The 559,076-nt window shown below is 53.8% G+C and overlaps 10 protein-coding genes, 1 non-coding gene and 1 pseudogene across 41 annotated transcripts; 6 read left to right on the top strand and 6 right to left on the bottom strand.

Moving 5' to 3' along the window:
- The first annotated feature begins 1,237 nt into the window (after nt 1-1,237).
- LRP5 (LDL receptor related protein 5) lies at nt 1,238-99,722 on the top strand. The gene is made up of 23 exons (XM_047691076.1): nt 1,238-1,458; nt 28,229-28,625; nt 34,049-34,246; nt 37,590-37,786; nt 38,789-38,920; nt 54,915-55,311; nt 56,664-56,835; nt 65,411-65,627; nt 68,082-68,371; nt 69,925-70,151; nt 71,434-71,618; nt 73,672-73,995; nt 75,001-75,200; nt 80,011-80,219; nt 81,376-81,566; nt 82,076-82,285; nt 84,853-84,978; nt 87,917-88,153; nt 90,373-90,483; nt 92,281-92,517; nt 92,737-92,876; nt 97,321-97,418; nt 99,255-99,722. The coding sequence occupies exons 1-23, from the start codon at nt 1,395-1,397 to the stop codon at nt 99,514-99,516; spliced, it is 4,821 nt and encodes a 1,606-aa protein (XP_047547032.1). The 5' UTR covers nt 1,238-1,394; the 3' UTR covers nt 99,517-99,722.
- Nucleotides 99,723-106,678: 6,956 nt separating this feature from the next.
- On the bottom strand, nt 106,679-106,751 carry TRNAA-AGC (transfer RNA alanine (anticodon AGC)). Its single transcript has one exon. It is a non-coding gene; the product is annotated as a tRNA-Ala (tRNA).
- A 441-nt stretch (nt 106,752-107,192) lies between these two features.
- PPP6R3 (protein phosphatase 6 regulatory subunit 3) lies at nt 107,193-249,301 on the top strand. Of its 13 annotated transcripts, XM_047692687.1 has the most exons (25): nt 107,193-107,301; nt 153,562-153,713; nt 164,923-165,062; nt 173,705-173,937; nt 178,342-178,528; nt 181,889-182,026; nt 184,930-184,995; nt 187,942-188,054; nt 191,909-192,022; nt 203,145-203,274; nt 205,590-205,742; nt 207,726-207,875; nt 208,952-209,016; nt 212,055-212,170; nt 213,985-214,070; nt 220,200-220,286; nt 225,270-225,367; nt 226,933-226,987; nt 228,125-228,255; nt 234,025-234,146; nt 236,488-236,641; nt 238,028-238,137; nt 239,628-239,778; nt 244,477-244,596; nt 247,829-249,301. In XM_047692687.1, the coding sequence occupies exons 4-25, from the start codon at nt 173,711-173,713 to the stop codon at nt 247,878-247,880; spliced, it is 2,625 nt and encodes an 874-aa protein (XP_047548643.1). In that variant the 5' UTR covers nt 107,193-107,301; nt 153,562-153,713; nt 164,923-165,062; nt 173,705-173,710; the 3' UTR covers nt 247,881-249,301. The 13 variants fall into 13 exon arrangements, with proteins under 13 accessions (XP_047548643.1, XP_047548642.1, XP_047548646.1 ...); XM_047692686.1 differs by lacking the exon at nt 164,923-165,062; XM_047692690.1 differs by lacking the exon at nt 164,923-165,062 and having other exon boundaries at nt 225,288-225,367.
- Nucleotides 249,302-290,185: 40,884 nt separating this feature from the next.
- GAL (galanin and GMAP prepropeptide) lies at nt 290,186-296,470 on the top strand. The gene is made up of 6 exons (XM_047692380.1): nt 290,186-290,365; nt 290,628-290,708; nt 291,444-291,498; nt 294,414-294,500; nt 294,874-294,951; nt 296,195-296,470. Exons 2-6 carry the CDS (start codon nt 290,628-290,630, stop codon nt 296,269-296,271), a joined length of 378 nt encoding a protein of 125 aa, XP_047548336.1. The 5' UTR covers nt 290,186-290,365; the 3' UTR covers nt 296,272-296,470.
- Nucleotides 296,471-302,151: 5,681 nt separating this feature from the next.
- Nucleotides 302,152-339,946, bottom strand: TESMIN (testis expressed metallothionein like protein). Of its 5 annotated transcripts, XM_047690581.1 has the most exons (11): nt 339,915-339,946; nt 338,776-339,438; nt 335,626-335,784; nt 333,619-333,739; nt 331,489-331,565; nt 327,324-327,415; nt 322,957-323,028; nt 307,929-308,031; nt 306,836-306,973; nt 304,943-305,118; nt 302,152-303,449 (listed from the first exon to the last, which is right to left on the bottom strand). In XM_047690581.1, the coding sequence occupies exons 2-11, from the start codon at nt 339,361-339,363 to the stop codon at nt 303,257-303,259; spliced, it is 1,719 nt and encodes a 572-aa protein (XP_047546537.1). In that variant the 5' UTR covers nt 339,364-339,438; nt 339,915-339,946; the 3' UTR covers nt 302,152-303,256. The 5 variants fall into 5 exon arrangements, with proteins under 5 accessions (XP_047546537.1, XP_047546538.1, XP_047546539.1 ...); XM_047690582.1 differs by lacking the exons at nt 322,957-323,028; nt 339,915-339,946 and having other exon boundaries at nt 302,154-303,449; nt 338,776-339,447; XM_047690583.1 differs by lacking the exons at nt 302,152-303,449; nt 304,943-305,118; nt 306,836-306,973; nt 339,915-339,946 and adding an exon at nt 307,007-307,144 and having other exon boundaries at nt 338,776-339,447.
- A 1,535-nt stretch (nt 339,947-341,481) lies between these two features.
- On the bottom strand, nt 341,482-390,989 carry CPT1A (carnitine palmitoyltransferase 1A). Of its 2 annotated transcripts, none has more exons than XM_047690580.1 (19): nt 390,867-390,989; nt 375,540-375,693; nt 372,842-372,981; nt 369,378-369,546; nt 367,794-367,895; nt 365,202-365,339; nt 364,744-364,821; nt 363,953-364,060; nt 363,137-363,224; nt 360,296-360,491; nt 358,563-358,751; nt 357,786-357,891; nt 354,346-354,462; nt 352,769-352,933; nt 346,750-346,884; nt 346,082-346,234; nt 345,306-345,419; nt 344,963-345,055; nt 341,482-343,765 (listed from the first exon to the last, which is right to left on the bottom strand). In XM_047690580.1, the coding sequence occupies exons 2-19, from the start codon at nt 375,678-375,680 to the stop codon at nt 343,679-343,681; spliced, it is 2,319 nt and encodes a 772-aa protein (XP_047546536.1). In that variant the 5' UTR covers nt 375,681-375,693; nt 390,867-390,989; the 3' UTR covers nt 341,482-343,678. The 2 variants fall into 2 exon arrangements, with proteins under 2 accessions (XP_047546536.1, XP_047546534.1); XM_047690578.1 differs by having other exon boundaries at nt 369,378-369,549.
- Nucleotides 390,990-418,497: 27,508 nt separating this feature from the next.
- On the bottom strand, nt 418,498-431,177 carry MRPL21 (mitochondrial ribosomal protein L21). 2 transcript variants are annotated; one of them, XM_047691020.1, is made up of 7 exons: nt 430,939-431,093; nt 427,035-427,092; nt 425,087-425,172; nt 423,537-423,700; nt 420,989-421,041; nt 419,788-419,891; nt 418,498-418,612 (listed from the first exon to the last, which is right to left on the bottom strand). In XM_047691020.1, the coding sequence occupies exons 1-7, from the start codon at nt 431,036-431,038 to the stop codon at nt 418,548-418,550; spliced, it is 630 nt and encodes a 209-aa protein (XP_047546976.1). In that variant the 5' UTR covers nt 431,039-431,093; the 3' UTR covers nt 418,498-418,547. The 2 variants fall into 2 exon arrangements, with proteins under 2 accessions (XP_047546976.1, XP_047546977.1); XM_047691021.1 differs by lacking the exon at nt 427,035-427,092 and having other exon boundaries at nt 430,939-431,177.
- Nucleotides 431,132-456,141, top strand: IGHMBP2 (immunoglobulin mu DNA binding protein 2). Of its 3 annotated transcripts, none has more exons than XM_047691017.1 (15): nt 431,132-431,261; nt 433,349-433,518; nt 436,264-436,447; nt 436,673-436,770; nt 438,717-438,880; nt 440,099-440,329; nt 441,734-441,881; nt 444,204-444,378; nt 446,012-446,194; nt 446,516-446,634; nt 447,124-447,218; nt 448,180-448,303; nt 449,100-450,038; nt 452,492-452,664; nt 455,050-456,141. In XM_047691017.1, exons 1-15 carry the CDS (start codon nt 431,176-431,178, stop codon nt 455,245-455,247), a joined length of 3,087 nt encoding a protein of 1,028 aa, XP_047546973.1. In that variant the 5' UTR covers nt 431,132-431,175; the 3' UTR covers nt 455,248-456,141. The 3 variants fall into 3 exon arrangements, with proteins under 3 accessions (XP_047546973.1, XP_047546974.1, XP_047546975.1); XM_047691018.1 differs by having other exon boundaries at nt 440,099-440,299; XM_047691019.1 differs by lacking the exon at nt 440,099-440,329.
- Nucleotides 456,142-474,032: 17,891 nt separating this feature from the next.
- MRGPRD (MAS related GPR family member D) lies at nt 474,033-475,870 on the bottom strand. The gene has a single exon (XM_047693620.1). The coding sequence runs from the start codon at nt 475,868-475,870 to the stop codon at nt 474,926-474,928; it is 945 nt and encodes a 314-aa protein (XP_047549576.1). The 3' UTR covers nt 474,033-474,925.
- A 12,359-nt stretch (nt 475,871-488,229) lies between these two features.
- Nucleotides 488,230-497,209, bottom strand: MRGPRF (MAS related GPR family member F). 6 transcript variants are annotated; one of them, XM_047693011.1, is made up of 4 exons: nt 496,012-496,322; nt 494,975-495,076; nt 492,863-492,976; nt 488,230-490,017 (listed from the first exon to the last, which is right to left on the bottom strand). In XM_047693011.1, the coding sequence occupies exons 3-4, from the start codon at nt 492,908-492,910 to the stop codon at nt 489,034-489,036; spliced, it is 1,032 nt and encodes a 343-aa protein (XP_047548967.1). In that variant the 5' UTR covers nt 492,911-492,976; nt 494,975-495,076; nt 496,012-496,322; the 3' UTR covers nt 488,230-489,033. The 6 variants fall into 6 exon arrangements, with proteins under 6 accessions (XP_047548967.1, XP_047548963.1, XP_047548964.1 ...); XM_047693007.1 differs by lacking the exons at nt 494,975-495,076; nt 496,012-496,322 and adding an exon at nt 496,360-497,209; XM_047693008.1 differs by lacking the exons at nt 494,975-495,076; nt 496,012-496,322 and adding an exon at nt 496,341-497,209.
- An 18,994-nt stretch (nt 497,210-516,203) lies between these two features.
- On the top strand, nt 516,204-553,377 carry TPCN2 (two pore segment channel 2). Of its 6 annotated transcripts, none has more exons than XR_007120953.1 (26): nt 516,204-516,376; nt 519,591-519,655; nt 520,348-520,424; nt 520,822-520,999; nt 522,771-522,887; nt 526,812-526,918; nt 527,469-527,541; nt 528,745-528,847; nt 529,803-529,868; nt 530,492-530,556; nt 531,039-531,139; nt 531,631-531,712; nt 531,932-532,018; nt 532,782-532,901; nt 533,023-533,082; nt 535,000-535,128; nt 535,900-535,949; nt 537,289-537,388; nt 539,171-539,242; nt 540,263-540,336; nt 540,819-540,900; nt 540,990-541,072; nt 542,044-542,125; nt 542,509-542,603; nt 550,794-551,872; nt 551,971-553,373. XR_007120953.1 is itself a non-coding variant. In XM_047691700.1 (25 exons), exons 1-25 carry the CDS (start codon nt 516,280-516,282, stop codon nt 543,214-543,216), a joined length of 2,244 nt encoding a protein of 747 aa, XP_047547656.1. In that variant the 5' UTR covers nt 516,205-516,279; the 3' UTR covers nt 543,217-543,837. The 6 variants fall into 6 exon arrangements, 2 of the variants coding, with proteins under 2 accessions (XP_047547657.1, XP_047547656.1); XR_007120954.1 differs by having other exon boundaries at nt 528,748-528,847; XM_047691700.1 differs by lacking the exons at nt 550,794-551,872; nt 551,971-553,373 and adding an exon at nt 543,138-543,837 and having other exon boundaries at nt 516,205-516,376.
- LOC125080327 (uncharacterized) lies at nt 534,425-534,508 on the top strand (annotated as a pseudogene).
- Nucleotides 553,378-559,076: the final 5,699 nt, after the last annotated feature.

Consider the following 559,076-nt stretch of genomic DNA (forward strand, 5'->3'; position numbering starts at 1 on the left):
TTTTCATGGCCTCCCTTGTAGTCTGTTCACGGTGTTTTTGTTTTTCTGTCTTAAATTAATCTGTCTCTTGTTTTTTTTTTTTTTTTTTTTTTTTTTTGTCTCCCTCTCTAGAACATAAGCCCCAGGAGGACAGAGACTTCTGCCTGACCACTGGCTTTGTAAAGCTGTCCCAAATACACGAAGATTCAAGCGGGCGTCAAGTGCATATCCTGGGGTATGGGGTTGCTCGTGTGAGTTACAGCTGGCTCTCTGGCACCTGGAGGCAGGCATCCCTATACCTATTTTATAAGAGAGAAAAGACGAGGCAGGCATCCCTATACCTATTTTATAAGAGAGAAAAGATTACCCCAGAGGTTATATTTAGATCTGCCCAAGGGCACACCCTGTTCTAGGAAGCAGCAGAGCCAGGGTTTGACCTTGGGTCCACCAGTTCCAGAGCCAGTGCTTTGCCCCCTCCCAGGCCCTCCTGTGTCCTGAGGGTTCAGAGCGGGGCTGCCTGCTCCGTTGGGCGCAGAGCCGGGAGGAAGGGGGGTGCTCGGTTCCATGCTTGCTTTATGAGCCAGAGGTGAGGTCTGACATCCTCGAGGGGCTCTCTGCCTCAGCTGGTCTAGAAGCGCATTTGGAAGAACAGCGTGTCTACTGCTCAGGGCTCGTGTACTGTAACTAGCATAGAAGGTATATATTTAGTTAAAAAAAATTAACCTCAAGCTCACCCCCACTCTCAGCCTGGCAGCTCCGGTCTGCCTCTGTTCATCATCCACCTCTGTCCCTGCCCCTGACCGACTCGCGGTCATCCTCATCGGCCCTCCCGGGCGCCCTCACCGGTGAGAGCAGGTGTCTTGGGGCCGCCCCGAGCGACCGGACCCTGACAGGGTGGCTGCGGTCGCGGGAAAGTGCACACACCTGGCTCCGGGCTTCCCACCGAGGAATTGCCCCGCGGTGTGCCCCCCTTCCCACGCCCCGCCCCCTGTGCCTCAGTTTCCCCGCCGGCAAAAGCCGGGTCCTTGCCGCTCTACAGGTGACACACCTGCTTCCGGGACTCGATCAGCCCCGGAGCCCCCCTCCCCCGCGGGCCGTCAAGCCAGCTCCGACCCCGCGCCCCCGCTTCCCCCGGGAGCCCCCCAGGGAGGCGGGGGCGCGGGGAGGGCCGCGGGCCGGCTCCGGGGGGCGCCCGCGGGAGGGCGCGGCGGCGCGGGGGCGGAGACGCGGCACGGCTTCCGCTCCCGCGCCTCCTCCCTCCTCCCCCGCCGTCCTGGTCGGCGGCGCCCGAGGAGGGGAGGCGGCAGGCGCCGGGAGCCGCGCGAGGAGCCGCGCGAGGAGCCGCCGCCGCCGCCGCCGCCGCCGCGCCATGGAGCCCGAGTGAGCGCGCGCGGGCCCGTCCGGCCCCGGACAACATGGAGGCGGCGCCGCCGCGGCTGCTGCTGCTCGCGCTCTGCTGCAGCCTGGCCCCCGCCGCGGGTAGGTGGGCGCCTTCCGCGGGGACAATGGCCCGGCGGCCAAGTGCGCGGCGCGCGGAAGCGACTTTCAAGTTGGGGGCGAGTTGGGGCGCGCGCCGCGGGCGCCCGCCGCTCCCCCCGCCCGCCGCCGTCCCGGGGGTGGGGGGGGGGGTGACCGCGCGCGGGCCCTTTGTCTCGCCCGCCCGGGCCCCTCCCTGGAAGGCCGGGCCCCGTCCCGCGCCCCGGGCCGGCAAGGAGAGCGCGCGGGCGGCGCCGACCCCGCCAGGTGCGGCGCGGGCGGGTCCTCACCTGCCCGCGGCCCGGGGCGCGCTCCGGAGTGCGGCCGCGTGTGGCCGGCCGGGAGAGGCCGCGCTGGGACCGTGGGGACCCCGGGCCGCGGGCCGGCGCAGCGCGGGGACTTTCGGCCCAGAGACAGGCCTCGCCGCCCTGCGTCGGGGACTCCTCCTCGAGCCCGTTTCCGATGGCCGCGCGGCCGGCCGGCCTGCCAGCCCCGAGAACTGATTTAAGTTGCGGAGAAAGTTCTCAGATCGGGCACCGGCGGCCTGGCCTGTTGCGCGGCCCCCTGCCGTCTGCGAGGCTGTCGGCTTCCTAGCCTTCCTAGCGGACCGACACCTGCCAGGTGCCCAGAGGACCCGTCTCGCCGCCGGGCCCCCCGCTCCCACCCAGCACCTCGCGGTGGCACCGGGCCGGTGTCCACGCCAGGGGGGGCCTCGTGGGGCCGCCGCGCGGGGTGACGTGGTCGCAGAGCCCGGCGTGGTCGAGAGGCGCGCTGGTGCCCTCCCTTGTGCACATCCTTTGGGAGATCGAGGGCTGGGGACCTTTCTCTCCAACTTTTGGTGTGTCCCAAGGGGTGGAGTTGAGGTCAGGAGGACTCAGGAAACCTAAGCGCGCTGTGAAACGCTACACATGTTCTTTTAATTTGGAGATTGCCATGTGGTTTTGAAGCAAATCTCTTGCTACCTAAATCATTCTATTCGGATGTGAGTGTTTTGTTTTTCTGGAGTGTGGCTGGCCAAACTGGACAGGGCCACAGAGCCCTGGGCTCCCTGGGCTGCTGTTCTGCTGCTAGGAGCAGATTTTTGGAGGTGGTGCTGGTGGTGACGGTGGTGGGTGGCTCAGGTCCCTTTGTCTGGGCCTCTTTAAGGCAAACAGCTGTCTCCCTGAATATTTCCAGTGTGGGACATTGCCGGGAGGTGTCCCGGCCAGGCGCTGTGGTCGCATTCCCAGTGCTGTGGCCTCTTCACTGAGGTTTGGGGGGGCATGGAGGGGATAGTTTCCCCAGGTCCCATTGCCTCCCAGTCCAAGCCTCCAGAATGCTGGCGGGTTCACCCCAAATTTATCTCCCTGGGGAGTGTGTTTACATTTCTTGGCCTTGTCTGATACTAGCAAAACAAGGTGACGACAAAACACTATCTGGGTAGTTCAGGCCAACGCTGCTTCTTTTCTTTCCGGAAATGCCTGGATCACGGAGGCAAAAGGTTTTTGTTTTTTTTTTTTTTGGAAGATGTTTGTTTTAAAGGTGGGGTTTCTCAGCAGGCTGTGTTGCTTTTCACTTTGCTGCTGTTTTGGATTTCCTGTACCTTTTGGGGTGACGTTGCTGGAGTCGAATGCCTGTCATTTCGTGGTTCGAGGCCCTAAGGAGAAGGAATCCCATCTGTGGAGTTCAGTCGTGTAGGAGGCAAAAATAGAGCTGATTATTTTAACATTAGGAAGCATGTCAACGGCACGGGCCAATGTGGCAACCCAGTCCTAAAATGGAAGGAGAGGGAGGATTCCTTCTGCACAACTGCTTCGACTGTGCTTGCTGGTGCCCCTGATTTCTGTGTCAGATTTACGCCGTGGTCCGGAGTGGAGCCAGTAAGCTTTTAGCTAATTATTTTTCCTGATTGCTTCCTGTTGCAATTTAAAGCTGTGAGCCCACGGAAATGCCTTTGTTTTAGTGGTCCCGGCGCTGGGAATGGCCTTTTCCAGCTCCTCAGGCACAGACCTCTCCCCTCTCTCTGGCCCCACAGCACTTGCTACGGGACCACCTGTCCAGGACCGCCCCCCCCCCGCCCCCCTACCCAGGGTGGTTCCTGCAGATGCCCACTGGAAGGGCCCAGCAGGTGGGTGCTGAGTTCATGACTGAATGCTGTGTGGCTGAATGCTGTGTGGCGTCCACTGAGAGCGGTCCCCCCCCCCACCGTTTTTCAAAGCATGGCCCACGTGTTTTTAACCCTCCCTGTTCAAATCCAAGAATTTACCCCGTCAGCCCCTATGATCCCACATTTGCTGTGGAGATCCTGTCGCATTTGGAACCCATTTAATTTCAGCCGCACTGTATCACCGCTCAGGCATTTAGCAGAATTTGCACACTGCTGTGGGGGGAGGGGTGGGGGGGTAGGGGGTTCAGTCAGGTGAGGAGGACTCAGCATGGCTGCTTGACCCCACAGCCTGGGCTGAGGATGGCGACTCTGGGGTCAGCCCAGCCTGGGTTTCCCTGCTCGGGAGCTATTTGACTTTGGCTGACTGACTTAAGCTGTTCTGTGTCCAGTGCATTGAGGTCCAAAAGTGCTTTTTACACAATCTGGATTTTTCTTCCGCACGCGACCTTGGATATCTAGTCCAGTGTCCTGACTCATTGATTGCTGCAACCCTGGTGGGGGCTCCTGAGGTCATGAGCAGTGGGGACAGAGCCCGAGTACCATGGGCTGACGTCAGCCGGGGTGCTTGCTGCGTGGAGGAGCTCGGCCGGCCAAGCTCACCCTGTGGGCTTCAGTTTTCTCTTCTGCAAAATGGGTTAATAGTACTTCCTACCACTCACTTGGTGAGTTAACGCCTGCCTGGCACTCCGTCAGCTCTTGTCCTTGCTGCTGTGACTCTTTGGCCCCTGATTCCGAACGAAGCGTGGGGACAGAATGGCGGTGGCGGATGAGGCTGTCAGGGCGCTCTGTGTCGATGCGAAGACAGGCACACGGAAGCCGCTCGTGCAGCTGTGGGAGCAGGAGGTTCCGGGGTCTCTCCCTCACAGTCCCAGAGTCTTGGCCTCAACGACCGCGTGGTCAGATCGTGCAGAGTCGTGATGTGCTCCGGAAGGCAATGGAAGCTTCTGGAAGAATTTAGTCAGGACAATGGAAGCTTCTGGAAGAATTTAGTCAGGACTAGAAACAGGATAGGAAATGTAGGCTGGAGTCGTCAGGCCTCTCCTAGGTGAAAGGTGATGAATTGATTTTTTTTTTTAATTGAGGTGAAAATCACATAATCTAAAATGAACCTTTCGAAAGGATACAGTTTGCGGCGTTGAGTACTTTCACTGTACTCTATCGCCACCCACTCAATCTAGTGACAGACATTTCTGTCTCCCCAAAATAAAACCCCACACCCATTGAACAAGAGCTTCCCGTTCCCCTGCCAGCAGCCCGCTTTCTGGCTCAACGGGGTTTGCTGTTCTGGACATTTCTATGCGTGTAGTCACATGAGACGTAGGCCGTTGGTGTCTGGTGGCTTCTGTCACTTGTGTCACTGAGCCCCCGTGTTTTCGAGGTTCAATCATGCTGTAGCATATGTCCCTGCTCCATTGTGTGCAGAGCAGTACTCGTTGTCTGGTCAGAGTGCATTTCGCTGGTCCACTCACCCGTCTGTGGATTGGCCTCAGTTGGGGCCCGGTCCGCAGGTACGAGCTGCGGGCCCTGCTGTCCGAGTGGGGTCTGCAACGGTGGAGCTGTTGGAAGCTGGGCTGGGAGCAAACAGATTTGTCCTTAGATCTGCATCTCAGTTCGGAGACTTGAGAGCTGGTGGCCGAGGCTGGGGACAAGCCGAGGGCCGGTGCTGGCCTCCAGGGGGAGGGATGCCGGGAGGTGGGCTTCGCTCCGTGTTCAGTATTGCCACAACCCCAAGAGACACTGAGCAGTTGTGGCTTATGCCATTTCTTGGACCGTCGCTTAAGACGCTCTCAGCGCGGGGAGGCTCTGATGGGAGCCAGAGGCTGTGTCCCTGGTTCGCCGACACACTTAGGCCTGCTGGGGGGCTGTCCTGGGGACAGTGTGGGTCCCAGCGCTGACCTGTTGAGGCAGCTGCCTGTCTGGCCAGGAGCCAACCCCCCGGGTCCTGCCTGTGGCTCCGATCTGGTCTCTGCTTTCTCAGGGGAGCAGTTTGCTAGCTCCTGGCCTCACGTTCGTCATCCAAAAGTGGGGCGTGGGGTCTGGCTTCTGGGGTTCAGTGAGCCAGTGTCCAGGAGGAGGGACCAGGAGGCTCTTCCCCCAAGACCGGGTTCAGTGGGAGGGACACCCAAGGGGTCCTGCCCTAGGTGTTCAGGTTATCTTTTCAGAGTGCTGAAGGGCACGGTCAGAGTCAAGTTGGAGAACGTCTTCCCCAGTGGAGGGCCAGGAGTGCTGAGACCTGTTGGGAGGTTTGGCGCTGGCTTGTCCCCCTTGGGTGCCTGTTAGCCTTGAACCTGTCTAGAGCTCCAACCAGGAACAGACCTGGCTGCTGACCCTTCCCTGGTGAGGAAGGGTGTCCTGTTCCCCAAAGCCACGCGGCGCCCTCGTGCACATCCGTTCCGCCCCTCCCAAGCCCTGAGCAGCCCCAGCTCCTGTGCGGCTTCCAGGCCAGCCTTGCCCACCTGGTGGGGCCAGTTAACCCTCTATGGGCCCCACCCTTGGCCTGCCAGGGTAGTGCCCCCCTCACGGCGCTGTGTGTGCTGGAACCTCAGGTCCAGATGGAGTTCGTGCTCAGAGTCATGTCCACTGTGTCCTTCTTGCTTGGGGTCTCTCTTGCTGTGGACCCCTCTCCCCCCGGGGGAGGTTATCGTGGTGATAACCTGTTGCGGTGGGGGGGCATACTGTGCTTTGTGGGTATTTTCTTATTTGCTTTATTGGTTGGTATTTAATTCAGCGCTTTCAGTTTGCCTCATTGCAGTTTTCTAGTGCTTAAAAGTAAGCAAGATTCGCTCAGGGAGGAAAGTAGTTTTTAGCCTTTTTGGGGTCTCATGCGCCCCCTGAGCATCTGGTAAGGCTCCTCCGGCTGGAAGGAGCCAGCACGAGCGGTGCACGCACCCTGGGCCCCTGACAGCCTCCCCGTGGGGTCCGGGGTGCACTTCTCTTCCACGAACCTCAGTTTCCTTTTTTTTTTTTTTTTTTTTAAAGATTTGATTAATTTATTTGACTGAGAGAATAAGAGGGAGCACTAGCAGGGGGAATGGCAGGCAGAGGGGAGGGACAAGCAGACTCCCCGCTGAGAGGGCCCCCTCCCACTGTGGGGCTGGATCCCAGGACCCCGGGATCATGCCCTGAGCTGAAGGCAGATGCTTAGCTGACTGAGCCACCCAAGCTTCCCTACTTCCACAATTTTTTTTTATTGCCTGAAACAGAAACTGTGTCCCTGAGCCGTCACGCCCCCGTCGTCGCTCTCCACAGCTCCCGTTCACCCCCCTCCTGGTTTCCCGTGGCTGCGAATCTGCCCGTTCTCCCTGCCTCCTCTTCGTGGACTCGTACGGCGTTTGTCCTTCAGTGGCTGGCTGATCTCATCTAGCCTGATGTTTCCGGTTCATCCGAGCCGTAGCGTGTGGCAGAACTCCATTACCTCTTGTGGCCGAATCCTCTCTCCCCGTGTAGACAGCGCACGTTCTGATTGCCCACGCGCCTGCTGGTGGCTCCCGGGGCTCTTACCGCTCTGGCTGCTGCTGAGAACCTGGGTGTGCGAGCATCTCTCTGGGTCCCTGCCTTCACTTTGGGGCACGTGCCTGGGAGTGGGACTGCTGGGCCACATGGTAGTTCTGTGTTGGATTTTTTTTTTTTTTTGAGGACCCATCAGTCTGTGCTGTTCAGCAGCTGCCCCGTGTAAGGGGAGACCTCCAGTCTCTCCACATCCTGCTCAACGCCTCTTTGCTTTGCTTTGCCTTTTTTTTTTTTTTTTTTTTTTTTGCACGTACTTGTTGGCCATTTGCTTCTACGGATAGGTAGAAATACTTAAATGCTTAAGTGCTATTACAATCATGGCGTGCGGCAGTGACCCCCTTGTTCACTCATATCTGTGCATTTGTGCACGGGCATATCTGTAGGATATGTTCCTTGTCCCAGAGTATATCCACTTGGAAGCTGGTAACGATACTGACCAATTCCTCCAAAGAGGCCACAGCGGTTCAAACCCTGCTGGGCATCTGTGAAGGTATGTGCTTTCCCGTGCCCTTGCCGCAGCTGGCAGTGACCAGATTCCATTTTTCTTAAATCGGTTTGTTTAAAAACTATAACATATTTTGATTGGCGCATCCCTCTTGACTGGCTTCTTGGCCATTTAACCATTTGTATGTATTTTTCTGTAAATCGTCTACTGTTGTCCCGAACCCGTTTCTCTGTCGAGTTGATTATCTTTTCCTTATTGATTTGTAGGAGCTGTTTCTTTGGCATGGACAGGGGCTCTATGAAATGTGTTCCACATTCTTCTTCTGATCTGAAGTTAGTCTTTCATCCTTATTTCTGGCAATTCATTACCATAAAGGCATTAAACCTTGCGGTTTCTGGGTTTTGTGCTTTATTTCTCTCCCGCCAGATTATAAACATCTTTCCTTTATTTTCTTGCAGGGCTGTTAGTGTTTTGTACTCTGTATTCAGACATTATTTTCACTGATTTGGGGGAGGTCTACGGTGTGAGGTAGGGATCTGATCTGTCCCTGATGTGTGTTGCCAGCACCTTGACGGAAAGGCCCAGCCTATCCCCCATTTAGGTAAACTACCACTCACTATTTCGTGTGCAGTGTTCACGGATGGCGTGGCTGCGTGTCCTGGCGCCTTCTGTTCTGCTCCGTGGCCTGTGGGTGTCTTCACCAGTATGCGGTTAGAACCTCGGTAGCATCGTGGCGAATTTTGAGACTGAGTGTAACACTCCCCCTTCGTTGTCTTCAAAAAATTGTGTTGACTGTTCTTGAACATTTATTCCTTCGTGATAAACTTCACAGTGAGCCGATCAGGTTGCATCCTTTGATCTCCTGATCCGGAGACCGTAAATGGCCACATTCAACAGGTGTCAGAGGGCCGGACTTCAGACGTGCTCTCCGGCAAGCAAGCTGGCCTCTGGCTCTGGAAGTAAATTCATCTTCCGCCACGAAGGAGCCAGCCTTCATATTTTTGCTTCCTCTTGCGTGGAGTGGTTTAGAGGTGACATGTGTGCTGGATCGCCCACCGCACCCCCGTTTCGGGGCTCACACCAGCGTTTGCTCGGGCGACCAGCTCTGCTGCAACTAATTCCAGCGTGAGCCCGAAGGCGAATATAATTACCGCCTCAATTACCGCTCCCCTCCCCGAGTTCATTCCAGAACAAAATGTGAACTGACTTTAATTTCTTACCTGGCTTGCACCCCCTTATTAGCCCAGTGGGGAGGTTGTACCCGCCTAGAGTAGAAGTCTTAGGGAATTGCTCAACCAGGCATTAAAGGCCACCCGAGCACGTGGCCCTGGCCAGAACATGTCAGCCGGGGGCCTGGGTGCTTTCTAGCCTGTCCCCGCGCAGCAGCTGCCACCCCAGAGTGGGCCCTGGGAGGAGCTGGCCTTCTCCGCGGTGGGAGCGTGGGGTGGCCTCAGAGCAAGCTGTGTTTGCAAGTTGTTTTTTTGGGGGGAAGGCCGTTTCTCTGAACTTTCTCCAGAACATCAGTTCCAGAAAGAGCCTGACGGAGTGTCCACTGTCTCTCCCCACCTCCAGATTCCTCCTTACTGAGGCTGGAGCGCGCGGAGCCGACCCTGACACCTGTTCTCCCTCTGCCCTGCGATGCAGGCCTGGGCTCTGTTCCCTCCTGCATGTTGGAAAGCCCGGGTTCTCCTTTCCTTACCACCCCCTTGCCCCCACTTCTTCGGCTCCGAGGCCTCATCTGTCGGTCCCCTCAGTTCTCACCCTTGGAGTGGGGGACTCCACCAGCTGGTCTTCTAGAACCTCCCCCCCACCCCGACCCGTTTACCTTTCACTCTGGCCAGATTACGTTTTCCCAAAACTCGTTTCATCATGTCCTTCCCCTTCTCAGAAAATGACACCAGTTTCCCAACATCTGAAGTGGGAACTTTTGGGCCTGGTATTCTGTGCGGCCCCTAGGCTGGCTTTAGCCCTCTCCTGTGCTCCCTGGGCTGAGCACTTCTCTAGACAGGTCCATCTCCTCTAGAGTCTAGAACCTTCCGTGGCCCACCCAGGCTGAGAGGGCCTTGGGGACAGAGACTGCCTTCATGCTTGTCATTCCACCTGCTGTCTGGCGTGGGGGAGATGCCCAGTGGCTATCCCGAGGCTTCCTAAGGCCTCATCTGTCCAGGGAGCAAATCTTACACATCCTTAGATCGACAGCGTGGTAAACTCCCACCCCCATCGTGGCATCCAGTGCTGCTGTGTTCCCCGGATTATAGAACACCAGTCCTACATAGCAGAAGCCTTGTGGGGCCGAGTGGGACTGAGTGTGGGACCCACTCTGCCACCAGAAACCTGTATTCCTTTTTTTTTTTCACCAAGATTTTATTTATTTATTTGACAGACAGAGATCACAAGTAGACAGAGAGGCAGGCAGAGAGAGAGGGAAGCAGGCTCCCTGCTGAGCAGAGAGCCCGATGCGGGGCTCGATCCCAGGACCCTGAGATCATGACCTGAGGTGAAGGCAGAGGCTTAACCCCCCTGAGCCCCCCAGGCACCCCAGAAACCCGTATCCTTGAGGCACGGCCTCTGAGAGGACGCACTACAAATTAGCTGTTTTACTTCAAGAAACCTGCTGCATCCTGGACACACTTAATCATGGAGTCCCGTGTCCATGAACTACTACCCACTGTGGGGGGGTCGTGCTGGCTGTCCCCGTGTCATCTGTGTTTGCCCAGAGTTCTCCTGTCCCATGGGCGGGTTAAGTATTGGCTCACGAGGGCCGAGGGGCTGGTTCCCCAGCCCTGCCAGGGAGTGGCCCCGGCACCAGGGACTGTGTGGGCACCACTGGCCTGAGAGGAGCATGGGCCTGGTCATCTCGGTGCCAGCTGTGGCCCTAGCCTTGCCTTTCCCCACACAGCAGGTGACCACCTGGCCTTGCCTCTGTTGAGCAGAATAGCCCTGAAGCATGTCACCCTTTGCCTGGGCCCCCAACCTGCCGGGGTGGGCACAGAGCGCCCCATCCCCCGGGAGGATGCAGAGTGGGCCCTCTGCAGCTCGGGGAGGTCCCTGTCTTTGTTGCTCCCAGGGGGCCGCAGCAGAGGGAGCAGAAGGGCCCTCGGAGGCTCTGGTCATTTTCCTGTAGTCCCCACCTTCTTCTGGGGAGCGTGGGGGGGACCCCTTAAAGCGAAAGAGCAGTTTTCGTCTGCTGGGCTACCATTTCTAGTCTCGAAAACATTTTCCCTTGGTTTGAAAAGATTGTCTCCTTTCAGGGAAAGGGCCCTTACTAAGTATTAACCTTTTCTGCTTATTGATTTGGCCTTGCACATGGCCCGTGCAGCCGGTCGCAGCTCCGCAAGGTCTTGAAGCTCGGGCGCTGGAAACAGTCTCGGGTTCCTTTGCCCTCACAGAGGGTCTTTGTTCAGCTTTTTCTGCACCAGAAGCGCCTCCGTGGTCCCTTGGGCCGCAGACCTGGGCCAGGAGTAAGCGATTTGGTGGGTGAAGTGGAAACATTCCAGGATCCAGGCAGGTCTGGCCACGAGGTGGGCCCTGGGCCCTAGTAGTCCCCTTGCTCTGCTCTACCTGGGAGGATCCAGAAGGACCTGCTCCGAAACACCCCCTTCCCCACCACCGCAAAGCATCCCTCCTGCTGGGCTCCTGCATCCCTGCGTGGCCTGGTTCTTGAGATGTCTCCAGGGAGCAAGGACTTGCCGGGGCCCCAGCCCCATCAGGGTAGAATGGGACCAGAGGTGGTGCTCCCATCACGTAGGCCCAGAGATCCTGTTAGGGTCCTGCCTGACCGTGGGCCTGCGAGACAGAGTGCCCAGGGTCTCTGGGCCTGGGATCCCTGATCTGTCACCACAGTAAGGGAGGAAGGTCTCTCCCAGATGGCTGGGATCTGGGCGGGAGAGGTTTGGGGTTTTCCTGTGTTGCACTAGGTCGTGTAGCAGAGCGGGACACAGAAGCAGATGGGAAGGCAGAGTTGGGAACGCGCTCCTGTCCACAGTCCATGAGGTCCTCATTTTAACTTTTGGTTAAAGTGCCCCCGTTCCACTCTTTGCGGGTGTGAAGAAGACAGGTGGGCCTCATTTCTTCTTGCCTGCCTGTAGTCCCAAAGGCCAGTTGGGTCACCAGTGAGTACTTGGCAAGGGCACCCCACTGTCGCACACAAGGCATGGTGGGTGTTCGCGTCCAGCAGCTGCCCACCACTCGGGCTGGCCCCCCAGCAGAGTCTTGGGTACCCCTGGACTGAGGACATGCTGCACCCCAGCCTCCTTCCCTGCCACCTCCCCCAGGTTCTCTCTGAGCAGCTGAGCGGGCTGCCAGAGGGATCCCAGCAGGGAGCCCGGGACCCCAGGCAGTGCAGGCCTCCGCCACCTGTTCCGGCCCGTCCCATGTTCCTGGCTCTGCTCTCAGCTCTGCGGCCTTGGGCAAGTGAGTTGGCTCCTCTGGGCCTCAGTTTCCTTACGTGTCGGGGGGTGGTAATCGTCGCCCGAGGATGCATCGAGGCTGCAGAGTGCTTGACACGGGGCTGGCTCCCGGTGAGTGCTCAATAATTATTAGCTATTAGGGTTATTATTACAATCATAATTGTTGTTCTCCAGGGAGAGGGCCCTCGGGGGATCGGGAGTCAGGTTCATCTCCAGCTGAGTGGTGGCTGGGAGGGAACCAGCTGAGCTCAGACTCATGGGAAGGTGGGGCGCTGGGCCGCGTGAACGTCCGTGTCGAGCCTGGTCCCTCGGCACTGAATTTGCTTCCTCATCTTGGTGCGGCCCGGCAGGCCTGGGCTCTGGACGCCCCAGGGCTGGGGGAGCTGGTGCGTGTCCGTCGGGGATGGCGATGCTTCCTGGGATCTTTGCTCTGTCAGAGGCGTGGCTGGGGGTGCTTTGGGTTTCATTTCTTCATCTGGATTTGCTGGCATCGATTTTTAGGGTGTTGCCAGCATGTCCCCTGCCTGTCCCTCCTCAGAGGAAGTTGTTAGGGACCCCGCTTTCCTTGCCCTGTTGTCTGTGTTCGTCCTGGGCTGGGGGCAGGGTGTCCTCTGCAGTGGCTCGGCCACCTGGCTCCAGCCGTTGTCCCTGGTCCCCTCGTCTTGGTCAGCCTTCCTGCCCCCTCAGTTCCCCGCTGAAGGCAGAGGAGGGAGCCCGGGCACCACGTCTTCACCCTCGGGCGAGCTCCCTGCTCCATCTGACTTCCCCGCCCTGGGATGTGGACAGTCAGTGCCTTTGCTCTGGGTGGCAGACGGGGGCCCTGTGCCCAGTAGGCACTCCGTAGTTGGTGAGAAAGGCTGCTTTCTAGCCCGTGTGCCAGACCGGGTCTCCCACTGCCACAGCCCGCAGGAGGGGCGCAGGCCTAGCGGCCCTGAGCTCCTGCCCCTCCCTCTGCACCTGCCCTCTGACCTTGAGCCCAGGTGGGACCTGCCTGTCCCCTCTACAGCCGGGGCTGGCTTTCCTGACTTCCTGTTGCCTCTAGCCCGAGAGTAATCTAAGCCCCTAGCAGGTGCTCCTGTGTGCCTGGCCCAGAACTAGGCCCTGGGAACAGGGCGAACACAGGCAGGCCATGGCCCTGTCCTCATGGTCAGCCCAGGCTGGGCCAGGGACGGGACTAGAATGCTCCGACCCTCGGCCAGCAGGGACTGCCCTGGAGGAGAGGCCGTGAGGGGAGGCCACCCCCCACCCTGTGCTGTCTGGACCCCGGCTTCTTCGGCATGGCTCATGCCCTCTCGGGAGAGCACGGTGACCTCCCTCCCTGCGGTGTTTGCTGTCTGCTGCCTGGCAGGCCGGTTTTCCACGGCCGCGACCTTTACAGTAGCCCTGCAGGCAGGGAGGCTGGCCACGTTTCCGTGGTCCCCAAAGAGGCTCAGGGTGCTGACCTGGGTTTGGAGAGTGAGCCCGTGGTGGGGGGGCAGGACCTCCCTCCCCCCACCCCGGCACTCCCCGCTCCGTGTGCAACAGGAATATTGGGCCCTGTCGTGGGAGATGTGGAGCTCCACACTTAGGGCCCACGGGTCCCCGTGAGGGGTCCTCAGGGAGTGTGGATTCCCACTCCCGGGTTGCTGTGTGGTTCTTTTTTTTTTTTTTTTTTTTTAATATTTTATTTATTTGACAGACCGAGATCACAAGTAGGCAGAGAGGCAGGCAGAGAGAGAGAGAGGGAAGCAGGCTCCCTGCTGAGCAGAGAGTCCGATGTGGGACTCGATCCCAGGACCCTGAGATCATGACCTGAGCCGAAGGCAGTGGCTTAATCCACTGAGCCACCCAGGTGCCCTGCTGTGTGGTTCTAACCGCGCACTCTGCATGTCCCTACCCCCTTCCTACAGATGGGAATGGTGACTCAGAAGAACCTGGACGCTGTACAGGGTTGTGCCGGGCCGACAGGGGGTGGTGGGTGAGGGCTGGGGTAGGAGCCGCAGGATGACCAGAGGGGCTGCTGCTCCCCCCGTCTGACCTGGGTCCCCCCTCTAAAGCCACAATCTTCTGGGACCTGCTCGCTCTGCCTGAGGAGGAGCTGTGTGGAGCCCCAGGCTGCAGGGGCCCCTCTCTGTTCTCTTTCCTCTTCTCTCTGGGGACGCAGGGCTTGTCCTGGAAACCAGGACCCGGATATGTGGTCAGGAGGTGGGAGGCCACTGTCCCGAGGGACAGAGGCTGAGGGATGGGCCCTCCTTCTTGGAGTGTGGCAGGGTCACTGCCATGCCTTGGGGGTCCCTATGAGGGACCTTGGCTCTCTTGTCTCTCTGACCCTTCTGCAGAGAGATCTCGGGGTCATTTCATTGTCCCATTAGGCAGAATGAATGAACTTCAAGTACTTTGGCAAGAACCTGAGCTCTTTGCTCTGCCGTGTTGCTGACTAGCGGAGGGTGACTTTGGGCAGGATACCCCGTCCCGTCGTGCCTCAGTCCCCTGGTCTGCCTCCCTGCACCCACACACCGACAGAGCTCGGCTTCTCCACGTTCTCATGAAACTCCAGACCCGACCCCTGGCTTGTTCCCAGGGTAATCAGAGCTGGTCCTCAGTGCTGGGCTCTATAGGCAGCCCCCAGCCCTGCGTTCGGGACCCAGAAGATCCCGCCCTTCAAGGCATGTTAGTGCTCAGAGAGGCTGTAGTGGGGACCAAGAGGCGAGAGTTTAAAGCAGACCACGGGGAGGATGGTTTGTCTGTCCACCTTGCCCTGCCTGGAACAGAGGTGTCGTGAGCCTGAGGTCTTCTGTTTGGCTCCTGGTCGCAGCCTCGAGGCCTCCGTGCCCAGCGGGCTGCTTTTTTTCAGGAACAGCAGATCATTTGAAAGCAGAGCCTCCCCGTTTTGCCCCATAAAAAGGAGATTTTGTAGAGTGATGGTAAATTTGGCACGCTTTTATTATTATTATTATTTTTTTGCACCACTTAAAGAAAATAAAAGCTGGTACAAAGGTATGTTTGTTTCTGAAATGCGTTTCCTCTCCCAAATGTTCTTTTCTGCCAATTCCAAAATGCGTTCCGAGCTCAGTTATTTCCTCTCTGCCGAGAACAATGAGATCTCTGTGACCACACGGGGAAAGCGCCGTCTTCCTTGCCAGTGGGGCTGGGGGGAGGGCCACAGTGGTCCCACCTTCTCTCTTCGGTGCCAGCCCGGAGAGAGACCCCCGCTGGCTGTTGCGGACTTGGCAGCCGTGGCGGGAGCTTGCGTGGGGTGGGGGAGGCGCTTCGAGGCACGGGGCGCTCCGCACCCTTGTTCCTGAATCTTGAGTTTGCTGTGTGGCCTTGTACTAAATTCTTGGATGTGTACTGCCTTCGTGCTCCCTGGGATGTGGGACTGTCTGGGCTCCCTGGAGCTGATCTGGCCCCTTCTTTCTTGCATCTGATACTGGTCCCTGGCCAAAGGGCAGGTATCCAGGACCCAGTGCAGAGGCCGAGCTGGCTGGAAAGCCAGGTAGAACTGGGTGGGCGTTACCAGGGTCAGCAGAGCCTCAGACCTTCCCGGCTGGTGGACCTGTCCCCTTTTCCACTTGACACGAGGGGTGCGTGTGCTCCTTGGGAACTGTGAACCGCACACTCTGCCTGCGCTCGCCCATAATCCACACACGCATGTACCCACGTGCAGTACCCTTAGAACCTTCTTGGGTGGTTTCCACGGACGGTGAAGAGACCCGTAACAGCTTGCACTCAGGATGGTTTTGATACTGGTCTCCATCAAGAACGTTCTCGACAGGGCGTGCATTTCATGCGATCTTTACTTTTTGGTCGCTGCCTCCTGTCTTAGAATAGCACAACACAGCTCTAGTCCCCGCATGTTTATGGGGTTCCGAGCAGGTTGTAAGGGGTGTCCAGTGGACTTATTTAATCCCTGCAGTCGCTCTGGGGACCACATGAGTAGGCTGAGTTTAGAGCCTGCAGATTGGCCAGCTGAGGCCCCACTGCCCACCCCTGCGTTGCCATTGGAATCATAAAAGTGTTTTCTTTCATCTATAAAGGAAATAGGCTGCTAGGCCCCCAGAACATTTCAACTAGCGGCTTTCGTTATAGGGGGTGGGAAGGGTACTGAGGCCAGAGGTTGCTCCTGGGTGGCCCCACCTTCTGTGGAAACCCGAGCGGCCCTGTGGTGCCTGTTTGCATGCGGCAGGACGCCGGGTGGAGGCCACTGCCCCCAACCCCTTTGCTGCACTGGGCCAGCAGGTCAGGCCCCCAGGGCCCCCGAGTCAGTCTCTGCCATGGCCTTGGGCCACTTCCGGGAGCAGGGAGCTGTTGAACCGAAATGGTATGTAATCAGAATGCTATATTTTGTCGAAAATAAGAATGTTAGTAACGGGCTGGTTTCTGGCAAGTCAAACTGGGACTCTGAAATACATATTTTTCCCTCCTCTGCCCTAAACCTTCTAATTAGTGAAAAACGCACATTTGCAAACATAAATCAAATGTCATCTTTCCTACCAACTTGTCCTAGGTATCCCTGAGTTGGTAGCATTCCACGGGGGCTAAATTAGGGCTTGCAGAGTGCCTGTGCGCGTGTGCAAGAGAGCAAGGGGGCAGGAGGGAGACACTGGGCTGCCTGTGGGTGAGCCCTGGCCGCCCGCTTCCTTCCCTCGAAGGTGCTCGGGCCTGTGCTCTGGCCCCGTCACCTGTCAGCACCTGCACGGTCACTGCAGCAAAATGGATATATCCGCCCAATAAAAACATAGTTAGTTGGTAGTGGAGGTGGCTTCCAGGAGAAGCACTTTCCCTCCCAGGGAAATCTCTGCGGTGCTTATAACCAGACCCTGATATCCACCACCAGTGGGCTCTGTTCATGGGCTACCTTTTGGGAAGGGCAACTCGTCCCTGGGAACCGGCCCTGGTGTGGGCCGTGTCCTCCCTCACTGGCACTGGGACCAGCTCTGGGGGCCCTGTGCACTTCTGGGGCTGGGTTCAAGGACGTGGCCTTGGGGTCCCAGGCAGTTGGGGTCATTTCTCGTTCCGTGCTGTGTTGGCGGGTAGGATGCTTTCTTGCCCGTGTGGACTGGTGTCGTGGAGCTTGTTGGGTCACTTGTGTCTGGGGTGGTTTGTTGTAGATGATTTCCCAGCAGCCAGATGCAGAAAGCCTCTTTGATAGGACTAACATCCTCCCGTCAGAAGACCATGTGGCCCCAGAAAGCCCCCAGCCTTGGACATCATTCTTCCTGTTCACGCAGAGGGGAGGAGGTCGCTGGGGGTTGGGAAGTGAGTGTGCCGAGCTGGATGTGGCCGGCACTCTGGGATCTGGGGTGCTTCTGGCCAGTCTCTCCTGATGGCTCCTGTTCAGTTTTGCTTTGTGTTTTCTGTTTCACTTCACCTTCAGGCCAGTATTTTTCAAAATGTGTCCCCTCGGTCAAAACTGCATGGTGCTCTTTCATCAGATACACTCGGGAAGTCCTGGGTGTAGGACGTGAAATACATTTCCTCACTGCAGGACTTCTCAGAGCCTTTAAAATGGCAATTTCATGCTAGACTATGTCCCTCTCTCCCTAGGCTCACTTTACAGGTTGGTGGTTACCAGTGTGCGAGTTGGGCTGTGCCCATACTGACAGGGGATGTCACTGGCACTGTTCTTTCCTGTCACCTGCTTTGGTGTGGTTCTTCATACTTGTCACCTCTGGGCAATGGTATCACTCTGCCGACTGTTAGGAGTGGCCTAGCTTCATGTCTGAGTCCAAGGTCAGAGGAAGCTCCTACCCACTCCCATCAAGAGACTGGGTGAGACTCGTCAACTTTGACATTCCGTGAGGTGGTTTGTTGGTTGCTTTTGGGATTTGTCCCCTCAAATAGACTTGGGTGAGATGGGGAGCATGGTGGGAGGCAGTGGAGGAGCCAGATTAGGATCGGGGGCTCCACCCCTGGGCCCCCCGCATTGCCTGCTGTGCGACCTCAGTGAGCTGCTGGAGAGATTCATCATCTCCAAAAATTAAAATAAAATAAAACTGTTCTCTGTCAGTCCGGGGTGGGGTGTGTTTTGAGATCGAGTTGGGTTAAGGTGGAGGGTCATGAGCCGTAGGCCCACGGCAGATGCCAGTTCCTTCCCCTCCCTGCGCATCTCTCTGGGGTCCGCTGACCTGTGTGGGACTTGGGGTGGGGGCTTGGTGCTGGGGGCTGCTTCAGTTGAGAAGTGGTTTCCGGGACTTGCACTGTGGGCGGCTCACTGATCATCTGATGGTCATCCCTGGGCACGTCCTGGGTTAGGGGTGAGCCTATGCTGGGTGGGAATTAGGGCCACACAGTCACCCCTGGAAGGGGCCCATGTCACTCAGGCCAGGGTTGGGAACCTCACAGTGGCCCCTGGCGGTAGTGGGCTACCCAGACTGATACTCAGGGGTCCCTCTGGCAGGTCTTGGGGTCCGTGCCAGGTCCTGAGCCTTTGCTTGTCTCCCAGGGCTTTGCGGAGTACCCAAGCCCAGGCTCTTCCTCAGCACGGGCCAGAGTGTCTTCATGCCTGCCCCAGGGCACAGCTTCCCCATACGCAGGGGGACAGCGGGGACCCCCCACCAGCCCTTTTCCCTATTTAATGAAAACCCTAATTAAGGGCTCTCCTCTAAGCTTCTTTGTGCTCTGAGGTGTCTGAAACTTCATTTTCTTTGTATCTTTTGCAACTGATTTCTTCTTTCCTGCTCCACCCCCTAAACCTGCCCCTGTCGTTTCCTGTCTGTCTGCGTCCCTGACCTTTGCAATGTGGTCCCTGCTCTGGAAACTTGCCTGGGCCTCAGAGTTAATTACCCTGTGTGTGTGTGTCTGTGCACACACGCGTGCGTGCTAGGATTAGGAAGCCTAGCATGGCAGTTGGGGACAGCAGAATGGGGTGACCAAGCCAGAGGAAGCGGGTGGTTCTGAGCGGTGCTGTGAGCCCAGGCTGGCAAGCTTGTGGACGGAAGAGCAGGTGGGCAGACACTGGGAGCCCGGCAGGTGCGAGGCAAGCCTGAGGGCCTGGCACCAACCTCTGTGACTGGCTGGGACACAGGAGGTGGGACGGGAGTTGTGGTCTTGCTTCTGTACCCAGCCACGTGCGTAGACCTCAGCAGAGACATTCGCCAATGAACGTCCACAGCTTGGCATCATAGTCCAGGTCGAGAGTAGACCTTCTGGTGTTCCGGAAGATTCCTCGAGCTTTTTCCTAACTGTTCCCTGCCCGCCTTGTCCCAGGAGGCACCACTCAAGTTTTGTCTGTTCTGAACTCCCCACACTTGTGCTTGTAATGAAAGCTCTTTCTTTTTATCCCAAGCGGCCTTGGTGTGCGAGTGGGTAGATAGCAGGTCCTTTGTAATGGATTGTCGTCTTATGCCAGCCTTGGCTGTATCTGCTTTGGATTTGAAGCAAAATAGGAGATTTATTTGTGACTTTTGTGCAACCGTCCGCATACCTGATCGATGGCTGGGTGGTTATTTGGATAGCGCCTGGAACAGGAAGGGCAGAAGGAGGGCCCTCTGCCGGAAGCCCCAGGTGCCAGGCCCAGCCTTGGAGGTACGTCCCCCCACACCCCAGGCAGCTGGGCCCTGCTGCGCCTGGGCCCATGGGTGGCAGCGGCCATCCCTGCCCCGAGGAGACGGCGCCAGCTGGGCGGTCTCATGGAGGACCCCGCTTTCACCTGGGCCGGGTGTGGGACCAGGGAGGGCCCTATCTCCTTGGTCTTCTCTGAGGGAGTGGGGGCCTGCAGGAAGTGTGGGGGCTGGGACCAGGTTGAGGGTTGGAGAGGCGTCTGGGCAGATCCTTGGGGATTGGGTCTGGGATGAACAGCTGGGTGGGGGAGGCTTTGGGGGCTGTGACAGGGCAGGTGCGGGGGCAGCTAGGGGAGCGGTGTCTTCCCTGGGCTTTGGGAGAGGTTCTCGAGGTTTCCGCTCCGGCTCGGCCCATTCAGGCCGACCACTTGGACTTTCCTGAGCTTTCCATAAAAGGCAGAACATCTGTTCAGTTAAAGGAAACCCAACATTTATTATTGTTGTAAATGTCAAGTCGCGCCTTTGGAACATTGTGGAACTGCAGGACGTGTCATGGAGGGGAGCCTCTCTTAGTTGAATGGGAAGCCTCAGATGGAAGGTGAGACTCTGTCGCTGGGATGACGGTCACCGCGGCCTCTGGCCCCAGTGACAGGGTGCCCCCCTTGCTCCGGGCCCCGGGGTGCAGAGGCCCGCATTGGGGAGGTTCCCAGCTTTGAGGAACTGCCCACATAAAGGGTTGTCTGGGCGTTTAATATGACCATAGTCTGGAAGCTGCCATGAGAAGCTGCCCTGGGGTTTTGCTGAGATCGGTGCTCACAGTCAAGCCACAGACATTTCCAGCCATTTTAACATCCTTGCGTTCAGCGCTAAGCAGTCAAGATTAGGCTCCTTGTACTTGGAGACGAGTTCACTCGCACTTTTGGGAACTGCACCGATTTCTCCTTGATCCCTCTCATTTTAGCCAGATCAGCGCCTTTCCTGCATTTCCTCTCAAAGGGGAAATAGAACTTTTCTGCCCCAGGGGTGGGAAGAGGCTTCCACAGATCCTTCAATGAGCCCCCGCGCCAGCCCAAGTGCCTTTGAGGTCTGCTTTATCAGAGCCGTTAAGGGAATTCTGCAGTTTCTCTCTGTTGGAGTCCTGCGACTTTTTTTTTTAAATGATGGTGAACGAGGATTCTATCTAAGTAATAATGTACAAGACTGTTTGGAAAAATGATACAATTTTATAGAAGGACCCTAAACAAGATTTAAATCAACATGCATGGATAGGAACACACTATCCTAGAGAGGCAACTTTCTCCCACGTCGGTCTGTGGATTCAGCAGGACTCCACGGTGTCCCGCCTTCCCCCAGCCCAGATGCTGGCCCCTGGCACCTGAGGAAACCAGGTGGTGACGGGGTATGGCATGGAGGTGCTGCTAGTGACATGGCCTGGGGCGCCGGGCCACCGAGAAGCAAGGAGGGGTGCGGTGAGTGGCAGAGGCTGGGAGCATCTGGGAAGTTGGTTATACTGAGCAAGTAAGTGCCTCGCTGGTCACAACGGCTGGTGTCCGGTTCAGAGAAGCTGCTGACCAGCCCAGCAAGGGGGAGGATTAGAAAGCACCCCCGGGAAATGTGCCACGCGTGCTGGGGGATTTTTACCGCGTGTGCACACACACCCATGCAGAAGGAGACGCAGAACTAGCTCTAGGTGCACACGTGTGTAAAAGCGTGTGTATACCAGACCATCGACTCTCCTTATATATAGTCGTGTGTTCTGGAAAGTCGCTGCCGATGTGAATCAGCGAAGGTGGGGAAATGCAGGGCTGGCTTCCCGGGAGCCTCTGGTCACACAGCTTCAGCCACCGACCAGAGAGCTGCGTGGAATCTAGTTTCCCACGGGCTTTCGTTGATAGAGCCCTCGTTGCGCATGCGTGGCTGAGTCAGGAGCCCTGAACGCAAGGCCACTGTGCTGGGGGTCGTGCCGGAAGGAAGTCCCTCCCGCATGAACCCACGCCGCGGGGCTCTGCACGGAAGGGCGACACCACGCCGACAAGCACAGGAACACGGTGCTCCCGAGGCCACAGAAAGGACACCGGCTTGCCGTGTGAGCGGAAACGCTATGGCAAGAGTGTTGTCTTGATCCTCGGTGGGACATGCTGGTCGGGCGATGGCTCTTTCCGCCTGTGTGTGCGCGTGTGTGTCCAGGGACGACCACAGATGCCTACTGGTGACTTGGGCTCTGATAAAACGTGGTGAGTGGCCCACCCAGACATGGGATGTGTGCAGATGATGGGGGTGGCCCGTGCTTGTGTTCCCTAGCTTTGTCTCCCGACAGCCCCGGAGACGGTGACTTCCCAGGGACAGTGAGCACAGCCTGTGGCCAGGTCCAGGCTTCCAAAGCTCACTTTCCCCAGAGACGAGCCAGAGCTCGTCAGAGGAGAGGCCAGTGCCAGGCCTGCGGGAGGGAAAGGGGCACCTGTGTCAGGAGCGTGTCATTGGGCCAGAAAGTAAAGAAATCCTTGGGGGGCCATGGGGAGGTGCCAAGAGGACACCAGGGCCAGTGCGCAGGGAGTCTCGCTGTCCGAGCGCAGGGAGGAATGGACATCGGAGCTAATGGGAACATTGGATCATAACCCGTTTAATGAGCTAGGAATAGTGAGTCTACACTGGCTGAAATACACAGATATGGAGCACATCGCGGCGCGCTTTAATGAGAGCTCAACGTTTAAAACAGACCTCGAATGCAGGCTCTACCGGGAGTTCCAAGTCTTTCTCTTCAGTAGCTGGTAACGTTCTGTATGTTACTGCACCATCCGTTTTGGTTTACGTTGTTGTGTTAAAACACACAGCACATAAAATTTAGCGTCCTCACCGCGTAAAAGCATCCGGCCCCGTGGCATGGAGTACGGTCACGCAGTCGTGCAAGCATCCCCTCCACCCGCCTCCCACGGCGACGATGCTGATGCGCTCCCAAAGCCAGGCCTTCGCTCCGAGACACCAGTGCGGTAAGCAACCTTGTGTGTCTTTCTTCCCACCGGCTGCACGGTGACTTTTCTTGCCTTTTCATACTGAGAACCCTGTAAGATTTCATAAAACCTCCCAGCAGAGCCCGTGCAACTCAGGGGGCCGGTTGTAAAAGCATGTAGCGGGCCTCAGCGGGCCCGAGATAGCCAGGACATGCTGGGGAGGAATCCGGAGGGGCTGGCTCTGCCCCGTGTGCGGTGCGTGTGTCCGGTTCAGGGCTGGACAGGAGGATGAGAGCAGAGCAGAGGGAAGGCGGGAGTGGACCCAGGTGTAGCTGGAGGTGTGGCATGAGCAGGAGAGGTGTGCTGGAGCTCTTGCCGCTGGGGATGGGGTGTGTAGGCGGGTCGTGTCCGTACCCAGTTCGAGAAACTGCTAGAAGGCCCCCAGAGCTGTCAGGTGTTGGGCAAGTTGCCTGTAAGCCGTCGTGAGTAAAATTACCTTGAGTGCAAGGACACATCTTGGTCTTGAGCCTGGGCACGCTCGGCATTCACAGTCTTACTCATCCTTCAAGGGTCTGGTCTCACTTCCTCCAGGAAGCCCACCATGTCCAGCCAGAGGTTCACTGTCCTTCAGGCTCCGGGTACTTCCCGTCTGTGGCACTCACCTGCCATTTCTTCTTGTTTAAGTTAACTATGCGCAGCACGTGTCCTGCCCAACTGACACAGGTTCCTTGAATGTGGCCCCACGTAGTTTTCCCTCCCTCGAGGGCTGGTGTGCGATGAAAGCCCCCCGCCCCCGCCACAGCTGGTGCCCAGGCCTCGCTGCTCTGGTGAGCGATACAGTGCTTGCTGGGTATCAGGAAGGCAAGGACTAAAACTGTTGCTTCTTTGGTGGAGTCTCAGAGGATTGGGTTACCTTGAGCGGGCTGTGTTCGGTGTAACCATGTAAACGGTGTAAAATACAGCCATTGGAATGACGGCCAGACATCTGTTATGAATTCTATATATAAATACTGGATATGCTTACATGGGGTAGCGTGCGGTGGCAGGCGCTGGGTTTTCAGACTCCCCATCCTACTGCGGTGGGGTCTGGGAATTGGTCACAGGTCCTGGTCCCCAAGGGAGGAGGGAGAAGGAGACAGCCTTTGTCTGACGCTGTTCCACCGAGGGGGGCCGGGAACATCCGACCGCCTGCGGACAGGTGGGAGGGCCCACTCCCAGTCCCCCACCAGGGAGGTGCAGAGAACCCACAGGACTCTTTGGGGTGTCCTGAGGGTCGTGGCAGGAAGGGGCTGTGGACATCCAGGGTCACGGAAAGGGTCATCTGTGCCTGGTTAAACCAAGGGAGAATTTCGCAGGGGAATTCAGTCTGCTCGGGGCCGGGGGTGACTTTTAATAGTGGATCTCATTTCTTGCCTCTGAAGTTTTGCCCCCAGTCTCATGGCGAGAGGCCAGGCCCCTGGAGTCCGTGTCCACGCACATTCCTGTGGAGCAAGGCCGGCCCGGGGCTGGACGGAGGAAGCACTACCTGCCCCGGCTGCTGTCCGCTGAACATTTCAGATGTGCCGCTTCTAGGCCGGACCTTTGGGTGAATCGCCCGGGTCACGCCCCATAGTCTCCGAAGGGGAGGTACCACGATCATTCCCATTTCAGACCAGACGTTGCCGTCTGAGAGGGCAGGTCTGGGCGGTCACCCCAGGCTGTCTCCGCGGCTCACACTTGGAGAGCAGACCTGGTCTGTTGGCCCTTCTGTTTTGGGTCCTGAAAAATATATTGGCACAGATAACATTGTAGCAACATAAACAGAATTCGGGGCGAACACAGGACAAGTCTGTCCACCCAGAGACCCGGCAAGGTCGTCTTCCCTGGCGTCCCGTTCAGTCTTTGTTCCCGCCCAGCGTGTTGGCATTAACTATGCCAGTACAGATTGCGGCTTGAAGTCAGGCTGGTGGGTGCGTTGTGACCCAACATGTTATCGTGCCCCTTCTCCGATGTCACTGCAGCCACTTTCTTATTGCTTCTGTGGGTATGATTTTATGCTAAGAGGACAGTCTGGTTACCCCCGACTTTGGAGTTATTTTGTTCGTTTTTGGTTATAAATAGGGCAGCAGCTGGCACTGCAGCCAAGACTGTCCTCCTCCCTCTGGTGCTCCCGGGGGTGATTCCTGCGAGGGTGCCCCCCAGGGGGAGGGTTAGGTTTTTTGTGGTCCTTATTACTAGTTGCTACCATGTTTTCCGAAAGGGTTTTCCTGGCATCTGTGGCCTCCCAGTAACGGTGTGTTTTTTCCCGGTGACCTGTGTGGGTTGCGGAGCTGGGAGGTGGCCTGGCCCAGTGGCTCTTGCTCTTGTCCATCCTCCCCCCAACTCTTCCATCTTGCGTTGCACTCTTTCTTTCCGTGATTCCTTCCCACTGCCCAGAAGCTCAGGTTCTGAGTCAACAAATTGTCCCCGGGCGGAGTGACCTGGGGTAGGTCAGGTTCCCTTTCCCAGAGCTGTAGTTACCTCACCCCAGGGAGATTAGAGGGTTTTGGGCATATGGGTGCACAGGGAAGGAGCACATAGGACCAGCATCTATTTCTCCCACATGCATCACCCCAGGACCTTTGCACTGGCCATTCCCTCTGCTGGTGATGCCTTCCGTGCCACTTTCCCTCAACCTTTCACGTCTTTGCCCCATTGTCACTTTCTTGGGGCGACTGTCCTGACCATCTTACGTGAAGTGACAGCCCCCGCTCCCAGACCCCTTACCCTGCTCTGTTTTTCCAAACCACCCGTTGATGTTTCAAGGAACTAACCTGGCCTATCTACTGTATTTATTGCTTATTGTCTGTTTCCCCGTTGTGACGTAGGACATGGAGGTATGTTCTGCGTTCGCCGATGGTGTGTCATGGCCCTCTGCCCCCACTCTCCTGGCCGGCTCTGTCCCAGTCTCAGTGCAGAGCGCCACCCGTCCTGACTTCTGTCTTGAGAGCTTTCTTTCCTTTCTGCTCTGCTCTCTTCTCTTCCATCTGGCCCTGCTCCCACCATCATCCTCATAGCAGGCTGGCTCCTGGCTGTCCTGCCCTGGCGTCTCTCCACCGGTGGGATAGAACGGCCCCCAGGACGCCGTGTCTCCCAGTGGGAGGGCCATGTTGGCCAGGGTTCCCCAGGCCCTGCGCAGGCCACCAGGAGAGTGGGTGCTGCCTGTGTCAGCTGGGGAAGCCCCCCTTGCTGTGAGTTCCCGGGGGGACTAGGGTGAGGCGAGTGCCTCTGGGGACTCAGGGAGTGGAGCGTGCCATGCTTTCCAAACATCCCAGAAGCAGGAGCGGCTCCTTCTGGAAAAGGCCTGCCTGGTGGGGCCACGCCCGCCCGGGCTGCACAGAACCTCGCCCGCCGCCCACCCCCTGGCTCTCCAGGGTGGCTCCCCTCCCCGAGAGCCTCACTTTAGGAAAAGCACAAGAAATTGAAAACCCCACATCTGTGGCCTTTGAAGGGTGCACCTGAACTGCCCAGAGTGTAAAGCATGGTGAAAATGTGGTCTTTCCAGTTTGGGGAGAAAGTACAGAGCAGAGCTAGGATTTTTTGTGCCTGGGGCAGCTTCCAGGAGCTCCCTTTCTCCCTCCCCCTCCATCTCCCCAGCCCAGGCTCCTCTCCTGCGGGGCAGGGTGTTTTGGGTTTCTGGCCACTCGCCGCCCACCCCTGGGGTACCTCTTCTGTAGTGCTTCCCCTGCCCGCTGGAGAGCAGCTGATGGGAGACTGCTTGTCTGTGGGGCCGGCCCCCTGATGATGCTCACACCTGGTGCATCTCCCCTGCAGCCCCTCCCCTGTAGTCCCCTACTAGTGCTTGAATACCTGTGGCTACAGGGAGCTTGCTCCCTCCTGAGACAGATGCTAACTTCTAGAAGTCAGCAGCTACACCTGGCCTCTGCTTGCTTTAGCAAGGGGTCGTCGGGCCAGAGCTGGGTCCTCCCTGGTAGGAGGACGTCATGAGGTCTTGGTGAGAGCACTGTGTGTGCACCTGTGTGGGGTCTGTGTCTGGGGAGAGGATCCGTTTATCAGAGAGCCCTGTGGTCCTCAGAAGGTAGAGAATCACAGTGTGGAATTTCAGCTCCCCTACCCGGGCAGGTCATGCCTTGGCTGGTGAGTGGGGTCGAGCCAGGGGACCTGGCCGCAGGGAACCTCAGGGGTCTGGGCGCCGGAAACCTCGCTGGCGGAACAGGATGTCTGGTGATCCTTGCTCTGGGTGACCGGGAACAGCACGGCAATGATTAATGGGAACGTGCTCCAGGCCCGTCCTGTCACCCTGGGTGTGCTATGGGGTGTCTCTGTTGGTGATGGCTTTGCCTGCCTGTGTCGCTGTGTCCTCCAGACCCCACATATGACCCTGTTTGCAGTGAAGGCCCCCCCTGCCTCTGGTCCTCATGGATTCTTCCTCTGAAGGTTCTGGACCCTCCCCAGTCTGGGCATCCTCTCCCTTCCCCCACTGTGCTCTAGAGCTGGCCGGCTCCCGAGTTGCAGATGGCGCCCAGCCTCTGGCCGGGCCATCGGTGGTGGGTGTCCCTCTTCACTCCCTGGGGCCTCTAGCTGGGGGTGGGGACCGACAACCTTCTGGACATTCCCCCTTTTCCTTCCCACTTCTCCCAGGGCAGAGGTAACGGACCTCTTTAAAGTTGGGGTGCGGGAGGCAGGTGGGGTGCCAGAACCGGATGTGCAGGACCCCTGCTGTGTGCCGGCCCCGGGCAGGTCCAGGAGTGCTCTAAGCCGGGCAGGTGGACCTGCGGTGTGCTGGGAGCGAGTCCTGTGAGAAGCTGGGAAAACAAGAAAAGTCCCATTTCTTAATGACTAAAAACTTTTTAGTGAAGTAAATATACACAGAAAAGTAATGTATGTTTGCAGACCAAACGCACCCACGCGCCCAGCACACAAGTGGCCCAGTGTGCAGAGGCCTTGAGGGTGCTGTTGAACTTGGCTGTGCGGGCACCCCTCCGGGTCTCCTCTTCCCCATCCACAGAGCGGGCACAACGCCCTCCACAGCCCAGGCCCCTCACGGGGTCCCCAGGACACTTGCAGGGGAGCCTGCATGGCTCTGTGTGTCGTGGGTGATCTGCAGGGACCTGGCGGCCTGTGACGATGAAGGTTTTTTCCTCTCCGTCTGCGTCTGCTTGGGGCAGGGAGGTCCGGGGACAGACGTCCTTTGTGGCGGTCTCCTCGCAGGAGGTCGGGATGCCTGGCTCACGTGTAGCTGCACCGCCCCTGTCTGATCTTTACAAGCGTCCCTCCCTTCCTTGTGACATTGTGATGCCGGGTGCTGGCGCAGTGGTGGAGCCCCAAGGGGGCCCTGACCTCCAGCCCTCCTTGTATCCCCCATGTCCTCAGGGGCGTGGCCCGGGTTGGAGCCCGGCGCTGGCCGTGGCAGTCTCTCAGCCCCGCCGCTGCACAGGGTGCTGTCGAAGGGGTATGAGCTGAGGGGTGGCACCCCGGAGTGGGAAACTGAGGCCACAGTGCCAGGAGGGCCTGGGTTGGGACAACAGGTCCGGGAACTGTAAGGGAATCCCGAAGCCCGGCCAGGACTGTGCCCCGATGTCCCCTTTTCTTGCATCAGGCTGATGTGACTTCTCTGTAGCCCTTAGAGGCGCCGGGTGGCCTGGCCTTGGCATCCTGGCGTGAGGGGGCAGGCGTGGCAGGAAGAGTCCCCTGGGACTGCCTGCCTGCGCCCAGGGGAGCAGGAGGAAGGAGCAGAGGGGCCGGGGGCGGGGGCGGGGGCCAGGAGCTCTTGGGCCCGTGACCCCCTATGCCGGGCCGTGGGACCCCCGACTCGGGGCCAGTCCTCACTGATCACTTCCCCCCGCCCCCCGCAGCCTCGCCTCTCCTGCTGTTCGCCAACCGCCGGGACGTGCGGCTGGTGGACGCCGGCGGAGTCAAGCTGGAATCCACCATCGTGGTCAGCGGCCTGGAGGACGCGGCCGCCGTGGACTTCCAGTTCTCCAAGGGAGCCGTGTACTGGACGGACGTGAGCGAGGAGGCCATCAAGCAGACCTACCTGAACCAGACGGGGGTCGCCGTGCAGAACGTGGTCATCTCCGGCCTGGTGTCACCTGACGGCCTGGCGTGTGACTGGGTCGGCAAGAAGTTGTACTGGACGGACTCAGAGACCAACCGCATCGAGGTGGCTGACCTCAACGGGACGTCGCGCAAGGTCCTCTTCTGGCAGGACCTCGACCAGCCACGGGCCATCGCCTTGGACCCCGCTCACGGGTAAGCCCAGCTGCCTTTCTCCTTGGCGGGGGGTCCGGGGGGCCCTGGTTTCCCTCTTGAACTGACTTAAGCCCAAGCAGCTTTTTCAGAGCAAACCTGGCCATCTTGAAAGGAGTTTGCCTTTTGGAACCTGGTGTTGGGAACCATTTCCCCTTGAAAGACCATGCTTTGGTTTCTGTTTGAAACCTGCTGTGTCCAAGGCTCCTGATGTGAATCACGAGGCCTCTGCTGTGTATGTGTTGGTGTCCGAGGTGGTCAGACCCTCCCGCAAGCTGAATCTGTGCCTTCCACACCTTTCTACCGACATTCGCTGAAAATGGTATAAAAGGTGGAGGTCCTTGTCCAGAAGTGGAACTGGCCGGGCGGATTGTCTCTCTGGCCTCTTCCGGAAGCCCTCTGCTCTCCTCTGCTCCCCCATCTAGCTGAGCTCACCGTGACCCATGAAGGCTCAGGGCCCAGCCCTGAGTCCCAGGAGGGACTGTGGGAGCGGCAGTGAAGCTAGGAACATCCTGGGGTTTGAAGGCTGGGAGGGATAGATCATGGGGAGGTGGCTGATGGCACAGCCCAGCCTGGCCGGGCCCATTCTAGACTTTCCCGAATGGGAGCAGTTTGCTCTGTCACCCCTCCGCCCTCGTTCCCCTCCTCCCATAGCCTGGGAGTGATACAGCCTTACCTGGGTGGCAGGTGTTCGGCTACCTGGTGGCGGCAGCCGACCCACGGCTGTGTGTGTCTGGTTCTCTGCTGGTTCAGTTGTCAGAGGTGGATGGCTCCCTAACATCTTGAACAGGAACACAGTAGGACCCCTGGGTTCTGTTCCCGATGCCACCTGCTTGCCCTGGTCCTGGCGGTGCCTTCTCTTCCTGGTCAGCCCGCCCCGGGTGGGTGGAACAGGGGCCAGGAGGTAGAGGCCTGTCTCGCCGAGGCTGGTGTTTGGATAGCTGGGGAACAGGGGGAAGGGGTGCTGTGGTGGGCGAGTACCCCACCTGACAGTGTGCTGACTTAGCAAACGCACCCCCTGGCTCTCGTGTCCTCCATGCACATACACACGGTCAGGGATGGTCTGGGGTTTATCGCCCAGGAGTCAGACCAGACAGGCCTGGTGCGTCTACCCCAGCGGAGCCTCCCAGCCCCAGCCTCCTGGGGGCCAAACTTGACAGTGACTTCCCTCAGGCCCCTCTTGCCCCCACTTCCAAGCAGGCTGAGCTGCCAGGGGCCAGACTGACCTTCCAGGATGTTCCCTATTTCTGACCTCTCCCATACTGTGGGGTGACCCCAGGACTCCTGGAATCCAACCATCCTTCAGGAGGTGGTGGCTGGCATGGGCTGAGTCTCCCCGGCTAAGAGGGGACATTGTCAGTGATGGGAGAGGCTAAGGGGTGCTGCCTCGAGGCCCTTGCAGTACACTGGAGGGAGAAGACCATAAGCAGATAGTATGTTCCAGAGGGATGTGTGCCCCGGAGGAGAATAACGTGGGGCCTGAGGACAAAGAGGGTGAGGCAAGGGGCTTCCTGTCGTAGGTTAGGAGACTAAGAACAAGGGGATGATATTTGAGCAGAGACCTAAAGCTGATGAGAGTGAGAGCCATGTGGCCATCGAGGGGATGAATATTCCAGGCAGTGTAAGTGGCTAGTGCAAAGGCCTTGGGGTAGGAGGAGGCTTGGCCTGTTGGTGGGGCTGTAGTGTAGTGAAGAGGAGAATGGAGGACACAGAGCAGGGGAAAGGGTTGGTCCTGTTTAGAGTGGAAGAGTTGCTGGGGGGGGTCCCTCTGGCCGTTGGAGTGAGGGTGGACTTTGGGGTGGGAGCCGGGGGTCTTTTGCGGCTATCACCATGGTCTGGTGATGTAAGGTGGGGGCGTGGATCAGGAAGCTAGTGGGCTGTGGGTGAGAAGTGGCCAGATTCAGGATCAGAACCACACAGGTTTGCTGGTTCTTTGCATGCGGGTTAGAGACAAAGGCAAGAAGCAAGGGCTGAGCACTGCTGTCCTGTGCCTCAGTGTCCCCATCTGTACAGGGTGGGACCATGTCCCATGTCATGCAGAAAACGCCAAGAACAGTTAGCAGCTTCAGTGAGTCTTAGTTGTTGAAACACTAAAAAGATGCCCCTCGCTTACCACCCCAAATACAGTCTCCATGTCCGTGCCCATGTGTCTTCTTTCTTCCTCATGACCTCTCCCTTGTGACCAACTATTGGTTGGTTGGGAGGGGTTTGTGCTCAGCAGGGAGGCTCTGGGTTCCTGGTTGGGGAGGTGCTCGGTGCTTGGTGGGAGATGCTTGGCGCTTGGTGGGGAGCAATCTTCTCCATGTTCATGTCCAGGCTGGCCTTGCTTGTACCATCACTGGGAGTCAGTCATTCTCTAGCTCGGGCTTTTCTTACTAAATGTTTGAAATCCTTTCTGTTCTTGCCTCTGAATTCTTTCCAACACCCCCAGCCCCTGGGGCAAAATTGACTTTGGTGTTGATGCCCTGGGAAGGACTTCCGAACTGGCCTTCCCCCACACTTCCCCTGTGGTGAAGGTTTGAGATGCCCGTTCTGTCCCCTTGGGCACAGGTAGCAAAGTAAGCATCCAGACAGGGTTAAGGGAAGCTACCAGCCTCCCCAGGGTCAAGGGCCCCCGGGGGCGGCAGAGCCGGACCTGGGAGGGCCCTCTGGCCCCAAGTACCGGGAGTCCAGTACCGGGAGCCGGAGAGACACCACCCCAGTGCTTGAGGGGAGGCCCAGGCCGGCATTAGCCAGGAGGGGCTGCAGTCGCTCCCGTCTCAAGCTAAAGCCAGGCTGAAACCCAACCCCTTCTTTAAAATGCAAAATGGTCCTTCCCTAAAATAACACACAGCCGGGACCCAGGACAGCACAAAGACCAGGCAGCCGTGCTTTCCTGTGCTTTCCTTCAGAAGTGGGTTCCCACCGTGGAACCGGGCTGGGCCTGCGGCAGCGTTCAAAATTTTACAAAAGCACATCCACGCCAGCGAGTCTCTGGGAATGGAGTGGCTCGCAAATTCCCCATTTAAGGAAACCAGCGGGCCTCTGTTATGAAACCCCAGGGAAGGAATTTGAATTATGCTCCTTGCAGAGGTCCAGTGCCTTCACATTTTCCGGCCTTTCTCGTGGCTGCAGGACAGCATCTAGGGAGGTTATCAGCGGATGGCTCTGAGATCGATTCTCCTGATATCTTCCTGGTGGATGGCGGGAGGACTGGCTCCTTTCAGGCTGCTGGGGGGCGGGACAGGCACTGGGAAGAGGGCATCTGCAGCAGGCCAGTGGGAGCCTTTGCTGAGCTGGCGGACAGCACCTGCCCGCCCAGGGCTGCTGGGAAAAGCACGCCAACGCCCTGGGCCTGCAGGCCCAGGGGACAGTCCCCCGATGGCCCGGCCCTGGCCTCACCCAGAGAGCCATGCAGTGCTCCCGGAACCGCTGGCACGTGCCTGGGGCAGGTCCTCCTTCCAGAGCCTCAGTTTTCCCATCTGTCCAGTGGGAAGAATGATTCCTGCTCCCCCTGTGTCAGCCAAGTGCTCATTAGCTGCAGAGGAGAGAGTGTAAGAGAGGCCGCTGGGAGAGGAGTTCTGCATGCGGGTGCTTTCTTCACCTGTCTGTCCCCACTTGGGTTGGAAAGCAGGGGAGCTCGGTGACAGGAACCTCTCTGCCACGTGGGCAGGAGGCTGCCTTTGGCGTGGCTCAGGGACCTGTCCCAGCTCCTCCAGCAGATCGTCCTGGCATCGGCTCAGAATGACCCCCCCCCGGAAGGCTGTATGGCCTCACCCGTGGGGTGGCCCCTCTGGCACCCACACCTCCCATGGCCGCAGGGGGCCCGCTGGACGTGCACCCCTGAGAGGCAGGGTGGGGCTGCTTGTCCCCATGCCCCCGGCGAGTGCGCCGGCCCCTGGCCACATCAGCAGCTCAGAATTTGCTGAGAGGGGAGGAGATCCCACCTGGGAAGAAGTAGAGCCCAGAGCGGTGGGGGACTTGCCAAGTCGGAGAGAGGCAGCTCGAAGCGAAGAGAGGGTCTGTGGGCTGGGAACTAGGATGCCCGAGAAGGGACAGTGCACGGTCTCCCCCCGCTGGCTTTGCACTACCCGCGGGCCTCCCACGGGTGGCACAGGTGGGGCGGGGAGCTCCCTGCCTTCCTGGGTCAGGGTTCTAGGCAGACTCCCGGTGGCCCGGCATGGACGAGCTGCCGGTCTTTAAAGCAGTCCCTGAGGCCAAGGGTTATGGGATTTGCTGATTAGCCACGACCCACCCATGCCCACCTGCCCTGGGAGGAGGGCAGTCGGGGGAGACTGCACCGTGGGGAAAGACCACTCGTGGGAGTGGGGCTTCTCCAAGGGAAACTGGACACTGTCCTCCTTGTCAGCAGGGAGACACAGGCGGACCAAATAAAGCAGGTCTGCCACCCATGTGTCCCATGGCTCATCCATGTCCGACCAGAACCTGAGGGGCCCGTGTCCTCCAGGCAGGTGTTGTTCCTCTGAGCTGCCCCCAGGAACCCAAGCCCAGCTTCGAGGAGCGCGCTGGGGTTTTGCCTCCCCGGAGAGCTTAGACGTGTTCTCTGGGTGCTGGCAGGGTTTGAACCTGTCACCCCAGATGCCTGGTGTCACCTCACATCGTGTCCACTTACTTGGTGGGCTATCACATAAGGAAGCCTTTCAGGAGCGGGGGTGGCTTCAGGATGTGAGGGGCCTGCCCCTTCCTGGAGGCTGGAGGGTGTGGAAGGGCAGTGGTGAATCACCCACAAGCCCCTCTGGGCAGAACTGCAGTCATGCCCACCTGTGTGGGTTTTTTTTTTAATAGACTCTATTTTTTTGTTGTTGTTAAACAAAACCCCTGGGCAGCCCCTCATCTTTTTCTAGTCTCTGTAGTTCTGCCTTTTCCAGAATGTCCTGTGGTTGGAGTCACAATGTACGTAACCCTTCCAGACTAGCTCTTTCTCTTAGTAATAAACATCTAAGATTCCTCCTTGGCTTAATGGTTCATTTTTTTAATGTGCCGAACACTATCCCACCCTACATATTTTTAATTGGCTTTAGCAGTTCATTTGCAGCATTTTCGTAGCAGCAAAAAAATCAGAAAGAACTCAAACGTCAGACGTGGTGTCATGTAACTAATTTACGATATCCTATCGCCATTAAGAGAACAAAGAGGTTTTCTATTAGTAGAAAGAGGGAGTACTCAGAGGGGATCGCCGAGGACAAGTTGGAATAGCATATTTTGGTTCGCCAACTTGGTTTAAGAATTAATATGTTCCTAACTGCTTAGGAGACAAATCGGAAGCGAGACTAGCCCAGCCCCGAAGCACTGGTTACCTCTAGTGGGCAAGTTTCGGGGATGATTTCTCGGTCTCCGTCTAACACGTTTGCATTCGTGTAGACAGAAGACAGACACAAAGCAGCCCCGGGCTAGCCTTCCCTGCTCGTGCTCTGCCCCCTCGTTAGGTACATGTACTGGACAGACTGGGGCGAGACACCTCGAATCGAGCGGGCAGGCATGGACGGCAGTACCCGGAAAATCATCGTGGACTCCGACATCTACTGGCCCAATGGGCTGACCATCGACTTGGAGGAGCAGAAGCTGTACTGGGCTGACGCCAAGCTCAGCTTCATCCACCGTGCCAACCTGGATGGCTCGTTCCGGTAAGTGCCTGCCCGCGTGGGGGTTCCCACATTTCCCTGTGCTCCCCAGCCCCCTGCCAAGGTCCAGGCTGCGTGTTGGTAGGTGATCCTTCTTAACTCAGACCCGGGGTCTCGTATCTGAAACCCTGGGGGCCCGAGGAGTTCTGGACTCTTCAGAACTTGACACAGTGGTAGAGTGCACACAGGGCGTCAGACTCCACCCCGAGCAAGGTCTGGGGGGGCACCTGCCATCTGCCATGTGACTGTGTCCACGGCAAAAGACAGAATAGTCATTACAAGCGGGGTCGGAAGACGAAAAACAGCCCCACATCCACACACAGGTTTTGCACCAAATGAGTCACAGAAATCTTGCCATTTTCAAAGTTGTTTTGGGTTTCAGAACGGTGGAGAAGGGATTGTGGACCTAAAACCCAGGGGTCCAGCAGGGATGTAAAGAGTAGACCGTACCCCCTTCCTCCCGTCACCAAGTATGCGTTCTGAGGGCAGGAGTAGGGCTGGTCTTGGGGTTCACTGCATTCCGCAGTCTTGCCAGAGGGCCTCACACCTAATACTCGCTTAGTAAAATGAGTTAAATGAGTGAGCTATGAAGCGTTTTTCACTCGTTAGGTAATTGCTTGTAGAGCTTTCTGGTCAGCTTAGCTTAACAGCCCTCTACGTCGTCATGCTATAAACACAGGGACATCCCTTCTGTGCACAGGGCTTTGTTTATTTTCATTTATTGAATTTGTGCTGGGTCTTGGGGAATCTTCCTGGAAGGACAGACCCTGCTCCTGCCTGGTGGAGCTCCTGAACCAGGCGGGAAGTTAGTGGGTGCAGGTGTCGTGGGCTACAGTCACGTGGCATGGGGAGGACTCAGTTGGATCTCTGCACACACAGGCAGATGACGAGGCTGACAGATCTGAGGGTGTTAGCAAGTTTGCCACGTTTTATCCAGGCCTGCATACTAGTTTATCTGTTGCTGTGTAACAAACTACCCCCAAGCCTGGCCACTTAAATCAGCAAACGGGGTTTTTTCTTGTGGGGAAAGGGTGTCAGGAATTAGGAGTGGTTTAGCTGACTTAGCTCAGAGTGTGCCTTGTGGTTATAGTCAAGCTCCTGGCAGGGGCTGTTGTCATCCGATGGCTTGACCGAGGCTGGAGGACCACTCTGATGGCTGTTGGCAGGAGACCTCAGTTCCTCCTTGACCTCTGCTGACCATGTCCAGCTGGTTTGAAACATTCTAGCCCATTGTCTCTGTGAGCAGAGACTGGCCTGGGGCCTGGGTGGAGACTTGGAAAGTGTGGCAGCCTGGGGAGATGTGGTCCTTGGGAAGCTGAGTGACCCTGGCCATTGTGAAGGGAGTGTTGGAGGCTGGAAAGGCTGCAATCTGGGGGTGCCTGGTGGAGGGATCGTGACAGGACAGCAAGGATGGTGGTGGCACTTAAGACATGATAATGGTGGTGGTGGTGATAATGGTGATGGTGGTGAAGACGATGATGGTGATGGTGGTGATGATGGTGACGATGGTCGTGATGATGGTGACAATGGTGGTGATGATGGTAATGATGGTGATGGTGGTGATGCAGTGATGGTGACAATGATGGTGGTGGTGATGGTGGTGATGGCAGTGATGGTGATGGTGGTGATGGCAGTGATGGTGATGTGATGGTGACGATGATGGCGTTGATGGTGATGATGGTGTTGATGGTGACAGTGGTGGTGATGATGACGGTGACGATGTGATGGTGATGATGGTGACTATGGTGACAGTGATGGTGATGGTAATGATTATGGTGATGATGGTGTTGATGGTGATGGTGGTGACAATGATGGTGATGATGATGATGATTATGGTGATGATGATGGTGATAGTGATGGTGATGATGATTATGGTTACGATGATGGTGATGATGGTGATGGTGGTGGGGATGACAATGTTGGTGGTGATGGTGATGATTATGGTGACAATGATGGTGAGGGTGGTGATGGTGATAGTGATAGTGGGAGTGGGATGGAGGGGATATGAGGGGTAACAGCTGAGTGGGCTCAGGGTTCTCCTGAGGATAACGGGAATGGTTGGGAAGTAGATGGAGGCTATAGTTGAATAACATTCTAAGCGTGCTGCGCAGCACGGAATTATTCACTTATCAAAATGGTTAATTCTGTGTTACGTGCGTTTCTCTCAATAGTTTGTTTTAAAAAGTAACATCAAGAGGATGCCTGGGTGGTTCAGTCAGTTAAGTGTCTGCCTTTGGCGCAGGTCATGGTCCTGGAGTCCCAGAATGGAGTCCCACGTGGGACTCCCTGCTCCGTGGGGAGCCTGCTTCTCCCTCTGCCTACTGCTCCTCCTGCTTGTGCTGTCTCTCTGACAAATACATAAGAATCTTTAAAGGTGGGCGGCTGGGTGGCAGTTGGTAGGGTGGCTGCTTTCGGCTCAGGTCATGGTCCTGGAGTCCTGGGATCGAGTCCCACATCGGGCCCCCGGCTCTGTGCCGAGTCTGCTTCTCTCTCTCACCCTCTCCCCTCTTGTGTTCTCTCTCACTGTCTCTCTCTTAAATAAATAAAATCTTGAAAAAAAAAAAAGATCTTAAAAGGTGATGTCAAGAAGACAAAAAGGGGGCAACATTGGGTCAGATCCGGGAAGAGCAGGGAATGTGGCTTTAGTTGTTTAGTAACACCTACGTGTTGCTGTCTCCACGGTGCGGTGCTGGGGGGGGGCGGTGGTGGTGCTGGGGACCAGCCCCCTGCAGCCATCCCCCACCAAGGAGCCTGGAGGCAGGGAGGGTCATTAAACTGGATAATCACCCACTCTACCAGGTGTCAAATTCTGAATCATAACCAGCATCCATAATCTCATTAAAAACTAGTTCTTGTTTGCTGAACGTTATAAATACATAGAAAAGAGCTGCTTTCCCTTGCATTGTTATCAAATTCAGTGTAGCCTGATCCTATAAATTACAGCAACGGGCAGACACATTTGGTCCAATTTGTAAGCTGTCGAAACATCAGGGCAGAGCAGGCGCGCTGGCCTCCAGCTCCTTGCCCTGTCAGCTGCGGCTTCCCCCTTGCCATTTTTCTTCCTCCTTTTTCCCCTGGGGAGCACTTTGCCACCAGCCACTGTTCTAGAAACAGGTCCGGAGGGGAGGCCCGTGTCTCTGGGAGGGACGGCAGGGGGCTGGCGGCATCTGAGAAGTGCCCCACATGCACCGGGACAGTTCCCAGGATGCCTGCCCCGCTGTGTCCTATTGTCCTGTGTGATGTGAGTGGGTCCACAGTGACCGGGGAGGGTATTTCAAAGCTGGGAGTGTGCAGGGCTGTGGGGAATCTGCTGATCGCTCCTCGCCCTGCCCTCACGCACCTGCAGGCAGAAGGTTGTGGAGGGCAGCCTGACGCACCCCTTTGCCCTGACGCTCTCCGGGGACACTCTGTACTGGACGGACTGGCAGACCCGCTCCATCCACGCCTGTAACAAGAGGACTGGAGAGAAGAGGAAGGAGATCCTTAGTGCCCTCTACTCGCCCATGGACATTCAAGTGCTCAGCCCGGAGCGGCAGCCTTACTGTAAGTGCGGCGCTGGGGGTGGCTGGCGGCTTCCCTCGGCTGAGGCCCCCAGGCTAGGGGCGCCGACCTCAGCAGCAGCAGAGAGGAGGTGCTGGTAGAGGGGAGGGAGGTGTTTTCAGAGTGCAGGGCTAGGCTGGGGGGCAGCGGCGGGTGGGGACCCCCACTGCAGCTGTCCTTTCTGTGCAGGTGGCAAAAGGACTCCCAAGGAAGGTTGCTTGTTTCCAGAAGTGACATAGTCCGCGATGAATGATCTGTTGTAAATTGAGGCTCTCGCCTGGGGTCCCCAGAGGGTGGTGGCTGGGGTCCTTGTAGGCGATGAGTGGGCTCAGGGCTCCGGTGACAGGCAGCCAGCAGGGTCCTTGGGGACCAGGGTGCTGTAGAAATTTCTCACTTTGAACTTAACAGTGAGGGGCCCAAAGGGGGCAACCGTTGTCAGTGCCAAAGGCAAGTTGGGGTTCTCGGCAATTGTGTTTTGTTGAGAAACAACAAATGCATCCACGCTTGGGGCAGCCCACACCCGGAAGGCAGCAGGAGGGAGAGGAGAGACACCACCCCAGAAATCTCCAGTTGACGGGGGTGGTTCATAGTCTACATTTCGGGGTACCGCCGGCAGTGTTCAGGTCTGTTGGTCTTGGATGTGGACGGGCTTGGGAGAGTGCAAAGGGTTGCCAGCAGCACCAGCAGCATCCAGACCTGGCCACCAAGTGCTTGTGCCGTGGGGTCCAAGCACGTCACCGAGATTAGACAGGCCTCTGGTCCAGGAGCCTCCAGTCCATACTGCACGGGCAGGTCCTGAGATCCTGTTGGGGAAGGCCAAGGGTGGCCTTCATGGAGGAGGTGTTGTCTGAGGCGCCCTGAGGAAGAGTGGGTTTCTGACTGTAGAAGAGTGGGGGGAGGGGCAGAGCAGGGAGGATGCCCCCACCAGGACTGGTGCGTGGGGCGGGAGTAGGGTCAAGGGCCCTGTGGCTCGAGCGTTCCCTCACTCTGCCCCGTCTTCCCCAGTCCACACGCGGTGTGCAGAGGACAACGGCGGCTGCTCCCACCTGTGCCTGCTGTCCCCAAGGGAGCCTTTCTACACGTGCGCCTGCCCCACCGGTGTGCAGCTCCACGACAACGGCAAGACGTGCAAGGCAGGTGAGATGGGGCGCCGGCTGGGGGCTGGCCTGGTGGGGGGCGGGGGGTGTCGGGAGTGGGCACCGGGCAGCGCCCTGTCCTGCCCGCACGCGATCTGGGCTCCCACCCGCTGGTACTGGGGTCTGATCTGGGTTCTGCTGCCAGGCGGGCCTATCACCGGGCTCGGGGACTCCGGTTCTGGCCGTCGGGTGAGCTTGCAGGGGGCCACCTGCACGCCGTGACGGTGGCCCAGATGCTCGCTGTCGCGAACTGCCACACGGAAATCGTGGGGACTGGAAGAATGACGTCCGTGGGGGAGGACCCGTGAGCCGGGAGGCGCCCCGCAATCCGGCCCCGGGAACTGTGGTTTCGTCCGCATTGATATGGGATTTATGATTCGTGTTTATCTTTGCGTCCCATCTCGCCCCCTGGAAGTTGCGGCCGGGGGCACATGCTCAGGAGAAAGCCTCGGGCAGCCGCCGGCCCGCCCCACGCGCCGGGTTTCCCTTTGCTTCACGTGTTCGTCCGCCTCTTTGTTCCCCTCCCGAGGTCTCAGCCCTCGCTCTTCAAGGACGCTCGTACGATTCTGTTTTCGTGAAGTGTCACCCCCTAGTCTGGGGCGCTGTCTGGGGCTCTCCATTGCCGGGTGTCAGCTTCCGAGCATGCTCGTCTGGAAAGGACTGCGGCTAGGACGCAGCCGTCGCTGGGGATGTCCCAGGCCCGGGGCAGCTGGCTGGCCCTGAAGGGAGCCCCGGCCCGGCCGGCGAGGGCTAGTGAGAGGCGTCAGGGAGCGGCCACCCCTGGGCCGGCCACTGTTGTGGGAAGGGAAGGGAGGCCAGGGCTTCCCTGGGGACCTGGGGGCCGCGGGGGAGGGAATGTTACCAGAACTTGAGCACAGGTTTATTTATTTACTTATTTTAACTTTCTTTTTTTAAAAGATTTTATTTATTTATTTGAGAGAGAGAGCACGCGAGATCGCACAGGCAGTGGTGAGGGAGAAGCAGGCTGCCCACTGAGCGAGGAGCCCACTGTGGGCTCCGTCCCAGGATCCTGGGATCATGACCCCAGCAGAAGGCAGCCGCCCAGCGGATAGAGCCTTCCAGGGGCCCCGTGAGCGCGGGTCTAAAACAGAATGTTCGGGGGCACCGGTGGCTCAGTGGGTGGAGCCTCTAGCTCTTGGTTTCGGCTCAGGTCAGGATCTCAGGGTCTTGGGATCGAGCACCGCGGCGGGCTCTGCACTCACTGTGGTATCTCCTTGAGATTCTCTCTCTCTCTCTCTTTCTCTCTCTCTCTCTCTCTCGCCTCCTTGCCAATTGTGCTCTCCCTCTCTCTCTCAGTCTCTCTCTCTCTCTCTCACATAAATAAATCTTAAAAAAAAAAAAAACCCACAAAAAACAAAAAGTTCATCCTGGCAAATCTGAAAAATGTGAAGTATACTGAGTCCCACGTATCCACGGGGAATGACGGCGGCCCGGTTAGGGGCTGGGCAGGGGCTGGTGTGGAGAGTAAAGCAGTCAGTGACACTGGCCTGTGGCTGCCCTATATCCCCAACCCACCCGCAGCCCTTCTTAGAGCAAACGTGCTAGTGGGGATGGGGCTGACAGGAAGCCGGCAGGCTCACGAATGAATAAAGCCCATTCAGACTGGGTCAGGGTGAAAACCGCACAAAGGAGGGACTCAGATGGGGGTGGGGGGCAGTGGGATGAAAGTTCAGAGAAGGGCCTTCCCTGGAGACACCGCTCAGGCTGAGACTGGAGGATTAACAGGGAGGAAGGGCAAGGAATGGTGAGAAGGAACAGCGTGTGTGGCGGCCCTGAGGCAAGGGCTAGGCAGTGTCAGGACTGACCTCACAGGGGTCCAGTCTGCGCCGTCACTCAGGGCCCCGAGTTCACAAGAGCCCTGTGCTTGGTTTAAGGCTCTGTTGTTGCTGACTTGAAATGCTTAATCACTTTTGGACAGGGGGCCCCACAGTTTTGCTTGGTGGTGGCCTTGCAAATTTTGCAGCTAGCCCCGCTTTGTGTGTAGGAAAAACCCAAGGGCAGTCTGGAGGCCGTCTTCATATTTCGTGGGTCTTTTTCCACTGCTTTTCCATGTGCGTCTGTGCATTTTACTGGACATTATTTGTAATTACAGGAGGTGTATGTGCTTCCAAAACACGAGTTTCAGTGTCTGAAAGTTGTTTGTCCGCTGAGCCGTCTTTCCCCTGTTGGGCGTTTCTGTTTCATTTGTGTCTTTGCTATTTCCCAGTGGTGCTGCCTTGGGAGAGCCGGCCTGGGGCCTGGCCTCTGGGCTGGAGGGAGCAGAATCTGGTGTCTGTCGCTGCCGTCTGTGGGTGAGCCCTGCCGAGCCGGGGTGCTGGCTGGGGAGGTGAGGTCGGCTCTGGGAGGAGGGCAGGCATGGCGAATGCAGGCGTGGCTGCCGCCTTTGCCCGCTTGGGGTGTCTGGAGTCGGGGTGCATGTGACATTTGGGGAAGGAGTGAGGGGTGGGCACAACTCCCCCCCATACCCCCTGGCAAGGTAGGTCACACAAAAGTGCCCGCCTTATTGGGGAGCTTGCCCAAGGCCGCCTTTGGTCACTGGGGGTGGATGATGTCTGGGGCCTGGTTGCTCTGCGCCCATCTTCCTCATCCCTGCGATCGGGGTCACGGGCCACGCCCTCCCTGGGGAGGCGGGGGAAGGACACGGCATATTGACGGGACTCAGAAGCACTGTGCGGGGCGCTGGGTGTGTGATCGGGCAAAATGTGGTGGCCCCTTCCACCGTTCACACCCGTGGTGTCCATCCGTCTGCACGTTGGACCAGAGGGAGTAGGGCGGGTCATCCTGAGGCCTAAGTTTGCCTCCCCTACCCCGCCACCATCTGACGGTCCTCCCAGCCCCTGGGGAGGGCCTATTTCTTTGCCGGGCAGAGGAGCAGCGACGTTCTGACTCCCTGTTGGGGCCTCTGCTCTCCAGGCACCACTGCGTACGGTCCCTTTGGAGGACATTCTGTTCCTCCTGCAAACATCCGCGGAGGGGGTTGTCCAGAGGGGGGAGGAGAGGAGATGCCCTGGGGTAAGAGGGCTTCCCGGAGGCGGCTGCCCAGAGGGGAGGGGGCTGGAAGCTATGGCGAAGAGCTGACACCGGCCCCCGTGGGCTGGACCTGGTGGATTAGCCCCACAGCCTGTCCCTGTGGGAAGCTGCTGGCAGGGGGCCGGTCCGCAAACTCCTGGCCAGCTTGCAGAGTCCCCTGGCACTCCGCGGCTCAGGGCCACCATCCCTGGTCTTGTGAGAGCTGTCTCGTCTCCCAGCTGGAAAGGGCACTTTCATAAGTCACTCAGTTGGAGAATGCCAAGCGTGAGGAAGAAAGCTGTCCTTGTTGGCTCAAGTGGGTGTGGGTCCAGGAGTCAGTCACACGGAGCAGCTCAGGGGACCCAGGGGCTGAGATTGTGTCCTGCTTTTGCTCCTGGTTGTGTCCTGTGTGTACACCTGGTTTTCCCAGTTATGTGGGACGGGCTGAAAACATCAGCGGTCTGCAGGGAGCAGGAAGCTTCCAGAGGACATAGAAGGGATGGGCTGGGGCGCTTGCTCTGTGTGTGAAGGTGACCGTCGGGTTCCGTGTCTCTCTAAGAGCGGTTCCCACCCCACGTGCTTCCTGCTCATTGACTGGCTGGTTCTGGGGCCCGCGTGGGGCTTCTGTGGCTTCCTTCCCCGGAGCCACTAGAAGTTGGGGTGGGAAGGGACAAACAGTTTCCTAGAAGTTTTGGGTTGAGTTGAGAAGAAATCCGGGAGCTTCCGAGAACATTGCAAGGGTTTGCCACCAAGGTGGCTTTCTGGAAATTCGGGGTGGAAATGTGGGGGATATCTGTGCATGTTTCTTAATCCAGAGGGATCGGGGCATGAGCGAGGAATGGGTTCTCCTTCAGGGGCTTTCCTTCTGTTTGGGCGACAATCATGGTCAGAGATGGCCGCGAGTGGGGGCCTAGGTATTGGGATTTTACAGCACATGACAACTCCGCCTGTAGATGGGTTTTAGGGTGCAGATCTCCTGCCCTCCAGGTTTTATTCCTGGCCTCAGAATGTCACATTAAAGGAAAATGTTTGATGAAGACACTGTGGGTGTTTTCCTTTCCTCGCCTGGCCCTCCAGGCTGCCCCGTGTGCATGGGTGTGCGTAGTTGTGCCTGTCGGCGGGTGTAAATTACACGCGGAGTGTGGACTTTGACCGCTGGCGCTGTGCAGGCTATTGTGAAAGTGGCCTGGAGAGCGTAGCTGACAACACAAGGGTAAGACAGAGGAAGCTTGCTGATTGCCCGCGCTGAGCGGAGCTCAGAGGGCCCAGCGTGCAGGATCCTGGTGCAGGGCCCCTCGCTGGCCGGCACTGAGCAGAGCATGTGGACGCTGCCGGCAATGGGGAGGGGCTTCCTGGTGGCCACGGGGAGGATGGGATGCAGGGTCAGCCCAGGAGGACCTCCCCTGGGCCATTGGATGGATGTAGTCTGGGCCTTTAGGGGTGAATACTGATGCCGCACATTGAGGGCCAGGAGGTCCTGGTCTAGAGGAAAGGCCTTTGGAAGAGAGAAATGGAGGGTCCCAACTTCCACTGTTCAGAAAGGGGAGGTGTCAGAGGCGACATTCGTGGCATCGAACATGGCTTTGATCTGTAGCTGAGTCCGCTGGAGAGTTTTGGGGGTGGTGAGGAAATTCAGTCTCAGGGAGACCCAGAATTTAGAACATTTCCAGTCAGGTGATGGCTTTGTATGTCTAGTTACTGTTTTATGATACCGGCACTCACATCCTGGCTGTGTGGTCTTGGGAAAATAACCCAGCCTCTCTGTGCTTCCAGTTGCTTCACTTGGAAAAAGTACCTGATTCTTGGGAGGATGGCCTGGCTGCCCAGCAAATAGGAGCTATGCTTCAATTTGAACTTGAACTTGGAGCCAGGCAGGCAGTCTCATTTGGTGTCAGAAGAGGAATTCTTCCCTGAATGCTTGAAATCAGAAGCAGCTGATGAGACTGGGTGGTGGCAAGAGGAGGTTTGAGGGGGTGTAGGCGGGGTGGGGAGCCCTCCTCACACAGCCGGTGGGAAGCGGGCAGAAGAGTGAGGTGGGTGTCCTGAGTGCACTGGGCACGTGGCTCCTTTTCACCTTTTCAGGGATGAAGGCCAGCATCAGGCTGGGTGGGACTGGGGTTTGAGGCGGGGGTCTGGATGTGTCAGAATCACTCGGAGCCTGACGTCACATCCAGGTGGCCCAGCCCCAGCAAATCAGAGCGTCCAGGACAAGGGGCAGGCGTGGAAGGCGGAGGGCTGAGTCTGCCCTTGACACCTGCCCAAGGCAGGCTGATGTGTTGCAGTTGGGGGAACCCTCCGCACGGCGGGTAGCATCTCAGGACCCGAAGCCATGGCCTCAGGCATGACTTGTGGGTTCCTGGGGCTTTCCCTCTGGGCGTCTGACCATTTATGCTGTGGAGTTAAATTGGAAGAAATTTTCGTGATATGCACGGGCCCTATTTTGCCCTGCTTTTGAGCAGATAGATGAAAGTCTGCCCTGTGCAGGGAGCGGGGGCCTTCCCCCAAGGAGGGGGCTGCGGTGGCCGTGATGCTCAGATCCCAGTGAACGGGGGGGGGGGGGGTGGCGGTGACAGCCAAGGGCCTGCACACTGCCCAGTAGAAGCAGAGGATTGCACTGGCGCAGAGTGTGGCCTCACCCGTGAGATGCACGAGCAGGAAGACTTTCTTCCCCGCGGCTGGGGAGTCAGATGAGAGCCTGCTTTCCAGTGCCTGGGTGGGGGCCACACAGACAGGACAGCAGATCTGGACTCTCTTCCTTTGAATCAGCAGTGTCTTGTGTTCTCTGGCCCTGTGGGCGGGGGACAGCCACTCGCCGCAGGGTGCAGTGTCTCATGGTCCCCAGACCCTCATGATGTGGCCCCCTGGGGGTCCTGTAGGCTCTGAGACTGGGAAGAATGGCAGAGCAAGTGGCCCCCTCCTGGGCCCCAGCTCTGGGGGTCGGCCAGGGGGACTTGGTGAGACCCTGGGAGCCTGAGTGACTCTTGTCCCCAGAGCCAGTGGGGGAGGGTGCCTGGGCCAGGCTGCGATCCCACGCACCATGCGACCTCCAGCGCCGGCCTCCCCCAGCCCTCCCCAGCAGCCTGGCCAATGGAGGCGCCCAGCTGGCTTTGGTTTTCCCCATGTTTTTCCAATTATGTGGGATGGGCTAAAAACAGCAGTAGCGGGGCCTTATTTGGGAGTTCCCACCGTCACCCGAGCAAGCCCGTGGCTCCCCTCGCTCCAGCAGCGGCTCCTTGTGGAATGAGCCCCTGTTGTGACTTTTGTTCCTGAGCATTCCTCCCCGCCAGGGGCTTCTGGGCAGTGTGTGCCCTGCTCGGGGCTGAATGACCTGGGCAGGTGACTTGCTGGGGCTGTGTCCAGGGCACGTGGCTTCACTGCCCCGGGGGGAGGGGATGGGGCAGGCTGCCACCCCATTTTGTGCCCTCCACCGTGGCTGCGTGTTGGGGCGGGTGGGAGGCTCGGGCTTCGTGATTTACAGGTCTGCCTGCCGCACCTTGCCAAGAAGTAGTTTTAACAGATGTTCGCAGGGACAGGAAACAAAAGGACGAGGGGATGTGGGGGCTGAGGTGGGGGGTAGGGGGTGGGGGAACAGAGGCGTCACTGTCGGGTCTGATGGGCAGACTGACAACTGGGCCGATGTCTCAAAGCCCCTCACGTCCATCCGTCTCTCTGGGTGGATTAGCCGAGGCTCGGGGCTGAGGAATAAGGGGCGCATTTGTTCCCAGTCTGGCTGTCTTGTCACTTATCAGGGAAGTAGGTCAAAGGGAAAAGAAAGGAGGCCCTTGTGGCCGGGGCCGCCGCCGCCCGGGCCATGATTGGCGTTGACTCTACAAACAGAAGGCAGCTGCTGTTCTCAGCCGCGGACCATGAGTTTTTAATAGCAAGGAAATCAGATTGCACAGTCCCAGGAAATGGTGTCACAAGTCCAGGCACTAACTTTTTTTTTCGTTTTCTTGGGGAAATGGAAGTGTACTTGCAGACAGTAAAATGCAGAGTCTAAGTGTCCACTGTGATTCGCTTTGACAGTCACGCACGTCTGCCTCGCTCCCACCCCCGTCCGGATGCAGAACGCTTCCAGCTCCCGGAGTGTTCCCGGGGGCCCGCTGCAGCACCCCCCCCGCCCCGCCGGGGCAGCCCCAGCCTGACTTCCGTCACCATGGATTAGCTTGGCTGTTCTGCAGCGCCCCAGAAACGGAACCGCACGGCGTGTGCTCCTTTGTGTCTGAGCCCGAAGACTAACTTCTAAATCTAATAAAAGAGGAGAGGGGAGCACGCCCTATTCTTAGAAAGAGAAAACTGTCATCCCAGGGCCCGGCGAGACTGGGTGGTGCCTCCCGGGTGCCCCGTGTCCCCCGATGGAGAGCGACGCCGCAGCTACTCCCCTGGCTGGCCCCGGGCCCCACCCGCAGCCTGTGCAGTGTCCCCCTTGCTGGCCCAGCCGGGTCCAGCTCCAGCCCGGCCCCAGAGCTCAGGCAGCTTCTGTCGTCTGCGGAGTCAAGGTTCTGGGCTCGAGGTCCAGGCCCTTTGGTGAAGCCATTGACTTCGGGAGAAAGGCCTCACCTGGCCCAGCCCTGCCCGCCACGTGCCCCTCGTGCCCGCTCTGGCTTTGGGGACGGCTGCAGGTCCTCTGTCTTGGTTCCATGGACCGTGGCCCGGCGCGCTTACCCTCTCCAGTTTGCAGAGCCCCGGAGGCAGTGAGCTGGTGGTTCGGGTGTGCTGGGCCGACGCCCGGGCCTCTGGCCTGTCCTCAGACGCCCGCCGTTATGATTTGCTCCCTTGTCCCCTGCACGGGAGGGATCCTGGCTTCCCGTGGGACCAGTGTCAGGGCCGGGAAGAATGCTGGGAGAGTGGACGAGGTGACTTCCAGAGCATCTGCTGTGCAAGCGCTGAGGTTTTTTGGTCGTCCTGGGGCCGGGCCTGACTTGGCTGACTGCACTCTTGTCCCCTTCCTGCTACTCAGAATCGGGATCTGATTGGCTGTGACCTGGTGACATGCAGGGTCTTCCCGTCTCACTGACCTGGGAGTGTCAAACAGGCTCATGTCTCCTAATGAACCTTATAAACCATGAGGTGCTGGGGCGCCAGGCTGGCTGGCTCTGTCGGCTAAGCATCCGACTTGACCTCTCACCTCAGGTCCTGATCTCAGGGTTGTGAGTTCAAGCCCCACGTCGGGCCCTATACTAGGCGTGGAGCCTACTTTAAAACGACCAAACCAAACAAAACCCGGTATGGTGCAGTGCCCTTGAGTTAGGGTAAACCACGCGAACCCTGGTACCCCCCTTCACCCCCAGCCTCCTTCGTGGTTTTGGCCTCGCTGCTGGTTTACGGTGCCCAGTAACACCCAGGCCTCACGGGAGCTGGTCCGAAGGGCTGGGGCCAGCCTGCTTTGGAGGTTTGGGTGGCCAGAGCTTACGCAAGGCCCCAGAGGAAGGGATAGAGGCAGGATTTGGACCCAGCAGCCTGCCCGGGGGGAGCTTTCCTGGGCTGTGCAGAGGGGGGCGTGGCTGCCACCACCTCCAGGAGCTGCAGGACAGGATGTCATCAGAGGAAGGACTACGGGACACCTGCAGTGTGCCTGGGCTCGGGAAGGCACTCTGTGTGCTTTTTTTTTCCTTTTTTTGTAAGATTTTATTTATTTGAGAGAGTGAGGGAGAGCGTGAGCAAGGGGAAAGGGGAGAAGGCCTTAATGCGGGACTCAATCCCAGGACTCTGGGCTCACAACCTGAGCGGAAGGCAGACACTTAACCCCCTGAGCTAGCCGGGCACGCTCTGTGTAGTTGTTTTGAAAGACCTGAGCCACGTGCCCAGAGAGGTGGGACTGGGCCTTCTCCCTGTGGGTCCCCAACTGTTTCATGTCATCGACCCCATGTTCCCCTGTTTCAGGCTCCCAGTTGCCCACCTTTAATTGGTCCAATCAGCTGTCCTTTGTTCACGAGTCTCTCAAGGCCCTCTGGGCAGGGTCGTGAGCCTTCAGGGCACATCTCTGCTAGGCTGTAGCTCAAAGAGAATGTGGCCTGAGGCAGGTCCCCGGGGCGTGCTCTGTGCCACTGGGAGGGGGACCTGTGCTGGGGCTGTGGCCTTGGGCTCAGAGGCTCACTGACTGTCACAGGACCTCCCAGCCTCCCCGGGGAGCCTTAGCCACTCCTGATTCTTACCTGTGAGGAGACAGAGGTCAAGTTGCTCACCCAGGTGGCTCAGTGAGGAGATACGGCTGGGGGCTGCTGTTGGGCGTGACCTTCGGGCTGGGTGGCGAGCAGTCCCTGAGGGGCAGGGGGAAGGGCAGGTGGCAGAGGACCATGGCTGACCCCTGTCTGTGGGAGAACAAGGGAGTCGTGAGGCTGGCACTGACCTTGCTGCCCTGGCTGCCCCAGGCCTCAAGGCAGAGGAGTGACTCCCCCATTTTATTGCTGTGCAGATGGAGGCCCAGACTCCAGGCCGAGGCGATAGCCTCCCACGGGCTCATGGGAGGCCCGGGGTGGGTCGCGCAGACAGACAGCTGCTCGGGCCTCTGGTTTCCAGTGGAGCCAGTGCCTGGCCCAGCCACTTCCCCTGTGGTCACTCGGCACGGCCTTCTGGGCCAGGGCGCCGGGCTGTGGTCTCAGCGCCTGTCCAACAGCTTACCCCAGGGGGCCATGGGGAAATTTAATCAATTGATGAAAAACAAAAATAAGTTGGCTGCTGACCAGCTGTGAAGCTGTTTATGGCCTCAGAGACAGTAGCGTGGAGGGCGGGCTGTGCTGGGACCTGGGTCTGCCCGTGCGAAGTCCGGGGTGGGGGGTAGGGAGGGGGGTTGGCGCCGAAGGGAGGCAGGAGGCTCCGCATCCAGAGTCCAGCACAAGGAAAAGAAGTTGGTAGAAGGACCGACTGGGGTGGTGTGAGCCTCCGGGTGGGGGCCCATCCTCTCTTGGAGATGCAGTTGGTTCAGTGGGGACAGTTGTGATGTCCGCTCTGCCTGCTGGAAAGGCCAGGCCCTGATGTTGGGTGCTGGGGTGGGGGGAACGCGGGGCTTGGGGCCGCTGCCTCTCTCCTCTGTTGATTTGGTCAGTACACATCCTGGAACGTGTGGTTTTGCTCATTGTGAAAAATCTTTTCCCATGTTGGGGAGCAGAGGGGATGAACCGTAAGATCTTCCAGGTTTCCCTGCTGGACTCCTGGCAGGGGGCTCTCCTCCTGGGCTACGGGGGAGGGACTGCAGCTCCCACTGCCCCCCCGTCCCTCCTCCTGGTTCTTCCCTCCCACTTGGCTCAGGCCAAATAGGTCAGCCCTGCGTGGCCACTCCATTCCCGCTGGTCGCCTGGTCAGACAGCCTCGTTGTCCCCAGAGCCCAGCCCCTCCCACCTTCGCCAGAACCACGAGGCCTCTCCACATCAGCCCGGGCACCGTGTTTTAAAGTCTTGATGTTTTCTGGTTGAAAAGTAACATTAGTGATCATCCTTGAAAGGATGACATCCCACAAAATAACAGAAAATAAAAACCACCCACGATGTGGCCGCCCAGAGGTGACGCTCTCCTGTCCCCTCTGCTTGCGTTCAGATCTGGGTTGGCACGAGGCCCTTATCGCGTGGGGGCCCTGCCGTTCCTGACCTCCTCCACCGCCTGCCAGGCGTTTCCTCCCCCAGCCCTGCCACGGAGCCCGGTGCTCTCTCGGGCCCTTTTCGCTGTTCTTGGGTTGTGGGGTATGGACGGTGCCGCAGGCCTTTTTCTGCGGGCTTGGGTTTTGCTGTGATCGCAAGGCCTCGGTGACCCTCCCCGGCCAGGAACCCGCCTGTGTGTCCAGCGGCTGCTTCGGGCTGGGCTTGCAGAGGGGAAACTGGCGGGTCACGGGGTCCCCGAGCCACACTGCCGTCCAGGAAGCGCAGGCGGGGCACAGTCCTCCGGGAGGCGGGGGCCCTTCTGCAGCCCCGCTGAGCAGCTGGCCTTTTCCCCTCTGGAATCTTCTTCAGGTCACCCGTCTCTCCTGGCTGTTGCCGAGGTCTGGGTGGTTTTTTCCTTGACTTGGACGCCTTTCAGTGAACTTAAATGAGGCATAGACTTTGCCTTGTATGGCTGTTTTAGGTTTCGGGAAAATCGAGCAGGGGCTCCCGAGAGTTCCCGTGACCCCGCTCGCCCTCCTGACACGGCTTCCGCTGTAATTAGGACGGGCCGTCGCCTGTTTTGAAAGGCACACGTGAGGGCCGGGGACCCACAGCCTCGCCCGGCCGGAGGGCCACATGGCTCGCCACCTGCTTTTGTGCGACTGTTTTTGCAAAGTTGAAAAGAGACCCACAAGAAGGATGTTTTGTGACATGGGAAAAGGATAGGGAATTCGAATTTTGGTGTCCCCACATGAAGCCTGGCCCACAGAGGCGGGTCCCTTACAGCACACGTGTGCAGACCCCGCCGGAGACCAGAAGGAAGACCAGGAATGGGCCAAAGATAGCCACTGGGGACATTTGTGTGTGTTTCCTGCCAGGCTTTTGTTCGGGGAAGCTCTTGTTTGTCTTGTGGCTGGGCCCCTGCTGCACGGAGAGCGTGCTGTTTGCACGAGGCTGCCCTGTAGACGGCGACGGGCTCAGTGCTGTCCCAGCGTCCAGTGTGCACGGCGCACGTGGGCCAGCCCCATTCCCGCCCATCCCGGCTACAGCAGTGACCCTGTGTGCTCCGGAGGTCCCCCTGGCCCTTGGACCTGCCTGTCCTTCCACAGAACCTTTCCTCTCACCTCTGCTCCCCACCACTTGTGGGGTGCGTCGTGTCCCCCAAAAAGATGTGTTGAGGCCCCGGAACCTGTGAATGGGCCCTATCTCGTAAACAGGGTCTCTGCAGGTATAACCGAGTTAAGATAAGGTCCTCCTGGAGTTGGGTGGGCCCTGAGTCCAATGTCTAGTGACCTTTATAAGAAGGAAATAGAGACCCAGAGACGCAGGAGAGGAGGCCGTGTGAAGACAGGCAGGGGTTGGAGTGGTGAAAACACAGGCCAGGAAACATCTGGGGCTTGCTGGTAACCACCAGAAGCTGAAAGAGCCCAGGACTTCTCCAGAGCCCTCGGGGGAGCCTGTGCCTGCCAGCACCTGGGGCGTTTACTTCTGGCCTCCAGAACCGTGGAGTCCGTTTCTGCCGTTACGAGGCCCCCCGCTCCCCGTTGGCGCTGGTGTTTTACAGCGACTTTCTCCTGCATCCCGCCTGCTCCCGTAGCCCCGGGACGGTGCCCTGCGATGGAAGCCAGCTTGGTCCTGAGGGACGTTGGCAGGCAGGGATGGTGTTGAACTCGCCACGCCTGTGACATTGGGTCATCCCTTGGGTCTGCTTTTGTGTTTTGAGAACGCCTGCTGCCAGGAAGGCTGTGCCCTGGCCGGGCCTGTGGTCCGTGCCCTGCTCTTGGCCCCAGGACAGGGGCGCTGCCCTTCTTCCCTGCGCTTGTGCGTGCAGGGAGGAAAGGGAGAGGTCAGGAGTCCGCCCGAAGAAGGCTCCAGGGACGGCTGCCCAGCCAGCGAGGGGAAGGTTTCACTTTCCTTGGCAGCCCTGTGGGGCAGGCTGTTTGTTTGAACAACCCCAAAGAAAGCCATTTGGCCAACTGTTAGTTTCTAACCAATTTACTTCCCTGGTGTTTAAACAAACCCCTACCCAGAATCCGTGTCTGGTCCCAGGGAAGGGGGTGGCCTCCCCTCCTCCTGGCGGGGCCCAGTGCCTGACACCCGCCCAGGGGGCCCGAGGCCAGGGCTGCTGCTCAGACCTGGCTGCAGACAGCCCTGGAGGTCCCCTGGGAGCGGGAGCCTCGGTGAGTGGCCCGCGGAGCCCAGGCAGGGAGTTCTCTCTCTGCAGCTGCCCCCCGCCCCCACCGGCCTGGTCCTGGACAGACAGCTCCGGTCCTCCGTGCTTCAGGCAGCGGGCCGGGCTGCGGCTCTCATCCGTAGGTCCCCGTCTTCCAGGCCAAGCTCAAATAAAAACTTCAAAGGCTCTGCAGCCCAAGGGGTGTCAGACATCCCGCCTCCCCGGAGTCAATTATCACCTACAGATTTATCCTGGCATTTAATTACTGCCTTAGTCATAGAGACTTAGAGACGCTGATAATGGGGTTCCCTGGCTGTGGGGTGTGCTGGAGGCTTTGTATTGACCTGGTTAATGGAGGGCTGGGGTCCCCGATGGCTCTGTGCCCTTCGGGGACATTCTGCCGGAGTCTAGTACACGCTCACAGCCGCACAAATCTGAGGTTCTTGGAGCCGGAGGCCAGGATTCTCCCGTCTCAGCTGGTCCCTTACAGGCCCACCTGTAACCCCGGCTCTCCTTCCTAGCACCCGTTCACGGACGCTCTTCCTCCCCGAAGGGCTCTGCCCTGTGTGCGTGACCCCAGGAGCACCGGCGGGGCCGGGGGGATCCTGTGCCTGTCCACCCCCACCCCTAGTTCCTGGTCTAAAGTAGCTGTCGCAGAGAGACCTGGTTGGGGGGCTGAGGCAGCCGGCCGGCGGCACACCAGCACCGGGCTTCCTGCGTGCCATCTGGTGAGAGCCAAGTGTTTGCGGGACCTTTTTTCCCCACTAGCTCCTGTGGGCCCTTGTGTGGGGAGCTTAACCTCTCTGTGCCTTGAGTTCCTCATCAGTAAAATGGGGCATAGTCGTACCTCTGGGATGGCGTGAGGCTCACACTATTTTAGGTGATTGTGTCTGGAGGACCCCAGGTACAGGGATGGGGAAACAGGTGCTAGAGGTGTTTTGTGGGGCACCCGGGTGGCTCAGTCAGTCAGGCGTCCGACTCTTGATTTTGGCTCAGGTCATGATCTCAGGGTCGTGAGATTGAGCCCCGTGTCAGGCTCCGTGCTCAGCAAGCAGTCTGCTTGGAATTCCCTCTCCCTCTCCCTCTGCCCCTCCCTCCCGCGCATGCTCTTTCTCTCACAAATTAAAAAAAAAAAAAAATCTTAAAAAAAAATGTATTTTGGGACAGAGCGTTGGTTCCCCTCGGGGACCAGTGTTTTCTCTGGGGAGGAAGTACTGCTTAAGGTAAAGTAGTGTTTGACACACACCCTTCCGCCTTGCACGGTGAGCTGCCCTGGCCTCCACTCAGGAGCCCGACAGCCTCTTCGGATGGGTCTGTAGACACCCTCTTGGGACGGGGTTCTTCCTGGCCATGCCCTGGAGGGGCATCCCCTGTCCCTCCATCATGGGAGATGAAGCCAGAGCCTTTCCCGGAGTTTGGTTTTATGGTTCCCTTGATGTCAGAGCCAGATAGAAACTCACAACACCAGCAGGTTGGGCTGATTCTTCACTGTAAATGGGGAGACCAGAGCCCGGAGAAGGTTAGAGACCTGTCCAGAGTCAGGTTCTCTGCCTGACTGCCCTGCGTTCTCCCTGCTTGTCTAAGGATGTCAGCACCTGCCCTGGGTGTGGCCCAGGGTCTGCAGAGGGCCGAGGGGGCATGTGCACGAATCCCAGTGAAACATTAAGTGTGGTGCCCATGCAGTGTGTGTGTGTGTGTGTGTGGCCAGCCCATCCATTGGTGTAAGGGTGGTAGGAAAGCTTCCTGGAGGAGGAGGGGGAGGTGTGGGACCTGGGCCTTGAAGGACAGGTCAGATGTCAACAGAACATTTTGGGAATAGAGCTCCGAGGAAGACAATTTGTTAAAATGCAGAGTTCCCCTCCCCTCCTTCCAATGCACACCATATCAGGGCCAAATCTGAATTTGGGTATCGGAGTTTCCAAAGCAGTCAGGCACTTGGGGTGCCTTCTGGGCACTGCCTGCCTCAGTTTCCCAGCCCTGGGCTCAGAAAACTATTGCTGTCATGTGTCGCCCTCTAGTGGAGGAATTGGGTGATGAGCTGTGCACCTTGGAGCGAGACCATGAGGATCCCCATCCCACCCTTACTTGAAATGCAGGTCAGGGACCCCAGGTGGACTCTGCGAGGCACTGGGCTCCAAGTTGACGCCAGGCGCCAGAGGGAGTCTGCTGTCTGAGGGCTGGGGCTTGACCAGGCAGCTGCCTGCAGAGCTGGGCCTGGGGGCCTGAGGTTGACGGATGTGCCCTGCTGGTTCTGTCCCTGTCCCCATCCTGTGTTGCTACATAACTTGAGGCGGGTCCTTCCCCATTCTGGGCCTTTCATCAGACCGGGCAAATGGTCCCAAAGTTCCAGAAGGGGTCTCTGGGCCTAAACTTGGTTCTGCGAGTCCTTGAGACCAGAAGGGGCCAGAATGAATGAGGGGACATTGACTCAGCTCTGGGGGAGGGCACACAGCCTCCAGGGGTGTCCCGGTCAGGGTTGGGGAGTGCTGTGAGGCTCCCTGTGCTGTTTGTCCTGGAAGTTCCAACAAATCCCAGCAGGGAGGGTCCAGGATGGAGTCGAGATGTTAACTCGGCTGGGGTGGCAGAGGGAGCCCAGGGCACCCGCCCCCTGGTGCTTGCCCTCGTCAGTGAGAGAGTCACGTGGGAAGGAATCAGACCGTGCAGTGATGTGTGCCGTTAGGTGGCATGAAGCTGCCTTGGAGGGGTGAGCGGGGTGGGGGGGGCTCATAAGGAAGTGGCATCTGAGCTGAGCCATGAAGGGGGAGCACGTGGAAGGTGCGGCCCAGTGGGGACTTTGAGAAGTGTGGCTGCCAGTGGCGGTCTGGAGCCCAGTGCTTCCGTGGGACCTGCATCTGGAACTGGTTTGTGGCCAGGAAAGGAGCTTGCAGGGGTGAAGGGACACTGAGTGTGAAGCAGCTCTTCCATGGTGGTGGAGGTCAGGTGGCTGTGTGGCTTTCGGCTGGTTGCTTGACCTCTCTGTGCCTACACGGTCTCCTCGATACTGTGATGATACAAACAGTGCTGGTCTCCTAGAGCCCTCACAAGGATGAGCTAGTGACCACAGAGGAGGGTCACAGCGAGTGTTACCTACAGTCACCGGTGGCTGCGCAGAAGCTCTGACCCCGGGGGCTGGCTGAGCCCCTCCCTGCCATGCCCAGTGCAGGCCTGGTCCGCTGTCCTGCTGCCGGCCTCTGACCCCACCTCATGCGCTCCCACAGGGGCCGAGGAGGTGCTGCTGCTGGCCCGGCGGACAGACCTGCGGAGGATCTCGCTGGACACGCCAGACTTCACTGACATCGTGCTGCAGGTGGATGATATTCGACATGCCATTGCCATCGACTACGACCCGCTGGAGGGCTATGTCTACTGGACAGACGACGAGGTGCGGGCCATCCGCAGGGCGTACCTGGACGGGTCAGGGGCACAGACGCTGGTCAACACCGAGATCAACGACCCTGACGGCATCGCAGTCGACTGGGTGGCCCGCAACCTCTACTGGACGGACACGGGCACTGACCGCATCGAGGTGACACGTCTCAATGGCACCTCCCGCAAGATCCTGGTGTCCGAGGACCTGGACGAGCCCCGGGCCATTGTGCTGCACCCTGTGATGGGGTAAGCATGTTGGGGGGGGGGGTTGGACCTCCTACCTGGTGGGGGGCTGTAAGCCAGGCTGCCAGAAGTGAGAGATACTAGCGGTTCTGGAACTTTTGCTGGCATCAGAATGCCCCAGAGGTGGCTTGTTAAGATGTAGGTGTCTGGGCCCCTTCCCGGAGTTCTGATTCAGGAGGTCTGGGGCGGAGCCTGGGACCCTGAATTTCTCACAAGCTCCCCCCGGGGATGCTACTGCTGGTCCAGGGCCCAGACTTTGCGATGCTATGACGTCGTGTATGTGTGTACAGGGCCTGGAGAGCTGGGGGGAGTCATTGCTTTCCAGGGGCCTCACCCTTCTCACCTATGAAATGGAATGGTTCACCAGGGTGGTTTCTAGGCTGATGATGGGATGTACTTAACGACGTATGGGCTGGGCCTTTTCTGAGCATTGCACACAGTGAATCTTTACCTCCTCCTCTCTCCCCCGGAGGTGGGTACAGTTGTATAGTAGAGGAAGCTGAAGCCCAGAGAGGTTAAGGGACTCACCTAAGGTCACATAGCAGGATGCTGGGATCAGACCAGGCAGTGTGGCTCCAACTTTCCATTTTGGGACTCTGTGAAAACAGCTTGTCCATCGATGTAGGAGCCTTTCCGAGAACCTCTGCAGCTCAGAGCAAGGTAGCAGCCCCCTTCCTGGGGGCTCATGACCAAAAACAGGAGAGTGGCGGGGGGAGGAGGAAGAGTTGGAGCTCTTGGCGGGTGGAGCCGGGGCTGCAGGGGGAGCCTCTGGCCCTCCGTGCAGGATGCCGCGTGGTATCCCGGAGACAGCCTGGAGGAGGAGCTGGAAGGACAGAAGGGAGACCTGGGAGCTGTGCCTTGTGGGGACTAGCAGAGCCATAGCGGTTGTCACCATGGTCCCTGGCAGGGTCTGTCAGGTGCTACTCAGAGGCGCAGAACCCACAGTGACCCGCTCAAGGTGCCTGCTGGCAGAGCTGGGCCTCATGGCCTGTCTGCCTGTGGAGCCTGTGCTTTGTGCACAGGAGCCCTTCGGCTCTTTGAGGAAGGTTCTGCTCCACGTGGGCCCTCTGCCCATGGGTCTCCCAGCACATCTGCCGTCCACCCACCTACAGGTGAGGAGACGGGTCCCACCTGCCCTCTTCGAGTCCCAGGATGCCAGGTCATGAAGCCCATGCTGTGGGCACCCCCGTTTCCTATGGAGCCCCTGGTGCCGCATGTGGGGGGCTTGGCGCTCATGTGGGCAGGGAGCCAGCACTGCGTGAGCGCCCTTCAGGATAGGGAGAGCATGGTCCTCAGCCCTGGGCGTGTGGTGGGGACGGGACGGACAGCGTCAAGGACATGTGCTTTCTCTCCAGCCTCATGTACTGGACAGACTGGGGGGAGAACCCCAAAATCGAGCGCGCCAACCTGGATGGGCAGGAGCGGCACGTCCTGGTGAACACGTCCCTCGGGTGGCCCAACGGCTTGGCCCTGGACCTGCAGGAGGGAAAGCTGTACTGGGGAGACGCCAAGACGGACAAAATCGAGGTGAGTCCTCCCCGTCGGTGGGCGCTGGTTCCTGAAGCTGTTTGATGAAGGTTGTGCTGCCTGGCACAGCCCAGTGGGCCCAGAGCCCCTGGAGCCGTGATGTGTACCAGGCAGGCAGCGGACGGACGCCTTTGCTCTGCTGGGTTTTTTTTAAGATTTTATTTTTTTAGAGAAAGAGAGAGGGAGCGTGTGCACTCCTGTGTGTGTGTGTGTGTGTGTGTGTGTGTGTGCGAGCCAGGGGGCGGGCAGAGGGAGAGAGAATCCCAACAGTCCCCACACTGAGCACGGAGGCCGATGCGGGGCTTGGTCTCATGACCCTGAGATCGTGACCTGAGCCAAAATCAAGAGTGTCGGTTGCTTAACCAACAGAGCCACCCAGGTGTCCCTCGAAACACAAAATCTTAGTGAAAACTCACACGCACATGCCCACCACGCAGCGTAAGACAGAAAATCTTACCAACGTGGTGGCAGCCAGGTGACCACCATTCTGAATCTGGTGACGCGTTCCCAAGCGTTTTCTCTTGCCAGGTGGGCGTCTCCCGGAACGGTGCATCATCCTGTTCTGTGTGATTCCGTGTGATTAATTTAAGCGACGTCCAGATGTGTTCTTTGGCAACTTGCTCTTTGCTCGTAGGTGTACTTTTTGGAGGTGCTCTTGGGACAGTCGTTAGATTCGTCCCCATAGCAGGGAAGTCCCCAGTGTATGTGCCCGTCCTCGCTGTGGACTCCTCCCCTCAGTGCTGGTCACATTACTGCTATGGACCACCCCACCTGGGGGTAAACTTCGCTCCTCTCTTGGCTTTGGGGGGAGCCCCCCACCAGGCAGCTTGCCGGGGGAGGGCGGGAGCAAGGAGACCGACGTGCGCCTGGGTCGCAGGGTTTCCTGCCACGCTCCTGGAAGGGGACTCCGGGCTGGGTAGGTGCCTCTCCTGCCCAAGTTGCTGTCCGAGTGGCCAGTTCCTGCCGGATTCCCTACAGACGACCCTGTTGCCAAAGGGAGTTTCTCTCGAGCCTCTGAGCCTGAAGGCATGACCCTTGTTTCCCTTGGGATCAGCCAAGAAGGCCTCGCCCCATGGACCCCACCCATCCCTAGGAGCAGCTGGGGGCCTAGGGACGTGTGTTGGCTGACGCTGCCGGACAGGTAACAGGCATGGCTCCGTGTGCTCCCATGGTGGGGTGCTGCGGCCGTTTACTGTGGGAACACACGTGACCCATGATGGCTGTTTTAACCATTTTAAAGTGTGCCATTCAGCGGCCTTGCCCACGTTCACAGAGCTGAACCACAGCAGCCACCACCGCTGCCCCGTTCCAGAACGTTTCCGTCACCCGAGACCCTGTGCCCATTAAGCAGCCAGTCCTGGTCTCCCCCCGCCCCAGCCCCCAGCACCCACGGATCTCCTGCGGTCCCTGCGGTCCCGGCTGCCGCGGAGGTTTCATGCGAGTGTGGTCCTTCGGCGCGCAGCCTTCCCTGCCTGGCTTCTTCACGCAGCGTGTTGTTTTTGGAATTTGTCCACACGGTGGCACCTGTCTTCGTTTCGTCTCTGTGGCCGAGTTGTTTCCCGCTTTTGGCTGCCGCGAGCGAGGCTGTCAAGGGCACCACGAGCAAGTTTGTCTGCACCTGTTAGTTTCCGGGGAGCACACGGAGGAGCGGAACTGCTGGGCCACATGGGGGTTTTACGCGTGGCTCACAGACGCGCCGTCAGAGTGGTCCGCGGCGTGCCCGGCTCCGCGCTGTCTGTCCATGGCAGCGCGTCCACGTCCTTTATCCCGACCGTAGCCATCCTGCCGGGCGCGCTGGGGTTCCCCTGGCCTTGACTGGCATTTTCCCGATGACGGGTGAAAGGTTGTTTGTCCCCCAAGAGTATTTGGAGGTGTGTGGCATGGTCCCCATTCGTGGATGAGAAGCTGAGGTCCAGGGGGACGGTACCTTGCTCAAGGTCATGTGGCACATGGGTGGGTTTTGACTTTCCACTTTCAGAACCAATCCTCAGACAAAGCCCTAAGACAGCGTCAGGTTTCCAGACAGAATCTAAACGTTATCCTCTTGGTAACCGCTAAGTAGAAGGGACAGAAGTCAAGAGGCGTGAGGCTGCGGAGAGGTAGGAGCACGGTTTCAAGGGTTACCGACCAAGGAAGACGGTCCATCATGGTAGCGTGAGGAGAGGGAGGGCCCGGAGTCAGGGACGGAGTCTTCACCTGCACAGGCCACGCAGGCAGACCAGGAACGCACGCGCCGAGTGTGTTATCTGTTTGGAGCTAATCCCCGGAAAGTGTGAAGAGAGACGCTGCAGAATTAGAATTTGGGAATCTTTGATCAAGTGGACTTGGGAAATGCAGCTGTGTCGGTGTTCTCAAACTACATGCCTGAGGGTCCCTTTCTTTCCCCGCCTTGGCTCTGGTGCACACACTTTGGGAATGCCGACCCCGGCGGAGCCCATCGCTGCCGCCTCCCACACATCCAGGGCTGACCCTAGCTGCAGGGTTTGTGCCGGGCACCCCCCACCCCTGCCTCGGGGGCGGTGGGGGGATGCTGCTGACATGCATGGACGTGGAGACCGTCCTTCACGTAACCTCAGCGTGTCTTCTCCCCGCAGTGGGGATGCCCCAGGTGTGTCGTGCTGGCTTCTCGGACTCTAGCATTCTTTTCAGTGGGGACACACCCCAGACACAGGTGTGAACATTTTGGAGGTGGCCCAAGCATGCTAGGGGCCTTGTCTCCAAGTTCCTGCTGTGGCCTCTCGGCCCTCGCTCTGGGGTCCCGGAGTTTGCTGCGAGTGCCTGCGGAGTGCTGGCTCTGTTCCAGGTTCCTGGGCCAGCTCGGTATGTGTGCCTGACAGCTGTCCTCTGCTGTGCCCCTCAGGACCATGCTTTGAATCAGGCAACAGGCTTCGTGCTGACGGTCACGAAGGATCCCCGGGGCTTCCAGGGGAACCGCTGAGGGACCAGGGACTGTGTTTACTTTCCAGTTTCTAGGTGGGAGGGATGGTCCAGGGAGGAATAAACCAGGCTAGGGCAGCAACAGGACATGCTTCTAGCAGTGGTGATGTTTCCCAGAAATTATGCCCAGTGACAACGGAACAGTTGGGCCAGTGCTAAGGAGCCGGAGTGCTGGCCTCAGTCCTTCCTCGTGCGGCTGCCTTTGATGGGGAGGATGGATTTTGTGCAGCCTGGCTGTGCGCTCGGCCTGGCTCTGAACGCAGAGGGAAGGCTCTGGAAGAAAGGAACTGCAGACAGTGACAAACTGGCTGTCCCTTTGAAGAGGTAATCGGGCTCCCGTGTCCCGCCCACCAGGCCCCCCGAGAAGGACTTTATAGGGCAGCTGTGGCTAATCCCTGGATGAACCAGGAGGAGAACAAAGGTCTGGAAGGGCCGGACTAGTGACGCAGGGATTCATCTGGATGGCATTAGTGGCATGTGGATGCGACTTACGGGACAGGCCAAATTGCGGGCGAGTCTGGGCTGCCCTGCAGGTGGGCCCTCCTGCCGGCCTTGTCTGTGACAGCTGTCCTGCACGTCAGGTCCAGGCCAGCCCCTTGGCTGGCCTGCTAGCTGCCATTGTGACTGTTGGGAGTTGCGGGGTGGCTCCCCCTGGGGGGGCTGGCTCAGGCTGCTCCCTCTGGGCTCACTCTGGGAGGTGCCCCAACTTCCCTCCTGCAGGCTGGAGCCACGTGGGGTGGGTGGGGGCTGAGGTCCATGGACACAGCCCCTGATTCCCCTCTGTGTTCCCACAGCTGCCTCTGCTGCGTGTCCCACTCTCCTGGGCTAGGAATTCCCTGGGACACCTCCTAACCCATCTTCCCAAGTCTAGAGCCCTGGGGCCCAGCCCTCCCCATGACCCCAGCCATGCCCTCAGGACCGGCCTCCGATGTCCCCACGGCCACCATTGGTTGTGCACTCCCCTCCCCACCCTGTGGGTCTCCCCACCCCAAAAACACTTGCTCTCCTCCTCCGACCTGCCACAGGCCTTAGGTCTCGTGTCACAGGGGTCAGCCGGATTCATAAAAGCCCCTAGGACTTGCTGTCCCTGAGCTGTCTCTAACCAGTGGCCGCTGGGGCCCTACACTTCTCTGTCCGCTCTTGGCAGACGCTGGGCCCTTCCTGCCTCTGTCCCTGCTGCTTGGCAGACACCAGGCTCGTGACAGCCCAGCGTGGGCCCCTCTTCCCCCCCACCCTGGGCAGCTCCTTCCCTCCCAAGTGCCCTCCGAGTCCACGTGCCTAGCCGCCCCCGGCCCCCTCCCTCGGAAGCCCAGAGATCCCCCCGCCAAATGCCCTGGTCTCCTGCATGGGGACAACTCGCCTTCTCCAGAATGCTGACATCCCGGTTCCCACCTGGAGGCCGCATCTCCCGGCCAGAAGCCGCAGCGCCTTCAAGACCGGGCCAGTGCTCGTGCTCCGGATTGGCCGCCGGGTCCCCAGCACCATTATCGTCACCACCTCACTTGTTTGTCAGTCGGTCTCATCTCCCAGAGCAGACAGGAGCTTTCTCTCGGGTCTGGCTTGGGGTCGGCGGTCTCCGTGCTGCCGGTGGGCGGGGACTCAGGACACACCGGGTCTGTATGGAGAGCGCCCGCTCCCACACTCTCGCCGTGGCTCCCACACTCTCGCCGTGGCTCCCACACTCTCGCCGTGGCTCCCACACTCTCGCCGTGGCTCCCACACTCTCGCCGTGGCTCCCACACTCTCGCCGTGGCTCCCACACTCTCGCCGTGGCTCCCACTGGCCCCTTTCTCACGGTTGCTCAGCAGGTCCCTGGACAGAGCTGCCATCACGTCCCCCCAGCCCCCTCTGCACACCCTGGCGAGCACCTGTTCCTTCCACGGACGCCGCCCCACCTGGAAGAGCAGCAAGGGACAGACCTGTGGCCCCAATGGGGCGGACGTTCAAGAGGGGAGATAGACACGGGGGGGATGGGACAGCGGCAGCACATCGGAGGGACGTTGAGGAGAAGGGATGGGGCGTGGGGGGTGGGACGGCGTCCTAGCTCCCCGGACGGCGCCTGAGCTGATTTTCTAGCTGCGTGTGTCCCGAAGCCCTTCCTTCACAGACTTGTGCAGATCCTGTTGTCTTCTGCTTCCGGAGTAGAGGGAGGAATCGTGCCCCTTAGCAGTGCTGACAGGGACAAAGCGTTTAGACAGCCGGGTACACACACCGTGACGCCTGTCCCCGGAGGGTGGTTTCAGCCAATGCCTAGTTGAAGCGGGGACCGGTCCTGCCCCTTTGAAGTCCCGAGCTGTCTTTGTGACGCTCCATCCTCGGCTCTTTCCCCCCGGGGTTCTTGGACTCGTGGATGGACCAAGCCGAGGTCTCACAGGCCAACCCGGTCTCTTTAGCCTGTCTCTGTGGCAGGGGGTGTCACCTGCGTGGCTTGCCGCGGACTTGCTGCCTCACCCCCGAAAATCTGGGCTCTCTGGGGCCCCCTGCTGTCTCACCCTGGCCAGGGCAGTGGGAGCTGGTGGGTCCTGACCCTGACACCTGCCGACGGGCCGGCCCTGGGACAGAGCACCCGGTCCACACCGCCTGCGGGGCAGGCTGGCAGGCGGGCTGAGAAGCCACGACTGAGAAGTTATGCATTTATCTGTCTCCCTGCCCCGGACACGGACTGGGTCGGCGGAGGGGACTTCTGTCTGGCACATCCAAGGTAAATACTTGGGGGGGGGCGGTGGGGAGTGACGGCTGCCAGGCCAGGTGGCTGGGTGTCCCTCGTCCCCCAGGGAAGAAGGTAGAACGTAGGGCTTCTGGGCAACTGAGAGGTGTGTGTGTGCCCCCAAGTGCGTGTTTAAGATCTTGTTTATTACGTGGAACAAAATAACCAGGGCGGGGCGCCTGGGTGGCTCAGTGGGTTAAGCCGCTGCCTTCAGCTCAGGCCATGATCTCAGGGTCCTGGGATGGAGCCCTGCATCGGGCTCTCTGCTCAGCAGGGAGCCTGCTTCCCTTCCTCTCTCTCTGCCTGCCTCTCTGCCTACTTGTGATCTCTCTGTCAAATAAATAAGTAGAATATTTAAAAAAAAATAACCAGGACGGTTCTAATTTGGGGGGTTACGTCTGACTGATGGTGACTCCATCAGAAAACAGGAGTCTTTTCCCTTGAAACGTGCACTTTCAAACAGTTGGTCTTGGCCTCCTGTCTCTCGGCAGGGTGGCTTTCGGGGCCCACCACTTTGTGGGCCTCCCTGCAGACCCCCCGCGGGTGCTGCCCCTCAGAGTGCAGCTGAGGATGCGCTCCCTTGGGATCTGCTTGTCCCACCTCTCTGTGGCCCTCCTGCCCAGACCCGGGCACGGAACATGGAGTTGGCCCCGTGCAGGAGGACAGAAGCCAGAGTTCAGAGAGGGCAGCGCTGGCTCCAGGCACTCTTGGCGTCTGGCGTGAACATTCTTGACACAGCGTCTTGGTGAAATGTCTAGTTTCCTTTCCTGAAGATCATGGGCACAGGCGCTCCACTGTAGACCAGGGCTTAGACTCTACAGCCCATGGGCCGGCTTGCCCGTGTCTGCGCCGCTCTCACACGCAGGGCAGTTTTCACACTTTTTTTTTTTTTTTAAAGATTTTTTATTTATTTATTTGACAGAGAGAGATCACAAGTAGACAGAGAGGCAGGCAGAAAGAGAGAGAGAGAGGGAAGCAGGCTCCCCGCCGAGCAGAGAGCCCGATGCGGGACTCGATCCCAGGACCCCGAGATCATGACCCGAGCCGAAGGCAGCGGCTCAACCCACTGAGCCACCCAGGCGCCCCACTTTTTTTTTTTTAAGATTTTATTTATTTATTTGACAGACAGATCTCACAAATAGGCAGAGAGGCAGGCAGAGAGAGAGGAGGAAGCAGGCTCCCCGCAGAGCAGAGAGCCTGATGCGGGGCTTGATCCCAGGACCCTGGGATCACGACCCAAGTCGAAGGCAGAGGCCTTAACCCACTGAGTCACCCAGGCACCCCGGTTTTCACACTTTTAAATGATCGGGGGAAGAATTGAAAGAAAAACAGTATATCGTGATGCGTGAAAATGACACGAAATCCAAATTTCAGTGTCCACAGTTGTTTCTGTTTCTTGCGTGCACGATGCTGTGTCTGCGCACTCACAGCCTTGCTTGCTCACTTACATGCTCTCCGACGGGATGTGTTCCTGAGGGTACCATCTTCCTCTTCTCCCAACCTCACCTCCTCGGCCACGAGCCCAGGATGAGACCCCACGCGTGGGCAAGTTTTGTGTGGAGCCTTCTCTGAGGGCCGGTGCCCAAACCATTTGGAAGGCTTAGTCTCTCACCTGCCACTTGCTGCTAACCAGCGGGGCCGGCGTGGTGCCCTGGAGATGAGCATAGCGATTGGTACAACCTGAGCTCCTCCCTCCAGGTGAGGCAGGCAGCGCCCCCGCTCTGGGTACAAGGGCGTCCCCCAGTCTCACGTTCTGGCTTGAGGGTGCGTTGGAACCCCAGCGGGGAGCCGCTTCCAGGATCCATAGGGGGCCAGCACCTCCCACTTCTGTGTAAATTGCCCAGATGGGGGCCCGGGCGGGCGTTGTCTTTGTTTAAGTTGCCTGGACGAGGTCAGCTGCTCCCCTCAGTTGCAGGTGGAGACACTGAGGCCCCCAGGGCGCGGGGGCTTGCTGGGCCCCTCCTGGGTGACCTGGCAGTTTTGTCCTGTGCTGTCCTATGGCAGACAGACCCAAGTCTCTTCTGTTCAGCGTGAATCTGATCTGTCTTCTGTTCTCACCACCTGCAAAACAGAGTGTTTGTCGCTTTTCTGCGGAGCTGGAAACACAGTCTGGCTGCAGGGGGTCTGCTGGGACTTGTGTTGCTTTCATCCTGGCCCAAGAGCTGGAGAAGCTCGATGTTGTGTTTTATCAAGTGCTTTCAACATCAGCGGCTACAGGATCATCTGTCATCGGAATCCCATCTTACCCCGTTTGTGTGTTTCCGTCGGTTAAGGCGTTTTTATGTCTGATAGCAGTTTTTCCTTTGTGGCTTTTGTGGTTAATGCTTTTCATCAGCACTGGTTCTTCAAGAGAAAGAGATAGCTTTCATATCTCAGAGTAAAGGGCCACTGGTGTGGGGGCATTGAAAATCATCCGAGAGTTACGGGCTCAGACTCAGGTCCAGAAGGGCCCTCCGAGGCCATCTGGACCTGACCAAGCAAGACATCGGTCCACAGACCAGTGCGCGGTCTTGCCCAGGGCCCCGGGCGTGTTAGTAACGCAGCCTCTGGAAGCTCACGTCTGCGTTGAGCCTGTGATCTGACACCTTCTTGGCCCGCAGACATTGCTATCAGAGCCTGCCCCGGTCTGAGCCCTGCACCTCGGTCCTGCCCCTCGATCAGCAGCAGGAAGGGAGAGCACAGCTGTCTGCTTCGCCTGGCCCTCTCAGTGCCGTGTCTGTACCCAGGTAGGGGAGGCTGCGGGGAGAGCCCTGAGCCAGCCCCACCACTGAAAATGTCATTCGTCCAGCTCTGCCGGGAGCCACGGCCCCTGGCGTCATAGCATGGCCTCGAGGGGTGCAGGCAGAACGGAGCATCCTAGGCATTGGGCCTGTCCCCGTTCCGGCCGCTCAGGCCCGAGGCCAGTTCATACCTGTGTCTGCTGTCCCACAGGTGATCAACGTTGACGGGACGAAGAGGCGGACACTCCTGGAAGACAAGCTCCCCCACATTTTCGGGTTCACACTGCTGGGGGACTTCATCTACTGGACCGACTGGCAGCGTCGCAGCATCGAGCGCGTGCACAAGGTCAAGGCCAGCCGGGACGTCATCATCGACCAGCTGCCCGACCTGATGGGGCTGAAGGCTGTGAACGTGGCCAAGGCTATCGGTGAGTCTTCTCAGCCTCCAGCTGCGAGTGAGCCAAGCCGAGCGGCACCAGGAAGAAGCAATGGGCTTGCGGCTGCCCTTCAGTCCACGGGCACCCGTCCTGGGGATGGGCAGGGCAGGGTACGGTGAGATCTGGTGGAGGACACCTGGGAAGGGGCGTGGTGTCTCTGCCAGGGATATTGACTAGGTCATGGTTGTGGACGGGCGCTGTTGGCGCAGTTGTTACAGTCACGGCTGATGTTTGCCAAGTGTCTGCTGTGCGCTAGGCTCTGGCTAAGTGCTGTAATGCCCGGAGCAACCCCATACACTAATGACAGTATTGCCCCATTTGCCCTGTTAAGGAGGAGGGACGCATGGCCACGTTGCTGGTATGGCCGAGCTCGGGACTCACTCTGGGTCTGCCTCAACCTCGTCACTGGGGTGGGCTGTGATGGCTGTCCAGTGTGGCCAGGCTGGACCTTCAGATGCACACCTTGTTTGTTTGTTTTTTTAAGATTTTATTTATTCATTTGAGAGAGAGCATGAGGCGGCGGGGGGTGGCAGAGAAAGAGGGAGAGGGACCAGCAGACTCCCTGCTGAGCAGGGAGCCCGATGTGGGGCTCGATCCCAGGACCTCCAGATCATGACCAGAGCTGAAGTCAGATCCTTAACTGATGGAGCCACCCAGGCGCCCCAAACACACAGCTTTTTTTTTTTTTTAAGATTTTATTTATTTGGGGCGCCTGGGTGGCTCAGTGGGTTAAGCCGCTGCCTTCGGCTCAGGTCATGATCCCAGGTCCTGGGATCGAGCCCCACATCGGGCTTTCTGCTCAGCAGGGAGCTTGCTTCCTCCTCTCTCTCTGCCTGCCTCTCTGCTTACTTGTGATTTCTCTCTGTCAAATAAATAAATAAAAAATCTTTAAAAAAAAAAAAGATTTTATTTATTTATTTGACAGAGATCACAAGCAGGCAGAGAGAGAGAGGAGGAAGCAGGCTCCCTGCTGAGCAGAGAGCCCGATGTGGGGCTCGATCCCAGGACCCTGGGACCATGACCTGAGCCGCAGGCAGAGGCTTTAACCCACTGAGCCGCCCAGGCGCCCCAAACACACAGCTTTTATCTGAAAACCAGGACCTGCAAAAAGCTCACTTAACATGATTTGTTTCTTTCTGAAAACGATTCCAAATGCGGGTCATTAGGCTACACAGGAGGGAGAGAGGAGGGTCCAGGTGTGGTGGGGGCGGGGCTCTGTGCCCAGCGGGGGGCCTCTGCACCTGCTGCAGCACCTGTGCGTCGGAAGGTCTCTATAGACCTCTACTGGAGGAATGAACGAACAAATGAATGAATGAATGAATGAATGAACAGGCAGAGAAGATCCTGGGCTTGGCCTCAGGTAGCTCCCAGCCTCCCCGTCTAGCAGCTGAGACCCTCCATAGTGCTACTCCAGGCAGTAGCTGGGGTGGTGGGGATGCCAGGCTTTAACACACAGGGGAGGTCACTTGAACTTGGAATTGAGGGAGCAGGTGGGGGCAGGGTGGGCCAGGCCAAGGGGCAGCTGTGCAAAGGCCCAGAGGTGAGGCCTTAGCCGTCCAGCGACCCGGGATCCTGACAAAGAGGCGACAGGACCGGTAAGCTCCGTTTCGCTGTCACCCTTTAGAACCCGTGGATTATCTACCGTGGAGGGTGAGCCCCTGTGCGAGCGATGGTTTAGATACACAAAAGAGAACCCAGTGGGTCAGAAAAAAGATGTGTCCATCAGGCGTGCTTTCAAGTTGAGAGATTGGGTTCATCTCTCTGTCTCGTCTCAGGACTTACTGAGAGAGATGGGGAGAAGGATTCTTCTTTTAGCTAAAATACTTAACTCTACATTAAAGCCACTTTCAACAGCGCCTCAGTAGCTAACGGAGAGGAACGGGGAGGCCAAAACAAATGAACACCCTAAGTTTTCTGCTTCAGTGAGGAGGAGACCCCTTCGGCGCTCCTGGGCGAGTCTGAGTGTGTGAGGCGTCGGTGTCCGGGGGGCCACTCGGGCGGTCAGTCTGACCAGCAGGCCCGGAGTCCAGGCCCAGGTGCATGCGTGTGTGCGTGCGTATGCGCATGTGAGTTACCCCCTCACATGGCATTCTTACACCTGTGCCCCTTCCTGCCCGTGTCACCTTTACCAGCCTCCCTGGGCTTCACTTTCCATGACTAGAAAACAAGTGGGAGTGGCTCTGGCCTCCCCAGCTGCTCGGCGGACGGACGGACCGAGTTCAAAGGCACTGGGTCACCCCAGGCACAGAGCCAGCCACGTTGACATCGTTAGTGTCCCTTCCCCGTAGCGGGGGAGGACCTCCGTTTCCGTCATCCCCGCCCCCCCCCGCCCTGCCCGGTGTCCCACATGCTGTCTGGCTGGGACACAGCCCCGTGTGACCACGGAGCCACACACGCCTCTGTTTTGGGGGCTGCTGAGTGCCAGAGCCGCTGTGCTCGTTCCAGGAACCAACGCGTGTGCGGACGGGAACGGGGGCTGCAGCCACCTCTGCTTCTTCACGCCTCACGCCGCCAAGTGTGGCTGCCCCATCGGCCTGGAGCTGCTGAGCGACCTGAAGACCTGCATCGTCCCTGAAGCCTTCCTCGTGTTCACCAGCCGAGCCGCCATCCACAGGATCTCCCTGGAGACCAACAACAATGACGTGGCCATCCCGCTGACGGGTGTCAAGGAGGCCTCGGCGCTGGACTTCGACGTATCCAACAATCACATCTACTGGACAGACGTCAGCCTGAAGGTACGGTCTGCGAGGTGGCCTCCGCTGGCGCTGTCTTGACGGCTTTCATGGTCTTTTTGAAAGAGCTGTAGTATTTAAGGGCGCCTGAGTGGCTCAGTCGGCCAGCCCTCCGACTCTCGATCTCAGCTCAGGTCTTGATCTCGGGGTCGTGAGTTCAAGCCCGTGGTTGGGGTCCGTGCTGGGCGTGGAGCCTACTTGGAAAAAAAAAAAAAAGCTGTAATATTTATGGTAACGTGATCTACGACCGTAAAGTCTGAGCAAACTTTTAATAAACAAACATGAACGATTATCACGAGCAGATCCCCTACACACAGATGGGCTTTTCTGGAGCGATTGCGGATCTGTGAGACGTTTTGTTGTAAGTTGACATCGTCTCTGGCTTCGCTCCCTCAGCAGTGCCCACCTGCTTAGCAAATGCTGTCCCTATGTACAGCACGAATACATGGGGATACACAGAAGGGCCTTTTCTTCTTGTAAAGCAGGATTCTGCAAACCAGCTCGCAGGCTGACCCCCTGGTTGTGTAAATAAAGTTTTATTGGAACATAGTGATGCCCATTTGTCTATGGCTTGTCCGTGCCTGCACTTGTGTAGTGGCCCCAGAGCAGTGTGGCCCTCGGAGCCTGCATATTTATTGTGTGCCCCTTTATGGAAAAGTGTGCCAGGCCCTGTTCTGTCCCGGACAACCGAACTCCTTGATCTTATTCTCCCGATGGTGTTACACATCTCTTTGAGATTTTTCTGATTCTGAAAGTCATGGGAGCTCACTGAAGAAAGAGGACAGGAGAGAGAAAAGGATAAAGAAGAAAGTAAAAATAAAATAAAAATAAAAATCCCTCATTTCCCGTCAGCTGACGTTTCCAGGGAGCTCCCGATGTCAGTGCTGCTCATGGTCCCCGTCAGGTGCGCTAGAGGGTTCTGTGTCCTGGTGTCTTTCACTTAACATTATAAGAGCTCAGGCCGCCTGGTTGGGTCAGTCATTGAATGTCTGCCTTGGGCTCAGGTCATGATCCCCGTGTCCTGTGATCAAGCCCCGCATTGGGCTCCCTGCTCGGCGGGAAGCCTGCTTCCCCCTCTCTCTTTCCCCCTGCTTGTGTTCCCTCTCTCGCTGTCTCTCTCTCTCTCTGTCAAATAAATAAAATCTTTAAATAAAAACATGTACGAGGTAACTGATACGCTGCTAGGAACTCTTTAGGTGAAGGACGTAGTCTCCACAGATACTCCCTATTTTACGTAACCAGTTTCCTTCTTTTAAACATTTTGTTAGCTTCCAGCCTCTCTTTGGTTTCCATGACTCCTTAATCTTTTGCATTTTTTATTAGTTTCCTGGGACAAAACTTCGTGAAACTTAAATACTATCAGATCTTTTTTTTTCCATAAAAACGTTGTATTTTCCTACATTTCAAGTGTTTATTGAAAAACCCTTGCACGTTGACGATCGGGCCCGCGATGCGGTCAGTAGCTGCTCTGGGTGGCCGGGGGTCCATCTCGTGGTCCGAGGTTGAGGGGAAGGCTGGTTCCTAACCCGCGGCCCTTGCCTCCTCCCCTGCTGCAGACCATTAGCCGAGCGTTCATGAACGGGAGCTCCGTGGAGCACGTGATCGAGTTCGGCCTCGACTACCCAGAAGGCATGGCTGTCGACTGGGTGGGGAAGAACCTCTACTGGGCGGACACTGGGACCAACAGGATCGAAGTGGCCCGGTTGGACGGACAGTTCCGGCAGGTCCTCGTGTGGAGGGACCTGGACAACCCGAGGTCACTGGCCCTGGACCCCACCAAAGGGTAAGAGCCATTTTTGCCCACCATGTGTGTCCCCCTCCCCCCGCCACTTCCGCACGTCAGCCCGCGCGCGATGACCGTAGCCTTGGGGATGGCTGCCCAGCGGGCCCTCGCGTGACAGTAGTCCCAGCCACTGCCGGCTTCGAGGCGGCTGGGGCCAGCGGGACCCGTGGAGGTCTCTAGTTTATTTCACAGAGGGGAAACTGAGGCCCAGAGCAGCAGGGAGGAAGGGGGGATGCTTCTCTCAGTGCAGCATCTGGGGGTGGGGGGCCTCCAAGGGGCAAGGGTCTCTGTCCCTGAATTTCCAGAGGGGGAAACGGAGCCGCAGAGAAGCTGAACGACTCACTGAGTGTCCTGTAAGCAGGGAGGGTAGAGCTGGGCTCCTTCCCTTGCCCCGTGTTGCTGGCTCTGAGGGCCCTGGACCCCGGCGAGCTCAGAAGGGGCTCCTTGCCCACCTGCCTCACCAGGCACCTGCTCTTTTTGACCTGGCAGGAGCCTGGAGGCCCTGGGCACGGGGGCTGCGGGGGCCAGGGTTGAGCCTCCCTGTGCGCCAGAGTCTTCTGTGCTGCAGACCCGGTGCTCGTCCCCTGGTGCATCAGAGCTGTGTTCGCCACACCCAAAGCACTGCCTATCGCACGCCGTTAGGGACGGAGAGACTGCAGGATGGCAGAGCAGAGAGAAGGGCCCAGTTGTAGCCCAAGGGCGAGTAAAACGTACACGGTTCTGGAACGGGGGCTCCTTCTGTAGAGCTGCTGAAGAAGAAGGGAGGTGGACCCTAAGGAGGCAGGAAAGCCGAGTTTGGATCCTGGCCCTGTAGTGCCTACTGGGCTCCGAATCTTGTCCTCTGTCCCTTTTGAGTAAGAGGACAGTGTGTCCTGACAAACCCACATTCATCCTGGCTTCTCCGGTCACCCTGGTGTCCTGTCCAGCTTAATTAGCGTTTGCCTCTGACAAGAGTGTCTCCCTGGAGTTCTAGTACAAGGTCACCCCATCTGTGCTCCCAGTCTGGGTCTGTAAACGGATGTGTTTGCCCTTACCCTGCAGGTGAGCGCTGTGGGAGTTCAGGAGGCAGGAGGCAGCCCGGTGACGGCACCTGGGGGGACGGTGGGGTCGTAGGCAGCTCCCAGGGTGTTGCCCTTCTCCCGCTTCCTGGAGGGATGTCACCAATGTGGCTTTCTCCAGGATGGAGAGGGCCACACCGAGGGGACAGTGGTGGTTGTGTCCCCCTGCCCTGCCGTGAGGGTGGACGCAACTGAGCCTGCCCTGGCCTCCCTGTGTTTTCCAGCTACATCTACTGGACTGAGTGGGGGGGGAAACCCAGGATTGTGCGGGCCTTCATGGACGGGACCAACTGCATGACGCTGGTGGACAAGGTGGGTCGGGCCAACGACCTCACCATCGACTACGCTGACCAGCGTCTCTACTGGACCGACCTGGACACCAACATGATCGAGTCGTCCGACATGCTGGGTGAGGGCCAGGTGGGGTCCTGCTGGGCGGGGGCATCCCTGGGCTGGGGGGCTGACTCCCTCTCCACCCCACCGCACCGTTCCTTCTGGCCTGTGAGCTGTGAAGCCCCCCCCGGAGATGTGGACCCAGCCCCGGGTGTTCCTCCGGCTTTGTCTTCTTCTGGGGCTTGTCCCTTTCCTCCCTGGTGCCATCGCTGTAGGCATGTCTGCAGAGGCCCGAGGGACAGCGGTTTCCTGCACACCTACCAAGAACCAGGGCCCAGGGAAGCTTTGTGCCAGGACTCTAACATGGTGTAGGTTTTCACTGATGGGGAAACTGAGGCCCAGGGAGGTGCCAGGATTTCCCTGAGGTCGCAGAGTGCTGCCCAGATTCCATCGCCATCAGACCCGGGGCACCTACTCTGTGCAGGCCATTACTCTCGGATTCACTAATAGGTCATAGACCCCACATCCTGGGATCAGTATGAAAAAAAAAAATACCTCATTCCAGGTACCCCACCAGTGGGGGCAGGACATGCAAATCTAGGCTGTACCGCCGGAGGGAGCCGTTATGTTAGCTCTCTTACGTAACCAAGTGATAAGGTGGCCCCATGTGATGGAGAGAATTTGATTTTCTGATCGCTGCTGCCCCCTGTGATGGGCGTGGTTGTACCCATTTTATAGGTAAGAAAACAGAGGCATGGGCCAGCTGGATGGCTTGTCCCAGGTACTGTGTGAGCAGAGCCAGAGCTGGAACCCCAGTGTCCTGGTTTCTGCTCGGGGCAGGCCATACCCTCCCTGCACGCTGCCTGTCCGGGTTTCTGAGTCTGCTGGCGAGGTTGGAATGTGTCTTTGAGTGAGCCATGCCAGCCCCCCGCAGTGATTTACGAGAGGCCGATGCCTGAGGAGGAAGCCATCCCTGAATGGCGGTGGTTGCGGGAAGTAATGATGCTCACTGACGGCCCCAGAGGGAAGACACACTGGGGGGAAATCAGCGCCAGAAACTTCCACGGCTCTGCTGCGTGCAGGTGGCCATGTGCCGTGTGCCTGGCTGTCACCCTGCCCTAACACGCTCTCCGTTTAATGCCGTAGACATTGACACACCGGGGGCCTCCCTCTGACAGTGCGGCCTCAGCCACGTTCCTTAACCCTCCTGGGCACTCGGTTCCCCAACACGGACGGCACCGCTTCACGCAGCTGCCGTGGGAGACCTGGGTGAAAGCACGTCTCACCGAGGGTGGCTGGCGGGAGCGCGGGGCCCAGGGGCGTGTGCGCGAGCCTGTGTTTCATGGAAGCACTCAGGAGCGTCTGTATGTAATAACGGGTTTGTTTTTGATGGCAAAATGATCAACATAGGGCATTTCTGAAAATACAGAAATGCAGGGAAAGAAAGTAATTATTCATAATTTTCACCATCCCATGATAATCAATATTGTTGTGTCAGCATGTTTTTTTCCTAGTCTCAAAAATTTTCATTTCTTTTTTTTTTTTTTAAGGTTTTAAATAATCTCTACCCCTAGTAGGGGACTCAAACTCATGACCTTCAAGAGTTGCATGCTCCAAGGACAAAGTTAGCGGGGCCCCCCCTTTAATTAATTTTTTAAAAAAGTTTTTAAAAAGATTTATTGATTTATTTGAGATCGAGAGAATGCTCATGCTCGAGCTTGGGGAGGGGCAGAGGGAGGGGGAGATTCTCAAGCAGACATCCTGCTGAGCCGGAGCCTGACACGGGGCTCGATCCCAGGACTCCAGGATCATGACCTGAGCTGAAGGCAGACGCTCCACCGACTGAGCCCCCAGGTGCCCCGTCCGCTCTACTAGTGATGGGCACCCGGGTTGTCTCCCAGTTGCGGCTCTGCGCACGTTGTAGTCTGTGTCACTGGAGTGACAGCACGTGCGTTTCCGCTGCGGTGGGGGGGATGTGCCTGGACCCAGGGTAGGTGGCCTCCGGCTGCCGTCGTCCCTGCTTCTTTCCAAAGTGGGGGAACGTGGGTTCCCGGGCAGCCTTGAACCAGTCGGCCCTGCGTGGAGGCCCGGCTGTGCGTCACTGATGCCGCAGGCGTGTGTCCATGCAGGTCAGGAGCGCGTTGTGATCGCGGACGACCTTCCGCACCCCTTCGGCCTGACGCAGTACAGCGATTACATCTACTGGACCGACTGGAACCTGCACAGCATCGAGAGGGCCGACAAGACCAGCGGCCGGAACCGCACCCTCATCCAGGGCCACCTGGACTTCGTGATGGACATCCTGGTGTTCCACTCCTCCCGCCAGGATGGCCTCAACGATTGCATGCACAACAACGGGCAGTGTGGGCAGCTGTGCCTTGCTGTCCCCGGCGGCCACCGCTGTGGCTGTGCCTCACACTACACCCTAGACCCCAGCAGCCGCAACTGCAGCCGTGAGTGCCTCGCTGTGCCCCTGTACCCCCACCCTATGGTAGGTCAGGTTGGCTCTGGGGGTGGAGGCGCAAAGGAGCCTCTTCTCTGGAGGTACCTTGGCGTCCATGGATGGTTGAGTGGGCTGTGCACTGCATAAGCCGCGTGGTATCTGGAGGCCTAGGCCTGGTTCTGTGAGGGAGTACTCTCCCCATTGACTGGATTTTATATCCAGTGATCCCCCTATGGGCTGTCGCAGCTGAGGGCTTGGCCCGTGCATCTGTGTCTTGATGAGGCAACAGGTCCTCTGCTCAGCTGGGGCCTCCCTACTCTTGCGCTCCCTTTGGTCCCGCAGTCCCTGTCCCCTGGGGGCCATCACCTTGAAGAGTCAAAGAAAGCTGCAGGTAACCCACTGGGGACGCCTGTGACTTGAGTGTCTGCCCTTGGGGCTGGCAGACCTGGGGCCATGATTTAGTTTCAAATCACCCAGCTGTAATACTCAGACAGTGGCTTGAACTGTCGGCCTCTTACACATTCTCGGCTGTGCCATCCCTGCACATAGGCTGTTTGGCTCACTGACACGCCCATAAAGTGTCCCTTCCCATGTCAAGGTCACTGCATACAGTTTCAGTGGTTCCCATGAGCGCATGTAGGCATGAGACAAATGATAGAGCTGTCCAAGCATTAAGTGCATTTATGGGGGGGTGTTTGATAATTACTATCGTTACCCTTCTTCTGTCTTGAGTCTTGATAATTTAAAAATGCTGTCCATTTCAAAATAGCTCATGCATTTAGGAAATACTGCAACAGCAGAGACACACATAACATGGAAAGTAGAATTTGCCATAGTCCGTCCCCCACCCCCGGAAGCCACTTTATGTCCTTCCAGCGTTCTCCCTGCGGCTTCTAGTAGGTGCATATGCAAACCTGCCTCTCACGAGGGAGCGGAGCGCCGTCCCTCCCTGCCGACCCCATCTTCGGCTCCAGACACTGACGCGCAGCCTTCTCGTCTGTTCGCCCCATTCTAGCGCCCACCACCTTCTTGCTGTTCAGCCAGAAATGTGCTATCAGCCGCATGATCCCCGATGACCAGCACAGCCCAGACCTCATCCTGCCCCTGCACGGGCTGAGGAATGTCAAGGCCATCGACTATGACCCCCTGGACAAGTTCATCTACTGGGTGGATGGACGCCAGAACATCAAGCGAGCCAAGGACGACGGGACCCAGGCAAGTGTACCTGTTGGGGGGACACGGGGGTCACTTCTGCAAGGAGCTCCCCAGGACCGTTTCCAGGCTGCCACCCCGTTTTGGTTAGCAGAGGGGCGCCAAGAGAGCAGGCTTGTGTCAACAACCATCTGCGCGCTAATTATGTCATCCGGGGTATATCCTGAGCAGCGAGAAACCCTCTGATTATGATTATATGTAGAAATGGGATTTTTTTTCTTCCCATAGGGATTTTGTGCCAGGCTGGTTGGTATTGGTTATTCTGGATTTATTCTTAGTTCATAGGACTCGTAGAGTCTGTTTTGCTGTAATGCAATGCGTGTGTTCCCAAACCTCACGACGCTGTGCAGAATCACACAGCAAAGCCACAGGGCTGTGGGAGAAGGGCGAGGTGCATGGCCTTCAAAACTCTTGCCAGGGACATGTGAGGATAGGGACCTCATAAGTACAGGTGCACCTTTCTGCCTACATTAAATGATTCAAGACACAACTCCTAATGACCTTGAAGACACCTGAAGTTGGCTGGGGACGTGGACCCACGGGAGGTGGCCTCTCGGAGATGGGGCGGGAAGTTGTACCCCCAGCGTGCCCAGGCGTGGCTCGCAGCCCGCGGTGGGCGGAGGGCGCTGCTGGCGTGTGCTTGTGCATGTGCACGCGGCTCGCTCGGGGCCGCAGCTGTCCTCGAGGTCACCCAGCGTTTGCTCACAGACAAAATCATGCTTTGACAAACGCGAACTCTGTGCGAGGCTCAGACGGGCCCTGGTGAATCGCTAGAGCAGAGCCCGCACGCGTTTTCAAAAGTACTTCTCGTAGTGGAACCGGCGGCTCTCGTGTTAGCTGTCGGGGGCCTGTTCCCTGAAGGACAGTCGCCCGGCGGCTTTGGGGCCCGCGCGGGGTTTCCGTGTGCCCGGTGGCGCTGGCCTTCTGCTGGGGTGGCGCTCACCGACACGCCCGGCTCTTCCTGCCGGCGTCCAGGAGCTGCCGGACCCAGTGCTCCCCGTCTCTGCGGCGCAGTCAGGGCCCGACCTCCTGTCCTCACGGTGAGGTCTTGCTGCTGTTACAAGGCGACGCAGAGAAATGCTGCTGGTGGAAGCTTCCAGACGATATCTGTGTCTGTGAAGGTCCCTTGGCTGTTCACCCTGACCTGGGTCCCAGCGCTGTGTGTCTGGGCTGGGCCTCGCTCTGGACAGAGTGCCCCGTGGCCAGCACGGCACTGACGAGCTGTCCCCTGCGTTCTGTGTCCCTGGTTGGTGGTAAAAGTCGCAGCTGAGCCCTGGCAGCCGTGGTGTCATCTCTGCGGTCGGCGGAGCCTGGCAGAATGGTGGGAACGTGTTCCTTTCATTCGTCCCGTGCAGGGGACAGCCACGTGCCGTCATTTGCGGGACAGGAAGTGTGAATTGGTGGCCTGTGGCTTCCCTGCAGAGGGAGGTACTGGGCGCAGATTGCCTTAGCGTCGCATCAGGCGGTGTTCTCGCCTGGTGTCTGAGAAAACAACAAGGGGCTTTGAAGGAAAAGTCCTTTAGGGACACCTTCTGGGTTTCTGCTTGCTTTGGGAAACGTCGGTTTCCCTCCCTGGAGTCTTGCCGGCTTCACCCTTTGGTGGCTCTGATTCTCTGTCAGGGGCGCCCTTTGCCCCCAGGGATGACGTTTTATTTTATTTGCTTATTTGTTTTTAAAGATTTTTATTTATTTGAGAGAGAGAGTGTATGAGAGCACAAGCAGGGCGAGGCGCAGAGGGAGAGAGAGAAGGAGGCTCCCTACTGGGCGGGGAGCCCAATAGGACACGGGGGCTCGGGGCTCGATCCCAGGACCCTGAGAGCATGACCTGAGGGAGCTGAAGGCAGACACGTAATGGACCGAGTTACCCCGGTGTGCTCCCCACACCCCAAGGATGATGTTTTAAATCATCTACTTGACTGACCTGTTATTCCAATAAAATATTTTTATTGTACTAGATATATGTAACATGGGGCACCTGGGTGGCACAGTAGGTTGAGCGTCTGCCTTCGGCTCAGGTCATGACCTCAGGGTCCTGGGATCGAGTCCTGCATCAGGCTCTCTGCTTGGCAAGGAGGCTGCTTCTCCCTCTGCCTGCTGCTCCCCCTGCTTGTGTGTGAGCACTCTCTTCTCTCTCTGGCAAACAAATAAAATTTTTAAAAAATCTTTAATAACATCAAATTTACCATTTTATTTTATTTTTTAAAGATTTCATTTATTGCGGGGCGCCTGGGTGGCTCAGTGGGTTAAGCCGCTGCCTTCGGCTCAGGTCATGATCCCAGGTCCTGGGTTCAAGCCCCACATCGGGCTTTCTGCTCAGCAGGGAGCCTGCTTCCTCCTCTCTCTCTGCCTGCCTCTCTGCCTACTTGTGATTTCTCTCTGTCAAATAAATAAATAAAATCTTTAAAAAAAAAAAAAAAAAAGATTTCATTTATTGGGCGCCTGGGTGGCTCAGTGGGTTAAGCCGCTGCCTTCGGCTCAGGTCATGATCTCAGGGTCCTGGGATCGAGTCCCACATCGGGCTCTCTGCTCAGCAAGAAGCCTGCTTCCCCCTCTCTCTCTCTCTCTGCCTTCCTCTCCGTCTACTTGTGATCTCTCTCTGTCAAATAAATAAATAAAATCTTAAAAAAAAAAAAAAAGATTTCATTTATTTATTTGACAGAGAAAGAGCACAAGTAGGCAGAGCAGCAGGCAGAGAGAGGGGGGAAGCAGGCTCCCTGCTGAGCAGAGAGCCCGATTTGGGGCTTGATCCCAGGACCCTGGGATCATGACCTGACCTGAAAGTGGAGGCTCAACGCACTGAGAGCCACCCAGGTGCCCCAAATTTACCATTTTAACCATTTTCAAGTATGCAGCTCAGACTTACGAAGGACACTCCCATTGTCATGCCACTATCACCACTGACCGTCTCCAGAACTCTGTCACCTTCCCAAACTAAAAGTCTGTCTCCACTAAACACTCACTCCGCCACCCCCTCTGCCAGCCCTTGGCAACCTCCCTTCTACTTCCTGTCTCTGTGAATTTGATTTTTCCAAGTACGTCATGCAGGCAGGATCCCGCAGTAATCGTCTCTTTGTGTCTGGCCTCTTCCACTCACCGTGATGTCCTCAGGGTTCATCTGCATCATAGCAGGTGTCGGAATGCCCTTCCTCTTAAGGCGGACGATACCCCACGGTGCAGACGACCACAGCTGCTCGGTCCGTCCACCGACAGACGCTGGGTCTTTGGGCTGTCGTGACTACCCTGCTGTGGACATTGCCACATGTCTAGGACATGCCCTGGACATAGGCTAGGACATAGTACTGGACATGCCCTGCTGTCCAGGACTGGCGAGAGGGAGAGGTGTTGATTGTGGTGTCCGATAGGATTCTATTAAGGAATTTCCCATTTGCGTCAGTATCGTTACTGACACTGACGCTGGAGCTCGGGTTTTCTAACTGGCTGGTCGTTGCCGCCCGTCGGCCAGAGGATAGGTGTGGCTGCAACGCATTTCGCAGCTGTTTGTTCCCATAACTGGTGCCCCAAAGGCTGGTTTTAGACCCGGCCTTGCAGATCCACCCTCCCTGGGGAACCTGATTCCTACTAGGGCCGACCGGAATCGTGCTGCACTCCGAGCCTGGCAGGTGCTCTGGGCTCTGGTTTTGGCCAGAGTCTATGAGGAAAGGAATGTTGGAGCTCCAGTTGGAGCTGAGGCTTGGCTCTCAGAAGCCCCAACTCTTGGGGATGTGGATGTTGGTACCTGTGGAGACACAGTCCTTTAAAGTGGTGCTTTGCACTCAGATGTGTCACATACTTCTAGCTGCCCAGTGTTTCTGGACCAGGGGCTGCTGTGTAGGGGGAAGGGTGGTGTTCCTTTCTAGCTGGGTTCCAGAGGCTGGGTATGGTGAAGGGGCTTCCTTTCGGCCGCAGGCCCCTTCTTGCACCAGGAAACTTCGTTTTGACTGCTAGCAGGAGATGGACAAAGTTTACAATGAGCTCTTAGCCGAGCATCGTGCTAATGATGCCCTCTCAGAGGAAGTGACTTTTCATCCAAACCGTTGGTGGTAGCTCTGGGAAGCCCACTTGGCACCAGGTCATATCACCTGAGAACCTGAACATGGTCTTTCTGGGTAACCCAGGGGGCCCAGATCCCCCAGGGAGTCAGGCTTCTGGCCGTAAGGGAGAGAAGGGTGACGTTGGGCTCTCCCCTCCTCCCGCAGGATTTCGTGAAACGGCGTTCTCTGCCGGTAGCTCCGAAAGCCAGGTCTCGACCCTGAGATGCAGTGGATGGCAGAGTCAGGCAGAGCTCCGCAGAGAGCCTCCCGGGGCAGAGACACAGGGTGGCCACACTGCTGGGCTCCCCTTAGGGAAGAGGGATGCAAAGGGCAGACTTCTGTTCTATGCACCTGTCGTCCTGGTGCCCTAAATTTAAAAAAAATAACAAGGTTGGAAGGGCTCCTTCCTAAAGCACGAGTCCAAGAAACTAAGCAAAGAGAGAGCAGATGTTTCGAGGAGGCAGCTGTGAGCCTGGGCTCATTGTGGAGCCACGAGGCGGCCCTTCTGTGGGGCAGGAACAGGACGCGGAGGGCCTGGGAGCTGACGACCCACTGCGAATTTGCGGGTGGGTGGGCTGGTGACCCGAGCTACCGGCTGAGAGCCTGGCCACGAGCTGCTGCTTGCTCAGTTTCCTGCTCAAGTCGGTGTGCGGTGCGCGCTGACCCGACAAGAGGGGGCCCCAGACCCGGTTGGAGTCCCACCTTGCAGTCTGCACGCAGGCTCCGAGGCCTCCACCCTCCAGCAATGTCCATAGCCAAGGCTCGTCTCTTCCTTGTTACAGCCCTTCGTTTTGACCTCCCCGAGCCCGAGCCAGAACCCAGACAGGCAGCCCCACGACCTCAGCATTGACGTCTACAGCCGGATGCTCTTCTGGACGTGTGAGGCCACCAACACCATCAACGTCCACCGGCTGAATGGAGATGCCATGGGTGTGGTGCTCCGTGGGGACCGCGACAAGCCGCGGGCCATCGTCGTCAACGCTGAGCGGGGGTGCGAGGCCAAGGGGCGGGCGGGCATAGCAGTGCAGGGTTTTGCATCCCAGCGGGGAAACATGGGGAGGATAGAAGATTTGGTTCCTAGGTTTTACCCTGTCCCCCTCAAATCTGAACCCAAAACAAAAATCCCTTCCAGAGCATCCCAGCTGAGGGCTGTTCATTCACTTGCATATGCTCCATCATGGGGAGCTCACTATCTCAACTCCGCAGAGCTTCTTCCTTCCATGAAGAGGCAGGCAGACTCGGGAGGGTCCCAATGGGAATAACCAGGGGGAGGGGGACACTGAAAGCCGTGTGACATAAAGCTCAGGAATAAAGCTAGGCACGCGAAGGTCTGCGGGCGGGCGGCGGGCACACGACTGCCACCTTCAGGTACCTACAGGGCTGCCACCAGGCGGGGCTCAGACTTGTGGAAGGACCGCTTGATGGGGCTCAGGCCTGGGGACGACCAGTGTGAACACTGCCCGGTGGGCCAGGCAGACCCAAAGTCGAAACCTGACCCTATCACTTGCTATCCATGGGACCCCAGGCAGGGGACGTCAGCTCAGGGCCTCGGTGTCTCCATCTGGGAATCTGAGGATGGTGGTGATGTCAGCCCCTGCAGCACACGAGGGCTCGGGGGGCACATGCCTAGTTATTTTGGGGGGCTCTCTAGCAACCTAATGGGTCTCCCTTGAGGCTGGCCTCCCTAGAGGCAGGGACTTCTCAGCCAGAGCGCGTGCTAGTCCTCGAGGCTGTCACAGCAAGTGACTATCAGCAGGGGGTTACAGGAACAGATGCTGGTCCTTTCACCGTGCCAGGGGCCAGAAGTCTGAAGTCAGCTAGGCTGTCCCCCTCGGGAGGCTCTGCGGGGACCCTTCTTTGTCTCTCTTCCAGCTTCGGGGTTGGGGGGTGCGGCTCCAGGTGTCGACCAGGTGGCCTCACCTTGATTCTTATTGGCATCTACAAAGACTCACTTTCCAATTAAGGTCACGTTCTGAGCTCTGGGTAAGATAGGACTTCTTGGGGGACACCATTCAGCCCCGCACAGCCTCGGGGGCCAGCCCTGCCGGGTCTGGGGCTGGCCTGTGTGGTGCTTTGCATGCTCGATCCTGGCCGTGGAGGTGGCGGGCCATGACCCCTGTCCTTCACTGGCCCCCCCACCCCCACAGGTACCTGTACTTCACCAACATGCAGGACCGCGCAGCCAAGATCGAGCGAGCGGCCTTGGATGGCACCGAGCGTGAGGTCCTGTTCACCACGGGCCTCATCCGGCCCGTGGCCCTCGTGGTGGACAACAGGCTGGGCAAGCTCTTCTGGGTGGACGCGGACCTGAAGCGCATCGAAAGCTGTGACCTGTCAGGTATGTGCCCAGGGGCCGCCCGGGGCTTGGGTCCCTCAGCAAGCCATAGGTCTGACCTTCCCCGGGACAGCCCGCCTGCCCCCCTCGTCATCCGTCATGGGGGTACCAGCCGCCGTGCTCGTCAGGGCTCCGTTTCAGGTGGGCCTCGTGCTGGGGATTGGTGTCTGCCACAGACAGTCTCGGCCGAGTGTTCCAGACATAGGTCCCAAATGATGCCCACCTGCTAAGGCAGAAGAGGAGTCTCAGAGAGGGTGGGTGGCCTGCTCAGGGTCCCCCAGTGCAGGCGGGGCCAGGAGTCAGACCCCTCCACCTCTAGCACCGCACTTACAGCCGCCCCGAGGCGCTTTTCTTCTGAGCGAGGATGCTTCCAGGGAAGCCTCACTAGCTCCTGGCCCCAGGCCAGAGCATCGAATCCCCCCGGGGTCCCTGGCAGCCTCCTGTTCCGAGCTGCACCTGGACTGAGCTCTGGGGGTCGGCCCCCCCTCGGGGGGCCCTTGTCCCACTCGCAGGGGCCAACCGCCTGACCCTGGAGGACGCCAACATCGTGCAGCCGGCGGGCCTGGCCGTGCTGGGCAGACACCTCTACTGGATCGACAGGCAGCAGCAGATGATCGAGCGTGTGGAGAAGACCACCGGCGACAAGCGGACGCGGGTCCAGGGCCGCGTCGCCCACCTGACCGGCATCCACGCCGTGGAAGAGATCAGCCTGGAGGAGTTCTGTACGTGTTGGGGGGCGGGGGTGGGTGTTGTGGGCAGGAGCCCGCCGGGAGGGTGGGCATCGGTGCATCGGGGCCGAGCTCTGAACCGACCCCTCGGAGTGAGTAGGAGACTGGCCGGGGTGAGGGGCTGCGGGACGGGCCGTTGGCCAGGGCCACTCTTGGGCTCTCCATCCGCCGCCCCTCCGTCCAAGGCTGACCCCCTCCTCTACTACCAGCTGGACAACCTGCTCTGCTTTTTGGGGGTCCTGTGGTGAGAGTCACCCACCTTTGAACTAGTGCCCCCTTTGAAGAACTCCCACTCAACTGATCAGTAGCCTTACTGCCATCTGTGAAGCCCCTTTGCTGTGTATGGTGACCAGACCACAGGCATGACGTCTCGTTACCGCCACCATGCAGGCGAGCAGACCGGGAGGCGGAATTTAGGATTCGACCTGCCACAGTCTGGGCTGTGCCCAAAGGCTGGGAGGGAGGGACCCCTACCCTTGGGACCTCTTGTTCCCCCACCCCTCCGTATATAGCTAGAGATGGGTATAGGAGCTTGTGTGTATGTGTCTGTCTGTCTGCCCAGTCTGTATTCAGTAACTAGACCTCGGCTGCCGGCTGGATGCTTGCTGCTGGGACAGAGTGCTGAGTAGGGCCGTCACTGTCCCTGTCCTGTCCAGCTACCTTTAAGCTGCCCATCTTCTGGGCCCTGGGGGCCGCCCCATCTCCCCCATGGCCCCTCATCCTCCCGCTGGCTCACGTCTCCCTGGAGTCCCCGTCTGTGATTGCCTTTCCTGTCCTGCTCTGAGGGACTCCTGCTAATTCCTTGGCTCCCTCTTGACTCAGGTGTCCTGCTCTTAGTGGATAAGCTTCTCTCTTGAGCTGGGGACGTCAACTCTGATGAACTGAACGGTGGCTTCTGTGTTGACTGCTGGGTGGCTGGTTTCTGGCCTGGTGGGTTCTTGTCCAGGTCCGGGATAAGTGAAGTTGCCGGCCGGGTAAGCGGCTTCCAGATCACTTGGGTGCCTGATGGATAGGGGTCCAAGTGCCCGAGTTTCCCTTCTCAGCCAAGCCACGGACTCCTGGGCATCACAGCCTTGAGAACTGCTGGCCCGTGGTCAGCATGGTGAACTTTGAGCCCATGAATGTCCAGTCCTGTGGGTGTTGGCACGAAGCCCAGCACGCCGACCAGCACCTGAGGGGATGGGAGCGCCAGGAAATGTTTAACAAACAGGGCTGAGGCTGGAAACTGGGGCGTCCCTGTGAGTGCAAACGTGCAATGTCTGGGGTGACATGAGAAGCTGCTCGCTTGGGGGAGAGTGGGAGATCCTTGAGTGAGCTCTCCCGTGTTGATTTGGGATGTGGGGCACCCAACCTACTTACTCTGGAAATTCTGCAGCTCAGCTCTAAACCACAGGTGGCGCTCTCCGGCCCCTGGGCCCCATCTGGGATTTTGTAAATAAAGTTTTATTGGCACATGGCCACACCCGTTGTTTTCTGTGCCACACACAGCCCCCTTTGCGTGACAGCTGGCAGACTTGTGACAGACGATGTGGCCTGTCAAGCCAAAAGGATTTACTTTCTTGTTTATAGAAAAAGTTTGCTGTCCCCTGCTCTAAACCGTGACTTCTGTCACTTTACACACTTAATCCCAGAGGCTGAGTAGGGCACTGGTTTTTCTGTGAGGCTGGGGGTCATGCTTTCTCTCACTTCCTCTCACCGGAGGGAGGGCAGCCACCCTCCCAGGATTCTTCCTGTCGGTCAAGTGTTGGTTAAGTCGGTTCATTGAGCTGAAACCTGCGAGTTCCCTGGGGATTCCCTGTCCTGCCCTTTATCTCCGCTTGGGTCAGCTTCCTGGCGCTGCCGTACCAAACCGCCCCCAGGTGACCCAATGCAATGGCAGCTTGTTTTCCTACAAGCTGGAGGCCAGATGTCCGAGGTCAAGGGGGCAGTTGGGACTGCACCCCTTCTGGGGGCTGTGGGTGGGGACGGCTCTTTGCCCCTTCTGGTCTGTGGTGGTGACCGGTGTTCCTTGTGTCCCCGGGGCTCCAGTCTCCGCCTCTCTCATCGCACAGACTTTGCCCCTGTGTCTGCATCTCCGCCTCCCCTGGAGTCTCTTACAGGGATACCTGTCGTTGGATTTATGGCCCCCCAAAAAATCCAGGATGATCTCCCTGGATCCTTAACTTGATTACATCTGTGAAGACCCTTTCCCCCAATAAAGTCCCATTCACAGATTCTAGGCATTAGGACGTGGGTGTGTGGGGGCCTCTGCCCAATCCGCTACACCGTGAGAAACTGGCAGTGTAGACCGGTGGTTGTGAACGTGGCGGGAGTGGGTTAAACGGGCCAGGGTAGGATGTGAGCGCTTTTGGCTTCCGCTTCCGTCTGTAAGATGCGTGGCAGAGGAAGTGGACTCTGTAAGCTGGCTGCCCTGGGAACTAAGTGGGGCGATGTGTAGCCCTCACCCACGGGAGCACCCACTCTTGTGAGTTCTGGCCTCGCCCTGGTTTCCAGCACCCTCCAGGCTGCAATCCTGAGGTGAGAGCCAGAGCCCAACCCGCTCCCTCTTTGTGTCTCCACAGCGGCCCACCCATGTGCCCGGGACAACGGCGGCTGCTCCCACATCTGCATCGCCAAGGGTGACGGGACCCCACGGTGCTCCTGCCCAGTCCACCTCGTGCTCCTGCAGAACCTGCTGACCTGTGGGGGTAGGTATGACTTCAGCGGTTACTCCTGGGACACTGGGTTCCCCGCCTGCCAGGTCCCTGCTTCACAGCCTTTTAAAATCACAGTCACTGTGTCATCCAGCCTCCAGAGCCAATGTCCAATGTCCCTCTTCTTCCAATGTATGCATTTGGGGCTGCGAATTTCCCTCACAGTACTGCTTTCGCTGCATCCTACAAATTTTGATAAGTTCTATTTTCTTCCCTTAGTTTAAGTTGTTTTAGAAGTTCTCCTAAGATCATCTCTTTGGCTCCTGAGTTATTTAGAAGTGTGTTGTTTTAATATCAAAATAATTGGGGGATTTCCTAGCTCTCTCTCTGTGACTTGTTTCTAGTTTAAAGATCTATTTAGTTTTACTTGAGAGAGAGAGAGAGTGCGAGTCGGGGGAGACAGAGGGGGAGAGAGAGAATCTCAAGCAGACTCCCTCCTGAGCACAGAGCCTGATGTGGGGCTGGATCCCAGGACTCTGAGATCGTGACCTGAGCCAAAAGCATGAGTTGGATGCTTAACCAGCTGAGCCACCCAGGAGCCCCAGATTTCTCCTTTAATTCCGCTGTGGTCGGAGAACATACTTTGTCTGACTGCTATCTGTCTAGCTTTGTGCAGGTGTATATGACGACCCAGCATGTGGTCTTTCTTGGTGAGTGTTCCGTGTCCGCTTGAGAAGGACAAGTCCTCTGCTCGTGTCGGGGGAGGTATTCTGTAGAAGTCAGTTAGATCCAGTGGATGGGTGGTGGTGTTCAGGCCACCTGCGATCTCTGCTTGCCTGTTTCTCTTTGTAATTTTGTCTGTTCTCCGTCCTTCCACCCTGGACCCTCTTTTCCCCCTAAAGCTGAGTGGGGAGTGGTCAAGAATGTAAGTAAGCTTGGGGTCAGGCACACCTGGCTCAGATCCTGGCTCTACCACTTCCCAGCTGAGCCGTCCTGGGCTGATCACCTGCCCTCTCTGAGCCCTCGCTTTCTCTTCCGTGGAAAAGAGAGGTTGAGAGCACCTGCCTCGGAGTTGTGGTAGTGTTACCTAACAAGCACTTTACATGGTCCCCGGCATGTGGCCCACAGGAATGCCAGCTTGCTATTGGTGGTGGGACGCTGGCCAGTCCCAGTAAAAAGTGACTGTTGTTATCCTTCCTGCGATGAAGCCCACATCCCAGGGCTTCCTCTCTCCTGCCCCCAGAACTCAGGCTGGTTTTAATTCTGTCCCTTTTCTGCTTATCCTTGCCCCTTAGGGCTCCCACACTGTGTCCTACACACAGAAGATGCCCGTTCTCAGCTCGCCTTGCCCCTGGAGCTCAGGGGGTAGGACCACAGGGCCTGTCCTTCTGGAACTTTCTCCTGCCTTGCCTTACACTGTGAACCTCAGAGATCTTTGCCTAGAGCAGAGGGGACATTTTGTGGCTGTCCCTGATGGGGGCCACCTTGACCCTCCTGAGCTTCTTTACGGCTTTTTTCCAAGTTCCAGCCTCAGGGCTCACATGGTTTTGTGGCCTGAGTGGCTCTGACCCCCGCAGATGTCCAGGCTGCTCTGGGAAAGAAGGGACTGCCCAGAGTGCCCTTGGAGCCCAACCCTGGGCCTCTACCTGAACGAGGTGCCCACTCGGCCCCTCTCCCAGCCCTCGGTTTGGCCCTTCAGACTTGTGGATGCCTGGCTACTTCTCTGGGGGGAGCACAGAAGGATAAGAGCTTGGAGGGGTTCTCGGGGGTGACAAGGGCTCTTGTGCCTCCCGAGGTGGCAGGAGCCAGACGGCAGAAGGGGCTGCCAGCCACGTGCTTCAGCTTTCTCGGGCGCTGCCACTAAAGCTGGTTGAGCCCTTCCTGAGCCAGAGGCAGCCACACACCCACGCTCGCCTTGCTGTCCTGAGAGGAGCAGGGGACGCAGTGTGGCTGCTTCTGTTTTGGGATGAGGGAACGGAGGCTCTGGGAGGTTGGGGCGTTCATCTGGTTGTACAGATTTGCCGAAGGGCGCCGAGGTTCAACCCCAGACCTGTCCTACTCCCACCCGGTCCCATCCTGCTCCCCAGCTGAGTCCTGGCCGGCACCGGCCTGTACTGAGGAAGGTGGATGTGAGGAATGGAGCGACTCGCCATGGTCACCTGGGAGGAGGTGGCCCCAGGTCTCCTGTCTCCTGCTCACCCAGTCCCCCACCACTGGGGGACTCCCTCCACTCGGAGCCTTCCTCCTCCCCCTTGCACCCTCCTACCATGGCATCCTCGCTGTCCTGCCTCTCCTTAGCCTGCTCCCCACCCCCCAGCTGTATCTGGGGGTGTGCTGACCACCCGCAGAGTCCCAGCCCACGGCTCCAGCTGCTCCAGACCTGTGACAGGTGCAGGTCCCGAGCATCTGCTTTCTGACCCCCCATCTCCCGGGGTGTGTGTATTGTGTGTGTGTATATGTGTGCATGCCACGGACGCTCGGGTGTGGCCAGGCGGACATGCATACAGACTCTACACGAGACGGACAGCCCAGCTGGGGACCCCAGGCAGGCAAAGGTAGGGCCCCAGCTGGGGCTCTGGCGGGCATCCCCAGAGACCTGGCCCAGTGCCTGATGTGCGTGTGAGGAGATGGAGAGCCGCAGGAAGGGGGGTCTGCCCTGGCTTCTCAGTGGTCAGAGTGGAGTTTCTAGCTAAGAGCATTTTCTGCTCACCTTGTGTTCACCTGCTGCTTAAAGCTCAGGTTTCCATTCAGCACCCTTTCCCTACAGTTACAAAAAGCAACAAAGGAGATTCGTGTCTCCCTTCAGCAAACGTTTATGACCCCCACCTTCATCTTACACTGGGTCTAGAGGCGGGACTGTGACCCGTCACACTGCCCTGGAGACGGGGGCGGTACAGCACCCTCATCGAGCTGAACCATCTCCCGCTTGGAAGCCCAGCAGCGCCTGGCCCCGGGGGGCGGTGGGTGAAGGTGTTCGCCGTGTTCCCCGCAGAGCCTCCCACCTGCTCCCCCGACCAGTTCGCCTGTGCCACCGGGGAGATTGACTGCATCCCGGGGGCCTGGCGCTGCGACGGCTTCCCCGAGTGTGACGACCAGAGCGACGAGGAGGGCTGCCCGGTGTGCTCAGCCGCCCAGTTCCCCTGTGCGCGGGGCCAGTGCGTGGACCTGCGCCTGCGATGCGACGGCGAGGCCGACTGCCAGGACCGCTCGGACGAGGCCGACTGCGATGGTGAGGCCAAGGGCTCCCTGCTGACCCCCTCCCTCCCGGTCCCATCCCTGCCCGACCCCGCCTCCGGTCCCGCCCCTGCCTCTGGTCCCGCCCCTCCAGGCCCCGCCCCCGCCTCTGCTAGACCCTCCCAGAACCTGCTCCCACCTCTGCCCCACCCCCTCCCTTGCCGGCCCTGGCCCCTTCCCCACCTCCCCCGACCCCTGGGCCTGCTCCATCCCGGCTGCCCCCTCCCCAGAAGCCAGCCACTGGCCTTGCCCTCCTGGAGCTCCGGCTCAGTCTGGCCACGTAAGAGCAGGTTTGCCATAGAACCTTTGCCAGGGTCAAATTGCCAGACGCTCCTCGGTTTAGGAGAGGAAAAGGTTACTTTTAGGCCCACCGAGGAAAACACTGTCATCCACCCCGCCCCATCCGGTCAGGCGATTTGGCTTGAAGACAGACTCAAAGAGCCTTCCCTCACTGGGCCGAGTTTCGCCAGAACCCAAGGCAGATCCAGGAGTCAGCCGGACTTCCGTGGCGCGCCCTGATCAGTCCCGGTCCCGCAGGCGCTGCTGTCTTCCGCCGAGGGGTGTGCGGAGTCACGCTGGCGCCTGGCTGGTGTTAGCCCTCCACTGAGCCCAAGGGACAGAAAGGTTCCCTTAGTCACCCCCAGTCCACTCGGACCAGCAGGATCTTCCATATCCCATCTGTGTGTCTCCTCTGAGTTTTCCTTTTGTAAACGATGCGCTGGGTAGTTTACTGCGCACACTGTCAGCACCATGGCCCCACGACTGAGCTTGCGGGGTGGGGGGGGGCTGCGCTGTCTCCCCCACAGCTGGCGGGTGTGTTCTTCGATAGCTCACCGTCCACTGTCCCCTGCGTGGTGAGCCCCCATCTTGTGGGAGATGAGGGCCTGGGGGTGGGGTGCCGCTTCCTCAGCTCCTTCCGTAGAAAGCTGCAGACAGGGAGTCTTGCTGCCATAGGGACCCTTTGAGAATTTGAGGGCGGTGGCGGACCAGGGATTGGCAGACTGCAGCCCCAGCGCCAGATCCCGACTGCCACCTGAGCGAGTGCCAGATCCCCAAATGCCCCACATCCCGACTGCCACCTGCCAGGCTCCTTTGTTTACACGTTGTTGTTTACATACGTTTACATACATACGCATGTACATTTACATACGGATCTTGCCGTGAAACAGCAGAGTTCAGAGTTCCGTCCTTAGGACAGAGACCTGCAGCCCTCAAAGCTTGAACACCTATTATCTGGCGCCTTACAGGAGAGTTTGCGGGGTCACACTGTCCACCCTCGCCCTAGCACAGGTGTTTTGGTGACAGTCTCAGAGGATGGCAGGAGCCCGGACTAGGGACCATGCCCTGCTTCTTCCCCGGTGAATGTCGATTCTGGTGCAAAGTTCAGCCCTGACAGTGAGCCCTGTTCGGGCTCTGGGCTTTCCCGTGTCTTTCAGAAGCCTCTTCCCAGCTGTGTTGCCAGCAGATTGTCCCACCCACTGCAAGGACAGGGTCAGCTCATCTCTGGTTCCCAATGAGGGGCCCTCAGGGCAGGGCAGGTGGGGAGATTAAATAGCAGACTCTGGGGCTCTGGGGGTGGACGATGGCAGAGCCCCCCCCCCCCCCCCCCGGCAGTGCCTTCCTTGGAGAGTGATGGCTCCTTCCCGGTCCGCGTTCTGGAGCACGGAGGGAGAGACAGCAGGCAGTACACAGGCTTCTTCCTCCTGGTCCAGCAGGCTGTGAGCTGCCTTGGCCCTCCTGCTGAGCTCTGCTCCACCTTCCTGCTCCTCTGCCCTGGGAACTCTGCTGGGAAAGCACCTGTCCCCTGCCCCACCCATTCTAGGTCATTCTTCCTGTTGGCTCTTGCCTCCCTGTCATGCAGGCGAGCCCTGGGGTGGAGGGTGTTAGTCCTGGCCCTGTCTGGGCCTGACCCCTGGTAGGAGCCTGATAAATACCTCCCAGGGGTCACTGAGGTCTCTTCCCTGCCAGCCCTACCCCAGCATCACACAGGCCTCGGAACCGGGGGTCATCGTGGGGAGGGTAGAGACCGGGTTTGCTGTGACCGCTCCCTGACCCCATCCTAGAAAGGGTCCTGTTGGTCTGCTCTGCATCTGGAACCCAGACCTTCTTGCTGGGTCTTTGTGGCGGGGAGTACTAGCTGTTGGCTCTCCACTCAGTCCACCTGGCCGCATCACGGCCCGTGTCCCCCCTGAACGCGTGACTCCCCCCTTGCAGCCATCTGCCTGCCCAACCAGTTCCGCTGCGCCAGCGGCCAGTGCGTCCTGATCAAGCAGCAGTGCGACTCCTTCCCCGACTGCATCGACGGCTCCGACGAGCTCATGTGCGGTGAGCCAGCTTCCCGTGGAGGGGTTGCCCTGCATGAGTGTGGGGTCTTAGAGGGAGGAAATAGGGCCGAACCAAGAGGCTAGAAGGTTGGGAGTACTGGGCCTTGGAGGCAGGAGGTGGGGGAGGGAAGCTGGCAGGGAAGCCTTCCGGGAAGGAGAGGCAGTGGTGAGGCTGAGCTGGGGGGAGGTTGGCCCTGGGGTGTTTCTGGCTGTGACAGTGACAGGCCCCCTGTGGGGTAGATGCGGGGAGGGGGGCGGGGGGGCTGCAGCTGACTATGCCTGCGGGGACGTGCTTCTGCCCTCTAGGACCTCACACCGGGGCATCTATTGGGCAGTGAGAATGCTCTGATGGGGCCGGGGTGGTCCTTTCCCCGTCAGCCTGTTCTCTGGGTGAGGAGGTGCCTGTCCACATGCACACACATGCTCTGTGCCTCTTGAGTGACGCGGCCTGTATAGTCAGAGACGGGGCCCACAGGATGTGAGGCCGGGGCAGTCAGGGAAGTCTTCCTGGAGGTGGTGGCTCTCGAAAGGCTGTCTTCGTTTCAGACAGGAAGGGAGCTAGAGCCCCAGACAGGAAGTGGGAATGCACACATGTGTTTGGGGACGATGGGCTCTCCATTTACTGTCGAGGTACCTGGGCTGAGAGAGGTCTTGTGAGCGGGGAAGGGGGAGGGGGCCCTGAGCAGTTTTGTACCTTCATACGAAGCCAGCGAGGCACCTTGGTTACCATCTCAAGCAAGTGAGTAACCTGGGGCCAGAGGACAGAGATGGGTGCCACCCGGGGTCTGAGCCCCCACCCCTTTGCTGGGCCGGTGCCAGTCTGACGGTGATTCCGGTGTCAGGGGTGACATTTATCTGTAGTCTGGTGCTGTCACCCGAGCCAGCACGTTCCTCCTTCCCCCTGGGTTTTGGCAGGCAGGAGGGGACATAGTGGAATGCCCTTGAACTCCTTGGGCCAGCCTGATGGGAAACCCAGCGTCCTTTTGTCAAAGTTGAGTTTCGAGCCCTGGGGCTCCCTCCTCATCCCCCAAGGCTTTGATGGCAGAGCCAGCCTGAGGAGTCCCCCCACCTGGCCCTCGCACTGGTGGGGCCCCCAGAAGGACTCCTGGGCTCCTTGCAGCCCTGAGCGGGCTCTGGCTTTTCAGGTTTGGTGGAACCCCCATGCCCAGGCTCTGTCACATGGCGCCCTTCATGCTGCCCTCATGTTGGGCCTCTCTGCGAGGCAGGCGCGTGGGACACAGGGCAGGCCTCCCAGCCTGGGTGCGCCGTCAGTCCAGCCAGCCCCTGCACGTGGGTGACGTCCCCTGCTAGACAGGCTCGCAGCCCCGGGAGCTGCCTACCTGCCCCACACCTGAATCCGGCTCCAGGGGCCTCCAGGCCCAGCTGTCTGGGGGCTGTGACTCCCAGACCCCCGTGACTCAGAGAGCCCCGAGACCCGGGGCTGAATCCGAGGCTGCCATTGGGGCGTCACTGTTGAGGGGTTGTTGGGAAGTAGGTAAAGCTCAGCCAGCCAGGAGGGGACGGGGCAGGGGTGGGGGGATGAGGGGGAAGAGGGCGGGCGAGGAGGAGGGCGCTCCGGGCAGATGGGGTGGGGGGGCAGTGTGTCAGCGGTACTGAGGTTAGCCTGGCGCCCCAGCACCCCAGCATCCCGGTACTGAGGTTAGCCTGGCGCCCCAGCACCCCGGCATCTCCCTCTCCCCTCCCCCACCACCCACAGGTGCTGGGCCTGAACAGCCCCCACAGGGGAGCCTGTGCCTTCGCACAACGCCACCATCTCTCCCTGTTCGTTCTCCGACAGAGATCACCAAGCCGCCGTCCGACGACAGCCCGGCCCACAGCAGCGCCATCGGGCCCGTCATCGGCATCATCCTGTCCCTGTTTGTCATGGGCGGGGTCTACTTCGTGTGCCAGCGAGTGCTGTGTCAGCGCTACGCCGGAGCCAGTGGGCCCTTCCCACATGAGTACGTCAGTGGGACCCCCCACGTTCCCCTCAATTTCATAGCCCCTGGCAGCTCCCAGCACGGTCCCTTCACAGGTAAGATGTTGGCACTGTGTGCAAGGCCCTGGGCAGAGGTGGGGCGAGTGGCTGAGACTTACACCGGGGGTGTGAGCAGAGGGGCCGTCGGGGGCAGGGACAGGACAGGGCTCACCCACCTGATCCTGGGTCATAGGGGGCAGCAGGAGCCAAGGAGCATGTGCTGTGTCTTGGGTGGGGCCTGGCCCTGACCCACCTTGTCCCCCTCCCCGCTGGCAGGCATCTCATGTGGCAAGTCCATGATGAGCTCCGTGAGCCTGATGGGGGGCCGGGGTGGAGTGCCCCTCTATGACCGGAACCACGTCACCGGGGCCTCGTCCAGCAGCTCGTCCAGCACCAAGGCCACTCTGTACCCACCGGTGAGTAGGGGTGGGAGCAGGCCTGCCTGTCCGGGGACCCTCCACCATCTGTGGCTGGCCGGAGGATACTTGGTGTGACCTCAGGATTCCTAGAACTATTAGCTGTCCTAGCAGCACAGAGAAGGGCGGGAGCGTTTGCTTTCTTCCCTGCACGCATCTTACCGTTTTTCTCTTGGAACGTTTTCTGCTTAGGAGGGGTACCCTCATTCACTGTGGCTCACCTGGAAACCCTCCCCCTCCCCAGAGAGCAAGGGCAGAGTCTCCCCCATAACCCCACCTCCTAGCGTTGCTGTTGGACATTTCAGTGTCCTTGTGACCAGCTTTGCTCCTCATAGGCCTGCCCCGTCTATGACCACCTCTGGGGCCAGTCTGGACAGGGTGCTCCCAACGGTGCCTGTGTGACCTTCTCCTTAGCGTCCCTGCGAGACCACCCTATTTTCCCTCTCAAGGCCCTGCTGGGTCCCAGAAAACAGCTGGATTGTTTTCCAAAGGCCTGGCACTCACAGGTGACTTTTGTGACGGAAACGGTCCGTGAAGGCCTCATGGGCTGAGGGCCGGGTCCTTGCCAAGCCACACGCTACAGAGAAATGACTGTATAGAGGGCAGAACACTGAAGGTTCCTACCAGGGGACCTCTCCCGAGGCTGGCTGGGTGGGGGGCTGGGGGGCTCTTCCAAGAGCACCGCCCCAGGGACCTGGGTGAGCTTGACGCATGAGCTCAGTCTGTGTAGACAATCATCAGGGTCTGGCGTTACCCTGTTCTACACTTTTTAATCCTTAAAAACCCAACTTCCTGAAACAGAATGCTCTTCTGAGCTGCACACTGTCTCTGAGCTTTTTCTGGGTGGGGCTCCAGGGAGCCCCACCTGCCAGGGCTAGGTGTTTCTGCCTTCCTGGCGTCTCACGTCCGGGCTCTCTGCTCCTGATCCCATCTGACACCGGCAGCCCCGGGAGGAACGGGGGTGGCAAGGGCCACTCTCTGGGCTTTGCCCGCTGGGAACTGGTCTCCTGGAGGCTGTCAGCCTGGGCTGTGTCTAGGGGCAGCTTGTGGCTCTTTGCTGCAAGCCTGGAGTTTAGAACATTCCCCACCACCCTTCTGGTCCTCTCTGCTGCTGCCATCCCCTGACTCTCATGTGTGCCACGGGACCCTCTAGAAATACCAGCTCACCCGGGACCACCCCCTGTGCCTGCCCATGCAGACCCCAGGAGGTTCAGTGCCCTGGCTTCCCTGTCCCCTGGCTCCGCTGGGAGCTGGGGCGGGGTGGGGGATTCTTATTAGCAGCAAGAGATGATACTATTACCAGCCCAGCTGTTTTTTTAAGCGGCTTTGTTGAGCTACAACTTGCATTCTGTACAGTTCACCCACTTAAGGGGTGGAATTTGGCGGTGGTTAGTATAGTCACAGGTGTGTGCGACCGTCGCCGCCATTCCAGAACATTTCCGTCTTGCCAGAAAGAAACCCCTGTGAAGCCAGCTGTTTTCAAATTAACTGCATTCTTTCACATCAGTGATAGAGGCTCGTGGTACAAAATTCAAAAGGTACAACAGAATGCACAGCAGAAAGAGGGTCGATCACCCCCCTCACCCTGAGCAAAAACCCCCGCCCCCCAGAGCCACATCCTGTGGCAAGTGTCTCGAATGTCCTCCTGGGTCATCTGTACACAGCAAGTACGCTGGTAGCTGGTCTTTCTTTTCCCAGCCGAGAGAGTAACTATTTTTACTTTGTATTTTGAGATCATCGTCAACTCACACAGGTTGTCACAAACATAGAGCTCACGTACGCTTCGCCCAGATTCCCCCAAAAGCGGCATCTCGCATCACCAGCGTCTTGGTCCTCCTGGGCCGCTCTGACAAAGTTAGTCACAGATGGGGTGGGGCTTAGACAGCTGTTTTTCACAGTTTGGGAGGCTGCGAAGTCCAAGATCAAGGTGCTGACAGATTTGGGGTCTTGTGGGGGCCCCATTCCTGGTTCACAGAAGGCGGCCTCATCCCCCTGGCGGGACACAACGGGGTCTGTTATCCGGGCCCACCTCCTGATGCCATCACATTGGGGGTTAGGATTCAGCACAGGCCTCTGGGGGGGACACAAATATTCACTCTAGGGCAGTGGCACAACATAAGTGGTAGGGCACTGATAGGATATTTTTTTTTTTAAGATTTTATTTATTTATTTATTTGATAGAGATCACAAGGAGGCAAAGAGTCAGGCAGAGAGAGAGGGGGAAGCAGGCTCCCCACTGAGCAGAGAGCCCGATGCGGGGCTCGATCCCAGGACCCTGGGGTCATGACCCAATCCGAAAGCAGAGGCTTTACCCCACTGAGCCACCCAGGCGCTCCTGATAGGATATTTTTGGCTCTGTTCAGATTTTGCCAGTTTCACAAATGCACTTTTTTTGTTTTTAAGACTCTTCCTTGGGACGCCCAGGTGGCTCAGCCGGTTGGGCGGCTGCCTTCGGTTCAGGTCATGATCCTAAGGTCCTGGGATCCAGTCCCATGTTGGGCTTCTGGCTCAGCGGGGGGCCTGCTTCTTCCTCTGCCCGCTGCTCCCCCTGCTTGTGTGCTCTCTCTCTCTCTCTAATTTAAAAAAAAAAATGCTGTTTCTTAAGGGCAGTTTAGGTTCATAGCAAAACGGAGAGGAAGGTGCAGAAATTTCCCACATGCCTCCTGCTCCCCATGTGGACAGCTTCCCTCGTTGTCACCATCCTGCACCAGTGATATACTAACGGACAAACCCGCGTGGACACATCAGAATCACACCAAGGCCACCGCCAGCAGGACAGCTCACTCTTGGTTGGGCGCGTTCTGTGGGCTCGGACTAGCGTGCGGGGACACGGGTGTGCCATTCCAGGATCACAGAGTAGGTTCATACGTGTACTCTGGAACCCACACGACATCATCTGAAGGCAAGGATAGCCGCTAAGAGCTGGCTTCATCGAGCTGGTCTGCTGCTCCCTGCGAACCACTGCGCTCTGTGCGCTCCGTCAACCCGACCAGAAGGGGGCGCTCTTCCTGAGCCCACGTCGCAGAGGGGCCGCCCCCTGGAACTTGGGAAGAGCCCCCCGCCCCCGGGACAGTGCTGGGGGAGGCAGCACCCACCGCCCCCGCAGAGGAAGGGATGTGGGCAGAATCCCAAAGCTCACCTCGGAGCGGGAGGGGAGGGGAAACCAGATCCAGTCAGATTTATGGGCAGAAGAGGAAGCAGGACCCCAAGGGCGCAGGGTGCCGGGGGCGGATCTAGGAGGCCCTTTCTGCTGGGCTTCCCTGCGGGGTTCCTGTTCCCCCCTCTGAATGACAACCCCTCAGTATCGTGCACTCCCAACTCTGGGGACAAATCCCGAGGAATCCCCAGGCTGGCTCTTTGGGCCAGAGAGGACCGTCCCCAGGATAAGGAGTGGGGGGGCTCTTGCTACTCCCCAAAGGGCACTTTTTTTTTTTTTTTTTTTTTGTCAAAGAGTGAGATAGAGCACAAGCCGGGGGAGCATCAGGCAGATGGAGAATTAGGCTCCCCGCCGAGCAAGTGGGACTCGATCCCAGAACCCTGGGATCATGATCCGAGGCAAAGGCAGACACTTAACCGACTGAGCCACCCAGGCGTCCCACAAAGGGCACTTCTTATGGGTTACTCACCACGTGTCACCAGGGGCCACGTGGCAGCTTGGGAAGTGGTTGATCAGGGCCCATACCCATCTGCCTGTCGGGAAAGGCTGTGCCCTTTCTGCTGCCCTCCAGTCCCTCCGGACACATGGTGACAGCCATGTTCCCATTCAGCTGTGGGAGCCCCAGAAGCCGGGTCCGGCTGTGACCCCATAAAAGCCTGCATGCTCAGAAGGGCACGTGTGATGGGTGGGGTGTTATCGGTGGCGGCTGCTGGGGAAGACACAGATGGGGTGTGTCACCAGGGCCTCAAGTCCCCTCTGTCCCTCTGTGGGGCCAGCCATGGGCTGCCCGGCTCTGGAGGGTGCATCGTGTTCATCATCGCAGTTTGGGGCAATACATCCCAAGAAAGGGGCGCCTTTCCCTGATTTGTGTGGTGGGGCCGTGTGGGGCCAGGGCCCGTCCCTCAGCAGGGTGACCCCTGTACCGGATCAGGGTTCCAGCCAGAACTCGGAGCCACCTCGGCGTTAGGAATAAGGAAGTTCTTGTAGGACTTCGTCTTCGCACCATGTGGAGAGAGGTGGGGAGTCAGAGTCCAAAAGGGGAGTGGGAGAAGTCCCAGAGGAGCCTCATGAGGCGCCCGCTGGCACCAGGGGACACCCCAGGGCCTGCGGGGACATCTGTGGCTGGGTGTGGGCCTGGGGTCATGGGGTCTACAGGCGGTATTTGGGCCACAGGCACTGCTGTGACAGCCTTCAGGGCTGAGGGGACAGCTGTTGATTCCCGTGCAGACCCGCTGGGGGGCAGGGGGCAACACCAGAAGGCCGTAACCCTTGCCTGGCTCTTCTCAGATCCTGAACCCTCCGCCATCCCCCGCCACGGACCCCTCCTTGTACAACGTGGACATGTTCTACTCTTCAAACATTCCCACCACTGCGAGACCCTACAGGTACGAGGTCCCTGCACCCACTGGCCGGCTGGGCCTCCCGACAAGCCTATGATACAGGAGGGGCCTTGTCCCCATTTCCTGGGTGAGAAAACCTGGCAGAGAGGTCCAGGGTGCTGGTGGGCTCTCCTGGGCCCTCAGACCATACCTGGCTTGCCTCCCCATGGAGTGAACCGGGCCTGCCTATGGAGTTCCAGAAACCAACCAAATCCCGTGTTTGGACCAGGCTCTGGAATCCAGAAGGAGCTCTGGGGGTATTCTGTTCAGTGGGGACATGCCCAGACAGGTGAGGCCTTGAATGACACCACCAGAGGCTTCCCACCGTGACCTGGCCGGGCCCCCACTGCCCATGGAGGCCAGTACCCAGGGGCGAAGGTTTGCCTGTGTCTGAAGCCAGCTGCAGGATGCAGCGGCAGTGCCACTACCTGCTGCCACTGTCCCCGAAGGATCAGATCCAAGTCATGTAACTGCTGTCGTGGCCCCTGCCACTGCGGGCCCTCAGTGGGACGATTCTCTCTCGCGACCCACTATCTGGAACCCCGCAGGTCTGCTCGTCCCCTAGGTTGTCCAGCTGGAGTTGCATTCCCCACCTCCCTGGGTTGGGGGGACACTTGAGAATGCTGAGAAGAGGGATCTGGGTGTGCTGCTGGACCCCTTACCCCACAGGTGCTACCTGGGGACAGGTGGAGGCAGAGGCTTGGGAGTGGAGACCCCTCCCCCTCTTCTCCCCTCTCCTCCCTCTCCCCATCCTCCTTTCCTCCTCCCTTCCTCCCCCTCCTCCTCCACATTCTCTCCCTCCTCTCCCTCTCCTTCCTCCAATCCTCCTCCCCTCCTCCCCCCTCCTCCTCCCCCTCCTCCCCCTCCTCCTCCTCCCCCTCCTCCCCCTCCTCCTCCCCCTCCTCCCCCTCCTCCCCGCTGGAGTGGCCAGTGTGGAGACTCAGAGCGTGGCTTCGCCTGCCATCTGGTGGCCGTTTCAGGAACTCTGGGGCCTGAAGAGGAGCGGGGCCCCTTGTTACTGGGTCACTGCCTGAGTCAGGGACCTTCAGTGGTTCCACCCCCACCCCCAGTGCCTCAGCGCCCTTGTGTGTCCCCAGGCTGTCACACACACTCGCCAGACCCCTTAGCCTCTGGCCCACCCCCGGCTTTATTCCTTACATTGATGTTTGTGCCGCTTCCTCCCCACCCCTGCCTGTCACGGTCCCTTCCTGCCCTCCCGGGTCCTCCCGCTGCACCTTCTCAGTACCACATGTCCTGCACGGGCCCCAAGGTACTGACTGCACCTCCTCGCCCTCGTGAGCCCCTTGGGGCTCTGAAACACACCCCAGTCCCCACCCCAGCTCGGGCCCTGCGGCTGCCCCACCTAGAACCTGAGGGTGCAGGAGATGTCTGGGAGCCACCTCCGGGGTCGGAGTGCCTTAACAGGGCCCCCTTCCAGGCCCAGTGGTCTCTGATAGTTGTAGGAATGATATAATGGGGAACGGTTGTCAAGCACTCCCTGGTGTCCAGCACTGTTTCTAGCACTTTCCATGCAGAATCTCATTGACCCTTCGCAAGCCCCTTTGGAACCGGGTACTGTTTCACCCGCATTTTACGAAGGTGAAACTGAAGCCCAGAGGAGTTAAGTCATCCAAGGCCCACCAGGCAGGCTCTGGAAGCCCTTCTCCATAAAGGCAACCTTGGCCTGGGGCGGCAGTCGTTGCCAGGGCCTCCCCGCCAACACTGGGTGCGGGCACGCCCACTTTAGAGGTGGGGACTCGTGGCTCGAGAGACCACACCCAAAGGAGGGGCCCCTGTGTCTCTTCCCTGAGCCGAGGGCCCACTCCGCTGTGTCCTCTTTAGGCCCTACATTATCCGAGGCATGGCCCCCCCCACGACGCCCTGCAGCACGGATGTTTGCGACAGCGACTACAGCGCCAACCGCTGGAAGGCCAGCAAGTACTACCTGGATTTGAATTCGGACTCAGACCCCTACCCCCCGCCGCCCACGCCCCACAGCCAGTACCTGTCAGCAGAGGACAGCTGCCCCCCTTCGCCCGCCACCGAGAGGAGCTACTTCCACCTCTTCCCTCCCCCTCCGTCCCCCTGCACGGACTCCTCCTGACCTCCGCGAGGCTCTCCCCCCCGCCTCTCTGCCCCCTTGTAAATAGTTTTAAATATGAACAAAGAAAAAAATATATTTTATGATTAAAAAAAATATAGTGGGGATTTAAAAACATGAGGAATGTGAACAGTGACGGGGGTGGGAGGGCTGGGAAAACTTTGTACAGTGGAGAAAATATTTATAAACTTAATTTTTTTAAAACGTCACTGCCATTCTTTTGTGCCTTGTGTGTTTTTGAATCGAGTGTCCTCACAGAGGCGATCCCAGCCTCCGCCCTCCCCTGGACAGCTGTCAGAGTTGTGCACTCATCCTCCTGAGCACCGTGTCTTTATCAGGCCCCCACAAGGTAGGCAGAATCCTGGGGTGGAGGCGTGCAGGCAGGAGGCCTGATTTGTGCCATCATGAAGGGCCCGTTTCTTACGTGCTCCGCTGTTGCCCATGCTGAAATTCGGAATAGTTTTTTAAAATTTTTTTTTAAGATTTTATTTATTTATTTGTGTGACAGATCACAAGTAGGCAGAGAGGCAGGCAGAGAGCCCGATGTGGGGCTCGATCCCAGGACCCTGGGATCATGACCTGAGCCGAAGGCAGAGGCTTTACCCACTGAGCCACCCAGGCGCCCCTCGGAGTGGTTTTTAAGAGGCCCTGCGTTTTCGTTTTGCACTGGGCTCTACAGATTACGTACCTGGGCTTTGGGCTATTTCTTGGCCAGTCTCTGCTTCCATCTGATCTGTGTGTGTGGCCGCCCCGGCTTCTGCCAGTAGGGGATCCCTCCTGGCCCCACCCTCCGTGTGGACCCCAGTGGTTGGGGCTGCCGCCCGGCCGCTCTGGCCCAGGATCGGGTGGGAACCTCCCAGCTCTCCTGCCTTCCCTGGTTGCCGCCCTGTCCTTTCCAGCAGACAGGCCCCAGAGAGCCTGGTTGTCACAGAGACAGTCAATAAACACAGCCCCAGGCCTGTCCTGTTACCCACTGGGGTGGTACGGGAGGAGACCAAGAGATGGGGCCTGCTGCCTGCCCCTGGGCGGGGCGGGGTGGGGTTCTCCAGGCTGCAGGAGACTGAGAAGTCACAAAGTCATGAGTCATGAGGAGGCCTGGCTGCCCTCCCCGCCCACTCACGGCCTTGCCAGGCAGGAAGGGCCTACCCGCGATCGCGATCGGAATGTCACAGGGAGGTCAGAGGAGAATCACCACTGGTGGGAGTCCCGGGCACACGTTGCACTTAAGAATCAACACAAAGATCTAGAAGAAGGGTTTCCCAGCAGGACTGGGGATCAAACCCTGGGCCAACCCCCAGGGCCTGGAATGTGAAGGTGACAGCCTCTGGGATGGGGAAATCCCAGGACACTGAGATGCTGGGGCCCCAGTGCTGGGGAGGCAGTCTGGGAAAGGTGGTGTCCCTTGGTGCTCCCAAGACCGCCTGACCAGGGGACAGAGCTGGGGACGTCAGGCATGCAAGTCGCCAGGCCTGGTTTCCTTAGACTTCCAGGGAGCTGCCCCTCCCCGCCCCCCCCCCCCCATTGCCCAGGAGATCCCTGAGGTCACGGTTAGCATAGGTGGTGAAACCCCTGAGACCAAGAGCAGACACTGGAGACAAGAGGGTTAGGTGACCCGCCATTGCTGCAAGCCAAGAGCCAGCACAGGAAGTCCAGGCCTGAGTGCTGCCCCAGGGCTGCTGTGCCACCTGGTGGGGACCTACGCTAAAGGACCCTTGGCAGACAGGAGGGATTGGGTTTGCCTGGAAGGAAGGCCAGCTTCGCCTCACTTGTCTCACCCTGCTGGCCGCATCCACCCGTTAAGGAAGAGCAGTGTCACCCTCGTTCTAGGACTGTGGTAGGCTTCCATGAGATCATGCCCATCGGGAGAGAAGCCTTGCCCAGTACGCGCTTGGCAGGTAGTACCCCCTTGGTAAATGAAAGCCATGGCCTATTAAAGCCCAGAGAGGTGACAGGCTTGCCCAAGGTCACACAGCTAAGGACCCACAGACCTCGAGGGAACACCCCGAGCGCTCAGGCCCGTGGTGGGGCCCTCCGGCCCAGGGAGCTGCTTGCAGGGGCTGGGGGGTTCCTGTTCTTCCAGGTCGGGCCACGAGCCCTGAGGTGCGAATGACAGCACTCGTGCCACCGGGGGCAGAAGGGCTGGGGGACGTGGCTGACGCCAAAGCAGGAACTGCATCGTGGGGGTTCACTCTCCTGCCCTTCCTCTCCCTCATGCGTGGCGGGGGTTCCCTCTGTTCCCCTAGGGCCTGCCAGGGATCAGGCCAGGGGTGAAGAAGGAGTGGGCTGTGCTGCTGACCCCTGGCGACAGCCAGCATGGGCTGAGGGGCGGGTGGAGACACACTCTGCAGCCTTCCTCTCCCTCCCCCCAGCATCCCAGGCCTATCTCCAGAAGCCACGCTGCTGGACCCTTTCCTGCCATGAGGTCAGCTGGGAGGAGTGGGGGCTGACCTGCTCTGCCTGCTCTCTTCCAAGTGAATCTGTCGGCACCCGATATGTGCAGATCCCTGCACTTAAATCCCATGCTGGGGGACCCAGAGATGAGTCAGATGGGGGCTCCTCTCTTGAGGGTGCTGCAGACAGTTTCCAAAGCTGAGGGCCGGAGCACTGTGTTGAGATATATGGGGACCCAGCGAGAATATCCTCCTCAGATGGGAGGGCAGGGAGGGCTTCTTGGAGGAGGTGCTATCTAAGCTGTGTCTTCTTCTTCTTCTTCTTTTTTTAAGATTTTATTTATTTGACACACAGAGAGACACAGCAAGAGAGGGAACACAAGCAGAGGGAGTGGGAAAGGGAGAAGCAGACTTTCCACTGAGCAGGGAGCCCGATGCAGGGCTCCATCCCAGGACCCTGGGATCTGACCTGAGCTGAAGGCAGACGCTTAACCAACTGAGCTACCCAGGCGCCCCTGAGCTGTGTCTTAAATGAGGGGGTGAGGTTAACTTGGCTTATTTCATTTAAACTTCACAACAGCCCAGCTAAGTGGATGGTGTCCCCCAGTTCATAGTTGAGGAGACCACGGTCTGGGGGAAAATAATTAAACCAGAATTTTTTTCACTCATTTGTTCAACCACTCCTTTACACAAGGAATAGTGCCGACATCTGGGCACTGCTCAATCCTTTCCCCCTTCCCTCCGAACCGCCTCCCCTCTGCAGTGACACCCACTACTCCCCAAGTCTCTGTCGCCCGTCTCTGGAGTCCTGCGGGGTCTCACTCCCCACTGGCCCTATCAGTTGTTCGGCTCAGCCCTCTAGCCGTCTTCCAGAATGTGTGTGGAGCTCCTCCTTGCCCCGGGCCCAGCAGCCCCCTTGGGTCTTCCACTGCCCTGCATGGTTGAACAAAACCCACATGGCCAGATCTTGGTCATGTCCACTGCCAGGCAGGATGCTGGGGAACAGGGATGTGGCAGGTGTGGAAAGTTCTGTCCCTGAGAAACCTGGGGGCTGGGGGCGTTGGGTGGGACGTGGCTCCTGCAGTGTTCTTTCTTGACAATCACCTGACTGACTCTTCACGTCATTGGGCCCCCCTCGAGGGACCTGACCCTCCGCTCACAGGCGACCTCCGCCAGGGTGGCCTCACTCTAGCCCTCAGACCGGGTCTGAGCCCCGGGACGGGACAGCAGGAATGATAATGGGTGGCTGGTTTCTCCAAGCTGAGCTTATTCAATTTAAAGCCTTTTTCTATCTGGGTGTATGGATGTGTTAAAATGTCCTTTCTTTTATGAAATGATGGTAATAGTACAAGGTGTTTTTTTGGGAAAAAAATCATGACTTAACATTTTTTTAAAAAGTCATTACTTGATACAATTAAAATTTGGCAGCCCTGTGTTTGTTCCCGAAAGTTAAGGGGTGAGAGGCGGGTGATGGGTGCGCGGGCATTCATTAAACTTTCCCTCTACTGTGGAATAGATGTGAAAGTATTCATATGATTTTCGTAAGTCTAGATGGATTGAAAATTTATTTTATTTTATTATATTTTAAAAAAGATTTTATTTATTTATTTGACAGAGATCACAAGCAGGCAGAGAGGCAGGCAGAGAGCCCGATGTGGGGCTCGATCCTAGGACCCTGGGATCATGACCTGAGCCGAAGGCAGAGGCTTTAACCCACTGAGCCACCCAGGCTGCCCTGAAAATTTATTTTATTTTGCTTTTTAAGGAGATTTTATTTATTTGACACAGAGAGAGAGAGCGAGTGCACAAGCAGGAGGAGCAGCAAAAGGAGAGGGAGAAGCAGCCTCCCCGCTGAGCAGGGAACCTGATGCAGGACTCGATCCCAGGACCCTGGGATCATGAGCTGAGCCAAAGGCAGACACTTAACTGACTGAGCCACCCAGGCGCTCCTGAAATATTAAACATTAAAAATTAACCCATACGGGCACCTGGGTGGCCCAGTGGGTTAAAGCCTCTGCATTCAGCTCAAGTCATGATCTCAGGGTCCTGGGATCGAGCCCCACATCAGGCTTTCTGCTCGGTGGGGAGCCTGCTTCTCCCTCCCTCTCTGCCTGCCTCTCTGCCTACTTGTGATCTCTCTCTCTCTCTGTCAAATAAATAAATAAAAATCTTTAATTAAAACAAAAAATTAACCCATAAAAGGATCAGGGGGAAAAAGGGTTAGCTGGAGTTGCATGAACTCCGGAAGTCTCAGGATGCTGAGGCCAATGCCAAGGTTCAACGACACTCTCCTGCTTCAAGCCTGTCAATGGTTCTCTAGGGCTCCTAGGGAGATAGGCTGAGCTCTGATACCTCCTCTTCCCCCAGGAAGTCCTCCCTGACTTCGACCCTTCCAGTTAGGTTAGCTCATCATAATTGGAGACTTTGGGGGCCCACTTATATTGGGCGAGGTACTGCATTATTTCATTTAATTATAGTGCACATGTCACTGTGACCGTCCTCGGAGTCTGGGATGGAAGAGCCTGAAGCGTGTACTGGCAAGTTCTCTGATGATGAAGGAGTAAAGAGATCACTGTGTGTGGCTGGGCTCTCCCCAAGCTCCCAGGAGGGCAGGCCCCAGCGCTCGGCCAGCCTCCCTGTCAGGCACGCCCCACCCCAAGGGTTTTCTGCAGCCTCTCCCCTGCTCCTTGGTCTAGCTCCTGGGACCTGCCCCTCTCGCCCACCCTGTGCTACTCCGGTAGCACTGCCTCGCTGCCCTTGCTCTAATCTCTCTTTTCCAAACCCTGGCAAGCCTTGAACACGCCCCTGTCTTACTCCGAGGTTCTTCCTGGCCCTCCCGCTCCAGTGCCTCCAGGGGCCCCTCCCATTCTCCTCCCCCATACCCTGATCGCCCCGACCCGATCCTCTGACAAATGTGCATTCTGCACCAGCCTCCCTCAGTTCTCTCTGCTAGGCCCACTTTCTCCTCACCCGGGGACGTCTGTGTATTTGTCCTTCCCTTAACCCTCCGCACCAGCACACCTCCGGAGCTGGTTTCAGTCTTGACTGTGTCCCTTACTTGCCGGGCGGCCCTGGGCAAGGCCCCTAGCCGCTCTGAGCCGCAGGATGGATGCAAATAGCATCTGTTCTTGGGTGCTACCTCCTGAGAGGTCCAGCACCCTTCGGGGCTCAGACACAGGTCAGTAGGTATCATCAGCACTTTGCAGATAAGACCTGGAGAGTCTGGCTGGTTACATCACCGGGCCGAGCTTACTCAGCGAATATGGGCCACACCTGGTGTCTGAAGGGTGCCTGGGTCTGTGTGAACTAATCTGTGAAATGGGGATGATAATACTTTACTGTCTGGAATACTAGCCACAGAGTCTTTCTAGAGAGTCTGCCTCAGGCTCTGCTGCAGGGGTGAGCTGGGGGAGGGGCACGGTTCGCTCCTGAGGCCCAGCTTCCCACGCAGCTGGGGTTGACCCAGCTCCATTAGGTCTCATTCTCCCTGCTGTTTGGCCTGGGGACTCAGAGAGCCTGAGCCGGTGAGATGGAGGGAGCTCAGGCCGGCTGGGGCTCCTACGAAGAATGGAGGTGCGGGTACAGAAAGATGCTGAGCACCGGGGAGGCAAGCAGGTGGCCAGCTCCGCTGGTCCTGCTCTGCCTACCCCCAGGGCCCAAGCTCTGTCACTTTTCTCAGGAAGCAGCTTGGGGAAGCTGCAAGGTAACCATGCCCTGCCTTCCTTGAGCTGGAGTGGCCATCTCTAACCAAGCCAGCCCCCTGGAGGGAGCTGCCCTAAAGAGGTCAAGACACCACCAACCTCCCTGCACGGAGCCCCCACGATGACTCCAGGCCTGGAGGCCAAGGGCAATCCTCTGGGCCTTGAGGATGTTGGTTTCTCCGGGACATGGGGGCACCGTCCCCAAAGCCCCGCACCATGCAGCCATCGCCACTCCCTGCCCTGTCCGTCTCTCGCCACAACCCAACCACCCCTACCTCCTCAGTGCTCCAAAGCTCGGTCTTGGCGTCTCTGCTCTCTCTCCCTGCCACCCAGACCCAGGAGCCACGGCTCTGTCCTCCCTGTTCGTGGTCGAAATGCCGCCTGCGCAGGAGGCCCCCCCCCCCCTGCGGCCTGCGTTACTTCCAGGGGTGTCTGACCGCCCCCCGCAGACCGTCCGCGCCAGGACTCTGCTCCCCACGCACCCGCGCGGGCGGGCACAGACCAAGCGCTCAGTGGAGCGCGGCCCACCAGCCGCCAGGACCCCCGGGGGGACCCGCAGCGCCGAGCCTCCCGGAGCGCACGCGCACTCGCGGGCGAGTCGGGCCGCGTCCCGCCGAACTCGGGCTCGCTCCACCGGACCCGCACCCGCCTGCGCCTCTCAGCTTCGCGGCCAACTTCCGCCCTCGGGATTCGCGACTGCGCTTCGCTTCAACTCAGAGGCCAGACGGGTTTTTGGAGAGTAAGTGCCCGGGATGGGCCGAGGTGGGCTACTCCTCTGGGTCCCGGCCCGGCCCTCCCGGGGAGGCCGGCAGGGCATGGGGGGCCCTGGGCGAGCATTTCGGAAGAGGCTCGGGTGTAAATGCTTCTGGAACTCAAAAGGGACGCCTGTGGCGGCGCACTAGCCCCCCCCCCCCGCGGGGACGGACGCGCAGCCGGGGGCGCCGCCCCCTGACCCGGCCCCCACTCCGTACACACACCGGCCCCCACCTCGACCCCCAACTCCTGGCAGAGCTAGGACCTGCGGGTGAAGGAACCGGCTCAAGCGACCTCGGCCCCCCCTATAAAATTCGGCTGTGGAGAATGCGGGCATCGATCCCGCTACCTCTCACATGCTAAGCGAGCGCTCTACCACTTGAGCTAATTCCCCAGCTCGGGCAGCCCGCGGCCATGGGAATGTACTGTGGCTCACGTCATCGCGGGTCTCCTCCGCTCCGCCGCCAGGATTGGCTTGGCTCCCTTTGGTTTTAAAAAGCATTGGCTTTCGGATTGGTGGTCCAAAGCGTCCGTCAAACGGAGGCCCTGCTGTTGCTACGGCGTAGGGGGAACCAGCCAGGTTTCTCCGGGTTTCTGATTTGTTTCTCCAGACTCCGGGGTCCTAGAGGTTCCGGATCCGTCGAGTCCATGGGAAAAGAACGCTCCCCTCGCGCTTGACTGACGGGGCCTGTGAGCCAATCGGAGTGGGCGCAATCTGACCGCTGGGCGATCCAATAGGTTGCAGGGGGCGGGAGAGGAAGGCCAATGAGCGCGGGCCTGGGGGCGGAGATAGAGCCGCGATTGGCTGCGAGGCGGCCAGAGGGAGGGTGGGGGGAACTCAAGGCCTGCTTGATACGTCCGCCATTTTGGGCGCTTCGCTGATGGTGTCGGTGAGCGCGTTTCCCGCCTGAGCGCAACTAGCGGCGGGTCGCGGGCACCTCCAGGTAATGGGGGTGGGGGGGCGGCGGAGCGGGCCGCGGCGCGGGGTGCGCTGGGCGCGCGGCGCGCGGGCGGCGGCGGCGAGGCTCCTCCGCCCGGCCTCGGCGGCGCGGGGAGGGAGCGTCCCCGGCCCCCTCCCCTCCCCCCGGAATTCGCCGCTCGGCGGCCGGGGAGGCGCGGCGCTCGGGCTCCCCGGGCCGTCCCCGCCCGCGTCTGTCAGCCGCCTGCCCGCGCGCTGCGGGTCGCGGGGGCCTTCGCCGGGCCGGGCGCCGGAGCGGGCCGCGGGCCGGCGGCGAACTTTGCGCCCGGGTTGACGTCCGCGGCCTTGCGCGGCGGCGGCGGGCGGGGCGCGCCCCTAACACGGACGGGCCCCGCTCCGCTGCGGCCGCGCCGCCCGCCCCGACCGCCGCCCGGTCGCCCGCCCGGGAGAACTTCCCCCGGGCGCGGGCTGGGGAGCGTGTCAAGTTGGGGCAGCAGCTCGCCGTGGACTCGCGAAGGCCATTGTTGGGACTCTGTCTGCGGAAACAAGTTCTGTGGGTTTGTGCTCTGCGGCCGCGGAGTCATCGGCGAGCGCGGAGTCCGGCTCCGAGTGTTTAAATGGCCTTGCGAGCGGCGCCTAAACTCCGGTGCTGTGACTCGAACGGAGACCTGGTCTCGAACGCCTCCCCGGCGAGTCTAAGCAAGGGGGGTGGTCCTTGGAGCGACTGGGAGGACCTCCCTCTTAAAGAAGCCCGTTCGCGATCAAGTTGGAGGGGTTTCCTGCTCGGTCCTGCGCGCCCTCGTCGCAACCGGGACTTGCGGTTGGGGATGCGCGGACTGAGTCCTCGGAGTGTCCGTGTGTCCTCACGTTTCCGCCTCGGGCTCCGTGTGGTTTTCCCGGTGCTTCACGTTTTCTCCGCGGCTCGGCCAGAGCTTTGTTTATGTTCTGTCTTTGCGGGAGGGGCGCTCGGCGATCGTTTTCCTTCCGTCCCGCAGCACTTGTTACTGTGGATATTGTCCCACCGTGTAACAATGTGAAGTTTACTTTGATTGTGCCCTCAAGGTCATGGGGCAGGTGGGCAGCAAGTGGGGAAGGGACTCCGGATGTCCAGCCACCGGTGTGCATGGCTCCTAAGCGGTGGTGGTGTTTCCGCTTTCTCTCCTGCGAAGTCAGAGTGCCTGGATTCAGGTCTTGGCTTCAGCACTCCCCAGCTCTGTGACCTTGGACAAGTTACTACACTTCCCTGCCTTCCCTGTAATGGGACAGTGATAACAGTGACTGCCTCGTAAGCGTGTCGGGAGTGCATGGGCTGGAAGCCGTGTCTGGCACGTAGGATCAGCTCAGTGCAATTGGTGGCTATTATTACTAATTTAAATTTGATTTCTAAATGTTTAGATTACTATTTGGAAGTCAAATGAGTGTTGAGGTGACTTGGTGGCTGTCTTTAGAACGCTCTGTGTGTTTAACAGTTCTGAGGAAATGAACTGGAAGTTATTTTAAGTTTTTCAGGAGAGGGGTGGTTGAAGATTCATTAAATTTCACACATTTCGGGGAGCAAGCGCGTTAGTGGTGGTACCTCAGAATGTTCCTCTAAGAGGCAGTTAAATAAAGAAAAGCCCATTAAGAGCTGGGGTCAGATTCTGTTCCTATTTCCCTTGGGCTGCTAGGATGATTGGTACTGCTACCAGCTCTAAGGTTTCCCCGTGTACTCCTGGGTTAGGGTTCTTGAGGATTGAAAGGTTGGTGTGTATTGAGACGCATTTCAGTGAACCCAGCTTGGGAGTGTGTTGTCCTGCATGGACGCTTGGGAAGCTGTTGCCTCTCAGTGTGTCTGATTGGGGAGTCTCGAGTATCTAACAAAATGCCGTCCACTCAGTCACACATAGTCACAGTCTTTTAATTCCTGCCCTGTGCTCTTTTCCTTGGTACTTGAAACCATGCTTGCCTGTCCCTTGGTATTACTGCTTGGGACCTGCCTGGCTTTAATTGCACTTGGGAAATGTTTTTACACAGTTTTAAGTAGAGGGGAGCATCTTGCTGTGTAACTTGAGAGGAAGAAGATTGGGATAAGAAAACTTTAGCTTTTGTATATAGCAAGACAAAACAAAAACTTGCTGGTTTGAATTAACTGCTTGAGAATCAGACCATAGCTGGATGGAAAATGAATGATAGTAAAACTAAGATTTGACAGGGTGAGGTTCCCTTCAGGATAATTTTTGTATGGATTTGGTACAAAGGTAATGTGCTTGTTACGGGCAAAACCCACCCCTCCCCCCAGTTTGTATTTAAATTCCAGTTAGTTACCATCCAAGAATCTCTTCCTTAAAACAGCATTTGTCAGGATTGTCCGTCATGAACTTGTGTCTTGCAGTTTTATATTTTGTGTATTTGAGAGGCAGCATGAGTGTGTATTGGTCTAAAATTCTGCAGTGGTTTATTTATTTATTTTTTAATGATTTTACTTATTTGACAGACAGAGATCACAAGTAGGCAGAGACACAGACAGAGAGAGGGGGAAGCAGGCTCCCCGCTGAGCAGAGAGCCCGATGCGGGGTTCGATCCCAGGACCCTGAGATCATGACCTGAGCCGAAGGCAGAGGCCTAACCCCCTGAGCCACCCAGGTGCCCCTCTGCAGTGTTTTAATACCCCTATGAGTACATGATAGTGAAGTTCTTCTAATCATCTGCTCACCTGAAACTCAGCATTGAGTCTATTTCATAAAAAGCACAAGAAGCTATGGTTTGGTCCTCCTAAGTCAAGATCCGAGCCCCTATGTGGGCTGAGTAGCTTGTTAGCTATTTTTCTTAGGTGAGTTGGACTGAAAAAAATAGGCCTGGGCTCTTGGCTTTCTTTTCTTTTTCTTCTTCTTCTTCTTCTTTTTTTTTTTTTTTTTTTAAAGATTTTATTCATTTATTTGACAGACAGAAATCACAAGTAGGCCAAGAGGCCGGCGGGGGAGGGGGGGGGAAAGGCAGGCTCCCCGCTGAGCAGAGAGCCCAATGTGGGGCAATCCCAGGACCCTGAGATCGTGACCTGAGCTGAAGGCAGAGACCCTAACCCACTGAGCCACCCAGGCGCCCTCTTTATTTTATTTTATTTATTTATTTGACAGAGGGAGGGAAAGAGCACAAAAGCAGGGGGAGCAGCAGAGGGAGAGGGAGAAGCAGACTGTCTGCTGAGCAGGGAGCCCGATAATGGGGCTGGATTCCAGGTCGCTGGGATCATGACCAGAGCCCAAGGCAGCTGATTAATTGACTGAGCCACCCAGGAACCCCTGGGCTCTTGGCTTTAAGCAGCTTTCTTACTTTTTTTTCCTCAAGAGAACCTCAAGTAATTTTTTTTTTTTTTTTTTTAATTTACTCTAGGTAAATGTTTCTCAGTTGGGGGGTGATTTGCCTTCAAAGAAACGTTTGCTTGTCATAGCTGTGGGGGTGGGAATGCGCACCCTGGCTTCTAGAGAGGGTAGAGACCAGGGATGCTGCTGAACATCCTGTAATGCCCAGGACAGCATCCTAAAATTATCCAGTCCCAAATACTAATAGTGCGGAAATTGAGAAATCCCATTCTAGATGGATGCTACGCTGGCATGCACTAGAATCATTCAGGACATCTTTTAAGACCATGGATGAGAGACCCTCACCTCTGGAAATCTGTGGTAGTGTTGAGAATATATTTTTAGAAAGCTACCCAGGTAATACTGAAGTGCAGCCAGGTTTTGGAACCATTGTTCAAGACCATGGTTATTAGTGACTTCCTGTGGGTCGAGAAATCCTTTAGGTGATGTGAGCTCTGTCTCTCTGGTCCCTAGATGTAGTGGGGAGAGACCGTGTACATACATTATTCTAAGGTTCCTGAAGACTGAACTTTAAAAGAAATTTTAAATGAATTGATTTTATAATATAATTTAGAAACTTTTTTTGCCTTTACCTCATAAAACACATTACCAAACTGTGCTGAAACTTTGCACTCTCGGGTGTTTAGGGTTGGTTGCTCCTACGTTTAATAACTTTATACTGTTATTTTTGAGTTTTATATCCTCTGCTGTCATCCTGTGAGTGAGTCAGCTGTCAGTTACCGTTTTCAGTGCCAGCGTCGTCATCTTTTCTTCCCTTTGTAAAGAAGACCTATTTCCAAAGAGTTAGCCTTGGATCCGTTTGCAAGTTCTGCCTTTTGAAGGCGAGAAGGCATACTCCATGCTTCACATGTCACAGTGACCCTTGCCTGCTAGTAAAAGGGGGTTCCTCTGGGCCCTGGACTCTGGCCCAAATGGGTGTTTTTTCCTCCTTGGGGGAGGGAGGATGAGGTTCAGTAATAGAAGGGCAGAGGTCCTTTTCTTACACATACTTACAATTTAGATTATCTAGTTTACTGAATGAAGGAATATTAGTTTAAAAACAATACACATTTCCAGCAACTGAGTGTTAGGATCTGGATATATAAAAGGAGAAGACTGTGGAGGCACTTTCTAATCTTTCATCCTGAAAATCAGCTTATGGCTGTTGTTGAGAATGGCAAGTGACCTCCCCCCCGCCACCAGCTTCTTCTAATCTTTATTTATTTGATCCTCAAATATAGTAATTGAATCCTTACTCTGCCAGGAGCCATATTAGGGACTCATTCATGAACAGGCACTCAAGGACTTGCAGTCTAGAGGGAGAGGTAGCAATTATAAAAGGGAAGCAGTTTTGGCTGGGAGGCCAGGTAACAAAGCTTGTTAGAATTGTATATGGTGTAAGTAGGCTCCTTAGGGAGGCTCTACAGGCCTGGGAGGAAAGAGTTTAGGTTTGCTCCTTTGCTGGTTGAATTTGCCAGAAGTCTCTTGCCAAACAATAAAGTAGTTACACCTTTGTTTCTTGTGTGTATTAAGCGGTTACTTTGACTTGCCCCCTTGGTTTGGTGTGTTTTAGAAAGCAGTGTCATTGCTCCTGTGCTGGTGAAGCTGTGTTGTCATGACAAATAGGATTGGCCTGTAGTGTTCCTTGCTCCGTAGATGTTGGTTGTCAGTCAGTCAGACTGGGAACACTGACGGGTTCTATACTATCGGAGGCTCAATATAAGTTCGCGTCAGATGTCTTGAGCATCCTTGAAATTGATTGGGCCACTGGTGGGGATGGACCTAGGTGGCCTGGAGATTTGGGTTTTTTTGGCCATGACTTTGGCTTAGATTTAGTTGCCACGGAAGCCCCTTTTCTTCCTCTCTCCCTCCTTATTTATTTTTTTACTTGGAGGGGGAGGTAGTTACTAGTTGCCTCAATACCCAGTGTGTCTCAGGGTTTGAATGATTATGCGCTGACTTCTGGATACCAGGTAGATCAGCCAGTGAAGAAGCAAGTAAAAGGAAAGGGAACCTTGGCAGCAGTTGAAAGGCTTCTCACCTTAACAGGGACATTTTCATGTCATGGACTTGGCAGAGCTGAGTTTACTCTTAGCAGAGGTGTTTTACTACTTGTCACTTAACAGCTGGCTAGTGTTGACCTGTTTTGTATTAGTGAAGACTACATAGTCAACTGTGAATTTATGCAAACGAAGTTTGATACGTTCTGAACATCTTTTTACTGATGGGAACAAGCTCTGATTTTGTATTTCTTGGTGACTCTGGAGAAAACTAGGGTTGTATTTCTTCCAAACTTTCTTACAGTTTGACTATATATTGACTTGGAATGGGTTGTGTGCCCCAGAGGTTGACTGCCATGAAATCTGATGACCTAAAGGAAAGATGGATTAAAGATTGTTATTTTGGGACATTAAAGAGAAGAACAAAAAGGCTGCAGAAATAGGAGTCTGACTGAATGCTAGACTTGGAGAAAGCTGTTTGGATTGCTGGTTGGAGTCTTGAGTTCCTATACTAGAATATAAATCTGAACAGCAGTGCTGGTGTCAGAGACCCACTTTGCCCAGAAGAGAAGGGAAAGGTTATGTGAGAAGGCGAGGCTCCCTGAAACCCTAATCAGGGCAAGTAAAGCAGGTATGTGACCTGCCCACTAAGCCATGCTCCGTGGTGGCCAGGTATGGTTCATAGAGGTTGGCTGGGCCTTGGTGAGGTCTGGGCTCGCGGTCCATAGATGGGGGCAGTGGCAGGAAGAGCACTGAAAAGTACTGACTTGTTTGGCTGTTCGGGGCTTCCTTTTTTTTTTTTTTTTTTTTTTAATTTTATTTATTTATTTGACAGAGATCACAAGTACGTAGAGAGGCAGGCAGAGAGAGAGAGGGGGAAGCAGGCTCCCCTTTGAGCATAGAATCCCATGCGGGGCTCGATCCCAGGACCCTGAGATCATGATCTGAGCCGAAGGCAGGGGCTTTAACCCACTGAGCCACCCAGGCGCCCCTAGACCTCAATTTCTAATGTCATTTATTTCAAGAGTGACATCACACCTGGATCTCACAAGAGTTGAGATTAAATGCTTAACTTCTGAATTGTTTCTTTTTGGTGGTAGTACTTCTGAGTTTTCTGTCATTGTAGTAGACAAGGGGATAGGGTCTCCAGTTTTCTTTTGTTGACCTGAAGATACACAGGGTTTCTGTTGCCTCTGGGTAATGGGCTCCACACATCCGCCTTTGTTGCCTGCAAGCAAGACCCTGCCCCTTCTGATCATGGAATGCTTTTTCTACTGTGGACCGCTCAACCTCATTTTATTACACCCTTACGTGGGTTCAGCAACTGTGCATTTGGCACCTATCATAGACATAGTATTGTATTTTATTATTTTTCAAAAATTTTATTTATTTGACAGAGATCACAAGTAGGCAGAGAGGCAGACAGAGAGAGAGAGAAAGAGGGAAGCAGGCTCCCCGCTGAGCAGAGAGCCTGATGCAGGGCTTGATCCCAGGACCCTGAGATCATGACCTGAGCCGAAGGCAGGGGCCTAACCCACTGAGCCCCCCCCAGGCGCCCCAAGACATAGTATTTTAAACTAAGGGAGTTTTCACAGATTAATACTGTTCTCTTTCCCTAGTTCAGAGTATATTGTGGAGGTCAAGAGTACGTAAGGATCTAAAATAATGGGCTTGACTTCTGGTTCTCACAGTCTTCCAGCTGTGTTATCCTAAAACTGGATCACATCTTTGTTCCTTAGTTTCATTATCTGTGGCATCAGTATTATATGTAAACTGATGAGCAAAGTGCCTAGTGTAGGGCGGTATTTTTATTACTATTATTGCTGTTACCAGTCTTCTTCCTTATAACGATAGAAGTAAGTTCAGAAATGGCTTCAATGTGAGACGTAGTGACAGTTCTAAGGAAGTGGAGTGGCACTAAGGACAGTCCTAAGGACGTTGAGGGCACCTGGAGAACTTTGAGGTCTGACTAGCTGCTCTGAGGGGTCCTGGGTGATGGTGATGCAGGTTAAGAGAGGTTATGGAATTAGTGTTTGTATGCAGGCAGTTTCTTTCTTTCCCTATTTGGATCATATTATACATGCTTTACTTAGGGAAATGTGATAATAGTTTCTTTGATGAGAGTAGAGATAATAAATTTGAGATTTTGCATTTTGCTTTCTAAAAGTCTTTATTTTATTTTTTTTTTTTAAAGATTTTTTATTTATTTATTTGACAGAGAGAAACCACAAGCAGGCAGAGAGGCAGGCAGAGAGAGGAGGAAGCAGGCTCCCTGCTGAGCAGAAAGCCCGATGCGGGGCCCGAACCCAGGACCTGGGATCATGACCTGAGCCGAAGGCAGCGGCCCAACCCACTGAGCCACCCAGGCGCCCCCTAAAACAGTCTTTAAAATCTCTCTGGCACTTATGACATTATAAAAGTAACTCCATTTGCTCTAGAGTCTCCTATGTTACATAGAACCATAGTTTTCAGTGTGCTGTGTTCTTGAAGAAAATTACATATGCCTGGAAGGATCAAAGCATTTTAACAAATGATTGGGTCTTTTTTATTTTGCATTTAATTTCTTTATAGATTCCACATATAACCAGACAGCACTTTTTTTTTTTCTTTAAAAGATTTTATTTATTTATTTGAGAGAGAGAGAATAAGTATGAGCTGGCAGGTGGGAGGGGTGGCAGAGGGAGAGGGAGAAGCAGGGAGCCTGACATGGGGCTTGATCCCAGGTTCCCGAAATCATGATCTGAGCCAAAGGCAGACGCTCAACCGACTGAGCCACCCAGGTGTGCCCCTGGGCAACGCTTTTCTGTAGAGGGCCATTTAGTAAATACGTTAGGCTTTGCAGGCTGTGTGATCTCTGTAACTACTCAATTCTGTCGTTTGGTTATGAAAGCAGTCATAGACATGTGAACAGATGAAGGTGGCTGTTGGGGCGCTGGGTATCTCAGTGGGTTAAGCGACTGACTCTTGCCTTCCTTTCAGGTCATGATCCCAGGGTTATGAGATCAAGCTCCGCCTCAGGCTCCACACTGCCTGGAGTCTACTTAAGATTCTCTCCCTCTGTCCCCCTGCCCCCACACCTTTCTCTCTCCCCCTTTCCAGAAGAGAAAAGCAACCCACAATACAGAAATTAAAAAAAAAAAAAAAAGAAAAAAAAAAAAGAAAAAAAAAAAAGGTGGCTGCCTTCTAGTAAAATTTTATTTACAAAAACAGGGTGGAGCATATAAATATCAAATAACCAAATTGTACATTTCAAATGAATATGAAATTGTCAATTCTAAGTCAGTGGAAACATACTAAAACTTCTGAAAAACAAGACCACACACACACACGCAGGTCGTGGGCTGGATTTGGTCTGTTTTTCTCTAATCTAGTTTTCTATTTTAATTTTTAATGAGATCCTGTACTCAGAGAGTATATAGCCGCATGCGGAAGTAGTAATGTTAAAACCAGCGGCAGTGCCCTTAACCGGCCTGCGAACTAGAGCGCGAGCGCTGCTGCCGCCGCTGCCTCTGGCTGCAGGCCTTGCCCTGACCTCCTCTTCTTCCTCCTCCATCTCCCGAAGGCTGGCACTGCCCTGCACCTACTGTTTTCTTGCTTTCTGCTTTTGCCATGTGTGATTGTGTCCTTTTATGATGTAACTTAATTCCCTGCAAGTCTTTAAACTATACAGGTAGAGTCATTTTACTCTATGACTTCCCCCCCGCCCCCACATTGTTTTTGAAGTTCTTTATTCAAATGTTTGGGTCCTTAGTAGGTCTTAGGCACTAAGATACTTACCTTGGTGCTGGGTATGTCAGCAGGAGCAAAGCACACAAGTGTCTGGCCTCGTGGGGCTGACATTGCCGTGGGGGAAGGCCGCTAACAGGTCGGTGGAAGGTGAAGCCGTCACAGCGTGGGTGACGGAGCGGGGAGAAGAGTGCAGCGGGGAAGTGGGCCGTCGGAGGCTGTGTGGAGATCCGAAGGTGGTCAGGGTGGGCCTCCCAAGAAGGGGCCTTTGAACAGAAGGAGGCTGGGAGGGAGCCTGTGGCTGCGGGTGGGGGTGGGGTGGAGGTGTGGGAGGAGCTGGGCCGGCCCAGCCCCGTGGCACCGACTGTGCCCGCTGTGTTGAAGGGTCGCTGGAGGGGCCGCCTGCTGGAGGGGGAGAGCCCGAGGGAGAGTGGCAGGAGATCATGTTGGGGGGGTGTAGCTGTGGTCCTGGGTGGCCCGTCACACGGGCCAGTGTTAGGATGTTACCTTCCTCTCGGTGTGAGATGGGAAGTCACTGTTGATCAGAAGTGTGACATGAGATCCGACTTGTGTTTTCAGAAGGACCCCCTGAAGCTGTCAGGGTAGCTGTCCCCGTGCTGCCCCTGAGCCAGCAAGCAGTGATGGCGGCTCAGGCTGAGGGGGCACCGGGTGGCCCTGAGCCGTGGTTGGGTTCTGGATTCATCTCGAAGGTGGAGCGGACAGGGTCTGGGGACAGATCGAATGTGGGCGTGGGAGAGTGGAGGGTGGTACTGGGGGCTTTGCGTGCACTGGGAGTTGTCATCTGTGAAGAGAGGGATGACTACGGGAGGGGTGGGTTGTGGACGTCACATCCAGAGTTGGGTTAAGCTTGGACACGTGAAGTTCTTGGAGCTTTTGGAGACCAAGGGAGACACTTGCAGGATTAGGGGTCTGGAGTTGAGGGGAGAGGTCTGGGCTGAAGCCAGAAGTGTCTGAGGCTTGTGTTTGGATGACACTTGAGCGCCCTGAGGTGGGATGGGGCCACTGAGGAGTGAGGACTGAGCAGGGGTGACAGGGGAGGGCCTCCTCTGAGGTAGAGGACGACCAGGCTCACTTGTAGTGTGTGAAGCCAAGGAGAGTGTCAGGAGGGAGGGAGAACCTGGGCCCTCGGCTGCTTCCGTCACTTCAAGTAAAAAGAGGGCCAGGGCTCCCCGGGCGGCTTTGGCAGCAGAGAAGCTCTGGCAGCCTTGACCAGAGCCCTTCCCGCTGGCCGCCGGGGAAGCCTGGGAGGGAGGTTCACCGAGGACGCGAGAAGAGGTGGCAGGTGAAGTTCTGTCGCAGGCGTGTGCGGTGCCGCTGCGGGGAGGTGCGGGACCCAGGCAGGGTTTGTTGAGATGCGGGAAATCCCAGCGTTTTGGCAACTGTGCTGGGAGATGGTTCTTTCCAGAGTGAGCCACCCAGTGAGGCGGGAGGCGGACACTCACACTCACAAGGGGTTTTGCGGCGGCCGTGGGGGACGGCTGGTGGGCGCTGAGAGGCGGGAGAGGGGGTCGGGCCGCTGGAGCAGCGCGAGTGTGCGCGCCGTCTCCTCTCTCTCCTCTTTTTCCTCGGGGGAAACGGAGACGTTCTCCGCAGTCGCCGAGAGTCGGGGGAGTGAAGGGGAGAGGGCAGGCGCGGAAGTCTGGGGGGAAGTAGCGTGAATGGGTCGGCCCCACCGAGAGGCGGACCTGGGGGAGCGATCCGGAGTTCGGAGTGAAACCAACGGCGCTCGCCTTCGTTTTCCCGGAAGCAGAGCAGCCAGCGCGGCCGCGGTGTTGGGCTTGTGGTTTTCCTGCCGCCCAAGGGGCAACGCCGCGCAAGGTCTGGGGAGTGATTGTAATGGGGGGGCATGGCATTGCCGCTGGGGAGGGAGGGAAGCGACGGCTTGTAGATGGGGGAGGTGAGACCGTGCGCGCGGAGCTGTGCTTGCTCCTCTGCACCGCGGTGTCTGTTTCCGACTGCGTGAGCCTTCCTCGATGTGTTCAGTCATTGGGGCATGCGCTTGCCCAGTGAAGAAACAGTGCTGCTCTGAACGGACGCAGATGGGGCGCCTGGGGGACTCAGTGGGTTAAGCCTCTCTGCCTTCAGCTCAGGTCATGATCTCAGGGTCCTGGGATCGAGCCCCGCATCAGGCTCTCTGCTCATCAGGGAGCCTGGCCCCCCCCCCCCCCCCCTGCTCTGCTTACTTCTGGTCTCTGCCTGTCAAATAAATAAAGTCTTTAAAACAACAACAATAAAAACAAAGCAGAAACACTTCTCTGGGTATAGACCTTGGAGAGAATTGCAGGGTAATGGGACCAGTACATTTTCAACTTTTGTAAATGATGCAGATTGTATTCTAGGATGGTTGTACCTGCTTACCCTCCTGCCAGCACTGTTGTTCCACATCCTTGCCAACAATGATGTTGTTAGATATTTTTTATATTTGCCAATTTGGTGGGTATTTTACTTTTTTATTTTTTCATACTTTATATTTTATTATATATATATATAATCTTTTAATTTTATTTTAAAAAACAAAATATACTTCATATTTTAATTTTATTTTTTTTAAATAATAAAGAGCTTAGGGCTGCTTTGGTGTCTCAGTTGGTTAAACATCTGACTCTCGGTTTTGGCTTGGATCATGATCTCACGGCCGTGGGATTGAACCCTGCATCCTCCTCCTCAGTGTGAAGTCTGCTTCAGATTCTTTCTCTGTCCCCCCTGTCCCTCCACGCTTGCTCTCTCCCTCTCTCTCTCTAATAAATAAAAAATCTTAAAAAAACCCCACAAAAATAAAGTGTAGCATTTAATGGGCTTTAGTATAAAGCAGAACTGTGTAATGAACACCACAGTCTAATTTTGGAACATTTTCATCACCCGCAGAAGAAACCTTGTCCCCTTTAGCAGTCATTCCCCATTTCTGCCTAACCTCTAGGCAACCCCTTACAGACTTTCTGCTTCTGTCGATTTGCCCATTTTGTATGACTGGACTCACACATGTGTTTGGCTTCTTTCACTTAGCATCAGGCTTTCAGAGCTCCTCCATGTTGCAGCAGGTGTCATGGCTTTCTATTGTCGAATAACGAAGGTTCTGTTGAATGGATATGCCACACATTACTGATTTGTCAGGTGATGGAAATGTGAATTGTTTCTACTTTTTGACTCTTATGAGTAATACTGCTATGAGCATTTGTGTACAAGTCTTGGGTGGACATACGTTTTTATTTTTCTTGGTGTATGCTCAAGAGTGGAATTGTTGGGTATCGTGGTAGCTCTTTGTTTAATATTTTGAGGAATTATCAAACTGGTTTCCAAAGTGTCTGCACCATATTATATTCTTACCAGCACTGTATCAGGGTTCCAATTTCTCCATGGCCTTACCAACATTTATTATTTATTATTTAGAAAAATTAATAGCCATCTAGTGGGTGTGAAGTGTGGTATCTCATTGTGGCTTTGATTTGCGTTGTCTTAATGCTAGTGCTGTTGGACAATTTTTCATGTGCTCATTGGCTGTTTGTATGTCTTTAGAGGAAGACTGTTCAAATTCTTTGCCCATTTTTATTAATTTATTTTTATTTTATTTTTGCATAGTTACAAAGTTCTTTTCTCTCATTACTAATGAAGTTAAGCATCTTTCTGGCTACCTAGATTTCAGCTTCTCTGAAAGGCCGCCTTGTGGCACACCCCCGCCCCCAACCACTGTGGAGTTGTTTGGTTTTTCTTATTTGTAGGAATTTGGGGTTTTTTTCCTAATTTTTTTTTCTTTAAACTTTATGCCCAATTTGGGGGTCGAACTCATGACCTTGAAATCAAGAGTCACATGTTTCATGCACTGAGCCAGCCAGGCATCCTTGTAGGAATTCTTGTATATTCTGATAAGTAATCTTCTATTAATTATCTGTGCGAAAAATACTTTTCCTGATATGTGACTTGTCTATTTTTACTGCGTTTATGGGACTTTTTAAAAAGTGTTTATTGAAAGCATGGAATAAAAGGGCATAAGTGGGTCTCCGTGTCCCCTGACCTGATCATCTTGCCATACTGGCCAGGTAGAGAGGAAAGCGACTCTTGGTTTATAGGAAGTTGTCTTTTAAAAAGTTTTATGGTTTTTCTCTTTACAAGTCTTTTTTTTTTTTTTTAAGATTTTATTTATTTATTTGACGGGGCGCCTGGGTGGCTCAGTGGGTTAAGCCGCTGCCTTCGGCTCGGGTCATGATCCCAGGTCCTGGGTTCGAGCCCCACATCGGGCTCTCTGCTCGGCGGAGAGCCTGCTTCCTCCTCTCTCTCTGCCTGCCTCTCTGCCTACTTGTGATCTCTGTCAAGTAAATAAATAAAATATTAAAAAAAAAAAGATTTTATTTATTTATTTGACAGAGAGAAATCACAAGTAGGCAGAGAGGCAGGCAGAGAGAGAGGAGGAAGCAGGCTCTCCGCCGAGCAGAGAGCCCGATGTGGGGCTCGAACCCAGGACCTGGGATCATGACCCGAGCCGAAGGCAGCGGCTTAACCCACTGAGCCACCCAGGCGCCCCATGACATATTTTTAAAAGAATACTGTATTAAAAAATTTTTTTTAATGTTTTTGACTTGCTAATATCTTAGGATTTACAGATCTGTGTTAATTGGTAGGATTGGTCTATGATTTTCCTTTTTTTGTATTAACCTTGATTAATTTTATCATCAAGGTTATTGTAATCTAATAAAATAATTGACTGCTAACATATATTTTGTTAATAAAATGTGGTCCAGTGTGATTTTGATTTTTTAAAAAATTTTGTTGAGGCTGTTTTAATGGTGTCTGCTTTGTGGCAAATTTTTATCTGTATTCAGAGTGTCTTTGCTTTAAAAGCCAGTGTGTTTCTGGTTTTAAGGTGAGGTTTTTCCATGTGTATTAGATGAAATGCATTAATTGAATTCACACTCAAACTAGTATCCTTAATAGTTTGTCTGCTGTTACGTCACATGGGGGTGTTGTTGACATCATGTTGGGAAACCTGTCACATCTCTCTGGTGCTTTCAGGTTTTGCTTTGTGCCTGTAAGTTTAGAATAGTTCTGTCTCTCTGGGAATACTTTTCCATTAAAGTATATTTTGTCAGATATTTGTGAAGCTGTACCAAGTGACTTTTGGTTAATGTTTGCCTGATACTATTTTTCTGCCCTTTCACTAACAAGCTTTTTGTGGCTTTAATGTTGTACATGTGCCTTTTGAAAGCAGCACTAGTGAGATTGCAATTTTTAAAAAAGATTTTTTAAAAAATTTTATTTATTTATTTGACAGAGCGAGAGAGAGAGCACAAGCAGGCAGAGAGGCAGATAGCACCTGAGCCACTCAAGTGCCCCTAAAGTTTCCTTTTTTTTAAAGATTTTATTTATTTATTTGACAGGCAGAGAGATCAGAAGGAGGCAGAGAGGCAGGCAGAGAGAGAGAGGGAAGCAGTCTCCCTGCTGAGCAGAGAACCTGATGCGGGACTCGATCCCAGGACCCCAAGATCATGACCTGAGCCGAAGGCAGCGGCTTAACCCACTGAGCCACCCAGGTGCCCAGTTTTCCTTTTTTTAAAGTAGGCTCCATGCCTAGTGTGGAGTCAAGGTTGGGGCTTGAATTCACGATCCCAAGATCAAGACCTGAGCTGAGATCAAGAGTTGAACGCCTAACTGACTGGGCCACCAACTGCCCCTAGATTGCATTTTTATAATTTGACTTTATTTATTTATTTATTTTTAAGATTTTATTTGAGAGAGAGAGAGTGAGAGAGAGCATGAGAGTGGAGAAGGTCAGAGGGAGAAGCAGACTTCCCACTGAGCAGGGAGCCTGATGTGGGACTCAGTTCTGGGACTCCAGCATCATGACCTGAGCCAAAGGCAGTTGCTTAAGCAACTGAGCCACCCAGGCGCCCTTGACGTTATTTTAAATTTTTATTTATTTATTTTATTATGTTCAGTTAGCCAGCATATAATACATCATTAGTTTTTGATGTAGAGTTTAACGATTCATTAGTTGTGTATAACACCCAGTGCTCATCCAGTATGTGCCCTCCTTACAGTTTGGCTTTAAACTGATGAGTAAGTCCATTTATGTTAATTGTGATTAAAATCTTTGGTTTATTTCTGCTATCTTATTTTTTGCTTTTTAACTTGGCTTTTTGTTGTTCTTTTGCTTTTCTTGCCTTACGTGTTGTGGGATTTTTTTTTTCTTTCCCTCCTGTTCCCCCCTTGTGCCCATACCCAGTAATACAAAGATTAGACGCTGTTCTCCTTGGTAATCTTAAGACATTTCATATTTAACTTACAGCCTATAGTTAATATCTTTACCCTCATGAGAGCCTCCAAAAGCTCTAATCTGCACCCCTTCCCAATTTATATGTTGCCTTTACCCGGTTTTCATTTTGCTGCTATTAAAATCCGACAGATGGGACATTACATTTTTTATCTGTTGTTACTCTTTTTTTAAATTTAATTTATTTATTTGATAGAGACAGCGAGAGAGGGAATACAATCGGGGAGTGGGAGAGGGAGAAAAAGGCTTTGTGCTGTGCAGGGAACCCAATGTGTGGTTTGATGCCAGGACCCTGGGATCATGACCTGAGTGGAAGGCAGATGTTTAATGACTGAGCCACTCAGGTGCCCCTATATATTGTTATTCTTGAAAGGCAGTTTTTTGTCTAGTACCCAATTCTAGGTTGATGATTGTTTTCCCTTAGCACTTTGACAGTATTTCCTGTTTTTTTTTTTTTTTTTTTTTTTTTTTTTCCCAGTTGTTGCTATTGTGATTAGTTAGAAGTTAGCTGTCAGCTGTTCCTTATCCAGAAATGGGATGTGTTCTGTATCGAAAGCACTTGTTACCTTGGTCAGTCCAGCAGATATGTTTAGTCTCTTATTTTTAGGTTGGTGGCATTATCTGTTATTTTGGATTATGCTTTGTGTCTTGTTACCTCTGAATAACCACGTACCTACCAGATCACCTACCAGATCTGTTTTGCCTAAGTGTCAATCAGTACTCAAAGGACGAGAGAAGTTACAAGTGATAGAGGGTGGGCATTTTGTTAAGAACTGGCAACTATGAATTTTTTTTCTCTGTTGTTGTGGAGCGATCCTCTGTCAGTAAGGAATTTCTTAGAGATTTTCTACTTCTTTACGTTAGTTAGCTCATTTTTATATCCAGAAATGGGAAAGAGTTCAAAGATAATTAATTACCTTTTTAAAATGTGATCATTGGATTGCTAGAAAACATTTATGTGGACCTCACATGTGAGTAGCCAAGTACAGAAGACCGAAGACCAAAGACAGTCAGGAGCGGAGATGTGGATCAAAACAGATTTTGAGCCAAGAGGAAAGGGAGAGAGTGCATTTCAGCATTTATAACACGTGGCCTGTTCCGAGGGAGAGTAGGGACTGTTCTGTACTTATTTCTTTATATTAAATCTTTCCTTACACTGACCAAAAAATGAAGGAGGGACAATTAGAAACAAAAGAGGCATCCAAGAGACCTAAGGGTATGTGGGCTGGGGTAGGGCTGGAACTTCACTTTGTGGCCCTGTGGTCCTGCTTCTGCCACAGCTTCCTTGGAGAGGGTTGGGTGTGGTGCCAGCACTGCTGATACGGGGAGCAAAGACTTAATAGTTGCTTTGAGGCCCACCCCAGTGGTTTTTCAATGAGGACAAAAAGTTTGTAATGCACAGACAATGTTTAACTGTTGTTCCATCAAACTTCAAAAAATAAAGCTGGATAATCTTGGGGGCACTGCGGAAAGAATGAGACAGAATTGTAGGGGACTTGGGGTGAAGAGCGAGCTGGTTTAGCAGAATTGTGAGGATTAGAAATAAACATTACTGGGCATGTTTGTATGTTTTCTCCAGAAAAATGTAGAGGACATTCATTCCTGCCATTCACCGTCTTGTCCAGCGGGTTTTCAGTTCTTGGTATCAGTTACCACTGAATTGCCTCCTGATTAATGTGAACCTTCAGCAGCCTGGTGGCATTAACTGCTGTTTGGGATTCCTCTTTGTGTCTTGTAACCTCTGAATAACCATGTACTGGATGTATGTTTTACTAAGTGTCAGTCAGTATTCAGAAGACCTGGGAAATTACAGGTCTGCGTGCCAACATGCCCTACCCTGGTGGGTGTAAATTGTGTCTCTTCCTGGTTGGTTTCCCTGTGCCTGTTACTACAGTTATCACTTGTATTTGATTCATTACATGCATGATTTTTAACTTTTTTCCCTCAAGGTGAGTGCGGGATGTTCATCTTTCATATCAAGAAGGAGGCTCGGGGCGCCTGGGTGGCTTAGTGGATTAAGCCTCTGCCTTCAGCTCAGGTCATGATCTCAGGGTCCTGGGATCGAGCCCCGCATCGGGCTCTCTGCTCAGCGGGGACCCTGCTTCCCTTCCTCTCTCTCTGCCTGCCTCTTTGCCTACTTGTGATCTCTGTCTGTCAAATAAATAAAAAATCTTAAAAAAAAAAAAAAAAAAAAAAAGAAGGAGGCCCTTGGGAGGGAGGGAGGTGGTCTGGCCAGAGCGGTTTAGAGGAAGGGTGGATTTAAGTTCATGAGAACTGAAGTGAAGCCTTGGTTGGACCAGATTAGCTGTCTGCCGGGCACGTTTTGTTTTACCTTTCTGCGCTTGTTTCTTCACATGTAAAACAGAGATGTTAATGTTCTCCTCCCTTTTCCATAGAAAATAACTTTAGGTAATTTGAATTTATGGGTGTTTATTGTTTATTTTTTGCAAGTAGTCTCATGTAGAAGTCATAGACTTTTACAGCACAAGTGGTTCAGGCCAAACTGACTTTCTTAATAATTAATAGCTTATTTGATGAATTTTTACTGGCTTTGGTTTTGAAATTTTGTCTAGAGGTGGGATATTGTGAATTTTTCTTTTTTATTCTGTTGCCAGTTTTCTGTTTGGAATGAAAACTATTTAAGTTTTTTTAATTACTCAGATATGTGATTTTATTTGTTTTGAAAAAAAGTGAAGTCACAGATAATACCAGATTCTCTTCTGATTACCTCCGGATCCTTTCCACATTCTGCTGTTAATAGTTTTGTGTCTGTCACCTCGATTTTTTTCTGTGTATTTGTATACTTCCATATGTGCTTACGGAAGCTCTACAGTGTTGAGAATGTACGTTTTTACCATTCATCACTTCTCACTGTGTCCCACTGGCACGGAGAGCTCTTTTTTCATTCTCTTCGGTTGCTCTGTGGAGAGTGTCCACTGCAGCCATTACCCACATTGGTGGGCTTTTGAGATGTTTTTTTGTTTTTGGTTTTTTTTTTAGTTGCTAGTAATTCAGCTTGCTTAGTTTGGTGTAATAATGTACTTTGTTCTTAGACGGTTTTACAGTGTTTGCTACAGAAATAGGTAAATGCTCTATTATAAGCTGAATTCTTCTGTTCTTTGTTTTTTTTGTATGTAAAGTACAGTTATTTTTTTTTAAGATTTTATTTATTTATTTATTTGACAGACAGAGATCACAAGTAGGCAGAGAGGCAGGCAGAGAGAGAGAGGAGGAAGCAGGCTCCCTGCTGAGCAGAGAGCCCGATGCGGGGCTCGATCCCAGGACCCTGGGATCATGACCTGAGCCGAAGGCAGAGGCTTTAACCCACTGAGCCACCCAGGCGCCCCTGTAAAGTACAGTTATTAAGCAGTGAAAAATACCTTCTTTTGGAAAACTTTTCATTTATCTCCTTTTCAAATGGTGTATAACATGTTTTTAAGGTGCATTAAAAATGAACAGTTATTTATCAAATCTTTTTAATTGTCAAGTATAAATAAAGCTTGTTAATTTTTTAATTAAAAAAAAAAACAAATCTTATTTCATGGAGCAGTTTTAGGTTCACAGCAAAGTTGAGGCCAAAGGGAAGAAGTTCCCATATGCTCCCTTCCCCATTATCCGCCCCGTGGACATCAGCACCAGAATGGTACATCCGTTATAGTCCATGAACCTTCACTGGCATGTCATTATCCACTCCAGATCCACAGTTTACTTTAGGGTTCACTCTTGATGTCTGTCCTGTGGATTTTCACAAATGTGTAATAACATATGTCACCATTATAAGATCCTACAGAATAGTTTCACTGCCTCTGAAGTTTTCTGTGCTCTGCCTGTTCATTCCTGCCTCCCACCTTAACCCCCAACAACCACTAATCTTTTTATTGTCTTTATGGTTTTGCCTTCTCTAAAATGTCATATAGTTGGAATCACTATAGGTCTTTATCTAGATTAATTTTTTTGCATGTGATGGTATATACCATTTTTGGACTGGTTTCCTTCACTTCATAATACACATTTAAGGTGCCTTCATATTTTCTCGTGTCTGGAGAGCTCCTTTCCTTTTAATGCTGAATAAATATTCCGTATTCTGCATGTACCACAGTTTGCTTATCCATTCACTTACTCAATGACATCTTTGTTGCCTCTGAATTTTGGCAGTTAGAAAAAAAAAGTTGGCTCTAAACATCTGTGTACAGGTTTTTGTGTGAACATGTTTTCACTTCATTTGCGGAGATCACAAAGCAGGTACTGGATTGTACGGTGAGGGCATGTTTTCCTTTGTAAGGAGCTGCCAGCTGTCTTCCACAGTGGCTCTGCCATCTTGCGTTCCCGCCGGCAGCGAGCGAGAGTTCCTTTTGCTCCATGATCTTGCCGGCATTCGGTAGTGTCAGTGCTTTGGATTTTGGCCATTCTGATAGGTATGCAGTGGTTTATTTGTTCATTTAGTCATTTAGTTTTATTTCTGTGCATGAGAGACACACACATGTAGGGGGAGGAGAGGGGAGGGAATCTCAGCACGCTCCCTGCTCAGTGTGGAGCCTGACACAGGGCTCAGTCTTACGACCCTGGGATCGTGACCTAGGCAGTTGAGCCACCCTGGCGCGCCCCCTTTTTTGTATCTTATCGTTTTATTTTATGATTTTATTTATTTACTTGAGGGAGAGAGACACAGCGAGAGAGGGAACACAAGCAGGGGGAGTGGGAGAGGGAGAAGCAGGCTCCCCACCAAGCAGGGAGCCCGATGTGAGGGCTTGATCGCTAGACCGTGGGATTATGACCTGAGCTGAAGGCGGTCGCTTAAGCCACCCAGGCGCCCCTGTATCTCATTGTTTTAAATTGCAGCTCCCTAATGACCTCGCATATTCAGCATCTACTCATATGCTTACTTGCCATCTGTGTTTTGTTTGTTTGTTTGTTTTTTAAGTAGACTCCTTGCCCAGGGGGGAGCCCAGTGTGGGGCCTAAACACAGGACCCTGAGATAAGACCTAAGCTTAGATTAAGAGGCAGGTAGACCGTGAACTGAGCCACCCAGCAGTCCGTGTGTATCTTCTTTTTTTTTTTTTTTTTTTTTTTTTTTTAAGATTTTATTTATTTATTTGACAGAGAGAGATCACAAGTAGACAGAGAGGCAGGCAGAGAGAGAGAGGGAAGCAGGCCTCTTGCTGAGCAGAGAGCCCGATGCGGGACTCGATCCCAGGACCCTGAGATCATGACCTGAGCCGAAGGCAGCGGCTTAACCCACTGAGCCACCCAGGCGCCCCCGTGTGTATCTTCTTTAGTGAGGTCTCTGTTCAGGGTTTTGGTGTCGTATCTAAAACGTCATTGCCATAGCCCAAGGTTTCTTAGTTTGGACTGGTATAACAGAATTCCAAGACTGGGTGGCTAATCAGCAACCGAAATTTATTTCTCACAGTTCTGGAGGCTAGATGGCTGAGATCAGGGCACAAGTACGGTCAGATTCTAGTGAGGACTCTCATTTATAGTTGCAGAGAGGCGTTTTCTCCTCGTATCTTTATATGGCCAAAAGAGGGCAAGGGACCTTTCTGGGGTCCCTTCTCTAATGGTACTAATCCTGTTTGTGAGGGCTGCACCCTCATGACCTGATGATCTTCCAAAGGCCCCACCTCCTAATATTGTCACCTTGTGGGTTAGGATTTCTACATAAGAATTTTGAGGGGACAAAAATACTGAGTTTATTACCCAAGGTCATTTAGGTTTTATACTATGTTACCTTCTGGGAGGTTTATGGTTTTGCATTTTACGCTTAGGGCTATGATCTGTTTGCGGTTAATTTTTTTTTTTTTTTAAAGATTTTATTTATTTATTTGTCAGAGCGAGGGAGAGAGAGCGAGCACAGGCAGACAGAATGGCAGGCAGAGGCAGAGGGAGAAGCAGGTTCCCTGACGAGCAAGGAGCCCGATGCGGGACTCGGTCCCAGGACGCTGGGATCATGACCCGAGCCGAAGGCAGCTGCCCAACCAACTGAGCCACCCAGGCGTCCCTGTTTGGGGTTAATTTTTGTGAAGAGTACAACGTCTGTGTCTAGATTAATTTTTTTGCATGGGATATTCAAGCACTTTTGTTGGAAAGACGGTTTTGCTCCATTGTCATAGACCAGTTGCCTGACATATGCGCATCTGTGGGCACTTTGTCCTGCTCTGTTGGTCTGTTTGTCCGCCCTTCATCAGCACCACACTGTCTGGATTACTGCAGCTTTGTGTAAGTCTTGAAATTGAGTAGTGCTAGTCCTCCAGCTTTGTTCTCTTCAATAAGGATTTCACTGTTTTGGGTCTTCTGACACTCCATGGAAACTGAAATCAGTTTGTCAGTATCCACAAAATAACTTGCTGGGATTTTGATTGTCTTTAATTGGAATTGTTCCTGATCTCAGTTGGAAAGCTTTGAATTTCTCACCTTTAAGTATGATGTTTGGTGTAGGTTTTTTGTGGATGTTCTTTATAAGGTTGAGAAGCTCCCCAATATTCCTAGTTTCCTCGGAGTTTTTAGTAACAAATGAATGTTGGATTTTGTCAAATGCTTTTTCTGCATTTCTGGATATGATTTTTTTTTTTTTTTCCCTTTAGCCAGTTGACTTGAATTTTAATCGATTTTTGAATGTTAAACCAGTGTTGCATACCTGGGATAAATCCTATTTGGTTTATAATTCTTTTTATATGTTATTGGATTTGATTTGCATTTCTTTTGGAGGATTTTTGCGTCTCTCTTTAAGAGAGATACTGAGCTGTAGTTTTCTTGTAAGGTCTTTGTCTGGTTTGGGTACTAGCATAATGCTTGTCTCAGAGAATGAATTAGGAAGTACTCTTCTGCTTCTGTTTTCTGGAAGGGATTGTAGAGAATCGGTATCATTTCTTCCTTAAATGTTTGGTAGAATTCATGAGTAGACCCATCCGGCATTGTATGTTTTGTTTTTGGCAGGTTATTAATTACTGATACAGCTTCTTTAATAGATAGAGACCTAGTCAGATTATCTATTTCTTCTTGTGTGAGTTGTGACAGATGGTATCTTTTTTTTTTTTTTTTTTTGACAGATGGCATCTTTCAAGGAATTGGTTTATTTCATCTTGGTTATCAAATTAGTGGCCATAGAGTTGTTCATCCTTCATTTTTTTTTTTTTTTAAAGATAAATTTTATTTTTAAGCAATCTCTACACTCAACGTGCGGCTTGAACTCGCAGTCCCAAGATCGGGAGTTGCACACTCCTCTGATTCAGCCATCCAGGTGCTTCTGTTATCCTTTTATTCTCCATGAAATCTGGAGAGATATCTCCTCTCATTTCTGATACTAGCAATTTGGGTCTTTTTCTTTTTTTTAAAGATTTTATCTGTTAGAGAGAGTGAGCATAGGTTGGGGGAGAGGCAGAGGGAGAGGGAGAAGCAGTCTCCCTGCCGAGGAGGGAGCCTAATAATATCTCAGGACCCTGGGGTCATGACTTAATCTGAAGGCAGATGGAGGCACCGCAGGTCTTTTTCTTTATCCTGGAGGAAGGGTTATACATTTTATTGATATATTTTTTTCCCCTTTGAAAGAACCAGCTTTGGATTTGTTGATTTTCTCTATTGATTTCTTGTTTTCAGTTCACCAGATTCTCTAATTTTCATTATTTCCTTTTTCTGCTTGCTTTGGAATTAATTTGCTCTTTATCTACATTCTTAAGGTGAAAGTTTAGGTTATTGACTTTTAAAATCTTTCTTTTTTAATACACGTTTTCAGTGCTATAAATTTCCCTCTAAGTACAGCTTCTGCTGCATCCCCCAGATTTTGAGAAGTTGTGTATCTTCATTTTCATATTCAAAATTTTTTTAAAGTTCTCTTGAGATTTTTGTTTTTTTGATTCATGTGTTCTTTACAGGTGTGTTGTTTAATTTTCAAGTACTTTGGGGATTTTTCAGATCTCTGTTACTGATTTCTAGTTTAATTGCATTGTGGTCGGAGAATGGACATCATATGATTCCTCTTCTTTTAAATTTGTTAAGGTATGTGTTATGTGTGGTCTGTCTTGTGAGTGTTCCATTTGAGTTTTAAAAAAATGTAATTGCTGTTGTTGGGTGTAGTCTCTACGTGTCAACTATACACAGTTGGTTGGTGGTGCTGTGTTGAGTTCAGTTATACCTTCCCTGATCTTCTGCCCGCTGGATCTGTCTGTTTCTGAGGGAGTGGTGTTGACGTCCCCTGCTACAGTGGGGGATTCATCTCTTTCTCTTTGCAGTTCTGTTTTTGGTTCATGTATCTTTTTTTTTTTTTTAAAGATTTTATTTATTTATTTGACAGAGAGAAATCACAAGTAGGCAGAGAGGCAGGCAGAGAGAGAGAGGAGGAAACAGGCTCCCTGCTGAGCAGAAAGCCCCATGTGGGGCTTGAACCCAGGACCCTGGGATCATGACCTGAGCCGAAGGCAGCGGCTTAACCCACTGAGCCACCCAGGCGCCCCGGTTCATGTATCTTGATGCTCTATTTTTAGGTGTGTAATGTTAAGGATTGTTATGTCTTCTTAGAATTTTTTTTTTTTCCTTAGAGTATTGACCACTTTTTCATTTTGTCATGCCCCTCTTTATTCCTGATAACTTTCCTTTTCTGAAGTCTGCCCTGTCTGTAATTAAAATAGCTACTCTCACTTTGTTTCAGTTAGCCTATATATCTCTCCATTTTCGTTTGTATGTGTCTTTGTATTTAAAATGGTAGGCGACCTATGATAATGTATTGGTGTCGTGTTTTTGGGCTTTTGTTTTCTTTGTTTGTATTTCACATTTATCCTGCTTGGTGTGCTTTGAGGTGCCCGGATCTGTGGTTTGGTGTCTGATGTTAATTTGGGGATATTCTCAGTCATCATTGCTTCACATATCACTTATGTTCCTTTTCTCTTTTCCTTCCAGTTTCCCTGTTACATGTGTGTTACATCTTTTTTTTTTTTTTTAAAGATTTTATTTATTCATCTGACAGACGGAGATCACAAGTAGGCAGAGAGGGAGGAAGCAGGCTCCTTGCCGAGCAGAGAGCCCGATGTGGGGCTCGATCCCAGGACCCTGGGATCATGACCTGAGCTGAAGGCAGAGGCTTTAACCCACTGAGCCACCCAGGCGCCCCTGTGTTACATCTTTTGTTATTGTCCCACAGTTCTTGGATATTCTGTTCTGTTTTTTCCCCCAGTCTTTTTTCTATGCTTTTCTATTTTGGGTTTTTTGCGCCATATCTTCAAGCTCAGAGATTTTTTCCCTCAGCCATGTCTAGGCTGCTAATGAGCCCCTCAAAGGCACCTTTATTACAATATTTTTGATCTCTTGCATTTCATTTTGATTCTTTGTCAAAGTTTCTGTCTCTGCTCACATCATCCACCTATTATTGCATGATGTCTGCCTTTCCGGTAAAGCTCTCAGTATGTCAGTCCTAGCTTTTTAAAATTCCTGTCTGATAATTCTGACTGACTCTGGTTCTGATGCTCATTTGGTCTCTTCAGACTGTTTTTGGCCTTTCAGTATGCTTTGTAATCTTCTTTTGAAGGGGGACGTGATGCACTGGGCAGAAGGAACTGTGTTGAAAGTGGGGAAGCGTCGGGGAGAGGAGGCCATGGTGCAGTCCCGTGGTTACGTCTCAGTCTTTTGGTGAGCCTGTGCCCCTCGACTGAGCTTGAGTGCGTCTCCACTTTCTCTCTCCCTAGATGGGACAGGATGGTTAGAGGGGCCTGGACTTGTGCATTTCCCTTCCCCCAGGTGGGGTAGGCTCTCGTAAAACCTGAGGGGTTAGGCTCTGGTAAGATGGTTTCTGCCGAGGGCAGGCCTTGTTAAGTACAGAAAGCTCTGGCATGTTTTAGAATTGTTCTCTGCCCACCGCCCCCAAGAAGCAGGAGATTTTTCTCCTATATTCCCTCTTAGGGCCTGGTTGAACTCCTGGGGGTAAAACTCAAACTCCTCCCGGGTTTTGGAAGTCTACGAGTTGTTCCCACTGAGCCGCCAGCAGCCCGTTAGTTTCAGGTCAGGTTTTCCTGCCGTGGAAGTGTTTCGTTCGCGGGTTTCTGCTGTGGTCAGTTGTGATTCTCTGCATTTGTCTTTCTCCACAGTTTCGGGGGCAGCAGTTTGCCTTATGACCTCGGTTCTCTGATGAATCTAAAAAGACCTCTCGGGGGCACCTGGGTGGCTCAGTGGGTTAAGCCGCTGCCTTCGGCTCAGGTCATGATCCCAGGTCCTGGGTTCGAGCCCCACATCGGGCTTTCTGCTCAGCAGGGAGCCTGCTTCCTCCTCTCTCTCTGCCTGCCTCTCTGCTTACTTGTGATTTCTCTCTGTCAAATAAATAAATAAAATCTTTAAAAAAAAATAAAATAAAAAGACCTCTTGATTCTTTCGTTCAGCTTTTACGGTCTGCTGGGACAGGGTGGCAGCTTCGAAGCTCCTACGTGCTGGACGAGAAACTGGGAGTTCACGTACGCGTCCAGCTCGTCGGCGTCGAGTACGTTGCCACTGTTTCGTAACCTTCACCTCTGTCCATCTTCAGACCGAGACTCCGTACCCATGAGCTAAAAGACGCTCGGTCCCTTCCTCCCGCAGCCTCGGGCAGCCCGCGTTCTACTTTGTGTCTCTACAATTTGACTGTTCTTGAGTACTTCATAGACGTGCAGCCAGATCGGGATTTGTCCTTTTGTTGAGTGACCTCAGGCATAAAGTCTTCACGGTCCGGCTGTGTGGTAACACGTCTGAGAACTTCCTGCGCTTCTGAGGCCGAGTTCGGTTGCATTGTGTCTGCGTACGGTCGTGCATGGTGCGTCAGCGGACACTTGCCTCCACCTTTCCACCGTGGAGAGCTACGCACTACAGATGTGGGTCTCAGATAGCACTCTGGCCAGGGCGCTTTCACGTCTGGGCTTTGTACCCCCAAGTGGAACTGCTGGAGCATAAGCTAATTCTGTTTTTACTGTTTTGTTTTGTTTTGTTTTGTTTTGCAAAACTTCCCTATGGTTTTCCATCAAAGCTTTACATTCCCAACAGCAGTGCCCAAGAGGTCCAGTTTTTCCCCGTAAGCACATCTTTTTCAGTGCTTATCTGTGAGCTCTAGAAAGGTATTTAAAACGCTATTTGCTGTTTAAATCTTACTGGCAGCAAAAGCCAGGGGAGAGTTTTCTCTGTAGAATTTACAAGTTCTCTGACACTGTATTTTCTTGGTTTTCTTCTTAACCATTCTTGGCCTCCTTTTCAATTTTCTTCCATGCTAGTTTCACATTTCGTTCTTCAGCCTTTATTTTCCACACTATACCTTGTGCAGTCTCTGCTTTCAGCTAAATTGATCATGTATGTGCTCATGGTGCTCAGATCTGTCTCCAGCCCTGATTTTCTGTTGGGTTCCAGCTGCTTGCAGAACATTCTCGTTCATAATCTTTCTGTCCCGAACTCAGTTGTGAACCTCGTAGGCTAGGGATTAAGTCCTAGGAACTTGAGTCCCGTTACTGCCACATCCTAGTTGTGTGAGCTCTGGGCTCACACATAACCAGTACAGTTCTGCTTATACGATTGCAGTGATACATTTATGAAGATTAAATGATAGTTCATGTAATATCCACATTATAGCACACATGAGTTGTAGATAGTAAGTATAACCGTAGTTACTGTTATCCTTTGTACAAATAATTCTCTCCCCTTTTTGATAAACTTTTTTAATTCGTATAACCGTAGTTACTGTTATCCTTTGTACAAATAATTCTCTCTCCTCTTTGATAAACTTTTTTAATTCTCATGAATTAAAAGGTAATTTAAAAGGTACTTAAAATTTAAAAGGTACCTAACTAAAAGGTACTGCCATTTTTATTTTTTATTTTTTTAAAAAAGATTTTATTTATTTATTTGAGAGAGAGCTCAAGTGAGCATGAGTGGTCAGGGTTGGGGTGGGGAAGAAGGGACAGAGGGAGAAGCAGACTCCCTCCACTGAGCAGGGAGCCTTATCCAGGGCTCCATCCCAGGAAGGACCCTGAGGCCATGACCTGAGCTGAAGGCAGACGCTTAACCCACTGAGCCACCCAGGCTCCCCTAGTACTGTCATTCTTGTATGTCATCATAATTCTTCTTTAAAAAGCCTGTACCTATTTACAGTATATTAGTGATAGACGAGTATCCCTGTTTCCCCATATTCTCCCACCAATTTTAATTAGTTCTGATTATTTTTTGTTTGCTGGTTCATGAGATATAAAAGAATACCTCATGGAATTTTTCTTTCAAAAATTAGCCATGCTAAATGTTTTTCACATGTTGGTTTACGTTTTTATTTTGTTTTATTTATTTATTTATTTTGGGTGAATGAGTCCTCTGTTCAGATCTTTTGACCATTAGGTTTCGATTTCTTGGTTCCCTACTAGGCATTGTATAAGCTTAAAAATTATCCTCTGATGTTTTCAGTTTACTCCCATCCACATTTTGGAAGGACTTCCTGTTTCTTTTTAATTCCTGTGCTTTCTGTCATTGTTCCTCTCTAGGCTCTGTTCTGTGGTCATCCCACCTCTCTAGTTGAGAAATATGCTTATAATAGGGCCCCCAAAACACATTTATTTTTTTATTTTTTATTTTTTTTTTAAAGATTTTATTTATGTATTTGACAGAGAGAGATCACAAGTAGGCAGAGAGGCAGGCAGAGAGAAAGGAAGAAGCAGGCTCCCCGCTGAGCAGAGAGCCCGACGCGGGGCTCGATCCCAGGACCCTGGGATCATGACCTGAGCCGAAGGCAGAGGCTTTAACCCACTGAGCCACCCAGGTGCCCCCCTGACGACGGTTGGAATCACAGTCTGTAACCTTTTTATATTAGCTTCTTTCTCTTAGTAATATACATTTAATGTTCCTCCATGAAATTTCATGGCTTGCTACCTCGTTCTTTTATTTATTTGTCAGAGAGAGAGCACAAGCAGGGGGAGTGGCAGGCAGAGGGAGAAGCAGGCTCTCCGCTGAGCAAGGAGCCCGATGCAGGACTCGATCCCAGCACCCTGGGATCATGACCCGAGGCAAGACAGACCCTTAACTCGCTCAGCCACCCACATGTCCTGTCATTCTTTTTAGTACCAATAATTTCCTGTTGTCTGGATGGACCACAGTTTTTTTTATCTCCTCACCTATTGAAGGACATCTTGGTTGCTTCCGAGTTTTGGGGATTATGGATAAATTTGCTATAAACGTTTGTGTGCATGCTTTTGTGTAGACATAAATTTTCACCTCCTTTGCATAAATACTGAGGAACACAATTGCTGCGCGGAATATGGTATTTTAGTTTCGTAAGAAACTGCCGTGTTGTCTTCCAAAGAGGCTGCACCATCTTGCACCCCCAGCAGCGCTGAGCGAGGGTTCCTGGTGCTCCGCAGAGTCGCCAGCATTTGGTTTGGGCTGATCTAATAGGCGTGTGGTATGTCTCACTGTTGGTTTAATTTGCGTTTCCCTCGTGACTTGGTAACGTGGAGCATCTTTTTAGATGATACTATTTTTAATGACTATTTCTTTTTTGTTTTTGTTTTTAAGATTTTATTATTTGAGAGAGAATGAGCGAGAGAGAGAGAGCACAAGTTGGGGGAGAGGCAGAGGGAGGAGCAGAGTCCCTGCTGAGCAGGGAACCCGACACAGGGCTCAACCCCAGGACCCTGGGATCGTGACCCAAGCTGAAGGCAGATGCTTAACCGACTGAGCCACCCAGGCCCCTAATGACAGTATTTTGTTGGCTGGGTAAAGAACCTCGGTGCAGATGAAATCATTGTTACTTATTAGTGGGGGTTTAGGTGCCGTGTGTTTGTGAATGACCTGGCTTATCTGTCCTGTGATAGTCCCCACAGTGTCCTGTGTCCTCTATATTTAGACATTTCTCTTTTTTTTTGTTTTAGAAGTTTTGGACATTGTTATATGTAAGACTTTTTGCTCAGGATAAACACCTTAGGAAAAAGTCATAGAATTTGAATAATTGGGTCAAAGAATGTGAAGAATTCAACACCTTTTGAGATCTGGATCAGAACAATTATGCAAGCTTATACTTTAACAGAAGTTCCAGCCAGTTTCATATTAAGAGACTTAAAAATCTTTCCATTTATTTGAGAGAGAGAGAAAAGAGAGAGCGTGAACAAGGAGAGGGAGAGGGAGAAGCAGGCTCCCAGCTGAGCACGGAGGCTAACTGCTAGATGTGACTTGAGCCAAAGCAGATACTTAACTGACTGAGCCACCCAGGTGCCCCTGAAACTCTTTTTTATTCCGGGAAAATTTTAACATTCACAAACATGCACAGAATAGTGGAATGACCCTTCATTTACAGAGCTCGACTCAACCATGTACTGGAGGACACTGCTGTCTCGCTCCCTCCCCCGTTCACTTCTCTCTGTATTGTTACTAGTTTGAAACTGTTGAGTTATAACAGAAGTACAGAAGATACTCAGACTGTAAAAAGTTTCATGAGCTGAAATCCACCCGGATACCCCCCCCACCGTTCGTCTGCTTCCCTTTCATACCCCCCCCCCCCCCGTTCGTCTGCTTCCCTTTCATACCCTCCCAGTATCCTGAACATCTACATGAACTGCTGAGTTTGACCAGTTTTGTTCCCTATGTAGGTGGGCTCTTAGAGGATGTTAGCTTGTGTGAGTTCTTTCTCTTCACATCATGCGTGGGATTATCTGTCCTCAAGTGCAGTTGTCTGTTCCTGTTGCCGTATGAAATTTTGTTGTATGAAATTACTCTGTTGGTGGTGGAAAAGGCAGTTTGGGGCTGTCACAAATAGGGCTGCTCCGAACATTTGAAATGTGGTTTTTTGGTGGACATATGTATGTATTGCTGTTGGGGATATATCTGGGAGTAAAATCGCTAGATTCTAGAGGCAGGCACTCATTTGGTTTTGGTACGTCCTAAAGTGGTTCCACCAGTGGTGCATCGGACTTCCGCTCCCTCCGTGTCGTCTCCGGTAGCTTGTGTTTCCCATTCTTTTCATTGTGGCCACACTCCCAGCTGCGTAGTGGTACCTGACGACGTTTTTTTTTGTTTTTGTTTTTAAAGATTTTATTCATTTATTTGACAGACAGTGCAAGTAGGCAGAGAGGCAGGCAGAGAGAGAGGAGGAAGCAGGCTCCCTGCTGAACAGAGAGCCCAATGCAGGGCTCGATCCCAGGACTCTGGGATCATGACCTGAGCCGAAGGCAGAGGCTTTAACCCACTGAGCCACCCAGGTGCCCCCCTGACGACGGTTTTAATTTGCACTAGTGAAGTCAAGCACCATTTCAGGCTTTTTTATTTTTATTTTATTTTATTTTTTTAAGATTTTGTTTATTTATTTGACAGAGATGCAGTGAGAGAACACAAGCAGGGGGAGTGGGAGAGGGAGAAGCAGGCTTCCTGCTGAGCAGGGAGCCTGATGTGGGGCTCGATCCCAGGACTCCGGGATCATGACCAGAGCCAAAGGCGACGCTTAACAACTGAGTCACCCAGGCGCCCCCTTTTCATGCTTTTTTATTGGTCATTTGGGTACCCTTTTTTCCCTTTTTTATGAAGAGTATATTTTAGTCCTACATTCTTTTTTCTGTGGCGTTATTTGTTTTTCTTACCTTGTTAGCTCTGTGTTGTTGCATAATAAATTATCCCTAAACTTGTAGTGGCTCGTAACAGCAAAAACCCTTTCCTATCTCAGCTTCTGTGGCAAGCCTTCTCTGAAGGCTCGACTGCAGTGGGGGCCCCTTCCCAAGGCAGCTCACTTACTCACACGGCAGCTTAGTCCGGGTGTTGGTGGCAGGCCACAGTTCTCCTCCTGTGGGCCTTTGTTGGGGATCCTCCACGTCCTGTCCTCAGGACGTATTTTCACACATGACGCTTGGTAAGATTTCTTTCATTTTGGATATGAGGTTTTCAGGAGCTCTAAGTGTGCTGAATGTCTCTGCCTGCATTGTGGTGTTTGAAGAGAAGTCGTTAGGAATGCAATCTAGTGTATTAGTTTTCCCTTTCTGGTTAGCTCTTCCCATATTACTTCTAAGGAAATCCCTAAAATAATTGTTTTTTTCTGTACGAATGTCAGTATACACACACACAGTCTTTTCAGAGATTAACTTTTTTTGTTGTTTAACCATGACATAACCACAAAACTCTCGTATCTTAAAAACAACAAAACTCACACAGCAACTGCTTAGTATTATCCAGTACCCAATCAGAGTGAAATTTCCAACTCTCTCAAATATTACAATTTTTTTGGTACAGTTTTCTAATTTTGGCAAATCGGGATCCAAAAAGGGTCTGCCAGTTTATTTTTCTTAAAGATTTTGTCTGTTTATTTGTTTGAGAGAGAGGGAGAGAGAGAAAGAGCAGGGAAGGAGGGGTAGAGCGAGAAGGAGAAGCAGGGGCTTCATCCCCCGACTCTGGGCTCATGACCTGAGCTGAAGGCAGATCCAGTCTACCACGTTAAAAGAATCGATAGATTCCCCACTCACCACTCTTTTCCCTTCCTGCGCTCTGTCTGTGGAAGACCTGGTTTGTTTCATGGTGTCCCACTGTTTTCTCTGTCCTATTAGCAAGTAGCTGTAAATTTCTCTGTGGGAGGGGTAAACTGTGTCATACTCTCACTGCTGGTGCTTCTTTGGTTATGATCTGTATCTGGAGGCTGAATGAAGATGTGTATTGAAATTCTTAAAGGGCTTCCAGCCTAAATCGTGTTGAAATTCATTCAGGTTAGAGCTGTTTTATACTTAAAATGTAATGATTGTTTTGGACTGTGCATTCTGCTCCTTCACTTTCTGTGTTCGTGAGGTCATGTGAGAGTGCATTTTCTGGGTTTGCTGTGGAATGACAACATGTTGACTGTACGCCTTGTCATCTTGAGTGTATATCACACCCTCTCCGGTTGTTTAATAATGTTGCGGGGCGTACCAAAACAAGGTCCAACTCTCATTACTTAGACTTTCCGTGTTTATCCTCTACTTGCTTTTTTTTCTTTGTACTGTCCACTAACTTTCCTTCTCTTGTGACTGATTTTTTTGAGTTGTAATGACCAATGTTTTAAGAGTTGATGAGTCAGAATCTTCAGTTATTTTTAGGCAAATTTGAATTTCCAGTCTTCCCCAGTCTTTCTCTTTTGACAGAAATTTTGGCCATGAGAAATTAAAGAAATTAACGAAAATGTGATTAGAATGAACATTAAAGAAGTAGGTTATTTAAGATGCATGTGTGTCAACAGTTTAAACGTAGAAAATTTTCTTCATACCAGATGTATTGTAAAAGTGTCATCCAACTTCGAGAAAAATGTAATTACATTTTTAGTGTTTTGTTTTTAAGTGAGCGCACGCTGATGATACTGATTCTTGACCATAATTCATTCAGCAAATATGTTGGTTCCAGCCCCATGCCAGGCCCAGCACTTTCCATGCTCTAGTCAAACGTGGTTAAAAAAGATGGCCAAAGGGGCGCCTGGGTGGTTCAGTTGGTTAAGCGTCTGACTTTTGATCTCAGCTCAGGTCTTGATCTGAGCATCCTGAATGAGATCTCAAGCCCATGTTGGGTGTGGAGACTACTTAAAAAAAAAAAAAAAAAAAAAGGCCATGGTGCTGGTGCTTTTGGTGGAACGCCCAGGACAATGTCTCAATAAGGGATATAATCAGGCTACATACGTAATCTTAAATTCTTCTACAGGTAATCAATATAAAAATTATTACTTTTTGGAAAGATCATTTAATAGAGAGCAGGCACGTGCAAGTGGGTTTGGGGGGGTGGCAGGCCGAGGGAGAGAATCCTCAAGCTGGATTCCTGCCAAGCGTAGATCCCGATGTGGGGTTTGATCCTGCCACCCTGAGATCATGACCTGAGCCAAAATCAAGAGTCGGACGCCCAGCTGGTGAGCCACTCAGGTGCCCTATACAAATTTTAGTGAGTTTTCACTTTTGTTACTTTTACTTCTGTTTTTTGTACTAAGCCTTTGAAATCAAGTATGTATTTTCCACTTACAGCACACCTCAGTTCAAATTATCTAAGTTTCAAGTGCTCAGAAGTCTTATGTGGCTGCTGTAGTGGACCAGATCAGTCAGAATTATTATTATCATAGTTCACATGGAGTAGCAGCGGACACCGACTAGGAACCCAAGTCAACAGTGACTTAGAGGGCAAGAGGAGACACACAGAGATGAGCTCGGAAGGTGTTTCTGCTCTCTGGGTGGTGGCAGAAAATGGAGGAGGGGGACACTCAGAAGGTGGAACTGGACGAATTGCATTGGGAGGGAAAGGAGGAGCCAGGGCAGTTTCTAAGCTCCATCTTCCACAACTGGGGTGTGCCTTTTCTGAGACTGGGAGCAGTTGGTTGGTGGTCAGTGTTGGTGTATGATGGACGAAGAAAAGCTTTGTTTTGGAGATACTCAATTTGAAGCGCTTGTGGCACATCCAAGGGGAAAGGTCTGCTAGCAGTTGGGTGCCTGTGTTTGAAGTGCAGAGATGGTCTTTTGGTTTTATAAATTTGTATCTCAACTGTATTTATAGAGGTTTTTTTTTTTAAAGATTTTTATTTATTTATTTGACAGATCACAAGTAGGCAGAGCAGCAGGCAGAGAGAGAGAGAGAGAGAGAGAGAGAGAGGGAGGGAAGCAGGCTCCCCGCTGAGCAGAGAGCCTGATCTGGGGCTTGATCCCAGGACCTTGAGATCATGACCCAAGCTGAAGGCAGAGGCTTAACCCACTGAGCCACCCGGGCGCCCCTATAGAGCTTTTTTTTTTTTTTTAAGATTTTATTTATTTAACAGACAGAGGTCACAAGTAGGCAGAGAGGCAGAGAGAGAGAGAGAGGGAAGCAGGCTCCCTGCTGAGCAGAGAGCCTGATGTGGGGCTCGATCCCAGGACCCTGGGATCATGACCTGAGCCGAAGGCAGAGGCTTTAACCCACTGAGCCACCCATTTGCCCCTGGAGCTATTTTTAAAACCCACTAAAATGGCTCCAATTATTCAACAGAAGTTTCTTTTATTTAAGTCTCCTGGGTTTTGTTTCTGTTGCTCGGGCAACAGCGTGAATGGATCAAGTATGAGTTGACACCCCAGCCAATGTGGTCAGCTCTGGAGATTATACTAGGTAGTGCCCACAGTCTGAACCCTGCATCAGCCTCTACCTTAGTAGAGGTGCAGCAGGGGAGAAAGGAGAGGAGGAAACCTCCAGTGGAGGAGACAAAAGTAGCCAGTGAGGAAACAGGGGCCTATGATACCAAAGAAGCCAAGTGAGAAGAATGTTCTACTACGGAGGGTCTGCTGGTCAGCTGTATTGAAAGCTGCAGCGTGTGAGGGTAAGATGAGGACAGAAAGAGTTCCATCTGGCTTTGGCCCCATCTGGAGGTCATCGGTAACTCGAAAGAGCAGTTTCGGTTGAGTGGTGCAGATAGACACCAGATTGGAATGAGTTGACGAGGGAATGCTTTCAGACAAAGGGCTCATTTTCTTACTTTGAAATAACCACTACAAATCATTGAGGAGACCAGCCCAATAGAAAAATGGACAAAGGATATAAACAGCTAGTTGGCAGAAAAGTGAAGTGTTAAATGGCTCTCAAACACGTGAACAGTGCTCAGAAGAGAAAACTATTAAGGACACGGGTGTGGAGCAACGACGTTCCCTCGTTGCTTATGGGAGTCTGGGTAGGTATGACCTCCGTGGAGAGCCATTTGCCTGCCAGTATGTTCTTTTTTTTTTTTTAAGATTTTATTTATTTATTTGACAGAGAGAGATCACAAGTAGATGGAGAGGCAGGCAGAGACAGAGAGAGAGAGGGAAGCAGGCTCCCTACTGAGCAGAGAGCCCGATGCGGGATTCGATCCCAGGACCCCGAGATCATGACCTGAGCTGAAGGCAGCGGCTTAACCCACTGAGCCACCCAGGTGCCCCCTGCCAGCATGTTCTAATTAGAAATGCACACTTGACCCGACATTTCCGCTCCAAGGAAATCTGGCATTTGTTTGTAATAGTAAAAAATGAAAACTAACTGGTCACCTGTGGTGGCCTAGTTAAATCAGCTGTAATGCAAAGGAAAGTCTGTGTCAGGTAAAACATTTTTTCTGCAAGAGAGACGAATTTGTTTTTGTTTTTTTCCTTCCATGCTATAAATCAGTCAAACCCTCTGAAAGTGATTTTCTCTGTGTTGAAAGACGGACAAATGTTAGGTCTGGTATGGGCCACAGAAGGTATTTGTAAATGTGTCTTTGAGTAACTATGTTAAGCTTTTCATTCTACCTTGATCTTCTGCCTCTTAACACATTTCACATAAGTTGTTAATCTAAATTCCGTTCTCTGGATACCTGTTGGGATTCTTTCCCAAGGACCCTGTCCTGTTTTATGTATGTACCCCCAGGAAAGGTGGGTGTGGTGTCCGTCACAAGCTTTGGGGATGAATTCACACTCCAGTTTACAGCACCTGAAAATAACCACAGCTGCTGTCAAGGGGCATTAAATTGTACTTGTGCTTGGTGTGGGTCACTGACGGAGCAAGCATATGATAGTGTTGGAGAGCCCTGGATGTAGCCATGGGGATTACATAGTCCGATGTAGGAGGAAGGCTTTCTTGGTCCACTTTTATGGGGGAAGGAGATGGTACAAACCTTTGCGAGCTCTGTGTTCCATGGACCTCTCTGCACTCTGGCCTTCTTCGGAGATTGTGTTCACATGCAGACTTAAAGCAAAACAGAGGGCGCCTGGGAGGCTCAGTTGTTAAGCATCTGCCTTTGGCTCAGGTCATGATCCTGGGGTCTTGGGATTGTCCCCCACATCGGGCTCCCTGCAGCGGGAAGCCTGCTTCTCCAGCGTCCCCTGCTTGTGTTCCTTCTATCACTGTCTCTCTCTTCTCTCTGTCAAATAAATAAATAAAATCTTAAAAAAAAAAAAAAAAGCAAAATGGAAAACCAGGCACACCTGGAGAGACAAATCAGTTTCCAAGCAGAATACATGGATACTGTACGGGACTCTATACTTTCAGACCTTGGTTAAATTTGCTTAATTTGTTAAGTGTTTGAGACTGTGGTTTTCATCGATTTCTTTTTCTTCATCTGAGTATCCTGGTTTCACTTGTATTTTATATTAAAGCAATTTAGGATTTAAAGCATGTTAAGTGATAATTTAGTCTAATCCTCTCCTTTTACAGATAAGAGAGTATGTTTAGAGAGATGAATTACTTGCTCAGAAGTTCACTAAACCGAATCTGTGTTCTCTTGAAGTCTTCGCCCTCAAGTTTGGTGGTGTGTAGGGGGTGGTGTGGCAGCGAGCTTCCTCCGGTGGGAGTAACCTGCTGTAATTTTGAAGGAGGTGTGGTTGTCATTACGTTGCCACATTTCTTTCTTTCTTTTTTTTTTTTTTAAGATTTTATGTATTTATTTATTTGTCAGAGAGAGAAAGCACAAGCAGTCAGAGGCAGAGAGAGAAGCAGGCTCTCTGCTGAGCAAGGAGCCCCACATGGGACTTGATCCCAGGATCCTGGGGTCACAACCCGAGCCGAAGGCAGCGGCTTAACCGACTGAGCCACCCAGATGTCCCACGTTGCCACGTTTCTAATGAAGATAGTTCATATGCTGCCCTAAATTATTTACAGTCACAGAGACAATCTAGCTGAACTTTTTTTTTTTTTAACATTTATTTTGTTGTTGAGAAAGTTGCCTGGAGATGAGAACTTAGTCATGCAAGATTATAGACCATAAAGAGTTATTCTGTACTTCCATTCTAAGGTGAGTCAGAGCAGTGATGTCCGGTAGAGCTTGTGTAATGATACTCGTTATCCATCCTCAGTGTGGCTATTGAAATTAAAACAAAATTGAAGATTTGATCTCTTAGTCTTCCAAGCCACATTCCAGGTACTTAAAAGCTATGTGTGACTGGTAGTTACTGTATTGGAAAGCACAGTTCCGGGGCACTTACCTTTTTTTAAAAGTAGGCTCCACACCCAGCCTGGAGCCCAGGGTGGGACTTGAACTCACGACCCTGAGATCAAGACATGAGCTGAGATTTAGCGTCAGATGCTTAAATGGACTGAGCCACCCAGGCGCCTTGCACTTAACCTTTTTAAAAACAATTGTTTTGAGAACTGCAGAAGCATTGTGGTAGAAACAAAGGCTTATGAGTAGGATTAGAATGGCCAACTAGAAATTAGACTTGTGTTCAAAGCTAGGAGGAGAAATGTACTCTTGGAGCTTTTGACAGGGTTACAGCTGGTTGTGGCCTTTTCTTGGTTCATAATAAGTCCGTTCTTTAGGAAAGTAATCAAGAACCTTTTTGAAGATCTTTTCTTTATTATTTCTTTTCCTATTTCTTGTTTTGCCAGTGAAAATCCCATTCTTGGGTTGAGATTTTAGTGGACAAATTCTTTCACTTTCAGGGTGCTTAGCCCACTTTTCAGTCTCTGAACTTTTCTTTCACTTACTAATCACTTAGTTACCACGGTTCCCTACAAAAAGTTTTGATGTCTTTCTTGCAGTTATACTCCGGATTATGGAAATTTCAGCTTTTTTTTTTTTTTTTTAAAGATTTAATTTATTTATTTGATGCACAGAGATCACAAATAGGCAGAGAGGCAGCAGAGAGAGGAAGGGAAGCAGGCAGGGTCCCTAAGGAGCAAGGGCCCGATGCAGGGCTCCATCCCAGGACCCTGGGATCATGACCTGAGCTGAAAGCAGAGGCTTAACCCTCTGAGCCACCCAGATGCCCTGAAATTTCAGCTTTTGCATCAAATATAACTTGATCGTTTATCATGGCTGAGCCAGTTAAATCCAGCTGGCGGTTGGGGTTGTGTGCTCTTCTGTACCACTGCTCTGCATCTCCGCATTGTTGTAATAGGCCAAGTTGGTTCTCTGGGCTGTACTTTGGGTGCTAATTTTATTGACTTGGCTTCATTTTAATAGCAGGTTAGATGGGGTTGGCTTCATGCATGACTGCAGTGATTTGGGTACCCATCAGGGCGCGTAGCCAGACGATGGTGTAATCCAATCAGGGGCCACAGTTTTTACCTAAAGTACTTTTCTTTTTTTTTTTTTTTTTAAAGATTTTATTTATTTATTTGACAGACAGAGATCACAGGTAGGCAGAGAGGCAGGCAGAGAGAGGAAGGGAAGCAGGCTCCCTGCTGAGCAGAGAGCCTGATGTGGGGCTCGATCCCAGGACCCTGGGATCATGACCTGAGCCAAAGGCAGAGGCTTTAACCCGCTGAGCCACCCAGGCGCCCCCCTAAAGTACTTTTCATGTATGATTTTTGTTTTTAAAAAGTGGTACTATGGATTTACCTTGGATGCTTCATACTTTAATAAAGTCTTTTTTTTTTTTTTTTTTTTTTTTGCATTCTTGGTATAGTTTTCTTTTTAAAGATTATTTGTCTGAGCGAGAGTGCGAGCGCAAGCGCGCAGGCCCAAGAGCGCGCGCACAAGCAGGGGGAGGGAGTAGCAGGCTCCCTGCTGCTCAAGGAACCTGATGTACTTGATCCCAGGACCCTGGGATCATGAGCTGAGGCAGATGCTTCACCAACTGAGCCAGGTGTCCGGTAGAGTGATTTTTGATGTAACGATTTGGAAGTCTTGGCGTTCTTGCTATGGCTTGTATTAAAATCATTAAGATCATTGGTGTTTCTGAAGTCAGCTGAGTTATGTGTGTGGATACGTGTATTTAAATATAAATATTTACATGCAAATATATGTTTAAATTTTTGCTGAAAGATGCCCTGAAGTCATCCAAAGTATTTATTTAGGTTTTTTTCTCCCAATTATGAGTTATTTGTGTGCTCATTTTGGATGTTTTTGTATTCAAGTTTTTGTGGACTTTATAAATTATTCATAATGTGCTAGGCGATGAGAATAAAATGGTGAATAAGACCTCAGAGAGATGGATTGAGTTCCCATCTCTTTATAGTCTGTCTCTTTGGACGTGGATGTTTGGGAGAACATGAATGAGCACGCTTGCAGAAACGGGGCCAGGATCCGTATTAAATGCTGCTCTGATTGAGGGGTCTACCTGTGGGCTTCCTGACGTTAGTCAGAAGTAGAGTTCCTTGCTTTTATGTGTTCAGGCGTTGGGGTGTATCACCTGTTTGTAATTGAGAAGATGTTTATTGTTCGTGCTTGGTGTGTGATACAGGAGAACATGCTTTCTTGCATGTTCTGTAAGAGCTATGGCTTCCTCTTGTGAATTTGCCTCAGTGAGGAATAAATATCTTGGAATCTACATGACAGCACAGAGAGATTTTCGTTGCCTTTTTTCCTAAGATACAACAACACCTGCTTCACATAAGGTTTATATGGAGTACGTTCTTTCCTGTTATCCTCAACGATAAAATAGGAATTAATACCTGCGAGGACTGAAAGCTCTTGTATAACTAGCACAAGGATTTGTAAGGGTAGATGTTCATTCTTGCTGTTCTCAAATTCTGTGACTAAGCAAGTACATATTTAGATACTGTTGAGTTGAGAATCTGTTTTTTTCACTGTTTTAGGCTAAACCAGTCCTCATTTCTGACTGGTTTTATTTTTATAGTTATATTGTTCTTGCATTTTCCTTATTGGCCTTGGTCAGAGTATTGAAAATGGAGATGTTTTGTGATAGGGTTGGGTTGTATGGCTATTGAAGAAAATGTAACTCCTTTAAGGAATTGTTGGCAAAAATAAATATAAAAGTGTAAAAATATAAAACATAAAAATGTATAAAAAATTAAAGAAAAAACCCTCTTTTTAAAATCTTGATTTCCTTTTTTGAAGGGGCCCCACTGGATCCATTTCCTTGGAGGGAATAATCTAATGATGCCAGCTCTTATAGACTGAGTGTTTGTGTCCCCCTCAAGATTTGTATGTTGAAAACGAATCTTCACACCTCATCAGTGTGACGGTGTTGGTGGGGGATGACCTTTGGGAGGTGATTAGACCATGAGGCTGGCACCTTTGTGAATGGGATATAAAAGAGACCCTAGAGATTTGCTGTCCCCTTCCTGTCATGTGAATACACAGCAAAAAGACAGTTGTCAGTGAACTAGGAAGCAGGTCCTTGCCACACACTGAATCTGCAAATGCTGTGATCTTGGACTTCTCCAGTCTCTAGAACTGTGAGAAATTTCTCTTGTTTATAAGCCACCGGCACGGTATTCTGTTACAGTGGCCTGAATGGACTGGGACATCACCTGCTAGAGTTCACGTTACATTATTTCCTAGCAAATCCCTGCTTTTCCTCCTTTAGCTCCACACACTGTGCTGGTGCTCCCACTCTTATAATACTCTGCTCTCTGGCCAGGCCCTTTTCTTATTATGTGAAACTCAGGGTTTCCTACAAGTTAACTACCTGGGGAGGGTCCCCCATTTTGAGGGAACCACCTTTCCTCATCCTCATGGATTCCGCCATCATCTGTACGTTTTAACTTGCAAAGGAAACACCTCTCTTTGGCGTACTTAGCCCCCCCCCCCCCCATGGTCTCGTGTCGTCGCTTGTTTGGATACTGTCGATATTAAATTCTTTCCAGGCTGGGATCAGGAACTCTTTTGTCTTCATTCCCTAAACAGTGCAGGTCTCACTCCTCCCTCACTGTCAGCAGCCGCTCCGTACCCCGGGGCTTTAAGGCACCCCTCCCCCCATTTTACTGGTCTCCTCATTTATTCTTTCATCCAGTCCTGCTTACTTTCTGGAATTCAATCAACTCATGCCTGTAGCCACTGGCACCGTATTTAAGGCCTAGATTACTTTGTTTTTATGTTAGAGTTATAAATTACTGAGACAGGAAGACTCTAGAGTGAAGTAGCCCAACTCCTTATTTCGTAGATGAGGAAATAGCTGGGCGCTCAGGCTAGAAGACTTGGTCCTGAGCTAGTGTGTTGCTGTTACAGCTGTCTGGTCTCAACACGTAATTCCTTTACCCAGTTTAGCATTCTTCTCAACAGTTTCTTAAAGAAATCATCTTGTCAGAGTGTTTCACATTTATACTTAAGAGTAAGCTAGTTCTAGCAGGTAGGCTGGGATAAGCAGCCTCCCTTAGCCTCCCCATCCTCTTTTCCCAAAGGCTCCTGTAATTCTTTGAACTCCATTAGCCAATTAAAAAATACATATATTTACCTCCCTGTATCTGAAGAGCATTTTTTTTTAAGATTTTATTTATTTATTTGAGAGAGAGAGAGAGCATGAGAAGTGGGAGGGTCAGAGGGAGAAGCAGACTCCCCGCTGAGCAGGGAGCCCCATGTGGGACTGGATCCTGGGACTCCAGGATCATGACCTGAGCCGCCTAACCAACTGAGCCACCCAGGCGTCCCTGAAGAGTGTGTTTGAAAGTTCATGCTTGCGTGCTTGTATGCTCATTGTTTATTTATTTGAAGTTTCAAGCGTATCTACTGATTTCCTGTTGTGAAAAGATATAGAAGGTAGGGATTAGCTCTCTTCTCCCCTCTCACGTTCTCGCTTCCCCATCCTTCCAAGATAATTTCACTGCAGTTGTGGTTAAATCAATATTTAGTTTTATCATTATGACCCTGTATGCTATTTATATGTTAAGTGGTAAATTACAGATACTTTTCCTAAACAACTTGGTTTTCCCTGGAAGTATATTACTTTTCACAAAAATTTTATGTATTTGTTGGAGTCATCTCTAGACCCAACGTGGGGCTCGAACTCTGACCCTGAGATCAAGCGGCACATGCTCCCCTGACTGAGCCAGCGATGTGCCTGCCCCATCACTTAAAAAAAAAACATTAACCACTTTAGCCTCAGACTTTTAGCCAGTTAGAGGTTTAGGTATTCTGGTATTCTCTCAGCCTTATCTTTTTGAAGAATTCTTCTCCTGCTCCAGTCTGGCCGGTTCGCCTTCCCCAGTGGGAGCACAGTTGTCTTCTTGGATCTAGGGGTTCTTCTTGCCTCTCCCTGTTCCCTTGTTCTCTGTTGTTCTCCCTCTATGGCTGCAGCACAGCCTCTCTCCTCAGCGTCTTCTCTGAGTAAGTTGTGTAGGAGGTACATCTTTCCTCCAGCTTGTACTTTTCTGTTTGTTTTGCCCTTGACTTTTTATGATAGTGGCTTTCCTAAGATATCTGGTGATCTTTGGTTTTCCTTCATATTTCAAAGTCAGGGATATGTACTCACAGCACATAGAGTTGAATTGTATGAAATTACCATCTCTCCCGGCTTTCTCTGCTGCCCGTGGACGTCCTTGGCTCTTAGATCTTCATTTCTACATCACATTCTCCACTGAGAGCTGGGGCAGAGAATGTTCAGGATGAATCTGGAACATGTTTTTATGCCAGGAAATAAGGAAGTGCTCAAAAAGTATGAAAAGCGCATGGGAGTCTGCTTGAAGGGACTGTCGCTGGCCGAATGTGGGACAGCTTGAGCATCAAAGTGGATAATGGTATTAATAAGAATCTGTGAGTCCATACTGTTAAGGAATTAAAGGATGAGTGGGAAGAAAGGGGCATACCTTACTAAAATTAGAATGTCATCTAATGGAGGAAGGAACTGTAGACTTAACACACACAAAAAATCACTTTATAACCATCAGAGAACAGTTGATTCAAAGATTGTCAGTGGGTAGTAAAACTACTGAGTGAATGTTTTAAGAAACATAATCTCAAAATATCTTCCCACAGGTTATTTACTCATTAATTACTCAGGGAAAAATGGTTATTTTATGGTGGAGAAATACAGTACATACCATCTTAGCCCGGTGATCAAAACGCTCACCAGTAATAGGACACATGCTGTCCTCTTAATGTTACAGTCTAGGAACAACGAAACCTCATTTATTCCTACCAGAAATGCATACCCAGTATTCCTCAGAAATGTCAGTGCAATGAAAGACAAAGAAATGATGCAGAACTTTTTTAGATAGAAGGAAATAAAGGAGACAGGGCATGGGATCCTGAATGAAGGTGAGGGAGGATTGCCGCGAAGGACATTACAGAACATTTGGCAGAATTGTAATATGAAGTATTTAATCCAACAAGTACTGTGTTAGATTCCTGACTTTCATAGGTGTACTGTGGCTGTGTGAATTAGTGTCCTTGTTTTTAGGAAATACGCACTGAACTGTTTGGCAGAAAGGTCAGTCGTCTGCAGTAGCTCTCACGTTTGGGGTGTTTGTGGGGGGGTGTTGGTGGAGGGGGGGTACCCAAGCAAAAGTGACACAGCGATCTGTTGCGAGCTGAGGGGAAGGCTTAGTGGGAGCTTCTTGTATTGCTCTTGTAGCTGTTGAGCAAAGTTGTGATGAAAAGGTTTTTTTTTTTTTTTAAATACTAGTTTTTCAGAGTGGTAGATTGGAGGCTCCCATCATGGGAGGGGCTCATTGGCTCTGAATTTTCCAGCACAGTGGCTAGCAGTGCTTCTTTGGTTGGGAAGTCCCCGATGTCAGTATTTTCAGGTTCTTTTTTCTAAAGGTCATTTAGCTCACTCTGAAGACATACTTGTCTTCGGCCTGGCTGGGAATGTCAGAGCCTGGGAGGAGAGCCTGGCGGGAGCTGGGTGGGCAGTGGGGTGTGCCTGTCTCATCACTTACCCTGCAGTTCACACAGCCCCTCCGTTGGGGTGGGAGGCTGTCCCCAGCTGTGCTGACCCGGGCCCTCCCAGTGCACTTTGACCACGCGCGGGCCTGGCATGGGCTGGGCCGGCTCCGGGTGAGAGGGTGGGGATATTAGGGAGCTGAGTGTTCGGTGAGTAACTTTTGCAGCCAGTACTCCTTTTGCTCCCTCGTAGCACGTCCAGTTTTGTTGCCTTCTCCTGGTCCTTGTGGGTTGTGTCTTTATAAAAAACAAGGCGGGGGCGCCTGGGCGGCTCAGTGGGTTAAAGCCTCTGCCTTTGGCTCAGGTCATGATCTCAGGGTCCTGGGATCAAGCTCCACATGCCTCCTTCCTCCTCTCTCTTTCTGCCTACTTGTGATCTCTGTCTGTCAAATAAATAAATAAAATCTTTTAACCAAACCAAACCAAAACAAACAACAACAACAACAAAAAAAACAAGGCAAAACACCCCGAGTAGTCTTCACTGTAGACCTGGAGGTTTTCAGGGGGGTATTCAGTATACACTCTCGACTCAGGAGTCCCACTACTGCACTCGGACACTGTTGCATTCTGTTTTCCTTTGTTTGGTCTTGTTTCTTATATTCTCACACTTTAGAATTACCGTATTATAGGCCCCATTCTTTTCCCTTAGTAGTCTAAATGAATAAAGTATGAGCAATTACACAGAGTCCCTACTCCAGAAAAGTGGATTAAGTCTCGGCACACTTGTTACTATGTAATAAGCGCCCAGATTCATAATGCTGTGAGCTCATTTGATAACTTTTTTCTTTTGGCTTCCCTGGATGGGAGTGTGCGGCATGGTGAGGCAGGCAGGTTACTCCAACTGTGCTGGGAGCCTGTGACATACCTACAAGTGGGGGCAGTGGGTGGTCTTGGCTATTAGAAGAAACAATTGCAGAAACAATTGCAGATTGTCTTTGACGGTCCTACAACCACTCAAATTTAAATGCTAAATTTTGTGTGTGCGCACGTAAATGTGCTTTTTGTGGAGCACGTAAAGTCATCAGATTCTTAAAGGGATCTGGAACCCTGAGCACACAGAACAGTTGGGATGGGGCTCAGGATACCTACAGCATTTAGTGATGCACTTTTTACAATTACATGTTAACCTGGTCTTGTATGAAGACTGTAGTATCACGGTGGTGGCACATGGTCTCACAATTTAAAGCAAAAATTCAGATGATCAGTTACATTTTTTCAAGTGTATGTTTAGAAAGCATTTGACTGGTAAAGTGTTTAGAATTAAATAATCTTTTCTTGACCTGGGTTTGTTACTGTTTTGGTTGGTTCGTTTTATTGTTTTATCAAGTAGTCAGCGGTCAGCATCGTTTCTATTTATTACCTCATTTGTTGGGAAACATTGACTTGAGTGTAGTGAGTTTATGGAAGAAACGCAGCAATATACAGCATATGTTTTGAGATGCCTTGTAGACTGCATTCTTGTAGGATTTTTAATTAGCATATTGTCTGAAGTTTGGGATTTTGTTGTTGTTGTTTTCAGTGTAGTGTTGTCAGTGAAGTGCCTTGAAGATGGCTTATAGTCCTTTCATGTGCAGCGTTTGATTAATTAACATTAGAGACAATTTATTTTATTTCATGTTATGTTATGTGTTGTTATGTTATGTTATGTTATGAGAGCAAGCGAGAGCCCATAGCAGGGGGAGGGGGCAGAAGGAGAGGGAGAAGCCGACTGACTGCCCACTGAGCTCGAAGCTCTACAGCAGGCTTAGGCCCAGGACCCTGGGATCATGACCCGAGCTGAAGGCAGCTGCTTAACCCAGTGAGCCACGCAGGCGTCCCTAGAGACAGAGTTTGGCTGTCGTTAGTACTTCAGTGACCTCAATATTTTGCTTACATTTCCTGGTGAAATTTATGGTGTTTAGAGGTATTACATGGGGACTACTCGGCTAATTTTAAAATTTGGTTTAGCATTTTAAAGTGTGGTGCCATTACAGTCAGCCCTGTGTTGATTAAGAATATCATTGATGGGGCACCTGGGTGGCTCAGTGGGTTAAGCCTCTGCCTTCCACTCAGGCCACCATGATCCTGGGGTCCTGGGATTGAGCCCCGCATCGGGCTCTCTGCTCAGCGGGGAGCTTGCTTTCCCTTCTCTCTCTGCCTGCCTCTCTGCCTATTTGTGATTTCTCTCTGTGTCAAATAAATAAATAAAATCTTCTAAAAAAAATCATTCATGTTTTTATAAGATAAAGATAAGAATATATGTTTTTCTTACTTGTTCAGTGATAATGCTATTATGATGTCTCTATTTCTGGGTTATTGTTTAGGATAAAAGTTGAGGTAGAGGGATGACAGTGCTTTTCTTTCCTGTTTTCACATAGAAAAAATTTCAGCTAACTAGAACTTCCCAATTTTCTGAGGTGCAATTCTATGTGAAATCAGGACCCTCAACCAGTATCTTTAATGGCAGCTGTCATCAGACCAAAACAGAGCATGCTGTGAACATATGCTCTTTTTTCTTTACAGGAGAGCTTCTGTTTCGCTTCCACATCCCACTTCACTCCGGTTAATCTGCTAATGCAGTGAATTGGAAGACGCCTGGTACCAGGATAACCTGTAATGGGCAAGGAGCCACAGAGAAGAAAACATTTCTTTTAATCTTTAAACTTGGTTGAAAGGTAAGACCATTAAGATGATCAGGAGTCTCCTTCATAGTTGCTTCGGGAAAGCAGTGTTCTGTTGGAGACCCCGGAGTCTAGGTCGACCAGGGCTAGACCAGGCAGCGTGTGGTTCCGGGGCCCTGTGGTATTTTTAGGAAGTTCAGTAGCAGCCTCCGCAGTTTGCTCTGGCTCGTTTTGGAATCTGCAGCCCCCGATCCGTGGGATTCCTCTTTTCCTTGGGGGGCTTGATCTGGGTGCTGAGGATAAGCCCGGCCTGGCAAGCCGAGGGAGCCTGCGGAGAGAGAGGGCTTGTGGAGACTCTGCTGCTGCTTCTAGGCTCCCTGCAAGTGCGCGTGCACAGGCGCGTGGGCGGGATCGAGCCTGAGGTTGCTTTGTTTCCATCGTGCGCTGGCCCCAGGCCATCTCCGGCGTTTAGCCGGCCTTCTGACTCCTCCCGGGTCCTCACCGCTCTCATTTGAGACCTCTTCACTGAAACTTTGTTAGAGACCAGAGGTTGACTTCGCGTATTTGACAGTTGGCCCTGCAGAAAGTGGCCATGGTGCTGGTGCTCTCAGTGAAGTGCTCAGTTCAGCATCTCAGTTGGCGAACAGGACACATTTTTAATCCATCTTCATTTGCTCCATTGTGTCTTGAGGAGACAGTGGGCATAAACCACTTAATGGTCTGCGGTTCAGGCTTCCTTATCTCGGGAGACACTCTAGTTACGTGCTGTAGCAGGTCCCTTCTCCTCCCAGGGCAGTTCTCCCTTCAGTCCCACAGGAATGACTCTCCTCCACCTTCCGGCCTCCCTTCGGGCTTCCAGTGAAGCTCCACCTCCTGGGCCAGATAGTCAGGATTCTTTTATAGATCTTCTGACTTCTCCAGCCTTTTCTCTGTATTATTCTGTAAAAATCTCGAGGGGGAACATTCTTCCCCAAGTATTCATTCATCTCTTGGCACCTTGTCTGGTCAGGCTTTCTTGGTGGTGTTGTTTTGGTTTTGGTCCTGCCATTGTTCCTTCTCTTTCTCTGTCAGGGCTACACTCTAGCCCTATGGGTAAAGCCTCTTCTGTTTCCCACCTGCCTGGCTGCGTGGAGAATTCAGCCCAAGTTGAGGGTTTAGGTTTGAGAAGGTCAGGACCATGTACTTAGAACTGTGGTCTCACCATCAGGACCATAACCACAAAGAAGGCGGTTTGTGATGCCCTTTGCTTTTTTCATCAGCGGCTTCAGAGCCACCGGTGATGGGAAGAGAAGGCACTAGTTTCAGGGCCCACAGAGACCTTGAGCTTGAATTCAGCTGGTTTTACAGGTTGGACATCTTTTTTACGTTTTTTTAAAGTGTTCTCTGTAAATTGTAAGTTACCCGCTTTTCTATTGTGACACTAGAGTTCAAAGAATGACTTTTTATTTTTTAAAGATTTTATGTATTTATTTGATAGATCACAAGTAGGCAGAGAGGCAGGCAGAGAGAGAGGGGGAAGCAGGCTCCTCGCCGAGCAGAGAGCCCGATCCCGGGCTCGATCCCAGGACCCTGGGACCGCAGCCCAAGCCGAAGGCAGAGGCTTTAACCCACTGAGCCACCCAACGCCCCTATTTTTATTTTTATATATATTTTTAAAGATTTTTATTTATTTATTTGTCAGAGAGAGAGAGAGAAAGAGTGAGAGAGCACAAGCAGAGGGAGTAGCAGAGGGAGAAGCAGGCTTCCCACTGAACAAGGAACCCAGTGCGGGGCTTGATCTCAGGACACTGGGATCATGACCTGAGCCAAAGGCAGATGCTGAGTGGCTGAGCCACCAGCCACCCAGCTGACCCTCAAAGAATGATTTTAAAAGCTGTTTCTATAATACAACACATAGCCTGTAAAAATTGAGATATAGTTAACATATGACATGTGAGTTTTAGGCGGACAGCATAGTGATTAGATATTTGTATATATTTTGAAATGATCACTACAGTAGGTCAAGTCGATATTCAGCATCACATAGTTACATTTTTTTTCTTGTAATGAGAACTTTTTTTTTTTTTAAGAGGGCGGTGGGAAGAGACAAAGGAAGAGGGAGAGAGAGAATCTTAAGCAGGCTCCATGCCCATTGTGGAGCCTAACAAGAGGGCTTGATGTCATAACCCTGAGATCATAACCTGAGCCAAAATCGAGAAGCAGGGGCACCCAGGTGGGTCAGTTAGTTTGGCATCCAACTCTTGGTTTCGGCTTGGGTCATGATCTTGGGGGTTGCGGGGTCAAACCCTGTATGGGGCTCTCTGCTCAGTGGGAGGTCTGCTTGGGATTCTCCTTCTTCTCCCTCTCTCCCACCCCCTGCCACCCCGCTCACGCACATGTCAGCACATACACTCTCTCTCAAATAAATAAATAAATAAAATCTTAAAAAATAAAACAAAAAAACAAAATCAAGAGTCAGATGCTTACCTGACTGAGCCACCCAGGCACCCCTGTAATGGGAACTCTTGTAGCACCTTTCAAATATATAATTCAATATTATTAACCACAGTCACAGTGCTGTACGTTGCATTTTTTCTTTTTCTTTTTTTTTTTTTTTAAGATTTTATTTATTTATTTGAGATAGAGAGCGAGAGCACCATCAGGGGCAACAGCAGAAGCAGAAGCAGGCTCCACGCTGAGCAGGGAGCCTGGCATGGAGCTCAGTCCCAGGACCCCAGGATCTGACCTGAGCTAAAGGCAGACACTTAAGCGACTGAGCCACCCAGGTGCCCCCAGACATTACATTTCATGCCTTATTTTATGACTTGAAGTCTATACCTTTTTACCCCCTTCACCCATTTTGTCCACCCCCCATCTTAGGATTTTATTATTGTTATGTGCATTTGATTCCTCTTTAACTAGACCTTGCTCTCTTTCTACTTATTTTGTCAAACCTTTCTGTATTGTTCTAGTCCCTCTAGTTCCTTAAAAAAAAAAAAAAAAAAAAAAGTTACCCAGTAGTCTCCAGGAGTCCTAGAATCAGTGGAGGATTCCCAGAGAGGAGCAGCGTTTTAAATATAGGGTCCTTTTTTTTTTTTTTTTAAGATTTTATTTATTTATTTGACAGATAGAGATCATAAGTAGGCGGAGAGGCAGGCAGAGAGAGAGAGGAGGAAGCAGGCTCCCTGCTGTGCAGAGATCCTGATTCGGGCCTCGATCCCAGGACCCTGGGATTATGACCTGAGCTGAAGGCAGAGGCTTTAACCCACTGAGCCACCCAGGTGCCCCTAAATATAGGGTCCTTCAGACCAGAGGTTGTCACAGTCCTGGTAGGAAATATTTTAGGTTTTGAGAGCAAAAGGCAAAAGAGAGGATATTATGTAGGTATTTATAAAACAAGAGAGCAGGGTGCCTGGGTGGCTCAGTTGGTTAAGCAACTGCCTTCGGCTCAGGTCATGATCCTGGAGTCCTGGGATCGAGTCCCACAGTGGGCTCCCAGATCCACGGGGAGTCTGCTTCTCCCCCTAACCTTCTCCCCTCTCATGCTCTCTCTCACTGTTTCTCTCTCAAATAAATAAATCTTAAAAAAAAAAACAAAACACAAAAACAAAACATAAAACGAGAGCAAATTTTCACAGATTTTATTGATGAAATTAAAAATACAAAAAATACTAGAGTTCAGTATTGTGTAATACAGATCAACTAAGGAGAAGAATGGAATTCTTTTTCTAGGGGTATAATATTTCACCTAAATGGTGTTCGTAGCCTGAGCTCCCCCTCTCAAATTGTACTATAGATGTTCATCTAATCTACTAATGGTGACCTATAATGCGATTTTACATATTTCATCTTTGAAAATGTCTTTTTACACAAATAGGTGCTGCCACATTCTGGTGTCAGTCTCCAAGCATGTATATTCATCATTTGGAAGGCATTTATAGAATTCTTTTAGATTCTCCTCTTGCTGTTTGCCTTTTAGCAGGTCGTTACATTATAGTTTAATTACTTCCGGAGAACGGTTAGGAAAATCCTCATTTGTATAGCTGTATGAATTTTGGAATAGGAAACTTTCCTTTACATTTGCATTAAGTTCTGAAAAATGCTTTTTAACTGTAGTTTGAGCTCAGAAAATGTCACCACTGCAAATCTGTATGGGGACAGAGATGTCACTTCATTTTGAAGTTTTGACAGCGTGGGAAGTATATGAAGCAGCTTGAATTTATGATCCTAACAAAGTCAGTGCTGACATGACCTCACCACAGCAGAAGGTTTTGGCAGATCGGTGTTGGTCAGCTGTGCAGTTTTAGGTTGAATTCACCAAGAAACATCAAGATGTCAGCCAAGGCCAATTTCCAGAGCCATTCAGCATTTAGTGATGGTGGTTGAGCGTTCTGCTTATTCAGCAAAATTTCAGTCTTGGCTCTGGGCTCAAAAAGTTGTAAAAAACATGAACCCTCGGGAAGCCACGACACAGCTTGCGGGTGAGAGAGAGTCTGCCAGAGTAAATGAAGTTCACTGTCGACGTTACCGGTTCAGTAACAGGTGAGGAAATTTAAAAAACCTCTCGAAGGAGCTGTTGATGAAAATACAAAGCACATTTTCACAAGTTTTGTAAATTTGTCCAGTTAAGCCATTTTTTTTGCTCTACACATAATTTTCCCACTGTCAGCTGTCACCCGTCACAGCAGACTCGCCTGCACGCCATAGCGACGTTGTCTTCCCTCTGCTTCTCTTGCAACGCTCGACCTGTGGCTCTGTCATGCGGGCTGTGCATGAAGCCTCGTCTGTCGTCATTTCAGACTCCTCAGTGGGGCTGCATCGGGCGCACAAACTCGAAGGAAAACTGTCCCCGGCTGCCCCGCCGCTTGGCTGACAAGCCACTGGGAGACCAGCTTCTCTTGAAGTTTCATCTTCATCTTCTGTTTTTGTGAAGTTGTCCTGTTAAGAGCTACTCCAGTGAAGATGTTTGGGTGTTTATGTGGGGACGTGCTGTGGCCACCATGGGGTGCGGGTGGCGGTGTGTGCGAGGGGGCTCCCCGCCCTGGCCCTGCCTGCGCGGCAGATGGTCGTCTGATTCCGTGACACGGGAATCCCCACCCCACGTTTCTGACAGGCACAGCAGTCCAAGTCCAGTGGTTCTTTTCTTGTTTTGACATGTTGGGAATGCGAGGATGATAATAAAATGTCGCAGTGCAGCAAGTGGCCCTCAGGGCACTGTGGAGTTCTGACTGTGTCACTGTGATCTGGAAGGCGTGTGGTGGAGCAGCAGTGCGGAGTGATGGGTGTGTCGCATGTGGTCTCTGTCACCCTCAACTCTGCCTTCGTCGTGTGACAGCCGCCAGGGACTGGATGTAAATGTATGGTGCGACTAGGTTTCAGGAAAACTTTGTGAAATTCAAAGAATTTTCACAAGTCATGGAATATCGTTCTTCTGATCCTCCCCCCACCCCCACAGTTAAAAATAGGAAGATCAGTCTTTATTGAGGGACTGGATAAAAATGGGTGGCAGGCCAGATTTGGCAACTTCATTACTGTTCCCCTGGGTGTCCCAGGGCTCTGGAGTTGGCTCACGTGCTGGTGGAAGAAAGAACAGGGTGAGAAAAGGAACCTAAGGGTGAGGAGGTACCATTGTGGTATTTGCTGCCGGCTGGTTGATTGGCTTCTTTTTTTTTTTCTTTGTTTGCTGCTTTTTTGCACACAGACTCTTACGTCTACGTAGCTATTGCCCGTCTTTCCACATGACTGGTCAGGTTAGCTCATCTTTCATGGTATCTTGATTTCAGACTGAGCCTTATCAAGTGTGCCAGGGATCGTACTCAGCACTCTTGTTTGCTCTCCTTCCCCGCAGTGCCTTCGCGGGCTTGGGTGCGCAGTGTATACAGGTGCGTGGCGTAAAGAGCCGCACAGCACCACAAGGTTTCCAGCAAAAAATAACAGTCATCTGCATCTTTCTTACCCTTTCTCGTCCTCATCCCTTAGTTACTTACTAGGGGTCAGTACCTTTATCTCCTAGTGTTTTCTCATGTTTATTTCCTGCAAACACTTTATGTTTGGCTTGCGTTCCTGCAGGTAGCTGTTCCTAATCTGGCTGACCTAACAGTGAAGGTGAAGGATTAGCTTCTACATATGCACGACTTCTTTCCTTCCTCCACCTTCCAACACAGTTAAAGCAAACCTTGGTTAAAATCAGTGTAGAAGTGTGAGTATTTTGGTGAATTACTCCCTAGGTCTCTGACGTAATTAGTAAAATTCTTCTCAGCGTGGTCATGTGTCTGGCGCATAGCTCTCCTTCTCAGAGCCTCTGCGTCAGGCATGCCTCCCTCGGGGCGGATTCCTCTGGACTTTCTCTGTAGTGGCTGGTGTCCCCTGCCCCCCCCACCCCAAGTTTTTCTTCTGACAGTTGGCTCTGCTTCTCGGTGTGTGGGATACCCGGTTCCATGTGTCCCATGTCTTCCTCTCATGGCCTATTGCCATGCCTTTTTTTTTTTTTAAAGATTTTATTTAAAAAAAAAAAAAAAAAAAAAAGATTTTATTTTTAAGTACTTTCTACTACCAATATGGGCTTCACCCCACAACCCCGAGGTCGAGAGTCACGCGCTCAACTGACTGAGCCCGCAGGCGCCCCTGCCTACTTACTGCCGTGCCTCGGTGCCGCCCGTTTTCTGGTAGCTTTTTGAGAAAGTGAATAAACCTTTCCAACCTTCCATGTCTGAAAATGCTCTTTTCTAGAATTGCTGTTGAGGAAGCTGATGCCATTCTGATTTCCAGTCCTTATTTGAGTATTTTTTCTCACAAGAAAAGTTGAGATAAAATATAATGTTTTTTATCTCTGATACTGTGGAATTTCGCACCGTGCGGTGAAGGTCTGCTCCACCACTCACTGTGATAGGATGTGGCGGTCTTAGCAGGTCAGAGTCCTGTTCTGTACACTCGGAGGAAAAAAAGGTATTTTTTTTTTTTTAAAGATTTTATTTATTTGACAGACAGAGATCACAAGTAGGCAGAGAGGCAGGCAGAGAGAGAGGAGGAAGCAGGCTCCCCGCTGAGCAGAGAGCCCGATGCGGGACTCGATCCTAGGACACTGGGATCATGACCTGAGCTGAAGGCAGAGGCTTTAACCCGCTGAGCCACCCAGGCGCCCAAAAAAAGGTATTTTTGATGAGGCAGGTGGTTGTGGATTGTGATCTGTTCTAAAACTTATGTTACTCAGATGTTGGACTTTCTGAATTATTTCTCTGTTTTCTCTCTTTTCGTACATTTGTTGGCATTCTTTTTCTTTGTCCTTTATTGCTCTCTTGCTAGAGTTGCCAGAGGAGTGGAGAATTATGTCTGTCCAGTAAACATCTGGAAGGTTGTGTAATCCTTCCATTTTCCTGTTGAGGCTCCATGTCAGCCCGGATGAAGCCATGCGTTTTTTATCAGATGGACTTGAGAAGAGATTTATGGAGCAGTACGGCTGCCACTTCGTATCGCCTTCCTTTCCTGCATGGATCTTCTCGGGCAGAGTCATCCGGGCTTTGGCCAGAGTTCCTCCTGCCTTGGCTTCGAGTGTATTCATGGCCATAACCTTTAGCTTGATCTTTAATGAGTTCATGCTTCTCCTGCTCGCACATCATCTTTGTTTTTCACTCGCTGGCTCTCATTTTATGTTTGGTGATGCTACAGAAGAGCTTTAAGACAAGCAAAGCTGGTTATTTTATCCCCCAAGTGACGAGGCCTTTTGCCTGGTCATCTCTTGAGGAGCCATGTGGCTGGCAGTCTCTTCGTCCCCAGAGCAAGGTGTGGCGGTGCCTGGCAAAGGGGCATCTGCCCCAAACGGCTGCAGCAGGATTAGATCTCCCGAGGTCCTAGACCGGATTCATCTCGGACTTCATTCTGAGGTGACTTTGCTTATTGGTCCCACTGTAACATGACTTCATGTGGCGCTTACTACAGTCGCCTCGCATCTCTGGACCTGCTTCTCTCTACGCTGTAGCAGCTCGTTAGGGCTCAGGCCGCAGTCGGCCATGGCTCTCCTCAGCATGGTCACACGGTCACCCCGTCACATGGTCACGCGGTCACATGGCCACCGCTATTCTGTGCCCAGCCAGCTCACTGCTGCCCCTCTTTGTCCATTTGTTTGTTTTCTGTAATTTTATGGTTTTATGAACACAAATGCAGCTTGAACAGGAGCGGCCCGTTCCTTTTCTTCGCTGCGCAGCCTAGCACTGGGACAAGTGACTCTGAGGGCCAGCCGGGCTGCTGTTCGTACAGTGGCTCTGTGGTTTCGGAGGGGACATCGTGAGCAGTCTCTGCGCGGTGAGGCTGGTGGCATGTCAGCAGTGCTTCCAGCTCATTGACGTTGTGGACTAGGAGCTTCTGGAAGCTGCTGGGCTGCGTGTGCTTTGTCTTCTTGTTGCTCCCGTACCTAATGTTAGGCATGAAAAGCTGTGACTCTTCCGTGCGCCCTGTCAGTGCCTCTGGGTTTCTGCCAGTTGCACTTAATTTTGACACAGCAGTCTGACTGGTGCTGGGTGAACTTACTGGTCCTCCTTTTAATGTTCTTAGGCTTCCCCAGAAGTTGGAGGACAGCATCGGGGAAGAAAGCAACCACCCCCTTGCTGCTCTCTAATGTTTGACTCGTATTTGCTGACTTTTCTGTCTGGCTTCAGAGATTCAGAGAATCCTGGGGCTTGAGATGGAAAATCCACTGTTAGATCCCATAAGAATAATCTGATGTGACTTTGATTGTATCTCTTACCCTTGGCTTGTGTGTGCACTCTCTCCCCCATCCCTGTTCCTCTCTTTCTTACACACACACACACACACACACACACACATATCACCTTGATGCAGCTGGGTTTTCCTTGCCTTCATTCCTTTGATCTCTAACGAGACCTTCTGGCAAGAACTTGGCTACCGTTGTGTCCCCCTCATTACTTGTCTTTTTTCTCCCCAATCCCTCAATCTCACTTTGAAAAGACCCACAAAACTTGTTCTTAGTAAAATATTATGCTTTACATATACTGGACTGAAGTTTTTGAAATTGTGGAAATTATGCATAGAAATTCCTACACATTTGTGTTTTCGTGATGACCGTGTGTATAGGCGCACAGTACTTGCTTTAATGTGGACCAGGAGACAGAAGTAAGACTGGGTTTTCCCAGGTTGGCAGTTGTTTTGGTTTTTTTTTAAGATTTTATTTTATTTGTTTGACAGAGATCACAAGTAGGCAGAGAGGCAGGCAGAGGCGGGGGGGTGGGGGGAAGCAGGCTCCCTGCTGAGCAGAGAGCCCAATGTGGTGCGGGGCTCAACCCAGGGCTGGATCTGATGACCCTGGGACCACGAGCTGAGCTGAAGGCAGAGGCTTTAACCCACTGAGCCACCCAGACGCCTGGGCAGTCGGCTTTTTTAATGCAAAGGGGACCTGGGTGATCAGATCGCAGCCCGCTCACAGCCCTTAGCATCTGAGTGCCGGTCTGGGGTCTGCTTCGGTGTGGGGGTGATGTTTGCTTTCTGAGGCTTGTGTATTTTCTAGGCAGCTCAGAATGCCAGAGGCAGGCCATACATTTTTGTCATCTGATACCATGTAGTATAGCCAGGACTGAAGAAAAATAAAGCTGGGCTTTGAAGAGACAGAACCGTGGTTGGCGCTTGGGGAGGAGCGGTAGTTTAGTGGGAAAGCTCTCAGGGTACCGTGGTTTTCAGAGTGGAGGCTGTGCAGGGCTCCCCACCTTCTGTGCATTCTCACACAGGCTTCTGGATGGGTTGCTCCCTTCTTAGGCTTCTCTCTCTCTGGTCCGTCCGTTGCACTGCAGGCCTTTCTGTATGCGCAGTAGCATCGGACCTTCTGCTCATAGCCCTTTCTTTGTCTTCAGCACCCCCTCCCTGGCCCCATATGTCAGTGACACCCAAACACTTGGCCATACCTGGAGCAGGTCAGACCTCTCCCTCCCTTGGCCTTTGTAGGAGTCCAGCCTCTGTTGAAGAAGACCTGCCATGCTTAAATGTCATCTCCTCTGTGTCGCTTTCCTCTGCTTCTGCCCAGAATTGTTTCTTTCCATATGTTATTAAAATATGTTGCTTCACCATTACTGTAGATATTTTAAAGTATGTTTATCTCCATTAAGACCCACTGGTTCTGTGTCTGCTTCTGCAGTGAGCCCGTGCTGCTCTGCACTGTATCCCTGCAGGGCCCTTCGAGACCAGGTCTTGATGCCTAAGCTTATCCTTGTGCCTTCTGAACGGCTCTTCTGTTATCAGGGCCTTCCCCCTGCCATAAATTTCCTGAAGCTCCTGGAAACCTCTCTCCTGTTCTCTGTGCTTGCAGACCTGTGTCTGCTGGCCCGGAGTACTTTTTGCTGTAGCATCACCTACTGAACCCTGCCTGTCTTCAGGGCCTTGTGTAGAAGTCTTTCTGGTCAGGCTCCCCTCTCTGGAGCTCCCTTTCTACGGAACAGGCTTGGAGTTGATACCTTTCATTCTCTTTTTCTTGTTCTTTTCTCTTCGTTGTTTTCTTTTCTCTGTTTTATTGTCATTTTCAAGGGGTAGGGACCATTTATCGTAGTATTCCTGCATTCAGAGTACCTGCTGGTTAATATAACACATAATAAATGGAATTGACTCCTTTATTTATTACTCTCAAAGAAAATCTGACATGTCAAAGAATTACAAAGTAAAAATGATTCTGGAATATCTGGGTGGTAGAAATGTGATTGCCTTTGACATATTCTTTGGAAGAAGCAGTTACAGTGCTTCTTCACAAAGGTACAAAGCAAATACAGTGAAAGTGGCTCAGAGTTGCCTTTCCTCTAGAGAAATATGTATCTCTAATAGGCACTGTGATCTTTGATTTAGTTAGTCCAGCCTTTGGAAGGGGCTGGAGGAGGGCACCAGTAGGAAATGCGGAAGCAGCTACTGGTGGACTTGCCCGTCCTCTGTCATCTTCTTCTGTGGTGCTGAGCCAGAGCTGCCCTCAGAGTCCCTCTGTTACTCTTTGTGTTCCATGTCTCTGCCTCTTCGCGGGAGAGTTAGAACATTTGCGTAGGCATTCAGCTTTGCTGAGAGGAGGAGGTTTGTGTTAGCGAACAGTGCGGAAGTGACCTCCCTTCACAGTGGCACTGCGCGCCCCCGGTATTGGTGCTTTGCCCCGCCCCCTTCTTGTGGCAGGCGACTTTCGGTGTGCCCAGCGAGCAGCCCCCCACCCTCCTTGAGCCCAGCACTTCCCCCTTTGGGTCTTGTCAGATGCTGCCCCCCTGAGTTCCTGAATACCTGCATCCAGGCCCAGGGTGTCCTGATATTCCAGGTGTCTGGATGCTGGCGGGAGGACGTGAGCCAGTGTGCGCCGCCTTTCAGCAGCTCGATTTGTCCAGTACGTCCTGTTCCCGGCTTGCTTGTAAACTTGACCAGAGGCTGGAGTAACTATGCCTGCTGCTTCTGGAATAAGTAAGTTGTTTTCAATCTAAATGGGGACTGTGAAGGTTCAGTTTACTCCAAGATGATGGGGAGTCTAGTGTCTTTTTTTTTTTTTTTTTTTTTACATTGATGAAACATTGTTTCCCAACGTATTTGAGTGTTTTAGGCATTTTTTAAAATTCATTTTTATTCATTTTAGAGAGGGGGATGGGCAAAGTGGGGGGAGAGGGAATCTTCAAGTAGACTCCTGGCTGAGCGCAGAGCCCAGTGTGAGGTTCAGTCCCATGACCTATGAGACCATGACCTGAGCTTAAAAGCAAGTTAGACGCCCATCAAACTGAGCCACCCAGGTGCCCCTATAGTATTTTTGAGTTAGTTTAGAAAATGAAATTCCCAGAGACCTGTCCCTATTTTACAATTTGGTGGTGTATATTGAAACCAGTAGTGAGCTGCCTATGGCCCTCCTGATTCGAGCCCTTTTAATTCCTACAAATGTTTCTGGATATTAGAGGCCAAAAAACAGTTCTGGTTTTCTTGTGACCTACTTTTTTAAGTTGAAGACTATACAGATTGCTTTATATGTGCAAGAATAAACATGATTTCTCATGTATGTTTGCATTAGAAGAAAGGAAAAACTTGGCCCATAATCTCTCTTCACCAACCCCATATTAGCCCTGTGTGGAAAAGGTGGTTAACTGTTGACTTTGGCTGTGGAAGGAGATTGGGGGAGGGTGGTTATTTTAGTACCAGGGGAGAAACTCTGAATCATAATTGTAGTAATCCGTAAGTAGAACTCTCTTGTCCAGGACAGCAACAACCGCTGGCCCTCTATGACTCTTGCGCATAGAGTGTGGCTGGTCCAAGTGGAGATGAGCTGTAAGTGTAAGATACACCCAGATTTTGAAGACTTCGTACCAGAAGAATTACATGTTGAAATAATAATGTTTGGATGTGTGAGGTTAAATAAAAGATACTATTAACTTTAATGTAGCGTTTCCTTTACTTTTTTGATGTGGCTACTAGAACGTTGAAACTTACACGTGGCGCTCCTCGTGGCGCTCCTCGTGGCGCGTGTGGTGCTGTTTCTGTCGGGCAGGGCCAGGCGAGCCGGTAGGTGGCGCCCGCTCTGTTCTGGCAGCCGGGAGCCAGGGGTCTGGGGAGGAGTGTACCCCGGGGCACAGGGTTCTGAACTCTGACAGTACGTGCTTGTACACCTTTGTTTGAGATCATGGGAAATCTATTACGGATATTCCCTTCATCGCATACATAAGTAGAAAAAATATTAAAAATCTATAGCATTTAGTGTAGAGATTAAGTCTCCCTTTTGTATTGTCTTGGATGTAAGCAGCTGCTCCTTCTCCTGTTGTGGCTTGTACTCCACGTGTTGGAGGGACTGCAGCTGTGAAACAGGAGGAGTTGACATTAGCGGATACTCACTTAGGACATGGGATCTTGCCTGTTCGAGCGGGGCCGGTGATGACATGGCGTGGACAGGCCGTCTTCATGCATGTGCCACCCATGTGGTCTCAGGGCCCCAGGACCAGAAGTGTTTGCTTTCATGCTCAGCTGTTCCTCATAAGCTCAGAAATTCTTAATAATCTTGGAATCTCCTTTTGAATCTTTGAATGTTTTGCCTTGGGCCCAACCAGCCCTGCGTCCAGATGTTCCACGGTGAACAGTAGTGTGTGGCGGAGGTTGCAGGGGATACATTTGTGGGACACAACATTGCTAACTTCAACACAGTTCTTGGGAATAGAAGAGTTTGAGTTTTAAATTCCTTAACACTCTTCCTTGTTGTTCCCTCAGCGTGCTTCTGTCATTGTAGGCAGGGCAAGCAGCAGCCTCTCCCTTCAGGGAGCTGCTGGTTAATCTAACACTGCATTTGTCCTATCATTCTTTCTGGGCTGCTGTTAGAAAGTGATACAGTATGTTGCATTCTACATCTGTCATGTCCAAAGAAAACCCTCTCATATCAGCTTGTCCACAGGGAGTGTCTGAAGTAAATAACATAGTCACACATTTGCATCACACGCTTTTCTCTGTGTCTCACGGCTGTGCAGTTAGTTCGGATGTGCTTATTGCAGTTTGTTGCAGTCGATCAGCAACGGTTTAAACCCAGGGCAGCAGGAACAGCAGTGTCTGGGGACGTGCTAGAGACAAGAGTCTCGGGCCTGATCCCGGGTTTACTATGTCTGAAGCTGTGACTCTGTTTTCACGAGACCCTGTGTGCTCCCTGTGCCTGTGAACGTTTGGTGGGGGCACTGGCTTAAACGTTGCACGCTTGTGTGGGGGGCGTGGTTGTCGCACAGGCGGGCACTTCCTGTGGTCATGGTACCAGGGCGGTTCAGCTCCCGGGCCAGGCCTTTCTCAGCGACGACTCACGACCAGTTTGCTTGGTGAGGATACTGAGATTAAGAGAGGTAAAGTCCCTTTCGCAAGACTTCAGGGCCAGCCAGTAGTGGAGCCAGCGTGGGAATCCGGGTCCGTGTAGATGCTTAACAGTCCTCATGGGGCTGGGGAGGAGGTGATGTTTATTTGATGAAAGCAAGTGGTTGTAGGTGGTTTCGTATATCCCACATATGGGCCCTTGTTGAATATTGTGTGTTGGCGGCGCCCTGGAACATTCATCGCAGGGTCTGATGTTCTCATACCTTCACAGAGAATTTAACCGCCTGACTGTACTAGTTCCTGTGTCACAGACAGGACGGCACCGTTTCCCCCAGAAACAGTGTTACTGCCTAACTGCTTTGAACTAAAGGTACCATGGCCCAGATTTTGCTTCCAAGAAGGAAGGTTTTTCAGTAATCTTAGAAGACCGTTAATTAAGTGGCAGGTCTGAGCTAAATAGGTTTCTGGACCCTTTGGTCCTGTTCCGTGCATGCTGGATGGTCATTTTCACCTGTGTCTTGAGTTCTGGGCGTGCAGAGCACAGTAGAGGCCTTCTGTGGCAAGCTGACAGGTCACTTCCCGGTGACCCACCTGCCTGACCTTCAGCTCTTTTAGAGAAAACCCTGCTTGCAAGCCACTTAATCCAACTTACAAAACAACTCTGAGGGGGCACCTGGGTGCCTCAGTCAGTTGGGCATCTGACTCTCGGTTTTGGCTCAAGTCTGGATCTCAGGGTCGTGAGATCAAGCCCACGTCAGGGTCTACATTCAGTGCGGAGTCTACTTAAGACTCTCTCTCCCGCCCCACTGTGCATGTGAGCGCCAGCTTGCTCGCTCTCTATCTCTCTCTCTCTCTCTCTCTCTCTCTCTTAACTAGATAAGTAGGAACACCTGGGTGGCTCAGTCGGTTGAGTTTCTGCCTTTGGCTGGGGTCATGATTCCGGGGTCCTGGGATCGAGTCCATGTCGGGCTCCCTGCTCACTGGGGAGGCTCTTTCTCCCTCTCCCTCTGCCTGCTGCTCCCGCTGCTTGTGCTCTCTGTGTCAAGTAAATAAAATCTTAAAAAAAAAAAAGAAAAAGATTCGAATAGGTAAGTGAAAAATCTAAAAACAACAGCAACAAACAAACAAAACCCCAAACCCAAAGAAACAAAACAACTCAAGGATTTTGAAGAAAGATAGTTTGGGTTTATTTACCATTTCCCTCTTGGTCTTGTTAATAGAAAAGCTGGTGATTGGGTTTACTCTAAGAAATTCTGTTCCTTTTTATCCCTAAACCCTATTGAGGTATAGCTAGGGTATGAACTTCACAGTGTATTTATATTAAGTAAAAACTAGTGGTTGAAGTGCTGGCCCCTTTCAGTTTTTCTGAGTATCTTAGTTGTATATTTTAAAGGACTCCATTTTACCGCAGGGCCCTGGTTGAACTTTGCAACTGTTAGTTCATACCTATCTTGTTTACTTCAAAGGACGTGAGTAGAAGCTAGGGTAACTAATATTCTGGTGCTGTTCATTTCCGGTCAGTTTGCTGTTTGGCCAAAAGATAAAATACATGTTTGCTTAAGGAGTCTACTGTGGTTTTATTTTATTTTTAAGTTTGTAACGTACCCAGTTTAAAGAAAATGCAGTGGAAATGCGTATTTCAAAGTGTTCTGATTTTAAAAATGCTATTCTAATTCAGGATGGTGAAAAATGAAAGGACTTAGGCATTTTTAAATAGTTGCTGAAAAATTCCTGCTCTCATGCTTAAATAAGTATAATAAAACAGGAAGTCACTGGCTTGGGGTTCAGAGGAGCTGGCTGGTCAGGTGGGACGTGCTGCACACTGATGGAACACACAGACCAGCTATGTGTGGCTCATCGGGACGTAGCGGGCCCTGAGGTCGGCAGGCAGCTTTCTTCCAGGTGGTGATTTGGGGATGTGGAAGCACCTTCCTTTTTTTGGCTCTGCCATTCCTTAGAGCCTTTTTTGTCTTGGACATCCGGCCAGACGCAGAGGAGCGTGCACGGAGCTTTTTATGGTTTGTGGCACACTGGGGAAGACATTGTCATGTGTCAGTACCTACTTGCCCAAGAAGTTGGGAACGTGGTCTGTGTAAGCTCCCAGGGAAAGGAGAATGGATCTCTAGATACCTGGGCCAGCACCCTGTGACCGCACCCTACTGGGTGGGCTGCAAAGGCGCTGGGTGGCCACCCCTGTCGTCTCAGAGATAGTGGGGAGGAAAGAAAGTTAGAGTCAGTGGGAACCTGATTGCCCTCTGAGCCAGGGATGCTCAACTTCTGTAAAGGACCAGGTAGTAAAGATTTCAGGCTCTGCGGGCCACATTCGGTCTGTCACACATTCTTCTCTTCTCTTTTCCTAAAACAACCCTTTAAAAATATCTAAACCATTCTTAGTGTGCAGGCTGTGGGCGGGATTTGGTCTGTGGGCTGCAGTTTGCCAACTCCTGCTCTTACGTCATCATGGCTAATTATCAGTCTTCTTATAAATCTGGTATTTAATGAGTTACTTTTATAAGGTTGAAATTCGGGGAGTCAGTTTTTACTTGTACTACATTGATGTGATTATATTCTGATCTGTAATTGAGGATTTATCTAGTTTGTGGACATTTGTAGTTTCCACTTGGTAGATGTGTTTATCTTGTTTATTGTTAAGGTCTTGATAATCAACTTTGCTTTTGTGTAATTGATTTCTTAGTATTTTTCATTATACTTTGCCTTTCTTTATGGGATTACAAAAATAAAAAAGGCATACTACTTTATTTTTTAGGATTTATTTATTGATTTTAGAGAGAGTGTGTGCGTGCCAGTGGGGGGGGGAGCATAGGGAGAAAGAGAGAAGCAGACTCCCAGCTGAGCATGGAGCCTGATGCTAGAAGGGGGGCTCAGTCCTAGGACCCCAAGGTCATGACCTGAGACTAAATCAAGAGACAGCCACTCAACAACTGAGCCACTCAGGTGCCCCCAAAAGGCATACCACGTTATTTATTTATTAAAGATTTATTTATTTTAGAAAGCGTACACGTGGGTGCAGGGGGAGGGTGCAGCAGGGGTGGGGGACGAGGAGAAGGACAAGCCAATTGGCGCTGAGCGGAACTGGGATGCCCAGCTGGACCTCAGATTCCTGAGATCATGACCTTATCCGAAACCAAGAGACATGTAACCAACTGCGCCACCCAGGTGCCCTTAAAAAAAGCGTACTGCTTTTGTTGAGACTATTTTTTAAAAAAATACTTGAGGCTGAATTATTAACTGTGTCCAGTTTTCTGAATTCAGGTGGAGAGACTGTTCCGTTAGATGATCAGAAATTTGATTTACAGGCCAGAATAAGCACAGTCTGACCTGATGTCAGTGGAGCATGGGAAAGTATTTGAATACAGCCAGTAGCTTTGCAGGCAGTGACTTTGCTGCAGTATTCAAAGTAAGTGCGATCGGGACATCTGTGTGGCTCAGTCGGTTAAGTGTGTGCCTTAGGCTCAGGTCATGATCCCAGAGTCCTGGGATCCAGTGCCACACCAGGCTCCTTGCTCAGTGAGGAGCCTGCATCTCCCTCTGCTGCTCCCCCTGCTTGTGCTCTCTGTCTCTTTCTCTGACGGATAAATAAAATCTTAAAAAAAAAAAAAATAAGTAAAAGGAACTCTTCTGTCAATTTGTAGACATCCCAGGATCAAAATTTCCATGATTGACCTTGAAGACAAGGTGTGCGGACATGGACGATGAGGTTTTTGGGGTTCTCTAAGGTACTTTTGCTCCTCGAGCTGCACTGGAGCTCCACTCTCTGCCCGGGTGCCCACATCTCCCCTTACAAACAGTGCAGATTAGTATGTGTGTAGAGTCCAGATGTGGCCTGGTCTGTGCGTGAACACAGCTGTCTGCGTCCTCATACGCTTCAGTAGCAAGGAGGAGGCAGAGGGGTAGAACGTGCTGTTTTTAGGGTTTGCAGTTTTAAACTCCCAGATAAATGAGCCACGTTGCTCCAGCGGAAGCATTGGAGGCTGTGCTGACAGTGTCACTCTGGAAAGTTGCTTTCTTTCCTCCTTTGGAGTTACCTTTGCTAGCTTTGTGTCTTTTTTTCCCTCCCTGTTTGATGAGGTTAAAACGGCATAATAACGTCTCTTTCGTTTGTTGGCCATTTTCCACAATCTGAAAACCAAAAAAGCATTTATGGTTTTATTTCCACCACCTTCTTCCGTAAAGTTGCATTCTTGTCAGGAATATACCACCTCTGCTCTTCTTGCCTTGGTAATTGCCTCAGAAGTGGGAGTAGGTTGCTCTTGGGTTTGAACTTGTTTGTCCTTCACTAACCAAAGTGTTATGCTCCCAGGGAGCTCTCCGCCTCCTCCTGGTCTTGAAGGCGAGAGACCCAGCATGTGGGCGGTTGCTGACCGTGCTAGGAGCTGTGACCCTGCTTTTTTAGCATGTTCTGTGATGTCTTTGGTACATAATTAATGGCCTGATCATTAAGAGGAGAGAGGTGGCTGTGCTCTGTACTCGTGTCATCTGCCGAGCTTTGTGGCAAGCCGGTCCGTGCGCAGGTTCCCCTGGAGTGCGGCACTGCCAGTCTGGGTTAGGTGAGCTGTCGAGGCAGCTGCTCTCTGCTTACTGTGTCTTCCTGTTGCTGCGGACTTGATGTGAGCATGTTGCCTTGTGTGTCTTTTGAAACATTTGAAGTTTTTTTTTTTTTTCTTTTTTTGGAGCAGGGACAACTTTTATAACACCGCATTTCATAATCTTACCTGAAACTTGTTCCCTTAAGGGGTCCTTCTTTTTTTTTAAGATCCCTTAAAACTTTGCTTATATCTTAAACTCTGCGATTGTGTATGCAATAGTGAAGTCACAGGAAGTGCATACACTTCTGCACGTCCTTGAGTCACCTGCCGTGGCGCACGTCTGTCTTCTGTTCCTGGATGGATCAGTATGACTGGCTCTATACATAAAGTTTGCCCTCCACAATGTTTAATTTTTTAAAAAAATTTTTTGAACAGATGTTCATGAAAATACTAAATCAGGGTATATTCATACCCGATCTCCTAATATGGTTGATTTAGCAAAAATGAGTATTTCTCAAAATGTATGTGTGCTCTCCATAGGTTATGACCTGTGCAGCTTCCTTCCTTCTACCTAGGCTTTCCCAGCGCAGCATTTCACCTGGACGTGTGTAGGTTTTGGTGGTGATGGTACCAGGAGCCAATTTGCTACATGGACAGTAGGGCTGCAGTTGACCGGTGGGTTTGGGTGTTACATGAAGTGAGAATGTGTTACCAGACCCTGAGTTGGAGTTCCGCGGTGAGCATCTTTGGCAGATAGGAATGACTTGTGAGTAGTCCTGTCCCTCATCAGGACTTCTGTTTGATGCTGTCGCCTTGCCCTGTGCTCCTCAAAAGTGGTGTTTGAGAGTGTCTTGTCATGGCAGCTGCAGAGGACATAGTGACTCCTGTGCTTCCTGTTTCTTCTTGTGACCGGTCAGGACCCTCTTAACTCTGTAACTTGAAGAAAGCAAACTTCTGTTCTCACTGCTGAGGAAGGGTGGGAGGGAGAGGAAGGAAGAGTATGTATGTGGCCCCTTAATGTCCAGCGGTTTTCTTGATAACTGAGGATGCTGGTTTCCCTCATTCGTCAACAATGAAGTTTTAGTTTAGTTTCTTTTTTAAGAATGGCACAGATTTCATCATTTTATGGCTTTCAGACTTTCACCTGTGAAAATGTTCTTAGTGGCTGAAAGTACTAATCTGTGGTGGTGATTTATTTAATTCTTAAGTATTCTGACGAATACTAGGTACTTAGGTCACAGTGCTTGTCATTTGTTGCTTGAAGATACTACTTATGTGTAAGAATGTGTTCTTCAACTGTAGGAAAGGGTTTACTTTCTTGCTTTCCCAGCATTAAATTCTTTTTTTTTTTTTTTTTTTTTTAAAGTATGGGGCTCAAACTCATGACTGTGAGATCAAGACCTGAGCGGGGATCAAGAGTCAGACACTTATCCGACTGAGCCACCCAGGCACCCCTCCCAGTGATAAATTCTTAACAAAGTGTGGATGGGTTAATTTTGTAGGTTAAAATCACCCCAAGTTTAAGCATTTAAGTCAGAATTTTTAATCAATAAAACTATTTTCTGAGAAAGAAAAATCCTGCTGATTTTACTTATTTAGAAAGTATTTTATAGGTTCAATATGACACTTATTTTACTTATATGACTCAAGTTGGCATTTTAGATTGTAAAACTCAACTGAAATTTGAAAAATTAATATGTGAAATTTTATTTGAAATACTCTCTGCATTTTGTTTAGACCAGCATGTTTTGGAAATTTGATCTTCATTCATCATCCCACATAGACACACTTCTAGAAAGAGAAGATGTAACACTGAAGGAGTTAATGGATGAGGAAGATGTTTTACAGGAATGTAAAGCTCAGAACCGCAAACTTATAGAATTTCTGTTAAAAGCAGAATGTCTCGAAGATTTAGTCTCATTCATTATAGAAGAACCACCTCAAGACATGGATGAAAAGATCAGATACAAGTAAGAAAATTCAATCTTCTCTTCAGGGTGGGGTGAAGTGAAGTGGGGGTAGAATATTACGCTTGTCGTCCGGCAATTCCCCAGGGCTGTCGTAGACTGTGTAGAGTGTGAAGATGGTCCCGAGTGACAGACTCAGTGCAGCATTTAATCCCTTCTAGAACCGAGTCCAGTGAAATCACAGGGTTTTTAAAGTGAGTGTTCTGAATTGCAGTTAGAAGGCTTTGTGGAAGGGCAAAGTGCTTTATAAACAGTGATGAAGTTTCTGAAAATAGTAAGACAATTCAAGTAAGTATTTTCTCTTCTTTGCAAATAGGAAGATAGAGATGATGTTCCGGCCCCAGATCACCTGGCAAATCTAAGCCAGAGCCTGGGTTATGAAGACCGTCACTGCTACCAGAAATTCGGGCTTTTGTTAAGATAAGGGAGTGGGTCTTGGTGAATGTCAGTGGAGGTAAATTTAAGCGGCTAGCACCTTGGATCTCCGTAGAGGGTTTATGTCCTCCTCACTAGTTTCTCCTGCTCACTGCTGAGCAGTAGTGCCGGGGGCGGGTGGTTAGGGGGCTTCATCACCATCTCTTAAGACCCTCGGACCGCACATGGTTGGAAACCCATTGTGAGCACTCGACGCGCGTGTCAGGTACTGTGGGTTCAGTGGACCGTCTCCCCTCTGCGTCAGGCTCTTTCCTTCCTCCCCAGAAAATGGGAGAGATGCAGGAACAGAAAGTCATTAATATTATGCATTAAATAAACTTAATGGAATAGGAAGAATGAAAGCTTTTGGTAGATTTTTCTTGCCCTTTCTCCCCTAGTCTCTTCCTTTTTTTCAGATATCTTTTTCTTTCTTTATGGGGAGAATTTTGCTGTCAGGGAAATAAAACTTACTAATGCTTTCAGGTTACTGGTAGCTTGGGCTTTGAGATAGGCGAGGTTGTGTTCTCTGCTGGCCATTAAGATGGACAGCGAGCATTAGCGACAGCCTCCACTCCAACCAGTGCCCTAAAACAGGAGGAAAGGAATGCGGCAGCAGGGAGACCAGCATACTCCCACCCCCCAGAAGACAGACACTTGGCTGTTCTGGGATTCCCTTCCCAGTGAACCAGGACGTGTGGGTGCGGCCTGTCGCGGGGCTTACCCTGGTAGGAGCCGGGATGCTGTGGGCTCTGTGTCCAGCCCACCTGAAGGGGGGTCGCGGTCCCCTCTTAGAGAATTTGAGCCGAAGGGGTTACCCTTCCAGGGTTGGTTTCCTCAGTGGCTGAATGAAGCTAATACCTCTTTAACTAAGAAGAACAGGCACACCACACCTTAGGGAAGGTACTTACTTCACCAAAAAGTGGTCATTGCTTTTGTAGTATTGCCTTGGCCCGCACTGTTTTTGAGCTACCTTTGAGGCTGTGAGAGCAGGCTGGCCTCCCTAGACAAACAGCCTTGTGGTGGCCCCATTTCGAGGGTCCGTGACTTGCGCTGGGCAGATGAGCTCTGCTGCACTTCTGGCCAGGTTGGAGCCCCCTGCTGGGGGTGAGCTATGCGCTTCATGGCTGGATCCACAGAGGGTTCTAGCAGGCGGGATCTGAAAGCTTTCCAGGGCTAAGATTGATCTGTGATCACGTCAGGAAATTTAGACTAGTGCTTATAGTCTGGGGATAGCGTGATTGCTGTGTTTTGTGAGTCTCATAACTTTATATTAGTTACATGTGGGCTGAACTCATCACTGTCCTAAGTGATCATATACAAGGTATTAAACGTTTGTCATTTTGCACTCACCTTTTTAACCTTTATGACAGATACCTCAGTTCTAAATAATTCAGCAGAAATTTGAACTAGCGGAACTTTGAGAATAGGTCTGGTAGTATAGTAAATCCTAAAGCTAAGATGCTGTTGGTCGGGTCGAGGTTCCTATAGAGGGACTACAGGGGGCTGCCGCCCTAAAGCCGAGGGAAGCCAGGCCTCGGGAAGGAGAGCCGGGACAGGCAGGTCGGGGGCGCTCTTGACAGAGCATGTGGCCCGTCACTGTAGTTCTCTGGAGTGCTGGAGGCGAGAGCCTGGCTGGAATACCTCTGAGGAAGAACTGGCCACAGAGCAGAGACCGTTCTTTCTAGAGTCTCCCGGAAAAGCAGCAGAGAGAGAAAGTGGGTGCTGCAGGCAGATTCGAGTCGGTAGAGGTGCGGTGGTGTTTTATCCCTGGTGGGAGAACTAGCGGGACGTTTGTGTGCTGCTGAGAGCCAGGCAGTGTGGAGGGAGCTGCCGGCCAGAAGGAGGGCCATCCAGGGGTGTGCTGTGCCAGAGCAGGTCTGATCAAAAGGACGGTGGAGGGCGGCTCTTGGAGCAGTGGGCTCTGTGGGTAGGGAGGAGGGAGGCGCCTAGATGCACGTTGTGGGGGCAGTCTCTTCTGATTGCTTCCAGGTTGTCACTACAAAGGAGGTGAGGTCAGAGCATGCAGCAGGGGAGGTGGAGAGGCGGAGTGAAATAGGGAGGGGGTCTCTGGGTATGTTAGAAGCTTGTTTAATGTTAAGGAGAGAGGAACTCCAGCCTGTCCGGAACCAGGACTTTGAGCCCTACGTATAGTACCCAGGTCCCATATGCGTGCTTCATTATCTAGATCATGTGTCTCAGTCACTGGAAAAATACCTGAAAAATCTGTGAAGAAGATGTTTTAAATGCCCACGTCCTGTTCCGGACCTTGTGCGTTAGGATTTGGAGAATATACCCTATGCACGTGGTTTACCGGCACTTTATTTGCCAGCAGTTTCGGATTGGGGCAGTTGAGACAGTGCACCCCCCAGCCCCCAGACCAGCATCTTGGAAGTTTTATGAAGTGGAAGATAAAGAGGAATAAAAACAGCGAGCTTTCCTTCTTCTCAGGCCTCCTTCTCAGTATTTTGTATTATCCTTCCCCATGAGGTAAAGGCTACTGTGTTAATTTTACAGACTTGGAAACTGAGGCCAGGGAGGTTAAGTAACTTGTTCAAGGTGATGCGGCTTGTAAGTGGAAGAGACAGTCTGGGCCTAGGTGGTGAGAGCCCAGAAGCCACACCTGCAGCTGCTGTGTTAGCCCGCCCCTGGCATCGTGGCGGCTCTGTATTACAGCCTCCTCGAGCCCACGTGTTCCGTAAAGAAAGAAAGACGGACTTTAATTTGAGCCTCAGAAGAAAGCTATTTCATAATACACTCTTCGTGCCCACACACCTGCCAGATCTGTTCTTTCTTTTCCGTTCGCTTCCTCCCTACCGAGGTTCACGTGGGGACGTTCTCGTACTGCTCCCATCTTCCGACCTCACAGCAGACCCCCTCGGCGGCTGCGGCCTTCTGGTTTGTGGCCGGTGGCCTCTCGAGCCAGGGGCCTCACGGCAGGCCGCCCTTGTTTGTCTTGGATGCCTCGAGGGGTATTGTCTGGGTTCCAGGCAACAGTCCTCGCCTCTCTCCTGTCAGATAGCAACTTGTCGCTGTTTTGTCACGTCCCTGTCCGGCCAGCCTTGACTTGCCACTCCAGATGACTAGTTGGTCCTGGATCCTGGCTGCTTGACAGGGAGGAGTAAAGAGCAGAGACGTGAACTTGGGGGTGGCGGAGAGCATCGTGTGGACGGGCCTTGGAGTCCGCACTTGTTGCTGTTGAAAACAGAAGAGAAAATGTGGCAAGAGGAGTGAGCGGAGGAGGCAGATTAGCTGTCTGATTGTCAAAGGGCGGGCTCTGATGGTCAAGGGCAAGCATGCCTTCAGGGCTGCAGCTATTTCCACGGCTGTTGCGTCTGCGGAAGAGGTCTGTGTCCACAGCAGTGAGATCTGACAGCGGGCCGATCCCTGGGAGACCTGGGAAGGCCGGCGTGGAGAGCTGGTGTTTTGCCAGCCGCTCTCCTACTTGGGTGACTCAGGCTGATGTCTTGTTCTCCACTTCCCTACGTTACAGCAGTGGTTCTCTTAAGGTGTAGTACAGACTCTCCAAAACTCGCAGCCTTGTGAAGACATAGGTGGCAGGTCTTGGAACCAGAATGTGTCTTGAGTAGTTACAGGGTGTCGTGTGTAGTGCAGTTTCCTGGAAACCAGCATCCCTCACCGTTGTCCTGTAGGCGCTGGTTGTCCTACAAGCTCTGCTGCTGACAGCTGTGGCCAGAGGGGTCCTGTGCCCTGCCCGTGGTACGGCCTCCTCAGGCTCCTGAGCCCTAGGTGTGCTCTAGTTTTGTTAGGGAAAGCGTATCCTGTACAAGCTTGCTTTAGAAGTAAGTTTTTAGATACAGTAGAAAATTCACTTTAATCTAGAGGTTGGACAGAATGGATTGAAATGATTTTCTAATTCCCAGAGGTGATTTTGTTATTTCTCACAAAATTTTAGGAAACATTTCTGATTTGTGTTCTACTTTATGTAATGGAACTATTAATATGGATGATGACACGAGTGTCCTGTTCTTCTAGGTACCCAAATATATCTTGCGAGTTGCTCACTTCCGATGTCTCCCAGATGAACGATAGGCTGGGGGAAGACGAGTCCCTCCTCGTGAGGTTGTATAGCTTCCTCCTAAACGACTCCCCCTTGAACCCACTACTTGCCAGCTTCTTCAGCAAGGTGCTCAGTATTCTTATCAGCAGAAAACCAGAACAGGTAAATACCGTTTTCCAGAAGGTAAGTATTAGGGCTGATTGTCCCCCTGAGACGATCCCGTGTAACTGTGTTCTGAGTGCGCCTTCAGTGCAGGTTCTGCAGTGGAGCGTATTTAAGTTCACGGACTTAACACTGACCTCCGCATCCACGACCGTGTTCTAGCTTGGTGTGTTTTCTCTGGATCGCCTCACGGCCCAGCACAGCAGTGTACTTTGGTCTCCTCTCTTGACCAGTAACTTGCAAGCATGAGAGCATGGGCTGTCCGTTGGCGAAGGCAGCGCCATGCCTCATACTGAGTGGCCGATGATGCGAGTGGCGTTGTAGTGACTCTGGGGAAGCGACAGTTGTTTTTGTTTTTTTTTCCTTTCCCATAATGATGAGCACAACACAAATGAGGCTGTAAATCAAAAAGCTTTTCCATAAATGTAATTGATGATTAGTTTATACAAGTTATGACGATTTTGTTTTGATTCCACTCAAAATCTTAAGTGTTTAGCTTGAAATGTCTCTGTTTATTTTATTATTATTATTTTAAGGTTTTATTTATTTATTTGAGGGTGTGAGGGGGGGAGAGAGAGAGAGCGCGCGAGCATGAGCTGGGGGAAGGGCAGAGGGAGAGGCAGATGCCCTGCTGAGCACGGAGCCCAAGTAGGGCTCGATCTCAACGACCCTGAGATCATGACCAGAGCCAGAGTCAGACACTCAACCGGCTGAGCCACCCCGGCGCCTCTAGACGTCTCTGTTTAGACTGCCTTTCCTATCCAGTAGTGCTGGGCAGAAAACCCTACTTCACTGTGGAGGGAACTGTCCCCTCTCTCTCCTCCCTGTCTCCCCCTCTACCCCTCACATGTGTTTTGTTCCTGAGCAGCTCAGACACAACTTGGGAAATTGATTTTCCAAGGATCTGCCGTATGTGTAGTGGTTCTCAGAGCACGGTTTCGTGACCAGCAGCGTGAGTACCACACGAGAATCTGACAGAAATATAAGGTTGTTAGCCCCACCTCACACCTCATGAGTCAGACTGTTTGACGGGGGGGCCCAGGCGATCTGAGAGTTCCAGTAAGTCTTCTAGATGACTCTGATGCACACTGAGACTTGAGAGTCACGGCTCTAGTGCACACCGGTGTGAAGAAGGGTGTGCTTATGGGGAGATTCTGCTCCACTCCTGGAAACAGGCACCCGAGGAGCAGTGAGAGCCTCCGACGCTCAGGCGCGCATAGACGCGCCAGGGTGCGATGCCAGGGCTGCGGTTGGTCGAACCGGCCGGGCCTGGCTCCTCCCTGATGGGAAGCAGGCTTTGTGACCCGTCCTTTGCCGTCAGCCGACATGGAGGGATGGAACTATTTTAGGCCCAGTATGTCTGTCCTTTGCCAAGGCAGAGTGGATGTGTGTTTTATTTTAGACAAGATTGTACTTTCATGTTCTTAATTAGGCGGGAGTATGCCCCGAGATGTATTGGAATCGAGGTTTGTTTTTCTTAGAGGGTTCCCCGAATCCCGATTCCTGTCGTACAGGCTGTCTTTCCCTCTTCTGCCTTTTGGCGAGAACGGACAGGGCTGCGGAGTGTTCTGGCGGATTTTGCACGCCGTCCCCACCCTGAGTCCTGGTCCTTTCAGGTGGCTGCAGCTGTGACGGACGCAGGCCTTCCGCCGGCATCGTGGTGTTTCTCTTCGCTCCGTGCTAGGGGAGCCCAAATTCAGGGGCTCCGGTTCTCACTGTACCTTTGATACAAGCGACAATACTCGAAGCCTCCTGGGACTGTGAGGGTTGGCGCTGCCCTTCTGGGTCCCACAAGTCGCGCCCGGGCGCTGGCGTCTGCCGATACAGTGCTCTGAGGGTGGCCTGTCACTTGGCGGCTCCGCGTGTTGCTTGGCTTAGGGCTCTTGGAAGGAGAGTGAGAGGATTCGGTGACCGTCGGTCTTCTAGCGCTTTTCTCAGTTGGAGGATGAAGGGCGGAAATGGTCTCCGTCCCGCGAGATGTGAGCGAGGCCACGTGCGGCTGCGGGGAGCGAGGACACCGGGGGCCCGGCCTGGCTCCCCTGATGCAGTCGTTCAGCTCACGGGCCAGGACGGCCAGCCGCAGGGTCCCTTCGGCGTCAGGAGCGGTAGCATCTCTGCGGCGTCCTCCTCCGTCGGGGACCCCTTGCTGTCCCTGCGGTGTTGTCCGCGGCCCTGGCCGCAGTTCGTGCCTTTGGCCTCCTGAGCCGGTGCTTTCGCCACAGAACCACGCGGTATCTTGGTCACATCTGACTTTTTCCTCTTTTCTCCTCCGCTGCGCTTGTAACAACTACTGTGTGACTCCGTTGTGATGGATTAATTGTGTCTCACTTCTCGAAGGCTTATGTCGCCACATTTTACCTTCCTGTTCAGAGGAGCGGCAGGTCACAGGTGCTCCTCCGTTTGCGCCGTGGGGCGTGAAGCGATTTTTGTCATCTCTGGCTCATAGACTTCGTCCCTGGGATGACAGCAGGATTTGTGGCTTTGTGGCACGCCGATCTAAGTTGAAACTTCAGCGCAGCCACCGTTGGGCTCTGGCAAGACACTTCACTGGCCTGTGCCTTGGTTTCCCTGTCTGGCACGCCGAGTGGGGCAGCCCCTCCTCGAGGGCATCAAGAGGGTTCACTGAGACTTAGCTGCTGCCACACTGGCCACGCCGCTTCCGCGACATTTGAAGAGACGCTGGGTGCAGACGGGCAGAAGGCCCACAGGGGTATGTAGGACAGAACTCTCTGCCTCTTCTTGCAGAGAAGAGAGACCCAGGTGGCAGTGGTAACGTCTCGGGTCCCTGTGTAGCTGCCCTCTCCTCCTCGCTCACCCTCCTGGTGTCCATCTCGTCAGTGAACAGCTGACGTCGGGCCACGTGTGATGTTGTGTAGCCGCTGAGCTCGCCGCCAGGACGGACTTAAAAAACACTTGGTGTTTTGAATTGTTTTTTCCTACTTGCTGGGGACTAATAGGATTTTGAGTATTTACTCTGCATTTTAGTGCCGTCTGAGGGACTTGCCTTATGTCCATAAGCTGCTGAATGGTATGTTCCTGGGCTCTCTGTAGGGCATTAAATTATTTATCCTTATTCTCTGACAGTTAATAATGCAAGTGAACAGAAATGAAAGACTTCGTTATGGTGTATTTACGTGAGGAGACGTGTGATAATTTGAGTTTTTCTCCCAAGGGGTTTTGCACACGCTGACAGTAGGCTCCCCGGTCTCCCATCTGGTTCCAGCTCAGCGTCTGCCAGTCCTCCACTCAGGGTGGCGGTGGGTTTCGAGAGGGACAGTTCGAGGGGTCAGGATGGAATATGCCGTCAAGGTGGTGGTTCCCCGGTTAGGTGTCTTTCAGTTCTGGTTTGTTCTCCTCTAGATTGTGGATTTCTTGAAGAAGAAACGTGATTTCGTAGACCTTATCATAAAGCACATAGGAACTTCGGCCATCATGGACTTGTTGCTCAGGCTCCTGACGTGCATCGAGCCTCCGCAGCCCAGGCAGGATGTGCTGAACGTGAGTAGAATCAGGACCCCTGCACCGGGACGGGGAGTGGCCCCGGAGCCTGCAGGGCTGCTGGGTGCTGGGAGGGATTCCAGGGGCTTGGGAGAGGAAGGTTGTCTGGGAAACGGGGTGGGGGTGGGGCTTTCAGGGAGGAGGGCAGGGTGGGGAAGGAAGGGGGTTCCAAGGTAGGAAGAGATTATGATTTTGCAGGGTTTTGCAGGGTTTTGCAGGGTTCGTGTTCCAGATGTGTGCATCTGGAGGGGCCTGTGGAGTTTCTTTGTGAGGGGTCCTTTACTCCCTGCTGGTTTGGTTTTCAGTGGGAGTGGGGCAGTGGAATGGGTTGAAAATGCATTTAAAGCTTGTCTCATGGAAAGAGCAGGAGATGGGGAGCTGCAAATCTGGTCTGGGGATTCCACGAGGCACCGCTCTTGAGAGCGCGACCACACCGCAGGGTCTGGGCTGCAAGGGCGCATGTTCCAGGAAATGAGCCGTCAGGGTAGTGCTCCTCTTGTGGGTAGTTGGGATCATGGGAGAAGAGGAGAATGGGGCTTACTTCCAAAAGCACACGTATTTTAAAAGTTTGGTGGATGGTTATTTTAGGATACGTGTGCCTCTTGAAGAGCTGTCTTAAGTGGAGTTTGGGTGGGAAGAGGGAGAGTGTGAGTGAGTGAACATGAGATTCCGCACAGGCTCTTATCTTTGCCCCTTCTTCTTGTCTTCTGTCTCCTTCTCTCTGATTCTCTTCACTCCCTTTTTCCAGAACCTTCCCCAACCTGTTCCATCCCAAACCCTAGCACCTACTCATTTCTTTGAAATTAGTTTTATTGGAAAAGCTGATTTTAATTAAAGACTGGAAGAACCAGAGGAGAGGCAGGAGGGCCTGTCAGGTGGTATTCCAGGAAAGGCATGTTCTGCTGAGGTGAGCAGGCGTGCTTGGGCACGTGTTTGTGTGAGAGGGATGTGGTCAGGGCTGGCTCTGTAGAACCAGGCAGAGGTCTCCTGAGAACCGTGGTCATCGTGAGGACACCAGCTGAGGGTACCTAGTGAATGTCCTGGAGTTGCCTGTAGGCAACTCAAATTGAGGTGTTGGTTGGGGTGTTGGTTCTTTTTAGGTGTGTTTTTGTGGCTATCTTTTCTCAGAAGATGTTGAAGATTCCAGGAAAGATTGTTGAGGGCAAGGGGAGGGGTCACCTTTGGATTGCTCTAGGGAGTAGTGATTAAGTGTAGTTTTTTAGAATTCTTTTGTCACTTCTGAGTTGAATTTTAGGGCCATTTCTTCTGGAGCGATATGGTGATAGGCAGTTAATAAAGGCTTAGGTTAGGGGAAGGGTGGTTAGAAACTTAGATTTGGGTACCCGCCATGGCGGTATAGGTTCTTATTAATGGCTGTGGAGGCAGTAGGAGTGTGGGGCTGATCGTTTCATAGTGCACAAAGTTTCCTTCCTGCTCCCCCGGTGGGCAGGCTCCCTCTCCACCCTCCACCCCATTGCGGCTAAAGTGTGGCCCCAGGTGTCACCTGGGGACTCAGGTCTCACCTCTGCCCTACTGAATCAGAGTGTGCGTTTTGGCAAGATCCCCAGGAGCGTGACTGATGTGCCTATTTTTTTTTTTTTTTAAGAATTTATTTATTTGACAGAGATCATAAGTAGGCAGAGAGGCAGGCAGAGAGAGAGGGGGAAGCAGGCTCCCCGGAGCAGAGAGCCCGACGCGGGGCTCGATCCCAGAACCCTGAGATCATGACTGAGCCGAAGGCAGAGGCTTAAACCACTGAGCCACCCAGGTGCCCCCTGATATGCCCATTTTGAAACCGATCTTAAAATATAAATTTGGACCTTTAGCTTTGTACTCTCTCGTAGCTTTGTATTCATCTTCCTTGGGCACCATTCTCTTTAGGGAGCAGGCAGCTGTGCCCTTAGCAAATTGTGTTTGATTTCTTGCCACCCAGCCTCGTGCCTCCCTGTTTCCCCCAGTTTCCCTTTAACCTTTGGGTTTTGTTTTGAGGTTGTTTCTGTTTTTTTTTTGTTTTTTTTTTTGTCCTTTCTTGACTGTAAGTGCCTTGTTTATTATGTTGCTCCTCTTCCTGCCTAATATTCTGCTAGCTGATATTTATTCTCCCTGTTCTTCTTCTCTTCTTATTTTCATTCACGGCGGTACTTCACATGTAGATGAGAAAGAGATTGTCCTGGGCCGGATATTGGCTCTTTACTAACTCCTGATGGGGCAGATGAACTCTCCTGCTGTGGTGCCCTGCCCCCATGTTTCCTGTGGCTGTTTTGGTTTTGGAGTCTGAAAGTTCATCATATGTTTTAACCCAGAGGCTTAGTACTAAATACTGCTTTTCTTAGTCTTTCTGAAGCTGCCCTCCCCTCCTTTTAAGATTGATTTGTTTACTTGAGAGCATACACAGGCATGGGAGTGGGGAGGGGCAGAGGGGGAGAGAGGATCTCAAGCAGACTCTTCTGAGGACAGAGACTGACCCTGAGATCCCAACCAGCGCTCTGATCTAGGCTCCTAACTGACTGAGCCACCCAGGTGCGCCTCTGACACTGTCTGAGGGTGAATACTGTCTTACAGAAAATGTGTGAATTACACAAACACACACACCCCAAACAAAATACAGACCTTTTTAGTGCTTAGTGTTTGAGAACTACCCTGTGGCTAAGAAGCTGATGTTAGAATTTTTTATGTGGGAATTGTAATTTGGGGCATAGTTGGTAGTGTTGGCTGTAGTTTAAATAATATATTCACTGGCATTTTCCTTGGGGGACTTTTAATTTCCTGTAGTGTTCAAAGTCCAGAGAAACCTGTAACATTCTACTTAAAATGTGATGGATATTTCCAAGTATGTTAATCTTCATTGGGGTTTGAACACGAGCCACGCATTGCTATGATTACCTCTACAATGTGTTTTACAGTGGTTAAATGAGGAGCAAATTATCCAGAGACTTGTGGAAATAGTTCATCCATCGCAAGAAGAAGATGTAAGTTCTCTTGTATGACTGTAAACTTGATTTTTTTGAAAAAGTGGAATTGTGTTTATTTGGGCATAGAGCATAGTTGAAGGAGGTGTGAAGGTAGAGGACAGGTAAAATCTGGCATTCTTAAAGTTGACAATTTTCTAATCACTAAAGGCTTTAAAAAATATTACATTTTGCTGATGCCCAGAACCTTTTTCAGAAACGTGGACAGCAGCAGGCCCTGGTTCTAGCACCAACTTCTGGAGCTTGGAGCTGAATGTGCTTTGTTACAGACCTCCTCTGTCCTACTTCTTTTTCCTTCCATACACATCATTAACCCAAATGGGGTGGCCGCATCTACACTTGTGTTTTCTGTTCTGGCTTCGCTGTGCAGCAGCATATCAGAATCTTTGCCACTGTGGAAGCCGTGGAGTGTTGAGCCCCTGGCACTCGTATTTCTTGGCCTTTCTTGGCCAGAGGCACTGACAGGTTTGGCTTTGTCCCGGGAGCTGAGGGTTGACTTGGCATTAGGATTGAGGCCGCTCTGCAGTTTGCAGACTGAGCTCTGTGCTGAGGGGATGCCTGTTTGGGCGGGGTCTCCCGGACTAGCCATTGGCCCCAGTGGAGGAGGCCCCCAGCTCTGCTGCTCCTTTTTTTTTTTTTTTTTAAGATTTTATTTATTTATTTATTTGAAGGAGAGAGAGAGAGCATGAGAGGGGAGAAGGTCAGAGGGAGAAGCAGACTCCCCATGGAGGTGGGACTCCTGGGATCATGAACTGAGCCAAAGGCAGTCGCTTAACCCACTGAGCCACTCAGGCGCCCCCTGCCCCTGCTCCCGCCTTCCGTCGCAGCCCGAGCCCTGTGCGATTGTCCCCGTATAGCCCTTTCTGCCTGCAGACATGAGAGCTCTGCGGCTCAGCCTCCTCTCTGGGAAGGAGGTGATTGTAGTAGATGGGTGGGCTGTGTTGTGGGGAGGTCAGGGGACCCTCCCGTGTGCCTTAAGGTGCCAGTTAGATTTTGAAGAGTAAGACGTTGGAGGAGGAGGACGAAGGGGGAAAGGTACGCAGAGGATATTCCCGCTCGCAAAGCTTGATTTAGCCCCTTCTCCTTGGGTGTATTCAGATACTTTGATACCTGGAATTTATATCTAAAACAGCCCCCGCTCCCCATAAAAAGCTAACCATTAAAGGTGCTGTTGGTTCCCGATCTTCCCTTTGGGACAGTGCATCTGCGTTGTTGTTCTGTTAACGTTCAGAACACAGCCCGGTGTGCGCCTGTGTGCGCCTGCGTCGGCTGCTGCGGTGGGAGCAGCCCTGCCCAGCAGGGACCTGCGAGCTGGTCGGGCTTGTAGCGCCTCCTATGCCCGGGGCGGGGGTTGGATGCTTCCAGAGTGCTGCTCCCATGTGATTCAGGTGTGGCCGGTGCGGGCCGTGGAGAGTGATGATGGGAGCGTGGCCTGTCCCCTTCACAGGGCGTACATGTCCATGGACAAGGCTTGCCTGTTGCTAGGTTTGCACATTCTCAGACAGAAGAGCTGATTGCTCAACAGGAAATCATGCCAATCTGCAGGGCTCAGGAGAAGCCCATCTGCAGCTCTTCTTCTTTTTCTTTTCTAAAGGACAAAGCATTTGGAGCATTAGCAGCTTCTTTGCCTGGCTTGTAAGAAAGTTAATTTTGCTTTGGACAGTCCCGTTGATACTTCTGTTTTGTATTAAGTGATAAGTCACATGCTGAAGTCATACGGACCAGTTGATACTTACTAAGGAATGGTTAGACTCCTAATTCTAGTCAGTGGACTTGATACCCTGGTGTGTGTTGTCATCTGTGCTGGACATCACTGCCTGCCTGTCCTGGGCTCGAACTGCTCGGTCTGCGGGTGGTGCCCAGTGCCACGTGCCACAGAACAGAATGCATTTGGGTGCTATGATTTTAGATTTTCCTGTAAGGTAAACACACTGTACACTGGGAGAAGATGCAGTATTTCTTGCCCTTTGATATATTCCAGAAAGCTATATTTGCTTTTTTTTTTTTTTTTAATCAGTGCTGATTTAAAAGGTGATTTATCAGCTTCTATGCTGATAAAAATATATACAGTTGACCTTTGAACAACATAGGGGTTGGGGTGCCAACCCCCCACGAAATCGAAAATCCATGTAAAGCTTTTGATTCCATAAAACTTAACTGATAATAGCCTGCTATTAGCCATAAGCCTTACCAATAAGGCAACCCATCAGTTAACACATATTTTGTGTATGTATTACATCCCATGTTCTTACAGTAAAGCAAGTTAGAGAAAAAATGTTACTAAGAAAATCCTAAGAGAAAATACATTTAAATAAGTACTGTACGTATAAGAAAATCTTCATGGAAGTGAACTTGTATGGTTCAAACCCATGTTGTTCAAAGGTCAGCTGTATTTTGTGGGGGGGGCGGGGTATATTGTTTTCAAGTTCTCAGTTGTAGAAATTTTTCCTTGCCAGAACTTTTTTTTTTTTTTTTAAGATTTTATTTATTTATTAGAGATCACAAGCAGGCAGAGAGGCAGGCAGAGAGAGAGGAGGAAGCAGGCTCCCTGCTGAGCAGAGAGCTCCATGCAGGGCTCCATCCCAGGACCCTGGGATCGTGAACCGAGCTGAAGGCAGAGGCTTTAATCCACTGAGCTACCCATGTGCCCCTCCTTGCCAGGACTTTGATGCCATGTCCCTACACATAGTGATCTGTGCTATGCGGTGTTGTTAGTGAAGCTCATTGGCCTGGCAGGATCAGGTAGTCTTGTGTCTACCTGTGTTCCTTCTTTTTTTTTTTAACCTACATTCCTTCTTTTGAGCTTGACTTTTTACTCACTCACTGCAGCTTCTTAACGGCCAGTGTTAATTTGTGTTATTTCCTAAGCAATTTACTCGATAACGTTTTGTTATAAACTTGACATTTGACGTGTTTTATAGTTAAAATTGTACTTTTTTCCCTTAGCGGCATTCAAATGCTTCACAGTCACTTTGTGAAATTGTTCGCCTGAGCAGAGACCAGATGTTACAAATTCAGAACAGTACAGAACCAGATCCCCTGCTTGCCACTCTAGAAAAGTATGTTTAAAACTGTTCTTGTTCTTTTCTCCTTTTTTTTTTTTTTAATTGTTGCTATTTGTTGTGTTACCAGTGTGAGTGGTTGGTAAGTCTTCCATCTGTGGGAATCATGACCCTGCAAGATACCCTTGGGTGGGGGAGGACCGGCTTATCCAATCTCAGCCATTTGTGATGCCCAGTGGACACCCGCAGGGTAAGAATGTAAAGAAATGACATTTATGCGTAGACTTGGAACTTCTGAAGTAGATATAAACTAGAATTCCGTTAAGCTGTCGTAAGATGGGGTAGCGCGTGCTGACTGTGGGTTACTGCTCCGCAGGTCTTTCGTGAAGAATAATTTCATACACAAACTGATTTGACCCATTGTAGTCAAGGATTTTACCAGAAGCTCTTCTTAGGATTTTCTGTGCCTTTGCAGCTGACTGGGGGCGACCTGACCAGACCTGATTCGAAGGGTTACAAGCTTTGTGTGTTTTTTGTCTCTGTACTGCTCTATCCTTATTTTGAGACGATTCCTTGTGAGCGGCCGTCTCATGTTTGGGTGGAAAATAGGTGGAGGATGGTGTGCTGTTTTGAAATTTGTGAACGGCCAGCCCGTGGGTGCTGGCTTCTCTAGATTCGCACATTTTCGGAAGGAATACTTGGCGTTGCGCTCGGGCACACATTGGGCCTGCAGCACCCGGTGAGATGAGCAAGGAGCAAATTAGAGACATGGTATCCTTTTTAAAGTCTGTCATCTGAGAAGTAGAATTGTATTTTCCCAGGAAAGGATTTGACTGATTCTCTGAAGTAAGCGAAACTTAAATTATCAGCTTCTAAGTAAAACATCAGTTTCCTTCCCCACTTCTGTTATTCTTGGCACTATGGCGTATATACTCTTTTTGTAAATATAAGACATTCCCCATTCAAATACTAGTAATTATAGCAGTGTTAGGTTCAACCATGTAAAATTGCCCTTTGAGTAGGTTAAAAAAAATGTTGAACCCCAACAGTCTCATGGTTCATGACAGCATTGTTCAATAGAAGGAAAAGTCAGATGTCATTTTAAATGATCTAGTGGCCACATTCAAGTAAAAAATAGGTGAAATTAATTTTAATAATATATTAAATTATTAAAAATATTTGAATAGATGCTTATTTAAAAAAAAAAATCACTGAGGTATTATACATTCTTTTCTTTGCCAGAGTTTTGGAAAGCCAGCGTGTATTTTACACTTAGGACAGGTCAGTTCACACTCGTTACAGTTCGAGGGCAGCGGCTGTGGGGGACCGCAGATTCCCCCCAGATGCGGGACCGGCTCAGCGCCCCCGGAGCCTGGGTAGGGCCCAGCTGTGACAGTGCAGACTGTGTCTTCAGTCCCAGTGATCAGGCAGCTCTAAACGGAACCATACATGCCCAGAATTGGCATTATTAAATATTCGTTGGAGTAGATGTCTTCAGATTCATGGTCATGATGAGTTAGGGGTCCAGTGATGTCACCGCAGTTGGCAGCGGGGAGACTTCCTCTACAGCAGTGCCTCCTGCATCCGTCTGAGAATGAGAAGCAGCCCCCTTTAGTATAACGAGACATGCTCCCGTGTTAAGGTGAGTCTTTCAGTAGCTGTTGATAAAGAAAATACACAGTGACCAAAGGCTTCTACGGGTTTGGTAAACTTATTAATCATAATAGCATTTGTATATGGCTGATATATTATTAGGTGATAATGTACAATATTGGATAAACTGAAAAATATAGCAATATTATTAGGCCAATATGCTGGCCATACATAGTACACAGATGACCCAGCTCTTTATATGGCCTTACAGCCCACAGTTGGGTTGCCACGGTGTGTATAAACACTTGCGTGTATGTGTGGTGTAGCACGTAAAGAAAAGTTCAAAACGAGCTCAGGTTAGAGAAGATGGTCAAGATGGGTAGACGTCATACCAGAAGGTCTCTGAGAAAATGGAAGTGTTGGGCAGCGAGTAGCTTGGGTAGCAGTCGGGGCTTAAATTGAGTATATACAGTTTAGTGACTCTGGAATTCTTCAAAAGTTTAAAATTCCTTTTAAACCAGTTGTGTTAGAGAAGGTCGGACTGTGCCACTTTTGAGTCTTGATACGAAGGATCTTAGAATGAGTTGGAGTTTGGTCTCAGTCGGGCCAGGCTGCGCTCCTCTGACTACCCGTGTAGAAAGCAGAGTCACAACAAAAGTGCGCCGGAGTCTCAAGGCCTGGTAAAGTCCTTGCAGGGCTTCGTGCGTAGAGCAGCTCCTGTGGGGAGTTTACTAATGCTGATCCGAGAACTCTGGGTTTTTTTTAAATGTGAAAGAAAATCCGTTTCTCTGACGTGTAAATAAATGCCTTTACTGTTGAAGGAATACAAAAGCTCTCGTTTTACCCTGTCTGAGCAGCTCGGTCCTTCGGTTTATGATTCCTTCTGTAGTGGCTGATGTTCTTGTGTTTAGATAAGACTCATAATACGGTTCAGCTGTACGTTAACATCTTGACCGTCCGAGTTTTGCTGGGTATCATATCATTTTGTCCATTAGTGGGACGCTTTCATGGTTGTAGACGACTGATGAAGCCATGAGCTAGTGAGGGCCTCTCTGGGAGCCACTCCCTCAGGCGTCAGCATCTGTGAGCCTGTGATGCACTCCTGATAAGGAAAAACATTCCGCTTCAACGAGAAGGTGGACATCTGCACTTGGATGCTGGGTCCATACTCTCCTGTGGCATGAGGCTGCTCTTTGAAAAACAGATGTATTTACTATGAAAAAGCTGCCTGTTTTCTAGAGCCCAGTCTCAAACCTAGTATTCATTCTGTAGACTTGCTGTGTGTTGAGTGATTTTTATAGTGCTGTTTTGGGTGAAGGTCTCACCATTTTAGTGCCGTCTGGGTAATTGAAAGCTCCTTCCACCAAGGCAGGGAGTGGGGGCGGGGGGAGGGATCCTCTGAAGTTAGCTTAGATACCAGTTTTATTTGCTTCCCCCAAATAAAAAGGAGATTCTGTCCTACTTGCTGCCCTAGCCTGGCAAGGGGACTGGTGTTGGGACGCAGTGAACACAGCTGTACTGTGGGGTGGCTGGCGTCTCTGCTGGGTGAGCAGCAGGGGCAGCCCAGCTGTGTGTCCCGTTGTGAGGGCGGTCCCAGGTTTCCAACCACTCGGATTCTGAAAATTCCCAAGATCCTAAGACACTGAGACCTTCCTTGAGAATGTCCATATAAATTTACCTGACAAGTTACCCTTGTGTCTTACAGTCATCGTGGCCTTGAGTGTATAATGGGAAGAGCCTGTAGAGAATGTTTTGGCTCTAGTTCAGGCAGATCTGCTTCCTGCCGCCATGTTATTTTGATTGACCAAATTTTAATTGTAGGGTGAAATGCAACAATTGATCTTTTACGTGTTTTAGATCTTAGTTAATTATACATTAATGCTTTTGTGGGAAGACATTTATGGGTTCTAATTAGCCTTTTTGAAAAATTCCCCTCATCTTGTGGGGTGAGGAGCTCCAGATCTTCTGACCACCCACAGCCGCCACCACCAGCACCCTGATCGGAGTGGGGGGTGACTTCCAGTCTGGAAATACTTGTTGGCTCTGACAAGATCTGCGGAGGCAAGCAGGGCCCAGGTGACTCTGCTGAGGGGAGGGAGTAGGAGAATACATGTGGGAGAGTTAGATTTTGGAATAAGCAGGATCATTTGTCTGGTTTAATAAATGTATTAAAAATAAAATGTTAAGTGAAACAGATATGCCCAAGTGGGGTTGAGCTTTTGTAGAGTACTTGCCTTACTGCTACCATGCTCTTTTTCTCTGACGTTACTGTTAATTAATGTTACAATTAGCACCTGACTGTTGATTTGTTTCCCTAGGCAAGAAATTATAGAGCAGCTTCTATCAAATATTTTCCACAAGGAGAAAAATGAATCAGCCATAGTCAGTGCAATCCAGATACTGCTGACTTTGCTGGAGACGCGGCGGCCCACGTAAGCTTTCCTTTTGTCTTACAAACGCTGAGCCATTTTGCTTTGCTTTTAGATTTTCTAGAAACTAATAAAAGTTGTTGGTTGATAAGCTACGGTCTCTTGCCCTTGAACTGCAGGTGCTGAGCATGTCTCCACCGTAAGAACTCCGACTTAGTTTCATCCGAGGTGGGCTGTAGGGACACGGTTGAAGATAGTGTTTGGTGAGCGCCGTGCACTGGCGGCGTTCGGGTATTTGCAGTAGCTACGAGAAGGCAGCTACAACAAGAGGTGTCATAAACAAAATGTGTAACACAAGAGAATTGTGCTCTCCTGTTCAGGTGGCAGTTCAGGGATGCTTTCTGTCTTGTGATTCTGTTCTGCACATGCTGACTTGAGTCTTCGGATGGGCTCTTCAGGGATTTCACATGTAAGGGCCCTGCGGTTCGTGAGGCTGCTTTAAAATGGGTGGGCAGATGGCTTGCAATCTTGAAGGAGAAATTTGGGCCAAGTGTTTCAGAATCAGAAATATGGTCTGCTTTTCCCGTGTATGTGCCCTGGACCAGCCGGATGACATGGGTCATGTTACTCTTTGTGATTTATGTCCAGTGCTAATTCACTTAGAGCTTGTCAGGATTTCCTGATTTGTTCCCTGGAGCATGAGGGTTTGAAGAGGTGGGTATATGTGAGCGCTCCAAGAATATGTGGTTTAGAGATTAGAGTTTGTATTTTCTCACTCACTGTTAGATTTGTCCAGCCAACCAGAGGGCGTGAAGAGGACAGAGGAGGCTGCTTTCAGCATATGAAAATCCCGGCCATCCAAGGTTTCTGGATGTACTTTTCATGGTGTCATACTAGTTTCAGGCAAAGTAGTGAACACAGTCATTCCGTTTCCCAAATTCCTGACCTTTGTTCCCGGTTTGGTTAGTCTTTGGTCAGCGGCAATGGAAGGCAGTTTGGGAGCAGTGCTTTGAAGATCTTGTACTTTGGGGATTGTGTCTGCAGTTATGACCGTGTCTGCATCTTCTCCTGCAAACTCTATTGTAAAGAATGTTACCGGTGACTTTTAAGGTCTTCATCAGGTGGTGCAGGCCTGTCCTCCTGCTCCTCGTGCTTCACGGCCGTTGTACCATCTCCTCAGGTGAAAGCACCTGAAATGGTGCCATGAGGCTTCTGTCAACTCCCCTGACTTGAGAAGGGAATAAATCTGAGAAAAAAGGTACATCTTCGCAAATGGAAGAAAGAAAACACAGAATCAGTTATACAATCTAGAGCGGAGAAGATACAATAGTAAGAGAAACAGTAGAAGGACATTTCTGACCAGAAGGAACTTGTCTTCAGATCAGAAAGTGACAAAATGCTACAAGCAAGATTAAATTTAAACGGGGGGTGTGGGTGGGGGAGAAGTGCTCAGATTTTAGGCTTTTCCCGATGAGATTTATGAATCCCAAGAAGAAGGGACAGATCTTTGAAGTATCTGGATAAGAAAAAATGGGTTAACCACAAAGCAAATCAGATTACCAGGCATCTCGTATGTGAAGCTAAATAAAGACGGAAAGCAGAGGGCAGGACCGGGCCCCGGCGTACTGCTGCTGACTGTGGGACACGTGCGGGCAGAGCAGGCCTTCCCTGGCCTCTGTGACCTCAGCAACCTCAGCGTTCCATCTGGCTTCTTTCCCGGCGGGAAGTACCTGAAGATGGACTCGACTGAAACCAAACAAAATATTAAAGAACTTAAAGGAATAATATTTATAAAAGTGGTAATAAATGAAATGGATAGGGTTTGAAAATTACTCATGAATGTGAAGGTTAAATGTTCAGAATGAATAATTGAATAAGTTATGTGTTGGGAAAAAACAATACATTTTAGATTATTTTAATAAAACTCAAGAAATAAGGAGATGGTATTAGCTCTTGCCTTACACCAAGGAGTTGGGGTACTTTCATAGTTTCATTTTTCATCTTAGTGAAATTAAGAGTTCACGTACGTTTTCTATAAATGCACAACAGTAGTAGGCTAGGCCACTCCCGGACCTCCCTAGGGGACAAGGAGGGCAAAGACAGCTGAGAGTTCTAGATGCCGGGGGAATTTGCGCACACCTGTAAGCTGTTCTTGGGGAAGCGGTGGTGGGGGTGGTGGCAGGCTGAGAGACCAGAGAAAGTGTCCCTTGCAAAATGGGCCTCAGGAAATGGGCCTCAGGAAACAGCAGCAGTCTTCAGGGGAAATGCACATGTCCCCACCATAATCCTTCCCCTAGCGCCTGTGGAACGAAGCTCTTGGGCCACCAAGCAAATCATGTAGTCATAAAGACACAGGTGAAGACCATTTGCAGTGGGAAGAAGGGATCAGGAAAAAATCCTCGAGGCCATGAGAGAGGCAGGGATACATTCTGGGCCCCAACAATTAGAGATCCCCACTGAAGGAGGGTCAGTGAGACTTAGGGACCCTTTAGCTGCCTAAGACAGGCTAACCCAAAACAACACATTTCCCCCTGTTGCCCCCATTCCAGTAACAGCAGCAGTCAGCTGACGGAGGAAAGGCTAGTGCGGGGTGGGGCCGGGGAGGGGTGGGAGCTTTGTCAGGCTCAGGAACAAGCCTAAAGGGAAGAGCTTCAGCTAAGAGTAAGCTAAAGTGTGATGTGGAGAGAAACTTGGCAAACCAGCCCTATCTATAAATACAAAGTAACTTGAGACACATTTGAAGTCTGTAACACACTGAGGGGAATCAGTTCTAGCAAACCTAGCTCAGCTATTGACTTCAGATTGATTTAAACCCTATGCTGGAGGTGTAGAGAGAAAGAGATGTGTTCATTCCAGAAATAATGTTTACATTGGCTTATACTGCCCTATACAACTCGCCCACCTTTCAATCAAAAACAACCAAAAAGATAAACAAGATAAAAAGAATCCCAAAAAACTACGAGTACGAGTAGTCCTTAGAAATAGATTTTAAAGTGCTGGAACTGTCTGACAGGGGAATTTAAAATAACTGATTAATATGTTAAAAGATTGCGGGGAAAAGGAACAGTATGTAAACAGGTGGGGGCTTTAAGCAGAGTGAGGGAAGATCATATGGAAATGCTAGAACTAAAAACCACAGCAGAAATGGAGAATGCCTGGGAGCTTATTGGTGAACTTGGACCAACTTGAGGAAAGTATCAGTAATGGGACATTAGAAATTATCTACACTGAACCATGAAGAGTTAAACCAAAAACACTTGGTTTGTGGCCTACAAGGGTCTGGAAGTAATGATATGCCACTGGAAAAGAGGGTGAGTGCCCAGATCTTGGTTTCTCACACCATTCTCCAGGGAAAGGAACCAGAGCTCCTTGGAGAAATGGCCATTCCTGTGATGGGGGCAAGAGGAGCCTAGAGCATCGTGTAGTACAAAAATAAGGAAGTATTAAAAACCCTACAGAACTCTGCCACGTAAGTGGCAGGGGTTATGTCAGAGGAACACAGGAGCCGGCTGAAAGAGCTTTCGTTGGCCAAAGCTGATTCTCACAATCAGTGACGACAGCATAATAATTGGTACAATAAAGTAAAGCTGTGTTGTTTTAGTACCCAAAGTACAGAATATGCACTGGCTCATACTGTTATAAATAAATGGAGGAGAAGAGACAGATGTCCTCTGGAGAAGAATTTCAAATGGTTCATGTAGATGCTTCCTCCTCAAAGGGGAAGAACTAAACTGCCCTCTTAGTGTAGACCGCGCGCTGTGACTTCCTTCCAAAGAGTTCTGTGTGGAAAGGTAACAAAAAGAGCAACTTGACAGTGACTCTGGCAAACACTTCCTCAGCAGGATAATCAAAGTGACGAGCCAGCACTAAGTGCTGTTGACAGTTTGCACTTTTTTTCATGGGGTAGTGAAAATGACATCTTACCTGTGGTCTCTGCCTCAGAGACCCTGTGATCACGAGGAAAACGTAAGACGAGTTCCAGTGAAGGGACATTCTGCAAAATACCTAACCAGTGAAGCCTGAGATCTGTCACAGCCAAGAGGAGGCGAAGGAGACATGACAACTGAATATAATGTGATGCCTTAGGCGGGCTCCGAAATGAAGAAAGGCGCAGCTGCAGGTGGAAACTGAGGAAATCTGAATAAAGTGTGGATTTTATGTATCACCCGTGGTTTACTGTGACTTGTGTCATACTAGCGTACAATAATAATAACAGGAAACCGAGTGCGGGTTATGTGGGAATGCTGTGTACCACCTTTGCAGGTTTTCTGTCAGTCGGGAACAGTTCTAATAGAAATGAAGAGAGCATCTGCAGAGAAGACCGGTGAGAATATAGAACCCTGACAGCAATGGCAGCTGGGCTGACCCGAGTGACCCTTGCAGAGCCTTGCCCTGGCCACATCATGGTGCGCGGTCTTTTCAAATGCACATGGGACTTCTATCAGGGTAGACCAGAGTCTCAGCCATGAAACAAACCATATTGAGTTAAAATAATATACACAGTATTAATTCAGACCATAATGGGTTTAAACTAGAAATCAATAAAAAAAGATTGCTGGAATGAAGCAACACACTTTATAAATAACCCCAGGGTCGAAGAGGAAATGAAGAGAAATGAGAAAATATTTTGAACTAACTGATAATGGAAATGGGGCACATTAGGATTTGTGGAATGAAGTGAAAGTAGAAGAAGGAAAGTTCTAGCATTAAATGTTTGTATATATATATATTTTTAAAGATTTTTATTTATTTAACAGAGAGATCACAAGTGGGCAGAGAGGCAGACAGAGAGAGGGGGAAATAGGCTCCCCGCTGAGCAGAGAGCCTCATGCGGGCCTCGATCCCAGGACCCTGTGATCACGACCCGAGCGAAAGGCAGAGGCTTAACCCACTGGGCCACCCAGGCGCCCCATTAAATGTTTACATTAAGAAAGGAAGACAGGGGAAAAAAAAGGGAAGACAGAGTTTTGTGTCCGCGATCTAAGCTCCCACCTTAAGAAACTAGCGAAGAAAGAGCAGATGAACCCATAGCCAGCAGAAGGGAGGAATTAATAAAGATAAGAGCAGAAAGAAATCAAAGAGATTGAGAAGGGAAAAATAATGCAGAAAATCAGTGAGACCTAAAAGCGGTTTCTTTGAAAGGGTCAATAAAATCAGTTAATCTCCGGCCAGATTAATGAAGAAAATGTAGAAAAGATACTCATTGCAGAACGCAGGAATAACTGCATTCCCACAGACATTAAAAGAACAATAAGAGAATACTGTAAACAGCTCAGGTAACAATTTCAGTGATTTAGGGATGGGTAGCTTCCTTAAAGGAGTAGTACCGCCAGAGCTCACTGCAGAAAGTAATAGGTACAGCGTAAACAGCTGTAGACCTGTCAGCAAAATTTAATTCCCATTTAAAAGCTTCCAACAAAGAAAACTCTTGGCCCAGATTGGCTTCATTGGTGAATTCCGCCAAAGATCTAAGGAACTTCAAGAACATGGAAGAGAGGACATTTTCCAGCTCCTCTTATGAGGCCATCATTACTTGGAAACTAGACCAAAATATTACAGGGAAGAAACCTACCACAATTCCGCAGGAGCCTAGATGCAGAATTCCTCAAGAAAGTATTAGCATATTAGATCCAGCAGTGTATTAAAAAGACAATATATCGTGACCAACTGTGGTTTATCTTGGGAATGCGAGGCTTGTTCATCCTTCCCAGATGAATTAGTGAGAATGACTAAAATCCAGAGATGGACACCACCAGAGGCAGGTAAGATTGTGGATTAACAGGAACTCTTATTTGTGGCTGGTGGGGACGCAGAATGGTACAGCCTCTATAGAAGACAGTTTGACAGCTTTTCACAAAACTAAATATAATCCAGCTCCTTGGTATTCACCGAAAGGAGTTGAAAACTGATGTTCACACAAAAACCTGCACACAGGTGTTTATGGCAGTTTTATTCACACTTGTCAACACTTGGAAGCAACCAAGGTGTCCTTCAGTAGGTGAGTAGGTAAATAAATCGCGGTATAGCCAAACGACTATTACTCAGCGCCAAAAAGGATGAGCTGTCAGGCCTTCAAAAGACACGAAAGAACCTTGAATGTAGATTACTAAGGGAGAGAAGCCAGTGCAAAGACTACAAGCTATATGATTCCAAATACATGACTTTCAGGATAAGGGAGAACTGTGGGGACCATGAAAAGATGAGGGGTTGGCAGTGGGGAGATGAATAGAGCATAGAGGACTTTTAGGGCCATGAAAATAGTATGATGCCACAGTGATGGGTATGTGTCGTCGTACATTTGTGTAAATCCCTGGAATGTTCAACACCAAGAATGAACCGTGATGGTTGACTGTAGACTTTGGGTGATTATGTTGCGTCGTTGGTGGGTTCAGTGATTGAAACAGACTGCTCTAGGGGTGAGGTACGGAGTGTTGGTAATGGGGGAGGCTATGCGCATGTGGGGACAATCTCTGTACCTTCCCCTCCACTTTACTGTGAACTTAAAACTGCTCTGTAAAAATAAAGTCTCAGTGAAAAAAATCAGTCCGTGTAACTCATATTAACAGATTCAAGAAGAAAGACCAGTCATTTCAGTAAATTCCTTTATAATGAAAACCTCTTAGTAAATTAGTAATGGATGGGATCTTAGAAATTGATAAGGCTTCCATTAAAAACAAGTCCATAGTTGATAGCATTCTTAATGATCGGAGACTGAAATGATATCCCCTAAAATCAAGAAACATGGCAAGGATCTTCACCATTGCCAGTCCCAGCCCGCATAGTAAGGCAGGAGAGGAAGATAGAAAACTGAATCTGTTCGCAGAGGTCAGGATTGTCTTCATAGAAAATCCTAAAAAATACACAAAAAAACTCATAGAACTAACAAGTAAATATAGCAAAGTTATAAGATATAATAAGGTCAGTATTCCAAAATGAGTTGTATTTCTTTATAATAGCAACAAACAACTGGAATTTGGAATTTTTATGAAATACCGTTTACTGTAGCACAGAGAAAACAAAACAGCTGGATGTACATCTGTTTATAGATACACCGCTCAGTATCGATGGGCTGGAAGAGTGCCTGGTAGATAGAGCTGCTGCATTCATGGACTAGAAAGTTCAGTATTGGTGGGAGGCACTTCTCCCCAGGCTGATCTGGAGTGTCTGTATAATTCCAGTCCAAATCAGAGCAGGAGTTACTGTAGAAATTAGCAAGCTCATTCTAAAACTTACATGGAAATTCAAAGGAAATACAGTAGCCAGAATAGTTTTGAAAGAGAAAAGCAGAAATGGAGTACTGGCGCTCTCTGATCTAAGGCTATCCGGATCTGATAAACACACAGATCACTGAACAAAACAGTCTAGGAGCAGGCCCTTGTGGTATGTGGTCAGTTGGTTTTCGACAGAGATGGGGAGACAGTTCAGTGTAGAGCTGCCTTTTCCACACATGGTGCTAGAACGTCCATCTGCAGGAAAAAGGGTGAGGGGCCTCAGTATGTATCTTGCCCATTATGCAGAAGCTACCTCAAAATGAATCCTAGGACTAAATGTAAATCCCAGAACTATGATGTTCTAGGAGAAGGTCCATGGCCTATGTTAGGCAGAGATTTCGTAGATGTTTATCACCAAAGCCGGACCCATAAAAGAAAAGTTGATAATGTGGATTCCATAAAATGCTCTTTTAAAAAAAAATTTATTTATCTCAGAATGAGAGAGAGAGAGAGAGAGAGAGTGCTTGAGCAAGCGTGTGCACACAGAGCTGCAGGCAGAGACAGAGAAGCAGGCTCCCGGCTGAGCATGGAGCCCGACGCGGGACTCGATCCCAGGACCTTAGGATCATGACCTGAGCTGAAGGCAGCGGCTTAACTGACTGAGCCACCCAGGCACCCCTGTCAAATGCTCTTTGAAAGACTCTGTTGTGGGGCGCCTGGGCGGCTCAGTTGGTTGAGCATCCGGCTCTTTATTTCGGCTCTGGCTGTGGTCTCAGGATCCAGGGATTAGGCCCTATGTCCTCCAGCTCTGTGCTCAGTGCGGAGTCTGCCTGAGGATTTCTCTCCCTCTGCCCCTCCTCCCGCTGGAACTCTCTTGTTCACTCTCACACATACACTTCCTAAAATAAAGAAATCTTTAAAAAAAAAAAAACAAAACTTGTGGGGGCGCCTGGGTGGCTCAGTGGGTTAAGCCTCTGCCTTTAGCTCAGGTCATGATCCCAGGGTCCTGGGATCGAGCCCCGCATCGGGCTTCACGCTCCGCAGGGAGCCTGCCTCCACCTCTCTCTCTGCCTGCCTCTCTGCCTACTTGTGATCTCTGTCTGTCAAATAAATAAATAAAATCTTAACAACAACAAAAAAAAACTTGTGAAAGGAAAAAGTCAGAGCCACAGACTGTCAGAGAATATTTCCAAATCATGTGTCTGGGAAAGGACTTAAGAACACTCAAAACTTTAATAACAAGGAAAATAGTCCAGTTTTTAAGGTCAAAAGATTTGAGCACTTAATGAGTAAAATGTATTTGTACAGCAGATATATACATGACAAATGGCTGTCATTTGTCATTACTGAAGTTCAAGTTAAAACCCCATTGAAATGCTGTGCTGCACCTTTTGAACTTGTATTTCTTTCCTGCGGCCGCTGTAACGAATTACCACAGACCGTGGCTTAAAGCAGCAGAAGTTACTCTCTCCCTGTGAGCTGTGCCACCTGCGTCCGGGGACACTAGCAGGCATTCATCCTCGGCCTCTTCCAGCTTCAGTGGCTGTTGGCAGTTTTTGACTTGTGGCCACCTCTCTCCATCTTTACATCACCTTCTGCCTGTGTGTCTGTCTCTCCTCTCTTTTGAGGACATTCGGGATGTCATTTAGGGGCCATCCGGATAATCCAGGATAATCTCATTGCAAGATCCTTAATTAATTACATCTTCAGTCAAGGTAACATTCACAAGCTCTAGGGATTAGTGTAGACATCTCTGGCGGGGCGGGGGGCACCATTCTGCCCGCTGCACAACCAAGTCAGACAAGCCAGACAGGGAGTACTCAGTGCTAGGGACCGCGGAGAAGGGCTGGAAGCCTCGCATGCTCCTGTTGGGGACGGAGAGTCACATGACCACTCTCTCAAAGTGTTCCGCAGTTCGTACCGAGTTCCGTGGCCGTTCACTGTATTACCCAGAGGTCTCTTAGGTATCGTCGCAAGGAAAACGTATCCCTCAAGACCGTGAACGAATGTTTATTTCCCCTTTTCCATAATCACACAAAACTGTAAACAACCCAGAGTGTCCTTAAACTGGTAACCGGGTGAAGAGGCTGTGGCCCAGCAGGAAGATGGCCCTTCGGCTGCGAAAAGGAGCGCGCTCTGATATGTAAGACAGTCAGCGTTTCTCGTGCCTTCCCACATTTAACGCGGTCTGAATTGAACGCAGTCCTCCTTGGAAACATCAACATGGTTTGTGTTTTGGAGTCGGCGAATTCTTACACGCATCTGGAGGAGTGAAAGTGTGAGACCGGCCAGGAGATGCCGAGTGTACCAGTGATTAAGCGGCCTCCTGTGCGTTACATTTGCATCATTGTTTGAACGACCATGGCGGTGAGGCAGCCGTGTAAGTCTCGTTCCACACTGCGGATATTGGCTAGCGCCTGAGTCAGAGCTGGCGTAGAAAATGATGCTCATGAAGTATTTATTAAATGAACAAATAAAGTTTGTATGAGTGCTTGAGGAATTCTAGTATATGGTTCTGTATGCTTTTTCACATAAGGCGGGAAATGTGGATTTTTTTTTTTTAAAGATTTTATTTATTTATTTGAGAGAGAGACAGAGAGAGCATGAGCGAGGAGAAGGCCAGAGGGAGAAGCAGACTCCCATGGAGCTGGGAGCCCGATGCAGGACTCGATCCCGGGACTCCGGGATCATGACCTGAGCCGAAGGCAGTCGTCCAACCAACTGAGCCACCCAGGCGTCCCGGAAATGTGGATTTTTTATAAATGCGGTTTAGAAACTGTTTCACCATTTGAGAAGTACCGTATCTGTACCTGTTTTGTGTGAAAAATAAGTTCCAGATGAACTAAAATACTAGAGGAAACAGACTCCCCATGGAGCTGAGAGCCCAATGTGGGACTCGATCCCAGGACTCCGGGATCATGACCTGAGCCGTAGGCAGTCACTCAACCAACTGAGCCACCCAGGCGCCCTTGTGAAGAACTTTTGAGCATGGCTCCCTGGATAGAAACTATGATAAAAGCTGTATTGGGCCACATCAGTTATTTTCTAAAACCCCTAAACATTAAAAAACACCAAAGCAAAAGTCCTTTCCATTCCCCTTTTCCATTCCATTGAATTTCTGAATGCCACTACGTGCAGCTCTGAGTTAGAAGTGGTCTACACGTGTGGAATGCTCTCAGAAATGGTCCTAATAGCTGCTCTCCAGCTTTGCATGAGCGCACCCCTCCGCGGTGGGCCCGGGAGAGACCATGTAGACGCTCCCGGTGTCCGTAGTGGAACGCACAGCTGGTGAGTAGGGATCCAAGTCTGGGGCTCTGCGGCTGCGTCCTGGGCTACTGGTTTGCCCTGATTCCCAGCTGACACGCCACACCCACATTCTTAGGACCCCCCTCTCCCCTTCTGAGGTCCTTCCTCCCACTTCGAGACCCCTTGGCGCATGTGGTCATTAAGGCCCATTGGGATTGTGCGTCTCATTGTACTCGTAATGGGTTCTCCTGTCAGGAGTAGATTAAAATGAGTGCAGAGTGAGCTTTATGTGGAAGAGTGATTTACACTTTTTAAGCAGGAAACAGTGTTGGTTACCCAAGGAAAACTGTATGGAACAGATACAGGCCTGTTGACTGTCAGCATCCCAAATGGCACACAGTGTGGTATGCCCTCCAATTCAGGGATCTGATCCCCTTTTGCTTTCCATGTTTCTAGAGACCTGCTGTTAGTATCATAGGTATAAAGAGCTTAGAAGATTTGGGAGGATGGGAAGAAATCACATGTAACTTCTCCCCTGACACTGTAGGCCTGTGGGTCGCAGGTCCTGTGGCTGCTCCCCAGCAAGCTTGTGTTACACCCTCTTCCTATCGCTCCAGAAATGTTGATCTCATCATATTTATGTCGCTTTTATGGATCTACCTACATGCTGATAGGGAACACCTTAATTTGTTTTGAAATTATAATAAATTAACTTGCTTTGTTTTAAGATTTGAAGGCCATATAGAGATCTGCCCACCAGGCATGAGTCATTCGGCTTGTTCAGTCAACAAGAGTGTTCTGGAAGCTATCCGAGGAAGACTTGGATCTTTTCACGAACTCCTGCTTGAGCCACCCAAGGTAGGGCAGCTACCTTACGTGTGGCCAGGTCACGGCTGGCCGGGTCAGTAATTTGGTTCACACATTTGTTAGAAAGTAGATGACCTTGTCGGGAATGGAACTGGTGACGACCACCAGCATGTGCAGACCAGCCCTTCCAGCTGTTACTGCTTTCGGGCTAGTTTTTTTTTTTTTTTTTTTTTTTAAAGATTTTATTTATTTATTTGTCAGAGAGAGAGAGAGAGAGATCACAAGTAGTCAGAGAGGCAGGCAGAGACAGAGGGAGAAGCAGGTTCCCTGCCGAGCAAGGAGCCCGATGTGGGACTCGATCCCAGGACGCTGGGATCATGACCTGAGCCGAAGGCAGCCGCTTAACCAACTGAGCCACCCAGGCGTCCCTTTCGGGCTAGTTTTTAATTGGCTTTTATCTGTATGTAGTGTCCATATTGATGAATGGGGTAGAATTAAAAATAAGCAAAATATTTATCTATTTAGGAAACAAAGCTTTTCTTTCTTTCTATAAATTCTAGGTACTTTTATGCCGATAAAATAAACAGTCCTCATGGTGTGTTGTTTTCACTTTTGAGGTTAAGTTAATCTTTTAGGAACTGATCTTTGAGACTGAGTTGCCTTATTCAGAGTTGGAGGGGTGGGTCAGTCTGATGGACAGATACCTTGTTTAAGGACAAGCGTGACTCAGAGTGCTAGTGTTTCCTTGGGGAGCACCGGCTTGCTAACCCGCAGCGACTTGAATCAGGGGGCCTGCCGGGAGCACGGGCGGCAGAGGCCCCACGAGGCAGCGCGGTCCGCAGGCCCCAAGCGCTAACTGTTGCCGCCCCCCAGCCCCTAGGGGTGGTGCAGAGATTGAGGTCAGGATCGGGAGCCCTTCCTTTTAGACTCTGTGGGAGACACAGGTCCGTGAGAGGTCCCCTGCTGGCACCAGTTCTGACACTTCCCTTTTTCCTTCTGCCCTGGGTCATCGCCAGCAGTGGCCTAGCTGCTGTAGTGCGCGTCTCTGAGGCATCTACTCTGCAGGGTGTTGGGAATTTAAGATCATAGTTTTTCCCTTCTATGTTAGATGCTTTCTATGTAGTTTAGCATTTGTGGAGGGGGAACACAGAATCATTTGTGTCCTCAGTGCAGGGAGTCGAGTTCAGCTTATAGATGATCTCTTCAGGCGGCTGATGCCACCAGTGTCCTGTTGTCTTGTCTGTGTTCAACCGGCGCTGGGTGCGGGCCAGAGCGCTTGGCGTTCACGCTCGGGGACGGTGCCTCTGCTGGTGGGTAATGGTTGTGGTCAGTGGCATCCTTCCTGGCAGACGTGAGAAGCAGCATGGGAGAGTAAGGAAAGAAAAGGATTTATTTAGGAGAAGCGGAGAGAGTATCCCAGGTGGCAGCTAGAGGTGGGAGAAGGAGGCAGGGGAGAAGGGGATGTGTGAGGAGGCTCTCCAGCCGGTGTCTTGGTCGGCCTGCCCGTCGTCTTCCTGGGCGGACAAAAGGCAGCACGCAGTATGGATCCTTACACGGGGTTCTTGATCCTGAGTCAAAAGCAAGGCAGTTTCTCGTTTGGGCTTCCTCTCTCTCACTGCTGGGAGTCCGTGAGTTCAGTTCGTGTGCGGTTTTACTACATGGCGTGTACGAGTAGTTCTGAAGCTTTCTCGCGCGTCTCTTCGTCGGAGCTGCCTTGCAGGAGTCCAAGTGAGAACCTTCCAACTCCATTCGGCCTTGAGAGGAGTGGGCGGGGGAGTCAGGAAAAGGGCAGCTTCGATGCTGGGTTAGAATTTCCCACCCTTTCCTGCCACACCTGTGAGATTCTCGTGTCCTGGGTCTGTCTTCTGTGACCGAAGTATAGAGATTCCCTTTTATGGCCGATAACAGGTTGGAAGTTGATCGAGCGTCAGGGCTGTGATCCAGAAGCAACTTCTGAGTTTGCATTTTCTCACAGATTGTGCGAAGATTGTGGACCACGTTCCCAAACCACTTTAACTTGTCCGCGCGCAGTGTTTCTGGTCGGGTTTGGGGTATCGGTTGCGCTTTAACCCCCACAAACTTCTGCAGTTTTTGCTTTCTTCTGTGGCGTTTGGAATGTTGAAGGGGGGGACACCTGATTTCCTGTGGGATTTCTAGTCCAGGGGAATTACTTGACCCCCCCCCCCCCCTTGGTTACTTCATCATATTTTGAAGATCTCAAAATCAGCTTTGGCTTTTCCTTCAGATGTGGACCTCAGGCCACATGGTCTGCAGGGTCCATGTGCCTAGTGTTTCGAATTAGCACCCCCTCCCCCCCTTGTTTGTTTACCGAACTGGATTTAATCGGAAAGCTGCTTCTTCCTCAGAAAAGCGTGATGAAGACCACGTGGGGTGTGCTGGACCCTCCGGTGGGGAATACCCGGTTGAACGTGATCAGGTTGATCTCCAGCCTCCTTCAGACAAACACCAGCGGCATCAACGAGGACCTCATGGAGCTGAATAGCATTGGGGTCATACTGGTAAGATTGCCCCCGAAAGATAAGATAATTTGCCCATGATGGTTTATGGATATACAGCTTGTTAAAACCTCACAAATTGGCAGTGTGTGTCCGTGACTTCTCTTGTTCTGAGCATGAATGGTCTTTTATACGGTTCTTGTCTGGGGTTCCTTGTCAGTTTCTAATGCTCTTGAGTTTTCAGTATTTGTTAGCGCTGTGTGTAAGGAAGTGCAGCAGAAAATTTCAGAGATGACTCAGATGTAGACTTCTCCCCCCCAGCAGCGCAGCCTGGCTCAGGTGATTGAGTGTAGTCCCCTTCCTCCGGGGATTGTGTCAGCGATAAATGACTGCTGGTTACAGCATCGTTCTCTTGTCCTAATTAGCAAAGGGACAAGTGTTTATCGTCTTTGTACTGACACAGCTCTGTATAACGTATCAGTATGTGGGCTTTTGATTTGAGTTCAGATTCTTCCTTAACACACACAGCTATTAGACTGCTTGTTAGTGGAGATAGAGACGGAGAGCTCAGGAGTTACCTGGATTTCCCTCACCCCTGAGTTTCCCAGTTCCCAGGTTTGCGCTTAGAATCCACGGAGTTAGCCCTGGTAGCTGCGCTTGCTTTGTCCGTCCCGCCACCTGCCAGCGCAGAAGGCACAAGGGCTAACGCTTAGCAGGTGTCGTGAGACAGCTGGTCAAAGCGTACATCGGCGGGGGGGTTTGGGCTGTTTGCACACTTCACAGAAGCATGGTAATGTGCACTTATACACCTCTCTTGCGTGATGCGGGCTGTAGACGCCTGTGTGCGAGAGAAGATCTGTTTTTTGCAGATTATGGCCAGAGAGGGGACATACTCTGTGGCTGGTAAGTGGTGGAGCCAAGATTTGAATTCACATTCAGTTTCAGTTTCAAACGACTGCTTATTTTTTCAACCAAACCGTGTGCCACCGGGTGTCATTAGATGCTTTTAGTTAGATGTCAGCTTTGGGTTAAGTGATGGCAGTATAGGGATAGAGAACAGGAACGTGTGGGAGCAAGACGAAATGTTTAAGGACACAGTCTCTTTGGTGAACTTAACTGTTACCCCTGGGGACATAGTTTTTGCCCTGCCCTCTGACTGGTGTATAAAACTCGAAGCATATAACTTTCTTCCCCGTCCCTGAAGTCATCGATTAGTAGCCTCTAATCTTGCTGATAGTAAGTGTGCAACTATTGTTAACTCATTTTGTTATTAATTTTTAGAACTACTTTTGAGTGACAGCAAATTTGACAAAACTCTAAATGGGTCATTAATTATTTCCTTTTTGAGTTTAGATAAGCAGACTCAAAGAATGTCCTGAATATATACTTGATGCAGTTTGTGCTGTTAGAAATTGTCTTTCCTTTTTGTGGTACTGTCAGCTTTTCGAGCAATCTGGAAAACCCGTGTACTTTGAGGAGGTCCACATGTCACCCTTCTCAGACCTGTCTTCTCTTGCTCCGTTCACTGATAGTTCCATGAGTTCCAGAGGCCTGAGTGGTTAGAACCAAGTGCTTATTCACACTCAGGGTGTGTGTACCTTGAAATTGGACACTGTCTTTCTGTCTGTCTGTCTCCCAGATTGCACCTAACCCCATGTCTTGCACAAGTTTGTTGAGTCAAAACAAAACTTTTCTTCAAAAAGTATTGGAAGTTAACTAAACTTAATACCTGTTATTATGGAAAATGTAGAAAAATACTGTCTCTTGGAGGAGCTAACTGTTGTCTTCCATGTTCATTGTTGTTTTCTGCTGGATTCTGTGCAAATGCTGGCATGTTGAATGAGCAGATGTTGTGCTATTTAGTCTGTGTAGTAGCTTTCCAGACCCCCTTTAAAGTAGACTTGTGTTGCTTTTAATGAGTCCCTATTGGACTGAGAACATACCATGTTTATTTTATTAAACCACTGTTTGGGAAAGGTATTAGAGTAATGGCTTTAAACATTGAGGTAACTGAATAAAAGAAAGCATTGTTTTTCTTTTTTGTAGGACATGTTCTTCAAGTACACGTGGAATAACTTCTTACACACACAAGTGGAAATCTGTATTGCACTGATCCTTGCAAGCCCTTTTGAAAATACAGAAAATAGCACAATTACTGATCAGGATTCCACTGGTGACAATTTGTTACTGAAACACGTAAGCTTACTGGGGTCTCTTTTCTGCTGCTCCTGGTTATAGCATTTTCCCACTCGAGTGGTGTGGAATGAATCGGAGTTCAAGGTCAGGGAGTTTAACTCCTGTGTTCGTCGCACTGTTGGCCCCTGATTCTGTGAGTCATCTCCTGGACAAACAACCAGTAGATGAACCTTCAGGAAAAATGTCCAAGTGGTCTCCTTATTTGCTAAAAACAGTCGACTTGAAGATTTAGAAATCTTCTGGAGATTGAAAGAACCATAAAAATTTAACGACTGCAGAAAGCGTTTGAAGAGTTGTTCGGCGTGCCAGTTTTAGTTGGTGGGCTGAGCACAGGACAGGAGCGTGGCAGAGGCGGGCTTCGTGCCGTGCTGAGCCTCTTCTGTGGGTCTGTTTCCTTTTGTTAAATACGAGGGGATTTCACTGAGTCAGGCTTCTCCTTTCTCCTTGCTCCCAAGCTGTGTGATTGTGTGCGCTTCCCTAGCGCACGCTGGCTTCCTGCCAAACCTGGGAGCCGGGAGAGGCTCGTCCCTGGAGTAGCAGGTGGGAGGGAAGGAGCACTGACACTGCGCGCATTCCCAGGGCATCGCGCGGCGCTGGGGTTCGCCCGGAGCGCAGTGAGGGCCGCGTGTGCCGGAGCAGGCGCCGCTCCCGGTCCCGAAGGACGAGGGTTGCTCAGATTCCCACACAGAGACCGACCAGACCGTCCAGGGCCTCATCTTCTTGATTCCTTTTGCATTTTGGTTGGGCTCTGTATTTCTGAGCTCGCTTTTCCCGGCTAATAATACCTGGCTTTGCTTTAGGTCCGCTGCTCGCCTGAGGCGGTGCTTGCAGTGTTGCTTCCCAGGCCACGCTGCGGGAGGCGCGGGTCTGGTCTCGGGTCCCTGTAGTGTCCTGGAGGCCTTGAGTAGTGCATTTATTAGTGCGCTGTGTAGGCTAAAGCCGGTAATTTGCAGCTGGATTTAGCTTGCTGGGTGGTACATGCCACTGTTCTATTCAGACAGAGTTCTGTTGCACTTTAAAATTTTGCCACTTTGACACTTGTATATGTGTTAACTGGAATATTCCTTTTTATTCAGCTTTTTCAAAAATGTCAGCTAATAGAACGGATACTGGATGCCTGGGAAATGAATGAGAAGAAACAGTAAGTAAATTGTTCTCCCATAGAAAATCCAGTGTGATTTTTTAATTTGAAGAAAAGATCTGCCTTGCCTTAGAGAACAGAGAAAATAATTAGCGTGGTACCAGCCCACTTTATAGTTACAAATGGTTGTCTTGGGACTTCCGGATTATTTATCATAGCAGATCTTTTTCTGACTATTTTGAGAGTGCCCTGTCTTTCTGCCTCTCTTCAGGGGAATCCAGGGGCTGGCTGCCTTTGAAACTTCTGGTCCTTTTTGAATAGCTGTTTTTCTGGCAGGAATACTACAGAGGCTAAAGAGTCATAAAGCCAAGTCCTCTGTGTGGATGCTTTAACCTAGCAGGTTCGTTCTGCTTACCCCATGGACTCACTGTAGAGAGAGTCACTTCATGCATGGGAGGAGGGGGTGGAAAGTTGGCCTAGTAATTTTTGTTTAGAAAATTTCCGTTCGCTGGGACACCTGGGTGGCTCAGTCGGTCAAGTGTCTGCGCTCAGCTCAGGTCATGACGCCGGGATCCTGGGATCGAGCCCCACGTCAGGATTCCTGCTCAGCAGGAAGCCTGCTTCTCTCTCTGCCTCTGTTGTTCCCCCTGCTTGTGCTTACTCTCTCTCTCCGGCTCTCTCTCAAATAAATAAATAAAATCTTTAAAAAATAAAAGAAAATTGCCATTAGCTGATTGGCAAGATTACTTGAGTATTGATATGGGTAAGTAGTTTTCCACATGGGTTTTTTCCTCTCGCATGCCCTGGGGGCTTTTATAGCAGCCCGTGGACGCTGAGGCGTGTGGCACAGTGTGTGTTTGGGGAACACTATCAGGGCATGCTTCTTGCGTTTGTTTTGTAAGTCGGGTTTCTTGAGGTGCAGTTCTCGAGGTGGAAGCTCACCCTTCTTCCGTGCACGTTTCTAGGAGCTCGGGCGGATGCGTGCAGTGGTGTAAGCACTGTGGTCCGGCTCAGAGCGTCCCTTCGGCCCAAAAGCTCATCTCCTGTGCCTTCATAATTGAACCTGTGCCAGGAGTTTTCTTGTTCAGACTTCTCTTGTGGCCGCTGGAAGAGCTAGGAGCTAAAGGGAGGTGTCAGCTTTATTAGCCTGTTAGGTTTGGTCTTTAAAGAGTGCCTGCTGGCACCGCCGGGATTCTCCCCTGACTCTGGGAGACCTGCGTTTAGTTCGAGTGCGGCCGGGGGCTCATCTCAGAGGACTTCGGATACATTCTTCTAAATGGAGCTCCCTTGGGGGTGCTGTGTGTGGCCAGATCAACATCTCCGGTTTTGTGTTTGACCCTATGTTCACCCCCTTGTGCCCTCCCTGACTTCCCTTGCTCTCCGTATGCTCTGTTTCCCCTCACCTCCATCCTCCGGAGGCTTGACTATTAACAGACCCCCGGGTTGGGAGTGGGAGGGTCCTGAAAGAGTTTTTCTAACGTTTCCTTGTCCCAGAAACCTAAAGGAGCCTTGGGTAAAAACCCTGGCAGGTGGGCCTTCGTTTTCACTTGTGGGAGCACGGGCACAGCATCTGACCGAGAAGTTGCCTGCCCGGAACGCTGGGGGCCTGAGACCTTTTTGTGAAACCAGAAGAGGTTCTTAGCAGCTCTGTTGAGATCAGTTCTGTGGCTCTGATCCTTAGCTGGCCCCAGACCTTCTAAGATTATTAGCAGATATTCTGTTTTTCGGGCAAGCCTTGAAGCATAGTACAGCTTTTTTAGCGGCTCCTGAACGATTCTCCCTTTAAACAGAAATCTCTTCAGTTTGTTCTCTCCTGTCTGCTAAGCAAAGTCTTTTTGGGTCAAGTGGAAAATTCACAGCGATGTGAACGGTTGTCTAAATAGGTGGGTTTGGAGGGCGCCTGGGGCGCAGTTCGTTGAGCATCTGACTCGGTTTCCGCTCAGGTCATGATCTCGGGATCATAGGATCGAACCCTCTGTCAGCTCCACAGTCGGTGCAAAGTCTGCATGGGACTCTCCTTCTCCTCCCATCTCTCCTACGCACCCCCCCCCAAAAAAATCTTAAAAAAATAAAGTGAATGGGTAGACTTGGGGCACTTGAGTGGCTCAGTCAATTAAATGTCCTGCTCTTGGTTCCAGCTCAAGTCATGATCTCGGGGTTGGGAAATCAGGTCTCCGTGCTAGGTGTGGAGCCTGTTTGAGATTCTTTCTCTCCCGCTGCCCCTCTCCCCCCAAATAGAGAAAGAGAAAGGGAGAGACATAGGTGGGTGGTTGTGTGGGTGGATTTAGTAGAGATGGGTCCTGGTCAGGAAGGGTAAACACTAGAGGGGGAAAGGGGTGGGGAGTAATTGATGTACAGATGTTCCAGATGTGGTGTGGGCCCAAGACCAGCTGAGTACCCCTCGCCTTGCCTTGGCCAAATCCTCAAAACCAGCCACTATTTTAACTTGAAAAATGGAATTGGTAGGCAATTATGTCTGTTAATTGAACTGAGATTATGAAGATTTGATATCTTTCAGCAAAATTCTCACCTTACGTTCCTACAGTCTTTTTAAATTCTGAAAAATCGTTTCATAAAAAGATAGGAAATCGGGGCACCTGAGTGGCTCAGTGGGTTAAGCCTCTGCCTTTGGCTCAGGTCATGATCTCAGGGTCCTGGGGTCGAGCCCTGCATCGGGCTCTCTGCTCAACAGGGAGCCGGCTTCCCCCTCTCTCTCTGCCTGCCTCTCTGCCTACTTGTGATTTCTGTCTGTCAAATAAATAAATAAAATCTTAAAAAAAAAAAAAAGATAAAAAAAGTCACAGAAACATTAGGCATCAGTGAATGCTTGGGCTGTTTTTTAAAGGTAAGATGTAATTGAAGATTAACAATGGGTTTGTATATGGTGGCCCAGTGTGGCCACCATGTCATCCTGGAGCAGAGCATTTTCAGCCGCTCCCAGCCCTACCCGACTAGGTGACTCCGGCTCCTCCTTTTCTCTCCATTCTCATCTTTAGGGCCTCCGCTTTTAGAATGATTGCTGCAGCCCACTGTATTTACTAAGCTGCTTCATGACCCCGTGTGATCAGGAGTCTGACTCTGTCCTCTCCCCCGACCAGGGCCGAGGGAGGCCGCAGGCACGGCTACATGGGTCACCTGACGAGGATAGCCAACTGCATCGTGCACAGCACTGAGAAGGGCCCCAACAGTGCATTAGTCCAGCAGCTGCTCAAAGGTGTGTGTGCGTCGTGAAAGTTTGTTGTATTTCTGTTGGATTGGGGTAAGGATTTAAGGGTAAAGTGGAAATATTTATGGTGTTTATAATAGCAGTCTATGGAGTTTCTTTATACTTTGCAAATTATCTGAAGGTCCGAATGAAGTTCTTGAGAGTGTGTTTGAACAGTGTAGTTCTTTGCTGTCTCGTGCCTGCAGTCCTTTTAGTGAGTATTGGCAGGCTTGGCCGCACTACCCTCTCGCACTCGAGGAGCCTGCTCCGTGTGCTCCTTGGGTGTGCACGGGGTCCCCACGGGCTGGCCGTCAACTCACTTGAGCTGTGACCACGCACACTTTTTATTTTCTTCTGAAAGGCCCTACGTAGCCTGTACATTGAGTGCCTTTAGCTGGGATGGGAACACACGGATCCGCATGTCTGCCAGCTCTCTCCCACTGAGGTGAGGGATGGCGGACGCTGAAGGATGGTTTCAGTACCAGTGTTTACGTGTCATCAGCCCGAGGTTCCTGGGAAGAAATTGCAGGTGCCTCTCACGCGCGCCCAGGCTGTGAGTCTCTCTAAACCGAGAGCCCTGAGAGCTCCTGAGAGCTCCGTGGACTCCGGGATGTGGGCCAGCCCTTACTCCCAATGTGAAGGCCTTTAACCCTTGTGCTGCCGCACTCGTCCCGACTAGACCTGCTAAAACTGGACGTTGTCTCCCGGTCTAGCCTTCTCTGTCTTTAAAGTGTGTGTGTGTGTTTGAGAGGCTTTTGCCTGTGGAGCATGAACTGAAAGAGTCGCTCCCGGGGGCGCAGCTGGGGCTTGCCCCGTTGTAATTTGGCTTCTTGAGAGCAGAACAAGCCGGACCATCGCAGCTGATGTTCTTTCCATGCAGAAACGGTCCCGTGCGTTAGATTGGCCTTTGCTTTCCCGAAGTTGCTCTGCAGGTGGCATGGGAGGAGCACAGGCGCGCATGTGGCAACCACACTTGTCAGAAGACAGCTCTCCCAAGGCCTTCAAGATTATAGCCGTTTCTTTTTCTCAGAAAAAGTATTTGTGTATCTTTTTTTTTTTTTCTTTTTCTTTTTAACTTCTCTGGAGGGGCGCCTGGTAACTCAGTCGTTGAGGCGTCTGCCTTCGGCTCAGATGGCCATCTCTGAGTCTCAGTTGTCAAGCCCCACGTTGGGCTCCCTGCTGGGCAAGGAGTCTGCTTCTCTCTCTGTCTCTCTGTCAAATAAATAAAATCTTTAAAAATAAATAAATAAAATTTTTGTAGTGGGTAGAATTTCACTATTGCGTATGTATCTACATGTTGGCCTGTGGGCACAGACGTTTAGGAAACAGCCAGACTGGGTTCCGTGGAGTATTCACTGGCCAGATGCCAGTCACAGCATCTGACGAGTGTGCAGGACCTTGCACTGGCAGCATTTCCTGAACTTGAATGATCGTGGAAAAGACAGCTTTCCCTCCCACCCTAAAGACCTGCTGGTTCCTCAGAAGTTTGTTGGAAACACATTTTCCAGGGTTAGTTTTTATCAAAAGATTTTTAAAAGCTTGTTAAATTTGCAGAGCTGCTTAACACCCTTGGCATCAAGCATGGGCCATTTTGGGGGTGGTTCTGGTTCCTGAAATTCCTGGGGCTTAGGCTCTAGAGCATTATAAACTCTACTTCTCCAAGGGTGCTCAGATGATGGGACATGTTTGCCTTTGATGGACCGAATGGGTGGCACTCCTGGATGTCCCGTTTTTCTTACGTGTCTGTTACTGTTTCTTACATGTCTGTTTCTTACTGGAGGTCCCTGGAGTGATGATGCCTTTTTCTCTTTCTCCTTCTGCAGACCTTCCAGACGCGGTCAGGGAGCGATGGGAGGCGTTCTGCGCAAGCTCCTTGGGAGAAACTAACAAGAGGAACACGGTAGATCTAGTAGGTTTTACCAGGTCACATTTCTGTGAGCTCAGTGCTCTCAGCCTTTGCCCGTTTATTCAGATGTGGGGTCTTTCGTTTGTCTTGGTAATTTGGGGCCAAGAATAAGTTTATGTTTCTTTACCAGGAAGAGAGGTCCGTGTTCTCCCTATTGTTGATAACTTGTCTAGTCAGCTCCTAATTTCTGCCTGGGATGATCGGAGGGTACAGAGAGGCCACTGAGTTCTACACTCCCCACCCCACTCTTTCCTTCAGTGCCCCTGCCCTTAGCACCTCTGTTCTTGTTGTGTTTCTCGCCGTATGCCTCAGCTAAGCCTGGGCCGTTAGAAACCGCAGGATTCCTTTGGATATTTTCTAATGTTACTCAGTTAAGTTTACCCGCATTTTAGATTGTTCCCAGGATGGGGGTGTGGGGTGGGATTTTGTAGGTGACTTTGAAACCCCATCTTTAACATATTAGTATTTTTAGCCAGGGAATAATGGCATTGATAATATTTTTAAAAATTATATTGGACTTTGGAATGTATTCTTTGTTTTTTTAAACACACTAAGATTTAAGGTAAGTATTGCTTTTGCCTTTGCTTTTAAAGATAGGGAAAAGCATTTCCTTTCATAAGCACATACCAGCTGATTGAGGTGGTGGTAGTAACTCTCTGTGGAAGTAGGTGTGTCAGGCACTTACTTCTGTGATTGCAAACGCAGCAGCCGCAGTCTGAGTTGCTAATACTCATGGATGCCTGCTGGTTAGACACTCAGGCGTTTGGCAGCCTTATCACTTCAGTGCAGAGTTTAGAAACAGAAAGGCTCTGAGGGCTGCAGGGGTCACCAGGTCTGCCTGTGTCACACCCCCAGAGGGCCATTGCCTCCTACTTGATAGATTAACACATTTGGTTATCTTTATTCAGACTCTTCACAGATTGGTTAAGCAATGGTTTGGTAAGGATGGGGGTAATGATAGACTCAGGGGGAATTGGAAGAATTACAAAGTTAAGAGGTGACTATAAGGGGAGCTGCATGAGGCCATTTAATTAAAATATGTCTGATGGCCCTCTGTGTCTCAGTGCACCGTAGCCCAGCAGAGCAGCTGGCATCCACTTTGACAGCCCTGAGTCATCAAGGAAGAGTTAAGTAATTTTTGATGAACATATAATCCACAGTGGATTGCTTTTTTCCCCAATCAAATTGGTTAAAAATCTGGATAATCAGGGTCTTATTGTAAGGTGAAATTGTTCTCTTATACTGTTAAATTGAACCATTTAATTTAGAAGCCACATATTGGTCCTGTGAAGGATTCAGGCAGCGTGGTCTCCTTTAAGGGATTTTTGTCTTATTTCTTATTTGTAAAGGACTATTTAGGAATATTAATTCTGATTTTGTTTGGGAAACTCCTTTAAAAATTATCCCTCAAAGGATTGACTTCAGAGGTAGACTTCAAAAATGTACAGTTAAACTTGTTATCAGAAGTTTTCCAAAAATTTATCTTGGGTAATTCAAACTCATTTCTCTTGTGAGCAGTTCTGTGTAAGGCGAGATCTCATTGCAGTTCAGCTAACACTCAGCTAGTTTGCACAATGCTGTCAGTGATCTGGCTGTGACTGTGAATGTGGTGTGCGCCTGCGTCACAGAACGGGAGCGCGCGGTGCAGAGTTAGCATGCAGCAGACACGTCTGCCATCGGGACTGCTGTACGTGTGTTGAAGGGAAGGTTATCCTGGCCCACCTGTCACTAGTAGCAGCTTAGTTCTCTTTTGCTAAAAGTAGTCCGACTTCTCGAGCCCTGTTGACACCGCTCATGTCGCATGTTGAGTAGCCCCACTCCGTAATTTTATTGTCTGTCGGGACCAGGTTGATGTCTCAAGACCTGTTCAGTTCCTCAGTCCTGGTGCCCAGTACTTAAATACCACTTCCCTTTAAAGGCCTTCCAGGAGGGAATTTGCTCTGGTTCATATTTTCAGGGGTACACAGGTTCCAGGTTTTGTGGGTGCTTACGCATCCTAGGCCACGAGGGAGATTGTCACTGCAGCCTTCAGGCTTTCCACTGTGGTGCCCAGATCGTTTCAGGTTATATCCTGGGCCGGGTGCCGTGTTCCAGGGAATGTTATCATAAACCCAGCTTGGTAAATGCAGTGGGTCTTGCCGTTGCAAAAATGTGCTGTAGAAAGGGTCCTCGTCCACGTAACGGAGCAGAAAGTCTAGATAAAAGCGTTTCAGACACATTCGTTCCTGAAACTGGCGATTGAGTAATAGACTGCTTGGTCCCCGCCCCTCTCCAAACAGATCAGATAGATCCCCGTCTTGATGCCTGATTTACGAGCTGGTTTTATCATGGCTGCGATACCGCTCTTCCAGTATATTTGTAGGACTTGAGTCGGCCTATAGTTAGCACCAAACGCTTGGGTTTTGCCTTGTCACATGGGCCTGGCCTGGTCTTATGTTCTGGCCGCAGCAAGGATGCGTTCATTAATGCACCAGATGCTCACCTGTGCTGCGGGCTGTGGGCCTGAGGTCTGCTCACCCAGGGAGGAAAAGCTGTGCCAGTCCCAAGCTCTTACCACTTGTGGGGCAGCATTTTAATGACCCCCTCTCGGAGGTTTTTGAAGCCCTTTAGTCTTTTGAGCTCATCACGTCAGCAGTAGCTCCTAGATTGTTGCGTTTTTATGTTGGGAGTTTTATTATGAATGGAATTCGGTGTGTTACTTCCATCCAGAGACCTCTCTGTGGGCCCATTGGTAAAAGTTGGTGAAGATTTAGACAGTATGTCTAGGTAACCATAGGAGATGTGTTGGTATTGACTTTGGAATGCTGAGTTTGCTCTGTTCTCTGCCTTCCTCTCTGCGGGAGAGAATGTGTTTTCTTTTAAAGTATGGGTGCTTCTTTCTCATCACTGATGAGCTCCTCTAGGGAGGCCGTGGAGAACGATACACGTGTGTGGTTGTGAATTGCCTACAGATCGAGCAGGTTGGGATGGAATGGCCCAGAGATTGTGTTTCTAGCCAGCTCTGGTCATGTAGGTGCCAGGGGTCACAGCAGGATCCACCATAGCCGGGAGGAAGAGTCCAACGTCCACATTTCACTTAGCTGAACGTTCCAGTCATGCTTCTGGTCTTCTTAGTAAAGACGATCGACTGAGATGAAGAAAACACTTGCTTTTCCTGTAACAACAGTTAATAAAACTGAAATTTTATTATGAAAGAAGGGAACATCTCAAAAACTTTACTCACTGAAGCATCAAGAGTATACTTAGAACACATCTGACTTGGTCAGAGTGTTCCTACTTACTTGTTACTTTTTTGAAAGTTATGACTCTATTCTCATTCAGTGTTGTGTTGGTATTCATTAATTCCGTAAATATTTGAGTGGCCGCTGTGTGCTATGCACTGAAGCGATTGTAGTACACTTGTTGGATGAAAACCCCTACCTCAGCGGAAATGGACGACCAGATGGCTGGGTAGACTCCAGGGGCGGGAGCTGGGGTTTGTTTTGGGCAGAAGTGCAATTTAGGATTAGGTAGTCCAGGAAAACCTCATTGATAGAAGTTCACGTTTGTGTAGAAGCTTGAGGGAAGTGAGCGGGGACGGTGTCCAGAGGGGGAGAATGGGATGTGAGGTCCAAGGGGCTTTCTTGCAGGCCAGATCTCCTCCTGCTTTTAATCCACACAGGCCCCTGGGTTGTGACCTTAGTGAGATGAAAAGCCATTAGGTATGGAATTAAGAAGGGACATAATTTGGTGGACATTTTAGAAGGTTGTTAAGGCTGCTGGGTTGAAAATAGACTGTGGTGGGGCAAGAGGTCGCGGCAGGGAGACCGGTTGGCTGCTAGTGACAGTGATAATCCAGACCAGAGATGGTGGCTGCTTGCACTGGAGAGAGGCGATGAGAGTGATGAGAAGCCATGGGCTTTTAGGTGCTGTTTTGACGGTGGAGTGACTAGATGTGGGTGGGACAGAAGAAACCAGAAGGCCCAGATTTTAGCTGAGGAAGGAGAGGGAACAGGGGGCATCTGCTGAGATGAAGATGCCTCAGAAGGGGTGTGTTTGGAAGTTGTGGCTGGGGACTCTGGTGGCTGTATTTGTGTGATGGACTAAGTGGGTTCCAGTTAGCAAGCCCCCCCCACCTCCACGGAGGGTGTGGTGGATTCAGTCATCTTTGTGGCCTGTTTTGTTAATAACAGTTTCAGACCAGGTGTGGTGTGGGTAGAAGCAGAATCACCGCATCTTTCAGTACATGAATGCAAAAGTGCATGCGCTGTGGTATTAATAACTTTCTAAAACTTTCTTTTTGGAGAAAAAACTATTTTAAATACCTCTCAGAATTGCTTTGAGGATACAAGTTATGGAGAATATGTAAAAAAGAGGTCAAAATGTCTGGCACATCGTAGTTACTCAACAAAAACTAGTTTCTTTCTTACCTTTCTTTATGAACTTACTCATTTTGTAGCAAAAGAGTAAAATGATCAATGAGGAAACATGCAGCCTGTTTGAACCTGGACAACAGGACATGCTGGGAGTAGCCAAGTCTTCATTGTTCCCTGTTGTTCAGGTGACCTAGCTTGCTCTTTGAGTTGTTCTGTAATTCTGCACCCTACCATGAAGTTTGCACTCCTAAAACATACACTGGGTAATACGATTCCTGCACTAACTTGCCCCTGAGGAGCCCGGAGTTCCTCTGAATCCACTGTAGTAGAAGTGGATTTGACCTGCTCTTGACTGCCTCCTCCTGTACGATGCCAGCTGCCATGACCAAGCAGTACTCCTCCTCCTCCCCTCCGCACTCTGGCCGGGCTCTCCTGGAACTTCCCGCAACCCTCCCCCCTCCGCCAGTCCGCACAGCTTTCCCCGCCAACTTGCTAAAGCTATGGCTGAGCCGAGAAGTCTCCCTTCGTTGATCACAGATTCTGCCTTTGACTTGGTTGGCCAGTTTCAGAATCAGAGTCGAAGCTTTCTCTGCCTCAGGGCGGAAGGAGAAGGAATTAACTGGAAACAGTGGGTTAATCCTTTGGCATAGTATCTTTACCAAAGATGGTCAAAGGAAAAAGAGCTTGATTTTATTCAGGCAGTGATGTATTCAGAATTTCATCAGCCATACCACATACGGGCCTATTCGGATTTGCCTCTGGGTTTCTTGAACCAATGCTGGAACATCACAGAGCAAACCAGGCCAGAGTTCTGTAGCTGCAGGCTCTTAGGCACAGCTCCAAGGGTTGGCAGGTCCTGGCCACTCACATCTTCCCCCAGTGACAGTGCCGGTTACACTTCTGTGAAAAGTGAGGGGTGAATCACTCAGGAAATAAACACTTTAAGTTACCCTCAGACGTGCAGTTGCTTCTTTTAGAATTTTACCGACTGTTCCTGTTTGTCATTGGCGATAGCGCAGTGGCTATTACTTGTCCTCTGCCTAGTTGTTTGTATGTCTTCCTTTCTAAACGTTAATACATTTCCCCAACACTGGGTGTCATTTATGAATTAATAAAAAAATCACCCCCATGAATTGTTGAGCAGCTCACATTTGCATTCATGTTTAATTACTGTGCGTTGGTTGTAGTCTTGAGGGCAGGGCTACATTTTAAAGGCCAGAAGATTTGGGGTCTTCTTATGAGTGGGTTAATACTGGTTCAGAGTCACATTTAGTGCTTATGGACAGTGTTTTTCTTAGAGTGGACAGGCATCGTGAGAAGGTAAAGTGAAACGCTGTACTTAACCTGACCTTCCTGGTGGCTTATTTAACCCCCGGGGACTGCAGTTTTCCAAACTTCAAGCTGGGCGCTTAGCAAATTATGTTTTATCGGAGCCATTTCTTCTACCTTCCCTTTGTAAACATTAATTGGAGATAATTGTTAAAATCATTTAAATGGAGTAACTAACCTCTTGCCTGTTTTCTGGTGGTATCAGTAATGAGACAAATTAAAATACAGATGGGCAGCGAAAGGACAGGTAACCTGACCATCTGACGGAGTGAGGTGGGCCTTTGAATTGTTTGGGTGGGTTTTACAACTTAACTGTTAAACTTACTTTTGTTCTTGCTGTTGTTACGCACTGAGAGACAAACTAAATGTGATTTTTCCTTTTAAATGCTGATACAAATGTCCAAAACTTTTCTCTATTAAATAGTTTTTTACATTTTTATGCATATAGGTTACAACCTGCCATATTCATTCATCCAGTGATGATGAAATTGACTTTAAAGAAACGGGTTTCTCACAGGACTCTTCTTTGCAGCAAGTGAGTCATGCCTAAAGCTTTGCTTTTTGTTTTTATTGTAAATGCTTGGTCTAGTTGCCGTCTCTGGGCTCCGGAGGCAGATGATGCGCTAAGATGTGATTTGGGGTTCCTTACTAATTAGGCAAAAGCGTTTAAAATAGCAGGCGTTGGGTGTGTGAGAGGAGGGTTTGCACTGATTATATTTCCAGGAAATGTTCTGTACCTGGTAACAACAACGCCAAGTCGGGTAAATTCTCACATTTGAATGAACTGAGCGGCTTTATGAGTGTCTCGGACGCGCTCCTGTTGCAGACCTGTGCGGGGTCCTGTTGTTGCCCCAGGAGTGCTGTAGTAGAGGCCGGCGCGTGAGAGTGATGGGAGTAACGCTCTTAACGTCAGGAAAAGTAACTGTCAAAAAAATCTCTAAAACTAAGTGGCTTGCGTGTTTCTAGTATCTTTGAGGTCTTTTTAGGGCTCCCAAATTAAGTTTTCCTTGAAGTAGTTCATCGCCACCGTCCCTCCTGCCCACTTCATCTATCAGACATTTACACTCTTCGTGGAGGAGAAAACAAGATACAAAAATACATGCACTGATTGATCCGTCACTCACTGGTGGTTCTTGGGGAGGCGACCAGTGATTTCGCTGTCCTAGGTGCGGACCGGCTTCGGGCTTCTGTGGTAGAAGCCCCTCGTTCGGGTTACCAGCTCGTCATGTAGAGAAATCGTCCTCAGTCGGGACCAGGCCTCGGCATGTCACTTGCTCGGGTGTGGCATGTCACTGATGGAATCTCCCCACCAAGCACCGAGTGTTTGCTTGGCCTCTTTTTTCTCAGTCTCTAAGGCCCGGCTCTAACCGGGGCCGGGGTGAAGCTGCGGCCCGCTCTGCCGACCTTCTCGTGGCATCCAAGTAGGCTGTGGGATCTGGTAAAGCTTGTGCTGAGCGGTTACTTGGTTTTCCCACTCACGTATTCAGGCCGGGTCTGAAGTGGTGTCTCAGTGCGCCGCTGGCTTCTCCGTTGATTCTTTTTTTTTTTTTTTTTTTTAAGATTTTATTTATTTATTTCACAGAGAGAGATCACAAGTAGGCAGAGAGGCAGGCAAAGAGAGAAATAGAGGAGGAAGCAGGTTCTCCGCTGAGCAGAGAGCCCGATGCGGGGCTCGATCCCAGGACCCTGAGATCATGACCTGAGCTGAAGGCAGAGGCTTAACCCACTGAGCCACCCAGGCGCCCCTCTCCGTTGATTCTTGACGCTGCTGCCTGTCGGAAGCCAGCGGCTCGGGGCAGGGGGCTGTGAGCCTGGAGAGGGAGCCGTGGAGCACTGCAGCCCCTTACTGCCGCCCTCTTGCCTTGGCTTGCCGTCAGCCAGCCCTGTCCACTGGGGTGCCCACATGGCTCATTGTGGGTCGTTGTACCCACCGGCACCTCTTTCTTGACCCCAGAGTTCTTGGGTTTTAGCCTGGGAAGCCCTTGGACCCTAACCTTTCTCCCCCACTGAAGCCCCTGGCCTGGCCTGGTAGGAACTTCGGTGCTGCCCGCTGCCCCGCCTCTAGGCTGAAGCTCGGGGGTCTGAGCTGTCAGTTACCAAGGTGATCCTGAACCTGAGGACATAGCTTTAAGAAAAAGAATGCCCTGACACCATTTGTAAATAAGCCAAAACCTTAGAACCCTGGGCGGCTGATTTCATGTAGGAGTGGTTATTTTTAGTTACCTGGAGAGTGGGTTCCCTTCTCATGAAATCTGATTCCATGGCTGTTGTGGGGAGACACTCTTCTGGCGTTTTTGGGGGTTGACTGCTGACATGCACTTGTGGCTGTCCCCGTCCCAGAAGTGCCCTCTGCAGCCTGCTGTCCCGTGGCAGTCATCACTTCGTGGGACCCTCTGAAGTAGGAAAAGTCAGTCCTTTCTGCTGGACAGGCCTCTAGTAAAGCTAGAGTAAATCCGTCATGGATCATTCTGCAAATAAGAAATGTGTTTCCAAACAACTTCTGTTTTTAATTTGAGAAGACAAGTTTTAAGTTAACTTAAGAATTTTATGGTAGTCTCCATTATAATTAGAATATTAGTTTATTTATATCCATTACAGTTTCTCATTCACATTTGAAATTAGGTCTCATGTGGGTAAAAGCCTGAGTGTGGAGACTTAGGGCAGGTCATTTAACAAGGACACCTGACCGTGTCACCTGTGGGGCTGTACTTGGCTCTAGGAATGCCTCACGGCTCTTATGCCCCCCACCCCAGCCCATTTGGTTTTGTCTTCTGTCCCTTCTGGTGTCCTCACCTCGAGTGTTTGACTCTTCCTTCCTTGTGATTCGGTTTGAAAGAGTTGTGGTGGGTGAAGAGGTGTTCCTCTTCCTGGGTCTGGAGAGTTAGGGCTGACTGCTGCAGATGGGCTCTAGAGGCCTGATGCCCCCCGCCTCCCTCCTCCTTGCTCTCCCCTCCCCCTCCCCGTCCAAGCAGGCTTGTTCACAGGCGGTCACAGAGGTGGGGCACACCAGGACTCTCTGTTGCCTGAGTGGCATCTCCAAAGAGATTTGCTTAATAAAGCGGTAGGCTCACTTGTCAGTGACTTGAATAGTCCCTGGCTTTGGCCAGGACAATGGCTCTAGGAAGTGTGGGTTTGGGGGTTTTTTTCTTAATAATTAAGTGTTTAATAATTACACAGCCATATAGTACTTTCCAGACTTAGATTTCTCCATGTCCAGAGTAGTTTTTCTATAGCTTTAAATACAGTACAGTAACGGTCTTCATGAATGTGGCTCTTGGAAGGTCTGATTGCTTTATTAGTAAAAATTGTATTTTGAAACCTGAAGTTCTTTGCTAGCTTGTATCTTCCTAGAAGCCATAATAGACTTATGAGGACTACAGTTTGTTGGTTTTCTTTTGCCTATGTTATTGCATGGAAGTTACTTGGGTCTGCCGGTGGCTATATATCTCCCTGGGTGGATGACTGAGTAGATAGGGAGACGGACAGACAGTGTAAGTATGTGTGTACATATGTATGGATATTTGTACGTACGTATGTGTACTCACACATACATTTACAGTGTATTTAGTATTTGCATGCTCTTTATGGAGCATTTAAAGAAACACTTTTGGGAACATTTCTTTCCTCTTGTACCCAAGATTCATAATACAAACACCAGTGTGACAAAAAAATTTAAAGGGAAAAAAAGAGAATCAGACAGAACACCTGGGGAGGGACCTGTTCCCTTGTGTGACCGTTTCTAATCTGTAAATAAACTCAGAGCCCGGCTTGCGCCGCTTGCTCAGAAGCATGATCCTGGTTCTTGACCATATCTTCGAAGGCGGCACACATCCCACTTTACCTTATAAAAGATAAAGATGCAATTCAGGGTTATTGGCTTCTTTCTTTTTATTTTATTTTATTTTATTGAATTGGCTTCTTTCTTGTTGGTTTTTATGAATATGAGTGCTACATGTCTGATTTTTCATTCATATGTCCAAGACTCAGCCCTGCCTGGCAGAACTTGTCCCTGCCCTTCTCCATTCAGCCGTACTCCCATAGCTCGGCCTTGGCGCGCCTTACCGAGTGCCCTCCTGTGAGGGTGGCCCGCCGGCCCCCACGTGCAGACAGTGTCACCTCTGGGCAGGAAAGGGGATGGCACGGAAGTGTGCGAGTGAGCAGGTAGGGCGTGGGGCTCTTGCGCTAGAGAACAGAGAGGTTTTCGGTTCTTGGTAAACTAGATGCTGCTTTTTTCAGAGCTGAGGAGGAGATGCCTTCCGAAGCCGAATAGGTGGTTTATTTCTTAACCATCTTCAGTTCGGGTTGTCCGCGCCGTAATCCCCTGCCGCCAGAGTGAGTCATCAGGAACGAGCGCTGGAGGCATTTTCCAGCAGACGTGTGCAGGGTGGGATCTGTGGGCTCTGCTCCCAAGGAGAACCAGGGGGGCTTCGGGTTCACTCAGTTGTAGCTGCCTCCGTCCCAGCAAGTAGCCTCGGGTGTGAGGTCTTTAGTTGAGCCGCAGCTGCTGCTCGTACCTCTTGTGTGGGGCTCGTTTGCAGGAAAGAGCTTTCCCGTCTGTCCAGAGCTTTCTCCACAGGACAGCACGCACGCTGGGATTTATTTGCCTCTGTATTTAGTGCTTGGGGTCGAATGAGGAGTGGCACCTGCTTACCTTCACTGTCCTTCGCTCCTGACTGTACGACACTGTGTATGACACACTCGGAGATTTCTCTTGCTCTCCTGGGCCTGCTTGTTTTAAATCAGAAGCTCAACATTTTTGCGAAGCCCTTTCTAACATTCCCCCGTTTCTCACCCAAGAAAACCCAAGTGCGCCTGGCGCTCTCTAGAAATGGTGTAGGAGACAGAACGGGTTCCTCTACGGATCTTAACAGTTGTAGGCTTTTCAGACTGATGTATGATCGGTGTTAAAACTTTGTCCTCTCTCTAAGGTAGGTAGGGTAGAAGCTACGTTCATACTCTCCCAGCCTCTGAGACGGAAGTCTTCTTTTAAGAAAATGCAGTGTCTCTGAGCATTGTGTTGCAGGGTGGTGATTGTGATTACTAGCTGTTCGACCGCTGGCGCGATGTTCCTCTAGCGGATCAGGGGTGGGAGATGCGGAGGGAGGTCGGGCGGTCACCACTTACTGCATTTTAGCTTAAGGTTGGTTGTGTCCAGAAGTGATGATACATCTTATAATTTCAGACTGTCACATGTCACTGGATCACCTCTTCCAACAACAAGACTTAATCCAGACCTCTCTCTGAAGATAATTCGCAGTAGAGGACAGAGTGGTCACTTAACATTGCTTACAGTGACGTGTGCATTAGAATGACTTGTGGGCCAAATTCCAAACATTGCCTTTTTTGGGAAAATTGTGTCTGAAATTATTTGATTTTTTTTTCCCTTAGAAAAACACACCAACTTTTTAAGCCCTAAGGCTGTAATAAGTAAGATGGTTTCTGGAACACAAATGGGCAAATAGTATGTAGAATGTCATTAGAATCATTATATCACTGTCACTGGTCCTGGGGTTGCCAGGCCTTTTCTGATTATCAGATGCAACAAATGACGTCCAATTTTATTGACCAGTTTGGCTTCAACGATGAGAAGTTTGCAGATCAAGATGACATTGGCAAGTGAGTATATTTTCCTGTTTCCCTGTCTCGTGCACTCCTCGTTGTCATTCTCCTGGGCCCTGGGGACTCTTCCACATCCGTGTGTGGGAGGAGCCTGTCCTCCCGAGCTGTCCCTGTCGTTCGGCCTGGCAGGCACTGAAGCACCTAGAGGACCAGCAGGGATGAGAGTGTCCCTCCCGCCGAGAGGGGCTGCCGCTGGGCTGGCCTCTCTCACAGAAGCTTGTTCGTAGTCAGACTGAGCTTCTCTTGGGAACCTGAGTTGCTGTTCATCCCCTTTCCACTGTCGCGCTGGGGGAGCGAGTCCCTGCTGTAGTCGGCGGGTTGGAGCGGGCACAGTCCCTTCACGTCAGCAGCTCGCATCCTGTCGTGGCAGGAGCAGCTCCCTGTGGGTGCTTGCCCTGGTTGACCCACTGTAAGGGGTGCTTGGGTGTTGGGAAGGCAGGCAGACCGCTCGTTCTGGGACGGGGGACGAGGAGCAGGGAGACGGGACCGAGCGCTGCTGTACCCAGTGAGTAAGAAATGTGTGGGAGACCCACGCAAATGAAAACAAGTGGCCTAGCAGCTGGCCTCAGGAGAGGAGAGGTATTTATAAATGAAGTTTTTACGCGAGGGGGTATTCTAGCTCATTGAGAACAGAGCTGACTGTCAGACGGCTTCCCTCCCGGGGCACTGCCTGGCGGCGCACGTCTGCTCCTGGCGTCTGCGTGGCTCCTCGCTCGCAGTTGGGTCCTCATGGGTTGATGCCGGCGGGCGGTGCTGTCTGCCGTCACCAGCGGCAGTTTCTAGCATGCGAGAAGCTCTGATGGTACCGTGCGACATGCTTTGTGAGTGCCGTGGATGGAGGCTTCACTGGGTTAAAGGCTGTCGGCTGCCCTAAGAATCCGCTCGTTTCCATCCAAAAAGAGCAAGGACTGTCCGCGTGCTGTTAGTGTCTGTGCCCAGCGGTGCCACCCCGGCCCCGCCTCCCGTCTCCACTCTCCGTAAATGTTACTAGTTAAGAATCCATCTCCTTAAAATTTATATTGGGTGCTTGGAATAATGATTGACTAGAACAGATCTTGTAAGAATTCTACTTACTCAGAAAGTTACGTCTCCTGGGCGAGGAGTTTTTACCCCTCCTTCCTCCCTGATTACGCCATCTTACAGGATTGGGGGCATGTCTATTCTGTGTATGAATTTGGGCATCCCTGGAGAAAGTTCTGACTGACAGCTCTTGGGTACTTTTCCATGTTCTGACTCTTTCTTCTTTACAAGTGGTCTGTTTCAGGCCAAGTAAGGAAGGCCCAGAGAGCCTTGGTTGTTGACCTGGGTGTGAAAATCCTTCATGGGTGGGCTTCGGGGGGTGTTTATTCTCTTACAAGGCCTCCCTGCCTGCCTTTCCACCCCGTGTGAGTTCCTTAAGACCAAGGGAAAAGGCATCATTTAATGCAAGCAGGTTTTCGTTTTTGTTTTGCCTGGGGTGACTTTAATGATCGTGCGAACATTTTAAATTTGAAAAGTTTCCTGAATAGTTGCTGTCAGTTTACAAGTAATTAATTATTTATATACTTCTGTTTTGTTTACAGTGTTTCTTTCGATCGGGTATCAGACATCAACTTTACTCTGAATACAAATGAAAGTGTAAGTATTAATGTTTCATCTCGCGAGCACTGAGGTGCCTAAGGGGTGGCCTGGGCGGGGCGGGGCTGGGATCCGGCAGGGTGTGCGCGGATGCCGCAGGGATGCCGCACGCGCCAGGCCCCTCTCCGCTCCAGGGAGGCTGGGGTTACTTCACGCACTCACATGGCCTGTCTGCTTCCTGTGCAGCCGTGGTTTAAGATGTGGCAGGGCTGAGAACACCGGGATCCCTTGTGATTGCGGTGTAGACGTGTAGCTTCTAAAGATCGCTGTTTGGGTCTAGCCAGCCGCCTTTTCCTTCAGCTGTATGTGAGCCGGAGAGAAACTTGGGCTGGATCAGGCCCGGCTTGGCGTACCCAGGCAGGGCTCGGATAGCAGGTCAGCCCCATGAGCAGGTGACGTGGGATTAGTGTCGTTTGAGTGGGCACAGTCTTGATGTTTATGCCGATTAGCGTGAGAGATCCCAGTTTATCGGCCGAGGTGCGAAGGTGGGAGCTTGTGCTCGGACTCGTGGCGCTCCTCACTGCTGAGCCGGACTGGTGAAAGCGGAGGAAGCTGGGGTTGCTCTCCTGTTAGGGCTGGTGCGGGACCGCGTCCCCGGTGGTGGGGCAGGGGAGCTCTCGGAAGCCGCCCAGTGCTTCGCCAGATGAGAGGGAGTCCATGAGCGCAGTGTAGACTCCTATGGGCCTCTTGAATCCAATCTTTCGGGGGAACTTCTTTAAAGTTTTGAATCCGTTCTTTTTGGGAGAACTGTCTGTTGTTCCACAGAAGCTGACGTTAGATGCTTTTACATTTTTATTTTGGTGTATGTGGTAGGCGCTGTCTTTGAAAGGAAATGAAGGGGGCACTTGGAGGACTTGGTCAGTTAAGCATCTGACTTGATGGTTTCAGCTCAGGTCCTGATCTCAGGGTTGTGAGATCCAGCCCTGCACTGGGCCCTGTGCTCAGTGGCATGCCGGCTTGAGAGTCTCTCCCTCTCCCTCTTCCCCACTCGTGCATGAGCACGTGCGCGCTCTTTCTTTCTCTCTCTCAAATAAATCTTTAAAAAGAAATGAAAAATGCAATTTATACTGGTAACTTTTGGAGAAAATAACCTCATTTTTAAGTTTGTTTTGTTCTTTTTCTCTCGTTTTTATTTAGGGAAATATTGCCTTGTTTGAAGCATGTTGTAAGGAGAGAATACAGCAGTTTGATGATGGTGGCTCTGATGAGGAGGACATCTGGGAGGAAAAGCACATCGCCTTTACGCCAGAATCCCAAAGACGGTCCAGGTGAGTCTATTGACAGTAGCAGTAATACCCAGTGCATACAGTAGGTGATGGCGAGGAGACATAACACTGTACCTGTGCAAGTGTACCTACATGATCTAGGGACCAGTGCTTTTGTCATGGTCAAACATGGCCTTGTTGGGTCATCTGGGTGGCTCAGTCAGTTGTGCGCTCTTGATCTCAGCTCAGGTCTTGATCCCATGGTTGTGAGTTCGAGCCCCACATTGGGCTCTGCACTGGCGTGGAGCTGACTTAGAGAGAGAGAAATGCCCTTGTTAGCTGATGAGAGGTCGTACCAGTACTCCTGTCTGCATTGTGACAGTGTGGATAAGTCAAGGTGATGAACTTGAGAATCCTGGAGGTGTTAAGACATAGTCCTAAAGCGTCATGACACAGCCACTTCTGAGTGGGAGGCGCTGCTGAGCGGTGTCGCGTACAGTGCTCTGAGTAGATGGTCCCTTCCCGGGAGCAGTGGCAGCATCTGCGGCGTGTGGTTTCCTGAAAGACTAAAAGCTTCCCCGGGAAAGAGAAAAGTTACTCTAACTTGGGGAGACAGCGTCCTGCCTGTGGGGATCCTTTGGGATTAGTCCAGTTGGGTGTTTTTCCTCTCTAATTTGTTGAACTGACTCCGGCCGGAGAACCTGCAGACGTTTGCTGCAGTACACAGGGAGTTCTCGTTCTCTCGGTGTCCGTCACCACATTCTTCATGCTCGAGCGAATAGCAGCTGCACCTTCATTTTTATTTCATTTATTTATTTATTTATTTTTTAAAAAAAGATTTTGTTTTTTTGACAGACTTGCCTATCACAAGTAGGCAGAGAGGCAGGCAAGAGAGAGAGGAGGAAGCAGGCTCCCCGCCGAGCAGAGAGCCCAATATGGGGCTCGATCCCAGGACCCTGGGACCATGACCTGAGCCGAAGGCAGAGGCTTTAACCCACTGAGCCACCCAGGCGCCCCTATTTCATTTATTTTTGATAAGTAATGTTTCCACATGGCATGCAATTCGGAGAAAACAGGATATACAGGGAAAAGTCAAACCGCCTCCCAGCCCCAGTCCCCTGGCGGTTTATTCTCCTTGCTAAACAGAGCACGCCGCCGCCACCACCTGTTCTCCGTGTGACCAGCACTTACGTCGTGTCTCAGGAAGGCTGCCGCTGTGGGTTACAGCAGCCCCAGCTGTGGTTCACACCAGAGAAACTATTTGTCTCGTGATCCACATCTGTTGGAGGTCATTAACGCTAGCTGCTTTCCTCACGCCCGCTTTCCCATCTTCTCCATGTCGGCTCCTTACTCTGTAATCACAAGGCGGCTGCAGCTCCGGACCAGGAAGCAAGAGACAAATCTTCGCGGTGAACTTTTTTTTTTAAAAAGACAGCGCCCAAACAAACAAACTTGTTTGTCCCCATTTGCTATGAAATACTGGTCCTCACGTGAGTGGATTCACTAAATGGCCATTGCCTACTGCCATCCAGGCTCTGGGGGCAGACCGTCCGCACGCGTTGTTCTAGCGGTGTGGCGCTGTGGTAGAGCGTGGAGAAGTGTGGCGGTGAAGACAGTATCTGGAGGACGTGCGGAAGGAACACAGGATGATAAGAAAAGGCAACTTTTTATTATTTTTTAACAGCTCTGTTGAGGGATAATTGACTATAATGAATTTCATTTATTTAAATTACATAGTGTGGTAAGTTTGAACCTATGAATATACCCACGAATACGTCCATGAAACCATCTCTCAGGCCAGATCATGAACTTGCCCATCACATGCAAAAGTTTCCTCCTGCCCTTTTATATTGCTTTCCCCATCTGCTTTTTGTTCCTTTAGAATGATTAGTGTTTTCTAAAGTCGTATATAAATCAGATTGCACGTTACCTACTTAATGTTGCCTCTTCCACTCAGCATTATTTTGACAGTCATTCGTGTTGGGTCATGTATCATTCTTTTTTATGGTTGAGTGGTGTTCTGTTGAGTGGGTGTACTACCCGCCGAATGGGTGAATTTGTTTATTCGTTTGCCTGCCGATGGACATCTGGGTTTCTAGTTTTGGGGTATGATTCACTTGAGAATAGACTGTGGCAAATTAGGGATGTATGTTGTGCGCCCTAAAGCAACCAACCGCTCAGCAACAAAACAAGAAATTATAGTGAATAAGCCAGCAGAGGAAATAAAATTATAAAAATTATCTAAAAGAGGGCAAAAAAATAAAAGGCAGCTGGGACACGACCAGCATTAAACCTAGGCAGCCCCCTCAGGAATCATTGAATACTGGTAAGTGAGTGAGCCCCAAACCCCAGTTAAAATGAAGGGACTGTCAGATTGGATAAAAAATCAGGTCTAACAGAGCTGCCTACAAGAACTGAAATACAAAGACACAAATTGGTTAGAAGAAAAGGTAAAGCATCTACGTGCATAATAATAAGGCGGATTTCAGAGGAAAGGGCTGAAGGAAGGGTCATAACAGGGTCAGGTCTTCAGGAAGCCGTAACACTTCAGAATGTCTACGTACCTAATAACAGAGCTTCAGAATAAATTCACGGAGCAAAAGCTGAGGAAACTACAGAAGCAGCAGACAAATCACAGTTCTGGGCCCGTGATCCCACGCTGCTTCTCCGGTGACGGACAGTGGGCAGGAATCAGCAGACACACAGAACACGTAACACTGTCAGCTGTCGTGGTGCTGCTGGACATTTGCAAAACACCGCACCCAACAGCAGCAGGACAGGCCCTGTTTCCAAACGTACACCAGCTGCTCGTGCCAGGAGAGATCGTGTTTGGGCCATAAAGCCAATCTCAATAAACTCCAAAAGTTCAAGTCCATCATGTTCTCTGACCCCAATGGAATTAAATTAGAAATCAGTAACAGGGGCGCTTGGGTGGCTCAGTGGGTTAAAGCCTCTGCCTTCATCTCAGGTCATGATCCCAGGGTCCTGGGATCGAGCCCCACATCAGGCTCTCTGCTCAGCGGGGAGCCTGCTTCCCTTCCTCTCTCTCTGCCTGCCTCTCTGCCTACTTGTGATCTCTGTCTGTCAAATAAATAAATAAAATCTTTAAAAAAAGAAGATTCTGAAACTTAAAAAAAAAAAATCAGTAACAGACCTCTAGAAGACCTTGAAGTACATGGAAACTAAATAGCACGTGAGTTAAAAAGAAATCAGAGAGGGTATTCAGAAGATCATTTTTTTTTTTACTGCTTATATTAAAAAAGTAGAAACCTCTCCAACCAATGACCTTAGCTTCTACCTCGAGAAACCAGAATGTAGGGCAAACGGAAAAGCAGTGGAGGAAATGGTTGCAGTCAGGAGCTGTTCTTTGAGAAGACTGAGGAAGTTGGTGCACCCCTGGGCAGAATGGTCAGGAGAAGAAGGAATGGCTCGCACCGGGAATGAGCCAGGCAGCATCATTGCTGGTACTAACGGAATAAAAAGGGAATATTGTAAACAACTCTGTGCCAATAAGGCTGACAACTTAAGACAGTCTTTGAAAGGCACACAGGCTACCAAAGCTCAGGTGCCCCCCCAAAAAAGCTAACCCAGATAGTCCTGAATCTGCTAAGGAAGTTGAACTTTCAGCTTAAAACGCCCCACATACACACAGAAACTTCAAGCTCAGATGGCTTCTCGGGTGAATGCTGCCAAATGTTTCAGGAATTAGACCAGCTTTATAAAAGCTTCTAAAAAATGGAAAAGGGGGGAGTAGTGCGCATGTCATTCTACAAGGCCACATCAGTGTGACCTGATAACCAACGCTGACATGACAAGAAAAGTGACTCAGTTATTCTCCTAATATGGACGCAGAAACTCTCATAATGTGGTTTTAGTAAATAAATGCAGTAACACTACATCACAGCAGAAATACTGAGTTGGTTTGACATTTGTGAAAATGAAGCAGTAAGCATGGGCTGAATCCAACATCTAACCCTGTTAAGAGTTCTTAGCAAACTGGAGACGGAAGAGAATTTCTTTAACCCGACTAAAGCTTCTGCAGTCAACCTACAGCTGGCATCATGGTAAAAACAGGATGATTTCCCCCCATGATCAGGAACAAGATAAAGACGTGTGCTCTTACCACAGCTTTTCAGGATTGTTGCTAGGGCTTCTCACCAGTTCAGTAAGTCAAGAAAAAGAGAAGCCATCTAGATTGGAAAGGAAAGGGTGAAAATTATCTTTATTCACAGACAATAGCTATTGTCAATGTAGAAAATCTGTCAAAATCTACGAAAAGATTATTAGAACAATTAAGTAGGTTTGGCATGATTGCATGGGACTAGGTCTGTATACTTGTAGTTCTCTACAGTTCCAGCAAACAGTTGGAATTGAAGTTACCAAGTAACCCTATTCATATTAGCATCAAAATATTAAATATGTAAGGATAGATCTGGCAAGATGTGTAAGACTTGGATGCTGAAAATTACAAGGCAGCTGAGAAAAATCAAGAATTGATAAATGTTTATGATTTGGAACTCAATATTTTTAACATGCCACTTCTCCCCAGATTGATCTAGAATTGGTGCGATTGCAAGTAAAATGATAATAGGTTTTTTTAGTAACTGTCGACAAGCTGGCACTTAAATGGAGATGAAAATGCAGAGGAGCTAGAAGAGCCAAAACAGCTTTCATGGAGAACGGAGTTAGAAGACAACAGTCCCTGATTTCAAAATACAGTAATTGAGACCGTGTGATTAGTAAGACACAGTAGTTCCGGGCACGGAAAAGAGTATAAACAAGTAGGTGTAGAGACAGCTGACTTGTGATGGAGGTGCAAAGGCAGTTCTGTGGAGAAAGGATAGGCTTTTGAACAGACATTTCTAGAAAAGGTGAACATCTGTGTGGAAATAAATGAGCTCAGTCCCTACTTCTTACCATATATACACATGGATTCCAAATGGATCTTAAAGCGTCAGACTATAAAACTTCACAAGAAAATCCTTGTGACCTTGGGTTAGGGAGAGATTTCTGAGCTGGAACGCCGGAAGTGCTGTGTATGAAAGGTACTCTTCATAAGCTCAGCTTTGTCAAAACGAAGCACTTCTACTCGGCTAGTGACACTAGTAAGAAGGGAGGGACAGTGCACAGACTCGGGGAGGACATTTGCAGATCACGTGCCTGACACAGGGCTCCTCTGGAAGGTGCATGAAGGCGTCTCAGGGCTCTGAAAGAATTAAACCAGGAACCTGTTTTTTTGTTTGTTTGTTTGTTTGTTTTTTTAAAGATTTTATTTATTTATTTATTTGACAGACAGAGATCACAGTAGGCAGAGAGGCAGCAGAGAGAGAGGAGGAAGCAGGCTTCCTGCTGAGCAGAGAGCCCGACGCGGGGCTCGATCCCAGGACCCTGGGATCATGACCCGAGCCGAAGGCAGAGGCTTTAACCCACTGAGCCACCCAGGCGCCCCAGGAACCTGTTTTTTGACCGGTGCTAGAGATGAGAAGAAGCCCTTCAGGAGAGAAGTGTGGGTGGTCGGTCAGAACTGAGAAGCAGCTCAGCATCTTGGCCGTGAGGGAAATGCCACTGAGCACCACAGTGAGACATCTCCAGACCTTGTTAGAAGGCCTAGGAGGTTTGTGGACGCATCCCATGTACTCTCGTTCGTGCAAAGCCAGGGGCTGGTGGCGATAGCCGAGGGCAGAGTTAGGCACCACAAAAGGCGGGAATGAGCCACTTGACCTTCATATGAGTTTCTCTTATTGGATGACCTTCGAGTGTCGTGGATTTAGCTGGTGACGGATAGGCAGCATTAACTGTTTTGGTCTCCCTCCTCCCCTCCCCCACCCCCAGCTCGGGGAGCACAGACAGTGAAGAAAGTACAGACTCTGAAGAAGAAGACGGAGCGAAACAAGACTTGTTTGAACCCAGTAGTACCAGTGCGGAGGATAAAATGGAGGTAGACTTGAATGAACGTAAGTCGTCTTCTCTTCGTCTGTGTCAGTCACCGTGTTAGGAATATGTTTTTAAACGAGGCGCTGTGGTCTGCAGGATGGGAGTTAGGTTACACGGTCTTCTGAGACCCCTTGGACGTGTATGGGTCAGGACGGGGCCTGAAGGAAGGAGCAAGTTGTCCCTCTGAGGATGGGGTGTCTCTGGCAGTGTGGACACCCCCCAGTGTGGGTCTGGCTAGATGCACAGCACACGGGGCTGGGGGGGACGGGTGTGGGGGCTGTCTAGCCTCTGGCTACAGGGCCTGGGTGCCCGGCAGCAGGGGAGAGACCGGAGATACGGAAGACAAGGAAGGGCTGTGCTTGTGGAATCGGGAATGCACTGAACCAGAGGAAACCGCTTCCAGCTGAAACCACGTGAAGCGGGTTCTTTAGAGTGGGTTATGAAGCCCCTGACCCTGAAAAGTGACTGGCCTCAGTGCTTACTTGGGTCCTGCTACTCCCTAAGAGGACTTGCATTTGCTGGCCTTTATTTTTTATTTTTTATTTTTTTAAAGATTTTATTTATTTATTTGACAGAGAGAAATCACAAGTAAGCAGAGAGGCAGGCAGAGAGAGAGGAGGAAGCAGGCTCCCTGCTGAGCAGTAAGCCCGATGTGGGGCTCGAACCCAGGACCTGGGATCATGACCTGAGCCGAAGGCAGCGGCTTAACCCACTGAGCCACCCAGGCGCCCCTGCTGGCCTTTAAAAAATACCTGTTAACTCCTGAAAGCTCAAATACATTTTTCTGTGGGTTGATATTGGGGCTTTTCTTAGGGCTGACGGTGCTTCCTGCTCCCCGGGAAGGCCTTCATGGACTCCGTCCTGGAGGCTGAAAGCCAGCTCTGGGCACCAGGTGGGCCTCACCACCCCAGAGCTGGCCAGGACGGCAGCAGTAACCCCGCACAGCCCCGCGGGACAGATGGGAAAGTGAGAGCCATGGGGGAAAGAGGTTTGGCCTCTCTTCTCTCATTGCTTCCCCAGCCCACTGTCCTCAGGAGGAAGAAATGGGCTCTTCTCGCTGTAATTCAATTCAAGTCTACATGCCTTTGTCACGCTCAGGCTGTGTACTGGGTGTGGTGCACAGACCCTTAGTCCGGGGTTCTAGAGTCTCCTAAGGAAACGGAGAGATTGCAGTAGCCTCTGGGGTGCTCCTCTGGGAAGCTCATCTCTGTGTAGCCCAGCATAGTGTGCGGTGACAGCACATGAGCAGACACCTGAGTTCACCTGAAGGGACACATCTCTGAGGAGGTGACGCTTAAACAGACCCGCGGGTTAGATCCAGCCTCAGCTGGCGGCCAGGGCAGTGAGGCTTCAAGGCTAGAAGTGAGCAGCCAGATGAAGGGAGAGGTAGAGACGTGGCCGGGAAGGGTCCCAAGCCCAGAATCTCTTGTGCCCACGGAGCTTGGGATGTCCCCGCTATTCACCAGCCCAGAAGCTCTGGGCCTCTGAGGTTGGAGTTACTTACGGAGTCTTCGTTGGTAGGCATGTTTGATTAAGTCGGGGGCTGTCTGTGATTCCCTTCACTTCCTGCCTCTTCCTCCTAGGAGGGTGGGCTGTGCGGTTGGGCTGAAGGTTCCAACCCTCTGACCACAGGCTGGTTCCCCTGGCCACCAGCCCCATCCTGAACCCCATCCTGAGGCCACCAGTCATCTCTTCAGCGCACTACTCATACCTCGGAGGTTCCGGGGGTTTGGGCGTGGTGGTGCTTGGACCCCGAATGTGTTATTTCTTCTCACGTCACCAGAAGCCTTACTGTTGTGCTAATTAACTACCCTGGGCTGCAGGGAGGCCACTAAGTATAAAATGGGGCCATGTCTGGATTGGGAAGCATTTAAAGTTTCTAGTTTATTGCAGTTGGATATCCAACATTCTGCTTTTTCTTTTTAACTTTTTATTTTGGAATAACTTTGGATTTACAGAAAAGTTGTGGACGTTGATTGTCTAGGGAGCGGCTGTGCACACTTCCTTCACCCTCTTCCTCCCCATGTTAGTAGAATCTTGGTACATTTGTCATTGTGAGAAATCAGCGTGTTCGTTTATATGTAGCTTTGCATCCTTGTGTGATATATCTACTGGGGAAAAAAATCTTAGAAATGGAAATTAAGGAATTAAAGGAAATGTACAGTTTTATAAGATGATAGATGTCACCTTATCACCTTATGCTCCCAAGTGATTGTGCTGTTTGTTTCTGCCAGTGGTGTGTTAGGGTGCCCTGTCCCCCCACCCCCTGGCCTTTGTCATTTCGAGTCTTTCTGAAAAATATCTTGGAGTGCCCTGAACTTCTGAAGTATTCTCAAAAGGAGATTTCTCCCCTCGTTTTAGCACCCAACTGGTCAGCCAACTTTGATGTCCCCATGGAGACGACCCACGGTGCTCCCTTAGACTCTGTCGGGTCTGATGTCTGGAGCACGGAGGAGCCCATGCCGCCTAAGGAGACGGGCTGGGCCGCTTTCTCAGAGTTCACGTCTTCCCTGAGGTGAGTGCACATGTGCCAGCTCCCTCAGCCTTTCCTCGGGAGAACCGGGGCTGGGGTGTCGCCTTGATTTACTTCCGATGCGAAGGTGGCGCCATACACAAGATCCCAGGTCGGCACGGGGGAGCTCGCAACCCAGCTACGAATTACAAGGAAACCGGTCTCTGTCCTTCTTCCTTTCGTCCAGGGTGAGCTGGGGTGGGCAGTAGGCTATGCACAAATAGCCCGGGGCGGTGTGGCCCCGGGAGGTGACGCGGCCCGGTGCTGACTCCTAGGGCTTCTCCAGCCCCACCGGGCTCTCAGGAAACAGGACTGAGGGGGATAGGAATGAGGTGGAGCCAAGAACTCCTGACAGGCACCTCTCTGTGGAGCGTTGAAAATGCAGAATGTTTTGTGAATTTAACAGATAACGTGAACTTGTATTTCACTGGGAACTAGTCTGGTGCCGTAAGTTAAGGGGCCTGACAGGGATGGCTGTCAGTGTTGTTACTTGTAGTATTCTTGATAACAGCAACCTGGCATTTCATAATTTTCCTGAATAATATTGCCACCATTTGAGTATTAACCGTGGATTTTAGGTCTTACTAGGTTCAGTTTGACTTGCTAAACATTGTTCCATTTGTCTCCACCACCCCATTTGAAAGAGTTTGTTGCTTTCCCTGCTCTGACAAAGCAGTGCTTTTAACTCATCACCGGTGGTAGGCCAGCCAGGGGCACAGACTGTGAGGGGCCCGTGGTCGCCGTCTCCAGCAAACCAGAGAGCTGGCTCTGCGGCAGCTCTAAGGATAGCGGGGAGCGACGGTTCAGGGACAAAAGTGAGATTTGTGGGAACTGTCTCCCAGTGATTGCAGATAATGTCACAGACTTGGCTCTGGCACCGAACGGTCGAGTTTCCACCTCTCGCTCTCTTCTGTCTTTTGTAACTAGGGGACACGAGCCCTTGGTTCCTAGGAATGTTGTTGAAGCAGCTCACTTCCCTTTACCTTTGTGCACGGGTCATGTTTCCTCGTTAAGTATCATTCAGGCCCTTAGGCAGTTTGGCTCCACATAAGTAGGGATTTTCCTAAAATTGCCACTGCAAATACGGTTGATGGCACATGTCAGCTCCCGCTGTCCCAGTCCCGGGAGCCTGGTGACAAGGGGGAGGATGAGAGACTGGTGCCTTTGGAACCTTTTGCAAACCTCTGTGAAATCCCCGTGCTCCTGTCCTACTGATTTAGCAGGAGATTTACCCGTGCTCACGTGCACCTTGCTCTGTCTGTGTCTCTCTGACCGACTGCCGGTGCCGCACCAGGGGGACCAGAGCTGCTTCTCAAATGGTTTTTGTGAATCACGGTGACTAAGGGCTGTTTGCTGTTGCTAACATCTGAATTTTCTCTTTTTTAAAAGTACAAAAGATTCTTTAAGGAGTAATTCTCCAGTGGAAATGGAAACCAGCACTGAGCCGATGGGCCCTCTGACTCCCAGTGTCGCCACGCTGGCCGCGCAGCAGCCGGAAGGTGGGTGTGGCGGGCAGGGCACCGGCTGACATGGCCTGCTGGCTGCCCTGCGGCCTGCTGGCTGCCCTGCTGAGGTTGCTCGTGCTGGGACTGTCTGCGTAGTTTTCTAGATCTAAAGATTTGTTGTCGTCCACATAACAGTTTACTCAGCCAGTCTCGACTCGCAGGCTCCAAGGTCTCAAAGGAGTTAGGGAGTTGAGATGGTAGGCCTGTGTCCACAGGGCAGCTGATGAAAAGAAATTGTGTATTCATTCCAGAACCAGGCATGGTGATTCTAGAAGGCATAAGGGATCTGTTATCAGTTGTTCAGTCCTGTCAATGTAGAAAAGTGGGACCAGGCCCAGAAGAGAAGACTGTCTTGGCCTGCGTGCCCAGTGTGACTGAAATCAGAATTAGATGTGTGTGTTTTGAAGCCCGTCTGGTACCCATTTCTTCTGTCACTTGGAGTTTGCTTTGATGGAGCACACGTGTGTGTCTCGGCTTGTTTTAGGATGGAAGACTGTTTATTTTCTTCTTACCTTTACGAACAGTTGAGATGGTAGAGGGTATCCATGACGAGGGTCGTCATGTTCAAACTGCACATGCTGTTCCTTACAGAGGCCCTGAGCTCTTTTTAGCCTGATGAATGGGGCTTGGGAGGTGGGGGCAGGGGAGGAGAGGGAGGCTGGTGAAGGGGGGTGAGGAGTCAGTATGTGGAGGGGAGAAAGAAGGAAATCCTTAGAAGAAGAAATGGGGCCTGGGCCGGGGTAAGGGGGCCAAGACAAGAACCAAGGGGCAGGAAAATTAATAAAACCAGTAACTAAAGTTGGTTTATTTGTCATTCTTCTAAGCATTTTATGTAGATGAGCCCATTTTATCTCTCAGTTCTTTAGGTGGGTTTAGTTAGCTTCATTTTATGGATAAGAAAACTTGCCCTAGAGTGGAACAGCCAGTGAGTGGTAGGCTGGGGTCTGCATTCTGGGTGCGTGACTTCAGAGCCCAGGCTTCTAGCCAGTACAGCATATGGCTCCCTATTACAGAACAAAGAAATAATCCACAAGGACCCATAAGAAAATAATTTAAAAAAAAGCCCAAGTGGGACCCAACTGAAAGGAAAAGGACGAATGAAAATAGGACCCCGAATAAACTGTAAGCTCAGTACTTGCGGGGTGAAGTGGGGGGGCTAGCACACACCCGCCCGCCCCCTGCGCCCCGGGCTGGGTCCTGGAACCCCCCCGAATGGGAAGACCGGCTGGGAGCAGTCGGCGTGTGGGTAGACTCTGAGCTGGGAAGGCTGGAGGGGCCCCTGGTCCTGTGTGGAAGAAGACCTATGGCAAGCGGGCACTTTTAAGAAGCCTGCGCCCATTAAGAAGTGGCCGAGGCAGCAGCCAGCGGGCCGCCTCTCTCTCCAAGCAGGAGGTGGATCGCCGGGTGGATGGGTCCGGCGGAGGCGAGGCGAGCTTCTTGTCGGTTCTGGTCCACGTGACCATCCGCCCTGTGTCCTGTTATAGCGCCAGCCAGTGTGGCCATGGAAGCCAGCTCTGACGGCGAGGAGGACGCGGAGAGCACAGACAAGGTAACTGAGACAGTGATGAATGGCGGCATGAAGGAAACTCTCAGCCTCACTGTCGATGCCAAGACAGAAACCGCAGTCTTCAAAAGGTAACCAGGGCCAGAGCCTGCTGGCGGTTTCAGGTGTTCGGTGGGGGCGGGGGTGGGGGGAAGGGAGCCTCGAGTGTTAACGTCTTTCATCTGATTCAGATGTGGGTTCAGGCATTAGCCGGACATCATTTAGCGTCTCTGTTCAGCCCCATGAATCTGAATGTAGAAAGGGAGAGTTTGGGGTCCCCGAGTGCCTTTCCCCTCTTTCTAGTACTCAGACTGTAGATTAAGTCTAGTGAGTTCAAACTGCAGGAGAATTAAAAATGGACACGTCTGCAGCTGAGTGAAGACTGGCCCATTGAAACCAGGGTCACTGCCCCGCACACCGTCTTCCCCAGACGTGATGCAGTCAGTAGAGCTCAGCAGCAGAAAGAGAGCCTGAACAGTCCGTTGGGAAGTTAACCTCACTTCTAAATTCATGGATCGAAGAAGGACTCCCGCCGGCAACTAGGAACATAGCCCCGAAGGAGCAGCGACAGCACTTCTGGCGGAGCTGGGGCTACAGCGGGGTCGGCGGAGCCCCTGCGGGGCAGGAGAGTTCACGGCCCAGCCTGCAGGGAGTCCCCGGTGAAACACAGCCAGCACAGAAGGGGAGCACGGATTCCCCATGGGGGCGCAGAGGCACGAGACTCCAAAGTTAAAAGCTATTAAACTGAGTCCGGCAGGGCGCTCGAGCCGCGTGGAGGACGAGCGCGGTGCAGGTGAGGGTTAGGTGACCTGGGGAGACGTGCCAAGGGTGAGTCACAGACCCGGCAGGAAAAAAATCATTTGGACCTTGGGTAGATGGAATATTTGATTTGGACCTAGGTGACCTGGGGAGACGTGCCGAGCGTGAGTCACAGAGCCGGCAGGATAAAAATCATTTGGACCTTGGGTTGATGGAATATTTGGGTAGAGGAATATTTGATGAAAATGAAAGCCATGTGCGACTTTCTGGCAGTTGAGGAATAGAAAGGAGCTCTTTGAAACTGCTCAAGGTGTGTTCGGACTTGATTTCTTCTCAGTGAAGCATGAGAATTATGCCCCTCTGGGACACACCCCGGACAGTGAGGCGGGCCTACAGTCCTGCTCTTCGGCCCTGGCAGCGGTCCTAGCCCGCGCTGCCTCAGTGAAACTGAATCAGAGGCATAAAGATTTAAAAGACTAAAAGGTTCTTGCTTGTTTGTAGATTAGGATTTTCTGCGCAAAGAATTCAAACAGATTCATGAACAAGTATCCAAATTACTAGGGAGGTTTAGGAGTATAAACCGATATGACATGTGCTAGATGCGTCCCCCCCAACTAAAATGTTAAGCCTCATCTGTAAAATTGAAAAGCATAATAAAGACCTAAATAAGTAGAGAAATATGCCATCTTTGTTAATGAGAAGATACCTGGGGCGTTTTTTAAAAAAAAAAAGGTCTTATTTATTTATGTATTTAACAGAGATCACAAGTAGGCAGAGGCAGAAGGGGGTTGGTGAGGAAGCAGGCCCCCAGCTGAGCAGAGAGCCCGATGCGGGGCTCAATCGCAGGACCCTGGGATCACGACCTGAGCAGAAGGCAGAGGCTTTAAGCCACTGAGCCACCCAGGTGCCCCACTTTGCCATTTTTTAAACAAACTAATGATAAAATGAATGCGTTTGTAATCAGAATCCCAGTGGAGCTTTTCATGATGAAGAGGCTGATGGTGATATTCATAAAGAAGACCACAGAGCCAGAAATAACCAGGGTCATTTTGAAGAAGGAAGGGAGGGAGGCATCACCAGGTGTGATCTCATGGGCATGCTATGCGGGCAGACCCCACATTTACAGGAACTCGGTGCTAGAATGGTGTTACAGTAAGGGAAGGACACACTGAGAAGTAGTGATTACCCGTGTCAGAGAAAAACAGAACTACATCTGTCTCAACGTAAATGTGAAAGGCAAAACTACCACTTTGAGAAGAAAACAAGAGAGTGTATCTTTATAATTTGGGGGCTAGAGGGGTCTTTTAACCATAAAAAACCAAACCATAAAGGGAAAGTTTGATGAATTTTCTTTAATTCCTGGTCTTCCAAATGAAAAAATGGAAAGACCCACCATTACCTTCAAAGGAAGATTCAGGAGCAGAATATAGGAAAAACCTACTATCAAGAAGAAAAAGACAAGCTAATAATAAGTTTTAAATGGACAAAGGACACAAGCCATTATATGTGGCAGAAAATGAGGAGCAGACCTGCTCCAGAGCGGGCCAGCCTTGTAAGTGAACGGGGTGTGCTGGTAGCGGTAATGAGTCCATGCTGTTTTGCGCAGTCGTCTGCTCATTCCTACCTCAGTTGTTACAGAAAGTAGAAAAAGTGCAAAACCTGCTGGATCTTTTTATGAGGGCGTGCAGTCTTGATACCAAAACCAGATAAGGATGATTACGGAAAACGGTCAGCTCGTATCCCGTACAAGCAAACTAAATGAAGAAATCCTGTAGAAAATATTTGCTCACCAAGTGCAGTAGCATATTAAAAAGAATTCACAACAAGTTAGGGTTTTCCCTGGACTGTCAGGAAAAACATCATTTATGATGTGTTAACAGACTGAGGAGAAATCCTACGAGGTTTTTGAAGACACTTTTGATAATGTTCCATACCGTATAGGATTGAAACTGAGCAAAACGGGCAGCTGGTGGCTCAGTGAGTTAAGGGTCCAATTATTGGTTTCGGCTCAGGTCAAGATCTCTCTCAGATAATTAAAATCTTAAACACACACGCACACGCACACACAAAGCTGAGTGAAACAGGAACAGAAATGAATTTCCTTAACTTGGCGAAAGTTAAATACGAAAATACTAAAACAGAACTTCTACTTAATGAGGATGTTGCAGGCGCCAGCACGTTCAGGTAAGGAGCAAATAAGACGGTCCGTCGTCGCTGTTACTGTGTAGTCCTGGACAGTGTCTGAGGAGAGAAGAACAGGACAGGCAAAGATCCGAGAGGAAGGGGCAATAATGATCACCTACCACCAAGTCAGTAGCAAACTTCTGTTAATAAGAGTTCAGCAGAGCTGCTGGGTGACAGATCCATTTTAAACATCAGTAGCCTCTCTCTGCGCTGGTCATAAGCAACTAGGATGTATAACGAAAGGCAAAGTACCAGTCATAAAGGACATCAAACTTAAGATAATTCCTAAATAATTAAACCCATATATCTAGAGAGAAAACTTGAAAGTGCTAATCAAAGCGGTCTCAGAAGAAGAGTAGTCATGGGCACCTGGGCGGCTCAGTCAGGCGTCTGCCTACGGCTCGGGTCATGATCCCAGGAGTCCTGGGATCCAGTCCTGTGTCGGGCTCCCTGCTGCTTGTCCCTCTCCCTCTGCCTGCCGCTCCCTGTTCGTGCTTTCTCTTTCTCTCTGTCAAATAAATAAAAAATTTTTAAAGATTTAAAGAAGAGTAGTCCCATGGAGGCCACAGCAGTGGGCGTGGCAGCTCTGTGCAGAGGGCCGTCGTAAGGTGGAGTTGGGAGGCTCGCGACATGGGGCACTCACTTTGCCTTCGACACCAGGAACATGGATCGGAGTTACAGAGATGAATCCTGTGACGTATGCAATTCAGAGCCGTTTCTGTCCCTCAGAATACACATACATCATGACTATCCATTTTCATTTTCCAAGAATGAAAGTAACACCTAGGAAGCACGTAGTTGCTTTCGTGGGGAGGGCGTGGAGAGTGGGGATAAAGAGTAAGGAAGCAGGTGACTTGGGTGGTCAGCAGATCTTTTTCTCCTTATAAATAGCCTAGACCCATCCGAAAGCCACCCAGAAATCATCCTGAAGTTGGGTTTTTCGTAAGCAAATCCAGGACAGGGCTCCGCTCTCAGAAGGACGGCCCTTCCCAGAGGGAACCTCCAGCTGCTCTCGAGCTGGTTCTTGTGCTGCCTTGATTGTGTCAGAAAGGGAAGTGCAGACGGGTTAGACGATGGTCTGCCCTTACAGCCCACAGCCAACAGTCCGAAACGTTTGCTGCTTGCCCTTCTCTGCCGGGGGCCATCAGAGAGCAGATAACCCTTCCTCCGCCTTGCTTGCCCCCCTGGCATCCTGCCTGCCTGCACCTGTTCCGGCCACCGTTCTCGGCTCTTTTCCTGCTCATGCTGTGCTTCCCACTGCTGTCAGAGGGCAGCTCGGGGAGGAGCTCGGTCCTGGTGCAGGCCCCTGGTTCCTTGCCCCTGCGGCAGGAGCAGCAAGCCTGATGGGGCCGCTCCTGCTGACTTTGGATGCTGGGCTGGGCCCCAGGCAAGACGCCGTGACGAAAGACCCGTTCCTTCAAACAGGTTCCTTTGCCACCTCCTCCGAGTCTGCACTTCTGCTTACGCGCGGCCGCGGGCACAGTAGCCCCACATCCCTCATTTGTAGGATGTTCTGAAACTCTTGTACATTTCTTTTTCTGTTTTGCACACTTGGCCTCAGAGTGTTGAAATCTTATCGGTATGTACAGTAATGCGGGCCGTTCTTCATCAGACACCAGCTGCATTACATCGTCCCTCCTCTGGTTCCCTCTCGTGTGTGACCTTTGCCGTTCGTGATTTCCCAGTCACTGTCTGTGGTCCCTGTGGCCCCTCCCCTGCGCATGCTCGGCCCCAGGGCTTTACTCCATGGCCGCCATGACTTCCAGGGTCATTTGCATGCGCCTTCATCCTCCACGGGTGCCACCCCCCGGGATGTCTAATGCTCCCTGTCCCCCTCTTTGCTGCAGTGAGGAAGGAAAACTGTCTACCTCTCAAGATGCTGCTTGTAAAGATGTCGAGGAGAGCCCTGAGACGGCAGAGGCCAAGTCTGTGGTTCCCCGGCCCCCCAGCAGTGCCCCAGAGCAGAGGTAACTCCCCAGATCTGCCCAGGCCCTACTCTGCCTGTGGCTGTTGTCTCCCGGGAGCTGGGAGGGAAGTCTGCACCGGGGTGGGGGAGCAGGGGAGCTGGGAGGGGTCATCCCCCCGTGTCCTCGGCGTTCAGGCACTTCCTCGGCACAGGCCACATCTAGGCAAGGTGCCTGAGCCAAGAGCTCACACCAGTTACCTCCTTACCGCAAAGCCAAAAACTGGGCTTCGGAGATTCGGCAACATCACTGGCTCTCTAAGAAGCTGCTCAGAATGGGGCGAAGGCCCTGCGGCGCCGGCACGCCTGCCCACACACAGGGGCTCTGAAGAGGGGCTAAGTTGAGGCCGGTATTGAGCCGCCAGGATGGGGGCCCCCAGCCTGCAGCAGCCACCGTCTCACAGGGCCCCCGAGGTCACCGGCCACCAGCCATAAGCAGCGCCTGGTATCCCTTTGCCCATAATCATGCGCGCGTGACACACGGGGAGAGCCTTCCTGGAGACCCTTTTATAGATGTAGCCGAGTGCTTTCAACTCTCAGGCGGTTCCCCTGTGGTTTCGTGTGTGCAGAGTTTGTCTCTTTGTTAAGTGTGAAAATCGCACTGCCAGAGCCGAGTGACTGGGAACGTGGTGTTTTCTCCCTGGTTGCCTGTTGCTTAGACTGAGCCAGTGGTCCGAAGGGTTAGGCCAAGCCGGAGCCTCCGCCGCCGAGGGCTGGCGCCCCGGCCTGTGCGCACGGCCTCGCAGGTAGAGCAAGGGCGGCCTCCATCGCTCCGGAGCTCACGCCTGAAGATGAGGATTTGCCCTTGGACCGCAAGGAACTGTGCTCAGCACTTCCCAGAGTTCCCTTTTTTGTTCTGTATATATCTAAGTTTGTGCATTCCTTCCGTAAGGAATGAAGTAAGCTTTAAAGCCGTTTCAGAGAAGTTAAACTTTCCCTCTCACCAGACCCCCACCCCAAATCTTTCCCTTTAGGGGGCGACGACGTAACCAGTGGGAACCAGCAGGGGGCGCCCTCTGTTCACTGGTCGGCAGACCTCGCTGGTGGCACAAATCCCGCTTCTGTTTCTCTCGTGGCAATTATTTAAAAAAAAAAAAAAAGCCTACTTGGCGTGTAAAGCAAATTAATGATAAGAGCTGTTTGAGCATGTTGGCTCTGGTGAGGGCTCCGGGAGGAGGAGGCATGGGGACACCCCAGCCTTGAGGGCTCCAGCTCTGGCTGTGCTTCGAAGTGTTCTGGGCAAGTCACCTTTTCGCCTGGGGTTGTCAGTGGATGTTTTTTCAAAGGTATCTTGTAGGATCTTATTCCCAGTTATGTCATCTCCCTAGTTTCTGCCTACGAATTCCCTTTATATTGGGAACTGCTTTGAAGGCAGGACCGTCAGGTCTGTTCCAAGTTGGAGTTGCTGCAGGAGTCTGTTTCTCGGGTGTGAGTGATACAGGAGGCCCTGGGACCGTTTCCTTGGCTCTCCGGAGGGCAGAATTCTTCCCTTCAGGGCAGCCTGGAGACGCTGGCGCGAAGAGCCCTGCCTCTCGGTCTGCCGGACTGAGGGGGTGGGGGGGGGACCAGGGACGGCCGGGGACAAAGACGAGGGCATCGCTTGTGTCCACGCCTTCCTCCGTCTGTCCTTCCTCCCCCCGACACACGGGAGTGTGGCGGCCAGTGGTGGAGGCCTTGGGGGGGGGGAGCAGTTGCTAACACCCTCAGACGTTGGAGGGCATGTAGAAAGGTGCTGCTGAGGAGTCGGGAGAGCCTCACGGGCGCTCAGGAGTACCGCTTGGGGCGGCGGCGGAGGGCCGCTTGGATGGTGGCACTGAGCTGCTGGGATGGCAGGGAGAAGGTAAGTGGTCCGGTATGTCCCGTCTGTTCTAAGACCGATGTTCGGGAGGCAGAGAGAGCCATTGGGACTTAACAGATGCACTCTTCCCCTCATGGTTCCCGTCACAGCCAGGCTGTCGTGAGCCCTTGGGATGACAGATGCGCAGTGCTGTACTGAGTGACTCTCACAGCCATGGAATTTAACGTTTTACTGCCGTGCACCAAGCACGTGCGATTCCTGTGCTGGCCAGTGTGCCGGGCCCTCGGCACCTGTCACATACTCAGCCACTTTCAGTGGTGCTTGTTGTCCCCCGTGCACAGGGGGAGGAGCTGCGCTGGGGGAGGGGAGAAAGTGCTCTTGAGACCGGCAGCTTGTGGGCAGTGATGGTGGGATCTGTACCCGGTGTGTCTGCTGGCAGAGCCCCAGTCCCCCTGGCTCTCAGACACCGTGATTGGAAGCAGAGTGCGTTGCCCGTGGAGCCAGCTTCCGGGCAGGTGTCTGAAGCCTCGGGCTTGAGAGTTGCGAGCTGGTCCAGAAGCATCTCTAAGTGCCCTTTCCTGAGCCTGCTTTGTAAACTATGGAAAAGCTGCCACGACTGACTTCCATGTTTAGGCTTGAAGGTCGAATTTGTTTATCTGCCACCACACTGTTCATCTAGCGTTCCCTCTTTCTTTCAAGGGGGAAGGAGGGAGGGAGAGCACACACTGGGGTGGGAGCAGAGGGAGAGGGGGAGAGAGAATCTTAAGCTGGCTCCTGACATAGGGCTCGATCTCAGGACCCCGAGATCATGACCTGAGTCAAAATCGGGAGTTGAAGGCTTAACCGACTGAGCCCCCCAGGCACCCCTACTGTGCCCTCCTCTGTGCTCTCAATGTCAGCCCTAATAACACTTGCCTGGTGGGAGCACGTCGTTAAAGTTAACACCTGGTTTCAGGAGCTGGCCCTGTTCATAAGCCTTTTGTTGTCCTCTACAGTTGAAGAATCCTGCTTATTCAAGTGAATTTTTATGTGGATTCCAATACATGGAACAAATAAAAAGTTCTTTGAAGGAGGGATTGAGCACGTGGTGCGTGACAGGTCTGGGAGCAGCCGTCTAAAAACCGCTGACCCGCCTGCATCCGTGCTTCTAAGGCGCTGAGGCTGGTTTCCCGGAGCCCCGCTCTGCCGCAGCCTCACTAACTCGCTGAGTGCCTGCGCGCCGCAGCCGGCTGAAGCTCGGAAGCCGGTAGGGCTCCTGGAGTCTCCTGGAGTTTCCGGTCCTTGCATTTGTGAGGCCTCCCGGGAAGTGGCTCCTGAGTGCCGGGCTTTGGGCTTGACTTTGGAGAACGATATTAAAATGAATGTTCCTGCCCTCAGGGAGCTAAACCACGTTCGTTTCTCTTTTAAGCGCCTCAGATGTGTGTCTCTTCCTCCGCAGGACTGACCAGCCAAGCATGCCAGGTGACAAGTCCGTCAATGGCCCTGTATGATGAGTGACCCCGCCTGCTGCTGACTGAGGACCGCAGGCCGCCGCCGCTCGGGGCCTCTGGAGGCCTCCCCTGGAGCGCGCCAGGCCGACACTGCTGCACTCACTCTGCAAGGATCAGGACCAGCAACCTTTATATTCTAGATTCTAGGACGTTGTACAGAGAAATCCAGAAGTGTAAAAATATTGCACATTGACAAATACCAAGAATTTTTGCGTATGTTTATATTGTATTGTTCTAAATAATGGGTAGCCTGTGAAATAAGAACGTGCCGCCCATGTAATAATAGTAGTAATACTAGAGTTAAAATGGCTGTAAGAATAGTTTTATAAAAGTGAATACACAGATCTATTGTATTTGAAACATGACTATTTGACAATTATTAGTGTGACCAAAGTATTAGGCAGTTTTCATACATTTTTCACCTTGTACAAAATTCTGAATTCATTTCTCTTCCAGGCTGGCAAGGAGTTATAGGGTTGAAATGCCCTCTAAGTGTTATTTTGGTTGTTCTAACTTACAAACGTGATTTTGAATAAGAAATATTTGGTGTTCTTTTTATAACCAGTTTTTGATTGGTAATTGTTTTCTGTATTGTTTTAAACGGATCAAAAAATGTAAGTCTGTTGGTAGAGATTAAGTATTTATTGCTACAACTTAGTTGATAAAGTGATGTTCTTGTGAAGCCATATGTTCTGTTAAAGTCTTGTTTGCTTGAAATGGTTTTTCCTGCAGGTGAAACACTAGACTATTGGAGTGTACATGGCTGGTGGTTTGAGTTATTTTGTTTTTCGTTTTTGTTTTTTGTTTTGTTTGGGTAGTTCCTCTGCCTTTTAACCCATTCACCAAAATTTACCTTGTTAACAAGCATCACCAATGAACATTTCTGAGCAGTTTGCATATTTAACACCCTAGACCGATCAGGCAGGCCAGTGGAGGGAGGCTCGTGCTGCGGGCGCACGTTTCCACCTCGAAATCCGAACCTGGCACCCAAGCATGGGGATTATTCTGTACCTTGTGAGGTTTCCATGCGTAAACCCTAAACCAGTGTATTTTTTTAGAACTGGTTTGTGTATATATATAGTGATTATGGATACTAATTCAATGTAATTTATAATTTTCTATGTCAATATAAAAATACATCACCACTTCCCAAACAGCCGAAGCAATATGTCCTATATTGCCATATCGTCCGGGGAAAGGGTTCAGTTTCTTCACCTCTTGCACTTTTAGATGCAGATCAGGTTTTCATTTCTGTAATAGAAGACTATTCACATATTTTTACATCATTTGTTTGTCCTGACCAGTATTTAAAACCAAAAGGATATTCTGAATAATGGCCAACGATTTTTTTAGAACTAGCATCCCGAGCAGCGTGCCTAAACATTACATTGCATATGGAAATAAAAAAAGAATCAAATGTTTAATGCCTTATTTCTTATTTACTTTTCCATTGTAAATGGTGTAGAAGTTGTGTGAGGCCTCCCGAGGCTGACCTAGCCCTCCAGGACAGTGGAGTCAGCGGTGCGCTCTGGGACAGACGGCACAGGCGCCTCACTTGGCCTTTGCGCGCCTCCTCAGGAACCCTTTCTGTTGGGAGCTCCTCCCAGAAGAGACTGTCCTCATGCGTCCTCCTCTGGAACCTAGTGCCACACTGGGGACAGGGCTCCTTTCGCTGGCCTCAAGGATGCTGACTCTGTGACACGGGACCTTGGGGACTGCCAACGGTGGATGGTGGTGCCGGTGGATACGTTCTTGTCTCGCTTGATGGAGAACCTTGCTGGCCCCCGCCGGGGATGGCACCCACTGCCTTGGCGCCGGTCGGATTTCTTTGGCTTCTCCATCCCCCTCCAAGGTAACACAGCGTCCTGTGTCATCCCACCCACTGCTGGCGCCTGGGCACCTGAGGTCTGTCTTTGGAGTAGTGTTTTATTTAGCTCGTCTTCTGGGGCAGGGAAAGGACACAAGGGTGCAAAGAAGAAAGTCGGCGGTGGGTGTCCAGCCAGGGGCCAGGAGCAAGTACACGCTCATTTAGTCTCGAGTGTTGCCGTGTGTCGGCCGTAAGAACCTGCGAGACTGACCCATGTCTACAGTGCAGCACCTGTATTAAAAGTAACTACAGCGAAAATAAAGCCTGATTCTTTGTTTCTAGAAATCTCCTCTTGTACCTTGCATGGGCTTTCATGACCAGACAAGGTATGTGGGGGCAACACTGATTTTCTTTTCTTTTCTTTTCTTTTTTACTGTTTTTTTTAAAATATAAATTCAATGTAATAAACCTACAGTGTATTACTAGTTGTGGAAGTAGAGCTCAGTGACTCATCACTAGCATACGACATCCAGTGCTCATGACCTCACGTGCCCGCCTTCCTGCCCGTCACCCAGTCAAGCCAGCCCCCCCCCGACTCCCCTCCAGTGGCCCTCAGTTTGTTTCCTAGAGTTGAGTCTCTTATGGTTTGTCTCTCTGATTTCCTCTTGCTTTATTTTTCCCTCTCTTCTCCTATGCTCCCGTTTTGTTTCTTAAATTCCACATATGAATGAGATCATACGATCGTTTGTCTTTCTCTGACTTACTGCACGTAGCGTAACACCCTCTGGTTACCTGCACAATGATGACCAAGCAGTATCCGTGGTACACACGCGCCACATCTTTACTGTCATCTGTTAGTGGACCCGCCGGCTCATGTCCGTGGTTGCCTGTGGTGGGCGTTGCTGCTGCCGCGTGCTGTCCTTAGGGGTCAGGGCTTCCTGACAGAAGCTGTCGGGCTGTCTACCAGGTGCTGAGTTTAGGGCATGCCTTCCTTAGGGGCAAGGACTCCTCTTGCCCGCAGCTGCTGTCATCCGGTCACCCGGAACCGTCTGGGTCTGACACCCACCCAGCTTGCCCTCTGGTCAGGGCTAACTTCTCTCTGTCTCAGCTGCTTTTCCTGCCCGAGGGAACTTGATAAGAACAAGTTTTTAGGCCTAAAAGTAGATAGAACAGTTCTCACCTGTGCTCAGTGCTTTATAAATGATAGAACTCACTTCTCGGCTCTGCAATGTCATGGGCGAACCTTCCGGATCCTGGCTTCGAGCCTGTTTGACCTAGAACCACCGCCTCCTGAAAACTCCAGCAGCTGCTGTCCTGTCAAACGGCTCCAAGGTCTGCTCTGTGCCATGTGCCTGCCAGGTGCCCCCCGCCCGCCCCCCGTGTTCACGAGCTGTGCTGTGTGTGTGTGTGTGTGTGCGCGCCGTGCACGGCCGCTTCCACACGACGGGCAGAACTGGCAAGTCCCACTGCTTGACTCCTTGCCCGCCCCGAGGTCCTTCTTCCCCTTGATGTGCTTTCTTCTCCGGATCCTTCTCCCACCTGTGTTCATCCCCTTTCACTCGTTTGCAGGATTCAGCGGGTGCTCGCCGCGTTTGTCCTCGCCATCTCCACCAGTTCTCGGTACTTAACCCCCCGCCAGGCGGCAGGTGCTGCTTGGCGCTTAATTACCCCTCCCCTGCCGTGTGTTCCGTGCGTGGAAGGTGGGACCGCCGCGCGCTGCCCTAGGTGAGGCGCCTGGTGTGCTGTAAACGGTTTGGGTTCTCCTGTAGGATTCTCTACTTGTTCACAGAAATGGGGTTCTTACTCTGCCGGGCTCTGTTCTAAGCACTTTATATGCGTTCGCTTCCCTTCACACCGATTTTATGAGCTAGACAGCGGCTGTCGTCGTATTCGTGCACAAGGTAGACTCGAGGTGGGGGACGGATTTCTTCCAAGGACGCCTAGCCTGCAAGTGACCGTCATGAAGACTAAGTATGACGCGTTTCAGCATAGAATGCAGCCTCACCATGCACGCGTGCCTGATGGTAGCCATCACCACAGCACACTCCTGGTCAGAGACTTCCGGTGGGTTTTTTCCCCCTAGAATTTGACAGTTGAATGTCAGAATAGCACGAGTGGAAACGGGCTGCATGGGACGTTCGGTAGCCAGTCGAACAGTAGGGACGTCAGTTGACAAAGACTGAGGAGTAGCACTCTGAACAGTTCTGACGCAGCTGGGCGTGCGGGGACAATTAAACTTGGACTCTGCCCGCAGGAGTAAAGACCTTTGGGCGACTGCTAGGACTGTACCCACTTGCTCCTGGCCGTGACCCCTGACGGCTGTTGGGATCCGCCGGCAGAGTGGAGTTGTTGCAACAGAGACCATGCGGCCTGCAAAGCCTGGGACATTGACTGCTGGCCCTTCGCGGAAAATGGTTTCCGGGCCCTGGAACAGATCAAGGAGATGGAACAGAATCTGCAAATGCACAGTCCGTTGGCTCTCAGCAGCTCTGCCACAGCAGCGACGGGAGGACAGTCTGTTCATCCCAGAACTAAAGATGGTATTAGTGTGGAAGGAATGAATGTTGACTCCTGCCCACCTTACACAAACACTAATCTGAAATGGGTTACAGACCTAAACAGGAGCACCTCAGTTTCTAAAAACTAAGAGCTAAACCACTTCGGAACGGACAAGGTTTTCTTGGGACACAGAAGCACAAGTCACCGAAGGAAACTCAGTGGGCTTCATCACAGTGGAGTTTTTCCGCTCCTCAGAGTGAACAGGTCAGCCCTGGACGGCAGTGAGGAGAGTGTACCCTGACAGGAGACTCCTGCCCTGAAGATAGAGAAATGCAAACCCCCAAATAAGATGGAAAACACAGTTTAACAAACGGTCAAGAGACCTGAAGAGATCATCACAAAGACCATACACAAGTGGCCAAGAAAAACATGGAAGGTTGTTCAGTGTCACTGCTCATCCAGGAATGCAAATGAAAACCACAAAAAGATACCATGTCCCTACCCTCTGAGAGACCGGCCAAGATTTAAAAGAAAAAAAAACCCAAAAAACCTGATAATAGCAAGTGTGATAAGAATGTAGAGCCACTAGGCCTCACTGCTGTCTAAAATAACGCACGCAGTGTGGCAATGTGTTGGGCAAGTGTCCAGTTTTTTAAACTGGGGGTACTTCTGCCTTAGGGCACTGCAATTCTACTAGACATTCATGCGGGGGAAGTCTATGTCCACAGAAGATACGCAAGCGTGTTTGTTGTGGCTTTATTCATAATGACCGAAGATTAGAAAAGCCAGGAAAATGGATAAGCAGGTTACGGCATATTAATAGAACAGAATATCACTCAGCAATAACGAGAATGAACTACGCTAAATGCAACATCTCGTTATCAATCTTGAAAATGCCCCGGGATAGGAACGAGCCATCTAAGCCAGAGTACTTCCCTCTCACGGAGCTCCAGAGCCGTTCTGACTGAGGGACAATACCCGAAGTCAGAGCTCCGTTTGCTCCTGGAGGGGAAGGAAGGGGTTGGCTGTAAAGTGGCCCGGGGAGACTTTCCAGATGTTGGAAACCAGCACCTCGTGCCGGGGAGGTTGTAGGAGCGCAGGCATTTGTCAGAACTCCCTGAACTCAACACCTAAAGCCTGTGCACTTCAGTACCCGTCATTCATACCTTGAGCTTCTAAGATAAGGAAGAGGAGCAGAAGGTAAAGCAAACAAGGTTGTCCAGGAGGACACGTGGCCCGAGTCACATGGTGACCAGGGAATTGCCTTTCCTCCCCAGCTGAGGAGGAGAGGCCAGATCTCAGGGGATTTGGGAAGGGATCTGAGAGTGGCTTGGGTTAGCGTTCTCCAGAAGCCCACCATGGTATGTTCTAGACTGCCCCCCTCCACGCACTTGGCCTTCTGTCCTTGTGCAGGGAGAGGTTTGCCTTTGTTCCTGGCCCGCCTGGTGCCAGGCGGCTAAATGTGTCTAGCCCAAGGGTCAAGTGTTGGGAAACCCTGTCCCTCAAAACAGGTTCATTAATAAAACGAATGTTTTGAATCTCCGTGTTTGCTGTGTCTTCTCTCCAGAGGGGTACTGGGTTCTGGTAACCTCGAGGTTCGAGGGGCCGGGCAGGATTGATTACCTTCACTAAAACTGCACGGCCCAGTTCCAGGCACAGGAAGAAATGGGGAGCAGCAGTTTGTGGGGAGGGCGGGCTTGGAGGTGGGGCCAGACGTGCCTTTCGGCTTCCCCTCCCTGGGGGACAGCCACACCCACAGCGGACCCGAGCTCCGTGGCTCAATCTACAGGGTTAAAAGGACCAACAAGCGGGCAGTATTCGGGGTAATTACTGTTTCGCCTGACCTTGTATTTCTTTGTGGGATCTTCCGGCCACACTGACACTCCTGGCCTCTCTCTAACTAATCTCACTCTCAGGGGAGGAGGGACTGATTCATTTCATTTGAGAAGGAGACGCATTTTTGGTTCCGTGCAGTTTCTCACAGTTGCTGGCCCTCCGAGGAGTCCATTCTAGTCCGTGTAGCCACGTGTGTCAGCTGTCCCTCCGGACCAGACCTGTGGTTGTCCTGCTCTGCAAGCCGTCAGCGAAGTGATTCTACGTCAGGACTGAAGCATTTACACCCACGTGGCCACAAGTTTCAAGCTGGACTTTTTTCTTTTTTTAAGATTTTATTTATTTATTTGACAGAGATCACAAGTGGGCAGAGAGGCAGGCAGAGAGAGAGGGGGAAGCAGGCTCCCCGCTGAGCAGAGAGCCTGATGCGAGGCTCGATCCCAGGACCCTGCGATCATGACCTGAGCCAAAGGCAGAGGCTTAACCGACAGCCACCAGGCGCCCCCCAAACTGAACTTTCTAACCAGGTGTTCTTCCATCTGATTCTCCCTATTTCTGAACTTGCAGGCAGAGAAGGATCGCTTCCCCTAGTCCTCCTCCCAGACAAAATTAAGAAAAGGATGTAAGTTGCTACATCAAATCTAGATTCTCTTTTTAAAAGACAGATGGTCAGACTCGGGTTGAAAATAAAACCAGCAATATGTTGTTTATATGAAAGTCATAAAAGTGACAAAAGCTGAAAACAGAAAGTAGAGGGAAATGCAAACAAAAGACAGTATCAAGGAAAGTGGGATTTAAAGTTAAAACTGCTGGGTGGGGCTGAGGAACGGTGCGTCAAACCATAAATACAGCAGCTAAACAATCATTAGAAATACAAGGAAAGGGACTTTGGTTTTCAGCTTTAGGAGTGATTTTTATCAGTTTAAACATTCTGTAGACAACAACAAAACCTCTAAAAATCTCGCTGTTTGAAGGCACTGAGTGGAGAGCAGACAGGCTGCATGTGCTCCGAGGGCCAGGGTCCTAGAGAAAAAAGAACCGCATCTAAGTAAACCCGACATTCATGTCCCTTTCCACCTTCCGAGTTTGCTGATTAAGCAGCACGAGGCACAGCAGAGAGCAGAGGCTCGGAGCCGTCAGCACTTGGAGAGCTGGGAAGACGAACCGGAGGGAAGAGCTACGGAGGAGGCCAAGACTGAAGGCACAAGATTGGAGAAAAGAGACATAAGTTAGCCTGACATTCATTACTTACCTCTCAAGGACTTCGGTGATTCCTAAGCTGTGCAAGGAGAGATGCTAAAAAGCCAAGTAGAAAACAGCAGCTGAGAAACGAGGAGACTAAGAAGAGTCCAGGCAGCTCGGTGTTGGGGAGGCAGAAACCGGAGTGTAGGGACTTCAAAGGAAGAGGGACCCACAAGCGTGTTGAAACCACTGGAGAACAACACTCGAAGAGGAAAGGGACAGCAGAGACAGAGCAGTCTCATCTACCGGGAGAAGGAGATCTCTTCCCAAGGACAACCGAACCATCCAAAGAGCCGCTACCATTTTCCATACAGTGTTGGCATCGAATAAAAACTTGGATGTGCTGCACGGCAGCATGTGTCAAGGGACTGAAAATTGGAGAAAGGTGAGCCAGATCTTGGGGAGTTTAGATTTTAAACTATTAATATATTCAAAATAATAGGGGTCCAATTGGAGAATTGTACCAAAAAAATTATCTATTACAAAAAAAAAATCAAATGGAAATTCTAGGTATAGTAATTGGAATTAAAACCACATAAATGAATTTAAACGCAGATTGGACAAAGCAGAAGATAAGATTTAGGAATTTACGATAGGTCTGTAGAGAACATGGAGACAAGTGTGGAGAGGAAAAGGGTAGGAAATGCAGAAAAGCGCCTAAGAGAAACAGAGGACAGAGCAAAAATGTAACACACGTGTTTTGGGAGTCCCAGAAAGCGGAGGGGAAGAGAGTAGGATGGAAGAAACACCAACAAGAATTTTCCAAAATTAACCAAAAGACGTAAAGCTTTACATTCAATAAACTCCCCGGATGTCAAGGAAGATAAATGCAGAGGGAACCACAACCAGCAATGCCATGGCGACCCTACAAAACCCCAGAGCGAAAGACGTCGCCTTCAGTAGACACGTTGCTTTTTAATAGAACCGAAGCAAGAAGGCGTGGAGTGACATTGTGCGTTGAGAGGAGCGCCGACCCGGAACTCTGTGCTTTACAAATTACCCCCCAAAATGAAAGCAAAATAAAAACATTTTCAGAAAAACAAAATTAAAACACTTCAGCAACAGCAGAGCTGCATTCAAAGGAGGGTTCCCTCCCAGGGGGAAGTGAGAACATCAGGAAGGGACGTAAGTGGTAAAAAGAAATAAATGTGCCTCGTCTCGGTGATTGAAAATACCCTTGGGTTAATCCAGTGTTGGGACAAGCGGATATCCATCGGCAAGAACGAAATTGGACCGTCGCTTTACATCACACACAAAAATAAACTCGAAAATAGATGGAAGATTTAAATGTAAGACCTGCAACCACTAAAGTCCTAGAAGAAAACACAGTATAGAATTGGTGACACTGGTTTTGGCAGTGATTTTTGTGGATAGGACATCAGAAGTACAGGCAATGAGGACAATAATCACAAGGGGATTACATCAGACTAAAAAGCTTCTGCAAAGAAACAAATGAAAAGATATCTATGAACAGAAGGAAGCGTTTGCAAACCATGTATCTGACAAGGGGTTACTCTCTGAAATGTATAAGGAACTCCCACAACTCGGTAAAGAGCTAATAACCTGATTAAGACATAGGCAAGGAACTTGAATAAACATTTCCCCAAGGATGACGCGCAGATAGGTTTATGAAAAAAAGAAAAAAAGCCGACCATCACTCATTCTCAGGGAAATGCCAGTCAAAACCACAAAGAGATACCACCTCGTACTGTCAAGACAACTCTTTAAAAAAAAAAAAAAAAAACTAAATCAAAGGATGACTGTTGGAGAAGTTGTGGAGAAATTGGAGCCCTCCTCCCACACTGCTGTGGGAGCGCAAAATGGTGCAGCCACTATGGAAAACCAGACAGAGCTTGTTCAGAAACAAAAAAACTAGAGCTATCACATCATCCAGCAAAGCCGCGTCAGGGTATTTATTTAAAAAAAAAAAAAAAAAATTGAAATCAGGATCTCACAGTGATACTAGCGCTGTCCTGTTCATGGCAGCATTACTCACAGTGGCCAGTATGTGGAAGTAAAAAAATGTCCCTTGACAGGTGAATGGATAAAGAAGCTATGGCTTATGCATACCATGGCTACTATTCAACCTCTTAAAGCAAGGAAATTCTGCCATCAAGGACAACGTGGATGAACCTCGAGGACGTCACACTAAATGAAATAAGCTGGTCCCATAAAGTTACCTATTGGCTGATGCTCTCAGAGAAGGTGTTGAAAATTGTTGGATTTATAGGAGCAAAGCGTGGGATGGTTGCCGGGGGCTGCAGGAGGTACTTGCCAATGGGCGTGTTTCAGTTGAGCAAGACAGACAAGCTCCAGAGGTCCGTGTAGCACTGTGCCTTCGGGCCACAGGAGTGCTCTGCTCGTGAAGGTGTGTTAGGAGAGCAGCTCTCATAGTAAGTGTTCTTGCTGCACGTCCAAAACCGTTTTAAGCAAGTCAGTGTCTAATTTCACTAGTAAAGAATGTCACATTTTTAACCCACTGAGCCACCCAGGCACCCCAAGAATGTCACATTTTTAAAAGAAGAGATGGATGACTATGACACCGAAGGCAGAAGAAGGTACACAGTTCGCTTTTCAACGTCCTGGCATTCTCTGTTTAGTGTTGAAAATACTCATTATCCTCTGATAAAGATGCAGGCTGTACTCTCTAGGGTCACCACCAAAAAACAAAACAAAACAAAAATAACCAAAAACCAAACCAAAACAAAAACAAGTGTCTAGGGCGCCCGGGCAGTTCAGTTGGTTGGGCGACTGCCTTCGGCTCAGGTCATGATCCTGGAGTCCCGGGATCCAGTCCCGCATCAGGCTCCCAGCTCCATGGGGAATCTGCTTCTCCCTCTGACCTTCTCCCCTCTTATTCTCTCTCTCTCAAATAAATAAATAAAATCTTAAAAACAAACAAACAAGTGTCTATAACTAGAAGTTACTAGAAGAGGGGCTCCTGGGTGGCTCAGTTGGTTAAGCATCAGCCTTTGACTCAGGTCATGATCTCTGGGTCCTGGGATCAAGCCCTGAGTCAGGCCCCCTGCTCAGCGGGGAGTCTGCTTCTCCTCCCTCTGCCTCTCCCCCTGCTTGTGCATTCTCTCACTCAAATAAATGAATAAAATTTTATTTTTTAAAGTTACTAGACTAAAACAGAATTACACTGGACTATGGCAGGCATAGAGACACTCTACTTGGCTCCTCTCTGAAAGGACTCGATGTCCATCTTTAGGGAACAGGACTGGATGACAACCTGCGGCAAACAGCTCCCTCACGGCTGGCCTCACCTCCTCTCCTCAGCCCTGCTCTACTGGCTCTAAGCCCGGTGGTGGCACCAGATCCTAGCCTTCTCTGCCGAAGGTGGGACCTCTCTGAACAACGGTCCTTGTCCCAGGACTCCGGATCCCACTGGGCGGGAAGAGAGCCCATCCAACCTCACTCCGTCCTTCTTCCTTTCCTGGTCAGTAGGGCCTTTGTGTTCCTACCTCCGCCTCGGTGTCAGCTTCCTGGAGAACCCGACGGTCAGCAGCAGGTGTGGTCCAGGAGCGCAGGTGGTGAGATGGAGTTTAGGGACCGGCTCACCCATGGCCTGGCTGGGGCGGAGCATGGATCAGTGGGGCCTTGAAGGAACGAGCAGATGCGGGGAATGCACTCGCAGAGCGATGTTGGCGCTGGAAATGTGCAGGGCGGTGGGAGTGGCAGCTCTAAGGACTGCGGAAACAGGCGGATGTCATGAAGCTGCACTGTGACCCCTCGGCTAGGTCATGAGAAGTGGGGACCCTGAACAAGGTAAGCATGAGAGCCAGAAGGTCTTTTTAGTGGCTTACTCAGCGGGAGGTCAGCCAAAGCCAAGTTCAGAACAGCTACATTTGAGATGGTTGAGTGTTGGTGGAGGCAGATCTTTTGGGCCAATATCAGAGCCCTGGTTGGGAAAATCTGAGATCTTGATGCATGAATGGGACACCTTGGTGGATCCCTATGGAGAATCTGACCCCGCAAACTTTTCTAAGTCTGTAGAAGTGACCTAGCCACATTTCCTCTCCTGGTTGCCAAGGCTCCTGCTTGGGTAAAGGTGCAGCTTAACCCACTCAGGGCCGTGCTGGGCCTGATGGTCCAGGAGCCCGACAGAGACAGGGACTGTCCCTGAGACTGGATGCTCGGGATCATGTGAGGGAATCAGGACAGAATGCTAGAGAAGGGAGCATTTATTGACCTAAGGGCATTCCTTTGGGATCCAATTTTTCACACCCTGTCAAGGGGTGTGAATTTCACACCCCTGCAGAGGGTGTAAGCTTTTTAGAAGTCTGTCGGAAGCAAGGACCCATGCTGAGAAACGGGCTTAAATTGGAATGCCTGAGTTGCCATGCACATGGCAGAGAAAGGCTTGCAGACGAGGGCATGCTGGCCACCTACGTGGTTCCAGGAAGGCCCAGAGATCCCACCATTCAGCATGGCCAGGAAGGTAGTGGCTGATGACAGTAACTTGGCTCCACAATGGCGGTGAGTTGTGATGGCCCCAAAGCGATAGAGGCGGGAGGCAGCACTTCACCACCGGGAGCCAGGGGATTGCAATTACAACAGCAACTGGGAAGGTCAAGGAATGGCCTTGGAAGACAACAGCAAGGGAAATCTTCCCAGTGGGGTGGCACTGCTCATTTACTTTGTGTGGAAGACATGGCCCGGGGTTAGAAGATGCATGGACTCATGGTCGATGCCAAATGGCCTGGCTGTCTGGTTCAGGACCTAGAAGGAGGAAAATTGAATGATCAGAGAGAAGAAGGTGTGGAGTAGAGGCATGTGATGGGCTTTTGGGAGTGCACACAAAGAGTGAAGATCTCTGGACGGCTTGGTACTGCCCAGCATCTTCAGGGGAAGATGTACTGAACAACCAAATGGACACAATAACTCAACCAGTAGATGTTAGCCATCAGCAGTCCCAACAACACCAAACACAGGAATGAAGAGGCCACAGCAGCAGGGATGGGGACATGCATGGACCCAGCAGCGTGGACTCCTATGTTCCAAGGCTGACCTAGCTACTACTCCATTCACATGTCCAACCTGCCAACAACTAGAGACTGCCACTGAGCTAACAGTGTGACACTATTCCTCAAGGAGACCAACCAGCCACTGCATGGCAAGTTGACAACATTGGGCCAGTGGTGTGCACAAAAATAGACACCTCTTCTGGGTTTGACTTTCTTGGCTCCAGAGCCTCAGCCAGAGCCACTCTCCAAAGGCTTGTGGCATGTCTAACCTAGAGGCATAAATTCTCACGACATAGCTTCTGACCAGAGAACCTGCTTTATAGTGAAGGAGATGTGCGAATAGACCCTTGTCCATGAGACCCACCAGTTGTATCTTCCATCCAGGAGCTATCAAATGGGTAGAACATTGGACTAGCCTTCTGAAGGGACAACCAAAGCACAAACTTGGAGGCAGGTGCCCATCAGGATGGGACACTACCACCCAGGACATGGCATACACATTGAATCAAAGATCTTAATACAGCACTGTATCCTCAAGAGGAAGAATACGTTGTTCTGGGAACCAAGAGGTGGGAGCAGGAGTGGCTCATCCAGCATCACTCCCAGTGACCCACAGGCGACTTTGTGCTTTTCATCTTCACAACTTTAAAGGTTCTAGGCCCCAAAGGGCGATGTTCACTTGCCAGGGGATAGACTACGTGTCCCTCTAAATGACAAGCTACTGTTTCTGTCTAGGCACTTTGGGGTGCTTCTGACCCAGGGCCAGTGGTTTATAAAGGCAGTCACCACCGAGATGGATAAATCACTCTGACTAGCAGGAGGAGGTGGGGCCACTGTTGTCAAGGTGAGTAGAGAGAAATATGTGTGGGATTCTGGTACCCCACGGGAGCTCTTCTCAGGGCTTCCTCTTCCCATTCGGACTTCGAACAGTGGGCGCAGCAACCCTAGCCCAAGAAGGGCTCAGGAAACAGGGTTTAGATCAGGCCACCAAAGAAGCTTGAGGCCAACAGGTGGTAGTTGAGTGTAGTGAATTTAGAATGGAGAGTGGAGGAGGAAGAGGTTAGGAACCATGGCGGCCCCAAGACCACTGCAATGGTTGGTCTATAATTCATCCTACTAACTTCCCTCTTGTAAGTTTCCCCACACAAAGAGACCCTCAAGGGGTTGCTTTCTGCCCATGTATGAAAAAGTGGATCCATGCAGCACAAGGAGTGGTCAGTGGCAGAAACAGAGCTGAGTCAGCTCCCTCTTTAAGAAATTATGATCTGCTGACCAGTGGTGGGAAATGGGGTTGGGTGGGTGGCAGCCCTCAGCTTACAATGGGGCCAATGATTGAGCGAGGGTCACGTTTTTATTCGTGTGCTCCCCTACCCTCAGTGATGATGAGACAGTGGTGTGTGATCTCAGCCACTTCAGTCCAACACGAAACTGTTCTACGGGGCAATGTTAAAAAACTTTTTTTATTGAGTATGATTGATATGTTATATTCGGTTTCAGGTATGCAGTGTAGTCATTCAATATTTGTAATATTGGGCAATCTTTGCTCTGAAATGCCTAGTTGGGCTGGGTGGGGGGATTTTATCAGATCTGAATCATGGTCCACTGGCCCCGTTCCTCTCACAGAGTTAGTCCGACAAACCTCTGTCACTGTAACTTCACCACAGCCCTCTGCTTCTCATAAAAGAGAACTGATGCACTGGAGAGTGAAAATAAGAACAAAAAACAGAGAACAAGTAAAGAACAAAGGAGTCACAGTGGATGGCAGATTTAAATCCAAACATGCTTAATTTAATTTAATGGACCCAGTGCCCCCAGTGAAAAAACAAATATTGTTTCATTGGATAAAAAATATTAAATTCAATTGCAATGCTACTTATAAGGACACCCAGGGAGCACTGGATGCTACGGTGTTTTAGGTAGCTTTAAAAAATTATTGGAACATCTAGTCAAGTTAAAGAGTACATTTGACACAAGATAAACTCAGTACCCCAGACAGAGTTGAGACACTGAAAGCGAAACACTGAAAAGGCATTGCTGGACCCAAAAGGAAGGCAAACATCTCCCAAGACCAGAAACAAAGCAAATGGGAATCGGACAGAGGGGCAGTGGTCCCAGGATGTCCAGAGCTGCTACTGGCAGAGCTCCGTGCAGAGGGGAGGCTGACGCCAGAGCTGCAGCAGACTCACTCACTCATGAACCAAGTGGGAGAGGGACGCCAGCCTCTGCTTAGGGCTCTGGCTTTCACAGAGCAGCTGCCATCAGAGACCAGAAGGCATACACTGGAGACCCGGAAGGAGACCAACCTGATCCACCCCTGGGGGTGACATCCAGAATCTTCTAGGGTCCCCTAGACAGGGCAGGCACTAACACCATCATAAGAGTTGGTGGGAGCTGGGAGAGACAACCACAAAACTGTTGGAACATGGAACACAGGCAGGAGGAAGAAAAAACCATGCCACTTACAAACCAAATTTCAAAAGACATGCAGAATTCTCATGTTAACACAGAGTTATCCAACTCAACGTTTAGAATCCATTTCAGATGAAACTGATTTTGTAGAACAGCCTGGAAAGACTAGGTAAGTATGCTTAGGAGACTCAAGGACAGAAAGGAACATACTCCTCCCCCCCAAAGAAACTGATTTACAAACAAAACCAGCAGAAGAGGAGGCAGATAAGGAGCTAATTAGAAATGGTGGAAATGAAAACTATGTTCTTTGACATTTTAAAAACCCTCGATAGGATAAACGGCAGACTCTAGAGACGGAGAGCGCTGATGAATTGAAAGATGGTACCAAGAATCTCAGCCGGCGCCTTGCATGAAGAGAAAAGCACTTTGAGAGCTGCCCGGAGGCTCGGAAGATGCCCCATCAGGCTGTAGTGCAGTCTACGGAGAGTTCTAGAAGGCTGTGGAGAAGTGGTACCTGAAGAAATATTAGCAAACACCCACTGGCAATTTTCCAGGGTTAGAAAAGACACTATTCCTCAGATTGATTGTGTTTTGGAGGCTACACAGTATAAAGGACAATCCCACTGCCCTTGCTCGGTTGACTTGAAGGGATGCCTACAGGATCTCGTTGAGACAAAATGGTATTTTCTAGAAAGTATACAAAATATAGCCTCATGAAAGAAAATATGAATGACCAAAGAAAAACATATACACAATGATTATATGACTGTGTGAGCATGGGGGAGCCACACCAGACATGATTTACCACATTAAGAGAACAAAGGGTAAAAATCATATGATCATAGATGCAGAAAAAACATTTGATAAAACTCAGCATTTTTCATGCCTCTCAATAGGGGAATCTGGGTGGCTCAGTCAGTGAAGTGTCCAATTCTTGATTTCAGCTCAGGTCATGATCTCAGGGTTGTGGGATCAAGCCCTGCATTGGGCTCTGTGCTGGATGTGGAGCCTGCTTGAGATTCTCTATCTCCCTCTCCCTCTGCCCCTCCCACTCCCCCATCTCTGTCTCTGTCTCTCTAAAAAAAAACAAAAACAAAAAAACCCACACCAAAAACCCAAACCCCAAAACTCTCAATAAATTGGGCATAGAAGGAATGTACCCCAACATAATAATGGCCATCTATGACAAGATAGGGTTTTCATTTCCTTTGGATAAATTCACCCAGAAGTGGGATTACTAGATCATAGGGTAGTTTTGTTTTTAATTTTTGAGGATCCTCCATACTGTTCTCCAGAGTGGTGCACCAGTGTGCATTCCCACCAACGGTGCAAGAGGGCTCCCCTTCCTCCACCTGCTCACCAACACTTACAATCTCTTGTCTGCTTGGCGACAGCCATCAGAACAGGTGCAAGGTGACCTCTCACTGTGGATTTGTTTTGCATTTCCCTGATGATGAGTCATGTGGAACACATTTTCACGTCCTTCTTGGCCATTTGTATGTCTTTGGAAAAACATCTATTCAAGTCCTTTGCCCACTGTCTAAGTGGGTTTTTAATTATTTTATTTTATTTTTGCTACTGAGTTATAGGAGTTCCTTAAATGCTGGAGAGAACCCCTTCTCAGATATATGGGTTTGCAAATATTTTCTCCAATTCGTCAGTTGTCTTTTCATTTTGTTTGTTGTTTCCTTGGCTGGACAGAAGCTTTTTAGTTGGATGTAGCCCGTTTTTTATATGTGCTTTTGTCGTTGATGCTTCTGGTGTCCTATCAAAAAATTCTTGCTGAAACCAATGTCAAGGAGCTTTTTTTCTGTTCTCTTAACACTTTTTTTCTGTTCTCTTTAACACTCGAGTCTAACATTTAAATCTTTATTTCTAGGTGTGGCAGAAACACTTAAGACCCTCTGAATGTTCATGTGTCCCCCCCACACACACATTTCTAGCCGTTTGGCAAAAGGTAAGACCATATAACTTGCATCTAATTTGTCATGTGCATGTCAAGTTAATTTCTGTGAGCAGCAGTGAGGTAGGGACCCAACTCCGTTGTTTTACATGCGAATATCCGGGTTTCCCAACATGGTTCTTGGTTCCCTCATCAAATATTTGTTGACTGTATATGCATGAATTTCCACCATTGTTTTCAATCTATTTGTGTCTTTATATTTCAAATACATCTTTTGTATGTAGAATATTGTTGCTTCTGATTTTTTTATTATTTTTTTAAAGATTTTGTTTTTGGGAGAGAGAGAGAGCACACACAGAGGAAGAGGGGCAGAGGGAGAAGGAGACCCCCCGCTGAGCTGAGAGTCCCATGTGGGACTCAGTCCCAGAACCCCAGGATCATGACCTGAGCCGAAGGCAGACGCTTAACCAACTGGGCCACCCAGGCGCCCTATTGTTGTTTTTTTAAAAATCTCATCCGGCAATGTCTGCCTTTTGATTAGAGCGTTTAGTCCAGGAGCTGGCTAATTTCCTGTATTGGTTAACATTTCAGGATCATTGGGCCAGTTTCTATCATAACCACTTAACGTTGCCTCTGGGACATGAAATCAGCCACAGAAGGTAAACGAATAAATGTGTGTGGCCCCGCTCCCATAACGCTTTATTTATAAAGATGGGCAGCAGGCAGTATGTGGCCTCCTGGCCACAGCTGGAGGACCTTTGGTTTCGTCCATTTATGTCGAACGTCATTACCGGTAGGATTAGATTTATTAACATTATTCCTTTTGTCTCCCCTGTTTTTTGTTGTTGGTGGTGTTTCTTCTCCAGAGATCTGAGCAGAGGCTCACCCCCCTGCGGCTCCCTTGTTGGGGAGGTCAATGCCTCATTTCCCGGCTGCTCTGCCCATCCCATACTCCATCCCCCCGACACCCCAAGGCTGCAAGGCTTCGGCCCTCTGCCACCCAGACTTCGGCCCTCTGCCACCACTCCTATGTTGGGAGAATGCGTAGATCCAAAAGAGTAGAAAACCCACTCACAGCGCCTAGCGCCGGGGTGTCTTCCAAGGGCAGGGTCCTCTCTCCTACCCGCCTGCCCCTGGTCTCCTGCCGACGCCTGCCGTTTGGTTGATCATCCGGGAATTCGGGCCAAGCTTCCATCCAGACTCTGGGCCTCACTCCTCCTGCAGCGATCTTGTTTCCAGAATTTTTCTCCCCACACTTCCAGGTCCTCTGCCAACGCTGGGCTCTGGACTCTGCCTGCCCTGAGCCGGGCAGATCGAGGCTTTCCAGCACTGTTGCTGTGGGGCTGGGGAGAGTCCCAAGTCCGGGGCCGGGCTTTCATGCCTGTACCCATCTGTTTCCACCAGCTGAGGGCACTTCTCCAGGAAAGGGGCCTCGGCGAGAGGTGAGCCACCAGCCTCTGGGGCCACCAGCCTAGGAGAGGGCACGCGGGCCGGGCGCTTCGGGCAAGCACCCATGAGAGAGGCTGCGTTCTCCCTCTGCCTGGGAGATGGGTTGGGGCCGGTCGTCCAGGAATTCGATTCCTCAAAAGACCCCCTGCTCTGCACGCGCCATCGCCCTCCTTTCCGCTTATCTCTCAGCAAATTCTTCTTAACCCTGGAGCGAGCCCATGATTTCTCTCTGCAAACACTCCTGGGATTTCAGGTGCCCGAGCTGCAAGGCCCGCCATGGGAAGATTTATTATAGAGGCTCTGACTTGCCAGCCTCATCTGTCCCCAGTGTTTACCAACGTCCTTTCTCAGGAAGGAAATCAAGTGCCAAGCTCTTGTTCGGCAGGACCCAGCCAGAGCCTGGCACTGGCCCCAGGCCTTCTCCCTGCAGGGTGGGGGGCGCAGGGGAATAGCCCCATGCGAGGCTTCCTTGAAAGGGATTTTAAAGACTTGGCTTTCATAGAATTTCTGATGGTACAAAAATATATATTGATTGTTTTGCTTTCTTTAAAACACATACTAGAGGGGTGCCTGGGTGGCTCAGTCCCTTAAGTGTCTGCCTTTGGCTCAGGTCATGATCTCGGGGTCCTGGGATCACATCCCATGTCAGGCTCCCTGCTCAGTGAGGAGTTCTGCTTCTCCATCTCCCTCTGCCCCTCCCCCTGCTTGTGCTCTCTCTCTCTCTCTCTCTCAAATAAATAAAATCTTTTTTAAAAAATTAGATTTTAGGGTGCACCTGGGTGGCTCAGTGGGTTAAAGCCTCTGCCTTTGGCTCAGGGCATGATCCCAGGGTCCTGGGATCGAGCCCTACATCTACCTCTCTGCCTACTTGTGATCTCTGTCTGTCAAATAAATAAATAAAATCTTTTAAAAAATTAGATTTTAGGATCTTTTTCTATCATATTTCTTGGGTAAATCTTGCCTCCAAGTTTGGAGCAGCTTACTCACCCCTGACATTAGAGAATGTCCGTGTTCATAATCTCCAAAACTTAGAATGTGCTGGTGACTTTGGAGCCGACACTCTTTATTTTAAAAAACTAGCGAAATGGACTATTCGAGCCCAACCCTCTGTTCTCCACCTTTGAAAAGAGAACGTGGTTATTGAATATCAGGCAAATAGGGGATCCTTTGGAGAGAAAAGGACAGCCCAGAGTCCAAATCCTGAAAGCAGACAGACTGAAAAGAGATGTAAAAACCCCTTTCATGGAGAAAATGACAGGCACCAGTGATGCTATTAGACGCCTGTGACTAATCACGGCTGGTGCTGGCTGTTGTCAATTAGCCTGATTAGCCGGATGGGGGGTGGCGGGGGGTGGTGGTGGCGCGGGGTGGCCTTGCCGTCAAGCCTGCCAGCAGCTGTACGTTTGCAAAGGGGGCGGAATTTCCGAAATGTTACACTATCCGGAACTGAATCCTAACCTATACATTGTGGGAAATTTAGGAAAATGGGGCAAAAAAACCATAAGCAAGCAGAGAAAAACATAAGGGCGATGAATGTTGCACTGTGATTTTTACGGTTATTTTTCTGTTTTGTTTTTTCCACTCAGTCCGAAGAGGACCACTGTATGATTTTTTTCCCCCTGAAATCTGTGAGTGGGAGGCAAGATTACTCACATTAGAATTCAGCCAAGACATTAAGTCCATTAGGGAGCCAGTGCAGCTCGTCTCCGGAGCTCAGGAGAGGGGCCAGCCAGCCCGACCTGCCCCGGGGCCATGGGCCACCGATTCCCCGTGGGGCTCCCTGCCTGAGAGCTCTGAGGCTCCAGGGACCGGTCCACAGGCCTCCCCGGTGTGGACAGGGGTCCCTGCCGGAGAGCTGGAGGGGAATGGCAGGGGCTCACACACCCCCTGACCCTCCCCTCGAGCTGGGAGGGGAGAGAGCCGGGTCCTCCCCAGGGAGCTGCTGGGGGCCCAGAGTGCCCTGATGAACAGGGTTGACTCAGACGGCCTGTCCCCCCCCACCCCCAGTGAAGCTCAATCCTGAACCCTCCTTGCTCACCCGGGCCCCATTTCCCATCTCCCACCAGGGCCCATTAGGGGCCATTTCCGGGCCCCGGGCGTGGACCTGGCTCCCTTGCCACGTGTCTGCCCTCCGAGGCAGGTGCCCCACAGCTGGATCCTGCATTTCCTCCTCGCATTTCTCTTGGGAGTGGCCTCGTGGGTAAACATGGGGTTGGCCGTGCCTGGCGACCTTTGACCTCACACCCCCAGCTGTGGTCCAGCTGGGCTCTCGCAGCAGGCCCCGGGGATCCCATGATCCTCGAGTCCCTTGAATCCCTGCAGATGACTGTGCACGGGGTGATGGGTTGGGACACACGGAGTCAGCATGAAAACGCGGTGGGCTTGTCATCGGCTTGGAACCACAGACCCGGATATTTGCAGCATAACCTAGAAACGACGAGGCTGCATTTTGTAAGAACCCCCTCCACGCTCCCGCGCCCCCACGGGGCCACACCCAGAGCACCTCAGGTTCCCTTCCAGCCCACAGCCCTCCGGAGGGTAAACCGAGGCAGGGAAGATGGGAAGGGGTGCGCCCTGCTCACTCCCCTCGGCTCATCTGGCACCCCCACGGCTACGTGTGGTTCTCGTTCGCGGGTTTCCGTGCCCCCACAGTATTCCGTGAACGAAGGACCACAATTTATGTGGTGTTTGATGGATGTTTGTGTCGCAGAAACAAAAAAATTGCCACTTTCATACCACGTATTTAGCCGGCTTCAGGATGCTGCGGTCTGATGTGAGGGTCCCAGAGGAAGACCCCCTTGATCTGAGAGCCCCGGAGTCACAGCTCACAGAGCTCTCCATGCCTCCCTCTGGCTCCCTGCTCGGTCCCATGTTCCAGGCCAGCTGCTCGGTCGGGTGGGGGGTGCCCTGCGAGGCGGGGAGGGGGGAGACACGGTCCCCTGGGCACACTGTCTTCCCCACTTGCATTTATCCTGCGAGGTGACATTTGAAGGCCCAGACACAATTTTTCTCGAGCAAATGTCATCGTGCTAGACAGGAGTTTTGTGGTCTCCTGCCACGTCCCTGCTGGGGACACCAAGTCCCAGAACAACTTGCTCTGTTCCTTCTGCTGTCTCATGTCGCGGACCGACCTCGGGAGAGGCTGCTCTGGAAACAAAGCTTAGTGGGGAGACACTGGGAGGGATTTTGGGGGACAGTACCTGCCCCTGCACCTGGGACGGACTCAGCAGGTCTGCACCCTGTGCCTGCGGACCCCAAACCAGAGCTACCCAGGACCCCGGCAGCCCTGGTCAGTGAGGGGCCTCTGCCCACCGGCCTGTGACCTCTGACCTGGTCTGAGGTGTGTGTCCCCCATGGCAGGAGCAGGTGACACTGACACCTCTCCCGGGAGGAAGTCCCCAGGCCGGGCCCTGAGGGCAGCCGGTCCATCGACCCTCCAGGCCTGTGGTCTCTGCCGAGGGTGCAGAGCCACGTGGCAGCCCCTCCCGTCTCCAGGTCCTGCAGCAGGTGCAGTGGCCGCCACATGTCCCCACAGGGGACCAGCGAGCCTGCGGTGTGAGCACTGGTCCCGCGCTGGCTTCGGGCTCCACGCTTCCGCCCGCTCCCGTGTGCCCCCCACGCCTCTGGGGCCAGGGACCCCATCACCCCATCTCGGCCGGACTGCGGCTGCAGAGTCACTCCTGCGTGGTGACGGCTGTGGGCGCAGGGACAGCCCACGCGCGTTTGCGTGACCGTGTCCCCCCATGGAGAGGTTCAAGCCCCACAGCCCCGCAGAGCTGAGTCCTGCCCGCGGCCTGAGTGAATGTGCGGCTTCTGCCCCTCGTGGCTGAGCCTGCATTTTGATCGGAACCCGCGGTCCAGAGTTCCATAAAGTTTTATTGGCACGCGGCAGCGCCTCTCCGGGCACACTGGCGTCAGGCTTGCGTGATTGCGGCTGACCCCGGGTGCCCCACGACCCCGGAAACAGACCCTCCCTGACCCCGATGGAAGAGCTGGTGGGCGCTGGGCTTGGCTCACGGTGCGCCCCTGGCTGGCCTCCCCGGGCTTGGAGCCTGTGACCCCTCAGTGCCCTGAGCCCCTCTGTGCACAGAATTGCGTCAGGGCCTCCCAGCCCAGCTCTCCTCCCGCGAGCTAGCCCTCGCTCCGAAGGGTCAGTTCTCTAGAATGTTCTCAGCTCAAGTTCTTAATTCTGGCAAATGGTCTTGAAATGTGTTTCTAATAGCTTCAGATGAAGCTCAGATCTTGTTAGGTGACGTCAAAGCAAATTTAAATATAAATCTCCATTTGCCTTAAATGTTTTCAAATATTAAAGTCACCAACAGAGAGGCAAGTAAAGGAATAAAAATGCAAACGAACGCCAGAGACTCGCTCCCTGGCAGTGGCGGGGGCCCTTCCCCGGAGTCTGGCCCCCGTGGCAGCTGGTTCACCGGGTCCGAGGGGAAGCGTCCCGGCTCTCTGCCCGAAAGAGCTCGCATCTTGGCTAGAAAAATCCAAAATATAACCACGGAAACAGCTCCTCAGAAGAGCTCATCTCTAGTCTGTGTTCAGGAAAAGAAGTCATCTGCCCGTGAGCTTCGATGGCCCAAATTGCTGATAATTTCAGCATAAATTAGGCCATTATGTGCTGCCCCAACTGTTCTCTTCCTTGTTGATGAAAAGTGAGGGCTGAGTCTTGTTCTCCTTTCCAGGCAGGAGGGGTGTGGGCTGGGGAGGGGTGTCCCTGGCCAGGGCCCCCCAGCTCCTTCTTTACTCCCCTGGTGAGACCCTGGACAGACACCCACCGTGGGCCCCGGGGGCCAGTTCCAAGGCACCTTTGAGGGACGACAGAGCAGCTGGAGAGAGGCTCTGAGCCCCAACGGGACGTGTGGAGCCCATGGCAGGGCCCCCGTCCTGTAGGGGTCTCTGGGGTGTGGGCCCCAACACACAGATCAGGCATCTGCTCGGGCTGCCTGGGCTTCTGGGGGCACGACACAGGGGCAGGAAGGGCGAGGGTGCCATGGGCCGAATCTGAGTGTCCCCCAAAACATGTGTCAAAGCCCTAACCCGCCCCACCACAACCACGTGACAGTGTTCAGAGGTGGGCCTCTAGGAGGTGGTTAGGGTCAGTCGAGGTCGTGGGGTTGGGGCTGGGCTGGGATCAGTGTCCTCGGGGGAAGGGACCCCCTGTAGCTTGCCGGTGCTCTCTCCGGGCTAGCCTTGGGCGAACACATAGCGGGAGAAGAGGGCTCTGGCTGGACCCGTCCTGCCGCCCCCTTTCTCGGGGACTTCCAGCCTCGGGGACATAGGGACATAATTGTCATTGCGGCTGCCCGGGCTGACCTGGGCACCGAGCCTCAGGCCAACCACTGGAAGGGCTTCGCCGGGAAGGAACAGCATGAGCAAAGGCAGGCATGGCAGGACGCGGGAAGCCCGGGTGTGGAGGTGGCCCCGGCGGGGGGGTGGGGATTGGAGGGACCTGAAGGCCAGGCTAAGGGGCTCAGCTTTTAGCTTCTGGGTGGCGGCCAGCACCGAGCCGTTTTTGGAAGAAACACGCAGGGACTGGCAGTGCGGTGAGCAACGGGTTCCAGCGCCGCGTGGATTCGTTCTCGTCGCCTGCCTCTCCCCACGGCTGTTTCCCACCCGTGTCTGGCATGTCAGCGGCAGGCACACCCCCTGAGCGCCCCGCCGCCCCGCTGGGCAGGCTGCCAACCACAGCCCAGCGGACGTGGGGGCCGACGGAGATCGGCTCATCCTCTGCACAGCAGCCCGGGGAGCTGGGACCCTGCTCACCCGCTTATACAGCCGTGATGGGCGAATGGGGTGAGGGCACCTGCTGGCCGCCCCGGGGAAGAGCCCCGAGTCCGAGGCCCACTTTGGCCACCAGGAGACAGAGGCTAGAGCGCCCGGAGACCGAGTGGGGGACAGCTGCCAACTGGGGGCTGTCCCGAGAGCCCACCTGGCCCATCGAGGGTTCCCAGGTGGCCAGACCAGGCCCAGCCCTCCCGCGTGTGCGTGTGTGTGTGCACGTGCGCATGTGTGTGTGCATGTGTGTGTGTGTGTGTGTGTGTCTGCCTGCAGAGGCGCTGGCTGTGGGCCGCCGGGAGGAGGCACTCGGCCGCGTGGCTGCCCTGTGGTTCCGCCTCCGACTTCCCTTCCCCTGTTTCCCAAACTGGGGTTCAGGGTGGGCAGCTGGGAAGGAGCTGGGATCTGAGCTGACGGGGAGGGGTCCTCATTAGCCTCTCCCCTTGCTCGCTGCGTTGGCTGCCCCGACCGGCAGCCCCGACCGGCAGCCCGGACCGGCAGCCCCGCCGGCCACCGCGGCCGAGAAATGCCCCAGATGCGTCCAGCCTTGAGTCGGGGCTGAGCGGGGCCCCTCCTGCCGGGAGAGCTGGCCCTTCGCAGCACAATGTGCCTCTAGCCACGAGGGTCCTGCAGCTCTGAGTGACCAAGACTGTGACCAGGGAGCAGCCCCCGGTGGCCTGCCGGGCCCTGTCGTGTGGGGGCGGTCTCCCCGCCAAGGAAGGGGCTTGACCAGCAAGAAGAGAAGGCAGGCAGGAGCCTCTCCCCACCTCAGAACACTTTCACGGGATTGGTTTGTTTTTAGAGAAAAGCTCATTTACTACACATTATTCAATTAGGAAACCTGCCAGGCACGTTGAGGTTTTTTAGAAACGCCAAAAATAACCCAATCAAGTCCAACTCGATCGGCAAACTAGTCTGTATGATTTCCAGAGTGGACGCCGGCGCGGCTGACATCAGGAGCAGGGACAGAAAGGCGGGGCGGGGTGTCCTGATCGAGGGCCTGGAGCAGGGGGCGTGAGGCTGAGGCGGGGACAGGACTCCAGGCAGGGTGGGCAGATGCCCCTGGGCCGGGCAGGGACAGGAGAGGTGGGCCCTGTGTCACCAGCTGGGGGGAGGACAAGAACCACTCAAGACGGCAGCCCCGTCCCTCCCTCGGCAGGTCCCTGCTCCGGGTCTGGAGCTCAGGAGGCGGACAGCCTGGCCGGTGACACCTGCTTCCTTGCCGTGAGGACAACCAGGGTCCGTCACCCGGAGGCAGCAGAGGGACGTCTGACAGCCAGGGCGAGGCAACCGTAACCAGGGGTCAGGTCATCCTCAGAGACGTGTGCACACTCTCCCAGACACGCCTGCACACTCGGACACTGGCGCATACGTGTGCACACACTCACGGTGTGGACGCTCACACACGCATCCGTAGCCATTGGTGCGACGGTGTGTACATGTGCACACTCGCACACAGAGCCGGCACGTGCTGGCTTCGTCTGAAATGACCTCCTCGCTGAGCAGACGCCTTGCACCTGTCGCCGGGTTTTACTGGGCGGGGAGCTGCTGGGGCTTCAAACACACACGTTCCCTGAAACGACGGGGACCGCTCCTCCCCGAGGTCGGCCTGGAGGCGGCCTGGAACTCGGCGGTGGGAGGACTCCTGGGAGCTCCCGGTGAGGAGGTAGGGGTGGGGGATTGGTCTGAGGGAGAGGCAGTTGTGCGTGGAGTCCGGTGACCCCCAGCCTGGGCTGCTTTAGACCTCTGTGTCCCTGGGCCAGGGGTGAGGCCAGCCTCAGCTTCCCCACCTGTAATGCAGCCTCCAGCAGGCTCCCAGGACCCTACAGCCTGGAACAGTCTAGAAGTTGGAGCATATGTTCCTCCCACACTGGGGGCTATGGTGCCCCATGTCGATCAAGTGTCTGACATCGGTTCTGGGAATGTCTGGTCCAAATCAGTGGCTGTTCCCAGAAGGAACAGAGTCTGCAGAGACTGTCACTTCCCCTGTCGCTCTGGCTTCTGGGGCGGGGAGGGGGGGCAGGCCACCTGGGCTAAAGCAATGGCTCTGGACAGGTGGGAGGTCAGCCTTGTCCCTGGGCCAAGAGGAGGGGAGGAGCAGGGCTCTGGTGGGAGGCAGACCCCTGAGGGTGAGAGCAGGGAGGGAATGCTATCGGGGGAGGGGGTCACCCTGGTCTGTTCATGGGGGCCCAGCTGTCTTCGTGCTTGAGGACCCATCTCTGGAGTCCAGTGGACCCGGCTTCCATCCTGGCTCCGCCGCCCTTCCTGGCTGGAGGACTTACCCTTCTCTGAGGCTCTCTTTCCCCCCAGTTGAAGGAGGTTAACGATTTCAGCTCTAAGTTACTCAGGAGTTTTTGGTTAATGTAATAGAAATCAGCTTGAGATGAGCTAAGGAAGAGAATCCATTCAGGGGCAAGAGAGCCGCTGGGCCTCAGGTAGCCCTGCTACGTGGGCCCGAGGACTAGCTGCCCTCGCTCCGCCCTCGCTCCGCCCTCGCTCTGCCCTCTGGCCTCTTGCTTTCCGCCTGGTGGCTCCATTTCTCTCTCTCCTCCTGGCCTCCTGAAGGGCAGGAAGTGACATTCCTAGTAGGAAGCTTTCATTCTTCATACCTCAAGAGTACTCTTTCTTTGTCCCAAATTCTGAGGGAGGAGGTCTGACTGACCCAAACTGAGTCAGGTGCCCGAGATACCCAGACTGGTCCCATAGTTCTTGCGGGGGGACCTCCTGGTACAAAAAGGCTGCCAGGTACCGGCCCAGGCAGATAATGAGGGAGGTTATGGTCGCTGTGAGCTGGTGGGTGGCTCACACAAATGGTAAGATTCAGGACATGAGCCCAGGTCTCAGTAACTCTAAGCCCTTGGTTTTAACTCCTGCCCTAGGTTGGGTTCCCTTCAGCAGAGCCTGAGACGGGATTGTTCTATAAGTGGATTATTGAGGGAGCAACCTCAGGAGAGGCCTTTAAGGAAGTGAGGGAAGCAGGACAGGGCCAGAGAGGGAGCAAGGAGTGTGCCAGCCTGGTCCTGTGGGAGCCCTGGGGCGCTTCTGGCCTGAGCTGGGCAGGTCCCAGGGCAGAGGGCAATCCCGTAGGACGGGGGCAGTGGGGAACCCTGAGCGCTTGGAAGGGCCTGGGGTGCCCAGGGGGCTCTGGGCACAGCACAAGGATAGCTGCCACGCTCGCTCTGCTCCCCAAGCTGGGTGCCGCAGACAGTGGCTGATGGACAAGGGCCCGAGTACAGTCAAGGACTCGGGCGCAGATGGGTCAGTGCCGGAGCAGGAAGGCGAGAAGAGGGGAGGGGATCCCCGCACACTCATGTCTGCCTGCCCCCCAATTCAACCTGCTCCCCAAATCCCTAGGGAGAGCGATCCCGGGGGAATGGCTCATAACCGAGCCCACAAGGGCAAACCACCCCCAGAAAACCACGACCCACACCCCACGCTGTGTGCCATCCGTATTCAGCCCGATTTCCGACACGCGAGAGGCACGTGTTCCGATCTCAACTATGGTCCTCATTCACGAGCCCTTCCGTTCCGTCACGATGACCCAGAAATGCGTCCCCCAGAAGTGGGGATAATGCCATCAAAAGGGTCACGCCGCCCTCATGATTCTCTTGACAGACACAAATTTATATAATAATCAGAAAGCATTTTCGACATTAAGGGGCCCAGCAGCCCAGCCGCAGACGTCTCGGCTGGCCACGCCATCAGTCACACCCACCAGCCTGTCACCTTGTCACCGAGGCTTCCAGCCTCCCCGGGAACACAGCCCAGTCGGGAAGCTAACTGGTGAAAAGCGTCTCCCAAATTACTCCTTCTCGGGGGAGTTTATAAGGAATTACATTACTTTGAGGATAATCATTGCCTCTGGCCATTTTTTTTTCACATTTTAAAGACAGTGGTGAAACGTACGTAACGTAACATTTGCCATATTCTACGTTCAGTGTGCAAGTCATCGGCGTTCCATATGTTCCCAGTGCTGGGCAACCATTGCCATGACGCATTTCTAGAAGTTTTTCCTCTTCCCAAACAGAAACTCCGTCTGCTGTTAAACACCGACTCCCTGCCCTTCCCCCGGCCCCTGGTGGCCTCAGACCCACTTTCTGCATCAATGGATCCGACCCACGTGCATGGAATTGCACAGTATTTGTGCTTTTGCGACGGGCGTCTTTCTCTCAGCCTCATGTCCTCAAGGCCACGCACGTGGCAGCAGGTGTCGGAACGTTCTTTCTTTTTAAGGCTGGAGGATATTCCGTGGCACGGACAGGCCACAGCTGCTCATCCTTTCATCCACCGATGGACACGTACATTGCCTGTTGTGAATACTCCTGCTGTGGACACAAGCGCGCACACTGGCTCATTTGGGCAATAGAACGTACTAGAACGAAGTCAAGGGGGCCCTTGTCCCTACAATGGCTCAGCTCTGTAGGCCTGTGTCTCCAGGCGGAGCCCCAGGAAGAGGCAGGTTTTGAGGAGCTTTGCACCACGAGATGAAGAACCACATGAGTGAGGACACGAGTCACAGCTTTCGAGAGTCTTAACAATACTCAGACTGTTTGATGGTAATTCTCTTAGGAATTTGTGCCGGGAGAATCAGGATAGACTCTGAGAGGTGGCTCAGAGCTCATCGCCAGCAGAGGTACTAGGGACATTAGTTAAGAGACAAAAAAAATTTCTTCTCTGCAAACCAAGCTGGGGAGTGAATTCAATTTGATGATATGATTTAGATCTTTCCTAATCTGACCTCTGTAAATCGAGTAAGAGAAAAGCATCAGCTAAAACCGATAAGCCTGAGGGAGAAGAGGGGAGGGTGAAAGTCATTTGGGGAGGTAACAGTCAGATTCGGGGAGCCCCACCCTGTGCTTGCGTCCCTCCCCTCTCCACCCTCTCCCCCATCTTCCCCTCACCCCGCGGGTGTGCCCCGCAGCTGGGGCCATAGCCCAGCCATCTGCTCTGAACTCCGGTGAGTCAAGACCACCTCCCTAGGGGCTCGTCTTCCCAGCACCCCTCTCTCACCTGGAGTCCCCCCCCATCCCGGAAGGGGCCTGCCCACCCTCTCTCCCCACCTGGAGGCACTCTGTCAACTGAAAAGAAACATTTCTCCAAAGCACTACAAATGGGAACCCCTCTCTGTGCCGGGAAGAAACACTTCCCGCATTTCTTGAATGTCCCCTGGGACCGGAAAGGCAGCCCCAGCCCATGAAAGCCCACGAAAGCCCCCGGCCCCCCGCAGCCCCACTCCACAGGGCAGGGCCAGCCAGCGGGGCCATGGAGGGGGGCTCAGAATCAGAAAGCGAGCCCCAGATGAAAGTCCCTGTAATGGACCCTGTCATGCTCCACGGAGGTAGGGAAAGTGACCAAAGGAAGCAAATTACTGTGTTTCAGACACAGACACAGACACAGCCGAGAAGCGGCCGCTAATGGGACTGGGGCAACGGCCCCCCGAGCGGGAAGTGGGTCAGCCCTTCCGACTTCAAGCAGGACAGTGGCTTTCATCTGTCCCCAGGCTCAACTATTCGCCTGGGAACTGCTGCTCTCCTAATGGGCCCCCTGCAGGCCCCCCTCCCCTCCTGTCCGCACCTCTACCACCACCCCGCCCCCACTCCTCGGAGGCTGTGAGCTGCCCTGGGAGGCGACAAGTCTCATTGTCATTCGTTCCGCTTTTAAGAACTTTCCTTTCTGGACATTTTATTCTCTGTGAAAGTACGTCTTTATTTTTCTATACTGTTCCTTGGGAAGGGAACATTTTAAGACAGTTTCCAAATACCTTCTCAGCGAACTGCCTGTAACACAAACAGTCATTTTCCCGGAGGAACGAGTTTCAAAAGGAAAGAATAAAGCTGTTTTCTCCCTTGTCACAGTATGAGACTTGGTGACTGTCTTCGTTAATCAAAACCAATCACCATCCTTATGACATGTCCTTTCACTGATCAACACCGTAACAGCGAGGTGAGCGTAACGACCCCCGGTCCCATGAATCTCGCCACGTTTGGACCGGATGGGTGCTCCGGAGCCGGCTGGGGCTGGGGGCTTCCGGGGGCCCCGCCATGCCCCGGGCCCATCCTCCCAGGCCTGGCTGTGCGGTCCCTCCTGTTCCACCCTCAGTGGCCCTGATCTATGTGACTGCTGACACTGTCAGCTTTCTCCCATAGCAGGTGCTGAGCCTGAAGAGGTCACATGCTGCACTGGGGGGTGGTGTCACCTTGCCAGGCATCCGGAGGAGTCCAGCAGCACCAGCCCGATGGGAGTGGGGTCAAAGGGAGTTAGGAGCAAGCCTGGGTCCCCTTGCCATGCCTTGACCCACACCAGCCCTCTGACCTGCTCAGGGCTGAGAGTGTGACATGTCACCCCTGCCCTGCCCATGTGGCTCCATGGGATCAGCCCTGTACTTGTGTCTTGGGGGGTTGGGGATGACGGGGGGGTTTCACTGAAGGTACACCATGTGACAGTCCAGATACACTCGCAAATTCGGGAGCTTGCGTGGTGATTCCTAAACAGATGGCACACGAGGGACCACGGGAAGAGACCCGGGGAAAGCCCTGGGCGTTTCTGCACTTACAGGTAAGGGCATCTCATCCCCCGGGGCCTCAAGGCAAGGAATGGTTCCTTCCCTGAACCAACAGATGAAAACAAACGCAACCCACCACATAAACCAGGGCAAAACCAAATGCCGCTCAGCAAGAATCTTCAGCAGGGGATGAGGTATTTATTAATGTGTAAAACCATAAAACTTCACGCCTTTCAACAACAACCAGATGGAGAGGTTAACGGGAGAAGACCCCGTCACGAATGGAGCAGAGGAAGCGGAAAAATCGGGATTACACGCAGCAAGAAATGGGTAAAAACCGTGTGGGGAGAACGTGCAAGTCCACAGGGAAGTTCCCGCCACGACCCAGAGTCGCAGGATCCGTGTCACGAAGACGTCGGCCACGTGCCCGAATTAACTTACGTGTGTGCAAAATCCCAGTAAAATACCAAAAGGTTTTCTCCTAGAAAAGCTAAGTTAAAAGTTTATACGAACAAATAAACTGTGAAAACTCTAAAGGGAGAGGACCAATGAGCAGAACTTCGGGCAGTTCGCAGAAGACTTAACGGTGTACGACGGCGTTGCGGCCATGCTCAGAACAAGAGTCCTTGCCTTACCGAGATTTTTAGAGCATCTACAGAAGTTAGAGATAAAATGACACGATGTCTGGAATTCTCTTCAAAACGTTCTTCAGAATGACTTGGTGGGGAGGGGGGAGGGGCAGAGGGCCTGGGCGTGGACAGTGATGGAAGTTGGGTGTTGGGGACTTAGGGGCTCATTGGACAGTTTTCTCCGCCGTGGCTGGGTAGAGCGGCCTCCAAAGATGCCCAAGGAATACGCCGTGTCGCCTGGCCAGACGGACTTTGCTGATATGATAAAGTCACGGACCCTGAAGGGAGAGATGGTCTTGGCGTGTCCGGGTGGGCCTGGACAGCACAAGGGTCCTGCAAGACGGAGGCAGAAAGTGTGGCCGCGGAGGCAGAGGGGCAAGTGACACGCAGAAGGCACGCCTGTAGGGGCTGGAAAAGGCGAGCAACTGATCCTCCCCTAGGGCCTCCAGAAGGACCAGCCCTGCCGACCACTGGCCTCCAGAGCCCCAGCCTCCGGAACCGTGGGACTGTCCCTCTGTGGTAAACGGCTCAGTCTCAGGGCGTGGACAGCAGCCATGGGAAACTCATGCACTGCTTTTTGCAATATTTGGAAATTTTCCATAATACAAAACTTTGAAAAACACATTATTAGCCTCAATAATAAGAGTGCGGTTACTGGTCCACGAGCAGCCAGCCAGCCCGTAGCACAGAACTGAGAGTCTAGAAAAAAGCCCAAGTACACACAGAGAGCTAGTGGATGAGGCAGGTGCATCTCAGATCGTCGGGATAATGTGACCTTCTCAGAAAGAGCGAGGCCACTATTAGATACAGTAAACTATAAGAAAAGAAAGCACAAAACGTTTTTAGAGGAAAACACGGAAAGCTTCCTTAACATCCCCGGGGCGAGAAAGGACTTTCTAATGGATTCAGAATCCGAAAGTCATGAAAGATTGATAAATTCTACCACATGGAAGAAAAACAAGTCTCTGCATGCAAAACTGACAAAAGGAAGCTTCCATCAGCAGAGTCCAAAGACAGCCGGAAAACAGAAAACATTTGTCACTCACAGTATGGGCCTGACTCCCCTTCCTCCTACAGAAAGAATTTCCCGAGGGAGGAAAATACCAGCATTAAAATAAGAGGGAAACAGGCGGGCAAAGGACAGGAACGGAGTGGAAATGGAGCAGAGTGGGAATGGCCCGTACGCGTGCAGAAGACGCCCTTCCTCGCTCACAATGAAGGAACGCACGGGGCGCCCGGCTGGCTCAGTTGGAGCATGAGACTCTCGATCTGGGGTCCCAGGATCGAGCCCCACATCGAGGGCAGAGATTATTTCAAAATGTTTGAAGGGGTGCCTGGGTGGCACAGTCGGTTAAGCGCCCGACTCTTGGTTTAGGCTCAGGTCGTGATCTCAGGGTGGTGGGATCGAGCCCCATGTGGGCTCTGCACTCAGCGGGAGGCTGCGCGAGATTCTCTTCCTCTCCGTCTGCCCCTCCTCCTGCTCTCTCTCTCCAATAAGTAAACAAATCTTTAAATAAAATAAAATCTTTAAGAAGGAAGGAAGGAAAGAAAGCAAGCAAGAAAGCAAGCGCACCCCACGCGTGTCCTGAGTTACGACCTCTCGCCTGGCGCTGGCTTGACCGCACTCCTCCAGGGAAACTGGGCGGGAGCACGAGCAGAATGGTGCAGCCCGGAGGAGGGTATTTTAACAAAATCTATCAAAATGCCAAGGGCGCTCACCGTGGACCCTGCCACTCCACTCCTGAGAATCTTCTACGAATTCCGCAGGGGTGTGTGGCGACCACGGGCCAGGATGCTGGGCAGCCTCATTTGGAACAGAACCGAGACGGATGCTGTCCACTGGGGACGGGCCGGATCCTCCCGACACAGCCAGAGCGAGGGATGGACGAACGGCCCTCCGCTCACTGCAAAACGCCCCAGGTCCTCCGCATGGGGGACAAACGGCAGAGGACAGACCAACGTAGACAGTGTTTCCTTTCGTTTTTGCTCACAAATACACAGTCCTCTTTCCGTGTGTGCGTTCTGACTGTGCGTAGGCCGAGAACTAAAAACAGACAAACAAAACTAGGGTGGGGGAACCCACAAACACCAGCATGTCATTTCCCGAATGTACACTGAAGGAGAGCTGGCTGGGGGCGGGGGAGAGGCCAGGAGGATATTTTTGACCAAGCTGAAAACAGAATGTGGTTCTTACGACCCAGCACTGCTAGCCTTAAGGAGCTGAGCCCAGCAAGAAAGTATCCTGTGTGTCTAAAATGTCAGGTTTCCAGAACAAAGGACAACGTAATCCTGGAAAACATCTGACTCAGGCTTGTGGACCAGATGGTTGGGGAGGGATGCAAAGATGGGGACAGGTCAGACGTGGGAGAGCCTCAGGTGCAGGACAGAATGTTTGAACCTGACTCCTCAGTCAGGAAAGGGTCATGAGGTGCCCCAGAAGGAAAGAGGTGTGGTCGGATCGAAGCTCCCAGTGGCGGCCACAGAGCGGCCGGGACAGGGAAGGGCACACGTGGCGGCGGGCAGTGCACTTGGACCAACCGTAGACACTTGGACCCTTGGCCCACGGAGCAGCAGTCTGTGTCCCTCCCCACTTTTGCATCTGGGCCGATGCTGTGATTTCTCTGACCCCTGGGACGCGGCAGAAGGTCCAGGCCTCTCCTGCCTCTGGGAGCTCAGCTGCCACACTGTCAGGGAGCCCAAGTAGCCACGTGGCAGGGCTCCGGGCTCCAACCGTGGGTGCGCAGCCCCGGGGAAGCCACTAGGTGGTGCTGTTCGCATCCGAAATGAGCTGTTCCCGCCAGATCCTGCCCCGACCGCAAGGCAGCGACCAGATGAATGTTTTCGACCCCAAGCTTTGGAGGCAGTTTGGTACATGGTCATGAATACCTGAAACGGGGGCCGCTGGGAGGCTGGGATGAAGGGCTTGGCTGGACTCCATGGATAGGAGCTTGGTGGGACTTGGCTGGGACCAGTGCGGTGGGCAGCAAAAACCTGGGGCAGGTTCTACAACTGCTCCCGAGAGTCGTTTCCCGGGAAGATCACAGCCACCCCTCCCCGCCCTCACCCCCAAGCCAGCAGTCCGTGGTCTTCCTGGCAATGCTGCCAGCAGGCTGGGGGGGGGGGTCAGCTGTCAGGCAGGGGGACTGCTCTCTGGGCACCAGGCAGGACAGCTGTGCTCCCCGGAAAACGATGGCCCTGGTGACGGTAATTGGCAATGTCCTTCCTTTGGTAAGTCAGCCTGACTCTTGAAATATAATAACAGGGTTTCAGAATTTAATTTTTTCCCCGTGCTCATGATCTGTTCCATTTTCAGGGCATTGCAGAGGAGGAAAGCTCTTCCCACGAAGGACCTGTCAACCTGATTTCCTCTTAATTACCGTTCATGCCTGCTATCCTATCCGATCTATGTCTTCTTTTTAAAAAAATATAGAATTCACAGAGGCCTTTCTGTTTTCCTCAGAGCCAAACTCGACCCCAAACTACTTGTCAGTGGAAATGAGGGAGCTGTCAGTCTTGAACAGCTCGTCCCGGTGACCGAGGGTCTCTATTCTGAAGGACTAATCCCAGCCGCTGGGGAAGCCTGGTAAAATTTGAATTTCAGACAACAGCAAGTAACTTTTTAGCATAACATGTCCCACATAGTGCATAGGACGGGCTTACACACAAAATATATTCATTGCTCATCTAAAATTCAAGATCAACTGTGGGTTCTGTGTTTGTATCTGTTGGTCACACCTGAGTCAATGAGGGGCCCAAGTACAGAAGCCAGGGGACTCGGTGTGGCGGGAACCAGTAAAGGGGAGGGGAGGAGTGATGGAAGACGCACAGAATACCGGCCAGCTAATCCAGATTTGCAAGGAGGGAGAGGAAGCAGAGAAATGGTGGGGATCGGGTGGCCAGTGGCCCCCTTTGCCCAGGACTCCCCAGAAGCCCTTCAAGGTCATGCAAAGTGGGACGGTTGTTCACTCTCAGCAGGACCCACGTCCTAGACCAAGGAAGCAGGACTTGCAAAATCATGGAGGTGGGTTTGCCTCCCGTAAATGGCCTCTGTCCACCCTCTTCCCCCATCTGCCCCCACCCTGCAGGACCAGCACGGGGACAAGGCGAGCGAGTAGGTACAAGGTGAGCCGTGGGTACAAAATGGCAGGGACACCACTAACACAATGGTCAAGATATACATTTCTTTTTTTTTTTTTAAGATTTTATTTATTTACTTGACAGAGATCACAAGTAGGCAGAGAGGCAGGCAGAGAGAGGGGGAAGCAGGCTCCCTGCTGAGCAGAGAGCCCGATGCGGGGCTTGATCCCAGGACCCTGGGATCATGACCTGAGCCGAAGGCAGAGGCTTATCCCAGGCACCCTGGGATACATATTTCCACGCAAAACTTAAACACAAAGTAAGTGTCAAAACACCCACGATGAACAAAATATCAAACATTCAAATAAAGTTCCTCAAAAAATTTCAATAATGAATTACCATACGACCCACCAGTGTTCACGGCAGCATTGTTGGCAATTGCCAAAAAGGTGGGAATGACCCAGTGTCCATCCACTGACGAGTGGATGAAAATGCGGTCTCGCCATAGGATGAGATAACACTCGGCCGTGAAAGGCCCGGGACACTGACACCTGCTACCCCGTGGAGGAAACTTACAAACATTCTGTCGGTGAGAGAAGACAGACCGACAAGGCCGTGCGTCACGGTGGCATGATACGCGCAGACCAGGCAAACGGCCGATCTCCCCTCTCGGCTCTCAGAAGGAACCAGCCCGCCCAGCACCTCGCCCTCGGGCTGCCAGCTTTTCCCAGCAGCGGCAGCAAACGGCTCCCTCTTGTCGGGCTGGCAGCGTTCTGAAAAAAATTAACATCGCGAAATTTCATTTTGCTTTCTCTTTTAAAAAAAAGAAAGCAAAATGGTTATAGGGACCAGGGGCACCGGGACGGCTGGTGACAGAGTCAGAGCCACCCGGCTCGCGAATGTTGAGATAGGATTTGAACCTGGCTGCCACCAGGTGACTGGAAGTGTCCCCAGCACCGCAGCCTCAAACCACTTTGGCAGTGAGCCTCCCCAGGGTGGGGGCAGCTGACCCCGCCTGCGGCAGGGACTCTCCCTCGGGGAGGGCGTCATCCATCCCTGAATGACTGGATGAAGGCGGTGAGGGAGGTGACTGTTGCCGATGGCCCCGCTTTCCCAGGGACATACATCGATAGTGACTCTCAGTGCCCAGTGCCTTTTAAGCGACTAAGTGGACTCCTAGCCACCTATGAGCTGGCCACCAACTGGACTCTGTCACCCCCTGACTGGCTCAGGGCAGCGGCTGGCTCATGCCCCTGATTTGGGGTTTTCCAGGACGCAAAGTAGCACAGGGCAAGTTCCCACAGACGGGTGGGGGCAGGAGGTAGAGCCCACTGAGTCCACGGTCATCCAGCTGAAAGCAGGCCCAGGGAGTCCCTGCCGCTAGGAGTCTGGCGGGGAACCCCAGGTAGGAGGGTGGCGGGTTGCGGCAGCAGGGGTTGGGTGGCCGGGCACCTGGGCTTGTCCCCTCTCAGCTGGGGGCTGTGATGCTGTGGGTTTGGGCCGACCCTCAGCCGGCTGGACACTCATTTGCGTCTCTTTTTGTAGGTGGATTACAACTTCTTTGAAGTCTCTTAAAGTATTTTGGGTCCCGAGGCTGCTTGTCCGCATAGCTCAGGCCCCCAGGTGGAAATGCCTCCTCGCTTCTGGGGCCGTCCCTCCCCTTTGGCCCCCAGCTGCCTGCCGTCTCCCTCGGCATCCCCGTCCTGTGAGCCAGATGGGCTCCCACATGGCCCTGGGGGTGCTGCCCGGGGGCCGAAGGACCAGGAAACAGGTGCAGCTGCCTGGGGCTGAGTCACCAGGCTCCAGCCCCCCGAGGGCAGAAAACCAGCTCTCCCCTTCCTCCAGGGCGAGCACCCGAGGGAGTGAGTCACCCCAGGGCCCAGATGGATTCTCAGAGCTGAGCCTGTGACCAGCAGCTATGTCCTGGATACCAGAATCTCCCCAGATGGACTGGCCGTGGACGAGCCATGAGGTGGATGAGGTCGGGCGGGTGCCCCCCAAACCTGGAGAGGGGGGACCAGCCAGGGGAGCAAGGGCCCGCGCGTGCAGGGCAGTGGCGGAACCGGCCGCAGGAGGGGAGGTGGAGGACAGAAGATGCTGGGGGGGTGGATTAGGGGAGAGGAAGTCTCCGCGTGGGGAGCCAAGGGTGGCTCTGGCCAAAGAGCCCAGGACTTGAGCGATGTGGGACCATCCAGATCACCCCCCCACCTCACGTCTCATGGGCGTGTTTGGGCGTGGATGGGGGTGGGGTGTGGCTGGTGTGTGGTTGTGGACTTAGTGGAGGCCCGGTGGTCCCCAAGGTCCCCACGGGGAGTGTCAGCTGATCCCTCAAAGCTCCAGTCTGCATCCTGCCAGTGGCCCGGGCTTGGCAGTCTCGATGCCAGTGGAGGGGCCCTGTGGGCAGGGGCGTTCCTGGAAGCCATTCCCCCCAGGACCGCCTGCAGCACCCCGAGTGCACACTGTAGTGTCCTCCCCGTGAGCCCGACAGAGTCACCCTGCCGAACCCCAAAGAATTGCATCCCCGATCCAGCTTGCCCTAAGAGCTCCCAGATGTCCCGGCAGCCTCCTCAACACCACTTTGTGTCAGGGCAACCACAGCACGGGAAGGTGACGTGGGAAGTTCTGGACCAATTGTGCTCTTAGTTTGTTTCGAATTTTGCAAACACGTGCCATCATGGAAACACCTGTCTTGGACCCGCTCAAGGCAGAGCCTGCTAATCACTAACCCCTGCCCTCTTCCCTGTGGCCACAGAACCCCACTTTCTGTCGGGCACCGGCATCCCCCACGCCCAGAGACCACGTCACACCCTCCATCACAGCTGGGCGCCGCCAGCCAGCAGGATGTTCAGGGAAGTGGCAAGGTCGTGGTGGTGTCTGTAGGTGGTGACCCTGTGTCCTTTTGTCATCTTGTCTTCCAAGCCCGTCCTTTTCAGGAGTCCCTCTTGCCAGTGTTTGCTTCCTACCAGCACTGGAGGGGGCACAGCTCTTCGTTGGTTTGCATTCATTAATTCATTCATCAAACATCTGTTGACTGCTTCATGTAAGACACTGAATTAGTGAGGAGTCATTCCAGCTGCCTGTAAGAGAAAACCCCCAAATAACGTTGGCTTAAATAGGAGAGAAGTTCATTTCTCCTTGTTGTGCAGTGGGCATGAAGGATGGTGGCCCGAGGACCTGTGCTCCTCCAGCCTCGCTGCTGTCCAAGGTCATCACCTCATGGCACAGAACGGCTGCTTGACTTTAGCCCTTGCGTCCACATTCCAGGCAACGGAAGGACCAAGGGAAAAGGACCTGAATGTGGGCTGACCGCGGGGCCCCCTCCACCTGGAATGGGCTGGGCCCTCCCCAGACAATCCTGCCAGCCTGTCAGGTCAGGTTCCCTGAGCCCACAGACCTCTTCCCTCTCACGATAACGAGGTGGTCGCATATAGGACAGTTTTGTGTGTGGGTCTCCACTGGACTGTGATCTCCAGGAGGGCAGGCCGGGCCCCCGGGTAGGCAGCTTCCCTTCCTGGGGGTGCAAGCGGAGCTCCTGTGTGGGCCACGGCCAAGGCTTTTCTGGACCCTTGCTCTTTTTGCTTGTCAGACTTGGGCCGGTTTTTGGTGGTGGTGGTGAGCAGGGTTTCTAGGGGAAGATGGGCCAGCTCACAAGGCGGGGGTAAAATTATGCTTTCGGCTGGATTTCCATTACCCTAATGGTGATCCATTTTGTCTGCCACACACTGGGCCGTCCTCAAGATGACAGGTTGACAATGACTCCCACTGGGTCACTGCTGAGCACACGGAGCCCATTACATCGCTGGCTGTGGGTTCCAGCACAGCCTGTGCCGGCGAGCAGGCACCTGTCCTCCCAGGGGTGCTGTGTCTCCGTCTGAACGCAGCCACCGGCCTCGGGAAGTCACAGCATCTTCACGTCATGGCCCTGCTCAGCCCGCAGCCTCCCTGGGCTCACCGAGGTCTCCCGGGCCAGGGTCACCGGCCCCCTGCCAAGATGGGGGCAGAATCCCCTCCCCCAGGAGGGGTACGGGAGGAGCAGGGACAGAGGGGTGTCCTCTCAAGGGCCCTCTGGTAAAAGTCCTGACCGGCTTGAGGAAGCTCATTTGTTCTGAGCTCACGTCTCCAAATGAGCCGTTGGCGAAGCCTGCTTACGTTCCCTGATGAGTTTTCCAAGAGATCCGGGAAAAGTGGCCGAAGGACAGATTTTTTTTTTTTTTTTTGAATGTTCGTGTTCTCAATCAATGATAGGGTCGGCACCCCCTTGGGTGGGGGCCTGGCATCCCCGCTGCATCCCCGGGCTGCCCTGTGCCCCTGCAGCCCCAGGCTTCTGCCTCCAGGAAGGCCTGGGGGCTGTTACGTGGATATACAGTCTGACGGACCCCCGGGCACACGGCTTCACAAGGGGGACACGGGTGTCGCAAGTGCCTGCAGGGCCGCCTTCTCCCCACTTTGCGACCTGAGTGCTGGCTCTCTGGCTGGGGTGTTTTGGTCCCCAATTCGCCTGTGGCCACATTTCCTTTAGGGTCTGAGCAGACGTACGAGTCGCATGCCAGGGAGTTGCGAGAACGATGACTTAGAGGCAAAATGTCTTATTAATAAAGGCCTTCTTGTCAGAAAAACTACTGTAAAGTTTCTTTTAAAGTAAAAGCAGTGGGGTGCCTGGGTGGCTCAGTGGGTTAATCGTCTGCCTTTAGCTCAGGTCAGGACCCCAGGGTCCTGGGATCGAGTCCCCCGTCAGGCTTCCAGCTCAGCGGGAGCCTGCTCCTTCCTCTCCCTCTGCCTGCTCCCCCTGCTTGTCCTCTCTCTCTCTTTCTCTCTCTCACTCTTTCTCTGTCAAATAGATAAATAAAATCTTAAAAAAAATTAAGTTAAAAAGGGACAAAAAGAGCACACCAACCCAAAGGAAAGCAGTGGGAAGCTGAACCAAACAGGCCTCACCTGCCAGCCCATGGGGGGATGGGCTTGGGGTCTGTTTTTTAATTAGTGCCCAGGACTTTGGTTTATAATTTCTGCTTCTTCAGACAGACAAAGCAGGTTGAGAACAGAAGGGCCCTCGAGCTCTCGTCACCAAAGGAAGATGCGGGAAGGCGGGAATCAGCCAAGATGTACCATGTGCCGGGACGCGCTCCTCCGAAGCAGAGGGAGCGTTCCAGAAGGAAAGGAGTCTCTCCAGCAGTCGTCCGAAGGTGGTGGCACTTCTCAGGTACCCAGGGACACCCGTGGCCTGGCACATGCCCACTCCCCAAAGCCCTCAGCTTCCGAGCGCACAGGGTGCACGAGGGTGTCAGACGACCACTGACCCAAGCAGCCAGGGTGACAGCCGGCACCCCCTCGCCCCACCCCGGGTCAGGCCTCCTGCCCCTTAATCTCCTCTCACCCTGGTCTGCTGAAATAGGAGGGACAGGAAGTCAAGTGTGCCCTTGAGACCCCCCTAGGACCCCCATCACAGCCAGGAGTTTGTCAGGAGACCCCTCACCAAGTCAGGTCTCCGAGACAGCACCCCTCCTTGCCCTCCGGTCAACCAGGGCGGGCACTGAGCACCCCAGGTTAGGGCCCTGTTCCTTCCTTCCCAGCCAGCTGGCCTTGACTCCAGTCCTCCAACGCCCCTGCGTCCTTCCCCGTCCAGGCAGAGACAAATGGCCTTCCTGCTGTGTGTAGGAAGGTTCTAAGACTAAAAGTAGGACACCCGCCGGGTGGGATCATTACGGTCATCTGTCCTGTGTGTTGTTCACTCCAGGATCCCCAGTGACGTCAACCAACCTAATGTCCAGCTTGGTGGGTGGGGAGAGGGTTGAGGCTTCCTGGTAAGTAACTGGGGCCTCCAGGCACCTCCAGGCAGGGGGCCCCCTGGGTCGGCCACTGCCAAGGATTTCAGTGGCCAGTGATGTCCTGCCAGGTGGCGGGAGGAGCTCCGGCTGGGTTTCAGCAGATGGTGTCATCCTTCCTTGGGAGCCTGGAGGTTCCTCTCTCGTGTGTACGTCCCTTGATGTCTGTGAGCAGGGGAAAGGACAGTTTGGGCCTGGCCCAAGCTAAGGAAAGATTCACAAACTATGCCTAGAAGGTCCTGGCTCCTGCGTGCTTTCTGTGCCCCCTGCCACAGGACAGTCTCCTCCGGCTGCTCTGCCGCCTGCCCGCCGCCCCTCGGAGCTGGGGCTTGTCTCCCTCTGGGTTCTCCAGACCACACCCGCCCCCACCAAGGGCTCCACCACTACCCAACCCCGCTCAAAACAGCTCTGTGTCCAGGACCAGGGAGACACGGGGAACATCGCCAGGGACTCTTTCTGAGATGGCAGTACCTGTGGGATGTCGGTGGGGGGACACCCACCATTCCCAGGCTGGAAGTCAGTTGGCCCCTCAGGAGACAGCCCAACGGCCCTGGCTGGTTTGCCCCTTCTTGGCAAAACAGGGCAGGCCACTGGGCCCTGGAGGCAGCGAGGCGAGGCCTCCTGCTTTCCTGCCATGAATGGCTTCCGAGGCTGAACCCACGCTCCAGCCAGGGTGCACCTGTGAGGGCAGGGGGACCCTGCTCCATACCCCACCCCGCCCCTGCTCCAGGACCACCCCAGGGGGCCACTTTGGACTGTGGGCTCATGCTCCAGGGAGGTGTGGCAGGGGAGGACCCTGCTCTCAGCTTTTGCAGCAAGAGAATGCAGTGTGGGTGGGGGCCTCTCCCCTGCTAGGACCTGGGTTGGGGGTGATGGGCGTGGGGTTCACTGACTTAGTAATGACTTGGGCCATTGAGACCCCCCCCACACACAGCTTTTGGCATTTCCCTGTGTGGGCTGATGGGGGCTCCCTATTCAGTGTATGGGTGATGGAGGCCATCAGCGGGGTGATGGCGGAGCGGGGCCCTACCTGCAGGGGTGATGAGAATTCTCTGCAGGGGTGACGAGCACTCTGCAGCGGTGATGGGGGTTCTGAGGGGTGACAGCCGCTCTCTGTGGGGTGGTGGGGGGCTATCTGCAGGGGTGATGAGACCTCTCTGCAGGGGTGCCGGGGGGCTCCCCTGCGGGGTTTGGGGTCTCTCCTTGCCCCCGCACCTCCACGGGTGCTCACGACCACCGCGCAGCCGCCCCCGCCGGAGCCGCGCTACGGTCCCTCCCGCCGGCCTCTGGGCTCTGCTCGGCGGGGGGGCGGGGGGCGGGCGCTGAGCCCGGGGACGGTGACGCGGCGCGCGCTCCCCGCCGATCCGCATAAATAGCGGCGGCAGCTCCGGGCCACGGACACGTCGAGGGAGCCCCGCCGCCTCGCTTCCTCCCCGCGGTCCTGCGGCCGCGCCATGCGGTGAGCGCCCCGGCCCGGCCAGACCCGACGGACCCGACCGGACGCCCGGACCCGCCGCCACCTCGGGACCCCCGTCGCCCCGCGACCCCCGCCGCAGCTCAAGGTACGGCGCGCCCCGGGGCCCCCGGCGGGCGGCGGACCCCTTCCTCCCGCCGCTCCGCGCCTCGCCCGCCCCTGGACGTTCCCGGGGGTCCCTCATCCCCGTCCCGGCTCGGTTGCGGGGGCGTCGCACGGCGCTCGGTCGGCGTCGCCCCGGCCCCTGCCGCCCCTCCAGCCCCGGGCAGCGCCGGCGTCCGAGCCCCCGCCCGAGCGCGCCCCGGGGACGATGCCGCCGCCCCACGGCCGCTCCGCGCCTTCCCCCGCAGATGTCCGGCGGCGGCGCCCTCCTGCTCGCCGGGCTGCTCCTCGCCGCGGCCCTTTCGGCCTCCCCCGGGCTCGGGTCACCGGTGAGTGCGCGGCGCGTGTCCCCGCTAAGGGGGAGTCGCACAGACGCGGACGGGCGGAGGCGGGGGGGGGGGGGCGCGAACGCCGGTGCGCGGGGCGCGGGGCGCGCGGGGGTCGCGGGGGGCCGGGGTCCTGCAGCCCCGGGCGGCCGGGGTCCTGCAGCCCCGGGCGGGCTTCGCGCTGAGACGCTCCGGGATCCTCCTGGCCTGGCCCCTCTGCCAGCGCATGACCAGCTCCGGATCTAAACCAGGAAAACCAGACGCGTTACCGGCAAGTCCCGTTTCATTCCATCCGCAGCGGGTCAGTGACCCCGGGAGGGAGCCGCGGTACCCGCCGGTGCCCTCAACGCCAGCGTCCTCACCAGGGCCAGAAGCAAGTGGGCGCCCCACGTGTTTGGGGGTTGAGCTCTAGAGTGCATTCTTTGGGAAAGCAAGCAGTCCTGTTTTCCCGTGGAACACAACTTATTTGGGGGCAAAGCTGAAATTCAAGTGGGCCCCGGGCATGCAAAAGCCCGTGTCATGCCTGGAAAGCCTGGTGAGCCTCCTGTCCCGTCCATCTTGCTCTCAGGGTTTACGTCACTTGGCCCAGTATGTGACAAGAGTATTAAAACTCTGTGATGTAAATTCTGTGAGGATCTGAGCTGGGCAGCAGCTTCCCAGACCCCCGGGGTGGGCTGTGCAGAGGCGGTCTTCGAAGCTTCTTGGAGCCCCGGGAATGACCCTTTCCTCCCTTTTAAGGTGAAGGAGAAGAGAGGCTGGACCCTGAACAGTGCCGGCTACCTTCTCGGTCCACGTGAGTGACACACGGGCCCTCAGAGCCGACCCTGCTCATCGCGCTGAGCGTTTGTGCGAATCCCGCTCTTACGACGTCCGTGCCGCCAGTCCCCACGCGGACACACTGATAGTCCGGGTTTAGTCAGGTCAAGGGAGACGGGGGGGGGGGGGGAGCGCCATGAGACTCAGGCAGGATGGATTTCCATGTAGGTTGGGGATCAGTGGATTCAAATCCTTGCCACATCTGTCCGTGGCGCCCTTTCCCGTGCGCTGCCCCCAGCCTCCTCTGAGCCCTTACTCCTCACTCGAGCCCTTACTCCTCACTCGCAGCAAATGGGCACATTCCTGGGTCCTCTCCCCCACCCCCCCCCCGCCATCTGTTCCTCCTAGCCTTGCTCCTTTTTGCTCAGGGATCTGTGTGGCAGAGAGCAGGACCCAAATGCCTAGGGTAGGGGGAGAGCGGCGAGAGGGAAAGGTCTGCGGGACGTGGATCTGTGGGGTCAGGTGACGAACATGGGACAGTCCCACTGGGCATGACTGAGTCTGGGTCCGGGGCTAGGGGCAGGGCCTTGCATCTGACCCCACGGAGCGTCAGGAGGAGCCCACACCCCTCACCAGGGCCTTATGCGGACATGGGTCAGATGACCCAAGTCCTGGGATGTTTCCAGAAGGAACCTGTGTCCACCGTCAGCCTCATTAGCACTTTCTCTGCTTCAGAAGTTCAGATCTGGTCGGTGTGGAATGGGAGGACACTGTCGTTGACTTGTCATAGTCCATCGGGGTCCCAGACCACCCTGGGCCTTACCTCTGTGCCATGAATCTACCAGCTGGGAAGTGTAGCCGGGATGGGGGGGGTGCGTGTGTGCATGTGCAGTGTGCCGGCGTGCAGAACCGGAGTGTGGGGTTTCACCGCCGCCGTCAGTTCCCAGACCTTGCCAGCCTGTGGGTGGACTGGGACTCAGCACCCTGTCCTTGTTTTGACACTGTCTGGACACAGTGTGACTTTAGGGCTTTCACGATGCGGAGAACCCCGTGGGCCGAGCGATCCCCAGGGTGGCGGCAGCGTGGAGACCAGCTGCAATTCTTAGTAAGGGCAGGAGGCAGCAGGAAATAGGGAGACGGTGTGCAGACAGGTTACGCCTCCAGGTGGCCCAGGCCCTGAAGGGGACAGGTCTGGGGCCCCGTGGGCCGTGTGTGGATGCCCCCCCCATGCTCCTTGCCGGCACTCTGCTTCCTGCTCGTGCTCGCTCTGTAGATTTTAATTATCCTAAAGGAGGATTTTAATTATCCTAAAGGATAATAATCCTAAATCCTACAGGATTTTAATTATCCTAAAGGAGGGCACTGGGGGGTAAGGGGGACCTTTTACTTTCCCTTCCAATCGCTTTCACACTCGTAGCTTTCAAACTTGCAGGCATGGTTGGTTTGGGGACAGTCATCCACCCTAAAACGAAACAAAACAGACCCTCCCCTATATATTTACCGCCTTCTGCACCAGGAAAGGAGGCAAACGCGTAGGGCATATTCCATTCCCACCAGCAGGGGTCTGGGTGCTCTGGTCTCAGGTCAAAGGCAAGGCGGGTCCCCACACATAGTGCTGTCACTATGAGTGGAGTGTCCTCGCCTGCAGGAGGGACAGATGGGCTCCAAAGGCACATATTTTCCCGAAGCCTTGGAACCCTGAGCTCCGTCCCTCGGATGGTGTCCTCGTCTCTGCTTCTGACCCCAAAGAAAGAAGGAACCTTTAGCAGAGACACTTCTGTGACTTGGGAATACAGAAGACACAGTCCTCGGGAAGACAGGAATCCTGAGTTAGAAAACAAGCTCTTGTTTACTCTCAGCTGTCCGTCTGTCAGGCTGGATCAGCAGAGGCTGTACGTGTAGACGAGGTCGTGGGCGCGCTTTGTGAGGTGCCGGGGTCCGTCGGTGTGGGACGCGGTCCGACGGCGGCTGCGGGAGTGTGACCGCACTCGAGCCATGGCAAGGACCGCGGTTCTCCCCGAGGGCCATGCGTCCCCCTGAACTCCCGCTCTGGGGAGAGGGAGTCAGTATTCTTTGGCTTAGCCTTGCAGATGCCAGTCCCCCAGGCGAGTGGCCACAAGACCCGAGCCACCCTGACCCCGTCCTGTGGCCTCATCTGCTTCATCCCCAAAACACCCCAAATTGGCCGCTTCTCTCCCTGCCGGGCCACTGGGTTAGGGCCTCAGGCTGGGTTTCTCGAGGGACCGCTCGGCTAGCAGTCACGATGCCCTCCTTTCGCACCAGCTGACACACGCACGAGCACACGCATGCGCAGGTAGGTGCACACGCACTTATCCCCCTGCTTGCCTCCCTTCCTGTCCCCCTCTGTCCCGCTGTCTTGGTCTCTCTGGCTGGCTCCAGGCCACCTCCCACACGGCTGCCAGAGGGGTCTTGGAAGAGTAAGTCTGATTAGTCCGAACTTCATTCCTCAGTGGCCGTGTTTTCGGGGACACAGGACCCCACCCCCTCTGGTCTCCGTGAGAGGCCCCGCTCAGACGCCAGCACCACTGGGACCTCCATGACACTCCCCGCGCTGTACCCGCCCACACTCCCCGGGGCCTGGGCAGCTCTGCTGAGCACCGTCCTCCCTCTCGCTCGCCTCCTTCCTCTGGCAGAGGCCCAGCAGCTGTGGGGGATCCACGCCTCTGGCCCTGACACGAGTTCGTGGTTCCACAGAGAATGATCTTTCTGCTTCTCTGGTTTCCCTGTGGTGAAATTCTTATTCTTATTCTTATTCTTATTCTTATTCTTATTATATTAATAATATAACAATGATTATTATTCTCACAGTCCAGTCGTGCATGTGCTCTGATTATCACCAGCCGGGGTGTCTCTTTTTGGGAGAGGGGAGGGTGTACCGGGAGTGAGGAGGAGGACAGTCAGGTGCTTTCCTCTCGTTCCATTTGCAAACAGATGCCATCGACAACCACAGATCGCTTCACGAGAAGCCCGGCCTCGCCGGCAAGCGGGAACTCCCTCCTGAAGACGAGACAAGGCCAGGTGAGCGCGCCTGGGTCACCTCACTGCCCGTCACCTCCAGGGCACACACGGTGGTGGGGTATCAGGCTCCTGCACACCTCCCGCATCCCGGCCTGAGCCTGGCCTGACCACGTCCGCCATCTGCTGGAAGGACAAGCCCAAGGCCCCGCGTCGGGGCCCAGGGCGGCCACAGAGGCAGAGTCACTAGGCTCAAGGCCTCAGAAGAGTCTGGTCTTGACCAGACATCCCCACACACACCCTGCTGTGCTAAGCAGGGCCCTGGGGAGGGGTCCTGGCCAGTCCCCTGGCTTCCGGATGCCCAGGCCACTGCCGATGAGGCTGAGAGACCAAGAATGCGGTGCGGCAGGCGACAGACGCCGATTCTGTTTCCTAGGAGGCTTTGCCGGGTCGCCGGCTGAGAACGCTGCCATGCGCACGATAATAGAGTTTCTGACTTTCTTGCATCTCAAAGGTACGTGAAATGTTACCAATTTTAAATACCACTTCTTAGAACCCTGCCCACGTAAAAAGCCTGTCAGAGAAGGCTTCCGTAGAATTCTCTGGATTCTCCTGGGAAGTAACCAGCCCTCCACTCCCATTCCCCAAGTTGCCACTGCTGGGTGGGAGAGCGGCCAAGGGGCGGAGGTTGCGGCGGGCCCCAGCACTGGCCCTGGAAGGGGGCCTCAGAGCCGCAGGGGAACCGGGGAGAGAGAGGGGCTCCATCCCTCTCCCTCCGCTGGAGCCATTCCTCCCGGCAGGGTAACAAGTGCTGGACGTTTTCGGGCCACAGTTCCCGGTAGGCCATTGTACCCTGTGACTCGAAAGCATGGTCACCTGACCCGCATTACAGGCGGGTTGCTGGAGCCTTCCTGGAGAGCGGGCCGCACGCCTGTCCCAACAGCCTCTATCCTAGACCTGGTGTCTTCCGTGGACACGTAGATGGCGAGGCCTCCCGCGGCCCTTTTCCGCCCCACACCTCTGCCCAGTGCTTGTCATCTGGGCAATGGAGAGAAGTCGGGACGGAGGCCGCAGTGCCCTGGGAACGGAGCATGGGGAGACGGGGGCAGGGGACAGTGGGGGAGGGACGCTGGGATTCTCCAGGAGAGACATCTGTTTCAATTTTTGTGTGAGTTTGGCAGAGCCGAGACGAATTCCTGGGTTCGGTTTTGATCCCTGCGCTTTGCTGGCTGGACCTGCCGCCTCGGTGAAAGGAGCTGAGGGTGGCTGGGAGGCAGGAGGCCGGAGGCCTGTGGCTTCTTCCCTGGAGCCATCTGTGGCGACGGAGACTGTGCAGGACGGAGAGATCTCAAAACCCACACGCAGGTTCACTGGGCCGGAGCCCTGCCGAGCCTGCGGCGAGCTCTCTGCCGGGGAAATCTGCTGTGGACGTCTCCCGCGAGGGCCAGCTCGACTCTCCCGGTCTCGCGCTTTGGTTTGCGGTTTTCAACTTTGTGAAATGGAGCTTCTTTTGCTCGGAGATTCCGATTTCTACTTCTCAGGCAGGAATTATACTCCCGGTAGTTTCAGACGCGTCGTAAGTGGGAGACTTGAGTCATCAGGACTGACACACAGGAAGGGTTGCTCTCGATTTCAGGGCTGATCCTCGGGGAGACCCTCAGGGGTGCGAGCTCGGGGGCTCCAGCATGTGTGCCAGGGGCTGTCACCGTCCCTGGTGCAGATGTCAGGGCTCTGCTAATTGCATTCCTCTGCTGCAGAGGCCGGAGCCCTGGAGCACCTGCCCGACCTGCCCGACCTGCCGCCCGCGCTCTCTGCAGAGGACGAGCAGCCCTGACGACGCTCTGGCCGGGCTCCTCTGTGCCCCAGCGCCTGTGGTCAAACTTGGACCCGATGGAAAATCTTGTGCCGACTTATGTAGAGTGACCCGTCCTGTCCCCTCTGCTCTGATGCTGTGTCGTTAGGGTTTTGTCGTTAAGACTTTCTCCCCCTTTCGGTCATTCTTTTGAGCAGCAGAATAAAAAAATAGCAATGGCTTTCGGTTGTCCTTTCCTTCCATGTGTCTGTCTGTCCCCACTGTCCCCAGTGCGAGTCAGCAGATGGAAGTCTTCAACCCGCATCCCATCCTGCAGAGCAGGTCCCAGACGCCATCTGCGGGCGTAACTCAGTCCTCAGTGAGTCAGACGCAGCCACGGGCCTGTTTCCTCTCTGGGTCTTTGGGTGTGATCTCTGTTTTGCTTGTGTTGGTGACTGACTCCCCCCGTCGTGGCAGCGTTTGACCGGCAGTTTCTTTAAAAATGAAACACGTAGCAATTCAACCATTCAACCCAGCAATTACACTCCTGGGCATCTAACCCAGATGAATGAAAACGCACCTTCACACAACATCCTGCACACATTCACAGAAGCTTTATAACAGCAAAAAACTGGAAACAGCCAGATGCCCTTCAGTGGGGGAATGGCTAAACGGCCATGCATCCTCACCACACACCTACCACCCAGCAAGAAAGAGTGCCAGACTCCTGAGACATGCACCAACCCAGATGAATGGCCGGAGAATTCTTCTGAGTGAACAAAATCCTAGAAAGTTACATATGAATCCATTTATACAGCATTCCAGAAATGACATAAGTATAGAAATGGAGACTAGGACAGTGGCTCCCAAGGGCTAGAAAGGGGTAGGGAAAGGAGGACGATGGGTGTGGCTCGGGGTTCCTCGAAGTGATAGAAATGTTCTGCATCTTGACCATATCAATGTCAGGATCCTGGTCATGATATTGTACTAAAGTTTCACAAGATGTTACCGTTAGGGGGAACCGGATAAAGGGTACGCAGCCTCCCTCTGTATCATTGATTACAAGTACCCGTGAATCTACAATTATCTCAAAATGAAAAGTTTAGTTTTTTAAGCTATTAAAATATATTTTAGGGCTCTGACATGTCCACAAGTGAATTCTACCAAATATTTAAGGAAAACATTATTCCAACTCTACAATCCCTTCCCAAAGACAGAAGCAGGGGGAACATACTAACTCATTCTAGGAGGCTAGCATTATCCTAATACCAAAACCAGAGACATTATAAGAAAATCACAGACCAATATCTCTGATAAACATAGACATGAAATATTAGCAAATCAAATCCAATAGCACATAAAAAGAATTACACACCATGACTAAGTGGAATTTAACCCAGGTATGCAAGTCTGGTTCAACATTCAAAAATCATTTAATGTAATCATCACATCAACAGGCTAAAGAGGAAAAATCACATGATCATATCAGTGTATCTACTCAGCTCTTTCTGTATCCAGAGAAAGCATCTGGCAAAATCTAACATTGATGGTAATTTTCAGCAAACCAGGGGTAGAGGGCAGCTTCCACAGCTTGAAATGGAACATCTACCAAAAAACCCTACAGCTAACATCATACTTAATAATACAAAAACAAAAGCTTTCCTGCTAAGATCAGGAACAAAGCAAGGATGTCCTCTCTCGTCCTTGGGGGCCTTGTAGTTGAAGTCCTAGCTAATGCCAGAAGACAAGGAAAGAAAAGGCATATGGGTTGGGAAGGAAGAAATAAAACTGTCTTTGTTTGCAAATGACATGACTGTCTGTAAGGAAACAGAAAATCAACAATAACAACAGGGCGCCTGGGTGGCTCAGTGGGTTAAAGCCTCCGCCTTTGGCTCGGGTCATGATCTAAGGGTCCTGGGATCAAGTCCCGCATTGGGCTCTCTGCCTGGCAGGGAGCCTGCTTTCCTGGCCCTCTGCCTGCTTCTCTGCCTCTCTGTCTGTCAAATAGATAAATAAAATCTTAAAAAAAAAAAAAACCAAACAAACCAAAAAACCCCTAACAACAACAACAATAAAAACTCCTGGAACCAAAAAGCAATCACAGCGAGGTGGCAGGATGTAAGGTCAATATACAAAAGCTAATTGCTTTTATGGAGCCTGGGTGGCTCAGTTGGTTGGGTGACCAACCTCCCTTTTTTTTAAAGATTTTATTTATTTATTTGACAGAGAGATCACAAGTAGGCAGAGAGGCAGGCAGAGAGAGAGGGGGAAGCAGTCTCCCCGCCAAGCAGAGAGCCCAATGCGGGCCTCGATCCCATGACCCTGAGATCATGACCTGAGCCAAAGGCAGAGGTTTAACCCACTGAGCCACCCAGATGCCCTGGGTGACCGACTCTTGGTTTCAGCTCAGGTCATGATCTCAAGGTCCTGGGATCAGGCCCCCATGACGGGCTCCCTGCTCAGTGGGGAGCCTGCTTGAGAGTCTCTCCCCACACCCATCGCAGCCATTCCCCCCTGCTCTCTTTCTCTCAAATAATAAGTAAATGTTTTAGGAAAAACCCAAGAGTTGACTGAATTCCTATATAACACCAAGGGACAAGTGATGTTTGAAATTAAAAATATGATATCATTTATGTTAGCACCCCAAAAAATGAAATACATACAAAACCTTATAAGTTCCACATGGGAAAACCACAAACTCTGATGAAAGAAATCAAAGAAGAGCTAAAAATAGAAATATCCCATGTTCATGGATACGAAAACTCAGTATTTTCGATATGTCCATTCTTCCCAGCTTGATCTATAGAATCAATACAACCCCAGTTAAACCCTCTAAGAGTTATTTTGTGGCAAAACAGATTCCAAGGTTTATATGGAGAGACAAAAGACGGAGAATATCCGACACAGTCTTGCAAAAAAAGAACAAGGCTGAGGGATCGGCAACTACCTGAGTTTAAGACTTACCGTGAAGCTGTAATTAGGGCGGCGTGGTCTCGACAACAGACCAGATGAACAGATCAATGGGATGAGACACAGAGCCCGGAACTAGACCTACATAAACACTGTTAACTGCTCTTTGACAAAGAAACAAAGGCAACACAATGGAGCAAAAATAGTTTTTTCCAAGAAAAGCTGCTAGAACAGCCTGACATCCACATGCAACCAAAAAAAAAAAAAAAGTAATCTGGACACAGACCTTACACACTTCACAAAAATTAACTCAAAATAGACCATCTACACAAATGTAAAATCCAACACTATAAAACTCCTATAACACAGAAAATCTAGATGACTGAGCATGGCAGTGACTTTTTAGATACACCAAAGTCATGATCCGTTAGAGGATGATGGATGAGCTGGACGTCATTAAAATTTGAGACTTCTGCTCTGCGAAAGCCACTATGGAGAGAATGAGAAGAAAAGGCTCTAAGAGAAAATATTTGCAAAATACAGATCTGATAAAGGACTGCTATCCAAAATATACGAAGGACTCCTACTAAAGCTCAGCCATGGGAAAGTGAACAACCCAGTTAAAGGATGGGCAAAAGGCCTGGACAGACACCTCACTAGAAAGGGTGCACAGAGGCAAGCAAGCACCTGAAAATGATATCACACGCCGTCAGGGAAGGGCCAAGCTCCAGAACATTGACAGCGTGACGCTGGTGTCCCACTGAACTCCGCCCACGGGCCTCTGTAGGGAGCGCGACCGGCAGAAGGCGCCGCCCCTTCCTCCAGTGGTTCTTCTTTTCCCCAAACTGACGCCCTGGGCACCGTCTTTATCTTAGAAGAAACTTCCTTCTTCCGTTCCCTAAACCATGCTCTAGCCCAGCTTGGGCGTTAACTCGTCTGTGGTGGTTTTCAGCCCTATCCCCGCTGGAGGTCGGCAGAACTTCAGGTGACCAGCGCAGGGTTGTGTAAGGGAGGAAGAGCTTCGGCGCCAAGACAAGGACGACAGACAGGCTCCCGCTGATGTTTTCCAGCAGCAGAAGGTTCTCTCTTCAGGAGGATTCACAGGTTCCCAGGTTTTCTGCATTGTTTACAAGCTCATGGTTAACTGAGGAGAACACTTTCAGCATGTGTAACATAGAAATACGGATTAGGTCTCCGCACTGGTTCCTGACGGGGCTCCTAAAACCTTTGTAATTTCTTGGGTGGCCAGAGTGTCTTTTGTTCTAATGAGGGACTCTGGGTGGGCTCCTGGCTGGGGGCTGGTCACCAGAAAGACCCAGTCACATGCTCTGGGGAGGGGAGAGGGGCTGGAGATCAAGCTGATCCTTGTTTGTGCCTCTGACGTGAAGCGACCATGCACAGCCCGACAACACAGGGTTCCGAGTCTCAGGGCTGGTGACGGCCACCTGCCAGGATGGTGGCACCCCAGCTTCCCGGGGACAGAGTATGCTCCCAAACCTTGCCCTGTGGCCTTCTTCATCCCGCTCTTTCTATCATCCCTGAACAGCCTTTACCATCTGTCGGTAATAGTAGGCCAAGTGTCCCCCTGAGCTCTGTGAGCAGTTAGAGCGAAGCTGCAGACTCGAAGGCGGGCCCTGGGGACCTCCAGTGGCAGCCAAGTCAGATGGAAGTGTGTGGGTTTCCCCCCGGGGGCCCAGTACTGGCAACTGGTGTGCGAGGTTGGGGGCGGTCTGGGGGGACCGAGCCCTCCCCTGGGGACTCCGATACTGACTCCAGACAGTTGGTGTCAGACCGACGGAAGAAGTAACAGGACATCCCACCGGTGTCTGAGAAATGGAGAATGATGGGCAGAGGGGAAATGCCAAGTGTGGTGTCAAAGTGTCCTGAGGGGACAAGCAGCTTTCTTTCAGCACTTTCTCTCAGGACTTTCTCTCAGATTCTTGAAAGGGCAAGGTTTAAGCTAAGCTGCATTTGGGGAAAAGCAAAACCAGGACCCCAGCCCTGAAAACCCAACCGTCTTGCCCTGATCACAGAGGTGGCCGAGCACAGAGAGAGAGAGAGAGTCACTTTGCGCAGCTACAGCCCGAAGTGGGGACACGCTGTGTTTAGTTTTATGTAGTTTTCATATGGCGTTGGCTCTTTGCCAGCAACAGAAGAGCTGTTTTCTCTCTTTTTAGTCATCTATGTAGCTGTCACCTCTGGGTAATACACACTGGCTTGATACACAGCCCTACTTGGCTTTCCCTTCTCATACTGAATTTCCTCCAAGCGGTATGGGCTTACGAAATTCTCCCTGGCGAGAGACTCTCCAGGGGTCGTGCCCCTTCCCTAATTTTCAGGCTTCGGCTCGGTATCCCTGGCTGCAGCCAGAATCTCCCGGCCCAGCCCCGCAGGTCCCTCGCCCCACGTGAGCCTGGGCTCCGGGCAGCTCCAGGGTCATGCCAGATCCCCGACCCCAGGTGGATGCTCACCTTCCTCCCTGGCCAGGACATTCTCCGGGTTCTGCAGGTGGGCCACGCCTGGCTTCAGGGCCTTTCTGGGCAGCTCTTGGCTCAGAATAGTTCTGGAGAACGGCGTTTCCTTTGCCTCCCTCCACACCTGCGCCCTGCAGCTCCTGGTGTGTGCTGAGATATGGGTGTAAAACGCACGCTGGTTTCCAAAGATTTGGTACATACAAAAGAACGCAGACCATCCATCATGTTTATTTGATTACATGTTGAAATGACAGTAGATAAAGGATAATCAAAATAAATTTCGCCTACTCCTTTTCACTTTTTAAAATGTGGCTCCCAGAAAATTTTAAGTTACCTGCATGGCCAGCAGACATTGCCACTGGCAGCTCTCAGGAGAGACGCAGAGGGAAGGCCGCCTCCCAGGAAGGGGTCACGAAGCCCTGTCAGGACCCCCACCCCCAGCCCCAGGGGTGATGTGGATGCGGTTCCTCTGGCAGATGCACATGGGACCCAAAGCACGCCAGGCAACAAGGCACCCAGCCTGGCAGACCCCCTCCCCATCCAGTGCGGGGTTCTGCCTCTGGCTTGCCGCCAAGAATCTCAATCCAAAGGAGCCAAAGGGGGTTGAAATGGTGAAGAATTAAGTGTTTTTCTTCCCCTCCGTGGTTCCCTGTCAGAATTTGCTGTTCCAAGTACAGCTTAGGAAACGCGAGCGGCCGCAGGGCTCCGTGCTGACCACGCTGTGCTCATGAGCGAGCTTTCTAAACGGGCTCAAAGGGGCCGCGGCTATTCATAAACACAGAAACGTGACCAATACGTTTCAGCTACTAAGTTAATTACAACAATGGAAGACATTTGAAGTTTTTAATCCTCTTTGCTTTTTCAATAGAACCAAAAGAGAGTCAACGTAATAACTAATCTTACCTGCTGGTTTCTGCAAACTAGTTATTTTAACCATATTTTAACAAACAATAATAATATTAGAACAGTAATTAGGGAGAAATTAATTGGACAATAGAGCTTTCCCACACTCAAATGAAAACACATTAGAACCTAGATCATTTGCAGTCACGAGCATGAGCCCGCTGCCTGCGTTTCAGGGTGGCCGGACGGGAGTGGAGAATTCGTGTGACTCTGGGAAAACGTCCGCACTTGGGAATTCCTCAAGGTTTTCTGTACTTTTTTGGAGATTTTAAGTTGTATCTTAGCAGCCCATCTGGAGAATTAATTTCAAAATACTTTTAGTGAAAAATCACTACAGCTTTTTAGGTGGAGAAGCCTTCAGAGGAAAATTTCCAAGACAGGGTGAAGGCAAGGGGATGGGCCATTGCTTCCCCAGAGGCTGCCGGCACCGGCAGTGCGGACGTGCTCCCAGAGTCGCCAGGAGCCACTCTGTCCCCGGGGCCAGACGGCCACCGTGAGCTGCGTCCCGCACTTCCTCCAAAAAGGGGTCTGTGATCACTGAGACCCTCACCGAGACCCTCACCGAGAACTCTGAGTAGATCCCCCGGGCCCCCGGATGCAGAGGGAAAGCCTGACCTTAGTGACACGGCCGCTGACCAGGCCTGGCCTCGTGTCCCTCCAACAACCTTTCTAAACTACGCGTCCGTTTCCCTCAGAACGTTGAAACAAGACCTACGCGCATCCCGCAGTCATCACACTAACTACTCAAGCTTCAGGCCTTTGGACTTGAACTCGATGCGGAGAATCTGCGACAGGCACCTCCCGAACTCCTCCAGGATCATCTGCTCTGCCAGGCCGTCGGGGCAGCGCGCCTTCTCCGCCTCTTCGCCCTGGGCCAGCAGGCAGGCGCACGCGGCCTCCACCACCTCCCAGGAGATGCACGAGGGCGGGCGCCTGGTGGGAACAGAGCGGTTACAGGCCCGGCCCCCGTGCCGCGCTTTAAGTACCTTATGGTAAGGGGACGTCCTGGTCACGGGATTTACAGTGGGTCACCGGTGAAGCCTAACGCCTCGTACCGGAAACCTTGATGATACGCATTTTGCTTTTAGGGGTGACCCGTCCACTTCTTGACTCCCCTGTCACCGCAGGGTCTGAGGACGGTCCGGGAGGCCACCTGCAACCTGCAGGGGCTCCGGGGCGACAGCGTCCAGCCCAGGGTCTGGGCAGGGATAGAGGCAGGCCTCTTGGGTAAGACAAGGCCCTAGAGAAGCGCCGGGAAGCCTGCTCCCAGCTCCGGCCCCGGGGGCACCTGAGCTCCTGGAGGCCAACGGCCCTGAGGACTCGTCCCCGTGGAGGGGCGCTGTTGGCACGGATCCCCCCAACAAAGGCCCCCTGGGAGCCCTGAACAGCAGGACTCTGTCGTGCAGGACCGGCTGGGGCCCTTCTGAGCTCGAGGGGCAACTGTGGCTTCGCTCCACGGCTGCCCACATCGCGCTCAGACTCCAGAAATTCAGGAAAACGTCCCCAAGTGCAAGTGTTGGAGGATGAGAACAGACACGGGGGTTGGGATGGGTTCGAATCTCTCCGTGCAGACAACACGCGATGACTTGTTCAAGACGAACAAACAGGGCCGACCGGGAAACCCCTAATGTCTGGAGGCCAGACTCCGACCTCTGGAGCATCCATCATACCAGGTGGGACACGCAGCTCGCGAGCCACGAGAGAACATCTCTGCTCCCCCGTTCACAGACAATGAGGCCGTGTTCGGTGGATTTTTACTGGTGAAGACCCCTGCACGCCCAGGGACGAGTACCTCTGGTGTCTCTGACCAAATGAGCACGAACTCGGCTTTGCAAAATGATATGAATTCGTGACGTCTGGTACTTTATCATGACAGCGCTCAGGGCATTGAATTGGAAGGTACTTTTTTAAGTGGATAAACCTAGTCTAATACATAGTAAAATTATCACCCAACCTTTGAGATCTGCTGGGGTTCTAATATGGCCTCAGCCCAGCTCAGTGGGGCGCTGTCCACCTCGTGTGAAGTGCTTTACCGCCCCCGTAGGAAAGAGCGCGGCGGGCAGGCTGTCTCCCCACACGGCCAGCAGCCGTTCAGGTGCCTGCGGTCCGGAGATCGTGCCCTCGCTGCCCGGGAGTGCTGGCCTGTCGGCGATCCCCACGGGGCCCCTCTGCTTGTCCACAACATGGGTAGCTCTGTCCGTGAGGACAGATGGCACAGAGCGGTCTCCGTGGTGGGGACCCCCGCGGAAACAGCGGGTGGGATCTCAGGCTGGTCCAGCAGGGGAGCTGTCACCTCGTCCCCACCCCTCCCTCCGTCACAGACACACACACACACACACACACACACGGTCTTTCTAGTATATAGACTGACTTTCTCAAATTAACCTCTGTTTCCCCTCTTCGGAGGGTGGGTTCACAGTACCTACCTATCTTGTCTGAATTTTGGTGGTCCTGAGAATTTAGTTGGTGACAACTGATGGCTGCCTTCAGACCCTCCAATTTCCATATAGTTTGGCGTGTTCATTAGGGTTTTCCGTTCTGGGCTTTCTTCATAATTTTTGCAACCAATGCATTTGCAAATAGAAGAACACATAATTTTGGCCTGGTAACATAAAATGCTTCAATAAAATTAGACTGCCCTATAATTCACCAAAAAACAACACATTCTATTTGGACCTTAAATAACTCTGTGTGTGTGTTTAATCTGCAGTTTTCATACAGACACGGGGAGGGGGTTTGGAAGGCTGGCATGTGAGTGTGGGCATGAGTCCTGAGCAGAGAGGGGGTCAGAGCGCTGCCTGGACTGGAACACGGGTCCTAGGATCCCAGCCCACAGCTCTCAGCTCGCCCCCTTTACTGTGCTTCGCAGATACTGCGTTTCCACACATGGGGGTTTGCGCCCCATCCCGCCGTGTCCAATAAGCCTGTCGGCACAGGTTTTCCAATGGTCTTTGCTTACTTCGTGGCTCTGTGTCTCATTTTGGTAATGCTCTCAATATTTCAAACTTTTCGTTACTCTTATGCTTGTTCTGCAGATCTGTGCTGATCTGCTGATCTGGGCAACTAAGGTCATCAGAGGATGCTCAGTATTTCTAACAAAGGAATGTGCCTTGTCTTTTAGACTTTGTGCCACTGCACACCTAGCAGAGTCCAGAGTCCACACACCTGCACTGGACCGGCTTGAATGCAGTGTTTGCTTTCTTGCGGTGCCCTGGACCCGAGCCCATGTCATGTCCCAGGGGGGCCTGTGTCCTGCTGGCTCTGCTGTTGCAGGGAATGTGCGGCTGGGGAGACTCTGAGACCCACCGAGGGCCGGCCTTGCGTGGCTGTCCTAAGGGAGGCCCTGGCCACTTGCTTGTGGGGGGAACTCGGCTTCTTGGCACAAGGCAGTGTGCCTGGCAAGCCGGGGCCTCCCCCTGGCTCAGGCTGGCCTCCCTCTTTGTCTCAGCTGCTGGGGGGTCCCTCAGAGATGCACATCAAAGGGTATCTCTTGCGTTTTACTCTGCCCCCTGGATGTTTTGAGCAAGAGGCCCTTCAGGATTTCCAGTCGACTCTCGAGAGCACAGGACACCCGCCCCTCATGTGGGCTGCTGCCTGGCAGAGGCTCAGCCTCCGGAAAGCGGGTGAGGATCAGGCAGAGATGCTGTAAGACCATCCGAAACCTGCTCCACGGTGGGGGGGGGGGGGGTGGTACTCACAGCTTGAATCCTGTATCTCGGCATGACTTATGACTGCATTTCCAAAACCCTAGCTGGGGGAGGCTGGGCCTGCTCACTCAGAGCTTCCAGCACATGTCCCCGGAATCACGAGGACCCTTCTCAAGCCTGACTGTCTGGGACAACCTTGTCCAAATAAAATTCACAGATCGCCCCTGAAGACCACAAGCACACCAAGGGAGAGCCTTTCAAGGAAGGGCCCTCCCGGCTCCTTCACTGCTGGGGCCTGTGGGCTCTTTCCTCTGTCCCTCCCTTTCCTCCAACACCAGGAACGGAGGGGGAAGCTGAAGGGAGTGACCCCCTCTACGGCCCGTGAGTCCCCGAGAAACTCCGGCCTGGGAACTGCTCTGCCCCGCTGTGTGCTCAGCCTGGCAGCCCCGCGGTCCACTGTGGTCTCGGAGCGCCAGCCTGGGGACGAGACTCCACACGGAGGAGGCAAGGCCCACCTCTGGGAGCCCCCGACCTGCTGCCACGGAGTGGGCCAGGCCACGGGGCAGGAGCCTCTGCTGGGCGCTCATGGTGGGCTCAAGGCGGGCAACGGGCTCCCAAAGGGGCCCCGGGGTCATTGGCGGGTCCCCCTGCGCCTGGGCCGGGGCAGCTCACCTCGTAGCACTCACAGTAGTTCTTGAGGCAGCCGGAGCGCCGGCAGTTACAGCCCTTGTTGTGCCGAGGCTTCACGTCTCCCAACCTCCCTTTCCCGATTTTTGGTTGGAAAGCTTCTGGATTCCTATCAAGACATGCCTATAAGACAGAAAACACAAACTCCATCAAAATGTACTTTATTATGTAAAAATCATGTTCATTGAGAGGTATCTCAGTTGTCTGCTACATTAATCCATCTGTTGCTTTAGGATTAGTCGCAGGACACAAAGGACTAATACGCAGCCATCAAAAAGGATGACATCTCACCATTTGCAACCATTTGGATGGAACTAGAGGGTGTTACGCTAAGCCAAATAAGTCAAAGGCAATGATCATATGATGTCACTCCTATGTGGAATTTAAGAAACAGAACAGAGGAACATAGGGGAAGAGAGGGAAAAATAGAATAAAATAAAATCAGAGGAGGAGGCAAACCATAAGAGACTCTGAGCCCTAGGAGAGAGACTGAGTGCTGCTGGAGGGGCTGGGGTCACTGGGTGACGGGCATGAAGGAGGACAGGAGATGTGATGAGCACCGGGTACTATATGCAACTGGAGAATCCCTGACCTCCACCTCTGAAACTAGTAATACATTATTTGTTTTTTTTTTTTTAAGATTTTATTTATTTATTTGACAGAGAGAGAGATCACAAGTAGACAGAGAGGCAGGCAGAGAGAGAGAGAGAGGGGGAAGCAGGCTCCCTGCCGAGCAGAGAGCCCGATGCGGGACTCGATCCCAGGACCCTGAGATCATGACCTGAGCCGAAGGCAGCGGCTTAACCCACTGAGCCACCCAGGCGCCCCTACATTATTTGTTAATTAAAAAAACAGAGGAAAAGCAAAGAGAGAGAGAGAAAGCATGACGGGGGAGAACTCTAGCAGACTCCCCACTGAGCACAGAGCCTGATGCGGGGCTCGATCTCACGACCCTCAGACTGTGACCTGAGGCGAAACCAAGAGTCGGACGCTTAGCCAACCGAGCCCCCAGGCACCCCATATCTCAAGCACTGTTAGACACTTTTAGAATGCATGTCTTTGGTGGAAAAAATATTACCTTAATGGCCTTGAACCGCTGGATTTCGTGACGTAGGTTGTTGCAACAATTGTTACAGTTGCAGTTGTTGCAGAAGTCCCCGCTGGCGAAGCAGTCGCAGTACCTGGGAAGCAACAGCACAGCGTGTCAGCGGTGCGGCGTGCGGGGACAGCAGCGTGTGTGGGGACACAGCTGGCCAGCACACTGGAGGCCGCCACAATTCTTATTTAGAGACTTCTTTTGTGTGAAAACTAGAGCACCTGGGAAGATTCTGTCCTGGGACTGACGGGGAGAATGAGAAACCAGTTCAAGCCCCGGCCGTGGCTGTCCACCGTCCCCTGTGCCTCGTGCCCACGGACACTCTCCCCGGAGCGCCCTGCCGGCCCCGGCCACCCACACACGTCAAGCGGAGCCCTCTTCTTGGCCAGACCGTGACTGTGAGTGGAAAGAATGGGGCCTGGAGGCCGAACCTGGCTTGGGTTCGATCTTCCTTCCACTCCCTGTCGGCGTGTGGAGGAGGAGATGAATGGGGGAAGAAACCCGCATGCGAGGCCACTGCTATCAGACTCTCTTATCATGAAAGGGTTGTTTGTGAATTCGGAGTCTACAGAACAGCTTTTAGCCCAATCTCTCCCCAGACGTGTCCACTGTGCCCTGGGATTCCAGAGGTCCTAAAGGCACAGAAAGGGTTTTCCCGGAAGACCTGTCAGAGTTTATGGCTACGACACCTGCCCTCGGACTGTCCAGGAGGGGCGCGTGGAGGCCCATGGCTTATGCAGGTTCAGCATGGGTGAAGATAAGACACTTTCCTCAACTCACGTGAAACTTCAACGTTGAGACAAGGACTCCCTGTATCTTCCCTATAACCTGCACCCCAGAGAGGCTTTGGGAGTTCATCGGCCACTCCACACTCCTGCTTGTGACTGGACAAGACCCCGCCGCTCTCTCGTGAGGGCATGAGTCACTGAAGGGAGCTTCAAACCAGGCCCCCATGTTACCTGACAGAGGTGACGTGTCAGCGTCCTGAGCTGTAACATGGAAGTCGTGGCATCTAACCTGCCCGTCTCAAGGGGTCACCCAGGGGAGCTCGGGACATCACACGGATGTGTCTCCTATACAAGTGTTGTGTGACACCAGGAGGGCCCATGGCTGGCAACATGGTAGACTGCACGTTTGTAGAAACCTCACTGTTACAGAATTCCTAGACATTTTTCCTTCAATATTTATTGTCTGAATTCTTTTAAGTACTATAGTAAAATACATGTCGAGCCAAGAGGAAAGCAAAGATTATCAGAGATGAAATAAAGAAGAAACTGTGAATCCAAAGGGGAGAGTTCTGTAGCTGCCAAGTGTCATCCTGGGGTGTCCGCTGGTCCCAGTGACCCAGAGCCTGCTCCTGCGGGAGCCAGAAGACAAGATCTGGGCTACCGAAGGTGGGAGTCACACCATATAAAGCAAGCATCCTCGAAAGACAACTTCCCCACAAATCCCCTTTGTAGAAGGAGTGGGGATACATGCCCCTCCCAGGCACAGGGGGAAATAGGAGAGCATCTTCTAGGGCTTCCGGAGCACTGGGATGGACAGTGGGACAGGCAGAAGTGGGAAGAGATGACAGAGGATCGGAGGCTGGAAAGCAGAGGGGAGTTATGGACAGCAGACTAAAGGGCCCCGAGCCCTGGGCCAGCAGGAGAGAGCAAGGAAGCAGCTCGGAAGACTATGGACTCAGTGGTTCCAGGCTGCTCTGGAGTGGGGTGGGGGAGGGTGGGATGAGAAGAATTGGTTGAAATTCTAGTGAGGAGGGAGCAAGTCCTCAGGTCCTCCCCTTTCCAGCACCCTCCTCCTCTCCACCAACCGCTGTGGCAAGAGACTGAAATGACTCTCTGGGGCAAAATGATTGAGGGCGGCGCTATCACAATGAACCAAAGGAGGAAAGGTGACTGTTGAGATCCATAGCTGTCTTCTACTTGGCCCCTGGAAGGCAAAGGCCTTCTCTGGGGATGCCGTCCAGCCCAAGAGCAAATACAGAGAGTCCCACAGCGAGGTTTCTCAATAGATGGCTTCGTCTTACCACCAAGAGTCTGTAGGAAGCTTAAGTCTCATTCTTAAATGTGAGCGGAGTGACAGCCAGAGATCCGCAGACATTTCGGGAAACCTGACATGAAACACAGAGACCTAAAGAAACAGACTGTCCAGAGAAAGGAAACTGTTGGGCAGATTAAGAAACAAGAAAATGGTACTTTACAAAACAGAGTATAAAAATGATGTTCTGGAAAATAAAAAAGTAATCACAGATAGGATTTTCTTAACAGAGGATGTGAAAACGAGGAGAAGAGAAGGAGGTCCAGAAAGATAGAATTTTGAGAAGAAAGGGCAGAAGATGATTTAAGAACATTTCTCAGAACTAAAGGGCATGAGTTTGGGGAGAAAAAGGACTGCCAAGTGGTGAGAGAGTCCCAAAGCAAGACTTCACCGTCCACTTTCAGAGCACAGGGAACCAAAAGAGGCTCCTATGAGGTTCCAGATAGAATAAAACCGGCTTCACACAAGGAGCAAGAATAAAAATTATGTCAAAATTTCAATAGCAGCACTGGAAGCTAGAAGGAAATGCAGCAAAATCTTCAAATTTCTGAAGAAAAATTCAGCATTTGAAGCTGAACTGAAATTGGAAATCCAACTATGCAATCCAAAATAAATGGGATCGAAGCACCAGGCAATCGAACTTGGGAAGGAAGCAAAGGAAGCCCTTGGTGTGGTGGCAGAGGGAGAATCCATGGTCGGGGCTGGTGGACAGCGTCTAGACGGGGACAGGCTCACGGCTCTGAGAAAGGCTTCGTCCATCAATACAACCGAGTATGTAGCAGGTCTGAGCATGATGGGAAGACAGCTATCTACCCAGAGGGCAGTTTAGGGTTAAATTAGTGTCGTGCACATAGGAAGCCCAGTATCAACTACGACCTCCAGGGAAACAATGAAGAAGTGCAGGAAAGAAAATGAATCACGGTCCAGCAGGGATGGTCCAGCAGGGAGTAGCATTTTCCCAGTTGTGAAGCAGAAACACTTACTACTGATCTAACCACATGTGTCTGATGTCTGGGATGGGAGATGTGTGGGGAAGGGACAGCAAAGCCCACATCTCCCACAGTATGAAACCAAGAGAAGATGCCCCAACTGAAAAGCCAAGAAGTTAGCAAAGCAGGCATGTTATTTACATATGAGGAGACAAATATTAAAAGAGTCTGTTTAAAGAGTTGAAAATTCCTGGAGATCAGAAAATAAGGGACAGTTGTCAGGGAACTACCATTCTTTGTGACAAGTCTTATATAATTCCTTGGGTTTTAAAACTATGTGAGGAGGCGTGTGGCTGGCTCAGTTGGTGATGCATGTGACTCTTGACCTTGGGATTGAAATTTGAGTCCCACGTTGGGCGTAGAGATTATTTAAAACTAAATTCTTTGGGACGCCTGGGTGGCTCAGTTGGTTAAGCCTCTGCCTTTGGCTCGGGTCATGATCCCAGCGTCCTGGGATCGAGTCCCACATCGGGCTCCTTGCTCGGCGGGGAGCCTGCTTCTCCCTCTGCCTCTGCTGCCACTCGGACTGCCTGTGCTCTCTCTCTCTCTCTCTCTCTGGCAAATAAATAAATAAAATCTTTAAAAAAAAACTGTAAAAAAAACCCTAAATTCTTTAAAAAAGATAAAAATAAAAAAAAACTCTTCACGTGTATTATCTGGATAAGAATAACTAAATTAAAAGTGAGAAAGGATAAACTGAAAGACAAAGATCAAGGCACATCATAAAAAGATGAAGAGATTAAAAACACAGAAAAGAGGTTAAGAGGAGTGGTGCACAGCTAGAGGGGCTAGCACATGGCAGATCAGCATTTCAGGACAGAAGAGAGAAAAGGGAAGAGACTATGGAATGAAGATACCTGTGAGTGTTGAAAGTTGTGGACCCTCTGACTTCAGAAGCATAATGAGCCCCAAAAAGATAAATACAAGGAAAAAAGACAGAAGGAAAATCTTAAAAGCCCCAGAGAGGAAAGACAGCTTATCTAGACTGACAGCTTACTTCCTGCTAGAAATAATGGGAGGGATGCCTGGGGTGGCTCAGTTGTTAAGTGTCTGCCTTTGGCTTGTGTCATGATCCCAGAGTCCTGGGATCGAGCCCCACATTCGACTCCTAGCTCAGTGGGGAGCCTGCTTCTAACTCTGCCTGCCTCTCTTCCTGCTTGTGCTCTTTCTCTCCCTCTCTCTCTGACAAATAAATCAATAAGATCTTTTTAAAAAGAAAGAAAGAAAGAAAGAAAGAAAGAAAGAAAGAAAGAAAGAAAGAAAGAAAGAAAGAGAAAGAAAGGAAGAAAGGAAAAAAGAAAGAAAGAAAAAGAGAAAGAAAGAAAGGGAAATAGTAAAAACAGTATCTTCAAAGCTCTGAGAGGAAAACCAACAATCTAGAATTTTATACCCAAACTATGCTTATTTACCAAGGTCCACTCCAGGCACATTTCTTCTCTTGTTCTACATACTTTGGTGATTGGTTTGATTGATTCACACTTGCCCCTCTGCTTTTTTAAATTTTATGTTGAAAATTTTTAAATCTCGATTGTCAAACCTAGTCTGTCTTCTACCCTAAAATGCTCATTTTCTTCTTCCACCAATGCTGGGAAAGATGATCTACATTGGCTGCTTATCCTTCCTCGTCATCCATCACCCTTCGTCCTACTGCACCCCGACCTTCTTCTCTGCCCCACTGGCTCTCAGAGGCAACCAACGACCTCCTTGCTGGAGATGCAAGGACCTCTTCACTGCACGTTTGTCTCAGTAGCTGTGACTCTCTTCTGTTCCAGAACCACATTCCCAGCTTCCTGTCAGACATTTCTACCTCCAACTCAGCGTGTCTGGCCTTAACTTGTGATCTTCTCCCACTCCACTCTGCTCAAGCCGTGCTCCCTCTCTGCGTCCGTGGTGCCGTCCACCACTAACAGAATCCCAAGTCCCTTCTGACTGTTACCACCATTCTCTCTTCCCCCATACCTGAGGAGTTATCAAGTTTACCAATTCTGGCTCAGAAATGTCTTTTTTTTTTTTCAATTTTAGCTTTATACAATATTTTATACAATATTTTCAATTGAAATTGAAAATATTTAGCTTTTATTTGTTGAATAAAGGTTTTAGATATAAATTAACAAAAAGAAAAAAAAATTACAATCACTCAGAATTCCACTCCCTAGAAATGATCATTTGGTGAACATACTTCAGATTTTTTCTCTAAAACTATACATACTGAAATAAACATATGTTCTTTGATTATATATTATATACAAACAAAAACAAGATCATATTCTAAACATTGTTTCAATGTGTTTTTATTACTTATCAGTATCAGGAATCACTCTAACAACTGGTTTTTATTACTTATCGCTATTATGAGTGTTTCCCATGTACATAGATTTAGACACTGTTTCAGTGACTGCACAGTGTCCCCTTTTACAGAAGCAGCATAATTCAGTTAATAATTCTCTTCACACTGAACATTTAGATTATTTTATATATTTTGGAACGTAAACAATATTACACCAGTGACATTGGCCTCCTTTCTGTTCCCAGAAGCCTGTACCTTCCCTCTCTTGCCACGGGGCCTTTTCATGGGCTGTTTTCCCTGTCTAGAACATTGTTAGCCACCCACTTTCAATCTACCTCCACCTGATTAACTCTCTGCATCCAAACACTCCTCCTTAGGGAAGTCTTCCCTGGCTTTCACACTTGGTCATCTACCCCTCCCCCACCCACACACACCCACTATCACTCCTTTACCACATTTTCCATATCTCCACTCTGACTTTTACCTATAGGATTATTTTATTCATGTCCATCTCCCACTTAGACTGTGAGTGCCAAGAAGGCAGAGACCATGACTATCTTGTTCATTTCAGTCTTTCTCATTCCTGCAATCACAGAAATTAAAAAATATTTGTGGAATGAATGAGTAAATGTATATCTGAAATAACTCTTAAGTCTCCATTTTGTTCTACCATCCCTGCCTCAGTTCAGGTCTTTCTTGCCTCTTCTATACTCTTGTGATAGCCTCCTAACTCATCTCACTTTCAACTTACTCTACCTTGCCAACATTGCTAAAACATATATTAGGCAAAAAGAAGCAAAGAAAAAACTAGAAACAGAAAACACAAAATCCCAGTGCATGGATCCTGGGTGGCTCAGTGGGTTAAGTGTCTGCCTTTGGCTCAGGTCATGGTCTCAGGGTCCTGGGATTGAGCCCTGCATTGGGCTCTCTGCTCAGCGGGGAGCCTGCTTCCCACCTCCCACCCCCTACCTGCCTCTCTGTATACTTGTGATCTTTTTCTCTGTCAAATAAATAAATAAATAAATCTTTTAAAATTAAAAAAAAAAAAAAGGAAAACACAAAATAAGATGGTGCATTCCTGGTGCGAATGTAAAATGGTATATCTGCCGTGGAAAACAGAATGGCAGTTCCCCTAAAAGTTACCACGAACTTACTATATGATCCAGGGATTCCATTTCTGGGCATCTCTACCCAGAAGGATTGAAAGCAGGGACTCAAAGAGATGCTTGTCCACCAGTGCTCATAGCAGCATTTTTCACAGGAGCCAAAAGGTGGAAGCAACCCCTAAGTCCATTACTAGAGAAAGCGCTAAACAAGATGTGGCCTGTATGTACAATGGCATATATTCAGCCTTGAAAAGGAATGAAATTTTGACACATTTTGCTACAGCACGGAGAAACCACGGATGTTGGGTGAAAGATGCCAGACAGGAAAGGACACATGTTGTACGGGTTTTCTTATATCAGGTCTCTAGAGTAGGCAAATTCAGAGACAGAAAGTAGGACAGAGGTTGCCAGGGATTGGAGAGAGGGGACAATAGCTACTTTCTGGGTACAGAGTTTCTAACTGGGATGATGCGGAAGTCCTGGAAATGGATGGTGGTGATGGTTGCGCAGCCTGGTGGGTGTAATTAATGCCACTGAATTGTAGATTTAAAAACCGTTACAATGGTAAATTTTTTGTTATGTACATGTTACAAAAAAAAAACAAACAAAAAACAAATATGAGGTGTACAAAGTGTGTACGGAATGCCACCATCTGACTGGAAAAAAAAAAAGAAGAACTTAAATTTTAAAACCTCAAAAAGATAAGGTGGTACAAACAAGTCCACATATATCAATAATGACAAAAGGAAGGCAAATGGATGAAAGAAGTCTATTAAAAGACTTGGATTATTAGATTTGCTTTTTAAAAAGCCACCCACAGTCAGCTTACAGAGAACATACTGGAACTAAAAGCACCACACAGAATGTGTGTACAGAAGGGGGCGAGAGGGAGCGCGCCTGCTAACCCCAACCCGAGAAAACACGGCAGCAACGTGAGTATCAGCAAGGGAAGAACTCAAGGCCAAAAGCAACAGGAGACACAGGTGTATTTCACAGCCGATGGAAGCGTTCAACACCAAGACACCACAAGCGTGGGTCTGCGTGCCCTGCACCACTGACCCAATACATGTGAACCAAAATGGAAGTATAGGGAGACACAGGCAAATCCCAACGAGTGAGCGGTCTGAACACACTTTTATCAAAAACAGATAAATCACACAACATCTAAAGAGCATTTACGAGATTTAAGAAACGAACAAATCTGACCTAATGCACAGTAAATACATCCAACACATAGAGGATATACACGTTTAAGTTAATATATCTTAAAAATCTATTGAACATTAAGTCATAAAAAAGAAGTCTTCATTAATTTTGAAGCATCAATATCCTATAGACCACATTGTCTAATCACGGTGTAGTCAAAGTAAAAAATTAACAATTAAAATGCCATCAAACATATATCTACATACATATCTGATACTGGCAAGTGTGACCTGAGCAACCTGTGGGCGAAGAGAACATTATGATGGCAATTTAAAAAGATTTCAAGTGAGTGACAGCAAAGGCATCTCATACCAACTCTTGTAGGTGCGTTAAAGCAGTGCAGGGGGCTAATCTAAAGCTTTACAGGCATTTCCTAAAAAATAAAAAAAGATAGAGAATAAATAAGCATTAGCACAAAAAGCGAGCAAGACAAGAGAGTAAAATAAAACAGGTGTGCTGGGGAAATAGTAAAGGGCGAACCTTAATATACCTCTGAAATAGGAACCCGAAATCTTAAGCAAGAGATCCAGAAAACCAAAAGCTGATGCCCTGAAAAGACTGACAAAATAGACAGTCTTCCCATGGGAAAGATCAAGAAAGAGAAAAGAGACAAACAATGACAACAGAAGCTTAGAAAATGGGCAAGGCTGTAACCACTGATACAGAGACAATTTTTTAAAGCAACATAAGAATATATAAACAGGAATATACAAGTAGATTTAAAAACTTAAGAGAATTCAACAATTTTCAAGAGAAATGCAAAATATCAACATGGGGGGCACCTGGGTGGCTTAGCCAGTTAAGCGTTTGCCTTCAGCTCATGTCATGATCTCAGGGTCCCAGGATCGAGCCCTGCGTTGGGCTCCCTGCTCAGCACTTTGTTTCTCCCTCTCCCTTTGCCTCTCGCCCTGCTCGAGTCTGCTTCTCCCTCTGCTCCTAACCCTGCTTGTGCTCTCTCTCTCTTAAATAAATAAGGAAAATCTTTAAAAAAATATACCAACATGGACTCCAGAATAAATAAAAACTTAGAAAAAGCAATAGCAAAGAGAGAAAGTGACTGGGTAGCCCATCCCCTTCTTCTCCAGCCCACAAAGACACCTGGCCCCGATGGTTTTACGGGCAGTGGGCGATCACCCTTCAAAGAACAAACACCGGCTACCCTACCCAGACTTTCTCAGAAGCGCCGCAGAACAGAAGAGGCTGGGGCGGGAGTAGGGAAGCCTGATAGCGCACTGGATTGGGCAACACAAAACGCTGGTTTTGATACCACAACCACATTCTAGACACGTGAGAAAGAGAAAGGGAAATTGTAGCTCTACCCCACTCCAGAAAAGATGCAAAGTCCTAGGCAGAATATTAGAAAACCAGAACCAGATCTTGCAGTGTTTACAAGGTAAAATTGGTACATCGTGATCAATTTGGGTTCAATCCCTAGCCTACAGGGTGGATTAACATTAGAAAATTTATTGTAATAGAACATATTATAGGGTTAAAAGAAAAAAAAAACAGTGATCATTTCCATAAATGCAGGAAAAAGACTTTGATAAAATTGACCACTCACTTATAGTAAGAATAAAGCAGAATGCCTGTTTAGGAACAGAAGGACGTGGAAGGAAGCCTCCTCAGCGGGACCCAGGTGTGCGGCGGCGAAGCAGCCCTTCGGCAGTAGCTACTCTTCCCGGATTCCAGCTGCAGCAATTTCAGCTGAGCATGTGGGAGGCTCCACTCGGGAGACATTTCCCAGCCTCCCACTCAGCCTGGTCTGAGCACCGGATGAGGTTCTGGCCCAGGCAGTATGAGTGGAAGTGATTCGGGTAATTTCTGGTTATGCCCTAGAAGGGGAGACATGGGCCTGCATCCTCTTTTCTCTTCCTCAGTGGCTGGAACGAAGGCGAGGGAGGGAGCTGGGGAAGCATCTGTCCCTCTGGGGGAGGTGGGGGATGGCAGAGCAGCTGATGGGACCGACACACTAAGGAGATGACTGTAGGTCACAGTCTTTGTCCAACAGCCTCTAACAGCATTAAGCACAGAGGGTCTCTCAAAAACCTACTGCAAATATCTCACTTTGGGCAGGGCAAGGGAAGGTTAGAAGTATTACCAGGAAAACCAGGAGCAGACTAGCGAGTGCCCAGCATGGCAGAGGCTGCGGGAGAGGCCCTCACTATCACGACCAGGAAAAGAGGAGGAGATGAGGAAAGAAGTCACGGTCCCATTCGCAGTCAGGTTGTTAAATACGATGGTGAAGGACGTCCACAGACGAACCACTGAGAAGTGGGATCTATCATGGAACAGCATCAAGAACCCATAACCAGACCCACACACAGACATCAAACCCTGACAGCCGACAGGAAACGCGCTGCACATCGCTGGGACGATACTGGTGTTCTGTGATAAACGGTGCCGGACAATTAGTTGCGTATACGGGGGAAGAAATGAAATTAGATCCCTACCTAACACTATTCATAGAAATCAATCCCAGGTGCACTGAGGCCGCAAAGGAGAAAAGCAAACTCTAAGACTTCAGAACAAACTCGAACAGCACGACCATTTGGACTTGGGATATGGGAACTTGGGATTTCCTGAACAAGAAGGCAGTAATAGTAAAGACAAGTGACCATTCTGACTGCATTAAATTTAAAACTTCTGTCCACCAAAAGTCACGCTCCCCGTCAGCCGTGTGTGCTGGGTGCCCAGCAGACATCAGATCTTGGGCACGGCCCTCATCTTCGTGACAATTCCAGCCGTCTGTGCCCTTACCTCTGGGGCAGAGCGCTGTCTAAGTTGAAAACCCCTGTGTTGGGGCAGGACATACAGCTTGGTCCCTGAGCGAACTCCCACTCCCTTTCCTACCACCCTCTGTGGTCTCAGGCTCCCATACCCCACGGACTTGGTGGACACAGACCTCAGGGTTCCAGGTCTCTGGTGGCAGAAAGTCTGACTGCCGACGGGCTGAGGGATCAGCGTGGATGGTGACATCTGGGAGCACTCCACAGTCCATGCTTTGTTAGATCCACTGTACGCAGTCTACGTGTTCTTGCTCAAGGGACGTGCACTGTCCCCTTCCACAGTCCACTCCCACTGTTGCCTAGGAAACCACTGCCACTGCCACCACGTGAGGTCTGGTGGCCCCTCTTTTGTCTGAGAAACACACTGAAGGAGCATCACTCTGTTAATGGTGCTGTCCTCGAGGTAGAGAGTGTTTCAGGGCTGGCAAGCTGGCAGCATTTCAATGCTTCTGGTAATTGTACTCTGGGACTCAGCAAGAAGGTGAACGTACTGTCCACTGTTCACGCATATGCCTTGGACCCAGGCACGCTGTGTCCTACAATTTTTAGAGTCTTAATGTGTTTGGAAAGACCTACGATGATGTGTGTTCTAATCTCAGTGTTAACTCATTGGCCATCCTGACAAATTCTTTAAAACACTTTAAAATATGGGTATTAAATATTTAAAACTTTTCCAGATGCATATTTGAGCCTGTAAAATATTTAAGGAAACCGCTTCAAGGCCAAGAAATAAAAGAGAAACAGAAGGTCAGAGGAGTGAGCCACATCGAAGCTGAGGCCGACAGCCGTCTTCGGCATCTACTGACCCCAGCGACCGTCGACTTTGCTTTTAACGGCTGCACGGGGGCGGCGGAGGGAGCGACACCCACAGGGATGGCAAACCCTTCTAACAACAAGTAGACTATGCCAGCCATTGCTCTAAGTGCTTTCCGTGCATCCACCCGAAGCCTGGGGCCCGCCCAGGCAGGGGCTCGGCTCCAAGAGCTGCACGTCCGGCAGGAGAGTGGACGGCGCCTACCCGATGGTGAGCGCTCTAGGAAACCTGTCCTAGGCAAGCGGATGCACCCGTCTGGGCACTGGCTGGGAGGAGGGGCCCATTTGGGTTTGAGAGATCTGAATTCATGCTGTGGGTCCTAAAAAATACCTTAGGAAAACTTTTAAGTTGTCCAGATTGGAAGTGCCATCAAGGCCAAGCAGCGGCAAACAGTTTCTCTGCAGGAACGCGCCCTCGGGTCGGCCTGGGAATTCCCGCATAGCAAGTCCCAGTGACTATAACTTACAATTTTTAAAAATTCACAAAATACATGAGGTAAGAAGCAGACATAAGGAGTAAAAAAATCAAAGGAGAAAAAACACCGAATCAGACAAGCAAAGGCTTTAAATATTACAATTATACGCTACTGGGTATGAATTAAGTATTTAATATTTTTAAACATCAAGGAAGGAATAGAATGCAGAAGTAAGAGACAAGAGACTAGACAAAATGATCACCCAGCTCTGACCTTGTAGCCCCAGGATTCTGGTTAATTAATTATAACTAATTACCCTGTTTGATCAGAGACAAAAGGCCATTTGAAAAACCAATGTTAGAGACTGCCCAGTCTATGATTAAAATCCTGATTTAGATTTGATTAGGGTGAAAACACTTGTGGGTAATATAACACTCCCGACAAGTCCCCACAAGTCCCAGTATCTCAGCAAAAACAGAATTGGAACGGATACTTAAAGAACTTTGCTTGGATTTGCTAACATATTTCAGAATTAATTGAAACTGTCCTGGAAAACGTCCCACTCGTAGAGCCGGTGCCTCCTCCCAGAGTGTGCTCATGGCACGGGAAGAGACCTCCCTCCGACCCCGAGAGCACTCCTCCACACTCGGCAAAGTTATGCCCAGAGGTCTGGCATACCATACCTATGTCACGGCCTATACAAAAAATCCCGTTATGAAAGTGGCATTCACAATCAGTGCTTTTATAAACTAATTATAAAGCAAATCCATGTTTAAAATGTATAAAAAATGTTAAGAAAGTCCTATGTAGTGGCAGTGGAAAGATAGAAGAGAACTGCTTGAAAAATCTTTAAAAACTTTTTAAATACTAAGTTTTAAATAAAATAATAGCAAATGCTTATCTACTTTTTTATTAAGTTTACATCAATACCATTTTCATTATACAGACTAATTTCATCACTTCAAAATAATTCCCAGCTTCTGCTGGCTCATGACACCACCAGAAAAGCTGAAGTCCGTTATCTAATGCTTTAAGTGGGACAGGGAGAGGAACCAGCAAGGGCGGCTCCAGCTCTGTCTGGAGAGGGAGGGACGGACACGGGTCAGAGTGAACACTCTCTCTACGGAGTGACAAGGTGGTAGATGATCCCCGAAAGCCTGAAGACAGAAGTCACTAAAACAGTCGCTTCGAGGGAGGAGTCCAGAGAATGGGAGGCAGGGGCCAGCGCTAGGACTTCCCACTCAGTGTGGCTACAGTCATTGGTGTTACCCGTGTGCACGTGTCACAATAATGTGTTTCTCTCTTCGTTGATGGTCAATTAATAGTCATCCCTCTTGACCTTTATCCTATAGATACTCTCAATAAAGCAGGACAATTAACCCTAAGAAAACTATATTCCATCACTTTAAGAACACAACTTAGTTGTGGGGAGAAGAAGAGTAAAGAAACCCGAAGGCTCCTCCTGGTCATCATGGCACGTGCTCACGGAGCAAGCGATGGACAGTCCACTCCCGACACCTGCTCCCCGCCGAAGCTCCCGGGCACTCGCACGCAGACGGCTGTGTCGTCACCAGCACACTCTGCCACCGAGAGACCTCACGGCCGGCTCTGCGTGGGCGGGGGTGGGGCGGGGTGAAGTCGCCCACTCCTCAGCTTTTCCGCAAACAACTTTCTGGAGATCCTTGGTTTCTCAGTGGTTGGCCGATGCCAACAAAGCACGACAGGCTGACTGGGAGGCCCCGGGTGACTTTCGGGGGCGCTCACATCCTTCCAGTGCCCACAGTGCTCCAGGCCCCTGGCTTCCCAGCACAGAGCTACTGAGGAAGCTGGAACTCCGGCCCGATGGCGCCGCGCCGAGCGCGCAGGTGGAGGTGCGGGTCCCCAGGTCCACCGGGAGGGCGCTAAGCCTCTACTACGGTACACGCGCTTCTCTTGAGGCGGAGCCCGTGGCCCACAGAGATGGTGCCTCCTTCCTCTGGACAGCACAGGACACACTCTGCACCTCCTTTTCCTTTGTTCCAGCACTGACCAAGCCCACCTGGGATGACTGAAGAGTGCATCTTTCTTGTTCATCTGGAAAGCTGCTTCTAGGCTAGTAGCTATTTCCATGGCCTTCCACTGTGGGGTCATCAATAAGTGAGATCCTTCTTAGAGCCCCACCCTACTTCTGAGTCCTTGGGGGGACCTCCCTCCACCCCCAGTGACTGTCTATACCCTGCTCTAGGCCTCATGGGTCTTCTGGTCTCCCCAGTCCCAAAACACACCTACAGCTTGGCAGCCCCGTTGGGACAGGACCTGCTCCCCTCCTGGCTTTGTCCTCTCTACACGCTACCACCTTGTCCTCCGCCGCATGGGTTGTCTCCCTCTGGGCGGGCCACTCTGGCTCGGCAAGGTCACGCGGTCCAGGCTTCGCCCTCTGTCCTCCTTCCTCCTCACCCGGAGCCACGTGTTAGTGGTCTCAGGCGTGCCCGGCGTTCAGAGAGGCGTATGGCTCACACTCACAGACTAAGCCAGAGCCAGCGACCGCTCAAATGCTTTCACACAGCCAACCCTAGTTTTCAGCATTGCTTTTTAAAAAATGAAAATGAATGTGTCTTTACAGTGAACCGAGTTTCTCAGATTTCTGGACTTGGACCCACTTGTGTACCCCCAAGTCCCTGTCCCATCAGTGGAGCCCTCAGTGACTTCAGCAGGAGCTCTGCAAGGGAAAAACCACGTGGAGACAGTGTTAGCCATCAGGACGGGGATGTGTGCCCCCTCCAACTGTCACTCTAAAGCTAGGCAGGCCTTTGGGGCAGACACCTGGCAAAGCTGAGAGCCTGGCAGACGACACAAACAGCATCCCCGTGTGGCAGGCCCAGAGGGGATACCAGGGCCACCACCTGCGTCAGCCACACCACCCACACCCCCGCCCACAGCTCTGCCACACGGCCAGCCCCACCATCCCCCCACCGAGCCTCCTGTGAGCTGGCATCCCCGGGGGAGGATTTTTCTGAGAAAATTCACTATTGAGTGAACCAGTCCACTGAACTGGTAAAAACTAGGATGCGTCAATGTCCCAGTGAACGCCCCGGAAGGGTGCCGCGGTTAGCACCCATCCCAGGGGCGGAGATGCAAACCCAAACCCAAGAAAGTCACACCACGCGAGGGGCAGGCAGGGTCCTTTGCTAAGTTAGTCGGTCAAGAGAATCCCAGGAGACCCGAGCCAGGCTTGGGCAGAGGGCGCGGCGTCTCGCTGCTCTGGCCGGCGGGTCTCAGCTGTGGCCCCGCGCTGCTAGCCGCTGACGCTCGCCTCAACTGTGCACCACTTACTGACTTCTAAACAACCTTATTTCTACTTAATAATGAAGGATTTGTGATTACTTACAATTTCAGACACTGGGATTTGGTACAGTTACATGGCTTTTTAGACTTTGTGTCCCATGAACTAAGAGTTACTCTATAAAGATTAAAAAAGAAAATATTCAGATCGTTACTCTTTAAAAGAAGAATTAGCTAAGCATCTGGTGTTTTGAACAAATACTGAAAATCTCAGCACCAGGTGCTCATAGGTACTATTTATCGGCGCCCGATCATGAAACGGAGTTGCTGTGTGTATTACTGCACGATGGCAGGAGCCTGGCCAATCCCAGCTAGCATGCCCACAGTCCCCATGGGGTGCACAACAGGACCCGACTGCTGTCCCCTCCCCAGGAAGGCTTCTGGACGTTATTCCCTTGATCTGTTTAAACCCCTATTATGTGGGGACCCTCATGCCAAATAGCTCCTTTAGTTCAACCTTTTTGCATTTTCCCCAATCTGGAATCAGACGCCTTATCCATTAGGCCACGCGGCCAGCAGCGTATTTTCCCCAATCTGAACACTAATGGATAATGTAACTTAAATCGGCCAATCGTCGTCTTATATCGTTTGGGCAGTGTCAGAGCTGTCCACGCTGCAGAGCTACCAGCAGCGTCAAAGCAAGTTTCCAGTGGAGACCTAACTGCTCTTGGGATTAGCCCAGGAGCCATCGTGGGGGCATCAGAGGGGGACAGACGAGAGAGTCATAGAGGCTAAACATGAGGGGCAGCTGGGGATTAAAATCGGGGAAGGCTCCCAAGTGCTGCTTTCCAGTACCGCTCGCGGAGGAAACTCCGCGTCCTTGTTTTGTGAGACGTTTACTACTCTGTGGTGAAAGGAGGGGCAAGTGCCCAAAGACAATGACGGGACGGTGACAGGGCTCTGCTGGGTCACAGGGAGGCTGCTTGGTCAGGGGGTCCCTACAGAAACCGCAGGGGAACTTGGCACACAGGTAATGTTTGCCAACAGTCTCCTGTCGCTGCACAGAGCGCGGAAGCACTGCATGCCACCTGTCCCGTGGTTCTGATACAAATGCCCCGAAGACGGTGTGCCAGGCGAGCCCCTTTGCCTGGGCGCTGCACACTCACATATTCAGCTCCGTGGAGTCTGGACTGGGGGAACCCTAAGTCCCAGCTCAGCCCGTCGTCCTCTCTACGTGGACGGTGGGTTCCTCCTGCGTGGGTGCGCTTGCCTTAGCAGCCTCCAGCCCAGCCCTACTGTCTGGGCTTCTGTTTAGCGACATCTCCACCCCCACCCCCTTGGCACACTTGGCACCTGACTCATGCACGAGCTGCTGACTCTTACTTTTGGAGATTCTCCCATTTTAAGATAATGTCCCCAGACTATGTCACTGAATGCTGTATTAATTTATTATTCATCTAGTCTACTTTTCCCCTTTGTACCTAGCAGAGTGACAGCTTTTGTCCCCTCAGGTGCCCAGAGGTGTGCCTTGGAGCAGACGTGGGCTTTCAGAGGAGGGAGCATGCACACCTACTTCACTGCTCTTGTCCTCGGCCTCTCAGACCTCCCCCGACAGTGGGACACAGGGTGGCCTGGCACTGACTATCCAGGGGAACCAAAATTCTTTCCTCTAAAAAATGGGGGTGGGGTGCATGGAGACATTCCAGGCGTGACCTGCCACGACTGTGGGAGGACAGAGTACAGTTCAATGAATGTCCTATATCAGGAAGATACCAATAGGCATTTCCTGAGAGATCAAGTGGTCAGGACAGTGATAAGAGCTTCAGGGGAAAATAAAAAAATATACATATAAAAGTTTATAGTCAGTCCAGGAGGAATCCCGCAAAGAACTTGGGAATGAGATATATAAATATATAAATATAAATGAGATTGAAAAATTGGAGGACAGAAGATACGGTAAAATCAGCTCTCAGATTATTTGATACTGATTGGCAATGATATAAAATCCAGAAATGGTAGTTTAATCTGGATGGAAGAAGTTAGACTACTTTCAAAGGAGCTAGAACTCGCCACCACCGGTTAGGGCTGTGAGACTCGCTGTCCACCCCAAGGGGGTTTCAGCCGAGGTAGCAGCATGAGCAAAGGCGCCGTAGGGGCGAGCACAGGGCACCAGGGCGGGAAGGGACGGGAACTGAACCGGGGAAAGTCCCACGGCTCTGCGGACACTATCCACCCTCTTATACCAGTCTGAAAACTACGGACTCGGGAGAGATCCTCACAATTCCGCCTCAGGAAAGCACGAGAAATAAACTCCACCGCCCGAGATATGACCTCATCTTTATGAAAAAAATTTTCAGAGAAGCAGACTCGTGAGTGTTCTTTATTATGACATTCATTACGTTACCAAAAGTAATAGCATCAGTGATGTGTCAGAATTCACATTAACACCTGACTGATGACAAGATGATGAAAGCCATATGGAGTGACAGGACATGAATTTTTACGGAAAGGGCATTTTCATGAATATGATAAGCTAGTTAATAAGTTAGCCAGTTCCCCACCCAGCTCTGAAGAGCAATGACAGGGTGAGTGACACCCGAGGACTACGTGCCCCGAGGCTCCGCTGACCGTCACTCCACTTCTACGTCACCCGCGCGGTTAGAAACCTTTGAGCCACACTGGGCCAACAGAGCTTCCTTTCTGAGGTCTTCAGACCTAGTCGGACCTTGTTATCTTGGGCAGTCAACAAGACAGCTAATGGAGCACCTCGGGAGGCGAGGGGGGACGGCAAGTCAGTCGCAGTGGGAAGTCACACAGGACGACGCAAGAGCGAATGGCTTCTGCGTGTGCCCTTACCACGAGTCACGCGCTGCTAGATTCCGTTCACCATCAGGGCTGCGGGGGCTGAGATCAAAGCCACGCGGCTGACTCAAGGGAGTGACACCAACTCAAGTAATTCTTTGCAGAAAACCCCCCCAAACACAAGGCTCATGTTGTTCCTGGCGCTTCATTTAGAAAAGTGTTTTATGACCCGCATAATTATGCCAAAATAAAGAAAACTATGTGACCGAGGAAACCGAGGAGAGCCTGGGGACAAGGCGGAGTGACACTACATGGCAGCTCCTTCCTACTGCTCGCCCATGAGGACATGGGTCAGTCATGCCACAGAGAAGCCGCAGGTGGCGCCGGGGCTCCGAGAGCGCACGCTTGGAATGAAGCGTTAGAAGCGCCAGATTCCCTCGGACGCTCCGGACACCAGCGCACACAGCGATCCCGCGCTGCCGGCCGGATGCTCCCAGATTCCACGGAAGAAAAAGGCATGTCTTCTGGAGGGTGACATCATAGGTGGCGCAGTGTAACCAAAGACGGGGTGGGGGGGCGGACCTGCCAGCAGGATCTAGCAGTGACTCATGTGGCTTCTGTTCGGTCCAGAACGGGGAAAAGCCATGATGATAGGACCGAGTACAATACCAGCAACGACACACCCTCCCTGATCCGTGCCCAAGAGAGTGGTCAGGGAGGATGCCCAATCCCAGTAAATGAACCGAAAGTCACCTGCTGAGCCTCCGGGCGACAACCACTGAAAGACGGACTGCTGAAACCGCAGCAGCCGCGACCCACGTGAGCCCCCGGCACACTCCCGCGGCAACACAGTGGGGAAGGCATCAGTACCTGCCAAGTGGTTCTCAGGGCCTTTCTCGCGGTCCCCAGACAGCCCTCCTCCCCCTCACCGACACCACAACCAGCACCGCGGGGGCCCGGAGAGCCCCAGAGCCCACAGTGGACGTTTCACAGACTGCTTGACCCGAGGGGGATATCCGACCACTGCGTGCCGCAAGCTCACGGAGGCGGGAGTGGACCGATCTCCATAACCACCTCAAGGATCCACAAGCAGAAAGGGCTGCCGCGTCCACTGTTCGCATGTGAAAGTTAACTCAACAAGGAATTCCAACCAGCTTGGTTAGTTTAATTAGTTACAATTATAGATACAGCTTTCAAATGGCAAGACAAGGCCCCAGCTAAGGACAGCCCACATCCTCGTGGAGACCGTGAGCGTCGGCACCTGCCTCCAAATGCGGGCTGACCCAGCAGGGGCGTGGCGGCCCGTAAAGGCACACTCAGACCATGGTCAAGGTTAAGTGGCTGCCACATCATTACTTATGTTGATGATTGCGAGAAACAGAGCATCTCTGTTTAAACTGATGTGAGACCAAGACAGAGCTCTGGATGGTGGTGGGCCCTGAAATACCAGCGCGGACAGTGGACAGCATGGAAGCCCTTCCAGCCACAAACCAGACACACACAGCGACACAGATGGTACCACTGCTTCATATAAAATACAGTTTTTAGAGGTCACGAAGGTTTACTGGTAAAGCTGATTTTTAGAACTTAGAAAAAAAACACCACAGTACCCAAAAGCCTCTTAAACTCTTGTACTAAAGTAAGTGACAACTGATTGCTGTTCATCCTTACCCAGCCAAGGTGAGCTTTGGTGGTCCTGGGAGAGCAGATCCCGAAGGGAAAGCAGACCCGTTGACTAGGGATGGTAAGCCTCCGTTTTCAAGCTGTAGAAAGTCAAAGACAAACATATTTCTAATTAGAACGTGTTTCATAAGTTCTGTCCAGTGAACATCTAGGTCCAGACAAAAATGACTGGTTTTCTTCTGGAGGTTTATATCACAATGGCCTGACGTTAGGCCCTGCCACCATGACGGTTCCCTTCCCCCTGGAGTGGGCTCCAGCACAGGCTTCTCTGCAGCAGTGGGCGAGCCCAGCCCAGTGTGTCCCAGAACCACCTGGCCACTCAGGCCCGGGGAGGGGAGAGTCCTGCCTGTGTGGACCAGGTGTAGGGGGTAAGGATGCGGGGCTTGGCCAACCACACACATCTGTTGGGCACTGGCCGTACACACTGGAATGGACAGTTTTTTTCATTTTTATGACTACAAATTGTGAGTTAAATTAAATCACAAACTTCTGCACTAACTTCTGTACACTGAAACTGTTCTTTAATTATGATGACATTCCTGGTATAACTTAAGAGCCCTGGACATCTAAGGTCTTATCAACCATCAGTGTCTCATCTAGTCAAAAAAAAAAGAAAAAAATTGTAGCTGGTTTCAACAAATCCAAAATACATGTCACAACCTCTGTCCCCTCTGTGTCTTTGCTTTCCAGCCTCTCATTTATCTTTCTTTCTATTACTCGTTAGCATGGCTCACAGATGATCGTCCCAAGAAAAAGAAAGTGTAGCAAAGTCAGCAATGACCTCATGCTCTTCTTATGGGAAGCCTGAAGACATGTAAAGAATTGCATAAATTCAGGTTTTGAGATGATTTGCATATATCACACTTCAATACCCTATCCTTGTCCCTTCCTCCCCGAACACTTGAAATTTCAAAGTCAGTTTTATATAAAAAGTATAGTCTTGGGGGGCGCCTGGCCTGCTGAGTCAGAAGGGTACGTGACTCTTGATCTCAGGGTCATGAGTTTGAGCCCCACGTTGGGTGTAGAGATTACTTAAATAAGTAAAACTTTTTTTTTTTTTTAAACTACAGTTTTGGAGAAACAAACCTTTTGTTCATTCTATTTATTTTCTCTCTTCTGCCTCTTATTGTGTGTCATCACTGCCTGTGGGACTTGAAGACCCTGAGAAGCCACTCTGGGTCCACGTCCTTGAGCACAAGGCCCCATCCTCTAGGGATCCCCATCCCCCCAGGGAGCCTCACCCAGGAGCCCCTTTCTTCTGCTGGGGGCTCTGTCCTCCTCAGTCAATTTACAGGAGGGCAGTGTCCACAAGTTACCTGAAACCGTCTCTTTCCCTTCACCCAGACACCGGTGGGGCCCATGTTCCCAGAGGTGGTCGGAAGTTTGGGATTCCTTTTGAGAAAGGATTTCACAGTTCTCAGGATTGAGGCAATCCTTCGCATAAATGGGGGTACAATTTCTCCTTTCCCCTTTGCTTATTTAGTCCCAAAGTAAAGCAGAGAAAAGGGGATGACTTCAGGACGGCATAGGTAGTTAATCTAAACAACTTTATGCTGGAACCCACGACCTTCTTCAGCAAGGCTGGCCACCTAGGAGCAGAGGCGGAAACTCTCAGGCAGTCTTCTCAGTCACATCACCTTGGCTCTTGCTAAAATGAAGATTCTGGGTCAGTGAGTCTGGGGCAGGGCCTGAGATCCTGCATTTCTGTCAAGTTCCCAGATAATGCCCAGGTTCCTAGTCCATGCACCACACTGTGAGTAGCAAAGTGCTTAAAAACTATAAGGAATTTGGGGGAGCGTGCGACTCTTGATCTCATGGCTGTGAGTTTAAGCCCCATGGTGGGCATAGAGATTACTTAAAAATAAAATCTTTAAAAATATACAGAATTAGGGGGTGCCTGGGTGGCTCAGTGGGTTAAGCCGCTGCCTTCAGCTCAGGTCATGATCTCAGGGTCCTGGGATCGAGCCCCGCATCGGGCTCTCTGCTCAGCAGGGAGCCTGCTTCCTCCTCCCTGTCTGCCTGCCTCTCTGCCTGCTTGTGAACTCTCTCTGTCAAATAAATAAATAAATAAATCTTTAAAAAATATACAGAATTGGGAGTTTGGCAAGGAAGCAGCAAATGTATGGCTAAAGGGATTGCCTCAAGGTCACACCAGCTAGAGGTCAGGGGCAGTCAACACCAGGACAAGAATAACACAGCCAAGAAAAGATGAGGAGGAGGTGGAAAGCAAGAGGCTGCGGTCCGAAGAACCACTTCTAGGGCACAACCTTAGCGGTAGAGCAAGTCCAGCGTGTGCCTGCCTGGTTGGGGCTGACACAGTGGGGAAAGGAAGGCGGGAGGAGTGGAGGCAGCCAGGAGGCGGGAGGCTTGTGTGCAGGACCCGCGAGAGTCTGCCTCGGGCGCTCCTGGGGTCACAGCTCAGGACCTCCCGCACTGACCACTACAATATTGAGAAATACTTATTTACCCACTCGACAAACATCCGACTCTGCTTATACCTGCTGCCTCACGGGTCTCCTCTGGTCTCAAGGACTTAAATGCCATCTACGCCCTGGTGACTTCTTCCCTCCAGCCCAGACCTTCCACACACTGATCTCCAGGCCCACATGTCCCACCCCTGCCCACCATTGCCACTCAGATGTCTCAAATGTAACACGTCAAGGCCAGGGAACTCCTAGTCTCCCTCATAAGACATGCACTACCCTCAGCTCTCTTGATGGAAACACCATCTTTCTGTTTGTTCTGGCTGAAAACCGTGGGGGCATCCATGATCGATCTCTCTCTCTCTCTCTCTCTCTCTCGCATCCCACATCCAGCCCATCACAAGCCCTGCCAGCCTGTAGGGGATCCGGATAAGCTGTTTCTGCTCCACTGGCCCCGCCTGGTCTGAGCGGCTATCATCTCTGCCCCGCGCCGCGCCACTGCGCACTATGGGACTCTCCCAGTGGTAGGCCCCCTACACCCACTTGGCCCCCACCCTTCCCCCAGCCCTATGCTTCCTTCTCGTCCGCTCCCTTCTGCCGCCTTCCTCTTGCACACTCCATCCCCTCCCCCGGCTGCCTCCTCACTGTCTCTACAGCAGGTTGACCCCGTGTTGTGCTCTTCGGCTTGCCTGGAATGTTCTCCCCCGGGATGGTCACACAGCTCTCCCTCTCCTCTCAAGATTTTGCTCAAGCATCACCTTCTCGATGGCACCACCCGTGGCTGGCATCCTGCCTTGCCCCGCAGAAGCTCTGTACCCGATGCCCGTCCTCTGCTCTCCTGGCACACAATATAGTTTATTTACTACATTTGCCCATGTTGTCTGTCTCCCACACTAAAATGTAGGCTGCAGGGGGCAGAGTCACATGTTTTCTTTTGTTTTGTTTGGGGGCATCACTCAGCATTGGCTCACTGATCTGGTCCAAGTGCTCAGACCAGCACCGGCCCTACGGAAAGTCGCTCTGTGTGACCGCCCTGTATGTGCCAGGCTTCGTTCCAGGTCTCAGTTTACAGAGACAAACTAGGCTCACAAAATCTCTACTCCTGCGGACCCGGCATACCCGTGGGGAGATGCAGACAAACAGACAAACCAGAAGAACGCAAGACCGTGACAGTGCTGGGCAGAGAAGCAGACAGGTGCAGTGACAGTGACTGGCTGTCAACACTGGGGAGTCATGAAAGTCTCTTTTGGGGTAGTGACATTTTATATCAAGACTTAGGCAAAATAACACATTTGTCTTATATTTAGTATGTGCATATTGTGGTACAATCATAAAAGCATTTTAAACTCTAAAAAAGCATTTCCATTCTACAGAGGAAGGTGAGGAATGTTCTACACCAAATGGGTGGTGTGTCCTGCTAGATGGACAGCAGGGCTGCAAAAAATGAGCTCAACAAATGGGGTTTCAGAAGGTTGGTCTGATGGCTGTAGGAAAGTGCAAGAAAGCCCACAGGGTTGGCTCAGAATTGCTTTGAACCTGTGCCACTGCCTCCCAACCCCCAGTGTCTGACCCAGCAGCGAAGGTATGGAACACATAGTAAAGGTTTCACTGTCGATTTTAAAACAGAGGATAAATTACATTTCCTGAGTAATTCCAACTTCAACAATTGAAATTTTAGGAGAAAATAGTGCCCAACTGTATTTTTTTTAAAAATTAAAACAATGACTCACTTGTTGTGTAATGAGATTTAATTTTGCTGGTACTGGCAAAAATCTTCCTACTAAAGTAGTCATTGGTTTAGGGACATCTGTAAGGAAGACAATTAAAATTAATCGATTCCTTTTCTACCTGCACGTGGAAGAAAGTACAAAAATGATCATGTATCATGGATTTATCATGTGCAAAATCATTTAAACTTATCTTGATCCTATTTGTTTTTTATTCTGTAAAAACTTTTGAGTCATTATTATTATTATTTTTTTTTTACAGATTACACCTTTTTCTTGGTCCTAAAGCTGCTTAATTTAAGCTTCCAGGGTTAGTCTAATATGCTAAAAACAAAACGAAACAAAACTATGGCTAGTGCCCAAATTCCCATGCTCTGGCTCCGTGCCAAACACCCCCCCCCCCCCCCCCAGCCCCAGCAAACTTGCCAGGGAGGCCCTGGATCCGTCCCACTTTCAAGGAAGACACAGCGACATCTGTTGGACATCGTGTGAACTACTTTCAATTTATATGTATTCTTTTTTTCAAATGGTTACTAATTTGCTAGGATGTAAATACTTATTAGGCTCTTTGGACCAAACTATTTAGCTAATGGAACGGATTCGTATATCTTTGGTGTAAGTGTGCCGTGGAAAACATTCCTGACACACCGAAGGCCCTGCAAACCTCAGTGCTCCCGAGCAGAGGCGGAGGGAGAAACGTGTCTTCAGTCACTGACCAGCTGAACACATCCCCTGCTCCGGGCTCACGCATCCTTTGAGCGATGTTACCTTGACACTTCTGTAACCAGGATGTGTTTATCTCATGCTGGTATTTCATACGTCCATGGTGACGAGATTATGATTCTATGACAAGGAAGTAGTTTTGGAGAACACCATATAAAGCCTTTCCTTTTGTGGATCTAAAGGCATTAGGACTGGGTCATGTTCCAGAAGGAGGGGAATTAGGAAAGAAGCCTCCCCTGCTTGTGCAGAGGATCATATGTCGCTCTGACCTACAGGAGATGGAGCCAGAAGACCGTGGGGGGCATGGACAAAGGGCTTCTGGAAGACTAAACTCCACCCCTGATTCTGTACCACAGAAAAGCAAATGTCTTGAAGACATTTTATCTGTCCCTAAATAAAGAGACTATCAGTTTGGAACAGGAGTTACAGTATTTCCTCTAGCCCTGAACTCTGTAGTGCCACTGAAATGACATTTGTACTTAATATTAATTTAAATTACCAGCAAGTACGGCATGGGGAACCCAGTCAGTAATATCGCATCAACTTTGTGTAGCAGCAAATGGTGACTAGACTTACTGCGCTGATCGTTTCCCGTGTATACAAACTTCAAATCACTATGTTGTACAAACAAAACTAATATAATGTGGTAGGTGGATTATACTTCAACAACAACAAAAACAAAAATAAATAAAACATTGACAAGATCAGCAAAATATCTGATAATTAAAATATTCTGATTAACTCAAGATTTAGACTAACACGATTATGTATACAATCCACACAGAGATACCTAGTTTTCAAGAATTAGGGTCTAACTTTTGTAAATACAATCCTAAGACTCTGTTATTTATTCTTTCTTTAATCACTTAAAAGTAATTTGAGGATAATTAAGGACTCCTAGGTCATATATTATTATCATGTCAGTTTAAAGATGTTTCTGAGAGAATGGCAGAGAAAAATCAGCATTTGATATATTTTAAAACTCAGTGGTGATTAAAGCATAGTCACAGTTCTCACTGATTACACAAAAACGTTTCCATTAAACTGTATACAGTGTAACCGCACCTGAACCGTCAGCCCCCTGCCCAACCTAGGGGAGGCTGACGTCCCAACCCAGTCCCCTCTCAACACATGCACATGTTGTAACAGCAGTCACATGTTAGCGTCACATGCTCTCTGCAGCTAGCAAAGTAGAGGATAACTATTCAAGAACACAATGTACATAAATTAGTCTATAAAGATTTTTGTTTCTATTCTTAGTTCACTTATAAGGGCGAACAGATTTAGCAAGTTGCCTAGTTAACAACCTAACCACCTACTTTACTTTTACTCTATATACAAAGCCAAACATAATCACTTATCAACTTACATATGATATATGACATAAGTTTTTATTAATGTACTCTGTACCTGACTGTAGATAATTATTTTGGTCTTGATACTGAGGAACCAAATGAAGAGCTTTTAGTTCTCTTGGGCCAGAATTGTCTATACACAGCATTTGTGTACCCCCTTTCAACTGGCATATCACCTAAAATGAAAAATAATGATCAGGTTTCATTTTAAAAGATATCCAGTAATACAAATCTAAATGAACTTAAATCTGAGAAAGTAACTTTAATCCAGAATTTCAGTTTTAACGGAAAACGGCAAGCTAAAATCTGTTCTCGATTTCTTACTCCACAGTAATATGTTCTCTGGAGGAACCACAGGGCAAAACCCCCCCCAGGAATTGTTTCGTGAGATGTGTTCCGGGTGTGAATGCAAGTTCCTGCTCATGCCTTCCTCTACCGGTGTCTGCCTGTGGAGGTTTAGGTCTCGGTGACTCTGCACTGAGCTGCCTTCTCCATTCTTACGTTCCACTGTCTGCCTCAATGAAGAGTGTGGTGATCCGCCCCACCCCAGCCCCACTAGATCCAGTCAACTGGAGGAAAAGACTTCGTCCCCGACTCCACCTCTGGAGCTGGTCACATTCTTAGAATAATCTTATATTTCATGAGGTATCTTTCCTGCACTCTCAGATCACCTCGCTGGATTCTGACCATAGATGATTCCTCAGTGAGCCAGGTAGGTCCGTGAGTCAAAGACACCAGTCAAGCAAAGCACAGATGGAACCTTCCTGGGGCGCAGTCCCATCCCAGACAGCGCAGCATGCATGTGAAGGCAAGAGAAATCAGAGTTTCTGCCCCGACAGCTACTAATGCTGACGGTAAAACCACGGATACTCAGAGAAACTGCGGTTTCCAACTCTAGGTTGCCTTTGGGTTTCCCAGACAGGAAACCCCAAGTAAGCACCCAGGATCGATGTTAGCAGAATGACACCTGTAGAACCAATGTTAACAAAGGGCTGGTCACTGGCTCAAACCTTCACATCACCTTGATGTTGGATAAGAGGCTAGTGTTCATGTTGGGTTGGCATTTTATTTGTAGTCAGAGGATAAAGTTATAGTCACACACACACGGAGGTACACAAAACTGGGAGAAAGAATGGGTTCTCCTGGGCTCTGCCATGCCCTCCCCGCCAGGAGTGTGTGCATGCTACTCAGTAGCCTGGTGTAACTAGAAGAATTATCCTGCTCACCTGCTCCAGGCGTCACGGACAAGCTCTGCTCTCAGAACCCACACACCCGAGCAGAAGCACAGACAGGCAGGCAGTACTGGTACACGCCACAGCTAAGCCAACGTTCGTGACGAGCTCATTTTCAAGTTAACTCCTAGTTAAAGGATGTGCCTTAGAGCTTAGGTCACCCTTCTTGGGGTAAAGAGCTGCAAGGGAAAAGGCGGCCTCTGGTTCTTTGGACTGTTAGCTAGAGGAAGAGTCAGGGCCTGATTCTCCTCCTTCCTAGTCCTCACTCACCACACTCAGACCTGGGGTCCCAGAGGCACCACCTACAGGCAGACCATGTAACATCTCTCTTTTCTTATCCATGAAATGTAGATAAAAATAATGGCTAGCCTACAGCGTTGACAGGAGGATTAAATGAACCACACAGGTTACGGACTATGTCATGCGAGTGTCACTTGGTATTATTAGGAATTTGGAGGCAGGCAGGAAGGGAAACAGCCACAGAACCCCCAGCTCCCTCTACCCGCCAACCTGCCAAACCACACAGTTCTAAAGGCTGCCCCAGCCCAAGGGGACTTGGGGCTACCCTCCTTAGCAAGGACCACAATGTCCTAATCTTTGTTTGGTTTGCTAAGACCCAGGAACTGGGAATTCCAGAGGTGAACAGAGCATTACATGGTTTTAATTATGTTCCTCTTTTGATAGAGGAGACAATCAGAACTGCGGACTCAATAAGGAAACAGAATGGAAAAACAGTGACTGAAATCGACGATTCCTATTGAATTAGCAATGATCAGAATCAAACATTTAAGATAATGTCAGTTAAGACACATTTTCTTTGGCGTCGTTACCATTGGGTTAGAGTCTTTCTTGTGAGAGCAGCCAGAGGCGTCCTCGGCTTCTTGCGACGAGGGGAACTTGCAACAGGATTCTGGACCAAGAGGGTTCTGAAAAGTTGCTTCCTCAGGATTGTTACTTATAATTGTACCACCTGCTTCCTTTATTTCCACCTAAAAAAAAAAAGCAATTGTTATTTTAGAAACCACACTGTGGACACCGGTTTTCACGGTTGCGTACTGTTTGTAAAGGAAAGAGCACCCGTAGCTTTACTTCTCTCCCTGTCATTCTCCCTATGTGGGGGCAATGAGGAGGAGTGGTAAGTTCTCTGATCAGCCTCACAGGGGAGGAAGGACCCTGAGGACCAAACCCATCTGCCCACGAAATGCACAGGTGAACTTTCAACGCGGCGCTCATGCTGCCTCCAGCACACGGCATGAGGAACTGAGGAGATGCCCCAGCTGGCCGCGGGCCCCTCAAGGGGCCCAACAGCCCCCCCCCCTTCTCTAGGACCTGGCAGACTCGAGGGATCTTCCTTAACCTGGCCTCCAAGCTGGCCCTTTCTCACCGTTCCTAGAGTGTGCTCCTTAGGTTGTATGAAATGCTCCAGTTGATTTGTTTTCTTCTCAAGAAGCCTCCAACCCTTGCCAACATATCAGATTTAATATTGATCGCGTATTTACAGCAGAGCTCACAATTACATAACAGCGGCATCCTGACTGGACGGCAGGACTGTAACAGATGCTAAGGGCCTGGGGAAAGGCCAGCTTTGTCTCTAAGCCATCTTCTGCAACAGCTGCCAGCTCACCGACACGCGGCAAGGTCACCAGCAAGACGGCAAAATGCCAGTGATACTGCTGAAAACTGGTGAAATTTAAAAACTAAAGACTCAATGGTTAAAAAAATACCATCAGATTTGAGGGTTCCAAAATTGTGAGGATTCTTTCTACATTTGCTAAGAATGCAAGGAGGATTGGGATGGCATCGGCCAACCCCTCCTGAACCTCCACTAGCCCTAGAGTGCCCATTGCAGAGTGCAGGGGAGCTCCCCAGAGGCCAGGAGGCAGGTCCTTCCAAAAAGACGGGATTCTAGGGTAACATTCTGAAGACCTCATTTAAAAATCACAGCACGGGGGCGCCTGGGTGGCTCAGTGGGTTAAGCCTCTGCCCTCAGCTCTGGTCATGATCTCCGGGTCCTGGGATCAAGCCCTGTGTTGGGCTTTCTGCTTGGCAGAAAGGCAGGGAGCCTGCTTCCTCCTCTCTCTCTACCTGCCTGCCTGTCTACTTGTGATCTCTGTCAAATAAATAAATAAAATCTTCAAAAAATAATAAAAACAATAAAATCACAGCACAGATCACGATCTTTCTAGGTGTGGCTGTGGATGCAAACTTGGAGATGTCCAACAAATAGTGAAGTCAGCGACCCGCACAGATGATAATTACTGGCAGTTTCCTTATTAGCACAGCAGACCGGCATGAAGGTATAAATCTTTAAAAAGAAGAAGGTTTAGCTGTGTTTCAAGTTATGGCTTTATTTCGATAATTCACATTTTATAGAAGGAGAAAATTTTAAATTTTCTTCTGCTTTCTGCTTTAAGGAACTTGCCAGGCTGGTGCCCTCAGAGTTCAGATTGAATTTCCCACCCTATAATTAACACGTACTTGCACAGCAAATGTATCAGCTCCTCTGCTGCAGGCGACTATGATCTGAACTACTTACACTCAGTGAAGTCCCATTTTTACAGAAGAGATATGAACAAAGGTCAATGTGGGAATGAATTTCTAGAAAAAGGAAATGAGCAATTCATCCTCAATATTTACTTTAAAATAATCCCATTCTGTTTAAACGATAAACATGTCCATGCTGTATCTTTTTCATTTTACTAGTTAACTAGGAAATAGGCAATAATATTTTCTAAAAGCAAAGAAATATCATCCAAATAGCCTCTCCTTTATTTTGTCCAACCTACATTTTGTTAAAATTGGATTATGTTAGAAGAGAATGTGGGGTGCTGGGGTGGCTCAGTCGGTTAAACCGCTGCCTTCAGTTCAGGTCATGATCCCGGAGTCCTGGGATCGATCCCCGCATCAGGCTCCCAGCTCCACAGGGAGTCTGCTCCTCCCTCTAACCTCCTACCTTCTCATGTTCTTACTTGCTGTCTCGAATAAATAAATAAAATCTTAAGAAAAAGAGAGAGAGAATGTTATGATTTTGAGATGAGCCAGTTCTGTTCCTGTTCTGGTGAATTCTCACTGAGTCCACTTTGTAAAGCAGTCGTCCTAGACGCCCAACAGGCAAAAGGTGCCAGGAACCCCAGTCTGGCCCGGAAGCCAAACAGAGCGGCTGACACTGCAAGCCATCCGAGGAAGAGTCAAGGAAGACCTCTACTGTGGGTGATGGCTGGTAGGACCAGGCAAGCTCTAGGGCTCCCAGTGTGTAAGTGGAGAGGGTGGTGGAGGCCCAGCCTCTCCTCCCCATCTGTCCTTTACACTAAGGAGCAGCAGCTGCACCGAAGGGAAACCAGAAAGGCAGAAATCCAAGCTCTGGAGCTATGACTTCTGATACACGAAGTTAGGCCACCCTCATCCCAACACCATCTCCAAAGTGCTCCTCAGACGTTTAACAACTTACTACTGTGATTTAAGGGCTGAGTACTCTAGCTTTTCAAACTTGATCCTCTTAGGGGGCCAGTACCCATTTCCTTGGGATCCTGTTTCCCTTAAAAATTGATTTGTTTCATTCCGGCAAGAACAAAGCAGAAAAATCACCAGTGGCAACAGCAGAAGAGGGCCATTAGCCCAGAATCAGCAGGAATTTGTGTAGACTGATTTATGTTACTTATGTTTGAGGAACAGCCCTTACTAGCAGAGAGAAGCTCCGACGTCTTGATTTCAGGATTACGTGAAAACAATCACACTGCATTTCCCAGGACATTAGCGACTCTAACATACAGGTGGGGGGAGGGTCTCTCCTAAAGCCAGTGATAGCAACAGGGGAGGCCACACACTTCCTTGCTGTTTCCCTCTTCTGCTGTCAGCCCCCCAGGATCTAATTCTCCTGCAGGGAGAATGGCCTGGCTGGGTCGGCAGGGGTGTGGGGGGGAAGCTTACAAAAGGGAGGTGCTCAGTTGGAATGAGTGACTCCAACTCAGGAGGCTACTGACCCCGGGAAAAGGCTTGTGAGGGAAATCTTGGCCCGGGCCAGCGGTCTCACTTCTCTGTTCCGGACCGGGTGACCGAGGTCCGGCGCCTGTCTCCCACATGGATCTTACTGGAATCACCCGGACCCCCGGGTGGGCACCTCCTTCCCTGGCCCAGGCGCCCAGGGGCACGACAGCAGGACTCCGGTGCGGGGCCAGCAGGGAGGACAGGAAGTGCACGTTGTAGGCCTGCGGCTGCGGGGCCACCACCGGCAGCGCGGCGTCCTCCAGGGGGCTGAGCTCGGGGAGACTCGGGTACTCCGGGAGCATCTCCTCGTCGTCGTTGCCGTCCACCGCGAGTTCCACTTTCACTTGGCTGTCACAGTCCACGTGAAGCGGGGGGTTGAACGCGTGCAGGAGGGGCTCCTTGGGCTCCGCGGAGCTCAGATACGCGTCTTTAAACACGTGGAACTCGTCCTCCTCGTGCTTCACCACCACCGGGGTTTTCAGGGTAAGGTTCTCCGAAACGAACGGACTCTCTGCACTGAAAAGGTCGGTCACGATCTCCTCCTCCGGGCCGGACATCCCTCCGAGCAGAGGGACCTCTTCCATGTCCACTGAGGGGGCCTCGGGTCGGGCATCGCCACGCACCCCTCGCCACGCGGATTCCGGCCCAGAGCCGAGCACCTGCAAGGACGCGGCCAGGTGAGGCGGGCACGGCCCCGCCCCGGCCCCGCGTCCCACGGGGGGTTCCCCCGCCCCCCGCGCCGGAGGAGGCTGGAGGCTGGCCGGGGGCGGGGGGAGGGGGTCCCTCCACTCCTGAGGGCCTGACCCGAGCTGGGTTCCCTCCATTCCTGAGGGGCTGACCGGGGAGTAAGGGGGTTCCCGCTGTCCCCGAGGGCCTGACCGGGGAGGGGGTCCCTCCATTCCCGAGGGCGTGACGGGGCCAGGGTCCCTCCATTCCCGAGGGTCCGGCCGGGGCGGGGGTCCCTCCATTCCCGAGGACCTGACCAGGGCGGGGGTCCCTCCACTCCCGAGGGTCCGACCGGGGGACCCACTGTCCCCCTCCCCGCCTGCAGATCCCTAGGCCGCGCCGGGAGACCGCGGGCAGACCCCACGGCGGCCGGACGGGCGCGGGGTCAGGCCTCCTCAGGGGCACACACCTGGGGCCTCCGCGGCTGCGGGAGCGAAGACCACCAGGGCCTGAGCGAGCAGCCCCTCACGTGCCTGCGGCCGTTGGCGGTTAGGGGCGGAGCCCGCAAGGGCGGGGCAGCGGTGGGCGGGGCCGAGCTGGGGCGGGGCGGAGGCGGGGCTCGTGGAGAGCCCGGTGACCCTGGCTGGGGTGGGGACGGGCTGCTGCGGGGAGAAGGGCCAGGAAAGACGCTCCCAGGGTCTTCAGCTCCAGCCTCACATCGGGAAACTGAGGCCCCCAGACCAGCCTGACTTCTTCAGATCAAAACCAGAATAATTTTTTTCTTCCATTGGCTCATAAACTCTATACCGGAATATATACATATATATATACATATATATATATATATGTTTTAAAGATTTTATTTATTTATTTGACAGAGAGCACAAGTCGGCACAGAGGTAGGCAGAGAGAGAAGGGAAGCAGCCTCCCTGCCGAGCAGAGAGCCTGATGCGGGGCTCGATCCCAGGACCCTAGGATCATGATCTGAGCCGAAGGCAGAGGCTTTAACCCACTGAGTCACCCAGAGGCCCTATACCGGAATATTTAAACATTACAGATAGAGCCAAAGTTCCCTTAAGAAACAGGCCATCCCCTGTCGTGCTGCCGGCCAAGGAGACACTGCAGTCAGCTGTGTATCCTTCCAGCCCTCGCAGGGCCTCACCTACAGATGCGTGCGTAGACGGCGTTTAAGCTTATGGCTGAAACAATCTCATCACGGTTGAAGTCATTTGCGTTCAGGGCAGGGCTGAGCGAGCAGTTTGGGCTTCCCAAACTGTAGGGATGGAGCAGGCAGCGGACACAAACTGAAGGGCCCTCATGAAAAACATCGGACCAGCTTGAGCAGCCGGACAAGAACATCAACCAGCAAGACTCTTACCATTCCCACATTTTCAAGGGGCAGCTCCCATGCCAGCCGATGCGCAGCCACCTGGGCCAGTCACAACCTAGCCAGACTCGAAGGCTCAGGACCTCTGGGACACTCTGAAATGCTCTTCCAGCCGGGATCAGCCGAAGCCAGCTGTGTGGTGACTCAGGCCTCCCTTCAAATCAGCCGCCTCTCGCAGCCAGCGACCTCTGCCCACACGTGATCCTCTCATCTCCCTTGGGACACTGGAGATCCTTGGAATGGCTGTCTTGGTTCTGTCGTCCTCCCACCAGATTTGAGCTCCACCCACAGCCAGAACCTCGTGGGGTCCCCGCTGTACCTAGCAGAGCTTAGCACACAGTAGGTGCTCAAGAAAGACTACCGAGAAAACTGAATTCACGCACCCACTTAGCAGATACTCGAGAACCTACTACGTATCAGACACTGTTACGGGCATGGGAGCAGGGAGAGAATGCATGAACACAGAGTGGAAACCCACAGCCCATCCTGGCAGCTGCCCTTCTCAGCCAGGTCAGTGAGTCTGGCTGACGCCAGACTGGGCCTCCTATAAGCCGCCTGCGGTCTCTCTCCAAAGGTCTCCAGCTCCTGGACTTCCACCCCTGACTTATAACCTCCTTATTCATATTACAAAAGAACCAGGAACAAAGGCTGGGATTAATGTTTTATTAATGATAACATTCATACTGCAGTTCTCAGATTTACATCCAAAAGAGCATCTGTATTTACATGCAATGGACAGTCCAAGATAACAAATTCAAACCACAGCTCCTTTAAGACTATGGTTTATTCCAAATTAAATTAAATACATAATACTCTTCCCTCCTCCTTTCAACATGTACAATAAAAACCACTCTTCCTTCTTTTAGGAAATATAAAATTGCATTGATAACTGCACTGGTTAACAACAATTAATTACATTTGAAATATTTAAACCTGAGAGACGAGCCCAAATGTGTTTGAGTGCTACACGGCGACACTGGAATTCACATGGGAACGCTAAGGTCAGTGGTCAGTATTGCAGGGTTGGGGTGGCTCTGATGGCGACTGATGCCAGCTTTGACTGGAAGCCACGCCTGCCTACCCCAGGGGACAGAGTGGGCGATTCTCCCCCATACCTCCTTCACTATGAACCATGAAGGAAGGGGGGGTAGGGCTTGTTACTGTAGATGTTGGTTTTCATTTTAGCTTTTTTGTGTGTGTTTTCATTTTTGCTTTTAAGAGGAAAAAAAATCTTTGGCCCATTTAGGTGGGATTTTGACATTATCACACGTACATAAACAAAACACGCATACGCCCTGTAGCGAGCACCCGTCTCCTCCGACGGTCCGGCCTGGTCATGGTATCCCGGCAGTGCACGGCTCTTACAGAGGCGAGCCCCACCAGAACAAAGTGGTCAGAAAAATACAGTTTTGAAAATGGACAGCTAAGCTGGTCGTTATGGCCATGGAGGCCGTGGGGCTTTCCCGTTCCATGATCCTTTATTTTTTACGTTAAATCCTGGAGACGACTCAGTGCATAATTGCTTTTTGGTCGATCGGATGCTTCCAGATGAAGGCACACCCACCTGAAGGGCAGGCTGTGTCAGACCTAGCACCTGCGACACTTTCGTCCATCACTGAGATGATGCGGCCTATGGTCTCTATCGCCCTCCATCTCCTCTGGAAAGGACAGTGGTTCTATCTCTTGCCAGCTGGGACTGGAAAGCATTCCTGGGGCCTACTGGCCCTGCACTCTCCTGACCATTTTGAGGTTATTCTTCCTGTTTCTCAAGCTTTGTTCCTTTGTCAGTGGTAAATGTCACGTCCTGCCTTTGTTGTCAGCTTGGGTGAGCAGCTACCCGGAGGCCCAGCTCATGCTTTCTTCTCCAGACACATCACACTTGACCGTGACATCTCTTGCTTCCCATTTCTCTCTCTCTCTCTCACACACACACATACACACACACATACACACACACACACCCTTTCTTTCATAGCTTAATGATGCAAGGAAGGCCGTCGGATGCGGGGGCATCCAGCCCAGCTGCCCTCAGGAGGGAACTGGTCTTTCTAGGGACAGGGAAACCACAGGAAACACTGATTTAGGGTTTCAGTTGAGAATGGAGTAAGACACAATTCCACCTGAAGACCGACCCGACCCAGGAAATCTTTCCCACGGTCTCCCTCTCGCTCTGGGCCTTCCACTTTTAAGGCACTGGGTTGTGAAGACTTGCACAGTCAGTAAAAGTAGAGATGAGGCGGACAGCACGCTTCCAACACAGAGAGGTAAATACGGGCTACCAGAGACGGACAGTGGCGGAGTGACCCACGGCGACAGGAACTGTTTCCAGAAGCGCAGTGTCTCCGTTAGCGCGCTACACGCGTGTCAGCTACAAACGGTCAACATCTCCAGAACTTGAACGCATTCCTCTCTGAACAAAACGAGCTCGGGTAGTAGTAAACGCCCGTGAGTACCAGGTGTCCGGTCACCCCCCTCCCCCTGAGGAAACGTGCCACTTGCGTTCCCAATGCGTGAAGTCACGACCCCACCAGTCCTTTCAATAGCTCAACCACAGTCTCGTCCCTCAGTCACCACAGGCAGATGCAAACACTTTTAGGGGCGGGGGTAGGGGGGCACTTGATGAAAAGATCCCCGAAGTTGGGACCTGCCAGGAAGTAGTGGAGTCAGACTTCACGTGGTGGAGACCTGCTGTTCTATAAGAAGGAAAACACCAAACCCTTGACGAAAGGAAAACTGAGTTTCGTGGGGGCAATTCTGCATCCAGACCTACACTCCGGATCGGACAGCTACTCTTCATTTGGTTTTGGCGGATGAGCTCCTTCTGCTTCACCGCGGCTCTAATGGAGTTACTTTTTGGAGTTGGCACCGAACCCAAACAAACCGATGATGTCCATCATCGCCCGTCTCAGGTGCTTCCCAAAGCGATGCGAGTCCTTCCGCGCAAAGACAAAAGACAAAAACGCACGTTACAACGTCGAAATCCCTACGCTGGAGCCTTGAACCTGACTCAGAGAACAAACGTTCCTTTTGGCCAGTTCTCTGAGCTTTGGGTGAGCGCCTGAATCATGAAGTGACACGTTCCAAAGAAACGCTGCGGGTTCAAAGAGGTGTAACCATTTCTAAGTTCGCGTGGATGTGGTCTTGATGTAAGGCTTCCCCTAATGTCAATGCATTACACAAAGCACGATAAATAAATGAATTCCAATCCTCCCTGCTAACGGTGAACTTGGCCGTGCTTTCAGGTGATCCACAATGTGGAAAGGCAGAAAAGAAACCAGGATTCAGTGTGCCACGCTGGGAAGGAGGTCACACGTTCCACTCCCACAGAACACCACAGACCCTGCATCATCTTATTATTATTATTTTTTAAAGATTTCATTTATTTATTTGAGAGACAGAGAGAGCAAGTGAGAGCGAGCTCAAGCAGGGGGATGGACAGAGGGAGAAGCAGGTTCCGCAGGGAGCAGGGAGCCCGGTGTGGGACCCGATCCTGGGACCCCAGGGTCATGACCTGAGCCGAAGGCAGCCGCTTTACCAACTGAGCCGCCCAGGCGCCCCCCCCCCCATCATCTTGTACTCGTCCTCCTTCACACGTGCACGCTGACCTCCATCTACCCTCTGATATCAGGGTCTGAGAGTCGCGCGGGCCACGCGGGCGCTCCCACGTTAGGGTTTAAAGCCAGCCCTATAGGCAAAGACAAATATTTGCCACCAAAGAAGATCATTTCTTTAGAATTACTTTAAAGAGGGGAGCCTGGGTGTCTCGACGGGTAAGTGTCAGCCTTCAGCTCAGGTCATGATCTCAGGGTCCTGGGATCCAGCCCCGTGTCCGGCTCTCCGCTCAGTGGGGAGCCTGCTTCTCCCTCTCCCGCTGTCCCTCCACTGCCTCCACTCATGCATGCACACGGCCTCGCTCGCTCTCTCTCAAATAAAATCTTAAAAAATAACAATAAAATAAAATTAGGTGAAAGAGTTTAAAAATTCTTTTATCTCAAAATGTCCAAACCGAGGAAAAAAGCATGTCGTTAAACTGCTACTTCCTGTCAAATTAAGGAGGAACACGTCTGTCAAGTTAAAAAGAAAATGGCAAAAATATGCCTTTAGGAAAGGCAACTTGGTTTTGTACTTACGGTCTCGGGGCTGGAGAACTTGGAAGATATGTGGAAACTGATGAGGTTCTCTCCCACGAGGATGTAGGACACGCCATAACCATCGTCAGCGACCTACAGAACCAGGTAAGCTGACATTTAACCTCGGGGAAGGAGACGATGAGGAAACGGGACTGTCCCACATTCCACATACAAGACAGCATAAGCCCCTGCACTAATCATCTGCGAATTCCTGGTGGGGCGGGGAGGGACCCACAAGGTACCAAGGAGTGCTCAGGGTCCAGGAAGACCCCAAGCGGAGGCGGGCGGGCACAGCCGGTCCCCGGGCATGCAGCTCCGTGCCCACCTACCCTTGGGCACTTACCGGCCCGAAGCCCCCTCCGCTGGACACGAACTCCGGGTTCCTCTCCAAATCAAACAGTTCCACCTGCTGCTGCGGAGTCTGGCTGGTCGATAACCTCCATGGCTCAGATAAGACCTGCAGCGTCAAACAAGGACATTCTCTAATGACACCTTTCCCAGCGCCGTCCTCCTCTGTCCCTGCGCAGCAGCCCCAGCGGGAGACAGGGAAAGGCTCGCTGGGACCCCGGATGGTCTCAGACGCAGGAGGTCTGCATCCCGGAAGGCGTCTTGCTGGCTCAGGCCAGTCCATGTGCAGAGAGGGCGTCTGGACCGGGGGGCCGACACGCCCCCAAAAAAGGGGGCGGACACACGAACTAAGACTTGGGAAGGGGGCCGTGCTGGGCTGAAGCTAATTTTCAGGAATTTTTTCAAGCTGCTTGTTCAACACAGCATTATTACAAGTTAAATTTCACACCTTTAAAAGTAAATAAACTGTATTAAAAACAAGACTAATAAATACTCGCTCCTCACGTCCTAGTCACCTGTGTGTACCTTACTATGGTCCGAGCTTGAGGTCACTTACATCAAGGAGGTCAGGAGGGTACCGTGTGACGCACAGCGTTCCCCAGGGGTTGAAGGGAAACGGCACTAAGGTCACAGCTTGGATGGGACACTGTGATGACAGCGGAGCCCCAGGACCCATTTGGGGGAGGCCACTTCCCACTGGCGAGGCAGCCCTGACTTCGTCCCGGCTTAGCCAGCGAGCTGGGAGAGCTGCCACCGGCTGTGGCAACTGACCTCCTTCAGGAAAGGGGACTCCACGGCCAGGTATTTGGACACCACGTAAAGACAGAAGAGGTGGCGGTCGATCCCGGAGCCAGTCATTGCCAGGCGGTACATATGCTGGTGCTTCTCGGAGGCGATCTTGAACAATTTGAGCCTCTCCTCAACCTGAGTAAAGGGGCGGGACAGTCACGCCACGCGGGACGGACCCCACAGGCTCCGAGACGCACCTAAGGGGCCCTTCTCCGCAAGGGCCCGATGGCACCATTAAAGCAGGCGGGAGGGACGTGCCAGAGCAGAAGCCCCCCTGAGGGGCTGCCCCCCTCCCCAGATTCATGCTGCCAATGGGGCCACCCGAAGGAAAGCCGGAGCCCCGAGCCTGTGCGGGGACCTTGGGTATGGGCAGCGGGCTCCGCTGACCCCAGGTAGAAGGTTCTATGGCATGGTTCCAGGCTTCTCACCCACACCCCAGCTCCTTGGATTGTCCCACTGCACCAACTCCCGTGCCTCCCCGTGCTCTGTGAGGTTCTAGACTCCTAGGGAGTCCACGTGGATTAACGCTAACCTCTCTGCGCGTGTCCCAACCATGTTCAGCTCCCCTGAAAGGCAGCGGGGAGAGAAGCTGAATACAACGCCCCGAGAGAAGGCGTGTGCGGGGTCTCTGCGGCCTGGCGCCACCTTACCGTCTGGGTGGGGTCCACCATGGCGAGCACAAAGTCACATGACTCCATGGTACAGGAACGCACGGTCTCCGTCCTCCCCTCTCGGAAGAGCCGGGTCATGGAGGCCTCGTACGTGAGGCAGAATTTGCCCATGTCCTGGGAGAGGAAAAGTACTTTAATACAAGGCAGGGCCCGCTGATGGACTCTAACGCACAAGAAGGGATGGGTTACGGTCAGCTTTAGCTTTTAGTCATTATCAGTCTTCACACGGGGTTGTGCGGCAGGCAGATGGAGACGTCATTAGCTTTGGAAAGGCCCGGGGGTGGGGGGGGGGTCAGTTTCTGGGTAGCCCAGGGTCCATTTCCAGATGCAACAGATGCCACTGCACAATTTCCTGAGCTTCACACACCTATCCGAGTGCAGACACACTTATGGAAGGAAGACATGACAAGGAAATGGCCATGCAACAGTTGGAAATTATTAAAAGACACAAGGTGTTGGCAGGAAATGTTCCACCATGTTTGGATGACAATGAGGATGACCCGGGAGAGAAGAGACAGGTCAGGAGCAGTGTCCCCCAGCAGGAGAGCAGGTGGCCAGCTGCCCCAATGGACAGGAAGGGAAATGAAACAGAAGGGGTAGCCGTGGGGGGAGCGGTCAGGAGGTCTCTTCGGAATGCTCTCGTATTCCTGCTGAACCAAGAAGGCGGCTCGGCCTGCTGAGGCTGGAGAAGCAGCGAGGGGCCGGGAGCCAGAGAGAAGGCGTGAGGAACAGGCATGGAGGGGCACAGAGGGGGCTGCCCAGGGGGCTGGCAGAGCCGGAGCTCAGTATTTTTAAGTGGAGAAATCAGTCTGAATCCAGCCACACCAGCCTCTTGGGTGTGGGGCAGAGCAGTCCATGCCCAGTGAGGGGTGGGGAGTCAGATAGGCAGAGGCCCCGTAGGGTCTAGGGACTAGAAGGGGGACAGGAGGACAGAAGAGGCAGCATCTGAAGCTGAGACCCTGCAGGTGATGGAAGGACAGGTCAGCGGGGGCTCCAGGGAGAAGCAGCAGGAGGAGCAAGACAGGGTCTAAGAAGCACATGGCATCCCGTGCATGCCCTGTGGGAGGGAAACCCCTGCAGACGCCCCTGGCCGCCAGGCCCGCCCCGAGACGCCAGGTTTCCCGTCTGGACCGGAAAGTGGCCACGGCAGTCTGTGGACCCAAGTCGTTCCTGCGGACAACACCTCTCGGCGTCCGGGCCCCACTGACCCCAAGGAGACAGAGGACACCCTGCCACCAGCGGACACCGTGAAGCAAAACCCAGTGCCAGAGTCAAGGCTGAAGTCCCTGGCGAGCGGGCCATGCCTGTGAGTGGCCTTCGGGGCTCTGTCCCTCCCCCAGTCCTGCCTGTAAAGTGACGAGGCGAGCAGGCCACGGGGTGAGGAACACAGGCCAGGAGGTCTGCGACCAGCCGCCGCTCACTGCCGTCCACCTGCGGCGCCCCCCGAGGGAGCCTCCGCGCTGCCCCCGACACCCGGCGCAGGAGCTACTGACTCACTGCACTTCTTCCACACACCAGTCATTACTTTTGCCTGGAGTGGGCTCCAAGAGGGGCTCTACCTCCTCATTCTACTCTAAGCAGAGTAAGAATAAGAACAGAGCAGGTAAGCAAGGGCCCAGGTCGGTCATCAAATATGCCTGGGAGGATTCACAGGGGCACGTGACAAGGCGGGAGGGAGGGGAGAGGAGGAGCTATAGGAAAAAGTAGGAATCTGGCATTTAGGCATTCCATAAACGTTAGCTTGGGATCTCGGATGCACTGGTTTATGCGAGGTCCACTCTCCAACACCAAACTTTAACTGTGTCAGCAGTCAGCACGGTCATGCAGGATACCCACGGTTTTGTAAACGATCGTCTGGAAACCTCTCGGCAAATGGACTGCATGTTAGTGTGCTCGGGCCCCCCGAGAGCCAAGCAGCCCCACTCCACCTGCTGCAACCAGCCGCCATCCGGAGAGCACCTCCAGTTTCTAACGAGCTGGATCAAAAGACATGGTCGGTGGGGATGCGGACATGCACGGTGTGAAAACACAAACCTGTCACACCCTGGGATGGCTGCCCCGGGGCTCAGGGTTCAGGCTGGTGGCACCTGGGGGAATTTTTCACCTCTAGTTTCTAAATGAAAAACAAACATGACCCAAAAGCAGGAAGCGAATGGCTGTGGACTAAAATTAAGACCTCTGCCAAGTGTCTTCACTCAATCGGTCGTGACTTATTTACCGATGTCTATCTTCTCCTCCGTGGCTAGCACATTCCTGGCACTGGGGACTGATCATGTTTCTGCCCTCAAGGGGCAAAGGTTCTAACAGAAGAAGTGGGGATATTACACAGTGACGGGGTATCAAACAGGAACAAGGCAGGGTGACAGAAGAGGGAGGGGGCAGAAGCCATTTTAAACAGGAGATGGGGGACTTGAGCAGAGACCTAACCAACCACACCTCAATCTGGGACACAGCAACCACTGATGGAGAGCAAGTGCAAAAGCCCTGAGTTATCAAAGAGCTGGACATATCTGAGCATAGCGAAAAGGCCAGTGTGGCAAAAGCTGAGTGAATGAGACCAGTTGTGTTATGACAGGAGGTTGGAAGGGCAGACAGGGTTCAGACCAATGGTCACTAACCTTTGAAACATGTTAACTCGGAAGGGAAAAATAGATACATTTTAATTTCTACTAACCTCAAACTGAAATACAGCAAGTAGAAGCACAGCCAACAAACCACAGTAATTATCAACAGTGTGGTGACTTTGGAGAGAAAATCATAGCTATTTGCACAACAAATTATGGTTGCTGCAGATGTCCCAAAATACCATCTATGCTTATCACGACTTCAAAATTACAGTAGTCATTAGCTCTGCCACCCCAAATTTAGTGCATAATTACACTCACTGTGCTATAAATTTACATTTAATATTCTGATGTGCATTTTTATTAACTGATTATCTCCATAACCCTACGTAGTTCCTTTCATGGTTTATACACATTATGCTGAGATGGGATCCCCAAGGCTTTCCCAAACTTCGTGCAAGGTCCAGGGCACAGCGAAGGGTCAGAAGCCTGGAACGGAGACCCCCCCAGGACACACAGGACATCTGCATTTACACAGAGCCAAGGGAAGGCTCTGCAGCTCTGAGCTGAGCCAGGAAGGGTCAGAACCACAGCTCCACAGAGTCGTGTCCCTAACACAGCTGGTCCTCAACGGGGCCTGCACATAAGAACTTCTGCATGGAAAGATCTGCCTTATATTTTTAATGGGTCGTACGTGGCACCTGCTCAGTCCACTCGAAACACCCACGGACCATTCGTCTGACTGAATGCTAAGCAAACGTCCTCTGCGAACGCTGAAATGACATGTGATATACAGACGTACAAGACAGCATTCTTCTGTTTTTTGTTTTTTCAATTATTAACAATACACCATTTTTAGCTCAAGGGCCACATGAAAACAGGTGAAGGGCGGGAAGTGGGCCGTGGGCCCGAGTTTGCAGATCACCATAGTAAAGAAATAAAACTTTCACATGTGCCAATGGTCAAGTGTGTTCACAGAACACACCACGGACACATTTAACAGACACACAACCGTCCGTTGTACAAAAACACGATAATCTAACATTTCACACTGATAACCCTTTCGACAGATTCAAACTTTTACCGAGGGGCCTGGTGCAGCTCATCTCTGCGAACCGGGCCTCAGAGAGTACAGTTCTCGAGGAAGAATTTGCCAGGTTAGGGTCACGCACATTTCTCACTGGAAGAGCCTCACTGCCGCACGTGCTCTTCCCTCTCTAGACTGCCCTGTACAAGCGTGGACTTGAAAGGCCTTTGCAAATCGCAGAGCAAACATGCAGTCTTACTTACGCTGCATTTACGGGCTTCCTAGCAAGACTAAATTTCCCACATATATTCCCCAGCAATTTGTAGTTTTCTGCTCTCGTGAACCACTACCCCCTGCTGACTCCGTCTGCCTACTGGTCTGTTTATTTGCTTCCCAAAAGGAACCTCTTGGCCCATTTTTCCAAGCCCATTAACTCACCAACCCATGCCCTCCCAGCGATGTCAAATCCTGCCTCTATCCCAGAGACGTGCCCAGGACTGCACCTTGCTCATTACTAAACTCTTCTAATTTCTACATTTTAGGCTTTGAAAGAAACAATGTCCACCTCGTTACTTTTATTTTTCAGAATGTTACTGGTTATTCTCAGACATCACTTCTTCTAAATGAACTTGAAAATCAATCGCTCGAGCTCCCTTTGGAAAATCACCTCCAGACCTCAGACGGTGTTGACACTGGACGTGTGAACTGGGCACACTCGCCTCTGCAGGGTCGAGATTTTCCAGCCAAAACCACAGCCTTGTCTTCCTTTTGAAGACTGTCTCTGCCTTCCTCCCCAAAAGTCCCAGCTGCTTTACCAACGTGTGCCTGGACCCCAGACTCCTGTCCCTGGTTCCCATTCCCCCGGCCTGTTGTACTTTCTACTTGGCCAAGTGCTGGACAAAGAAGATACTGGTCTTCATAGAATTCTGCACTGGGCTCCTTCCTGTGCACACTCCTTCATCACAAAAGCTTCTCTGCCACCTCCATTCCCATCAGAAGATGTACTGATCCCCCTCCTGCCCAGTCATCCCATCAGCTGTGCTCACTGTACTTACGGAAAGGCCTTTGAGGATGCTGGACATGCTAGAGTGGAGGCAGCCTCATCCTTTCCTTAATGGGGCTACTCACCTATTCACCCTTCAAGCCACACATTGGCTACTGATCTGTGACGCTACTTATCACGATAGGGAAACAGCTCCCCTTACTTAGAGCCGTTATCAGGAACACACGCCAAGTTTTTAATGTCTTTCTAGCATTTGTCGAGAGGACTGTCCTTTTTCTTCTCTGATCCAAATAGTAATTTAATCTGTCTCTGGGTTTATTAATACCAAACCATGCCCCTGGCCACTGGCCCCATAAGCTGCTGCTTTTACACGTTTCCTGCAATGCTGGATTCTTGTTGCTAATATCTCATTTAGGTTTTTTGCACGTTCGTTCATGAGCAAAACTGGTCTACAGCTCTTTCTCGCCATCCCTCCAATTAAGACACGAACTCCAGAACCAGCCTGCCTGGATCCAAGTTCAGCCATGCCACTGCGAGCGGCGGGTCTCAGGCAAGGGAGTTCTCCTGCTCATGAGAGAGGCAGAGATCAGCAAAGCCTTCCCCAGCAGCTCTGAGGACTAAGGAGCCCCCGCGAGGCACTCCACACCCGCTGGGCGGCTCTATCCAGCTCCGGATCATGCCCAGGGTACCCTCTTCCAAGCAACGAAGCCACTTCTGAGCAGGGTCCCGCTACCGGGCAGGCCTCCGACTTTGGACTTTCATCATGGGGACTGACCTCTTCCTGGCTTTTTACCTTGTCTCAGGTCAGCTTCACTAACTTCTGTCACTGCGGAAAATCGTTTCGAGATCTGCAAACGTATTACCATGGAGCCTGGCATCCCCTTATGAAACTCTGTGTCTGAGGCAGCGTCTCTTTTATCGCCCGAACGCGGTGCATCCCCGTGCTCAGCAGTCTTTAAGGTCAAGCTTGCTAATTCCAAGATTCAGCTCCTCTATCTGGCTACTGGGTCTGTAAGTCCCTCGCTCCTTCAGACAAAGCGCCCCTTCGACGACGGCCCTTTCTGCCCGATGGCTCTGTGAGCACACACTTAAGTGTGTTCCTCGGGGCAAGAAAGCTTCGTGACTTGATCATCTTTGTGAACAACTACCGTAGAGTCAGCTGGAACTCGGTCTCCGGCCTAACTTCTCCCGGTTTCTCTGATTTCGATGTTACCTCTTCCACTGTCCTGCATCTGTGTCTTTTCTAGACCTGCCCCATACCCACCGAGAGGGGTTCTGCTCACCGCATCCCACCCTGCCTGCGGCCGGCCCCCGGGACAGGCATCCGGACTTCCCCAGCCCCGGGGCACACGGCTCCTGGCAGGTGCTCAGACCGAGTGCTCGCCACAGAGCCCCGGCTCGTACCTTATAATGTGCCAGCTGGAGCGCAAGCTGGACGAAGGCATCCGGGCTGGTCTTGCATTTCTTGATCAGCCCTTTACCAAAGGTGTGGAACGGGAACGAGTGGAAATCCACGTCGTTTGCCAGAATGCTGGCGCTGTTCAGGGAAGTCTCTATCACCTCTTGACACTAGAGGAAAAAGGAGAAAGAGATGTGAGCCCAGGCTGCTGACATTCCTCGCAGAGACGAGATGTTCGTGCAGCCAACAGAGCTGTTGCTTGAACAGACACATATCGCATCTTCTTCCCGGTCCTCCCTGGAAGCGTCATCCCGGAGCCACAGTCCGGGAACGACAGGCCCCCCCACCGCTCGCCCAGGAGTGCCGGGGGGACCCGAGCAGGAGGAATGCCCGTGGGGGACTCCGGCTTCCTGGTCTGCGCACGACCCCATGGGGCATTCCGCACAGTCCAGAGTTTAGTTTTGTGAAATCCACTGTGGCGACCCAGCTCCCAATTTTAAAAAACGAATGGGCCATGGTACGACCACACCATGGAGATGAGCTCCCAAGCCACGGAAGGACAAGGACGCAGGAGGAGCCCTAAATGCATGAGACTAAGGCAAAGAAGCCGGTCTGCAGAGGCCGAGTTCGACAGGATTCCACGAACGGGACACTGTGGACGAGGCCAACTGTGGCGACTGTGACAAGACCTCTGGGTGCCAGGGGCATGGGGGCGGGGGACAGGGAGGAACCAGCAGCACCCACATCTGGGGCCATGAAACTGCTCAGCGTGAGGCTGTGCGCGGACACTGGTCTTCGTACATCCGCGCAAAGGCCAAGAATGCACTAGGCCGACACTGACCCCATGTCAGGGATGGGCGCGTGTGTGCTAGGTCGGGGGAGGTGGGCAGGAGGGATTTCTCTGGACTTCCTGATCCATTGTGCTGGGAAAACTAAAGCTGCTCGAGAAAGTTAAACCTACAGAAACATTTTAAATACCCAGGGACCGACTTGGTCAGGTACAAGGACCCCGAGCCCATGCACCTCGGCAGTGGGGACACTGCTCTGAGGAGCTCACGCCGGCCCTTGGGGACGCAGGACGGAAGGCCTGGCTGAGACGGCAGCCCCACGTGTGGCATTTTCTACTTCGAGAAGCGCTTCTCGGGCCCCAGAAATGCCTGCTTGGATTGGATGGGCAGAAATGTGGTATTTCCGCCCCTAAACTTCCTTCCCCAAAACGCTTCCTTTTATCGAGTGGCCTCTGTATGAGAATCTTTGAGAGAAACAGAAATAGTAAGTTAGTGATCTCACAGTATTTCTACCCCAAAGGAAGTGACTTTGCTTTTTCCTTGTTCACTGTGCTATCCAGCCAAATGTGAGCTGGAAATCTCGCCGACAATCTTTGCCAGAATGTGAAACAGAACCACTTCCTGGGGCCGGAGGCAGTAGGAGCTGTGGCAAGCAGCCCTACGGCCCGTGTGTGGACACAAGTCTGTGTCTGCGGCCTCCAGCTGAGCCGGTGCCCACTCAGCAAGGACGCGGGGGGCGGGCCCTGGGCTGTGACCGTTTCCGTTCATCCCCACCCCAGGTCGTTGGGACTCACTTCCTCCGGGATGTCCCACTGCAGCCGGGTGGGGTATGGAATGTTCGGGTTGGTGTCGCCCTTGCAGTGCCCATCCTCTGCGTAGCCCAGCTGAAAGCAGTCCGTGGCCAGGACATACTGTCGCAAATGAAGATACATGCGTTGGTCAGGGAAAAGGAGTACAGTGAACCCTGTTATCTAAAGCATCTTGGAGACGACCCCCAGGAGAGACAGACCCTCGTTCTTCACAGAGATGTAATGAAGACAGCAGGAGTGCCTCCCGGGGTGTACCAGCAGGATGCCCGTTTGCACCTGACCCCCTCCACGCAGCCACCCAACGGGAAAGTTATTTCCATTCCAGAGGGGAGAGAAATGGACATGAGGAGGCTCCCCGGCTTGTGGGCTGGCAAGCAGCTCAGCCAGGACTCCAGCACATGCAGAGCCCGCTTCCAGGTCCCAGGTGCCCGCTGGGGGTGACCCCTCCACCCCTTCCATCCCCTAAATCTTTACAGAAAGCCCGGAAGGCAGGCCCCATTATTCCCAAATGCATAAAAATGAGGAGGCCGAGTCACCCAGGGAGGAAGCCGTGTGCCCCAGTCCACACTCGCCATGAGCCAGGCTCCAGGCACAGCTGGGGCCTTCTCTTGCCCCTGGTGAGGACACCCACACTGATGAATTCAGTTGTATTTACTGAGCAGCTACTATGAGCCAGCAACCCTTTGAGCACCAGTGAGAGAATGGGGAACAAAACAGACCAGAATTTCTGCTTTTCCTCAAGACGTTAAACCTGGCCATCCGACCTCCCCAGTCTCCTCCAGGGTGAACACACGACAAATGAAAACACGCATTCGCCTAAGACGTGCGCACGAACGTTTCCCAGGGGCAGTGCTTACAGTCGGTGGAGTGTGGAAATAACCCATGCGACAGCCAGAACAGACAGTCCGAGAGACAGAAAGTGGATCTGTGGTTGCCCGGCGGGGGCGGGAGAGGAGGAGGAGGAGCAGGAGTTCCCTCTGTGGGGAAACTCCTAAGAGCAGACGGCGGAGTTGGTGGCATGACCACCTGGCAAATACCCGAAACCCAGCGAACTGTGTACTTTAAGAAGATGAATTTTATGGTATATCAATTTTGTCTCCATAAATAATAATAAAAAGATTTTCTAAAAAAAGGAATCCCTGCACTCGGGGAGCTTACATCCTAGTGGGGGAGGCAAACACACACACCCACACACACAACAAAACCCGACCCCAAGTCTGGCTGGGGGCACTGCCGGGTGAGAGGGGTCGGGGCTCCAGCACGGGGGCGGTGCGTGGAGGTGGCCACGTGTGCGCGTGTGGTCGGCGTCCACGCAGATCCCAGCAAGCGAAGGGGCCAGCCTACTTGTGTCTGAGCTGCTCCACATCAGAGACCCCAGAGAGCCCAACACATGGAAGCTTAGAAATATGTGGGCGGCAAGCAGGATCCAGCTCTGACCAGATCTGCTCTTGACCGCCTCGCCACGGGCAGACCGGCTCCCGGGCCTCCGGGACAAGAGAGTGTGTCGGTTCCCATCCCTGCAGGGAGCTCCTGGGGTCCACGTCCGGTCCCTGGAGCCCCAGGCCATTCCGTCTGCTGGCAGGAACCCGAGTGACCGCCTTGGGCTGTCCACGCAATCTCTTTACCCTTCTCTCCTCCAAGAGCACTTAAAATAGAAGACGGCCTTGTCAACACGCAGATTTCTCCACCTGGCTAAGTCACCCTGTGCCGTCTAGACTGCCCGTGGCTCGAGTGCTGTCTCCTTCACGGAGACCAGCTGTCATGCGCTCACTACTCAGGGCATCCTTGGAACAGGTGCCGCAGGTCTGGACGAGTCCGCTGTGTCGACGGACCCCTGCGGAGTCCGGCTGCTCTGTCCAGGGGCCGGAGATGGCTGAGTCGTCGTGCAGTTTCAGTTGAAAGGATGGCTAAGCTTCCGTTGGCATCAGCAGACGGGTGGCGGCGAAGACCCTTCTGAGACTTGACCGCTTTTATCGTCTTCAAGTCTTGGGACCAGACCGCGATCTGAAAGACTGTTCAGTGACACTGTTTTCCCTGTATGCTCTTTCCCACACAGAGAACCTCACTTGGCTGAAGGAAGAGTGGGTTAGGGTTTGCCCAGACCCAGCCAGGTGTAAGATGGTCGGGAGAAGTCTTGGAGGGGGGCATCCGGGGCTCCTAACCCAGGACCGGGAGAAGGCAGAGGGGCCGGGGGGAGTGCGGTGAAGCGGAGGCCTGACGGGGCCAGTGGCCAGGGAAAGAGTGTTCTGGGCAGAGGAGGGAGCGCGTGCATAGGCCTTGCAAGAGACAGCAGGACATGGCCTAGGATTTATAACTCTAGGGAAAATATGGACAGATAAAATATTTTAAAAATAAAGATTGAGATTCAAAGCCTTCAGAGGAATTTAAAAAAAAAGAAAAGAATGCGGTCATGCATTAAGATATCTTCACAAGTTCATGACGATTTCATCATGTCCAGTCCTCAAGTGAGCGCCACGGCCCGTGAAGGACGGTGGGGTCCTCAGCCCGCTGTCCCGTCGTCCAGCTCCACCTGCCAGGGCAGCAGACTGCAAAGCGCAAGCTGGGCTTTCAGGGTGACTTCAAAAGGCCTTGCTGCTTTAACAAAAAATTACCTTGAGCTTCATCAAACCAGGATAATACAGAAATTTCTGGATCAGGTCCACTGTTGACAATCCCGGAGTTCAGAAATTTCTCCAAACAAGAACCGGGGAGGGTAAGTTAAGAAAGCAAAACCTTCCTCAATGGTTCGTGCCAAACGCAAAGAAGGTTCCAACGCTTCAGGGAGAAATGAATTTTTTAAAGTTTAAAGCAGTGGCAGGGCCAATCCAACACCACATTTTAACAAGCTGGGCAGAGGGACCAGGTGACAGGGGTTTGGCAGTTTTAAATTACTTGGTAATTTTAAAAATTAAATGACGAGGCTGCATTTTTATCAACCAGGATTTAATGTGCTTGCTTCTAGTCGGCCTAATACCTGGCACACGGGAAGAGTCTCGAGAACACAGCAAAGAAGGGATGGTTTTGCTTTAGCTCTGCCCTGGAGTCCCTGAGCGAGAACCATTCCGTCACTTTGGTTCCACCCGGAGATGGCATTAAATGTGTTTCTATTTAAGGAAACTTAGCTGTAGGAAATGAAGACACGAAGGCCTTTTGTTTAGCTAATTCATGTTACGCGAAGTGCCAATGTGTGTCACAAAGCCTTCTGTAATCAGATGGGTACCGCAGGATGAAACGTCGTCTGGGGTCAGGACTGGCAACAGTAAGTGCCACGCTCATGTCACAGCTGCACTCACTCGCCTCCCACAGGTGCGTCACAGCTGCACTCACCCCCCACAGGTGCACAACAGCTGCATTCACTCATCTCCCACAGCTGCGTCACAGCTGCACTCACCCCCCACGGGTGCGCTACAGCTATGCTCACTCACCTCCCACAGGTGCGCGACAATGGGCGCGTCGGCCCAGGAGTGCTCTGCGTTCATGCCCACCTTCCCGTTCTTGAAGACAATGAACGTGAAAGACTTATCGAACCACCTACGGGAAAGAAACGTTCATAGGACTTAACTGTTTCAAAAAGACCGAAAGCAAATGAAAGTCACCTACTTGTTTTATTCGGGTTGGGCTCCTCTGCCCCCAGCCCCCAAAAGGCTGGCCCACGCTCTGAAATCTCTGCAGAGTGTTGGGAGGAGCACACAGAGAACTTAGATCAGTCACTTCTCTGTTATCAGAGACAAAGATAAGCCATTCTGAGCTGCGGACCAGCAGAATTCGATTACGTTATTCTAACGTGAAGGGACCCATGAGGCAAGTGCAGGGAGCAGGGAGGCCATGCCCCTGCACACACACACACACACACACACACACACACACTGGGACGAGCCTCACCCCCAACTGCAGGGCAGGCAGGACGGCTCTGCAGACAAGGAAAAGGAGGCTACAGGAGTCATGAGCTCAGGGAGCAGGCCAGAGCCGATACCCAGCTCAGCCCCATCAACCACCTTCTCCTGCCTAGTTCCAGGCGTCTGCAGACACCCCTCTCGCCAGCACCTCCGGTCAGAGGTGGGCGGCAACAGAGAGGGAAAAAAGTCTTCCACTGTGTGTGTGCACGTGTGTGCGCATGCAGAAAAGAGAACCAAAGCTGTGTTCTTGTGCAAGCCTCATTCCTTCAGGGCAGAGACACCTGAGGCTGGTGGCAGCCACGTTACCTGTCATAGCACTTGCCGTGGAGGAGAGACTTGGCATAGCTGTCCATGGACGCGTCCGGGTCTTCCTTCCTGTACCCCTGCTCGCTTTCGTCGAGCGTCACGAAGAATGCTGCCTTTTCCACGGCATCGAGGGACTGTTTGTTTTTCCCACGTCCAAAATAGGCCTGGCGACACTTGGCCCAGGGTACTCTGAAACAAGGCTTAGAGTCAAGCCTACAGGAACGTGGGAACATCTCCTTACGTGCAGTGTTCAAAATGGCATTTTTCAGTTTTGTAGGAATTTAAGGGAAACTGCACATGTATGACTCTGTCTGCAGCGGACAGCACCGTCGGTCGGCGGGCCTCCAGCCCGGCGCGTACCTCCGCTCACTGAACGCTGGATGGGCCACGAGAATGCAAGCCCTGAACTTAGCGACCGAGACAGGGCTCCCTGCACCCGTGCCAGCGACCATCCTGACGACATTGTGGCAGGGGCTGTGAGCACGTCCCTCCTGCCCGGCCCCCCTCCAGCCCTTGTCTACGTACGAGCTCACTGACCAGCACTACCATTCCCATCTTTCAGAGGGGGAAACTGAGACACACAGACATGCTCACAGCTACGTTGTGGCAGGAAGAGCTTCCAACCCAAGCTGTCCTACCCAAGTCCATGCTACTAACAGCCACAGGACACCTTGGGGATAAGCAGCACCCCTGGGAGTCCAAGGAATGGGATTCTTTTCATCCCACCTTTCATGGGATACAAGGAGCTGACACGACACCCACTTCCTGAGAGTCACCCCAGCCACGGCTCCTTCAATGGCTGCTAGGACCCTCACACAGGCCCTCCTCTGGTCTTTTACCCACCCACCGTTCCAGATCAGGGTCATCTGGCCTGTCTCCTGCCCTCTTCTCTCCCCGAATGCTCGCTGAGGTAGCCTATGGTACCAACACCCCCAATAAACACCAGGTCCCCATACCCACCTGGCCGGGACCACTGTCATCACTGTCTGCCAGGGGCCACAGTGATAGCAAGGATGGTCACTAATGCTGTGTGAAGGGACAAGAAGATGATGGGCCAGCACATACACTCAGCGTCTACGCGAAGAGGAGCCTCAGGGCCGGCCGCCCACGGAGCCCCTCGGGGCTGGGGGTCCCAGGCAAGCCCACTCCTCAGCCGCAATTTGTGCCCACCTGCCCCCTGGGCCACTGATGCTCGTGAGCACACGGGGAGGGAGCTCGTGCCCCAGACACACTGCCCTCCGCCGTTCCTTCCAGCCCTGGTGAGGGCGCAGCAATGGCCTAACACCCCCGGGCTTCTGGGACAGGGCCTCCCCTCCAGCTCACGCTGCCTGTTCCAACCTTCCCTGCTCGAGGAGCCCCTGGACCAGAAGATTCTCATACACCCGCTCGGGGCCCTCGAGGGTGGGCCTTTTAAACGGCCGAGTCAAGCCCCAGTATAGGGGGGCCCACGGGACCCTCTCTGCCATTCCCAGCATGGAACATGCAGTCTGCACCCCTGTGGCAGAGCCAGTGTCCTGAATTCAGCAGGCCCGCAGCCCTGCCGCAGAGCCTCACTCCTGTCTGTCTTGAGCCCTGGCACCCCGGGCACCTGGATGGGCGGCTGGCCAGCAGGGGCGGGACTCAGACTCCATGCTCCAGCCCCACCCCCCAACGCCGCTGCCCCCCGCCCCCATGCGCCCCTCCTGCTGACCCAAGTCCACTGGCCAGACCCATGTCACGGAGGAGCCACACACCTTTCTCCAGCCGTGAGGGCCGCCAGCTTGGCCTCCCCCGGCTGAGGCTCAGAGGGGTCGTCCAAAATGCGCTGCATCTGCTGCTCGATCTCTCGGGGCTTCAGCAGCCTGCCGTCGTGGTACAGCCAGACCTTGAAGTAGCGCCCTTTGTGGAACACCACGATGTGCTTGCTGTCCCGGACGTGCTGGATGGTGTCTGCGGCGGGACGCGGAACCCAGAGGCGGGGGTTAGGGAGAGCTGAGCACGGCCCTGGCCCCCCGACCGTCCTGCGGCCCCAACCCCGCCCCCCGTGTCCCTCGGTGGGCCTCGACCATCCATTCCTCAAGAGTCTGTAGACAGTCCGGTACGGATCAAAGCTGAGAGATCTGACTCCGTCTCAGCTCCGCTCAGCCACTCACTGCCCGTATGATCTCGGGCCAATGACTGCGGTCTGCTCAAGGGTTTTACAGAAAACTCCGGCAAACACGCCCTTCAAACCTTCATTCAAAGTCAGATAAAAGAAGCTGCACACTAGGATCACTTCCACTCAGACGCTACACCAGGTCCTGGCCAGCGCACGGTAAACTAAGAAAGGAGAATCGGGGATTCTCTGATCAGGGAAAGATACAGGCATGGGGACACAGGCCTCTTGCAGCCGCGATGAACCCCAGAAAACCCAACCGGCTGTTGAAATTACTGAGAACACAGCTGGGTAGCTGCTCAGGGTCCACATTTGCCTTCCTCTACCCTAGAGTTCTGGGCCCAACTGAGCCCCTCCCACTCACATGCTTGGAACCCCCCTCGGAAGCGACTGTATTTGGAAGCAGGGCCTTTAAAGAGGTAATTCTATTAACACATTGTGATTAAGATGGACCTTAACCCCACATGACTGGGGTACTTGTAGGAAATGATCAGGACACAGAGAGGCACAGAGGGATGACCCCATGAGGACACAGGGAGAGGACGGCTGTCCACACGGGAGGTGAGAGGCCCCGGGGGGCTCCCTGTCTGCACCTGCATCTCGGGCTTCGGCCTCCAGGATGTGGGGACAGCCAGTGTCTTTCAGCCCCGCAGGCTGCGAGGTTTTGTTACAATGGCCCCCAAAACTAATATATTCAGGAGCCAACAACTCAAAAATACACTTGAAACAACAAAAACAGAAAGGGAGCTAGGAGTAACTAACAGATGAGGCACAAGACCTGGGCAGAGAAAAGTACAGAAGCACCCCGTGATCCGAGGGGAGGTGTTCCAAGACCCCACAGATGCCGGAAGCCGGGGAGCACATCGAACCCCAGCCGCACGCCTGTTTTCTCCAGTCTACGGACCTGTGATCACGTCTGACTTACAAACAAGGTGCAGTACAACGTTAACAACAGCAAACCTAGAGCGATTACATCCTATGCTAACAGAGCTTATGTGGACGTGGTCTCTCTCTCAAAACACCTGTCCTGGCCCTTCTTCTCATGATGACGGGAGACAAGTCGCACAGGTATGACACAGGGTTAGGTTGAGATCACGGGGAATCACCAGCCTTCACGCCGTGGCTGGTCGTGGGTAACCGAGACTATGGAACATGAAACCATGCATAAAAGGAACAACTATATGGCACTTTATTAAAATCATTTTTTAAAACGCTATTACTGGGGCCCCTGGGTGGCTCAGTCGGTTAAGTGTTTGCCTTCAGCTCAGGTCATGATCCCAGGGTCCTGGGATCGAGCCCCACATTGGGTTCCCTTCTCTCTCTCTCTCTGATAAACAAATAAAGTTAAATTAAAAAAAAAAAAGTCTGCTTGAGATTCTCACCCCTTCTGCTCGTCCCCCGCTCTCTCTCTCTCTAAAAGAAATAAGTACTTTTAAAAAAATTTAAAAAAAAATTTTAAGCATGCTATTATGGTCCCAACTGTCCCCAAGCTGTTTTTTGCCAACTCATCTGCTTTTCACAAAAATCTGGCCACAGATCACTAGACTCCAGACTGAGAGAGACAAAGGTTTTCGAGCCAGAAACAAAGAGGCTGGAGTGAGTTTTCAGAAAACTCTGGGTCCCGGATCCGAGGAAAGCTGAATCCACTTCCGGAAGCTCAGCCAGTGGCCTGTTTCGGTGTCTGAGGACCCCCACGCCTACCACCACGGGACAAGTTCCCACCTGGGGCTCATAGTCCAGAGGTACCCACTGTAATGACACCCCCAAAAGCCAGATCAGCTCGGGACTCTATACAATCAGCTTCGAAAGTGGCAGTGGGTTAAAACGAATAAAAAGGTAAAAAGCAGCTGTGGGTTCATTTTAATGCCCACCGTAAGGGCTCAGATGGCATCTGGTTTGTCTGTTGGCGAGTGACCGGTGTTTGCCCCTGCAGGGCCACCCGGAGGCTCACAGGTGGCACAGCCTGAGCCCTAGCTGGCCCGGAACAGTCCCAGGTGGTGACATGTCTCTCCCTCTCATTCTCGAGGGCGTCCTGGCTCAGATTACTTGGCCTCCTGGTGTTGTGCGACGGCTGGGGGTGGGGATCAGCTGTCCCAAGCCAGGCCCGGCCTTCTGAGCACAGGCCAGCGTGTGTTACACCAGCACCATGAGTGTGGGCCAGAGCTACACTCCCGAGGGAGCCAGATGAAGAAAAGAATATTCCTGGCCAGACCTGGGAGGAACACCCCAGGAGACAGCCCTCTGCCAAAGATAAACTGATTCTGAAGATAAGTCACATGCCCGGGCCTAAGGAACACCGAGGAAATTCAACAGAAGGAACATTCCTGAGCCTCAAACTTCACTCTCAGGAGGGGTCAGCGTGAACCTGTGTGCTGCCTGTCCGTGACCCCGTATGCAGTGAGTACTGAGCGAACGGGCTTCCCCAAGGGGCCCCACTCACCCGTCTCCTCGCCTGGGATCCTCGATGTGTTAAACATTCGCTCCCACTGAGCAGAGCAGAGTGGAACTGTGGATCCCAACAGAAGAATCTACAACAAAAATGCATTTCAAACAAACAAACATTCCTGGGGTGGGGGGGGTGGGAGGAAGGGGGAAGGAGCAAAGGAAACACTGATCTGTCTTCCGTGCACACAGTGCCTGACTCGTCTCTTCCGAACTACGAGGGCAGCTCCTCGCTGGGCCGCCAACCTTGACCGCTAAGACCCGCTGGGCGCGGCCAGGGCTTGGGGCGCAGGCGGGGCTCTGGCCCCGGCACCCCTCCTGCCCAGAGGTCACGCCTTCTAATGGATCATTTGTCACCTGACACTTACACCACAGACCTTTTCCAAACTGATGCTTCTACCAAAGGGCTATCTAAGGAAAGAAATGTCTTACTAATTCACCAGCTCAACTGTTTTCTTCCAAAGGTAAACAAGAGCTTCTTCACGGGGTGACATACAGTAGGAACTTAGAACACACCAGGAGCATTAAATCTCACGGTAATTACGGAGAGTAAAAGAAGCAAAACAGAGAGAGAGCGAGCGAGCGCTGCACGGTTTCATTTGTATAAAGCTCTGAACAGTACAAGTGACCCAGAGACAGAAGGCACAAGCGAACTTTTGGGGGTGACGGATGTGTTCACGCCCTGGACCGTGGAGACGATGTCAGGGGTACGTTATACAGATACGACAGGACCTATCGAAGGAGGCCTCGAGCCTGTGCACAAGGTCAACAAAGCCAACAAAAAAGAAGTTTCTAGAGCAGTGAGTTTGCGTACCGGCTTGATCTCCTCCCGGTCCAGCCGTCGTCTGTAGAGCAGGATGGCGTGGATGGCGTTGCCCGCTCTCGCTGCCTGGATCTGGGTCGGCAGGATGTACAGCAAGTCCTGAGAAGGTAAACCCGTGTCGGCACAGAGGACGTCCGTGGGCAAAGCCACGCTCACCCAAATACACGGGAGAGCATTTCCGCACTGCTAAAATGTTTCCATCGGTGTGAGATCACCCCCGCTCTGACAGAAAAGAAATTGGAACTGCATTTCCTACACTTGGACAGGTTTGTACTTTACAAGCAAATAAAAGTGACGAACAGGAAGAAAAAGGACAAAGAACGAGGCTGCCCGGTTATTAAAGCTATTAAATGCCGGTTACCGGAGCCCCAGCTGTGAGGCTTCCAACGAGACAACGGGAAGAGCCCTCCCAGGCCATCCATGCCGCGGAAGACAAGAACCTCCTGGCATCCCAGGGCTGGGGGAGCCGCGGCCACCTGTCACCACGCTCTGTGGAGGGGCGCAGACACAGGCCCACACATCACCGCGGCATCACAACGCAGCACCCAGCTGTGATGACAGGCAGAGGGACCACTGATGGCCTCGGGAGTATTTCTGTGGCTCTAATCTCTCGGCAGTGGCTTGGGGCCAACACAAAGGGACAGCCACACGCAGCTTCCAGGCACAGCAGGCAGGGGCTGGGCCCCGGCAGAAAGCCTGGATCAGCGGGAGCAGGGGCAAGAGCTTCTGGGGTGGCCCGTGGGCCCGTGGGGACGCCCGCCATGCCCGCCCAGGGCACTCACCATCGCATAGTAGTTGCTGTTCACCATCAGTGGCCCCCGTCCTCGCAGGTAGATATACTCCTCCCACCAGTCGCTCACCTGCGGGAGGCCCAGGGGACAGAGCACCAGCGAGCTCAGTGGGAGCCTCACGGGCTGGAGGGGCCCCCGGGGTGCAGGACGGCTCACAGGTGCGAGCGTGTAGGTGGGACACACGCCACAGCCCATGTGGGAGCCTAAACCCAAGTGCGAGCTCAGCACCTCCCTGCAGCCGGTGCCTGATTTAAACGGCATGCGCGCCAGCCCACCTCCAGCCCTGGCTTTTGGCTCCCTCCAGTCACACTGAACACCTCCTTCTGCACCCCACCTCGTACGGCCCGCCAAATGGCTCCTCCTGCCCGCCCCACGTGGGGAGACCCGGCGGGTTTGTGGCACGAACTGGCACGCGAACGCATCGACGGACGGCGAGCGTGTGCACTTACGTAGTTAGTGGCCCACCAGGATTTTAACTTCAGGTACCACTGCAGTTTGGGCCCAAGGGTGACTGCAAATTCTTCTGCCAGAACCGTCATCCGTTTGAAGTCCGACTCCTTCATCAGAGGCTTCACGGACTCCAGATACTAGGGTTGACACAGAGCACACCCGCCAAGTTCAAACACAGGCCCCTTATCTGTGCTTTAGGAAGAACGTAAACATCTTTACAAGATATAAAAATCCCCAAGTAGGGATACCTGGCCGGCTCAGTCCGAGGAATGCACAAGTCTCGATCTCAGGGTTGTGAGTTCAAGTCCCACGTTGGGAAAGGAGATTAATCAAAAATAATTTTAAAAAATCTTTTTAAATTTATTTGACACAGAGAGAGACAGCAAGAAAGGGAACACAAGCAGGAGGAGTGGGAGAGGGAGAAGGAGGCTCCCCGCTGAGCAGGGAGCCTGATGCAGGGCTCGATCCCAGGACCTGGAATCCTGATCTGAGCCAAAGGCAGCCACTTAACGACTGAGCCACCCAGGCGCCCCTAAAAATAAATTTTTTAAAGGTTAACTTATTTATTTTAGAGAGAGAGGATGAGCAATTCGGGGGTTGGATAGAGGGAGAGAGAGAATCCCAAGCAGGCCCCATGCTTGGGGGGAGCATGATATGGGGTTTGATCTCACGATCCTGAGCCAAAACCGACAGTCAGTCATTTAACAGACTAAGCCACCCAGGCTCCCCTTAAAAATAAAGTCTTTTAAAAAAAAAAAAGGAACAACTCCACCAAGCTGGTTTTGCAGGTCCTTAAACTAAGTTAACCAGTCGGCTTTACATCAGCAACACAGACACAAACGCACTCCTTCGTCCCTTACTGTCCTTCCAGCTCTCCAGACAAGCATCACCAAGATCACCAGAGTGACTTCCGGAGTGACAAGATCACGGCTCGCCCAGCAAGGACGTCTCACTCGTCTTTACCCATCATTTGGCCCTTAATGAAAGCCCTGTTCCCACCTACTCAACAGTGACTCAGGACAGTGCTGGGAAGGTGTGTGGGGCGAGCCTGGGACACCAGGGCAGGAATGAGGAGCCAGAGACGGGGAAGGCCAAGCCCCAGGTCAAGGCCAGGTCTCCAGGGACAGGGCTGGGGGGTGCCCCTGACTTTGACCAGCCCCGCCCCGAAGTCAGAGAGCCCGGGTGGCAGGTCACAGACAGGGCGGTAGGCTTCCGAGACCATCATCAAGAGCTGCTACCACACACACGAGCGATCTAGAAAGTAAGGCCACCGGCTTATCAGGAAATGCATCCACCCGCCAAGTTTTGTCTGCCGTGAACACAGCTTCGGGGTGGCAGGGAGATCTCCAGGACCCCTCCTTGAAGGTTTAAAAGTAGCCACCACTCCTGAAACAGAGGAACTACTCAGGTTTTCAAGTTTTTTCAAAGTGAGACGCGCAGGCGTGGGACTGGATATCACATTCCGAAGCACGTCAAGCCGGGCGCTGGGCTCCGGCAGGCAGAGCGGCAGGTGGCTTGGCCGCCCTCCCGCAGGATGGGGCTCCTGGCTGTGGGGCCACAGGTGAGGGCACAGGACAGCAGACATGAGAGGGAACTTGAAAAGGCCAAGAGGGACGAAATAAGGAGTCTGGGATTCAAAAGCCAAGACATGTCCCACTTGGGTTTTAAAATGAGGCCACGGGACAGGCAGAAACGGCCACCCTCGCCAGGTACGGTGGGAATGTGCGTGCTGTGGGGCTCAGCCTGGCGGGTCCTCCCACGCGTGAAGCACAGGTCCCATCAGACCCCAGGGCCGCAGTTCCAGGCTCACACCCAGCAGAACGGCAAGCAGGTCTTGAACAAAAGCATTCACAACAGCCAGAGAGTGGAAACAATTCCAATGTCCAGCAACAGGCGACTGCATGAATGCGGTGGGGTCCAACCGCCCAGTCGGATGTCACTCAGTCATTAAAAGGCAAGATACAGGGACAGACGCTACGGCAGAGACACAGCCTCAAAACAGTCTAAGAGCCACATATCGCAGGATTCCATGTACTGGAAACATCCAGGAGAGGCGAAACCCCAGGGACAGAGAGCAGGCTGAGGGTGCCGGGGCTGAGGGGGGTGAAGTGGGGCGTGATGCTGACGGGGGTGGGGTTCGGGTGATGGAAAGTTCTAGAACTAGACTGTGGTGGAGATGGCACTATGAGACTGAATTCAGTGCCACACAATGGCACCGTTTAAAGGGGTTAAAACGGTCATATTTGTGTTATATACGTATACACCGCAATTTAAAACTAGTCACGTAACATACCAAAGACCATTGAATCGGATGCTTCCAGGAACTGTATGATACGTGAATTATATTACAATGAAGCTGTGTAAAAAAATTGTGCAAAACTATCAAATGTGATGCTTTTTTAAAAATAAAAAACAGCTCACGTGTGCCGATACGTCAGAAAGGAAGAGATCTCTGACAACAGCCAGACGAGTCCACTGCTGAGACCTAACATGGTCAACCGACAACCGGCTGCCATCGGGTCAGCAACCCTAAACCCCGGATGCCAGGTGGCTCGGAGGGGGCATCCCAGGGAGCTCGAAGCCACACCTACCCTGCTCACGGTGTCCTTGACGGCTGGGACCGGCAGGCGTGGCAGCGACGTCTGGAAGCTGTACAACATGGGTTTTCGGCCCGAAAAGATCTTGACCATACTCTTAAAAAAAAGCACGTTTGAAAATGAGAGACCATGTTAAAGACGTAGAGCCCGTTCTCAACCTGCTGACCCTTTCCTGATTATCTGTGCTTCGCATCTCCCTCTCCGGTCCGTTTTCCACCCCATACCTCACAGGCTTTTGCCAACAACCAGGTGACCCCACCCAAAACCACCCCAAGGCTGGCGGAGGCTTTGAGATGCCCGGCCAGGGTGGGCCCCCGGAGGTTGCCGGCTGACTGCGCTCCCGCACGCGGGCCAAGATCCCCCCGCACCTCTGCGATGCTCCGGGTTTGAGGACCGGCTCTAAGCCCTGGCCAGGGGGCAGCGCGGGGGCCAAGCTGGGAGGCTGCACCTCAAGCCAACCCCAGGAGCAGCAGCCATGTGGCCCGTCCCGTCTAGGGGACAGCACCCATGTGCCTACTCTCGGCCCTTGCTTTCACCCCGAAGGATGGGAACTTGGTGCTAACCACGGGTCATCTCTTGCTGACCAGACCTCCGAGAAATTCCCCGGGCTCGTAGGGGGCGGCGGGGACTCAGCCAGGAATACGCCCTCCGGGGGAACCTGTTAGCACCTTCCGTAGAGGGTGGGCGCCCCTCCAGACTCCCCTGGGGGCTGATTCCACTTCTCTGGAAACCAGCCGTCTGACACCCAGGCGAGCGCGGGGAGTCTGCTGGGGTGAGCGAAGCCCACGGGTGCATGTGGGCCCCAGGCGTGCAGGTGCCTCTCATGAGCAGCCCCCAGGAGTGGTTGTCAGCTCGGAGGAGGAGTGGTCACCGGGGGACAGTGGGACAAGCCTCCACGCACGCGGCAACCAAGGGACCCTGAGGCTGTGGCGGAGGCGAGTCCGCAGAACGGCGAGGGACACCACGGAAGCCCCACCTTGGAGCCAGTCAGAAAAGCGGTGGCACGGGCAGGCACCACCCTCCTTCGATGGAGAACCTGGACGGCAAACCCAGCAGGCTCCCACATGCCGCGTTCAAAACTCCCCAGCGCCGTGGAAGGAAAACACTCCTTGGCCTACAGTCATGGTGACTCAACCCCCTGCAGCTCTCAGGAAGGGGAGAAAAGTCCCCGAGGATCCCCCTTTCAAAGTAAAAGCCACCCGCATAAGAGCCGGTGCTGAGTGAGGCGAGCCAGACCTAGAAGGGTGAAAACGGTGGTGAGGGGGCGGCGGCTGTTGGGGGCACGGGGCTGCCCTGGCACACTTAAGCCTCCGCTAAGATGGCACATCTGACTTACAAGCTCTCACCGCAAAGGAAAGGCAGGGTGGGACACGAGGGAGCTCAGGGGGAGGGGGGGAGCTAAGTGTGCAGCACTGATAATGGCCGTGGTTCCACATATGCGTACTGACCTCCAGGCCCAACCAGCCGTGCACGCCGCTACCAGCTGGGCAGCCTGGCACGTACCAGGCGTACCCCAAGAAAGTGCTCAGAAACCATCCACAGTGGCTGGGTGCCACGAGTGCAGCGGGGGTCCCTTACCATCCAGATCTTGGTAGCCCGGCTCATCTTGCCGTGCTGGGCAAACATCCAGCCGTGGTAGGACAACAGCACCTTGAGGGAGTAGCGCATGGTGACGATGAGGGTCACCCACAGCCCCGTGCCGAAGAGGAGGCCGCTGACCACGTTCTTCGTCTGGCTGGACATGCAGCTGCTGGGGAGATGACACGAGCTGAGCACACATTAGTGGGGACACCACACGCCGCCAGCTGGAGCGGCCTTCCCTCCACACAAGGCGGACCGTGGACCCCGAGTCCGAGACAGGATGCCACATCCCCTGAGCGCCAACCCGGCTCTCAAAGGCTCAGGCACCACTCTCCTGTCCTCGGGACAAACCAAGCCTCCTGCGCCCTCGGTGGGGGAAACGCGCAACTGCCTCCAGGGTCTGGGGACAGGGACGGGGACAGGGGACGTGTGAGGTGGTGGGCTGTCCACAGTGAAACCCACGGCCCGGGTCCACGGGCAAACCGCCTTAGCTGGGCGCCCACCGCACCTCTGGGCCGTTCCCTTCCTGCCCCCTCCTTCTTCCAGCATCACTTCAGATATGGCCAGGACTCACAGACGCTCAGGTCACTTGGGGAAACTGGTGTGGCTGCTTCCCAAAAGAGCCTGGTTTGGATCCAGGCAGGAAAGAAACTGATGCTACAAAATGACCATTTATTTTTTTTAAAGATTTTATTGATTTATTGAGAGAGAGAGCATGAGCAGTGGTTGGGGGAGAGGGAGAGAGAGAATCTCAAGCAGACCCCCCAGCTCAACGCAGAGCCCCATTTGGGGCTCGATCCCAGGACCTCAAGATCACAACCTGAGCTGAAATCGAAAGTCGGACACCAACCATAAAACAGTCATATAAGTAATAAACTTCAAGAGAGACAATTCCTCACTTGCTAAGGAAAGACACACTGTATGGGAAAGATGGGACCGTACAAAAGCTCTGTGGTCTTGTTTTTCATTCCAGTTGTTTTGGAAACCACAAGCTAGTTATAAAATAAAAGGGATTTAAACACCAAACGTTGGCAAGGACACAGAAAATAGGGAACCTTCGGGCACCGTTGGGGCAGCCACCGTGGAGAACAAGATAGAGCTTCCTCAAAAAACCTAAAAACAGAACTGCCCCATGATCCAGCAACTCTACTTTTGAGTATTTATCGGAAATCAGTCTCTCTCTCTCTTTTTTTTAAAAGATGTATTTGTTTATTTATCTGACAGAGAGAGATCACAAGTAGGCAGAGAGGCAGGCAGGAGTCGGGGGAAGCAGGCTCCCCGCTGAGCAGAGAGCCCGATGCGGGGCTCGATCCCAGGACCCTGAGATCATGACCCGAGCTGAAGGCAGAGGCGTTAACCCACTGAGCCACCCAGGTGCCGCAGGAAATCAGTCTCTTGAAAACACACCCGCATCCCCAAGTCCATCGGCAACGTCCACAACAGCCGAGACATGAAAACCACCTACGTGCTCACTGACGGGCGCATGGACAAAAGTGCACCATGTACATGGGATGGAAGTTATTCAGCCGTAAAAAGGAAGGAAATCCTGAATTTGGGACAACCGTGGACCTCGAGGGCATTACACCAAGTGAAGTAAGTCCGACAGAGACAGACAGATCCCGTAGGATCTCACTTATATGTTAAATCTGAAACAAAAATCTAAATTCCTAGATCCAGAAGGCAGGGGATGGGCAAAACGGGGGGCAGGTGGTCCAAAGGCACAAACTTCCAGGCCCGCCCGGCTGGCTCCGTTAGGAGGGTGCATGACACTTGATCTCAGGGCTGTGAGTTCGAGCCCCATGGTGGGTGTGGAGATTACTGAAAACATAAAACCTTGAGGAATAAAAAGGGTATAAACTTTCCATTATAAGACCAAAAAAAAAAAAAAAAAAAAGGTTTAGGGATCATGGTAACTATAGTTAGCAGTACCATAGTGTATATTTAAAACTGCTAGGAGAGGAGATCCTAAAAGTTCTTATTGCAAGAAAAACAAATCTGTACCTACATGTGGTGACATCACTTAATTACTGTGGTAATCAGTGTGAGCTCCGTGTATCTACCAGATCATTATGTTATACGCCTAAAACTAATATAACGTGGTATGTCAATTATGGCTCGTTTTTAAAAATTATTTTGGCATGCTTCAAATTATGAAAACGACCAACAGACATAACCTAGAGATACCTCCCATATTTAAAAACCACCAAGTTAATACCTTCCGATAGTTAAGTAACACTGAAACAAATGGTCTTCAAAGTAAAATACTTTTGCTCCAGAACTTACTTGTCAAATCTCGTGTTGTGACTTTTTTTTGTAATAGACACACAGGCACGTCGATGAACTGCATTAGCAAAAAAAAAAAAAAAAAAAGCTTTCTTTTAAAGAACACGTTCCTTCTGAGGCTGCAGAGCCTGGACAGACGCAGAGCAAACCCAGCCAAGTACGTCTGCATTTGTGAAAACAGCCACCTGGGACGGTCGAAGGTGATCTCCGGAGAGACGGTTCCAGAATGACCCTCAAGCCTGGGAAGACGCTGACCCCTAACCTGGTCTTTCTAAATTTGGGCCAGGCATGGCCCAGTTCACCGCAGTTGGTTTAGAGGGACAAAGAAACAAATCGTATAAAGACCCAGATTATAAAGGGCTTTAAATAGCCAATACTTCTAAGCATAATCCAGGGCTAAGAGCCCACAGTGGAGAGTAAATTAAAACTGTGTTAGACGCACCAGAGTCTGAAAAGCACGCAGAAACACCACGACCCAACGCACGGCCGCCCAGCTATCTGCGGGGGTCACAAGGACAGGAGGAGCAGTTTCCCTGGAGTGTCAGGGAGTGTCGGGGTCCCTGCCTCGGCCTCCCTGACCTCCAGGCAGAGCAGGGAATCTGGCAGGGGTCCAGCCCAGACACGCTTCCCCTGCAATGATGGAATTTTTGTTCGAGGACTTGTGGACACTTGTAAAGGCACAAGCCAGTGCTCTCAAGGCAGTGTGGAGGCCACAAGCAGCTCAGCCGGACGGGAAATACTCAGGAGTGTGGGGGTTCCCACTGGGGTTCTGAGCCACCATGACAGGGAGCTAAGGGGCTGAGGTCCCCCCAGAGCAGTCAGTTCTCAGGGTCACAGATGCCAGTGCAAAGAGCTGACCATGTCCAGGACCAGCTCCTAGAGCAGAAATTCCTTTTGAGGACTCCCCAGCCAGGCAAAGTGCACTGACCACAACCTTGGGCCCTGACACGACATCCCGGAGCAACCCAGGACCAAGGCTATCTTCGGAGAAAGGGCCAGGAGGGACCCTAAACTCCCTGAGGGCCTTATACACAGAAGAAAGCCTACAGGAGAACAGCCAAGCAAGCTTTAAATGGAATCAGCACAGTAACGGTCCTTATATTTGAAAAGACATAAAAATACTAGCACCAAAAATCACTAACTTCCTAGACAATTGAAGATTTGAAAAGAGTACTTACGTCGTGTCCAGGGTCTGATTGATTTTTGCAATTATCCCCAGCGAGGGGTCGATCTTGGCATACATGGTTGACATCACACCCACCACCACAATAAGCCAACTGGAGGGGCTCGCTGGGTACACACCAGTGATGATGCCATTCTAGAAAGAGAACATGGACCATGAGTACTGTCCCACCCACTAAGTCCTCGGGCCCTGGCGATGGGGGCAGTGGGATGATGGCAGTGGGTGGGAGGCCTTTGTAGCTCATGCTGGCTAAGTGACCACTGTAGAAAGTCTTCCCCACAGCCTCCAGCCCCTTCTCTTCTTCTCCTTCTGAGCCAAATCCCTCCCTGAAGCAAATACCCTGAGAGTGACCCCAGGACCTTTGAATCACCCGAGGCATGAATTTAACATTGATTCCTGAGCTCCACTCAGACTAATTCATGACACCTTTGAGTTACAGATGTCACTAAGCCAACCATGAAGTCCTCTCCCCAGTCTGCTACACTTGGGATGCCCCAAGACCCCCAGCCCCAAAACTACCCCTCCTGCCACTCCTGAATTAAGAGGCTTCTCAACCCCCAAGTATTTTCAGGAGACCTCTCTCCACATTAAGAATTTGCTGTATGGGGGTGCTTGGATGCCTCAGTGGGTTAAGCCTCTGCCTTCAGCTCAGGTCATGAACTTAGGGTCCTGGGATTGAGCCCCGCATCACATTGGGCTCTCTGCTCAGCAGGGAGCCTGCTTCCCCCTCTCTCTGCCTTAAAATCTTAAAAAAAAAAAAAAAAAAAAGAATTTGCTGTACGATCCCTCAGCCAAACCCCGCTACTTCCCAACCCTAAAAACCACAAAGTGGCAGGAGCAGAAGGCAGATAGGAAACAAAATTCTGGAACCCAGGTGAGCCTTGTGGCTCCTTATTCTCTTTATTTCTGTGTTTTAAAACTTCTAATTAAAAAAACCTCCTTTCTTAAAAAATATTTTTATTTATTTGAGAGAGAGAGAGCATGAGAAGGGGGAGGGTCAGAGGATCAGAAGCAGGGATGCTGAGCAGGGAACCCAATGAGGGACTCGATCCTAGGACTCCAGGACCATGATCTGAGCCAAAGGCAGTCGCTTAATCGACTGAGCCACTCAGGCGCCCCCAAAAATGTATCTTACTAAAGCCATCTTAACAAGTGATCAATTTGATCAAGACAATGGACTTAAAAACTCTCAAAGCTTATCTGAATTCTTTTAGGAGCTACATGCACCCTCACATGTCATTCCCCTGGATTTCCTATTGTCTAGAAGTGTAAGAAAGACATCGTCTAAAAAGTAGGGGTTGTCCTGGTGTTCTCTGATAGACACGTGCACCTACTATGTGACGTTACATTAAAGTGGAGGCAGGAAGGGCCCAGATAAAAGGTCTCCCGCTCACCCCAGCCTCCCCCTGCAGCCGCTCTAAGCTACGAGCCAAGCCGTGCTCTGTAACCACGTGGTCAGGCATGGCTGTGAACCGTTTATCTTCTCTCTTCCAGCCTACTGGTCTTGCCCCCTCAGCCCACCAACGGATTTTTTTTCTTTTTAAAGGAAAGTTGCTAAGAGTGTAGATTTAAAAAAAAAATCTTTTAAAAAGATTTTATTTATTTATTTGACAGAGACAGAGATCACAAGTAGGCAGTGAGGCAGGCAGAGATAGAGGAAGGGAAGCAGGTTCCCTGCTGAGCAGAGAGCCCAATGCGTGGCTCGATCCCAGGACCCCAGGATCATGACCTGAGCCCAAGACAGAGGCTTAACCCACTGAGCACCCAGGCGCCCCACAACAACATCTTAAACGAGCATTTCCAGTGGCTTACAGGGACTGACACCACAGCTCTACACCCAAGTCTCCCTTTTCCGGAATCGGAGGGCAAAAAGGATTTGCTCTGGGCAAGGTCAGGTGGCAATGCGGGCTTCCTCCTGTAGGTGGCGACTCCTCCACCTCCAGGGCCGCCGTGGGGGCCACCTGCTGTGCGGGCAGCGCCTGTCCAGCCTGGCCAGTTGCCCGGGCCCGTCCCCCTTCTCTGACTCACTGTTCCCACCTATTCTGGCTCCTCCTCATAGCCACGAGGAAACTGGAGAACAAATGCAGTTTGCAGTTTTCCTCATTCCCAGGGCAGGTAACGCTGAACTCTCTCCCCACCTGAATTCCTTCTGAACACGCCTTTTCCTCCTTCTGCGATTTTTGAAGTCAATTCAAGGACGAACAAGTGAAAAAATGAGACTCGTGCTTGATTAAAAACCGTGAATACCTTTCCAGTCTTTCAGGGAAACAGAACTGAGAACAGGGGAAGTTGCCTCTGCTTGGATGGACTCCAGGATTTCGCCATCCGGTGGTGTTATCAGCGAGGCACCTGTTAGATAAGGTCCCCGCCTGAGCCCGGCTGGGAGACTGTCCTCTTTCTGGAAGGCCTCAAGAGTTCTGGACTCAGAGACGTGGGTTCTAGTCCTTCCTCTGCTTTTCTGAGCAGGTCACTCGCCCTCTCTGTGCCCCCACTCACCCCCAGAGAGTGCTGGCGTCCCCAGCCCGCCTTACAGCACTTCTTCCAGAACTCGGGCCGCGGGTGTGTAAGCGGAAGCGTGTCCTGAGTGCCGTGGGAGTATCGACCGCGGACCGGCTCTCCGAAACACGCCCGCCGCGCCAGCGCCTGCCCCTGCCCCGTGAGCCCCGCACAGACTGAGACCAGGGCTGGCCCACCTTGAACCTGATGAACTTCTTCTTCCAGGAATGCAGTCCAGACAGATAGATCTGCTTGAGGGCCTCATGGCTCAGCCGCAGGTCGATCCCGTCCGGGGTGACCGTGAACTGGAAGGCCACGGCTTGGTGGGCCTCTGCCATCTTCGGCAACGTCCTGGGAGGAGGAGGAGAGGGAGAGAGTGTGACGGGGCCGGCATATCACCAGACATTAGAAAACCCCTCACCCGGACCTGGGGTTCGTTCCGCATGAAGTCTTTCCCAGCCGTTTCCCAAACTTAATGTTCCACTCACAGACCCAGTTCCGGTACAACAGGCCCCGCCGCCCCCTCCCCCTTCCGTCCAGCACTGCACAGCCCACTGTCGCCTCTGCTGGGAGGCTGGGGGTGGCCAGCAGAGTCCAGGAGCGGAACCCCCCCCCACCACCATAGGGCTCCAGGCCCCAGGCCCACGCAAACCCCTATCCCCAGCCCCAGCCATCCTACTGAACCATCCCTCCAGGCCAGCAGCCCCGGCCACACCCAGCTGACGCTGGAAGCCGGGGGCCATTTCACCGCCTGCCAATCTTATCCCCACCCACCAGCCGCCTGGAGGCTGGCACAGAAGAAACCTGGAGGGTCCCCAGATGAGTCCTCGATGGCCCTGAACCCCTTATCTCCAGGCAGGAGCACTGGACTCTGGGGTGCGTGTGGGGCTCTCTGGAAACCATCTCAGGCGCCACAAGACCCCATGGAAAGGAGACACACGGAATCTTCAGGAATAGGTGTTTATGGGCGCCTACGGACGGAGCCAAGTCCCCTTCTTCCTCTTCTTCCTCCTCGGAGGCTGTGACTGACTTGAGTCAACAACCCAAGGGGTGGAACCTTAACTAGGGGGGCATTTACCCCCTGCAAGCAGGCCCGCGTGGGCTACCTGTCCCGCCCCAATGACTAGAAACGTGTTTCCTTTCAACAGCTTCAGAGCCGGGTCTATCCCCGCTCCCCTCCTCCTGGCTCCCGTCTTCTTCCTTGGGAACTCCCGAGCACCTCATGGCCTCCCTCCCGCGAAGCCGGCCCCTCTGCCACCTTTTGGAGCCGTGGGACCAAGCAGTCTCTTCCTAAACTGTCCGGCCCAGAGGTAGAACAGGACTCTAGTAGAGGTCAAGGGCAGGTCAAGGGCAGGCAGCTGTGTTGGAAGGAAGGCTCAGAGGCAGCCAGGGGAGGCTGCTGGGTTTTACAGCAAAGGTAAAGGAGAAACGTCCAAGGGCTTTAAGTTACTGTTTCTGCTCTCATGAAGACCACTCTGGGGGCACCCGGGTGGCTCCGTCGGTGAAGCGTCCCACTCTTGGTTGCGGGATTGTGAGATCAGGCTCCACACCGGGCTCCGTGCTCAGTGGGGAGGCTGGTTGGATTCTCTCTCTCCCTTTCCCTCTGCCCCTCCTGCCCGTGCTCACTCTCTCTCTCTCTCTCTCTCTCAAATAGATAAATCTTTAAGAAGAGAAGAGCTCTCTGGCTGCAGCATGGCTGGTGGCAGGGCAGGGAAGTAAGACAGTAAGAAGCAGAGGCCGCCAGTCCTCCAGGAGACGGTGACCCAGAGTGGCATGAGTGGGGACAGGGAGGACAAGCCACCCCAGACAGGCTTCAGCGTCACCCTGGGGCTTCTGGCTTGAACCGTCTGATCAGGGGCGCCCCTCCCCGACACAGGAGAGTCCCTGCGTGGGGAGGACAGGTGGGAGGTGGGAGGGGAGAAGTGGCGTGTGAACCCACCACATATGACATCGTTGGGGGCAGAAGGAGAGGCTGGGGTGGGCAGCCCCGGGCAGTGTGAATCCACTTTGGTCATTACGAGGGGAAGGAGCAAGTCAGCCAAACTGCAATCTGCTGGGAATAAAACCTCAGCTAAACGGGACCCGCAGCGTGTCCCCAGTGACCCAGGTGTGACTCAGCAGACACGGGGCCCGCCGCTGTAGCCCAGCCAGCGTCGCGGAAACGGATCCGGAGCCTGAAAGCAGCAAGACCTCCAAGCAAATGCCTCCTGCAGATAGTTCAGGATGTGGAAGGGGGCACCCCAACAGCTCTGAATCCTTTCCTCGAAAAGCTACCCAAGTGGCTCGAGGATCCTGCCAGAGCCTCAAGGTCCACCCTGGACCCCTCTCCACGTGCCGCGGGAGCTGGGCATCACAGGGATGATTCTGCCGAGCGGGAAGCAGAGCGAAGTTATAGACTGGCCACCCTTTCGGTGATCTGTAAGATCTTTCAAGGGCTTTATATGGACACGAGGGATTATTAATGGCAGTAGAGAGAACTTAAACAGAGCGTCTATAGTGATTTGATCCGAAAGCATGGGTCCGGTGCTCGCTGGCGGATCTGCGCTCTGCTGGGGATCGCGGGCAGGCAGGGGGATGTGTAGCTCCTTCCGGGAGTCAGTGGCCTTGTCAGAACCCTGACTTTACTAAGGATTTGCTCATTTGGATTGGTTCACAGTAAAAACCAAAGATAAGAGTCCTGAATGGACAAGCTTCCTCTAGTTCTGCGGTAGGCAAGCCGCTGCCCTGTGCCAGCCCCCGCTTAGAGCCATCGCGGTCATTCGTGAACTGGCCAACAAAGGTTTGAAAAACTCCCCCTGCTAATCTAGCAGAGGGAAAATCCCACCCCCTTTCCCAGCATCCACAGCCCACGTTTAATGGTTACAGGGGAAACTGGATGGCTCAGCCGGTTAAGCATCTGACTCTTGATCTCAGCTGGGGTCTTAATCTCAGGGTCACGCCTTCACGCCTCATGCCAGGCTCCGTGCTCGGCATGGAGCCTACTTTAAAAAAAAAAAAAAGAAAGAAAGAAACAATCTATGCTTATGATGCCCCCTCCTGTAGCCATTGGAGAAATGCAAATCAAAACCAAGGCCAAATGCCACCACCCTCCCACCAGGACGGCCAGAACCCACGAGACCGAGGGTAACAGGTGCTGGAGAGGCCACGGAGAACCCGGAACCCCCACGCATCATGGGTGGGGATGTGCGATGGGCTGGCCGCGCTGGAGACCAGTCTGGCAGTTTCTCAAAAGGTTCTGTTAGCACACAGCCCCGCGCTTCCACTCCCGGCTGCCCAACACGTGTCCGCTCAAAATCCCGCACTCGGAGGTCCGTGAGATGCCATGACGCACAGTAGCCAAAACACAGAGACAGCCCAAACGTCCTTCCTCTGACGAGCAGCCGATAAAATGTATCGATCCACCAGACAGAGCAACAGAGTGTTCTTTGACTGTAACTAAGGAACGAAGCATGTCACAGGCGACTAGAGCCTCGAGAACCTTCTAGTACGGACAGGCCACCTGCTGCACACGTCCATGTACGCGGAATGTCCAGAACAGGGGGGCTGGGACCCACGGGGTGGAGGGGCGGGCACCGCGAGGGGCAGATGGCTGAGGGGAGGGATGGCTTCTTCCTGGGGTGATGAAGATGTTCGAAAGAAACCCGACCACGGTGCTGGGTGCCTGTCTGGGAACAGACTCACGGCCACGCACGTGTGCACTTCGGACGGGCATCGGATGGCCCGTAAGCCGCATCGCCGTAAGAGCTGTTACTAAAAAAGAAAGCCGCCTCCTGAAACTGAAGTATTGTCTATTCAACAGTAACTCACCTAAACCTTCTCTCCTATATATAATGCAGGTGGGCGGGGCCGCTGGTGTCCCACTCAGTGAGGACTCACTGCTCCCAGCCACCGTCAGCTGGCGACATCCGAGGAAGACGTTAAATATTTTTAGGGGGTGTAGGATATGGTGGTTATTTGTTAAAAGACCTGCACATAAAGGGACGGCTGGGTGGCTCAGTCAGTTGGGCATCTTGTCTTCAGCTCAGGTCATGACCCCAGGGTCCTGGGATCGAGCCCCGTGTCGGGCTCCCTGCTCAGCGGGAGTCTGCTTCTCCCTCTCTCTCTGCCCGTCCCCTGCTCGTGCTCTCTCTCACTCACTCGCTCTGTCTCGCTCACTCAGTCTCTCTCAAATAAGTAAATAAAATGTTTAATAAAATAAAAGAGCCACCATCTTTTAGCAATGCACACCGAAATACATATCAACACAATTTCAACCTTCGTCGCGTGCAGGGTCTGCTTCCAAACCCCTGGGTGTACAGGGACGGAGGGACGGACTGGCCACGCGTGGGAACTGGTGAAGTCGGGCAGTGGCCATATGGGGGGGGTCTGTTATGCTGGTCTCTTTTCTTCTGTAGGTTTGTGGTCCTCTAATAATCATTTCTTTTTAACATTTTTGTTTATTCATTTGACAGACAGAGATCACAAGCAGGCAGAGAGGAAGGCAGAGAAAGGCGGGGGAAGCAGGCTCCCTGCTGAGCAGAGAGCCCGATACGGGGCTAGATTCCAGGACCCTGAGATCCTGACCTGAGCCGAAGGCAGAGGCTTAACCCACTGAGCCACCCAGGTGCCCCCACATAATCATTTCTTAAAATATGTTGAACAAAATAAAACAGCTGTCCGCTGTAGCTCAGTGCTCTGTCCGACACTTGGAGACTCACTTCCAAAGCTTCCAGACCCTTCCAGGGCTTGGCAGTGGCCGCCTTTCTGGGCATATCTGCCCCCGGCGAGCCCCACAAGCCACAAGCCAGCCCCCACAGAGCAAGGGGAGGCCCCAGGCTCCACGCCCGGAGACCAAGTGTAATCAGGAGAGGGGTCCGTTTCCAGGGCCGCTGCCTGCGCACTAGCCTGCCCTTGCATTCCTCAGCATCCGCAACACAGGAGCGTCTACCCGACCCACCCAATGACACCCAGAGAAGCAACAGCAAAGCCTCTCTGTCAGATCACAGCACCCCTGACCTACCGCACCCTGGCAGGACGGGCGGCCTCAGCCCCGGATGTGGGGCACGCCCTCACCTTTCACCCAGGTGGGTGTGGGTGAAGCCTGCCGCCTGGGCCACCTCCCCCACCTCCGAGTCTCCCCAAAAGGCCAGCCAGAGGAACTGATGAAGACAAAGTGACCGTCTGCCCACAGGCTGACCTCGCAAAGGCTGGGGGAGGAGAGAAGCCACCTGCCCTGGGGGGAGGGAGGGAAGCCATTCATTCATGCCAGACAACCAGGAATGAGGAGGACCTCAAAAGAGCCCCAGGGAACCTTACTGTACTACAGAGCAGGGCTGTTTTCTGTCCTACAAGTTCTAAATCCTTAGACGGTCGCGCACACAGCTAAGTACAGAACAGCAGCTGTGGACAGGCCACGTGGACTGGACGCTGCCTGGTCTCCAGCTCTCTGTTCCCGGGTGGAGTCCCTGGCCAGGCCTGGCTGTCCTGTCATTCTGTCAGCGCAGGTGGGAAACCCAGCGCCCTGAGGAGGAAGAGGAAGGGCCCTGGGCCAGTTGGCAGGCCGGGCCTGCGTCTGGATGCAGGCCTCTTACCCAGGACGGCCTCTTCTCTGTAACCCTTCAACCTTCCAGGACACAGCGAAGGCCACGGCACAGCAGCGCCCTGGGGGGACCCTGGCGGGCAGGCAGCACCCCCTCCCTGCCTCCTGGGGCTGTCAGGGGGCTCGGCCATGTCCCACCTGCGGGGCACAGCTGAACCATTAGTCTCCGGGCGCTGACCTCCCTCCCTGTCCTCTTCCTCCTGGATAAGGTGACCCGACAGGTAGAGTCTCAGTTTCTCGGCTCCGGCCATGCCCCCCGCGCCGGGATTCTCAGGATTCTGAGCAGGAGTTGCTGGCTCCTCTTCCAGCCCCTCTGCACCCAGGAGTCAGCCCCCCACCAGAGGCTCCTGCTGGGGCTTTAACCTCCACCGGCACACACGGCTTTGCATTTCACGCGCGTCTCCACTGACACCAAAGCGAATGGACCGCACACGAATCCCATCGTGCTTCACACACCCGCGGCTTCCCCTGCTGTGACACCACCACCAGCTGCCAGGCCCGACACACACAGGCTGGAATGTCCTCGCTCCACGCCTCTCCCCCGTGCTGGGTGCCAGCAGCAGAACCCGGTCATCTGGAAAGGTACGTTGTCCCAGCACCACCCCACCCCTGCTGAGCACCCAGCTACCTGAGCAGACAGAGCGGCTTCTCCGGGGACCAAGTCTACACGGCATGCCCACTGGGAGCCACCTGCACCCCGAGTTCTCAGACGGCTGAAGAGAACGTGGGTAAGAGAAGCAGAGAAGACAAGGGGGAGGCAGAGGTGGCAAAGAAAACATTTGCAAGGGGAGCTTAACCCCCCTTTCGGTCACTCATTTCTTCCCTCGAATCATCACCGAGGAGCAACTATCGATGCACCAGAGGCTTTCGGACAAGAAATCTGAGTGGGAGGGAACAGACGGCCGGCAGAAGCACGTTCCGGGAGCGCAGGCTGGCTGCTGGGACGCGGGAAGGCCGCTGGGGGACTGTTCTGGATGGAAGGCCACGCGCTTACTCTGCACCTGCCAGTCACGCTGAGGGGTAAACTGGAAGTGGCCGGTTGAGGCAGCAACCGCCAGCAGCCAGGATGCGGGGAAGGAGACAGTTAACCCCTGTCTGCATGGTCTGGCAGGCTGTGGACCTGCTGATTTTCAGGGGCCCTGCAGACATCCCCTCGGGCCGCGTCAGGTGCTGCATGCCCACCTGGAGTCCCAGCCGAAGGGAGCTTCCACAGACCTCCTTGCCGGCAACACCCCTGGGCGACCCACCCCCGGGCTGAGCACAGCGACCTGTGATCTTGCGACTCTAGGAGTCACGAAGGCCACTACAGGGGAGAGGTTCCCCAAGGTCTGCCCCAGAAGGTTTAAGCACCTTACCCTAATCTGCTCTCGGACAGACACCAAGATCCAGCACAAGGCGCTCTGGTTCAGAGCAACGACCTATTTATCGCAAGCTTCATGAATTCACACGGCTGGTCTATTACGTGGCTGTTCCTACGGCTTCCCAAGCCCATTCCCCCTCTCTGGGCCAGCCCCACACCCCGCCCCCTCCCCCACCCTGACCATGACCAAGGGGCCTGCTAACTCCAACCCAGGGCAGGGATGCCTTCTGCTCTTTTTCCATTCCCATCCCCCGGCTTCACACCTAGCTTCAAACTCCCCTCCCGTTGGAGCCCATGTGCCCAGAGAACGGATTTCCACCAGCTTCATCGGACGATTCTCCCGGCCCTGGCTGGCAGATGACTTTCAATTCATTTTCATTTAATCTCCCAACGGAAGTGGGGGGCGTCTCCAGGACACGACGCCTTCTTCCACCCTGAATCCAGTGAGGAGCACGGACAGTGAGTCTCCAACACCAAATGCCGTGTGAACGACCTGGAAGGGGCGACATTACACCACCTTGTTCCATTTCAGTAAGATGAATTTTGAGAACTCTGACCAATGCCACTCACTGAATCTTTGGCCAATAAATTGGTCTGTTTTCCAGAGGAGCCTGCTTTGTCCTTCCATCCTCCTCCTCAAACAACTCTTTTTCACCATAACTCTTTGCCGACAAGGTCAGCGGCCCGCCAGTCGTAACACCAGCCATCCCTGAGCCGGGTCCCCTGCCCCTCCAGGAGAAGACTGGCCCGGCGTCCCCCCCACCCCTCGGATCCTGCAACAGGCAGCTGGCTAAGGAATGGGGTGAAAGGTCGGCATGATGCTTAGCCAGCTTCTAGAACAGGCGGGGGAAATTCAGATGTGGAAATCACCCCCGTAATAAACAAACAATAAAACCCGCATGTGACACCCAACCAAAATATGTAATTACAGGCCGTCCCAGGTCTTTCAACCCAGCCTTAAAACTAACAGATAAGGAGAGAGGAAGGTAGGTAGGCAGATGGACAGATAACGGCACACAGGTGGTGTTCTGTGCTTTCAACTGCTCTTTTTGAAGGTAAAAATATATTCCTCCTACCAAACTGTTTGGCACAGGCTGGACAAGGTGACAGGCATCTCACCCACGTGACCCATGTCACTCCCACTAGAAGCCAGCGGGAATGCGTACTCGTTCACCAAGGAGCGGACCAGCGTGAGGGTGTCAAGACACCCACCCAAGGTCACAGCCGGCAAGCCACCGAGCTGGGGATCGGACCCGCGTCCAGCTCCAAACCCCACGTGCTCAACCCGCCGAGTTCAATGGTAGGGACTCCGATAAAAATTCCACGCAAGAGTCCGAAAGCTACACAAACACAAAATTAGGTCACTCTCTTGTAACCGACACGATGTGATTGCAGTCAGCAATAAAACTACAGTAACTACAAATTCGACGGGTGCCAATGCTAAAATTATTCACAGGCACCAGCCTCGCCACGAGAATTGCACAATTTACTCGCACACGGGAGCGGGCCCTGCCTGCTACCAGAATCCGGGGAAGAGCGGCCCATCTCCTTTAGCAGTCAGCAGCTGCCGCGCTGGGACTGCTCTGAGGAAAGGTTCCCCACAGGAAGCAACGGCTTAGCACAGCATCAACACCAGGCAGGGTCTCCAGGAGCAGAGCCTGGATCCCTCAACCAAGGAGGAAGCTGGGGCGGGAGGACACTGAGGCCACCACCCCCGGAAAAACTCTCGGGAGGAGACACTGCGGGCAGAGCCTGCAGCCTGGACCTTCCTGGAGGACAGAGCCGCTGTCCTCGGCGCCCTAGTCTTCCACAGTCCAGCAACCGGGGCCTGGGAGGGTTCTGCTCAGCTGCACAAAGCTGCTTCTGCCTCCAGGATGGTTAACGTTCCTGCCAAGTAGGGCTACCGAGGTGGCACCCAGGCAAACCTCAGTGTTGTTCCCCACGGCACTTCAAGGGAAATATCTGGAAGGTTCTAGAAGCTTATCGCAGAGCCCAGGGGTCTCCCCAGACCTGCATGTGGAGCAGGGCTCATGACCTTGCTCAGGTTCCTTCTTGCTCCTTCGGTATTCAGCATTCCTGCTACCGTGTTCACAGGGTGAGAAGTTAGGTACAGGCACAAATTAGCACTAACGGAAAGATACACAAAAAGAGGCCTTCTCCACCTATATGCGGGCACATACACGCCCTGAGCCGTGTCCACACGGGATTCTCCGTAACTGTGCTCTTGTGTTTTCTCAGTAAGTGCTATACAGATACACGTCATTTCCCTAACCCGACGGATGCATCTTAGAACCAAGAATGTGAGACTCAAAACTCACTTGATGTCTCTGGGAAGGCATGTACAAGAAAGGTACAGGAACGGTCATTAAAGAAATGCTGTCTCTCTATTTTTTAAGATTTTGCTTATTTATTTGAGAGAGAACACAAGCAGGGGGAGTGGGAGAGGGAGAAGCAGGCTTCCCGCTGAGCAGGAAGCCCGATGCAGGGGCTCGATCCCAGGTCCCTGGGATCATGACCTGAGGTAAAGGCAAACGCTTAATGACTGAGCCACCAGGTGCCTGTGAAATGCTGTCTCTTAAATTTGTGACAGAGCATTCAATATTGGCATTAATTAACTGGGCATACAGTTCATGTATTACAGTGAACTCTATCATAACACACCATCCACGTTTATGGGGCAAATATGCTGAGTCAAGGCAAGTTCTAGAGGGAATTCTGATTCATTATACTCCGTTTTACAGCTCCAGGTAAAACGCAGCTTCTGCCCACTGAGCTACTATAAAAATAAAGCAAGTTCAAATTTTTTCTTTTTTTTTTTTTAATTTGTTTGACAGACAGAGATCACAAGTAGGCAGAGAGGCAGGCAGAGAGAGAAGAGGAAGCAGGCTCCCCGCAGAGCAGAGAGCCCGATGCGGGGCTCGATCACAAGACCCTGGGATCATGACCTGAGCCAAAAGCAGAGGCTTAACCCTCTGAGCCGCCCAGGCACCCCCAGCAAGTTCAAATTTTCACGTGTTATTGACCCACTTCAGTAAGTCAGGGCTGATCAGATAAATACTGAGGAACAGGAGCTGAGCCAGAACAAAGCATTCATGAAATGTCACTGGAGGTCACTTTTTTTTTTTTTTTTGGGGGAGGTCACATTTTTAAAAAACATTTTATTTATTTGAGAGAGAGAGAAAACACAGATGGGGGGGCAGAGGAAAAGGAAAAGCAGACTCCCCGTGGAGCCCCGACGTGGTTCGATCCTAGGACCCTGAGATCAGGACCTGAGACAAAGGAAGATGCTCAACTGACAGAGCCGCCCAGGAGCCCCGCCAAGGGTACATTTTTATAAAGAACACACAGGACGTCTTGGCAGGCCCATTACCTGCACTTCATGTTCAGATATTTTTCTCCAGGTACATACCCAGAAACACCTGCCTCCAGCCACACTGGTGGCCGTCGTCCCATGGCCAGGAGAGACCCCTGAACCGCAACTCACACCAGGACATCATTCCCACAAATGTTCCTAAAACCAGGGGCAGGGTGGATGTCCCATGTGTGCCCTTCACCTCTGCACCCAGAAGTGCAGCTGAACTTGTCAAGCCCGAGGTCCAGTCCAGGGACTGCCCGGCTCAGTCGGGTCCATAAAACCTGCCTGGGGCCACGGTATTATTTGCTAGAACCCACGCCCATTTTGCACGCTTGAAGCCTCTCTTACTGGATCTTCCCTCCTGTGAGACAGAATGACAGGGTTCAGAGGCACCACTGGACAGATGAGGAACTGAAAACCGAGAAACACACATGGCTGATTCAGTGTCACATCCAGCCGGCTCGAGGGCCAGGGTGGGGTTGGGGGTGTGTGTGAGGGCTTGGCCTGCACCGGGGTCTGGGGAGGAAGCCTGTTAGAGGGACGGAGCACATGCTTGGGAGAACGCAGATCTGGATTCGAATTCCAGCTCTGCCACTTACTCAGGCCTGTGTGTGTATGAGAGAGAGAGACCTTGAGCAAATGTCCTCACCTTATTGTAAGACTGTTTCCTGGTACATAAAGCATGCAGAACGTCTGCCCTCACAAAGTGATGGGCCCAACACCACATGAGGCCTTTAAGGCAGGAACACACTGTACCTTCCCAAAGGCGGTCCCATGCTCCAGGAACGTGGGTTTCCGTGGGGATCTGCCTCCTCCTTTCCACCAGACACCCCGCCCCCGCACCCGCTCACTCTCCTGGCTCCCCCCACGCCCTCCGGATCTGATACGTCCCGGAGCATCTAACTTTGGCATTCGGCTTGTAGCAGTGTTCCTGGTTCATCTCTAGGATACCTTATTGTACCTCCCATGATGCAACAGGGCACTTTTGAAAAAGCAGAAAGAAACCAAAACTCTTCATGTTAAATCTTTTTAAGGGCAGTAGAGGAGCTGACATTTAGAAAAATTAGAGACAGATGCATTATCTCATAAATGAGGAAGTCTTTCATAAAAAGTAGAGTTTGGGTTCTAGCCTAAGACAATTTCTTAAAGGCAATTCTGTGTTTGCTTTTAATATAAGCATGTGTTGCTTTTTAGTGGGTCAGTGGGAGCAGGTGGGAGGAACTTCTACATTAAAGGAATTAACCCCTAGCTTGACTCCTCAGAAACTGGACATTCCCGGTCCTCATGGGACTGATTTCCCACCAGGGCATCCTAACGGAACAGAGGTGTGTGTGCTGGAGATCAAGAACCCTGAACCCCAGAGGAAGCCAGTATACTGGTGGGGGGAGGGGGTCACTGGTCCCTTGATGTAGGAAGTAGCGAGCTTTCAGGCCTCTGCCAAGAAGCCCCCAGCCACGGTAACACCGTAGAGCAAGGGTCCCGAGTAGAAGAACCCAAAGGCTTCCTTCCTCTGTTCCTCGCTTCCCTTGCACGGCCCAAAGAACCCCACCGCTGCAGCAATCCCTCCGAGAAAGGGTCTCACACCTTCTTCCATTAGATAAAATCTGAATACCCACTTTGGCTCACGGGAATGAGGACAAAGGTGAGTTTAAGAGCCACATGGGAAGCAAAGGTAACAGGTGGGACTTAGGGACAGTCAGAAAGAATCAAGGGTGACACTCGGGTTCCTGGGATGGGTGGGTGGACCCCCACCCTGGGAGTGTGGAGTCCTCTTTTTTACCTAAGTAACCTGGTGTCGGACAACACTGGATCGTCTCTCCCAGGGAGAGCAGCGGCCACCCTACGTCCCAGCCCCCACGTGCAAACACCAGGAGAGCCGGGCCTCTTGCAGCGGCATTTCTTTCAATGATTAACTTCCAAAAACATTCCTCAGCAGAAAAACAACCCAGTCAACATTAAAGTAAAGGTGGACATTCTGGAGAACTGAGGGTCTGAATCACTTTCACACGAAAAGGTCAGTTGGCTTCGGCCCAGGATCTGCTGGGAACCCAAGGTCCTCCCAGTATTTGCACGGGGTAAAAGGTGAAGTTCAGAAGAAGCAACAGAGTGTCGGAAATCAACAGAACATACTCTCACCTGCGTTAATTAACAGACTTTAAAAAACAAACAACCGGCCCTGTACAGCCTAGAGTCCTCCTACAGGCATCAAAAGGGCTGTCAGGGCGGTGGGGTAGTTTCGGGAGCGGGGACAGGGCGGGGAGGCCAGCTCTGCGCCTTGACGTCACTTCGGACCCGGGCTTGTATTACTTCTCTGTAAAACAGCAAAGTCTCCGCAGCAGAAGCCCAGGAGAGGCTCGAGCCATTCGGAAAAGAGGGGCCTCGCTAAAGGAGAAGACCGAGACTCTGAAACACAGCCTGACCAGGCCGATTTTCCTTGAACCTCTGAAAGCACGAGTCCCTCCGGAAGTGAAGTCAGGCTTCCACCAGCAGCCCAACTCCGGCCCGGAGCCCCAGCCACGCAGAACGACGAACGCTTTTCTCCAACAAAGGAAACACTGGCCGGATCAAAGTGCAGAAGCAGCCCCCGGCCGCCGCGCGCGCGCGTTTCCGCCTCCCACCGCCCCACCGCCCCCGGAGCTCCGGCTGCGTCTTTAACTGCTCGCCTGGAACGCGTCCTCGAGGGCACCGCCGGCAGCTGCGGCGGGCGCGCCCCGCCCCGCCCCCACCGCGGGCGTCACGTGACGGCTGCGAAAAGTAGGGGAAAGGTTACCGCGAGCCCCGCCCCCGGCCTGGCGCGTCCCGGCGCTCAGATCCTGTTCCACCCGCCCGGCTCGGAGAGACCTTCCGGAGCGAGCTGGCGCGCACCGCCGGCGCTGCCAGCCTCCTCCCCCGGCGACACGCTGCGCCTCTCCGTGGGCAGGCCGAGCCCCGCGTGGCCAACCATGGGGACAGGGAAGGGCTGAGCGCGCCCGATGCCGTCCCACGGAGGCACCGCGGCACCGCGGCACCGCGCCCCCGCGCGCCCCAAGCGTGTCCGGAAGGGACTCGCAGGGAAGCCCAAGGAAACATTAACAGTGTTTCTATGAATGGGCACGAGGGGCCGGGGTTGCAGAAGCGCGGGCCCTCCCCGGGGGCTCCCTGGAGGCCTAGGCTTGACCGCCAGTTTACCACGGGTCCAGGGTCGGGCCAAGGGCGGCAGCAGCAGGGACGCCAGGTTTATTCCCTTGGCCTCTGGGTTGGGCCACTTGTTTTCAGTACAAACTCGAAAGGTTATTTCGGCCTGTGCGTGATGCCAGTTCTGCCACTCTGATCCAAAGTGTGTACACGCCCAAAGATGGCCCTTTTCTGGGTTTCCAACAGGTGGAGTTCAGCGCGCAAGGTCAGGTCCAACCGTGCATCACCGGAAGGAAACCGGTCGTTTCTGGGCGAAGAGGAGCCCCGAGGCGCGCGGAGGCACAACCCCCCAAAACCCGCGGTCTGAGGGCTGCATCCAGCTCGTATGAGACATGATGGCCCCACAAGGCTTACAACCGGGCACTGCCTCGCCTCACGATCTGCATTACCGTCCCCCTCCGTACGCCACGGTTCCCCGGAGTCACCTTCAGTGCTCCGGGAAGGGGTGTGATGCTTGCTGGCACAAAAAGACCGGGGAGCTCGGCCATGTTTTAGTCACTTGGTTGGAGGTTCGGAAGAGAAGAAACGCGCCTGAATATCTGGAATGACCAGAAACCCGACGCCGGTGCCCAACGGTGGTGTAACACAATACACGTCTCAAAAGGTTAAACGGATTTTCATTTTGTCCGGTAACTTACAAAGTTACCAGTTTCCCACAACAATCTGCCCTTAAAATATTTTTCCAACACAGGGAGCACGAGAGGGACCGAGAGCCTGGTGCTGAGTCCGGAGTGCTGAGGCTGTTCCGTACGGAACCCGGCCAATTCCCCGGGGTCGGCTCGCGTGGAAGGAGGAAGGCCGGCCCCCACCTGCGTTCCCGCGGCGGAACGAACGCCAACCACCAATTTACATCACAAAGACGCTGACCCACGGCCTTCCCCGGCAAAACGAAAGGAAGTGGCCCGGCCGTAGGCTCGCGGAGGGAGCGGAGGCTAGGGGCTGCGTCCGTCGGAGCCGGGGAGCCCGGGTCGCTCCGGGGCCCTGACCGCGCCGTCCGGGCTCGCGGGCAGAGAGGGAGGCCAGGCCTGGTCACGTGACGCCCCTCCCCCAGCCCCGCGCGGCGGCTCGGGGGGGGGGCCCGGCGCGACCTTGGGCTGACTGTCCGCGCCCACCTGCCCCGCACCCAGCGCCGCACCAGGGGACGGAGGTGGGGGGGGCGCTCGCAAGCGGGGACCCCGGCCGGGCGCCCCTACCTCGTTCCCGGCGGGCTCTCGGACCGCGCCGGGAGCCCCGCATCAAGGGCGTGTCCCGACGGCTGCAATGCGGGGGCAGCCCCGGGGAAGTGGGTGGACGGCGCACCGGGGAGTCCCGAGGCTCGAGAGCCCCTCTAGCTCCCGCTTGGGACCAGTCCGCGACCCCAGCACGGCCCCCCAGACCCCATCCACCCCCAGAGGGGGAAGGGATGCGGAGGGATCGAAAGGGGGTTGGTGGCGCCCCGCCAAGTCTGGGAGGCATCCCCCCTGCAGCCTCAGCGACCCTCGGACGGACCCCCAGCCACAATCCATTCCTAAGAGAGGGGTGGGATGAGAGGAAAAGGGAGCCGGCGTCCCTAGTGGCCCCAGGCCGAAGGCATCCTGCCAAATCCAGAGACCCAAGCATCCCTTCAGCTCCTGCACTGTACCGGCGGGCGGGCCGACCGACCCTTGGACGTACCCCAGACCCAATCCACTCCTGGGGAGTGGGAGTCCCGAACTTGGCGCATCCTGCCAAGTCCGGAGAGCTGAGCATCCCTCCCGCTGCCGCACCAGACCCGCACTGGAGGCCCGCGAGCAGATCGGCTCCCGGGAGGACCCCATCACCCCCTCCCCGACCCAATCCACGGCGGAAGGTGGGGAGTTCCTGCCGCGCTCCCATTTCGGGCTCCTGACGAACCCAGCCGTCCGGGGGGGTGGGTATGCTAGGGGTTCCCTCTCCGCGCCGCGGCCCGCTGCCCCCGCTCCCGCCTGGGTCCGGGCCCTGGCAGTCCCCGGCCGCCCCACCCGGGAGCCCGCCGCAGCCCGCAGGCCCGCGCCCGCTCGCCCGCCCTCCCCGCGCGCGCAGCCCCGGCCCAGCCTTACCAAGTCAGCGAGCGGAGGCGCGGCGCCGGCGGCGGAGGCTGCAGCGGACTAAGAGCGCTGCGAGCGAGAGCCGGGGCTGGAGGGCCGCGGGCGAGGCCGAGTGCACCCGACGCCGGTCGCCGCCGATTGGCTGGAGCGTGCGGGGCCGCGGTGCGGGCGGGGCTGAGACTCCCGGCGCTGGGCGGGCGGGGGGCGGGACCCGGGCGGGGCCGCCGCGGCTCCTAGGGGAGCCTGTCCGGTGAGGAAACTGAGGCCGCGGAGGAGCAAGCCACCTCCGCCCCCCGCCAATACGGGGCCCCGGGCGAGATTCCTCACCCTGGAGACTCCGTTTTCTCATCTGAAAAATGGGCCGACTCATGTGGGCCAAGCCAATAAAAGCGCTCAGCACGGTGTCTGGATCAGGCTAGCCCTTCACAGCCATTGCCACCTGTAATCCTCAAAGCACCCCCTATAAATAGCTGATCCCAGCCCGCGCTAGCGCACGACCAGACAGCTAAGAAAATGGATCCGACTTTGGGGCCAGGTCTGACTCCAGAGCCCACGCCCCAAATCGGACCCGATCCCCGGAGTGACCGCTGAGGCGATCCCGAGGCCGCGTGGCCGGCAGAGCCAACACGCCACTGCAAATTCCAGGGTTCTGGGCTTCCTCCTTATCTAACTGGGAGAAAAATACCTCCCTCCTGGGCTTTGATAAGATTTGGTAGATTAATTATTCAGGCGCCTGGAGCATTCTACCTGCTGGGGAAAGACAGGCTTGAAGGTGGGGACAGAATGACCGAGAGACCCTTGTATGCGACACTGAACTCAGGAGAGGGGCCAGGAGTGGACACTGCTCACTGGCAGATCCCAGGAGTCTAGGCCGGGGGCACCCGCCACATGGGCTCAGAGAAGACCCAGCAGTGTTTCCCCTCTAGCCTCACGGCCCCCTTCCCTCTATTTGTCTGAAATGTTCCCAGGCTCTAGCTGGTGGTCCTGCATACAGCAGGTGCTCCATAAATGCACCAGTTTAGGTCTCCTAAAGGTCAGTGACTCCTTCTAGCTATTAAAAACCCATGCTTGCCTCATCTTTCGGTGGGCATTATTTGGTGGCTACCACTGAAAGGTTTAGAAGAGAAAATGAAAGTCCTTTCTTGTTCCCGCCCCCCTCACTGCCACGGCCACCGTTAACTATTGGTGCATGCTCTTGGGGCTGTTTTAAATGAAGCCTCAGGATAGGTGCTGTTTGTAACACTCTTGTTTTCACTTGGCTTATGTCGTGCACAAATTCCCTGTGGAGATGGAAATGGTTTCCTCTTGGACGCTTAAACCCCCTTTTCACCATTGCAGGTATAAATAAAGCAGCACCGGATTGTCGCCGTGCCCCTCTGAGCTCTGCTTTCTCTCTGTAGGTCCCTAGAGGCGAAGCAACCCAGTCAGAGAGCAGGCTCCTGTGACATTTGGGTGACATACTGGTGTCCCTTGCTGAGCCACACTCAGAGAAGCTTACTAACATCTACCCCCACCCAGGCGTGGGAATGCAGCCGCCTTGCGAGGTCGTCAGCGCTGACCGTCGCTTTCAGTTCTTAACGTCTCTGCCCATCTTCAAGGAGAGGGCGGGACATAACGCTCCTTATTTTCATTTGCATTTCTTTGAAGTTAGAAATTGAAGATTTCCTGCCGCTGCGGGCTTGGGTCTGTTCCCCACCCCCCACCCCCAGCGGTCCCAGGCCTCCCCTCCTCTCCAGATTTCACCGCCCAAGAAAGCAGGTGGACTGGGCCAGGGCCCACCTGCTCAGAGCGCGCGGCAGCCGGCACCTGCGTCCTCCGCTCCGCGATCATAACACGGAGGCCTTCCTGGCTTGTGCCTTGGACTCTCACCCTCACCTCAGATGCCCTTCCCTCCTTTCCCCGGAACCCCGGCCATCAGCCCGCAGGTCCCGGCCCAAGGTCACTTTCTTCCTCACTGGAGTCTCGCCGTGCTCCCCTCTGGGATTAGTCCCGCGCGCTGTAGTTTCCCAGGGCTCTGCGGCCTTGACTGTGCACCCCTCCCCGCGCGCCGCCTCGGTGCCACCTGCAGGCCGGGTGAGGCAGGGACAAGGGCGGGACCGAGGTCCTGGGGGCCACCGGGTCGCCGGATCACCTGGCGAGCCCACCCCCGCCCGCCAGCAGCAAGCACTTCCAGCCGGAGCCTAGAGGCTGCATTCGCCTGCCCAGGCTCTGCTCCCCCGGCTGCAGCTCTCCAGGGCGGCTTAGCAGCGGCTATTAATAAAACCCCCAGGAACTAGGCCTCTGGGGAGCTCCAGGCCTGTCCGATCCTGTGTTCCCTTTGGGCCAAAAATATCCCAGAGTTGGCCTCAGAAACTGGAGTAATCTTTCTCAAGCTCCGTTTCTGTTTGTTTGTTTGTTTGTTTCGATTCTTCCCCAGTTTGAATGGAACATAGTGTAGCAGCTGCCTAGCCTGGCAATAGGGAACCTTTTTTTTTTTTTAATGCACCTACTGTCGGGGCACCTGGGGGGCTCAGCCAGTTCAATGTCTGCCTTCAGCTCAGGTCATGATCCCCCGATTGGGCATGGAGCCCTACACAGGGCTCCCTGCTCAGCAGGGAGTCCACTTCTCCCTCTCCCTCTGCCTCTCCCTGCTTGTGTGCTCTCTCTCACTCACTCTCTCTCAAACAAATAAATAAAATCTAAAAAAATAAATAAATAAATGCACCTACTGTCTTCATTATCATTAAGAAATCTCCTGCTTTTTAAAAAACTCTATAAATATCCTTTTATGGAAAAAAGCAAGCATATAAAAATTAATGAGATCAGTATCATGCAGTCTTGGATACTTGAACAAAACAGGTTCAACAGTTACCAAGTGAGGATCAAACTTCTTTGTTTCTAACCCGGCCACTGCCTCTGGATTTCTTTAAAGCAAATCCAGAAATCCTACTGTTCTGTCCTCGCATTTTTTTTAACTTTCTTTTTTTTTTTTAAGATTATTTATTTATTTATTTGAGAGAGAGAGAGAGAGAGATCACAAGTAGGCCAAGAGGCAGGCAGAGAGAGAGGGGGAAGCAGGCTCCCTGCTGAGCAGAGAGCCCGATGCGATCCCAGGACCCAGAGATCATGACCTGAGCCAAAGGCAGAGGCCTAACCCACTGAGCCACCCAGGCGCCCCTGTCCTCACATTCTTGAGTAAAGATGTCTAAAAGTTAAAGGTTTCTTTTAAAAAAAACATAACCCCCCCCACACAAAATATACCCTCAATGCTATTGTCCAACCTAAAATAGCAGGACAATTCCAATACAGAACTTGTAAGGCCCTCTTGGGCTGCCAAGGGCACAGCTGAGTCCCACTCTCTTGCCAGCCCCTGTCACTTGCTGGCAGCTTCCAGCAGATTCTGATTTCAAAGTATGTAAGACCTTCTGGAACTCAGCTCTCGCTTCCCATAGGAAACAATTTTGTAATCTCAGAGTTCTGTGCTTCTCGCTCCTCTCCAGAGCTTTGAACCCCTCTGAACTTGAACCTTGAGCTACTGTAGGTGCAGAGGCAAATAGCCACGGTCCCGTGTCCGGTGGCGGCAATATTTGCTCAGCCAGCATCACTGGGGTTTGATGAGAACAGAATGAGGTCACGCAGATGCAAGCAAACTGGGCCAAGGTAGCTCAACCATGCGCCAGCGATAGGAACTCCTAGCAACAGCCAAAGGGTACTCTTAATTCAACAGGCTTGCCCTGTGACCCAGTAATCCTGTCCCTGAGTATCCCCTGGGAAGAAATGAGAGCATTATGTCTGTGCGAAGACCCCGATACAGGAATGTTTACAGAAGATTCGCTCGAAGGGACAAAAATCCAGAAACAACCCCAATGGCCATCCACATCGAACGGATAAATCCTCTGCAGTTTCTCCATAGAGTGGGAAAACAAGTAGAAAGAAAAAAGAGAAAGCCGCTAACAGCCCTAGGGGCCGGTCCTACAGATCCCGGCTGTGGGAAAGCAAGCCAAACGCACACACGACATTTACGTGCTGTATGATTTCTAGAACAAGGGGGGCCTCCTAACTGCCGTGATGGGTCCTGACTGAGAGACCCAGGAAGGAGCTCACAGGGGGCCTCGGCAGGGTAATGGGAAATGCCAAGGCTCCATATGCCTAAGCACGTGATCCTCCCTGCTATCTGTGTGTTAGGCCTCAATTTTAAAAATTAAAAATCTCAGGGCACCTGGATGGCTCAGTGGGTTAAGCCTCTGTCTTCGGCTCAGGTCACAGTCTCAGGGTCCTGGGATCGAGCCCCATATCGGGCTCTCTGCTCAGTGGGGAGCCTGCTTCCCCCTCTCTCTCTGCCTGCCTCTCTGCCTACTTGTGATCTCTCTCTCTCTCTCTCAAATAAATAAATAAAATCTTTTTTAAAAAATTAAAATTAAAAAATTAAAAATTAAATTTTTAAAATCTTTTTAAAAATCTTTTTAAAAAAAATTAAAAAAATTAAACTGGGTGGCTCAGTTGGTTAAGCATCTGCCTTTGGCTCAGGTCATGATCCTGGGGTCCTGAGATCGAGTCCCACATGGGGCTTCCTGCTCGGTAGGGAGCCTCTTCTCTCTCTCCCTCTGCTCCTGCTTCCCCACCCCTGCTCGTGCTCTCTCTCTCCCTCTCACTCTCTCTTTCTCAAATAAATAAATAAAATATTTTTTAAACATAAAAAATTAAAAAAGCTTTCAAGGTCGATGGGGCACTGACCCTTGGTGGCAAGGGTGAAGCTATCCCGGGGTCATGAAATGAAGAGGACTGACAAAGTTGGACTGACAAAGTGCAGGGGAGCAGTGGGGAGAGCACCAGGGACAGCATCCAGAGCCTAGGAGGTGGCAAAGCTGTGGGCCGGAGTGGCAAAGGAGGCCTGCACACCCCAGTCCCTTGCCTCCTTCCCCACTCTTCCTCCTGGTCCAGCTGCCTATGCCTCCCCTCCAAGGCCAGGCCTGTATCCTGTTCCCTCTGCACCTGGAAGGAGCCAGTGCCCTAATGGGCCTGTCGGGGGCACAAGGAAGGCCGGCCAAAGTTTGCCTTCCTGGGGAGTCATCACAGTAAAGAAGAGCGGGGGTCCGAGAGTGGGCATGCCTGGCCACCAGCCTGGGTCTGGGTGTCAGTTCCCTCACCTACACGAGGACATGGCACTAGGGTCCTAACACACACCCTCTCACTACTGCTTGGAGAAGCAGTAATTCTAGTGGCTTAGGGGTATGAAGTCCAGAACCAGACATGGCCTGGGTTCAAACACTGACTCCACTGCTCGCCTGGCTGAGTGATCTTAAGCTCTCTGTGTCCTCATCTGTAAAATGGGGAGAGTATTGATTACTCTTCTTGGAGAGTCTTAGTGAAAATGACACGAGTAACTGATGGGAGAAGGGCTTAAGCGTCCCCAGGAGTTGGTAGGTGCCATGAACGAGTTAGCCATGAATATTAGTTTCCCTCCGTGGAGCCTCTGTTTTAAAAGCCTTTGTTTATAAACAGTAAAATGTGACCAATGAATAACTCATTTCCTGGTTTATTAATCAGAAATGCAGATACGATTGCCAGCCAGAGCTCGCCATCAACCTGAGGTCCGGCCACGCTTTCCACAGATGTTTATTCCAAAGTCCAGATTGCCAACACCTGATGCATTGCCAACCATGGGCAAAAAAAAAAAAAAAAAAAAAAAAAAAATTGGGCCTTTTGAACCACACAGTTTCATTTCAAATAAATGAAACCTCTTTAAGGTTCAAATAAATGAAACCTCTTCAAATAAATGGAACCTCCTGAAGCCATTTTATAAAGGTCAGAATAGTTCAAGGGCCACCACTGTGACTTAGCTCCCAGTCATCTCCGAGGTCCCCGCTAGCCCAGCCTGCCCGGAGAGTATGCGCTGGTGGGACTGGGATCTGAGCTTCTAGGTGTGACCAGAAGCATGCTGGGCACACAGCAGGTGACAGCTCAGAGGGCACTCCTGGGAGTCATCGGCTCTTCGCGTCCCCATCTGGAGCTGCGCCAGCCTGGACACTGGGATCTCAAGGGTGCCGAAGTGGTGAGCATCCCACAGCACCTGTTAACAGCTGTCTGAGCATCCGATTGGGAGCACTGGCTGAAGACTTTGGTGTCAAGAAGCAAATTCCCTTCCCCAGCATCTTGCGTCAATGGCTATGCTCTGTGGGGAGGGTTCCTAATGAACATCTGCTCACAGCTGCAAACCTTTCCCCAGAAAAATGCACGCACGCAAGCAGTGGGAAATAATTTCAGTCTTCGACCTTCCCAAGCCCATTGATAAATGCCCGGCTCAGACGGGTGATGAAAAATCATCTGAAACTCAGAAATAAAGCAAAAGGATACTTGACGGTTCCTTCATGGGCTCATTATGTAACTGGGGTAGCGTATCTTGACCAGGCCCTGGACTCTAAGAAGTTATATGTTAACCAGTGGACTTTTGTCCAACAGAAATGCAAAGAATTTCTGTTGGTAGGGGAAAAAAAAAGTATTCCCCCAAATTATGATTTCATTGCCCTAAAGGATGTTAAGCAGTTTGGGACCTATTTAGGAAAAACTCGGATTTGTGTCCGCCTTCCTCTGTAGGGGAAATGCAATTCTCCCTACAGCGTGTACCTTCCCCGTGCATCTCCTTTACTGCCCAGCAGAGCTCTTTGCTTCTGACACTTCCAGTCACCAAACCGCCACCGCCCAGAGAGCATCAGATCCTTCTGGTTAAGGCTTGGTCCCACAAGATGCGCCCCTATCCCCACCCCTTCAAGTGACAGGGGACAGGTCACCTGTGTTCTGACCAACCCACTATGGAGGTTCCAAAGACCTCTCCTCGGGCCCGACGAATTTGCTGGAGTGGCTCTTAGAGCTCAGGGGAAACACTTACTTAGCTTTACTGATGTCTTAGAGGGTATGACAAAGATGTTGATGAGCTCTCTGAGGGCAAAACATTGAGACAGCTGCTGGGGGGTGGGGTGGGGGCGCTCTCTTTGCCCATAGCATCCTTCTGTAGAAGTGCAACCCTAGGGGAGATCTTCCTGGGGAAGAGTTGGGGGCACCCACATCCATGAGCCTCCCCAGACCAGCAGAGGCCACCTGGTAAATCGCGGAACCATGTGTACAAGACCCACACTTTGTACGGCGCCTTTCCACTCACACGTGCTGTTATCCTCCCGATTCCAATGCATTCTGTATTTTCTTTTTCCCTAAAAAAGCCCTAGGGTGACTGGAACTTTCAGGACCTGAGGAAAATCATGGGCTCTACCCAGCCTGGTGCCGCCTTTCTTTGGTTCTCATCCCAAGCAGGAAATAACGTCAAGATTCTGGGCTCAGGTCAGAGCACGCATTTCTGCGTCCCGTGCTCCACAGACCAAGCTGGGCTCCAAGTACTGCCCTGACTTCTGCCCCGGGCGAGTCCCTTCTTGTCCCTAGCAGGCCCTTCTTGTTTAGAAAATGAGGGTCCAATAACTCATCAGTGGAGACTTCTCCAGGGGGTGGGAGAACTTTCAAGCATCTATTGAGCACCTGCTGTATGCCAGGCAACAAGCCAACAAGAGCGTGGCCACAGAATGTGAGATCCTCCGAGGACCCTCCCGCCCTGCTCCATCTCCTCTAGAACCCCCTCCTCCTCCTCCTGCACGAGTTCTCCCGAAGCTCACCAGTGACCCCAGTGACCCACGAGCCTCCTGGGCCAGCAGAGGCCACTTGGCAAGCCACATTTGCCTCTTTCCATAGATCGCATCCTGTTGGAACCCTGTGCGGCATTTCACAGTTGCCTCATCTTCCCCTCCCGGGGGCCTTCTCCTCTTGTAACCTGTGAGTCACCCTGGCCCCAGGTTCTCCTTCTCCCCTGGGACCTGTTCTCAGACGCCTTCCCTGGCTCAATTCCATCTGCCCTTCCCAAACCAGATGTGGCTCCAAGCTTCTTGCTTTGGTCCTGCCTCGGTGACCAGCCTTGCTCCCCTGGCAGCTCCCACACGGCCACGTGAGCACCCCCATTCTGATCCTCCCAAATCCTCACCAGCGGGGCCCTCCCAAGCGACAATGATGGACTCACTTGCTTCCTGGGGCTGAGTGGCCCACCAGGAGGAGAAGGCTGGCTTCAAGTGCCAGTAGGGCAGGGCCACAGAGAAAAGTGTGTGTGTGTGTGTGTGTGTGTGTGTTATATTTTCTATGTCACAGAAAGTAGCAGATAGTCATCAAGGGAAAATTAGAACTTTGATGGATTTTCTTATACTTATTTTAGTCCAGTATGTATTTTTTAATTACATATGAGGAAGTCATTCTAATTCCTTTAGCAAATAGGGCTCTCAAAAGATCTGAATCTAGGGGTGTCTGGATGGCTCAGTCAGTGAAGCGGCCAACTCTTGGTTTTGGCTCCAGTGATGATCTCAGTGTCCTGGAATCAAGCCCTGCATCAGGCTCTGTGCTGGGCTCGGAGTCTGCTTAAGATTCTCTCTTTCCCTCTCCCTCTGCCTCTCACTCTCCCTCCCCCACTTGGGCATGTGTTCTCTTTCCCTTAAAAATAATCTGAATCCAGGGGTGCCTGGGTGGCTCAGTGTGTTAAAGCCTCTGACTTCAGCTCAGGTCATGACCTCAGGGTCCTGGGATCGAGCCCCACATCGGGCTCTCTGCTCAGCGGGGAGCCTGCTTTCTGTCTGCCTCTCTGCCTACTTGTGATCTCTCTCTCTGTCAAATAAATAAATAAAATATTTAAAAAAAAATCTGAATCCAGCCCTAGTCCCACCCATATTCATTCATTTGTTCACTTATTCATTAATTGGACAAATGTGTTCAGAGCACCTCCGAAGTGCCAGGATGGTTCCCGGTACTGGAACCCAACAGTGCTAGAGCCTCAGACCAAGTCCTGTCCTCAGAAGCCCACATTCTGGTAGGAGAGGCAGGCAAGCAGCAAATACTCTTTCATGCGAAAAGAAAGGGCAAAGGAGGAAAAACAAAATGGGGAGTGGAACTAAGGGTGCATGGCCTAACACGAGGTAGGCGAGGCTAGCTTGTATTTTCAATAGACCATGAGTTCCTAAGGGTGGAAACCCTTGTAACCTCACCTCCCCCATCATAGTGTCTCAGAAATGTTAGCTGAAAGATTACTTGACGGATGAGTGGATGGCTGGGTGGATGGATGGATGGATGGATGGATAGATGGATGGATGGATGGATGGATGGATGAGTGGATGGGTAGATAGATGGACAGGTGAGTGGATGGATGAATGGATGGATGGATGGATGGATGGATGGATGGATGGATGGATGGATGGGTGGGTGGGTGGATGGATGGATGGATGGATGAGTAAATAGATGAGTGGTTAGGTGGATGGATGGGTGGGTGGATGGATGGGTGGGTGAGTGGCCCTGGAGTATTAGCTTCCTCTTGCCCCTCCCATCGGGCCCTTCCTTTGTAGGCCCTCAACCCATCACAAAGCCTTCTTCAGGACGCCCTAAACTTCACTCCTACCTGTTGTTCTTCCCGGTGTGCCTAAGATCACCTTCTGAGTCACAATACCTTTGACGCACCCTGTGGCCTCGGGCAGAGCCAGCTGCATAGTTTGTCAGGTCCGAGGCAAAATGAAAACGTAGAGACTCTTGTTCGAAAATTATTACACATTTCAAGATGGTGACAACTGAGCATTAAACCAACCACAGGGTCCTTCTAGAGGTTATTGGCTCTTGTGACTGCGTGGGTGACACACCCATGAACCTGGGCCTGCCCTGAAGGTCTTCCTAAACATGCACTTGAAGAGCCACCCAGCCTGGGCTTACAAGCCTCACTGACTTCTGTGCTCCTTCCCTCAAGACTTCATCCCACTCCCTGCCTCTGGGCATCTGTTCCCACTGTTCCTGCTGCCCAGGATGCCTTCCCCACTCACCTCTTGTTTTTGTGCCATCTAGCCATGGGATATTTATGTATGTATGTAATATTTATGTATGTATGTAATATTTAAGGTTGGAAGAAAATGGGCTAGATGTTAGGAAAGGAGATGAGGTAAATCAGACCTAGTCCAGACTCTCCAGAGAAAATGCTCAGAGGGCGTCTGAGTTCTGGTTCGGCTGTGGCCCTGCCCACCTGTGGGGCCCCAAGCAGGTTCCCGTTCCTTTATTGCAAAATGGGGCTCTGCTTACAGCCCTCCTCCTTTTTTAAAAATCTAAGATATAGGCTGCCTGGGTGACTCAGATGGTTAAGCATCTGACTCTTGATTTGGGTTCAGGTCATGACCTCAAGGTTGTGAGATCGAGCCCCGTGTCGGGTTCTGTGCTCAGCACAGAGTCTGCTTAAGATTCTCTTTCTCAGTGCGCCTGGGTGGCTCAGCGGGTTAAAGCCTCTGCCTTCGGCTCAGGTCATGATCCCGGGATCCTGGGATCGAGCCCCGCATTGGGCTCTCTGCTCAGCAGGGAACCTGCTCCCCCCCCCCCCCTGCCTGCCTTTCTGCCTACTTGTGATCCCTGTCTGTCAAATAAATAGGTAAATCTTTAAAAAAATAAAGTGTACAGTTCAGTGGTTTTTAATATATACACAAGGTCATGCACCCATCACCACAATGCGTTTCCAGAACATTCCCCACAGATTCCTCCTTAAGGAAACCGCCTTCCCAATAGCAGTGCTCCTCCCAGACCTGCAGCCCCTGGCAAGCACCACTTTACTTCCTGTCTTTACAGATTGGTTTGTCCCGGATGTTCCGTGTGCATGGCACCCAGCCCTATGTGGCCTTTTGTGTCTGACTCCCATGTTTTCACCCCTCAGCCATGTTGCACCAGGTCTCAGGACTCTTCTCCTTTTTGTGGCTGGATTAACAGTCCATTGTGTGTCCAGACTTCATTTTGGTGGATGCCCACAGCACCCACACATCAGCTCCCCATGCCTGGAGGCTGCAGGTGTCCCCCTACCACTCTGGCCTTGACCCTGAAATACAACTGGTGGTCTTCTTTCCTGCCTGGAAAATTTCCACTTCGCCTTCAAAGTCCAGCTCCGAAACCACCTGCTCCAAGATTTCCCTGCTCCAGATTTCTCCCAAAGAGACGGATAATCCCTCCTTCTGCGTCTTCCAGCAGGGCCTGGCTGCAGGACAGTCCGCCTTCCCTAAGACCGGAGGCGCCTCTCGGCCCCACTGCAGATCCCAAACCGCAGCCTGGGTCCCCCGGCAGCTCGCCGGAGCCTTTGTGGAATGGAAAAGAGGGAAATTGGCTGGACGCTAACTGGCCGCCAGATACACTATTTCCTTGAGATCACTCGCTTTGGATGGGAGGACACGGGAGGAGACAGGAGCCGGGAAATTCGGGGTGGGATGGGGTGGGGACGCGGAAATGACCCGCGCGGAGGAGACGGGGCGGGGGCAGCAGACCGGAGGTCGCCGGCAGTTGCAGGACGTAGTTTCAGTTACAAACGCCCAGTCGCGCTGTTCCCCGGAATTTGTGCTTTTCGCGCAGGAAGCTGGGGGGACCTACTGACGCGGTGGGCCCCGGAGGGTGCCCTGGGAGCGGCGGGGGCCGAGGGCGCGGTCAAAGTCCCTGACACCCCGCGTGGCCCGGAGTGGGGGGAGGGGAAGGGTCCCGGAGGCCGGGGAGGGGCGCCCGCCCTCGCTCGAGGCTCCCCTCGGGGCCCACCCACAGCCCCATTTGCGTCCCAGAGCCCAGCTGGGCAGCTCCTTTGCGCCCCGATGGGGGTGGAGTGGGCGGGAGAGGCGGCCCCGGCTGGGGGCGAGGGAAGGGGGCTGCCCAGGCCTGCAGCGCCGGCGGAGTCTGGCGGGGACCGGAGCGCGGGGACCCCGCGCGCAGAGCCGCTGGCAGCGCAGCGGACCGGGCCCGCCAGGTGGCTCAGGTGCGTCTCCATTACGCTTTCCGGTAACACAGTTACTGCGCGTTCTTCGTGGAAGCGCAGGAAACACTGAACGGTCGAATAAAAAGCTTTGCGACTTTGCTTGGAATCTCGCTACGTAACACCGGGCGGCATTTCCTTTCTCTGTGTGTATTTTGTTTTGTTTTTAAGATTTATTATTTATTTGAGAGAGAGAGCGCGCGCACACCAGTTGGAGCGGCAGAGGGAGAGAGAAACTCGGGCTGACTCCCAGGGAGCCCAGAGGGGAGGCAGGGCTGGACCCCAGGACCCTGAGGACCATGAACCGAGAGAAAACCAAGAGCCCAGTTGCTTAAGTTGCTTAACACACCAAGCCCCCCAGGCACCCTCCTGCCTTGCGTTCTGAGATCTTTGTCCTGTCCTTCCCCGCTTGTCTACAAAATGCAAGTTGTAGGGCATAGAAGTGCTTCTATTCTGTTTTTCTTGATTTGACGTTTTTCATTCTCCCCAATAGATGGATTCTCTTGGGGACAAATGACAGCTGTCCCGAAGCCCCCTTGTCACCTCCCTTCCCACCCCCATCCCACTCCCCTCTGTGGAAGTAACCAAAATTGAGTGGGCTGTATCTTCTTCCAACCCTTTTCCACTTCTTACATCACACCTCATATATGTATCTAGAAATACATGGTTTTATTTTAGGGAGATCAGACTTGGTTGTGTATATAGTTCCGGAACTTGCTTCCCACTCTCCCCCTTAACAGTATATTTTGGAAATCAGCTGGTCTGGACCTACCTCCTAGCTTAACAATATGCCACAGTCTGAGCGCACCTTTATTTATTTCAAGCCTTCTCTGTTGTTCCTTGTGTTCATTTTGTTTCCAGTCTCACTCTGTTCCATCAGTCACCCCAAACGTGCTTCGTAAGCACCGCTGTGTGATGCACCCTTCCCAGCTTCACTCTCCAGAAGCACAGTGAACAGGTACACTGCATGTGGGTGAAGACGGGATATTTTATTTTTTTTGAACAAGGAATATGCTCGAATCACTAATATGGTTTGAATATCAAATCAATGTTTTTTAAAATATCTAGAGAAAAGCCACACCCCTGCGCCATTTAACACACAGGTAACCACTCTTGTGGCTCTCATATTATCCTTCCAGTATTTCCTTATGACAATATAATGGGAGAAAAAAACAAGCAAAAACGAGTACGTATGTTACTTATCACCAGGGTAACGCAAATCAAAACTGCAATGAGCTATCACCTCACACCTGTCAGAACGGCTCAAATCAACAACATAAGAAACAACAGGCGTGGGGGAAAAGAAAAAGAAACAACAGGTGTTGGCGAGGATAAGGAGGAAGGGGAACCTTCTTGCACCGTTGGTGGGAATGCAAGGGGGTACAGCCACTCTGGAGAACAGTATGGAGGTTCCTCAAAAAGTTAAAAATAGAGCCGCCCTATGATCTAGCAATCGCAGTGCTGGGTATTTACCCAAAGGACACAAAAATACAGATTCGAAGGGGTACATGTACCCCATGTTGATAGCAGCATTATCAACAACAGCCAAATTATGGCAGCTGCCCAAGTGTCCATGGACTGATGAATGGATAAAGAAGATGTGGTACGCACACGCACACACACACACACACATGCACACACACACATGCACGCATGTGCGCGCGCGCACACACACACGCACACACACACACACAATGGAATATAACTCAGCCATCAAAAGGAATGAAATCTTGCCATTTGCCACAGCATGGAGGGAGCTAGAGAGTATAATAAGGCAAACCAAGAAACAGACTCTGAGCTTTCAAGAACACACAGATAGTTACCAGAGGGGAGGTGGGGGGGGGGGTTGGGGGAAACAGGTGATGGGGATTAAGGAGCGCCCATGTGATGAGTACCAGGTGATGTATGCATGTGTTGAACCGCTATATTGTACACCTGAAACTATTATTACACTGTAGGTTAACTACTTGGGATTTAACTAAAAACTTTTAAAAATCATGAACAATAACAAAAAAATGAGAAAGTGTGTGTATTTCCCTTCTTTCCTTAAAAGATTTTATTTGACACAGAGAGAGAGAGAGCACAAGCAGGGAGAGCTGCAGGCAGAGAGAGAGGAAGAAGAAGGCACCCCGCTGAGCAGGAGCCCAATGCTGGGCTCGATCGCAGGATGCGGGGGCTCGACCCCAGCACTCCGGGATCATGACCCAAGCCAAAGACAGACACTTAATGACTGAGCCGCCCAGATGTCCCCTCTGCCTTTTAAAAAATGTCTTGGGTTATTTTCCTGTAATTGCAAAGAGAGCTTCCTTTAAGTTTATTGTTTGAAGGTACACAGTGTTCCATCATATACTTTACCATGATTTATCTGTGCCCTGTAGCATTTAGTGTTTCCTGCAGTTTGCTTTATAAACCTTGCTGCAATGAACAGCTGCACAAAGGTCAGTCCTTCCACCGGCAAGTTTAACTTTTGGTTGGATCCTCAGAACTGTGACAGCCAGGTCAAGGTCATGTGTGCTGACTGTTGATGTACGTTACTGAATTGCCTTCTGTATGACTTAGGGTTCTTTGGAGACACCGAACCAACAGGATATTATACACATGCCTTAAAATGATATAGAGATTTATTGTGAGGGATCTGCTCATTCAGTTAGGGAGCCTGACAAGTACTAAACTGTACAGGAAGGCCCAGATGGAAACCCGGGAGAGCTGGGGGTGTACTTCCAGAGTGGGAAGGCCCCCAGGCTCAAAACCTAGGAAGAGTGTTTGAAGACAGAGGGGAAAAAAAAAAAAAATCAACGTCCCAGTTCCAAGGCAGCTAGTTCTCTCTTAGGCAGTTAGGAGTTTCCCTCTTATTCAGGGGAAAGTCATCCTTTCAAGCTTTAACTGATTGGGTGAGGCCCACCCTCATTAGGGAGGGCAATCTGCTTTGCTTAATCCACTGACTCAAATGTTAATCTAGAAGCAGCCGCACAGACACACCCAGAATCATGTTTGACAAAATACCTGGGCCCCTCCTTGGCCTAGTAAAGTTGACAAATAAAATTAGCCCTCGTACCCTCCTTGGAGTTCTCCTGGTTTGCCTTCCCCTCGGCTCGGGATGAGAGCAGTGTTTCTCCAGGTCTCCCCAAATGTTGGATGTCAAAATGTTGCATGTTCCCCGGTGTGAGAAGTGAAAATGGTGTCTTCATGCAGTTTTAATTTGCATTTTTTTCATTCACTCATCATGAGTAAGGCTGAGGATCTTTTCACGAACTTGGGGGAGTATTTGTATTTCCTTTCCGTGTACTGCTCTTATGTTTTGCCTACTTTTTCTGCTAGGTTGTTGACCTTTTCATAGGTTGAGCTGAAAAAAATAACTCTTTAACCAGCATGTCTTTTTATAATGAGCATTATCAATAAAATTCTGTATGATAGAATTCAGCCAGCTAACGTATACATTGAAAAAAAAATAAGAAAGTGTATATTTCAATGGTTTTTAGTATATTCACAGAATTGTGCAACAATCATCACAATCAATTTCAGAAACGTTTCATTACCCCAAATGTCACTTGTCACTTGCCTCCAACATTCCCGGACTTAAGCAACCACAAAATTCCTTTTGGTCTGCATGGATTTGCCAGCCCAGGACATTTCGTACAAATGGGATCTGATACTATGTGATCTTGTATGTCCGCCTCCTTCCACTTAACATGTTTTGGAAGTTCATCCATGCCGTAACATGTCAGTTCTTAATACCTTTTATATGACAATGTCCTGTTGTATGAATAGACCACGTTTGTTCACGCTTTCGTCTATTGAGAAACATTGAGCTTCTTTCCTCTTTTTGGCTAAGCCCCATTCTACATTCCCAACAGTGATGCACGAGGGTTCCCCTTTCTCCACATCCTCACAAACACTTGTTATGACCTATAATTTTGATTATAACCATTGTTTAAAAGGGCATGACAAGGCCCCATGGGACCCCTGGGTAGCACAGCCCGTTGAGTGTCTGACTTGTGGTTTTGGCTCAGGTCATGATCTCAGGGTCGTGAGATCGAGCCCTGCGTGGGGCTCCAAGCTCAGCGAGGAGTTTCCCTCTCTTTCTCCCTCTGACCCTTCCTGCTCCCACTCTCTCTCTCTCTAAAGTGAATAAATACATAAAAAAAAAAAAAAGACATGACAGTTCCCAAAATGGAGTCACCCGTGCTAAGCTCCACATCAGCCAACTAAGACTTAACTCCTAACACCAGTTTCAGCCCCTCCCAGAAGGGGAATTTTGAACAAACCCATCTAGACTTTCCTGATCAATATTAGAGAGGTCATCTGCTTGATAGGCCCCTGCCTTCTCCCAAAGGAAGGTAACCTTGCCCGAGGCAATCCACTCTTGCTAGAAACTTCTTTTTTTCTGCCCCCTTCTGCCTGCAAAAGCCTTCCATTGGTACAGCTTCCCAGAACTCCTTTCTATCTGCTTGGTGGGATGCTGCCTAATTCGGGAATCATTTAACAAAGCCAATTAGATCTTCAAATCTACTCTGCTGATTTTGCTTTCTTTCTCTTATTTTTTATTAAAGATTTTATTTTTTTATTTGACAGAGGCACAGCGAGAGAGGGAACAGAAGCCAGGGGAGCGGGAGAGGGAGAAGCAGGCTCCCCACCAAGCAGGGAGCCTGATGCGGGCCTGGATCCCAGGAGCCTGTAATCAAGACCTGGGCGGAGGGCAGACGCTTAACGACGGAGCCACCCAGGCGCCCCTAAATCTACTTCTTTTATGGCTTCTGCATATCGACTCATGGAGAAAATTGTCCCCGCGCTAGGATTATACGAAGAAATTTTCCTACACTCTCTTCTGGCACTTGTACGCTTCCAGATTTTGCATTTGAAACTTGGTTTGGAACACTTGGGGGGCTCAGCTGGTTGGGCGTCTGCCTTTGACTCAGGTCATGATCCCAGGGTCCTGGGATCAAGTCCTGCAACGGGCTCCCTGCTCAGCCGGGAGTCTGCTTCTCCCTCTGCCTTCCGCTCCCCTGCTCATGTGTGTGCTCTCTCTCTCTGACAAATAAATACATAAGTTCTTTAAAAATAAATAAATAAAACTTGGGTCCACTTGGATCTTATTCCGGTAAATGATGCAAAACATACATCAACTTCTTTCTTTTTTCCAGAAGCATGCTGTGTCCTGGCACCCTGGTGGGGAGGAGTTTTGAGCAGGCAGCCCAGAGTGAGGGGAGGACATTTGCACAGAGACCCCCGGATGGTGTAAGGAAAGGGGCCTCCCTCCGGAGCATGCCAGCGTCGCTGGCGAAGAGAGCTGCAAAGGCAGAGGCCTAAGGGTGGAAGGCGCTTGGCCGGTTCTGAGAACAGCAAGACCAGGGTGACTGCAGGTGGCGGCTGTTCAAGTCGTGGAGGGCCTTGTAGGTAACTGTGAAGTGGGATTTTGTCTTGGGTGTAACGGCCCTGGGCTGCTGCAGGGGCGATCATTCCAGCCATTTGGTAAGATAATGCCAAGAAAGGAAACCTAGGTTAGGGCGCTCCACATTTGCCGGCAAGTCACCAAATGGCTCTTGAAAAAGGCTGTACAGAATTATGCCCCCCCCCCGCCTTCATCCTGTTATACAATCCCATGTGCCGCTTAACTAAATATTTTTAAAACCTGTTTTAATGAATGCATGTTTCTTTTTTTAATGGTTCTTTTATAGTTTACTATTTTTTAAAAAAGATTTTATGTATTTATGTATTTATTTATTATTTGACAGACAGAGATCACAAGTAGGCAGAGAGGAGGCAGAGAGAGGGGAAGGGAAGCTGGCTCCCCGCTGAGCAGAGAGCCCGATGCGGGGCTCCATCCCAGGACCCTGAGATCATGACCCGAGCCAAGGCAGAGGCTTTAACCCACTGAGCCATCCAGGCGCCCCTTTATTTATTTTTTTGACAGACACAGCAAGAGAGGGAACACAAGCAGAGGGAGTGGGAGAGGGAGACGCAGGCTTCCCGTGGAGCAGAGAGCCCGATGCGGGGCTCGATCCCAGGACACTGGGATCATGACCTGAGCTGAAGGCAGCGGCTTAACCAACCTAGGCGCCCAGACGCCCCCCTTAAGACAAATTCCTAGAACTGATAAAACCAGATCAAGGTTTGTGAAGGCTAATACTTGCCGAATCTGTTCCATAAGCCTTGGGAAGTATGACATTCACTTTGCCTTTGATTTTCTTTCCAAAAATGAATGTTTTTAACACACATGTGCACACACACACACACACACACACACACACACACACACACAGCTCTTTCTCCAAGTGTGGTTCCACTGTTTCTGCTTGCAGCGAGGACTGGCTGTTTTTGGAGAGGTTTTGTGGCTGGGAAGGAAACAAACATTAACATCTGATGGGATTGCCTTTTTCCTGGACCCCTAAGGCACCCTGTGCTTTGGGGGAATCCAGCCCAGAGCGGGCTGCAGTGGCCCCAACAGCCGTCCCTCAGCCATGGAACACCCTACAGAATTCGGGACACTGTACATTGAGGATCGTGAGATCAACACCTTGGGTCGGCTTCTGTAGGCCCAGGGTCCTTGGAGCACAGTCCTGGGAGCAGTTCTCAGGATGCTGGAGGTGGGGGCGGCCCAGCAGGGTTGGGGCCCCAGCACAAGCCACCCCCAAATAGGCCTCTTTGGCCTTTGGGTTATTTTGAGTCAGATTAGTTCAAAATTGCCATTGAAAACCAGCGGATTCAGGGAAAGCTCTAAAAACAGGTCACAAGGGGGTTTCTTGTACAGGAAATTTACATTTATAAAGGTAATTTCCATTTGTAAGGAGTCTCCTGCTCTCACACAGGAAGTGGAGGGCTCTGGGGCAAATCAGTGGGAGGCTGGGACCCTGATCTGCTCAAAAACCTCAGAGCTTGAACCTCAATTACCATTCTTCACCGCACCCCCCCCCCCCCGCCGCCATTCGCCCCCTCTGCCCACACCCGGTCCCCCACATTGCAGCCCAAATCCCTTTCCCCTTAGTTTTAACCTAGGTGGTTCTTATGGTTATGATAAGATGGTGTATTTAAGCCCAAATTCCAACCACTACACTGGTTGCTCTTCCATACGTCCACACTTGATGTGTGTGTTAGCAAACTTGTTTGATTTTCTTGCCTTCATCTGTCTTTGCCAGTCTCATTCCCAGGGCCCCAGTTGCACAACCTACAATGGGTGGAGGAAAATACTTTTTTCCTCCCCTACAGGCATTGTGAAAAAAAAAAAATGTGGGGCGCCTGGGTGGCTCAGTTTGTTGAACGTTTGACTCTTGATTTTGGCTCAGGTCATGATCTCAAGGGTGGAGAGATCGAGCCCTGGTCAGGCTGGGTTTGGCAGGGCCAGGCTCCGCGGCAAGCGCTAGGAGGGGCAGTCCCAGGCCTCTCCCCCTGACGAGGCTTGTGGCTGTGTCGCTCCTGACGTCACAGTGTGTCCTCCTAGTGTGCGTGTCCACGTTTCCCCTTTTCCTAAGGACACCCGGTCTCAAGGGATCAGGACCCACCCTAGTCCAGTGCGACCTCATCTGAACGGGTCACATCTGCAATGACACTGTGTCTAAATAAGGCCACATTCTGCCGTGCCAGGGGTAAGGGATCCAACATAAGAATTTTGAGGGAACACAGTTCAACCCAGCACTACCCTCTGATGGGGCTGCCTCCCTTCTCCGTGTCGGCCCTGGCAGCGGTTTGCACCTGTGCGCGCTCAGGGGTGGGCTGTCACATGTCTTGCTGCCCCGAGGCTGCTTGAGCTTGGACTTGGGCTTCCCTTGAGTGGCCAGAGGCCCTGGACTTGGCTTCTGGGTGACGATAGGATGCCTGAGCCCCTCAGGAGCAGAAGCAGAGCGTGTGGTCCGAGAACCGTGTACATGAAGGTGGCCTTCCTCCCGCGTGGCTGTGAGCAGAGATCGGGAGACTCCGACAGGAGACCGCCATGCCGTGGCCGCTCCTGCCCCACGAGCAGCCAAGAAAGGCCAGAGTTCCTTTAATCTCTGTTGACGCCCAAGGCCCGGGTTACCCAACAGGTACCCACCAAGGGTCCGCCGCGTACCAGCACAGACTTCGCCAGGAGCCAGAGGCTTCTGCATGCCACCTGGACGCCCTGGCAGGGCTCCGCTCTGGGAAACTGGCCCCAGGTGGCAATTAGTTTGACACGGGGCACAGAATGTGGCTCAGCTGCTTCCCGAAGCAGAGAAACAGCATGAGACACATCGAAATGCGCTTGCATCAAAGCCTGTAGTTACTCTTAAAAAAAAAAAAAAAAAGATTTTATCTATTTGAGAGAGAGAGAGAGAGAGTTAGCAGAAGAGAGAGCAGCAGAGGGAGAAGCGGGCTCCCTGTAGGGCCTGACATGGGGCTCAATCCCAGGACCCTGGGATCATGACCAGAGCTAAAGGCAGAGGCTTAATCAACTGGGCCACCCACGTGCTTGCCCGTATTTACTGTGGCCACAAAGGGATTTATTCTCTCCAGTCCAGCTTTCTGTAATGGTGTCTCTTGGCCTCTCACACCCTCTTCCTCTCCTCCGTAGTGACCGCCTGATGGACAATTCCCAGAACCTTCGAGCTCTTTCCTTCCTCCGGGGCGCTGGGAACTTGGTGCTGTTTATTTCCTCTGAGTGGCATCACGGTCAGTGCCCTGCTGGGGGGTCCTCTCCTGGCCCCACGCTGCTCCTACCTTGTCGGTTGATGGGTCGGCCGGTGACCCAGCTGACTGCAATGTCCCCAGCCTGGGCCTCCTGCACGACGCCGGGTCTCAGCGAAGACTCGCGAGATGAGGGAGTCTCCCGGCTGCTGAGTGCGCTTGTGTGTGTGCATGCATATGTGCGTGTGTACACACGTGGGCGTGTGCACATATGTGTATGGGGGTGTGCACATGTGTGCGTGTGTACACGTGTGGGTGTGTGCGTGAGCACTAGGGGGCTGTCCTGGGAGAAAGGCAGCGTGGACAGGGCTTGGCCATGTGCTGGGCGTCACCGTGCACGTGGCTGTATTGGACTTGGCCCCAGTGGGCGAGGGGGTTGTTTGCTCTGATTCGTGTGCAGGGACTAGAGGCTCACAAATTTTCCATGCTATTGGCCTGCGTGTGTGTCAACTGCGTCTTTTATCTTCTGTGTTTCTGAAGCTCTGGCCCTGGGGGCCTTGCTGACTCCGGGGGGGACTGCGCCTCCAGGGTTAGCGATTCCTAGAGACAGCGAATAACGAGCCCAAGAGGGCGACTTTTCAATGCCAAGAAGCCCACGTAGAGCCCTCACCCCCCACCTGTCTTACTGGGCTCTCCTGCTCAGGGCCTCTGTCTCCCGCCCTGAGGAGCCCATGGCAGGTCCAGACAGCCAGGGACAGCCCCTGGGTCCCAGATCCCCTGAAATTATCCAGACTAGCCAAGCCTCAGCCTGTTCATTCTGCCCCCGCCCGTTTGTCCTGCAGAAACCACAGGGAAGGCTCCTGCCCACAGCTCCCGTCTCCCTCTGCCTCCTGACCGACCCTGGTGCTTTCCTGTGTGCCCCCCATGGCAGTGCACCCCCACCTCTCGGGATCTGTGAGCAGCACACCGTCTTTTCCAGGACAGCAGACTCCCGATCTGTCGGCCTCACTGTACCTCACCGGTGATGAGTCCGGGGGGCTCCGTCGGTAAAGCGTCTGCCTTTGACTCAGGTCATGATCCCAGGGTCCTGGGATCAAGTTCTACGCCAGGATCCCTGCTCAGCGGGGAGTCTGCTTCTCCCTCAAACTCTGCCCCTCCCCCCTGCTTGGGCTTGTTCTTAAATAAACAGATAGATGGATAAATAAATAAATCTTAAAGAAAAGAGCCCTATTTTTTGAAACAGTGGGATGTAGAAGAAGGGAGGAAGGTGGTGGCAGTGTAGGAGGACCCTAGGCTTGTCTGGTCCCTTGAGCATGACTAGGTAATTATCAAATCATCCTGAATATCCCAGAAACTGACCTGAAGATGGACAGAACAAGCCCCACAGCTAAGGACAGAGAAGAGACCGCCTTGAAGAATGGCTTTTACTCTGTAGAATCCCACTCTGCATATCTTGTTACCAGAGAGTGTGATGCATAATCTAACAAAATCAGTTATAAAAGATTGAAACCATACGCCAAATAGAATAAAATAAAATAAAATAAAACAAAGCAGAGGGCTGCAGCTCCCTGCCAGCCAGGAGGAGAGGCTCGCCCAGGTGACCACCGGGCACGTGCCCTGAGGGCCTGGCCAGGTGGACTGAATGGCCAGGGAAGGGCTCACGTGTCCTTCTGGAGACTAAGACTGATGGCTCAGGAGGAGAAAGTGTTCACCCGTGAGAACCAGGACTCTTACAGGGCTGCCTGTCCTGAGCTGGTGAAGGGATCCCACCAGAGAACCCCGCCCAGACCCTGCGTCAGGAACACGGCAGACTCAGCAAGGCTACGTGCTCATACGGTAACATTTTTTTTTTTAACAGATTTTATTTATTTATTTGACAGACAGAGATCACAAGTAGGCAGAGAGGCAGGCAGAGAGAGAGAGGGAAGCAGGCTCCCTGCTGAGCAGAGAGCCCGATGTGGGCCTTGATCCCAGGACCCTGGGATCATGACCTGAGTTGAAGGCAGAGGCTTAACCCACTGAGCCACCCAGGCGCCCCTTCATACGGTAACATTAACCCTGTGGTCACCGGGGAGGGCACAGAAACAGGGGGGTGTTAGCTGGAGGTGAAGGTGCAGTGGGGGGAGGGGATTTTCTGGGGTGATAGAGGGGTCTGAGCCCAGGCCTCGAATCCTGCCGCTTGAAATGGCCCCAATTCGAGAATCTTCTCTGGGCATCCTAGTTTGGTTTTGTTTTGTTTTGTTTTTTAAAAACAGACAAAAGTAGGCTCTACAGCCCAGAGCAGAGCCCAGTGTGGGGCTTGAACTCGTGACCCTGAGATCATGACCTGAGCGGAGATCAAGACTGGGACGGCTAACCACCGGAGCCATCCTAGGACATTTTATCCCAGTCCAAACATTCCAGGAGAGAGAACTCTGCAAGCCTCAGCTGAGCTCCAGAAAGTTCTGGGCAGCAGATGGGGGCGGGGCCTGGGGCTGTTCGCAGAAGGGGGGACATCAGAAGACATACTTGGCTCCCACGTCCAGCCTCAGGCTGTTCAAGGGAACAGGTTCCCTTTGGCACCTTCAGAAACTTAGAAGGTTTTCTCAAGGAAAACATCCCTTACCAGTGGAAATACCAGTTTCTTAACAAAGCCCGGACTTGCAGTTTCAGTGGAGACCCCAGGAAGGGGCGGACATACCAGGTGTGCCCATCTGCATGCACGCGTCATCCCTGGAGAACTTTTCTGGAAGACCAGACACAGGGTGCACCACGTGTGTCTGCCGTCAGCCACGTCCGTGACAATGAGGACATTTCCCCCAGCACAGGCACTGGTGCGGGGCTAGGCCGGCGCTGCCCCTGTCCCCCCAGCACAGACAGGAAACCGAGGAGTCTCCTGGGCTCACTCTGGGCACGGAGGCCGACCTCCCTGGCCGACAGACCCTTTCCTTTGAACGATTCAGAAACCCCCCTCGAAAAGACAATTATGATCTCACTGATATGTGGAATTTTAGAAACAAAACAGAGGATCATAGGGTAAGAGTGGAAAAAATAAAACAAGATGAAACCAGAGAGGGAGACAAACCATAAGAGACTCTTAATCATAGGAAAGAAACAAACTGAGGGTTGCTGGAGGGGAGGGGGGGAGGGTGGGGTGACTGGGTGACGGGCATGAAGGAGGTCACGTGATATCATGAGCACTGGGTGTTACATGCAACTGATGAATCACTGACCTCCACCTCTGAAACCAATAATACATTATATGTTAATTAAAAATAAAATAAAATAAAATAATCCTTGCCGATGTGCTCTGTCCCCAGAGATCGTTCCCGGAGACAATCTGATAGGCTCTGCCGGTCCTGAAGTTTGGTTAGAAGCTCGGGGGGCAGGGCAAGGCCCCCACCTTGCCATTCTGTTCTCACGTGGACCTCGAACTCTTGGCCGGGCTGAGAAGGGGGCGCTGCATCGCCTGGCAGCAGGAGCAGGAGCAAAGAGAGAAGAAACCCAGAGGGCATCTTTAGGGGACGTTAGGTGTCCCCAGTTAATGTGTCCTCAGTCCCCACAGTGTCGCCGCACAGGAAGTGGGTCGAAGTGCACCCAGCCTTCCCGGTGTGGCATGGTCCCCTAGAGCCATGGGCTGTGCCCTGCCTTCACGGAAGTGGCCCTTGGCCCCTGGAGTCTGAGGCCCGGGGTGTGGGGATGTCAGGAGGAAAGGTCAGCGTGGCAGCCACGTGTAGCCTTTCCTGCGGGCTCCCGGGAGCCATGTGCCTCCCTCCATCGCTGAGTTCCTCCTGTGCCTGCGCAGTTTACATCTCTGATGCTTCTGGAGCTCGGTCCGAGCGTGGTTCCGGTAGACACGGCTCCATCTCCTCCACGAAACCCCTGGGTCATCAGCCTCGCTAGAGAGCCAGGCAGAGTCATCCTCATCCTGGGGCTGGCCATCCAGGGAGGGGAGGAGGGAGGCCAGCGGGGAACCTGGAGCAAATGAATACACATGCACTGACCCCAGGAAGAAGGCGGGAATCAGACAGCGACCCGGGGAAGTGTCCCCTGAGATGGGATAGCCCAGCAGCCCCATCTGAGCTGGTGACTCATACCCACAGCAGCCTGGCGTGCGTGTTAGAGGTGGAGGGGACCACTAGGGGTGGGTCAGTGGGTTAGTAGTGGAGGGGACCTAGCCCTTGTGCCTAAACTTGGGGCTGTCCTGCCTCCCACTGGCCACTTCCACGGTCTCCTTACAACACCCGATGCCCCCCTGTGTTCTTGGGACATGCTGGGATCGGCCGGGAGGTCTCGTGGTGGCCTGGAGAGGGTGAGTGCGCTCTGCAGGCCAGGGGAGCACACTGGGGCGCCAGGTCGAGAGGCAGCGGTCAGAGAGGGGCAGGCCAAGGTCAGTGCCGCTCTGCAGAGGGGCTGGGCTAACAGGTGAGGTGGGCGGGTGCTTGGAGGCCCTGGGTGAAGCCCAGGCCATTCCGGAGCTGCAAGGCGTTCCCTCGGGAAAGCACACAGAAAGCTGGCCTGAGGGAGCTCGGGGCAGCGGGACGGGGACAGAGCAGGGGCAGGGCCAGGGTGCCCTGCCAACCTTGGGGCGCCTGTGCACCATCCACTGCCAGAACAGCACTGCTGTGTCGCCAAGAACCCACGAGCTCATGTTCATACTCCGCAAAAATACAGACGTGGGCCATTTTTTTTTTTTTAAGTCAACGGATGTCGTTAACGTAGTCCGATTTTCTTCTTTTTTTTTTACTGTGGTATAATCTACATCACATAGAATTTACCATCTTAACCATTTTTTTGGGGAGAGAGAGAAGGTGGGAAGAGGGAGGAGAGGAAGCAGAGGGAGAGAGGATCTCAAGCAGACCCCGCGTGCTGAGCGAGGACCCCACGTGGGGCTCGATCCCAGGACCCCGACATCAAGACCTGAGCTGAAACCAAGAGTCTGCTGCTCCGCTGACTGAGCCACCCTGGTGCCCCCTCCTCAACCATTTTGAAGATTATGTATTTATTTGACAGAGATCACAAGTAAGCAGAGAGGCAGGCAGAGAGAGAGAGGAGGAAGCAGGCTCCCTCCTGAGCAGAGAGCCCTATGTGGGGCTTGATCCCAGGACCCTGGGATCAAGACCTGAGCCGAAGGCAGAGGCTTAACCCACTGAGCCACCGAGGCGCCCCTCCTCAACCATTTTAAAGTGACAATTTAGTCACTTTAAAGTCATGACATTCCCAATGTTGTGTAACCTTCACCCCCATCTGCTTGCAGATTTTCCATGACCTCCAACATCAAGCAGTAACTCCCTCTTCCCCAGGGCTTGCAGCCCCCCTGGGAGCCTCTCTCCTGCTTTCTCTGCAGATTTGCAAATCCTAGGTGTTTCATTCAAGTGCAATCACACAATACGTGTCCTTTTGTGACCGGCTTCTTCCACTCAGGGTCACTCAAGGCCGCCTGGGGCTTCGTCATCGTTGGGCTGAACAACGTCCTACCGTATCAGGGGCCACCTACGTCTCTCTACCCGCCTGCTGACCCTGGAGTTCTGTCCGCACTTTGGCTGCTGTGAACAAGCCTAGTCCAATTTTGTGTGTGTGTGTGTGTGTATGTGTGGGTTTTTTTAGGTTTACTTATTTATTTGAGGGAGAAAGAGCGGCGTGCATGCACAAGAGTCAGGGGAGCAGAGGGTGAGGAACAAGCAGACGCGGGGCTCGAACCCACGACCCTGAGATCATGACCTGGACTGAAATCAAGAGTCGGATGCTTAACTGAGCCCCCCAGTGACCCCAAGCCTAGCCCAGCTTGTAAAAGCAGTGAATGTTCACGAGCTCAACAGCCCTACTGATGCCCAGAAGGCGCATCCCCCGTTTCCCAGAGCAGCGGCCGCGTCTCGTTCTGGGTAACGCGCTTGGCGGACACTGACCCAGCACTTCCCATCACCCGGCGTCCCCGCGGTGGTCGAGTGAAGTGGGTACTGTGATCTCCCCCATTGGACGGGGAAGGCAGTCGAGGCCCAGAGTGCACGGGTCTAGGGCTCACACCCCAGCTGTGTGGCGCCAGAACCACCCCGCAGCCCCAGAGCTACACTGCTGGCTGGAGCAGGCTTTCCGGAACCTACTCGATGCTTCCAGCATGTGGATGTGCCAGAGGCAAAGAACGTGGAAGGGGATTCCTGCCGGCGTGAGGGACATCCACGGAAGTTTGCAGCGTGGCCCTGGGGGAGAGCAGTCCTGGTCTGGGGGCTGGGTCCCGCCACCCCTCAAACCCCAGCATCACAGCCCCCACCAGCCCCCTTGGGCCTCCTCGTCCTGTGGGACTGCGCCCCCTGCCGTCCACGGAGGGTACTACGGGGGAGTGTCTCCAGGGGCCATCATGTCCACGTGGCAGGGACGGCCCCGACCCCCACGGGACTCTCCGAGGACTCCTGCAGAAGGAAACATCCACTACGGTTCCACAGAAGGTCCTGTGTGTGGCTCACAAGCCCCGGCTGTCCTCTGGGAGGAAGGCCCTGCCTCTGGGAATGACACAGCTCAGAGGGCCCAGCCCTCAAAGAGCCCCTCGTCCCTACCCGCTCCCCCGTTCCCGCAGCCACTCAGGGTTCAGGACCTGCTGTCCCTCCTTGCCTGACGGGCCCCACACAGCCTGGGCCACCCCAAAGCCTCCCAAGACAGGTGGCTTTTTTGGATCCATCCCCGCAAGGCCTCCGGCCCCTTGGCTGTCTCTGCCACTGTCCCTCCACCCCAGTTCCCAGAACATGTCACGCAGCACGGGCTCTCCACCCGCACTGCCCCCCGCTGCCCATCCTTCCGCGTCCTGGTCGGAGCACCAGCCACCTGCACTGTGACCCTCCTTCCCTGCTGGACCAGGGGCAAAGGACAAGAATAAGGGCTCTGGGCCCAGACTGGTTGGAATCCAAGCTTCTTAAAAGAGCAGAACACTAGCAACCAGTCCGCTCAGAGGCGGGCTTTGCTCGGGCTTTGTGCACCCCACCAGAAGCGGAATCCAGACTGCGTTTCTCTTGGCCTTAGCTCCCGGGTCCCAGCTGCGCCCCTGCGCACCACGCCCTTGGGCCCTGCCACCTTCGGTGCGGTGGAGGGCAGCCCAGCACACGACCTTGTCTCCCGAGCAGGCTCGGGTCTGCAGCCCTGGGAGGGCCGTGCTTGTCACTCTTCCCAAACCCCAGCTCCTCCAGCTCAGGGAGCCGGCTGCTTACGGAAGGAAGCTCTCAGACGCGGTGCTCAGGTTCGAACAACCACCAAAGGAATGCAAAGCTTTTTGTATCGGAACTCAGAAACACGGTCTCCAGAAGACAGGCGTTTATTTTTATATTCTGTAAACATGGCCTTCACGGTCAGCACAAACGTGGAGCGATCTCGATGGTGTTTATCCGGAGGACAGTCTGCGGGTTCACGATCACTGGGAGAGAGAGAGCAGGGTCACGGCTTGGCCGCACCCGGCGTGCCCACGAGCTATGCTGAGACCCTGCTGCCGGACCACCTGCTCTTTGCGAGTGAGTGCAGGTCAGCCTGGCACCGGCCCTCCCCAGGTGGCACCCAGACCCTGTGTGGGCCCTGCTGGCCACGTGCCATGAGGGCCTCCTGAGGAACCCTCGTGCTCCGTGAGCCCCCATCAGAAGCAGCACAGGCTCTAAGACCCGGGGCCTCGGAGGCTGGGAGCAACCCGGCCCTCCTTCCCCCGGCGTGCGGTGAGACCCCCGGTCTGCCTGGGGGTGACAGAGGGCGGAGGAGAGGCTCCTGTGGACCTGACCTGTGGTAAAGGCCACCCCACGGTGTCAGGGTATTTTACTAACTCCCCACTACTGGTAGTTCAGGCCAGCAGTTCCCGTGGTGACCAAGGACTGTGAGGGCTACAGGTTTCCCCAGACAGGCCACTGCAGCCCACGAGCCCAGCCTTGAGCAGCCTCCACAAGGTGACTTCCAGAAGAAGCTCCTGCGGGGACGGCCCTGCAGACAGCCAAGCTCCCGTCCGAGGCATCCCCACACCGTGCATGCGCCGAAGCCCACGCTCCCCACCCCGGCACCTCAGGCCCCTCTGGCTCTCTCTTCTCTATCAACCAACAGGCCCCATCTTCCGGCCTCCCTGCTCCCCTGGAGGGCTCCCTCTCCTCGCTCTCCCATGTTCCGTCACAAACACATGTGGGTACAAGCGTGTGTGGACGGACATATGTGCCCGGAGGCACAAGGTCGGGTGTTACTCCAAGATTCGTTCCCGTTCTCTGGGTGACGTTGTGCTGAGAAGACCCCTGCCAACCGCCACGTCCCATTTCTCTGTCCAGTCTGTGTGGGACGTGACTGCTGCCTCTGGTGTCTGCGTCCGTGTCTCCCGGGGCAAGCTGCGTCAGGCTGTGGCAAGGGCCTGAAGCTCCCGGGGCTCTCTCCCTCCACACCTCTGGCTTGGTTAAGACGGGCCTCCATCTGCCCCTCCACACTGGACCCAGAGTACTGGGGCAGAGCTCTCTCCCCCATGTCTGTGGCTGGCGCATCCCAGTGGCCCCAGACCCCTAACAGCTGCAGGACCATCTGACGGAGCAGGGTGGGGACATGACACCTGCCACGCTTTCTCTAACTTACCTTTTTTCCTCTTGTAGTTTTTCCTTTTCTTAAATTTCATATTGATTTTTGGCCACGATTCTGTCTTTTCAATGACTGTGGCCTCTACACGAACGAGATCCTTTCTAGAAGGGAGAAAGATAATCAATAACATACCTTCTCGATTAGTTTTCGATCTAATGCTTTATGTAAGAATTTCCAAAACAAACCTTTACTTTGTTTTTTGCCAATTATAAAAGTAGCACGTCCTCCCTGCAGATATTTTTTGAAAACCACCAAGAAGTAGGGTGCCTGGGTGGCTCAGTGGGTTAAGCCGCTGCCTTTGGCTCAGGTCATGATCTCAGGGTCCTGGGATCGAGTCCCGCATGGGGCTCTCTGCTCAGCAGGGAGCCTGCTTCCCTCCCTCTCTCTCTGCCTGCCTCTCTGCCTACTTGTGATCTCTCTCTGTCAAATAAATAAATAAAATCTTTAAAAAAAAAAAAAGAAAACCATCAAGAAGCATGATCAAGCCCAGTGTAGAAGGAAGGGGCGAAGGCTGAGGGGACGGGGATCAAGGGGTGTGAACTTCTGGTCATGAAATAAATCAGTCATGGGGATGTGACTTGGCTCGGGGAATCCGGTCAATCAGATTGTAATCACTTTGGGAGGAGACAGAGGGTTAACTAGGCCAATGGAGGTCTGCACTTGGTAAGGTACAGAGAACAGACATGATACTGTGAGCTGTAATTTAATAATAATAATTAAAAAAAAGGGGCGCCTGGGTGGCTCAGTGGGTTAAAGCCTCTGCCTTTGGCTCAGGTCATGATCTCAGGGTCCTGGGATCAAGCCCCACATCGGGCTCTCTGCTCAGCGGCGATCCTGCATCCCCCCTCTCTCTGCCTGCCTCTCTGCCCACTTGTGATCTCTGTCAAACAAATAAATAGAACCTTTAAGAAAACCCCAAAAAACAGCACACGGGCCCTAGGCTCTCTCGGTTGAAAGAGCACACGACTTGATTCTGGGTTTGTGAGTTCGAGCCCCACGTGGGGGAGGTAGTATTTACTTAGAAAAAAAAAAAAAAAAAAAAGAACAAAAGAGAAGAACAAGGTAGTCTGTCAACAAATCTTACAAGCCCCACAGTAATAAATCAGCAGCACTAGTTGGGCCCGGGCGTCCTCTGTCTGGCCTCCCCCCGCAGCCCCCGTGAGTCCCAGACAAAGCCCCGCACAAGTGCGCGCGTTACCCGAGGAGCGGCTTGCCGAGTAACGTGAAGTTGTCAGCTCCAACCAGCAGGACCTGCGAAGGAAATGGGCGTGTCACCAAGTGCCAGGAAAGTCAGTGGCGCAAACACCGGAGCAGGAAGAAGGTACCCGCCACCTCATCGTTTCCCGGGATTCGAACTGGTGGGGAGGCAGCCAGCCCTGGCCCCAGTGCTGGGTCTACCTTCCTGTGCCGGCCCAATGGCAGAGCCAGGACCGCTGTCCCTGAGCACTTGACACGCTGATCGCCCGCCCAGAGGACAGTGTCAACCGTCCCGTGCAAACAACGATGGCCTTTTTTTTTTTTAACTTTTTATTGGAAGGTACAATGTATGCGGGAAAGCCACACCGTGGCGTCTCTGAGGCGGTTCACGACTGCTGACCCCGCTGAGACGGAGGCTCATGTGTGTTCTTTTAAAGACTGGGAAAGTCCACATGGACGTTCCAGAAACCGTCCTCGGCGCAGCCAGACGTGGCCAAGTGTGGCCTCAGATGAAGACATCTTTGCACTGCGAGGGCAGCAGTGTTTTAGCAGGTGTTGGAAGGCCGTCTTAAATTTTACGGATAAGAAAAATACCTGATCAGGGTGCCTGGGGGGCTCAGTCAGTTAAGTGTCTGCCTTCAGCTCAGGTCATGATCCGGGGTCCTGGGATCGAGCCCTGCACTGGGCTCCCTGCTCAGTGGGGACCCTGCTTCTCCCTCTGACCCTCTCTCCCTCATGCTCCCTTGCTCTCAAGTAAATAAAATCTTCAACAAAAAAAAAAAAAAAAAAAAAAAAAAGGAAAGAAAGAAAGAGAAAAAAAAAGAAAAATACCGGATCGTATAAAACCTAAACATCGACAGACAAAGCGTACTTTATAGCGACGTCAGCAGTCTCTGATGACAAATTACCGAGACACCGTCTCACAGTGATTTTCAGGCTGACGTGTTCCTGCCACTCAACCTCCTAAGTGAGGACAAGCAATCGGGATCACGTGGTCCTTTCGAGAATGTTTTTGTTCATGTGACAGGTTACAAAACATTATCTTTTTGGGGGGCGTCTGCCGGCTCAATTGGTGGAATGTGTGACTCCTGATCTTGGGGCCATGAGTTCAAGCCCCACGTGGGGTGTAGGGATTACTAAAAAAAGCAAACTTAAAAAAAAATGTCTTTTTAGTAAATCTTCTCAGATACACTCGAGTCTCCTACTTATTTTATTTTTAAAGATTTTATTTATTTGACAGAGACACAGTGAGAGAGGGAACACGAAGAGGGGGAGTGGGAGAGGGAGAAGCAGGCTTCCTGCCGAGCAGGGAGCCTGATGCGGGGCTCGATCCTAGGACTCTGGGACCATGACCTGAGCTGAAGGCAGGCGCTAACGACTGAGCCCCCCAGGCGCCCCCCTCCTACTTTAGACGTTATGGAGTAAACGAGCCCTTGCTGAGGAGCTCACGACAGAGCCCCTGTGGCATTGGGAGAAGGGAGCTCTGGTGGCTCTTGCAGTCCATATGGTCAGTCAGTGCAGCTCGGAGCTCAGACTGCAGGCTGGGAGGACACCATCTTAGAAACAGAGTTTAGGGGCGCCTGGGTGGCTCAGCCAATTAAGCTGCTGCCTTCAGCTCAGGTCATGGTCTCAGGGTCCTGGGATCGAGCCCTGTATTGGCCTCCCTGCTCAGCGGGAAGCCTGCTTCTCTCTCTCTCTCTGCCTGCGGCTCTGCCTGCTTGTGCGTGCTCTGACAGATAAATAAAACCTTTAAACAAAACAAAACAGCATTTAATGCTCCCCTTGTTGTACAGACTCAAAGAGTCTGCAGTTACAAAAGAAGAAAGCTAGTGCAGAACACTTGGGTAAATATATATTTTAAGCTTTATTTGAGAGAGACAGAGTGAGCTTGAGCGAGTGCACAGATGGAGAAGTCCCAAGCAGACCCTGTGCCAAGTGGGGAGCCCAAGGCGGGGCTCGATCCCGCGACCCTAAGACCATGACCTGAGCCAAAACCAAGAGTCGGACCCTTCACTGACTGCGCGTCCCAGGCACCCGAGAACTTAGACTTTATAGGCTTTTATAAACAGAGTAAGAGGAAAAAAAAAAAAAGGCCGCCCGAAACAGCAGGAAGCATTTTAAGTGGTGGGTGGAAACGCTAGATTCGCAGACCAAGGGCGTGGAATGGCCGGTAAGGCCCAGCAGTGCCAGCCAGATGCCTCGGGAGCAGCCGCCGTCCATCCGACGCCGGCGCAGCGCTCCCACCAAGGCGCTCTCCATGGCCGTGCAGCTGAAAACCCTCTGCCTGTACCCGGGGTGCTCATTCTCTTCTCCGGGAGAACGTTCCCGAGACGTGGGACCTCAGCACACGTATTTTCCGGCACGGAAGTCTCCTGGGTTGGGGCTAGCCGCCCGCACCTCGCTGGCCGCCCGCAGAGGGGGGGACACCTGTGCTCCTGCCCTCGGCTCTGCTTGCCTTTGCCCGCCGATCCGAGAAAGCCTCCTGGGGACGAGCCCAGGGGCAGGAGGGCACATTTGGTGACTACGCCCTGAGACGCGGACGGTCTCACCTTCTCCAGCCGTATTCTCTCTCCACACGCTACGTCTAATTTGTTGTTGATTAAAATCAGGTCCTCAGAAGTCACTTTCCACTGCTGGCTTGCGAAGTGGACCACAGCAAAGAGCCGGCCGTACTGGCCCGTGGCAATCAGCTCGTTCACCTTCCCCACGACCTCTGTGGGGGAGAAAGCCAGGATGGTGGCAGGCCGGTCGGCCACTCACACCGGGCATGGCAGCCACGCGGCCCCATGCAGCCCAGGCCCACAGCGATGGTCATATGAGGCCTTGTGCCCCCTGCTCTCCCTCAGTAGGACGGCAAGCTCCAGTGGCAGCGGGGGTGGGTGTGACAGCTGTCACTGTGCCTCTCTGCACAGCTGGGGCTCAACCTGCCCTTCCCAGGAGCACGGGCTCCTTGGCATGGGGGGCACCTAAAGACACGTGTCCCCCAGACCTCATGGAATGCCTCACGGCCACCTGTGTTCTCTGGCCTGAGCACTCAGCGTGCCTGGCTTGGTCTCTCTGACTGGGCGGGGTTGGGTGAGACCTTCACCCTGCGGGATTCCCGGTCTTTATTAAGAAAATGCCAGAGGACTGGCCAAGTGAAAGGAGAGGCCTTTCTGCAAACCAGGAGAAGCTAGAATGACCCCCGCCCCCCGTGCTAGATTCTACCTTCAAGCTGCTGCCCACACAGCTCTGGGCTCTCACGGCCTCACCTCGGCTCATAACCCGCTCTCTCCCACCCCGGTCACGGTCTGGTAAGCGTCTATGAGCCCTGACCCACCCCGCCTGGCCTGGGGCTGGGCGCTTGGAGAGGAACACACACTTTTCGTTCTTGAAGCAGAGTCAGGCCAGAGCCGTGGCTGGAGAAGGGGCAGAACACCGCTGATCTCGCACCGCATCTCAAATGGTACTTTAAACCTGGAAGATGGGGGCGCCTGGGGGGCTCAGTCATTAAGTGGCTGCCTTCGGCTCTGGTCATGATCCCGGGGTCCTGGGATCGAGCCCCGCATCAGGCTCCCCGCTCAGCGGGAAGCCTGCTTCTCCCTCTCGCACTCCCCCTGCTTGTGTTCCCTCTCTCGCTGTCTTTATCAAATAAATAAGTAAAATCTTTTAAAAACATAACAAACTAAAACTGGAAGACGCCCCACGCGGACCTGCATCTCCAGCCTTGTGAGGAAAAACGGAGCCCTGTGCTCGCTCACGGCAGTGGTGGCTGGCCACCTTGTCCCTCCTCGTGTCCCAGCACCCGGACAGTTTCTCCAACCCCCAGGGCAGCACCAGCACCCACTGCTCCCCCGGCTGTGGAGAAATCTTTCCTCCCCCCGCATCCTGCCAACAGCAGGGAGATGGAGAGGGACCAAGGGCCGCTCCCTCGCTCACACTGCCCACCTTGACCTCGGTGGGTGCTCAGGAGTGTCTGCGAAAGGTGTCCAGTGGTAAAAACGAGCCTAAGCGTTCACACCACGCTGGGTCTCAGGGCATGTGAAGACGTGAGATCCTGTTCTGTGGCCGGGGACAGGCCCTCCTCCCCACCCCTCCCTCTGGCGTCCGCCTGTGTTACCTGCATGGCGTCTGGTCTCTGCAGCGGGGTCTGGCAGGACAACTTCTGGCCAAGGTGGTGAACTCAGCGATGTTTTAGGAACGTATCTGTAAAACACATGTGACGCATGTGTGGCCCGTCCGTGGGAAAAGACAGTTCAGAATCTGTAAGAAATGGCTGTGCTCAGGCCGGAGGGGTGTCGCTGTCCGACATGGGACTCTTTGGTACAGACCCGCCCCCTGGTGGCACTGGGGACAGCTCCCACATGACCCCGTGTTTCAAGAAACACCCACTTATCCCTCAGTAATCAAAACAGGAAATCCAGCCATTTTATTCCAGAAGAGTCCCTCCTAGGAATAACTACCCCTGGGGCCATGCGACACTCCCCACCCCGCCAGGCAATGGGTTCTCTGCCTCCCAGCACGGCTCCTGCGCGTCACCCCGACATTCCAGGGCTCCATGGGCAGGGCTCCCATGATAGGAACACCCCTGCTCTGTCCCCAGCTGGTCCGCCCTGACCCCTAACTCCTACCAGGCAGGTGCCTGCTCGGCCTTCATGCCCAGACAGGAGCCCCGGGACTGAACCCCGCCTCGGCCACCAGGTGAACATGACCTTGGCAAGCACCTCACGACTCTGCGCTCCAGTTTCTTTCACGGAGCAAATGGGGATAAAAGCACCTGCCCCCAGGGCCGCGCGGACTAGCTGGCATGGGGACGTGTTCAGGGGCCACGGCACGGCCGTCAATCGTCTGTCTGTCCTGCAGCAGAGGACTCAGCTGCGCATGGAGGGCAGCCCACGGGCGAAAGGAGGCGGCAAGGTCTGTCTCACTTCCTGCCCTCATTTGGCCTTGAATTTCTGAAGACTACAAAGAGAGGAGAGCTCGGGAGAACCACATCGAATTCAGTTATTCAGAACATTTTAAAGCTTTTGTTGCTGTTTGCCACCAGAGGGAGAGGTCAGTCTTTCTGCAGCAGAGCTCCTGCAAGGAACAAAGGTGGCTCGCCGGGGAATCCGCAGCCGGCCCAGGGCCCCTGTGCTGTGCGGGGAGCCAGCAGGCGCTCACCACAGCGGAGCTCTGGGCGCCGTGGCATCAACCGGCCAAGGAAATGGAACGGAGCTCGTCCACTGCGCTCAGCTCAGAGCACCTGGAAACACGCTCCTGAGCTGTGGCCTGGGGACCTGTGATGGACAAGGAGGAACAGGGTCTGACGGGGGAGCCCCGGCCTCCTCGCAGGGTCTGGCCATCCCCTGCTACAGACGGCGAAACAACGGAAGCTGGAAACCCGAACTCCATGGGGAAGAGAAAGAAAGGGCAAAGTAACGGACATTCCCCCTCAGGATCTCTCTCTATAACCTGATTCTGTTTTTTGAGAAACGTAAGAGCCCCCTGAATCTCCCCACTTCTGAGCCTGCGATGCCAACACTCCTGACAAGTCACTGCCAGGTGCTGTCCTAAGCTCTTCAAATGTAGGAATCTACTGCAGGCGCACAGAACCCTCCGGAGAGAGACTAACAACATCTCCATCTGGCGGGACAGGAAACAAAGCTCAAGGACCTGGCCGGCAAGGGGGGGCGGCCCGGAGCGGGCCCAGGAGCTTCCTAATTCTTAACTGCTATCCTCCACTGCTCCTGGATATCCCTACTAGTGGGTGTGATTTTTCCTCCAAATGATATTTAAGTTCTCCCTAAAAATTCTGATTCAACCTTCCTGTGATTCCATCTTCTCAGAAGTCTCTAATTAGGAGCCATGAACTTTCCTTAACAAAATCAGCTGCATAAGGCCTAGCAGCACATTTGTCTGGATACTCAATGTCCTGTCCGCGTTTATGTCAAGGGTTTAAAAAAAAATACCATCAAAAAGTTAAGAGAAAATTTAGATGTTCTCGAAAACGCACGCATCTGCTATTTTGATTTGAGAAAGACAGTCCTACAAAGGAAAAGTCACCCAAACCCACATCTTGGTATTACCCTTCTGGAACTGCGGTGCTCTGCGAACCGAACCTTCGGGAAGCAGACCCCAGGGAAGCTGAGGGAACAAGAAACAGCGATCGTCACCGGTAAGAAATGCCACTGCTCTTCAGAAGGCAAAACACAAGTACTGCTTCTGTGGGCGCCTGTGTCAGGGCGGTGGCTCCCGACGTTCCTGCGGGAAGACCAGGGTCAGCAGTGCTGGAACAGCAGCGCCCACAGTTAGGGCTCGCGCGTGCCGGGATGTGTTCATCACACCACGGGAAAGCGCCGAAAACCAGAACCGCTCACCCACTGATCTGTTCCTTGACCGCCACATGCCTGGTGGGTTCAGATCCAGCTCTGTTCCCCCCGAGACAGCCTGTGGAGCCCAACTCCTGAACGGAGCTGGTTTCTGTGGCCAATGGCATGTGGCAGAAGGAAAGGCAGGGCACTTTTTTTTTTTTTTTTTTTTAGAGATTTTATTTATTTATTTGACAGAGATATAGAGAGAGGGCACAAATAGGCAGAGCAGCAGGCAGGGGAGAGGGAGAGGAAGAAGCAGTCTCTCCATGGACCAGGAGCCTGATGCGGGGCTCGATCTCAGGACCCTGAGATCATGACCTGAGCTGAAGGCAGGTGCTTAACTGACTGAGCCACTCAGGCCACCAAGGACACGGCATTTCTGAGATTAAATTCTAAGACTGGAACGGAGGCCTCCTGCCCACGGCCAAAGTATGAGCTTGGAAACAGAAAGTCCAGCCCCAGCTGACGAGAGTTCCAGAACCATCCAGCTAAGCAGCCCCTGGACTCCTAACCATTGGAAATGGTGCACACGACAAACGCTGGTCATCTCAAGCTGCTAAATTTTGGGGTAACTCCTGTTCTGCAGCGACAGACGACTAATACGCCAAGGGACAAAGGCAATCACGGTCTACCCAGTGAAGGGTCCAGAATGCAGAGCTTAGGAGTGAGAAGCAGAGGACGGCAACTCAGGAACTGTCGACGGTTTATTTATTCATTCGTCGGAAGATGTCCTGTTCCTGAAGTTTCCTTCGTGGAGGCTCCTGGCTGGCTCACATGGTAGAGCATGTGGCCCTTGATCTCAGCGTTGTTTCGAGCCCCATGTTGGGCATGGAGCCAACTTAAATTAAAAAAAAAAATAGAAGTTTTGGGCTGCCTGGGTGGCTCAGTGGGTTAAGCCTCTGCCTTCAGCTCAGGTCATGATCTCAGGGGTCCTGGGATTGAGTCCCGCATCAGGCTCTCTGCTAGCAGGGAGCCTGCTTCCTCCTTCCTCTCTTTTTCTCTCGCTCTGCCTGCCTCTCTGCCTACTTGTGATCTCTCTCTGTCAAATAAATAAAATCTTAAAAAAAAAAAAAAAGTTTCATCTGTATCTATCTGAGTTTTTGTTATGAACGCATGTTGACTTTTGTCAACTATTTCTTGCATCTACTGATGCATTTTTTTTTTTTTTTATATTGAGCTGTGATTTACGTTTCCTGAAATTCACCTTTCTATAATTACCTGTTAGCAAATGTTCCCAATTATTGGTGTCTCGGGCTGGTTTCTCCTCTACTACCTCGCCGTGCCTGGGGTTTAGACCTTCGGCTTTATCTCTTCTTTTTCTATGACCATTCCTCTGCTGTCTGCACTCAGAGGAATGACTTTAAATATTCTGTCTACACGGGCGACTCCCAGGTTTACACCCACAGCCTGGATTTGACGATCCACTTGTGTATTTGCTCTTACCACTCGCAACTCTAGCAGGCATCTCAAAATCTATGAAGGCTCCAGATCCTCCCCACCCGCCACGCCTGCTTCTTCACCTCACCTCACACCATGGCATCTTCATCCTTCCAGGGTGCAGGCCAGAAATCTCAGTCACTCTTGACCCTTTCCTCTCGCATACCCTCAGAGCTATCAGCAAATCCTCCTGGCTCTCTCTTCAAGAGATCCAGGCTCTGCCCACCTACATCCTCCAAGCCACCACCACCTCTTGCCTGAGTTGTTACTAACGCCCTGTTTTCCCCATTACCTCCTTTCTCTGCAGCTGCTAAAGTGATCCTGTGAAAACTTAGGTCAGGTCCTGTCACTATTTTGCTGAAACTTTCCAAGAGCTTTCTGTTTAATTCAGAGAAAAAGCCAAAGCCCTTACAGTGGCCTACAGGGCGTGGGCGGCATGATGCGTCCCACCCCCAAGCCCATCTCTCATGCCCTACCTCTTGTTCATTCTGCATCTGCCACTCCAGCTTCCTGGCCATTCCCATAACGTGCCAGGCACGCGCCCGCCTTGAAGCCTGGGTGCCTTGACTGCTGTTCCTCTGGCCCCCCTTCCCCATTTTCTCTTTGTGTCCATTCAAACAGCATCTCAGTAGAGAGGCCTTCCCTGACTGTCCTATTTAAAACTGACCCCCTCTCTCCCACTTCACCCTTTATTTTTCTGTATAAGACTTAATGGCTTCTAACACACTATGTAACTTATTTTTAGACACTGCCTGTCTCGCCACACCCCCCCCCCCCACCAAAATGCCAGTTCCATTAAAGCAGGGCTTATTTATGCTTATTACTCCTGTATTCCACCCCTCCCCCACCCCTGCTTGACCCAGGTGCTCAATAAATGGTGGGTGAATGAAGGAAGCCCACTCTGTCAGCACATGAAGCCCCTGTCGGAATATGCTCTGACGTGGGACTCAGTGCCTCTCCTGGGGGCCGCCCCACTGCTGAAGACTCAGCTGCAAAGTTTCTGCACCTGATCTGCTTCCCTGTAACTCTGAGCTACCGTCCTGCCTTAGCCCTGGACCCCAGAAGGAACAAGTATGCTCCTTTCTCTCCCGGGGGCGTCGTCCTTTAGCTAAGGACTGTGGTGTGCCTTCCATCCTGTTTCCCTCTCTCACTCTTCAAGGTCCCATCTGCCTGTCACTTCGGTCATCTTCTCTGTACTCCACGTTATTTGTGTTTCCGAAAGTGGGGTTCTGGAATCGAGCACAGCATTCCAGAGGTGGTTTTAAGTCGGCAGGCTACAGTAACTTCCACTGCTTTTGTGAAAACAGCCCTCCCTACTTAAACCCAAGTTTCACTAATGGAAAACGTCAAGCACACAAAAGTAAAGAAAACAGAATCGTCAGCCTAGAGCCCTCCAGCAGCTGACTCACCAGTTATCAACTCACGACCGATATTTTTGATTCACACTTCCTCTGGCCCAACTTGGCAATTATTTTTAAGTAAATCACAGGTATATTGCTAAATCAGTAAAGACGCCAGCATACTTCTATAAAAGATAAATATCCTTACTAAACACTACACACAACAGATGCACTGTTATCACATCTAAAAAAGAGAACAATTCTTTAATATCAAACATACGTTTGGACCTGGTTTTAAAACACAATTAAATACTTCTATACACAAATACGCACGCCAATCATTTCAAGCAAAAATACACTGTTTTTGACAAACGTAACTTTTCTGAACTTCATAAAAACAAGGCTGCTGCTTTTGATGAAGGGGTTAAGATTCGGCAAGGACGTTCACCACCGGTTTCCAGAGGAGGCCACCGGAGGGTCCACAGAGAGGCTCGAGGCCGGGGCCACGGTACCGCACAGCTCGCAGCCGGACAGACTCGTCTGAATCACGAATCACTCTCGTCCCACCGCCCAGCCGTGTGACCCTGGGCAAGTCACCTAAGCTGTCCGAACCGAGCCTCAGTCTGCTCCCCCCGCAACACAGGCACTGAAGCGAGCTGGAGAGCTGACGTCAGCAGCGAAGCCGCTAACTAAAGGAACCAGGATCCGAACCTGGGTTTCCCCGGCTGCAAGGCGAGTACTATACTCCCGCACCAAAGAAAGGGGTCAACACCGAAGGCATCGGGGCGGACACGAACCCGCACGCCCCGTTCCCTCTTCTCACCCCGCCGCCAGGGTCTCACCTGCTCCGGGCCCTGACCCTCTCAGGACGCTGCGGCTGCACGCGCACAGCAGCCGCCCGAAGGAGACCCTCACGGCCCGCGTTGTTACGGCCGCCGCCATCTTCTCGCAACTTCGGCCGGAAGCGGAAACGGCCTCGGCTCGAACCTTGTGCGTCGACGCACAGGGTCCGGCCCGGGAACTCCGCCCCGCGCGGCAGCCGGACCTCAGTTCCCCCGGGCCCCGGCCGGGCGGCGGCCATGGCCTCGGCGGCTGTGGAGAGCTTCGTGACCAAGCAGTTGGACCTGCTGGAGCTCGAGAGAGACGCGGAGGTCGAGGAGCGCAGGTACGGGGTCGGTCGGCAGTTCCCCAGCGCGGCCGGCCTCGGGCAGAGACTTTCCCTCCCGCCCTGAGTCCCGCCCGCGGCGCTGGTGGGTTCGGCCGCCGCTGGAGCTGGGACTGTCGCCTCCCGGGCGGCCCGTCCCGTTTCGGGGCCCTTGAGAAGCCTTTTCTTTTCGGCCTGGAGCCCCCCACTCCCGACCTTTCCGTCCTAGGTCTTAGCTGCCCTCAGCGCGTCCCAACCCTTTTTCCTCCTCCGGTGCGGGCCGGTGGGAGGGCGCGAGGATGCGGCCGCCTGGGCCTGGGCGGGGCGGGGGTGGGGGAGGGCTTGGGCCTGGCCAGGGGACCTGGCCAGAGGGTTGGGCCTGGCAAGGGTCCTGGGCAGGGGTGGGTCTGGCCGTGGGCAGAGGGGTGGGCCGGGATCTGGGCCTGGTCAGGGGACCTGGGCCAGGGGGTGGGCTCGGGTCCTTGTGAACGGTGCCTTCCAAGCCGGCGTGCTCCCGCCGTGAGTGTCGCGCGGATAGGGCAGCGCGAGCGCGCAGGCGCGGGGAAACACCAGCGCCCGGGCAGGGTGAGGCTAAGGCTGGCCTCAGGGACAGGTGGTGCCAGGCTCGCAGAAAAATGGGTGCGGTGGGTGGAGGGGGAGGCTTCCTGGAGGAGCTGCAGGGACTGGGGTCCGGAGAGAGCTCGCTTGCTTCTGAAGGTGAATACTCTTTAGCTGAAATATGCGGCGAGCGCTTACCGAGTGCCGCGCACGCTCCGGGAACCCTCAGTGTTGTTGTGATTTTGTGCCGAGGAGCTGTGACAGCGGGCGCTTCGGTGGCTTGCCCGGGGTGGCAGGTGGAGTCGGGGTCCGAGGGGAGGCAGTCTGATTCTGGGCCTGGCAGCGAGTCGTTGCGCTGCAGACGTGCAGGCGTTTGTGCGAGAGGCTTTGGGTCCGAAGGTTCCGAGCTTTTGCGGTGGTAACGACCTACGTAGAACCGCAGCTCCACGTATGGCTGTGGGACCTCGCAGGGTACATCCCTGAGCCGCAGCCACCTCGCCTGCGAAGTAGGACTGTTCCCACCTCGCGGGCTTGCTGTGAGCGCAGGACGGGCCGCGGTCAGGCACTCCGCTGGGTACCCAGAGCAGTGAGCGCCGGCGGAGAGGTGGCCGCGCTCAGGTTGAGCAGGGCCTCGTGGGCGAGCGTGTCGTATTCCGTGCCCAGCGGATGGCTCGCTGGGGGGGGGGGATTGACCTTAAAAATAAAACAGCCGTTTGTTTTACCAGCAAGGTGGGTTTATCCGTCACAGCAGAGAATTGCAGTTCCGGGGAGGGAGCTGTGGCCCACGCTGGGGGCTGGCGTAGCCGGTGACGGAGAGGACCTTCATTTCGCGGAGAAGGAAGGCGTGGGAGGGGTCTCTTTGAACGGAAGCCCCTTACGGAAAGGCGGGAGTTCGCGTGGGTGACTGTTGCTCACTGACTGAGTTGCAGGGTGGCGGGTTTCTTGTAGGGGGTGCGATGTGCGTCTCTCCCTGTTGCCTGATGGAGGGTTCTGTCCTGTCAGGGTCTGTAACTGATGGGACGGTGCTGCACCTTCTGCTCTCCCCCCTCCACTTTGGTGAGGTTTCCCTCTGTTAACTCCCAAAGGGGAGCAGATAGATTTGTATTTCAGGTGGATCGCGTGGGCGCTGCTGCTTGTGAGTGGTCGGGGCAAGCCCCCGAGGTCAGCCAGTTTGGAGGCAGGAGGCTCTGTCTGGTCCAGACGATGAGGGGTGTGGCTTGCAGCAGGGGTGTGGTGGTGAGGATGAGAGGCAGAGTGGATGCGTGCGGGTACAGATGGCAGGCGGTGGGGGGGGCACCGATGGGCTTAGTGACACGGGGAACCGGGGCGCAGAGTGCGGGTAGAGCAGGTGAAGAGACCAGCTGGACCAGCAGGACGAGATGCGGAGGGGCAGGACGCCAGGGGCAGATACGGAGCCCGTTTGGGTTTTATTTCGAGCCTGGGCACAGATCTTTGTCTGTTTTCCTCTCCCTTTTACATTCATCCCGGGCGGGTGGAAGTAAGGGCGGAGGAGTGTAAACATTGAACCCTCAGTGTTGGGTGTCTTCCAGGTCTTGGCAGGAAAACGTCTCCCAGAAAGAACTCCAGAGCCGAGGCGTGTGTTTGCTGAAGCTGCAGGTGTCCAGCCAGCGGACCGGGCTCTACGGGCGGCTGCTGGTCACCTTGGAGCCCAGGAGATGTGTGGCGGCCGCCGTGCTTCCCAGCAACAGCTTTACGTCAGGTCTGTGCGTTTGCGGCGGGGGCGCGTGCCTGGTACTCCGTGAAGCCCAGGTCGCACGGGGCTAGCAGGAGAGTTAACGCGTGGCAACGAAGAACCCTTAGAGAAGTTCACCTCTTACGTGGCTTCTCGGTGGTCTAGGTCAGTGTGTCCGGGATGGCAGCCGCGAGCCGCAGGTGGTTCGGGGCGCCCGGACTGCGGGCCTGAGAGCCGTGTGTGCGGTGCTCGTGGGATTTTGAAGCCTGAGTACAGAAAAATTCAGACTATCTCCAGAGTCGTTTCTGATACATGTCGAAATAGTATCTGCCATGTGTTGGGTTAAAGTATGTTGTTATTGAAATCAACTTACTTGTGTCTTTAAGAAAAAATTTTTTTAAAGATTTTATTTATTGGATGGAGCATGAGCAGGGGCAAAGGGTAGAGGGAGAAGCAGGCCCCCCGCAGAGCAGGGAGCCCAACACGGCTCGATCCCAGGACCCTGAGATCACGCTGAAGGCAGATGCTTCACTGGCTGAGCCACACAGGCGCCCCTTAAATTTCTTTATCACGGCTCCTAGAAAGTGCAGAACTCCATGCGACTGCCGTCACATTTGTCTCGGACCGCCGTGGTGCCGTGTGCAGTTCTGTCTTCCCCTGAGCCCAGCATGCCCCGGGGGCCGCTCGTGCCAACCCTGCTGGAGAGGAGCAGCAGCGGCGAGGAGCTGCTGAACCCACACCAGGGGTGCCTGGTGTCGCCCTCAGACCTGGAGACAGCAGCCTTGCCACCGCTGTACTTGGCTCTAGAAAACTCTCCATCTCGTTTTGGTGGCGACGGGGGTTTCTCATTTCCTGTTCTGATTTCCCAAACTCTTGCGCGAAGTTGTAGGAGTACCCGCTGGATTCGGAGACAGAGGGGATGGAGGGGCCGCTGGTTGGAGTCCGGTCTTCCACGTTCTTGTTAAGTGAGCTAGAGCTCATCGCCGCCCGCGTCGGTAGGTGGGGCTGGGGGTGATATGGCGGCCCCTTTCCGATTTGCCACCAGGGTCGAATGTCCGTGTGTGGGGGGCGGTCCTACACTCTGCAGTCCGAGAGTGGACACACGTTCAGTAGTGGATGCAGCAGCCCGCACTGTGCACTGGGACCACAGAGACTGCTGAGGGGTTCAGATATGGGAAGCCGAGGAAGTGGCATTTCTGTGTCACTGCAACTGTTGATCAGATCGAGGTGGGTTGTCACCTTTTCATCCTCTGAAGAGCGGTTTGCAGGCTCGGCCGAGAAACATGGACCCCTTGCAGGGCGCTGGTGGGGAGGTCCCAGCAGGTGTGGGGTCTCTGTGCTCAGCCCCATAGTGGGCCCTGCACACAGAACCAGACCCTGCGCCAGGGGCACTGCTGCCGCCTGCTGCTTGTCTCTATAACGTTGGGGAAGGAGCCCGAGAGAGGTTCAAGGTACAGATGAAACTCATCGCCTGGCGGAAAACAGCCTCGGCTAGAGCGCGTCTGGTGCCTGGTTGACTCGTGGTGGTCGCTTTCTGACGTGGAAGAAGGGGAATGAGTGGGGGTGGAAATCTGTGAGTAGCTCTGGCTTTATCTGAGTGGAGTCTGTTTTGGTCAGAACTCTCTTCTGTTCCAGGTGATGGAACGGCCAGCCAGGGGCGCCTGGAAGGCTCAGTCGGTGAAGCGTCTGCCTTCGGCTCAGGTCATGATCTGAGAGTCCTGGGATCGAGCCCCGCATCAGGCTTCCTGCTCAGCGGGCGGCCTGCTTCCCTCCACCAGCCACTCCTCCTGCTTGTGCTCCTTCTCTTTCTCTGACAGATAAATAAATAAAAATCTTAAAAAAAATTTTTTTTAAAAGCCAAGCCAAATGGACTTGGGGAAGAAGGATTGCATTGGTTGCAATACTAGAAAGTTGACTTCAGGGCTCACAGGAGGTTGCTTGGACTCAATTTCTCTCCATTTCTTGGATTTGCCCTCTTCTGGGTTGGCTTCCTTCTCAGGCAACACATGATAGCCCTTCTGGCCCCGACATGCGGCTGGACAGACGGAGGGCCTCTTCCCAGGTGCCAGCACAAGCCTCGCTGCATCTCGGGCGGGTTTGGTCCCGTGCTCATCCCCGAACAGTCGCTGTGGCCGGGGATGTGGGACGCGGGGACCGGCTCAGGTGTCAGTTGCGTGTTCCTTCCCTGGTGTCAGGCTCACCTGGCCGATGAGTGACTCACCCAACAGTTACTGTGGGAAGTGGGGAGATCCATGCTGAGTGGGCAGCAAGTGACCTCCCTCCCTCCTTCACTCGTTCCCATTCTGCTTGGAACGTTCCTCCCTAGATGTGCTTGTGGCCCCCACTTTGTTCAGGGCCCTCCTGCTCACCTGTCACCACTCAGAGGGGCCCTTGCCATACCCTGTTTCTAAAATGATGTCCTTGTCTCTCCCCATCGCCTCCTGGGCTTCATCTTTCCTTAAAACCTCTGGTGTGGATGTCTGTGTCCTGTTCCCAATCAGACCCATGGCTAGAGCGGTGTGTGGCACAGAGCGAGCAGGCCCTTGAAGTGTTCTATTGACTGGTGTGTTTGTCTTAAATAGTTCATTGATCTCAAGTCGGTTTTCATGTTTAATTGAGGTATTGGTTAAAAGACTTTTACCGCTACTGATTTCACTTCTAAAGAAAGCGGTAGAGATGGGATATTTGAAATATGCTGGAATTTATTACATAAAATAATCCACGGCTTAAGTCTGCTCAGTGTTCGTGTAACGTGAATCTGTGTTTCTGTAGGCGATATAGTGGGTCTGTACGACGAAGGGAGTCAGCTGGCCACGGGGATCCTGACCCGGATCACGCAGAGATCGGTCACGGTGGCCTTTGACGAGTCCCATGACTTCCGGCTGAGCTTGGACAGGGAGCAGACCTACAGACTGTTAAAACTGGCCAATGATGTCACTTACAAGCGACTGAAAAAGTAAGGGTGTGTGTGTGACTGGGAATCCCATGTTCCTTTTCCTCAAGCATCGCTCACCCTGACCGCTAGTCCTGGACACAAGAGAGCTGTTGCGCTGAGTGTGGAGTCACTGGGGGCCACTCGTGGGAGACGGCGGCTGCGGTGGCCGTGCTGGGCAGGGGCTTGGGCAGGGAATCTATGTCTGGTTTTCACCAAGCTCCTAATTCTAGTTTTCTCCCTTGGCAGGGCTCTGATCACACTAAAGAAGTACCACTCTGGCCCCGCGTGCTCACTCATAGACGTTCTCTTTGGCGGCTCCGTCCCCAGTCCTGCCAGTGAGATCCGTAAGAACCTCTGTGTTTTCTTTTCTGCTCAGAGTCACGGTGGAAGCTCTGAGAACAGCAGGGCCTCGGGTGTTGGAGCGAGAGTTCGAGGACGCGTGGTTCGACGGCATCTGTCTTTGTGTCTTCTATAAATCTGAGTGACTCACGTGGACTAGACTCATACTCGGTGCAAAGAAGCAGCTCGTTCTGTTGACTTTACAACGTCCTCTCGAACGAATCTATGTTCTTTTAGGATGTAAGGATGTTCTGGCTCAGTGGTCTGTGGAAATAGGATGGCTGAGCACAGTCTGTGCTTAATAGTGATTTTGTGTTTGTTTGAGAAGCTCAGATTCTAAAGGCATTTGGTTGTTTCTCGGCGTCCTTCAAATTGAAGGTCGTTCCTTCCTGATGAGAAGAGTATTGTGATAGGTGTTAATTATGGAATATTTGGAAATAAAGACCTGCGTTAACGAGGGAAACAGAAGGCTTGCGAACCTGCCATCTGGAGTTAACCTCCCTATGTTTGTGTGTAGTCTGGTCTTTTCCACGTGGAACACCGGGTCTTTCTCATACAGACACGTGTGCACACACGTGCTCGCGCGCACCCCTTCCTTGTTGGTGCGCTTTCTCCCAGCCCTCTGTGGTCTTGAAGAACTCCAGTTTCGAGGGGCGCATGTTGTCTCAAGCGGCTGCCGTGACTTGCCAGTCCTCCACATTCTGACTTTGCCACTTTCCCAGCACGGCCTCAGTGGAGCCTTCAGGCTCTCCTGCTGCCTGGGGGGACGGGGCCGTCCTGCGCCCACGCGATGTCGTGCCTGTGCCAACCACGCAGGGTCACGTTGGCTTTGAACGCAGGGCTGCTGGGTGCTCCCTGTCCAGATTCTGAAGGCACGCACGTTTCAGTGTTTTATTCTGTCAGATATTTATCAAGAGGCTACTGTGCAGTGGAAGCTGAATTAGAAATTTATACACCGTGTTTTAGGGAGCACAGTACGTTGTGGTTAGGCGGGCGTCTAAGGAAAAGGGAAGCAGTGCAGAGTGGGACACGCTGGGACTTTGGGTCAGGTCTGCTGCTGCTTTTCAGCTTTGTGTCCCTCTGGCCGGCCTGGACGAGGGCGCTGTGCCCGGGAGTTCTCACTCACGGGTCCAGCGTCTCCACGTGCAGGGGCCCTGCAACGCTGGACACGCAGTAGCTACTCTCAGAGCATCGAGCATGGGAGGCAGATAACTGGTCTTCATCATGGAAGATTCAGTGGAGAAACATGATTCCGAAATTTGCTCCTAATTCTTTTTTGTCATTTTATGGGCACTTAAAAAGGGGCAACGTGGTAGAAATAAATAACTTATTTTAATTTTTGTTGACTTTTTATTTTCTTTTTATGTTTTGAGAGAGTGAGCTGGAGTGGGCGCACGTGGAGGGGAGGGGCAGAGAGGAGAGAGAATCCTAAGCAGGCTCCCTGCTGAGCACGGAGCCTCGCGTGGGGCTCATCTGTCTCATGACCTTGAGATCATGACCTGAACCGAAATCACGAGTCCGATGCTTAAATGAGCCACCCAGGCGCCCCTGGTAGAAATAGGTTCCAAGAAACATTTACTTCAGGAAGGTCTGTTATCGTGGAGCCTGAGTTGGCAACCTTTTCAAATAAAGGGATGGATTGTACATATTTTCGGCTTTGTGGGCGCTGTGGCAGCCAGAGACCACGGGCCAGTGAACGGGCGTGGCTGGGCCCCAGAAAACTGCACTCACAGAAGCAGGTGGCCGGCTGCATTGGGCCTGTGGTCCGTGGTCTGCCACTTCCTGTCCTGGGAGACACCCTTGGGAGACCAGGCAGGTTGGTCCTGTGTCTCCTGGCTGGCTCCCGGGGAGGTTCCGAGCCCGCGGGTGGCTCTTCCTTCCACCAGCTCCGTCTGCCAGGAAGAGTCGCCAGCCGCGCCGAGCCAGAGCCTAACACTGTCCTGTCCCGCAGAGCCGCTGCCGTTCTGTAACCCTTGCCTGGATGCCTCCCAGAAGGAAGCCGTCTCCTTCGCGCTGTCCCAGAAGGAGCTTGCCATCATCCATGGGCCTCCTGGCACCGGGAAGACCACTACCGTGGTCGAGATCATTCTTCAGGCTGTGAGGCAAGGCTTAAAGGTGGGCCCCGTGAACACGCGTGAGCTCCTGTGCTGGGCTCGCGGGTGCGCGGCTGCGTCCCAGCCTGCTCAGGACCACGCTTGCCCGAGTGCTGTGCGCCGCTGTCCGACTTTCCGAGGCGAGTGTTCACTTACGTTTTTGTTGGCGGGGGAAGGGTCTTTTCTCATCGCGCGTCAGCGTGAGTCATCATGGATTCTGAGCACGTGCGAAACTTTTAGAAAATCTTTCTTGTTTATAGCTGTCAGATCACGGTAAGAATTAGAATAATGTCAACATCTTACTGGGTGTTTTTTACGAAGCAGTTCCCCTTCTGAGTGCCGTCAGGTAATCCTCACAGAAACCCCGGGTGCTGGGGACTGCCGGTGCCCCCCGTTTCCGGAAGACACAGAGCTCAGGGCACACGCCCCAGTCCTGAGCCGCGGGTGGCAAGGCCAGGGTGTGCGCTCAGGGCAATGCTCTCCAGGGCCCCGGCTCGGAGCCCCATGTTCCTCTGCAGGCAGAAGCGCTGCTGCTTCGGGGTAAAGGGGGGTCTGGCGTTGGGTCATGAAGCTGTCCAGTAGTTTCGTAAGAGTGAGTGACTTGGTGGAGGCATTTGAAAACTTGAGGAGGTGATGACTCGCTGGTAGGAAGCGGGTCTGGAGGTGTGGTCGGACAGCCTCTGTTTGCACAGGCGGACAGAACACGCCCTGTTCCCGCTCAGGCCCTGGGCGGGGGGCGGGGGACGGCCCCAGCAACCCGCTTCTGAGGCTCGTGTGTGCGAGGCCGCCCCTGCCGGCTGTCACCTGCTCCTCACAGTGGCACTTGAGGCTTTTCTCTCCTGATTGAAATCACTGCAGAAAATAGTTTTAGGAGCAAGACTGAGCCCACCAGAAAGATTTTCCCTCGTTCCACTTTGTCAGATGCTGAGGAGATTTCACTGGTGGTACGCTGGTCGCCAGACCGGGCACTTCAGGGCCTGCTTTCACCTTTGAGGCCTTTCTTCCCTGGCCGCAGATGATTTAAGCTTCTGGTGCTTCGCTGACTAGCTCTGCAAACCCACGTTCCAGCTCCTGTAGAGTCTGCGGTGGTCCGAGTCCTCTAGGCCGCGCCCGCCCTTCCCGCCAGCCACGTGTTTGCGTTCTGACCACTTGTGCACACTCCGGCCTCCTTTCTGCCTTCAAGACTGTCTCTTTGTTTTCTCGCGAGCTTAAGTGGTTAAGTCGAGCTGTGCTCCCCCAGGTTCTGTGCTGTGCTCCCTCCAACGTCGCCGTGGACAACCTGGTGGAGCGTCTGGCCCACAGCAAGCAGAGGATCGTGCGCCTTGGGCACCCTGCCCGCCTGCTGGACTCCATTCAGCAGCATTCCCTCGACGCGGTGTTAGCGCGGAGCGACAGCGCCCAGATTGTCGCGGACATCAGGAAGGACATCGATCAGGCCTTCGTACGTGCCTCCTCCCTGCCACCGCTCTGCGTGGGTTCTGACCCGCAGACTTCCCTAGGAGTCACTTCTGTCTCTGTTCCTCTCGCTTTTTTTGGTATCTGTCAATTCTTAAGGATTTCAAATGTCTGGGAGGCTCAGTCCATTAAGTGTCTGGCTCTTGATCAGCTCAGGTTTTGGTCTCAGGGTCATGGGTTCAAGCCCTGTGTTGGGTTAGGGTTGGGCCTGGAGTCTACTTCAAAAAAAAGAAAAAGAATTTCAGACTTCAGGATTGCTCATTAAAAAAAAAGTTTCCCCCCAGTTTTATTAAGAAATAAAGGACTGGCCGCTTTTGATAGAAACTTGTACTCAGCATGTAATAGGGACTCAACTGTTTTCTGAGTAGTTTCGTGAGAAGGTGAGGGGTCGTCTTCAGGAAGAGGTCTCTCTAAGCATCCCCTGGGTCAGGCCATGGCTGGGTAACGTCAGCAAGAAAACCCCCAGCAGCCTGAAAGTGAAAATTCAAAAACTCATCTTCCTAGTTTTTGGTCGATTTTACAGTCTCCCTGTGGGACAGACGCAGCAGTGACAGGTTCCTTGGAGACATGTTTTATCTTGCAGTCCAGTACTCGGGAGCTCGCTGGTTCTCTGAGTCTCACGTCCCCTTTGTGTGCTCGCCGTCAGCTGGTCTCACGGCCTCACGGTGGTGCCGGAGTGGCAGGGTGGCGCTCCAGATGCCCCTGTGGGCCCAGCAGAGGTGGGGACAGGATGAGGCGTGTCACGCGAGGGTCGAGGGGTTAGCGGTACGCACGGATGGTATTGCCTCCGCCACAGTGTGGAGGACTGCCTTTTGTCCTCGTTGACCTGGGTCTTCTCCGGGAGGGAGAAGACGCAGGAAGACCCTTCTGGCCAACCCGGGCACACCCTGTCCTCCACAGCGGAAATCACACGTAGGAAGGGTGTCCTATTTAGTATTACAGAAAGTCGAGGCTTAGGTAAGCATTTTATAGGCTGAAGATTTGTTGTCCTCTTGGCAAGTGTGGAGTTCCCGCTGAAGGGTGGCCTCACCGGGAAGCAGCGGGCACCCAGATCCGGATGGCAGGGGCCCTTCTTGCGCAGAACCTGTGTGGGGCCTGCGCACGGGAGCGTGGGGCCCCGTTCCTGGTTTCATCTGAGCTACAGCTCAAAACGCTGTGCGGGTCGAGGGCCTGGACTCCGCCCCTCTGCCTGTCCCTGTGCAGGTGACACTGGCTGGAGGGCCACACGGCGTGTCAGGCACTTGCTCACCTGTGTGGGTCTGTTGCTCCTTCAAGACAGGTTTTGGACATTTTAGTGCCTTTCGAGAAACTTATGAAGTGCACCAGCTGGTTGTGAACGCAATCGCTTCGTGAGCGTGGAAGAGCTAAGTAGGTGTAGAGTCGGTGCACATATGTGTGTGTTCTTGGTTTTCCTTCGCAGGCGAAGAACAGGCAGACCCAGGAGAAGAGAGAGAAGAGCGGCGTTTGGAGTGAAATCAAGCTGTTGAGGAAGGAGCTGAAGGAGAGGGAGGAGGCCGCGATGCTGGAGAGCCTCAGGTCGGCGGCGGTGGTGCTGGCGACAAACACAGGTGAGGGGGGCGGGTCCGGGTGACTGTGACCCCGAGGGGCTGGGACGCGCCCTCCTGCTTCCTGGGGCAGGCTGGAGTGGTGTAGAGTTGTCCGGAGAGGGTGGGTCGGGTCCGCCGGTGAGTTGTCCTGGTGAGGAAGTTTTGGTAGTGATACAGGAACAGGTGTCCTCTTCTTGAGCGAGCTGCTGTCTTCGAGGAATTTGTTCGTAATCTCACTGATCGAATGCGCGGGTCTGAAGCTGTCCGTGTCCTCTCCCAGTTGTAAGAACATCTCTGAGGTCTGTAACGACGTCACTGGTTTGGAAATCGGGGCCCCTCCTCCCCAGGGCTTGCTGTGCTCCGTGTTGAGTGACTTTGCAGCACTGACTCTGAAAGGCCTGTGTCATCCCACGAGGCCACTGAAGCCACCAGCTTGGGCAGGAAGGACTGTGCAGAGTCCCTCCTCCAGAAGCAGCACGTCTGCTGGGCTTGGCCAAGGGGCTCAGTGTGCGTGTTGGGGTGCACTTTTTACAGCCCTTAGGCCTCACTGTCTGTTGGTACAGAGCTAGGGGTGAGCCAGCTGGGAGCACTGGGGGCCTCCTCTTGTCTTGCCTGTGCACACGCGTAGCCCGATGTGTGTGTGTGGCCCTCCGGGTTCCCCAGGGACAGGCTGGAGCTTTTCTCGCTCCCAGACTCTTCCTTGGGAGCTTTCTGGTTACCTCTTGCTCTCTCCAGCTGTTCCGCATTGCCTCAGAGAGGGATGGTTTTGGGCAACTGCCCGGAGGAAGGGCTGTCTGCATCAGGGCAGCTCCAAGTTGGGGGAAATAAAGACAGTCCTGGGAGTGGGATCGCCCGGGGAGCCGGCAGATGGCCCCAGCTGTGGCGTTTCTCAGGGAATGGGACTTCAAGGGAGTTCATGCGGCTTTTCCCCATGATCACTGGCCCTTGGCTTCAAGGCTCCCACAGAAGTCGGGGCACAGGCAGGGCTTTTCCCGTAGGAACACTGCAGAGCTCGCTCTTCTGGCCCAGACTGAGCCACGGCTTTTTTTTTTTTTTTTTTTTTTTAATAAAGATTTTACTTATTTGAGAGTGAGAGAGTGCAGAGAGAGGGAGAAGCAGACTCCCTTGCTAAGTGGAGAGCCTGATGTGGGACTCAGCCCCAGGATCCTGAGATCATGACCTGAGCCGAAGGCAGAGGCTTAACGGACTTAGCCACTCAGGCGCCCCGAGAGCCGCGTCTTCTAAAACAAACACTCCCTGGGTTGCTCCAAGCTGCTAGCTTCTCTGTAGAGTTCTGAGAAGGTGGATTCCGGCAGTGCTGCCAGTGTTCTCGTTTTCGTAGGGGGAGAGGGTTTCAAAAGGTCCTTCTCCACTGGACCAGATCTTTAAATATGGTGCTTCCTGGAAACCACAGTGCGGCCTTCCCCCGCCGACACGGCAAGGTCAGCTTGTGGCCTCTTACGTTCTCCCGTCCTGTTGGGAGGGAGCTAGACTGGGTCTCTTGGACGTGCTTCTCTTTGCACCGTGAAGCCGTGTCCGTACGTTGAACCCACCAAGTTCTGCCTCTTCCAGCAGCTTCTCCAGCCATCCCTGCAAACCCCGTCCTGCGGGGTCATCGGGACGCGTCGGAGTCTCAGAGGCCTTGTTGAAGCCGCCCAGCTTGCGGCACGCACCTTGTGTCTTTTGTGTCAGCGCCTGTGTGCCGTGTTAGGATTTGGTCATCGTAACGGGCCTGCACGGTTCAGGTGGTGCCCGCGTTTGTAGATGAGGAGCAGGCTCAGGGGGGTGGCCTGCCTGGGCCCCCTGCTGGTTATGAGGCTTGCGTGGGTTCCGGGTCTTGCTCACACATGAGCTCTTGCCAGGGCAGGGTTGCTCCAAGGAGGAGCTGGGGCTGTTGTCCAGTACAGGGCGGCGGGGGTGGGGGGTATCCTCCCTTCCCTGCCGGACTGATGCTCGGTTAATTGTTCTGTGTGTCCAAGAGGACATCTTACAGGGGAATTAATTAAGGTTTAGATTTAGAAATGGTATCGAAATAACACCTAGAAATCAGATGCCCTTCCAAGGCTTTGGTCCCAGCCCCAAGGGGTGATGGATTCTGATGCTTGGAATGTTGGGGTGGCCCTTCTTGGGGGTGTACTGGCCCACACTGAAACACAGGTGGGCTGGAACAGATGTTCTTAATGTTCTTCCCAGATGTTTACTCCAAGACGCACACCTCTTACACACTCAGAATGCCAGACTGGGTTCTGAACCAGCCGGCCTGTGGTGTCTCTTTCAGTGAGGTCGCGGCGGTGGGATGCAGCCAGCGCCTTCAGTGAAGGCTCACGGTTCTGATTTCCCCAGGTGCCTCTTCCGACGGCCCTCTGAGGCTGCTGCCCGACGGCCACTTCGACGTGGTGGTCATCGACGAGTGTGCGCAGGCCCTGGAAGCCAGCTGCTGGATCCCACTGCTGAAGGCCAGGAGGTGCGTCCTGGCCGGCGATCACAAGCAGCTGCCCCCCACCACCATCTCTCACAAGTAAGGGCCCTGCCCGGGGAGCCCTCGTCTGCCCCGCCCGCCCCCCCTTGCTGCAGCCTGGGCTGTGGTGACCAAGAAGCCCTGACGTGCCCTCCGCTGCGGGTCTCCTGTCCGTTGTACTGTGCGCGCCACTGTGGGTGTCAGTGGGTCAGGCTGCGTGTGCCCGAGCTCAGGGTTTGTAGTCACCATGTGCGTCTCTGTAGTCGTGGCTCCTGGCACCGTCCGGGCCAGTTGAATGGAGTTCCCCTGGCATGGCCAGCCGGTCGGGTGGGGTCTGAGAGATGGTTCTGTGGGCCGGCCAACTGGCCTCTGGGGCGGTCCGCCCTGGCCTGGCGTGGAGTCTTTGAGTCCTGTCAGCACATCCTACGACCTAGGCCACAGGGAGCTATTCTGTAGGCTCTACTCCCATGTGCCGTAGACAGTGGCAGTCCCTGGCGTGAGTGAGCTCAGCCGCCCCCAGCCCCTCCTCACCTTGTTCCCACTGTTCCCCTCACCCACTGCTCTGGGCACACTGGTCTCTGCCCTTGCTCTCTCCATCCGGACGGCTCCTTCCCGGACATGGGGTGGCTGTGCCCTCCTCCGTTCAGTAGTCTCTCAGGTGAGCCCCCTGGGGGCGCCCCATGACAACCCTGTCTCAGCGCCTCTCAGTGTCCTGAGCTCTCCTGGCTCCCTCGCGGTAGTGCGAGTCGGTCTGTGGGTTCCTGGCCATCCCAGCCAGGATGTAAGTCACAGAGCAGGGACGCCCCCTCCCGCGCTGGCGGGATGCATGCCGGCCAGTCCTGCGCTGTGGTTGGGACTGGCAGCCGCCTCGCCTATGTCTTTGGTGCGACTTGTGTTCAGCAGGCGTTCGTGTGGGAAGAGGGTGACCACGAGGTCTTACGAGCCCACGGAGCGAGCCCCTAAAGCATGGGGAGCTCTTGCGCGGGTTTAGCCTCCCCGGCTCGGAGGGAGCTGATGCGCCTTCATGGAGGAGAGACGCTCCTGGCTCTGCAGCCCCCTGGCGGGGTGGCCTTGGGCTGGTCCCTCGAGCTCTCTGTGTCTTGCTCCCCTCCTGGGGCAGTGGGGAGCACGACAGGAACTACCTCCTGAGGTTTTGTGGGGCTCAGGTGAGTCAGTAGGGGGGAGCATTCCCGGGAAGCGCGGAGGGAGTGCAGTTGCCACGAGCTTGGCCTGCTGCGGGGCTGCTGAGGCTGGCGCGTGCTGCCACTTGAGAGTCCGTCTGTAGCGGCGTGCTGTTGCTGCCGTAACGGACCACCAACGTAAGCAAGCTGGATTGTCTCCGGCTCTGGACGTCGGAAGTCCAAACTCTGCGTCCGTGGGTCACAGGATGGTGGCAGGAAACTCTAGGGGAGGGTTCATTTTGGTTGCGTCTTCTGCTCTGAGCCTGACCCTCCTCCCTTTCTCTTAGAAGGAGTCCATGATTCCACTGGGCCCAGCTTTACATCAGGTCACATTGTCACAGGTCCTGGCGTGAGGCCACGGGCATCGCTGGGGTGACCACACCCTTAATTTTCAGTCATAACGTGGCGGGGGTTGGGTTCTGAGGCTCTAGCACTGCCTTCCTCCCTGGCCTTTGGTTTCAGGCTGGACACGGGCACTCAGGCCTCTGTCCCCGGTTGCTGTCTTGGCGCAGGGCCGCACTGGCGGGGCTGTCGCGGAGCCTGATGGAGCGGCTGGCGGACGAGATCGGCGCACAGGTGGTGCGGACGCTCACGGTGCAGTACCGCATGCACCAAGCCATCATGCGCTGGGCCTCGGACGCCCTCTACAGCGGGCAGCTCACCGCCCACCCTGCCGTGGCGGGGCACCTCCTGCGGTGAGTGGCCTGGTTCTGCCCACCCGGCCTGACTTGTTTCTCCCAGGGCCCCGTGAACTGCGTTCCGGAGAGATTTTAGAGTCTAAGTTAACCTCTGAGGCTGATCCTCACGGGGGAGAGGGGCCTCGCCCTGGAGAGCTGGCGTGGGGTGTTTGGTCTCTGACGCTGTTCACGCCGCTCCTGTTCCCTGTGGAGCAGCCCCGTTCTGCCGTGGGAAGAGCCCGGGTCCGGGGGGTGACGGGAGACACGAGTTCTGTGGTCAGGACCTCGGCCCTACTTCACCGCTCTGGCCTCACACGCTCAGTCTCCCGCTGTGTGCAGGGACCTCCCAGGGGTGGCTGCCACGGAGGAGACGAGCGTCCCGCTGCTGCTCGTGGACACAGCCGGCTGCGGGCTCTTTGAGCTGGAAGAGGAGGACGACCAGTCTAAGGGGAACCCCGGTGAGCTTGCTCGGACGGGGCCAGCTTTCTGGCTGACGCGGACCCTGGGCTCCTCTTTTCAGAAACCACAGAGTCTGCAGCTGCCCACCTCAGAGGAGCTGAGCGGGGCGGGAGGAAAGGGGCGGTGGGAGCCCGTCCCCGATGAGCTGGGGGCTCCGAGGCAGACGGAGCCCTCGCAGCACCCTTCTTGGCTGGCAGCACGAGTTCGGGGAGCAGTAGGCCTGGGAGCTCTGCCTGCTCAGGCTTGGGCGAGACCCTTGCTCACCCTAGTACCAGCCTGCCGGGTTGCATGCTCAGTGTTGCTGGGTAAACTGAGGCTCAGCTATATGGCCTGCATCCTCGTAGGCTGGACCTGCGACCCTGTGGCTCAGGGCGTTACCCCAGGCGCCGTGTAAGAGCCGTAAAGTGGGCGGCAGGCTGAAGGAACGGGCACGGGTGACGGGACAGCGTGGGGTGACCTGGGCCAACAGCCCGCTTGCCGCCCCCCAGGGGAAGTACGCCTCGCCAGTCTGCACATCCAGGCCCTGGTGGACGCTGGTGTCCAAGCGAGTGACATCGCCGTCATCACGCCGTACAACCTCCAGGTGCGAGCGACTGCTTTGTCTGTGTGTCGGTGGGCCCAGTCACCCCCAAGTGCCCGAGGACGGGTCATGTAGCATCTGTGGCTGTAAACTCCAGGTGGAATCAACTGCCTCACGACTGCGTCACATCGGCGGGCATCTCTGTCTGCCCACCCCCGCCTTGTTCTTGCTCTGCCCCTCCCCCACTTCTCTGGTTGGCTTTGTTTTCTGGCCACCTCCCCGGTGGCCCTGGCTGCCTCGGGCATCCTTACAGGGCGGCCCTGGGATCACCAGTCCCTCCCCTCCCACAGGCTCTCAGCTTAGAATCTTACGAGTCTGGCTCCAGCCCCTGTCCCTGAGCTGGTTGCTGTGGCCAGAGCAGGATCCTTGCCGTCTCTGAGTCAGTGGGAGCACCTACTAGCTCCTTTCTTTTTTTTAAAAAAGATTTTATTTATTTATTTGACAGACAGAGATCACAAGTAGGCAGAGAGGCAGGCAGAGGGAGAGGGGGAAGCAGGCTCCCTGCTGAGCAGAGAGCCTGATGCGGGGCTGGATCCCAGGACCCTGGGATCATGACCTGAGCTGAAGGTAGAGGCTTTAACCCACTGAGCCACCCAGGCACCCCTCCCAGCTCCTTTCTTTCCAGGGTTTCTCACGTTTTCTCTCTTGGTACCTGTATGCTTATCAGCAAAGCCTGTCTGTCTGGGTGGAAAAATGCAGCCGCAGCAAAATACCGTGAGGTCTGTGGCTCGGTCGCCACCCCTTCCTGGGTCACAGGCACCACCCACCAGGGCATCTGAGGCCGGTGGCTCTGCGGGGCCAATGTCGTGCTGGGGTGCGGGGCCCCATCTGTCCTGTCCGTGTGCTGCTGAGTTCGCTGAGCTGTGAGACAGCGGCGGGGACCGCGCTGCAGTGGGATCTCTGCTGAGTGTCGAGGCTGCCCGGGCCTGAGCTGAGCTGAGGACATGGTTTCCTTGTGTTCCAGGTGGACCTGCTCAGGCAGAGCCTTGCCCATAGGTACCCCGAGCTTGAAATTAAGTCTGTCGATGGCTTCCAAGGCCGAGAGAAGGAGGCTGTGGTCCTGTCCTTCGTCAGATCCAATAGGAAAGGTATGTGGGGCTCAGCAGAGTCCCTTTGGGTGGCACAGAAGGCGGACTGGGGTTCCTCTGGGGGCTGTTGCTGGGCCCCAGCGAGAGAGCAGGCAGGGAATGGGAGGCAGTGGGGCCCCATCCGGAGCCCGCTGGGGGCCAGGGCCGCAGGAGGTGGGCGTGGTCCCTGGGATGCTATGGGAGTGGGGCCTGGTGCTCCCGGCAGAGGGAGCAGAGCATGAGGTCAATCAGCGTGGGAGTGCGGGTGCGCTCTTGGGGACCGCCTGGACACCGTGCCTGGGACAGGGAGGCCCCTGCAACACAGAGCTCGGTTTTTGGCCTCAGGGCACCGTTAGCCTCAGGGCCCGGCTTCTGTGCCGCTGCAGTTTGCGGCTCTTCTGTTCGGTGTTGCACCCAGAAACGGCTTGTCTGGGCTTTGTAAGGCACCGATGGCGGAGAGCCGAGGACAGTGGAGAGAGTGGGGGTGGCTGGGGGAGTTAAGGTCCTGGAGCACCGCTCGTGCTGTCCCTGTTGCTGGCTGCAGTCACCCCCCCAGCTGGGCCGAGGGAGGAGGTCGTACTTGGAGACAAACAGTGGTTTGGTATCTGCCACGCCCAGACCACGTGCGGTGGGAGCCAGACTTGGGGAGCCCTGGGAGGGCAGCGGGATACCCGGGCAGGCTGCCAGGTGGGGGCGGGCTGGTGGAGGTGGGGTGTTGGGTGATCCCCTCGGTGACCTGTACTGCTCGGGTGCAGGAGTCCATTTCCCGTTCCTTAGTCTTGGGTCCACTCTGCCACTCCCCCTGGCTTGCTCCTAGGCGACGTGGGCTTCCTCGCTGAGGACCGGCGGATCAACGTTGCGGTCACCCGCGCTCGGCGCCACGTGGCGGTCGTGTGCGATTCTCACACCGTCAGCAACCACACCTTCCTGAAGACCCTGCTGGGGCACTTCATGGAGCACGGGGAGGTGCGCACGGCCTTTGAGTATCTTGACGACATTGTCCCTGAAAACTACTGCCACGAGAGTTCCCAGGGCCACAGCCAAGCTGGGGCAAAGCCCCACGGCTCCGCGGTGTCAGCCAGGAAGCCTCCTGGAGGCCGGCCGCGGGACAGGACCCGGGAGACCAGAGCAGCCGCAGGGCTGGAGCGGAAGAGGACGGGTGGGAGACGCTCGGGCCCTGAGGTCCCTTCTCAGCCCAGCCTCAATGGAGGCAGCCCAGAGGGAGCGGCAACCAGAGACCGTGCAGAGCATTTCCGGGCCAAGATCGCCGAGTTTGTGGCGAGCGAGAAAACTCAGCTGGAGTTTCCTGCTTCCCTGAACTCCCACGACAGGATGTGGGTCCACCAAATAGCTGAAGAGCATGGCCTGAGACACGATAGCTCCGGGGAAGGGAAGAAGAGGTTCATCACCGTGAGCAAGAGAGCCTGGCCGGCCCCGCCAGCCCCGCCAGCCCCGCCGCCTCCAGCAGGGGCCAGCAGCCACACCCCTGCGGGTCCTACGGCCCCCGGCCCCACCCAGACTGAGCCCCCTGCTGGGGGACAGAGCAGCCAGGACACCCTGAATCTGAAGGCCCTGCACCTGGAAAGGCTGCAGAGAGCGAAGAGCAAACAGGAGCGGCCCGCCACGGACGGGGCCTCCACGGATGGGGCCACCAAGGACAGGGCCGCCAGGGACGGGGCCACCATGGATGGGCAGCAGGCCTCGCGCTCTGGGCTGCGCACGTTCCCAGAGAAGAAGAAGAAGAAAGAAACAAAAGGTAAGTGGGTTCACCTGATGGGGGTGGTGCCAGCTTGGCGTCCCCTTCGCTGTGGTGTTTCCCACTTGAAGCCCGCCGTCACCCTCGGAGAGGTTTGGGACTTACCCTGGGTGCTAAGGCCCTGATTGTGCATCGTGTTTCTTGTTTTTAACTGGTTTGCTGTGAGCTCTCTGGGGGCAGTGATTGGTTACAGTGACCATTGCGTCCCCAGATCCTCAGGCAGGGCCTGGCCTCCTCGTTAATCAAGAAAACACCTGAACACGAGGACGCTCCTCATGATGGGAACCGCACTAGGGAGCTGACAGCGTGTTCGGGTGATCCCAGCGTGTTCGCGGGTCACAGCGTTAGGGGACCTCAGCATTCCTGACCAAGTACACAGAAATGCAGGAGGGCCTCGGGGTGCGTACACTGCAGGGGAAGAGCCTGGAGGAGGAGATGAAGACAGTGGACAGGAGCTCTCCAGCAGTCAGAATCCGTGCTGGGTGACAGCTTTGTTCTGCCGGACCTGATCGGGCTCTCGCACGTCCCCCTGGCCTGCGTCTCGGCCCTGCGTGCACTGTGGTGGCTGCGCGCTGGCGTGTCCCCTGGGGCTCTGCTCCACCGCCCCCGTGCCTCATTGTGATCGTGCATCCACGGGCACTGAGCTTGGAAGACCTGGGTTTTCTGAAGCCTCTGGGTAACTTTTACTCCAGCTGCTCCTCTCCGAGCACGACCGTGGAGCCGCTTGTGTCTTCCTTCTTCCACTGAGTTCCTATGAGCAAAGCTGTACACACATGACTCTTGGTCTTGGAAAGCAGCCTCGGGCCTGAGGCTGTAGCCGATGCATTCTGTGGACAGAGGAAAGAAATGTGCAGAGGAAAAAAATGTTAAGTGCTTTTCTTTCTTTTTTTTTAAAGATTTTGTTTATTTATTTGACAGAGAGGCACAGGGAGAGGGAACACAAGCAGGAGGAGTGAGAGGGAGAAGCAGGCTTCCCTCTGAGCAGGGAGCGTGTTGTGGGCCTTGATCCCAGGACCCTGGGACCCTGACCTGAGCTGAAGACTGACAGACGCTTAAGCTTAAGGACTGAGCCACTGAGGCGCCCGTTAAGTGGTTCGTGCCGTGAAGGACAGGTGCGGGGACACCGTAATGGGGGTCCTGGTCTGCGCTCTGCGACGTGTATGGCGTGCTCACTGGAGGACAGCATCCTGGGGAGACTTTGCCCCGTTTAGACGATGGTAACTCCTCTTAGTTTTGAAGTGTTTCTTCAGGCCGTCACCTTCAGAATTCACCTTGCCCCTCAGGCTCAGAACGTGACCCTGTCCAGTTGGTCCCCAGGCTCTGCCGAGGTCTTCGCAGCTGAGAAGCAGAGGCCGGTCTGAGCAGGCCCCTAGAGCCGGCGGTGGCCCCCCGGGATGGGTGCCACTGAACGTGCCGAGGGCTGCCTGCTGCTCGGGACGGTCGGGGGAGTGACAGGCGCTCCGTCCCGTGGGAGAAGCGGTCGGAACACTGAGGTCTCATTCTGAACACTGTGCCTGGTCCCTGCGTCTTCTCTGTTTCCTGAAGACTCCGGCGAGCAGTGGGCACCTCGTCAGCCCTTCTCCAAGCTTCGTGCCGCTGCTCCTGGGCCTCAGCATGTCTGTCTCGCCCCAGGCCCTCTGCTGACTGGCTGCTCGGCATGTGTGAGGGGGTAGAGCTGGGCTCCGCAGCCCTTCTGGGGGAGGGGGCGCCTCCCCATTTGCTGGGGACCGTGGCAGAGTTTTTGCACCTGTATGGAGGGACTGGTGTGGCCATGGCCGGCTGAGGTGCTAGGGGGGCTGAGGTCCCCATTTCCCCTGGGTCCCCTGCTTGGCCGACCGTCCTGACCTGCGTACCAGCCGAGTATAGAATTCACTCAGGGAAGCGTCTCGTCTGTGCTGTGCCCCCAGTCACTGGCGACGGCCTCCTGGCGGATGCTGTCCTGGTGTTCCCCGGCCGTCCGTGCCTGTGTGTTCGGGTCGCGCACGTCTGTTTCACAGAGCTACACTTACACGCGGTCTCGGGTTCATTTTCCACTTGTGAGCGTTTTCTACTCACTTCAAAAGGTTTCTGTGTACTTGGTCAGGAACGCCCAGGTCCCCTACCGCGGGGACCCGCGAGCACGCCCAAACACGCTGTCGGCTCCCTGGCGCGGTTCCCATCGTGAGGAGCGTCCTCGTGCTTAGTTTTCTTGATTAAAGAGGATGGGCTTTTCGGGGGCACGTTCCATGCCAGCCCTTTCTAGGAAGTCCGCATGCTGCCCGCACCTCCTGGCAGGGGCCGGTTATTAGCCCGCTGAAGGAGGGCCGCTCTTGGCTGGACGGACACCAGGCTTGACTGAGGGCCATGGGCTGATCACTGTGAACCGAGAGTGGGAGCTGCTCGCGGCAGCTCGGGGCAGCCGTGGGTCTGACGTCCACGTTCTTCCCTGTTTGAGTGACCCTTTTCTTCCCTAGGAAACACGGCCATGGATTTGCCCGGCAAGGAGGACTTCGAGGCCCTGGTCGCGGCTGCCATCAAGGCTGACAACACCTGTGGCCTCGCTAAGTGCACAGCCAGCGTGGCAACCCTGGGCCAGCTCTGTCTGCACTGCGGCCGCCGGTTCTGCCTCAGCCACCACCTGCCCGAGGTACGGCGGCGGGGCGGGCGGCGGGGCGGGCGGCGGGGCGGCTGTGTCTCCAGGGCTCTGGGCAGACGTGCTCCACGCACAGATGGGAGCTGGGGGTGAGCGCTGGGTTTTTCTGAATGGGCGTAGACCCGTGCTTTGTTTTGAATGCATCAGGGTATGAGAAAGTAAAATGTCACACTTGCCAAATTGTGAGAAAATTGGTGGGAATTCTGGACAGAGAGGACTTCGTTCCAGTGTCTTTGGGGTCCGTCAGTGGGTTAGGCTAGGGGAGGTGAAGTGTCTGGCTTTGGGTCTGAAATGGGCTGGCTGCCCGGCTGCTTTTTCATTCATTTCTTGAGCTTGTTTGGATGGGAATGTCCTCTGCCAGGCGTGGGGAGCTGGGGGCCAGAGCAGGCTTCATCTCTGCCCTGAGGGGTGAGGACCTGTAGGCACCTGGTGTGAGACCACATCCGGGGCCACGTGCCGACCGTGGTGAGGGAGGATCCGGGGCCAAGCTGGCAGTGTGGGCGGGGGCTGGGCTGGGGAGGACATGTGTGAAGGCCCCAGGGAGGGGGTGCCCTTGTCCAGCTGGGAGCAGAGCGGGAGGCAGGGTGACGGAGTGGAGGCCGAGCAGCCTCTGCCCCGAGTAGCTGAGCCCTGGTTCTGGAAGCTGGGGGGTTACTGGAGCGCCCGCCGTGTTGCCGGAGCGCTGGCTGCAGCACCGGGGAGGCTCAGGGCAAGGCTGGGACGTCCTGGGGTGAGTCATGGAGAGCGTGGGGAAGTAGGCTTGGGCCCTGAATGGGTTGTGGGTCACGATAGCACAGGAAGGAGGACCCAGAGGGACCATTGGGTTTCTCCTTCGGGCTGATGGGAGGTGGCGGTGGGGCTCTTGGAGCCTGGTGAGGGGTGGGTATGGGGAGGGCATGTGGCACCTGGGCTGGCACTGTCCCAGATGAGCTACGTGGAGGTCCGGGTGGTGTCCCACTCTGGGTCAAGGGGTGCAGCTGCCTACCCACAGGGAGCTCTGCTGCCTTGGAACCTAGACGGGGCGTCCCCCTGGGGCAGGGTCTCCTCCCCCTCCTCCTCCCTCTTTCCCTCCATGCGCACGCCCACGCACATTTTCTTCTCCTCACACATGCGCACGAGTGCACGGTCTGTATTTGTGCCTGTTGAAAAGCATGTGGTGTTTTAGGAATCTATTTATCTAGAACGTTTAGAGATTGTCAAGTGTGAGGTTTGGTTGACCAGCTCGCATAACTGGCACAGCCTATGCGGGTCTCTGTGCGGCAGCCCCGGGCAGCTCCCGCTCCCGACCCGAGAGCACGCCCTCCCCGTGCGGCTGGTGGCAGTGTCGAGGAGAGCACTGGCACCGTGTCCCGTCTGATGAGAGGCTGGCTGCGGGCAGGGCCACAAGTCCCCCTGCTCTGAGATGTTCTGTGGGATGAGGCTGTGCAGAAATGGCGCAGGGCTGGGTGGCAGGAACTGGGCCGCAAGCACCAGCTGTCACCTGCTTCCTCTGTGACGTGGGCGAGTGAACTCTGCCTCAGCCGGGGGCTGCTCTCCCCACACGTTCTGTGGGTGCCGTGCCTCAGTCTTTGCCCCCGACTGAGGTGCGGTGAGGAGCGGGGACACCCCGTGAGTGGGGGAGGGAGGGGGACAGATGCTACGTGGGTGGCGGGCCACAGGGGTCTTAGCTGGGCACAGGCCTGGGGGCGCCAACAAGTGAGGTCCAAACTGGGTCCCACCCGGCAGTTCCCAGGGGACACCCTTGGTGTGTGCAGTGGGGAAGCATGGGCTTTCTAGAAGGCCCCGTGACCTGCGTGCTGGCTGTCATGCCTGGTGCTGGAAGTGCTCGGAAGGTTTCCTCCCGTCTTCCTTCCTCTCCTTTCAAAAGGAGGAGCTACGTGAGAGTTTCCTGGAAACGGGGGCCCATCGTGGGGTCAGGCATGTTCCGGGGCTCCTGCCCCAGGCGTGGCGCTGGGGACACACGAAAGAGTGCAGCCTTTGGCCCGGAGGGGACGGCAGTTGCCCTTGGGCTGGAGCTCATGGAAGGGCAGGGTGGCTGCAGGGTCACGCTGACGGCACGTTGGCGTTCTGCTGTTGCGACACTGCTGCTGGTGGCCCTGTGTGAGCGTCACCCCCTGTCGGGAGCTTGTGGGGATCTGGCCGTGCGTCCGCGTGTGCTCAGAGGATGGTTGGAGCTGAGCTGAGGGCAGGGGTGGAGGGTACTCCCTCATACCCCCACCCCGGCAGCCTGATGGAGAGGGGCCCGGCTGCAGGAAGAGGAGGGAGCCCCTCCGAGACCTCGTGCTGGGACTTAACGGTCCCCGGACTCTGCGATGGGCGATGTTGCAGGGCCTTTGTTCCCATTAGGCTCCGCGCTGACTGCTGTGTCCCCCACCCTAGATCCATGGCTGTGGGGAGAGGGCTCGTGCCCATGCCCGGCAGAGGATCAGCCGGGAGGGAGTCCTCTATGCCGGCAGTGGAACCAAGGACAGGTCCCTGGACCCCGCCAAGAGGGCCCAGCTGCAGAGGAGGCTGGACAAGAAGCTGGATGAACTGAGCGGCCAGAGGAAGAGTAAACGGAAGGAGAAGGAAAAGTAATGGGCAGGCTCTTTGCGTGCAGCTCCAGAGCTGCTGTCTTTGGAAGACGTTTGCGAGGACAAGCAGGGCTGCTTTCTGCTTCCCTGTAGCTGCTCTGTGACAGTGTGCAACCTGACCCACCTGCCTGTACCGGAGCCAGGTGGGGCACCGTGTCCAGGAGCAAGGGTGGGGTTCTGGACTCTGGAGATGAGCTCTTCCCCCTGACAGCTCTCGGAGGAGGGTGCCCAGGGCATGTGGTCATTGCCGCGTGGCCCTCTCTCTGGGATTGGTGTGGGTTGGCCCAGGTGTGCCCCAGTCCCCCTTCTCTTGCCTGGACCATTTCCTGGTCTCTTCCCAGTCAGAACAGAAATCCCACCATCTGAACCTTCGGGTGTTGCCATGAGGGTCCCCCTGCCCTGAACTGATACCCCCTCAATTTTTGTACAAGGAAATTCCCACCGTCCGGGGCTGGCCAGCTTTCAGGCCGCCGGAAGGAGGGAGTGCACCTGAAAAGTCAGATCATGCGTCTGAGAACGCCCGGCACCTCTTCCATGCGTCCGCATGTAGCTGACTTTGCTGAGGCCCGTTTCCGTCTGTGTCCTGTTCCCTGCCGGCTGTGGGGCCCTGTCCTGGTTGTGCAGGGCAGCGGACACAGCTCAGACTGCTCCTGCGAGGTCTGGAGGTCCCACTGAGGCATGTGGCCCAGGTGAGCCCTCCGCGGGTGGCGGTCGCGGGAAAGCGGCAGTGCAGCCCACACGACGCAGGAGCCCTCCCACAGGTGCTCCCCAGTGTTCTCCACCAGCTGCTCCAGGGAGGACGGCCTCAGACGGATGTGATGTCTTAGTCTCAGAGTTGTATTTGTTTAAGTGGGACATAAATTATTTAAGAATAAAATAAAGATCTATGCACACCGCCTGCCGTGTGTGTTATGTGTCTGTGGTGAACGCGCTTTCCCCTCTCTGCTCCCCCGTGCCTTTCCCGGAGTGGCCTGGAGCTCAGGGCCAGCCCACGTTTGCTCCGAGTGCTCAGCATCTGGAAGGCGCTGGCAGCACCCAGAGCAAGGAGGTGGCCATGCCGGGCTCCTGCGGGGGCCTTGTCCCCGTTCACAGATGACAAAGGGGAGGGAAAAACCCTTGGCATTTTTATCAGAACGGAAGTTTGAAGTCGGGAAGGCTGGAGTTGTAACTGGTCCAAACCAGGCCTCCGTGGAGAGATGGCAGGAGAGAGGCTGCCTCCCCAGGGAGGAAAGGCAGGTGGCAGAGACCGTGCCTTCCTGGGGGCTCAGAACCCAGGTTTGACCCGCCTGCCCTCACCAGACCTGGTCTCACAGAACTTGCATCTGCTGACCCAAAATGCCATTCGTGTCCCTGTGACCTCAGCCTCCCTAACCAAGTGTTCAAGATGTCTGTGTTGTTCTGGGCGCCTGGGTGGCTCAGTCAGTTAGGCGTCTGCCTTCAGCTCAGGTCATGATCCGGGGTCCTGGGATCGAGCCCCGCATCGGGCTCCTGCTCAGCAGGGAGGGGAGCCTGCTTCTCTCTCTGCCTGCCCCCATCACTTGTTCATGAGTGCTCTCCCTCCCTCTCTCTCTCTGTCTGTTTCTCTGACAAATAAAATCCGTAAAAAAGAAAAAAGATGTCTTTGTTGTTCTTAGGAGCCTTCTCTGTCTTGTCCTGCCACTGGTCCCCAAGTGCCCTTTATTCAGCTCGTTTATTGACTGTGTCTTTGGCCCCAGGCCCATGCACTCGGACTGTCTGCTTTCGCAGGTGCTGGGGCCACCCTCTTCCAGGGCCAGCCCATTCCCCTGCCTAGGGCGGACACCCTCTCTCCCTGCCCAGGGTGGACCGTGGCCCCCCCCATCTCCTCCTTATGTGGACGCCTTCCTTGCTCCTGTCAGCTGGCTTTAGGACTGAATTGTGCAGGAAGGGGAAGCAGCGGGGACCCCACGGCATTGTGTGTGTGTGTGTGTGTGTGCGCGCGTGCGCCTGCGCCAAACACAGTCCTCTGGGTGGTTTGTGTCAGCACAGGGTGCTGCCGCCTGCAGGAGCCCCGTGGAGCGTCGCAGATGGCTAGCTGAAGTTCTCGCTGCCCCCGGCAGCCAGTGGCTGGTGGGAAACAAACAAATTTCGAGGAAGTGAGATCTGTGCTCGCAGAGCAGTGCTTCACTGTCCTCGAGGGACACAGTGGCACCCGTCTCACGTGCTGAGGATGCTTGCTTTTTCTCCCTGTCTTTGTGGTAATAATCTCTGATCCTCTGGCCACAGCAAGGCCTGGTTCAGGGACGGGCCAGAGTCCAAACAGGGCCCATCGGGGTTCTAGCCTGGGGTCCACATGCGGATGCTGAAATAAAGATGTTGGCTCTTTTTCCTGAGAGTGGCTGGCAGAGAGGAAGCCCGTCTATGGGCGGGAAGGAGGCCAACACAGAAACAGGTAAACAGGGGTAGGAAAATAACACAATCACGTGGTTTGAGCACCTGGATCCAGCCACACCTGACCTCCACCCCATTCTTCCCAGTGTCCTGAACTAGTGTCTTTTTTTAGCTGAAGAAGGTCTGCCTTAGGTTTCTGTTACTTGCAGCTAGGATGATCTTTGCTGGTCCAGTCATGCGTTTGTCTGTCCATCTTACCGGGCATACTCAGTCCCAGCATGGAGGCAGTACCGAATCAGGACACCTCTGCTCTAGAGAGGATGCGGTCCTGCACCTTTAGCCACGTGCTTTTCCCAGGGGCCACCTTGCCAGAAAGAGCTCGAAGTAGAGGAAGGAAGGCAATATAGCATGGGCTGGGGGTGGGAGGCCTCCGGAATCAGAAGGCCCTGGGTGGGCTTCCGAAAGTGCCCACCTCCCTGAGCTCCTCTGCTCATCAGTGATGGGGTTGACAACAGTCTTCACCTCTAGCCAGGCCAAGACATCCACAGAAGGATCTGTGGGCAGCGTCGTGTGTCCTAAGCCCTAGGTCTGGGTTAGGCTCCGTGGCAGTGCCGGGCACGGGGTTTGCTGTGGCTGCCACGCCCACCTGCCCCTTGCAGGAGCCTTTGCGCCCCCCCCCCCCCCCCCCCCCCCCCGCCGCCAACCTCCATTCAGGCTGGTTTTGACGCATTGTTAAAATGTCAGAGTTGACCGTTGCAACACAAAAAGTTCCTGTTTCTCATCCCAGGGAGACCTTGTTAGGATGATGTTTGTAGCTGGTTGCTTGAAGAATGTTCTACATTTGGCCCGGACAGGGTAGCCCAAAAAAAGGAAAAAAAAAAAAAGTGCCAAGCCAAACATCTTCCCAGGCAGTGAGGGTGGTCTTGCTGGTAACCTGCGGGCCACAGCCCTTCTGGAGGAGCCGCCCAGCGCGGAGGATTCCCTTCTGGGTGGGCACTGAGCAGGGAGCCCTGTCTCTCCTTTTGGGGTTAGGGGTCAACATGGCACAGGATGGAACCCCAGCATGGACCAGGTGAGTCTGGGGGTTCATTCAAGATTCACCCCATATGGGCTGTGTGGCTCCTGCCTCTGTTTCCCCATCTCTAAGTGGGTGAATAACAGGACCTGCCCCCCACCGAGTTGCTGTGGAGGTAAAAGGCTTTAAGGTCCCAGGGCCCCCAAAACTGCCTGGCACGTGTGTGCTCAGGGAATGTCTGCAAAGCTGCAGACGCCAGGAGGGGCAGGTGCCTCGGGAGGGTTTGACCCACAGCCTTGCCCACTCAGGGCCCTGGGGACGGCGCCCGGGGCCCCAGGAGCCGGTCAGCCCTGCATGGGCACACCTGGCTTCCTTGGGGACAACGGGGCTCACCCTCACCCCCTGCTGGTGGGCCAAGGACGGGGCCAGCCCCGCTCTGTGTTTACTCGGGTTGTTTGGACTGTTACCCAAGGGACCGGCAGGCTGATGGGCACTGTGCTGCTTTGGGACGTTTGAGGCCCGAGTTATAACCTGGCACTTAAAGGGAGCTGTGGCGAGTGCTGGAGCATTGCAAAAGCTGCCTCCTTATTTGGTCTGGAAACTTCTCCGCTTGGAGGAAAAGGGGGACGAGGAGGCAGACGGCTCATCTGGGCGGGCAGATCTGTGACTGCCGGGACACCGTGTCCAGCGTGAGGATTGTTTTGCTCCCTTGTCCTGCGTGCGGCTGCCTGGCCGCTCGTCTCTCAGCCCTTCCCTCACGGCCGGTGTGCCGCCGTCGCCAGATAATAAAGCCACCCCTGCAAGCCTGTGGCTCAGTGGGCGGCGGGGGACACAGGTGGCTCTGCCGGCCGCCGCCCCACCCACTCCCTCGTACCCTGCTGCGGCGATGAGGCCAGCACGTTCCCTGCTCTTCTTGCTTTGCGGACACTTTATGCATTCATTTAGTTATTTACTTGTTTTTTTAAGACTTTTTTAGGGGCGCCTGGGTGGCTCAGTGGGTTAAGCCTCTGCATTCGGCTCAGGTCATGATCCCAGGGTCCTGGGATGGAGCCCCTCATCGGGCTCTCTGCTCAGCAGGGAGCCTGCTTCCCTTCCTCTCTCTCTGCCTGCCTCTCTGCCTACTTGTGATCTCTGTCAAATAAATAAATACAATCTTTTAAAAAAACTTTTTTAATTAAGTTTTTTGAGATAGCACAAGTTGGGGGCACCCAACTTTTTAAAATGTCAGAGTTGAGCCACCCAGGTGCCCCCATTTACTTGTTTATACAGGTTTTATTAGACTTTTTATTTTTTAAATCACGCATAGACTTGGGACTTCATCAAAGGTTTTTTGTACCCTTTGAGATGGCCATGTGGGATTTGTCCTTTATTCTGTTAATATGGCCTCTAGTACATTAATTGATTTTCTTTAAAAGATTTTATTTATTTTTTTATTTATTGGGAGAAGCAGACTCCCTGCTGAGCAGAGAGCCTGATGCGGGGCTCAATCCCATGACCCTGGAATCATGACCTGAGCTGAAGGCAGAGGCTTTAACCACTGAGCCACCCAGGTGGCCCGCATTAATTGATTTTTGAATGTTAAACCAAGCTGGAACTCCTGGATAAATCCCACTTGGTCATGGTGTTTAATTTAAGTACATGTGGCTGATAGGCTATGTGGTCGGGCATATTTGGAAACCGTCGTTTTGGGGTCTGCTCCGAATCGGAAGTGACTCTCCTGTGGGACAGCCGCGCTTGGGTTCTTATCGTCAAATGAGACAGGGATTCTAGGACTTCGAGAAACAGACCCCGAAGGGTTTCTCGTGCCCCTTGTTCCCCACTGAGCGCAGTGCTCAGACCATCCTCGGTGGGAACGCACGCCCCGAGCACGCACCTTCCGCGTCCGGCCCCCGCGTCCGGCTGTGCAGGGGGGATCTTTGGGGCCGAGTTGGGGCTGCTGTTCTCCATCGAGTCGTGCCTTCAGGCTGCGGCCACTCAGAGGAAGGGATGCCAGCTTCCAGCTTGCTCAGCACCGCTGTGGGGGCTGCTGGCGGCCCTGGCTGTGGGCTGGGAGGGGGTGCGAGAGGGAGATCACACAGCCCACCCCGTGCAGGGAGTTTCTGCTCCATCCTCTGTAGCAGATGAAGGAGCGTCCTGGTGTCTCTTACACTCGTCCCTCAAGTCGAGAGGACAGAGTGGACAGAGCTTGTGGCTTGCTCCTCCCTGTCCTCCTCTGTCCCCTCCTCACTGAGATCTTCAGGGCAGAGCCGTGGCAAAGCCCCTCCAGCCCGCTAGCTAGGTCTCCGAATGTACGGGAAAACGCATTCCTGCGGGCGGCCCGAGGGTCGTTGAGCGGGGAGGGCCTCTGCAGCCGGGAATGACGTTCCTCTCCCTCCACTGAGCCCACATGCAGCTGTCTTCCAGGCCAGGCAGCAGTCCGCCACCGCCTGCTCGGGACAACCCAGGACAACCGTCACGCTCTCCTGGTGTTCATTCCTGAGCGGTGAGGCAGCAGGAGGCTCACCCCACGGGTGTGTCCACAGCTCCCAGCATGGAGGGCAGCTCGCTTCATAGGAGGTCAAGGTGACATGGCAAGTTTATGCTGGGAGGCACGGCCCCCCTCCGCCCCCGTCTGACCTGACTCAGACTCAGCAGCGACACACAAAATGGAAAAAGTTTTAAAAACATGGAGCCACATTCCAAAGAGGATAAACATCTCCACGTTCCAGAAACCCAGCAGGGCAGGCAGCGGTGTGGACACTGTGGGTGTGCCAGGTGCTTCCCTGTGGGTGACAGGGACAGAAAGGGCCGATTCTCAGGGGGGCTCAGAGCCCAGGTCCCACTCTGGAGCTAGAAGGGGGGCAGGATTTCCTGACTCAACAGAGGAGAAAAGGCTGTTCCTGTTACCATGGGTGCATGATACACTTACCCGAAACTGGTATGAACGACCATTTCCCATGCTCTTAGGTTCTGGGGCTCAGGAACTCGGACAGGGCAGACTTCTGAGGCCAGCCCTTTACCTCCTGTGGGATAAGCAGAGCCGCCATGGGGTCATGATGATGACACTGGTCTCTAGCTAAGACCATGTCTTCTCCTGACTAGTGCTGAGTCTGCCCTGTGCCTGTCCTTCTCCTCCCCCGTGGCCTCTCCCAACAAATCCCGCGCACTGGAGTCTGGTCTCAGGCTCGTACCCCGCAAACCAGGCCTGAGCCCCTCCGCACAACCTCGGGGCTCTAAGTGCCTGGCGCTCACTGAAGGCCCCCGGCTGTGGTCTGCTGGGCTGTCCTCCCCCAGCTCCGAGTGACCACCTACTCACATCCCATTTAGGTATCTAAGAGGCATCTCAGACTCACGTCCGAACCTAAGTGGCCTGGTGTGCTGCTTGGCTGTGGGCTGAATTGTGATCCCCAAGAGATACGTCTGCATCCTCATACTCAGAACCTGTGTGGGTGACCTTCTTTGGAGAAAGGGTCTGCAGAGGTAGTTAAGGATCTTGAGATGGGCTCTGAATCCAATGACAGATGTCCTTCTGAGAGACACACAGGGGACAGACACACAAGAGGAGGAGATGCCCGTGGGAGGTCAAAGGCAGAGGCCAGGGAGCACCTGGGGCCCCTGGAAGCTGGAAAAGGCAGGGAGGACCCCGTCCCCCACCCCAGAGCTTTGGAAAGAGCACACCCACATCTTCATTTCGGATTTCCAGAAACCATGAGTGAGTAATTTTCTGTTGTTTTCAGCCATCTCGTCTGTGGTCATTTGTCACGGCCAGCCCAGGACAGTCACACACCTTCCAGATCTGCAGCTCGTCCTCCAGGCCCCCAAATGCTTGTGGTCACTATGTACCTCTCTGCCCTGCACCCTGATCTGCCAACCGCTCCTCTTTGCTCAGGTTTCAAAACGTGCTTGCCTTTCCCCGGACCCCAGCAGCAGCCTCACCCCAGGGCCACGGTGTTCCCACCACACGCTTCTGCTCCAGATCCCCCTTTCTCCTCTGCTCTCTGACTCTGGGCTGATGTTCCGGAGGGGACTGGGAGTTGGGAGGAGGGACTGTGGTCCTGTGCTTCCCTGTCCTTCCCAGTGTGCTCCAGAGGGGACTGGGAGTTGGGAGGAGGGACTGTGGTCCTGTACTTCCCTGTCCTTCCCAGTGTTCCCCCAGCAGTGGCAGCTGCCTCCTGTCCGAGCCTCTGCTGGTACTTCCCAAAGCAGCCTCTCGCCTGACCTCAGAGGCCACACAGTCCCCCTAGAGTTCTGTGGGGCTCGTCCTGTGAGCTCTTGAGTTCTGGACACCCTCTCTGTCCCCACCCGTCCTCCCTGTGCTGAAGGTGGTGGCTGCTTCCCGTGGTGATTCTCTCTGTGAATCTCAGTGTCCCAGATCAGATCCCGAGGTTCGGGGTGCCTGCTGTGGCTTCCCTTGTTCCTGACCAGATCCCAGCGGATCCCCCGGCCTTCCAGCCTCCTGCCTTGATTCTCAGCCGGGCAGGCAGAGCGGCCATCCTGGACGCAAGCGGGGTCTCTGGAGTCGGGCGGACGGAACGTGGAGCTTGATGGGAACTGCCGGCGCGTGTCGGCCTGCACCGCCGGCTTCGTGCTCGGTTTTCGTCTTCCCAGTGGCCGGCCGTGAAGTCCACGTGCTAGGTGGTGGGCGGGGTGGTGACCAAGAGTGAAGCGAACGGACTAGAAGGTGTGCAGGGCCATCAGAGCGAACAGACGTGGTGCAGGGAAGCCCTGTGGGGTGAGATCTCCGTGCAGGGGTCTGCGCGCGTGGTGCCCACGTGGCTCTTTCTGCGACCCCCACCCCGGGGCGGGAGCATTTGTCTCTTGGAGCTTTCCAGGCGTCCCTTGTCGAGTGTGCCACTTGGGTGCCCCCTCGGCAGCTAGGGCGGTGTCTCTCTGTGCTTCTGTCCAGGAACATTTTCTGCACCCATTGTGCTGATTCCTCTGCTCTTTTTAATTTTTTTTTAAAGATTTTATTTATTTGAGATTGAGAGAGAGAGAGAGAAAACACGAGCGGGGTGGGAGGGAGGGAGGAGGGGGAGAGGTGGGAGAAGCAGGCCCCCCGCTGAGCAGGGATTTCCCCCCCCGACACCCCCCTCCCGACTTGGGGCTCCATCCCAAGGCCCGGGATCATGACCTGAACTGAAGGGAGGCGCTTAACCGACTGAGCCACCCAGGTGCCCCTTCTAATTAGGTCGTAAACAGACATTTGCCCACGTTTTTACGGTTGAAGAACTATTTCCTTGTGTCCTTCTGTGTCATGCCCTCTCTTTGGTGTTGGGGGGTGTTGGTGTGTTGTTTGAGGTCTGCTGCTTCCTGCCTCGTTTTTGTTCCATATTCCTTGTCTCCCATTGGCACGAGGACTGTCCCCAGATACCCGCTAGTCACATGCTCGTGCCCAGGGAGGGACCGGACTCCGGGCGTGCGCCCAGGCCTCACCGACCACTTCTGTCCTCCCTCACACCACCGCACCCGCCTCCTGGGCCCCCGGGGCCCCCGTCCCCGAGCCTTCAGGCAGCGCGTGGTGCGTGTCTGTTTCGCGAACCTCCATTGGCGTGGGGGTTCAGTCCATCCTCTGTACCCCGAAGCTCCTCCGTGACGTGAAAAGTCTTCTTCTCACGGACACCGTGTAAAGTGAACCAGTAGAATCATTTTATCATTGCAACACGCAATGTTGCACGTTGTCGCGAGCGGGAATGTTTACTGGTAATGGTAGGACATAAAACTATGTATTCGGTGTCCCACTTATTTGGAACACCTGTCTACGCACAAAAGAAGGTGACAAGCGTGAGGCCAGATTGTGAACGTCTGTCACCTTTGGGATTTGGTGGGATTCTTACTATCTTGTTTGTACTTGTCTTCCTTCAAGTCTCCGCCGATGCTGAGTACTGGTTGTGTCGCTGGAACGGAATGACTCCCGTTGGCTGGCTTTGCGGCCGTCAGTGGAGCGGGTCACAGGCAAGGGCGGGCGGGATTCCCGGTGGGTCTGGGGTCCACACGCACCAGCTGGGGCCCCGTGTGGTCCATTGACTGTGGCTGTGGGTCTCACACGGGTGGGAGGAGGGGAAGGCAGGTGGTGGGGAGAGGAGACAGGCCCCAGCTGTGTTGTAGGAAGATGGCTCTGGGGAGGCCATGAGGAGCGGGTGCCTGGGGTGGGTGGGGATCGCACAGGGGGCCCTGCTGGGAGGGCAGCAAGAGTGGCAGGGCGGCGAGGCCCAAGTGTAGAACATTCGCGGCTTCGGGCATCAGAGCTCGCCTGGCTGACCCACGGTGGGCGTGAAGGGTGGGGAAGATCTTCCAAGTTTCTGGCCTAGGTGAACCGTGAGTGGTTGAGGAAGGGCCGCCTCAGTGTTCTTAATAATAATGTATTTCTTTCGCTTTTAATCCCCATGTGCCTCCCAGAAGTTCTGCGGACTCAGGGATGTATGCGTATGAGGAATTCCGGATTTTCCAGTCCTGTCGGGCCTCGTGGCACCTGCCGGCAGTCTGTTCTGCGGGAGTCCCTCCGGGGCTCACCGTGGTGGCAGGGGCCGGGGACAGACGCACGGAAGGCCGCAGCGTCTTGGTGGCAGTGGAGCTTCCTGGGAGTTCTTTGTCCTCTTCGGGGAGAGGGTCCCCAAGCCGGCTGGACAGCTCTGAGCTCTTTCTCTCGCTGACCCAGGGTCTGCCTCCCAGGGGTGCCGGTGCATGTGTATTGGGTGGCAGAGCTGTGTATGTGTCTGTGGGAGGGGCTGGTTAGGACACCTGGCCCAGCTCTCGACAGCCCCCCACCCCCACGCCCACTCCCCGGGCGCTGCTTTTTCTGTGGAGGTAAAATTCACAAAACCTAAAAGTAAGTGCTCTAAGGCGCATGGTTTGGTGGGCTTTGTAAGGATGTAGAGCTATTATCTGTCACCCCAGAACATTTTCACCAGCCTACAAAGAAGCCCTGTATCCATTAGCAGTCACCTCTCCTTCTGCCCCCGGGCACCATAGGCCTGTCTTCTGTCTCTATGCATTTGCCCAATGTGGACATTTCTCATATACGGACTCGTACGCTCTGTGGCCTTCTGTGTCTGGCTGCTTTCACTCAGCAGAGTCGCTTCAAGGCTCACCCACGGCTCAGGATTTCCTTCCTCTTCACGGCTGAACACGATTTCATTGTATGGCCAGACCCCACTTCACTGATCTGTTCCTAGTCATCCACTCAGTTGGGTACATTTTTGGCTGTTGGGAGTAATGCGACCGTGGACATTCGTGTACACGTTTTTACATGAACGTGTTTTCACTTTTCTCAGGTGGTCAGTTTGAGTCCCCTTGACTTTTTTTTTTTAAGATTTATTTATTTATTTTAGAGAGGGATGGAGGAGCAGAGGGGGAGGGAGAGAGTCTTTTTTTTTTTTTAAACGGTTTTACTTATTTATTTGAGAGAGAGAGTGAGAGTGAGAAAGCACAAGAGAAGGGAGGGCCCGAGGGAGAAGCAGGCTCCCCGCTGAGCAGGGAACCCCATGCGGGACTTGATCCTGGGACTCCAGGATCATGACCTGAGCCGAAGGCAGTGGCTTAACCAATTGAGCCTCTCAGGCGCCCGGGAGAGAGTCTTAAGCAGGCTCTGTACTGGGCATAGAGCGCGGTGCGGGGCTCAGGCTCGGCCCCGAGATCAGGACCTGAACCGAAACCAGGAGTTGGATGCTGGACTGATTGTGCCATCCAAGCGCCACCCTCCAACCCCGCTGCCCTCCCCTGACTTCTTGAAAAGCGCACCAGACTTCCAGCCTGCCTTGTCCGCCAGGTTCTTCGTGACGCCCACTCCTTTGGCCCTTACTCTCCTCGGTGAGGGGCGTGTGCTCGCTAGCTCCATATTTCAGGTGGGGAAACTGAGGCACAGGGTGACGAGAAGACTTGCTGACTCTCCCTGGCCGGTCTGGCCTCCCCGCCTAGGCTCTGTAGCTCTGAGGCCGCCTCGCTCTGAGCGAGGAGAGCGTGACTAGTGCCTGTGTGGGCTGGGCCAGGCTTGCTGGCAGGCCAGGGGACACGTGCGGGGCACTTGCTGACCACCAAGACACGGGAGACCGTTGTCCATGAGGGACCGTGACTGAGGAGGACACCATGCGCTGCAGTTAAGGCTCAGAGGAAGGTGCCCATGGGAGAGGCGTCTCCACACCTGCAGTCCCAGTCGTGCCCACGCGTAGGGAGTCTGCCGGACGCTGGTGCACACTTCCTGCTCACAGCAGCCCTGGAGAGGAAGCGGGGACATAGCCACGGCAAGGTCCTAGGAGGCTTAAGGACCAGAGCTGGGTTCAAATCCGTTCCCAGCCAAAAGTTAGGATTTTGATGACCGGCTACACCACTTCCCCCAGCCTCCGAAATCTCATTTTGCAACCGGAGCCGTGCCTTGTTATATTGGTTCTCCTTGGGGGGGAAAAAAAAAGTGAAGAAATCGTGATAAAAACTGCTCAGGATATGCTAACTGAGCACAGCTATTTTAATATTTTGCAGATTACCCTCTGTACGCTTCCCATGTTTGCACAGTTGCCATCAAACTGTCCAGACCCGTGTGAGCTCCGCTATTTCTCACCAAATGAGACACAAACATTTCCTATATTGTTTGTATTGGTCACAACTGTCATTTTAAATAGCCTCTTGGGGTTGCATCGTGGGGTTCCCCATAATTTTGTAAACCACTCCCCCCGGTGTTTCTTACTTAGATGAATCAGCATGTAGAGCCCGCCAGCCAAAATCTGGCCCACCACCACCCTTTTTGTATGGCCCGCAAGCTAAGAATGGGTTTAACTTTTTTAAATGGTTGGGAAAATAAAAATCAAAAGAAGACCTACAGTAATGGTATTAAATGTGAATTTCAGTGTCTGTTGGCCAAGTTTGATTCCAATTTGTTTACCTGTGGCTGCTTTTGACTGAAATGGTAGTGCCAGGTAGCTGTGTGGGGACCACGTTGTCCCCAAAGACTGCAGTGTTTCCTATCCTGGACTCAGGACGGAAAAAAGTTTGCTCACTCCTGAGTAAGATCATTTATGAATTTTTTTTGATTCTTTATTTCTTCAAAATATATTGTGAAGTGGCAGGTGCTGTCCAATCCTGGGGTACAGTGGGGCGTGGAGTGAACAAAGCATCAGGGTTCCTGATGCCCTTGGGACTGGCATGTTCTGGAAGTGATACTGGATGGGGTGGGGAGAGGGACAGTGAAGTTAGAGTATCTCAGAGAGTGGCCAGGGGAAAGTCATGAGATCCAGGAAGACCTCTCCAAAGAGGTGACACCCGCGGAGGTGATGTTGGAACTGAGATCTAACGTTGAGAAGGGGAAGCCATGCAAAGAGCATGGAGAGGGGGCGCCTGGGTGGCTCAGGTCATGATCCCAGGGTCCTGGGACCGAGCTCTGCATCAGGCTCTCTGCTCAGCGGGGAGCCTGCTTCCCCCCCTCTCTGTGCCTGACTCTCTGCCTGACTCTCTGCCTACTTGTGATCTGTGTCTGTCAAATAAATGAATAAAATCTTAAAAAAAAAAAAAAAAAAGAGCATGGAGAGGAGTAACTGCGATGTTAGCCGAATCATCATCGGGGGTAGTCATTTCAGCATGTGTGTAAGTCAAACCATAATGCTGTACACCTTAAACTTGTATAGAGATGCATGTCAACTAGTTCTCAGTCCAACTGGTGGAAGAAAAGTAAGTGCAAATGCTTGGAGACAGGAACACGATGGGCACTGTTGAGGAGTTAGTAGGAGGGAAGTGTGAGTGGGACAGAGTGATTGGAGGGTCCAAGTGGGTGGGACCTCAGAGGCCATGGAAGGGAGCTTGGATTTTGCTTGGAGCCACCCTATATGAGGTCCTTGGCAGATCCCCAGGATTGTAGAAAACAGCCTGCAGGGACAGAGAGAGTGCAGGTTTGATGGAGAGAATTGGGCGGATGCAGGATATTTTGGGGGTTGGAACCTACAGGGTTGCTGAGAGAGTGTGAGAGATGAGGGGTTGAAGAAAGGGGTTAAGACACCTCCTCAGTTTTTGGCTTAGGCGGCTGGGTGGATGGGGTTATAATTCCTGAGATAGAGCAGACTGGGAGGCGAACGGAGTTTTGGAGCTGGGATTTACACAGGACTGCAAGGACTCTTCTGGTGATGTGTGAAGTTTGTGGAGTCTATTAGACACCCAAGGAGGGATTTTTAAGAAGCCAGGTTGATACGAAAGTTGGAAGCTCAATAGGCAGGTGGGTGATGGGGTACCATAGGGGACACAGGTATCACTGACTCTATAATGCTAATAGGCCATGGGACTAGATGGGTTCATGTGGGAGGACAAATCAGGTTAGAGGAAATAAATATGGTAAATGCTGATTATATTTCCTTTCTTGGACAACTCCTTGTTTTTACTAGTTATTGATTGCCTTGTTTTTCTCATTTGCTTAAATTTTATGCTCTTTTAAAAAAGATTTTTTTTTTTTTAGATTTTATTTATTTATTTGACAGAGAGATCACAAGCAGGCAGAGAGGCAGGCAGAGAGAGAGGAGGAAGCAGGCTCCCCGCCGAGCAGAGAGCCAGATGCGGGGCTCGATCCCAGGACTCTGAGACCATGACCCGAGCCGAAGGCAGCGGCTTAACCCACTGAGCCACCCAGGCACCCCAAGATTTTATTTTATTTATTTGACAGACAGAGATCACAAGTAGGCAGAGAGGCAGGCAGAGAGAGAGGAGGAAGCAGGCTCCCTGCCGAGCAGAGAGCCTGATGTGGGACTCGATCCCGGGACCCTGGGATCACGACCCGAGCCGAAGGCAGAGGCTTAACCCACTGAGCCACCCAGGCGCTCTTTTGTGCACTTTCTATGCACAGCCTCAAACACTCTCCTAAAACTAAAAACCCCTCTTTCTTGCTTTTTGCTATTAGTGGCTTTCAGAGAGTGAAGGTACGGTAGAGTTGTTGTTGTTGTTGTTGTTGTTTTTTGGAAGACTTTTCTGTATCTAGTCTCAGACGCGGGTTGATGGTTGGATCGTAGGCTGAGGATCGTTCTCAGCTCGACGCTGGAAGGCAATATTTTCTGCTGTTTCCTTCAGCACCCTGCGCGGTCTGTTTCCTCAGAGTTTCTTTCTCCGTTTTGTTTTCGCATCTTGTCTTTCATGTTTGAACTTTCCCTGGAGATCTTCGACTCTGTTTTTATTTAAGAGTATGGTACTAAGAGCTGATGGATAATTCTGTGGATGGGGGGCCGGGTGAGTTGATTACTGGCTTCACTATCAGTTTATAGAGAAGGGACCACTGGTTTTTGTAAGAAAGCACTACACACACTCTGTAGGTCTCATCTCTTGGCTAGGCCATTTTGCAGGATGGTAGACAGAATAATGGTCCCCCAAGGATGTTTGTGTCCTCATCTCAGAGGCCTGTGTATATGTGAGTGACCTTAATGGTGAAGGGACTTTGCAGATATAATTGAGCATCTTGAGATGGGGAGGTGATTCTGGATTGTCTGGGCGGACTTAATAAATCCTTAAAAGAGGGAGGCAGGCCTGTGAGAGGAAGGTGATGGGGTGTAGCAGAGAGAGTGATGTGAAGGTGGTGGCTGACTGGCTTTGATGATGGAGGAGGGTGATGGCCTCCAGAACCTGGGAAAGACAAGGAAACAGATTCCCTTCTACGGCGCCCAGGAGGAACTCAGCCCTGCTGATCCATTTTAGATTTCAGACCTCCTAAACCGTAAGATTATAAATTTGTGTTGTTTGAACCCACTCAGCTTGTGGTCCTTTGTCGCATCAGCCATAGGAATCCTAACACACCCGGTGAGGACCCTCCCACCTTCTGCCCAGGGAGCTGGGGGGGTCTCTGCTCTGACCAGGGTGTGCTTTCACTTTTGTCTCCTTTTAAGAACGGCACCATATTCCTGTTCTTGGTCTTGTCGCCGGATACAAACCTGAGGTTGGTGTGTTTTACTTTGGAGAATACTAAGCATTTGTCATTTGCTTGGTTTTTACGAATGTGAATTCAGGCTGGGCTCTGAGTTTGCTGTAGAGTGTGAAATGCGGCGATGCACTCTCCCGCGCTGGTGCGCACCCGCCAGAGGCAGGATAGCACGTGCGCTGAGCTCAGGGACTCTAGAGCTGAATACCTGGCCTCAGAGCCTCCTTCTGCTGCCCCCTGGTTCTCCGACAAGCCACTCAGCCCTTTCCCACCTAAGCTGCCTCAGCTGTAAGAGGAGGTGCTGGTAGACGCACCTCCCAGTGCTGCAGGGACTGTACAGCTCATGGCTGTATAGTGTCAAGAACGATGCCTGGCCCATCGTGCGGGCTGCCCGCCGGCAAGTCATGGCTGGTTCATAATCATATGTTGAGTCCGTATTATGTGCCTGGCCTTACGTGGACCTTCCCCTGCTTTATCTCATTTCATCTTCACTGTAAACCTGTAGGGTTGATTCAGTGAATTCTTTCCCTGCGAGAAATCCCCTGGAATGGGAAGTCCTGGGTCAGTGTCGCAGCTGGGGACGGAGAAGGGGGTGGCTGTGGTCGTCATGCAGGGGGGCCTTTACTTAGCACATGGCCTCCCCTGACCAGGCTGGGTAAGGGGAGGCTGTCTCAGGCACCCCTGGGATCCAAGCTCAGGGGGCAGGGACTCCAGGGTGGGGATGCGGCTGCTGGAGGCCGTGTGCACGAGAGGGGCTCTCGCAGGGGGTTCTACAGCTTCCAGGGCTCCCTGGTGCTTGCCCCTTCTCCAGGCAGGCCTGCTCCTCTTCAGCCAGGCAAGACACTCCAGCCCTTGCTGGGGGAATCCTTTTCAGGTGGGGGGCGGGGCCCAGCGGGAGCTTGGGGGGTGTTCTTCTGGCGCTTGCTAGGCCAAGCGGGACTGGGGGTGGGGCTGGGGCGCGGCCTGGGAGGGCCCTGCAGTGGACAGAGCAGGAGTGTGTGGGGGTGTGTGGAGCCTGGGGCGTAGCTTAAATGGAGGGGCCTGCTGGAGCGGGTGCTGGGCTTGGGATGGGGCTTGTCTGGGTGGGGCCAGGCCTGTGCCCTATGGCAGGGGCGGGCATGCCCAGGGTCCTGATTCACATCCCTGTCCTGGTGATCAGGTTCTGTTTGTGCAGGATGAACAGCCTGGCCAGAGGACAGGCAGCTTCAGGTCACTCTCGGAGGGCTGAGCACTCTGTCACTGTGCCACGGCGCCCTGTGTGCCTCTCTCGCGGGGCCGGAGATGCTTCTGTACATCTACTGCAGGGTCTCGGGGCTCTTAAGTGACCCTTTCTCCCCTCCTCCCCACTCCCTCATTGGTGCTTGAGAAGGGAGAGGAGTCTGGGGAAGGAGGAAGGCTTAGGGAGGAGACAGCCCATTTCTCTTTTTTCTCTCTGCATTTCCCTCTTCTGCATGCTCCTGGCTCTGCCCCAGACAGACCGTAGGGAGCCAGGTCTGGAAAGGCAAATGTTCCCTTTGACAAAAGGGAGGTGAGAGGAACCTCTGGGGGGAGGGGACCTTGGCAGCAGAGTGGACTGGAAGGGAGGTTGTGTACTGTCGACCCGGCTGTCCCTGTCATCTTGACTTCTCTTGTCATCCTAGTGCCCCTGGCCAGCCTGACTGCCCTCTGTTTACTCTCCCTGAGTAGGTCCTGGGCTTTCCAAGTTTGAAGCGGAATGCCCCAGTGCAGGACGGAGCACAGCCCAGCCACAGAAAATGCAACATAGGAGAGCCAAATAAATCACGGCCTTATTGGAAAGGAGAGTTCATCCTTTGGGAGCCTGCAAGTCCCCTTGCGCTGACATCTTTTAATGGACCCTGGTGGCCCTGGGACGGGATAGAGTGGCCTGGGATAGCTCAGACAGGGCTGGGCTGTGCCCATATATCTCTAACCCACCACAGGCCCCTGGCTGGAAAGTCCCAGGGTTCCACCTTTGGGATAGTGCTTCTCAGTGCCCAGTGATGGATGGATGCGGGACCTGTGTGTCCTTTCCATATAGGAGATTGGTAGAGGAGGGAGGTGATTGTCCCTACATGCAGATGAGAAGACAGCTCAGAGAGGGTGCAAGGTGGGCCCAAGGGCACCCAGGACAGTGGTGACGGAGTCGGGATTTAAGCCAGAGCCCATCCTTTTCCTCAGTCACTAAAGCAGCTTAGTGAGGAGTGAGCTTTTCTACCTGCTCACCTGTACAGCTCTTCAGGACTGACAGCTGGGAGGGATGGAGGACCATAGGCCTGCTCACTGTAGTGTTGGGTTTAATGTCCAAAGGTGCAGCTCAACCCAATTCTCAACTGTTTAAAAGTGATAGATCTAACAGTTAAGAATACCAAAAGGTTAAAAGTCAAAGAAGGCAAGGAGACGCAAGTGCCATCCAGAAGAAAGCTGGTGCAGCCAAGTTAGTATCAGACAAGATAGATCGTAAGGCGTATCATGACTAGGATCAATGAAGTAACTTCATAATTTGTCACCAAAGCTCCAAATCCCCAGGATGATATAACATTCCTAAATTTGTTTGCTCCTAATAACATAGTCTCAAAATAGATAAAGCAAAGTGGCAGCTCATGCACGGACTTGTTTTTTCATTCTGAAAGTCAAGTTCTTTTTTGACGGATGTCAGTCTTTGCCATTAGCTTTGGATGAGGCTGAAAATAGCCAGGCCCTCCTCACAGGGAGTTTGCCCTATAGAAGGGAGAGAAAAAAATATCACAGATTCATGAACAAGCTGGAGACTAGTGGCTGGCCCGAGCTGTGGAGGGTGTGGGTTGTGTACTGAAGACACACTCAGTACTCACAGATTTCTTTCCACAGTGTCACAGAGAGTCCCTGATTTCAGTCCTAACCACAAAACAAGACATTAGAGTTTTGACTTGTCATTCTGTTCACATGAGTGGGGCCATTGGAAGCAGCCCCCTGCCCTGTGGTCCTGGAGATCCTCCTACTCATGGATGTCTATGACAGTAGCTCAGTGGTCACCCCTTTGAGTCCTGCTGACCATCCTGGAGTTTGGTAATTCCTCTGTCCTCCATCCAAGTACAGATTCTGTGGGGACCAAAGCTTATCAACAAGAGGGGGATGCTCCTTAAGAAAAAGAAAACAAAATCATAAATACAAAGTTAGATGCAACAATGACCATTTATTTAGAACAGGACAAGAAATCATAGCAAACTGTAGATTTTTAGAAGTGACAAATACCACAAATAATGCAAAATACAGGAAAACATCTGCAATATTTTTTCTACCATTCTTGCTGCGCACTCTGACATTTTTTTCATATGTAACAGTTTTGAATACCTTCCATAAAGGGAACTGAGGATTAATACAATCTTTTTTTTTAGCATGGTTGATCAAAAATTGTGTTGTATTGTAAATAGTTTAAAGATACTACTTAGCTTTACAACCCATTCTATTTTTCAAAAGATTTTATTTATTTAATTGAGAGAGAGCAAGAAAGAGAGCATGAGCAATGGACAGGGAGGAAGGGCCGAGGCAGAGGGAGGAGGAGACTCCCCGCTGAGCAGGGAGCCTGACATGGGGCTCGATCCCAGGACCCTGGGATCATGACCGGAGCTGAAAGCAGACGCTTAGCTGACTGAGCCACCCAGCACCCGTCACAACCCATTCTTGTAATGTCACTAACATCCTACACATTTTTAGGACCAGTAGCAACTCTGGGAAGACCCCTATCCAGTTTTTTTGCCCCTGCCTCCCGGGCACAGTCCCATCAAGATCCGTTGTGCATCTCCAGGGGGTCAGCAGGGGCTCTCCTGGTTCCAGGGCAGCCTCCCGGAGCAAAGCAAACAGACCTGCCGTGGTTGCCAGGTGTGGTGCTGCACAGTGACCTGAAGGCAAAGGCCAAGGGTCAAGCGCTGTCCTGGGCCAGGTGGAGGACAAGGCTGTCTCCTGGCTTACGGCCAGTGAGTTTGGTCAGTGGTGGACATGGCTGGCCAAGGACTGCAGTCATGGAAGGGGTCCGCAGGACACCTGGTGGAAGGCAGACCACGGGCATCCCCCTGGTGGTCAGCTGATGCCACCAGCACGTGCCCAAGGACCAACATCAGGCCACAAAGTCACAGGAACCACACCCTGCCTCCTGCACAAAGATGTCCTTGGAGGGGAGCAGGAGGCTGGGAGAATGTGCTTCTCCATTCAAATGGAAGCAGGCTACCCACCCACAGAGCCTGGGAGGACAATCAGGTTCCACAGGCCAGGCCTCAGCGAAGGAGAGCCCTGTGACACCCAGGAAAAATTGCATTTTGTCTTCCCAGCTGAGTCCCATTGTGAGAGCCAGACCACATCAAGGCATGGGGGGCTTTGGCCTAGAAGAAAGAGACTCCAACAGGGCGAGGGGCAAGGCTTTGGGGCTGTTAACAGCAGGCCAGACAGACACTGGGCAGGGAAAGCATGCAGATCCCTGGGGCGCCCAGGCTCTCAGGCCCCCAGCTCGTTGGTGCTGGTGGGGGGTGTCTCCCTCCCCTCCCCCTCAGACTCCTCCCTCAGCACCCTGCGGAGTATGGCCCCCGGGGGCTCCCACAAGCACCAGCGTCCCTGGCTGCCCACCACGAAGTAGATGACAGGATTGGCACTACTGCTCAGGGCCGAGGAGAGGCATGCCATGTGGTGGAAAAGAATCTTCCAGTTCTGGGGCAGGTCCAGCCAATAGAGGAAGTACCAGCTGATGCCCAGAGGCAGGGCGCAGAGGAGGAACATCGTGACAGAGGCCAGGATGGCCATGTACAGCCGCGTGGGCCGCGGCCGCCCCCACTGCTGTGAGCTCCTCCGCACCCGCACGAAGAGGGTCACGCTGGACAGGGTCATCACTGGGGTGAAGATCCCCATGATGAGGAAACTGAAGATGGAGTCCACCGTGTAACACTGCCTTGGGCTGAACCAGAACTTCCTGCAGAAGAGTGAGACCAGCATGTTCATCAGGAGGGACAGCACCCAGAGCAGGGCACACACCACGGCTGACAGGTGCTGGGGCCGGTGACACTTGTACCAGATGGGGAAGAGGACAGACAGGCAGCGCTGCATGCTGATGGCCGTCAGGAGGGTCAGGCTGGTGGTGTAGGTGAAGGACCTTGCTCTCTCCATCACCTCATAGGCCAGCAGGGTGGGGTCGAGATAGAGGGTGACGGCTGTGCAGAGGAGGAAGAGGAAGTCAGCCACGGCCAGGTGGAGGATGTACGTGCAGAACTGGGTCCTCTGCCCTGGGCAGCTCAGCAGCCAGACCACCAGGCCATTGCCCATCATGCCGCACACGCAGACGAACGTGGCCAGGATGCTCAGCACCTTGAGAGCCGTGTCTGGTGTGTTTATCAGGGAGACGTTTTGGGTGAGCATCTGGACATAGGAATTCAGGAAAGTCTCATTCATCCTGTGGAAAGAATATGGACCGACTTGAGGTTCTGTGTTGCTGGAGCCCCAAGGGACTTCTTGGGGCCCCACACCCCGACTGTCCAGCTTCAGGACTTTCCCCTGGGTTCTGTTTATAAGAAACGTAACCAGGAGGCTTGGCCCGTCCCCCGCTTTCCTGGCTCCCATCCCACCAACTCTGCCAGCCCCGCTGTGACATACCCCAAGTTGTTCTAAACACCCTTTGTCAAGTGAAGAGGTTCTCTTGCGTTTTGAGTTTATTATTATTATTTTTTAATCATGAAGAAGTATTGACTTTTATCAAAGGCTTTCTTTTCCCTGTTGACTTACCAAGTTCCCTTTACACATGGGACCCTTAAAACTCTGTTCTGGCTTCTCTGTCCTACACACTGCTTTTATGCGCATGTGTGTTTAAAATACGTAAATGGTTTGGTGTGAGCTCTGGTGTTGTGTGCTGACAGCCACTAAGTACTTGTTCTGTGCCCTTTTCATGATGTTTCATCCTTCAGGGAGACCACTGAGCTCTGGCTGGTTTCCCCCACTTTCCTGCCACTATCCAGAGAGCATCTTCAGGCGTAAAGCTGGGGTGATCACAGGGCTCACCTCTTCTATTTCCCTTTTCTTGGAGTTCACACTCCGGGGATGCCTCTTGTCCAGTATCTGAACACAGTTGAGTCTTCTGTTTTCTCCAGTTTTCTGGTTGTTGACGGTGGGAGGGCTGGTCCAGTACCAGTTCCTCCCTGTGGCTAGACACAGAAATGCCTCTGTTGTATTTTCCTCTTGATCATTGCCGGTGTGGAGGAACCCTGTTGATTCTTGTAGTTTTTATTAATCAGGCAAATGTCCCAATATAGCGGACCATACCTATCCATTTTTCTGTTGACAAGTTTGATTTTCTTTGCTGTTATCCTTATCCCTCTAATTTCTTTTTCATGTCTTATAGCATAGCCCAGAACATCTAGTAGTCTGCTGAGCACTGGTTGCAGTCAGGTGTGCTTATCTTCTCCCTAAACTTAAAGTTTCTCTATCAGATGCGATGGTTACTCTGAGTTTGTGGTATTATCTTTTATCAGGGTGAGAAAATTCCCTTCCTGGTTGTCTGAGAGTTTTTATCATAAATGATGGAATTTATCACAATTGTTTTTCTGCATCTACTTAATCACTTTCTTTTTTTCCTCCCTTTGTCTCTTTATGTGGTGGATCTATAGTGGTAAGTTTTCTGGTATTTACTCATTGTTACATTTTTAGGATAGACCATTTCTATTTGCTCTGGTCACTCCCCTCTCCCCTCAGGTATCCTGATTTTATTTAGAAAATGTCCCCCCATGTTCATAAGTGAAATTAGCCTATAATTTCCCCCTCTTGTACTATCCTTGTCTGTTTTTAATTTCAAAGATGTAAGATTATACTGTTTGCATAAAATGACTTAGAGAGATTGCCTTTTTTCTCTACCTTCTGGAACAATTTGTAGCATGTAAGGATTATCTTTCTTTGAAGATTTGGCAGAAGGTAAAACCATCTGGTCAGGTTATTTTTATGTGATTGTTAGGAGACAGGCATGGATTTGTAAAAAGAAAATTACAAGTGCAACTATATAATAGGTTTAATCAGATTTTGAATCTCTTCTTGAGTTAGAGTAGGCAATGTTATTTTTCTGGGTAATTCTTCATGCTTATGGTTTCACATTTATTGGTAGATACTGTAAATAATCTACACAATATTCCCTTATAATTTTTAAAGCCCTAATTCAATCTTCCATTTTAAATTTGTGTGCTCACTTCTTTTTTAAAACACCAGTTTGCTAGAGGCTCAGTTTTACGAGCACTTTTTCTTAAACGTCTCTATTGTTTCTTTGTTTCCAGTTTTCTGTTTTATTTATTTATTTAAAAGATTTTATTTATTTATTTGACAGAGAGAAATCACAAGTAGGGAGAGAGGCAGGCAGAGAGAGAGGAGGAAGCATGCTCCCCGCAGCACAGAGAGCCCGATGCGGGGCTCGATCCCAGGAGCCTGGGATCATGACATGAGCCGAAGGCAGAGGCTTTAACCCACTGAGCCACCCCACTGAGCCACCCAGGCACCCTCCAGTTTTCTGTTTTAAAAAAAGATTTTATTTATTTATTTGAAAGAAAGCGAGAGAGCATGAACAGGGAGGAGAGGGAGAAGCAGGCTCCCTGCAAACAGGGAGCCCAGTGTGGGACTCGATCCTAGGTCCCTGGGATCATGACCTGAACTGAAGGCAGACGCTTAACTCACTGAGCCACCCAGGCACCCCCGGTTCCAATTTTAATTGATGCTTTTACTTCTTTTACTTTCTTTGGATTTACCTTGTGATTGTTTTTCAGCTTCTTGTGTTGAACTGCTAGGCAACTGTCAAAATTTCTCTTTCTAAAGGGCATTTTGGGCTCTAGATGACTCCTAAGTATTTCTTTAGCTGTTTCATGCATTTTGGTTTGTAGTGTCTTCATTGTTGTTCATGCCTAAATATTTTAACGTTGAAAACCACTGAAAATACGTAAAATTTAAATTTCCATAAATTAGTTAGAGATATATTTCATAGCACTACGAATATTTTTATCTGCCACAAATAAGTTTTGTCATTTTCTCTTCAGCTTTTGGAATCTTTGTCAAGTGCGGACAAATCCAAGATGATCATGCCGTCCCTGTCAAGTATACCTTTTATGTCGTGGCCTTCTTCATCTTATTTTTTATTTTATTTATTTATGAGAGTGAGCGAGAGAGAGAGGGAAAGAACGCACAAGCCAGGCAGAGAGGCAGTGGGAAAGGGAGAGCCAGACTCCCCGCTGAGCAGGGATCCTGATGGGGGCTCAGTCTCCGGACCCTGGGATCATGACCTGAAACTAAAGCAGACACTTAACCGACTGAGCCACCCAGGCGCCCCAGTCCTCTTCACTTTCAATGCTGAGATCTGCTACCAGGATTTGGCCCTGGCTTCTCTTGTTATCCACAGGGTGTCACTGGTCCAGGAGCAGGTCTGTGGTCCAGGAGCAGGTCTGTGGTGGGGCTCATGGGTCGGAGATGTGGCATCGTGCAGACGTTTGTAAATTCAGACTCTGTAACTGTGAATGCTGCAAATCTGGGGCTTTAGTTCCTGAAATTGGTGCCTGACTCTGCTCACGCACCCCTCTCCCACAGTCTCAGGCAGGGGGAGGCTCCTGAGGGCATTCTGTGCAGAAAGCTGCTTGTCTAAGCAGCAGGGGGCTCCTGGGCTCCGGCCTTGTGGAGCCCCCTCTGCTCCAGCTCCAAGGGACTTCCCAGCCCCTCAGCCCTTCCTCATCCCCACCCCACCTGAGCCCCGGCTCCTGGAGCCTATACCCCATCTGATGTTCTCTGGGTCATTGGCATCGCTCTAGGACCCAGAATTTCCCTCTCTACCTCTCCAGAGCTGGGTAGGAGGGGGATTATGTTTTCTCTGCATCCACAGTGGGAGGGTGGGACCATGACCCACACAGCCTCCATAGGTGCCCTGTTGTCAGTCAGGCGTCCCTCCCGCAGGATCCACAGATAAACATTGGTTACAGATATTTAAGTAACATTGACCAAACGTCTACTATGTGCCGGATACATACATGGTGCTCTGTGTACCACAGGGTAGATGATAGCATATGGACATGCGCAGAATACATGTCCGCACCCAGGAGCACAGATGCACGCACAGATAGTACAGATACACACAGAGACACAGTACAGATGCACACACGCCCATAGCCATCTGCACACACACATGTGATCTGTGTACAGCAGTGGCCAGTACACAGAAAGCCCGTCCTCATAGAACTCACGGTCCAGGGTGGGGAATGTACAATAGACATGATTATCCCCTGTCCCCCAAGGGTACATAACAAGGCAGGGACTGGCTGGAAGGTGCTGAGGTTGGAGGGCAGCAGGGAGAGGCCTGGTGGAGGGGCTGCTGTGAGGGACCCATTGCTGTCTGTGCAGAGGGCTGGGACCCTGCTCCCCTGGCCCCTCCCCAGCCAGCGGAACCCTTTACACACCGCCCTCCTGAGCCACTAGTGATTGGTCCCTGCCCAGTGCCAGGCTCAGTGAAGGAGTGTCCTCGAAGCCCCACGCTAAGTAAGGAGTGTGTGGGCCGCACCCCAGGGATGGGGGACGCAGGTGGCACCTGCTACTCGGGCAGGGCGGGATGCACAAGGTCACCCTGTGGGCCGACTGACCCCCCCCCGCCGAGTCTAGTGCCCCACCCCACTTCTGAGTGCATGTAGTGCCCCCCGACACTCTGCTCTGGTCAGGGTCCCAGAAGCCTGGACAGGGGCCCTCCGCACACCTGGACTGCTTCTCAGCTGTTACCTGATACCCCTCGGATGGGGATGGAGGGCGGGCCAGGCCAGGGCTATTCTGGGTCCTGGGCACTACAGACCCTCCCGGGGATGCTGCTCGAAGGGGAGACCATCGACAAGCAAGAATATGCAGCTTCCAGGGTGGGAACTCCCAGAGGGGCTGACAGCTGCTGGGAGAGCAGCTTTAGTAGCCAAGCGACAGTGGGGGCAGAGTGCATGGAGGGATGGGTGTGCTGCAGGTGGGGCGGCTCCCTAGACCCCTCCAAAGGGGCGGCTCTCGGCAGCAGAGACCCCCAAATGTGCCGAGGAGGCAGCTGTGGAGGCAGGGGTGTGGGTGACCCTTTGAAGGGGTGTGTTGTAGCGGGCAGGGAGGAGGCGACGGTAGAGAAATGGGACTGGGGGCGGACGACGAGAACGGGAGCCTCTCAGCAGAGGGAGACCTGAGGGCACAGGCGAGGTCGCGGCTGCAGGGGGGCGGGGGGAGTGCGCCTGGGGGCAGAGTCGGTACTGCGGGCAAGTGGCTGGGAGCTGGGCACTGCCCAGGAGAGATGGGAGAAGTAGGGAACCCACCAAGCTTGCGGGACCCCACGCAGGAAGGTTCCTCCTTTCCAGTGAAAGAAGGAAGAAGAGAGGAGGGATGTGGGGGGCTGGAGAGAGCTATGGGCCCAACTGTGTCCCCCTCAATGATCTGTTGAGGCACCAAGCCGCTGCGCTCCTCTCAGAGATGGGCCTGTACAAGGTGTTCAAGGTGAAACGAGATCGGGAGGGTGGGTCGTGATCTGGTAAGACCAATGCACTTCTGAGACTAGCTGCTGGAGCCTAATCTCCTCCCCTGCTGCCTCCCCTCTGCTGGGCTCTTCCCCGCCGCTGGGCCCAGGCCTGCATGTAGCCAGTGCTCAGTGATGACACGTGAAAGGTGATGGTTTAGAAGACGGTATCTGTTGAGTTAGCTTTAGGATTCCTGTCTTCAGAAGCCTTGTTTGAATTTCTGTCTACCCCCCTGACGCTAGGGAAATGTCATTTCTAGCTAATACGGCCCATCTCTCCTTGTACTTTAAATGTTTAAAAGGTTACCTAGATGAGATAGTAAAACAGTCTCATTTAAAAGGTCTGAGTGGGGGGCGCCTGGGTGGCTCAGTGGGTTAAGCCCCTGCCTTCGGCTCAGGTCATGATCCCAGGTCCTGGGTTCAGGCCCCACATCGGGCTTTCTGCTCAGCGGAGAGCCTGCTTCCTCCTCTCTCTCTGCCTGCCTCTCTGCCTACTTGTGATTTCTCTCTGTCAAATAAATAAATAAAATCTTTAAAAAAAATAAAATAAAAGGTCTGAGGGTCAAGAGGACGTAGGTTTTGCTATGCCCTCATGCTGCCTCCCAGTGTTAACGGAGGGATCACACCCTTGAAGGGTTTTTTTTTCTGTGCATTTCCATATAGCGTTTTTACAGAAATGAAAACCTATTACTTGCTGCTTTTCCCAAAACAAAGTGAATGTCTTCTTCGATTGTGCTCACCTGACACCTGCATGTCCCTCCTTTGTCCTGGCCTGGCTGTCACCACTGATGGGGGCTCCCCATGTGGCTGGCCCCCTGGAGGTGATCTGAACCACTTTAAATATGGTTGTGAGCTAGGCTTCTGTCGTCCGTTTTATCCGGAAGATGCCAGCTCGGGGAAGCTGAGGCACCTCCCGGGCCATCAGCCGTGCCTGGCTGAACAGGGACTCTCGTCCCGGGTTGTTGCTAGGTACCACCCGTCACCACCATGCTCTCCTCCACCCAGAGAGTAAAAATGTGAGGCTCCTACCTGCTCCAGACGTGGTGCTCAGTCCCTGGCCGGGCTCTGGTGCCTAACTCCAATGCCTGGAGCAACTCCACTGGCCCCATGCCCCCGAGCTGCTCCAGCCCAGTCCCTGCTCCCGGCTCTGCAGGGCTTCTCCCAGCTCGCCTTGGCTGCTCCCCACCCTGGCCTCACAGGAGTCCTGTCCCTGCTATGCCCCAAGTACCTTCACTCTGCTCTCTGAGATGCTGGAAGGGGAGCTTGAGGCATAAATACAGGAAGGCACCCACCCCCACCCCGGAGGCCTGCAGACAAGCTGCCTGGGGATTAATGGACATGGCTGGGTGTGGACTCTCAGGCTGCCCATCCAGGGTGGGGGATGCCTTTCAGGGAAATGAGAATAAGGCTGGGGGCCGTGAGGAGCTGTGGGAGTGTTCACGCCCTACCTGTGCCATCCCGGCAGTGCCTCCCTTCCTGAAGGTCATCTGGGACAGCCAAAGAGGCCTCAGAGCATCAGCAGGCCCTATCATCTCGGAGTTAACATAGCGCTATGCAGGAAAGAGGGGCTCTTGTGGGCTGGGAGAGGCCATTATGTCCACACAGCCCTCTACATGGAGAGATGCTCTGGCTAATGGACCTGCCCAGGGCTCTGCTTGCTGAGGGGCGGAAAGGAAGGAGCCTGGACCTGGACTCCAGGGCCCCATTTCAAGTCTGAGTTTGTCCACCTATTAGCTGGGGAGCTTTGTGGTTTAGGGGACCCCTCTGAGCATCCGAGTCCTCACTGAAATTCATGGAATCCCCTCCAGTCTCTCTCAACAACTTAAGTACAGCACTCGAGGCAAGAGGGAGGGGATCATTTTGACCTCAGTTGGTGACCTTTTCCCACATTGGCTGAACCCACTTTCCTGCCTGGGAATTCATGAGTCCTCTAAAACTGAGCCCCCTCCAGGTTCGGATGGAGGCTGACCTCACAGCTGTGTAGCCTGGCGTGCCAGATGCCCCGCGGAACATGGCGGCTGCTTGGGGTCTACACGCGTAGACTGACGGGTGGCTGGGGCCTGGGGCTGTCGTGCTCACCCTCATGCCCGGTCCTGGACGTGAAGGAGAGCTCGGTGTGGGAGACCTCTGGTCTCAGCTTTGGGAAGACACGTGAGTGAAGAGAGGAGAGGTACGGAGCTCCGATGCCGAAGTGTCACCAACGCCCTACATGACTCATGGACAGGTGACAGAGGACAGTGGCCCCATTGTGCTTATGGGTGTCCCCAGTGGACACAGAGCATCCCCATGTCAGAGGAGCAGCTCGGACTGTCCCAGGCTCTTACTCTGGGCTTACTGAGCCGGGGTGGTGGACGTCTTACCCCGAGGAGGTAACACCTAGCCTGAGAAGGGGCGGGGACACAGGTGACCCAGGAAGACACGGGCTTCCTGGCAGGAACTGTCTCGTTCTGGTACCTTCTGTGGCTAGAACTGGGCCTGGCAGGTACAGAGGCTCACATTTCCCGACTAATGACAGGTGATGGACAGAATCCCTGGAATCAGGGGCCCGGATCCAGCTGTTCCGGGCCCGCGTCTGCACCCGGACTTCTAAGCGACATGAGCCAATCCTGTTCCAGTGTGGATCTGTGCGTGCGCGTGCCTGGGTACGTTTGTACGCGTGCATGAGTTCGTGCGTGCGCGTGGGTGAGTTGGTGCACGTGCGTGAGTAGTTCGTGCGCGTGCGCCTGAGTGCGTGCGCCTGCGCGCTTCAGTGCGGCTTCTGTCATGTGCCGCCCAGGATCCTAACCCGAGGGGAACCTGGGACCCGGAGGAGGCGTGTAGCGAACACCGCCCGCACCGGAGCGCCGGCTTGGGTCGTGCTGGTGACACGGCGAGGAGCGGCAGACCCCACTTGCCACCTGAGGCCGCGGGCGTCAGGACGCGGGTGACAGGCAGCGCCTTGGACCTTGGCTGCGGTGCGCACTGGCTGAGCCGCGTCCGCCCTGCGCAGCCAGGCCGCAAGCTTCCGTCGGATGTGGAGTGTGCGGCGGGCCGCCCCGTGTGCCTTCCGCTCGCGCTTTCCCGGGTGGGATTCTGAAGATCCGCGCTTGTTCCACCGGGGATGGTGAGTGTTGCCCGCGGCAGTCGCTGTCGCAGGATCGCGGCCCTGGAGGACGAGTTTCTGGGTGGGATGGACCGAGAGGCCGACAGCCCCCAGGTCCTGGACCCAGGGCTGGGGAGGCGGCCCGCGGAATGGACTTCGGATCGTGTGTCTTCGCGCTTCGGGGAGCGCAGAATGCGAGTACACGTTCCGGTGGCAGCATTGGGAATGGTCGGCAGGAGGGAAGAGCCTGCTGGAAATCGCTGATGGAGCTCCCGGGTAGGGCAGTCGGTAAACTTCCGAGACACCCACCCCCTCCTCAGCCCCGCCCTGAGACCGACCAGACTGGTTTCTGTTACTTACCACGTGCTGTGCAAATCGGCCGGAAGCAGTCTGTCCTGTGTGACCTAGAGTGGTCTAAACCACAGGGGTGCGGGGCGGGGGTGGGGGCCTGGGACTCTCCGGCGCTAGGATATTCTTGGGGGGGTGGGGATGATGGAAATGTTTTTCGGGGGAGAACACAGACATTCCACGCAGCGATTTGGTGAGGTCGCGAGTGTACATACGTGTGTCGGAGATCATCGACTGTGCGTTAAAACAGTTCATTTTATTGTGCCTAACGTCAACCGCAAGAATTTTTTTTTTTTTTTTTTTTTTTTTTTTTTTTTAACACAATCTGCCCCAGCAGGTGAGCCTTCTCCCGAATTGCCAGGAAACTTGGCGCTGGCATTCTGACTCACTGCGGCGGACTTTTCCATGAACTTTCATTCTGTGAACAGAGCCCTGTTGTCTCCAACCCCCAGTGGCCTCAGATACACGACTTCCGTGCTCGCATTCCGAGTTGCCCTGAATGGACCGGGTGGACCGGGTGATCTCTGCGACGTGTTTTGGTAGCTCCCTGGTCTGGTCATTCATGTGTTTAAAAGCACATTTCCTTAGGCTGGGTTTCTTCCCATCCCGGGAGAGGTGACTGTTAAGGGACCCATCCCTTCATCCCACCTTCTAGATGGATCCTGCGGCTCCTGGAAAAGACGGGGCATCTTGGCAGAGGATTCTAGACCAAGAAGTGCATGTGTGAAAGGATCTCAGGCTTCAGAATTCTGGCCCCAAAGAGCAAACTCGGTTATCTCACAAGCACAGCCGGCAGGGGGTGGGAGCCAGCCAGGCCGATGCCGGAGAGGCGTTCTGTTTGGTCTTACAGAGACAGGCCAGGAAGACGCAAAGAGGCCTCAGCTCTCAGGCTGTGTGTTGTGCTGTGTGCCGAGCACGAGTCCCCGGCCCACCGCCTGTCCGCTTCATCTGCCAGCTGCCCAGGCCTGGGTTGCGCCCTCCTTGGTCTCAGGCGCTGGACTGTGGGCTCCAACAAGGCCGGGTTGTTCTTGGATTGTGATGGGCCTGTCCTGTCTAGTCCATGAGGCATCCCCGGGGTCCCTACTGCTGGTGCTTTGCTGGTGGGAACACAGAGGCCAGTGGCCTGGGTTCCAGGGCAAGCACGTGGCCACCAGAGCCGTGGGACTGTGACTGGGGCTCCACCCTGGGTGCGAGCAGCCTGTCCCTGGGAGCCCAGCTGTGCAGATTAAATGAGCTGGTGGAGGTTTTAGCCCAGGGCCCACTGCACACAGCAGGTCCCCTGCGAATGGCAATCTGTGCCCTGCTCGCCAGGCTGGGATTGGTTCTTTCCTTGTCCCTCCTTCCTGGCCACCCTGTTCCCTCTTACAAGGGACACTTTGCCCCTGCTCCAGAGGCCTGTGCTGGATCTGTGAGAAAACCCAAGCCCACGGCTTCCGGGTGGCAGTACCCTGTCTCCCTGAGGCTTGCTCTTGACTTTGCACATTTGACCCTGTTTCTCACGGGCATCATCCAGGAGTGTGTTTGTCCAGACAGCCGTGGCGGGGGGCACCGAAAGCAGGGCCCCACAGCCCAACCCTGGCGGCTCTTCGGTCCTTGCCCCCCATATCCGGTGGTGGTAGTAAATTGTGCTTAGTAACAACTGGAGTGGCAGGGAGACCTGTGTTTGTTCCTCGTGGGGCCACCTACGCGTTCCTTAATAGGGATGGTGATATGCACCCCCTGAATTCGACTCCTGTGCAGTGGTCAGGGGAGGGCAGTTAGACCCCTTGCTCCAAAGAGTTCCGTGGTGGAGATATGTGATGCTCGGGTCCCTCTGCTTCCTGACTTTCCCAGACACCAGAAAGAAGGAGGCTGGGGGTGGTCCCAGCTGAGCTGCCTTTGGTGGGGGACCGCAGAGGCTTCTGTGCCCCACCCCTGCAGCCAGCTCCCTGGGCCCTTTTGTAACTCCATACCCAAGGTGGGAGGAGGAGCGAGCCCTTCTCTTCTGCTCCTGCCTCTCCAAGAGCACAGATGGGAGGTCATCCGGGGTGTGGACAGGATGTGCTGACAATCCCCATGTGGCTGGGGACTGGATGGGGGAGGAGAAGCCTTACTCCCAGGGAAGATTGTAGGGATCCGCACCTGAGGAGGGTCCAGAGGCTGGGCAGGGCCGATCCTGGGGTTCATCCCCCACCCTCCCAGCTCACTGCCCACTAAGCACAGCCAGATGTGTATTCTTGTGGGGCTCCAGCCCCTCCCCGACCTCCAGGTCCTGCAGTGAGTGAGGCTGCCCTCCCGCCCCCTGGGCTGGGGTTCTAAGCTGCTGCAGCTGGGCCCAGGCAAGGAGGTCAGTTCATGCTCCCAGAGGGGTGGCGGGGGGGTAGCTTCTGGCACTAGACTCAGGGCCAGAGGCCTAGGGTGGGAGCTCCTGAGGAAGAGGTGAACGCCCAGGGACTCGGATTCACTGGGTCCCAAGACAGTGGCTCCTCAGAGGCCCCCTTGTCTGTCTTCAGGACTAAGAGGCATTTCTTGTCAGTGGAGGCCTGCTGGTAGACGCTTTCCCATTGAATGGATCCTGCCCCTCGTATGTGTCCTCAGGACCTGACTTGGCTTCTTTGAGTCCCAGAAGTGTCAGAAGTGTCTCTGCTTTTTTGGGATTCTTGGACTGGCTTGCGGGGGTGGGGGGATGGGTCAGGAGGTGGGGGGAGTGTGCGAGGACGGGGAGGGTGCACCCCATGCTGGGAGTGGGAGAGGCCGGCGCCCCGGCCTCCGCTATCTGAAGCTCTTCTGCCTCCAGATACTCAGGGTTCTCTCTCTGCAGAGCAGGGACCTTGATGGAGGAGCCGCTGGGCCTGTTGGAATGGTGAGCACAGGGGCAGAGGCCTGGAGAGGCCAGGAGGAGCAAGTCCACCACCTGGGGATTGGTCGCTAAGAAATGCATTTGGGGGTCAGCCCACCCCAGGGTGGTCCTTCAGCCCTTGCTCTGGGTTGACCAGGGTAAGGCAGAGCAAGTTCAGGGTCTGCAGGTGGAATGCCAGGCGCCACCTGGGCCAGCAGGAGAGGCTGGAGGTACTGCCACAGCCTGGGTGGGCAGGCAGGTGGTTCTGTTAGCCGGCTCCCTCCCGGCCCTCTCCCTGCTTTCTCCGGCTGGGGGCCTTCCCCCAGCCTGGGCCACTGGCGCCTCTGCCCTGGTCTGTCCTCGGGCCTATGTAATGAGCAGGATCCCCCAGAGCTTCCCTGCCATGGGGCTGGGGGCCCAGGCTGGACACCTGGAACCCAAGACGGGCCTCTTCGGGGACTGGCTGGAGGCGGGCAGGGGGCAGTCAGGGAGCCTCTGGCCCGGCCCTAGTTGAGCTGTCTCTTGGGAGGGGCTCCAGCCTCTTGCTGGGCATTGGGGAGGTGCCAAGTTCAGGGAGGCCAGCCCCAGCCCCGCCTCAGAGAGGGTGGGAGAGTGAGGGGCATTCTGGACAGGTAGCAGGAGGAGAAGCAACAGCCGTACCCAGGGAGCCTCTGTGTGGACACACATGAAAACTGTTTCCAGGGGGACCAGAGAGCCCTGAATGTGTGAGAAAGGGCATAGGCTTTAGCCAAGAGGACAGGGTGGCTGACCAGAGCTCCATTAGGCAGAGGAGTGGTTACCCTATCAGGAGAGGGACCACTCCAGAGGTGTAGACGGACCATCTGGGAGAGGGAGCACCCCAGAGGTGTAGACGGATCATCCAGGAGAGGAGCACAAATGCCAGAGTACAGAGCAGGGTGGGTGGGTGGGGCATAGCTTGGAAAGGCTACCATCTGGGCTGCTCGTCGCCGACGGGGCCTCACTGTGAAGCAGGTGCAGACAGGACAGAAGGCAGGCAGCCTTGCTCAGTGCACGATATAAAATGTTTATTGATACACATTTATTGTCTTCTATAAAACTTGCATTGGCTACATGGGGCCCTTGTGCTTGGAGGTGGGCTGGGGTGGCCAGGTAGAGCCAGGGCCCACTCCTGGGTGGGGACTGGAGCCCAGAGACTCCTGGACAGTGGGCCAAGGTTCGAGGACCAGGTGCACAGCAGCATGGACATGCTGTGCTCTGGGAGGCTGCCCAGGGGCTGGCCGCAGGGAGCCGGAAATGAGATTGACCTGCTCCAGCTGCCCGGGCCGCTTCCCATCTAGCTGCTTGCCATGATCGGAAACTCCCCCATTAAAGTCACCGAAGGATTCAGGGCAGGGATGTTGGGTGCAGAAGGCTGGAACTACAAGGCAGGTTAGCCAGAACTCTCTTCCAGATAGCACCTTCACGTCCAGGCCGGCTTGCCAATACCGCCTTGAGGGGGCGGAACGGAGAGAACAGGTGCCCTGACGGGGCAAAGCTACGGCCCCGAAGGGGGACAGTGGTGGTGGCTACATTGTTTTCAAGGAGGCCTGATTGAAAGGGGTAGGAGGGGGATGGGGCTGGGTGACCCCTCCGTCCCCTCCCTTCCCCACCAGCTTCTGGCCATGGAGGAGAATGGCGGGGGAAGCCTGTCCAGGGGGCCTGCATGTAGGTGGCTGCTCGGTCTCCCAGCCAGCCACCCCAGAGCCTCCAGCCCACGGAGGAGGCGGCATGAGGAGCCAGAGCAGACCTTTCTCCTTGCACTTGGGCAGTGTGGCAGCGGCCCCTGCTGCCCAGCTGGCACCGGCCTCTCAGGACGCGTTCCCGGCGGGGCACTGCATCTCCATGGTGACCGTGTTGGGCGTGCCGCCCCCGGCTTCCCCCAGCTCGGCACCATCCCGCAGGGCCCGCTGGAAGACCACCCGGAGAGGCTCCCACAGCCGCTGGGACTTGTCCCTCCCCGCCAGGAAGTAGACGACGGGCTTGGCGCTGCTGTGGATGCAGATGCAGAGGTCGGTGACGTACTCAGGGAAGGGGGCCGGGATCTGGAAGACCCAGAAGAGGAACCAGTCGATCCCCAGGTAGATGGAGGACACGAGAAACACGGACACCATGGCCAGGATGACGTGGTTGAGCTTGGCAGAGCGCTGGCGCCGCCCGGCCCGGCACTCCACGTGCAGGATGAGCAGCAGGCAGGGCAGCACCATGAGCGGGCAGAAGACGAGGAACAGCAGGATGCCCAGGAAGGTGTCCATGCGCCCACAGGTGCTGCCGGAGCCCCGCGGGGCCAGGAACACGCAGCAGTAGTGGTGGACGCCGGTGACCAGGAGCGACAGGGTCCAGAGCAGGGCGCACACCACGGCCGACAGGCGCTTGGGCCGGCGGCGCCAGTACCAGACGGGGAAGACGACGCACAGGCAGCGCTCCGAGCTCACGGCGGGCAGGAGGCTCACGCCGCCCACGAACGTGCAGAGCCCCACGACCCTGGTCACGGCGCGGACGTAGTCGGCGAACGTGCCCACGAAGCCGCCCGCGTTCAGGACGGAGAACACAGCCTTGCTGAAGAGGTAGCCGACGTCGGCGCCGGCCAGGTGCAGGAAGTACACGGAGAAGGGGCTCCGCTTGATGGAGAAGCCGAAAAACCAGAGGACCAGCCCGTTGCCCACCAGGCCGCACAGACAGAGGAGCAGGAAGATGTAGTTCATGACGGCGGGCGGCGGCAGCATGGTGATCTGTTCGATGGTCAGGAAGCCGCGGATGTACAGCTCGGGGGCCTCACTCACGTCAGGACACAGCTGGGCGGGCGCAGAGGGGGAGACACCTGTGATGCGGGCTGGGCCCCACCCCCAGACCTGCACCCGTGTCCCGGCTGATCACGGGGGCGAAGCCAATGAACTGGCTGGAACTAGAGCAGAAGACAGCCCTGCTCCCTCCTAGTGCCCCTGCTCTGTGTCCCCAGGTCTGCAGCTAGCGGCCTGGAGGAGCGAGAGCGGAGACCGGCAGACGGAATAGAGGCCCGGGACGGCCCACCTGTGGGCAAAGGTGTCTGTATCACGAAAGATACGAACAACGGAAGAACCTTTCCAGGTTGAGGGACCGTGCTGAGCCATGGCCAGTAGATACGACACCTAGATTTCAGAGTGGCCCTACAGGTCGCTGTGAAGGCTGTTAGCGGGGTGACGGGGAAGCGCTTGTCTAGACCGGGTATCCTCATGCTGCACCAGCGTTAGATTTTGTGAGTCGGAAGATGCCCTTCGGCCCGTACTGGAAGCTCCTTGTTCTCGGAGGCCCCAGGCTATTTGGGGGTAAAAGGGGGCTTGATGTCTGCAATTTACTTTCCAACAGTTCTGGGAAAGAGTCCGTCATGGGAGGCATCGAGAGAAAACACAGGCGGCAAAGGCTATCTGCTGGTGAAGGACACACACGTCCGCACTGCACTGTCTGTGCAAATTTTCTGTGCATTTGCCAGTTTTCACACCAAAATGTGAAAATATTTATTTTTAAAAAATAGAATAAAATAATTGAAAAGGTGGACCCTGGCCCTCACTGGAGTGGGAGCCTTGTCGCGGGATCAGAGAGACCGAAGGATGTAGAAGCGGTTCCCTGCAGGGCTGGGGTGACCCTGGGTGTCTGGATCGTGAGGGATCTGGGTGCGGCCCAGGCCCCCCCCACCCAGGGAGGTGGAGACTTGTGGCACTCTGGGGAGGCACTCTGATGCTCGAACAGTCTGGCCGACCGAGGGCACGGGGCTATCTTGCCTACAGGGTCTGGGCTGGGGATGAATGCGTGAACCTGGGCCCGGAGCAAGTCACTGGTTTGGGGGGCGTGCACACGAGAGCACCTGTCCCAAGCAAAGTGGGCAGCTGCTCTGTTCCAGCTGGTGGGTGCTGGGGGGTGGGAGGGGGTACAGTTGAAACAGGACCATGGGCTGAGTGGCCCGTCCATCATCCTTTCCCCCCTCCCCAGAGAAGCCAGAAAACCCTAGATCGTAATGTGAACTCCCCTGATCTTTAAATGTTCGCATTTAAAAACATCGTGTGGGCCAAACATAACACATCCACAAGCCGGATTCCTTCTCAGGCTGTCACTTTGACCTCCCATTCCAAGCAACAGGGCTGCTCAGAGCTCCGTCACGCCCCTCCTTCAACCGGGCAGACGTCACTAGTCCGTCCCAGCGCTCCTTCCCACAGAGCCTGAACCTGACACCCCCACCCTAGTTCCCGCCAGACCCCCCCCCCCCCCATCTAAGGCTGGGTATCGGTTCCATTGCTCATGACTCTCACCCAAAGGAAATAAACGGAAAGGTTCTTGAGGCTGGAACATTCCACCGCCTTCCAGATGGTCCCCAGCTTTGCCAGATACCCCATAACGGGGGGAGGGGGTTTTGTCAAGGGAGTCTGCAAGCAGAGACTGGAGGTGTTGGCAAGACTTTGGGGAGACTGTGAGGTCCAGGCAAGCACGTTAAGGGGGTCTTATATACCAGGCACGCTTATTGGCTCAACATCTCTGCCCGTCAACCTCCAAACCCCTTAGCTCGCTCTTTCCTCAGCCTTTCCTCTTGGTGGCTTTGACCACTCCAGGCCACGGAGCAGTGGTCCCCAAGACCCAGTGCCCAGACAAGCCCATGCTGAGGGATCTCTCAGAGCTCCTCACAGGCTGGAAAAAGTCTGCAGTTCCCTCTCCGGAGTCAGAGCGGGAGGGCTGGTGAGTCACTGGGCGTGTAGCTACCACCCCAGCCACATGGCGGCCTTGGAAAATGCCTGTGCTCAGCCCGGCCCCCCTCCCTGGGCTCTGCCTTTTCTCTGGGGATTTCTGGAGACTTCTCCCCAGCCGGTCCCATCTCTTCCTCCCATGGCTGCTGCTCTACAGCGGTCACCAAGGGAGAAGACCGAGGGCCACAGGCCCCGGGCAAGAGTCCAGGCTCCGTTCCGACCTCTGGGCTCATCCCAGTCGAGGTATCGTGCTGTCGTGAGCCTCAGTTTTCGCCAATGTGGAGGAGGTTGTACCAGATGAACTCAGAAGGTCCTTCCAATGTGGAGCGTGCTTGGCCCAGGATTGAGAAGGGAGCTCCGGAGTTTTCAAGGAGCTCAGAGAAGTAGGGGGCTGGGAAGGGCAGAAGGGGTGGGTTGGCTTGATGCCTTGTTGGGGTCTTGGCCACAGCCGGTGCCGAAACGTAAACCATGACTACCAGACCCTGGCCTTCAGCAGCCCGGGCAGGGTGGCCCAGCGCCTGTGGTGCTCTGTGGGGCCCACGGCTTCAGGGACGCCTTGGAGCCTGCTCCTCTGGGTCTCCTGGCAAGGCCTGGCCGTGGGATATAGCTGACCCCATCTCTTCAGGGAAGAGACAGAACAAGGCTGCTCAAGGTAGAAACGGCTCGCACAGGGTATGCACAGGGAAGGGATTTGAGGCTGCTGGGGATACTGGCGACCGGGGGGGCCCTGGGAGCAGGGCTGGGGCACATAGCCCAGAGGGTCTCCTGCCCACCAGTGTGTCCTGAGACACAGGATTGTTCTGCGTGGCAGAGTGCAGGGGAAGGGGATGCTGGGCCTCTCCTACCCCACTCCTACCCCACTCCTCCTCTCCCACCCCACCCCGCCCCACTGTGCCTGGAGCCCCCTCTGCTGCCCAGCAGCACTTGCCTTACTCCGGCTGCCTGGATGGGCCTCCCAGGAACAGTTCCCCACCATCTCCAGGCCTGGTGAGTGCAGACTTCTCACGGCTCTGCTCGCGGTGCGCCGGCCCGCACGCTTCTCCTGGCAAAGGCAGAAGGGGTGGCCTCAGGGCAGCCGTGTCCCCCACCCCCCTAGGAGGCCCCGCCACCTTCCAGCCCCCCCGCCCCAGCCCCCACAGCTGTCTCCTTAGAGAAAAGGCCAGCAAGCAAGCACCTGGCTGCCTCAGAGGCGGCTGTGCGGGGACACAGGACAGTCCTGCGGGGTCCAGGGCCGGTCATGTCTGCACACACTGCCCCCTCCTGTTCGGGCTCCACGTTGACGCCTTTGTCACGGCCAAGATGCTCATTGCTGCTTGCTGGGGGAGAAGCCTCTCGCCTCATCCCTTCTTGCTTGGTCTGTGTGATTTCTGAAGCCAGGTGGCTTTTGGGGACAGGCAGTTATGCCCACATGCATTGGCCTTGCATGTCCTTTGTGCCAGCCCACGGGGGCTCAGGGCTTCCCGGCAGGCAGTCCCAGCCAGTCTCCTCCTCTCCAGGAGACCCGGAGGAGCAGGCTCCAAGGCGTCCCTGAAGCCGTGGGCCCCACAGAGCACCACAGGCGCTGGGCCACCCTGCCCGGGCTGCTGAAGGCCAGGGTCTGGTAGTCATGGTTTACGTTTCGGCACCGGCTGTGGCCAAGACCCCAACAAGGCATCAAGCCAACCCACCCCTTCTGCCCTTCCCAGCCCCCTACTTCTCTGAGCTCCTTGAAAACTCCGGAGCTCCCTTCTCAATCCTGGGCAAAGCTACGGTGCAGGGTCTTCCGACAGTAGGTGACTGCAAGGCAGGACAGCCTGGTCAGCCATCAGCATCACTGACCCCACCATCACCCCCGGGACAGCGACTCCTAGCCAGGAGCTGGACACCACGCCAGCCAGGAGCTGGACACCACGCCAGCCAGCCAATGTCTATCGCCCCCCGTGGTCCTCGTTACCGGCTAGGAGGCAGGAATCATCGTTCCCCTATGACGGGGCCTCCGAGGCTCAGGGAGGTACAGCCACCTGCCCAGGGGTCCCCTCGGTAACACCTGTGCCCACTGTAGCCCAGGAGATTTGCATGTCATTGAACCCCGAGGGGCTGCGGAGGAAGAACAGGTGGAGGGAGCTGGCCAGGAGAGCCCTGAAGTGGCCCTGGCCCCAGGCCGGAGGACGGGCAGCTGTACTCAGCGGCGGCCCCAGGTCAGGAGACCTGGAAGGGGTGACAGCCCACGGAGGGGGACATCCCTGCCTGACGGAGATAGCTCCATCCTGGCCAGGCAGAGTTCTGGGTCCATGTGCCCCAGGTCCCCTTTGAATGGACTCCTGCTCCCCAATTTGAGCCCTGCCCTAGCAGACAAGCACGGAGCTGTCCCACTGTGTGGGTGGAGAGGCTGAGGCCGAGCTGTAGGCCATTGGCCGGGCCCTCCTCCCCAGAGGGAACACTGGGCTGCTCGGCCAGCATCCCCCAGAAGTTCTTCCCGGCCCGCCGTGGCATGTGTCCCTCCACTCCCCGAGCCAGCATGGGACCCAGGCAGGCGCGCCTGTCATCTGGCGGGGAAGGGTGGCCAATGGCGGCCTGCGGCCCCTGTCTTGGACAGTGCGGCCATGTGCCCCGTGGTGTGGGCAAGTGTGTATGTGTGCCTGGCGTGTGGGTCACAGAGTGGCATGCGGTGACAGCAGGGCGGGAGCCCTTGTACTCCAGAGGATGTGGGTGTGTCCGGTGCATGCCACTGAGTATGCATCTAGAGCCCCACACCCCCTCCAGCCCGGCCACTGGCCTAGCTGCCTTGGACAGGCCTTCCCTGCACCCTGGGGCTTGCCCAAGCTCTCCCTGCCTGCACGCTACTGGCTTCGGTCCCGTCCTTACTGGTTCCCTTTGCCCCCCACTCACAATGCTCCCAGTATCCCTGATTGTATACCACCCCTGGGTCTGGGCCCTCGTGGATGTCCTGGCTGCCAGCCTTGTCCTTTCACCTCGGCCAGGTAGACCCCCTGCCGATACCCAGATGCCCCCCAAGGGTGGCCAGCTGGGGCCAGGCACGAAGTAAGGGCCCCCAGCTCACCTCTGCGGGTCGCTTCCATGGGCGGGTGTCCCTAGTGTGTCTCTGAGCTCTTCTCCTGCCTTGCCTGGGGCAGTCCGAAGGGCTCGTGCCCCCTGCAGAGATCTAGAAGCCAAGGGAGCCCGGAAGGGCTTTGAGAAGGTACGTGTGTGACGTGTGTGTGGCATGTGTGTGAGCATGGGTGAGTGTGCGTGCTCCTCGGGCTGGGATCCGGCTTCTGCTACAGCAGAAGGAAAGCTGCCGGCTCCGTGCACTTCTGACCCTCCCTTCCAAGCGCCAGGCCTCCGACGGCTCTGGCCACCTGTCCACCTCCTCTCCTTTCAGCCCACCTCCCACAACCCAGCCCCACACTTGCCGGGGACAGGTGAGGCTGTCCTCCGGAAGGCCCAGGTGGGCATAGCCAGACTGCAAGCCCCCAACCTGTCTTTCCAGCCCCTCTCTTCCCAGCTGTCCCCGGCTGCCTCCCACCACAGGGAGGGTGCATTTCTGTTCCAGGGCCGGGGTCCCCTGCTCACGGCTCAGCTGGAGGAGGCTAATCTGGGGACACCAGGGGCCGTCTGTTGGGGACAGGATGGGGTGCAGCTGCTCCGCCTTCTGTGCCCAAGCTCAGCGCTGCTCAAGGGGGGCCGTGCAGCGAGCTCTCTGGCGGACATGGGAAGAGCCATCTCTCTGCGCTTGGGATGCGGCCGGCTGGGTGTTCCCTTCCCGCCCTTCCAGAAAGCAGACTTGGATGGCTGGCGTGGGTGGGGGTAGGGACAGAGCAGGAACCCCCCACCCCCAGCCAGGAAGACAGAGCAGGAGTTGGAAGTAGAGGACAGTGTGGGGGTCGGGCACTGCCACCCGGGACAGGGACTCTCAGAGCCACGGGAGTGTGCCCGAGTCCTCTCTGGAGCCTCAGGGTTCCTACTCGGAGCCACGTGATGTCTGGGGGCCGAGTGCCCTGACAGCACCCACCTCCTTCTCCCTCCCTGCCTGGCCTTCGCCCTGGTAGCCAGAGAGCCCTCCCCTGGGCCACGGCCGCCCGCCCCCAGCATAGCTACCTGCAGCTGTCGTGACCTTCCGAGGTCTTTCCTTCTCGGAGCACGACACTCGCCTCTGCCGCGGATCCCTGGGGCAGCAGGCCAGCTCAGAGCACGGCCTGGAGCCTCGGAAAAGGCGAGCTCAGAGTCGAGGACAGCCCTTGCCTGCCTGCCTGCGGAGGAGATGGCTTGGGGAGCAGAACCCGCCCCAAACCCAATTCCAGGCCTGGAGGGAGGGTGAAGGGGAGGAGGAGGGGAGGAAGGGCTGAGCCAGAGCTGGGATGAAGCTTCAGGAAGGAATGCCCCGCTCAGGAGCCGCCCCCCCCGGTCCCCCCCCCCCCCAGCCTCACTGGGAACTCATCTCCCTGCCTGGTGACGTCATGTTGGCAGGAGCACTGCTGCCGGAGTCCAGCTGTTCCTCTCCTCCATCCTGCAGCTCCGTGGGGCTGCCCTGGAGAAAGCTCAGGGCTGTGCACTTGCTTGGTTCCTTCCTTCTGCTCCCACTGGGCATTTTGGGGCGTGCAGCCCCGGGAGGGGCAAGTCCCCTCGTATTCAGGGCCTGATACAGAGAAGCCAGGAGGTAGTGAGGTGAGGGCTCCCTGGAGAGAGAGTTGTAGGCACTTTTGCGAGGTAGGCTGGGCAGCAGGACAGCGGAGCCATCCAGGGGCCACCCCATCCCCCTTCCCACCTGGAATCTGCCCAGGGCCCCCTGCTGGTGTATGGAACTGGGAACCCCCTTTCCCTGGCCCTAATAGCAATCAGATGGCGCAAGCGGAAAATCATAGCACTTGACTAGGGATGGGGGGGTGCGGGTGGCGGGCTGTGCTGCCTGCTCCTCGGGGGATGAGTCAGGCTTCCCGCCACCCTTTGAGCCTTCTCAGGGTTCTGGGGCAGTGAGCCAAAGCCTGAGGGCGGGATGCAGGAGTCCCAGGGTGGCTGCGAGGTCGGGGGTGGTGCAGAGTGGCTTCCTAGGGAGCCACGCAGGAAGGCCCCCGGCCCCTTGCCCTGCACCAACTTTCTCATGCCCCCGGGAGCCCAAGGGAATTCCCCAAAGTGCTTTCCCTGTGGGAGCAAATGGTGCCCAGCTTGGGGTGGGGTGGGCATCTGGAAGAGGACCCAGAAATAGAGCTTCCCTTGCACCTGCCCTGGGAGCTCCAGGCCTCCGGCCCCTGGAGGAACCCCATGTCCCTGCCCAAGTGCCAATCGCAGAGTGGATTTGTTCCCCACAGAGTCCAGCTGGTCCTCTGGGGCCTTTGTTTTAAGCAGAGCGCGAGGGGAGGGCTCTAGGACACTGAAGCTCTTGGCCTCGCCCAGGATGAGAGGGAGGCTGGGCAGGGAGCGGGCAGTGACCCTCCCTCCTCTCCAGGGCAGGCCAGTTGGGGCCCAGCTGGGCTGCTTGTTTACGTGGGGAGGTGGGGGTGGGGGAGGCTGGGGGAGGCCAAATCCAGGCAAGTTCCAAGTGTAATTGCATTTGGACACTTAAAAGGAATCGTGTGAAGGCAGCAGCTCTGAGGTCCACGCCTTATTTGGTCTGGAAATTTGTTTCTTTCAAAACTAAGGAGAGGTGCTTGTAAATGGAAATGCCATCCTTGGGCTGAGTTTGCTGGGGTCCCCTCGCCACCTAGTGTCCCCTAGCTGGTGTCCCCACGTGGAGCAGCATGTCAGGGCCGTGGGGGACAGGTCTGGAGGCTGGGCTCCTGCAGGGACAGTGAGAGAGCCCCCAGCTGGGCTTGCGCCGAAACCTTGGCCTCAGGCTCTGTGTGTGGGCCTGGTGGCACTCACCCATTCATGCCCGCCCTCCCGCCACAAAGTGGACCGTGCTGAGGTGACACAGCCATGATCCCTGCTCTCTCACATCCTGTCCTCACACTCTGAGCCGCTCCCACCCTGCCGTTTTTCCAGTAGAGAGGAACTTTATTTTTAATGGTCCCCTGCCACGGGTCCCACCACACCCTACACTACGCCCCCTCCCGGGGGTGCAGGCCAGGACCCTCCTCTGTTGGGGTCCCTAGGGGCAGGAGGTGGGTTCTGGCAGGGCTAGCTCACGACAGCGCCCATCTGGGGTCCCCCATTGCCCAGCTGCTCCTGGATGAAGGGCGGGGTGTGGAACAGCCTGTGGCTCCTCCTGTGGTCCCTCCGACCCCGGGAGGTTGCCCAGCCCCCAACGGAATATTCTGCCCCCGCAGATATTTACTGAGCATATGCTAAGTGCCAGGCACTGGGGCCCAGGCTGATGAACCGGACAGTTTGTGCCCTCAGGGAATAGAAGTCAGGCAGGGCGGCTCAGAGTAGATGACCCAAACACGTATAAAAGCACACCTGGACAGGGGGCCAAGTAGATCAGGATGGTTTCTTTGAGGAGTGGACGATGGAGCCCGTGGGAATGTCGGGCAGGGATGACTCCAGTGAGAATGGGAAGGGAGGCATCCCTAGCAGAGAAAAATGGCACGAGCAAAGGCCCTGGGGTAGGGAGGCATGCAGCACAGGTGAGTTGGGGTAGATGAGACCCCAGCTGCCAGGCAGCTGTGAATAGCCCCTCCGGGCCCAGGACCTGGCCCTCCTTGTGCTGACTTCACTTTTCTGCTGCCATTTGTGCCATGTGCTTGGAGGACAGGTGCAGGGCTGACTGACAACCACAGCTGCCCCCTCCTGCATCCTGTGAGCCAGGGCCTGCCTCAGTTCCATCATTCAGTCCTCACGGCATCCGCTGTTTTACAGATTCATTCAGCGTGTACCTCCTGAACACCTACTGTGTGCCAGGCACTGTGCTAGGCTCTGGGAATCCACTGATGAATGAGACAGATAGTGATCCCTGCCTGCAAGGTGCCCAGGCCGTGGAAGTGAGGAAACTGAGACCCAGGGAGCAGCTCTGTGTTTCCCTCGGGCCCCCGCATCCCCACTGCAGGGCCTGAGCCAGGGGCGAGTTCTGCCTCTGCACGCCCAGTACTGCGTGGGAAGGTGTCAGGATAGATGAGGAGAGATCCAGAGCCCTAGGATCTAGTCCTGGCTTTGCTTCTGATGAACCAAGGAAACTGGGCCTCAGTTTCCCCAGTTGTCCCATGGAGTGGGGGGGGGCAGGGACCAGTTGATACCTTCCTCTGTGCCCCATGCTCACCCTTCACTCCAACTCTTGAGGCTGGTTCTTCTTTTTCCACAGAGGGCTACTGAGGTACATTTCACATACCAAACAGTTCACTTCTCTAAAGCGCACAGTGGTTTTAGTACCTTCACAAAGTTGTGCAGCTATCACCACAGTCTCCTTCGGGAACATTCTGTCACTCTCAAAAGAAACCTGGTACCCATGAGCAGTCACTCCACATCCCCCTCCCCAGCCCCTGGTGACCAGTCATCTACTGTCTGTCTCTGGGGATTTGCCCGTTTTGGACATTTCATAGAAGTGGAATCACACACTTAGTGGTCTTTCGTATCTTATTTATTCCATTCAGTAAAAGTCTTCAAGGTTCATCCACTTTGGGGGCACGTGCCAGTGCTGTGTCGCTTCTTACGGTCATAGGCTGGTTCCTTAGGGCCATATGCTCTAGGACCTGTTCTCTTCCACTTGACTAAGGTCCTCCAAGAGACAAGGCCAGTGTAGACTTGGTCTGCATCTCCTAGGTTAACCCCCTTGCCCTTTTGGTTTCAGCTCTGGAGATTAAAAAAAAAGGTCTCTCTGAGGTCTAGGTGGCTTTCCTGATGGACAAGGGTGAGTGGGTTCCCCTCCTCCACTCTCCCCCTTTTCCAACCAGGCAGACTATCAGTGATGGAAAGTGCATCTCGGGAATCTATGCAGAAGCCTACATTCTCCTTTGTCCTGCATGTGGGAGATTATTCATTTCTTCATTCATGCATTTGTTCATCCATCCATCCATCCATCCACCCACCTATCCATCCATCCATCTACTATCCATCCATCCACCCATCCATCTATCCATCCATTCATCCATTCATCCACCATCCATCTATCCATCCATTCATCCATTCATCCACCATCCATTCACCATCCATCTATCCATCCATCCACTCACCCACCTATCCACCCACCCACCCATCTACCCATTCATCCATCATCCATCCAACCACCCACCCATCCACCCACCCATCCATCCATCCATCCATCCATTCATCCATCATCTATCCATCCATTCAACCACCCACCTACCCATCATCCATCCATCCATCCATCCATTCTTATCTACATTTAACACATATTTACTGAACACCAACAATGGTGCTGGGAAGAAATAGTGGATAAATCAGAACAGGAGGAGGGGAAGGGCTCATAAAAGAAACAATTGAACACAGAAATTCCGAGTGAGATCCATGCAGTGCAGAGAATGAACAAGGATGGTGATAGAGAATGATGTGGCGAGAGGGTGGGGAGATGTAATTAATGTAAGCCTAGAATACTGACATCCTAATACCCAGGTCTGACAGTTTGTGACCTTACGAAGCAAAAGAGACTTTGCAGAGGTGATAAAGCTAAGGATCTTGAGATGGGAGAAAATCCTGGATCATCTGGGTGAGACCGTGTGGTGACAAGGTCTCTATAAGACGGAGGCAGGAGGCTCGGAGTGATGTGTGATCACTGGGGTTGGTGGGGGAGATGAGGTGGGAGGTGTGATGACCGGGGTCAGTGGGGAGAATCATCATTAGTGATGACTAATGAACAAGGTCGGAGGAATATGAAAAGGAACCTTGAGCTAAAGAATGCAGGTAGCTCCTAAAGGTTGTAAAAGACAAGGAAATGGGGTCTCCTGTAGGTGCTCCAGAAGGGACAGGCCCTGTCTCCTCCTTGGTTTTAGGTTTCTGATCTCTGGAACTAAAGAGAATAAATGTTTGTTGTTTTAAGCCCCTGGGTTTGTGGTCCTTTGTTGCCGCAGCCATCCAGAAGTAATACAGGTGGTAGGCAGCACTTCTGAGCAAGGTCAGTGCCTTGGAAGCTCTTGCTGCTTGAGTGAGACCTGCAGCATCCAGGATGAGAACAGCAGGTGCAAAGGCCCTGAGGTAGTAAGGATTTGGTGTATTAGCAGAACAGAAAGGGCGACTGGAAGGCAAGAGTGTGAAGGTGTGTGCGATGAGGCTGGGGAGGTGGGTGCCGCCTCCAGCCCCCTGCCAGCCCAGGTGAAGAGCTGCCTCCTGGAGCCCAAGGTCAGGATGCTTGTGGGCACAGCATCTTGACCAGTTTCCCATCTTTCCAGTTGGATACTTTCTACCTAGTTTCCAATTCCTCACTTCCCTAAGGCCCAGAAATTTCCCAGCTTCGCACTTCTCTCCCTCCCCATGGCCTGGACTCGGGGCAGGCTTCTGGCAACTCTGGCCTGGCCTCCCTGTGATTCTCCTCCACTTTAACTATACTTAAAATGTGGGGACAGTGTAAGCAGTTGACTTGGGTCATGATCTCAGGAAGCACTACAAGGCAGTGGAGAAGCAAGCCGAGGAGGAAAGGAGTCATGAGAAGACCCCACCTTGTTTGAGGGGGTCTAGTCTTCAGCTCACCATGGCCTCAGCTTCCGTCATTGGCTCATTGTGACAGTCAACATCTGCAGACCCAGACAGGAGCCTAGGGCAGGTGGCTGGAGGGTGAGGAGGTAGGCTGAGACCAGCAATCAAGCTGGCCGTCAGACCCTCAAGGGGATTGGGGTAGACAGACCTCTTTGCTTTGGGGGAGCAGCCTCCTGTTGCACTAAGTCCCAAGGTCATGTTCTGCATTCCCATCTCTGCTTGCGTCATGCATACATACAAATACACTGAAAGTGTGTGTTGGTGCCCACATCAATCTGGTTACGGTTTTCCCTGGGGCTAGTGCAAAACCGTAGTGTCTTCTCAGGTCTGGGTGAGCTGGTGTCTTCTGTTTGTGGGAGGCCACGGTTCCTAAGCTTTCAGGCACAAGTAGGTATTTTCCAGAGAAAACTCAAGATTGTTTTGCTTCTGGTACATCTGTTTGATCTGGAATTTTCCCTGAAGCCTGGTTCCATCTGCCAGATGAACAGATCACCTTGGTTGTGTGTATGTGTGTGTCAAGTCTTCTTTTCCATTTTTTTTAGAAGATTTATTTATTTATTTTAGAGACAGAGGAGGAGAGAGAGAGAGAGAGTGAGTATGGAGCAGGGGAGGAGCAGAGGGAGAGAGAAACCCAAGCAGACTCCAAGCTGAGTGTGGAGCCCGATGCGGGGTCGATTTCATGACCCCGAAATCACTTGACCAGCTGCACCACCCAGGCGTCCCTCTAGTCATCTTTTTTTCTTCTCAAGAAGTTTTAAGTTCCAGGATATTCAAAACGTGGTGAAATGCACCTAATATAAAATTTGCCATTTTGATCATTTTTAGGTGCCCAGTTCTGTGGCATGAACTACATTCATTGTGCTGTCTCCAGAACTTTCTGTCCTGCAGAATAGAAATGCTGTGTCCACGAACCATTCACCCTCCAGCCCCGCCCTCCCCCAGCACCCGTCGTCCTACTTTGTGTGAATTTCACGACTCTAGGGAACCTCGCGGAAGTGGGATCACACAGTGTTTGTCCTTTTATGACTGGCTTGTTTCACATCACTTAGGTCCTCATGTCCGTCTGTATCACAGAAGGTGTCGCAGTGTCCTTCCTTTTTAAGGCTGGGTACTGTTCCAGGGCCGGGATGGACCACATTTTGCTTGTCCTCTCATTCACAGTGGGATACTCGGTTTGCTCCCACGGTTGGCCGTTGCCCATCCTGCTGCTGCGAACACACCAAGTATCTCTTTGCAAATGTCTCTCTGACACCTGCTTTCAGTCCCTTTGGGGATATTCTGGAAGGAGAATTGCTGGACCCTATGATAATTCTAGTTTGACACTTTTGAGGACTCACTGTGCTGTTTTCATCCTCCCAGAGTCCGCCAGACAGTGCCCAGCAGAGGCTGTTTCTCCACGTCTTGGCCAACACATGGCCTTCCCCATTGTTTTCCTAGCCGCCTCCTGACGGGTGCGAGGTGGGCTCTCACTGTGGTGACCTATACTTTACTTTTGAACAAAGAAAACAGTGCTATCCTACCCGATAGAACCCAGCTGTCCTTGACAACCAAGGACACTGACCCTCCTTCCAGAAGAGGAGATCCAAACTCCTTTGGCCCCTTATCCACATCTGGGTAGTGTTCATTCCTTCTACCTGTGCCCTATCCCTTCTGGATCTTGTAACTTGAACACTAGACACTGGGCAGCCACTATGAACACATTTCCTATGAGCTAGAACAGGAAGGGGAGAGGGGGGAAAAGCACATCCACACCTACAGTGGCCCTTGTTCCTGCAGCTCCGACAAAGCAGGTGAGACGTCCTTTTCCTCTACCTGTCCCAGACCATTCCCTTGGCCTTCTGCACGCATCTCGGCTTGGCTTGGTTCTTTGGCGAGGGGCTGTAAACCTGCACCTTTGAAGGTTCCCTCAGGGGCCTACCTCTTGGGTTGCTGGAGTTTCCCCTGCATGCCTACCGGGACCTGGGAGTTCTGAGGGTGTATGCTCCCTACTGCCTGGTAGCTTCCCAGTTTCTGCTTGGAACCAGGACCAGTCACGCCAGACAGCATAGCAAGACCCTTCGTTGCCTCTTGGTTCAGAGCCTAGATGGCATCCTAGGGTCCTGCTGAGCCCATGCAAAGCAGGGCAGGTGGGGACACAGGCTGGGGACACATCGGGGCCGGTGATCCGGTGCACCTGATTGTTGGGTCTCCCCTGTGAAGCTGGCCTTTAGGAAGTCTTTATGTGGGACCCAAATATCTCTCTGCCCGCTCGGTGCCCACTAGAAGAGAGTCTTCCCCAGATCTTCTGTGACCAATCTTGTTTCTCCCGAGTCCTTCACCCTCCATCAGGCGCCGCCAACAAGGCAGTGTAGACCCCTATCTCTGATCATCGCTCTAAGTTAAATGAAAATCCAGGGGCGTCATTGAAAATTCTGTCCTTAAAGCCACTTCTAGACACCCTCTGACCACCTCTCCAGGGCTGCAGAGCCATAGCTGTCTACTTTCTGTTGGGTCACTCGGCCCCCGCTGTGAAGAAGTGGACACGGCCACCTGGACGAACCACAGAGTCTTCTCTTGTCCAGGACCCCACTCAGACCTGGCAGGCATCAGCTGGGAGGGCACACGGCATGACACGCATGTTACATCCCGAGTCTAAAGAGGCCCATTAGGCATCATGCTGCTTCCTTCGTCGTAGGAGCCGCCTGGTCCAGCAACTGGTACTTCCTCTTGGAGGAGATACCGCTACGCACCCCAGACACTGTAGCACTAGCCGTTTCACTGAGCTCGCAGACCCCTGCCTTTTGTGGGGTCCACGTCCCACCTGCTGGTAGGCACATATTTCACCAAGATTTCTAGAGTATTTATGCCTCTGGCTCATTAGGCCCGAGCTGCACAGTGTCATCAGTACCGTGAATCAGTGTGTTGTCCCATGGAGTGGCAAGTCCCCAAGTCCCAGAGTGCAAGGTCATGACGCAGGGCTGGAGAGTTGACGGGCCCAAGGGAAGATGGAGCAGGGGCACTATTGTTGCTGCCCAGTGGAAACAAACTTCCCATTTGCTTATGTTTTATAAATAATGAGTTTGGGGAAAAAGGATTTGCTGGGTGTTGGGAGCATGCTGATTTGCTCTGGTGGAGACCCCCCACGTCTGGAAGAACACGTGAAACTGAATTCGCCACCTAGTGAGTCCACAATATTCCTTTTTTTTTTTTTTTTTCTATTTTGTGTGTGGGGAGAGAGAAGCAGTTCTGGGCGATTCTACTCAGCCATTTCTGTTATAACAGCCCTCCCCCTGCCAGCCAGGGGACCACCACTGGCTGAGATGGTCTATCCCACCCTGCTTTCCAGAACAAGGGGGATGAGTACATGGGGACTTGGAGGACCCACGGAGCTTGGTATGAGATGGGTCAGTATCAAAACCCTGTTCATTGCTTGGCCTCCATAAAGAGGACCACAGGGGTGATGTGAGTTTCCCAGAATTCACATCAGCTCAGACCCAAGGTGCTCTACTCTACCCCTCACCCATCTGGATCCTTCCTTTTCTCCATTACAACTGCCCAAGTAAATGGCCTTTTTGGAGGAAGGCAAGGAGATCTGTACATTATACATTTTTGGTAGACAAGCAGGGTCCTTTCTCAGGGGGCTCCGTAAAATCTGGGGCCTGGAAAAGGGGTCTGGATTCAATACCATAGTGATTCAGGCAGGTCTGTTGATCAGATCTAGAGTGTTCTGGCTTATTCCAGTCGGGAAGGTCTCAGTAGGGCTGCTCATCTGTTTGTGAATTATGTTAAATTATAGTCATTTAGGTAATAAATGGTTGACTCTCAGCACTTTTGTGTGATTAAACCTAACATTTTGCTCTCAGATACTTCATGATCAAGTAGCCATTGTCAAAGATCACCATGGGTCAAGCTTTTCTGGTTATTACTGTTCTTATTATGGCAATTACGTCCTCCTTGGCTCCCTGGCCATGGACCACATGGGGCTCTATCATCTCCACTGAGTTCTGGAAGCCCATTCCTGGGAAGCCCCAACATTGCGTTTCTCCCACTTTGGTCCAACACCCTGGGGGTAGGGGCTGTTCCCATACATATTCTTGAAGTTCCAGTCAATGGGAATGGGAAACACCTGTCAATTCTTGTGTATAGTATGGCTTCCTGGGTCAGATATTTTGTTGCCATGCTCCTGGACTATTCTGGGGTTTGGAGGTAGGTGCAGATCTAGAAGCAGGAGGTAGAGGTGGGCTCCTGAGGACATGTCTAGCTCAAGAGTAACCCTTACAGTTTCTTCAAGTTAATGACCTTCGAAAAATGACAGGGCTGCTTTGACCAGCAAGAGGGTTTCTGTGGAATTGGGACATTCAGCGTCTTCAGGTGCATTGGAGTCTTTCCAAATGGAACTCATTCCAGTGTTCAAGGCTCCCCTCTTGCCTATTTGATGCCCTTATGTAACTGAGGAGGCGCGCGTGGCCACAAGTTGAAATGGTCGTGTCATGCGGAGTTCAACCACCCCACCGGGTTAGAATTTGGGTTTGGATTTTCAGAAATCTCCTGTGGCTGTAAGAGATGGGGGCTTTTTCAGGCAGTCGTGGAAGTTTTCTGATACTTTACCTTGGCCATGCACTGAATAGTTAATGCCTTGAGCTCATTTTTTTCTCCCCTCCTCATTTTCCTGTGCAGTTAGAAGAGGCCCACCAACTCCATATCATGTACACTCTGCTGGGCGTGATTGTCACTGTCAAGGAAAAGGTTGTTGCTTGATCCTCTATGGTACGTGCTGGAAGCCTGGTTGGGCAGAGCACACCGTGAACACCCCTGTTCATTGCTGACTTAAGAAATGACAGCTCCCATTCTCCCACCAAATTCCCACCAAGCAGGATGTGGAGAAGTACGTATTATTCAGCCTCCAAGGTCAGGGGCTCCGGAAGTGGCCAATCCAGAGCATCTCCCTTGTAACGAAGAACGTGGGGTGGCAGGCCTTGAGCTTGGAGTGCTGGCCGTCAAGGAGGGAGGGCCACAGAGTGTGGCTTCACTATGGAAGCTTGCTGCTCGCAGGTTCCCACCAAGGTTGCCTGTCGTGGATGCTCTCTGTCCTGTTCCAGGACACCCTGTCCCGAAGGGCCCCCAATAAACCTACATCTCTATTGTTGTCTCGGGCCTTTTCTTCAGTCTCTCTGGGTTATCACCTGGCGTTGGCTTAGAGTCTGCTAGGTGTGGCCGCACAACCTCTGTGGGGCTCATGGTGATTGTTTAAGTAATTGTTTTGGCCCCCTGCGTGCGTGAACACTGGTGTCCCAGTCACCACTGGCAGTTAGGCACCTTTAAATAGAATCAGGCCAGAGACCACATTTCAGATTCTCATCTCCAGATCTGACTCCTGTTACAGAAAATGGTATCCATCTGAGTTTGATCAAGAAAACAGAGTCTCTCCAGGTATTCCAGAAATTAAGGCTTTACTATAGAAACTGGGGCTTCTCTGAATAGGAGCTTTGGGTAAAGGTCTGGAAATCTCAGAAGATCAGGGAAACAGTCACTGTTCACTTTGACCTGGGGCGCTGGAGCAGAGGGGACACACAGGTCAGGGAGTGGTCAGAGGCAACCACCTTTGGTCACTATGGGCAGGAGGGAGGAGCCTGGGAGAGGTGTGGAGACCCACTGCTCGCTCCTACCCAGAGCCAAATGGAAGCTCCCGGAGACATCTGTGAAGCTGTTGTATCTGGTTGGCACAATGGCTAGAGAATTCTGCTTTACAGATAACTTACGCATCTTTTGAAAATGCCTCTTACTGGTAAAGTCTTACTAGGAACTGTTCAGAGAAGGTGATTCTGGGACATGCCGTTCTCAGCCTTAGAAGGAGTGGCAGTGGCCTGTGGTGAGTATCAGACAACCCACGTGTCAGCCGGGGCTACCATGACCAAGCACCATAGGCCGGGGGCCTAGAACACACAGTTCCAGAGGCTGGGGACTCCTAGAGCGAGGCTGACAGCACCTTGGTCTCTGGTGAGAGCTCTTATCCTGGCCTTTGGATCACTGCCATCTCGCTGTGCCCTCATGTGGGCACAGATGGCACTGATTCCTACACGGGGGCCCCACCCACGTGACCACATGTAACCCTCACCACCCCCAAGGGCCTGTTTCTGAATACCACACAGCAGAGTCAAGGGCTTCAACACAGGAATTTGCGGGGGGGGACACAAACATTCAGCCCCCCCCCCCCCCACTGGCACACCCTCTGTCTCTTTTTTCTATTTTAGTGTGTAGTTTTTGTATTTACGATATTAGTTTCTATGGTTGCCTTCATGACCTTATATAACATCCACAGTCACTCATGTTTCTGGTCTTTGTCAATGGGTTTCCTCCTCTGGGTGGTGTGCTCTTCTATTATGTCATTAAAATTTTATTTAATTTCACAAATTATAGTTTTTGATACTTGCTCGTTCCGTTGCTGGTTTTCTTTGTGGGATTCCTCTTACACATCTCTTGGATCTTCTTTGCCCGTCTTCTGCATCTATAATTTTGTCTCAAGGTTTTGTTTTGATTCATAAAGTTTCTTGTTTTCCTTAAACCTCGTAAACCTCGTTTGTGCTACTTGTTGGCTCATCTCGGTTCCTTTCTGATTCAGCTCTCAATTCTTAGATTCCTCTCTGGTTTTAATTCTTTTTGGTTCTGCCACCTCCTTCCAAATTTTTCTATTTCTCCACTTGCTTCACTTTTGCGTTTGTTCTCATTCTTGCTCAGGCTGTCGGTCACAATATTTCTTACTCTCTAAAATAACAGACATTGTTCAGCATTAAAAACAAAACAAAACAAAAAAAAACCCCACAAAAAAACCCCCAACAAAATGGAATCCTGCCAGTTACGACAGTGTGGATGGACCTGGAGGATGTTAGGCTGAGTGACATCAATCAGGCAGAGAGAGACAAATATGATGTGATCTTGCCTACCTGCAGAATTGTAAGAAAAACAAAGTCGCAGAAACCGAACAGACTGATGGTCGCCAGAGGTGGGGGAAGGAGGGCAGGGGACATGGCAGAAGGGGTTGAAGTACAGATTTCCAGTGAGAAGATCAGCTAAGCTCTGGGCATGTAAAACTTTTGAAATAGCAAATGTATAGTTTTTATCTGTTCGGAGGGTATGTCTTCGCAGCGTGTCTTCTGGGGGTTATCACTTTTCCTCACCCTCTCTTTAATACAGTGTTTTTCTGTGTGTGTTTTAAAGATTTTATTTATTTATTTGAGAGAGAGGGCAAGAGAGAGAGAGAACAATGGGAGAGGGAGAAGCAGACTCCCTGCTGAGCAGGGAGCCCGAGGTGGGGCTCAATCTCAGGACCCTGGGATCATGACCTGAGCTGAAGGCAGACGCTTAACCGACTGAGCCCCCCCAGGAGTCCTCCGTGTGGGTTTTATTATTTATTTATTTATTTATTTAAAAGATTTTATTTATTTATTTGACAGAGATCACAAGTAGGCAGAGAGGCAGGCAGAGAGAGAGGCAGAAGCAGGCTCCCCGCTGAGCAGAGAGACTGACGCGGGGCTCGATCCCAGGATCCTGGGATCATGACCCGAGCCGAAGGCAGAGGCCCTAACCCACTGAGCCACCCAGGCACCCCTTCCGTGTGGGTTTTGACTATAGTTCTTTTCTGCTGCTCGGGTTTCTCCCAGGGAGATGAGTTTTTATGAATATCCAGAAAAGGTGGGCTGTAAACTGTGCCTCTTATCTGGGCCTCTGCTTCACTCTCCCCCATCCCTGTCCATTGGAAGCTTTCCCTAGCAGTTTCTTCTCAGTGCAGGGCTTTGTCCTAGAAGGAGGTTTCCCTTAATTAGCCCCAGAATTCACGGGGCCCAGACTGCTCCAGCACCAGGCCCCTGCTCCTGCCTCCTTGGCGCTCACTGCAGATGGAAACCTGTGTGTCCCCCTCTAGTTATTGACTCCTCTCCTGCAGCCGATGGGGCCACCAAGCTCGCCGGTGAGTCTCTGTCAGGGACCCGGAGGTCCTCCACTTCTCAGGCCCAGCAGGCCTGGCTGACCCCTCCTCCCTGGCCTCTCCTGCCATGGCTAATGGCACGTAGGGTTGTGGCCCTTGGCGCTCCGTCCCTACCCGCTCGCGTGTTCTGGGTGCCTAGCTGCCTAGTTGCACTGCGGCTGGTGTCCGTGAGTTTTGAGTTTTGCTATCTTAGGCATTCTGTGCATTTTTAATGGGGCATTTTGGGAGATCAGAGTACTATAGCATCAGCATTCCTTCTTCCGCAAAATGCCTTCAGGCCCCACTAACTAAGCAGCGGCAGAAACATCTGCTTGGGAGTCAAAGGGTTGACAATAGCTCGCAGCCAGTCATTCTTTAATGAGAACAAGCAGAGCCAAAGATCAGAGCACGAAATGCTTGGGGGTCTTGGTCTTTCTAGGCCCCCATTGCCAACTGCAGAGGCCAGAAGAGAGCAGCAAGGAGGGCCACCATGTACTGTTGCTGGGTTGTACACTACTTCGCTGTTCGATGCAGGGTGAGTGTCTCCAGGGTGACACGCCCAGCCAGCTCTGAGCCACTGCCTGGGTCCAGCTGCCAGGATGCTGCTGACTTTCTGAGGGGCTTGTACGGTCCATTGATCGGTCACTGGAGATGGATGAGGGCTTCTCCTCTACCCCACAAAGCAAATCTCGACTGTGAACCTCCAGGTCCCCCTAGCCTGGCGTGGACTCTTGCAGGTCAAGGCAGGACCAGCCCTCTCCAGCCTGGATGACCGCCAGTGCCTCCTTGGCCTTGAGTCCAGGCACCTGCCCTTCGAGACCCCAAGCATTGGGTTTCCTGGTTCCGGTCTCTGCCCCTCGGTCCTGGGAGCAGCTGAGGCCGGCCTGGCTACAAAAGCTCAGAGTCCAGGCTGTTTTGCAGGTGGTTGTGGGGTCCGCCTCCACCCCTGCCCCACGGCTCTTGCTCATCCGCCCTCGCCTTCCCTGCAGCCCTGAGATGGGCTTCTGCAGCGCTCCCTTTCTGTGCTGTGGCACCCCAGCCTTTTCTCTCTCTGCCTAGGATTCATCATCTAAGGGCAGGGATGCAAATGGCCACCCAGAACAGGGTTTCCCACCCACAGCCCTCTTAAGGCCCAGGAGTGAGAACACATTCGTGCCAGGAATCCCCCAGCACTAGGCCCAAGTGATTCCCAGGAGGCATCTGGTCTCCTGATGTTGGTGAGGGGGGGCTGCCTCCTGCTCCCTCTAATCCACCACCCCAACCCCAGCCCACCACCCTTCAAAAGCACAACCCCCATTGGGTCTCTGTCCCCTGCCTAGACCCTCCAGCAGCCTGCCTTGCTTTTAGAGTGAGATCTGCACCCTCAGTGTGGATGCCCGGCCAGTCGGGTCTGCTGCTTCCCCCTCACTTTGCCTCAGACCGCTCCTCTCAAGGTCCGTGTCCTCAGCCTGCTGTCACCTACGTGCTGTGCGCCTCCTGCCCCACTCTGTGGCCAGCTCCTCCTCATCCTTCAGAACTCAACTAAAATGTCACGTCCTCCCAGAAGCCCTCCCTGGCCATCTCATCTGAAGATGGCCCCACTATGTGTGTGCTTTCTAGAATGGAGATATAATTCACCTACTATAAAATTGATCCTTTAATTTATTTCTTTTGAGAGAGAGAGCAAGAGCAGGGGGAGGGTTGCAGAGGGAGGGAGAGAATCTCAGGTGTGGGGCTTGATCTCATGATCCCAAGACCATGACCAGAGCCCAGACTAAGAGTCAGATGCTTAACTGATTGAGCCACCACCATGCACCCTTTTTAAGGCATAGAGTTTGGCAGTTTTTAGTATAATCACACGGTTGTGCAGCTACCACAGCTGACTGGTTCCAGAATGCTTTCATCATCTCAAAAAAAACCTTGAGCTCATTAGCAGTCTGTGTCCACCCTCCCTCTTCCAGGCTTTGACTCCCCTAACCTGTCTCTGAGCACTTTCCTGTTCTGGACATTTCCACAAGTGGATCTGGCTTCTTCCACTGAGCAGGCTCGGCATTTCATCCCTTTCTACGGCTGAATACCATCCCCTTGCTCCCGCATGCTCCTTTTTGTTTATCCGTCCTTCGCCTTTGTGCAGAAGGCCCTGTGAGCTCCTGATATCCCCGCGTGCTCTCCTTGTTTCCCATTTCCTTGATGGGACACCACCTCCAGAAGAGAGAAGGCCTGGCCTGGGCGCTCCTGGCTGCACCCGGTGCCGGCACAAGGGGGTGCCCAGCTAGCAGGGGTGTGCGTGCCCGTCACAGCGGCTGCCAGTGGGGTGGTAGCATCTGGGCTCCCGGATCTAAGCAGGCTGGTGGTGACCCCTGCCAGTGCCTTGAGGACTGCGCCCTTGAGCGGCCCCAGCCAATGGCCAGTGTTGCGGGGCAGTTGTGGGAACACCTGGCTTCCTCACCCCTAGAGGGACTTCTGGTTCGAGGTTCCCACCGGAACCAAGCCCTTTGCTATCAGCTGGGAATGTGCCTTCTATAGCTTCGTTCCTGTCCCTGACCTGCTTCTCCACTCGCATCTGGACAAACCACTCCAACTCCATGCCAGGTACTGCACCCCGGGCTCCCCTGAGGCCTTCACTGCAACCCTGCACTCCAGGCTTGGCCTTCAGCTCCACGCTCGCCTGCCCTTGCCTCTGCCCCACGGACCCTAAGCCCTCCACACCATCCCTCCCTTGGCTGCCACCCCAGGCAATTCAGTTCCCAACAGGACAGATGATCTGGGTCTCCCCGGATTCTTGTCGCTTGGGTCACGTGTGAGAGAACCGAAAATAGCAGGGGCGGCCTGGCCTGGGAAGGATCTGGTTTTTCCAGAGGGGGTTGTCCCCAGGGCACTGCGGAGGGGTTAGCTCACCAGCGCCCTGCAGATGGCCCCGGGCTCTGCTCTCCCGGGCTCTGGCCAGGCTTGGCAGCCCTGTGTCCCACCCACCGTGTGGCCGCGGGCGGACCCGTGGCCCCTCTGAGCCTCCATTTCCCTAAGCACACCAGGGAGATAATTGCCGCCTTGTCCACAGCAGTAGTTTTGGGACTGAAGAGTGACACGGGACTTGGGGATCCTTCGTGACCTTCAGACGCTGCTGTTTCTCACAGACGTGGAATACAAGGAAGTTGGGGGAAGAGTAGCAACGGGGACTGAGGCCCTGCTGTGTGTCCCTTCTCCCTGCACACCTGGGAGTCTGCACTGGCTTGTTAACCCCACGTTATGGGTGCGGAAACCGAGGCCCAGCAAGGCGCCACTGAGCTCACGAGGTCGGAGCTGTGGAGCGATACGAGGTCAGACTTGAATGAGCCGCTGAGCACCTTCGGTGTTCCTGGGTGGTGCCCAGGCCAGTCCTGCATGCTGTCCGTGCTCCATAGGAGGGATGAGTGAACGGATGCATCAAAGCCACCTTTAGAAAGACTGATGTGGGCGCATGCTCACTGCCTGTGTGGCTAACGGGGAGCCCCGCCCCGTGGTGGGCGGTGGGCCGGAGGTAGCCAGGAAAGCAAGGAACATGACCCAGAAGCGTCTAGAGCAGGCCCAGGGAGCCTGACCTGTGATGGAGGGTGTCCCCAGGCTGCAAGGACATTTGGGCCCCTCTTGGGATCTCCCCTACACCCCTTCAGCCTCACTAGGAAGTTCCCATTAATCTCCCTGTGAAATCAGTTGGCTGACACCTTGCCCAAAGTCACAGAGCGCCCCCTCTACTCCCCGGCACGTGTTTGGGAACCGAGGGGGACATTTCTGACATTCAAACCAAGTTTCAAGCCACTGCCGGTTGGGGGTCTTGGGAGAAAATGCTCTGTTGTTGGTGTAAGCCTGCAACAGTGGCCCTGGTGTGAGAGGCATGAAGCGATCCTTGGGCTGAGCCGGAGTCAGTGTCCCCACCAAGAGGACGCTTTCTCCACTGCAGCTTCCAGGGAGCACTGGCAACAAAGAGACATTGGAAACACAGCTGTGTGGTGGTGGGTGGGCTTTTCAATTCTGTGCATGGAGGGGGAGGAGGGAGAGAGGAGGCCGCTGTCCCCTGGTGAATCTCAGGTTTGTTTTCTTGCCTGGAGTTGGGCCAAGCACTCCCTTTCTCATCTACTCTGCACACTACCGGCTCTGACTTTGCCCTGGTGCCTCCTTGGGGTAGGTCTCATTTTACAATCCCAGCCGTGCCAGGGCCCAGCCTGGCCTTGCCCCAGACCTGGTGTGCTATGGCCTGCCCACCTGGTACTCCTTCCTCTCCCACCTGGGGTTCCTGTGCTCGGGGACGGAGTGAATGGTTGGCCAGGGCTGTGTTCAGACATGGAGCTTCTAGCCCACTGGGTGAAGCCACCTCAGGAGGAATGCCACCGCCCCCCCCGCCCCCCGCCTTCATCCACCAGCGAGGGGCAGTGACAGCTGTCTTGGCTCACAGGATGGACATGAGGACAGATAATTGTGGTGTGGGAGATGACCTTATGGGCACAGGAATTAATGTTAAAGCCTTGTCACCTATCACAGCAGGCATCCTTAATTTTAGAGAGAGAGAGGGAGCGTGAGAGTGAGGGGAGGGACAGAGGGAGAGGGAGAGGGCGAGAATCTCCAAGCAGACTCTGCGCTGAGCCAGAGCCCAACTTGGGGCTTGCTCCCAGGTCCTCAAGACCACAACCCCAGCTGAAGTCAAGAGTCAGTCACTTAACTGAGTGAGACAGCCAGGCACCCCCGCAGGCATCCATCTAAGATGACCCCCACAGAGCCCCTCACCTTGAAGGTGGACTGACCCCGGTGACTCGCATCTCACCAGTGAACACAGCAAGGGTGAAGGGACTGGGCTAGACGGGATATGACTTCTACCTTGTTTGTCCTCTCTCTCTCTTTCTGACTTTTCTCTCTTGCCTGCTCTGATGAAGCTGGCTACCCTGGCGTGAGCTGCCCTAGGGAGAGGACCATGTGGCAGGGAACCAAGGCTCTCAGTCCAACAGCTCCCAAGGAACTGAATCCAGCCAACAGCCACTGACTGAGCCTCAAGCCTCAAGATGGGTGCAGCCCTGATGGACCCCTCAACTGCAGCCTGCGGGAGACTCAGTCTTGGAGGTCCCTGGCCAAGCTGCATTCAGGTTCCAGTCTAAGAAAAAGTGAGAGGTCACTGATGTTCTTTTAAACCAAGAAGTTTGGGGATTATTTGTTACGCAGCAGTAGAAAACCAACACATGTATTTATTTTAAAGGGCCTTAGAAAAAAGCATAAGTGGCACATCATTTGGGTTTGCCGACATTTATTGATTGATTGTAATGAAATTCAGGAAATGAGAAAATTTTAATCAACTAGAAGAAAACTTAAGATAAATAAAAGAGTAAAAATAATAGATAAAAGGGTGAATGGAGGGGGATGGACAATGACCAAATTTTGATAAGAATTAAGATATTGATGGGACAATAATTTCAAGTCCTTTGTTCCTTTCCCACCTAAGGAGGATGTAATCTTTTTCTTAAAAAAATTTTATTTTAAATAAAGATTTTATTTATTTGCCAGAGAGAGCAAGTGAGCGCACAAGCTCAAGCAAAGGGAGAGGCAGGGAGAAGGAGTAGCAGGCTCCCCGCTAAGCAAGGAGCCCGATGTGGGACTAGATCCCAGGACCCGGAGATCATGACCTGAGCTGAAGGCAGACGCTTAACCGACTGAGCCATCGATCAGCTTTCTTACTGATTTTTAAGAGCTCTGTGGGAGGCGGAATTTTGGTTCCTGGTACCTTCAACCTCCCAGCATCCTCCCAGCATCGCACGGGTGGTTAAGGTAGGGTAGCTGGCAAAAGGGATTTGCAGATGTAACCAAAGTTACTAATCAGCTGATCTTAAAATAAGAGTATCCTGGGTAATCCAGTGCATCCAGTATACTCACAGGAGCCCTCACAGGTAAAGAGATGTGGCGGAGGGAGGAGCTGGAGAGGTTGGAAGCATCTGGCTGCCTTTTGAAGAGTCTCACAGGAGGCATGAGAGAGGTTCAGTGCGCCCTTGCTGGCTTTGATGACGGAAGGGGCCACGAGGGAAGGAATGTGGTGGTCTCCAGGAGCTGACAATGAACCCTGGTCGACATCCAGCAAGAAACAGGGACCGCAGCCCTAGCCAGCCCATGAGTGAGCCTGGCCCTGACAACTTGACTTTGGCCTTGTGAGGCCCCGATGTGAGGACCCAGTCTAGCCTCTGGACTTCTGACCCCCGGGACTGAGAGATGATACGTGGAGGGTGTTTTTGATAAATTTGCAGTAATGTGTTACTGCAGCAATGGAAAACAGCTGTTTATGTGCTAATGTTGGAAACACTTCACGTATATGTTGCAAATATCTTTTTTTCAAGTGTGTCAGTTGTCTTTTTAAACCTTACCCTTAATTATATTGAATCTTACATAGTTCATTACCAGAGGGTAAACTCAAGTTCCATTTTTGGGGGATGTCCTTTGGTCGTGACCCCCCTATACCTAGTGCTTACAAGCAAAACACAGATTCCTGGGCTCTGTCCGGAGTTTCTGATTGAGCAGGGCGGGGAGGGCCCAGGAATCTGCCTTTCTAACCGGTGCCCAGGAACTGCTGACGCGGGTCTTTGAGCAGGCGTTCCTCCCAGCCCCACCCAGTCCTTAGAAGCCCTCCCTGCGGGAACGAAGCTGAGTCCCACCCCTTGGGAGGCAGGGCCCGGGGGAGCCCCGCCTCCGCGCGGACCCTCTGTTCTTATTGGCTGGTAGAGAAGGGGCATTCCCTAACGTCACAGCGCCGTCAGCTCCTCCTCCCGACCTCCAGGGGCGGGGCCTCCACGCCTGCGCAGTGGGGCTCGCGCTCGGCACCCGGCACTCCCGGCAGGGTTCGAGCGGCGCGCGGCGGTTCCATGGCGGAACCCGGAGCGGAGTCGGAGCCCCTTCTGAGCCGGGCCCGGGGTGACGGCGGCCGCGACTGCCCTGCGGGCTCAGCCTCTTGCCGCCCTGGTGAGCGGCTGCCTGGAAAGGGGAGCGGGGCGCGGGGCGCGGGGCGCGGGGCGCGGGGGTGGCGCACGGGGTCCTGTCGGCTCCGCGCCGTTCGCCGTCGCCACTGCGGTCGCGCCCCACGGGCCAGGGTCCGAGCGGGCGTGGGGAGCGAGGGCAGCCGTGCTCCGGGGGACGGGGGCTGCGCCCTGCGGAGTAGCGGGCGCCCGGGCCGGCCACGCGCCGCAGGGTCGCGCCCTGCCTCCAACCAGCCGGCCCGAGATGCGTCGCCTTGCCGGCCGTCAGTCCCCCGCAGCCCCATGCAGCCCCCTCGATGAACCGCGGGTGGACCCAGGCCTCGCTGATCGCCTTGGGGGCCCCTAGGAGGCAGCACTTCCGTTTTCTTCCCGGTTATGATGGAAACTGAGGCACAGAGCGGGGCGTTCCCCTGCCCCAGCAAGGTCACACAGCCGGGAAGTGGCTGGGCTGGGATTCGAGCCTCCTGGGGGTAGACTGGGGAGATGTTTCCGTCTCCTCTCTCAGTCTCGGTGCTGGACTGTCCCCAGAGGCTGGTCCCCCTTCAGCTTGGGGTTCGTGGGTGGGGGCAGGCCTCCCCAGCCTAGCCCAGCCCAGCCCAGGGCAGCTTCCTCCCTTTGCCCTCTGCAGCTCCCTCTTGCCCTTCCTGTTTACCAGCCGAGCTGCTGAATCCCGGGGCAGGCGGGCCACCGGCGGGAGGGAGGAGTCCATCTGTCTCCCGCAGAAGTCCGGAGTTGGGTGCTGGGTTAGGGATGGAAGGGCCTCAGCCTCATTTTGCTGAGGAGAAAACCAAGGCTCAGAGCGTCTCTGGGACCTGTCCAAGGTCAGCGCTGGGCTGCCCTGGGGCTGCTGCTGGTGTCATGCTGGGTGTTCCTTCCAGATGCACTTTCCTTTTCTGGCTTTTGTGCTTTCTCTGTCCTGGAGGGGCCGGTAGTGTGGGGGCCGGGAATGGCTGGCCTGCCCTCACCTCCCACGGGGGCTCTTAGGTGGGGCCCTGTGCACCAGGTGTTCGAGCCCTGCAGTTGGATTCTCCTCCTGACGGTTTGGGGCACTGTGCTGCTCGGTCCCTTTCAGGCCCTGCAGGCAGGTCCTTCTGACCCAGCCTCTCCTCATTCGCCCCAGGGGACAGTAGCTGTTTCCTCTTCTCATTCCTGGTCGGGGAGTCACCCTCTTTATGGTCAAGGAGAAGTCAGAGGACGAGGGAGCGCCACACTGGAAGGGGCTTCTGGAGTAAAAGCATCGGGAGCTACAGCGGCCCATGCAGTCTGCACAGCCATCTGGTTGTGTCTGACCTGTGAGGGGGAACTGAGGCACAGAGGGGAGGCGGCCTGCCCAGAGTCATCAGGGAGCTCCTTGGGGCTCCAGGCAGGTCGTGCAGGGTGGAGCTTGGAACAGGAAGGAGGGGGGGCTCTGGGCAGAGAGACTGGCCCTGGGCTGCTGGGAGACACAGTGTTTGAACCCCTGTTGTCCTCTGCTGTCTTCGGCAGATGTTCTGCCCTGACGCTCTGACCTGGTGTGCCCGCTGATCGCCGCTTAGGGGAAGTAAGTCCTGGTAGGGCCAACAGCCTAAGCCAGGGCTTGGAGTCTTGGGAGAACTTGGCCTTGGCAAGGGCTTGGAGGGCTTAGGGTGAGGCTTCAGCAGGACGCGCGGTGGGTGGGTGAGGTGGGCGCCGTAGTGCCAGCTGGGGGCAGTGTGGACTTTGTCCAGGAGCACTGGGGACTCGTGGGAAGCTGTGACATGCTCACGACCGAGGGTTTGTGACAAGGTTCCTCTGGCCTGCTGCTGTCAGAGTGTGCGAAACAGGTAGGGAGGCCTTTCTGAGGTTTGGGACCCCGAGGTCCAGGCCAGAGGTCTGGTGTGTGCGGGCAGTTCCCAGGGTGCCTGACACCCCTGGCCGGTTACGGCTTGCCTGGACGTGAGCCCCTTCAGTGGCACCTCGTGTCTGCGCCTAGAGTGAGCACACAGGCTTTTCTTGTCTAAGACGCTTGTATGCTTAGATCTCTCCAGGTGGCGATCTCATCTTCTCATCTGGGGTTTGGGCAACTCCAGGCCCCTTTTGGGCCCTCAGACCACCCTGCCCTGTAGCCTCCCCTCAGGGTGATTCACTCACACCATAAAGAAGCTTTGAGGACACTATGTGCTGACCCCTGCATGGTCCTGGGCTCTGTGGGTACAGCAGGGAGCCGACCAGCGGGCTGTCTGATCCCAGTTCCCGGGATGCTGTCAGGGGAAGCAGGCAGTCCGCATCCTCACAGCCTCCCTGGGAAAACTTACAGGGCTCCTCAGGGTGAGCATGGAGGTTGTACGTGGGGGGAAACTGAGGCATATAGAGGTGGGTGTTCGCTGTGATGGCAGAGCCAGGCTGGAGTCGTGCCTCCTACTTCTGTCCAGGGTCCCCTGTCTCCCTGATTGCCAACCCCGCCCCCTGCCAGGAGCCCTGAGGATGGGGGCAGCTACTTCCCCGGGGGTGGGGGCGGAGTAGACGGTAGCCTGCTGCCTGCCCTGCCTGCCCTGCGTCTGGCTTCAGTAGGTCTGCTCTAGAGGCATGCCTGAAGCTGCTGCTCCCCGTCCCGAGCTGCTGGCGCAGAAAGACCAGAGGTGACAGGAGGGTGTTCAACAGAAGCAGCCCCGCTTCCAAGCCCCGCCCTGGGGGCTGCTGGGGGCTGCGTGCCGGCTCCCCCTGACCTCCCCCAGGGCCGGGGCTGCCTGGGCTGCACCCTCTCTCCTGGACCGCAGGCCATGGGGTTCCTCTGTTGCAGACGTGGCACTGGCCGTGAGCAGTGGCTGGATCCCAAGGCTGCAAGGACTGACCTAGCAGCCTTTGGCTCCTTGATGGGCTGGGGGTGAGGATGCTGGGATGAGGCTTCAAGCCGCCCAACTTGTCCCAAAGGCCTCTCATAGTCGGGAGCCTGTGGGGGCCCCTGTGGGGCACATCCATCCTCCTGTGCCCTGACACCCCCCAGCTGCTGGGGGGTGAAGACGGCGGGAGGGGGCCACAGTGGCCCGCTCACGGAGCACGCTCTGTGTGCCGGGCCAGGCCTGGGGCCGCGCCTGTGCGGACTTGCTGCAGGGCGAAAGGCATCTCACTGCAGACCCTGGGAAAAGAATGCCTACAGGTTCTTTCCTCTGTCTCAGTGGTCCCGTAGCAGGCGAGCATCCCGTGGTCCACGGTGTCACCCAGTGTGGCTTCTCTGCCCACAGGTGCCCTGTCTTGGCGGGACCTCTGCTTTGACCAGGCTGCTGTCTTCATCGAAGATGCGATCCAGGTGGGCGCCACCTGCTCCCAGTGGCTGGGTCTGGGCCGGTCTCCAGGTGTTTGTGGGCACTGGGTGATGGCCCTGCTGATCCCCTCCTTGCTGTCCTGGGGCAGGGGCCTTGGTGGCTGAACCATGTGGTCATCATAGCCATGACAATGGGGCCTTTGGGGACGGGTCGCTTGGAATCCTCCCTAAAGCAGGTGGGCGCTAGGTCCTAGAATCCATCACTTGTTTTGTTGAGTTCCCTCCTGCTGAGAGCCTGGCCTGTGCCTGCCTCTCCCGGGGCCTACGGAAGACGCCCAGGGATGGTCAGACCATGTCCCCTGCTGGAAAGCAACATCCAGGCTCGATTCGGGAAATAGGATATGGAAGGGGCCACGTGGGGCCTAGGCCGGGGGCAGCCTGGAGAGTGACACAGTGGGGGGACCTTGCAGAGCAGAGTGGGGACCCTCGCAGGCAGCGGGTGCAGTTGTACGTTAGGAAGTGGGCGTCCAGGCGGGGCCGTGGGGCTTCGGGTGCCCTGCGGGGTCACGAGACAGCCCTTTGTCCACGTGTGCCACCGAAGTAGATTCTGGCCTGCGGCACGTCTCGCTGCCTGGGGGCCTGTCGTGGGGCCAGTGGGCGCCCAGTCTGCGGCTGGCCATGTGTGTGGCTCCGAGGGGACCCCCGCTCACGCCCCCCCGTGTGATGTTCACTTTCAGTATCGCTCCATTAACCACCGCATGGACGTCAGGTCAATGTGGCTTTACCGGTTGTATTACTCGAACACGTGCCAATGGTGAGAAGGCCCACGCGTGCAGCGGGGCATTCCCACGGCCTGGCTGGGTGCGGGGAGGCCGGCCTCAGGGTCCACGCGGGTTCCCCCTCCCTATGGCGGAGAAGGAGCCGCTTTCCCCACCTTCTGGGAACGGAGCCCTGCCCGGGGAAAGAGGGGCTCTCCTGGGGGTGAGCTCCAGGCCTGGCCATTGAGCTGTGACCTGAGCACTGGCATGTGACCGTGCGAGAGCGGCCACAGACCAGGAGGCGTGGGCTCTGCCTGTTGAAGCCGTGGAGTCTGTCCTTGCTTCCCAGGCATCCCGCCTGCGGATCTAGTTTTTGGCCCAGAGCCCTGCTGGTGCGCGCATTTTAATTAGTTTTTGTTGGTTTTTCTTTTCTTTTTTTTTTCTTTTTTTCAGGATATTGAGCCTCACCATTTTCTTGATCCTGTTTTTGGCCTTTATCGAGAGCCCTTCCTCGCTCACTAGCACCGCGGACATCCGCTACCGCTCGGCCCCCTGGGATCCACCCTGCGGCCTGACCGAGGGCGTCGAGGTGCTCTGCCTGCTGGTCTTTGTGGCCGACGTCTCTGTGAAGGTGAGGTGGGCGCTGTCAGGGGCCAAAGCCCAGGGGCCAGCGCCCTCCGGGCCGGTCCGCTGCTTTCCTGATTCATTTACCCTCCCGGATCCAGCTGCCTTTTTCTCCGACTGCACTTTGACCCCCTGAGCAGAGGCCTGGGTGGGTGGAGAGTTCTGGTCATTGAAACAGAGGCTCTGTCTGCTTCCACCTTCTCCAGACCAGACTGAGTCTGGGCTCTGCCTGTCGGGTGCACGACCTTGTGGGACCTCCGGGGGTGGCTGAGGGTCTGGCGGTGCCCTTGTGAGGAGAGACCCCAGTCTCTCCCAGTCTTGCCCAGCCTCCCACCCCCAAGAGAAGAGGAACACGGGAGGAGGTGGGCGTGGGGCGGAAAGGGGCCTGTTGCCACGTGGTGTGTGTCTGACTCTAGATTCTGACCCGAGTCCTTTCAGAAGCTGGGGGTGGGCCTGGCCTCGCTCATTTGAGGTTCTGAGCCGTGTCAAAAGTTGAGAGCCCTAATGGTTTCCCTGTGAGAGCAGAGGGGCCGAGAGGCCAGGTCTGGCCACGGGTCTCGTGCTGCCTTTATCAGACAACTCTGGGGCTGGGCCCCCGGGACACCGCTGGCCACACAGTGCATCGGGCTGTCCCTGGAGTCCGGGCTGCCTTTGCCCGGCCCCTGCTGGGCCGTCCTGCAGCTGACGCTGAGGCCGTGGGCAGCTTTGCATTGTTTCTTCAGCTTGTGATGTGTTGAGGGGGTTTGGGGGTTTTTAAAACTGGAACTGAAAGTGGTGAGACATTCTCATTAGTGTTTTTGAATGGCTGGTGCGTTTGGGAAGTCTCAAAAGTCAGAGCAAGTGTACATTTTTATCTGCGCGCAGTGACGTCTGGGTGGCCTGCCGTCCGTGGGGCTTGTGACGGCTGGCCAGTTGGCCCCAGAGAGAGACCTCCGGCCTGGTTGATTTTTACTGGTTTATTTAAATTTTTTTTTAAAAAATGTTTTATTTATTTGCGAGAGGGAGTGAGTGCACGAACAGGGAGGAGCAGAGGGAGATGCAGGCTCCCTGCCAAACGGGGAGCTTGATATGGGGCTCGATCCCAGGACCCAAGATCATGACCTGAGTCAAACGAAGACAGAGGCTTGACCGACTGAGCCGCCCAGGTGCCCCTTAGGCCTGGTTTACAGATGGTTCTGGGTGTGGGCCGGCCCTAACCAGAAGTGGACCATGGATGGTGTTATAGCCCCTTCTCCAGAATGGTTCTTTTTTTTTTTTTAAAGATTTTGTTTATTTATTTGACAGAGATCTCAAGTAGACAGAGAGGCAGGCAGAGAGAGAGAGGAAGGGAAGCAGGCTCCCTGCTGAGTAGAGAGCCCGATGTGGGGCTCGATCCCAGAACCCCAGGACCATGACCTGAGCTGAAGGCAGAGGCTTTAACCCACTGAGCCACCCAGGCGCCCCACCAGAATGGTTCTTTTCCAGAGTGGCTCTTGGGCATAAGCTAAGCTGACGGTTGGGATGGGCAGGACGGCTCGGCCCCCGTTACCGACTTGGAAGCGGGCAGGCGTGGTTAAGTGCTGAGCCCAGGATCACTGGCTGTCTGAGGTCACCGGCAGGCTGGGCGGGGAGCTCAGGTTCTTGCTCCCCAGGTCACGTGGAGGACACACTGGCCGCCGAAGCGCCCCTGCTCTGGCTGCCCTGGCCTCACCTGTGTGCGCCGACAGGCTGGGGCTGGCTGCGGGGCTGGTGTCTGCGGGGCTGCCTGCTCCCCCGCTCACCCCCTGCCCCTCTTGCAGAGCTACCTGGTTGGGTGGGCCCAGTTCCGGACGAACCCCTGGCTGCTGGCCTACCTCGCGGTGCTGGTCGTGTCTCTCACGGACTGGATCGTGTCGCTGAGTCTGCTTTGCCAGGAGGTAGGTGGTGCGGTGGCTCGGAGCGGGGAGCGGGGAGCTCTGGGCGGCCTGCCCCCTGCCCAGCTCTGCCCGCCCTCCTAGCCCTCCAGTCAGCCATCGGGCCATGGGGCCGTGTCCCATCTTGCAGAAGGAGGCACTGAGGCTTGGGGAGGGCACAAGGACCCCTGATTCCTGCCTCGCCCTTTTCCAGCTCAGTTCGTCCAATGGCTGGATCCCCTGCCGTCCCCGGGGCCTTGCCCTGGCCATGTGCCCAAACCTCTGGGGCTGCTGCTGTGGGAGAGTCCATGTTACCCGAGTGTCCCGTCCTGCCCCCCACCCAGATGCACTGCCCGGTTACCGGATAGGACAGCAGCGGGGAGACTTGGTGTGGGGACACCCGTGTCCATCAGGAACAGTTGGGCACATGAGCCCGTCAGGTGCTTTAGCCAAGAGAATTTGTATAGAAGCTTAAACAGGCGTTGAGTAACCGACAGAGCAGAACGGGGGTGGGGCGGAAGCTGCAGGAAGCTCAGGGGAGGGGCCCCCAGAAGTGGGGCCCCGCCCTCCAGGCCCTGGAGTGGGGCAGAGCACCCAGACCCTTTCGGAGACTGCAGGAAAGGGAGGCTGGCAGCCCCCAGCATGGGCACTGCCCTATGGCCAACAAGGAGACGGAGAGCAGTCGCGTATTCCCCTCCGGTCTCCCAGCCTCTCCCTAGTGCCCTCACTGGCAGGAGGGAGCGGGCTGCCGAAGGGGAGCAGAGCTGCTGGCAGGGTGGCCGGCTTGGTGCCTGCCTCCCACTTCCTCGCAGGAAAGAGCTACACGAACATGTGCAAACCCGTGTCTGTGCAACAGGTAGGGAGGCTGCGCGCAGCCCCTCGGGCTTGTGTTGTTGCTGGTGTGGCCCTTCTGGGTTCCTCCTGCTCAGGCTCCCCGTGCCCTTGGCCGCAGCCGGCTCCCTGCTCCTGTGGCTTCTTCCCCTCGAAAAGGGACCCAGACCTTCATTCCTGGCCAGTCTGTGTCTTCAGGGGTCCTGTTTTTGGAGTCCCTGAGTTTTCTGATAGTCTTTCTCCTGGCTGTGCCTCAGGAGCCCCGACCCAGACCTCCCCGTGCCTCTGTGCTGCAGCACTGTCCTCGGCAGTGGGAGTGGTGTTCCCCCTGCCACCGGCATCCCACCCTGCTTTTCCTGACTCTTAACGGCATGTCTGTCCATGGGGTGGCCATTTCCAGAGCAGCAGGGCCTTGGACTGTGACTGGGGAGTGGAGGATGGCCGTTCTGTTTTGTCCTGGTGCTCGGAGCCTCTGGTGCACATCCTGGGGCCACGGGGCGCTGCTTCCCAGGGCTGGTGTCCCCGAGCCCGCCTCGTGCCATCGAACCCTTCGGGGTGGGGCGGTGTAAGCCGGGGAGTGCCATGGGCTGGTCTGAAGCTGCATGGCCCCTGAGACTCAGATGGTGGTCCTGGGGCACTCCCAGGCAGGGCCCTAACCCTCATGCCTGGCTGTCCAGTGAGGACAGATCAGCGCCCTGCCCAGGGAAGGGGCCCATTGCAGTCACCTGCCCCGCTGCTGCGGCCACGTTGGGGTGGGTGAGCGGAGCTGGGCTCTGCTTCTAGAGGGCAGGCCATCCGTGGTGGCCTTCGGGGCAAAGGCTCGGACATTACAGGACATGTTGCTCTGTCGTGTGGGCGTTCCCTCAGTCCGTCCATGCACACACTTCTCAGACCTTTCCCCACTGTTCGGGTCTGTTCTTTCTGTGCCCTGACCACCCCGCGGGAGTTGTTCTCTTTCTCGGTACAGACAGGCTAGACCCTAACCCGCTGAAATGCTTTCCCTTCAGCACCCCCTGTGGCAGTTTTTCCCGATGGAGGCCGTAGCGCCACACACGGTCCACTTCTGGGTGGGTTCAGCACGTCACCCAGAACCGTCCATAGACCAGGTTTGCGGTCCTTCCCTGTGACCAGCTAGCCGGTCCTAAGGAACTCATCACGGGCACCAGGCGGGGGAGGGCGTAGAGGGACTGGGGGCCTCCCCCCTGCTCCAGCCTAGTCTCTCTGTTTCTACCTTGTGGCCCGGAGGTCAGATCACGTGGGGTCTACCGGTCACTGGGTAGGCCATGGTCACGACTCTTTTCTCGTGGGAGGCGAGGCCTCTGCAGGTTCGTTGGCGGGCTGTGACTCTGGGGGCCTCGTCAGGGGCTTCTGGGCCCCGGGCCAGCTGCTCATCAGCGTTGAGTCCTGCGGCTGTCCCTCCCCGTCCTTCATAAAGGTCACACGTCCCTGTGTCCATGACCCTGATGTGGCCCCAGCATGGGGAGGGCTCTTGGCGGGAGGTGCAAGCTGCACCCTGATCTGTGATTACAGGCGAGGGTCCAGGACCCTGGTGCGGGTGCCAGTAGGACCTTCAGCTGCCGCTTGGCCTAGGGAGGTGGCCGAGACTCAGGATGTGGTTGCTGAGACGAGGTTCCATCCAGGGGCCGTGAGCGGGTCATGGGTGAGCTGGGGACACTGGTCTCTCAGCCCATGGGTGCACGGGCGCAGGGGGACAGTGGGCAGAGCCGTGAGTGTCCGTTTACTGATGTTTCCTGGGGCTTTCTGGTCCTGTGCCGAGAGCGGGGCCCCCTTCTGACAATGTGTGTAGCCTAGGGAGGTTGAGTCAGGCCTTGGGCTCCCGTATCCTGTGGACGACCTGGAGGGTCTGCTGTGTGCCTGTGCTGGTGGGACCTCATTCTCTTGAGAGAGAGCCCTCTAGAATGAGGAAACCCCAGGTACCCAGGTACGTCATGGCATTTGGAGTGCCATGGGTGCCATGCTGGAGGGGGTGGCATTTACGCTGGCCTGGGAGGGATGAGGACAGTCCACCCACTGAGCAGAGGGGTGGCCTGAGGGCTGCAGGCAGCGGGACGGGCCAGAGTGGGCCTCCAGGCCAGTCGTTCGGCCTTGGGCAGGGAGGGGACGTGGTCAGCTGGGTTTCTATGACAAGATGCGTGGAGATTTAACGTGACACTTAAGACCACGTGGCCGAGGAGGTGGGGTGATTGCGAGAGAGGTGTTAACGCTTTCATATGAAAGGTACAAATCGCCAAAAAATCACAAAAAGCAAATAACCATATGACTTGACAAGTTCCCCAAGGCGAGAGGCCACAGAGGGGGAGGAAGGGGCTCTGGGTGTCAGCACTCAGGGGTCAGGTATGGGGGAGCTGGCCTGAGGCGTTGGGCAGACCCAGGCCCAGAGGTCTCTGAGGCTGGGGCCAGCGCTCCGGACAAGAGGACTGGCTGGGGCAGGGGTGGGGGTGTGGGGGGCAGGGTCTTAGAATGGGTGGTGTGTTAGCTAGTGGAGGAGGAGGAAGGGACGCCCGAGGGAAGCCCTTGAGAGGGCTGGGGTGTGCTGCAGACAGTGGGGGTGGGAGGGCCTCTCCTTGGTTCTGACAGGAAGAGGGGCAGGAGGACACCGGGGCCTATGCGCATGCCCGTGTGTGTGCGCGCGCGCGCCTGCCTGCATGCATGTGCGTGGAGGGTGTGGTTGTGCAGGGTATGCCGTGGAGGGCGTGTGTGTGTGGGTGTACGTGCACGTGTGTGTGTGTTTGTGGGCGGGGGCTGCAGGGTGCAGAGTGCGGCCTGGTGGCCATGTCTGCGGGAGGGAGCCGGGCCGCAGATGGGGGTGGGGCGGGGGAGGAGCCAGGAGCGTGGAGCAGTCCCTCACCCCCACCCCGTGGGACAGACAGCTTTGTAGGGTGGTGTGGAGCCCCCCATGGCGCTGCAGGGCTGATGGGAGCTGGGTGGCCCATTGGCAGGGGTTGGGGGATGCTGCGGAGTGGGAGTTGGGGAGCACGGAGGTGGGGGGCTGGGGCCTGGAGCGGCTGGCCGGGAGGGGTCCGAGTGGGTCTGGGGGACCCCTCGGCAGGTCCGGTCTCAGGCCTGGGTGCGGAGCCGCTTCCCGCTGTCTTCCAGCGGCTGCGGATCCGCAGGCTCCTGCGGCCATTCTTCCTGATGCAGAACTCGTCCATGATGAAGAAGACGCTCAAGTGCATCCGGTCGTCGCTGCCGGAGATGGCCAGGTGGGCGCTCCCTGTGCCGCCCTCGGGCGCGCCGGGACTGCGGCCTGGGGCACAACTGGCCCCAGCCTTGGAGGCCAGGGGGTGGGTGTCCGGGGGCCTGCTGGCAGCCCCTCAGTGGTCTGGGAGCCTCTGCCTGACGGCTGCAGGGCCCTGTGGGTGCTCCCGGCCATCCCCGCTGGGGCCGTGACCACCTCCCCCCGTCTCCTCCCATTCCCCCCGCAACCTGCCTCCGTTCTCTGTCCCCTGGCCTCCCTCTGTCTCTGGTCCGCTTCCCCTGGTGGCTCACGTGGCTGGCCCTCACTGTCCAGCCCAGATGGATGGATGTGGCCATCCCCTCTGAGAGTCCAGGGGTCCTTGGACCCCCAGACGATGCCCCGAGGGTACCGATGGTCCCTGCTGGGGAAAGCGCTCCCTAAGGACAGGACCGGTAGTGAGCGCAGGTCAGGCTCGGGGGCAGGGAGCTCCCTGAGTGCTCGGGCGGCTGTCCCTAGACCCCGTCCCGCTGGGTGCGCGGGGCGTGGTTCCCATCTGATCGCCCGCGCTCCCCCAGTGTCCTGCTCCTGCTGGCGCTGCACCTGTACATCTTCACCATGTCTGGGATGCTGCTCTTCACAGGCGAGAAGGTACCGTGTTCAGCTCTGTCCGCGCTGGGAGCCCGGGGCTTGGATGGACGGGTCGACCCTGTCCTCAGGTAGCTGTTGGGCCTGCAGAGCTGGCGGACCGGTTAGTCCGCCTGCCCTAGCCTCGTAACAGGGGTCAGCGGTGGTCCACCTAGACCCCAGGTGTCTCTTCAAATGGCCAGTCTTCATGGGCCTGTCCCCATGGCCTCATAGGCTCAGGGCTGGGTGGCCTGGCTGCTGCTCCCTCTCCTCCCTCCTTCTCTTCCTCCTCTCTCCTCCCCTCCCTGCCCTGTTGATGACCCAGATTTCTCTACACTCCTGTTAGGTGGAGGCCCCCTCGGACTGGCGCTGGGGGCCGCTGGGTGGACTGCGTCACCATCCGCCCCACGGCGCCCGTCTCTGCTTCTCCGGCTGCGGGTTTTGCCCTCCCCCAGATCCCCTTCCCTTCCCACTTCCGCTGCTTCTCGGCCCCCCAGTGGCTTGTTGCCGTGTGGAGGTGTCTGCCGCCTCTCACCCCGGGACCCCCATGCCGTGCGTCTGTGGTCCAGTGTGTCTTTCCTCACGGCCTGGCTAGGGTCACTGTCGTCCTCGGGGCTGGAGCTGTCCCGCATCTCTGTCCTGGGAGTGTGGCCGAGGGTCAGCCAAGGCCAGTTTCTGTGGAGTTTGTGGCAGTATTCGGGGGCTCAGACTGTCCTGTCCGCGAGGGAGGACTGCAGACTGGGGGAGCTGGAGCTCCCGTGTGTGCGCACATGCGTGTGTGCGTGCTTGCATGTGCCTGTGTCTATAATTATCTTTTGAGTGTGTCTGTGTTTGTGTAATTGTGTGTACTGTGTGTCTCTCTACCTGGGTGTGTGCTCTGTGTCTTTGTGTGTGTGTGTGTGTGTGTGTCTGTGTGTGTGTGCGTGGTCGTGTCATTAACTGGTGTGCCATGTCTCTGTGTGTGCTCCAGCCAGGGTGGCTGAAGGCTTTTCCCCGTGGTTCTGAGCAGACCTGCTTCGTGGGCCCGTGGCCTGTGGGTATGCAGCCATCCTGGTCCCCTGAGTTAGGCTCCATCTGGCCATGAGTGCAGAGTCTGTGGGGAGATGACGGGGAGGTGCAGGTCAGGGGTGTTGACCCCACGGTGGCTGGAGCTCTGCCGGCCACAGGCCGTGGCTGTTGGGAGACAGAGGCCCGACGGCCCGTCACAGCTGCCCCGTTTGCTCTCAGCAGGGCGATGGGCAGGACCGGGAGAGGCTGATCTATTTTCGCAACCTGCCGGAGGCTCTGACCTCCCTCCTGGTGCTGCTGACCACCGCCAACAACCCTGACGGTGTGTGAGGAGGGGGCGCGGGGCCCGGGGCTGCGGGGGATGTGGTTAACCCGGAGCCTCGGCGCAGGGCTCTGGGAGGCCGGAGCGCATCAGGCTTTTCTGTCACTGGGTGGAGCGTGGAAAGGAGGACATCGGGTTCTGTCCCTCGCTCATTCCTTGTTTTTCTTTCCCTGTTTGTCTTTTCCCTTCTCCTTCCTGCCTGTTTCCTCTCTCTTCCCTTTTCCTCCCACTTCAGCTCCTTGCTCGCTCTCTCTCTCTCTTCTGCTCTGTTCCCTTCACCTTGTCTTTCCTGACTCCTGTCTCCACGGAGAAGCTGAGAATGAGCGCTGTGACAAATGGTGTGCTTGGCGGGTTCCCTGGTGGCTTCCTCTTTGAGGCCCAGCCACTGTCCCTGTTGCCACTCAGGCGTGGCCGTGGGGTACAGCTCGTCCCTGAGGTGACAGACCCTGGGTATTTGGTGGCTGTGGTGCTCACATTTGGGGCTGCTGCTGGGGCGAGGGCGGTGGCCAGGATGGGGTGCTGCGGGCCTCTGGGGCCTGGCTGTGGCCGCCCTGGCTGGTGACTTTTGTCTTGGGCTGAGGGATGATGCTCCTTTCATGGAGACCTTCCCGGGAGGGCAGCCCCCAGCTTCCACACCCAGGGAGAGCTGTGTGGCGGGACCCTGAACATTGTCCCCCCATGTCCTGTGAGTCGTAGCAAGTCACCCCAGAGAGAGCTGAGCTTCTGCGTGTGGGGAGTTCCCAGGGAAGCAGGTTTCAGCTTCGTGGAGGGGAGGAGCAGCCTCGGAAAGGAGCGAGGTCCCTGCTGCAGGGGTGTGTGCGCAGAGGTGTGAGGGTTGGCGTTTGGACGGGAGCCAGAGCCCCCCGTCTGTTGAGGGCACGTGGTGGGGCCGTGATGGGGTCAGAGCGGAGGCCGAGCTTGTGAGCATGTTTCTGTTTCTCCATTTTCTTCCCAGTTATGATTCCTGCATATTCCAAGAACCGGGCCTACGCCATCTTTTTCATAGTCTTCACCCTGATCGGTGAGTTCGGACAGATTTGCGGGGGTCACTCGGGACAAGATCCTGTCCCTCGTGGCAAGATCCCGAATGCTCAGGTGTGAGTGTGCCCTCCCGACCCTGTGTCTTCACCTCAGTGTGTTGTCTCTGACCACGTGACTTCACCTGAGTGTGTCCTCCTGTGACTTCTCTTCAGCTGCCTTCATTGCTGACCTTGCTTTAGTTTGCCTTCTCGACCGTGTGACTTAGCTTCCGTGTGTCCTCCCTGACCCTGTGACTTTAGGTCAGCCCTCCCTGCTGACCGCCCTTCAGCGCCCTCCCGACCCTGTGACCCTGTGCTCTCTGACCTGTGACTTCTCCTCAGTGTGGCCCACCTCGTGGTTTTCAGTCGTGACCACAGATGGCCTCTGTCCTCGGTGCCCGTGGCTGGGCAGGCCCGATGGCCGCATGTTAATTAAACAGGGACGGGGAGGCCTCCGTGTTGACTGGCGCGCCCCAGGCCCCTGGCAGGGATCGCAGCCTCTCCCTACCCTGGGCCCCTGGGTGTCGCCCCCCCATCTCGCCCTGGGCCCCCGCAGCTGCTGCTCCTTCCAGACTCGCCCCCCTGTCTGTAGTGGTCCCCACTGACTGGCTTTTTCCACTCGAAGGGAGCTTGTTTCTGATGAACCTGCTGACGGCCATCATCTACAATCAGTTCCGGGGCTACCTCATGGTGAGCCGGGCTGCTGTCCCTGCGGCTCCGGGAGGAGCGGCCCCGGAGGCCAGGCGGGCCACGACCAGCGGGGCGGCCCCACAGTGAGGGGTGGCCGGGTGGGGGCCGGGCCCCTGGGATGCCGGGGTGCGCCGTGGTGTCCGGTGGTGTCCGGCTCCCTTCTGTGGGGGGAGCAGGAGCCGCGTCCCATCCTCCCTCCCCGGGGCCAAGCTGTCATCACAGCCCCCCCAGGGGCCACTTCTCTGCTGCAGCTGCTCCAGGGCAGGTGGCCCCGAGCCCCCTGTGTGGGAGAGCAGGGGTCCCCAGACATGCAGAGCAGAAACACATCCTAGCGAGTCCCGTGGGCCGTGAAGAGTCGGGCTGTTCCCCTGGGGCCTGTGGGGGTGAGGGCTGCTCCCCCAGAGGCGTGGGCTCGAGGCGGGGCGGGGGGTGTGCGGCCAGGACAGGCCCAGCCCCGCCGCTCAGAGCCCTTGTCCTCGCAGAAGTCCTTCCAGACCTCGCTGTTCCGGAGGCGGCTGGGAGCGCGGGCCGCCTACGAGGTGCTCTCCTCCGTGACGGCCGAGGGAGAAGCCCACCCCCGAGAGTGAGTGCCGGGGCTCCCGGGCGCCCTGCCTGAGCCGGGGCGGGGCGGGGGGGCTGCTGGGAGGGGCCGCCGGATGCTCCACTCGGCGTTTCTGGGCAGCGCGTCTGCCGAGCCCCCGCGGGCCGCTGCCTGAAGCGAGCGCTGCCTCGGACTCGCATCCCTGGTGCTGCAGGGCTCTGTCGCCCTCCCGGGTGACTCACTTGTGCTCCCGACCCCTGGAGACTGTGGGCTGCTGAGGGCCGAGGGGCCTGCGCCGGGTGCGCCCCGGCCTGTCGCTGTCGTGCCCTGCGCCTCTGCTGAGCGCCAGCGCGCTTCTCTGGAAGTCAGGACAGGGTCGCCTGGGCACTGCAGATGACAGGACGACTGACGTGTGCGTGGCTGGCCTCATGCCCTCGTCCGTGCTGCCTGCCGCGCGGCTCCGGCCAGAATTGGGGATGCCGTGGCGTGCTGAGCTGGCGGGGCTCACTGGGGTGCGGGTGTCTTTTCCCCAGAGTCGGGGTGCGGCCCCAGGACTTCCTGCAGGTGCTTCAGCGAGTCCAGCTGTCCGGCTCCCACACACAGGCCGTCGTGGAGGTATTCGGGCCCCCCCTTTCCCCGGCCCTCCCTAGCCCGTGCTTCTGGGCTCCGCCCAGAGGTCCCCTCGGCCACCAGCCCCCTTTCACCACCAGGGTGTCTTTTCAGATCCACCGGGGCTGGCCTGGGCCGAGTGGGGCTGGGGACGCGGCACTGTCCTGTCCCGGGCCCGCCCTCCCGTCGGCCCGGCTGACCGGGGTGCGTTTCCCTCCTCTGCAGAAGGTGCGTTCCTATGGTGGCGACCTGCTGTCAGCCGGCGAGTTTCAGAAACTCTTTAATGAGTTTGACAAAAGGGTGATTAAAGAGGTAACCGGGGCCAGGCCACGGGGGTGAGCGGGGAAAGTTGCAGAACCTGTTGGCTTCCATCCCTTGGGTGACGCTAAGCGACCAGTGCCAGGACCCGCCTTCCCAGGGATTCCAACCCCTAGGATGGTAAATGGCTCTTGGAAGCCAGGGTGGTCTTGTCAACCTTATGCACTTCACAGACCACAGGGACTGGCCTGGGCCAAGTCTGACCCAGAGGAGCTGTCCACAGGGTTTTCCCTGTCTTCACGACAGACTCTTACCTGCTTCCGTGTGTCCTTCCCCAGGACGGTCCTGAGTTTGTCTAAAGCCTTTGTTTTGGTCCTTGACGCCGATTTGTCAAGTCCCCATGTGGCCCTTGGCATCCAGCTCAGCCCTGTGTCCACCGAGAGCCCTGTTCTGGGTTAAGCTTTCAGTCACTAGTGCGTGACTGTCCTGTACCCTTTCACACACACTTTGTGTCGTGTGGGAAACGCTTGGCATATATTCAGATGGTGACTGCGTGTTCTGTCGCAGTTTACGTCGCGGTCCGTGGCCAGTTAGAGTCTCTCTAGTTCTCTTTGACGTTAATAAGATGACCGTGATGTTCATCTTAGCGTGTGTGGCGAGTGTTTGAGATTATTTTGTTGGGCTGGCAGACAGGGATAAGAGAGGAGGTAGGAAAGAGCGGAATCCCAGAATAAAGGGGGATGGGCCCTGCTGGGCTGCCGGCTGCCTTGGCCCCTGCAGGCGCGTGCTGCTGAGCCCGTGTGCGTTTCCTCCCCAGCCCCCGCCACGGCCCGAGTACCCATCTCCCTTCTTGAGGAGGGCCCAGATCGTCTGCAGCCACCGCTACTTTGACTACCTGGGGAACTTCATCGCCCTTGGGAACCTCGTGTCCATTTCTGTGAGAGAGGGCTCACCCTCGTGTGGACGTGGGAGGCACCTCGTTGCCCCCTCCCTGACCGTGGCCTTGGCACCCGGGCGCCGGGCCAGGCTGGCGAGCCGCCTCCCCCCTGGCTCTGCAGGTGTTCCTGGTGATAGATGCAGACGTGCTGCCCGAGGACCGAGACGACTTTGTCCTAGGGGTGAGCTCTGGGGACATGTGGCTGGCAGGCGTTCGCCAGGGTGACGGGGAGTCAGCGGGAGCGAGAGGGCACAGCCTCCCCCTCCCTGGGGCCCTTGTGGTGCAGAGCCGCTCCTTGCACTGTGGGGTACCCCCACAGGATGGTGGAAGAGGTGGCCGAGCCCGGGAGGGGCTGGCGCGGCAGAGACGGCAGATGGGGCCGCTGGCGTCTTCCGGCCTTGTGTGGCCCTGGGATGGCAGCTCCCCCACCCAGTTGCTGCTCAGCCCGTTCTCAGCCCTTTCTGGAATGGCGAGCGCCCCTCCTAACGCTACACAGTCTTTTCAAACTCCTTGAGAATGTAAAAACAGTGTTTTCATGTTGAATTTTAAGCAAGACAGCCCCGGTACCCCCACAGTGCTCAGTGCCAGCACTCTAACAAAGCAGGTGTTTCTTATATATATATATATATATATTTATTTATTTTTAAAGATTTTATTTATTTATTTGACACAGAGAGAGAGATCACAAGTAGGCAGAGAGGCAGGCAGAGCGGGAGGGGGAAGCAGGCTCCCCGCCAAGCAGAGAGTATGATTTGGGGCTTGATCCCAGGACCCTGAGATCATGACCTGAGCCGAAGGCAGAGGCTTAACCCACTGAGCCACCCAGGTGCCCCCAAAGCAGGTGTTTTAAAGTTTACTTTGACGAAAGATCTTGTGAACAATTTTTAAACTGAAGAAAGTGAGTAAACGTTCTCTGCTTACATAGGAAAAAGCTTTTATTTGATATACAGCTGACACAGTATGTCGTGCATATTAAACATAGACTAGACTTTATCGTGGCTTCGAAATGGGAAAAATGCCTTTCCTGACCTGACGCTTGAAATTCCTTTGTCTTATCCTTCAAGTCCAGTTCTTAGCTTTCTTATTTCCATTGTATTTCCTTCCTGGATGACACTGGGGGGCTTCTCAGGCACTGGAGAGGCGACTGGTTTTTATTCCTGATGAAGTCAAGTTGGATACAGTTGACTTGTATTTTATCTTCTTTAACAGTAGTGGTTAAGCACGGGGGTCAGCGTGATTGTGAGAGACGTGAATGCCGCGTGGGGGTTTTGGGGTGCCTGTGAAGTTCCATCCTTTTCTGCCCCTTGATAATTGCTCGTGATACGGGGTCAGGAATGCCTTAACGGTGACCTCATCGTGAGTGAGGCAGCATGAAGAATGTGGAGTTTAGGCTGGACAGCGGGGAGAGGTGACTGCAGCGGCCATCTGACCCCATGTGTCCCTCCCATGGCTCTGTGCTCGCTGGGGGAGGGTGCCAGGAGGCTCCCAGTAAGGAGGGAGCCCCTCTGTATTTTACTGACTGGAAGACTATACTTTCAGGGATCATTTCTATAGTTTGTATTTTACTGATTGGCTTCAAAGGGGACAGTGACACAGTGGCCTGTGGTGACCTTTGAAGCTAAGACCTTCTCTGTCCACCCCCCCCCAGCACCAGGGGCTGGGAGGACACTGCTGAGAGCCAGGCACGCCCACCAGGGAGGCCACTGCCCATGTGCGCTGTTAGAGGTTGCCCCGATGTTCCCATGGAGAGTGGCCAGGAGGGGTCAGGACAGAGAACTGGGAGCGTGGGCTCGGGTGGCAGCCGTGGGGAGGGAGAGATGTGGCCACACAGGGGCTGGTGGGGTGGGGTGGCGGGGGTGACCCAGGCCCCGTAGGCCCAGAGGGGATGGAGGGCCAGGAGAGCGGCTGTGCCAGTTGTCACCGAAGCCAGCGTGGGGTACTGGTCACCGAGGGGAGGCTGTGGAGCAGGGAGAGGTGGGGTGCTGGAGACGCCCCGTGGGGGGGGGGCGCGTGGGAGGAACAGCCCCAGGTGCCCCGAGGAGCCAGTGAGGGGCACTCGGGGGCCGGGCTGCCTGTTAGGTCCCTGTCTTCCTCTCAGATTCTCAACTGCGTCTTCATTCTTTACTACCTGCTGGAGTTGCTGCTGAAGGTGTTTGCCCTGGGCCTGCCGGGCTACCTGGCCCATTCCAGCAACGTGTTCGACGGCCTGCTCACCGTCGTCCTGCTGGTAAAGTTGGAGATGGGCCGGGCCGCCGGCCTCCTTGGGTGGGCAGTGTGTTCTCTGCAGCTGGCTCTGCTCTGTGTCCATATCAGGCTGTCCCTCAGGAGTGGAGGCCCCCAGGGATTTGGGCTCCTGCCTCCAGGGACAAGGGGCTTTTTCCCCAGCGTGAGCTGCATGGTGGGCCGCCAGCGGGGGCCGGTAGGAGGCTGGGTTTCCGCGGCATCTGAGCGCGGTGGGGGCAGGCGGCCTCTCCGCCCTCGAGCGGGGCCTGGAAGGAGCCCGGGGTCCTCACCTGCTAACCAGCCCCAGCCACAGACCTAAGGATGGTGAGACCTCGGGGAGGATGGAGGGCGGGGTGGGGGTGGGTCTTGGGCACCCTCCCAGAACCCATTGGAGTGGAGGGTCACGTGTGGTGTGTGTGTCATGGCAGCCATCCTGGTACAGTGTTTATTCGTGTTTGTTGTGGGCCCCTTGGGACAGGAGCAAAGACGGTCAGAAAGAAGGGCCTTCCGTCTGCCCTTGACCTGGGCCTCCGCCAGCCTTTCCGGTATCGTGCCCTCTGGGTGTGCGGGCCGCTGGGTCCCGAGACCTCGGTGTTTTTCTCAGCCACAGGAAGCCCCACGTTTGGAACCAACCCATGGGGACAAGAACGGAGCTCTGACTTCTCCCCAGACTCCTCTGGTGGGGAGCGTGTTACACACGAGCTGTAGAGTTCGATCGAAAGCCGCCTAGATAGGTGTTGCTGTAGCGATGCCTTCTCTTCTTTTGTAATTAAAGGTTTTGGAGATCTCAACTCTGGCTGTGTACCGATTCCCACACCCGGGCTGGTATGTGACTGGAGAGAACCAAGGGAGGCTACAGCAACCAGCGCCCCACCAAGGCCCCAGGGGAGGGTGGCCTGGGTGCCCCGGCCTGCCTGCTCGTGTTGCTCGGCTCCAGGGCGAAGCCCCCGGTGTTAGGAGGGCAGACAGCTGGGCGCTTGGCCAGCTGAGGACTGTGGGAGCCGTCCCCGCCCCCCCCCCGCTCTTGGGGAACAGATCCTAAGTCGCCGTCAGATGACAGCGTTCCCAGAGCTGGGACAGGCCTATAGAGGGCAGCGGGCTCAGCCCCAGAACCAGGATGGAACGGGCGGCCCCATGTGTCCCGGGCTGTGGAGACCTGCATCTTAGGGCTGGGGTGACCCCTGAGCACTGGAATAGGGCTGGAGGCCGTGTGACTGATGTTGCGTGTCCCCTCCCACTCTGGGCTTGGGTTTAGTGCCCTGGAAGTTGGCAGGGACGGGGCTGCTGCACGAGTCCCACTGCCTCCACTTCTGGCCGCAGAGCAGTGCGCTTATCTGGGGCGGGGTCCCAGAGTGCCTCGAAGTGTGGCTTGTGGAGGCTGTCAGGGGGCGTTGCCCAGAACACAGTGGTGCCAGCCAGTGGCCTTGCCGGCCCTGGGCATCCTGGCAGCCCTGGTGTCTTGGCAGGTCTGTGGGCTGCCTTCCTTCTAGTGGAGCAACTGGAAAGTGCTGGAGACGGGGAGTGGGGCCAAGAGACTTGCTTTAGGGTTAGCTGGCCCAGGAAGGGTCTACCTGGGGTAGACAGGTCGGGCTGGACCTGTCCTCAGTGGTGTGGTGGGGCATGGCAGCCGCAGGGCCACCCTCCCTTGTTTCTGAAACACATGCGGGAGTCCCAGGGGAGCGTTGTGCTGGGGAGCGGGTTTCTAGTTGGATGGAAATGAGAGCCCGCTGAGCCCCTGAGTGACACCCAGAGGGGCCCGGTACAGGATGGGGTCACAGGAGAGGGGATGCGGCTCAGGAGCCAGGGTCAGGCAACAGGGACAGGAAATGAGGTCAGAGGATAGGACTGTGGCTAGGGGTCAGAGGTCAGGGGTCAGTGCACCGGCTCAGGGACCAGGTTCCTCCTTGTGCCAGGACCTGAGCTGGGTGTTCCAGCGTTGGGAACCTGAGTGCTCTCCCGGGTAAGACGAGGGGTGTGATAGCCAGTGCCATCTTGGGCTGGCAGGGGTGGCCATCCAGGCTCCGTCCTGTGCCCGTGACAGAGGCCCATCCCCCTGCCCGCCACTTGCTCTCTGCATCTGTCTTTGTCTGAACACATATCTCCCTGTCTCCCTATTGCCGGCGTCTCGAGGCTCTCCCAACCCATGTCCCTTGTGTCTCTCCAGGAAGCCAGAGACGCTGGGCCTGCTGTCGCTGTGGGACATGGCCCGGCTGGTGAACACGCTCATCGTGGTCCGGTTCCTGCGCATTATCCCAAGCCTGAAGGTATGTGGGCAACTGACTACCTGGCTCGCCTCCCTGCCATCCAGCTCCCACTCCTGCATTGCTCTGGAGAGTGGCTGGGCCTGGGCAGGGCCGAACTGAGACCAGGACGGTCCCCCTGGGTACCCTGGTCCCCTTGGGCTGTGTCCCCAGCCATGTACTGCTGCTGGGCAGTGCTGGGGGGCAGTGTGAGCCTGCGAGCGGCCCAGCCCTGCTTGCACGGACCAGGATAGGGAGGGCCGGCACGGGCGGATGGGTGTGGGGCACCTTGGGCAGCCATAGGGATAGCTCTGTGCTCTTTGAGGCCATCGGTGTTTGTGCAGGGTGGGGGCTGGAGCCCTTGGAGCCAGTGTGTTCCTGGGTGTCCTGAGGTTTCCGGAGGCCATTGGTGTGGGCCTTTTGTGGCTTCTGGTACTGAGGGCCAAAGGTTAGATTGGCCCAGGCACTCCCCTCCAGGTCCCCCAGTACAGGAGAGGGCGTGTGATTGGCTGGGTGCCAGGCTACTCGACTCCCAGTCCTGGTGGCTCGTGACTGTCTGTAGGCCTCATCGTCTCCTCATGTATCCACCGGGAGGGACACCAGCCTTGAGGGGAGGGGAGCTCGGTGAGCAGGGCCTTTGGGCCTGGAGCCCGCCCAGCACAGAGGTAGGGTTTGCTCCTCCTGTCCGTTTTCCCAAGAATTTTTTTGGAGAGAGGAAACCAAGGACATCAGAGACCTTTCTGTGTGTCCAGGTCCTTCCCCCCGGCTCGTCTGTCCTTCCTGGGAAGCTGCCCACCTGTGCCATTGGGGGCTCCCTGTTAGCTAGTGGGCTCTCCCGTCGCAAGGTGGCCTGGCGGCCCTGGATGTGGATGGGGGCACTGTGCCCGGTGGTCGCGCACGCCACACCCACATGTGGTCACACATAAGCACGCACAAACGCACACGCCTACCCACATTTTCATGACGGCACGCACCTGTAACCGTGCGGACATGAGCACACCTGTAGTGTCACCACCGACTCCAGCCACATGCACATGCTGAACACGCACGCGACCGTGTGCGCAGTCTCACGTGTACACACAGGCAGAATGTACACGCACGCTGCTGTGCCCACACACTACATACACACGCACGCACATGGCTGTATGCACACACAGTGACCCGTACGCCCACGAGCACGCGTCCACACGCTGGTTCTGGGTGTCGGTATCTCTGGTTACAGGCTGACGGAAAAGCCATTCTGTGGGGTTCAGGTTCCCGTGTCCAGGGAGCAGCCCTCTATAGCCGGGGTGCCTGGCTGGGTGTCAGCCCCTTCCCAGGCCTGACCGCGGGTGAGCTGCAGACCTCAGGTCTGCACTTCTTTGGAGTCTCTGGACCCGAGAGGTGCTAACCCAGCCTTCGTGGGTGCTCGGCAGCGTGACCTGAGCTCCCGCGCGTGCGGGCTTTGCCGAAGGGACTGGGATTGAGACCGTCTGCGCCTGTGTCGATGGTGGTGTCTGTGTGTATGGTGTCTGTGAGCATGTACGGTGTGTGTCTGTGCCTCTAGATGGATGGATGTGGGTGTGTGAGTATGTGGCCGTGTTTATGGGGGGCGGTGGGGTGCACGTCTGGGCGTGTGTGCAGGTGGAGGGCTGTGGGGTGCGCCTACATGTGTGAACGGGCGGGCGGCTGACGGGCGTATGCGTACGGGTGTGTGGGTTGTTAGTTCACTGGTGCTTTTCCGGGTCAGGGTCAGGGTAGTGGGCAGGGTTGGTGTCCCCTCAGTGGGGCCAGGAAGAATAGGACCTGCTGTACTTCTGTCCTCAGCTAATGGCTGTGGTGGCCAGTACCGTCCTGGACCTGGTCAGAAACATGCGGGCTTTTGGCGGGATCCTGGTGGTGAGTCTGGCCGGCGGGCTCTGGCCAGCGGGGGGTGCGGCACGAGCGGAGCCGCCTGTGGGTTCCGGTGAGTCTGAGCGAGGCTGGCTGGCCACTCTGGAGGAAGGAGGGCCCTGTGTTAGGGGTGGCTTTAAGGCTGCGTCAGCCCGGGAGGCCAGAGCGTTCCCTGGACCCTGGGGCTGGTCCTGACCACGTTGCCGTTCCCTGCCGGAGGTGCGTCGGTCACTTTTTATTCCCCATGCGTGTTGATCGCAGGCCATACTAGGACACTGATTTTGAAAAGTGTGAGAGGCATTAGGGATCCCCGAGGCCCACGTAGACCCCAGATGGGGCTTTGGTCAGCCCTCCCTGCGCAGTGGGATCTCAGGAACTTCCAGCCGTGGTGGCTGAGGACAAACCACGGCATCCCCCCAGCTCCAGACCGAGCCTTGCCACTGAGCTGCTGTTGCCTCTGCCCTGTCACCCCGCCCAGGGGGACCCCTGGTGCTGCTCTAGGCGTGAAGCCCCACAAAGGAGATGGAGGTCTGGAAGGGACTGGATTAGCCCGGCGCCCGTGCCCCTTCGTTTTCCCCTGGCACGTTGGGGCTGGGTGGGGACAGGTCGGGGGCCACTGGTAGCCTCTTCTCTCTGCGGCGTGAGACTGCTGGTTTCCTTGCACGTCACCTCCTGGGGAAGCTTGGCCAGTTCCTACCTGCCCCTCCCTGGAACCTCTTCCCCTAAGACCACCCAGAGTAGGGGCCCTTCTCACCTCTCTTCCTGCCACACCTGTCCTGGAGAAGGGGCGGACAGCCTTGCTTCCGTGGCCCCTGGGTCTTTCCTCCTGGCCCCCATTGCTCTCTGGCTCGCCTGGTGGTGGCGGCTCCTCCCTCCTTCCCTCTGGGGCTGGAGAGGGTACTCAGGAGGAGAAGCCCCAGCGTTCCCTTGGGGGGGCGGGGCGGGGCACAGCATCGAGGGCTGGGAACACGCTGCCCTGTGGGTCTTCCTGCGGGGGGCGCTGAGCAGGCCCGGCCCGCCCCCCAGGTGGTGTACTACGTCTTCGCCATTCTGGGCATCAGCCTGTTCCGCGGCGTCATCGTGGCTCCTGGAAACGGCAGGTGAGGTGGGGCCTGAACTTCCCAAGGGGAGAAGTGCCTCTTGTGGGGGCGGAGGGGCGTGAGGCGGGGTGGCAGTGTGGGGGAGGGCTCCCCGGGAGCAGGGGTCTCTCCTAGTTCCTCCTCCTTTGTCTCCCCTCCTTCCCCGCCCTGCCAGATGCCCTCACCCAGCATCTCTACCAAGTGTTTCTGAAGCCTTGTGGCGGCTCCCACCCCTGCACACCCCAGGCCAGGCCACACACTGGTGGAGGGGGCCCCGGAGCCAGACTTGGATCCCGCTGTCCCGAAGCTCCGTTTCCCACGCACGTCTGCAGCTCTTGGCTCCTGGCTGCTCTCACAGCACCTCCGGACGGGGGCCTCCTTTGCTCTCCGGCTTCTCCGGGCCCAGAGGGCTTCCAGCTGGGCAGGGGCTCAGGCAGGGCTGGGGTGCTGCGTGGTCCGTGCCTCAGTCCCCACCCCTGACCCAGCTTGCCGTGTACCCGCAGCCTGAGCCCTGACAACAGCTCGGCACCCTGCGGAAGCTTCGAGCAGCTGGAGTACTGGCCCAACAACTTTGATGACTTTGCGGTGAGCCCTGCACCCCCTGGTCCTTGGCGCCCTCGCCCTCCCGTCGCCCTGTCCTGGCCCCGCCGGACCCCGTGTCTGCCGCCCTGCAGGCCGCCCTCATCACCCTGTGGAACGTGATGGTGGTGAACAACTGGCAGGTGTTCCTGGAGGCCTATCGGCGCTACTCGGGCCCGTGAGCCGCCCCGCCCCGCGCAGTGCGACCCCGGCCTGCATGGCCCCACCCTCTTCTCTGCTCAGTGTGACCCCAGCCAGCAGGGCCCTGCCCCATCTCTGTGCAGTATGACCCGGGCCAGCAAGGCTCTGCCCTGTCCCCACGCAGTGTGACCCTGGCCGGCACGCCCCTGCGCCATCCCTGTGCAGTATGACCCTGGCCGGCATGGCCCTGCCCTGTTCCCGCGCAGTGTGACCCCGGCCGGCACACCTCTGCGCTGTCCCTGCGCAGTGCGACCCCGGCCTGCAGGGCCCTGCCCCATCCCTGTGCAGTATGACCCTGGCCGGCATGGCCCTGCCCTGTTCCCACGCAGTGTGACCCCGGCCGGCACACCTCTGCGCTGTCCCTGCGCAGTGTGACCCCGGCCGGCATGGCCCCACCCTCTCCTCTGCTCAGTGTGACCCCGGCCTGCATGGCCCTGCCCCATCTCTGTGCAGTATGACCCGGGCCAGCAAGGCTCTGCCCTGTCCCCACGCAGTGTGACCCTGGCCGGCACGCCCCTGCGCCATCCCTGTGCAGTATGACCCTGGCCGGCATGGCCCTGCCCTGTTCCCGCGCAGTGTGACCCTGGCCGGCACGCCCCTGCGCCATCCCTGTGCAGTATGACCCTGGCCGGCATGGCCCTGCCCTGTTCCCGCGCAGTGTGACCCTGGCCGGCACGCCCCTGCGCCATCCCTGTGCAGTATGACCCTGGCCGGCATGGCCCTGCCCTGTTCCCGCGCAGTGTGACCCCGGCCGGCACACCTCTGCGCTGTCCCTGCGCAGTGTGACCCCGGCTGGCATGGCCCCGCCCTCTCCCCTGCACAGTGTGACCCTGGCCCGCACAACCCCGCCCTGTCTCCGTGCAGTGGGACCCCAGCCGGCATGCCCCTGTCCCCTGTCCCATTGGCACCGCTCCCGGTGGCCCACCTCTGGCATTCTTGTCTCCATAGGTGGTCGAAGATCTACTTTGTGTTGTGGTGGCTGGTGTCGTCTGTCATCTGGGTCAACCTGTTTTTGGCTCTGATCCTGGAGGTATCGGAGATCCCTGCCCAGGCTGTCTCATGGGTTGCTGACTTGCCACAGACAGCTTGAGGCTGTTGGCCAGGCCCGTCCATAATGGGGCGGGAAGGGGGCTGTGCTGGGTCCTGGCTTGGTGCTGCTTGAGCTGGCTGCTGGGAGCCTCTTAGAATGTCCTTGACATTGGGCCTGTGGGGGTTTCAGCCTGTGGGTGGGGCTGGGGGAGACCTATCAGGCATCTGGCTCCTGCAGGAGTGGGTGGCCGTGTCGGGCCCTGGATCCCAGCGTCTGGGAGGGGCTTGGATCCCTGCAGTGGATGCCTGGCCCACACTGGAGGGGAAAAGGCTGGGTCACACGGGGCTTACACCCACTGGCCCCCCTGTTCTCCTGCTTGCCAGAATTTTCTTCACAAGTGGGACCGCCGCAGTCACCTGCAGTCCCTCGCTGGGGACCCGGACAGCACCTATCAGATGAGTGCAGAGCTCTTGTTCAGGTGTGTGGGTCAGGAAGGGTCTCTGGGGAGGGGAGGAAGGGAGGGCGAGGCAGGGAATGGGTAGGGGGGTGTCCTCTGTGACAGCAGCATTCCTCCTGCCAGTTCTGCATTGGGACCAGGGTCTGGGCTTCTTGTTCTCCTGGCGCTGGGGCTGGGACCTCTGTCTTGCTCTCCGATGAAGTTGTTTAAGACAGCATTCTCCGGTTGTCAGTCTCCAGGGGATGCTGTTGGGGGGGGTGGCCCTTACCTTCCCGCGGTGCAGGACAGTGGGATCGCCCAGAGAGCTGCGGCCATGCCTTCCCTCCCTGCACCTGCGCTGTGTCGTCGCAGCCCCTCTGCACCGGCACTGGCCAGCCTGGAGGGCCACCCCCACCCCCTGGCCTCCAACCCCGGGCTTTTAGGGACGCCCCGCATACGTCCTGGAGATGGATCTAAGTCCCCATGCTCACTTGGGCACGTGTCTGATGATTCCTAAATGAGGAGCAGGGCGGCCCACCCTCCTGGAGCTCCCTGCACATCTCCCCGATTCCCCAGGGAGGTCCTGGAGGAGCCGACCGAGGACGAGCTCACGGAGAAGCTGAGCCACCACCCGCACCTGCGGCTGTGCAGGTGACGTCCAGGTGCGCCGTCCCAGAGAGGGCGGCGGGGGGCCCTGTGGCCTCAGGACCGACGCCTTGTGGGAGGAGGTGGAGGCCGCCCTGAAGGAGAGGAAGGAAAGACTTTCCATCAGATGGACTAACGGACAGATGGACGGACGGAACTCCACCACCCACCCTAGGCTGGGGCTGAGAGCAGAGGCCCCGGGTCACTGCTGATCCGAACCACTAACCACCACCAGCTTTTCTTGGTGGCACCCGAGTGGGCTGCTTGAACTTTGTGTGGCGTCTGGGCCACGCTGCTCTCTTCGTAAGCTGGCTTCGGCAGGACTTCGGCTTCTCTGAGTCCTGGAAGAGGGTGACTCCTCAGGGACTCTCAAGACTGAGCAGTGGGAAGCAGCGGCCTTCCTTCCAGAGCCTGTGATTTCCGTGGTGCCTTCACTGCTGGTGGCTTTCGGGTACCAGAGGCCCATCTGGGGCCCGTGCAGGCCAGCCAGCAGCTTCCCAGGGCATTAGGTTTGGGATCCTGGTGGTTTTACATGAGGAGGATCTTAACCATTTTATTATTTAACAGTTCGTGTGAGTGTGATTGGGTGTATTTCTTTATGGGTCAGAATGCCAATAATTTTTATCCTGAAGTCTTGCAAAGAGTGAGGTTGTCATTCTTTACTGGGACACAACTCTGTTCCTGCTTCTCTGGAACAGGGTGGCCAGGTGAGGTGGTTCAGGTTGTGCACTACAAACCTGGCTGCAGGGGTGTGTCCAGCCACTGGGACATCTCCCCATGGTGAGGGCTCTCTTCTTCTAATTTGTGTAAAAGCCCGTATGAGCCAGTGGTGGCTCTCCTTTATGTGTCCACAGGGATGTGGCAGAAGAGGCTAGTAGGTCGGGGAGGAGGGAAAGTGAGCGATGTGTGGCTGGCCACTTTGTCCCTTGAGCCACCCTGGGTTTGGACTAACATATGGTTTTCTCATTTCAAGGGCCAACTCGAGTGATGGGTGGGAGCTGCTGGAGATCTGCGGAGAAGGACTGGAGTCCTTGCGGACAGTAACACTGGGAGTGGTTAGCGGTGTCTGCTGTGGGTGCTGACCCCTTGGGGGCGGGGGGACGAGAGCATGGGTGCAGACTCCACGGCGGGGGGCGATTGCCTCCGTCTTCCCAGCTGGTCTGGGAAATGGGATTAGAGGAAAGTAACTAGAAAAAGGAGCTTCTAAGATGTCCAGAAACCTCAGTGCTCTAGGGGCTATGTTTCAGGGGCCCAAGAACATCGTAGTTTCTGATCTTGGAGTTGGTCTGAGATCTGGCTCCTTGACGTTGCTGCCCCTCAGGTTTGGGGGCTCTTTGGGCGCAGTGAGGACTCTCCCAGACCTGTCCCCTCTGCAGGCTGCCTTCTGGGAGAGCTGGTTTTGGACGGGGGCACCTTGTGGAGCAGTGGGTTAGAAGTGTGCCCCCAGCCTGTCTTGGCAGAGCCTCGCTGGCCCTGGGGACGAGGGTGAGGCCCCTGGTCAGCTGCTGTGCGCACCTGCGGTGGGGTCATTCCTCCGCCCCTGCCCTGAGGTCTGAGCGCCATCTGGTGGCAGGATCTGGTTCACATTTAATGCAAGCTGGACCCCATGACCCTCAGCGGGAGCTCACGGCTTTCCCCGGGCCAGCTGGAGGCCGGGAGCCTAGCCTCACTGTCTGGGCCGCAGGCTTGGCCACCTGCAGGAGCTCGTTCCAGTGGCTGCTTGCCAGGTGGGATGTCACGTTCTCTGCCCTGCCTTGTGCAGGTCCCTAAAGGTCTGCCTTCCTGTTTCCTGGCTTGTGTGCAGAGAAGTCCCCTCTGATCGTTACCGTCACATGGCGCCGAGTTCTGGATGACCCACTTTGGACTCTGGCACACCGTGCTGTTCCGAGGCTGACGCTGCCCTCAGGATGGGGTGACCGGTGCTGGGGCCATTGGGCTGGTGTCTTCTGACCACAAGCTGGTGTCTCTGGGATGCTCTGGGTCAGGGGCACTGACTGTCCCATCTGTCAGTTTCAAATGGCATCGGCCGCCAGGCCTTTGTCCCACTGAGAATCGGGGCTGACTTCACAGCTGAGCTGGGGCTCGGTTTTGGTTAAGGGGAGCAGGGCTGGTGGGGGTCTCCTGGTCTGCAGTGGTCCCAGTGCCCCGCCCCACCATCCTGTCCCCAGCTTGGGTGCTGCACTGGGTAAAACCCATTTGAGAAAGGGCATGTGCTTATGTGTCTCAGATGAGCCCTTGCAGCTCTGGTGGGGCTCGTGGTTTTTGTGGCTGTGGGGGCTCGGGCCCACTAGCCCCTGGAGTCCCCCAGGGCCATGCAGGTGTCTGGGACACTTGGAGTGGTATCACTGCCCCGGGGAGGTGGGAGGACGCAGGAGCAGGAAGCCGCTGTGCCCAGGGGAGCCCTGTGGCTCTGGTTAGGCTCTGAGGAGGGCCCTCTGTGTCCGCAGGCTGGGGAGCCCTGGGCTGGGTGTCAGCGAGAAGCGCCATGGAGGCAGCTGGCCTGGTGGAGGGGGGCAGGCCCAGGGGGAGAAGGGCACAGGCTGGGGTGCCCGCTGGGGAGGGGCCATGGGTGGGGCAGGGTGGTGTGGGTGCCTGTGGGCTCAGAGCCGCACACACCAAATAGCAGGGCCTTAGCTCCTAATCATTGATGGCCCTGGAGTGTGGGCGACGCTGGGACCTGGGTGGGCACCCAAGCCACAGCCTGCCTAGGAGGCCTGGGTCCTGCCTAGCAACAACTTGCAGCCTCCACGTTTTGGGGGGGGGCGGGTGGGTGTCTCACGTCCCGCCTGCCCGGCTCAGGGCCATCAGCTGCCCCGGGCCCCTGAAGGTGAGCTGCTTCCAGGTCCTGCACTGACCAGGAGGACTGCGAAGCTCTCGTGCTGAGCTTCCCCGTGGAGGCCCCTGCCCTCTCTGGGGAGCTCTGGAAGGACACAGTTGCCATTTCTGGGGGGGGGGGGGTGGAGGGGGCAGGCAGAGCAGAAGTTGTCTCCTGTTTAACAACGGCACGGAGGGAGCCGCGACTCAGGAAGAAGTTGCAAGTAGAGCTTTCTTCCGGAGTCAGTGGAGGGGAAGCTGTGGTTCCGGTGCCTTTCACCCTCCCTGCTTCAGGGAGGGCCTCCCGCAGACGGCCGCGCGGGGACCGGGTCGCCGTGGGTTCCTGCCGGCCGGCGCTCACTGGGTTCATGGCTGTTCTGAGCCTCCAGTCTGGTCCTCGGGCCCCCAGGGTCACCAGTAATCTTCCCAGACAGGTGACCTCGGCACTGGTGAAGGCCGCGCAGTGATTGTGTGGGAAGGTCCCCAGGCTGGATTTGCTCAGGGTGTCCTCACGCGCTTGATTCTGCGGCTTTTGCAGGAGTAGCCCAGGAGCGCATCCTGGCGGGCGGTGTGAAATTTCCGTTTGCCCCGTGGCTGTGCCTTCCCTGTCACTTGGTGGCGGCAGCGGCTGCTGGGCTGCCCAGCCTCAAGCTGCTCCTTCTCCCTTTGTGACGAAGGGGGTGCTTTGAAGCTCTGAGCATCCACCAACCCAGCTTCGCCTCGTTCCTCCTCCTCCCGCATTCCTCTGCGCGCACCCCGCTTCCTTCTGCTTGGTGGGCCGTGTGGAGGCTGTTGCTGGATTTTACTTAATGCCCAGATTCTCCCTCAGCCAGTGGGAACCGCTTCTTCTGGCTTTCGTGTCTGTTTGCCGTCTTTTGAGCGCTGCTTTGCTTTGGGGCCTGAAAAGATGTTCCGGGTTCGTTTTGCGTCTTCTCCGGCCCAGCTCCGGCAGCAGCCGTTGCTCCAAGGGGCCCTGCTCCTTTCGGCAGGAATAGCGTCGAGGAACCAAGATGTAGGTGTGAGCTGTGCCTCCTGCTATTGGGGTATCGCTGTATGCAGGTTCTCTTGGTACATGGAGCTAGGGAAAGTGTGAGTGCATCTGTCCATGTGACTGTCTGTTCGTCTCTCCATCCATCTCTTGGTTCGTCTATCTGTCCCAACTGTCCATATGTCCATCCGTCTTATGGTCCATCATCCATCCTTCCATCTATCCATCTGTCCTTTGGTGTGTGTGTCCATCTGTCCATCCATTCATCCGTCTGTCCATCCATCCATCTATCCATGCATTGGTCCATCCGTTCTTCCATCTGACCATCCGTCCATCCTTCATCCGTCCATCCATCTATCCGCCCATCCATCCATCCGTCCGTCCATCCATCCGTCCATCCATCCATCCATCTGCATCCATCTGTCCATCCATCCATCCGTTCATCCATCTGTCCATCCGTCCGTCCATTCATTCTTCCATCCATCCATCCATCTGTCCATCCATCTGTCCGTCCGTCCATCCATCCATTCATTCATCCACCCATCCATCCATCCAGTCTATTAATAGCTATGAGATCACGCTAATACCTCCATTTTCAAATCAACACCACAGGGTGTGTCTGGTTTTCTCTCTGCAGGTTTGTAAGCCCTTTATTTCTGAATGGTTCCCGTCCATCTGTGCACTCACTTGATTAGTTCTGTAAATACTCCTCTCCCATTGCCGCTGCCACCTCCTCCCCAAAGAGACCCCCTCCTCGCCCCATGTGGGTGCCCTTCAGATGCCCTCCAACCACAGACCTGCGGGAAAGAGCTTTCTAGATGGAGATGGTACTGGCAGGCTTTTTCAAACTGGGAATAGTAAAATTAGAATCTGGCCAGCTCATTAAAACCAAGTAAGTTAAAAAAGTAAACATTAGAAGAAATATTTCTATTTTTTAAAAAGATTTTACTTATTTATTTGACAGAGATCACAAGTAGGCAGAGGCAGGCAGAGAGAGAGAGGGAAGCAGGCTCCCTGCTGAGCAGAGAGCCCAATTCGGGACTTGATTCTAGGACCCTGGGATCATGACCTGAGCCGAAGGCAGAGGCTTTAACCCACTGAGCCACCCAGGCGCCCAATGTTTCTCTATTCACAAATAACATGATTGCCCAAATAGAAAGGCTAAAATCATTGAACACTAAGAATTCAGCAAAACAGCTTGCTGTAAGAGTAATACACTGAAATCAGCTGCTTTTTGAAACACGAGCAACAAAATCATAAGTCTCCTTTAAAAGATACCAAAAAAGGTACTATGGTACTATCTACCCAAGAGTAAAACCTTCGGGGTCCTTAAAGATACACTGAACGTGGGATATTCAAGGTCTGCATACAGGAAACTGTAAAATGTCGTTCAAGTCTAGGGCTGTGGACTCTTGCGAGGGGCACACGCTGGGTCTCGTTACCACCCGATTGCGGCTCTGTGGGCCCAGCTGCGCTGGCGCTCTTCACGGTGGGGCAGGGGCTGTGCCCCACCTGGGTTCTCTGGGAAGAGCCCTTGCCTACGCTCGTTCGGGTCATCAGCCAGAGTCTGTTTCCGAGGCAAGAGGGCTGAGGCTGTAGGTAATAGCACTTGGCGTGACCCCATTTCCTCGTTGGCTGTCCACGGAGGGTGGCTCTTAGGAATTGGAGGCTGCCTGCGTCCCCAGCCCCACAGCCTCCAAACCTCACTCAACAACAGAGGACCTGCTGTGAGTCCAGTCTCTCCCCCTTCGCGCCTCTTCTCCAGGAAGAGCCCCGACCCCTCACACACTCACCAGATTAGGTCAGGCTCACCAGCTGCTCTCCCTTGAAGTCAGTGGTGTCGCAGATCAGCACCCAACCCTAGGGGTGAGTCACGGGTCCACCCACACCCAATGGGAGGAGCACGTACAGGGCTGAGGGTCACGAGGGGGTCATATCAGAATTCTGCTTACCGCAGCTGCCCTGTTCATGGCTGGAAAGCGTTGATATTGTCAACATGCCCGTTTCCCCCCAATTAATCCGTGGACCTGTTAAAATTCTAAACAATGCTAATTTTTTTTGACAAAGTTTGAGAAGCCGATTGGAAAATTTACATGAAACTGAACGTGCAGAAATAGCCATGTTGCTTCTATAGGACAGTATGGTTGAGGCCCAGGGCACCTGGCTGGCTCAGTGGCTTAAAGCCTCTGCCTTTGGCTCAGGTCATGATCTCAGGGTCCTGGGATCGAGCCCCGCATCGGGCTCTCTGCTCAGTGGAGAGCCTGCTTCTCCCTACTTGTGATCTCTGTCTCTGTCAAATAAATAAATAAAATCTTTAAAAAAATGTGGTTGAGGACCTTTGCCAGTGTTCCGGACTCACTGTGAAGCTATGGTGACCAGGACAGCCTGACTCTGGTGTGGGGGCCAATGGAGGGAGGGAATGAAGAGCACAGAGATGCCAGCAGCAAGGGGCTGGGGCAGCTGGGAGGCCCGTGCACCCCTGGGGGCTGGAGTGGCCTCAGTTGGTGTCTGCTGGGCCGGCAGGTGCAGAGCCGTGGTGGCCGTGGCTGGGCTGGCAGCTGGATGGGGTCCAGGGACCTGGGCGGGGTCTGCGGCCGGGACCTGGGAGCAGGGTCTCAGCAAGCGGTCCGGGGCCTTTCATGTGGTCTTGTCCGCTTGGCACAGCAGGGAGGAATCCTGTCTTTCACCGAAACAGCCAGGTTTTGGTTTTCTGCCTCAGAGATAATTGGTGGTTCTTATTATTAAAAGGTTAGAACAATCTTTTTTTTTTTTTTTTTTTTTTTTAAAGTGGAAGGCAGGCACACTGTGCTGCTCTTAAATTTTAAGAAGGGGGCGTGGGGCTCGACAATGCCCTTCACATCAAAGTGACCAGCAGACGCCACGGGCAGGGTTCGGGCAGCTCAGCCCCGGCCCACTGATCACGCTGGGGGCCCCAGCCATTCTGGTACCACAATTGGAGCCGCACCTGTGGGAACCTGTGCGGCCTGGCGGCTGCCCTGGATTTAACAGCAGTTGGCTAATCCGTGTCTGGGCCCCGGTAACACCTGTCGCCAGGTGAGCCAGACCTGCCTTAGCCGCCTCCCTGGCCTTCCCCTTTCCCTCTCAGCTAACGGGCAGGTGGACGGGGCTCCCTAACACTGGACTCCGGGGCCAGCAGCTCTCAGAATCCCCTGGAGGTGGCTTGCTCTGACAGAGCTGTGAGCCGCAGCCCCGGCGATCTGATTTGGGTGACCGGGGTGGGGGTGCTAGGAACCTGCGCGCTGATACGTTCCTAGGGGATGCTGCTGCGGCTCCAGAGACCAGAGTCGGAGAACAGCTGGCTCAGGCAGTTAGCTTTTCTCCCTCCTTGTTTGCTTGGTTTCCCCACTGTTGTTGGTGAATTATAAAACTACGTTGTGGGGGCAGTTACAGAAAGGATGCCTTTCTGAGTGGTCCTCTCTGGGCAGAGGAATCAGGAAAGGTGCTGGCTTCTGTCCTGGCAGGCAGAGTCCAGGCAGCACGATGTCCTCCCTGCCACCCCACCCCCCTTTTCTGTTGCCTGGGTTTCAGGTCTATGCGCAAACTGCACAACTGGACATGGAGAACCTGGCTGGACCCCAGGCTGGACGAGAGCCCTGCCCGGGTTTGGAGGAGTGGGTGCGGCGGGCAGGGACACAGACCAGGGCCCTGGTCCTGCCTCCATGGGGGTCCCACCACCCTCCCCCAGCAGCATGATCGTACGCCTTCCTTGCTGTTTGCTCGCCCTGTGGGGCAGTGGGTGTTTTCATTCCTTCCTCTGTCCCCAGGGCCTGGTGGTGTCTGTGTGAGGCTGATGCTCAGTCAGTATCTGTGAGGGGAAGAATCTGGAGCTCTTGCTGCCGTCGAATGCCGGGAAGAACAGACGGCGTCTTACCTCCAGCACTAGCATTGTCTAGGCATATGCGCTGCGGGGCTGGGATCTGTCAGGCATGGACGCAAAGTGGGATGAGAGCGGAAAAGGCTGAGGGCCAGGAGCAGGAGGAAGCGGCTGCACGTATGCCCGCGGAGGACCCACACCCGCCCCAGGCCTGTGTGGAGCTCCCTGGCGGCCTTGGGGAAAAAGGGAACAGGTTTCTGCCAGAGGCGGCGGTGGGTGGCTGGGTGGTGCGAGGCCCAGCAGGGGTGGAGGCATGCCGGGTGGGGCTGGGGCCCGAGGCCTCGCTGTCCTCGGCTTGTTTCCAGGTCTTCATGGGGGACCCACGCCGGTAAGGTTGTGAAAGCCGCTAACACGTAACGGGATTCTCGAGAGACCAAAGCAGTGGTGATGATTAAGATGAAGAACCGCGATTTGGGTGGCGCCTCCCACGTGCTCTCCTGAGCCCTTCACGAGGCAGGTGTGGGCTTGTTTTGTCCCATGGAGTCACGGGCTCGGGCGGCGCTGACACATGGGTAAGCCGAGGCACGGAGTACAGAGAGGCGGAGGCCCCCTGGCTGTTCACGGCACTGCCTCCCCCTGGCCCGGCCTCCACTCTACCCCCTCCATCCCTCCACACGTCAGTGCCACGCGTGTGCCGGAGACAAATGTCTGTGATGTTTGTAGAGACACGCCTGCGGCGTCAGACCGTCCTCCCCTGCACGCAGGAGGGTCCCGACAGCCCCCACGGGGTGTGGGAAATGACAGGCATGACCAGGGGCGCTTTGGGGGGCAGGCTGGGCTCCTTGTGACTTCCTCCCACTTAGCTACCATCCAGAGAGGCTCCCGGCACCTGGTCTGTGCCCCACCTGCCGCACGCAGTGACCTTGACACGCAGTTAGCCTTCCTGAACACTCGCTCCCTCTACTGGAAAGGAGGTGGGGGGCTGCGGACTGGAATAATGACGCTGAAGGAGCGGGTGTGCTGACCCCGGTGGGTTTTCGAACTTCAGACCTCCGTGCTCCTTGTAGGTGGGGAAACAGAGGCACAAGGTTTTTTTTTTTTCTTTTTTTTTTTTCTTTTCCTTTTAGGAGCCTGTGCCGACAGGTGGCCAGGCAGAGTGTGTGCCCAAGACTGTCACGAAGGCAGATTCGCTCAGCCCCGAGGAGCCTGTGACAGGGCCTGTGCCTGCCCATGGGTATGACACTTGCTGCTGGACCCTGGACAGGCCTCCACACATCTCCATCACAGTGGCCTCTCGCCCCCCATGTGGCCCGCCTCTGGCCCCGGGAAGCCTCCAGTGGTCCTGGCCCCATTGACTAGAGGCTGGGGTTGCTGTCCTGCTGCACTGGCTGCTGCCACTGTCCCCAGTGGCCCTCGAGGTGACCCTGAGCCCAGCACATCGTGTTGGCAGCTGGAGGGCGCACCATGGTGGCAAAAGCCGTGCCCCCTCCCCTCTGGGCACTTTCGGTCTCCTGCAAGCAAGAGGGCTTCCGAGACGGGGGCTGGTTTGTATCCGTTTCCTTGGTCTCTTCCGTTCCTGTTGGCAGAGCTCCATCTTGGGTAGTCATGCCGCCCGGGTTCAGATGGAAGGTCCCTGATAGCGTCCCCCCTGCGCTGTGTTTGCCTAGAAGCAAAGCCACCAATGCCCCAACCTGTTACTCTTTCCTCACGATGGTACCAAGGTGGGCGGCTTGTCCTTTTGACCATGTTGCAGTCGGACCCTCCTACACTGACTTCTTCCCTGAGAAAGGTGTTTAAGGGAAGGACAGGACGTCTACTGGGCATCCCCCAGGCCCAGGCAGGAAGTGGATTATGGAGAAAGTCGGCACGAGCGGCTTTAGAATCAACTGGAAAGTTCCTGATCGGGCAGACAGTGGACGTTGGTTGCCCTTGCGGTGCTCGGGGTTCGCCAGGCAGCTGCCGATCTGTGGCCCCTTCTTAGGAAAAGGTCTGAGAACTGTGCCCTAAAACACGTGGAAACACAAGGAGAGTAATTATATTGAGAAACTGCTAACGGGATATTAACAAATCCAAACGTGGGACAGAGGAGAGCCACAGCCTGCCCCCAGTTCACAACATTTTGAGATGTGGGCCCGGGCGGCCACGTGACGGGAAGGTACCTGCGATTTCTGCTCGGGAAGGCAGGAGCTCTCCCTGATCCCTGTGGTTTGGTTTCGCCACCCAAGTCCTCAGGTCCCCGGAACCATGGAGGTCCCGGAACCATGGAGGTCCCGGAACCATGGAGGTCCCCATTGATTTCCTGCTGGGACTCCCCCTGCCCCCACCTTCCCTGAGTTATGGGGACACTAGTGACTTAGTTCTGATTTCGGCCAAGGCTGAGGGCGGTGGCCCCACCCCGCCGCCAGGAGGCCTCCCCGGCGCCCCCATCAGAATGAACCCCCTCCTGCTCCCACCACATTTTCTCTCTGTTCCAACAGGTGAGCACCCAGGGTCCTGGAGGGTCTCAAGCCTCCTCCATCCCAATAAATGAAGTAAATCCCGACGGACGTGACTCCTGACCCAACCCAAACTGAGTTGGAGTCAAGAACGGACATTTTGTGGTCTCATTTCAGTGGCTCCCAAACATGGGCTGCATCAGGACCTCCGGGGGGCTTGTGGAACCCAGATTGCTGGGCCCCACTGGAGGGTCTGATACAGCAAGGCTGGGGAGACCAGCTGGGGAACGTGCATTCGGAGCCTGTTCCCAGGTGATGCTCATCCTGCTGGCTAGGGCCAGGCACTCAGTGGGGGTGCCCCTTCCCCTGTGCCATGAGGATCAGTGGAAGCCCCCCAGAGTCCAAGTCCTGACCCCCGCCCCCCTGTAACTGTGCATGTGAGCTCACGTGGAAATAAGGTTTGGCAGGTGTAACTATGTGAAGGCTCTTGAGGTGAGTCCTACTGTCTTTAGAGTGGACGCTAGATAGAATGACAAGCATCTGTGTAAGGAGAGATCACAGATGTGGGAGGGGCCATGTGACCACGGAAGCAGTGGTGGGAGGGAAGGGGCCACAAGTCCAGGGATGCCTGGAGGCTCCAGGTGCTGGGGCAGGAGGGACCCTGCCCCAGAGCCTCTGGAGACAGCACCCTGCTCACACCTTAATTTCTGACTTCTGCCCAAAAATGGGAGGAAATCCTTTTGTTGTTTATGGTCACGGTGGCCACAGGACACTTGCACAGCCCTGGACAAGAGCTAATGAATGGTGGTTCTTGTGTTTGCTGAGCTCCATGAGGCTTCAGATGACGAACCCCAGACCTTCAAGGGGACCAGTGCTCAAGGGAAGAAGCAGTACAGACAATGTCCTGCTCCTGCTTCCCACCCCTCTCCTGGAGGTGACCCAGAGCACCTTCGAGAACACGCCTAGGCCTGCACTGTGTTGGTTCAGGGCTCTTGTTTGGGCTGCGACCCAGGGACTGCCAGAGAGGGCATCTCCTTGGTCTTGTTTGGAAGTGGAGTCTCCAAGGCGAGGCCTGGCTGGGGAGGCCAGCTGGGCGGGGGTTGCGCTGTGGGGACTTTCCTTGGGGCTGTGGCAGGATCCTAACAGCCTGCTCTGGGCCCAAAGGCGGGGGTCCGTGGGGAGGCATGTGGCCACAGGGCTCTGTGGTGGCCCCTTCTCCCCTCTGCCCTTAGTGTCGTTAGTGTGGCCTGGGGTGGAAGTAGCCTCAAGGGGCTGTGGGACTCAGGTTGGGCAAGGAGATGGGCCTTGGGCTGCTCCTGGTGTTTCCCCTCGATGCCGCTGGGACAGAGGGGGTAGTGGGCGCTGTGGACACGCTCCCCGCATCGCCGTGCCCCATGAGCTGCTCTCCAGCCCCTCCTCTGGCTCCCAACAGGCCAGTCTTCCTCTGCACTGGGTGCCGGGCCCAAGGCTCCCCTTGTTTCCAGGGTGGGGGGCACCTTCTGAGGAAGCCGAGCAGCAGCCCCCCACTCCGCCCCCCCGGAGGAGGTGTGTGCAGAGAAGCAGCGCCAGCGCACAGACCCAGGACCGGACGATGGGCTTGGGTGTCCTGGCTGGGGCAGGGCTTCCTGTGGTTGGGGCCAGGCCACCTTGTCAGTCCCCCGGACACCTGCGAGCCAGCTTCGATGACAGGAAACGCAGGTTCTTCATGCTGCCCCTGCTGGCAGTGGGCTGGGGGCCCCAGGTGTGATTTGCATACAGGTGAGGGCCCAAGACAAGGCCCCGGGGTGCCCAGAGGCCCCGCCAGGTAGGACGCACACACCTGGAGGGAGGTCGGGCGGCACACACGCAGTACTGAGGGTGGCCAGCGGGGGGCAGCAGAGCTCCAACAGCAGGTGTCCCCTCGGGCTGGGCCAGGACCCAGCCTCCCTCCCTAACTCCAACCCCAGGCCAGGGGGAACAGGGGCTGCTACCCTGTCTGGAACTTCTTTCCCTCCCCTCTCTGCAAAGGTGTGTCTTCCCACAGACACCCTCGCCCCCCAGGCCCATGCTGGGGATGTCCCCCGGCTGCCCTAGCCTTGGCTGCTTCTGCAACGTGGTCTCATCACTATGTTAAGTGGCCTAAGGGCTGCGTGGGACCTGTGTGCCTGCAGTGTCCCGGGGCTGCTGAGTCCGTACAGACATCTGCTGAGCTGTGGGTTCCGGTGTGCAGGGCAACCCGGCCCTCTGGAGGGCAGGCGGTGCGGCTGTGCGAGCACGGAGGGCAGGGTGTGCCACGGAGCTAGCGGACCCTTAGCAGGTGGGGCGCTGGCTCGGCGCGCTCCGGCAGAGCTGACGCTTCTCCGCTCACCGGCCCACGGCCCACCCACAGAGGCAGCTTGGACTCCCTTCTCCCTGGGTGGGGACATTTCTGTGACGTGCCCACCTCTGATGTCCCCAGAGGGAATCTGGGTGCTGGGGGGTGGGTGGCGTGGGTCCTGCTGGGTGCTCTGTCGCGGCTCAGAAGACCTTGCACTTCTGTGGGTTCTCTGTTCACGTGGCCTGGTTTGCCCAGAAGTCTGCCTCCTCAGCACGAGCCCTCCCCACAGCTCCTTGAGCCTGTGCCCCAGGGCCTTTACACATGACACCACCCCCACCCTGACAGGATGACAGACCCTCCCCTCCCACACCGGCCTTGACTTTCTCCTTGTCCTGTTGCCATCGGCGGATTGTCAGGTGCGGAATAGACTGTTTACAGTTTCCGTGTCCTGGAATGTCAGCTCCACCAGGGCAAGGACAGTACCTTAGTCACCGCTGAGTCCCGAGTGCTCAGAATATCACCTGGCACTTTGTAGGTGCTCCCCAAATTCCTGGGGGCTAAGGGGATAGATGAATGAATGAGTGGACGCCGGAGCCTGGGCCCAGCCCCCGAGGCCTCCCCGCTCTGCCTCTGAGCAGCCAGGGGTAGGGGCGAGAGGGCAGAGTGCTCCCTGCCTTGGGCTCAAACACCATCATGCCTGGTTAGCAGAGGGGCAAGGTCTGAGAGGTGAGTGTGGGGCCACTCTGGTCCCCCAGGTGCCAGACAGCAGGTGGTCCAGGAGACCCCGAGTTGGGGGTGCCTGGCTCAGCTCCTGTGGGTGGGAGGGGGTGCTGTGGGGGTGCACCCAGGCCCTGGAGGAGTGGGCTCAGGGGCACCTAGGACAGAGCTAGGACGACAGGCCCTGAGGAGACAAGGGGACAGATCCCATCTCTCTGTCCAGAGCCAGGCCCTCCTGAGGCCAGGTGCTGCGGGGACAATGACAGGAGGGGAGTGGAAGGGACCTAAAACCACATCCTTGGAAAAAATGACCAAGTAAGCTTCTGGGTGCTGGGCCAGCCTCAGAGCAGACCCAGAGGGACCCCTGGCTTCCCCTTCCTCTGTGGGGCAGTGCACCAGGCACGCCCCTGCATTCTCATTTCTGTCTCATGGGGGCAACTGAGGCTCCCAACATTCTGGAAGAGGCCCGTCCTGCCCCGTTCCCCGTGCATGTCTAGGCTGCCTGCTTCCAGAAACCAAAGTGCCGGCCACTGTTAAGGGCAAAAGGAATTAGAATTATGTCAGGGTCTGCCTGGGGTAAGGGCCACCCCAGGGAGGACAGGGAGACCGGTGTTCACACAGAACCAGGGGCCTCTTGTCATCATCGGAGTGTCTCAGGCGGCGTGTGGTGGTGGCCTTGTGGAAGGTGGGCGGATTCTCGTTCCAGAGCCCCAGGCAGGCAGGCCGGAGGCAGGGGACAGGCCCGACACGTGGTCAGCTCTCGTGCTCTGGGAGGGCCTTGCAGGCCCCTCGCTCTGATCAGATGCCTTTGGCATTGTTTTGAGATGCAAAGAATGTGTTCCGGGGCACCGGGGACCCACGGTCTTGCTTTCCACCGGCCACATAGTTTTGTCGCATAACTAAAGGGCAGTGACTTTTCTTGACCACAAGGCAGTGAAGGTACGCAGGACGGGCTCTCTGCTTCGGCCTGGTGGCGGTGGGGGTGGCGGCCAGGGCAGGGGAACTCCAGGCCGGACACGGGGAGGGGTGCGGGAGGAGAGAAGGGCCCCTCCTGGCCAGGGCCACGCTCTGCTGGCTGTAAGCAGGGAACCCGCCCCAGAGCGGCCGTCCTTCAAGGCTCCAGGATCCGTGCTTCTGGGTGGAACCTTCTGGCACCCATTTTTCTCTTTTTTCCCTCCGGGATCAAAATTCAGCCACATCCCCGGTTTATAGATAACGTGGCAGGAACAGGATGTACACGTGTTGGGGGCGGGGGGAGGGAATGGGCGGCATGGCTGCTCCCCCAGGCACAGGGGGCTGCGGTGTCGTGCTAACTTCCTGGGGCACCGTGACAAGGTGCTACGGACGGGCTGATTTGAAACAACAGAAATTGGGTGTCCCCGCCTCTGGAGGCCAGAGAGAAGTCTGGGATCCAGGTGTCAGTAGGGTCGTCTCCCTCTGGAGGCCCTAGCAGAGGGTCCTTCCGACTTCTTGAAGCTTCGGGGAGCCCGTCCCCACGACCTCCACCCCTGTGGCCACACAGCCCCTTCCCCTGCGTGTGTCTTTCTTCTTCTTGTAAGAACACCAGTCACCAGATTATGATTCCCTCCTCCAGCGGGAAGACCCTGCTCCCACAGAAGTTCACACTCCGAGCTTAGGTGTCGTGAATTTGGGGGACACAATTCAACCCAAAAGAAGAGCTTTCTCTTGGACAAGCATTCGCCGGCGGCAGCTCTGCCCCTGGCTTCCCCTGCTGGGCGCCCCAACCCAGCCACGTCTCCAGCGGCCCCGTGCTAGGTGTCAGGAGGACAGAGGGCGGAAGGGTGTAGGGAGCAGAGGATGGCGGCAGGGGTGGACTATGGTGTCCCATCGGGTTCCAGTCCTGGTCTTGCCAGTTGGTGGTTGCTTGGCATGTGAGTTGTGGAACCCACTCGGGCCTTGGTGTCTGCATCTGTGAAATGGGTCTGTTGCTCCTCGCCTCTGGACGGGTGTCACTTGCCGACTCTGAAGTAAATGGAAAGGACAGAGAAGAGATCGTTTGCGTGGGACCGGAAGCAGGGTCTTTGGGAACAGCCGAGGGTCCCTATGCTGCCGTCCATTTGCTGCACAAACCCTTTGCCCTTGGTTGCTTTCTCTGTAGAAGGGGGTCGTCACCTGTGCAGTGAGGACAGGTGAGAGGGGAGCGGGAAGGTGAGTGTGGGGCTAACCGTCCACACAGCTCAGCCCCGCTGGGTGGGAGATGGTCAAGGACAGTCTTGACTCTGTTTCTCCCTTCCCCCTGCTGACTTTGGTCCTAAAGCAGGTTTTATTGGCATTGTTCCTGGCAAGTGCCATCAAGACAGACCTGGGGGATGATTCTAATTATCAGCCACATCCCGAGATGAAATTCGTCCTAGATGGGCCGTGGGTGAGTCTGGAGGGGTAGAGGCTGGGCTGCCAGGACGCTGGGCCATGCGGCGACCACGGCCACGGAGCCCCCAGCAGGTTTGTCTGCAGCCAGGAGATAAATGTGGGCAGTGTGATGGGCGGGCCACCCTGCGTCCACCGCCTGGCGAAAAGCATATGTTCATTCGGGACGGCGCTCCTCCTTCCAGAAAGTGGATCCCAGGGAAGGGGATTAACTTCTGGTCTTTTAACTTGTAACTGCACTTTTCCACGGGAATCCCTTGTCCCCGCACTGGCCAGACTTCCTTCCAGAGGCCGCCACCATGTCGGCTGGCCAGGCCTCCGGTCCCCCTGGCTCTGTGTGTCCTTGCTCAGGGCCTCTCTGTCAAACAGCTAGTGATCCCTGCACAAAACTCAGTGT

Source organism: Lutra lutra, chromosome 10 (genome assembly GCF_902655055.1).
Source record: "Lutra lutra chromosome 10, mLutLut1.2, whole genome shotgun sequence".
NCBI classification, from domain to species: Eukaryota; Metazoa; Chordata; class Mammalia; order Carnivora; family Mustelidae; genus Lutra; species Lutra lutra.

What these genes read in the sequence shown, in the direction of transcription:
- IGHMBP2 (XM_047691017.1), top strand. Translation starts at nt 431,176, where the DNA reads ATGGCCTCGGCGGCTGTGGAGAGCTTCGTGACCAAGCAGTTGGACCTG. An exon ending in CAGTCCTGCCAGTGAGATCC is followed by an intron (nt 436,771 to 438,716) that starts GTAAGAACCTCT and finishes CCTGTCCCGCAG; the next exon opens with AGCCGCTGCCGTTCTGTAAC. An exon ending in CGTCAGATCCAATAGGAAAG is followed by an intron (nt 448,304 to 449,099) that starts GTATGTGGGGCT and finishes GCTTGCTCCTAG; the next exon opens with GCGACGTGGGCTTCCTCGCT.
- TESMIN (XM_047690581.1), bottom strand. Translation starts at nt 339,363, where the DNA reads ATGGAAGAGGTCCCTCTGCTCGGAGGGATGTCCGGCCCGGAGGAGGAG. An exon ending in CTCACAAGCCTTTTCCCGGG is followed by an intron (nt 335,785 to 338,775) that starts GTCAGTAGCCTC and finishes TTTTTTTTTTAG; the next exon opens with GTGGAAATAAAGGAAGCAGG. An exon ending in TAAATCTCATTACACAACAA is followed by an intron (nt 327,416 to 331,488) that starts GTGAGTCATTGT and finishes GACTTTCTACAG; the next exon opens with CTTGAAAACGGAGGCTTACC.
- TPCN2 (XM_047691700.1), top strand. Translation starts at nt 516,280, where the DNA reads ATGGCGGAACCCGGAGCGGAGTCGGAGCCCCTTCTGAGCCGGGCCCGG. An exon ending in CGATTCCCACACCCGGGCTG is followed by an intron (nt 535,950 to 537,288) that starts GTATGTGACTGG and finishes GTGTCTCTCCAG; the next exon opens with GAAGCCAGAGACGCTGGGCC. An exon ending in TATCGGCGCTACTCGGGCCC is followed by an intron (nt 541,073 to 542,043) that starts GTGAGCCGCCCC and finishes TTGTCTCCATAG; the next exon opens with GTGGTCGAAGATCTACTTTG.
- MRGPRF (XM_047693007.1), bottom strand. Translation starts at nt 492,910, where the DNA reads ATGGTGGGGAACTGTTCCTGGGAGGCCCATCCAGGCAGCCGGAGTAAG. An exon ending in ATCCAGGCAGCCGGAGTAAG is followed by an intron (nt 490,018 to 492,862) that starts GCAAGTGCTGCT and finishes GCGCCCGCCCAG; the next exon opens with CTGTGTCCTGACGTGAGTGA.
- LRP5 (XM_047691076.1), top strand. Translation starts at nt 1,395, where the DNA reads ATGGAGGCGGCGCCGCCGCGGCTGCTGCTGCTCGCGCTCTGCTGCAGC. An exon ending in CTCCGACGAGCTCATGTGCG is followed by an intron (nt 90,484 to 92,280) that starts GTGAGCCAGCTT and finishes GTTCTCCGACAG; the next exon opens with AGATCACCAAGCCGCCGTCC. An exon ending in ACCACTGCGAGACCCTACAG is followed by an intron (nt 97,419 to 99,254) that starts GTACGAGGTCCC and finishes TGTCCTCTTTAG; the next exon opens with GCCCTACATTATCCGAGGCA.
- CPT1A (XM_047690578.1), bottom strand. Translation starts at nt 375,680, where the DNA reads ATGGCAGAGGCCCACCAAGCCGTGGCCTTCCAGTTCACGGTCACCCCG. An exon ending in TTGTCGCGCACCTGTGGGAG is followed by an intron (nt 354,463 to 357,785) that starts GTGAGTGAGCAT and finishes CATTTGCGACAG; the next exon opens with TATGTCCTGGCCACGGACTG. An exon ending in AGTTCTCCAGCCCCGAGACC is followed by an intron (nt 343,766 to 344,962) that starts GTAAGTACAAAA and finishes TTTGCGCGGAAG; the next exon opens with GACTCGCATCGCTTTGGGAA.
- PPP6R3 (XM_047692687.1), top strand. Translation starts at nt 173,711, where the DNA reads ATGTTTTGGAAATTTGATCTTCATTCATCATCCCACATAGACACACTT. An exon ending in ATCCATCGCAAGAAGAAGAT is followed by an intron (nt 184,996 to 187,941) that starts GTAAGTTCTCTT and finishes TTTTTCCCTTAG; the next exon opens with CGGCATTCAAATGCTTCACA. An exon ending in AGGACTCTTCTTTGCAGCAA is followed by an intron (nt 220,287 to 225,269) that starts GTGAGTCATGCC and finishes TGGGGTTGCCAG; the next exon opens with GCCTTTTCTGATTATCAGAT.
- MRGPRD (XM_047693620.1), bottom strand. Translation starts at nt 475,870, where the DNA reads ATGAATGAGACTTTCCTGAATTCCTATGTCCAGATGCTCACCCAAAAC.
- MRPL21 (XM_047691021.1), bottom strand. Translation starts at nt 431,177, where the DNA reads ATGGCCGCCGCCCGGCCGGGGCCCGGGGGAACTGAGGTCCGGCTGCCG. An exon ending in AGAGAATACGGCTGGAGAAG is followed by an intron (nt 421,042 to 423,536) that starts GTGAGACCGTCC and finishes TTTCCTTCGCAG; the next exon opens with GTCCTGCTGGTTGGAGCTGA. An exon ending in CTCGGCAAGCCGCTCCTCGG is followed by an intron (nt 419,892 to 420,988) that starts GTAACGCGCGCA and finishes TCTCCCTTCTAG; the next exon opens with AAAGGATCTCGTTCGTGTAG.
- GAL (XM_047692380.1), top strand. Translation starts at nt 290,628, where the DNA reads ATGTCCGGCGGCGGCGCCCTCCTGCTCGCCGGGCTGCTCCTCGCCGCG. An exon ending in TGAAGACGAGACAAGGCCAG is followed by an intron (nt 294,501 to 294,873) that starts GTGAGCGCGCCT and finishes TCTGTTTCCTAG; the next exon opens with GAGGCTTTGCCGGGTCGCCG. An exon ending in GACTTTCTTGCATCTCAAAG is followed by an intron (nt 294,952 to 296,194) that starts GTACGTGAAATG and finishes CCTCTGCTGCAG; the next exon opens with AGGCCGGAGCCCTGGAGCAC.